This window comes from Pangasianodon hypophthalmus, chromosome 15, assembly GCF_027358585.1.
Source record: "Pangasianodon hypophthalmus isolate fPanHyp1 chromosome 15, fPanHyp1.pri, whole genome shotgun sequence".
Lineage (NCBI taxonomy): Eukaryota > Metazoa > Chordata > Actinopteri > Siluriformes > Pangasiidae > Pangasianodon > Pangasianodon hypophthalmus.
Window position 1 is genome coordinate 16,071,338 of NC_069724.1, and position 576,716 is coordinate 16,648,053.

The window sequence follows — 576,716 nt, forward strand, 5'->3', positions numbered from 1 at the left end:
CAAAATTAGTTGCTTTTGTTACCTCTAGGTTGGATTATTGTAATGCCTCGCTGTCCAGATGTTCCAGCAGGTGTACACCTAACCACAGGTACTCCAAAATGCAACAGCCAGAGTCCTTACTTACGGAAGGTTTGATCATATTACCCCATATTTCACTGACAAAACACTGTGTCACCCAGGTTTGTTGATGCTGGTGTGGTGGGACAGGCATACTCACTGCTGCCTTCATGCCTCTGTTACCTTCTGGCTCTCCCTTTTAGTTATGCTGTCATAGCTAGACCTTGTATTCTCTCACAATGTAAATCCTTTTAAATCACTGTATTAAAAGTGCATACCTAATGACCAATTCTCTCTGCCTGTTAAGATATATGTGTACTCCTGCTGCCTAATGTAAAGCCAGTGCCTTTTCACCCACTGGACCTGCCTGTTTGATACTGATCCTGATCCACTTGTGACTGATCTCCTGCAGATGTGGATAATCTCACATGGATGCCCTCCCAGTCATAGAGAATTTTGACTTCCCACAAACAGTATATGCTTAACACTCACCAACCTGCTTCAGTAGATATTCTCACCTGGATACTGTAGACTTGCACCTTCTAAGAACTTTAATCAACAAGTAATCATAAAGACCGTCCTGTATTTATCCTATTTGTAACACATTTAGTACTACTTGTTCTTATCAAATTATCAAAATCCCATTATCCAGTGTCACCCAGAAGAGAATGGATTTCTTTTTGACTTCCTCTCAAGGTTTCTTCCCCATGTCACTGCAGGGAATTTTTCCTTGCCACTATCACCTCTGGCTTGTGATCTGGATTTCCATTGACAGTTACTATTGTTAAAGCACTATACAAGTAAAATTGTCTGAATACTGAATACACTGTTCTGAATGTAATGTATCCTGTAAAATTAATAAAAAGTTTAATATATTCATGTCATTATGACTTTGTATCCTCTCTGACAGATGCAGACAGACTACATAATCACAGAACAAACCAGAAGTTTCTTCTGTCAGTCATAAAAATATTTTGATTCACTTTTTTCCCCTACCAGAACCAATAAAAATGCCTGCTTCTAAATATGATCCGCTGATTACTTGTACTATTATTATTGAAGCCATTACTCTGACTGACGATGTTAAATTTAAGAGGAATGGAATAAGGCAAACTGGAATTCAGAGTTTTGTCAATGAATGGAGTGAATGGCATGTGGTGCCTGAGTAGGGCTGGGCTATGTGGTAAAAAATTAAGAAATGTTCAACATTACAAATATTTTTAGTATTTTCACAAGCAAAAGGAGAGAAAAATAACTGGTAAAAATTTTTTTTAAAAGGTTTATCAGTTACACAGAAAGTAACAAAAGAGCTATAAAAGCATTGACACCTGAGGATACATATGATACTGAAAAAAGTGTATCTTGATGAATATACACTATATGGCCAAATGTTTGTGAACACCTGACCATTACACCCACATGTCCACCTTCCCTAAACTGTTGGCACACATTTTGAAGCACACAATTGTATAAGTTGTCTTTGTATGCCGTAGTGTTACAATTTCCCTCACAGGAACAGGGGTCGAGCCCAAACATGTTCCAGTATGCCCCTGTGCACAAAGTGATGTCCATGAAGACATGGTTTGCCAAGGTAGGAGTGTAAGAACTCAAGTGGCCTGCACAGAGCACTGAACTCAACCCCACTGAACAGCTTCAGGATGAACTGGAATGCTGACTGCACCCCAGGCCTTCCCGCCCGACATCAGTGCTCGACCTCACTAATGCTCAAATAAGGCACAAATCCCCATAGCCACGTTCAAAAATCTAATGGAAAGCCTTCCCAGAAGAGTGGAGGTTATTATAAGAGCTGGTGGGTAGTTACTAAATGTGGACTAGGATATTCAAAAAGCACATACGGTTTTGGCCATATAGTGTATCTCACAATATCAATATACTGTTGTTATATTATCCAGCCCTACACCCAAGTCATAACACACCAGGCTAAAATGTACTTGAAAAACCAAAAATTATTTACCAAAGTATAATATGCATGATGTGATTTTTGTGCCAATTTCCCTCAGAATACTGAGTGAATTGCATTGGCATTGAACTCTGTAGCACTGCAGAGTAAAGAGTTGCTCTGTGGGACTTCCATCTCACCTGCTGATTATCTAATGTTAAGGATGGAAAAAGACATGAACTCCAACATGAACGCATTAACAGAGGAAAAATCCTTTTAATATGTGACACTGTGATTTGTTATATACTCACAGACTATAGGTGGCAGAGATCCTAGAAAAAAAACATGTAAGCACATCCATTTGTCCATTTCTCTACCAATCGAGTGGCCACTTACATTCAGCTATAACACAGTCAGCAATTAAAACATCAAGCTTCAAGTTCATAAATAGATATAAATAGTTTTCAGCCACAAATTTTCATAAAGGTACCTTATATCACGTGGTTATATACCTTAATGTATAGTGAGCTATTCAGTCTTGTGTCAGTTTCCAGAATGGAGTGTATGTCACTTTTCAGCCTTATCATTAGGCATGTTTTCTTAGAACATCTTAAAATCTTCTGGAACACAGTGAAACTCCTACACAAGACACAATCCTCTTTTTAAAACTTGTCTCAAGATTCTAGAAAAAACTGAATGGAATAGTGCTGACTCAATGTTTCAGCAGACTTCCTATTTCATTCCGGACACATCAGAATGCAACTACACTCACACAAGACACATGGGATTCTTGCACCACAGGAGAGCAGACAGAGGAATTCTGCTCATGCTCATTCGTGAGACGAACACGTGTACTTTAACCCACACTCTCTTTCTTGCACACCCACCCACTCACCCCAACCCCCCTCCACTGCATTCCCTCCATGAGGAGTGATAAATCTTGACTAATGCAAAGAATGACTGAGGGGCATTTTTTCCAGCCAGCAGAAATAAAGAGAGAAAGAGTATATGGAATCAATAAGTCAGTTTTCAGCTGCCTCCACAAAGCGGGAACCATAAAATGTGAATTGTTGTGTTTATATCATCTGCGGTTATGGATATGCTGAAGAGAAGCAACAAGCCCGTATTATTGAAAGGGCACCAACAAAACACACTTACAGTCATGAGCTATGTCTAAAACTGTGTTCTACTGTGCATTCTAGTATGTCAAAACTATAACCAATACAGCATCATGAGACTTTGTAGGATTTTGTACATCTCGGTTCATTTGAAGCTTTAATGGAATCTAATGAAACCACTTTCGCTCTTTACAATTCCAACAAAGTATGCATAAGGTCAGATTTTTGGCATGTTACTTAGATGACAATATGCAGTTTCGAAGAGACAGGAATTCAGACTTTCTATGTCATCATTTATTTAAAAAATTGCCATGAGCCTATATCATCTCTTTAATTGATGTGGCAACTTTTTCATTCAGGTTTTATTACATGCAAAATCAAACATAACACAAGTGGCTAGAAATCCACTAACAATTCAAAACTCATCCGAGTTCAGCTGATGAATCTTCAGCTGAATCTAGACTTAGAGGCATGCAATATTCATAAACTGCATCATCTTATTCGTGTTCATTAAGATTAACATTTTGGATTTATTTAACAATGGTGGGAATCTTGTATGAGAAAAATGATAACATAAAAACAGCTAAGACTTTCAGACCCAACTGTAAACACTGACCTGACTGAGTGAATATAACGATCCAACACTTTTCCCTCTCCTCTCTCTGTCTCTCTTTCTATCCCTCTCTCTTTCACCCTCATTTTGTAGGTAAGTTCACTGCCAGGCAATCCTTGTGTGTTATGCATGGTTAATGTCTTATTACTGTTTGGCAGCCAGTGCTCGGAAACTCTGAACACAGCTGCCTCGAGCTAATGCAGTGATGACACACAGTCTCTCTAAACACACTCTTGCACACACTCCATGTAACAAACACTAACTTATACACACCCTGGCTAAATTAGGTAGTTCTTGAAGTTAAGGGCAAGTTGGAACAGTGGAATAAAGACTAAAAATTGAGGAAAGAAGCAAGAAGGAAAGAAAGTAAGAAAGATCTAAAAGAAAAAAAAGAGAAAGACAGAACAATTGGGAAAAGGAAGGAAGAAGAAGAAAAGGGTAAAGGGGGAAGAGACCATATGGACTCTGCATTAACACAGTCTGAATATGCAATCATTTGGTGCACACACACACACACACCGGAGTGAAGACAATCAGAGTGCAGTCGCTACTCTTGACTTTTCTCATGTTTCCTTTTCTTGTAAACCATTTGAAGAGTGTATAACAACATATAGCACTAATTTAAGGCCACATATCCATATCCATATCCATTAACTTCAGAAATACTGTTAAGATTTTAGGTACCCCTTACTGGTATCCCTAAAGAATCTTTAAATTATAGGCAAACACATTGCCATCCTTGAAAACTTCTTTTCCCCCCAATTGCTTCCAGTCTATGTTGCACATTCCTAATATATTACTGAGATACATGAGGCTTGTAACCCTACCATTGGGTCAATGGTTGATCAGTGATGGGTTTTCTGGAAAGGTTGTGCATAGTTGTATATGCTAAAATCAACAGCCAATGTCTTTGTTTTTTGTCAGCTGTTTGGGAGATGATGCTATCTATGTCCCAGGAAATAAATTTGTTGCCATCTTCTCTGTAAGATGATACGCAACTTGAGAGTCCTGTATATTACCACACAGTTGTGGTTGAAGATGGAGTACAACTGGTACACAGCTGTGAGAGACTGTTGGTGATGATGGACTGGGAGGTGAACATGAGCCAACTTCTGTGGGAGGGTGAAGCTAATTAAGGTAAGGACTGGAGTGAGGTTGGTGTCTGTAACTATTTAAATAAATCCAGTGAAGTCTCATTAGAATTCCTATGAATTTTATGAGTGCAAAAGTTGATGAAATTGCAGAGGGTTTTAATAATCCCAAGTACACCATGTTTGTTGATAAATCTGTTTGAGATGCAGAGCTGAAACCAACAGAAGCATCAACATATGTGTTCTTTTTCAGATGACTTGAAGTCAGGGAAGACTTCAAATTTCAGATTCATACTTCAGATTATTTGCAGCAGGCAAATAATCAATCAGCCACTGAAAACATTTAACAGATTCTCTCTATATTTTGAATACTGCAAAGTGTCCCTGAATTTTCTTTCATTTTTTTTACTTTCATGTGAAAACTAAACTCTCCCTTTCTAGAGACCAAAGAAGTGTCAAAACCAAAAAAGCATTATACACTTAATCAATCAGAGGTTGTGTCTTAAAATCACAAGAGAGGAATGGCAAATGATTTGGTAGCTCACTGGAGACTAAGATATAGGATGACCAAAGAATATTTTGAATATCAAGAAACCACTTTTTTCCAGCAGTGGAACAGATGAAGAATATTCTCCAGATATGTATCTAAGAATATTGTAATATAAAAAATATATATCAGTTCTTCACAAGATGCAAACCACTGCCCCGAATCCTAAGACTGATTTGCAGTTTACTATAGAGAAAAAAGTCATCTATAGAGTTCTGGAAGTCTTATGGACAGAGCATAAAACAGTATCTACTCATGCGCCAAGTCAATCATACAACCTACTGTATATTCAGTTGAGTTACATTTCACTCATCAGATAAACAATACAAGGTGTGGCAGAACACCACAAGGGAAGATACCCAGCGTCTGATGATGTCTATACGTAGATGACAAACTTCAGGTAGTCATTGATGGAAATGGCAGTCATTGTAAAAAAGCTATTTTATTTACGTTAATTTGGCCCATTAGTTTTATTACAATAAGTAGGATGGGGATTGCATAAAACAGTGATGGCTTTTTTCAGGCTCAACCAATAGAGATGTAAATACGTTTTTAAAGATGTAATTAAAGATTACATTCTGCACTTTAACAACATATTTGCTGTTTCATTTCAAATCCAATGTGCTGGAGCTGCAATCCAAATAGAGACTGCACTGTGTGTGAGAGTAAGAAATGTTAGTCATCTAGTGATTAAAAGAACAGTGCGTATTGGAACGAAAGAGCTGTTGTTAAGCTCAAACAGGGCAGGAGTCCATGTTGTCAGTGTGTTCTCTCCAACAGGACGGAAAAGGAGAAAAGAAAGAGTGAAAAAGGCCTTCTCAACAGGGTGACGTCAGTGTAGGGAAAGCCAGTTTGGAGCCGTGTCACCATAAGCAATTAAACCATGGCTTCCGCAGACATCTCTCTCTCTCTCTCTCTCTCTCTCTCTCTCTCTCTCTCTCTCTCTCTCTGAGCCTGCACCCTGGACACACTGGATGTTATTCTCAGTCTATGTTCTGTGGGAAACTACTACTAACTGAATTCTGGAGTGTGTTCTATGAATAAAAAAAGATCTAAAGCTCTACAGCTTTGTAAATGAATGTTTTGAGTTTTTAGTTCAGCTGTTGTGTTTAAATCAGTATATGCTGAAGATCATGAGCCTCAGGAACCAAACAAAAAGGACTGGAGGAACATGCATGGAGCGTCAAATGATTATAGAATCAATAGAATGCCTGACAAAACTAATTAAATAACAGACTCCGAATTTATTGCCATCATAGAGTAAAGGTGATCATAGACAATTAGCTGATATAAATGTTACAGTATATCCTTGAGACCCAGATTTATTATCTAAATATACCTCTTCCATCCATCCATTTTCTTTACCACTTATCCTACATAGGGTCATGAGGAGCCTGTAGCCTATTCCAGGGGACTCAGGGCACAAGGCGGGGAGCACCCTGGATGGGGTGGCAACTCACTATACGTCTTCTTCTTCTTATTATTATCACTATTATTATTATTATTATTATTATTATTATTATTATTATTATTGTTGTTGTTGTTGTTGTTGTTGTTGTTGTTGCTGCTGCTGATGATAATAATAATAATAAGAAGAGGAAGATTAGCCAAAGTCTCTCAACAGTCCTACAATGAAACATTGCTACTATTTATGACTTTTAAGAAGCAGGATTAACATTCCAATATTTTGGTCAACCGTCAGTGATCACATTATATTAAGTGATCTGTGACCACTGATTTTAACTCCGGACTAAGGTTTTTTTTTTTTTTTTTTTTTCCACAATTTTTGTCATTGTACTGACAGAAATCATACAGTGTAAAACAGCCTGTTTGGAGTTTAAAAAATTGTCTTTGTGTGTTTAATATTTTCCTTGTCATCATGAGAAATCTAGCAAATAACATTCTTATGTTTGCAACGCACTGCTATGTTTGGGAGCAGTGATGAGTCAGTTTCCCCTTCTTTAATCTCTATTAATGACTTTGGCAGCATTGTTGGAACATCATGGATGAATCAGACTTCTCCCTGGTTAGTACACAATGGTTAATTTGCTTCATGTCTGGTCAGTCTGTAATCTTTTGCCTGTATGCTAAGATAACTTCATACCTTTGCAGCTTGTAATGGTAAATTTGATGCATGCCATGGTGGTCTGTAGTGGTGAACTCCATTTACGAAGGGTTAGAATGTAACGTGAATGTATAATTCCACAAACCTCCTAATAGCTGGAAATCTTCCTTTTTCCATCTGACTCAGCTGGTCCCAGACACAGGGCTTCTGCTCATAAATGAGCTCATTCACATTAGCCACTTTTGGACAGCGTGAACTTATGTCGAGCCATTTCATAACTTTTGTAGAGCCATAGTCACAGCTGGTTTGATATGACTATTCCAGACCCTGATTGCATGGATTAATACACCCACATACAGAGGCCCCCACATACCCATGCTACATATGTCTTTGACAATAACCATATACTCAAAGAATTATGTGTTGCCATCAATGACTGTCATTTATCAAGCTTGCTACGAATGGATTTATTCGTTAATCGTTATTGCGAGCATTTACACAAGAAATGTGGTATTCATGAAACTCTCGTAAATTTTGAAAAATGTTCGTATCCTACTCCTGCTCCTGAGTGTGTGTAAATTTACACATAAGAAGTCTAACTAATGTAAACCTTGACTTAATCTTCAAATCATATAATTTGCATGTATTTCTGATTACTTTCATTATGACATATCATGATCCACCAAAAGACACATATCACAAACGTGTTTTCCTGTACACAAAAATATCTCTAAATAGCCACCACCTAAGCCCTAGATGTATGGCAATATAACCCTTGTGAACTTATGCTGTAGATTCTTATTCACTTTGCTATACCGCTGTCACAATATGTAAAAGCTTATATCACAATAAAAAAAAGAATGCCACCTAGTATGAAGTGCAATATTCATTAAATACCTTTGTGTTGATTAAAAAATAAATTAAAACATCATTAACATAAAGAGTTTACCTGAAATGTGACATCTATATGGTAACCCAATCTCACACAAAATATGTAGGAATTCTTCTAAGCAAACATGATTTAATTTTCATGCTTTAATTTTCATACAAATTAGAAAAAAATTGAGACTTAATTGATCTTTCTAATGGATCTTCATTATTACACTAATGAATAATTCTTCCAAATTCTACAGTATTTTCCTGGAAAATAGTATTTCTATCACTTCAATCTCCAGTTACAGATATATAACGAAACATATATAGAGATATTGTTATTATTCAGTCCCATGATGGCAAGTATTGGGTGTAAGATACTGGCCTTTCCATCTCCTACTCTCTCTCTCCTCCCTATCTGTCTTTCTTACAAATTTCTTTTATGTTCTAAGGCTTTATATTGTCAGCAAGAAAAAATGGTGAATTATCTCAATATCCAAGATAGAGAGACAGAGAGATTTTGGAATTTAAGGGATTTTGAGAAATGGTCAATAACAACTATATGCCCTTGGGGAAGGGCAAGTCTGTGACCATTTTGGTTTTGGGGCTAGGAAGATTAATTCAAGGCAGCACACTGGATTTGAAATTCTTGGATCCTGGGTGATAGGAGACAGTGAAATTAAACTGTGAGAAGAAACTCCATCTGGCTTGAGGTATGAAGCATTTTGTAGATTTAGGTTATTGCGATCAGTGTAGGCTATGAAAGGGTGTTCAGCTTCCTCAGCCATTTATAGCATTCCTATGGCATAACCCTGGGGGTGTCCACTCTGGTGATGAAGGGCAGTTTGGGGTCAGGGTGTTTTGGGGTCAGGATGGGAGCAGTGGTGAATGCTTGATTAAGAGCAGATAAGGCTGGGGTAGCCTGGTCCAAACTCTTTTTTTTTCTCCCCTAAGAATGAGGTGAAGGGTGCTTTTGAACTAAAGTTCCTGATAGGAGGCTCCAGTTACCTAAGTAAGCAACTTCAGTGAACATCGGGCACCACTGCTTTGTCTAAAAGTCAACAAGCATTTAAGATTTTTTCCACTGTTTCCACTGTTAGTGAATATCTAAGGTGTTGTTGCTCACAAGACCCAAACTCGCACTAAAGGCTAAGCTTGCACTGAAAGCAAGTACAGAGTGCCTCTCAAACTCCTGTGGGAGTGTTCTCAATGCTTGTGAATGTCCCTGTGACTTTGTTCTCGCAAGGTAACATGATAAGAATATTGTTCTCAGAAAATCTTTCTCACAGAATGTTTGGTAGACACACAGCCGTTGACATGGACAAACTGAAACACTAACATTTTCATTAATATTTTTTTAATGAACAAATTCACATGAAAATAACTGGATGAAAAGCCCAGTATTTCCATCTTCAAAGGACTGAGGCTTCTGATTCAAATTTGTATTACATCCACAATTAAGCATTTTAAGAACATCGAAATCTGGACCAGCAACCCAAGCTCTTAAAGGAATTCTAATAAATTTGAAGAATTTCATCAGATTCCACCCACTCAAATCATAATTAAGCTTTGACCCCCTCACCTTCAACTCTAAATTATTTTTTATCTGAATTGCAGATAATATTTTCCAATAATAAAGTAAATATTTTGAAAAAAAGAAAATAAGATTAACCCTTGTTAATCACACACACACACACCCCTAGGAGTCACAGTGTGACCCTGCACTTCTTGCATCTTTCTCTGTCACATCCACACACTTCTTTGCTCAGTGTTACGTTTACTGCCAGTACTACTACTACTACTACTGCTACTAAATATTTTAATCTAAACCATATTTCTGAGGTTTTAGTGATACTGTACTACATACATTCATGCTAATAAAAGCATCTTGGATCGCTCTTATTTTTTTCAGCCTCTGCCGAGTGAAAGAATTAGTGGGTGGGTTTTCAAATCATGGGGCAGTGGAACAGGCTATTTATGTTCACCCACTCACTCTTAACCCCTCCTCTCCATGATAATACTCTCACTCTCTCCTCCTCCAACCTCTTCTCCTTTTCTTTCTCTCCATACTCTTACTGTAATAGCAGAAACATATGTGCTCCCTCTCTCTCTCGCTCTCTTTGACATCATAATTCTGAGCTGCAGGGTCCAGCAGGAGGGTGGGGGACACATGGTAAACTCCACGAAGAACTCGCTCTGATTGCTTTCATTTCTCTTCCCCTCTCCTCGTCCTCTCTCTTTTCTGTTCTTTTCTATACCTCTACTGGCTGTCCTCTGTGCAACAACTTGGTTTTCTAGATGAAAATGAAGCTTTTCTCTGTGTTTTCTCTCCTGTACATGTTATGTAGGAGCTGCTCAATTCCTGGTGACTGTGAATGAAATCCTTTCTTTCTCTTTCTCCAGTCTTCTGTCATTTGTGTTCCTGCACATTTATCTCTATGTTCGGCTTTTCACCCTTCTCTCTTCATCCTCACTCTTCTCTATCTTTCTGCCTCTCCCAGTTTGGGCAACACCTAAGAAATTGTTCAGGTGCCAAACTGCTATTTCACCTGAAGCACTGAATTTAAATAAACCAATTAGAATGGCCCAAGAAATCAAGGCCAGCAAATCACAAACCATGGGTGTGGCCTCATGTACAGTGACTGTGTTGATCATCAGGTGCTTCTTTCTCTTCGTCCCTGAGTGAGAGACAGACAGAAACAGACATGAGAGAGGGCAAGAGACAAAACCATTAAAAAATGTTTTAAAAGGAAGAAAGAGGAGAAAGCAGAGTCACTATAAAAGGACAAGGTCAAAGATTACAGAATGGAATTAAGGGAACCAAACAAAGCAAAATGCAAGGCAAAAAATTATTACAAAGCAATAAAACTAATAAAAAATAGAATAGTAGTTTCAATCTGTTTGTTAAAAACCTGCTAACATTTAAGTATTTCTGGTAAGTATCTACTCTAGAGTACAGAATACATTTTGTAAAAGAATGATGTAAAAGAAAACGCAATTCATCAGACCAGGCCACCTTCTTCCATTGTTACATGGTCCAGTTCTGATGCTCACGTCCCCATTGTAGGTGCTTTCACCGCTTGGACAGGGCTACTCAGCCCCATACACAGAAAGATGTTCTTACACCCTTATATCATAGCCAGCATTAACATTTTCAGCAGTTTGCACTACAGTAGCTCTTCAGTGAGATCGGACCAGATGGGTTAGCCTTCGCTCCCCATGCGCATCAGTGACCCTTGGGTGCCCACGACCCTGTCGCTGGTTCACCGGTTGTCCTTCCTTGGACCCATTTTGGTAGGTACTAACCACTGCATACTGGGAACACCCCGCAAGACCTGTCTTTTTGCAAATGCTCTGACCCATTCATCTAGACATCATAATTTGGCCCTTTTCAACGTCGCTCAGATCTTTACGCTTGCCCATTTTTCCTGCTTCCAATACATCAACTTCAAGAACTGACTGTTCACTTGCTGACTAATATATCCCAACCTTTGACAGGTGCCACTGTAACAAGATAATCAATGTTATTCACTTCACATGGCACTGGTTTTAATATTATGGTTGATCGGTGTATACACGCACACACACACACACACACACACACACACACACACACATACAAATTCAAACCTATTCACAATAATACACCTTGACAAACAGCCACAGCCATAGACTGCATTACTGGTGGTTCACACTCACACCAACACAGCAGCAATGGTTCACATGTGGGGGGAAAAAGTTTTGCAATTGCAAATGTGGAGTGTAATTCACATGATCTGACAAGTCAGCTGACAATTCATAGATATATACGCATTTGGCGTTAAAAATGTGCGACACTGACCCTTGTCTACCATACAAAATGAACGATCAAGAACATTTTGAGGAAATTGTATTATTGAATTTAATATGATTGTGACCACCATACCCAAAGCCAAAATCGTAGTTAAAAACAGAAAATACTGAGTGCAACTATGACATGTAATGTTAAAATACAATAAAAAAAAAAGAGTTTTTTCTGTAGCTGAATCTCAAATAGAATGCACATATAGTGCACAACGTACAATGCCATTATGCTGTATTGAGCAAAAACAGTTTTCAATCTAACTAGGAGATAGTGGATTTGTGGATCTGTCAATATGTCTGTGATGAGAAACCATAACTGTGGGTAATTAAATAATCATGAATCTGAAACAATACATGAACCAGTCATGTATTCCATCAGTATGTCTTTGTTCATTGCATGTTTATAATGTTAATTTACCCTTTCTAGTTGTCCCTTCACCACTTATCCTACAACACTTTAATTCCTTTTCCCTCAAAATTTTCTGATGATGAAACTGGAACCACTGCTACCTCCCAACCCAATAAAACCCTGTGTACTGAGAATAGAGCTGAGAGAATCATGAAGAATGTTCAACTGCTGAGAGAGATAGAGTGGGGAAAGAGAGAGAGAGAGTGAGAGAGAGAGAGAGAGAGAATAGCTTGGATAAGAGACATGAATGAAAAGAGTTTACTGAGAATATAGGCTGAGTGAAAGAAAGATAGAAAGAAAGAAAGAAAGAAAGAAAGAAAGAAAGAAAGAATAATGGCCAGAAGTCTAAATCCTTCAAAAGAAATTCTATATTCCTATAGAAACGTTTCAGACAGTGTTACAGCTCCTTGGCCCCTTCCCTCTCTACTTCTTTTCCCCTCTTTCTCCCTCTCTCTGTCTGTGTACAGTCAGTGGAGTCAGCAGTGAGTGTTTCTCATAAAAACTGCTGTGCTCTGGGTACTGAGGGGGGGATTCGAGGTTTTAAAAGCTGGAAAAAAAACCTCCTCTGACATTTTCCATTAGTCATAGAGAAGCTTCCAGACACCCATTAGTGGTGGCAAGGGAAGGAACGTGGGTGCACTGGAAAATGTATAACCGTGCAGAAGTGGTAAAATTGCTTGATTTTATGTAAAATTATGTATGAAACCATTGAAAGTAGTTGAAAAAAATCTTTTAAAAACCAAAATGGCAAAAAAAAAAAAAAAAAAAAAAAAAACACATTAAAAAAGGAGCTCTAACTTCTATCTCCTACATATCTCCTATCTCTAAAGAAACTCTTTTTTTGTCATGTTTTATACAAGAATACAAAGTGATATGTAATATAGTATTTGCAATAAATACTGCATATGGACTTCTTTCCTTGGAATCTCTACACATTAGCCAGATTAGAGCTGGCTCTGAATGACAAGGAACCCTGGCGATTCCATATGTAATTAGCATACAGTGGGGTCCAAAAGTCTGAGACCACAGTGAAAATTTGGAAAATTTTTTTGCCTTTAAAATTGCAAATAAACAGAAGGTTTTAGAATTTTGAAATATTTAAAGCAAAGAAAGTAAATGTTCAATGAATTTAATATTCATATTTAATATTCAAAATTATGCACTATTTCTTGGTCCCTATATAATTGTAAGCAGATTTGTGATATTGACCATGTTAGCTGCTTTGTACAAAAGGTCAGATTTTCCCCATGCCTAATCTCTTGTATTGAAGCATGTGTTCAGACGACACTCTGATGGATTTGATCTAAAAATGGATTGTAAGGTTTTGCACAAACTTGTGGAGTCCATGCCAGCTTGAGTTCACACTGTCATTAAAGTAAAAAGGGAACATACCAAATACTAAGAAACTCTGAAATTCATGTAAATATTTCAAAGATTGTACTTTTCACACAAGTTCTTCTCTAATTTAATGCAACAATTTTCATTACTTCATTAAATTAGAAAGAATGCAAAATAGAAGCATTTGCACTGATCTCAGAATTTTGGATCTCACTGTAACTGCCATTGTATTTTACCCCTCCTAACTGCCAGGTGTGGTGAGTTGCTCTCAGGTAGGATAACCAGCTAACTGTGGGTGAGCCCACATGAGGAACTTTCATACGGCACTGGTGACTGATATATCTGACTATCACAATGTTGTCTGAATCGACCAACATGTCCGCTGTGCCCCTGTGGCACCACACTGCTCCCCAGCCAGTGAGGGAGGCATCCATGGTGACAGTCTTCAGTGAGGTACAGCTCCAAGGTGTGAGAAAATGCCCATGTCTCCGGAGAGATACTGCTCTGTTTCTCTCTGTGATATGTGGGGCCTAGTCATCTGTGCCTCTAGCTTTCAGAAGTGACAGGCTCTCCTGCATACATCCTAAGACCACCCATAGCATTAGAGGGAGGCAAAGGGAAAGGACCATATTGAATATCTGTCCTTGAAACCAAATATTTGTGCCATAGAGCTAAGGCACAGTATAGCTGATGGTCATCCCAAAACTTTTTTTAATTCTCTCAGTGAAGTCCTTGCACTGTGGCCGAGGTAAACTTATGATTGGAGGCATGCAAAAGAGCACTTTCAGTGCTATGTCTGCATCCAGATCTATTCTGGCCACCCAACTTTGAGGCCAGTATAGAGCCTGCCAGGGAAGCATATGAGCTAGTAGAATGCCTTGCAGTTCAACAAATCTCCAAGACATGGCCAAAGACATAGTGCTCTTGTGCTATATAGTCCACACTAACATCAACACACCATTTCTTTATGGACCTCGCTTTGTGAAAAGGGAACAGGTTCGGACTAGGCTGTCAGTTCCAGTGAAGGGAAATCATAATGCTACAGCATACAAAGACATTCTAGACAACTGTGTGCTTCCAAATTTGGGGCACAAATAAAAACATAATTTTGGCCATATAGTGTGTCTCTCTCTGCTTTTTACTGTGCTTGTCAGCCATCACTGGCCATTATGACTAGCAAGTTGATTAAGTTTGAGCACTTGGGTTAGATTTGACTCAGAAGAGCCTAAATCTACTAGTCATGTGCAGTGGTGACATTGGCATCACCTGTAGTTAGCAAAGGATGTCCAAACCAGCAACAGCTTCCTTAAGATGGTAATTTTGAGGCAGTGAGCACATAATTGATGCTCATCTTAGGTTTCCAGGGGATTGCAGCATGACTCCTTAGTCACTCAGTGCCAAATGGATGTATTAGCAGAGCCCAGCTAGTTTAGTACCTAAGCAAGAGAAAATCACTCAAATGCACTAGCAGTATGTAGCCATGGGCCTGCTAGTCTTTTGGACAGTGGCGACAGTTGTGTTGCGATTCGGCTATTATAGTAGGCTAGTTATGAGCAGCACCTCAACACAATAGTGGAGATGCTAGACGAAGTCCATGTGGAAAGTCTAACCAGAGGCACTGAGGGAGGACCCTACTTGTTGGGGAAAATGAGTGCACATAGAAAGTGACCCAACTACAGCCCTAGTGTTATACATTAGGGATCTGGCTAACATAGCAAACTGGATCCAACGGCAAACAGCATATGATGATATAGAGAGGGAGCCGAATCAGCTGTGCTTCACCACAGGCCTGCTGGTCAGGAGACGGTGGGGGATATCCACTGACCCAACAATGCAGAGGGAGACCCAACAAAGGCAGAGATATGAGGGAAAATGAAGGGAAACCCAACTCTGGCACCTGCATGAGTGTTAAAGGGGTCCAGCTAACTTTGCAAGCTCAGTGATGAAGTGTGCAGTATGGCAAGGGAGGGTAGTAGCAATCATGCTAGCTGTTCTAGACTGCAGAATACTAGATGAGAGAGGACCCAACCTAGCAGGAAATTGAGAGGTGAGTGCCATACTGAGCAAAAAAGAGCAGTTTGTAGCTAACTCACAGACAGCTCTGTGAGTGACAGCTTGACTAGTATAGCTAGCAAGCTAATGAGGGAACCCAACTCAAGCTAGCAGCCACAGAGCTCTGAATGGACTACGAAAAAGCATGAAAATTACTTATCATACCTGAAGGACGTTACCTGTAGTGAGAAAAGGCTCTTAGATTACCTGTAGCTCCAACCATAGTCACAAGCTGTCATGCAGACAGATCTGTAAGGTCCAGCATGTACAGTATATGATATGAGGTAAGAAGAAAGGGAAAGATGTCTGAGACAATTTGACAAAACTGGTTGTTTTTTGGCATAACTGATATAATAAACACAGTTCTTATCATCAGACTCATATAGATCCTGCTATAGTTACCCTCACTATTTGAGTAGTGGTTGACCTCCAGGTGTTAAAGTCTATAAGAGAAACCAATTCAACTTAATGAAAAGTGTGTATGTGTGTTTAGTTTAGACCCTGATGAATGACACTAGGGGGACTCTAATGCCTCTACCAGACATTCTATAAACACACACACACCTCTCTCTCTCTCTCTCTCTCTCTCTCTCTCTCTCTCAAACACCCCTGCACGCACACACACACATCCCTGTAAATACATAAAGCACACATACCCCTTACACATACCCCTAACCCTAACCTCAATAAACAAAACAAAAAAATTTAAAGAATACTTTTCTTCATAGGTCAAAAGGTCAAAATGTTCATTTAATCTTACACATAGACATGAACATTATACACACACACACACACACATATATATATATATAAATCCAACATAATACCAACAGAAAATTGAGCCATGAATGCAAACAAAATATGTGTTTGTGCACACACACACACACACACACACACACATATATATATATATATATATATATATATATATATATATATATATATATATATATATATATATATAAATCCAACATAATACCAACAGAAAATTGAGCCATGAATGCAAACAAAATATGTGTGTGTGTGTGTGTGTGTGTGTGTGTATTTCACTGTGTAAGGTCATAGAGGAGCAGAAGACTTCACATCGCTGTACAGATGGAGGGATGTTTTCCTATTGACTCATCCTAGACTAACTGAGCTCGTTCTGGGACTCCCAACCTCCCCTTTTTACACACAAGCACACACACACACACACACACGCACACACACACGCACACACACACACAATCACAATTTTCATCTCCTTGGAGACCTTAACTTTTCCCTTTCTCATGTCAGAATGAATGAGCAGGAAAATAAGTGTAAATTTGCTTTTTTCTTTCTTTCTTTCTTTCTTTCTCAATTCAGTTCTTGACAGCTATATTGCATGTACCGTGCAGAAGCAAAATATAGTTTCGCTGACACAACTACACATATTTAGAATAAATAAAATTGACATTTAATGAGAATAATACAATAAATTAAATAACAATGGTATGACCTTATATAGCTATTAAGGTGTTTAATGTCTGCAAATGCCTGATCTCCTTTTAGGGTCCAGTGGCGTTTTTGAGTAAGCCCTTACGCTTGATCTCGCTCTCACACCCACACATTCACATACACACACTGTGGGTGGGCTGCCTGACTCTGACAGCAGGATGTCACGTCAATCTCCATTCCCAGATATGCCATCTCTTGCACTCTTCTTCCGCAGAACTTTTCTGTAGTCCACCCAAAGTAGAAACTCCAATCCTAAGATTGTATCACTTCATGGTTTTATCAGTTCATGGACCATCAGAAGGATAGTTCTGTCCTAACCTCCAGGGGCAATGTTTTAACACCTGGACATCCTCTAGTGTGTATTGAACCATGCAGAGACCTCCCACAAAGTCATGCAATGACAGTGACATAGTACTTACTATAAGTACCCAATGTACTGTCACTTCACTTTAGAGATATCTGTGAAACAGCTTGTGATTTACAATCTTGGAAAAAAGTACACCCTCCTTCAGTTCTATGTTTTTTTGCTCATCAACGCCTAAATTACAATTGTGTGGTCCTCACCAACTTCTATAAATAAAACAAAAAAACTATAAACAGAACAAAAAAACACAACAGATTTCAATATGTAGTGATGTTTTCCAAAAAGTAAACCAACATTCAGAAACCAGGTGGGAAAAAATAGGTACTCCCTATAATTCAGTAACATGTAGAACTTTAGCAAAAATACTGTGAAGTAAATGATGTTTGAGGGGATTCGCACAGCTATCTTAAGTTCCTGCCACAGCATCTCAGTGGGGTTGAGGTCTGGACTTGACTTGGCCATTCCAACACTTTTTTTTTTTTTTCTTGCTTTAGACATTCCGATGTTGATTTGCTGGTGTGCTTGGAATCATTGTCCTGTTGCATGACCCAATTTCATCCCAGCTTAATCTGCTGGACAGATGGCCTCACATTTGTCTTAAGAATATTGTGGCATAAAGCAGAGTTCATCATTATCTCAATCACTGCAAGTTTCCCAGGTCAAATTATCACCCCTCCAACACCATGCTTGACAGTTAGTATGAGCTGTTTGTGGTGATACTCTGTGTTTGGTTTTCGCCAAACATGGAGCTGTGCATGATGACCAAACACTCCACCTTAGCTTTGCCAGTCCAAATATTGTTCCAGAACTTTTGTGGTTTGTTCAGATGCAATTTTGCAAACCTATGTCTTGCTGCCATATTCTTATTGGAGAGAAGGGCTTTTTCCTAGCCACCCTTGGTTTCTGAATGTTGGTTTACGTTTGGGAAAAAAATGATTATTGAAATATATCGTGTTTTTTGTTCACACTTGAGGTTATTTGTTTGTTAATCGAAGCTGGTGAGGACCACACAATTGTTATTTAGGCCCCAATAAATAAAAAACATAGAATTGAAGGAGGGTGTACTTTCTTTTTCCCATGACTGTAGCTCAAGGCTACAGGTATAATCCCTCCAAATCTGGCCTATCCTATCCTAGCTGTATTCTGCTAGCATGCATACATGGGCCGGAGTTGATCTACCTCAATTCCCTGTATTTTCACTGAGTAGGTTTCCCCCATGCTTCAGGTCACTTTCGCAATCTCCCATAGTTTTCTGACTAGTGGATCTGTGACTAAGCTGCTTTTTTTGGTTGTAGCAAACAACAGATGGGTGCATTGCTGCTACCCACTGCTATGAAGAGCTTTTTCTCAGCTATTCATTAATTTTTTCCATATCTCCCACTGTCCAAAGACTAAGGGGTCTATGACTTACTAGCGTACTTTGTTAGCAGGCCTTTGATTCCATCCAAGTGGCATGGTGTTTTTTCCCAGCATAATGCTTACTCTTTGTGGTTAACCAATGAGTTCTCTGGTACACACAATTAATACACAGCTTCGGCTATATACACAGCTTTGGATCTGAGTAATTATGAGCCATGCTACAGCCAATGAGCAGCCATTGCACTTATGCAACCAATGTCTAACTGCTCTGAGCTGAGAAAGGGAGCAGAGTCTCTCTTGAAGCACGCTATGTCTGTAGCAAAGTCAATTCCTAGCTTCAGCAGCATTTGAAAGTGAATCTGATTTAGTCTTTACCAACGCACATGCACATGAAAGAATTTTTAAACTGCTGTGCCACACCTGATCTTTGCAGCACATACTTTAACTAACATGATGGATTACGAGCAGGTTGGCCTGGGTCACTTGCATGCTGTTATAGTGCGTAACTGGTGGTGCTATTTTCAGACACATAATGCCCCAGCACTGAATGCAGATCCACTGGTGACATTCTGGTGAGATCTTATGACCTGGTGCATACAGGCAATTCAATAACAGTTTTGCTATCTGCAACAATCTGCTATCAGTCAGTCTGTGACAGAGCTGATTGAAATCTCCCTGCTTGCAGTATGACACCTAGGACAGGATACAGGATGGCATTCCACCACTTTGGTTAATGGATGGTGCCAGTCATGTGTGGCACAATCTGCACTGCCCGACTTGTGCAATCAACCTTGCAAAACCTACCATACATACCAGGGTTACTATTTAGCCCTGCAGCCAAAAAAGCCCATAAGGGAAGAGCACAGAGGCATAAAGGTACTGCCTACTGCCATACTTGGACAATGTCTTTCTTGTACAATGGGTCCCTCCATAAGGGACCAGGCCATCTGGGACACATCCACCCTCCTAGCACACATTACAGCTCTCAGTCTCACAGTGAATGTGGAACTATCCTAGTACCGAAGTACATGCATCGCACAATTCATTGCAGTGAAGCTAGATTCATAGGCATGTGCTGCAAATGTCAGTGTGGTGCATTAGACAGTTTAAAATCCTCCTTCATGTTTATGTGTTTTTGGTAAAGATTAAATCAGATTCACTTCTTGATGCTGCTGAAGCTGGTGTCTGAGCTAGGAAATGTCTCCCAGATTTGGCTACATACATAGCATGCTTCAATGGTTAGCCTTACAGAGAGCAAGTTACCCTACTGGGTCATTTCAACAGTGCAGCGGAGGCACTGTTACAGCAGCATACACTATATTACCAAAAGTATTCAGGCACCCATCCAAATGATCAGAATCACGTGTCCTAATCACTTGGCCTGGCCACGGGTGTATAAAATCAAGCACTTAGGCATGCAGACTGTTTTTACAAACATTTGTGAAAGAATGGGCCGCTCTCAGGAGCTCAGTGAATTCCAGCGTGGAACTGTCATAGGATGCCACCTGTGCAACAAATCCAGTCGTGAAATTTCCTCGCTCCTAAATATTCCACAGTCAAATGTCAGCTTTATCATAACAAAATGGAAGAGTTTGGGAACAACAGCAACTCAGCCACGAAGTGGTAGGCCACGTAAACTGACGGAGAGGGGTCAGCGGATGCTGAAGCGCATAGTGCAAGGAGGTCGTCGACTTTCTTCACAGTGCTACAGAGCTCCAAACTTCATGTGACCTTCAGATTAGCCCAAGTACAGTACGCAGAGAGCTTCATGGAATGGGTTTCCATGGCCGAGCAGCTGCATCCAAGCCACACATCACCAAGTGCAATGCAAAGCGTCGGATGCAGTGGTGTAAAACACGCCACCACTGGACTCTAGAGCAGTGGAGACGCATTCTCTGGAGTGATGAATCACGCTTTTCCATCTGGCAAACTGATGGACGAGTCTGGGTTTGGAGGTTGCCAGGAGAACGGTACATTTCGGACTGCATTGTGCCAAGTGTGAAATTTGGTGGAGGAGGAATTATGGTGTGGGGTTGTTTTTCAGGAGTTGGGCTTGGCCCCTTAGTTCCAGTGAAAGGAACTTTGAATGCTTCAGGATACCAAAACATTTTGGACAATTCCATGCTCCCAACCTTGTGGGAACAGTTTGGAGCGGGCCCCTTCCTCTTCCAACATGACTGTGCACCAGTGCACAAAGCAAGGTCCATAAAGACATGGATGACAGAGTCTGGTGTGGAGGAACTTGACTGGCCTGCACAGAGTCCTGACCTGAACCCGATAGAACACCTTTGGGATGAATTAGAGCGGAGACTGAGAGCCAGGCCTTCTCGACCAACATCAGTGTGTGACCTCACCAATGCGCTTTTGGAAGAATGGTCAAAAATTCCTATAAACACACTCCTCAACCTTGTGGACAGCCTTCCCAGAAGAGTTGATGCTGTAATAGCTGCAAAAGGTGGACCGACATCATATTGAACCCTATGGGTTAGGAATGGGATGGCACTTAAGTTCATATGTGAGTCAAGGCAGGTGACCGAATACTTTTGGTAATATAGTGTATATGCCCAGGAGAGTGATACTTACACCCAGAGGTGGTGCAGTGAATCAGCAACACAATGATAGACCTCTTTGTCAATGCTGAGTTGGTTCACTGTCAAGTGTGGTTTTCTCCAAGTGCAGCTGAACAGACCTCTGGAACAAAATTGCCCTTGCAGTGTTCTACGAAAGTCAATCTGCAGAACATACCCGACTATGTCCAGTATGAGCCTTATGGAACTATTTCACCTGCATGACAGCTATTTGTTCATTGGATCAGTTATTCATTTGTGTCATGGGGTGCTCACCAGTCTAAGCAGAGATTAGCCCACTGGGTGACAGGTTATCACTACAGACAATGAACAGGCTGGAAGCCCAGTCCTACAATGATGTGACTCATAGTCACCACTGAGAAAAGTGCCACTCCAGGAGGTCTGTGCTGCAGCTACTGGGGTATCACCATGTATCTATCCAGATTCTACAAGGTCAACATAGCCCCTGTCAGTAGTGTGAATGAGCACCCATCTCTGAACACCTCTGAACACCAGTCAGCCAGAGGTTTGTTTAATCACAGTTTGTTTAATCACATTTCATTGGCTACCAGCTGCTATAATATGAAACTTTGTGACAATTAACCAGTTGGGATCAGCCACTTTTCTTTTTGAAAGCCACACTGGTCAAAATGGTCCTGTGGCTGAAAATGTGTTAACAATGTTTAAGATAAGGGTGAGGGACTGGGTTAATGGTCATGCATTTTCTTATGATGTATAAGATCCAAGAGAATTGCTATCTTGTCAGACATTCTACAAATTCTGTATGTTGTTCTGACATCACTGGCACTATCAATTGATATACTTTTTTTTAAAGCCAAGATTGTTGAGATCCAATACCTACAAGGGGTAGTACTCTCCTGGCCTTATCCAAGTTTTATCCCCCTCTCCCTTTCTCCTTTTTCCTCTTAAATCCTCTCTTTTTCAATCCTCTCTCTCTCTCTCTCTCTCTCTCTCTCTTTCTCTCTTGTTTTGGCCATCTGTTTAGCATTCTTTCCGCCTTAGATTGTAGCTCTTCACCACTTTAAGATTTAAGAACAGTCATGTATGTGTGAGTGAGATGCATAGACAGTGAGGGAGAATGATAGGAAAGACAGGAAACTACTATGATCTCTCCCCAAAGGATTTAATAAAAGAACAGCACCTCTAATTTGCACATTGCTCTACAAAAAGTCTAAGCTAAATCTATGCTACTGTAAAGCTTTCATTGCATGCCATTTTTATCTCTTGCAAGGTTTTATTGTATACATTTATACTTTTATTAGTGCTCTCACCCACAAGCCTAAAGAGGGAGGTTTGAAGTGAAAAACAATGGATCACACAATCTACATATCTAGCTTTTATTTAGGAGATGGAGGTTTCCAATTCTGAGAAATTGGCGATAAATTACAACTCAACAGCTGTTAATATATGCACTTCGTTATTTTCTGATTGGGTTAGGGATTAGTACATGTATTAATTCATAATTTTGAAAGCACTAACTAAATATTAATGTTACTTATTTGTGGACCTTGTAGTAGTGTTACCAGGTTCTCTGCACTGAACTTAACTGTAAATAGTTTATATCAATTACTATATGTAACTTAATGGATTCCCAGAATTCACTTCTGCAACACACATGGCTGAATCTCAGTCACCTGACTCGTTTACCCACTCTGCATCCCTGGACTTCTAATTTTATTCACTTTTCTGCAATCACCCTCACACTATAAATAACCAAGATGTTTGTTTAGCCAGGGTAAAGTCATCCTAGTCTCATTAGGTTTAGTGTCATTACCAAGCTTTTGTTTTGCTCTTGAGTGTCTTTCTGGTTTTGACCTTGATTACTTTGTTTTCTTAGATTTGCCTAGTTTTCCCTGTTTGCTGATCACCTTACTTTTTTGCCTGTTTTTTTACTCTGACTTTGTTTTGGATTGTTTGCTTGAGTGATTAAATAAATATCAGCCTTCATTGCTTGCATCAGTTTGTTTCAGCGAGTCTTTGATCACACCCATCAGAGCAAAGATATCAGAGAAAAGCTTCTAACTATAACTTAAGGAGAGCACAGTGTAGATGTATATTCAGAATATTCAGAGTTCAGAATGCTCACCACTGGCAGTGAGTGGAGCTAGAACCTAGGGGTGCATTTCCTCAAGGTTTGGGACCTAATGTAATCACAGAATTAGTATGATGACCAGTGATGACCAGTCATCTCTGGACCCCCTCTCTGATCTCGCTATTTGCCTGAACAATTTTCTCCAAACTCAAAGAGGAACGCTTGCAGAGAGAGACAACATCCCAGTGGACAACTCAAACCCATGCAAATAAGCCAAGATTGTGCTTCTATTGTGGCAGCATTAAAATGCTAAATGTCCCTCATGCCCCAGCAATAACCCCCCTCCCCCACTCTCTCCAGTGAGCACACTGCTTCCAAACATCATTCAGACATGGTAAGTCTCATCCTACAATTATCTGACTTTTTCGTTAAGAGTGGTGATCAGGTATTTATTTTATTTATTTCCTCCTCTGTCATTTCAGCCCTGCTAGACATGACAGGGAACTTCATCAACTACAACTTGATGAAGTTGACTTCATCAACTGCTGAGCAGCTCCAAATGAAACTCCAGCCACTTCCCACACACTGCTACAATTGCAGGCACTGGAAAGAAGCCTTTTAGGAGGAGGAGCTATAGCTCAACGTGCTTCAGAGGTAACAGGTTATAGTTTATAGGCAGGTTATAGGTTATAGTTGTTTTTCAAATTCTGTTGTTGGTCACATCGTCTGCCAAATTCCCTGTTGTTCTTAGTCTCTCACTGCTCCAATGTCAAAACCCTAACATCTCTTGGACCCAGGGTGAGATAGTGCATTTTCACGCTTTTGTCACAATTCATGCCTCCAACAACCGTCTTACTGTGGGCTTCACAACTACAGAAAACCCAGAGCCCAATATCAAATTGACCATTCCTCACATTTACACTGAGTTTAAGTAGGTATTCAGCAAAACCAAGGCCTCTGGTTTACACATATATTGTTACTACGACTGTGCCACTGACCTGATGTCTAGCACAACACCTCCATGCAACCATCTGTATCCTATTTCAGCTGATTAGCACAAGGCTATGGAGATTCTATCAGTGAAGCGCTGGAACTCAGCTACATTCATCGATACGCCTCACCAGCCTCAGCAGGTTTCTTCTTTGTTCAGAAAAAAGGGGGTGGTCCAAGACCTTGCATTGATTACTGAGGACTAAATCAAGTACTGGAAAATGAGAGAGAAGCCTTTATTTGTCACATATACAGTACAGCACAGTGAAATTCTTTTATTTGCCTATCCCAGCTTGTTATGAAGCTGGGGTCAGAGTGCAGGGTCAGCCATGACACAGAGCAGAGAGGGTTAAGGGCCTGGCTCAAGGTCCCAACAGTGGCAGGTTGGCAGTGCTGGGGTTTGAGCCCCCAACCTTCTGATCAGTAACCCTGACCCTTAACTGTTGAGCCACCACTGCCCTAAAAACATTGTTTGTTCCATGTACCCCAGATCTTGTTCTTAGAATATATAATAAACCAAGATGACCCAGCAAAGGTAAATGCTGTGAAGGAGTGATTGATCCCCAACATTATCAAAAAGCTCCAATGATTTCTTGGATTTGCCAATTTTTACAGAAGGATCATCAGGAGCTTCAATTATATAGCCACTTGCCTCACATCACTGTTCAAGAAGGGCTCATGAAAGCTCACGTGGTATGAACTGGCCCAGCAAGCCTTCATCCACCTGAAACAGGCCTTCACGAATGCCCCACTGTAAAACACCCAGAAAACTCCCTTGAAAACCTTTCATCATTAAAGTGGATGCTTCTGAGAAGGAGTAGGGGCCATCCTATCGCATTGAGTGGGTGAAAAGCCTAAACTCCAAATTGTTTTCCAGGAAACTGTCACCACCAGAACAAAACTATGACATTAGTAATCATGAACTCCTGGCAGTGAAACTGGTGCTAGAGGAATGGCGTCATGGGGCCCTGCTCACCCCTTATGTATTTAGGTATTTTGGAATCCTGGAAGACATAGTCTTTGAACTGGGGAGCCCAGTTCATGTCTTATGTGTGGAGATACTTTATGGAGAAGCTGGGAGTCACAGTAAGACTCACATCTGGGTATCAACCACAGGTTAATGGCTCACCTATTTTCAATCACCCTTACACTATAAATAACGTTAATTTTCATTCAGGCAGTGCAAAGTTTCGTCCTAGTCTCACTAGTGTCATTACCAAGCCATTGTTTTGCTCTCGAATGTGTTTCTGGTTTTGACCTTGATTACTTTATTACTTTGCTACTTCGTTCTCTTGGATTTGCCTAGTTTTGCCCATTTGCTGATTGCATTTGTCTTTGGATTATATTTTGGATTGTTTGCCTAAGTGCTTAAATAGCCTGCACCTGCATATGTCTCTGCCACTTATCTGACATTATAATACAGTTAAAAGGAAAAGTGATAAAATGAGTGAAAATAAAAATCAGCGCAAGAAACTGCTACCCTTACCATGACTTTTCACATGAGATGTCTCAAGTCTTACAATCAATCCAGCAATTATGAGAATTTGTGAAAAAAATTTAAAATAAGGTAGACCTTCCCAAACTCTTAGCAGTGTTGGTTAAAGGCCATCACTGGAGCATATTGTCTGTGTGGCTAAAAAACAAAAGAGGAAAAAGATAAGAGAAGATTAAGAGAAGAAATATTGCCACCCATCTCCCTCCCTCTGCACCTTATTTATAGAACTGTTGTATAAAAGCAACATCACACTCACTACCATGCTGTTATACCAAATTTAAGCACATTTGTGAATACAGCCGAATTACAGCCGTGCTGATATTTAGTACAACAGCATTCTTGCTTGTGCAATATTGCTTAATTGGCAACTGGATGAATATCAATAATTTTCCAAACTGTAATAGAACTGGACATGTAATTTTACCAGCATCCCCCAACTATGGTTTAATTGGTTGCAACACACACTACGTATGCCATGGACGACTAATTGCACACAGAGTTAAATCATGGAAACATAATTAGTGCTAAGAAAAAGAATGGAAAAGACTCATCTGAAAAATCTCTCTCTCTCTCTCTCTCATAGAATTTATTGTCATATTGTGCCTTTGTATGACACATTATACATACAAATCCTTTACTTTTTGTTGTTTTCTGAAACACCCCGCTTCTTCATCTCCTTCCACCCTTATTTACCAGCTTCCTTAAGAAGCTGCAAATCAACAATTCTTTACAGTTGGGTTGGGGGAGAACCTAAACTGACCCAAAAAGAGGTTGTAGAACAGAAAGAATAAGGAAATAGGGAAAAAAAAGGGAGAGGAGGTGGGGTGTCGCTTTCGTTCATCCATCATTCCATATGTGCAGCCTGCGACTGCATGCCAGATGTATTTAACTCGTTCTGTCTTGTTCTTCCTCTCAGCTGCTCACTCTCAGTTTTCTAGCATTTTGCTCTTTGTAGTTGTTTCTTTCAACCTTACTTCCCTTTCAACTGCTCTTGGAACTTCTAAATCTCATAGCCTAGGCTATTATAATGGGAGGCAGTTATTTTCAGTTTTGCAGTGGCATTGAATATAGCATCTGTCCTGAAGAACACAGTTTAAAACAAAATGTAGTGTGAGGAATGCAGTGAATGAGAAAGATGTGTATTTTTTTATAGAACAGATTACACTCTCATTTGGAGATTTTTATAGAAAACATTATATTTCCAGTCCTTTGATCTGGCCACATGATTAAAGACAGTGTGTTCTGCCCCCTTATGGTGAATAGAGGAATGTGAATACAGCAATCACCTGCTCCCCATACGAACCCTATTACTCAAGAAGACACACAACATAAACATCCCATATAGACACACATAAAAACAAAAAAATCTTTCAGGAATCATAACAATCTAATCATAGATTTTATATAAAGATGAATTTAGGTTTGTGGATGTATATGTATTGGAAGGACTGGAGTGTGTTTGCTCTTAATGGTTTCCAAATGGACTGCTGAGTGTTGGGTCAGTGTAATAATTTGTGTTTGTGTGTCTGTGTGTGTGTGTCTGAGTAGGATGGAAAATGTGTCGACTGGAACAGGATTTTCTCCTTGCACATGTAAGAGACACCCCCCACACACTCACCCATACTCTAAAGATTCTTTTTTGTTTGTTTGTTTTTATAATTGTATAACAAAGTTCTACTTAAATAGTTTAATTATAATATACTTAATAAAGCAGTCTTATTATAAAATACTTATATTTTATAGATTTTTAAAAATATATTCATGCTTCAGACTGTGTTAAATAGAATGTTATAATCAGTCTTTGTAATTAAATATGCCATAATCATTTAAAATTAAGCATTTAGAAATTGAGATCTAACTCTTAAGAAAAGCTTTCCAACACTCTCTCTATATCAAACACTCTCTTACTTGCTCCTTCTCTCTCTCTCTTCTCTCTCTCTCTTTCCGCACCATGTCTTGAACAGTTCCAGATGTGAGCTGAAACAGAGTGGTGATGTCATCACAGTCCCATGTCCACCCCTCTGCAGAATCCAGAAAGCAGACAGAGGAGAGAAGTGGGGGATGAGAGAAAGAGAAGGGAAAGGTACGCAATAGACACCAAAAGGAAGAAAGAGGAACATTTGCCTTGGACAATAAAAGCGAGGGGGTGGTGGTGTTCTTTTACTCAGAGTCAAGAGAGATTGTGAAACATGTATCAAACTTTTCACAAGCCGTGTGTGTAAGATCTGTACTGTTTAACATTTCAGTTCAAGTGGATAAGGTGGAGTCAAGAGAATGATTACAGAACACATACTTGCACAAAGTCAGCATTTACTGTGAAGTTGACTCACCTCCATGAAACTTAAAATGACAAACATATGCTCATGTCTCTCTCTCTCTCTCTATCTCTCACTCTCTCTGGACTACCAACAGCACCTGGATATCCCAACGGCCTGCAGTTCCTTTGGTCCAGATGTGTGTGTGCGTGTGTGTGCGTGTGCGTGTGTGTGTGTGTGTGTGTGTGTGTATTTTAAATGGGTCAGCTGCTGACGACACTTATGCCAGCAAGCCGAGATGGGTTGGGGGTTTAAAGGGAGGGACACTGTTTGGATTGTTGCTATGCACTACAGGCATAAATAAACCATGGAGAAAAAGGTTATGCTATATACACGCATACAAACACACCTAAAGACTATTTGAGATGTTTATGGATTCTTTTCAATTTATTTGTTTCTTGAGTTTAGATTGATTTAGATATCAGAAGTATAAGGATGCATGGGTGTGTGATCTTCAAGGTTTCACAGTTGTGTAATTCGTAAGTATTAGTAACACACAGGCTGAGAGAGTGGAGTTTCTTATATAATCAGATTGCTAGCACTCTTTAGAATTTCGGAATTTTGCATTAGATTGGCTAGCTGCACTATAGTGGTACTCATCACATTTCAGATAGTCACATGACTCATATTTTCAGGATTGTGGTACAAGTGCAAAAATAAGGCAAAACAATTGATTTTCAATAAATTATTGGTAATTTAGTGACAAGTTGCACAGGAGGTAAAGAAGAAAAAGGGGTGGGGATAGACTGAACACATAAAATAGTGTTCACATAAAATGGACTGCTGTGGTATCCAATCAAATCAGCTCCTCTGATTCCCTTTAAAAATCAAAGCTGAGCAGTGCCATCTTAATGACATACAATAGTTTTTTACTTAATTTTAATGGTGGGCAGCACAGTAGTGAAGCAGGTAGCATTGCTACATGGTTCCCAGTTTGATTCTGAGCTCAGGTTACTATCTGCGCAGAGTTTTGCATGCTTTCCCCATGTATGTGTGGATAAATTTCCCCAAGGTATGAAAGAGTTTGTGAATGTGTGTGCATGGTGCCCTGCAATAAACTAGTGTCCCAACCATGGTATATTTCCAACTCATGCCCAGTATTCCCAGGTTAGGCTCCAGATCCACAATAAAGCGGTTACTGAAGATGAATTTTAATGGTAGAAATAACCATAACTTACACAAATGCATTTTCTGATATTATTATTGCCATAAAATAATTATTATAACACGTGAGCACAAAAACAGCTTATATTCAAGGACAATTGCAATATATTGTGTTATATTATAATAATAAATTGTGTTTGGGCCAGCACAAAAACTGAGCCCACTCCCTTCAATAGAAGATTAGTTTAAAACAAGTAGTCAACAAGTAGTATTTAAATAGGTAATTTCAGAATGTTTTGCCTTCTGAATTGAAAACTTTTACCACTACATACTCCTTGATTCTCTGAGGTTTTCCCACTTGCTGATTCAGCCCAATTCTCAGACAGACATGTCAGGTTGTATTTTTAGAAGAGACAGATGAAAGGAAAACATTGAAAGAAGGAAGCAGAAAATAATTCTGCTCTGGGAGTAAGTGATGCTTCAGCCAATATCAATAAAGCATGAATGCCTGTCAAATGCTGTGTTTAAAACATATTCTCAGTCTTTTTTTTTAATTCGCTCCAAAATGTCATACCTATCATACTTACTTGTCATATATATATAAAATAGTAAGAAGAAAGTACACCCTCCTTCATTTCTGTGTTTCTATTTATCAGGACCTAAATAACAATCGTGTGGTCCTCAGCAACTTCTCTAAAAAATAAATAACCTAGTAGTCATTATTTCCAAAAAGTAAACCAACATACAGAAACCAGGTGGGAAAAAATAAGTACACCCCATAATTCAGTAACATGTAGAACCACCTTTAACAACAATATTTTGAAGTAAATTTTTTTCTGTAGGAGTTCATCAGTCTCTTACATTGTTTTGGAGAAATTTTGGCCCACTCTTCTTTACAACATTGCTTCAGTTCATTGATGTTTGAGTGCATTTGTTTATGTGCAGCTCTCTTAAGATTCCACCACTGCATCTCAATGGGGTTGAAGTCTGGACTTTGACTTGGCCATTCCAACACCTTGATTTTTTTTAGCCTTTTGCTGGTGTGCTTTGGATCATTGTCCTGTTGCATGACACAATTTCGGCCCAGCTTAAACTGCTAGACAGATGGCCACAAATTTGTTTTGGAGTTCATCATTGTCTCAATGATTGAAAATTTCCCAGGTACTGTGGCTGCAAAACAAGCCCAAATGATCACCCCTCCACCACCATGCTTGACAGTTGGTATGAGATTTTTGGTGATACACTGTGTTTGGTTTTCACCAAACATGGGGCTGTGCATGATGACCAAACATCTGCACCTTGGTCTCATCAGTCCAAAGGATATTGCTCCAGTACATTTGTTGTTTGTTCTGGTGCAATTTTGCAAACCTAAGTCATGCTGCCATATTCTTTTTGGAGAGAAGGAGCTTTTTCCTAGCCACCCTTCCATGAAAGCCACACTTGTTCAATCTTTTTCTGATTGTGCTGTCATGGACATAAATATTTAACGTGTTTACAGAGGTCTGTAGATCACATGATTTTCGTTATATCTCTGAGCATTAAACGGTCTGATCTTGGACTTGCTGGGGTGCCCACTCCTGGGAAGATTGGCATCTGTCCTGAAGGATCTCCATTTGTAAGCACGCTTTCTCACTGTAGAATGGTGAGTTTCAAATTGTTCGGTGATGGCCTTATGACCCTTCCCAGATTGATGAGCAGTAACAATTGCTTCTCTTAGGTCATGGCTGATGTTCTTTCTGGCATGATGTTGACACACACCTGAGTGCTCCTGTGGCAAGTGTTCTGCTTTTATAGAGGTATTCACACTTCTTTATGATTAACTAATCTTGTGCATTTCATTAGTAACATCTGGCTGCTGATTACTCTATTGAGTGTGGAAGTAGGGATGGGATGTACTTATTTTTGCCCACTTGGTTTCTGATTGTTGGTTTACTTTTTTGTGGAAAAATGACTACATGTTTTTGTTGTGAGCTGAGGTTATTTATTTGTTTATAGAAGTTAATGAAGATGACACAGTTGTTATTTAGGCCCTGAAAAATAAAAACATAGATTGAAGGAGGGTGTACTTTCTTTCCCATGACTATATATATATATACATATATATATATATACACACACATACATTTGATGAAACTGTATGCAAGGCTGAGTAATGAATTTTACAATTTTATTGATTTACTTCATTTTCATACTACAAAACCATGTCTTTCTTGACATCTTGAGCTATTTTTAAGGACACATGATAGGAGTAATTATTTTTTAGCCTAAGGCTGTGTCTTGACTAAACTCTTTTTTTTTCAGGAGACATGATGGGGGTATCTGTCATTCAGATGAAACTAGCTCCTGATATCCACAGGTAAGACACTCCAGGTTAATTAGACAGAGCTGCACTGAGCAACAACTCAGATTGATAGAAAGGACTACACATGAAAGCTTTATATAAAGTCTTTATATTAAGAGTGTCATCATAGTCTGGAATTACAGGAAGCTGAATCAAGTCAAAGAATTCTTTTCAATCTAAAACAGCAACACAGTAATGAGTTTGCAAAAGGGTTTTAAAAAAAAAAAGAGTTATACAGATCTTTCACATGAGGAAAAACTCCAAAAAGTCAATGGACTAGTGTATTTCTTTTACAAAAGGTGATTTCAGGTTTCTTTTTTTTTTGTTCTTTATTATTATTACTATTTTTAACCAAAGTTAACCATAGTTTAACCAAACTAGAATATGCTAGTTTCATGTATTGTCTCTTTTAGGTCAAGGAAAGTGAAAGTTTCACATATTCAAAAGGGGTGAGTAATGAAATGAACTAGGGTCCATTTTATAGATTAAAATATACAGTATGAAGTAATGTCTATTTTGGAGGAAGAGGACTAACTTGAATGCTTTTCTTCTTTCTATTCTTTTCAGATAGTGAGAGAGAAAGTGGTTAATTACAGCTGTGCTGCCTATTGCAAGTTCAGTAGGTTATGTTATTTGATCATTCAAAATTAATATCAAGTGGTTTACCTTGTTTAGGTGATAGTGATACTTAGAGCAACATGGTGTGACAATTCATTCATAGCATTTCTCACAAATCGTATTATATATTATCTAAAAAGTGTTAATGTAAAGCTAAGAGGAAGGTTTAAGAGTCACAGTCTTTCTTACAGCCTAGTGCATGGCATTCAACAAAATTACTATTACAATTTAATTCCTACAAACTTTGTGTGACGCCTCTCTGTCTGACACAGTGGTCAGTAACAGAGGAGCACGTCAGGGGACTGTCCTGTCTCCATTTTTGTTCACTTTGTACACCTCAGACTTTCAGTACAACTCTGAATCATGCCACCTGCAGAAGTTTTCCGACGACTCTGCAGTGGTAGGGTGTATTAGGGATGGACAGGAGTCGGAGTACAGGACTCTACTGGATAACTTTGTGGACTGGTGCACTAAGAATGACCTACTCCTAAATGTGACAAAGACCAAGGAGATGGTGGTGGACTTTAGGAGGACTAAAACTTTGACTAAGCCCATAACCATCATGGGTGAGGATGTTGGAATTGTTAACAACTACAAGTATTTGGGTGTACACTTAAATGACAGACTGGACTGGAGGACCAACGCTGATGCTGTGTACAAGAAGGGAATGAGCAGACTCTATTTTCTGAGGAAGCTCAGATCTTTCAATGTATGCAACAAGATGCTGGAGATCTTCTACCAGTCTGTAGTGGCGAGTGCCATTTACTGTGCTGTGGTCTGCTGGGGGGGCAGCATCAGTGCCAGGGATACCAGCAGGATTAACAAGCTTATTCGCAAGGCTGGATCTATCATTGGACACAAACTGAAGACGTTTGAGTCAGTGAGCAACAGGAGGTCACTGAACAAACTGCTCGCCATCATGGACAATCTGTCTCATCCACTCTGCAACACACTACAGAGTCAGCGGAGCTCATTCTCCAAAAGACTCATTCAAAGTCGTTGTCACAGAGAACGTTACAGGAGTTCATTCTTACCATTCGCAATAACATTGTACAACAGCTCACCTGTGTGTGACAGATGATAACACTTTCACATTACACTACTACAAGAAATCTATCATTTAGAAAGCTGTCATTATATTCTACATTCTCAAGGTTCTTCATATTCATCAATATTCACTACCAGTTTTCACAAGTGTACTTATGTAAATACTGATATAAATCTGATTTACAACTGTGTTCCATATCTGCACTACTACATTTAATTTAACTTATTGTATTTTATATTTTATATTTTGTATATTTTCTGCTGTAACACAAGAGTTTCCCTCATGGGATCAATAAAGCATATCTATCTATCTATCTATCTATCTATCTATCTATCTATCTATCTATCTATCAGGTTGCTCAAAAATCATTTAGACTTCTGTTTTTCAGACAAGAGTGAAAAAGAGAGTAGAATGTATAACAAGTGTAGAGCTCAGATTTGCTAAATGTTCAGTTACTATTTATAATTTTAAAATATAATAATTAATATGTATTAGATATGGCATAATACCACTTTTTCTTTTCTGATACCGATACTGAAACCTTGAATATCAGCCGATACCCATCCAATATTACTAAACTTTAAAATGTTTTTTTTTTTTTACTGAAGCACTCCATTCAAAAATAGCTTACATTGTAAATATAATAAATATAATAAAGTATAAAGTATAACTATAATAAAATAAATCCTAACAAAAAAAAAAGAGTCTCTTTTTCCAAACATACGTTTCTTTATCAGATCCAATTCTAGACTTTGCATTATCTGATATCCAAAATGTTTTCTTTGAAATTTGATCCACCTTTTTTTTTTTGGCTGTATTTTCACAGCAATAACAATATTAATTATATGGTGTGCATTGAAAAAGAAAGTGAGAGAGATCACTTTGTACTCTCTCTCTCTCTCTGCTGTATGACAGTACTGAGTAATCATGAGCTTTCATGTGCTCACAGTTAAAAACTGGCTTATTCAGTCAGTAAATCAATAAGATTTTCGGAACTTGGAAACTCTTGAACTGACCTGTATTCATTAGACCATACAGGCAACTACCTAGGGCTTCATCATGTCCAGTGTTGTCTTTTTTATCCTCACATATTCTAGGATGCAGAAATGATTATAAAAGTCTTGATATGACTTATTTCTAGGTATCTTAATTTCTGATGCATATAATGTTAATATATTGAGTCACTGAATATGTCACATAACATTCTCATCACCTCACGTCAGTTGCTACCATTTTTGATCCAAGAAAAGAAAAGAAGAAAGGAACAAGCTCATAGTTGAGGTATGTTGACATTGGTTATTAGTTAGTTATTATTATTAGTGCTGCTATCTCTATGAAACCTTTTAGCTAAGTAAATAGCTAGCTCACAATACAATGGCAAGACTTCACAACTATTATCAAGTTCAATGTGTCTCAAACAGATATTATTAGCCAATGCAATATTAACATCTGTCATATTTGCTTCATTGGTTATATAGTTAATGCTCGCTAACGAGCAGCAGCTAGTTTAACTGGCTCCATTGTTAATTTTTTGCCATAACATTAATATATCTATGTAGGATATTAACCTAGTTGATAAAAAAGTTAGAATATTTTGCTAGCTGCTTAGTGTAGCTTATGGTAGTGGTTTGTGTCGTAGTTTTTTGTTTTTGTTTTTTCAATTATTTTTAGTTTTTGTCAGCTCATGTTAGCTAGATAGCTTGGCTGTTCCTTCTTCTGGCAGTGGGACATTTGTAAAAACTTGTATCATATTATATAAGTTATTCCATGTCAGACCATATCACACCACCCCAGCATGGATTATTTTCATATAACCGCACAGTCTGTTGTGTGTTAAGCCTGTTATATACTCTATGAATATATGCCAATGATGATGAGAGTCTTTTGCTTATATACCTTAGGCACGTTCTAGCACTCAGTTGGAGTCGTAAATGGCTACAAGCAGGCAGCAAAGTAAGGGCAGCAGGGGAACAGAGATTTGAAATGGCTACTATTTCTGGAAATGCATACTTCTTTGATTGTGATGTGGTAATGTTTGTATATGGTGCCTCTATCAGCAATGTGTGGAATAACATATGACAGTACAAATTTTGGACACAAATTCTACGCACATAGGCTGGAAATGGCCCTTGCATTGATGCATGTGCTGGCTTGCATAGAGTGTATATAACAATCCTTATTCATTACTTAAACCATGGCATGGTTGAATTTTTGATCTGATCTGTCAGAAGATGTGCATTATTTTTGTATAACCGCACTGTCTGTCATGTGTTATTCCTAATATATTGAATGGTAGCCAAACATATCCCGATATGCAAGTTTGTCTGTTTAGTTAATGTGACAACAGACAGTTAAATCAAAACATAATACGACTGTCAGATAGCACTTGTACTACTGTCATAGCCCTGATGAGTCATGTAAAGGATACAAAGATTTAGTCTCTCCCTTTAGTGCTTCATTTATTTACTCCCACCCAGTACCTCTTCCTGGAGCATTGTCCTGTGAAAGAAAGATAATTAGTAACAGCCTGTGTCACACAGGAACAACTGTCATGCATACATGCAGCTATTTTAAGAGAGCACATGCAAAAGAAAGAAGACATAAAATGAAAGGGGAAGCAAGTAAAGGATTGTAAGCAAGAACTGTAGAGTGATAATGAAAGAATTAGAGACTGAGAACGAGTTTGAAAGAGAGAGTCGAAGAATGACAGGGAAAGACAGAAGATAAGCCAATGATAGCAGGTCCATGTGCAGGAGGAGGAGTCTGGGGAAAGGAAATGTTATATCTTCAGACTAATGTTTAAAAAGAAGGGGGTGGGGTGTTCAGTATGCTCATTTTCCATCCATTGCCCCATCCGTTAGAGAGGGAGAGTTTAGCAGAAGAATGCTGTCATGAGTCTAGACTGTTTGGTATGTTAAAGGTGGTTTCCTGTCTCTGAATAAAGAGATGGTACTGCTGCCATTGTAGACCCACACATACACTTTATGTTTTCACATTAAAATAAGGAATTGAAATCAGTCTGCTAAAGCAGGAGGGGAAAGTGGGCAGGGGTTCTGGAACTTTGCCTCACATTTGTCCAAACAATACAGAACACAGAAAGAATTCTGAAAGAAGCTTTATCAGTCCCACTTTATAAGTCTTTATTTATGTTGCAAAAAAAAAAAAACTTACAAATTACAGTATTGAAACAAATTACAGTACCCAATCTACTCATAACAAAGACAGTTCTGAGCATATGGCAGAGCCTGCAAAAGTACAGAAAAATTATACTTGATTTAATGTACGTAGGGATGGTATTACATTTACATTTACATTTATGGCATTTGGCAGACACCCTTATCCAGAGCGACTTACAAAAGTGCTTTGAAGTCTATCAAAAATACATTCGATGCATGCCTTCCTTGTACCCTAACAGATGGTGGGACCAGTCGAGCAGTGCTAGACGATCGGAGGGAGCGTGGTGCCGTGCGGGATGTGAGAAGTGCTTTGAGATAAGTGGGGGCTGGTACGTTTTTGGCTGTGGGCAAGCATCAGTGTTTTAAATCTGATGCGGGCAGCTACAGGAAGCCAGTGGAGGGAGTGTAGCAATGGGATGGTGTGGATGAACTTAGGAAGGTTGAAAACCAGTTGTGCAGCTGCATTCTGGATCAGTTGCAGAGGACGAATGGCGCTCAGAGGCAGACCTGCCAGGAGTGAGTTGCAGTAGTCCAGTCTTGAAATGACAAGGGACTGAACAAGCACCTGTGTGTCCTGTGTGGAAAGAAATGGACAAATTCTTTTGATGTTATAAAGGAGAAATCAAGATGGGCGTGTCAGATTAGCAATATGAGCAGAAAAGGACAGTTAATTGTCCATGGTTACCCCAAGGTTGCGTGCAGTAACCGAAGGCAAGATCAGAGAGTTGTCTAGGGAGATTGCAAGGGCCTGAGATGGGTATGAATCACCTGGGATCAACAGCAGTTCAGTTTTGCTGGGATTAACTTTCAGCCTATGAGCTGTCATCCATGATGAGATGTCTGCCAGACATGCTGATATCCGAGCAGAAACATGAGTGTCTGAGGGAGTGAAGGAGAGGATGAGTTGAGTGTCATCCGCATAGCAGTGGTATGAAAATCCATGTGAGGATATGACCACACCAAGAGATCGAGTATAGAGGGAGAACAGGAGAGGACCAAGTACTGAGCCTTGAGGGACACCAGTGGAGAGTCTGCGGGGAGCAAATGTGGATCACATGTGGTTGCACATGGATGGATAGTGTTGCTGTCTCACAGCTTCAGGGTCCCTGGTTTGATACTGAGCTCCAGTTATGATGTATGCAGAGTTTGGCATGTTCACCTTGTGACTACATGGATTTCCTTCCAAAAACATGTCAGTAGTCGGTTGACTAAGGTCAATTTTCTACATTGTCCACAATTTTCTAAACTGGCCTGATCAATTAACATGAGAGTGCATTAGTGGGTTATGATTTGCTAACACAGCACTGCATCATATGGTTACCATATTTGGTGTAAATTTTTCTTTACTTTCATTTATTTTCCTTTCATTTATTTATTCATCTGATGGATCCAGAGTCTATCCTGGGATCACTGGGTGCAAGGTGGGAAAACACCCAGATGGTAAACAATTCTATCATAGGGCATCAAGCACAAATGTTCACATACTCATTCACACTAAGGGGCAAATTTGGAGTAGCCAATACACCTAATAGCATGTTTTTTTTTTGGGAAATAAAAGAATCTGAATGAAACTCATGTAGGAGTGGGCAGGATTGGTCAAACTTTCTGCAGACATTTTCTGCTTTATTTTTAGCAGGCAGGCAAACAAATCCAAAACATTAGGCTAAGGCAAAGTCAAAAGCACACAAAAGTCAGGTGAGCAGCAAACAAAATTAAGCAAAACTGGACTCAGAAAACCAAAGGACAAGATCATAAAACAGAATATCAATAAAGAGACCAAAGGCTTGGCGCGTCAGCAAAAGATACACTGAATGATAATTCACATCGTTTGAGTGTTTGTAGTCCGTTTATATAGTGTGTGGGTGATTGGAACAAGGTGTGTATGATCAGAAGTCAGGTGACCTGTGATATCATGGTAAAGCTGTATGTTGGGAATTGTAGCCCTGACTGGCCAAGTTTGTAGGCCACGATGGAACTTTCCAGTTGGAGTTCGCCGCTGATTCTGGCATTGGGATAACAATATTATTAACATGGACACAAGCAATTATGTATTTAGCTCTTTATTTTGAATATTTCTTTTCACATTTTGTAAGAGCTCAGTAACAGTTATGTCTTATAGTTCAGTCAGTCAGGAAGTTTATGCTTATTTCTTTGACATCCTCAGTTCTCTTACAGTATTTACAGATTCGGGACCAGACTCTCCTGCAAGGGCCAGGTGGAGCAATTCATACAGACAGCTCATTCTACTCAAGTGCCATTGGTGCCACAGGACAATCCTTTGTGCTGCTCACACTGTCCTCATGTGTAACAATCTGAGACCCCTTCCTCATTATGGTGGCTATGATCCTCGTTTCTGAAAACCTGCCAATCGTCTTTTAAGTACACCATGACTGACAAAGGTCCAGTATGATTTTGAATGACAGCTGGGAGTCAGGTATTTTCAGGAGCATGTAGTCCTTTGAATCTCTCTTTTGTGGCTGGCAAATATGCTTCTCAATAACTCTATTGTGACTGAGGCATTGATACTTGGCACGATGTGAGCTTGAACTTGGCTGAAGGACATTCATTTTGTCAGAAAATGCTACTTACTCATTTGTCACCATTCTTGCACTCAAACTGTCAGCCAGAGCATTTCCTTCAGGGCATTCATGAATTTCCTTTTCCCTGGAGTATTTGGTCACTGTTACACCACTAATGCTTCCCTTTGTAACTGCTTCAGATGCATGTTTGTAGTATGTTCCATAATGATCTTTCTTTGCTAAAAATGCATTTATTTCTCCCCATATTAGATATACAGCACAAGACAATGTCCCACAGCTTGACTCTAAACTCTCTGACAAATCTGCCAGTTCCTCAAGGGTATCCAGCATAAGGTCTATTTTATTTATAGTCTGCTAAGGACAGTTTTCCTGTGAATCCTTTAAAGATGCATCCTTTAATTGCATTTTCCCTGCTTGGTTTGGAAAAGTGGGTTTGTAGGGCACTGTGCATTGTCTATACAGTTTTTACTTTCCATTACAATAATGCCACCCACCTAACAAAGATTTGTCCTATTTGTCTCATATGAGTATCTAATTGAGAGGCTGCTGTTTCACATTCTCTTTGATGTTTGGGAGACTAATGATAAAGGTAATATAATTTGTCCCTGATGCTAGTGAAATAATTTATTTCAGTGCAAGCCTTCATAGCATCCCCAACAGATCAATCCTATGACTAAAATCAACATGCCACTCTATTAGACAAAGGCACATTCTTTGCAATGCTGTGAAAACTCCAGACTTTTCCCAAGTGTTACTGAAGCTCCATGTGAGCAAAGCCCAACAAGTCATCCCTTAAGGAATGCTTCATCTAAGCCATGACTGAGTAAACTGTTAAGTAATGCTTCCGTCATTCAGTCATTAAAAAAAAACAAAACCTCATGCTAGTTCAATAGGTCAGGGACTAAGAATACCATCAAGCTAAAACCCTATTGGAAGAGCATATAGTACAACATGGAAAAAAAAAAACAAAGGACTTTCATTCCACTGCCTGGGTGCTAAGACAGAGAAGAGTCTTGATACATCTCTTTCTTGTATGTTGAGGGATGGTGGGTCCAGTTGAGCTGTGCTAGAGGTTTGAAGGGAGTGTGGTGCAGAGCGGGATGTGGTAAATTTGATCAGGTGACATTATGCTTAGCATCAATGTTCCACTACACTCTAGATAATGTAGCCCCACTTAAAAGAAAAATGATTAGAGTGAAAAACTAGCACTCTGGTATAACAATTACACACTTAAAATAGACCACTCCAAAATTAGAATGTAAATTCCAAAAATAACAAAAAATACTCAAAGATTCTTATTTAATACTATAGTAAAATTAACTAAGACCACTACAGAAGCATATACACCGTTAGTTTTTAGTAACAATGACAAAATTGAAAATATTAGGCAAAAAATTCTAACTATTAATTTAAAGCCAGACAGTTTGATAACAGTCCATGTAGATGACAATATAAGCACAGCAGACCAGTGATTAGGATGTTTTACTACCCTTCAAGAGACTAATTTCACTAGATTCCTCATCAAAATCATCAACTTGTGTACTAGATCCCTTACCTACACATTTCTTCAAACAGTTACTACCAGAATCAACTGAACCTCTTGAAATAATCAGTTCTTCCATTAGCACTGGCTATGTACCTAAATCCTTTAAACTAGCAGTTATCAAACCCTTGATTAAAAAAAACCTGACCTTGACCCCTGTCAGCTGTCCAAATATAGGCCAATATCACACATACCCTTTATCTCCAAGGTCGTAGAAAAGGTTATAGCACAGCAGTTATGCTCATACTTACATAGGAATAACATTCATGAAATCTATCAGTCAGGATTTAGGTTTCATTACAGTAGTTAGACAGCACTGGTTAAAGTGGTAAATGACCTACTACTGGCCTCTGATCAAGGTTGTGTTTCCTTGACTAGAAAATGTTGGTGGAGTTAAAGGACCGGCCTTCTCCTGGCTCAGGTCTTATTTGACTGATTGTTATCAGTTTGTAGATATAAATGGTGAGTTCTCTAGTCTGGTGTTCCACAAGGCTCTGTTTTAGGCCCACTGCTCTTTTCTTTATAGATGCTACCTCTGGATACAACTATTAAACATGATATTAGCTTCCACTGTTATGCTGATAAGCCAGATGAGAGACACCAGCTTAATAAAGTTGAGGAATGTGTAAAGGACATTAGACACTGGATGTTGAGTAACTTCCTCCTACTTAATTCTGACAAGATTTAAGTACTTCTACTAGGACCACCAGCTGGAAGCAAGCTTTCTGATTACATAGTATCTCTGGATGGCCTTCAGTTGTATCATGTGCAGCATAATAATCACAACACAATTTCAATAATCACAACCTTGTTCTAGTCTCCCATTTGAAGCTCATGTAGATAATATTACTAGGATAGCCCTTTTCATCTCAGAACTATTGCTAAGATAAGAAATATAATGTCACTATATCATGATGAAAAACTAGTTCATGCTTTTGTTACCTCCACATTGGAATATTTTGGTGCCTGTGTGGCGGATGAGTGCAGTACAGGTTTTAACTCGACTACGCCACCTGGGGGATTTTCACCCAGGAAATAGAGATAAACCCTAAAGATTATTATTAGGTCACACAGGTTCGCTTCTCTTTTTAAAAAAAGGTAGGCAGGAAACGTAGCGATCGTATAAAAATACAAAATTTATTCACAATGAATTCAACAAGATAGAAAAATTGCTTAAAATAATCACAATGATAAAGTGCCACTCCTAGCAGTTCACTCTCAAATAACAGTCCAATAAACAAAGACAGACCAACCTACAGGACTGAGGTTACCCACAGGAGTGATCACCAGCCCTATTTATCCAAAAACACACTTCCACACACCCCACCGTGCACTCAGATCACACACCCAAACACTTCAAAAGTGTCACACGGCAAACGTTGACGCAGCCACCACCACCCGTGGAACCCCAGCTCCTGAAAGAAAATCAAAAACAAAATAGATAAATCTTATAACAGAAATGAAATTACAATATACAAATATTCAAAAAAAAAGAAGAAAAACAAACTCAATTCAAACTACGAGGAAAACAGGACTCGTAAGGAGCGGCCGCGTAGTCTGTACGCCAGCTCCAATAATCAAATAGACGATCCTCCACCCCAAGATAAAACAAAGAAATTAAATAAACCAAAAATAAAAAAAGAAGAAACCAGACAGCAGCAGCAATCCCCTTTTATTAGTTGCGAGGTAACAGCGTTCTTGCAGCGCGGTAGCAAAAACGACAGTGCGGCAACAATAATCGCCAAGAACGAAAGGGAGAATCCTGCGGCAAATACGAATAACAAAACAGTGTTACTAATTACATGATCACCCACTAAAATACCCCACTCGTAACCACATGCAAGACACTTACCAACGAGGACAAATGTGCTTTATGATCCGTTCACAGGCCAGGATACACAGCCTTCATATAACCCGCTGCTAAACTAAAGTACAGGGAACTGCACATTACTCAAACCGACCGCCAAACTGTCAAGCCCCAAGCGAAGCTTGATCTGTTTGCTACAAAACAGCTTACAACTCACATACCTGAAAGGAGGGCAGTCATCAACTCCACTATTTGAAGCAACCGAAGGAGACACGCACAGATGAAAAGACAAGCTAGGATGCAACAAACGAATCATTAATGCCACATGAACAGTAATTGGAAGGGTCAGCGAGCTGCTATGTGCTAACAGCACATACCTGAAACTATCGTCAATAAACAGAATGGGGAGGATCCGTACGTGACGCATCACAGGCTGCAACCAACCCGCTCTAAAATAGGAAGCACTCGTCACTAATTGGTGGTCACAAGTGTCAATCACCACCACTTACCTCATTCATACTGTCACACCTGCCTATTTGGTTGTTCCAGTAGGTGCATAACCAAGCTCCAGTTAGTCCAGAATGGAGCAGGCAGAGCCAGATCCTCACTAGACCCAGTAAGATTTTGCATTGATTATAAAATGCTACTATTGAGTTATAAAGCACTGAATGGTATCGTGTCACAGTACCTTAGCAAATTCTTGGTCTTTTATGATCTGCCACACCTGCTTCAATCAAAAGGTGCAGGCTCTTTACTGGTACCTCAAGTAATGAAGTCTTCTGGGATGTTTGGATGCTGTTGTTGCTGCTCAATTCCTGTTTGGCGGCTTCACCGTCAGATTCGTTGGCCCATTACATACAAACCATTTGGAATATTCACAATTCTTTTGATAATTTTTGTGAGGTTTACTCTGAAGATGACATGTGCCAAATTTGGTGATGATTGGAGAAGGTTTATAGGAGTAGCGAAAAAACAAAATCCAAGCTGGTCAACAGAAAGTACACTTGAATTTCAGATGTTGGTATGCCTTCGCTTCTGCATACTCCAGGGATTTTTAGGAAAAATTAACTGTGAATTTGTCATAAACTCTTCGAATGATATAAGGAAAAAATGAAAGTTGTTATGGTTCTTGACCACAAGGTGCCGCAGTCACAAAACATCTTGGGTACATTCAGGACATGCTCCTGAAGTTACTTATCAAGTTTCGTGATGATACGTAGATGCATTGCTGAGATAGACCCTCACATCCTGTTGTTTGCATTTGCCAGTGTGTTACAGAAGAACAGGTTTGAATATCAAAATTCATTTTGATAAGTTTTGTTCAAACAGGTCTCAAGATGATGTGAGCTAAATTTGGTGAAGACTGGACTGAATTTGAAGGAGGAGTAGCAAAAATGGCAGTTAGATGTAAGCATTTTTGGCATGTTATTGTAACGTTTGACCAGTAGGTGGTACTATCACGAAATTTGTTGCATAGCCTCAGGTCGTGGTCCTGAAGATGCCTCCCAAATTTTGTGTCAGTGCGCAAAGTCTTTGCTGAGATACAGCCTCACTTCCTGTTTGGCAGCCTAGCTATCAGATTCGTTAGCCCATTATGGGCTAACCCTTTGGACTATTCAAAATTCTTTTGACAATTTTTGTAGCTTACTCTGACAATGAAGTATGCCAAATTTGATGATGATTGGACAAAATATGTAGGAGGAATAGCGAAAAAAACAGATTTTAGTAAAATCCAAGAAGGAGGAAAATCTAGTTAGGCGGAAATTCACGTCATAGGGTGCATTGAACTCGTCTCAACCCAGGGAATCCAGGGATGCCAAGGATGGATTTTAAATTTTGGATACACAGTTCAAAAGTTATGACCATAAATGTACTTCCAAATTAGGCCAAAATTTGACCCGATAGTGGCGCTAGAGTGTTGGCAGCACTTGGCTCAAATTTGGTAAGAAGCTGTGCCAAATTTCACAACTTTTTACCAGACAGTTCTATGGGCTCTATGCACCTTTGGTGCTTGGCCCCCTAATAAGCTGTATTCCCTCTCTCTCTCTCTCTCTCTCTCTCTCTTGTTGAGGTAAACGTTACACCTGAGATACCAGTGATCCTGACTCCTTCTGCCCACCAGACCTGCCTGAGCCATCCTGATGCCCCACTTCTGCTTAGAGCCTTGTTCACTTGAAATTCACTTGCTGCTGCTGAAGATGGCCATGCATGTATAGCCCACAGATCACCATGAGATTACTGTGGTTGGTACCACACAGGCACCCTAAAGATGGCTGTGGATGTTCTTCCTTGGAAAGCCTAAAGACAGCAATTGCTAAGAACAGTCACACTCAAGTTTCAATCATTGGACAGTTCAGTTCAACTTCAGTTTGACACAAGAGACTTAAAGTTAAAACTCTAATGATGCTCATTCTCAAGTTCATTTTAACACACTTAGTACTGCTTGACTTTATATTATACAGTTTACAATCTGGTGTCACCCAGACAAGGATGGGTTTCCTTTTGTGTCTGAGGCTACGTTTACACGACAGCGACGTAGTCAAAAACAGAAAAGTTTTTCTCTTGCGTTTTCAAAAAAGTTTCACGTATACACTACAATGTTTTCAAAACGATTCGCGTTTACACATATCCAAGATAACGGCCAAAAACGCTGTATTACGTATGCCAGGCCAGTAGTTGTTTGCACTTGCCTTTACAATAGACACGTACTGCACATGTCTACATACTACGCACGCGCGTAACGTCACCGTTTTCAAAGATTCCCGTATTGGGTGTTTACATGGAGACGATAACGGCAGTGCAAAAACTTGCACTTTGAAACCTGTTTTCAAAAATATGCGTTTTCAGTCCCCAAAATGCCATTGTCGTGTAAATGAACAGGCAAAACGCATAAAAAGTTTCCCGTTTTTGGCTGAAAACGTTGTCGTGTAAACGACCCCTGAGTCCTCTCAAGGTTTCTTCCTCTAGTCACCTTAGGGAGTTTTTCCTTGCCACCATCACCTCTGGCTTGCACATGAGGGATAAATTTAAATGTAAATTGTATATCTGGATTTCTATAAAGCTGCTTTGTGACACTGTCCATTGTTATAGCACTACATAAATAAAATTGAATTGAACTTAATAAGTCGGTGCTGGTCTGTTTTTGGCTTCACAGGCAAACATCAATATATTGAATATGACCCCGGCAGCTACAGGAAGTCAACGGAAGGAACGCAGCAACGGGGTGGTGTGAGAGAACTTCGGGAAGTTGAAAACAAGTCTTGTAGATGCATTCTGCATCCAGTCAGATGGCATGCAGAAGCAGACCTGCCAGGAGCAAGTCACTGTAGTCTAATCTTGAGACTGAACAAGCACCTGAGTGGCTTCCGTGGAAAGGAAAAGCTGGATCCTCCTGCTGTTGTAAAAGAGAATCTGCATGACCATGTCAGGTTAGCAATGTGAGGCAAGAAGGATAGTTAGTTATCTAGAATTACTAAGAAATGTGAGCATCTCAGATACTCAATTAAACATGGTGTCTCACTAATTTGAACTGTAATCTTAGGCCTGGTAGATTTAATGCTGGTAGTCAAATGGCTAGCATATCCTTTAAGATGAAGCTGATTATTTCTCAGGAAACATAAGAATGTGGTACTCACACCATTTCTAGTCTATTCAATTCTTGCAAATTTACAAGATTCAGTTGGCCTGTATAAGACCTATTGTTTGTGAGTTGTTTCTCCTTTGTATTTCCATGTGCACTCACTCTGCAGTTTTGCAAATCCTGCTGTATATGCAAGTCATGTGGCACCTTTCAAAACAGAATAACCCAAAATTTTGGGATACTATGAACAAAACTGGATATGATTTCTTGAAGTATTCATATTGGGAAATAAAACTGGGCAAATTATCTTCTGTAACTGACATGTTTTACTGCTCTGGTCTGTGGCATTTCTGCTGCAGCTGTTGCTTGAAGTAGACAGGATTGGAGACTGCTGCTGCCACAACCCTGGGCTGGGGCACTGCTGCTGCTATCTTAGGCTGGGCCACTGCTGCTGCAACCCTTGGCTGTGGCACTGCTGCTGCTTTACTGCTAGTGCTGGAAGTTGGCTGAACTGGGTCACTGCTGCTTCTACCATGCTGGAGGTTGACTGGACAAAAACTGTTAAAAAATATTCAATACATCTGACTGGCAGTATATATTCAATCTTTCTCTGTCTCTTCTTTAAAATCTTCCCCCATTGTGCCAGTACCCAAGACAACGGGAAAACAGATCCCTCAGTGACTACTGCAATGTCTTTCTCACTCCAACAATAGTAAATGCTTTGAAAGGCTAGTACTAGTTTCCATCAAAGCCAGTTTTATCCCCAAGTTGAAACAACTACAGCCTATAAAGTAATGTTTAAAGCCTATGAAGAATGTTTTCTTATAGAGGACCTGACAGGGTTCCATGTGTCATTATAAAATTTCCATAACAATTTCCATGGCCAAAAAGCAAATGTGTAATTCTAAGTATTTTACTAGTATTTAGCTACACCATATGGGTTGTGGTGAATGGCCCATTTGTTTTATCATCATCAGTGATGTACCCTAGATCCACAGATCAGGTCCTAGATCCAAAATTAATAATTCTGCATAATTCCCAAAGCAACTAATCTTGAAATTTTGAAATAAGGCATATGTGGAATATTAGAGGTGAAATAGCTTTGTGATTATTAAAACACCAGTCATTAAAAGTCCAGTCAGATAGACTTAGACTTACTGAGACATTCAACATTTTTGGGTGACTACCAACCCTTACAGACATGTGAAGACATGAAATGAATAACTAACAGCATGTTTAGCATTTTAAAAAATTAATTAAATCTGAAAAATATCATATCCTATTGTCTTGTAGTGAAACAATATTTTACATGGTCCTTCAAGAGACAAAGAAATTATCGTTTTCATACATGTTGCTTAAATAAGTCCATTTTTAAAGAACAATTTAACAGTTCCATTCAGTGTCAGAAATGGAACCGTGTCTTCAACCCACTTTTACAAAGTCTAATAAACATACAGTTGTGTTTTAGTTATAAAGAGTAAAACTCTACATACGACAAAATGCATGTTTGAAGAGTGTGATGGGCTTGACCTTCTAGTCCACAAAACTGATGTGTATGATTCACTCCAACAGTCAAACAAAAGTAACACTTTTGCCCTTTCACTCTCCTTCTCTATCTCTCTCTCCCTCTCTTTAATTAGCAGTAGTCGATGAGGGAGTGTGGCAAGAAGAGTGCAGGCGGAGATGGTTGAGTAGAGGTTAAAGGGAAAATTGATAGTTTATGCAAACATCAAGCATGTATCCTACAGGCATGCATACACATACAAACTCACACTTCAGAGACATAATTTCTAAGGGTCATAGAAAAATAAATGAAAAGCAGTAAATTGTGATAGGTCCTGGTCTTTTGGTTAAAAAGTTTTTTAAATATACTTGACTTCACTCATATGCTCACACTACCGTACACACACACACACACACACACACAGTCCTAGCATATAATTTTTACCATGACTCACACACATGTGGAGATGATGTAATCTTGTTGGCTGTCCTTATCCTGTATGACCTATGTTTTTGGTTTAGTGAGGAAGATGGATAACAGATTGTGCTGTTAGAACATTGTACTAAAACCCTGGAGCCCCTCAACACCCCCCGAGATTTTCCCTGTTCCAGTGCAACTGAATTAATTTGATAACCAACTGCTGAGTTGAAACAAAAACAATTAATCTGTGTAATGCTGCATCCCTCCAATGTCCTGGTCCTGTTTAAACTTACAAGGAGGCAAAGGAGAGGTAAGTGTGTTTGTGCATTTGTTGGTTTTTTAAACTTTCATTTTAAATGTAACTATTTTTGCTCCTCTTCAATTTGTGTTTCTTATGCAACTCGATAAAATAATTACTTTTCTCAACATGCCAGCAAGGATTTTATTTTTGCACAAAAAAGTCTTTCAAAACAGATCCTGGATAGTATTCTATATCTACTTGGATTTCAGAGATATATAGAATAAGCCAAAATCAGAGGAGGAAACTGCTGGTGGTGATGTCATGGATGTTGGGGATCTGGGACACAGACAACATATCACTTGCATTACAACAGTTCAGAACATTCTGACCCACTGTGTATGGACTCTGAACCCCAACAAAAAAACAAAAGAACACTCCCCTTAGCTGTTGTAATAGCCAATAAAAAATTCGGTCATGTTGTGTGGCCGATCAGATTTTGCTGCTAATTCATTTGTAAACAATTGGTGCTAACATGGATAAACGGAATGAAATTTCCTCTTCTTCAAAAAGAATGGAAAAAACTATGCAAGGTACATGAAATTATGACCCTGATTACAGAAAATATGGCTTTACTTGCACAAAAGACAATAATGGTTTGTGTAGACCACAGATTGAAAAGGCATTTAGGGACGAAACACTCAAGCCATATTGATAAGCCTGCTGAGTTTTTCATACACTGTACAAACTCACTCATCGCATTGCAAAACAATCCTTTGGTTTCCCATTCATCTCCACAGGCTATGATTTCAGCTCTGTTCTTATTATCTGCAGCTAAATCACATTGTTATGTTTCCACATTTAATATTTGTGCATTTTTGAGTGTACAGTTCGTAATTCAATATTTGGGTGAGCGTTTATTTTATTTGTTTGACTAGGTAAATTGCTCTTACTCAGAATTATATTTATGCATTTATATAATGGCCCATTTTCATATTAATGTCAAGTGAATAATTAATTTTGAGCTTTATTATGCAAATGTTTAATTAAATAGCATTTAAACTGATATTTTCCGTTGTAAATACTGACGTACAACCTTAACAACTCAATATATAAATTGTTTAATTTTCTGTTATCTCTGGTGGTAAATGATTATTTTCCAACTTTATTAGGCCTATTGGATAATTATTAGTAGTATTACTAACCTTCATATGCAATACTAATATGCATTCTTTTGTTTACTTCCATATGATAAACAACTTTAGGGTTGGGTCATGACCTGATGTCCAATGTAAAATTTGGGTCCTGAAGCAAAACCAATTGAGAACCACTGTTTTATATAATTCTAGAATCACTGCTCTAGAATTCTGACTAGAGCATGAGTGAAGTACAACAGTGACAAAGTAAACTATGGCTCATAGCACCTCACCCACATTTCAGTTCAGACAAAAGTTAATCGACTGTGTTAGTGCTTACATAGTATAGCAGACCAGAATCAGAGAAAGAGTAAAGATCCATGCACAGAAGTTTTATTTACAACATCCAAGCAAACAAAGATGAAATTGTATCTCAAACTCAGCATGGATAAACAGACAATGGTCAAAGCATGGGTAGACAGTGTAATCAGGCCAGAGAGTAATCCAAAGAAAAAACCAAGAGACTAAACAAGTTTCATACATGGGATAAACAGGCAGAAGAATGCTCAGAACTTATAATGCTCAGAACTTGCACAATAGTAAGCGTTGGCAAGTGCTGATCATGACCACTATATATATAAGAAACTATAGCTGGCTCTGAAAGTCAAATCATTGCTCTGACAGGGCCATTCCAGGTGTTCACAAAGAAACTCTGTGGGAAATGGGTCTAAGATATCATTTGCAGAGATCCAGGCACACTTCTTGCAACCTTACCCCACCTAGTCGTTGAGCCTTGTCGCCTGCAGTCAAATAACCTCTGTGTGTGTGGTAAGCCTGTCCACCCTTGATCACCAGAAGAGGACGTGGCTCAGCTCTGGTCACTTGCCCCAGAAGTTGCTTTACAGTAAATCATTATCAGTCACTGATAATGTCTGTCATACAGTATCTGACTTTGTCGTCATATCTGACTTTGTCCCACACAAACTGATGGCTTATGAGTTTGTCAAAAACACTTCACCAGACAACAGATGTTTGATCTATCCACTCAAATAGAGAGAGTATAGTCCACGTTTTAGGTGCTTATAACGATGTTTTTTCAAGTAGTCAGATTCTTTGAATGCTCACCCTTATCCTGGCAAATAGCACAAAGCCATTTTTTCTCACAAGAACAGGGAAATGAGTGCAAGCTGAGATGTTTGCTTGATTATTTGTGCATTTCAGGACTCTGCAATAATTGCAAGCTGTATTTGCTGCCATGGTTTACTATCTCACCAGAGGTTTTGAAATGCTATGACATACGTTTCCACATCCAAACAGAAGTGTGCAGTTCTGAAATCGGTGCTAAATGAGCACATTTTTCTCCCAGTAAAGCGCTGCTAGTATAATTTTGATGTTCTGTGTCTGTGGCAGAAGACAAATACCATGAATGCCTATACTGAATGCCTTATTTTGTATCCATAAAAATGGTGGATAGCCTTCAGAAATTTCTGTCAATACGTTTAAAATCTGTATATGGTACGGAAATTCTGGTGGGAAATGGTGGGGAAAAAATGTAAATGAAATTCCATGTTAATGCAACCCACTTGTCCCTGAGTAGAAGAAAACACAAGTTTGAGCAGATACATGGAAAGTGGGTGCAATTTTGTATGGAGATATTTCTAAACAATGAAACTGGATTGATAGGTCTGATAAGTATTTTGAATGGACCAGTGAATCAGGCAAAGTTTCCTGGTTGACAACCAGACCATCTGACCTGGGCATAGCTGAGGGAGGGATTAAATAGAAGAAGTATTCCTGTGTAAAGACCTGAAGATGAATCCCAAATGAATCTGAAAAATTAAAGTTTTTGATAAATGTTAATAAACATTTATCACCTAAATACTGAAAATAATAAATTCAGGATTTTAATTTGTTGTGATTGCATTTTTTTGCAATTGAATTTTTTGGTTGTGATTATGGTGCTTTTTTTTATTGCTTCAGAAACACAGTTTTCATCTTCCAAAATTTACAGTACGAAAGCATTTACATAGTGGCACTTTTGCTGATGTCTACTCTTTCCGTGGCAGTATAAAATGGGCTTTTCCTGATGAGGAAACGATCCTGCTTCCAATACAAATATCCCAGAAATACATCATTATCTTAAGTATACTGTACTACTGAGGCTTTGTTAGCTCAGCAGGTGATTAGTCAATGTCAACCCCAGGTAGCCATCTGAGAAAATGAAGGAAAAAATGCTAAGCATGTCCAGCCTCCTGCCTGGAGATTTATTTTCTTACCTTAAATGCCAAGACTGAAATCACTGCAATGTTAGTCACAAGCCTTCCAGGAAGGGCCTGATCTCCACAATGCCTTCTGCAATGTTACTATCCGGTTTCACAATATACATGTGGAACACTTTGCAGGGTACGCCTACCCACACACATTTCAGCGATGACCATTTTGAAATGATCAGCACTGACTTCTTATATGGATAATTTACTCTTTTTTTATGACTTATATTTCATTGGTTTCCTTTGTTCACAATTTAAAACAACAACCAAACAATCACATATGAACATAAGCCACACCAGACTCCAGACTAATGATGTTTCAAAATACAGAAGACACAAGATGAGAATTTCACTACATCATGACCATAGGCTCAGCCAGAACATAGAGTCTTGGGCAAAAGGTACTTTATCTCCAATGAAATAAGAATCCTCAGAAAGAATTCCTGAAATTTAGGACAAGGCCACAAGGCATGAATCAGCATACCCTCGTCCTCATGGCAATTCCATTAGTCTACTAGCTGTTTTAGTCCAGGTTTTTAGTCTGTGAGGTGTCCATTAAAAGTGATGCAGGATCTTAAATTGCATAAGCATAAATCTACAGTCCCTAGATTGCCTTTTCAGATTTTTGCATATTGCCTCCCAATGTTCTTCAAATAATTCTTTATTCAAATCCCTTGCCCAGATGTCCTATTCCCTGACTAATTAATTTTTTTTTTTTTGTTCGGCTGCTCCTGTTAGGGGTCGCCATAGCAGATCGTTGATCCGCATATTTGATTTGGCACAGTTTTTACACGGGATGTTCTTCCTGATGCAACCCTCCCCAATTTTATCTGGGCTTGGGTCTGACACTGGGAGTTTGCTGTCTTGTGCACTGGGGTTGGTTCCTTGGCCGTGAATCAGATCCGGGCCTTGGTTGTGAGGGCGCCGAGGCCTAACCACTAGTCCTCCAGGGACCCCCCGACTAACTAAATAAAAATGAATAATTTCCAAACATATCCATAATCTGTGATAGCCATCCTGAAAATTGTGGCGCAGGATGGCCTGGACAAATATTCCCTTTTAAAAATTCTGCAAAAACTGAGTTTGACATCTGCAGAATCTGCTGAACCTAATCTGTTGAACCAGTTTATCAAAAGTCTTAACAGTTCCCTGATGTCAGGTCAACTCCTTCCTCGATCTCAACTTCCCAGAACACACCATGGCATACAAACATGGCTGCTATAGAGTACAACCCCCAGCACAACACTCAACAGCCACGTTCATCATCTCTGAGTTCTAATCACACACACGCACACCTGATTCCAATCACTCACGCACCCTATATAAACAGACCTCGAATGTTCGGTGTGTGAAGTAACGTTCAATGTGCATAACCTGACTTACCAAGCCGTTTGTTTGTTGATTGCTATCCTGGTTTTGTGTCCTGGTTTTTGCTGCGTTATACTGTTTGCCGATTGCCTGAACCCTTGCCTGTTTTTCGAACTCGAACTTGTCTCTCGTTTTGGAACTGTCTTCTTTGAACATTAAACTGTTTATACTGCATTTGCATCCGTTTCAGCCCATCCGTTGTGGCACGTGATCACAGACATCTGCTATGTTTAATATTCCTCTCTCCAACCAGTCTTTCCACCAAAAAGGATGTTTACCAATACATGATTTAACCCTAAGCTAGAGGATAAATTTAGGTAGAAATTAATGTCAAGTATATGACCCTGACCCACCCTTGTCCAGCGATAGGACTTGAACTACACTATTTTGACAGTTTGATTGAAAATGAAGAAGTGGGATTGGAGGTGCCACTGAATATTCAATGCCGTACCATGGCAGAGCTCTTTCAGGTGGTAGTGAACAGAGGGCTAAATTTACAATTTTGTATTAAAGGAGAAGGTTTTGCAGTTCTGATTCAAGTCACTCAACTGATTATTATACTGTTTCTAAATCTTTTCCGATTCCAAATGAAAGTTTTGAAAAGCTTACCATATTGCTTTTCAAAACTACTGATGGATTTTTTTTCAGCAGAGATTTAACATTGTCCTTCAGAATATATGATAAATACAGTAGAAATGCAGTTGCCCCCTTTTTTGGCCACTGAAAAGTTTCTGCTCAAAAGAGTAAGACAGGAAAAATTTGTGTTAATGAGAAATATGGCTGTATCTAGAGTCTCAAGTGCTAAACAAAACAATAAACATGAGAGTGATAAACGATGACTAGTTCAAAAGTTCAACATAATCAGAAATACTGCCATTTGTAGCCTCGGGTTGACTATACGAGGGTGAGTCAAATGAACATATTAATTTAATTAAATTTTAATTTATGTCGCACTTTTGAAGTTTTCATTTGAGACACCCTCGTAGAACAGTTTAAGAAATGTTTTAATACATGTTTTGCCAAATCCAAAAATTTCAATAGCAATAAATAAGTACCACTACTCTACCCCGGCTAACACTTTTTTTGGCATCAAGAGAAATATCTACAGTGGTACAGTAGAACTATCATCAGACATTGACCATAAAGATAATAAAGCACTTGATACTAATCTGATGGCCTTCTTGTTTTCTCTCAGGAAGCCTTATCATGGTTCGAAGAGCTGATGGCTGTTTTATGTATAGTACCTGCTCTTAAACAATCTTCCAGCTACCTTCTATTATAGTACTGCCCTCCCTGATGTGTTAACTATTTTTTGTGGATAGACCACCATGGGAGTTTCCTTCTCCACCAGGGTTGAAAATACACAAGCAGTGCATTTTCAGGTGGCTACAGTGTGGAGTGCAGCCCTCATCCAATCATCCCCTCCCCATTCCCAACTGCCAGTTATTGGAATGGCCTTGTGAGCTGTGGAACACAGAACTACAGGATTTAATCCTCATAAACTCATGGCACATTGGCATATGCAACTTCCAGAACACCTCTAAGGCTGGTAGGAGTGGCACAGTGGTAAGTGTTACTACCCCACAGCTCCAGGGTCCCCTGTTTTGATCATGAGCTTGGGTTACTGTTTGTTGTTTCATATGTTCGCCTGAGCCAATGTGTGTGTGCTTGGTGCCATGTGTGATGGACTGGTGCCTCATCTGGTTGCATTCCTGCCTTGTGCTCAGGGTTCCTGGGATAGGATCAACTGCAACCTTTCACCAAGTAAAATACAATGCTTTAGCAGTATCTGTGTTACAGGTCATTAGGGCGCCACTTCCAGTCTTGTCAGTGTAGGCACTGATTTTCTCTCTCTCCATAAAACTCAGTCTTAAAAAATTAATACAGGTCTTCGTATCACTGTATATAAAGGTTGTAATGGGAATGAATGTCTGATTGACGGTGAGTTCTTCCACCAAAAATAAAGATGTTACTTGTTTCAAGCCATATAAACAAAACAAGCTTAATTAACAAAATAAACAGAATTACATGAGCATACATATACATACATATAGAAGTTGCCTTCGTTTTTCGTCCTTGCAAATAAACTATTCCTGCGCCGCAATGCATTACTTATTTGCATAGAAAGGATTTACACCCAATCACATTGAGGGAGCGTATTGTTGTAGAGTGATGTCATGAGGATAGATAAAGGCATAATGATAGTTTAATGAGGTTATTAAAGTGTGTTAAATGTGCTTAGCATGTTTACTCCGGGAAGATATTACTTCATGTTTGTGGTGCTCTGCTACCATCTAGTGCCAGAGGAGCAGCAGAGCATTTAACCATACAGTATTTACAGCATTTAACCATACAGTATTTACAGCATTTAACCATACAGTATTTACAGGATTTAACCATACAGTATTTACAGCATTTGCGAGTTTTGACAAACTTTGTCACTAGCAAGCTCACCGTTTTAAAACTCCTCATACAGTTTGCACAACAGTGCTCTTATGTGGACCAAAATGTAAATACATTTTTTTATCGTTCTGACAAAAAAACCCAAAACAAAACAAAACAAAAAAGTACTTCGGGAACAACAGTCTTCAAAAACCTTGCAATCATTTTTCACTAGTTTTCTACCACTAGCCAAACTATGTATCTCTCCAACCCAATCTGCAAATGTTTATGTACTTTGTATCATAACTGATATAGTGAAGTGGGCACAAGGTAAGAGAGGTACCCCGGATGACTGACACACACACACACACACACACACACACTCCTAGGGGCAAGTTAGCATAGCCACCCTGTCTACCTGTATCTTGCTGATGCTGATATTACCTGAAGTTCAACTTAATATGCTGCGTCACTTAACTCAAAGTGGCAAGTACAGCGTTATGTTAATTAATATGAACTTAATTAATATGATTTAATGATTAATTAATATGATTTTTTGTGAGGGGAAAAAATCGTTGCTCTCCATGATTTTCACACGTTAATGAGTAATGTTAGGTTAATTGTATTGTAATGTCAGTGTTTTTTTTTTTGTTTTTAAACTCACTGAAAAGAGCCAGCATTCCCATCACCTATAAACTGCTGCTGAGTTTCATATATTGAGTGTTTTTTTTGCAGCTGTTGTGGAATTCGGTCAAAGAAGGTGCTCCATTCCTGAACTCCTCATTCAAAAGGAAATACGTCAACATGCAAAATCAAATGAAGGCTCTCAAGCCATTACATGGGCACAAAAAAAAAAAAAAAAAAAACTTGGTTAGAGATGCCACGAAGTAGGTGGCAGTGCCTTAACCGTATGTGTGTTGTAGGCCACTAGGACCTCTTCCATCCTTGTCAAGGGGAGTGCTAACCTTCTCTCCTTTCATACAACACGGAAGTAACGGCTTGGTAGCAGAGTATATAAAGGTTGTAATGCAAATGAATGTCTGATTGACGGTAAATTCTTCCACCAAAATAGAAGCATTAATTGTTTCAAGTCTTATAGATAAAACAAGCTTATTTAAACAAATAAACAGAATTACATGTACCATATATAGAAGTTACCTTCGATTTTCATCCTTGTAAATAAACTATTCTTGCGCCGCAATGCATTACTTATTTGCATAGAAAGGCTTTAAACCCAATCACATTGAGGGAGCGCATGACGTTGACGGACGTTTCCGGAAGTAAAAACCAGTACCGTTTCACTGTCCCAAATGGCGCCCTGAGCACTGCGGTCCTCCTCCAAGTCAGCAGTTTAGTGACGTCGTCGACGTGAAGAACTATGGTGCGCGTGTGATTGAGGGCTAGAGGTTGTAAAGGTGAGGATTTGAGACACTCCTCAAGACTTCCGTCACAGTCTCAAATGCTGACGCGCGCGTATCGTTACTCGTTCGAGCCAGAACTCAGCGTATCTGAGGGGTCGGCATGATAGCAAGGCGGAAGTTACACTGGCTCAAATTCTTGTTGGAAAAGCTACAAATGGATGGGTTAAGGCTGTATATTTTATGATAGAAGAACAGAATATAATAACGAATTCAAATATATAATAACGACACAACGCTATGGTGTCGCTGCCGCCAAGGCTCGTGATGGCGCGCGACCGTGAAAAAATAGCTGACCGTGTAGTTGTCCAGGTTGCAATAGACAATTTCACATCAATTCACATGACACTTGAAGTATTGCAAATGAAGTAATTGCCAGTTACATAATTAGCAGTAAATTGTTATTGCACCAGATAAAGACTAAATCTAAAAATAGCATACAAAGTGGCTTGTAGGCTACTGTATAAATGTTGATGTCCTTACTGTTTTTTGTCTGATTGCTGTGTATGTGTATATATATATATATATATATATATATATATATATGTGTGTGTGTGTGTGTGTGTGTGTGTGTGTGTGTGTGTGTATAATATATATATATATATTTTTTTTTGTACACTCACCGTTCACTTTAATAGGAACACCTGTGCACCTACACGTTCATGAAGTTATCTACTCAGCCAATCATGTAGCAGCAGCACAATGCATAAAATAATACAGATACAAGTCAAGAGCTTCAGTTAGTGTTCACATCAAACATCATAATGAAGAAAAATGTGACTTTGCTCTTGGCATGGATTTTGGTTCCAGGTGGGCTGGTTTGACTATTTCATAAACTGCTGATCTCCTGGGAATTTCATATACAAGAGACTCTAGAGTTTACACAGAAAGGTGCAAAAATTTGAAGAAAAAAAAAAAAAGTGTGCAAGAGTTCTGTGGGTGGAAATGCCTTGTTGATAAGAGAGTTCAGCGGCCAGATTGGTTTGAGCTGCCAGGAAGGATATAGAAGCTCATGAGAATCCCTTGACTTGAGTGGTTAAAAACAAACAGGTGAATGTTCTGTTGTGGCCAAGTCTGAATCCCATTGAGAATCTGAGGCACTGTTTGAAAATTGTAGCCAACAAACAACATCCCAACCAACCTGAAGAACCTGGAGCAAATCTGCCAAGAAGAATGGGTGAAAATCATTCCCAAACAGCGTGCAAAGCTGCTAGTAACTTACTCCAACAGATTTAAAGCTGTTATTGCAGCAAAAGGTGGTTCTACCAAGTACTAGTCTGAAGGGGTTGAATACTTATGCTAAATATTATACTATATATTTTTTTAAGATCTGCTGACAAATTATGATTTTTTTTTGCTCATATTTAAGAGCATACTGGTTTGCAATAAAAATACTGTCTGGAATAATCTGTAAGTGTCATTTGTAATTGAGATGAATCTGATAACTTTAAAGGGGGTTAAATACTTTTGCAAGGCACTATATACAGTAGATATAAAAGCTCTACACACAGGTAAAATTGCAGGTTTTTGTGATGTAAAAAATCGAACCAAGATAAATCATGTCAGATCTTCTTCCACCTTTAATGTGATACAGCAACCAACAGAATTCAAGTAGAAAAACAAATAGAAAGATTTTAGGAAAAAAAAAAGAAAAACTTGCAATAACCTGGTTGAATAAGTGTGCACACCCTTTTATAATGGAGCATATGACTGTGCTAAGAATTAAACAATCACATTCTAGCTCAAGTTCAAAAGTAATCATCATACACCTGTCATCAGTGAAGTGATTCTGATTAACCCCAAATAAAGACCAGCTGTTTCTTTAGGATTTTCTTCACATCATCTTGGTTTCATCTGACTGCTGAAGCCATGGTCTGCAAAGAGCTTACAAAGCCTGTACGGTATTTCACTTGTCAAAAGGTATCAATCAGGGGAGGAGTAGAAAAGAACAGGACATTCCTCCAAAATTGAGACAAGGAGAAGACCAAAACTTATCAGGGAAGCTGCCAAGAGCTGCAGGAATATCTGGCAAATACTGGCCACTCCCTGCATGTGAAAATCTCCTGTATTCTTCACCTATCTGGGCTATATGGGTCTCACAAAAACACCCAAGCATGCCTAAATTTTGGCAAAACATACACACAATCACTCCAAACCATGTGAAAAAATGCTAAAGGCTTCTTCTTCTTTTCATTTGGGACTGGGGCTCTAGTCAAGAGAGAGGGAATCATGGATAGCTCCAAATATGAATCTATTTTAGCACAAAACCTGCAGGCCTCTGCTCTACAGCTGAAGATGTAGAAAAATGTCACCTTCCAGCTTTCACCTTTCAAAGTCAACAAAGGAGTGGTTTCAGAAGAAGAAGATCAACATTTTGGAATGGCCCAGTCAGAGCCCAGATGTAAATCCTATCAAAAACCTGCGGAATGATTTGAAGATGGCTGTCCACAGATTTATCTTGGTTTCATTCATCACAAAAATTTGCAATTTTTAACAAGGGTGTGTGGAATTTGTTATATTCACTATAGATGCCCAAAGAGAATGTATGGTAATATGAAAGGTGTGGAGTTGTGAAAAATTGAGTTTAAATGTCTTTCAGTGTATGTAAACTTTTGTAATAGCCTATATTATACACACCCTTACATTAGACTACAATCTCATATCATAGTAATCACAATCAAGCAGATCTCATGTTTATTCAAATAAATTTATACAAAAAAAAACAACTTTTGTAAAGACACACAGTGTATTGACAACAGCATGCAACCTATTAAAAAGTGAAGTATTGGTGGTTAACTGCCGGTTTATGCTCCTCTGGTCACAGTATGTTTCATTTCTTTCTGTTGAATATTTTTTTATATTCCACTTATTTCAAAATGATTTTGCACACTCAAATATGGACACAAAATCATTTTCTCCCCCACAATATCTGCCATGTTTCCATGTTTCAGCTGGTGGCAGCACATTACACACACACACACAAAAAAAAATAAAAACTCTTGACCCCAATGGCTGTCTTTTCATCTCCTCCCCTGACTGCAGCTGACTGCTCTTGAATACTGCAACTCAAATACACCCATTCACAAAACAAACACAGGTGTTTTGATCAAGCAGTGATAAAGCTATGTAGTATCTCAGTCATGCTTACAGCAAGTAGCATAAAAGAAAAATCCAGCATAAGGCTTGATGCACAGTGAGACATTGCTGAACAATTCAAACAGTGCAATTATTCACACACCTCAGTATCAGAAACCTGTTGGCGGTCGGCTTGTCCATTGTTGGATAAACTGCACGTTTTATTTCTGATGCTGTGGTTAAGACTGTGCAAAGTATAAATGAAAAACACATTTTCAGTGTTTTTGTCTTGTTTGTTTGATATACCAATGATTGTTTATATTCGTTCCCAGATCATAAAGCTGTTCAAGCATGCACAGTACAAATCAGGCAGCACCGACACTACCTGATCTATAGCTTGGTGTTGAAAAAAATCTCAGTCTGTTCCTGAGAGATGCTTTAAAAATTCACACCTTTATTGCAAAAGATGAATATTTTTTTAGTTGCTGGATACAAAGGGATCTCTCTACATGGGGGTATTCTTTTTTAAAGCTAAAGGCATTTTATGGGTTGTTTACCTTTCTCTTTCTCTGTATGATGATATGAAAACAAAAATGAAAAAAGGAAAGCTTTGATAAGCATTTTTCAGACTGAGGCTTTTAAGTCTTTAAAGATTTCCAAATTCTAAACACTATTTTTTAAAATGAACTGGATCAATCATTTCCTGAATAAGGAACTTCCTATGTTTGCTATTAAATTAAATTTATTTTAAATTATTCCATTTTTATAACCAAATCATAAAAAATTGCCTTCAAACACAAGTTTACCTCACACAAATATATTCTTTGGAATAACTAGCATTTGCTGTAGAGGAATAGATCTATGTACGTCTAACTCTTAGATGGATAAAGGAATACATTTTGCACTGGATTTACTCAGTGACAGCTTTTAGCCCTTTCAGGAACTGGCCTGTAAAACAAGTGCTGTCCTGTTCTATAAAGATTACTTTAAAGTCATTAAGAGCAAAGGAAACTTCTCATCTTCTTCATTTAGATAAGGACTCCTTTATACAGGTCTATGTGAACAATTCCAGATTTAATAACTGATGGATGAAATATCTGTGAACGTAAATATACCAATACCCATATTACATATACTTTAACTGCACGCACTGGTACTCCTTCAAAAACACTACTCGCTGAACACATTGTTTTCCTCAGATAATAAAATAGTATATTCTTTTTTAAAAGATTCTTTTGTTTCTTAGTAAACATTAAAGTAATGGAAGTATATTTGGAAATACTACTTTATCCTTTATATTTATAACTACATTATATTTATGTAACATTTCTTTTCTAAGCTCTAATGCATAGATTGTCTGGTAATAATTTTATACACCCTAACATCAGGTGACGTTTTTTATGTAATCATAGGCAAATCTCATGTTATGTGTTTGGCTATTAAGCACCAGGACATACATTCATGTACTTCCTGTGTATATTTAATTGGCACAGTTAACACAATATAAAGTATTCAGTTCTCTGACATACAAGCTTGACAAACAGAACACAAATGACAATGAAAAAGTACAAAACACAGTTTGGAGACATGATGGAAAAAAAAATTCTTTGCTTAGCTGAGCAGAGAAAGTACAATTTCAGAACATTTTATTATTAGTTCAAAGCTTAAAAATAGATTTTTTTCCTCTTTATTATTTCCATAGTTCACTCTTATTTATAGATTTATATTTATATCTACTGATTCGGAGCCGGTGTGACACGCTTTACAGCACAGCCAGGTGTGTGTGTGTTTGTGTGTATGTGAAATTGCAGGGAAACTGAATGTTTCAGAACAGAGAGACGTTTTCAGGTAGCATCAATATTTTCTTGCTTCATATTTACAGCTTATTTTATCATTATTGTAGGTCATTTCGGATGAGATATTTATCTTGTATTGACAATGTAAAACAATAAAAACCTCTTTAATGGTGCAAGAATTTTTTAACAGAAATCTGGCTTCTGATTTATAAAGGGATGAAAAATAATTTTAATCAGCAGAAGATAAAATCAGCTAAAATAATAATAATAATAATAATAGTAATAATAATAATAATAATAATAATAATAATAAATCTCTCCATGAGAAGGTAAGAAAGTTAAAAATCAAACAATGAAAATCAATTATGTGCCAGCGTGAGTAGTCAAAGGAAATTCCTGAAACTAAACAATATTAAATTGATTCATCTTGTTCTCTACAAAACAAAAATAATATTTATATTAAAAAAAAAAAAATGTACAAATGCCTTTTCCAAACTACAGACATTAAGCCTAAGAAAGGAAATCACATATTCCACAGAATAAAGCCATGGACACACAGGGGGTATGTTTATCCATGATTATAGAGGCCTAGCAGGCTCTGCTGATGAATTTACATGGTTTAAAATTTTACATCTTTTAATCCTCTTAAAACAATTGTGTTTCCTGCTGGAGCTGTGCATACATGCTTTTCCACTAACGCAATGCCGCTGATGCACTGCCATCATGTTATCAAGGAACAGTTCAGCCAAAAAAAATAAAAGTTCACAATGTTTCCCTTCCCCAAATGACATGCAGTGGTGCTCCGATGTTAACGTAGGTAATAACTGAAGGAAGTTTACAGACCACAGTTTATCATCATGCAAACTGCATGCCTTACCTCGCCTTAAAAGACACTGCTTGACTCAATAACCCAATTTGTACATAAACATTTGCATAAATAAAATGGTATGCTCCCTCAATCAAGATCATTCAGGACCTGGGGTCTCATTTACCATGAGTAGAACAAGTTCTAATTTTACATGTAAGAACCACCAATACACATGTACATACACACAACTACCTTCGATGGACCCTTCCCTTTAAAAGGGTGATTTTATGGCTATGTGTGTGCATCTATTGCCCAATTACATTTTGAAAACCTGCAAATGTGCTCTTTGGTTAAAAAGCCTAGAGCAGAAAGGACTTGAGTGTGCATAGGGATGCTATTACTGCATTTGTTGGTCTCTCCAAGTGGGGAGAGTTACTGGCAGAGATAAATTAAAATTGTACAGGGAAAAAAATTCTACTGAGAAGCCACTCATCACTTTCAGCAAAGAGGTTCCTGTGGTCCTTAAATACTCATTCCCTGCATAAAGCTGCATGTGCCAAATCTTCAAGCAAGGCATGTTCAGCCATTGTCTGCATCATCCAAAACAGTCTTTAGATTATATGATTTTACAAGTTTCATCTGTGTAACGTCTGCATCTTGTGAGCACCACAGCCTGCAATTACTGTCACTGGCATGATCGACAATAAGTGGGATGGGAGCTCTTCATAATCAGTTTACCCATGTAACCCACATCACTTTTCTAATACCTGGGGCTTCTGCATATGCATGGTCAGGGGAGAACTATGCACAGAAACTCCATACAGACAATTAGGGACCCTGGAGCTGACAGCTCACAATGCTACCCACTGCCGCACGATGCCGCCCTATAAAATGCAGAATATGTTAAATATGAATATATTAAACATGCAGAATATGTTAAACAATTTTTTATGTTAAATAAATTTTAAGGTTATCTTCTAAATCACTTCTAACATTTCTTCTAACATTTCAACTTTCATGCTTATTCCACCTTTAAATTTAGGCCACGCCTCCTATCTGAGTCTGATGGAGTGACATCTGGTACAAAAGAAAGTGATTCTAGCCTCAAGATGGCTGCTACAACTTCTTTCTGTCCATTCTTATATAAAACAGTATGTCATAAAGCACTCTATAAACTACATAAGCAAGTCCCCATAAATAAGTACATAAAAAGAATTTGTCAAACCTGTTTGAGATGAGTGTATAATTTAAGCATGATGTTTTCTTGATGCTAAACTGCAGGACAACAGGTTCTATTTCTTGTTAGCTACATTAGCCTCATAGCACCAGTGCAAAACAAAAGAAGCAGAGTTCAGACACCAACACGGTTGATGCTTGGTTGATGTTTGGCATAAGAAGGACATTGTATACACTACAATTTTGCCTGAACTATTCCTTTAAACAGATCACCATTAAAACATTCTGAAGTTTTAAAAAATAGGGTGAAATCAATATCACAACTCAAATGTCTGAAGAACAAATTCCAATCGCAATATCTTTGTATGATGAATATTTTCTCAAATCCAAAAGTTAAACTTGCAAATTAAACAAAGGAAATGACGCATCACATTTGCAATGTCAATTTAAAGGTTCACCTCTACAACAGGTAGAAAAATGGTAGGTTCTTAGAAAGGTGATGAAGTGCTGAACTAAACCAGCATGGGCTCCGGTGACTGCTCTGTGTCAGTGGAAAAGCACAGTCTAGCCCTGATCGGGGATCAGGTATCTGTCTGCCCACATAATCATATTCATTCAGATCAAAAGGCAAAAACTATTCCTAAGTCAACACCACATAGGCAACCACATAACATAAGATGGCTGACCTTTGTAGACAGGCTCAATAAATCCACAGGATGAGACTGCAAGTTAACCTGTTAACAAAATGTGCATGTACCAATGTGACTTCACAGTGTTTTCTCTTATAGCTACTAGGGGTTGCGAGGGTATTACTTTTTACTAGTCGAGCAGTAATTTCAGGACATTACTATTTTAGGCTATTTTGTTAGTGCAGTTAAATGCTGATAAACGACAGCAACAGCTGTCAAACTACACTTTAATTAACTGCCATACACAGGCTACAAATTTTTTAGGTTACATTGTTAACACCAAAAATAAATAAATCAGTGCAATAAATGTGCAAAAAAATAACTGTGTATCATATTATAATATTTAAGGATGTGCTAGTTGTTATAATGGACTTGTGTGTAAATTGTTAGTTCTGGAACTGAGAGCACACAGCACAGAAGCTCATGTCCTTCAACAGAGCCCTCTTTATGGCTCAATGACCAGCCTTCCATGGATGGAGGATGCTATGTCTACAGTAGCATCAAGGCTGATAATGACCTTGGTGTTGAATGGCCATGTTCAACTAAGGCCTCAATAGCATCCGAAAACAAGTGTGCCTCTGTCTTCTGGCATGCTGGGACAGGCTTTAAACTAGTCGAGTGGGATTGGATAGTGATGTGCAACCCATGGCACTGATTTCACTCTTTCGTACAACGCTGTTCCAAAGAGCAAGGATTTTATTTCATCGTTATTTAGCTTTAAAGGACAACAAAAATAACTGTGTGGATGCGATTTAAAAAAAATCAGTCCCACGCACATCTTTAAACTTTTAACCATAAAAGTGATACGACAGTAATAACGTTCCATTAAAACATAATTTTACGCAATGGGCAAGTTAACAGTAGAATTGGCTTTGTTTGGTCTTAAATCTTTTTCAGACTAACAAAGTACATTTAGCCTGCTTTCTTTACGGTCTGCCTTACTTTTTTTTACTCTACTCCCCTGACTAGTCAACATCTCCACTGCAGCGACTTGTGAATGTATTAGTTGACTAGTCTATGCAACCCCTACTAGCTACACACTGGCTAATTAAGCAACAGAATACAGTGCTTGTTATAAAAATACTCTAAAAAAGAAACACAAAATAAATCTGTTGGTGCAATACATTGGTGCAAATGAGCCCGTATGACATTTTCCTAAAGGGCCTGATTGTAAAAAGACAAAGACTCAAAATGCATATAGAATATATAGCATAGGCCTATTTGTCCAATCCTATAGACATACACCCTCTTGTTAACTGTGTGATATTTGGAAAAGAAAAAAGTTTGCAGGTAAACCGGTCACATGTTGAACAACACTGAAATGAAAGGCGTGGAAAAAGTGGTTACGTGTCATATAGATTGACTGGACAAGACTAATGTTATCAGAGCTAAGGTTTTATCTGTGCCCATGTGTAGTATATGCTATCTAGCTCTGTCTCAATAGATGTAAATAAATGCAAGGTCATGTTGAACTGAATTACAGTTACGGTGCTAGTAAGCTGCATAGCAAAGAAGCAGTATTTTTACATGTAGCCTTATTAAGGGTCGGATTATTTTTATCTCTGGTTGGTTGCATGGGCACGGTTCAGTTACTGTCTGCACTAGGGGATCCTCAGCCTCCTGTGCATCTCTTTCTTCCAACTTAATTTGTCCATCATCATCATCATCATCATCATCGTTTCACTCTCTCCATTTTGGTAAAGAGTGGTGTTTTCCTGTATATGCAGTCACTTGCCATGTGCCCTCTTCTCTTGGTTAGGAATCTGCAGTTACAAACAGAGACATTGTTAGAAAGACACACACACACAGATACAACCATCAGAATAAAAGTCATACTGCCTCTAGTTACTAGGCCTGTAATCTTTTGACTTGCTCTGATCTGTAAAGTTGAAGACTATTACACAAAGCCATTATAGAACTCATTCATTCATTCATTCATTAATCTTCAGTAAACGCTTCATTCTAGTCAGGGTTATTGTGGATCCGGAGCCTATCCCAGTAACAGTGGGTGCAAGGTGAGAGAATCCACCCCAGATGGGAAACCTGTTCATTGCAGGGCACCATGCACGTACATTTTCATACATCTGGGCAATTTAGTGTAGCCAGTCTACCTACTGGCATGTTTTTAGACAATGGGAGTAAAACTTGGGAAACTCACTCAAACATGGGGAGAACATGCGAAACTCCATGCAGACAGTAAACTGAGCTCAGGAACGAACTGGGTACCTGGGAGCTCTGAGGCGGTAACACCACCCGCTGCCCTTTATAGTATTCTTAAAGGGAAAGCTAAATGAAGGAGCAATTAGTAATTTTTTGTGCCCTCTGCTGCCTGTGTGGCCAACTGCAAGAAAACAGAGACAAAACTCCCCTTTCTTCCTACCCTCTATGCTGACACTTAGTCAGCCACATAAGTTGTCTTTTAAGGAAAAGAAGTTGAGCTGAGCAGCTGTGCTCTGGCTGGAGCTGACTTCCAGCCTGGAAAAATGTAAACAGAAGCCTGAATCATTGCATAGCAATATTACCAGTCAGGTTTTCGATGGTATTTTTGAAATCATATTATTATAATAAGTCTAGAAACACTTTACAAACTATACTATTACACATTTGAGATATTTGCTGTCACACACAAGATTTTCTGCTATTCTTCATAGGCAGTGATTTAAAAAATAAATTACAGAGATGAGAAACACAGATAATGAGTCACCAAGAATGCTGCATGCATCATCTGAACAAGATCGAGATAGATAAAGATAAGCAGGGCCATCTTAAATGTTTTTTTTGCAGTGCCAGGGAATGTGGCTTATGACTAGTGAGTTTAAACACAGAAAAAGCAGTTATGTGGCAAGTGTTTTGTATTTAATGCTTGTGTGGCTTTTAGATGCTTTTGGGCTTCTGCAATTACGGTATCATCACTGAGCAATCATCACTCTAGATGTCCACAGTTCCATGTTAGTTAAAAATTCTCAGTTCATCATGCCATGCAGCATTGATTTATGCCTATGATACTTTGGCAAGTTTATGAGTCAATATCTTTGAGGTAAAAAGAAAACTGTAAAGTTACATCTAAAAAAACACAAAGGTTATAATAGTTTATGAATACTAAAACTCAATTAAACATTCTTGTAAACTGAAATATAATAATATCCTAAATGTTATTTAAATACAGATACTATTAAGCAAAATATAGAATTAACGTCTACAAAATGTATTTATTTATGACAAGTAGGAAGTTCATGTTTCTCACATTCGGTTGCACATCAAATTACTGCCAGTATATCATGGGCATTAAAATACCTTCAGTCCACTCCACACACACACACACACACACACACACACACACACACACACACTCTCACCCTCTGGAATAGGTTGTATACCCTGTTCACAACCCCTAATCCCACACATAAAGGCCTGTAAAGAAACACACAATGGACCAGCTGTAGACCTACAGCGGATGTTTCCCCCTCCCACCCCATGAACAAACCTGACCATGGGATATAAAAAAATATGAAAATATAAATAAATATAAAAATAAAAAAATACAAAGCAAACAGCAAAGCATCCAGAGAGAAAATAATGCAAGCATATTTGGTGCTGTCAAAAAGTATTTGCCCCTTTGCCCTCCCTTTGAGATACAGCAGCATATGACGTCATAACTTGTCATCCAGTAGATGCTGATTACTTTTTAAACACTTTTTTTGTGAAAATAATTTAAAATGTATTATCTTATACAACTTTCCTTGCCATAAATAGAATGGACAATTCTAGTCCTTAGTCATTACCTTAGTCATGCATGCTTTTCAAACAAGCCTTTAAGCCTCAGTTACTGTCTCATTTTTTCCACTTCCTTTTATTTTAGCCCTGATTATACAATATACCAAATTATAACCTCATAGCTATTGCTAAACCTACAATACTATTCAGGTGTGGGTACCTTTGGCATTGGAGTCGAGGAAGACCTCGACGTAGGATGTGGGAACGTAGCCCTCCTCCTCCTCGTTCCTCCGGACACGCGTCCAGCCATCTCCTTTATCCTCCTCGATCACAAAGAGCACCTCTCCTTCTGCTAACGCCAGCGTGCCTTCATTACTTCCTAAAAAGCGGACAAAGACACAGAGAAAGAGGGGAAATGGAAAATGAGACATGAACAAATATATAGAGAAAAGAAAATGAGACAGTGAGGGAGGTAGAGAAAGAAAGAAATAGAGGGGAATAGGAGAGAGTGAAAGATACAAAGAGTGTAATAGAGGGACAGAAAAAGGTAAAGAGACAGTTAATATACAACAAGAAATATGGAGAGTGGGAAAATATTAACATCAGTATGGCTAATTTGTGTGTGTTTTAGTTACAAATAAATACAGCCCAAATAATAGCACCCCAAATAAATACACTCCAAACAAATACACTCCAAATAATAACACCCCAAATATATACACTCCAAACAAATACACTCCAAATAAATACACTCCAAACAAATACACTCCAAACAAATACACTCCAAATATATACACTCCAAATACACTCCAAACAAATACACTCCAAACAAATACACTCCAAATATATACACTCCAAATAAATACACTCCAAATAATAACACTCCAAATATATACACTCCAAACAAATACACTCCAAATAAATACACTCCAAATAAATACACTCCAAATAAACACGCTCCAAATAATAACACCACAAATAAATACATTCCATATGTATTGTACACATATCGTTAGCTTTTGTGGTGAATTTACAATGTTGGTGTTTTCGGTTTCAGAAGTCTTTTTGAATTCTGAATGCTTTATGCTAAATGGCCACAATTCAAACTACACCTGGCTAGCATTAGCATTTAAATTTAAGAAAATGTTGGAATTTTTAAATGGCACAAAACAAATGGGAATGATCAGAATGGCTGAACTACAACAAGATAATCGCAATATTCAGCAGTCACCCCAGACATATGCTCTGTGTGCGTGTGTGTCTGTGTTTGTGTTACCTTCAAACGGGTAGAGTGCTTTGCAAGTTCCGATGGTGGGCAGCATTTCTTCCTCAGCATCATCAAACTCATCAAACTCTGGATCAGCCTGAACCTTTGTCCTGACTTCAGAGCTCTGTTCCTCAGTGTAGCTACCATCTGGACTGCTCCATCACACACACACACACACACACACACACACACACACACACACACACACACACACCAAAGAGTAACTATAGCGGCAGCACTACTCATCCTTTTATTCGCTAGTCACCGAGTCATTAGCACAGAAATTAGCCATCTAACTACCAGCTAACAGCTAAGCAGCAAATCAGTGATGTAACAAAACTAGTTGATGCGCACCCTTTTCGAAAGTACGAAAGTAAGCCAACGTTAATATATAAAATGAATAACATATGCAGAGATAAGGGATATTTTGAGATTACATATAGGTATTGTTTTATTAGGATTATTATTTTATTATTTATTTTATTTTAGGTAGTACTAATTTTTCTGCAAAATATTGGTTTCACAGTGATAAGCAACTGTATAATTTACATTTTGTGATACATGCCCTAGAAAGAATAACAGTCTCTTCCTGCAATGTCAAACAAGGAGACATATGTAGGGGACTGTGTTTTACATGAAGAACTTCCATTATATTCTTAAGTTTACTCATGTGGACATCACTCTTCAATTCAGATTTAAAGTTAACTAAAAATTATTTTAAAAGATAATTTAGTTGAAGTCCAGAGACTGAGATGGCCATTGCAGAACTTGTGTTTGTGTTTCAACAACAATTTCTGTCTTAATTTGCAGGTACCATTTGCATGTATCCTTATCTTTTTTATTTTTTAAAATTTTTTACTGATTTACTAAATTTACTGCATTTTCATGAGCACAGAGATGCAGAATGACTTAACTCTAAAAAGGGACGGGGTTGAAATACACCCATTTTCAGGAGGGGTGGCTAGGTTTGCTGCAGTGATATCCCAACAAATCAGCTCCTCTCACTCTCTTTAAAAACCCAGTGTGCACAGTGCAGCTCAAGGACATTTTTTTAATAACATATAATCCGATTTCACATACAGGTTTCACATCACACTCACAGAACTCTTCTCTGTTGCTTACAAATTTTACATTGAAATTATAATGTCATAGCTGCAGAGACTGGAATACAAACTCAAGTGTTCTTATTTTTAAAGTCAAAATCCAAATCATATCGAAAATGCACAAGACAAAAGATTCACATGCATATAAATGTGGTGTGGCTGGTATAAGATGTACAGGTAGATGTGTGTGTGTGTGCTTGTGTGTGTGTTTGTGTGTGTATACCTTTCACGGTCCTGAGCACAGTTGTTGTTGGCCGTTGTTGTACTGTTTTGAGTTTCATACACAGCACTTTGTCTCTGAGTTGATTCACTTCTCACTGGCATTCTGCCCTCCACTTCTGCTAGCCAGCCCTGAAGTGTACACGCGCACACACACACACACACACACACAGAGCACATACTGTATGTAGTTTTGTTTGTACTTGGGTTATACATGGGAATACTGTATATAACCAAATACACACCTCAAACTTCTGAAGTTCAGCCTGAAGTTTATCAACACGATGGCTGATCTCTGCAAGTCTTGGATCCACGCTGCTCGGATCCCCCATCTGGGGGTTCTTCACATAAACATCCTTCATTTTAGTCAATGCATCTCTGAGGGGAAAACACACACACACAAAATCACATCTTTGCATTGGCATTATATGATTATACATATAGACTCACATAAAAAAACTGACCAGAATTTTGGCTATAATTATCTTTGTTGTGTACCTAAGCAGTTTCTACTTATATATAAATGTATATAATTTGAATCCGTGGCCAGGAGCCAAAAGAGCAAAACTGGCCGACACTAGCCAGTCGTGGGCGTCTGTGAGCTCATGTATGCAGAAGAGTGCAGATAGTGCCTTCCTCTACAAAAAAACGTATTTGAGTTGTACCTTTTATTTCTGGGCAGTAGAATTAAACTGAACGAATAGAATATATTTTGTCGGGAATACATATTATTGGTAAATGTATTACAATACCTTATACTGTAATATATCTACACATGTAAACCATAATATGAAATAGATACAACTGCTTGTCACTGCTATCCATATACGTATGTATAAATTATACTATATTATACAATATGTTTTAACATAAATTAATTTTTTAATTTTATTTTGGTGTTCATTTCTGTTTTAATTACACCCACTGATTTAGAAGCTTGATAAAAATACTGATGAGTATATAATTGTTGGTAATATAATTGTCATGAGTTGCAGGATCAGAACACAACCCTGTATATTTTATATGTAAGTGTGTGTCTGCGTGTCTGTACTTCTGGTCCAACTCTTTCTGTATGTCTTTATTAATCTCGTCGATCTTCGCTTGTAGTTTCTTCCTCCTCTGTTCCGGGGGCAAGTGACTGAAATCCTCTGGATTCGCACCCTGAAAACAAGAGAGAGGGATAGAGACAAAAGGAGAGTCAATACCTTAACTGAATGTATTGACTCTATACTTACCTATGTTAAGTGAGCAAACACGTGAATGGGATTCAGATAAACAGTAGCTTATAAAAGTCTGACTGACTAGCTAGATTTTTAGTTGATGCTTTCCTCCTTATTATAAATATCAAAGCTTGGATTTGGGATTTTGGTCTTTTTATATAGTTAACTGAAATAATAGCATTTAGGCAGGATATATCATCAGAATTTGAGCCAGATCACTATGTAATTGTTTAAGTAGCTAAATTCCTGTTTCCTGCATTGACGTATTGATCTCTAGGATTGTTTTCCATCATCATTCTCTAGTCTGTATCAGTTATTTTTCAGATGTATATTATTTGCAGAATGCCTATATGTATATTGTAATGGTCTTGTAATTAGGTTAAATACCCCTGTAAAGTGAATGCTAAAGTGAGAGACCATTCTGTAATTTCTTCAGTTGGGCAGGGAGCATTCCATTCACAAGAGGCACATGCACAGATAAACCCCAATAAGATGCTTGAGCCCCTACTGTTTGCCATCAGCCTGTACAAGTATAAAATAATTGTATTTTTACGGCCACTGGATGCTCTCTGGGTGGTGCAGTTACGAGCCTTCTGACAGGGGTCTCCAAGATTCACTTAGGCAAGGCGCAATTAGCTTAATCTCCCCTGAGAATATAGTTAGTATGTTAGCTTGGCATTAGGCAGAGTGAGACCATCCCACTTGAGGATATTTTGCCTTAGTTACCGCTAACCTCTTATGCGTCAGCAGAACTGGAACGATCTAGGCTGTTTCAGAATTTTAACGTTATGCTTCTGCATACTCTAGTCACATAATCAGCTTTACAACAACACCATTTTTAGTTTGCTATTTAATCAAGTCTGTAAAAATATCTGTGTATGGATCTGTTGAACAGACTTTGATGTTTGATGCATATTTTTGTCTCAGCAGCATGCTTTGTCTCAGGTATGCGGTTAGCACGCCAACTTTCTTGGAACATGCTTTTGTAATGATAGTTTTGTTTTGACTGATATCCCTTTCAGCTGTTTTTACCTTTGAAACTCCTGCCATCTGAAAAGTAATATATTTTATACATGTTGAAATCAAGATAACAGATTTTAAAGATAACAGATTGTAGTTTGTGATGTTCATTCAAACATAATCTAAACCATTAGAGCAGTTTTTATTAAATTGTGAACCAAAATAATGATAATTATTTGGGATATTAAAATAAAACAAATCTATTTATTGACCATGATGCTCGAAGTTTTTTGCTGGCACAAGCAGAATAAATCAGAATTATTGCTAATTTGCTTGTGTGTAATCCAATATTCTCCCCGTTTGCACTCAACTGCTGTTTTTGTGGTCAGAAATGAACTTGCTTGTGCTGATGTGGGATGGGACGATGGAATGTTCAGAATCCAGTACATTTTTCCATCTGACTTGGACCCAAAACTTGGGTTACTTGTGAAACACTTGTGTTACTGCCTGCCTATATTCATCATTGACATGTTTTAATTTCAATTTAAATTTGGGAATGTGTGAAAATGCTTGAATTTGTATCCAAGACTTATCCAAGTTGTTGTAAATTACGCCAGCCAGCCAGTTATTCTTGCTATAGTTACAGTTAAAGTTACCGGTTACCACTAAATATCAGAGTGAACTCCAGTCCAAATGTCATTCAGAAAATGTCAGTGCACTCTGTTGTGTGCACTCAGTGTGCGTACACTACATATATGTTCAAGGGGTTCAAACCTAACCCCTTTCCCTTGGTACAGCATGCAAAATTTCAGCAAAACAACAATAAACATAACAGTGTACATGCAATACTAACAAAATAAATCTTAAATAAACTTCACCATCCCAAAATACTCACATAAATGATAATGTAAAGCATGAATCTGTATCTGTCAATCATGTTGTCTTACTTATATTGCTTAATTTCATATACAGTAGGTTCATTTTTAGTATTTGTTGTCATTTTGTTTGATAAATTTAACTGAATTAATGTAAATTAATTCACCTAGCATATAAGATATTTGGTCGAGTCTTTTTAATATCTCTGGTGGTGTTAATACTTTAATGGAATGGTCCATTTTATCTGAGATTTCAACAATTAATTCTCTGATTTAAATAGTTGACATAACATGGTGAAAGGAAATGCACATATTGTATGAATAACATATATAACATTATTATCAAAATTCTACTGCTTAACACAGTGACAGCTAAACTGCACTCTAATGTGAATAGAAAGCATCCGTGTGGACTAAAGTAGAGGTGTGTTTAGGGCTTGGGATCCAGCGGGACCCAACAAAACAGTGCTGGGAGCGAATGGTCACATATGAAGCTCACGGGAGCAAAAAAAAGGCCACATTAATTAGCATGAAAGATTACTGGATATGGCAAGGGTACAGTGCTGAGTGATGCATTTACTGCTTCATTCATTCATTCATTTTTAGTAAATGCATTACCCTGGTCAGGGTCACTGTGGTTTAAATGACTAAGTTCATTTGAAAATATTGCGGTCAGGTACACACAAAATAAGAATTACGAGATCGGGCAGGTGTGAAAAAACAAAGTCCTGCACACACCTCTAGACTAAAGCTCATGGAAGGAATTAGAAATCAGGCAACTACTTAAAGTTTATTTAACCATTAGGTGAAAGAAAGTCATGGTGTTACTGGTGCTTAACTAAACAGTTTAACAGACAAGCAAATAGACAAGAGGAGCGGTGTTGGGTTTCGGATCACCTCAATAAGGTTCCGCATGTGGGCACTGAGCGAGATCTAAACAGAGGGATGGCCACCACAGATGTAAGACAGGCAAAACAAAAACAAAAGCAAACAAACAAACATAAGACAACACCACATTTGTGTACTTATTAAAAATAAAAAAGTTAAATTATAATGATTAAAATACACCACAGTTCAAAAATGCAAATGAAGAATAAAGCATAAAATTCACAAACAACTCAGGGTGTCATTAGTGAAACGGGTTTGTGGGTTATGATGATGTCGAGCATGCTACAGTCATGCCAATAAAGTCATGCGATTGTCAACATGCTTACCAGCTTGAGAGAGAGCTTCTCGGGGAGAAGAGAGAGAATGATGAAGAAAGGAGCAGAGAGAGAAAAAACAACATCAGAGGAGCCACACTGAATCACTGTTCACACTTACACAAGTACGCATCCACATACACACATACACACATACACACACACACAGCTATGCTAAGTTGGGTCATGATCTCACTGGTGAAGGTCACTACTCAAAAAGTGCTCAAAAAGCGCCATTCCTAGCAATGGCTGCATATGTCCATTTCCTATGATAACTGGAGACTCGTTGCTGTGTAGTGGAGCGATTTCAAAATCTAGGTTCTCTACAGTTATGTGTCTAGATTGTTTGGCAGATGTGTTTTTAGAGGTTTAGAAAAAAGCTGTTTCCAAACAATGAAAAAGAACTGCAGAGTAGGTAATGAGAAATCTTTATACCGGACTTATTATCATGGTGATATTTAATTTTTTTTTAAATATTCCAAATCATAATTAGTTTCAGTGCTTCAGCTAAGCATGCACACTTAAGGAAAAAGTTTCAAATGCTACTCGGGACCATGACACCACATGTGTAAAATTGTATGCTGTGTTCTGATTTCTTCTGGTCCCAGCAATCTTAGCGTGTTTATGTTCTAGGCTGCTGTAATGCTCAGCAACATTCCAAAAGTTCCACACTGTCTAAATTCACCCACATCTGTGAGCTTGAATATTAAGTTAGGAATGTGCGGTTATAGGAAAATAATAAATGATGCAGTCGTGTGATGTACTACCATGATGAAGTTGATTATTTTTCAGTAACAGCCCATACTGAAGTATTTTCTTCCGCTTAGACCACAACAACTTGCCAGTAATAAATTTTTTTTATTTAATAAAGAGCAACACATTTTTATCTGTTACAGAACATCCATGAAACAAGTTAGTTCCTGTTATAACTTATGTTATAGCAGAACCGCCGTCTCTTTTTTTCTCTCTTGAAGTTAATAAGAACAAAAAACCCACAATTTGTCACATCACTGTGAAACTGCCAAGCTCTCCATCCTGAAGACTTTCCTGTGTCAGAAACGTTAAACGAACAGCTTTACCTCTGACTGCTAAATAAGTACTAAATAAACAACTCCTCACAGAAAACCTCACCACATCAATGATTATTCACATTTTTAAATCCATTTATGTGTAGTGTCTACTATACATGTTCCTGTTGTTACTGCATTAATATAAACCTGTGAGTTGCCTTGCAGCCAGCAATGTGTGATTTTTTTAGAAAATTAATCTTAAGTTTATAGAAAATGAAATTGTGAATTTGAAAATTAAAAACACATACTGACCTATCAGAATCGTGAATTGTGATTGGCTGCAGGCACGAGCCCACAGCACCAGTGCCGTAAGTATTCACAGCCGTGTCGATGTTCCATACAATTGTGAGTGTGATTATTGCTTTCATACAACAGTTCTATAAGCAAGAAATTAAAATCGAGTAAGTGACATTTCGGACACAGTAAGGCCAAATGTTCTGTTAATTTTTGCTCCACTAGTGGAACTAGATTCCAAAACAGCCACACTCACTTTGGCTGGCATGTCGGTTAGCTCGCTAGCTAGCTCACACTGATTTGTACATTCCCATTAAAGGTGCTTCCAGTAAAACTGGCCTCCCTTCTTCCTTTTCATCTTCATCTGATGAACTTTCATATTTTAAGCCAAAAGTTATATTCCTGAAAAGTATCGTTCACCATGTCTGCTGATGATGTCGCTAACTCTACTGTAGTAACCGTTTCAAACTAGGCACGGACGAGCGGAGGGATACACACAGTGAAACGTCTCAGTGCAGTTATAGGTAATATAGGCACTCTTGGAATGCCGCTCAACCAATCAAACTAGTGGACCGGACCTAACTGTTGTATAAGAGCCCATAATTCTGCACTGCCACAGGCAGGGTGAACATCAGCGATAGAGCTACATGCATCGCATAAAACATGGAAAGTGAAAATATCACTTTTTTAAATCATGAAGAAAATAATTTTCACTTTCATTTTTCAGATTTTTTTAGTTCATCTACCAAAAGTAATGTTTTCCTGTTGCTTAGCTGAAGTTCTAAAGTTTTCAAACAGGAAAATTTATTCTGACTGCCTAATATCAACGTGTCTTTTTGAAAAATAAATAAATAAATTTATTCTGAACCATGAAATTTTGAAGTGTTAATGAGCATTCGAGAAGCCTAACAACAAAGAATCACACTTTGCACCACATTTTCACTGCCTGAATTGTAGTGAACTTCATCAGGTTTTAAAGAGAAAAAACTTGATGTTAAATCATTACAAACAGGTGGGGGGTCTACAGCACTAGCCAGACAATGCCTAAGAAAGGAAGCACAGCTGGGATAAGAGAGAAAATAGATAATGACAGAAAAGAACTGAATGAGGACAGGAGAAAGAGAACAATAGCAGCACACAGTCAAAATCATGATGAAATACACATGGTGATGAAAAATAGTTATTTCTTCTTAATGATTCCAATGTTCATTTTCATACCATATACATTCATATCCTTAATACACTGTGGCAAATCCTTAATACACTGTGGCACAATAACACAAGAGAGCTTTTTTTTTTTTTTTTTTTTTTTTAGAGTAATACACTAGTGCACTTGTATAGAGAAAGCCTTTGTCTGAATTAAAAGGCGAGAAATTGGTTAAAATGGTTAAAAAATACTAACTCCAAATGAAGTTGGAAAGTGTATCAGTAAAGAATAAAAACCATGTGATAAGAAGTGACTTATTTTAAAGCAATGTTGACATAGACTGTTTGTGTTCCCTACTAAATAAACCTGGTAAAGATATAGATGGTATCATCTTGCAGTTCAACTATTCAACATAATAGCTGAAAGACAAACAATGACTCATATTTTGACTCATAAGTTCCAAGCTGTTTTGGAACTTTGAATAAAACTTATGAAACATCTGTCTGGAAACATACCTATGACAAAATTATGCACTTGGATGTTAATGTTCTCCCACTAGGGGGAGCACGTATTGTTTTATGAAGGATAATCATTCCAAGGTCTGCAGCGCTAACGTAGCTATAAGAAGATGACCCTAATGCTACAACGCTTTGGTTGAACTCATCCCAGTCTACATTAGTGATTTTGATACACTTTGATGAGAACATTACAAAAACGAACATAATGTGTGACATGACACATATTTTTGTACACACAGTAAGTACAGATATATAAATATGCATGTATTGAAGCTACAGGATGGAATTCAAACAAACAGCTACAATCTTCATGACATCAAGAAGGAACAGGGGTAAATTCTGAGACATATCCACACATGGAAAAGTACCAGAAAGGTCAAAGTTCACAGAGTGCTTGCCTGGTCTTAGGATCTATCCATTCATTTCAGGAATTGCACTTGTGACACTTTGTGAATTAACCCCTCCCAAGCAAGCTGATTCACAGCTACAAAGCTCTAAGCGGAGGGCTCCAGGGGAAGTGACAGGGGGCTATTGCTATATTTAATTACATTATTGAAATTCCATTAAAGTTTATCACAGACAGACGCTAACCTCATTTATGAAATGCAAAAAACCCAATGTGTTCATCACCTTCTTATTTGCCAGTGTGTTTGTTTAAAATAAAATACGTTAAGACGCTAAATGAGGTTATGTCTGTAGGTCACTCATATGACTTTACAGCTATAGATTCATTCCAATGTGCACTCACACACACACACACACACACACACACACACACACACACACCCTTTCACTCAGTCTAGTATAATATTCTCACCAAGACCAGTTAGTCTTGGCTGAATAACAGAAAAACTTTCACACACTCATACAAACATACCTACACATACACACTTACGACATATTGCCTGGCCTCAAAAGCATAAGTAGGCCGGCCAAGAGTCCTCTTCATCAGCTCTTTATCATAGTGAAGGGACTGTGGAGACTGCAGCAAGGAAGATATTCTTATCAAGCCAATGTGTGTGCACGTACAAACACACCCACACCCACCCACACCCACACACACACACACACACACACACAGTAGTGGATACATAGATTAATTTAGATTTCTGCTGCAGAATTGAGACTATCAAAAAAGTCTGTTCCTAAATGAATGCTAAATGTACAATAAAATGCAAGACTGAGACACTACCAAAAACTGTTTTTATTGAATCAGTTCTCAAAATCATTGTATTCATAAAATTGTATTTTTTCAAAAAGATTCCATTCTTCATTAATAGGGAACCTGGAGCTGTGAGGCAGCAAACAGGCTATTCATAATTACAAAGCTTCATGGTTTATTTATCAAAGTAATTTTTATGTAATTTATTAATTATCAATTTTAAATATATCTCTGGAACCACACCAGAAGGATGGGACACCATTATTCCAAAAGATATTTGCTTAAGATACAGACAGGTATCAAATTAAAGGAAAAACAGTGGCTCAGTTCTGCTGTGGGGGAATTTCGCTGGCATTAGAGGGAAGGCTCCCCACAAATCAATATTCAGTTATTCTGAGTGATCACTTTTATCCTGTGATGAAACATTGCTACCCTGATGGGAGTGCTGTCTTCTAGGATGGACCTGCCCGCCTCCATGCACAAGGGCTCACTAAATGGTTTGAGTATGAAAATGATTTAAAACGTATGTTATGGCCTTCACAGTCTCACCAGATCTCAAACCAACTGAGCACCTATGTGACATTTTTGAGTGGCGTGTTAGACAACGCTCTCCACCACTGTCATCAAAACACCAACTGAGCAGATATCTTTTGGAAGACTGTTGCTCATCTCTGTAGTATAGTTATAGAGATGTAGGATCAATGCTATGGCACACTGAAACTGTTCTGGCAGCGTGTGGTGTTCCAGCACCTTACTTTAATTTACATGAATACAGAACAGACTCATCTATATTATTTACATATGTAAGCTGACAGCTTTACATATCTATTCTGACAGAGTAGTAAATCTGGCACCTACATACAAGAGACACAGACATACACACACAGACACACACACACACACGCAACAAACACACACTCAAACAGACAGACACACAGAGACACTAAAGCCTGGACTGGCACTTGCATTATTTTACAAACAATTTCTAGTGGAATTACGTGACAAAACAATGATCACTTCCCAAAATACACTCTAACTGACTAACTGCTTATGTACATATGTACACACACTTACATATAACTTCTGTATCCTATGGTTTACTTCTATATACTCTTCTTGACAACAAAACACAAACAAATACAAGTAAACACTAACTTTTTACACTATAGATCAAGGGTTTTCAACCTTTTTGGGTATATGCCCCCCTAACTTTTGATTCACGTGAAACTGATCACAGTGATAATAGGTAAAAGTGGCCGTCTTGGAGCTCATGTATGTGGAAGAGGGCAGATAGTGCTCTTCTGCAAGTATTAAGTTAGGTATATATCTGCAAGTATATATCTTCTGCTGCCCAGTTCAAAAAGATGTGGTTGGGTGGCTTCACATGTCTCCGAGGAAGCCAAAACCCCTCCGGTTGGTAGCTGTCATATGATGTCATATGGGTAGAGCTTGCTGGTGGGGGGAATTGGCAGGTGACCAAATTGGAGAGAAAATGGGGAAAAAATAAGTAAATGTAATCAACTGCACTACACTGGATTTTGTTGTGAGATACGTTTTAATTGCATTTCCATCAAAGAATATCCGGGGATCGTGTCACACAACAATGGGATCACTCATTGTGGTTGTAAACAGTCTTCGGGACTCACAGGTAAATTTGCCTGTGAATGCTGACCCAAGGCAACATATGTAAAGAACATAAACGTTACTGTAACATAAAAGTTACTGTAATGACTACAAGAAAGACAAGTTTACTGTAGCTTATATCTTTTTAGCTTACATGCTTGAGCAAAAGACATGCATTTGTTAACACCTTGCTTGACACCTTGCTCTCTCTCCCTGGGGGGCCTGGCCCACAGATTGAAAACCCCTGCTATAGATAACAACAGTAGAAGCTTAAAGCTCAAAGCTCTGATGGGTGGATGAAGGAGCAATTTAGCATGTGGGATGATGGGAACATTACAAAGCTCTCTCATTTATTTCTGATTTTCCCTAGCTTCCTTTGGTTCTTTGTCCCCAATTTATTCTCTCCGTCAACATTCCATCCTTATTCTGTTCTTCCTCTGTTTGTAGACTCAAGGACGCCATTCTAACCTGTTCTGTAGCATGAGTTCTTCAAACCTACCTATCTGTGTGACCCTGATTCCTATATATGTATACGTGTGTGTGTGTGTGTGTGTGTGTGTGTGTGTGTGTGTGAGTCCATGCACGTGAAAAGGGGGAAGCAATACTTCAGGAAATTTTGGTCATAGGACAGTCCACACGTTGAAGCGGTACTGCAAACCAGCACACTTCCTTTTTCTGAAATATCTACTTCCTGTTCAATAACTGACACACAACAATATCCGAGTTTCCTGTTTGACTATTTTGGGTTCTTGTGAAAGCATGTTGTTTCCATTCTATGATCTTATTCTGTGACTATATGATACAAGTAATGTCTAGTTAGTTTTCTTTATATAAAAAAAATTTTTATGAAATAGGCTGTTTGTACTACTAATGCACTGTGAACATACACTCCTCAAAAACACCCCACTCTTGTGTTAAGAGAATCTGAAATTTTCCATCACAATGTGGTTTTAAACTTAGGGGCCGTTTACACGACAATGTTTTCAGCCAAAAACGGGAAACTTTTTATGCGTTTTGCCTGTTCGTTTACACAGCAACGGCGTTTTGGGAACTGAAAATGCATATTTTTGAAAACAGGTTTCACAGTGCAAGTTTTTGAAAACGCCGCCATTATCGTCTCCATGTAAACACCCAATACGGTGACATCATCCGCGTGCGTAGTACATGTTAGGTATGTAGACATGCGCAGTACGTGTCTATTGTAAGGGCAAGCGTGAATTGTCTATGTAAGGGCAAGCGTGAACAAACATACACAACAATGGCGGAGTACATGGTAGTGTTGTTGCTGCTCAAGAGTTTGCTAACGCTTCTTCAGCAAAGTGTGGATTTACTTCATCAACATTACAACCAACTAACAAGGTGACAGCGCCAACTACTGGCCTGGCATACGTAATATGCCGTTATCGTGGATATGTGTAAACGCGAATCGTTTGGAAAACGTTGTCATGTATACGTGAAACTTTTTGAAAACGCAAGAGAAAAACTTTTCCGTTTTTGACGTTACATCGTTGTCGTGTAAACGTAGCCTTACACTGTCTTTGTAATAGAATTGCTGGTTATGTGCCAGCTTGCTAATTCAATAGCCTCAGCTTTTAGCTAGCTGCCATGCTTAGCTTCTACTTTTTCCAGATGTCTATCAACAGTGCTGCGTGTTTGCCTTGGCCTGTTGAAAACACAAGTTCCATTTGAAGGAACCATAACATTCAATAATGTATTACAATATTAGCCATGATATGTCTCATACATAGCTGGCGCTCATGTTTGCGTAACATCGCTGTGTTTTTTTTTTTTTCAGGCTTTAACTGAGTGTGTTTCCTCTCATACCAATCACTAAGTAGCCAATTATCTCCAGGCTATTAATTAGGTAGCTAGACTCCAGTAGTGCAAGACGTAAAAGTTTGTTTTTATGTTACACTGTATGTTTTATACACTGTCCCAAAGACATTTTAAGGTTTACTGATGACCTCTTCTATCACATACTGCTGTCTCACAAGACCTTGCATTGAGTTTCGACTGATTTTTAAGCTCTTTTTGTATACATGACAGAATGCATACATAATAACTTTTTTGTTTGGGGAAAAAACAAAAATAAATCCAAAGCAAAAGCACAGACAAGGTGTTACCATCAGAATTCCTAACACATTGAGACCTGTAGTTTATATGCTTCACTAGGGCTCACTTTTCTCTCAATTTGACTGAGTCGCCTTACTCGTTTCACTGAACTTTGTCAAATAAATAAGCTAAAGATAAATTAAGCTAGCATGCTAACTTACCTAATGATCGTTGAGTAACACTAGACAATACACGAAAAAGATAACATTAGTTACTTTATAATGTTAAAGGGGTGTAATAGAAGTTTTACACTGATACTCACATGCAAAAAGTCTCACCGCAACACTTAAAGAGAAATACTAGTGGGGTGGACAAAAAATAAATTCATTAGCTAGCCACACCGGGCAAGTAAAAGCCTGTTTTGGTTGTCTGGATACCTAATTGACTAGGCTAAAAAGTGCTAGCTAAAGTAATGGAACAATGCTTGGGTAGTTAGCTACTTAAGCGCATTAGTACAGACTAAGGGAAATGAAATGATTTTTATCATTTTCTAATGGAGCACATCATGTTTGTGCACTTGACAAAATGTCAGCATGTTGCTGGCCAACAAGTCTGTCTTTCTATTCTGTTGACATTTAACCGTGAGGCAGAAGGAGTGACATACGATGGCTTTGTTTTGAACTTCATTTTGCTCGGTTTCATCAGTGATTCCACATACCTGTGTGCTCCTGATTCTGAAAAGATCATCTGTTATTCGTGCACACTTCATCTGTTATTCGTCCAGATTTCAGGATTCAGAACGAGAAGCTCAAGCTATACTTACAGCACAACCATGCACAAGAGTCGCACAACCATGAAACCTATTAAACATAGCCACACACCAGATGAAAAAATCATCTCAGATTGTATTATCTCTTATTTCATCATGTCTAAGTTTAGAGGAAAAAGTAATGCTCCTTTATCTGCATATGTCCCAAAAAAGTCATGAGTGGATGTTCAAATTTCAGATACATTTTCTACTGCAGTAAATAAAATTACAAAGGCAACTGAAGTATTTAATCTTGTAGCAAACAACCAAACATAAATCTATAATAGAGCCACAATCAGCTTTTCTTGTGCAGTCTATGCTTTTCAATTCTCATTACACTTGTAAGGAACTGATGACAGAATGATGTCATCAGCAGCTCTAATATGTGTCTCTATGTTAGGGTCCCTAAGAGCACCCAAACTTTACTTGCTACGAATAAAATAACACAATGCTTCCTGATGAGAATGTGCTACATGAGGCTGCAGTGTGTGTGTGAGTGTGTGTGTGTGTGTGTAGATAGCTGTAACTGAGCAAGATGGAACAGTACAATATAATTAACCCAGCATGAAAATATCTAAACCAAAGAAGATGGAACAAACACAGGGAAAGATAGAGAAAGAAAGTGGGAGAGAGAGAGAAAGACAGCAAGCAGCAGACTTAGAGAGAGGGGACGGGTGCTAAATGGAGCAGACAATGGAGAGAAGGAAGGGGGGGTCATTTGGTCCTCAGAATTTTGTTTTTCAAAGAGGTCTGCAGATCACAGACCAGAGAAGGTGTCATTGAGTTTATATGTTGAAATGCAAGCAATTTCATTTCTATTGCCATTAGAATGACTTAAAGGCTTTTTGATACTAAAGTGTCTGTGGCTTTGAGTCCATATATTTAAGTAAGAAGAAAGAAGTAATTGGCATTGATATATGTGCATTATCACAGATTTTATTAGCAAGCTAGATAACATGAGCTATGATCTGCTAGGATTTCTGAGAGGATGTTTAAAGGAACAACTCACCCTGAATGTCTTGGATGTAAATATTTTAAAATCAATATGTGATCTTCAATTGTGCAACATATTTATTCTATGGTTAAATTCTGAACATTCTTCATCGACACATTGGTCTGTTTCCATTTTTGGGGCTAACAGATTCCTATATTAACCACAATGCCATGTGACTGCCTGCTGACAGTGGTGCCAGTGGGAATTCATCTCTACCTAAAGAGGCTGGTGCAGCAGCTCTTTACTCCTTTACTCTGTCCAGCTCTCTCATCACCTCATCTGTAAATGCTGCCTCAAACACAAAGGGTTTCAAGATACTACATCCACACCAATACTGCAATCTCACAGAACACTAACTAGTGAGCCAGGTCTCTTCCAACTCTAACTCAGCGCAACTGCACCGTATAGCTGCACTCCACTCTGGGACTTTGAGTCCAAAGTTTGCTGTCTCCACTACTTATATGTTGCATTTCAGATTAATACAGCAATGAATGTCGCTGGAAGATAGTGAGTGAGAAAAGCTCTTCCTCTTTTTGTTATTAGTTATTATATTTGTTATCAGATTTTTTTTTATTTTTCCCCCTAATTTGGCCAATTCCCACCCACCAGCCAGCTCTCCCCTATCCTTCCTTTAATACTTCCATATTACTACATGTTCTTAATCTTCACTGCTAATGCTAGCAGGATAGCTGAGAAAACCTCTTTGAGTGAAAACAGTAAACTAGTTTTGAGGGCTGGGTGCTACTCTGAAAAGTTCATAAGCATGTCCTTAGTTCTTATAAGGGCTTAATGACCTTGTAATCAACGCCACTCAACAACATACCCTGGTCTGTGGTCTGCAGAGGCCCTCTTGCCTTTTCAGCGGGAAATAATGTAAAAAATTATTTTGCAATGATTGTTTTTCAAATTGAAAATAATGAAAATGAAAATAATAACTGAATTTTAGTCCCTTCAACCCCATCCTTCTCACACACACACACATGATGAGGCAGGCAAAGAATGGCAGCACACACACAGGCATGCAAACAAACACACATATACACACATACATACATGCACACACATACACATGCACATACTTACCCCACGACGCAGACTCCGAAGGCAGTGAATTTTGGGCTTGGAAGTGATGATGTCATTGAAGCGGTGCGAGAGGGCCTCCTTGGGTGGTTTGGGGCTCTGAGGGGCGGGGCAGGGGTCAAGGGTCACAGTAGAAGGTGAGGGGGGTTCTGGAGGGGGTTGGCGTGGGTCAGGGGATGTTAATAGGGACATAAGCTACATAAGCAAGACACACGCCACCAAGCAGCGGCAGAGCAAGAGAAGGAGCGAGAGAAGAAAGATGAAAAGAAGAGAGAAAAGGAGAAAGAGAGAAAGAAAAAGAGAAAGAGGTACAGACAGTAAGGGGAAAAAAAAGAGAAGAGAAGCAAGAGAAAAGAGGAGAGAATAGCGAGAAAGGAAGCAAGACAAAAAGATAGATAAATAGATAGATAGAGAGAGAGAGAGAGAGAGAGCGAGAGAGAGAGAGAGAGAGAAGAAACAAAATCCAATCCAGTAGAAGGTAAAAAAAAAAAGGAAGGGGGAACACAAAACGAGAGAAATAAGGCTCCAAAAAAGTTAAGACTTAACAAATAAATGAATCCATTAATCGATCAGACAATTAATAAAACTCCAAAACAAATACACTAAAATGGAAAGCAAAGATAAAGCGAACCAAGGATGTGTGTAAGACAGTTAGTGTGTTAGAGACAACAATCTGCTTATTGAGAACATGCAAAAACAGCCAGGACACACATACACACCTACACACACACACACTCACACACACACACACACACACTCACGTCACATACAGCCCAGACAATTCTGTGCCAGATCGAAAAGCAATCATAACTGTGAAATGTGAAATACGGTATCCGTTAACGGCACACTGACATAAGGACAACGTGCCACGCTGAAAAGCAAAACCTTCATTGCATTGCTCTTACATCACTTTATCTCTTCAATCAGTAGGGCATTGCTTTTTTAAGAATTAAATGCTGACTTCGTATCACAAATAAATGGAATTCACTCTGCTTCATTGTATTTTCCTTTCATCAATGTGCGGGAAGATTGCCACAGCTTTCTCACAACCATGGCCTAGAGGATGACTTAGGACTGTGATTGGACACTGATTATATTTCAGTGTGGTGTGGTTCCTAAAGTTTCGAGTGCAGGTGAGGAATAAGTAGTGTTGAGCGGCTGAGCAATCACAGTGCTGGCAGCAACTGGCAGCACAAAATATATTAATTACGTTAATGGTTCAACAGCAGTATTAATCACTGATAAATGGAAAACAAACCTAATAGTATTTAAATAAAATTCATCTTCTTATAAGAACTTTTTTTAGTAGAATAGCTGTCATAACAACATAACAGCAGTACATATACTTAAAAATAAAATATGACTCAAAAGATCTGAGATTTACAGTGTGATTTTTGTAAATATTATTTAAGTAATATAGCAAAAAGTATGCCTTTTGATTGTTTTGACAAGTATATGTTATAATAAATAGTATTTCAATGGACTGAATTTATGGACTTGAATTTAACACCATTCAAAATGCAATTCCTACATAGCATAGTACTGACGTATAGTAAATGTCTAAAAAGTCTTACTAGGTGTTTCTTTTTTTTTTGCTGTTTTGAAAATCATTTTCGTCTTTGACTTTGAGGCTTGAAAACTTCTAGGATAAAATACACTATATGGCTAAAAGTGTGTGGACACATGACCATCACAACCATATGTGGGCCTTCCCAAAACTGTTGTCACAAATTTGGAAGCACACAATTGTCTCGAATGTCTTTGTATACTATAGGTTTACAATTTTCCTTCACTGGAACTAACAGGCCCAAACCTGTTCCAGCATGACAATGTCCCTGTGCACAAAGCAAGCTTCATGAAGACATGGTTTGCCAAGGCTGGAGTGGAAGAACTCGAGTGGCCTGCACAGAGCCCTCACCTCAACCCCACTGAACGAACACCCTTTGGGATGAATTTTAACAGTGACTGCACCCCAGGCCTCCTCACCCAACATCAGTGCCCAATCTCACTAATGCTCTTGTAGCTGAATAGACAAAAAATCCCGACATCCACGCTCCTGAATCTAGTGGAAAGCCTTCCCAGAAGAGTGGAGAATATTATAACAGCAAAAGGGGACTAAATCTGGATTGAGATGTTCAAAAAGCACATACGGGTGTGTCGGTCAGGTGTCCACAAACGTTTGGCCATATAGTGTATTTCACTGAGCAAACTGGCATTGGAAAATGGTTGGCAACTACATGAGGCTGTCATATAAAAATTTTATTCAAGAGGACTGTCTTCCTTGTTGCACACACTGAAGCTCCACTACACACTCAGACACACATGCTGCCTTCATGTGCTATTGAAATTACGGTAAATGAGCATTCTTGACCTAAAGTCGAACATGAACATGTAAGACTTCTTCACTGTCTGTATTTTAGAAGTAGAAGCTACTGAAATAAATGTAATACTCAAGATTCTTTGTTGTTATTGAATTTTATCCTTTCAGATTTAGTGATCAACAGTAGCTAATTCTTTATTAGCTACCTCCCAAATACAGTTTAGTTGTAATGATCACCAGTAAAAACAATCTGCAGACGAAAGAAGAGCAAAATGTTTTTAGGTCAATGTCCTGCTCTTTTCTTATATTTCTCTCTTTCCTTTCTACTACTCTCTCTCTCCTCCCTCATTATCATGTCATTATCTTTTGACCCAGAGCACTAATGAGTTTTTAATGAAGTCGTGCTTTGGGAGGAGATCTGCTCAAATCTAGATCCATCTGCAACATGTGCATGTACCATACACACACACACACACACACACACACACACACACACACACACACACACACACAGAGTCATTCATGCCCAAAGACAAAAACACAAAGAACACCATCCATATACATCAGTGTAAACAGACATTCACAAAACTCTATAAACTATATATAGTATATAGTTTTATATCATGTGCTCCAGAATTATTGGCACCCGTAAAAATGAGCAAAAATGATTGTATAAACACACAATAATTCAAATATTTTTTATTAAATAATATTATTAATTTTTAAAATATAGTGTTTTCCTTCTAAACTATATATGCCAAAACTATATATTATAAATAAGTGCAAAGAAATTGCCATTCTTGAGAATGCCAGGTGGCAGAAACAGATGCAGTTGCAGGTGTTTATTTAAAAAAACAGGCAGACAAATACAAAAAGAAATGCACAAACATGGTCAAAAACAGGCACCATGTCAGGCGTTCAGCAAATAGACTTAATGGGGGCAAAAACCAAAATCAAAGGACAAAAACCAAAGACAAAAATGAGATCATGAACCAGAGAAACATGTACGATAAACAAATGCCTGGTATGTCAGGCAAAGAAACACTGGACGATACTTTGCGGTAACTGTGTCCTGAAGGTCCTTAGATAGTGTGTGTGTGTGTGTGCGCGTGTGTGCGTGTGTGTGAATGCACATGCGTGATTGAATCCAGATGTGAGTAATCATTGATCGAGTAACCTTGAGCATGTGGTCTGGGTGTTGTAGTTCGTGGCAGCCATGTTTGTAGGCCACAATGTTCTCTGGGAAGTTGAGTCTGATGCCAACATTGACATGGCGTTAACTGTTGCTCTTACTAGAGTCCAGATTTGAGCTCTACTGAAAACTTGAGGTCTAAATTGAATAGTGATGTGCACATGCAACAAACGCAAAGAAGTTTAGGAGCTTAAAAACCTTATGGCCCTCTCTGCCAAGTGTACCCCACTTAGCTTAGTGCTGTTTTATTCTCTTCAGGGCAGTACTGACAAAATATTAACTGTAAGAGTGCTGATAATTTAAAAAATTGAACTTTTCATGTTTGGAAAAAAAAAGTTTAAATAAAACTACACATTGTGCCTGTAAGTTTGAGCTCAAAATCTCACTTATGGCATTCGTTCATTTATACATTCATTTTGCTAATTTTCATGAAAGGTAGCAATAATTCTGGAGGGCACACACACACACACATACACACACACACACACACACACACATATATATATATATATATATATATATATATATATATATATATATATATATATATATATATATATATATGTATATGTATGTTTAAACCTCTAACATATTTGTTCATACCTCTAACAACCCATGTACTCTGGTTCTGTGTATTGATACTAAATGCAGACAAACTGAAAACTCACACACTCTCTCTCTCTCTCTTTCTCACACACACACGCACACACAGTTGTATTTATCCATTTTAACGCTGGCTCTCTTTAAGAATGGGTGAGGTTTAGAATGGAGCATACTCGGTGACAAGTGACTCAGCCCAGCTCAGAAAGGTCAACGGTAAACAGTCATTCACAGCCACAGAAATAGTGGATGATGGAAAGAAGAGGAAAAGTGTTGGTACCATAAAAACAGCACGGATGAGGGTTAGAGGGATGTTTTGTGTTGCGGAGGTACAGGTATAAGGGTCACAAAACTCTTCTGAGTTGAAAAGTTAGGGCTCGCTGGCAATGCATTAGTACGTTAGCTCGTCAACTGCAGCAAACAATAACATCTAAAAACTTCTGTGACCCACAATGAATTGCTACACATAAAATCAAACTGAGAAATAATAAAAACATGGATATAAAATATAAATGAATAAAGGAATTATACAAGTATTATGGAAGTCTCACTATACAAAATGCACACCAGGCTGATCTTACATAGCACAATCAGCTTATTTGTGTGTTTTGTTTTGTTTTTTAATAATTGTGTTGCTTTCCCAAACCACAGAACATATCAAAACTTATTTCCAAGAGAGAAACAAATCTTTTACTGGGTCCCATTGAAGTCACAGCTTTGATCAGCTGACCCCAGTGGCGAAACTGTTGAAGTGAACAGGAACGTACTGTATATATGTTTGTGCATGTGTGTTACCTTGTTCTTCTTGAATGGCCAGAGTTTGCTCTTGCTTTTGCTGGTTTTTTCTGTCTTAATATCAGGACGTGAGTTGGTCAGGCTGGTCTCCGATGCAGTCCTCTTCATTGCCTGTCCATAGTCTTCAAACTCCACATCACCTGGTGGTTCAAACCCTGATTTATACGACTCCACCACCTGTGATGTGTCCTGTAAACACAACCAAACATTTCACTCATCCCTGCTTGAAATGGATTTATAAACAGTAGCAGCTAAGAATGATTGGTAGGATAGCTTGCAAGATAATCTCTTAAAGAAGAACTAATAGAAAAAACACTTGTCAAGCCCAGTTTAGACAGACCTGAAAAATGCAGCCCGTGGAAATATTTGTGCACCGTAAAATCAGGTTTTCTTTTTTATAAATGGTATTTACATCCTGTTTCCATACTGGTTCGAGAAAAAAAAAACTTCCTCAATATTATCACCTAGGAGTAATAAGACTTTTCCTGCATTTCATGAGATAAACAAAACAAAACAAAGCTCGGTTTTACTTAAAAACATATACGATTAGCTTCAGTAAGTACTAATGTTACATAAAATCATCAATTCTGGATGTGAGCCATTCGTATGTTGAAGTGACAGAGTAGTGAGCCCTCGTTTACGGATGCTTTCAGTGTTGCTGCAGATCTGTTTTATGATTACTGCAGCCACAGCAAACAAAATGGGTCTGTTTTTTAGGTTGTTTTTTTATTAATCATGTAATACGGTAGTGTTCATGGATTTTAATGAAGTATTATCTTCACACAATAAACAAAAGTCAGAGTGAACTGGAAGTAGTCTGCAGCTTATGGCAACAGATAGCGAGGGGCTGTGCAGTACATATCAGCTTTTTGAACAGAGAGCTAATGTTTAATTAGCATGCCTTGTATATATATATAATGTTGAATGTACTGGTTCCATTACGGGAACAAACATCACAGATCAGTGTGTGTGAGGACGTAATGGACTGTAACTCAATTAGTTGAGTTCAGACACTCCAGAGTGGTAACAGGTATGTGTAGGTGTGTGCCTGTAGTGAGGAACTGTGTAAACCAACGGATGGAGAGATGAATAGATGGATATTTTCTTTACTTATGTTTAAATGCTATGTTCATTTGTGTATGCAGTTGCGTGTATGTATGTGATGGACAGTCCTGGGTCATGTCGTATGTGAAAATGTGTGTCTTTGTATATATGTGTGTGCATGACTCAGCACGACTCACAGTCTTGGCCTCGATGCTCTCGGCTGCTTTGGTAATGCCATCAAGGCATTTTCCTACAATGGGCAGAATCTGTCTATCCAGCTCGGCAAAGGTTTTCATGGATTCGCCCACTCTATCAATCCTCCTCTCCTCCATGTCCTGTATTTTCTGCTCAAACACACAAACAGAGAAACAGTGAGGGTATTGATCAAACCCATATTGAAATAACCAACTGGTTAAACCCACAATCAGGCCAGTGGAATTATGGAACTGTAAGTGATGTAACGATGCCTGTGATTGGCACCTAAACTGAATAATGAGAACAAAAATCATAACTGAGTGTCAGCCAGAACTATTAGCACCACCTTTAAGGAATGAATGGAAAAATGGATGCACCATTGGATGGACAGATAGATGACTAAGAAGACATATAGTTACATGACTGACTGATGAACAGATGGTTGGATAGATGGATTGATGAACAGCTGAATGGTGTTAATGGTATATAGCTATATGTATAAATGGATGGATGTGTATGTATAATAACCTGAGTTAACTGGTGGATGTATGGATGGTTGTGTGTTTCCAAAGTTGTGTCCATTTACATTAAGCACTGTGTATATGTATGTGTATACCTGAAAGATATTGGGGATGAGTGTGTGGTAATGTTCAGTCTGTTCCTGGTTAAATTTCTGCAGGTAGTTGGAATATTCATTCTTACTTTCGGCTGCCAACTGGTGTCTAAACTGAGCCTGCTGTCTGGCCTAGAGGGAGAGGGAGAGAGAAAAAAAGAGAAAGGAATATTTATATATTATTTTTACCTCTTCAGGTTCTTACCCAGGATCCCCCATCTGTTCACATGAGACTCACTGACAAACACAGCTTCTGTCCATCTAATACTGTCTGTGTGTTTTAATGGCTCTAAAAGTAAAACAATTTCTTATTATATCCCAATGCCATACTATAATGTACCATAATATTGTAATCTGAAATAGTTATTGTATCACTATAAATTATAACACAAATCATATAACACAAATCATATTATAACCATCATATCCTTTGAAATTTGCAACAAGAATTTTAAGACTGAGTGGCCTACTTAAAATAGATAAATAAATTTTTTTTAAAATAAATAAATAAATAAAAGTGAAATCCATTTTAATAAACTCCTAAAGGCTATGAGTGATCAAGTTTCTTTAACAAATAATTGAATACTTGCACTGCCACTGTGGTGATATACAGCATTTAATGACAATACTACAAAAAATTTAAGAAAATAATTTAATATGGTGAAACGTGATAACAGGCTATGCATTTCTCATTTTTCATACTATTCTAATCCTAACACACATACACATACGTCAGGATGCTGGCCATTTATAAGTCTACATTAAGAACCAGAGTTAACATTTAGAAGCAAAGACATGATCCACACTCTGGAATGAAGTCCAGTTCTAAAACTCACCAAACTCAAGGCGGAAAATAATAGAACTGGAACTGAGCTGCTTCATGAGCCGGTGGCATCAACAGGTCTTAAGTAAAGAGGTCTTAACTTCTAAACAAGTAGCAGCTAAGGCCAGTAGGACTACTAGGTTCTAACTGTGTGTGCGTCCATGTAAAAAGATGTAATATTAACAGCTGCTAAGCAAAATTACTAGTTGCGCTCTGCATACCTACATTACTAATGCTTAGCCTACAGCTAATTGTAATTGATGCTATAATGAAAGAAAACGAACACAAAAGTAACTTTTCTAACAGCAAACGTGCAAAACCACTTTAATCATATACTCTGGACAAAGCCACACTGGTGGAAAAAAAAATCACAGTCTATAAACGAATGTAAGGATCTGGAAGAACACTGTACTTCTGAAAATCTGGACTAAATTCAGTTAATGACCAACTGGTGCAACAGTTTAAGTTCACGCCCCAGTGACAGTCCTGTTGAAGCAACCGGCCACTGGCTTTGTTCAATGACACATGAAATCTTTAGCAGAATATAAAAGAGTAAATCCTGCTTTCTGCAACATTCATGCAAAGGTTTATGCAGGAAACAAAGACTGAGACGATAACCACATCCTGAGTGGCTTCTAGGAAGCCTAGAAGACCTATGCTCATCACTGAACTAGACCAAATGCAGGTTGCAATCAAATTTTCTCTTTACAGCTGTGAAGGAATATATTGGACTATATTAAACAAACAAATAAATAAATAGTGTAATATGCCAATAAATAAACTATGCAATGAAACGTGAGCACAATTATATGTTGCAAAATATAATTTTGTCTTTTTTTTGTTTGTTTGTTTTAGTGATGCTGCGTTTGACCTAAAATATGCCATGAAATTAAAACGGTCATGTTTACCTATCAAACACAGAAAGCTTAAAGGTTGAGTATTAATGACTCCCACTTCTTGCACAGTCTACAACAAACAATGTGCAACTGGTGTAGTGTTTGTTTCTTGACACAGCATAACTAACATACTTAGCTAAGAAAATCTCTCATTATATTGAAGGTTTTCTTTTTACAGAGTAACTACATTTTCTGCTATTTTTTTAAAACAAAAGCACATTCTGGATGGCTGATAAATCCAGCTTCACTGTGGAGAATTCATGTCTGCCTCTAGGAATTGCTTTTAATGTCCAATGTACCACCTATAGAACCTCATAAGACCCATAGGACCATAATCTAACTATTTACTCTACCTTTGTTCTGCTATCACTAACATAACTATTCTTCTGTTTAACAGATTAGTCAAAAGATTACTGATAAGTCTAAGTGGATAGAAAGTTTATTCAGACTGCTTCAAACTCTATTCAAATTCATATAAATATATATAAATATATACACAAACATTTTTTATTCCAGTTGAGCTGCCACTCAGATTTTTATAGATCATATCTAAATTGATCCTCATACAAGCATGGTGGATTGTAGCCATGCAGTGATTAAGGAATAACACACAACAGCCCATGTGATTATACAGAAATAATCCACGGTGGGGTGGCGGAGGTCTGTTACTACCTCGAAGTTGATTATGTGGAAAATAATGAGCATTAACAATGTACACATTTACATTTAATGTATTTAATAATGTAAATTATGTCACAGAGTCAATTAATTTTTTGAATCTGACTGGTCAGATGCTACTGATTAATTTTCTAATTTTTGGAAAGCAGTTCAGATACAAAGCAAATCACATGATTATATTAATGTGCTCAATCTAATATGTTATTGTTTCTACAGTAACAATTTAGAGCAGATGCTCCACTTTTTTTAATTGTGTAACAGTCAGAGGCTTTTCCTTCTTTCCTGAAACGAGAAAGTCTTCAGAATAGAGGGATTTGCAGTTTCTCTATAATGTGACAAGCTGAATTTTGGACTTATTAACTTCAAGAGAAAGAAAATGAGAGCCTGGTGAGGGAACAGTTGCTTTCAGCTGTTTTAATGTAAGTTACAACATTAGAACAGCTAAAAGCAACATTACGACAGCTAAAAGCAACATTAAATGCAACTACAAAAGAATAAGTATGACATATTGACACTTAGAAATGGCAAGTATTTGTTGTGATATAAGGTATAAAAGACATCGTGGCATGCTGTTATTGAAAAAAAAAATCAATTCCTATAAAAGCACATACATTCATACATATGTACATACATACATATTGTTCATAGTACATACATGCATTGTGCAACATTTAATTATTTATGCTCACTTTTCATTGTATTATGTATTTATTGACAGTACAATTTTATTTGTTTGTTTGTTTGTTTATTATTTGTTGTTTGATATTCCAAGTATTCCTCCATATACATTTTAATTCAATATATTGGAAAATAAACTTTAGAACAACATTACCTACATACATATTCACATTTGCAGCTATGTGATTGGTGGGGCAGCAGAGCGGACAGACATTATCAAGGCTATGATTGGATCAGACCTCACAGTGGGTGTGGCATATGGGCGTGCCTATGGGTGCACTGGCAGCAACATACAGACAGATACACACCTGCACCCGTGCACCTACCTTAAGGTAACATCGCTTCAAGGCATGATTAAAACAACAACAACACAAAGGATTAGCTTGGAAGGAGTGAAAGTTTTTGTACCCTTAAAAATTTAAATTTAAATAAGCCACTACCTGTATACACACACGGACCAGGAAGTGTGTTCAGATTAACGCACAAAACACACCCATAGCAACTGTAACAACTACTGTATCCCCACACAAATATAAATGCAGTAAAAACACACTAAAACGCATGGAAAGACATTACCCCTGACATCCCGCTGACATCATCCTTACAAGGACATTTGAGGACCCCGTCCAAGTCATTGTGTTAAGCTATCTAGGTTATGTGGGTAATGCTAATCTACTGCACCGATGACAAGCATTATTATTTATATTGCAGCAAACTCCCAAACGTAGCTATTTAATTCAATGCTATATAGATTACTGTATGTCCATTAACATTAACTAGTTAGCCAGATGTAGGGCTGGGGAAGTAGGAAAGTAGTAGGAAAAAAAAGTAGGGCTTTTTGTTTTAGCAGTGCTTGAGGTTTAGCAATGCTTGAGGTTTTGCAGTTAAGTAACATTAGCTGCTTCTCATGAAGAGTGGTTTACAATTAGTAAAGCAATAGCATACCGTGTGCAGTAATTAGCTACACAAATGAAAATGTCCTTTTCCTCAGTTTGACAAAGGGGCTTCAGTGAAAAAAAGTATCTACTGTACTTTTGTAGTGTAGCTAGCTACTTTATCAGAAGGGTAGTTTGGCTGTGGCTTAGCTATTTAAAATCATGAGTAGCTTGAAGCTTGACAAGTTATAGTTGCAAAGAAGCTTCCCCAACACTGATAGCCAATCCAGGTAATAAATTCAAGGAAGAATCAGCTCAGCAGAGGACCCACCATTCTCTCCACTGTCACATTATGACCAGCCCAGACTTCCTATTCATTATTTAAAATCATGAGTCGCTTGGAGCTTGACAAGTTACAGCTGCAAAGTACTTTATTTTTCCCTTTTGGTCCTTCAGGTCCTCCGTCGCCATCTGCACTGGTGCCACCCCAGGAACCTAAGATCCCAGCCCCTTAAGATGGGAAGCCGCCTGGCACCTTCAAGGATTGTGCACACAACAATTGAAAGAGCAAGGTGGCTACAAGTCCTACGCCAGGGGCATCTATCTGTGGCAGATTACGCCATTGAGTTCCTCACTCTGCATCTGAGAGCAGATGGGATTCAGAGGCCCTTGTCTCAACCTTCTTCCACGGCCTCTCTGAAGAGGTAAAGGATGTACTTGACAGTAGAGACTGGGGTTCATGCCTGGAGGAACTCATAACTTTAGCCATCTGCACTGATAATCGTGTTTGTGAGAGGACGAGAGAGCGTCGTACTCCCTGAGCCATGACATCGCCTCCAAATGAACTAGCTCCTGATCCTGCCCACCTCAGCCAACAGATGAGGAGGAACAGATGCAGCTGGGATGGACATGCCTGTCACCTGAGGAGAGAGAGATAGAGGGAGGGCAGTTGCTTCTACTGTCATTTGCACCCTTCCTGTCCTGAGTTAGCAGTAAAAGCCAGGGCTCCCTGTGAGGACCTTAGCGAGCGGAACAGTCCAATTTGACACTCCACACGACCTTTTACTTGGAGGAATACCAAGGATAGGACTGTTTCATTGAGGGCACTTGTAGATTCAGGTGCAGCTGACAACTTTTTGGACACTGAATTGGCAAGAAAGATGGACATCCCATATGAAACTTGTCCGTCATCCTGGAAGGTGCAGGCCCTGGATGGCACAGCTATCGGGTCTGGAGTGATCAAATTCAGAACAAAGCCTCTAGATTTCACCATGAAATAATCTCCTTTTACCTTGTTGAGTCCTCTAGGGACCCCTGATCCTAGGATACCCCTGGTTGCGGCTTCCCAACTCTCAATTTTCTTAGGTCCCTGAGACTGTACTTCACTGGTGTCCTGCATGTAAGGAATCCTGCATCCAACCCCCCTACATCCTCTGTGGCTTGGACTCAAGGGACTCTCGCAGCAGTTGAAGAGATGGGTGCCTGTTCTTTGAATAATCCTTTAGATTTGACACTTTTGCCCCTTGAATACCACGACTGGAGAGAAGTATTTAGCAAACAGCACGCTACTGAGCTGCCTTCTCATAGGCCCTACGATTGTGCTATTGACCTCTGCCCTGGCACCCTCTCACCTAGAGGTCATCTATATTCATACTCTCTGCCCCAGAAACCGAGGCAATGCACGAATATATCCAGGATGCTTTAAAGACTGGCTTTATTCATTCCTCTACTTCACTTGTTAGTGCTGGTTTCTTTTTTGATGCTGGTCTTTGCCCCTGCATAGACTATTGCGGGCTTAACAAAATAATGGTTAAGAATCGCTACCGTCTTCCCCTGATGTCATCTGCATTTGAACTGCTTCAGAAACCTAAGATTTTTTTTCAAAACTTGATTTGCATAGTATGAGGGTGCATACGCAGAGAGGGTGATGAAGAGAAGACCACTTTCAGTACCCAACTGGCCACTGGGAATACCAGGTCATGCCCTTTGGATTAACCAATGCCCCAGCAGTATTTCAGGCCTTCATCAATTTTGTGAGAGATGTTGAATCACTTTGTGTTTGTTTATCTAGATAATATACTCAAACTCTCTACAGGAACACAGTCAGTATGTCCGGCAAATTCTGAAGAAGCTATTTGAGAGTCACCTTTTCGTTAAGCTTGAAAAATGTGAGTTCCATGTGTCCCAATTCTCATTTTTCGTTTATGTTGTCTCTCAAGAAGGCATCCAGATGGAGCCAGGGAAGGTATCAGCCATCACTAACTGGCTCCAGCCCAAAATATTGAACCAGGTACATCGATTATTTGGCTTTGCAAATTTCTACAGGAGGTTCGTTCATAATTTCAGCACATTTGCAGCACCTATTTCCACTCTCACTAAAAGTTCACCACCTCGTATTCACTGTACCACTGAGGTTCAGAATTCTTTTGAAAAATTAAAAAGACATTTCTCCTCGGCTCCAATTCTGGTACACCCAGACCCTAATCTACCTTTTATTGTCGAGGTGGATGCATCTGAAATGGGCATAAGAACAGTTCTCTCTCCGAGGTCTATCGCTGATAACAAAGTTCACCCTTGTCCCTTCTTTTCCAGACGCCTGTCTCCAGCAGAGAGTAATTATGATGTTGGTAACCGAGAAATCCTAGCAGCAAAACCTGCACTAGAAGAATGGTGCCACTGGCTGGAGGGGACCAAGTATCCCCACTGGATGCTTGTTTGTTCCCCAGGCAGCTGATGTCCTTCAATGATCTTGGCTTGCCAAGATCTTAATGAAACACTGTTATTCTGGTAGTGGTGGACCATTTTTCTAAAGCTGCACACTTCACTGCTTTGCCTAAACTTCTGTCTGCCAAAGAAACAGCTGACACTTTTCTTCAAAATGTTGTCAGGATCCATGGAATTCCCATTGACATTGTTTCTGATTGGGGCCCCATTCATGTCCCATTATTGGAAAGCAATCTGGTCTCTGCTTGGCTCTTCTCTTAGTCTTTCTTCAGGTTATCACCCCCAGTCAAACGGTCAAACAGAACGAGTGAAGCAGGAACTTGAGAAATACCTCCGCTGCTTCACATCCCATCAGCTGTCCTCCTGCAGTCAGTTCTTGATTTAGGCAGAACTGGCACACAACACCTTACAAAGCTCCTCCACCGGCTTATCCCCATTCGAGTGCCAATTCAGGTTCCAGCCACCGCTGTTCTCCATTCAGGAAGTGGAGGTCAGGGTTCCTAGCACAGAGAGGTTCATAGATGCAGACAGCCATGGAGGAGGGCTCAGGTAACTTTGAAACATGTCTCAACCCTCTATAAGAAGCAAGCTGACAAGAGAAGGAGGATGACCCAGCGCTTCAGAGTAGGACAGAGGGTCTGGCTTTTCGACTAAGGACTTGCCTTTAAGAGTTGAATCTAGAAAGTTAGCCCCAAGATTTTTTTTGGGCCATTTAAGATCACTAGAAAAATTAACCCTGTCACATGCCAGCTTACCCTACCTAGGTCTATGAGAGTGAGGCGTACCTTTAATGTATCCTTATTAAAACCTGTGGAAGCCTCTGTTTTGTCTCCTCCAGCTCCCCCTCGCATTATAGATGGTGGCCTCTTGTATACAGTGAGGAGGTGGCTAGATTCTCGACGTCGTGGCCGTGGCTTTCACTATCTGTTTGACTGGGAGGGATATGGACCAGAAGAGCATACCTGGGTGCCAGCACAACATATATTGGACCCGGACCTGATCCAGACTTTCCATCTCCAGCATCCTGACCGCTCTATGCCATTTGGGGGGGTGGGGGGTGGGGGGTCTGGGGAGCCTCTGAGGCTACCAACACAGGGCACAGGACCAACCTCCTCCTGACTTCCTGTCCATTACCCCTTTATTAGTTCAGTGAGATCACCTTTGCCTGGTTTGCTAGTGTGTATATAAGCCTTTCATTTGATTGTACCTTTGCTCAGTCTTGGAGTTTCTTTGTTTGTCATCTCCTGTGAACCATCTGTTCTTTGTGACCCATTCTAGGACTTATTTTTGGAACTTTGCCTAACCCTTTTGGACATGTTTGTTCAGGATTTGTACTTTATTTTTCCCTTTTGGGGATTTTTGGACATTGCTGCCTTTGTCAAGCTGTTCTTGGATTGTTATCCTCTTCAGTCCTGCATTGGATGCTTGCACCTTTTGTTTGCATCCAGTGTTTCGCTGCAGTTGTGTCCTCACCCAGTGTAGTGGTTAGAGTGCTAAGTTTCCAGCACCACACCCTGGGTTTGATTCTCACCCGTGACATCCACACTGGCATGAATGTTCTCACTGAAAGAGACTGCTCTAAAACTCTAGGAATTTTCTCTCTCCTCAAGTGGATCACAACATTATGGTAGCATCTGGAAATGATACTATGCCTACACACTCACATCTGTTTCACACATACATGGAGAGGAGTGAGGGAGAAAGGGAAGAAAAGAACAATGCCTGCTGTTCAAGGACTCATTATGGGAAAAAATAGGTGTCTTGCTCAGTCTTTATACACGTGCACACTCAGAACACACATCTGAATGTTCCAGCACTGCGACAGTGACAAAGCCCAGAAGCGAAGGATGGGTGATGAAATGGTGTGAGCAGAGAAACTATGGAGCCCTGGAGAGGCCATAATTTATTTTTTTTTCACTAAACACCATGACTTGTTTAACCTGCCCTGATTTAAAAGATACACTGAACAAGTCTCCATCATAGACAGATATTCTTAATTATAGTGCCACTGTCACATTAAATTGTGTGTCCTATTTATTACATCAAACACAAAATTTAAGAAAAAGGTTTTTTTTTGGACACGGTTCAGTCACTTCTGAGCTTTCTTACTGCCTAAGTGTCATGATTTCTGCTGCTTTTGATGCAAAATATTAGTCTACTTCTAGTTCATCATGCAAAAAATAGGATGTGCTGTATCAAGTCCTATTTTATAGACTGGCAGTCAGTGTGGGTGGGTCCCGTATTGTTAAATTTGGAAATCTGTAGTGATCGCATGAATAGCATGATTATCCCAATATTATTATTATGATTCTTTTCTGCATCCTATTCAGGTTTATTAAAACCTCTGGCTACTTCTCTAAACACCTGCATAAGTCTGAAAAGAAAGGACTTTCTCTGTGTCAATGTTGACATAACTTTTGAATTTAAGTTAGCAACTCTGAATACTAAGTATTTACAGGAGGCTATTCTGTAAAACAGACTTGCATACCATACAGCCCTAAATGCTGCCTTTTCGCAATGGTCTATCAGACGGCCAAATAATATAATTAATTATATAATAATATTATAAAACGCATTGTGAATGTACAGCAGACAGTAGCAGACAGCACTATATCACTCGCACTATTTGCTACAAGTGAGGTCTAACTCACATGTTCACACTGCCCTCAGAGATCAAACACCTTACTAACTGTTAACTGTCAATTATCACTCAAACACACAAATATACATACAATTTTTAGTGCTAGGAAAGTGTCTACGTGTATATCTGTATGTGTGATAGTAGGCTCTAGGTGACTAAGAACAGAAGCAGGATTATCTGTGACTTGTGGTGTCATTGGATATGTGTGTGTGTGTGTGTGTGTGTGTGTGTGTGTTGGAGCCTAAAAAGCATACAAATCTTGCCTAGATCACATCACACTTATCAGACCCAGGTATTGAAAAAGAGGTTAGAAAAAGAAAAAAGAGGGAGACAATAACACACTCCTACCTTCTCAACATCTGCTTTTGTCACATTGATGTCAGCATCCATTTTCTCAAAGTACTGCTGTGCTCGATCTGCCTCTTTACAAGCTCTCTCAAAATTCCGCTTACTCTGTAACACACACACACAAACACACAAACACACACTGGTAAATATACAAGAACAGACAAGGAAAGGGGCAAAATAGTAAAAAAAAATCACATCATAAAACGTTATTCACCAGATATTTTTACAAAACGCATTATTCAATCACAACACAATATTCAACACATTATTCAGTAAAAATAATATCCTGGTCAGGGTCACTGGGAATCTGGACGCGAGGAAGGGACGCCAGTCCATTGCAGGGCACCATGCATACATGCATTCACTCACACCTATGCACATTTTAACATGGCCAATCCACCTACAAGGACACTGCAGCTGTGATACAGCAACTTTACATGCTGCGCCTCTGTGCTGCTTACAATACCCAATGTGCATGACTTATGGTATGGTATGGTAATGCAGCAGGTAGTGCTGTTGGCTTACAGCTCTGAGGTCACTGAGCTCAGTTACTGTCTATGTGTCCATTTGGATTTGGAGCCCTGTGATAGACTGACGTCCCGTCTGGGGTGTACTTGTATTATACATGTTGTATTAACTTGATCACCTTTCTAGATATTGCACAATCCTCGGGCAGCATGCTCAGAGCCCCATTTAGCTCCATAGAGTGATTATTTTACCTTGTTTTCAAGAATTAGAAGTACAACAAGCACTAATAGAGCCCCATTGGGGCAGCCCCATGCTCACTCTTGGCACTGGCTTTTAGACCAGACTTTCTGTTCTCTCCTTGAAAATTTGTGAGCATAGTTAGTGTAATACGTTCCTTCAAGCCTTCTCAACTCTCAACTGCCCATATTCACTACATAGTAGTAGCATAAGTCAAGTGTAATAACCTTTCGACTTAATTTTGTTTCAGGATGTCATTATTAATGTCGTCCTGCCGCAATAAAATTTATGGTCAAAAACCTCTCTTGTTCCCGCTTCATGCCCAGTGTTACCGGGATAGGCTGTGGCTCCGCTGTAACCCTGACTAATTTTACTTAACATCCAAATTTAAATAATTTCAAAGGAAACAGTGTATAAATGAATTAGCTAGTAAAAAAAACAGATATTAACACCTAATCAAATACTTATTAGTGTGAGTACCAATGAGTGGGTCAGTGTTACACAAAATAAGTACAAACAATATCCAAGATATTCTCGAAAAAGCGTATTCATTTATTAATGTATCAATATTATTGTCATTTACCTCAGTCCTAAGGCAAATTAGGCAAAGATGTACCATCATATTTATTTACTGGAGCCATCAGAGCCTTTTATCTTTTTGCTGAACTTTTCAACCACAGCACCTAAACCAGTTACACTCACACACACACCATCTATACACATACACACTGCCAATATGCTTGAGTTTAGTAGCTGAGTAAATTTTAAGTCGCTTATGTGCTTGTAGCCATCCTCCTTCCACTCCTTTTGTTCCTCCCTTCTTTATTTAGTTTTTTTCCTTCTACTTGTTTATTCAAAGGGGGACAATCAGTGTTTGTTTCAAGAGTCCACAACCATTCCATCCTCCACCCACATAATGCACACACACAGACAAAGATTACAAACCCAAATTTTTCATTTGCTATCCAAACACACACACACAGGTTCCAGATGAGTCTGAGACTGCCCCACTGGTATAAAGCATTAAACCACCTTGATGTATGTGTTTTATTTGAATCAAATATTCTATATAATCAGAGTTTGTAAGAATTTACAGTGATTTCTGGTCTCTGAGGCAAATCCTTCAAACTCCCAGCCTATTATTCAGCTATTCATTTTATATTATTTAGTAATTACTATGAAAAATGTAGTAACTAAAGTGAAACTGTAAAGGTATGTAATTACCAGACTGGGGACTGACATGACATGATCCAAGAAAGACACAATTAATACCCCATTTTATGCCACATCACCTGTCACACAGAGCTGCCCAGGAATCTAGAAATATGTGTCAATGACATTCAATAAGGAGGAAGTGTCTTCTAGAACCTACATTTATATGCACATAGTCATCTGACACACTTAGCCAGTGCAACTATTTATTCGTCTCCTCAGTTATTCTGTACCATTGACATTTACATGACAAATGTGCAGTGGATGGAGGTTTGGCAAAATGATTTACCTTGCCATGTTATTACATGGAATGTAGATTTATTTCTAACCAGATAGACTTGGATCAGAAATAAAATCTTATCCCAAATAGTTATTACTGATGAATACAAAGATTCACCTGTTCCAGTTGTTTCCAGCTGTTCTCAATTTGCTGTTGAGCTTTCCGTCCATCGTGGAAATGCTGAGAGAGAGAGAGAGAGAGAGAGAGAGAGAGAGGGTTAGTTCCGCTGTGTGTGTGTGTGTGTGTGATTGTTTGTATCACTCAGTTTACTTTGTGTGTTTCCAGGCATCACACTGCTGTATGCCATTCATGCCAAAGTTCTGGAGTTTGTCTAAAGGCCCGGCACTTGGATTAAGAACTCCAGGGAAAGTGCTCAGTTGGCCAGCACTCAACACTTGCAGTGCTCTCTCTCTCTCTTTCTCTCTCTCTCTCATACACAAACACACATACACACGCACACACACACACACACACACAATCCCCTCTATGGGTTTACCAAAATCAAATATCAGTGTCCTAAAACTGTATGGCATAAACAGCAAATCTGTATTTGCTGTTTAAAAAGCAGAGCTGTATCTACTGGTCAAGCAAGGGAAGCAATCACCTGGGACCCCAAATTTTAAACATCACCCACCATTACTGCCTGGCAAATAGCACTTGATACAGCACATGCTATTTTTATTTATTTATTTATTTTTGCATGATGAACTAGAAATAGTGTATTAATGAACAAACAGCATCAGAATGCATGAAACTTAGGCAGGAATGAAAATTGTTAAAAGTGTCCTTTTTTCATGCTTTCTTTATACTATTTTGAGTTTTAGAATTAATTAATTGTGCCCATGTTTTAGTTACTTTGCACACTTCTCAGAAGAAAACATACACATAGTTTAAGTAGGTGGAGTTCCTAATTTTATTATAATAATCAATGTGCCATATAATATATGGTGTTTGAGATAAAAAAAAAAAAAAAACACTGGACATCTTTAGAAAATTGGGCATAAGCAGACAAAATTGATATAATTAATTTATATTTCATAATTGTATCCATATATCTAACGTTACCCTTAAATGCCACTCCACATTTTTTGAGCATATTTACATTGGCCAAAATGGGTTTCAGGGTGAATTATTGTGATTAAAACAAACTGTCGGACAGTTGTTCTGGACTTAATACTTTCAAAAAAATGGCTGATATCACATAAGAAAAATAGACTTAATATAAGTTCAGAAAAGGGCATAACTGAGATGTGCCTTTCTTTTTTGGCAAACTCTGACCCACTCACAACACATGAGCAACTGTCTATGTAGCATGTAAGTCTGTAGTTAGGTCTGAGTTCTGAATACCAATGAGCGCAATTTGGTATTAGCTATTTTTTATTTACCTAATTTTTCTGATATTTTTATCCAAAGCAACTTTGATTTGATTTGATTGGACTATATAAGTTGAAAATTGAGAGCCTTGCTTAAGGGCCCAACAGTGGCACTGGAATTTGAACTCACAATATTATGATCAGTAGCCGAGTCTTAACCACTAAACTACCACTACCCTCCTGTGTGCACATAACTCAACTCCGAATACTGCTCTTAGAAAGAAGGTTCCAATATAGGATCAAGCATCCTATATTTTGTCTCTACAACAGAGATTTCTCTTTCAAAAAAGGATCCAAGTAGCAAATTAGAAAGCTAGAACTGTTAAACATCCAAAGAGTAGAGATGGGCCCCATTTCATTCAAGTGTTTGTGGCTTGTGTGCATTTGTTTAAGAGAATACCTGCAGGGTTCTGTCTACATGAAGAGGACACTACTAGCCAGAAAGGAATAGAAAATAAGATGAGGAGTAAAAGCGGAACCAGAACAGTGGTAGTGGGTAATGATGAATGAATTAAGGATGACAACTGTAAGCCAAAATCTGATGTAACATCATCTTTTGCAAGCAAGATGCCAGAGAGGTATCTTAACACAGTTTGAAGCAAACCATTAATAATTTAGTTTTCTTGGAAACATGTGACATTTTGACAGCAGTTGTACAGCGGCAGTTGTTAGCTGTGTTTTCCAGTCTTTTTAGTCGTTTTTTTTAGTCTTTTCTGTCTTATGCATCCATCCTATATCTAACATGCAAGCTAACAGAATATGACATGTTTTAGAAAGTACTAACTACTTATTACTTACCACTTACTGTGGCCTGTTAGCTTGTCAATTTGCAGCTTCATAACCTACAGTCAGTAGTATTCAGGCAGTTATCTGCTTTACCTGAAAAATGAGTTGTCTAGACTAGACAAGGGCTGACTAGAGATCAAGTAAAAGTCATATTTCCACTAATGCTATGTTCATTGTGGGAAGCATTAAAAAGCATTGATGTTCCCACTCATAAGTGGGAAGTCTGAACTTGAATTAATTAGTTTCAAGCTTGGCCTGTTCCAGCTACTCAGTAGGGGAAAAACACATGATCACCTCCATGAAAATGTGTTTTGTTAGCCAGCTAACAATAGTGATGATGATTTTATAATGTATTTACTTTCTCAAAACTTTCTCAGCGAATTTATAATCAGTGTCATAGATTTAACCAACTAATCTGATGATGTTGACAGATCTAAAGCAAATACCACTATAAACTCATTTAAAGCAGTCAAGTGATATTTTAGTTACTGTTCACAGTGTGGGCGGCCATCTTGACAAGAAATCATATGCTGACCTCAGGGTTGAGGAAAAATTTTCTGAGCAGAAATTCAAAATTAAGGGGGCATTTTCTTTGGTTTTCCTAGTCGGAGGTTCTGAGTTACAAGATTTAGTCGAATGCAGCATCATTACAGTATATGTACTTTCCGTCACTGTGTCATCTGAACACATGCTTCAATGGAAGGGATAAGACTCCTTTTAGGCATAAGTCCTTTTGTACAAAGTTAACATGGTCAAATGTGATTACATTTAAACAGTGACCTAGAAATAGTGCACATTCTTGAATACTGAATATTCAAGATTCTGAACATTCTTGACATTGAACCTTTCTTCGGTTTAAATTCATAAAAATTCTAAAACTTACTGTTTATTTCCAGTTTTCAAGAAATAGTAATAATTCCCAGATTTTCAGTTTGGTATAAGATTTTTGGACCCCACTGTACATGTAAATATGTATATTTATACTGTAAAATATAATGCCAATGAACATTGTTCAGAAATACGTCAGAAATGCCCAGTGCATTTTTATCTGCCTTGGACCCCTATGGTCTTTAGAATCGGTACAACAGCAACACACACACAGACACACACACACACACTCAGCAAATTCTAAATGGAAATGTGTGTGTATGTGAGGGAGAGAGAGCGAGAGAGATAAATAGAGCAAGTGAGAGGAAAGAAAAACTGCTTAATTGAAAGCTTAATTGAACTGAATGAGAGGGAATTTGTGCCTTTAGAAAAGTCTTTAGACCCACAAGGCAGTCTGTGTGTGTGTGTTTGTGTGTGTGTGTGTGTGTGTGTGTTAGAGCATGCTTAGCACAAGCCCAAAGAGAGCTAAACCACTCACACAAAAGAAACGATTCTCAATTCATTATGGAGTGACAGCACTTCCTGTGTAAGTTAACCTGCACTGCCCTCAGGTTTCTCACTTCTCCCAAAGACTCAGAAACCAGGAACCAGAAACACACACACACGCAATTTGTGGACAGTGTTATTGTACACTGAGATCCTGGCTGATCTCAGATGCTTCAGACTCTGTTTAGATCAATCATTAGACTTATGTCAAATAATTTCAGTCCAAATAATGCAGTCATGCAATTGTGTGTTTATAATTGGTGTTTTAAAGGAACATTAAAGTGAATTTAAGCATCAGCAGTGTATCAGAGACTGTAACCAGGCAGGGAGAAAGAGGCAGAGGACAGAGCTTTGCTGCACTTTAAACCTATGAAACACACAGCCACCCACCCACCTGCCGACACATACAGTATGCACACACCCACACACACCCACACAGCTTCTAAGGCTGGCATTATCCTTGATTGTAACTACATTGGTTGATGTCCATCTGATATAGTTATCATTTACATTACCAATACGATAGCGGAATGTATTTAAAGAGACATCAACATTCAGAAACCAGGTGGGGAAAAAAATAAGTACATCATTTTGGAGAAATTTTGGGCCACTCTTCTTTATAACATTGCTACTTTACAATAGGGCATTTGTTTATGCACAGCTCTGTTAAGATCCTGCCACAGCATCTCAATAGGGTTCAAGTCTGGACTTTGACTTGGCTATTCCAAAACCTTGATTTTTTTTTTCTTCTTCAGCCATCCAGATGTCGAGTTGCTGGTGTGCTTGGGATCATTGTCCCTGATGCATGACATAACTTTGGCATGACAAAACATCTCCACCTTGGTTTCATCAGTGGTTTGTTCAGATACAATTTTGCAAACCTAAAAAAGCTGCCATATTCTTTTTGAAGAGAAGGGGCATTTTCCTAGCCACTCGTCCAATAAAGCCAAGATACTTGTTCTTTTTTTTTTTTGATTGTGCTGTCATGAACATTTACTGTGCTTACAGAGGTCTGCAGGTCACATGATGTAGCTCCTGGGTTTTTCTTTATATCTCTAAGCATTAAACGGCCTGACCTTGGACTGAACTTGCTGGGACACCCACTCCTGGGAACATTGGCAGCTGTCTTGAAGACTCTTCATTTGTAAACAATCCTTCTCACTGTAGAATGGTGAATTTCACATTGTTTGGAGATGGCCATATAACCCTTCCCACATTGATGAGCAGCAACAATTGCTTCTCTGAGGTCATGGCTGATGTTATTTTTTCTTGGCATGAGGTAGACACACCAAACATTCTGCTTTTATAGAGTTAGTCACACTTCTTGATGATTAACAGATCTTGTGCATATCAGTAACACCTGGCTGCTAATTACTCTCTTAATGATTGTGGAACTAGGAAGGGTGCACTTATTTTTTCCCAGCTAGTTTGACTACAAATGACTACATATTGAAATCTGTTGTGTTTTGTTGTGGTCACTTGAGTTTATTTGTTTGTTTATAGAAGTTTTTATAGAACTGAAGGAGAGTGTACTTTCTTTTCCCCATGACTGTACCTATTGGACAGGAATATCTTTGGCTTTGACCTGCCCCTTAGTGGATATCACTTTTAATTCTCCAGACGAACAAAAGGCATGCAGACGAGCATGTAAAAAATGCTGCTCAAATAGAATCCATGTGCGCGCACACACACACACACACACACACACACACACACACACACACACACACACATAGTTGTGTGTCAGTGTTGGCCTAATCTGGCAGCATTTCTGTAATGCTGGCGTACTTTTCTTTCCATCACGTCTGGATTGGCCATCAGAAACTCATGTCTGGAAAAGGTGGGAACATCTGTGATAAAAAATTATGACTCTGTGTGTGCTTGTGTGTGTTGTATGAGTGTGTGTGCTTTTGTGTGTCTTAGACCTGACAGTGAAATAAAATGCACACACTTTAATTATATTCAAGTTCTGATGGATAGATGGATTGACAGATGGATTAATGGAAAGTGACTGGTTGGACATTTGGATAGATTTAATAGATAGATGGACGGGCAGCTGAATGAGGTCAAAAAATGGATGGATGGATAGATGGTTCGATAACTGATAGTTATAAGTGATGGTTATATCACTGACAAAATAGATGGATGCATGAATGAATGGGTATAATCAATCAATCAGTCAATCAATCAATCAATCAATCAATCAGTCTATCTATCTATCTTGCAATATAACAATGTGAATCATCTACTATAGAGCACAGAAGAAGTTTGCATGAAAATGGTTTGTTTACGTTTGTGTGACATCACTTACCGATTTTCTCTCCGCTTTGAGGTCCTGTGTGTATCGCGTGAGCTCAGTGATGATCTGTGATGTCATGTTCTCAGCAACCAGCTCGTGCTGGCCGGCGTAATCATTCAACTCATTCAGAGATGCCAGAAATGCACGGCACCATGTGTATCTAACACAGGAAGTGACATCAAGTAAACATACAGTAAACTCACTGGCCGCAGTGGCTCCCAAACAATATCAGCTATCAGAAAGGCCAACATCTATCAGTTACTGCTGAATTTACCACAATAATTAATTCATTTCCTGTTTAGCAAAATATTTCCTGTACGGTTTAATTGGACTTACTTGCTCTCTTCTTCTTCCCTGGCATTCTTCTTGGGTTGGTACTTCTTGGACAAATTTCTAGAGAGAAATAACATTACACACTTCACTACAAAAAAGTCAAATAATATTCATGACCAGATTTTTTTGTGGAACCCAAATTTAAATCATCAGGGGCAGGTTCATTTGTTCATTTTATTTGTTATGATGCTGTTGTGTTTGGCCATGAGTGTGGCTTTTTGCAAACTATATATATATATATATATATATATATATATATATATATATATACACACACACACATACACATATATATAATTTACATTTACACTTATGGCATTTGGCACATGCCTTTATCCAGAGCAACTTACAGACATGCTTTGAAGTCTCTATCAGTAAATACATTCTGATACTGGTTCTCTAGGTCGCGGACTAAGAATACCATCAGTCTAAAAACTCTGTTGGGGTGGTAATATAGTAAAAAGCACACAAACAACACAAAGTTGTTTTTTTAAGTGCTAATTTATGTACTTCAGGTAGAGGTAGGTCTTTAGATGTCATTCAAAGACTGCCCATGACTCAGCTGTTCGTACATCTAGGGGAAGTTCATTCCACCACCTACGTGCCATAACAGAGAAAAGCCTTGATGCATGCCTTCCTTGTACCCTGAGAGATGGTGGGACCAGTCGAGCAGTGCTAGAGGATTGGAGGGAGCATGGTGCAGTGCGGGATGTGATAGGTGCTTTGAGTTAAGTAGGTGCTGGTCCATTTTTGGGTTTGTAGGTAAGCATCAGTGTTTTAAATCTGATGCGGACAGTTACAGGAAGCCAGTAACCGAAGGCGAGAACAGAGAATTGTCCAGGGAGATTGCAAGGTCCGGATATGGGGATGAATCATCTGGGATGAACAGAAGTTCAGTTTTGCTGGGATTAACTTTCAGCCGATGAGCTGTCATCCATGATGAGATGTCTGCCAGACATGCTGAGATCTGAACAGAAACATGAGTCTCTGAGGGAGTGAAGGACAGGATGAGTTGAGTGTCATCTGCATAGCAGTGGTATGAAAACCCATGTGAAGATATGACTGCACCAAGAGATTGAGTATAGAGGGAGAACAGAAGAGGAACAAGTACTGAGCCTTGTGGGACACCAGTGGACAGTCTGCAGGAAGCAGACATGGATCCCCCTCCACATCACCTGATATGACCGACCTTCCAGGTAGAAAGCAAACCACTGACATGCTGCACCACAAATTCGAAGACTCATGATGGTGGACAAGAGAGTCTTGTGGTTCACTGTGTCAAACGCTGCTGAAAGGTTGAGGAGGATGAGGGCTGACGACAGTTTGGCTGGTCTAGCAGCATGTAGCTTCTCAGTGATGGCCAAAAGGGCAGTCTCTATGGAATGTGCCACTCTGAAGTCAGACTGGTTAGGATCTTGGAGGTTGTTCTGTGAGAGATAGAGAGACAGTTGATTGTAGACAGTTCGTTAGAGGATTTTAGAAAGAGAGAAGTGATACCCGTCGTAGTTGCTGATGTCAGAGGGATCCAGAGTGGGTTTCTTCAGGATGGGAATAACCCTTGCTCTCTTGAATGCAGTTGGTACAAGACCAGATGTTAGGGAGCCATTGATGATAGAAGTGATGAAGGGGAGGAGGTCTTGTGAGATGGTCTGGAGCATTGTGGAAGGGACTGGATCCAATGGGCAGGTGGTAGAATTGCAGGACAAGATGACTTGCAGGATCTCTTCAGTTGCTAGTTTAGAAAATGTGCCAGTGAAGAAGAAGGGGAATCCTGAGTGTGTAGTGTAGGAGATGGGGTAGAAGTGAAGGTCTGGCAGGTTTTTTAAAATCTTCCCATCATAAAAGGTGGCAAAGTCTTCAGCAGTCAGGGAGGATGGAGCAGGAGGAGCCGGTGGGTTGAGTAGTGAAGAAAAGATGTTGTGGATGAGTGGCCACAGCTGATGGCCTAGTCTGGTTTAAGTTGCATCATCCTTAACATCACCTTAGCTACAACCTTTTTAGCAGTAATTTTAGACACATTAATTACAGCCAGCCCTTGAAGCATCACATAGCATCAACTGATTGAAGCACACAATTTCTATTTTATTATATTAAAATCATTAGATTAAAGTTATTGAAGTTATTATTAATTTAACCTTTGTAAAATATTTGTTAAAAATTTTGTAACATTTGTTTTGCAACTCCCAATTCTAAATAAGAAATTCATGCATTTAAATGCATTTAAAAAGCCAGTAAACACACTGAATCAAATTAGGTTTCTTTGTTTTTGCATTGCTCCAATGAGGATAAAATAGCAAACAAATAATGGATGTTCATGAATGCTAGGAGATGTCATAAAAACTGCATGTTTATCTTAACGTTCGATTGGATCATATGTTTTGTACAAGGGATTCTTCTAAAAATGAGCAACACTACATGTTTCAGTTTTGCAATATGCTTTTGTTCACATAGTATCAGAACCCACATAAGTCTGTGAGTAGGAAAGATTTTCTGCACTGACAAGCACATGAATTGTGACTTTTACGACTATATGATTATTTGATTGGAGTCACTGATTGCACTACAGACTACACACAAAACAAACACTAAACATTGTGAACAATATGTACAAAACTAACTGAAGCTCTCTTTCAACATCACCAGTGGCATCATTGTTTGGTGCTAACAGATGTAAGCAGATGTTCAGTTTGTAAAGCAAATGCACAGCACAATAGCTGGAACAAGTAGAGAATTCTGTGAACTCACACCACTCCATCAGTACTATAACAACCAGTCTGTGCATTTGTAATTTGTAGTGTGGACAGCCAGTCTTAATACTGGATTTAAAATATAAATCAGATTTGCAGTAAGATTACAACATGATTTTGGAGTGAACCCTGAAAAAAATTATGTGTTTCTTTCTAACTATTCTTATACTCTGTCTTATCACATTTGTTTTTTTTTTTGTAAGGTCACACATCAGCATAGATCCACTTTTGAAGCATTTTCCTTTGAAAGCGCAGTTAAAAGAAGCACAGTAAAAAGCAGTATTTTCCTGTCTAATAAACTTTTCAATAAGGCAATCAACAGTATTAATTGTATTAAATTAACAGTACAGAATTAAAATTATTAAAATTATTGACTAGTGTGATAGAACAATGCTGCAATAAATCTATCTAAAATGTGCTCAGTAATCTGAAAATTATGTAAATTAACCAGGGTGGGTGTGTTTGTCTTCCATAATCAGACACAATAACACACACACCCACCCACACACACAAAGGGGTAAGACTTCTATAATCCTATCATCCCACAGTACACTCCTCATATTGGTTAAACACTCCCTGTGGGTGGATGTGTAGATTTGCATTAAAACGACATCTGGATCTGCTGAGTGTGTGTGTGTGTGTGTGTGTGTGTGTGTGTGTGTGTTTGTGTGTGTTTGTGTGTGTTTGTGCAGTTGAGCCACGTAATGTTTCTCTCTGTAGGGGATTAAGGGAGTTTCCAACTGACAGCTCTTTGGGGGGGAGGTAGGGGGGATTCAAAGCAAGTGTGTGTGAAGCAGAGTGAATGATCATTATTGGACAATCTTAATTTAAGTCTGCTGAAAGGAGCATACCTTGTTACCATGGCAACACTTACATCCCCCAGACTAGCGCATTAACACATTAACATTACATCTAGAGAATGCTAGTTTTTTGTTACTTAACTTGACCAAGGTCTGAAACAGAAAGAGGCCACACAGAAAGAGGCCATTTGACTGATATTAACAGATGTTCATGATCTGCCATTATAGACACAAGGACACATGACCAACAAAATCGGAAGATTCAGGAATAGCCACAATGGACTGATAGCCACTTCAAACAAAAATCTTTAAAAGCTGGCTACAGTGAACTCCACAAAAAGTTTTTTTTTTTTTCAGTTCAGTGACAATATCCTGCTATGAAAAGCTCACTGTTGTCTGGGGTTAGACATTAGCATCCCTTCTCGTGCATAGAATTGTCTGTTCACTAAGGTACAGATGGCCAAAGAGATTGTAATGGGGCAAGATTCTGATAGTGGTAACCAACTAAGGTACAGTGTACTGTTGTATCATGTATCTTGTTTCAGAGATGCTTTGGGTAAAAGCATCAGCCAAATAAGCAAATGTAAATGCATCTGTGTATATGTACTATGCCTCTACTACTAGCAATACATACACACACATACACACACAAACACACACACACACACACACACACCTGTCACAACTCACCTGATCTGCTTTGCATAGTTAAGCTCGATCTCAGATCGCTCTTTGACAAATTTGGTGTAGCGCTCCACAAAATCTATACCCCACTGAGTGTGCTTCTCCAAGTTATCAAACTGATCCTAGAGAGAAAAAGACAGAGACAGAGAAAGAATGGTAAAAATAAGGTTATTAAATAAGTAAGCACATTATGGCTCGTGCTGGTTGAGTCAAACTTTCCCCAGTTCATAAAGAGGTTGGTGTTATTGTAGTCTCAGCCACAGACACTCCACCTACACTCTATGAAGCATCTGACACTTCTTGTACACTTATATGGCCACAAGCTTCAGAATCTTTAGGATCACAAACTAACGCAATTTGGCTCTCCACACTGCCATATATACGCATTTCAGTGCACCAGTTTCCAACAGAAAAACACTGCAAATACATTTTAGCAACTGAATATTTTTTAACACTCTCTAATATTTCTTATTAAGAGATTTTTATTAAACATGTAAGCCTATTTTATTTTTGGTGAATCTCTTGCCAATAGAATTTCAATAATGCAATGTCATGTTTTAAGTGAGCAATGAATCCCCCCAATACTCAGCCAACCAAGATGGGCCCTAGTGACCCAATGGTGCCACTATAGTGCAGTTTATCAATTATAATGAGGCGGAGCCTAATTTACAAAGTTTGGGGAGTGGTCATACAGAGGGGGCAGGGCTAAGGTCAAAGCTGAAATTCTGTATGCTTCATTTAGCCCTGCCTTTTCAAATTGTGAAATGTTGTTTGGGCCTGTAATGTGAAATGGACCACAGTACACAACTCATTAGGTTTAGATTCATTATGTTTACCAGCTTTTAACACCTGTCGGTCTGCCATGAGATTTTTTTCCGTGCTGGTTTTCGAATAATGTCTTGTTCACCATCTGCTATTTGCCTGCTCCCTCTGTTCCACATTACCTAAAAGTGATCTGTTAAAGTCCCAGTGAAGCGCCTTGAAACTGAAACAGGAAGTCAGGGCGGGGCATATCGAGTGGCTCCTCCTCCTTTTCAAATAGCCAATAGCGTTTAGCCTTCCTCACAGCCCGGGCTAAGCCGCTCAGTTAGCAACATGGATGCAAGTCTGAGCAATACCTCCTTCTTCATAGTGAATGAATTCAAGCCATTTCCTTCTTAACCAACTTACAGTTGGAAAACTGAATAAAGAGTGCGTTTGAACAGCCAAAGACACATTTATGACCCATTCTTGCTGATATGATTTCTCTCACTCAACAACAGCAACTTCAGCAAGGTGATTTTTATAATGTTGGGGGTGGGACACATCAGATTCTAGAGAGAAACTGTAAATTTTGAATGCATCTTCTAAAAGCGAATTTTATCATTGTTTTGGAGCACACTAGCTTTTAGATAACCTTAAGGCTAAGATATTCATAGTAAAAGCCACAAAACAATTTTGATTTCCTGCGGACTTTAAATTTAAATTTTACAATTTTCTATCAAATTATACAATCTAATAAGAAATGTCAGTGTTTTGCTTTATTTAAAGTAGGCCTTTTTCTGGTGCCAGCTCCTTCCTGCATGCACTCATTTAGACAAATTTAACTTTCTAAAATCCCTACTGTTAATCTACTGTACAATGATAAAACAAGATCAATATGGTCTATAATAAATTCAAGTAGTAAAGTATCAAGGCTAAACACATCCGGTCCTACAGAATATAACAGCAAAAAACCATAATATCTTTAGTAAAATGCAGGCTTGCTAATAAATTTTTTTTTTTCTCAAACTGTGAATATGTAGAGGCACACAACATCTGAATACTTTAGTATTTAATTACAAGAACACTGAAACTGTTCTGTTTTGTACAATATCTTGTCAATAAAACTCATATAATACTATTACCTAAGTAGCATTATCAGCGTTATCCACCTATCACAAATCAGACATAATGCAGGTCTATCAATGTGCCCCCAAATTAGGTTATTTAACACGTTAATGAAACTGAATATTGTATGTAAGTATATGACTTCTGCCACGAGCAATTTTTTTAAATATGTAACACAAAAGTACAGTTGATGAAGATATTGTAAACATGCATACCTTTACGTGAATTAATACCGGTATAACTAAAAATAATGTACACTGACCCCGCCCTAATGGTAGGTTACAGAAAGTACCAGACTGTCTAGCAAGAGAGTTGCTGTTGCTCATAGGAAACCCCCAATAATTCGTCAGTGTGTTTAAAATGTCAGTTATACTCATAAGGCCAGGTCTTAGTGACAACTTGCAGAGTCTCCTCCAAATTCAAAGATGAATCAGATCTTAGTCACACTGTCCTTTTTAATAACAAAATAATCCTCAAACATTCAAAGCACATAAACACGCTCTCTTTCTAAGAGTCCATTTGACTTAAAAAAAAAAAAAAACAGACATAAAGCTGCTTTACAGTTCTGTCATTCAATGCAGTTGTGTTATGTTGGCATTATGAGACAGAGTAAAGGACCCTAGCTAGACTCAAGTAGAATGGAAATGATCATGAGTAATTGTTTGGGAAAATATATGGAGAAAAAAAATAGTGTAGCCTTGAGTATCAGCTTGCGATTGAAATTTAGTTAACATTCAATTGAAAGGAAGAGAGAAGAAGAAGTAAAAATGAAAAGAACTGGATTGACAGGAAGCAGGAAGAACAAAACAAGTAGCAAATTGTCTTATGAGAGTTATATTAAAATGGATAAATAACAACTAAAGAACAAAAGACCTCACGCTCTCTCAGCACCATCTGACTGAAAGCCTGATGCACCAAACAGATTCTCAGACAATGTAACTGAAGGTAAAAGCTTAGGCTGTCTAATACTGTTACAGTGAGTAAAAACGTCTAAGACCAGATCAGACAATCTGATTACCATTTATACTCTGAGACCTATCAGCTGTCTCACAATTTGATATCAGGGAACATGATCTAAGCTCAACTTTGCCAAAAGGATCTGAGCTTAGAGGTTTTAACTGTCAAGGTGAGACTGATATTTGAAATAATACAAAACAATTTAGTCTGCAATGTTTAGTCAGTTTGAATCAAGCCCTAGCATGTTTTCCTCCTTGGTGTGGTTCATGTTTAAAAATAAGAACACAGGAATCGCACTTGAGAGACTGTCTGAGGCGGAATAAACCCAACTGAGTGTGAGCTGCTAAACTAACCTGCAAGGTGCAAACTATTATAGCACTGCAGAAATGCTATGAATGTGTTCTGGATATTTGGACCAGTGAACAAAGAGAGAAAAAATGTTGGATGTTATGCACAAATTTTTGTAAACTAGTTACTTCTATAATTATCTTATAGGTTCGAGCTTCCTAGTTCAAGCTGCCAAGAAGGATATAGTATCTCAAACAACTGCTCTTTACTGCCGTGGTGAGCAGAAAAGCATCTCAGCATGCACAAAACATTGAACCCTGAGGTGGATGAGCTACAACAGCAGAAGTAGAACATCAGGTTAAATTCCTGTCAGCCAAGAACAAGAATCTTAGGCACAGACTCACCCAAACTGGAGAGTTGAGGAAAAATTTTTTTTTAAAAATCACCTGGTCTTTTCCCATCTTCAACTGTCCAGTTTTGGTGCGTTCTGAGATGCTTTTCTGTACACCACATTTGTAAAGAGTGCTTATTTGAGTTACTATAGACTGTGCTATGTGTCTCTGGATATTTGGACCAATGAACAAAGAGAGAAAAAACATTGGATACTCAAATTTTTAATAAATGGTATTTGAAAGTACTATGGCATCTAACAGTATCAGTATCTAAAGTTAAATATTACACTGATATACTATTTAGTGTTAGTTTAAACGACATTAGACATTGGGTTTTACTCTAATGAAAAGACGACTGCATACAGAAAAAGCTACTTCCTATAAAAGTCTGTATTTAAACTGTTTTTCATTCCTGCTTGTTAGCAGCTCCTATAAAATGTTCCTATAAAAAGTCCTGTTTAGTGTGTTGAATTACAAAAAGTAGGTTTGGGCAATATGGCCAAAATATCATATCCTGATACTTGAAGACATTTCTATGGTTATATGCATCAGGGTATAAAAGTTTGCCAACACAGTGCTGGCTAAAAAGTAGAGTTGCAATAAAAAACTGCGTTCAGGGATACTTTTATTTTATGTCAGCATAATTTTTTCCCCCCTATTTTCTCTCCAATCCCATTTCCCATTACCAGCCAGCTCTCCACTATCATACTACAGCTACCAGCTGGGGAGGGTGAAGCCTAACCCTCCCCCAAGACGTGATGCCAGCCAACTGCATCTTTTCACGCTGCATCACAGGGCAGTGCAACACACGTATTCAGTATACGTTAGCTCATAGATGCCCACGATTCGGTAGCGTTATTGTGAACGACAGGGGAGATGCCATCCTACCCACCCAGGCCAATTTTGCTCCCTAGGCAGCCAACCGTGGATGACTGCCGCATCACTGGGATTTGAATTCACAACCTCCTGATGACAGGGCAAGTGCTTTCCTGGAAAATTTTAGCATTTATTTGGATGCTTACAGTAAGAATTTGTAATTGTTATAAAATTACTGATGATACCCACAACAGTTCAATAAAAGTCCAATTCTGGTCCAAAAACATGACAACACAGGCTACAGTGCTCCTAGCAACATGCACACTGTTACTTTACACAAAATCACATGCAAAACTGACCACTGCTAACTGACCCATGCTTAGTTCATCAAGCAAAATATTCAGCTACACTTCCACTTTCCACTTTTATGCACTATCCTTCATCAAATGCATATGTAGAACTGGGATAAACACACTTTGCATGTTACCTTATACATGGTGCTTAAATTGTGTGTTGATTGCTCATATGCCAGAGTCATAAATAATGCACGAGTTTTCTAGCACAGAATGCGGCTGAATTACACCTGAAAATATGAACAAACAGCTTAGTTCATCAGGCAGTAAACATTGTGTCAAACATCCCCCATTATATTCTGACTGTATGATGAATAGTACTGTACTTTACCCTACTACCTACAGACTAATGCATCCATTTCCAAGAAATGACTTACTTCCGGGTTCAATCTCTAAGCTCTTATTCGTAATTACCAAAGTTATTACAGGAATTCACCTTAACAAATCCCACAAAATGCCACAAAAACATCTGATTACATAAAAAAGCACCCGCTCAGGCTGTTTACACAGCGCAGTTCCCTTCTGTTCTCAATCAATGTTGACATCATATACTTCATCCAACGGAACGCAGAATCTTTCAAGAGAGAATCGTTCTGCATCTAAAACTCAATTATCCCTTCACCGGTATGATTATCTAGATGGTGATCTGACCAAGACTAGACAAACACTATCCTGAGACATGACTGAGACTTCCACATGCTGAATCTGTTAATCCTCAGACTGCAGTTTTAATTACAGTTCAGGATTATTGGGCTGATCCAGAATCAACATTAAGCTAACATTTACAACAACAGGCTCACCTTGGTGTTGCTCCAGCATCCACCCATCTTCTCCTCCACCATGTCCAAGGCTGAATGCTGTCCCACTTCCCTCTCACACGCTCACACTACCTCCCTTACGGATTCCCTTTCTCTCATCTCATACACAGTCGCTCTGTGTAAAAATGACCTTATGATTGCACATAGGGAAAGTGCTAAACACACTGTTCACTCACTTTCTGACAGTGCACAGGAGAACAGGAAGGAAAGAGCTGTGTGTGTGTGTGTGTGTGTGTGTGAGTGTGAATGTGTGTGTGCGCATGTGTAGACACCGGATGTTTATGTGGGCTGATGCTCTAAAAGTCTGCATGCACATTGGTTTTGCTTGGTCGTTTTTTTCAGGCTCTCCAAACGTTTCCTGTCCATACCTGAGACAGAAATGTAACGCACCTAATATATACTATACTCGCTATCTCTCTCTCTCGCTGTCTCACACACACCCACACACACACACATACACACGTTCTTATGCTTATTGTTTTATACAGGGACATTTAGGTTCATTAATGTTCATAATCCTGTTCTTTAACGCTGCTGTTATATACAGTAAAGAAATTTTATAAGAAATTCAGAAAGTGAAAAGTTTCTAAAGATCTAATACTATAAAGAACAGTAAATAGTATCAGAACAGTAAACATTAAATCATAATTTGCTTTTGAATTTAATTGCATAAATTCTTTTAGGTACCCTGTCATGTAGTTTTATGGGAAACTCGGCTGGTAGGCTGTTCCAAGCATTCTGGAGCAGCAGGCATAAAATAGGCATGTAGGACAAAAGTTGAATATAAAATACTGGGTGCATTTGACACTTTACTGTGCATACTGTGCATACTTATGTGTTTTATTTTTTTTTCTTTAAAATTATACTATACTTCAATAATTATACTTATTACTTCTTGTCTTCAAACAGGATTATCTTTTAAACTAGTAATGGTATCATGCTTTTTACATTTTTTCTATTTTACCTTTACTTAAGAAATATCTAAATCACATATTCAACAATTACATCCATTTGAACACAATAAATGAATTCAAATGATCTACTCTTACTATTTAACCTCTAAAACCTAGACTCACCTCACTGCTACACACCATTCTAACTTCTTAATGTGATCTCACTATAGAAGCTATAACCAGCTGAAAACAGGGAACAAAATCAAAAAGGTCAGCAAAATCAAATGAAAACATTTACAGTTTTACACGATGTGGGGGTTGGAGGTTGCTTTTGTTTCTGGTATTTAAAAAAAAACTACATATGTACATTACATGGCCAAAAGTATGTGGACACCTGACCATCACACCCGAGTGGCTGACCTCAGCCCCACTGAACACCTTTTGGAAGAACTGGAACACCGATTGCGCCCCAGGCCTCCTCACCCATCGTCAGTGCCCAGCCTCAGTACTGCTCTTGTGGCTGAATCAGAAATTACCCACAGCCACTCTTCAAAATCTAGTGGAAAGCCTTCGCAGAAGAAAGGAGGCTTTTATAACAGCAAAGGGGGAATGGGATCTGGATGTTCGCAAAGCAAATATGGGAGTGATGGTCAGGTGTCCACAAAATTTTGGCCATATAGTGTAAGTGACCAAACAATGAACAGTCTGTTCAGAGGATGAAAGCTGGTTTTTAAGTCAGTTATGTTTGCCATGGCAGCTGGTCAAATAAAATTACATGAACTAATAATGTGAGAAAAAAGATATGGCATAATCTTTTTTTTTTTTTTTTTAACTTACACATATCTGACTTAATGGGTCCCTGGAGGACTAGCGGTTAGGCCTCGGTGCTCTCACCACCGTGGCCCGGGTTCGATTCCTGGCCAGGGAACCAACCCCAGCCACTGCGGTTGCACAAGACAGTGCACTGTCAGTGCCCGTTCCAAGCCCGGATAAAACTGGGGAGGGGTTGCATCAGGAAGGACATCTGGCATAAAAACTGTGCCAAATCAAATATGCGGACCAGTGATCCGCTGTGGCAACCCCTAACAGGAGTAGCCGAAAGAACAACAACAACATATTTGACTTAATATTTTTAGGTGGGCTGTAACCTAAAAATTTCAATCTTTTTGTGCTCCACATTTCCATATACACTTCTTGTATAGTCTAATATGATTCATCCAAAATTCTGTGCATTTTTCTGCATCAATTATTTGATAGAAAAGAATGAACAAACATTGAACCAACAATCAGATGCTGTGTGCATTTTCTGTTTGTATGTTTCTTTTTTTTACCAGTAGTGATTTAAAAAAGTCAGTTTTAATTTTATCAGCTGTTATTTCGCACATAATGTTATTTTACATTATCAAAATTCTGTTATCATTTTCTAAGCAGCTTTATGCCTTTGGAACGTGGTGGCTCAATAGTTAAGGCTCTGAGCTACTGAATGTTGTGAGTTCCAATACCAGCACTGCCAAGCTGCCAAGACCATTAAACCCTGACTGTTCAACTGTAGGTCGCTTTGGATACAAGCATCAGTCAGTTGAGGGTGTAGTTCTTAACTGTTATGCTAATAAAGAAATAATGCAATTACGCAGTATTTATAGCAATAGATGAGAGACGATGAGGAAACAATAATTCGGTAATGTCTTTTCCTACCCCACACACACGCACACACACGCACACACACACACACACACACAGTTGCTTCTGTACATCAATCGGGTCCGTCTGGTGCAATCCACATAAAAATAAAAATGGGAATGCAGGAAACATCTGGAGTCACATAATCTCTCTCTCTCTCTCTCTCTCTCTCTCTCTCTCTCTCTCACACACACACACACACACACACACACACACAGACACACACACACAGGTTTCCACTGACCTGTTTTTACTGTCACACAGCAACCAAATTCTTTGTCTGTATTAATATTTTCTTTTTTTTTTTTGACAGGATGCAAAGGCAGTTTCTTCCATTCATAAGATTGTTATGTAAGCCTCTTTGACACCTATAGGTACACTATTACTTCTCCCTGGGAAGGCAGTATATTTGGGCAGCATTAGCATGATCCCAAGATAGCGGCTGTCACATTAGGAAGGAAATTCCCCAATGAGGTGCCTTATTTTTGCCAAATTTAAGAGCAGCATGTGTTCTATGTTCTCCCCATGGCTGTGTGTGTTTCTTTCAAGTTCTCCAGTTTTTCTCTAGGGCTGGTCAATATCTAAAAATAATTATCATGTTATTTCCTTATTGAAATATCATGATAAATGGTATTAACATAAATGAAATATCATGATAAATGTTATTAACATTAGCTTATGTAGCTAACTTTCTAGTTAATTAGCTAGCTTTGTCACTTGGTGTACAATAGTTCAGCCTAGTAGTTCAAGATCCATCCTCAGGTAAGCAGGTAAATGTTCAAGCAATAGGAAATAAACACATGTTGTGTGTGCAACATACAAAATGTTATGATGACAGAATGGTGTCTAAAGGCAATGCCTTCATTTTCAGTTAACAAGTAACTTGTGTTGGAAGGATGTGGCCTCTGATGCCTCGGGTTCACAATTAGATACACCTCACCATCAAGATCTGTTTTTGTGTGCTCAAGTCACCGTTCTTAAAGACTTACTCATACGTCATGCAGCATAACAGATAAATTGAAAGTCATCATTTCCCAGCTTCAGGCATGAAAAAAACTGACTACACAGTGCCTGGCAGGAGCTACAGCCAATCAGGAGGGAGAGAGAGATAAACAGAGAGAGAGAGAGTGTGTGTATATACAAAGCAATATAATAGAATAAGAAGGGAAACGATTCAGAACTGATGGCATTTTTAGCTTTTTTGCTCGAGCAGTTAAGGCATTCAGTTCTTCTCTAATATGTTAGAAGCTATTGAATAACAGATTATATTCCTTGTTACTCATTTGTGAAGTTTAGCTAGAGAACTTGTGACTGTTAGTCTGTTAGTGACTAATGTTTGTGTGCTTCTCTTTACGCCCTGACAACTATACAGTTAGCCAGAGAGCAACTGGGACATTGGCTGCCATGATCTTTTCATGTCTTACTGGTGTGATGGCTCGAGTTATGTCCATCCTTACTGTAACAGTAGAGAAACTGAAAGGAGACCCCTATCTGTACCTACATAGAATTCACACTATAACCATATTAGCTATAGTCTTGGCCTCTATATTTTATTGCATTTTTTGCAGCATTTAATTATATCCAAAAACATTTCAGCTACAAACAAATAGCATATAAATAGTTGTCAGTACACCACTGGTGTTGTTACTATTTAGGCTTACTAGTACTGCTGCACATTATGCAGTTTGGGACACAGCCCTGAATTCTTTCTGAATGTGCACACTCTGTGTGATTAATCCGGGCTGGTGGAGAATGTTGCAGCACAACCCACGTATAAAATGTTCTTACTCAAGTAGCTTGCTTACAATAGCATTTTTCTCCCAGAGAGGGGGCGAAATTCCAAATCGTACATCTAGCATCTTGAATATTGCCTTCTTATTACAGTTTTCCGTATATTTACATTGGTCAAAACATGAATTTCAGGGTGAAATACAACAAACCTTCAGATAGTGGCGCTAGACTTAATACGGTTTGTTGTCAAATACTGTCAGAGGGGATGTTGTGCAAATAAATTCCAGTGGCTTAAATGATACAGAGTACCATGAAACTTGTAAGCCATTTATGCTTGTATATATGATTATTTATCGCTTGCCTACCCATGAAAGACAAAAGTGGTAAAAGAGCTGAGAGAGCACATTCCCCATTACCAGTTAAATGAACAGACTGTTAGCTAGCTATTCTAGCCACCAGGTCACTCAATACACAGTGGCGCTATTAACCACATTAGTTTACTTTAAAATTTACATGGCTTAAAGGTAATGGTTTACTTTTGTTCACATTTCTTTGTTCATATTTTTTCTTCACTGCTGTCCACTTTAGATTTAATAAAAACAGCAATGTTGAAAGTCCCAGTTTACTGCAATCAATGATTTGTTTACCTGTAACCCTCTATAATTTACACAGATTTAAGTGTTAACACACACTAAATTATTGCCCCAAAACAGATCTTATATCATCCCATACACTATACACATACACCAGTCTGTTTTATCTGTTCGTCTGGCCTCTGACAAAATTAGTAGCGTCTGCCAGCTAAGCTGCTAACTAGCTAACTCAGTGACACTGAAGAAAATAGCAGCTAGCTAGCTAGTGCTATAAATACAAATACTAACACAATCATACAAAACTTCATACTAACAATTTATTTATAATACATACCAATTACAACAATAAAATAACAAGCTATACTAATTGTGTGAAACTGTTATGGATTTGGTTACTGACTGACTGCTGCAGCTCTGAGCACACTGTGCATCTTATTGATGCTGATAGATTTAAGTTTGAAATGTCTGTCATGTTCATTAATGTTTTAATGATGGGCATTTGGTTACGAGGTTCAGCCCCTTTTAGAGATCTCCCAGTCATCACATGAAGAAGCTGTGTGTCTGGGTGGGACAAGTGAAGAGTGCATTGTCCAATACACATTGAGATTTCTTTTTCTATTCAAAACCCACTGATGAAGCACCCATTGTGTCCCAGTGAAGTGGTGTGTCTGGGCAGGGCATAAACTCACGTATTCAAAGCCTGTTGTCCAATGAGTGTTAATCTTTTCTCCCGGTAAACCACAGTGTAACTGAATCTGCCATAGAAGCCCATAGGTACCTGTGCTTCACTGTATTTCCATGGGCAGTGTATCGGGGGTTTCAAAGGAGATGTTCATGCAGGCTGTGCTGTCCACCGAAAACAATTTGCGTTAAATGAACAAACAGCACAATACTGCACCGAGATCTTTGATCATTTGATCTGCTAACCTACTGAATTTCACCAAGAGTGATAAATAACACAGACACATTTCTATGTTTAATATAGAAACATTTAATTGCCGCATTTTAATGAAATTTTAGTGGAAGCCGGGCTTCCCGTGTAGTCTTATGCTGCGTACAAGACAAGGTTTCAACTTGTGTGTCCCTGCCCACAACCAGTAAAAACCACCGAAATCACCCCCTCAACCTGAAATTTCAACTAGTCAACTTGGGGTAGACTACCCCAGACTACCAGAACTACCAGTTCTGTCCGTTCACGGAGTGGCCACGTACACTGCGAAACGTGAAAAGTCCCCCTTCTCTACTTTTAAATTAGTTTATAGCAATATTGGCTTTAGATCAGTTAATATACAGACACAGTACTTGGTTAAATCTATAACATTGACCATACTAATCACTGTTTTGAGAAGGTAATCAGCAACATTATAGTAATCATTAACACTAGCCAGCTAGCTTTTTGTTTATGTTACCTGAAATTTCAGTCCAAAATGTTGCATGAATGTTTGAAGTTCACTATAGTGGTACAGTACCAATAGCCACTCCACAAAAGTGTTTCTTTTGTTTGTTGTGTCATAGCATGTAAAGCTCATTTAAAGCTACTTTAAATGAGCTTTACATGCTATGACACAACAAACAAAAGAAACACTTTTGTGGAGGTGTCCGTGTTTTTTTCCCCACGTCACATGGTGAATGTCCCGAGGTGGGACATGATGCTATTACAAATTGCAAATTACCATTTACAAAGCACAACATATGCAGCATTAAAGTAATCGCCTGTGACACACACATCCCCAGGATGAAGGGGATGGTGTTAATCTGGAGGCTTGCTAAGACGTGCCTCTATTTTGTCCAAACAGATATCCAGGTCTGCCATCTGAATGCCTGCAATTATAGTAAACATGGCCTTTGAATCAGTGTATTTTATTGGCCCATATGGTGTGTGTGGTTGCAAGGGGTGAGTGATATGGCACAAACATAATACTTAAAGAAATGTACATGAGACATGTAGCGGTTAAGTTCAACACCTACAATCAATATTTTTTTATAAATGAATAAAAGAAATTTTACAATAGAATTTGCAAAGTAATTTTTTAACAGAATTTAGAATTTTACATTACACTATCCAATCAGCTACTTGTTAAGATGAGTAACTATGCAGGTGGGATTGATGGCCCTCATGAAAAGGGTATGATGATCATTTATAGTGATATCAGTATCAGCTCATCATATCACTCACCTGTACTGACCGTCTAGTTTTTTATGTAAGGAAGAAATATTTCTCATTATGTCATCATCTTTAAGTGCGTGTGTTTGTGTGTGTGTTTGTGTGTGTGTGTGTATATATATATATATATATATATATATATATATATATATATACATACACATACATACACACACACATATGCATATGTGCACGTGTAGTGCCACTAATAGCCAGAGGAGGCATTAAAAGACCACCATCTCACTGAACTGTTGAGAAGTTGAGAGGTTGAGCTGTAAGGGAATATGAGTAATGGCATTACATATTCAGAATACAAAACTGAAGAATCTGTATTTAAAATACAGTTACACTACAGTTTTTTTGGAGAATCCTTTCAAAACACTTCACTAATTAAAAAACTCACCACCTGTTTAAAAATCACCAGGCCCACACTCTTTCATTTGCACTGCGCACTAAAGGGAGAAATACACAACAATGACAGACTTCGGCAACTTTGTATTTGTGGAAATTTTCTTCCATTTTGTAATGCAGGTAAATAATTCAGTTGTTGCAAAATAAGAGTGGAGTGCAATGGGTAAAATTGCCACCTCACAGCTCCAGGGTTCCTGGTTTGATCCTGAGCTGAGGTTACTATATGTATGGAGTGTCTTTCCCCGTGTGAGTTTCCTCCAGGTTCTCCGGTTTCCTCCCACCTCCCAAAAAGCACACCAGCAGGTGGCTTGTCTATGCTACATTACCCCGAGGTGTGAATGTGTGTGCACAATGCACTGCAATGGACTGGCAACCCATTCAGTTTGTAGCTCTACCTTGCACCTAGTGTACTTGGAATAAGCACTGGATCCACCATAACCCTGACCAGGATAAATCAGTTACAACATGTTCTCCCTTTGTGCTCGGTTAGTTTTGGTGTTGGGTTAATGTTACTGCCATCACTGTTTAGTAATGAATTTTCGAAGAATCTGTGCACTCACGCTAGTCTGATTAAACGTTAAAAACGAGTACATACTGCTTCCTGCATGGAATGTCTCTTTTTTCTCAGTTCAATGTCTTATGCAATGTAATAAGCATATGTAATTCTTTTATTTCATTGGTATTACCTGAGATCAGCGTGAAGTGGGTTACTAATGGTGCAGTAAAAAAGAAGGTTACACTCCTGGGCAAAAAAAAAAAAAAAAAATGGGCCAACCTGAAAATGGCAAAATATTAAGCTTTTAATGTCTTAACAACAAATCACTTGTCAGGAAATTAGCAAGAAATAAACAAATACTGCTGATCTCTCCCTGCTCTATCAATCCTGGTTCCATTTCTGAGCTTATTATCAGGCCCTTGGTGGACTGCATCAGGCATGGCAGATAACCAAATAATGACTAATCTTTTAAGAAAGAAAAAAAAATCCTAGATATTTTTTAGAAAATTTTGTACAGCTAAACGTGTTAGCTGGAATTTTACATCAAACATTTAAATCATTATCATGATTTTCCCTTTGCGTACATAAAGACTATGTAAGTGAATTTCCCCAAACAGTTCACTGCAGCAAAAGTAAACCAGCAAATGGTGGCACAGGAGCTCTCAGGAGTGCATTTGTTTCATTCTTGCTCATTTTATGACCAATGATTTGTTATTAAGACCATTAAAAGCTTTGCCATTTTGGGATTGGCTCATGTCTTTTGCCCAGCAGTGTAGTTTGAACAGCTTGATTAGTTTCGCACATTTCCAGTTCTTTCACGTTGATCCCTGACTATACAACACAACCAAACACTGTATTCTAATTGTTATATTCTGAATAAGTTACTTTTTATGTGTTGTAATGGAACATATTAGTGAATCCGTTTAGAAAGATGTATTCGCTATCAGCCATCAATAATTTGCACATAGTGCACAACTGGACACGGCTGTGAGCTTACTGAAGTGTGACTCACAAAGCATTAATATGGATTAATGTAATAGCATAGAAAGAAGCCCATACACACACTCTCACTCTCTCTCTCTCTCTCTCTCTCTCACACACACACTGAGTATGAAAAGATTTCCTCAGAACATCAGAAAGAGGTTTCCTGTTTTCTCACCTTAGTGCTTATTAAAAGCTCCTCACAGTCATTGTGTCTGTCACTGCTCTGTGTTTCTGAGACTAGTGCTTATAGGCAATTTTTTTATTGCAGGGACAAATATTATTGTGAAATTCTCTTTTCTCTCTCTCTCTCTCTCTCTCTGTGTATGTGTATGTGTGTGTGTGTGTGTGTGTGTGTGTGTGTGGTTCAGCAACACAGCCTCTTTGTGTTATGGAATGTACCAAAACAATGCTACTGTAACCTCTTAGGCAGGACACACACATACACACACAAATACACACACAAACACACACAAACACACACACACACACACATACTCATAACAAGACCTTTGCATACACACAGCTCTTTCATTCATTTTCTCTCCCACCCAAGACAAGGCATTTTCAATCCTTGGGTGAAGCGTGCACACACACACACACACACACACACACACACACACACTATCATAATGTGCTTTTGTAGTTCTTTATAGCTCTTATACCATGTTTACAAAGTCAAGGAGAACTCTTAACTCCAAGTTTTTACTGCATTGTTATTTCCTAGAATTATCATGTATGTATCTAATGATTGAGTACTCTTGTAATTTAAAATTTTTAAAAATCTTTCTGGGTAAAAGCAGCACACACACACACTCACACTCACACCTCACAGTTGGCCAGCAAGACACATATTTATAGAAGTGCACGTTACCAGGAATGCAAGACAGACAGTTTAGCAAATGTGTATATAAATATATATATACATGCAACGCATATGAGCTCAAAGTGCAGACGTTTAGCTTTAATTTGAGGGTTTTATTTACTTAATTTCAACTCACTATTTTTTATTTCCTTATTTTATTTACTATTTTCTATTCACTATTAGTTTTATTTACTTAATAACAATAACTTTGGGAAAAGTGACTATTACTATCACTGGCTACACACGTGTCAGTGTTACAAGAGTCTACCCTATTTAAAATGATGACGTGAAAATATACGGAAGAGCAAGCTCACAAACCCTAACGAGCAGGCAATGACACAAAGTTACACAGCTCTGTACAGCACGGCACACATGCCTATCAGGCAGCTTTATGTTAGCGAATTTTATACAAGGGACAGACTTCTGACAAAAATGTGTAAAGAAAGCAAAATAAAGGAGACATGGAATGTAAGAGCTGGAGGGGAAAAAAGCAGATTTCACCACTCCAACCGCCATGAAAGAGTATAAGCAATTACCCATCATGCCCTTTAGGACCAAGTGATGCAATGAAACACTTCTAGGTGTTGTCTGTCCAGGCAGATTATAAGCTCTCTATTTACTTTTTAACTATTTCCTGTTCATATTTTCTGTTAATGTTTTCCAGCACCACACCATAACACTAAATATACCTAAATGTGAACACACAATGTCTAGTTTGTTTGTTTTTTTAATAAATGTTAAGATCTAATTTAATGTAATGTTTTGTAGCACGCATCCATTAGAATACTATAGATAAGGTGTACACTGCTATGGGCCACCAGTCCACTGCAGGGCAAGTGATTTTTCAGTTCTCTAAATAAAACAATCATATAAATTAAGTAAAGAATAGCACATGACCACTAAGTCAAAACAAGGCAGCTCAGCGCATGAGCAAGAAAGCGTGAAGTCTCCCATAATCAATATGTTTTTGTTTTTTTTTTAAAGCCAGTTATTATTAGTCTCAGATTATGTGGAGCATCCACCATACAAGTGTGAGCTGTTACCATAGAAATGATTTTAGAACTAGCACATCAATATAAACTTATCATTTATGTTACAGAAGGGACTACTTCCATAGCTGTGCTGTTGTAGAAAATTAATCCACACATTCTCTTGCTACTTGCACAACCTAACTGCATTTTTTTTTTTTATTTCGTGATGAACACTTTTCTAGCCTGCTGTGTTAAAATTTTGGAGTTGTTGGAAAAAAAAACATTGCAGTCATCTATGCATCATCCATGAGTGGTCCAAGTTTGTCATAATAACTATATTTTATATTTTAAATTAAATGGATCTCTCCCTGTACAGATTAATTACTGAAAGCTTAAAGTAAAACAACATTAATCATACAGTACAGCTCTAATAATAACAACTGTGTGTAAAATACAGTCCCAGCTGTTAGCTGTAACATGCAGTGTGTGTGTGTGTGTGTGTGTGTGTGTGTGTGTGTGTGTGTTTGCAGTGATGAGGAAGCTCCAGGCCACACTGATACAAAGAAATGTACATGGTATGTGTGGTATGTGTGTCACATATCAAACTGAGTACACACACACACACACACACACACACTCCTTATCTGTGTTTATTTTTACCTTCCATAAAATGTTCTAACACTAAAGTTATTTATATTTATAACTAAGCAGTGATAAAGATACCTGAGAATAATTTCAGGATTACTTTTTTTGTTTGTTTAACCCTCTTTCATCAACTTTAAAGCTGATAATGATTACTCTGATATATTAAAAGTGATTATTTATCACAATTACTCAACCAACTGAGGAACAGAATATAGTTTTACTCCACTGTATCATTTCATCTTTGTATATTTACAGGCCTACATTCCTTATAATGTAGCCCTACAAGTATTTTAATTTGAATCTATGTCACTTTGGGATAGTGGCATTATTTAATGGAGAGACCATTTGTGCGATTGGCGATGCAAACTGGGTCATCCTGTGTGAATAACCCACAAACCCACATGAAAAGACACATAGATTGTATATTAGATCTATTTTTGTTATAGACCACTCATCCTCACACAGGCCTCTTCCTGTTTGTTAATATAACACAAAGATATAACCCATTTATTTTTATTTGCCTATGTCCATTTTATTTATTTAAGCCGTTTCCTGGGTCCATGATATATATCACTGACTGTATTACTTTTGTCACATTACAGTCAGCTAGTATTAATGTTGTTATGGTTGTTATTTAGTTATCATATTTTTAAGAATAATTGACTGGTCACTTGAAAAGAATTGGCTTCATCTGAAACTCAAAATACAAAACAAGTATAAGGTTCACTTCAATCTAACTGTGTTCTTAATATTTTACACAGTTTTTAAACTCTGGGTGAGTGTAAAGTTCAGGAATGACAAGTAGAACTCAAGGCCAATGGTAATAATGGGGGTTCCTCTTCTCCCAACACGTCTAGTTCTTCTTGTTACTAATTTACATGCCTCAAATACCCTTAAAAATATATTTCAAACAGGAAGGAAGCTATTAAAAAAACTATTTCAGACATTTGACCTTGCTGTGACCTGTAAATGTAGTCAATTTACCTGTTGGTTACAATGATAATTCCATATAAACAAACATTTAAGCACTTGTTCTTGAGATTTTGCTCTAACGAGACTCTCGGGCAGACGGACAACAGACAACCCGAAGACAGTCATAAAAAGTTCTAATGGCTCGAATGAATTAATACGATGGTACATATTTGACCTGTTGTTAAATCTGTTCTGTAATCATAAGAGGGTCCTTTCAAATTCTTTTACTTTGAAATGGGGCCCTGGTTGCAAAGATTTGTGATCTGCTGGTCTAAGCCATAGCCAAGATTATGAGTTTTAACACATGACTGCTTTGTATCTCTCTCTTTTGCTCTTGTCCATAAATAGTACTAAGAGGGGATTTAAGATGGCTCTCCATCTCCATGCACGCACACACACACACGCATGCACGCACACGCGCACACACGCACAAACGCACGCACACACAAACAAACAGCTTTATGGAAACTTTTCTGGGCCAGAGAGAAATATAATGAGGTCAAAGGCCACGTAAAGCCTAGAGTGAGAGTGAGATGCTAAATAAAGACTGACCTCTGATCTTCACTTCAACCTCACTCTGTGAGAGGGAGAGAGAGGGGAGGAGACAGAGAGTGAGTGTATGATTGTGTTTTTAAACATAATATAGTAACCATTTTTTATTGTAATTTAACACGTTGTTTTTAAACCCCCCCTCCTGTACTGCTCTGCCTACACACACACACACACACACACACTTCACGTGGGCAACCACAGTTAGATCCCTTGCAGAAGGAGTGCCCATATTTCAGAGTCCACATTAAGACGAGTGTAATCAGACTCACATATTGTGGGCACACTGACTCAAATAATAACCTTCCTGTACATACAGTGCATAAAAAGTCTACACACCCCTGTTAACACTGCAAGGTTTTGGGATGTAAAAAAATTAAACTAATAAATCAAAATAAATCAGAAAATGTCAGAAAAGAAAAACATTTACAAAAGCCTTGTTGCATAAATGTGCACACCCTTTTATAATGCTAAGAATTATCCACATTGAAGCTCATGTTAAAAAGTAATTATCATACACCTGTCATCAATGAAGTGATTCTGATTAACCCCAAATATAGATCAGCTGTTTCTATAGGATTTTCTTGACATCTTCTTGGTTTCATTTGACTGCTGAAGCCATGGTTCACATGGACAGGAGTATAAAAATAATTTCCAAAATATTAACTCTACCATGGAACACCGTGAAGGCCATCATCAACAAGTGGAGAAAATGGGGCACCGCATCAACATTACCAAGTACAGGACATTCCTCTGAAATTGATGAAAGGACAAGAAGAAAACTTATCAGAGAGGCTCCCAAGAGACCTACAGCTACAATAAAGGAGCTACAGGAATATCTGGCAAGTACTGATCTGTGACAAAAATCTCTTGTATTCTTTGCATGTATGGACTATGGGTGGCTTATGGAAGCCCTTTCTCACAAAAAAATCACTGCCTAAATCACTCCAAACCATGAGGCAACATATGTTATGGCCTGATGACAACAAAGTAGAACTTTTTGGGCAAAAACCAAGCAGCCTATCACCTGAAGAACACCATACCCACACTGAAGCATGGTGGTGGCAGCACCATGCAATTGGGCTGCTTTTCTTCAGGTAGGACTGGGGCTCTAGCTCCAAAAACCAATCTATTTTGGCACAAAACCTGCAGGCCTCTGTTTGTTAGCTGAAGATGAATAAAAAAAATCACCTTTCAGCATGATGATTACCCAAAGCTCAAATCCAAGTCAACAAAGGAATGGCTTCAGAAGAGGAAGATCAACATTTTGGAATGGCCCAGTCAAAGCTCCGGTCTAAATCTTAAGGAAAATCTGTGGAATGACTTGAAGAGGGCTGTGCAAAGGAGAGCCCCTCATCATATGACAGATCATTTTTACAAGCAAGAGTGGAATAAAATTGCCAAATCAAGATGTTGGTAGACTCGTAACCAACAAGGCGGAGTGCTGTATTACAAATCAAAGGTACTTAACAAAGTATTAGTTAAGGGGTGTGGCACACTTTTGGAACCAGGTTACTGTAAGTTTTGTCTTTTTCTTTTTCCTCTTAAACATTTCTATTTGTTTTTCACCTGAATTTTGTTGGTTATTATATCACATTAAAAGTGCAAAAGGATCTGACATGATTTATCTTGGTTTCATTTTTTTTCAATACAAAATTTGCAATTTTAACAGGATGTGTACAGTTTTATATGAAAATCAAACTCAGTTCATTAGCATGCTTCATTAAAAAAGAAAAAAAGAATGAAACAAAGAAAGGAAGAGAAAGAAATCTCTCACCATTAAGAAAAAAATATCTTAAAATATAACATTAATCCACCTGTGGAGAGTGGAAACCACATCAGGAGTCTGGAAATCCAATGACTGTGCAAACACCTAATACAAAACATGTGCACATATTCGGCAACCATTTGGCAAATCAAAAGCAGTCCTGAGAGTGTGGTCTTAAGGGGTATAAGACACTCCACCACCCCTACCACGCCCCCACCCCACCCCACTCTCCCAGCAGGCACACAGAATGCATTAGCTGCAAATCCAAATGTCTAGTTTTTCCAGAATGTTCTCCACATGTGAGCTATTCAAATAGGCATAGGGTTCTGCAACCACAACTTCTTCCTGTTTCTACCTCTCACTTCCTCCTGTGTGAGTGAACAAACGCAAGCTCACACAAGTTTCAGGCTCAATAAATTATATTTTATTGTAGTACTGTTATATGATTTTTTTCTGTATAATGTTAGGCTCAAAACATTTGATTTATGCAATTATCAGAACTCATATTAGCTAACCACACACACACACACACACACACACACACACACACACCATGTCCCTTCCTTCTCCCATGTGCAAAGAGAAGGCATAAAACCCCACACATTATTAATATATTAATACACAAATACGTAACTGCACATAAATACACATAAATACACAACATGAGTTAAAGCTGGTGGATGTCAAGATCTTTTGCCCTCTCTAGCAGAAAAATGCTTCTGCTAGCTACCTGTGGAAGAACAGTTTGCAATGTGGGTCATGCTGCATTTAATCTCTGCACAAGCCAAGTCAATACACACTCAATGAGCATTCAAAGTTGTGTTCCAAACAGCTTAGTGTTCACAAAGTAGCATGCCTAAATAGGAAACATGCCAGTGGTGGTTTGGGATGCATGTGGTATTTGCAACTCAGATTATATAATCCATTGCTGTTATGGTGCATAAGTGTTAAAACAGAATAAAAGAGAATATAAAACTTTACTGTGCACATCAACATGACATTTACAGCATGTCACATTTACTGCACACTACCTAAAGAAGCAGAGACTCTTAATTTCAGAAAGAGATTGTCTGTTAAGTGTCATTCAACTCATTCTCACTCTGACTGTGTATCACCAACCTGCCGTGGTGTATCTGTACTCATACTGCATCATAAGCACACATACCCTACAGAATGAACTACTCACCTAATGTCAGATAGCTAACTAAAATACAGTGCAGATACAGTGCTCTATTATACTGAATTCAGTTGTACTGTATGTATTTGTATGATCCTTTTAACAATAGACACTTTCACAAAGCAGCTTCATAGAAATCCAGATGTGGATTTAGGTCCCTAATGAGCAAGAAGAAACCTTGAGAGCAACCAGCCTCAAAAGGGAACCCATCCTCTTCTGCGTGACACAAGATAGTGGGAATATACAGTAAATCTCAGTTAAAGTCTCCATACATAATGGAAATTAACACTTTTTTGCAAAAGTATATATATATATATATATATATATATATATATATATATATATATATATATATATATTTTTTTTTTTTTTGTCAGATATCCTTTAAGAATACCTTTGACAAAAAAAATAGAAAAGAATGTATTGAAATCATTCCCGTGGCTGGATCGGGAAGCTGCCCCAAGGTTACGATGGCCTTTAACAGGAAACATGGCAAGCACATTACATCACACTGCATGACACTGCTGCCAAATTTATTAACAAATTCAAAAACACTGGAAAGAACCGAGAAGAATTAAGAATTAATCTGAAAGTAACATTTCCACTAATCAGAAATAAGAGCCTCAAATCACAGTCATTTTGATGACTGATGGTAAATGAAAGTGTCAAGGAGTCAAGGAACATGGACACACATTATCTAAAGCTAACTAACAGCAGCCATATCCCAAATCTCTCAAACGTTAACTAACACGTACACAACGAAGCTATAGGCTACAAGCTAATAGCTATCTGTCACAATAAAAACTAAATACAAAACATAACGAAGCATAGACAGAGTTAGATAACAGAGTTAGAATTCCTTCGCTTTGGGTTTGTTAGACTTGGATGTTAATCAAGTGCTTGAAGCTGTGTGACGCAAAAAGAGAGTCTTGTGACTTTCGAAAAAATAGATGAGTAGATGAATTAGATGATTCTTTTGTAATGTAGTAAATATAGTCAAAAGTGCACAGATGAAGTACAGTACAGTAGAGATGCTTAAAAAAATTTACTTAAGAACAGTGACAGTACTATTTTACTTCCCATCTCTAGAGACAACAGTTTGATATCTTTGCATTTTCTGTGCAACAACATCACAGGAACTGCGTATGTGTTCGAGGAAATGGGCTCACACTATTGAGTCACTGTTTAAATCCATTCTGCTAACGCTTAGCAACAAATTTCCTGTTATTCATTGTTAGCATGAGGCTAAACTGGTGCTCAGGCAGTATGGTTAGTATTAGCATATCTACAATATTCCTAGACCAAACACTGTGGTCGGGTTCCCATGGCTACAGGACCAGCATGGCCACGTGTGGACGTGTATGCTAGTTTGTAAATTCACACTGTGGTTTCTACAGCAACCTGGTGACTTTTTCCTTGGGTCAGGTCAAAGCAAAACTCTGAAAAAAGGAAGTCATAAGAGAGAAATGTGGAATTAAGCAATGTGTGACTAGCATATTTGCTTTCATGCTTTTAACCCCCCATGCAATGTCTTCACGTTCGTATGTACTTATGTGTAAATACGGCTGAGACACACACACACACACACACACACACACACACACATACCCCAGAGGTGTAGTCTTTAATTAGATGCATGTACATGGCATAAACATGCTAGTAAACCACCAGGATTTGCATACACCCACTTGAAACTATTCATTGCGTCATTACTACCACTAAATGTGAATTTCCAATCCTTTCCTTTCTGAAAAAGGTGTTACGCAATTGAAACCATGGGCACACCACTATTTAAGTACTGCTAGAGATGCTTCTACCTTAAAAAAAACAACTAATTGACAGAATTGTTGCCTAGGACAGAACAAATATCAACAGCCTAATAATAGAGCATTACATCCCCTTTAATAAAAAAGATTTTGATTTCTTTTGCGATGATTTCTGTGAAGTGATGTGTGATGTGATGACATATAACAGTAGGGAAACAGCCAGTATGGATCTGAGTGAACATTTTAGATGAAGTTAACAAATCAAGACAAAATGCACAGACTCGAGATTCATATTGACTGGTAGCGAGACAAAGGAAAAAAATATATGCCGTGATGTTTGAGATTAGTGTGAGTCCTGGGAAGGTCTAACTGTAGCTCTAAGGAGTTTGATTTCACTCAGGGAAATCAATTTGAATACAAGTACAAGCATTAACTTTCAATTAAAGTACAAAACCTCCAAATGATACAATTATATTAGCACTTTCCATCTCTGAAAGCTTTCAGCCCATTCTTTTAACTTCAGTTATTCATCATATTTTTGAGCATGCACACACACACACAAACACAAACACACACACACTAGTAATTTTAGCTCTTTTTTTTTTTTTTTTAAATTGCAATTTTAGTTTAAAAAAAAGGCTTCCTTATAGGGACCTGGCAAATGTAAAAGTACAGGAGAGTATGTAGGACTGTATGTGGTCATGTAGGAGTGTGTCTGAGTGTGTGTGACTGTGTGTGTGTAGTTAAAGTATACTCTTGTGATTTCAGGCTTTCAGAGGTGTGCTCTGTATTCAGGCAGAAATTACTGTTATCTGTTTTACCTGTGATGTAAAACCTGTAACTCGCATACAAACACACACAGATACACGCAAACAGACTGCCATTAACACACACAAACAACATCTGACTACATTTCATATGAATAATATCATAAGAAAATCTAGGGTTAACTGTTTGCAAATTCAAATGTACTAGCTTGTTTGAATAGTTAACATTAGACCATGACTGTGTCTCAAACTGCATGCTGGGATATAAAATGTGAAATGATTTATGTGAAGTGATACAGGTGGCATTTTGATTCAGAGACATAAGCGGCACAGCAGACAAACCCTTTGCTTTACCATTCATTAGTATGGCGAATGTAATACATTTATTTGTATTCCTCAGTGTGACCAGAAAACATTTAAACAGTGTGGACAATAGTACGTAAGTGCAAACTGGAAATTGTTGAATTGTGTGTCTCCATCATCTACAGTTATGTGAACATCCTGAAGAGGAAGAGCAAGCTGCCTTTAGATTAAGAGCTTGTGCAGTTGATCTCTGTATCATTCTCAAATCACATGCAATGTACTGTGTGTGTGTGTGTGTGTGTGTGTGTGCACATAGCTAATCTCAGGTTACAGTACAGGTAAGCACTTCCTCATGTAGCTTGGTCACTTCCTCTACTGGGAATTGAAATGTGTTATAGAAACACATATGTAAAAAAGCTCGTAAAGGCAACATCTCCATCTATATATCTATCTGTATATCTATCTATATATCTATCTATATCTATCTATCTATATATATATATATATATATATATATATATATATATATATATATATATATATGTATATATTTTACATTTATCTATATTGATTTCTAAAAAAAAAAAAAAATTCCGCTCGTTTGTGGGCAGCACACACCTCATAAAAAATACAAACATATTCTGGGTGTTTTTTGATTGTCCATATGCGATCTAACCTTTCATCCATTCATCCTAGAATTCCCCCATCAACACGTGTGCACACACACACACACACACACACACACACACACACACAGACTTGCTCTAGTTACAACCCTCAGTCTGCCCCTAGCAGAAGCATGTGCATGTGTGTGTGTGTGTGTGTGTGTGTGTGTGTGTGCATGCTTGTCATTTCATAGTCCATGTGCTTTAAAGTCACTCTCAGTGTAGGCAATGTATGTGGCATGTTAAAAGTTTCAGTAGTCTAATAGTAGTGTTTCACTTCTTCATGGCTACAATTAAACAATTACATTATTAGAACAAATTAAATCAAATCAAACAGGTTCAAATATTTATAAATATGATTTAAATTAAATAGACACCAGTATATTTTTAAGCTTATGCTGAACATATTATGTCTTTCACAAAAACTGGACTACTCACTAGTAGGTTTTCACATTGCAATCCCACTTCTGATGTTGCGCTTCATGTGTATGTGTAACATGTAACGTGAATTAAAGTGGAGAAGTAATGGTGAGTAAATGGCCACAAATCATGGTCTATCCTGGTCTAATTACAAGTGTGTCTATTTTTATGAAAGAGTGCTGTCACATGATTTTTGAATGCTGGTGTGTAAGCAATTTAAATGGCTAGGCCAAGTTTAGATGCAAAACAGAAGTGTTCTTACGCACTAGCTGCTCGGCTCGTACACTGTAACTGATATCACAACATACTGCATGTGCGCTAACATTTCTGGTTCGCTTGCTAGCAAAACTGGTGTCTGGTATTAGCAAGTACAGGATTGGATGTTCATTCATCCCAGCAAACATCTCAACATGCAAACCCATTTCAATTGAGATGATGCGATAAATCTAAACAATTGGCATGAATAATTGTTCAGCCCACCTCTATAGCATGTGTGTTTCAACGTTATTTTTTTCAGTTCCTCATTCACAGCTTTAGCTCATCAGTTAGTTCCCATTTACTGTTTGACTCACAAAAATTGAAGAAAAACTTATTTCCATGGTTCAGTCTTTTGCTGTCGCTTACAACCACTCGTTAAATGTGCATTGCAGCATTACGAAGAAAAATAAAGCTGAAGTAGCCAAGAACGTTGGTGCATCTAGTGAGTTAATAGTTAGTATAGCCAGCTTTGTCAATAAAGCTAGTATGAAGTCTAGCATGTAACATAAACGTTTACCACCAAGTAGTGCGTTATTTACTTTGTGTTTAATTAGTTAGCTTTAGCCTATTCATTTGGTCTACTAGCATTTCTAATTAGAGCTAAAAAAAAAATGGGGAACAGTGCACACCCACAAGCGACAACAGCAGAAGTCACTACAAGCCACAAGAGACAAACTACACGCTAGTGTGAAAGTATGATAAGCCAACGTGAACGTGTAGTGCTAGTTCTCCATTAGCAATGACTGAATTAGCTATAACACTGCTAGCGCCAGTGTTCACAATGTCTTACATAAATCCCTGATTTTGTATTAATCAAACACTCATTTCTTCTTATTTATTTATGACCTATTTTTTGCACGCTTACTGATGTAAACAGTTACATTTGTAAGAAAATTGTGATGTTTTTTTATAAAAAAAACTTTAAATAACTTTATAAAAAAAATAAAAAATTATTTTAATAGACAACTAGTGCATGTTATCGCCATAATTCAATGGCAATTTTAATTTCATTTTGTGTTTTAGAAATTTCTAAAAAAAAAAAAAAAAAGAAAAGAAAAAAAGATTTCTCTCAGTTGTTTATTGTAATGTAATCCAGAGTAATATATAAAAACTAAGGCTGCACTATAACTGTTAAAAATGATCATAAATATGCTGCTCAATAATTAAACAACAATTATTTATAGCAATTACTTGGCAAATTTAGGAACAAAATAGTTTTACTGTACTTTAAATAAATTCTTTAAATAAACATTCTTCTCTTTCACACTGTACATTATTCACCAGTATTCAATTCTCAGTCACCTATATTCATCTCTGAATAATAACTCTGAATCACAGTAATTGTGTGTTCATCTTTTAAATGTTAAATATAAACAAAATTAGACAATAAATAAGTAGATACATACATACATAAATACATTTATTTATAATACAGTACAACTGTGTGCAACCAGAAAGTTAAACCATATGAATAGGCAGCTCATGTTCCAGAATAAAGAACACATGTAACATGAGCTTATTCCGCTTAAGGTCACCAATATCACAGGCAATTAGGTCTAATTAATTATAATATATATGTAAAATAGTAACATACTGTGATCACAAGGATTACTTGTTTATTCCTCTTGCAAACTGAGTACAGTGTTGGATTTATTTTTGTTAAATGGGTCATTTCCTTAGATGACTGTTTAATGTGTGTTATGATCTGATTATTATGATCACACACTCACCTTCAGCTGCAGTTCCTTAATTAGCGTCTCCGGTTTTGTATAATCCATGTCCGGTGAAAATGAAACCGTTATATGTTGTTGACTCTGCACGTTATTTTATTTATTAATTTTTTTTACAGTGTACAGATTGTACAGTTGTAGACACGGTCACACAAGACACACACTGACAGCTGAGATCTGTCCCTTTCTGTCCAGCTCTCCACACGCTTGGCAGTATTCGTAAGTGTGTGTGTGTGCATGTGTGTGGCAGTATTCGTAAGTGTGTGTGTGTGCGTGTGTGTGTGTTTGCTTTTCCCATTCCCACTTTCAGATCTAATTCTCACTGAATGTTCTCTCCCAGGCACACAAACACACACAAACAGAAGTGCAATGCATTATGAAAGGGTATTTTCTGTTTCATGAAGTCCTGTTTTATTGTCTTATTTCCTGATTTTGAAAACCACAAAACAACGCACTTTCATACCTCTGTACCGTCACATACCTACCAGAAAAGAGAACTTTACCATCTCCGATGGCTCTCCTACAGTCAGTACCAACTTGTGACACAGTTATATCGATTTAAGACACCTGTTACATCATGCTAAAATGCTAAATATCAAAACGCTGTGTGTGTATGCACTGTATGTAAACAAAGCAGTCCACCAACTCCAAGTATTCCCAGAAGAGAGTGCCACAATATCCCCAATATCCCCAATATCTATCTATCTATCTATCTCGCTAGCTAGCTAGCTAGCTAGCTATAAGGTTGGAATAAAAAAAACTACTAGACAGACAATTTTAGGTTGGAATAAAAAACTACTAGACAGACAATTTTAGCTAATGTTTAGCTGTTATTATTATCTGTACCATCTATATGTCTACACAGATACACTATATGGCCAAAAGTACATGGACACCTGACCATGACACCTATATGTGCCTGTTGAACACCCCATTCCAAAGAAATGGCATTAATATGGAGTTAGTTCCCCTTTGCTGTTATAACAACCTCCACTCTTCTGGAAAGGCTTTCCATTAGATTCAGGAGCGTGGCTGTGGGGATTTGCTCATTCAGCCATAAGAGCATTAGTGAGCTCAGGCACTGATGTTGGGTGAGAAGGTCTGGGGTACATGTTGGTGTTCCAGTTCATCCCAAAGGTGTTCAGTGGGGTTGAGGTGAGGGCTCTGTGCAGGTCACTTGACTTCTTCCACCCCAACCTTGGCAAACCATGTCTTCATGGGCTTCACTTTGTGCACTGAGGCACTGTCATGCTGAGACATTTTTGGGCCCCTTAGTGCCAGTGAAGGTAAATCGTAATGCTACAGCATAGAAAGACATTCTAGACAATTATGTGCCTCAAACTTTGTGGTGGCAAAAGTTTGGGGAAAGCCCACATTTGGGGTTCATGGTCAGGTGGTCAGGTGTCCATGTACTTTTGGCCATATAGTGTACGTAGCTTATATATCTTTCATCTTACTTGAAACTTCATGAGGCACTTCATGAATAACAGCACTCAGACACTGTACTTTTTATAAATGTGACTACAAAATTCATGAATGTGCACATGTTTATGATGATATCATTAGACTGAAATTGAGAGAAAGATGCCCGACTTTGTCTGTGTAAATTGGGAATAGCTAATAGAATCATAATCCCAATTATTTTGTTGGTGGCACTGAAAGCTAATCACAAGCGTACTAATCATGAGCACAACAGCGCTCCCTCTTGTATTTCTTATTTTACATTGAGTGACAATGATAAGATCCCACAAAACGGTATTATACAGATACGTCGCTTGGGAAAAACTTAAACCTTAACATGTAAAACCAAAAATACTTGCTTAAATGAATAAACCCAATGAAGTTCTTAATTCAGATGTTTTTCACCACCTGCTTCAATGCTTATGTGACTGTTTGCTTTGCATGTTAATGGTAGTTTAATAGTGTAGTAGTAAAACAAACTTTAACCATATCGTAAAGAGCAAAACTGCTGATTTGAATACAGCTGTCCCCATGAATTAAGTATGCGTTATTATTTCTAAGCTATACAGCTCTGATGTAAGGTAACAATAATGCCAAATGCAGTCTGAATAAGTTTTCTATACTAAATTTGAATATAGTTTTCTCTACTAAATTTAAACGCAAGCAAACGAGCGCATAACACTCTGGAGCAGTAGGAAACTTGGTGCTGTTTACAGAGATCACAGAGTTTATAAATATGTGCCTCGTTTATCATTTATCCCCATGTTGTCGTCGATCATTTATCATTTATACCACAAAACTCGCCTCAGGGATCTTTCACAGGCGCTCGCACCAGGATGTTTCCTCTTCAGCTGCTCACGCAGGCAACTGGTGTTGTGCTAGGATAATTCACATTTGCATAGACTACACTGAACTTTACTGTCTCCCCAAACCTCAGAAGTCTTCATGTGGTTTTGCACACCGTCATGAATTGGTTGCATGTTATCAGTTGGATGTAGCTACCACAGTGAAATACAAAACTTCATTTCCATGACAAAAAAGACTAACAGTTTGGAATTCATTTAATTTTTTTTGTTACTGATTATTTATTACTTCAATTTCAGACAAATTAGGAACTCTTAGAAGATGTTTGTTTTATGCTGCCATCTGAATGGGAGCTTTAATCTATGTAGCATGCAAATGCTGCCTATGTAGGCAACTTCCTCTGCAATGAAACCCAGCAGTAATGAATACGTTGTCTGTTGATTCGAAATGATAAAATAATGAAATGCAATAAAACTATTGTTGTCCTACACTGGCTACAACACTGAACTAAACAATTGTGATCTTTATTTTAGCTGTCGCCATGCATTCATGCATGGTAAAACAGTAGGTGGGAGGGCTGTAGGTTTTCTCCCATCAGGCTTTGCAAGTGAGTGGATAAACAAATGAAAAACAAAGTCAATAACTGTCAGCTTGTTTGAGCTCCCTGTATTTGACCCTGGAAATGATCCCATTTAGATATTACACACTCTGACCTTATACAATATGTGTTCCTCTTTTCATGACGATGTTTCATCAAGTTGAAACACAAACTCTTACTCAGCGTGGGTGTAACGCATTACTTTAATTAAACTACTTTTCCCCTGAAAAAAGGAAAGTAAGGGATTACTCTTCATTTTTAAGTAATTTAATTACGGTTACTTTTGATGTACTTGCATTACATATTGTATAGACTTTCAACAATTCTGTATAAAACCATATTTTACTTAAAATCTAAATTTATCATCTAAAGATAAAATTTGTTTTCTACTTTAACTCCGCCCCTTTAAATTCGTTAGCTGTAAACTAGCACTCGTAGCGCACAAGTTCGCGCCAGGCGGCTGTGAAGTTCAAGGATGCCAGCAGAAACGAGTGGCTGCTTTGCTAAATGGAAATATTCCCAATAATTCGTTTTTTTTGACACATGTAGGCAAAAACATCATGGTAAAATGTAAGTTATGTCCTGGGGAAAAAACACTATTGGCCTCTCTCCAAAGCATGTGTAACTTACTGGAGCACCTGACATGGCAACACAGACAATAAAAACACTTTTGAAAGATCTGTGTAGAGCGACAGAGGAAACTGTAGTAACCCCTGTTTAGCAGGTGAGACATGATTTTACATCGGCAGTACACAAAGTGCCTGAAGCTGAGCTTAAAAAACTGATTGCAGGGTACATAGTGGAAGAGATTCGGAGTAATTCTCTTCGTTAACTATAGAGGGTTACTTCTGTCAAATGATTACACATGCTCTCAAGCAGCTGTGCTGAAATACTGTGACTACACTTTTACTACAAATTTGCTTTTGTTTTTAGTAGCTCTTATAGATAAGCCAGTTTATATCATTTGTTTACATTTTTGTATTAAAAATGGTTTAATATAGCTATTCTTAATAAGCTGAAATATACCATGTTTGACTTAAATTTAAAGAGTTAAAAGAAGAGTTTCATTTCTATTGTCCATGTGGTCAAGGTTGATACGGATTTTAATAAGTAATTAGTAATGAGTAACCCAATTACTTTTCAGACAGTGTAATTAGTCAGTAATTTAAATTCAGTGTTGACGATGTAATTATTAATTAATTATTTTTTTAAGGAACTTATCCAACACTGATCTCACTACAACATAATTTGTCCAGTTAGGATTGGTTTGAATATTAAAGATGCCAAAATTTAAAGTGAATGGTTTCTAATTGTGTTTACACACTTTTAGTCTAAATTTCCTTCTGAAAATAGCACAACAAGAAATTGTAATAATCAGCTAACAGGAGTAATATTGTTTAATCGAACCTCTGTTGTGCTATATGTATATTTACATCATAGTAATGGTATATATCATGCTACTGTTGTAGAGGTCGCATCTTAATATTTTCATTTTACCTTTAAGTAAGTGGATCTTTAAGGTTATGTAGATTTACGTAGTCCAGATTAGCCGTAGTCTTGAATACAACACTTCAAAGCTCTTCTTCAGTTTGGTTCCAGAATATGGTATAACAGCTTTTACTTCATTATGAGTGTTTGACTAATTCCCTGAAACCCTCCCTTTCAGTAGTCTAAAAAAATCTGTATTAATGTTTTCTTTTAAGTATTATTAAGTAATATTATGTCCTTCCATTTGCTATCTTATTGGAAAAATACTCTGTTTGCTATAAAGCACCACACTGATTCTGAATGAGAAGGCAAAGAAGAGTGCATTTTTTGGGAATGATGTCATCCCATATTATCACAGAGCTGGTGGATGATGTCATCAGGAAGTACCTTAGAGGCAGCGTGTAATTAGTTTTGGCAGTTATTGTGACTGAACAAGAAGAACACCATAGTTATTTAGTTCCAGTATCACATTCATAACTGTTACCAATCAACTCAGACAAACCTGTAATACTGTGTTTCAAAAAAACTTGCTAAACACACACACACACACAAACACACATACCAAGGCTGTCTGAATGAATTTCTCTGTTCGAACGCTATTCAAAATTCCAGACTAACAGGGCTTGCACGATACCAGAATATTTATTTGATATTGATACTGATTAGTGTAGTATCATGCTTGTATATAACAGCATTACTGATTGATTGATTGTTTGAGTGAGTGACTGATTGATTGATTGATTGACAAATAAATATGCTCATTCAATCTTCTTAAGTAACTAGAGTTCCTCTCTGTTAATATAAAGCTCTTCAGATGTTAAATAAAACAAATAAATTAATAATTAAAATCTGGTTCCATTATGCTCTGAAATCATGTGTTAGAGCTGCTCACTGGTCAGAACACAGGAGGCAAGTTGCTGTTTTTTGAATGTTTTTCTTGTTTTTACTTATAATTATAATCAAACTGCACCATTATGATGCAAAAAAGTGACAAAGAAAGCGCAGAGAGCTAAGTGAGATATCTGTGTAGTGCACACATAAACAGGATCAGTTCATAATCTGAGGTGATGAGGTCCATCTCTGTGCTGTTCCTTTAGAATTTGGCATGACATACACTAAAGTATGTGGACACCTGACCAATCACACCCATACGTGTTTTTGAACATGCCATTCCAGATTCAGTCCCCCTTTCCTGTTGCTAATAACCTCCACTTTTCCGGTAAGGCTTTCCACTAGATTTTGGAGTGTCGCTGTGGGGATTTGCCCATTCAACCACTAGAGCATTAGTGAGATCGGCACTGATGTCGGGTGAGAAAGTCTTGCATGCAGTCAGCGTTGCAATTCGTCTCAAAAGTGATCAGTGGGGTTGAGGTCAGGGATCTGTGCAGGCCACTCATGTTCTTACACACCAACCTCTTTATTAACCCTGCTTTGTGCTCAGGGTCACTGTCATGCTGGAACATGTTTGGGCCTCTTAGTTCCAGTGAAGGAAAACTGTAATGCTACAGTATACCAAGACATCCTATACAATTTTGTGCTTCCACCTTGTAGCAACAGTTTGGGGAAGACTCATTTATGGGTGTAAAGGGTAACATATTTTTTAAAATAGCTTAAATTTTCCAGTGAAATATAAAAATAAATGAAGTGTATCCTAAAAGTGATATTATATGTTAGTAGTAATTTCTGTAGCTGAATCTTGAGTAGACTTCTACTGGGCCTATAGTGTACTATGTATGGTACTATGTATGGCAGGACCAACAGATTCCACTCTACATCTCGCTGTGATCAGATAATCATGTGACAAAGCGATGCTTTTCCAGTCTTCAGCTGTCCAGTTTCAATGAGTCTGTGCCCACTGTAGCCTTAGATTCCTGCTCTTGGCTGACACGAGTGGAACCTGATGTGGTCTTCTGCTGTTGTAGCCCATCTGCTTCAAGGTTCAGCATGTTGTGCTTTTTGAAATGCTTTTCTGCTCACCATGGCTTACAGAGTGGTTATTTGTGTTACCGTAGTCTTTCCTGTCAGCTCGAACCAGTCTGGCCATTCTCCTCTGACCTCTCTCATCAACAATAACTGCTATTCACTGGATGTTTTTCTGTTTTTTCCACTATTCTGTGTAAACTCTTGAGGCTGCTGTGCATGAAAATCCAAAGAGATCAGCAGTTCTGAATAAGCAAACCGTTCGCAAAAGTTCTGACAAACCAGCCCGTCTGCACCAACAACCATGCCACATGTCACATTTTTCCACATTCTGATGTTTGATATGAACACTAACTGAAGCTCTTGACCTGTATCTGGATGATGCACTGTTCTGCTGCCACATGATTGGCCTATTGGATAACTGCATAAATGAGCAGGTGTACAGGTGTTCCTGATACAGTGGCTGACGAGTGTATAGTGCAGAGGAAGCCTTTTGGGTTTTGCTCTGATTCTGTTGAAGCCTTAAATAAAAAATGTGTAAATGTGTAAAGACAAACTGAAGATTGGACAGCTTGTCATTTTTTATTCCTCTTGAGAGAATATTTGTTGCCCTTCCAGTACTGTTTCAGTACTTTATCACCTCAAGTAAAGAGAGCTTAACTAAAAACTTGGCTGCCTTTATCTTTATAAACTATTGAGATTTACTGAAATTTATAAAACTGTACTGTAACTATCGAAAAAAAACTTGAAGCCATTTACTTCTATAGTAACTTTCTTATGCAAACCACATAAATGAAATGAACAAAAATTCACTTAGGCTTTAGTTGCTTAAATAAAGGAGAAACAGCTATGTAGAGTGAAGAAGAAACACATCTGTAGACACCAAAGGTGGTTTGACCCGGATATGATGACATATCCTGTCACAGCACTTCCTTCCTGTAACTCAGCATTACTCAGAGAGAGAGAGAGAGAGAGAATGAGTGAGTGAGTGAGTGATTGATTGTGTTAAAAAGGATGGTGAAAAGAGAGAAAGAAGGCTCCAGGCTTTAGTCAGCAAATGAATATACACCTTCTTCAGTCTGTATTAAACCCCTCATATTTTACAAACTACCGCTAACTGCAGAATTCTCCGTAAACTCCTGATTTAAGAGAAACCAGATTAGTTTATTAAAATACATCAGCAATGCACATGAAGACTCAACGGTAATCTCCCTACAGAAGGACCAAATTTTCCTCTGCCTCTGTCGAAAGGAGAAAAATTACGTAAGCACTGAATCATGAGGGGGCTGGAGTTCACCTTCCAACCTGAACACACACACACACACATTCACACACACACACACACATACACACACACAGAGATACACACTATTGTAATTCTATATTCGTGGGGTTTTTCCATTGACTTGTGTATTAACATAGCTAAAAAATAGCTTAAAAAACTCTCTCCTAAACCTTAACCTGAATCTTTGGACTCACTGTATTCAGCAAGAGTCATGTCTGAGTCGAATGTTTGCATAAAATGGTGCCTTCTGAGGTGCCTCCATCTGGACAGTTTTCAAAGGCAGCATACATGAATCCTTCACTGTCCTACATATCTAATAATCCTGTGTGTCAGCACAGTTGGGAGAAAGGGTTAATTATCGTTAACATAGGACATTATTTTTAGCAAGAAATCGTGTAGTCAAAAAATATTTGCTCCATTTTCTCCAAAGGACTTAAAGGTTAGTGATCGCTAGGTAACTTCCTAGCTATCCAAATGCTGCCATATAAGAGAGCTTACCTGTTAGACAAAAAAGCATCAAGGCATCATGGCCTTCCAGAACAGAACCACCAAAAAGACAGGCCACTGCCCACTGGATCATTTGCCATTAAACATTTTTATTTCAGTGTTTACTCAACCATGAGAAAAGGTCAGACAATTATTGTAACATCAAAATGAATATAAATATTTAATAGTGGTTACTTTCATGTGTTTACTTTAAATTTGTACTGTGTGGGAAGCATTGTGTTCAGTCAAGCCTGGCCCATCTCCCTATCCTCTCATCCTGTAGGACTAATTGCTTCCACTGATGAATGGCATGTGCTTTGTATGGTAACAGATGGTACTGACAGAGTGTTGGCAGAGATGGAACAATATCATGTAAATATATCATGAATATTTAATGATATCCTGACACAATATAATAAGAACTAAAATTGTCTCTTGGGCCTGTAGTTAAAATGAACAACTGGCTAATATTCACACACTCCTTTTCAGTAATCGCTTTGTCTTGGTCAGGGCCATGGTGTATTCGGAGCCAATCCCGGGAACACTCGGTGTTAGGCAGGAACACACCCCTGGATGGGATGCCAGTCCATAGAAGGGCACTAACTAACTAATATTTTACAACTAAATGCCAAAATACTGCATCCCAGAGAGCTAATTATTCAGACAGACCACATCCAAGAATGACAGTTTGGTCTACTAGCTAGGTTTGGGGATATAGATTGCTGACTACGTTACACTATTGTAAGCTTTTGGTGATCTTGCACCAAAGACAAACAATTCATGTGGGGCTTCAGTCCCTCTGACTCATTCCAACACATTCAGTTACAGTTATTTGCTCCTACTGAGACATTCATTTTCAATGAACCTGATAAATGAATCAGTGACTCAAGACTACTGACTGGATTGCTAGTTTCCGTGAGTTGATGGGGAGTTGATCTCCAGCTGGTTCAGAGTAAAGCAAAGTTGTTTTGAATTTGATTTGAACTTAACTCAGGAAATTTGAGTCAGGGAATTGTCCAGTTAATTAGTATAGAGTTCAATTTCTTAGTGCAACAAACAGGCAGTGGACTCAATCTTCTAGTAAACCAGCAGAGAACTGATTTTTCAAATGATTCAACAGGAAATCAACTGTCATTGCGAGTGAGTAGGGTGTGTGTCATTTAACTGTTTGAGCTCCTGGTCTTGATGGTAATTCAACCATCGCACTGTCACACACACAAACATGCAGACACAACACTGCCATAAAAAAGCTGCTCTGTATACAACATGACAGAACATGCCAAGCAGTTTAAGACCAGGCAAACACACATCCACATCTATTTTTCTATGTCTCTTTCCCTCTCTCTCCGCTTCTCTGTTCCACTTCTCTGTTTGCCTTTGCCTGCATCCTTATAAATTACTCTCTTAGACATGTACATACTTATACACACCATAAAGCAATCCTTCCTTGTTGGTTCACCTAGTAGGTATGTAGTTAGAGACTAAAGATAGTTTTCCCCATGCACAGTGTGTTAGTCATCCTTTAGTCCTTCGTCAGTGTTAATTTCTGGCTACAGGACAACTGTTGGCTCAATATTTTTGGTTGGTGGACTTTTACGTAACTCAGTACAATACAGTTAATACACTTGCACCAGCACCACACAAACTCCCATATCAGCGTCAGTGCTGTGCTACAAGTGATCTGCCAGCCAAATAATATTTCCTTAGCCATCAGCCATCATACTATGATAGGGGCAATACACTGTACAGTAGATGAGCTATAGTCAGTAAAAAAATGCCATCAAAAATCGAACAGAATCTAACAACTTGTCTTTACTTTGAATCAGCGGTAAGTCAAAATCAGGTCAAATATTTCCTAGAGAAGAAAAAAAAATAAAGCTCACATGATCACTTTCAGCACTGAGTGCCTACCTCACTAACACAGTCTGGCAAATACAAATGCATAAAAAGTCACACAACTCAACATGAACTAGGCAACAGGGTTAGACATTGTGTGTGTGTGTGTGTGTGTGTGTTTTTTGTTTTTCCATATGAGTCGACCTGGGAGAGGGAGGGAGGAAGAGAGGGAGGGAGACATGATGGAAATGAGCCTGTGTGTGTGTGCATGTGGTGTGTGTTTGTTGGTAGGAGAATACTTGGATGAGAAGTTGAATTACCTATGGATATTAAAGACACTCGGAATGTGTGTGCTTTAGGAGACAGGTGCTGCCCATAGTCCAGGGTCACACATCTTACATAAATTAATTAGTGCCACTAAAAACCTTTCAGAAATGCTTTTGATGTGGACTGGACTTTAGACAGACTGTGTCCATGCTTGCAGCAATGCAGTACAACAAAGCAGCAGGAAGTGGTGCTTTTTATGTGTGAGTTGTGATTCACAGCACCACAACTCCGCTTTAGTGAGGGGGCCAGGCACCGTGATAAGACTGAGCAGAGTTTAACTTTATGCAAAGTAGACGCAAAGCAATAACCACTGGGAGTGAAGAGCTGTGCAACTCAGAACACTTTACTGTCCCCTGATATTCATCAGATGTTCGTTCCTTATCGAGATCTTCAAAAGTTGCTAGCATCTGTGCATCTGTGGGACTGTAAGAATTGAGTGTGATCAGTGATTAGTGTTTAGAGCAGTAATAGTCTGTAATGGAGTGTAAAGTTGAGCTAGATAGTTTAAAGTCAAACTGCGAATGCTGCTACACAAGCTGTTGCTGAAGTTATCCTTCCAATAACAGGAGCAAATCTTTGATCTTTCTGAGCAAATATTTGATCATTTGACCAAATAGAAAGTATAACTAGTGCTGATGAGTGCTGATAAATAAATGTATCACAAAAATATCCACACAGAAATAAAAGATCATGTGCATAGAGGTGGTCATTGTACTGTCTAGGTGCGAGGGCAAGCAGTAATCTCGAGTCAGGAACACTAACTAGCAACCAACTTGAGCAATTTGACAGATATGAGGGTTAGACAGTGTTAGACTCTAGATTTAGAGTTTAGATATTTAAATAAGATTAAGTTTCAGTGTACCCACTACAGTAAGTGTGTGTGTGTGTGTGTTGGGTCAGTGCCAGTGGGCATCCACAGCTTGGCAGACTGTGGCTTATGTTCATGATGCATGATCCTGGCTTTCTCTGAGCAAGTGTGTGTGTGTGTGTGTGTGTGTGTGTGTTCAGGGCTCATTCAGCACAGCCAAAGAATTTCCTACATGTGGATATAAGTTCAAGGACAAATGGTTCTAAGAATACTTTAAACCCATTTCTAATAATACTCAGAATAATAATCTTACTGTATATTCATACACTGGATTTCTCACAGTAATGCTAGGCATAGATCACTAATCAGTTACAGAGTATAACATATCACGATATTTAACTGGGCACTGTGTTCCTTTTGGGTGGAGGCTACCAAAGATGTGCTTGTGCTCCTAGCGTAAAGACAGCTGTTTCCTAAAGTTCTTTATTTTAGCCAAACCCAAAAGCAGCATTGCAGGTGTTGTTCTTTTAAAGACAATCCCGTAACCGTGTTTACTGGATCAATTTTCTGTGAAACTTTGAGAAACATGGTGGAAGATGTTCAAATGGAAGCCATATTAGACTCCACCATATAATTTCCAGGTATCCAATCACACAGTATAAAGTGTCTGTTAGAGATTTTGGTCATACTTGGCAGAGAAACTGAGTGAGAACTTGATTTCTTTGGGAAGGGGGTGACCTTGCAATGTTGTGTGTGTCCCAAGTACACTGGTATTGCTCTCTAAATCCTGCTAGCATCTCACCTTCTGTACTGTGTCTAGTGTCTTGTGGTTAAATGTGATTAAATGTTGGACAGCGCTACAGTTCTGGCATACAAGAAGAGGCTCCAGTGCTCCAGTATCTGACTCTGATTTGATCATATGTCATCTGTACAGTCTCTGTAGACCTGCTAAAGGCTCTGAGTATATTTCGATCAGCAGCCAATTAGGTACTGGCAGTCGATAACAGGCCTGGATTTACTGAGTGGGTGATATGATGACACTCTATGGTTATAATGATAAATTAGACATTTTTTTGAGTATTATCAGGAGTTCTATATCACTGTTTCATTAAAAAAAAGCTATTGTATCCAGTAAACAGCAATTAGTGCTGTACAGTCAAGATAAAAGTGTATGGTAACATGTAATTGATTGGATATTACGCATGTTCAGATTTAAAATGTGTGCGTGGCCTGTGGTGGACTGGTGTCCCATGTGGGGGTGTGTTCCTAGCACAGGCTGCAGGTCCAGTGTGATCAGGATAAAGCAGTTACTGAAGACGACTGAATGATTAGTTATTCCACAGCACCCACTCTATAGATTCCTACAGAGGTTTGCTAACAAGAGAGTTAACTAAAACTTGCATTACACGTCTTCTGGGAATCTACACAAATTTGACTATTAGTCAAAACAGTGAGGTAAAATATATATGTTAATTATATGAAAGAGGTTAAGAGTTATTAAACTGATTTCTCAGTTATAGGTATTTAGGCAACTGCTGACTACCAACTTTTAAAACTTAGTCTGGTGAAGACAATTATGGAATTGCCTTTGCAATGACATTTGCTTCACAATCAAGGTACCTTAGAAGGCATATGAACAGTTTTGCTCCTCAGATGAGTCTGTCATTATATCAGGCCCAGACAACTAGCACTCAAAAATGGTGCCTACTTAAGCAGTCTCCTCGAGGACGTGTTCCATCAGTCAAATGTGTTGTGCTTAAAAACAGGTCTCGAAATGACAGGACAGAACAGCACAGCACACTAGACTCAAAAAGACGGTGAAGTGAGAAATGAAAGAAAAGCAAGAATAAAAATACCCAGCTGTTTCTATGAAGTATCAGAAGTGATGACCCAGTTAACAAGACTATGAATGAATTTAGCATGCTTGTGGTTTGGATCTGTTTTAGCACTCGCGCACAAGCACACACAGTGTACTTGCAGTAATTAAATTTGCTTCCAACAGTACAAAATTAGTTAGTAATTAACATGTAATTTGCTTTGCATTTTATAAATCACGATGCATACAATGGTGACATTGTTTAGGCAAGTAAAAATACTGACTAGCTACTAAATGTGGAAAACAACTAGACACTGGAGTGACTGGTGCACTACAAAGTCTATCTCGAGCCCTGCGTTTCCTATGAACATGTCTGTCCTGATGGCCTTGACAGCCTTAAACTGCCATAAGCTGTCTAATATTTTAAGAGGACTAGAATGTAGATGTCTCTAATTTCTGCATGTCATTTGTTTGAGTGCACAAATGTAATAGCCTATCGCAGGTAGAGGTGCAAAGATACACCAGTCCTGATCTTTTGCTGGGAAAAGCATGAAAGGATTGTGTCTGCAATTCTGATATGCTTTTGCCCATATTAAAAATAAAGAGGTTAACCAAAGTCTTAGTATGATATGGTTAAAGGCTGAAGTGAATAAAATAATTTCAGTGGTTTTGGATTTATTTCACAGTGGCTTAGTGGCTTGGTGTTTAGCACGCTTGCCTCGCACCCCCGGGGTTGGGGGCTTGATTCATGCTTCGGCCCTGTGTACACGGACCCTGCGTGTTCTCCCCATGCTTCAGGGGATTACTCCGGTTTCCTCCAAAGACATGCGCTGTAGGCTGCCTGGCATCTCTAAATTGTCCGTAGTGTGTGAATGGGTGTGTGAGTGTGTGTGATTGTGCCCTGCAATGGGTTGGCACTCTGTCCAGGGTGTCCCCTGCCTTGTGCCCCTGCGTAGAATAAGCGGTACAGGAAATGGATGGATGGACTTATTTGCTTTTCACAGCCATTCAGCAATTGGCTAGAGCAAGTACTGTAGCACCTTTTTAACTGTTTCTGTGATCAACCAAAGAAATCAGAATCATAACTGTATGTACACGCTTTATATTCCAGATCCGAGTGTTGAGTGTCAGGTGCACATGTCCTCATGCCAGGAAGTGATGTAACAATCATTTGTTAAAATGTATACTAGGCTACTGTATAAGAACCCAAGTGAAATGTTCCTTTCTGAAACAGACCATGAGTTTAAGAAAAGTGCATCTTTCAATTAAACATGATAGACCACAATTTTAGCTCATGATTTCAAAGCTGTAGAGAAAATTAACAGTTTAGTGCATCAGCTTTACTAAGCACTTCTTAGACTTGCCTGGATTTCACAAAAATAGCGTCCTGACTTACTCCATAATGTCAGTGATTAGTTGCCAGAATAACTAACCCCTTGCTGCATGTGTGTGATGAGGATGAGGATGTGAATGCGCATGTGCACTGCGATCTGCTCAGCTCCAGCAGATACAACATAGCTGCTCTGTTCATAATGTCAGAACCACTCACACACAGCATGCAGTACAACCACCACTTTCATCATGTGAACTAGCGGGATACTGCAGTACCCCAGGGGAGGAGAGTCATCATCATCCTCATCATCATCCTCATCCTCCTCCTCTTCTGACAATCCCGGCAGAGCTGCAAGCGGTACCAGATCACGCGCGAGCGCCTTTCACAAACCAGGCCTTTCACAAAGCAAACCCCGAGTGATCGCTTTATAAAACAGCAGTTCGGCCCTTAGAGGCTCATCGAAACAGCACAAACAACACAACACAACACAACACAACACAGCACAACGAATCGCGTGTGTCGTAGATCCTCCCATACAGCAGCACCGCCACAGCGCGAGCGAGCAACGATGCTCGTGAAACCGCTATCGCCTTCCAGCAGTCATCCGATGTTTAAACAAACAGGTCGACTTACCCATAATTCAGTGCCCCAGCTCATGGTTTCAGTAATCCGGGGTTCTGACACGGAGCGCTTTCGGCTTCTGCAGCACGCGAGCAAGGAAACTGGTTCTGTGTGTTCTAGAGCGCGCGCTACTGCGTGTGTGGGTGGGTGCGCTCTCTCTCTCTCTCTCTCTCGCTCTTTCTCTGGCTTTTAGCGCCCCCTCCCCCGCCTCTCTCTCTCTCTCTCTCTCTCTCTCTCTCTCTCTCTCTCTCTCTCTCTCTCTCTCTCTCTCTCTCTCTCTCTCTCTCTCTCTCTCTCGCTGTGTGTGTGTGTAAAAGCACTAACTTCATGTACCTACCTCAGAAGGAACTGGAGCCTCACAGGCACAGGCCGAATCCCAAATGGCCCCCTACACCCTATATACGTGCACTGCCTAATGGAAGAAAATAACCTGGCCGTACACTATGTAGGCCACAGTACAGTAGGGAGCAAAAGTTTGCTTTTATCTACCTTGCTTTCATTTAAATTTTCTCTCCCTGTAACAATGATCTGCTGTAAAACAGAACACGTTCCTGTAGAAAACCAGCAACATGGCCTGAATATTACATCACTTAAGTTTAAATGTGTAGTCTAAGTCTAAATCAACAGGCTTACAGACAAGTGGAATAATAATCCACATTTCTATCATGTATAAATGACTTCCTTTACAGCGTACACTTTTTGACCGCTTGTGATAATATACACTATATGGCTAAAAGTACATGGACACCTGACCATCACACTCATATGTGAGTTTTCCCCAAACTGCTGCCACAAAACTGGAAGCACACAATTGTCTAGAATGTCCTTGGATACTGTAGTATTACAGTTTCAGAGTCCATGAAGACATGGTTTGATAAGGTTGGTGTGGAAGAACTCGAGTCGCCTGCACAGAGTCCTGGCCTCAACCCCACTGAGCACCTTTGGGATGAACTGGAACACTGACTGCACCCCAGGCCTCCTCACCCAACATCAGTGCCTGACCTCTCTAATGCTCTAGTGGCTGAATGAACACAAATCTCACAGCCACGCTCCTGAGTCTAGTGGAAAGCCTTCCCAGAAGAATAGAGATTATTATAACAGCAAAGGGGAACTAAATCTGGATTGGGATGTTCAACAATTGGTGCATATGTCCACAAACTTTTGGCCATATAGTGCATCTGTAAAACTCTTTTTAAATCTTTTGTTTGCTCATTATTTAAAAGTACCCTAAGAGTATGCATACATTTGAATACAACAGCATGTCCAACAAAGAGCCACTTGTGATATTGTTAACGCTATAAATACAGGATATAGTAATGGTTCTCAGACTGGCGTCACTGGTTATTATTATTATTATTTTTATTTTGTTACAGTGGTGGACCAACCATTATTGAAACCATTATAGACCTATTTATTATAGTTATTAGCCTGTTTGACTGGTCAGTTGAATTGAAAGGGTTTAATCCAAACCTTATTACATCAGCCTATAAATGTGGTCCATCAGTGTAAATTTCAAGAATAAAAAACTCTAAGGCTCCAATATATATTCAGAATATTACTGTACACATCTGAGTAATGAGCTGAAAATTTGAATAGTTGGATTACAAAATAAATCTGTGTTGAGGGGGTTTGTATATTTTACAGTTTAAGGAGAAACTGTTTATAAGTGCAAAAAAACAAACTCCAGGTCTTTAGGGTATGCAGCCTATGCAATAGATGTTAAACTGGCAGCTTTTTGAGATACACAGAATCTTAGCAACACAAGCTCGCCTCAGAGGTGACAGCTGCATGGAGCTGTGCAGTTTAAAATAAATAAATAAAAAATAAAAATAAGCACGTGATTATTTACACTGTGGAGTCCTGATCACACTTTTTACACACACCTATTCAAACCACTAGGTAATAATACAGGTTCTTTTCAGTCTGTAATAACAGCTACCATTTTATTTATATAAATCTGGGAACCAAGGTATTAGATGGAAAATGGATGCTGTTCGTTAGGCATTTGGATGTTTTTAACACCACTTATCCCAATGTTCAGGAAATTGTAGTGCAGTAAATAGCTTCATTCAGCATCCAAAAGATGTGCTGCTGCGCCACTTAGTGGCTACAAGTGAATATCACAACACCCGCAGTAAAAAGTTGGAGGTTTATTGGTGCTTCAAGTCAAGTACCTCAAAAACCAAACACATTATTATTATTTTTGTAAAAAGCAATCAAGTTTAAACATGAACATATCGGAGGATGAAAACCATATGATAAATAGCTACATAAATTCTAAACATAATATTCAATTAAAGTAATACAAAGTAAGTTTTGCACAATTCAGAATACAGGGAATACAGGAAAACTGTAACTGAAATTTGATGATCAAACATGTAATTCAAAGAATTACACCTAGAGACAACCAGACTCTAGATTAGAAGTGAAACAGATGCAGCTGATCTTTGATTATTAACTCACTTGACATCTGATAGACAAATTTAACTCACTTCACTCATCTCACCTTGATCTCATAAATCTTGTATCCCTTTTTAAATTACGAATGAGAAATAAAGTGTTTGACATCAGAGGAATCAGAAAACACGGTCAAACTCAGACTGGCTGGCTGTAGCTGGGTTGCGGTTCTGATTGGCCGGCTGTTGGGGCATGTGACCGCGGCGCCGCGGGGGAGCCAGGTATTCGAACATGGACGTGTTGTGTGTGGAGAGCATATGTTTGAGGTCAGAGGGCATAGGGTCAGACCAGAAGAAGTCGTGGTTGAGAGCATCGTCACTGTCCACACGCTGCGCTGGGTCCAGCACCAGCAGCTTATCGATCAGATCCAGAGCATATGGGTCTTTAACATACGCCTTCAGACGCTCTTTTACCTTCCGCTTCTGTCCTTTAGGTAACTCCATCTTCTGGTACAACTCGTATTTTTTATCCACGCCAGGCCACACCTGAGAAAGAGGAAAAAGGTGGCAGACAGATTCTGAGATGGTTCTTTCCCTACACATAAATAATACGATAATAAATCTATTATATCAGTCCATTCGTGTGCATTGTTAACAAATTATAGCTTTAAGAAACATGTTTGCTGCATACAACCTTTAAAGCCAGTGAACTAACAGTTAACGACAAGCTGGTGTCAATATTGGAAAGCAAGCAATAAATGACCAAGTTTAAAATAAACATGCATAGCTTCATTACTTCAGCAGTAATGGATCCACACAGCTGGCTGATCAGAGTGAGCTGGTGCTGTTCTGTGTTTCCCTGCATGATGGGGCTCCTGGTCCACATTTCAGCCATGATACACCCTCCACCCCACAGATCGATGGGTGGCCCGTAATCACGCTCTCCTAAACAGACACGCATGAAAAAGACGTGAGGAAAAAACACACAAATGTGCCCAGATACAATACGCCAATCTGCATTAGACTTTCCATTTCTCCCAACTGGAAAAACTTAGTCAATCCGTTTTCAGCAGGCATCTGACATTGCCCTACAGGTTAACAAAAACTGAATGGTGTATCTATATAGAGATTCTCTAATAGGTCATGCAACCTCACAGGAATTGGCCACTAGGGGCGCTATTCTTGTGCTCAAAGTTAAAAACAAATATGCCCTTGGGCAAAACTCTTACATTCCCTGGCTCATGTTAAAAAAGAAGAGAAAAAAAAGTTCATACTTCATTCTTGCAAAGTTCACACTTGCATAATATGCAAAACCCTGACAACTGGTGAAAATTAGTGTCAAATTAGAAGAGTTTGATGCTCAAAATTATCCAAAATACATGGATATTTGCGAGCCATCTGGCTGCCACAGGGGAATGAATTCTTTCAGAGTTGACTTCTCTAATGGATCGCTATGCAACTCAAACTTTCATGTTACTATTTCAGTAGTAGAAATAACTGTCTGTCTGACAGAAATGACAAAAAAAACTGTCTTCTTGTGAATTTGGTTAGGATTCACTAACATGCCTGAGCCCCCAGGATACAACATTTCAATTTCCTGTCCTGATGATGGCAGTAAATATACAGTCTCAAATTTAATTAGTTTTTATTAAAGACTCTATTGATTCTACTGATTCTATTAAACGCTCCAGTCTAACTTGCTGTTCTCAGTCTCACCCAGCAGGAGCTCTGGAGGTCGGTACCACAGTGTCACTACTCGGTTGGTGTAGCGATTGCCCTGGCTGTTCTTTGCCAGGCTGAAGGCTCTTGCCAGGCCAAAATCAGCAAGTTTCAGCACACCATCCCTTGTGATGAGCACGTTTGCTGCCTTCATGTCTCTGTGCAGGATCTAAAAACAGGGAAAAAAAAGAAAAAAAAAAAAAGGCATACATATGAGTGACAAATTACCACAAGCCACCAGAACAGCTTCAGGGCATGATAAAGATTCTACAAGTCTCGGGAACTGTCTTGTAGGGATGACCACCACATGATATTCCCACAGCTGGTGTTTTGGTGAGGTGGTGGAAAGTACTGTCTGACACGTTGCTCCAAAATCTCCCTAAGGTGCTCAGTTGGGTTGTGATCTTTGTACTGATTTGCAATGACCCTTCAGTCTAAAGGGACAAGTGGCGCTGAACATATTTATGCTGAAAAAATGCACCTGTGCTACCTCCAGATAAAGCAGCAACTTACTGATATCAAGCACAAACAACTCCCATTTCTTCAACCTGATTTTAGGATGTTCACTGTTTATCACCCCACTTCAACATAAATAGTCTTCTTCACTCAAATACTAACTAAATACAACAGAATTTATTTTATCCCTTATAAATAAGAGTGCCTCAGGTGTGGCTACTAAAGACCAATTTACAACATGATGAAAATATATGAAAACATTTATGAAATGTCTTTTAGTCACACACCCTCCGTAAGTAAGTCACCATAGCTGTCTTCAAAACAAGATTTTTTTGGTTGGGGAAGAAACAAACAAACAAAAAAAAGACCCAGCACATATATTAGCAAAACAAAACAGTGCATTCTTTTACATATATATATATATATATGAATGAAAATAAAAATAAAAAATCGTGACATCTTTCTGAATTGCCCACTTTTGTGAGTAAAATAATCTCTGATATGAAGGTTCTCTTACAACAGCATGGACGTGTATAGGAAGAAGGGGATGATGGGAAATGCCAACCTTGTTTCTGTGGATGTAGTAGAGTCCATTCAGCAGCATTTGCATGACCTTCTTAATCTCTGATAGCGTGAACTTAACGTTGGCGTTGCTTAGCAGGCCGGCCAGATCGTGCTCGCAGAAATCAAACACCAGGTATATGCTGCCCTTGTAACGGTTAAACTGAGTGGCTGCACAACACACAAACACACACTTAATCCTTTATAAAAAAAATGAATTGCTCTAACCTAAATGCAGAATCCACACTTACAATGTAATTGATTATCTTTATTAAATGTTCATTTGCACTGCTTGACCAACAACAAACATTTCTGACATTGCTCGAAACTTGTGAAAGTGTAACTCAAACCATCAACTCATTCAAAATAAATGCAAGGGTTCTGGCTCTGTAAAATTCTTTATATGTCTGAAGACACAAACTTTACTTTGTTTTTACGTATTATAATAGGATTTTTAACTCCTAACGCATTGGAATGAAACAAACCCAATGAAGAGCCTTGCCTTTTGTTCGACAGATCTCAATCAGATTTACGACGTTCTCGTGCTTCAGCAGCTGCAGGATCTTGATCTCCCTCAGTGCTGTGATGGGAAACTAAAAAGAAACATATCAACACTCAACTTACAGATTCAACCAACCTTACACAGAACATGATGGAACAAAACACAAAGAGCGAAATACTTGCAAATAATTTTGCATGGAAACATTTCACACAATTGCTAATTGCTATTTTCACCATCTTTTTAAACAAGATTGCATCACTTGAAAAAGAAAAAAAAAAATCCCAAATTGGGACTCAACATGCAGCAGCAGTTTATTAAGAGTTTGTTATCCTTGTCATCCAGAAATATATTTAATGTTTTTAAAGATAAAACCACCACCTAATACGGGAGCTAGTCTTAGCCACAGACACTCCTAAGGGCCAAAAGCTTTTGTACACTTTTCTGGCCACAAGCTTCAGAAGCCTGTAGGCTATAATCTGACTTTCTATCCACATGCACTCTTTTAAACTGGTTTCCACTGGCTTTTCAGAGCAAGAAAAAACAGCAGCCTCCTCCCGTGAAAGTGACTAAGCAAAAGTGTCCAGCAAAAGCTAGAAGCCTGGCTTGTAGGGCTCCTGAGTGGCACAACAGAAAAGCCTATTGTCCTATCATCCAGAGATCACAAGTCTGAATCTCGATGATGCCACAGCCATCCACGGCTGGGAGCCCGAGGGAGCAATACTGGTCACGCTCTCAGAAGGGAGGGGGGCCACAAACACACTAACCAATCATGGACGTCTGTGAGCTCATGAATGTAGAAGGAGGCGAGTAGAGCTTTCCTCTGAGTATGTTATGCCGCCCCCTGATGTTGCACGAGTAGCAGTTTGAAAAGATGCCAGCTGGCTTCACGTGTCTTGGAGGAAGCATGTGAAAGCCTTCACCCTCCCTGGCTGGTAGGTGCTGTGTGATAGGGGACAGATGCCTAATGGGTGGGACTAAATAAAAAAAAAAAAAATAAACAAACACCCTTGCAAGACAAGCGACTATATAATGACCATGAGCAGAACTCAAAAAACATCGCTGTCTGCTGCGCTGTCTTTTTCATACCAAAAAAAAAAAACAGATAAGAGAAAAAGTGATGCATCTTGTGAATGGAAATCAACAAGGCTGTGTTAAAGACAGCACTGGAAGGCAGAGACAAAGTCTGAGAAAACAAGCAATTCAGGAAAAAAGCCAAAGCTCCACCTCTGAGACTTACCCCTTCTTTCTCGTTTTCCATAAGCACCTTCTTCAGCGCTACTTTCTTGCCAGTCTGCCTGTGTTTGGCCTTGAACACCTCCCTATAGAAAGGAGATGAACAATGAGAGGAACAATCAAAGGAACAACGAGAGGAACAATTATGAATGCCTTGTGATATAGAAGTCTTTTGTGAGGAAAACACTACCTTGAAAGATGTGAATATTAATATTTATAATTAACTTCAACAATGTCCAAGATTTATTTAATAATGACTTTTTTTTTTAGTTTAAGCTTTCATAGACATGTTGATCTATTTCCACTTTGATTAACTACATTATGGCCAAAAGTTTGCAGACACCTGACCATCACATTCATATTTGCTTTTTGAACAACCCATTTCAGATTTGGTCCCCCTTTGCTGTTGTAATAACCTCCACTCTTCTGGGAAGACTTTCCACTAGATTCAGGAGCGTGGCAGTGGGGATTTATGTTCATTCAGCCACAAGAGCATTAGTGAGGTCAAGCAATGATGTTGGGTGAGGAGGCAGTCAGTGTTCCAGTTCATCCCAAAGGTGTTCAGTGGGGTTGAGGTCAGGGCTCAGTGCAGGCGACTCGAGCTCCTCAACCTTGGCAAACCATGTCTTCATGGAGCTTGTGCACAGGGGCACTGTCATGCTGGAACATGTTTGGGCCTCTTAGTTCCAGTGAAAATAAAATTACAATGCTACAGCACACGGAGACATTCTATGTAATTGTGCGCTTCCAACTTTGTGGCAACAGTCTGGAGAAGACCCAGATATGGGAGTGATGGTCAGGTGTTCACACACTTTTGGCCATATAGTGAATTTCCTAAACTACCCACAATACAGGTGACTACGTGCTGACAGTGGTGCCAGAGGATTAGCCCTGGTTTTATCTCTACCTAAAGCAAGTGATGCAGAAAAGATTTCAGCTCTTTAGTCTGTCTAGCTTTCTCATCTGTGCATGCTGCTCAAACAGAAGAAGCTTCTACTTTCATGGTAAGACCACCCGCAACACCACCACCACATTTATCATCTCACAGATCACTACCTAGCTGAGCCGAGTCCAACGTTTCTCTTCACTAATTCTATGTTGGATTTCTCGATAATGTCACTCACTGGAAAATAGTGAGGGAGAAAAGAAGCTGTTGACAAAGGAATCGTTTGTTTTTAGGAGCTAATAGCAAAACCTGACTGTTATCCTTTTTCGCCTAGGAAAAGCCATTGTATCTGTTCTACCAGTATCCTCCTGTAACATGTGTGGCACAAAAATGCCAAATTCTCAGAGAAATAACAAAAATACAGCACCAACCAAAAAATTAGCACTGAAGTACATCATAAATATTTCAGTATAAACATATTTAATGTGTCTCAGTATAAAGGTTTCCTTTAGGATCAGAAAGACAATGTTTTTGTTAGAAGGTTTATAATAACACTGGCTGAGCTGCTCAATGACACAAACAGCAAAACAAATGGTTTGATAAACAATGCAGGGATTTTAGAGCTCAGTGAGCCTTCAGGAGCTTATTGTGCGAAAAATACCATAATATACTCGTTCAGGGGTTTCCAAATGGCATATTCTAACAATAAGTCTCAATATTCAATGCAACTAAAACCCCAATATGACTAAAAAACAAATAAAGAAACAAATAACTCTGCGGTAGCTCATAACCCACTGTGCTAGCGAGTTTCATCATCAGAGCAGGTCACCGAATTAGACACAGCTCAGCTTTAATAGGGCTTCAAATGACCTCAAATGCAACCAAGTGTTTAAAAAAACAAGTCTTTTACCCGAAGGTGCCTTGGCCGATCTTGGCGAGCTTTTCGTACTTAGAAAACTCGTCGCAAAAAGGAAACTCGACGCCATCGTAGTATTTGGACATGATGGCGGTCTCCCGGTCCGGTCTGAACAACACAGACAATACACAAGGGATTTATGTGGTTAATAACAAGTATAATCGAAAGCACAGAACAAAGCTGATGAATCACACTAATAATGAAGACTTTAAGAGGGAAAAGTGTTCAAAAAACAAAGGGATAATTAATTTATTCGTACTTATCGCCAGACACCGCCGAGCTTCCAGTCTTGTCGCGCTGCATCGTTGCTCTTCTTCTGTGGTACAAAAGTCGAGGAAACGTCTCCTGCAGGCTTCTTCTACGTCTTCTTCTCTGTGGGATTTTAGCGCTTTGCATTAGCGCCCCCTTTAGGGCAGTTAGCAAATAATACCAAAGTCACCCTGCTAAAGGACAAAATCCATCTTCATTAATAAATTGTAAATACTATTTGACACATAAAAAAATTATTTGTAATTTATATCAGAGTTGACTTTTTTGGTTTAAACTTCCTGACTTGACATTTTTATTGCTGTCACAAAATAGATTTTGTTATTGTTGTTGTTGTTTTTGATGAATTGTGGGTTGAACATGGCCAGCTGGATTCCACATGGGTATGGACTCTGAGTCCATGTACAAATTTTACACTACATTTTGGGAATAGGGACGTTATTTCCAGAAAGTCTGAAGCAAATCTGAGATAGTTTATACCATGAATTAATGAATTAACCCCTTTTTAGTAAAATATAACACATTATAATTACAGCATACAGCTTAAGGTATTCCTGTTGGCATTTTTTACACCCATTCTCACTAAAATGTTAGCTTTTTAGCTAGAATGTTACTGAACTGATTAGTTCAACTGTAGTCCAAATTTCGACTAATATGAGCTTAAAATGGACATTTCGTCTATATTAAGCAGCTTTCATGACATTTTGTTGGCTTTAAATCATAAAGCCTTGTCGGAAGTTATATATAGCTGAACATTTGATATGTTTTGGGGTAATTTCTCAGTGCACATATAAACACTAGCTCACTACTAGCTGTAGCTCAGTCGCTTAGTTACACAAGATGGCGCTGTCTCACTTCAGGTGTAGGAGACTTGTTAGGCGGCTTCTTAAGAAAAAAAAGTTACTTAGCATCAGAATGAGTCTTTCTACCAATAAACAGTAATTATTTTTTTTTAACAAAATGAAGGAAATATGGTCTTCACTGAAGTGCTGTGTGGCTCAGTGTGATAATTCTGAGAGACAATATGAAAAAAACGGCTTTCATGCGTTTCCAGTAGGCTAAATGCTAAGATGAGAGCTGCTAAGATCCGAAAAAGCAGTTTAAATAGCTAAATAAATAGCTTTAGCATTATTTGTGTAAACTTTTAAAAATTGTGCATTTTGTAGCACTTGATTAAAGTTGATTAAAATCGTTTAACTTCTGTACTATCACTTGTGAGCATATATGTGAGCATTTTTACTGGACTTCTCTTGTACTGTAGCTGTATTCCTGCATTTAATTTGAGGATAATTAACAGTATGTTTGTTAACTATAGGAAAGCATTATAGGCTATACTGTTTTTATATCTGTATTAATGTTTACTTATTTACTTATTCATTTATTCCACGTTTTGTCATAGTAAAGACAGTGTAATTTGAGTGTCATTAGTAATTATACCATTGAAGCTAGTTAATCTATTCAGTTCAGCATAGACCAAGACTTGCTCATATTTATGGATGTTCTCTCTTCCCATCACAAACCTATGCATGTGCCAAGATGAAGCTCCTGAAGAGAGAAGTCATCTCTGATCTCCAGACTGAATCACACACAGCTGCAGTGTTCCAGTTTATCCCTTAAAAAAAAAAAAAGATAAACATTCACTTATTTGTTTCAAATTACCAAAATAATTTTTACTTTTGCCCATCCGTCAGTAAACCTAAATCGTTTCTGCGGAAGTGCAATGTTTATCAATTTTGTCAGTTCTAAACTTAGATGAGCATCTGTTGTTATTTTATGTATTTGTGTGTTTCAGACTGAAAATCATATATCTTCATGTGAAACAGGATCTGAGTAGGACGGAGACAAGACCGGTTCAGAGGCACCACCACTTCCTGTTGGACCAAAGTGTGTAAAATTGTTTTAAATGTTGGAAAAGAATCTTTTCCAAAGTTTTACTTGTCTTTGGTGAATATGTTCATATATATATATATATATATATATATATATATATATATATATATATATATATATAGTGAGGTTTGAATGATGTATGGCTTGAAGTACGTTTGAATCTTGTATCTGCTTCCATCTTGGGCAGCAGATTTGATGTCTTGTGTAGAATATTGACAAGGTTTTGATGTCATCATTTTATTATAACATGTAGACTGTTGGCATACATGATGAGACTGCGTGTTACTAATCTCAATGTCTGACTTTGTTCCCTTTTGAAGGTGCTTGAAGAATACAAGTGCAAAAAGCATAACTACAAACATAGTGACAAATCTGTGTCCATGGATTTTGACACCAAACTGTATCGCTGTTATGTGAACAACAGGTAACCATGTAAATAATATATGAATATACTGTATTTTCCCCTTTTTCCTGATGTGCTTTGGGATAGTTGAATATTTCCACCCCCTTCACACATTCTGATAGGATTTTGGTACATAGTTAAAAAATTTGAGTGTTATGAAACTATAACTACTGCTATATATAAGAAATATATTATTTAAGAATAACATTATTATTATTATTATTATTATTATTATTATTATTATTATTACTACTACCAAAATTATTGATAAGTTAAAAATATAATCTTTGTTGGATTTATGAAAATTCAAGCAGTATGAATAGAGAGGGACATTTATGAAACAATTTTTAATTTTTTAGGCCAAAACTATTAAAATAATTTAATAACACTGTTAAATATAAGACTATTAAACAGTTGCAGTACAGATATTGATGTATAGATATTGGTATACTATTACTGATAATTATATCACTGTTGGTAAACTGCTGCTGTTAATTTTAAAATAAAAAAGTTAACTGTATTATGTGTCGTTTATTCTGCGTAATGTTTTCCTAGTTAAAAGCAGGTACTGTAAAATAAAGTAGCCTAAGCAGCCCATATGTTCCCATACTTCTGTTCCATAATAACTCACATTAAGCCCATGCTGGGGCCACCTTCTCTGCCTACAATGGCTCTACATGTGGCTTGTCTGGGCCCCTTCATTAACCCAATTCGGGCACATGTGGTCCCACCATGGAGGAAGTTGGTGGGTCCCTGCTGGGCTTCCCACATGGGTCTCGCTCATTTGGGACCCATGTGGGAACTATATACTATATTCAGGTTGGCTGAAACTGGCCAAAAATGAAGTGTATAACCTTAAATACCATTTTCTGTATTCTAATTGACATAAAATATACTAGTATTGACATAAAATATACTAGTATACACACATGCCAATATAAAATGTCTTAGTAAGATGTTGGTCTACCAAGAGCCACAAGAATAGTTTCAGCACACCATGGCATAGATTCCACAAGTCTCTGGAGATGTACTGGAGGACTACACCCGGAGGAGTGTTGAGGCAGTATTGTTGAGTGCCTGATGAAAGTACAGTGGATATAAAATTTTATACACCCCTGTTAAAATGGCAGGTCTTTGGGTGTGAAAACAAGAAAAATCATGTCAGAGTTTACCTTTCATGTGATTTAGCAACCAAAAAATTCATGTGAAAAACAAGTAGAAACGTTTTGAGAAAAAAGAAAAAACTTTGGTTCCAAGAGTGTTCAAACCCTTTTATAATTGGGCATGTGACTGTGCTCAGAGTTAACCAATCACATTCAAACACATTTTTAAAAGTATTTAGTATATACCCCTGTCATCAATGAAGTGATTTTGATTAACCTCAAATAAAGATCAACTGTTTCTGTAGGATTTTCTTGACATCTTCTTGGTTTCATCTGACAGCTGAAGCCATGGTCTGCAAAGAGCTTACAAGGCATGTACAGGATCCCAGTGCTGAAATGTGTTGATCAGGAGAGGAGTACGAAAGAATTTCCAAAACATTAGATGTACCATGGAACACCGTAAAGGCTATAATCAACAAGTGGAAAAAATGGGTCACCACAGTGACATTATCAAGAACAGGAAGTCACTCTAAATTTGATGAAAGGACAAGAAGAAAACTCATAAGGGAGGTTGCCAAGAGACCTACAGCTGTGGAATACCTGGCAAATACTGGTCACTCCCTGAATGTGACAACAATCTCTTGAATTCTGCACATGCCTCAGCTATGGGGTAGGGTGGCTAGTTGGACGCCCTTTCACACAAACAAAAATTCCAAGAAAAAAATTGAGAGCGAGGTCAAAATGTTTGTGCACAATTCTAAAATCATCCAAAGAACTCTATACCCATGGTGAAGCATGGAGTGGCTTCTCTTCAGCTGGGACTGGGGCTCTAGTCAATTCTAGGGAATCATGGATAGCTCCAAATACTGATCTATTTTGGTACTATACCTGCAACCCTTTGTTACACAGCAGAAGAGGAACAAAATTTTCACCTTTCAGCACGATAATGACCCAAAGCACAAATCCAAGCCAACAAATGAATGGCTTCAGAAGCGGAAGATCAACATTTTGGAATGGTGCAGCCAGACTCCAGATATAAATTTTAGAGAAAAACTGTGGAATGACTTGAAGAAGGCTGTGTGCAAGAGATCCCCTTGTAATTTGATAGATCTGAAACATTTTTTCAAGGAAGAGTGGAATAAAATTGCCAGATCAAGATGTGTCAAGTTGGTAGACTCTTACCCAAAAAGACTACATGCTGTATTATAAGCAAAGGGTGTTTTAATAAAATATTAGTTAAGGGATATGCACACTTATGCAACCAGGTTATTGTAAGTTTTTTCTTTTCCTTTTTTTTCCCTAAAACTTTTCTATTTGTTTTTCACTTGAATATTGTTGATTGCTATATCACATTAAGGGTGGAAAAAGATCCAACGTGATTTTTTTTTTTTTTTTTTTTTCTTTTTCATTTTTTACATAAAAACCTGCCATTTTAACAGGGGTGTATACAGTTTTTTATATAACTGTATATAAATTTAAATCAAATGAATTTTTAAAATTTACTATGTACGTTCTTTGAATTACTCTCTATATTACATCTCTTGCACGCAATTCCTCACCAAACTTTCATCCATGTACTTGAATATCTGTCTCGCTGTTATTTTTGCTATTCCCTCAGCGTGACTGACAGTTTCTCCCTGTTTCTTTTTCTGGAATCATTAGAACCTTCTTCCTCTTTCTCCTGCTCTTTATCCCAGCACAGTCTGTCAGTCTATCTTTTTTACAAAGGCAAAGGTAGCACAGTTATAACACACACACACACACACACTTTAACAAGCACATGTCCTCCCACAATCCTACACATCTCCTCTTCTTCTCTTTTTTCTCTTTTTATAATTTCTATTCTTGGAACTCTATTTAATGATTTCATTCGTTTTATTTCCTATGAATCTTCCCTATAAAAGGGATTGAAAAGAGCTTTTTGCGTATAACAACCTCCCTTTCTTTATCTGTAGTCATTGTGTCTCTAGCTTGTCCCACTGTCTTTTCTCATTCACATTCCCCTTTCCCCTCTCTGTCTTCTGTGTGTCTGTCTATCATCAATCTGGTCTATCATTCTATCATTTCTTGTTTGTATATCTACTAATCAATCTCTCTCTTAGTCTATCTGCTCATCTTTGTCATTGGAAGAGCTGAGTTTAACAGAGTACAGACATGGCCAAATACTGCAAATCTCATTACTGTTTTTTGAAGGCTCTCTCTGGGTTTCTTATGTTAGGAGTGGGAGAGAAGGCTCAAGGGAGGAGACACTGCTGACAGTTTTATTTTTATTCCCACCCAGACACACACTGAGTCAGAGACAACTCTCTGTTCTTCTTACACTCCAAGACTGCTGGGTTATTTACATTACCCAGTTGCTAGGTTCAGCAGCTTGGGTCATTTTCCTAGGTTATTTCATATTATGTTAATCCACCCTTTGGGTCGTTAATAAAACATAATGGCTAGGTTGACATTAGAATCCAGATTTTGGTTACATTTTTCCACTGGAACATGATGACAACCCAGCATGTGGGGCTGCTGCAACATCACTGGATAGAACACAAAGCTGTTCAGAATTCTCAGCTGACAGACAAAATTAAGACTGCTGAGAGAATATCTGCAATTATCTTATTTATTACTTTATATGACGTGTTTTCATATTAAATGTGTCAAATAAAGTGGTCCCAATAAATATATTGTATATGCATAGCAAACATTATGTGAAATAAAAATAGGGCAGGTTAAGGCATAAGATAAGCTTAGCTAACATTAGTCTGCTTGTTTCTAATCAGACTATTTAACTAGTCTGCTTGCTTTCTGATATAGCACTGAATGGCTTGAATTATTTAAACGACCTACATCTCGGTGTGTGTCTTATTGTTAGCTTGCAACATTACTTGAATCTACTCAAATTTGGTATCTAATGTTAGCTAGCTAGCATCAGACTTTAGATAGTCTCTCACCACCAAAGTTAGCTGTAGGCATGTAAATACAAAGGCAAGGATAACTTAATTCAAGTTTGCTAAATGGACAACCAAATGGAAGCTAAATGGACACTCACTGCTAAGACTCTTGTGAGGAGTATGAGATACAAACATTAGCCATCAAATGATTCCTCAGGTCAGGACCCAGTGGTCTACCTAGAACCTAGACATGGGACACTCCTTTGAGGGAGATAATGAATACAGGACTCCATCTTATTCAAACTGGACCATAACCATCTCTGAACAGAGTGTAAGGTCTGCAACATCACCTATGAGCTACCTATAACACCATCTTGACATTCTGATGTTCACCCCCAGTGGTTTCACTACAGTTCATATCTCTGGACCCCGGTGTCATGTGAGTTTCATGATACCGCAGGTGTGAGTCCCACATGGCAATTAAACCAGCTTCTCTGTTCTGCTACCAAGGTGATGGAATGTATAAACTCAACAAACACTTGTTTAACTGCGCTAAATTTCATTCATAGTCAGACATTAGGATATTTTTGGTTAATAGTGCACTAAAGGTATGCCAAACTATTGTAAGACTGCACGATTTGAATGGGACATCAAAATGAGAACTAACTAAACCATCTAGTCAAGTCAAGAAAGATTTTCTCTCTCCGAGTATCTGCGTCGCTGAATCTTTAGGGACCATCGCAAAAGTGAAGCAAACAAGAAAAGTGTGAAAAGTTTGACATTAACAACTGCTTGATTTCAGTAGGATCTTGCTGTATAGGAGCTATGATAGGAGCCAGTCCAATCAATTAATGCCCACAGGCAAAGTGATTAGCTGATTTTTTTTTGTCTGGAAATAATTACAAAATATTATTAGAATAGTAGCTCCAAAACTAGTTGTAAAACAAAAAGTACCTTCTATAACAACCAATAGTTGGGCATATTTAAACTCATATTTGTAATGAACATGTAATGGATTTTTAAATAATCATTAATAATTGATACTAATAGAGAAACAGAACCAGTTTTATCAGGTACAATTAATGCATGAGAATGGCTGAGTAGTTGGCTTTATATAATGCAGTAATGGGAAAAAGGCAATACACACTCCTTCAATTCTATGTTTCTATTTATCAGGGCCCAAATAACAATTGGTCCACGACAACTTCTATACACAAACAAATAACCTCAGGTGACAACAACAACAAAAACCACAACAGATTTCCATATGTATCATTTTCTTCAAAAACTACACCAACCTTCATAAACCAGGTGGGAAGAATAAGTACACTCTATCATTCAGTAAAATGTAGACCCACCTTTAGTAACAATAAGTTGAAATGCTTTCTGTTGGAGTTTATCAGTCTCTCACATAGTTTTGGAGAATTTTTTTATAACATTGCTTCAGTTCACTGATGTTTGAGGGCACCACAGCTTCTCAATGGGGTTGAAGTCTGGACTTTGACATGGCCATTCCAATACCTAGATTTTTTTTCTTCTTTAGCCATTCAGATGTCAATTTGCTAGCGTGCTCGGGGTAATTCTTCTATTGCATGACCCAATTTCGGCTGAGCTTAAGCTGCTGGACAGATAGTCTCATGTTTGTCTCAATAATATTCTGGTATAAAGTAGATTTCATCGTTGTCTCAATGACTGCAAGTTTCCCAGGTTCTGTGGCTGCAAAACAAGTCCAAATCACCCCCCTCCACCACCATGCTTGACAGATGGTATAAGGTGTTTGTTTGGTTTTCACCAAACATGGGGCTATGCATGATGACCAAACATCTCCACCTTCGTCTCATCAGTCCAAAGAATATTGTTCCAGAACTTTTGTGGTTTGTTCAGATGCAATATTCCAAAACAAAGTCATGCTGCCATATTCATCTTGGAAAGAAGGGGCATTTTCCTAGCCGCTCTTCCATGAAAGGATTGTGCTGTCATGAACATAAAAAATGAATGTGTTTAAAGAGGGTTTTTATTTATATACCTTAAGTGGTCTGACCTTGGACTAAATTTCCCACTCTTGGGAAGATTGGCAACTGTCTTGAAGGCTTTCTTCTGTAAACACTCTTTCTCACTGTAGAATGGTGAATTTCAAATTGTTTGGAGATGGCCTTATAACCCTTCCCAGATATGAGAGCAGCAACAATTGCTTCTCTGAGGTCATGGCTGATGTCCTTTCTTCTTGACATGAGGTAGACACACCCGAGCGCCAAGTGCCAGAAGTCCTGTTTTTATAGAGGTAGTCATACTTTTTGATGACAAATCTTGTGCATGTCATCAGTAACACCTTGCTGCCAATTTCTCTCTTAATGATTGTGGAAGTAGGAACGGTGTACTTATTTTTTTCCCACCTGGTATCTGAATGTTGGTTTACTTTTTGGGGAAAAAAATGACTACATATTGAAATCTGTTGTGTTTTTTGCTGTCACCTGAGGTTATTTGTTTGTTTATAGTATATAGTATGTAGAAGTTGGTGAGAATCACACAATTGTTATTTAGGCCTTTTCTCTCTGTAGCACACACACACACACACACACACATACACACACAAACTTCTGATAAATAATTTGATCACCTTTGTATTCTTGTCTTGTTATAGCTATTAATTATAACTTTAAGCTTTTCCATTACACATATCTCTCTCTGTTTCTTATCTGTAACTCTGGTTGTGCTTTATCTTGATCTTGACTCTGTCTCACTTATTTGAACTCGATCTTAACTTGGTCTTGACCCCCTTATGCCTCAGTCTTGACTTGATCTCGGCTAATCCTGGTCTTGAACTTTTTGGACTTGACAATGGCGGTCTTGACTACAGCTAGTGGTGGATAATTACAGTGAGTAGGCTAGCAGAGTGAATTTGAAATCTCCATTAACCCGTCCTCTCAAACTTGCATTCATACCCATCCTTTGGGATCAAATGGAAATCTGATTGCATGCCAGTCTTCATCATCTGATATCAGTAAAGCTATTGTCGCTAAATCTGCAGAAATTCCCACAACCATGTTCCAAAATCTAGTGGAAAGCCTTCCCAGAAGAGTGGAGGCTGTTATATCAGCAAATCTATATTAATGGCCATTTGGTTTTGGAATGCGATGTTCAACAAGCACTCTAAGGTGTGATGGTTAGGTGTCCACATACCTTTGCCCACATGGTGTACATTGTACGTATCATTCAAATTTGAGTAAAACCTGGATTATACTGTCATAATTCAATCTGAGTGTGTGATGGATATGCTAATGAGGCCATATAATTTGGATTAGATTTCACTCTGTGTGTGTGTGGTGTGTGTACGTGTGTGTCAGTTGCACATATGTTGGGCAACAGAAAAGACAAGATTTTTATTTCCTACAGGTCCCAACTAGGACAAGAGGTTGCCATGGCAACAGCAAAGGAAATGTGCTATTAAGGGTAGTACACATGCACGCCAGTCCTTCTTTTTCTCTCCCCCCAGTTTCTTGATTTCTGCCTTTCCTTGTATATTTATTTTGGTAGCACATTATAATAAGGCGAATATCCATAGTTAATATATTTGTCTATCTACACTGACCATTAGTTATTACAGCTATAATGGAGTGAAAAGGAGGTTTACTCACATAACCTATATACACATATAATATGGAAACTTAACACTATTTATGCGATCCTGCTAATCGATCTGCTAATTGAAGATATTGATCTGTTGATTAGGCCATTGAATTTATAATTACATTTTAAATGTAAAACTGTTTCATTGTAGTGAGACAGACGAATATGTGCAGGCAATGGAGAAGGGTCTGTTCTACTGACCAGGCCCAAGGACTGTTCTCCCTGAACAATGGAAGAAAAGTGTAGATCATTAGCTTAATTAAACAAGATAGATAGAGATATAGATAAATGCAGAACTCTAGAATTAATCTCTTTCATTGTTCAGGGGATTGGGTTGACACATACCCACACACCAAGCTTCTAATCATACTCTCAGAACATGCTACTGTAACACAGAGAATAAACAAGGCTTCAGGATTCTGCGTCTCTCTCAACTTCCTCTTTCTTTCTTTTCAACTAAATAAACAGAGGCAGATTTTTTCGTCCTACACACATTGCATCATGTTAACTAAATAAGTTCTTGTGTAGGAAGAGGGTCACTGGCATTTATATTTGAGGATGGTTTTTCACAGATTTTCTTAGTCAGCTCACTAACATGATACGATGTTCTAAGATAATTCTGAGAAGTCACATTCATAAAGGATTAGAATATTCACTGTTAGATAAGTGGCTAACATATGCTAACATAAAATGATTTCTCAGAAAATCTTTTTGACGGCAATCATATGACAATGCATGCTAGTTGGCACCCCCCATTTGTCAAACTTATATAAATGCCCATCTGTCCCACTCAGTCCTACTCATCCCATCACACTCAAACACAGCCATCTGTCCCACTCAAAAACACCTATGTCATCCCATTTAGACACACCCATCTGTCCCACTCAGACACACCCATCTGTCCCAGTCAAAAACACACCCATCTGTCCCAGTCAAAGACACACTCATCTCTCCCACTTAATGACACACTCATCTGTCCCAGTCAAAGACACACCAACCTGTCCCACTCAGACATACCCATTTGTCTCACTGAAAGACACACCCATCTATCCCTCTAAAAGACACACCCATCTGTCCCATTCAAAGACACACCCATCTATCCCAGTCAAAGTCATAACCAGCTGTCTCTCTCAGACACACCTATCTGTCCCACTCAAAGACACACCCATCTATCCCAGTCAAAGCCAGACCCATCTGTGTCACACAGTCACACCAATACTTCTGACATGAAGACCATCTGTCTCACACAAATTCACCTCCAATTAAAGACACACCTATACTCCCCACACAAGGACACAACAATCTGTTTTACTCAAAGACAGTCTAATCTGTGATACTCAGAGACACAGCCATCTGTCTCACACAATTCATGTCCATCTGTCTCACACAAAGACATGCCCAACCATCTGACACAATGAATCTCTCCCATATAGTTTAAATCTCTCTTACACATCTTTCCTTCTTTTTCTCTCACTCTGTTAGATTTTTCCTTTGTGTCTACCTTTGTTTCTAGGCTGCTCTTTTACTAACCTTCCTTTTATTTCAACCTTTCATCTATCCCTGTCTCCCAATGCAATGCAGCTTTTGGGTACTACTCACTAACCCTAGTTCCTGAATAAGTAGGTCATTTCTAATAATGCCATCTGCCCCATCAAACCAAGACACGTTTTTGAATCAGACAGATAAAATTAGTATTCCAGCTAATTAGCGCTCTTTGGTACCAGCAGTCTGACGACACACTATAAAACTCAGTCAAATAAACCACAAAAGAACATCTTAAAGCTTTAACACATATAAGAAAAACAATTTCAATAATTATGCATGTACCTCTGGGTGATGGACTGAATTCAGAGTTCAACAATATTTACATGGGAAAAGTTTCTTCCATTCAGAGACGGTTACACATTTACTTAAATTGATTTTCTGGCCAGTCCATTCAGATTATTAAAATTATCTGTATGTAGTACACACTCTCGAGGTTGCCTGACTTTTCTTGGGTAATACAATGTAACAAAAAAGCCAAAGAGACAATTTAAAAATGAAAAATTGTAATAAAAAAGACTAATATGATGAAATACGAATGAGAAGATGACAAGCATTTAAATAAACATCTAGTGTATTACCAATATTGCAAATAATCCTAGTTGTAATCACATCAATCACTGCAAATTTGGTGAAGTTTTACAATATGGTTTCCACCCTCATTATCCGTCAGCTTAACCTGCTGAGATCTGCGATGTCTTACATCCTACATATTCTTCAATAATTTGGCGTAAACACTTTTAAAACTTACTTTAAACTTACTCATCGTCTTGCAAAGAGACAACTGCAAATCTACATTTTTGTAGATGCAAAAAATGTAAAAAACAAGTACTGTTATTTATTCGAGACAGAAGTTAGTTGATTTATAAATAGCAGGATTTCTACTTTTGCATTTTTATTGATTAATCTTATTTCTTCAACACACTTAAGACTACAGTTCCTATCTGTTCTGAAAAATGTTTTAAAACACCACATACATATTTGTAATAGGAGCATTATATTGAATGTTAAACTTAGGTATCAAAAGGGCAAAAGTAGGTGTAGACCTCTGAGAGTTAAAAAATAGCACTTGATCCAGCACACGCTATTTGCATTTTTTTTTTTTATCATTCACAAATTAATGAAGCCTCAGGACTAAATTGAGGTCATGAAATTCATAATGTGTGTGCGGGATGTAGGCTCTTTTAGTGTGCTATTAATCTGCTATTTTGAGTATTCAAAATAAAAAATATTTCTACACTTCCACAAAGAAACATGTCCATGGTTTCAAGGATAAGCTAACCAAGAACTCACCTACTATGCTTACAGCTCTTTAAGTAAGTGCTGTTCATGATTTTATTCATAAAAAATTTGGTCCTTGAGATAAGCAGTGCCTCCAATTAAGATTCTGTCTCCTTTGATGCCCTTCGTGTGGACTTAATATTTCTCCTCGTGCAACAAAAATGGGTTTAAGTCCAAGGTCAGAATTGTTTTAGAACAGGTTTTAGGCAAACACCACGCTTCATATGTAACTCTCATGTAAAATCTGATTAGAAAAAGTCCACAGGCCTGAACACTATAGTATTCTGAGGTCTGAATACCAATGTGCTCAATTTTAGTATTAAATCCTTATTATACATGTTTAACTGAACTATGAATATGGTCCAGATCTTTACAAGGAGCATTTGAATGTGAAAACCAAAACTTAAAAAAAGGAATTATTGTTATATTTCCTAATTTAATTAATTTAATTAGCTTAAATGGTTCTGTTCAGATTATATATATATATATATATATATATATATATATATATATATATGTGTGTGTGTGTGTGTGTGTGTGTGATAATATATAACTGTGAGAAAGTGACCCAGTTGGTTTTTTTATACAGCTGAAAAACACATTACACACACACACACACACACTTTCCACATTTTGTGTGATGGATTGTTACCATCCAATTGGCCTAAAACATTTTATTCATGTGAACAATTACAATGTTTGGTAATTTGGAACATTTTTTGATTTTTTTTAAAATTATAAACATGATTTGAACTGACTCTATGCTTATAAATATACTATTGCTTCAGTAGTACATTATATGTGCATCATACATATGTAAATATATGAATCATGACTATTTTATAACCTTTTATAACCTGAAAACCAAAAACAAAGCAATGTCATTTTTCCTACCCCAAGATTTGTGGGGTGATTTTCTTGTCTGATGCTGACCACACTCCCTTACACGATTGCACATGAGTTAAATCATCTTATTTCTATCAGACATTTCCACTGCACGAGCTCAGAAAGTGAAGTTTTAACTTTCACTTACAGGTCAGAAAACAAATGTTCCCAGTATAGCTACCTGAATTCGCCCAAGTTTGTAATAGTCACATTTTATTTCATTATTATTTATGTATTGACAGATTAGAGAACATATTTAATTATTTATATACTCATTTAGTATATATTTCTCTGCTCTCTGCTGATTTGTCGGACGCGGCTGAGTGTCACATCCGGTCTCTGTGAGGGAGCTTGGAGGCGCGTGCGCGCGCGCGCGTTCTGTTCCTCGCGCTCACTCACAGAAAAGTGAAAAGTTGAGGCAGAAGCTGCAGCAGCTCGCTGTGTGTCTCCTTCACCCACAGACACCCCGAGAGAGCTGTCCACCGGCGGCCACGAGAAGAACCAGAGCAGAGAGAGGGAAGCATAATGCCCAGTGACGACACCGCGACGCAGACTCCAGCTCCTACATCATTCCGCTGCTGAAGAAGAAAGAGAAAAAGCAGGCGAGGAGGAAAGACAGAGCAGTGAGAGGAGAGACGAAGCCGAGCGGAGATGCAGCCCGCGAGTAAGCTCCTGAGCATCATCGTGCTAATGCTGTCGGGCACGAAACTCACGCAAGTACGCCCACCCCTCAAACACGCACGTGCCGCTCTCACATCACGCGTTGTCGGCGCGCGGGAAAGGGCTCGCGGGAGCTCCACGCAGCTCCACGCAGCTCCAACAGCATTAAAGTAGATTACAGCCTACTGCACATCCGCCAGTGCGCGAGAGCAAAAAAAAAACAAATAATGTCTTTTTCAAATCAAAACAAAATCGTGATCTTAAAAATGAAAAAGCAGAGAACTCGCCTAGGACACGCACACTAAACACGTAAGACATGCGGGAAAGGCGGGAGAAAGGTGCACTTTATTCTCAGGGTTAGGTGCAAGTGCACTACTACAGCAGCTATTTCTGATGTGACGTCCATGTAGCAGCCAGCATGCAGCTGTGCTCCTGTCCCCTCACTATTATCCTCCACAGGACATCTTCAAAAGTTCAAACCGAGTTCTGCTGGCATCCTTCTAGACATCTTTTCAACATCGACTGCAGACTTATTTCAGCTCATAGGTCATAGCTACAATAACGTTTTATTTAAAATAAATTCAATTCCACACACTGCCTTTACACTCACTGGCCGCTTTATTCATGTGGCAGAAGCGTGATGCATAAAACAATATAGATAAAAGTTTCAGTTAATGTTCACATCGAACCTCAGAATGGAGAAAAATGTGATATCGGTGAGGCTGACCGTGGCCTGGTTGTTGGTGCCAGATGGGCTGGTTTAATTATTATTATTTTTTTAGAAATATCCTAGGATATTCACGCACAAGAGTCTGTAGGTTTTACACAAAATGATCGAGTGAATGGCAGTTCCGTGGCTGCAAATGCCTTGTTGATGAGAAGGTCAGAGGAGAATGGCCAGACTGGTTCAAGCTGACAGGAAGGCTATGGCTACTCAAATAACCGCTCTTTACAACCATGGTGAGCAGAAAACCATCTCAGAATGCACAACACGTTGAAATGTTCTCTCATCCAAGAACAGGAATCTGAGGCTATAGTGCGGCACAGATTCAACGAAACTGGATAGTTGAAGATTGGAAAAACATCTCCGGGTGTTTTTCCGATCTTCAACTGTTCATTTTCAGTGAGCCTGTGCCTGAGCCTCAGGAGACCAGCAGTCTCTGAAATAATCAATCCAGCCTGTCTGGCACCAACAATTATGTCACAGTCAGAGTCAGTAAGATCACATTTTTCCCCATTCTGATGTTTGATCTGAACATTAGCCGAAGCTCTTGAGTTGTGTCTGCATGATATTATGTGTTGTGCTGACAACAAATGATTGGCTAATTGGATAAATGAATGAATGTGGAGGTGTACAGTTGTTCCTAATAAAGCGACCAGTGAGCGTATATATACTTTACGTCAGGCCATGCTACTGTGGATTATTTTCCTGTAACAGCACACCCTGTTGTGTGTTATTCCTTACTTATATCATTCAGAACTCCTTCCCTTCTATGTTTAAATGTGTTTATCTTTTGGCTGGGCAGTTGGGATGGTGGGCGTGAAATTCCCTGATGAGAATGAGATCCAGAATTGCTTTCAGAAGAAATGTTATTAGAGGGAGTAGGGCATAGTCATGATAGTTAGGCCAAGCACTGGAAAAACTGTGAGGATTGAGAAAGTAAGTGAGAGGGAATTGGTAATGAAAAGCAAAGACACATTTCTATCAGCACTTCACTTTTAAACGAGACGACTATCTCAGACCAAAGTTTTATGTAAGGCATGGCGTGAACCCTTAGATATAAAAGACCTTTTTCTTCTAGGGGTGTACTTCTTATTTCTGACTATATGTGTGTAGTGGCTAGGGAAATCTCTGTGGTCGTCACTGTGGCTGAAACATCTGGCAAACAACAAAAAATAATGAAAAATTCTATCTGTATGCATACTGAATCTACTTTTAAAAGCCATTAGTATGTTAATTAATGTTTTTGGTTACTGTCTAATACTGCACAGGCACAGTAAATAACTGTGCTTTCCTCAAATACTGAATGCCAAAATTTGATCTAGTTGTTTGTTAGCTAAGCCTAATTAATTTAGTTTGTAATCAGATAGGCAGTTTGTAATCAGACGTCTGTCAAATTGCTTGTGATGCTCCTGTGTCATCACATCATAAAAACAGAGAAAAGCACTTATTCACTATAGTTGGCATTGGGCAGTTTTAAGTGTTAAAATGATTTAAAACCCATGAATTTGGGTAATTTAGCCAAAAACAGAACCCTTTGAATTAATCAGATTTTATTTCAGCACCAATGCAGAAATGGCACACGTGACGATTACCTCACGTTTACAATGGGATATATGTAAAGTGTCATTGCTAGACCCTGGCTGTCCTGAGAAAATGAGGATACGGGAGGCAGGCGTGAGAGAGTGTGTGCGAGCCTGTTTATTTTTCTTTCAGCATGGAAGAATATTTGAAAAGAAATGAAACTGTCACTTTCGCATGTACACACACTCTCCGCTTGGCAAAACTTCTCTACTGCAAAAGACACAGTATAAAAAGCATATCATTAATCACACACAGGTTTATGCTCATGGAATCACCTACTTCTCCAAGACACCATCTTCCACACCCCCTCTGCCACACACCGCCACCACCTGACTCGGATGAGGGAATTGTCCAGCCTGCTGCTGACTCCCTCCACTGGAGAGAGAGAAAATCCACATAGCCATCTGTGCCCCTGGCCTGAGGACCTCCTCGGACTTGAAACCTGAAGTGCCAGATACCAGCGAGTGATCCGCGCATTGGCCTCTTTCATGTGTGGTAGAGCCACTGGAGCTGGGCATGGTCTAAACACTGAATGAAGACATGTCCCTACAGATAGTATCAGAGAGTTAGGACCACCCACTTGATGGCCAGGCACACTTTCATGATTGTGATATAGCTGCTATCTTGCACCGGGAGTTTGTGACTGAGGTATAGCACTGGGCGCACTGCCCCCTCGATCACCTGGGACAACTCATTCCCCAGCCCTGTTTTCACTGTGTTTGTCTGTAAAAGAAAAAAAAGGGGGAGAGTCATTCGAAGAATATAAGAGTAGGCCACCACAAAATGCCACTTTTACCTGAATAAAGGCACACTGACATGGCTTGTGCCTTTATGGACTGGATCTGGTGCTCCCTTTTTAGGGAGGTCAGTCAGAAGGCTGGTGACGTCTGAATAATTAGGGAACCGCTATCGCCAGAGCCACAGGGACCATCTATTTCCAGGGTTTTAGGAGTTTCATAGACAACATCACTGAATCCCTTTGTGACCTGCTGTGTGATGGTCCCTCCTCCCAGTTTTCCCGGATGACGTCTAAGATGCTGCAGGGCTTACACCCGCACAGTAATACAAATTGGAAGAACCCTGTGGAGTTCTCCCTGGGACCCCTCGGACTGTGAGTAATAGGAGTTTGAAGCACTTATCCCAATTCCATGCATTGTCATGCACAAACTTACAAATAATAATTTTTAATATTTGACCAGTCGCTGGTACGAATCGACTTAATGCCTAATAATTCATACAGTTCGCCAAGTGTGTGTGACATAAAGGTAGTGCCCTGGTCAATCAGAAACTCTTATATGATCTCGACATGAGAGTTTACTCTGAAGAGTGTCTCCGCAGCCCTGCGTCCTGAGATGAAGCAAAGAAGCACACCTTCGGGGTTTACGTGTTGTGTAATCTAGTAGAACTAATATAAAGCAATGCCATCGGGCACTCTGTTCTAATGGCCTGACGAGTCCATGCCAGTTCTTTCGAAGGGGACCTCAATCAATGGAAAGGGAGCGCAATAATGCTTTTGGGGTTCACCAGCTGACGTTCGCACCATGTTGCACACCACCTGCGTACATCGCAGGGTCTCATTTCCTATCCGCTCCAGAGGAAAATTGCCCAGGGCAATACCCAGGGTTGCGGGGTAGATGGAAATTGATGATGAGTACTTGCGGATATTTGTGAATACTCTCATGCACACACCTAACCTTCACGTGATTGCCTTTTCCAATGGAAAATTTTCTGGTTGACAGAGGTTTGGTTGCAAGCTGAATCCACCAATGCCTCATATATAACCCTCATATATAATATATAATACTCACAGATATGTGGTATGTCTCAGCTCAAACAGGGAAAGCCTGTGGTGCGTCAGGGAGCCAGACCAATGTTCCCACTTGACTGGCCACTGGTCCTGGAAATGTCCATGCTCCTCGCAGCACCAACATGCCTACCCTGAGGAGGGGCCGTATGCCCCAGGATACGCAGCCATGTGATCTTCTACTTGCTGGATCGCCTTGTCCAACACCACTGGTTGGAGGCACTGGACACATGCCAATGTGACAACCCCTCAGGCGTGCAGAAGTGCCTGTTGGTCTGTGGCCTATGTCACCACCTGGGCTTCGAAGCATTAGGACAATACAGTCCTTTATCTGGAGTGATTTGTGCTTTCGTTTTGAACTCTTAATTAACAGACACTTCCTGAAAGCCACGCCCCTTCCCCCAATCTCATCCCTCGCTTTCTGTCATGGTAAATGGAGAATGTTTTGAGTTCATTAATGTGAAATAGAATCTACACTGAAATAGAATCTACAATGTAGAAATAGAATCACTGAAATAGAATCTACAATGTAGACTTAGCTAACATTAGACAAGTTTATATTTAACATCAGTTTACTATAAGTTTTGGCACAAAAAGATTAAATTGGCCTAGAATTGTCAAAACAAACACTTAAAGCAAACAAATAATGTTAATTGTGATGATAATTAGAAAGTGACTAAATACTCTGTTTTTTTTTTCTTTTTGACTGGCATTCTTCTGCTCAACACTGAGCTGCAACAGAGAAGATGTCAGATAAGTAGATATTAGACAACTAGTTTGTAAAAGGATTACATCGAAACGTGCCTAAATATGTATATTTTAACTGTTTATTATGCATTAGTGCAAAATCAGTTAAAAAATCCACCGTCCAGCTGAGTTTTTGCGGTTGCCACAGTTCCCACATTCACAGCTGGTAACAACTTCACAGTTAGCGCGTTAAACAATTAAATTGTTTATCGTGATATTTTAAAATGAAAAATCGTGATCAGGGAAAAATCTGTATCGCACAGGTCTGTTTAACTCTGTATATGACATATGGTATACTGTATTATATATGTTTTTTATTATGTGATATTTAGTGATTATTATAGCAGTTTATTTATTTATTTATTTATGGTCACTTCACACATGACATTTAATCATTCATGTATTAAATTCATTTATACTTTACTCAGAAGAACAATCCCCAATATGTGAACCATGAATATAGGCTGAAATAACTTAAAAAATTGCCTTTATTGCCCAATTACAGGACATACTAAAATACTAATATTTTTGAGAAAATGTCTTAATTAACCACTTTAATTATGTATTATATGTAATAAATCATCATTTAAGTAATTTACTATTTTGAGATATCATCATTTCATGGCTTTTGCTTTTGCCCTGCTGGAAATGAGCTTTCAGTGGTATATTTGCTGCACAATTCTTCAGTAGCATTGTGCCTATAGGTTCGAATTCTAGTTTTCCCCCTCTGCTTTGTTTTTTTTTTTGTTTGTTTTTTTTTATTTTTTTTATTTTACTGAGGTAGAAAGAAACTGTCCGTTTTAGTAGTATTAATAGGAAGTTACCAACTTATGGCTGGAACTGTTCATCAGATGTAAGTCACTCTAAATATCTGAACCTGAACATGTGAGTAATGTAGTAATCTATGTTAGCATCACCTGTTTATTCAATTTGGTGCCAGTCAAAGGAGGTATTTGGATTGCTATTTGTTGAAAGATGTGCTTTTGTGCAAGAAATTTTAGACAAATCAGCAAAGTTACAAATAGCAAAAGTTACAGCGTGAGAGAGTATAGCCTATATGTTGTAACATATTTCAGCGCTTTATCTTTTTAAGATTCCATGTAATTTTAAAGTTACTGGAAAATGTGCTGGAGGATGGGTTGGGGCTTTGGCTTTGATTTGCTGCAGGTCAAATAGTTGGGTGGATAGAAAGTTAACTAATGTTGGCCATGTTCAGGTAAGGGAACATGACTAATATTACCCATTGATGAGCAAACTAGTGCAATTATTTATTCCTCACTAATTCTGTTTCACAATTTTTCAGCATAAGGAGTAGGGGATCATTTCGAACACAGCATGAGAGAAGAGGGGAATCATTCCGTTACTCAATTTGAGTGACAACTGAGTGGGCTGTGGGTATATGCAGTATATATATTTAGGCTCGGTGAATAAATAGATAGATGGGAGGATGGCCTGACTGAATTACTGGATGGGGTTATGACATACTTGAAACTATTCTGCTGGGTTTTTTGGTTTTCATGCCACAGATTTGTTATACCATCCCAGCCTAATCTGAACATTAAAATGCATTTTCCCTCCCTTGCTATCATAAAAACCACAATGCTCTGACATAATTACGAGCCCGTGACGAAAAGGGAGCCATTACATCAATAATTAAATTCAATAAAAATGGACAAATTAATTTATAAGACTGCAGGAGTAGTTTCTTTTTTTTATTTGTTTTTTTCTTTCACAGCACTTCACAGCACTCTGCACACCATTTTGCAGATTCCACATGAATAAATAAAGACTAGCCTTTGATTTAAATTAAAGGATGAGGCAATTGAAAGCGCTTCCATTTCAGTTTTCTTTTACAGCAGAAAAAGACTGCTTTAGACAAGATGATGCATTGGTGATAAACTATAAAAGCTGTTAATGATGATGAATGTGTGATGAATATTTATACTGCTATCACAGTGTGGACTTTCATTAAAAAAATACATCAAACATAGCTTTTGCTGTAGGGAATGCAAGTAGGGGATGGAGGCTACATGATACATACACACGTACGTACACACACATACAAAGTCAGCTCAATAGTTATTATAAATAGTTATTATAAATAGTTATTTAGCTACCTACCACAGTATATTGGAGTTGACATTAAATAATAAATATGAGCTCAAAATGCAGACGTCCAGCTTTAATTTGTTTTAATTTTATGTACATCCAAATATTGTAGGAATTTTAGCACAGTTGGCTGCTCAGCTGTTCCATGGCCAGGTGTGTGTTATTCAGTCATTATTTCACAGTTGTATCTGTGTCAAAGTCAACAGTCAAGAGAAGACTTCGTCAGAGTAAATACAGAGGGTTTACCACAAGTTGGAAACCACTGGCACATCTCAAAAACTTGAAGACCAGATTAGAATTTGCCACAAACCTCTAAATATACCAGTACAGTTCTGGAACAACATGCTATGGACAGATGATACAAAGATCAACTTGTACCAGAATAATTGGAACAGAAGAGTATAGAGAAGGGAAGTAACTGCTCATGATCCAAAAACATACCACCTCGTTTTATGCTGTGGGCACGTATGCAACTGGAACTGGTTCCCTTGTGTTTATTGATGATGTAACTGCTGACAAAAGCAGCAGGATGAATTCAGAGGTGTATAGTGCTATATTATCTGCTCCGATTCTGTCACTTGCTTCAAAACATGTTGGACAGTGCTTCACAGTGAAATGACCCGAAACATACTTTGAAAGCAACCCAAGATTTTTTTTAAGCATAGAAGTAGAATGTTGTGCAATGGCCAAGTCAGTCACCAGATCTGAATCTAATTGAGCATGCATTTCATTGCTAAAGGCAAAAATGAAGGCACAACTCTCCAAGGACAAGCATGAACTGAAGACAGCTGCAGTAAAGGTCTGGCACAGCATCACCAGGGAAGGAACTCGGTGTCTGGTGGTGTCTATGGGTTCCAGACTTCAGGAAGACATTGACTGCGAAAGATTTGTAACCAAGTAATAAAAGGTTGTCAAATTACTTTTGGTCCCTTAAAAAAGGGTGACGACATATAAAAAGTGCTGTAATTCCCACACTGTTCACCCAATTTGGATGTCAAATTAAAGCCAAAAGTCTGCACTTCGTCATATACATAATTTAATTTCAACTCCAATTTAATGTGGTAGAGAGATGAGGAAATTATAACTTTGTCAATTTCTAAATATTTATGGACCTGACTGTACTGGAAAAAAAAAAAAAATTTTTTAATTGAGGTGATAAAAGATGGGCCGACTTGAAAAAGCCATCCAGAGGGCAGCGAGTGTCTATTTACAGTAATATCATTGTTAAAGAGTTTGCAGAATACACAGTTATCATAAACACATTTTTATGGCTGGTTTCTACTCACCTGGCCAAAACCAACTTTTGGTACAATTATTTCAAAAGTCTCCTTTGCAAGTCATTGTCACTGATGAATAGTGATGATTACTGCTTTTTCCCCAATTTCTCTTGAACTTATTGTTCCTCATATCCCTCTGTTCTTATGTTATCTTGCTCTTGAATTCTCACACATCACATCTTTTTTAACTGTTTCTCTCTCTCTTTTGGTCTCTCTGTTTCCATTCTAGATTGCTTCACTGGCACAACTATTCCATCTGGTATATTTCTTCTTTACATATTTCAATTTTAATTCTTTACAGCTCACAAGTATGAAGTCATGTTGTTCTGGGGCTTGGAGCTTGTTCAGAAGAGTTCAGAAGCACTCGGAGTCTGCAAGATGCGCTGGAAATTTTGACTGGAACCAGATCCTGTGGTCAGATGAGAGAAACTAGAGCTTTTTAGCAGCAAAGTGGGGTTGGTGTAAAAAGATAAATAAATAAAATGATCTTTATACAGAAAAGACCCCACTGTTAATTATGGTGGAAGATCTATGATGTTGTGGGGTTGTTTTTCTGCCAAAGGCCCTAGGAACCATGTTAGGACATGGCATCATGGACATGGAATTAACAGGAGATTTTAAATGAAAATCTGGCTGCAATATGGGTTGTGGTCGGATCTTCCAGTAGAGCAGTGGTTCAAAACATTCATACAATTCCATGCAAAAAAAGGTTCAACAGAATCAAGTTCTTCCACACAGCCGTCCAGGCTCCTACTGATAACCTGTGGGACGAACTGAAGAGGAGAGTCCACATGAGAGTGTGTATAGAGGTGTGGTCTCAGATTCTTTGCTCTGTATTCTCCGCAAGCATTATAGGAGAAGAGTCAGTGTTGTTATGGTGGCAAAAAGAGCCCAAAGTACTAAATGCAGGGGAAATTTTTGATAAGGGCGTTTTATTTTCACTGAACACATTTATTTCAGTTAAAGCGTAGATTTCTGTCTTATTTTAAGTCTGAGATTAATGAACCATAAAGACATTTTTTTCATAACTTCTTTTTATTTATTATTATTTTTTTTAATCCCATCTTTACTTAGAGTGCCAGTAATTCTGGAGATTACTATACTGTGGCTTGTGGTTACTTTGCACCAACTAATTGATGCAGTTGGTGGTTTTGGACAACGCTGGACTTTCTGATGGACTGTATCTTGACACGCTATTTGGAGTACAGTGTGCATGCTCTGTTGATCGTGCTACTTTGTGTAAAAGGCTGCTGCACTGATATACGTGGTCAGTGATGTAACACTAATCCAGGCAATTAATTACTGAAAGGTTTTTCAGTTCTGCAGCATGATGTACTGAATCAGTCAGGTTCAGTACTGCACAGTGCTGTTAATGGCGACTAGAGGGCGATCGAGTCATTCTGATGCACTTGCACTCCAGTGCAACTGTTCCTGTTTTTCTTCACGCGAGGTACATATCAGTGCATGAATGTTCTTAAAGCGTTATTTACTGTTAATTATGTCAGGATTTCCGTTAAAATGAAGATCATCTGTGTCATTCGGGGGATCATTGCCACCTGTGTACTGAGGCTGGGTTTTCCGGAAATAAAACATTCCTTCTAATATGAGCTGTAACTGAATTACTGTGTACCTTCGTTCTCAATTAATATTAATGCATAGCCACACCCACAGTTTTGCATATAGAATGTAAAATAGAGTAGCATGTTAACACGTGTTTGGCTGGACGCCAGTAAAGCACCCCGCGAGCACTAAAGGAAATGAAACGTGACCTTGGCTGTGCACGCTGCGTCGGCGCTGGAGTACGAGGTCTCGCGCGGCTGGCGAGGGCGTGGTGCAGTAGTAGCCCTGACGTCATTGCACATCAGTTATTAATAAAGGGGCGCGCGACGGCGCATTCTTCTCCTCAGTCAGCGCGGGAAGGAGCTCGCTCGCGCGCCCCAGAGGTTCAGCAGTAAAAACTGAAGGATTGACAGGACGGTGAGAGAAATAGAAGCCTGCACATTTCACGTGTACTGTTTTACTGTCACGCACGCGCTCCCGAGACGTAAAAATAAAAAAAAATATCGCACCATGGCACCTGGCGGTTTGGACACAGATGAGCAGAAGACGGCGACTCTAAAGCGCGAGGCTCTCCCAGGCGTTTTGACGGTGCTCCGGTAGCGCGCGCGGTGGCATGCATGCATGAATGAATGAATGAATGAATGAGCTGCAAGCGCAAAGATGTCGGTGCCTCTGCTGAAGATCGGCGTGGTGCTCAGCACGATGGCCATGATCACCAACTGGATGTCGCAGACGCTCCCATCACTCGTGGGCCTCAATGGCACGGCGCTGAGCGCGGCGCGGAGCGCTTACCCACACCGAAGCTTAGGAGTAAGTGCTCAAGCCTGTCCTCCTTCTCCACAAGGGAAACATCTACATATCCATCCATCCATCCATTCATCTATCTACCTATCCATCTATCTGTCCATCCATCTATCCATCTATCCCTCTATCCATCTGTCTATCCATCTATCCATCCATCCCTCTATCCATCTGTCTGTCTATCTATCCAGCCATCAATCCATCTATCTATCCATCTATCTAGCAAAAGTAATCGTGCGTCCCGTGGTGGCTGCCTTTTGTGTCCGTGTGCCTTTTTTCTTCGGTTTCTTTCTCTTTCTTTCTGTTTATTCCTTTCAAAGTGGCTTTGTGTTATGAGCAGAGGCTGGTCTGGCTGGAAACTTGCACAAGGTTTCTCTAGAGAAGAGCAGAGTTTGACTTTACCAGCAATGAACATTTTAAAGTATAAAACAGCATAAATGATAACCATATGTTGAAAGTAACATACAGTGTGTTACACACATCTGTGACCAGTAGGCTATCTGATGTTACTTCTCACACAGCCACTATGTTATCAGCACAGATGTGTGCAGAGTGTAACAGATGTCAGCCTATTCAGAAGCTTTGCCTACAGATGTTTAACAGTGTAAGAGTATAAATAATGATAGTATTCGTTTATAAGTGTTTCTAATTTGATCAGTTAAAAGCATCCTACTCGTCTGATTTGTCATTGACAATTAATGCCATTTAATTAGCTTTTAATTGCAACATTCGTTCTAATGGCATAAATACTTTGACATTGACAAATGTATTGTTATTTTAGCTGTCTGCTACAGTATACTGGAGTTGAAATTAAATAATAATTTCACTTATATGTAAGCAGATAAAAGGTCTAGAGTTGATTTCAAGTGTGCCATTTGGAATCTGTTGCTGTTAATTCTCAATATCTGGTGCTTTTAACTCTGAGTATCTTAGTAAGTCCACAAACAGCTGTCACTACCAGTGAAGCAAGCCATCATTAGCCTGAAAAATCCAAACAATCCTATCAGAGACATAGCAAAAATATCATATGTTGCCAAATCAACTATTTGGTATATTCCTAAAGAAAGAATGCACTGGTGAGCTCAGGAACGCCAAAAGGACCGGAAGATGACGGAAAACAGATGTGGTGGATGACAATAGAATTCTTTCCCTGGTGATGGAAAAACCCCTTTCCCAATGGTTGTCTAGATCAACAACACCCTCCAGGAGTGTCGAAGTCTACAGTCAAGAGAAATACAGAGAGTTTATCACATGATGTAAACCACTGAACAGGAAGATCAGGTTTATATTAAAAAGATTTAATAAAAAAGCCTGTACAGCTCTGGAACAACATCCTATGGACAGATAAGGCAAAGATCGGCTTGCACCAGAATGATGGGAAGAGAAGAGTATGAAGAAATGCAGGAACTGCTCATGATCTGAAGTGTGCCACTTATGGAGTGGGCATTTATGGCTGCTAATGGAACTGGTTCCCTTATATTTATTGATGACGTGACTGCTCCTTAAACACAGCAGGATGAATTATGAAGTGTATAGTACTATATTATATTATTGCTCATATCAAATGTGCTGTAATTTCTACACCATTTACCCGATTTGGACGTAAATAATCTTACATTAAAGCTGAAAGTCTGCACTTTGAGCTTCTATTCATTATTTAATTATAACTCCAATATATTATGGTAGACAGCTATAATAACAATAACTTTGTCAATGTCCAAATATTTAAGGATCTGACTGTATATGAAAGCAAAATGTACTTGTGATGTTAGATAAATATTAAGGTATTAGTTAGTGTGCAGAATGTCCAAAACGTTACATCATGCTAGCCTACAGTTTAGAATTCTCACAGTATCATATATCACAGTATAATTGGATGTCCCTCAAGAAACGTATTTACTGACAGAGATAAAATATCTTTAATTAAAGCAAACAATAATTAGGTCAACCTTTTAACCCTAGACACTAAAAGTCATGTTTTTTTGCATTGCTCAGTCAGAATTCACTTTCATTCTGTCACATCACATTGTGGGTGGATTATGTGTAATACGCTGTTTTTTTTAATGTGTTCTATACCAGTATAATGATATGGATAAAAGCTACACTTCTTGAACAGTTACCACAGGTATACTGGCTTTACCATAATCCCTCCCACACATACTACTACTATGTATCACTACTGTTGTATTGAAGAATAACAGATAAGCTGACAAGACAAAACCTACTATTTTATGGTGCTAGCTATATAGTCATTAACTTGCAGTCTAGATTTAGCCACTTTCTCGCAACTGTTGTAGTAACCTATGTCTGAGTGCTAACTTGTATTAGCCTATTAACAAACCTTTAAGTGACTGGTGATGTTAGGTGGGTTTCTCCTGTTTTGGTTATTCTGCTGTCATGTGACACATGCAGTGGTGCTTTTTATACCTCTACCACCAAATGTGAATCAGTCAATGATTCAGTGTCAAATTCACATTTACAAAACACAACTAAACACATTTACATGTTGACACATCTAAATTGCCTGTATTTTAGGAGGAGGTTCTCATGTGCGCAGGTGCGATTATCAATGTTATTTGGTTCCTTTGTTGCTTATAATACTTTACTTACTATACTTGCTATACTTATTAAAGACATTGATATTCATTTTGATTAACAACAAATCAAGCATTTTTAAGGTTGTTAAAATATTATGCTCAGATATGCCCACACTCCAACCAGATGTAAGTTTGATCGTAGACACAATAAAGATGAAATTGATGATGAAAAATGAAATTGTAGGATGAATAAGGAAAAAGTCAGTGGAATAGGCATACACTCATTTTATGCTAAGATTTGACCTTACTCAACTTAGATGACTACATACTTGTAATCTCATAACCCACTGAAAAGATTATACAGTACATACAGTCAGGTGACCAATTAAATGGAAAACCTGTAACTCTGTTATGGTGTGAGGGCATTTTGCTGGCATGGTTTGGGTCCATTTGTCCCCTTAGAGGAAAGGGTCACTGCAAATCAATACAAAGTTGTTCTGACAGATTTTCAACCCAACTGAGCTCCTATGGCACATTTTTGTGCAACTTGTTAGACAGCAATCTCCTCCACCACCATCATCAAATCACTAATTGTGACTTGCAGAATCTATGCCAAGGTGCACTGAAGCTTTTCTGGTAGACCAACACTTTCATTACTACCACATTCTCTTGTTCTTGCCAAAGAATTCTCTGTTCTATATAGTATAGTGAAAGTATATATAGAATTTGTTACTTCATATACTATGCATGAACTACTTCTAAACTCGTGAGTACTTATTGCATATTTAGGATTTCTGAAGAATACTCTTTGACTTTGAAGTACATGGGAAATTACACATTAAAATGCCCCTAAAATCAAAATGGCTTTTTCAGAGTTTTTGTCCTTGTCCTTTAGAGTCATGGACACAAATATGATTTTGGATAGTTTTCTCAGTGTAATTTTATACTTCCAGGAATACGATTAAAAAGATTTGATGATTCACAACTTCATGATCATCCAATTAAATGCTCTCTAGAACCATATATATTCCACCCTCATAGCCAGGTCTCGCTCTAGTCTAGTAACGTCTGAGCTTGTTAGCAGCAAACATGGCTTGGCAGTGCATTTTTTGCTGTGTGTCTTCCTGCACACTCTTCACTTTTCCAGCTGTCACTTGGTTGAGGATAAATATGGTTGCAGTTTTTTTGGTTTTGATGAGGGAGGAATTTGTACAAAGTCGCTGTCATGTGGCAGCCGTTTCTGAGTTTTTGTCAACCTGGCGCTCTTCAGTGCTGTTCTCCATATTTAGCTAGCTCACGAAGCTACTGACAGGTTTGTGTAGATTCTGTGGTGTGGCTGTTGTGTAAGTCAGTCAAGCAGTTCAACACGACGTCACTCTGACTTCCTGTTTCATAAGAAAATATGGACCATACATAATCAATTCACAGCTAAGAAGCCATTTCATGGGAACTTTAAGCTGATTGTAAGATTGGGAAAGAAGCCATAGATAGTTCCATCCATGTCATACAAAAGCTACTGGTCTGTGAAGTTGATGTTGCTTTCTTTGACACATGAAGCTACTGCTTTTTTTGAGAGAGGAAGATGGATATCACTATAGGATCACCAGGATTGAAAGGCACAATATATTGACCTGTCCAGTTAATATGAATTTCATCGAAATCTCTTCTCCAAATACAGTTTATGTATATGGTATTCTGAGCATACTGTATACTGAACATTAAACTGGATTAAACCTTGTTTACATAAAAACCTAATGAATCATTTAATCTCTACCCAAATATTTAATAGACTCAGAAATATTTACTATATAAACATCACCTTAGCACCTACTGAACAGCTAATTATACCTGAAAATGATAGCAATCCAAAAGTAAACTCTGGGTATACTTGTGGAATTGTCTCCATGTACATTTAAGTAAACAGGTACACTTGTAGTTTACTGGAATGATTTTTTTTGTACAGGTGTCTGTGTGTGTGTGTGTGTGTGTATTGGGGAAAACAAAGTCTTCTCTTGAGCACAAGGATTCATTTATCAAATGAGCTTTATTTTCAAGGATGTGAAACAGATGCTTTTGGTGTGGTGTGTGATTTGGTTGAGTATTTGTGATAATCTCATTCTGCTGAACAAGACGAAATCCAGTTCTATATCTGTCAATCAAGCATTCCAAGAATACACACCCTTATGACACGAAGTATTACCGCTACTGTTCTCACACAGGCACATGGATAAGAATACACTTGTCACAATAAGTATACTCTGATTGTTATAAGAGAAATAATTACGATTAACAATTAAATTTGATGTCTTTTTTTATTGGGCTTATAATATAAGCCGAATAATTAAGCAGTAGCATTTCTTTGGCTATAAATTGAATCACAGTGTCTGTTAATGCGAGCCATCTGGTACTGTCATGTTGATATTTAGCTGCTTGCCTGAAAGCCTCCAGAATGAACATTTGCTGGGAAGGAATGCCAGATGCTGTTTTAGTGGCTTTGTACGTATTTGACTTAAAAACCAAAATTGTGGTTGTATTTTGGTTTTAAGTTATATATGTATACATGGTGGTGAGTTTGAGTTTCCAACAAGGCCTAAAAATTATGTTCATTTCACCACCGGTGCACATATTTAATTTAACCCTTTGGCTGTTTTTGTATGCTTTTCATTTTGATTACATATAAAATCTTTAAACATACCACGCAGGTGTCTGGTATCCTTTTTTTCTAGCACAACCTTGCTCATATGATCTGATCATTTTTTCCCCTCTGAAACATACTCTATCAACTTAAAAACAAACAAAAACTCCCCAGAAATTCATATTTAGAAAATGATGCTTATTATAAAGCTGTAAAATTAGGTCTACTTAACATGATAAAATAGCAGATTAAGGCAGCAAGGATCCCATCAGAAAGGATGGGTGTTAGTAAGAAAACATCTACAATATGGCTACAAAGTTTTAAACCTTGCTTAAGCTGTATTTTTTTCTTTGTGTGGATGATGCGAGAAATGAAGTGAATATTACCTGATAGATCATCTGTTTGGTATGAGTGCATTATACACAGCAACGGGTGCTGCTTTCAGGTAGTTGAATGGTGTTCAGGTCATTTACTTGCCTTAATTCTACTGAAGAAAACTGTACAGACTGGACAAAGAAATAAGTACAAATGGCACTAGACACTGCTTTCTTGTATGTAAAGTATTGAAAATTGGATATTACATATCATCATTCTTTATAGTTTAAAAATGCGTTATGAATTTGGGGAAATTTCTTTGCTCTGCTGCGCTGTCTCGAAAAGAGGAACATTTGGCTTGTTATAACCATTTCCCTGAATGAATCTGTAGGTCTCTGAGAGACGCAGGGTTTGATGGTGAAGTTGATGGTAGATGGCAGGGAAATGTCGTTTGACGTAATGTGAGCAGATGGGACTTTGCGTAAGCTTCTGTTTGTGCGTGTGTGTGCGTGTGTGTGTGCGTGTGTGCATGAGAGAGAGTGTACACATGCCAGTATGTGTATGTATAAGTATGTGAAGTGATTTTTGGATGTAGTTAAAAAGAAAAATTCAACCAAACAGAAAATCAGTGTTTAAAGATTTTTCAAGAAAGAAAAGTGTGTTTTCAGTCAGTCCAGTGAACATAGAGGTAGAATTTATTTGTTTTACATTGCTCAGTACGTCAAGATGTGCGAACAATCGAACAATCTAGTTGTTTCATTGCAAACATATTTCTCTTGAAATTAAATGGAAACATTTCACAGAGATTTATATACAGTTGCATGCAAAAGTTTGGGCACCCCTGGCCAAATTGATTTTTTAAGTGAAAAGTAGTAAACACAACCACTGCAGCTAACTGTTTAAAAAAATTCCCACAAATGTTAATGCACAGTTACTTTATGTTTGATAAAATTCAAAATAGAAAAACAATAAAATATTAAATGTTGCATGTGGAAAAGTTTGGCCACTGTTCCAGTTGCAAAGTTAAGAACTTAATTAACTCATTAGGCCTTAATTGACTAATTGGGATTCGTTAAGGTAGGTCAAGAATTATCATTAGCAAAAACAATTCAAAGCGTTATAGATTCCCTGACTCGTCAAACCTTGTGCTAACACTCAACAACCACAGGCTCCTTTAAGCAGCCGAATAAGGATGTAAAAATTAATCTAATGATGCCTACAAAACAGAGGAAGGCTATAAAAAGATGTCAGATTGCTTCCAGCTTGCAATCTCCACTGTCTAAAATGTCATGAAGAAATGGCAGTTAAGGGGAACTGTGGAAGTCAAGGCAAGATTTGGAAGACCAAGAACACAGCTAGAACTGTCGTATGCTGCCCAAATGACAGCAAGGACCAGATCTGCTTGCACAAACATGATCTGCAGGGAAGAGTCATCAGAAGGAATCCTTAACTTCTGAAAAAAAGAAAGAAGCATTTCATGAAAAAAACTCTTTTAAAAGAATTTATTTATTTGTTTGTTTGCTTGTTTGTTTGTTTAACATTTGTTATAATGCTTTGGTGTTGTGTGCCAGCCAGTGGCACAGGAGACATTGCACATGTAGATGCAAGAATGGATTCCAATAAATATCATCAAATTCTGGAAGCAAATGTGATACAGTCATTCAAGAAGCTGAAGCTGAAAAGAGGTAGATCTTAAACATGCTCTGCAGGCAAGATTCCCCAAGAATATCTTAGAACTAGAAGTATTCTGCAAGGAAAATACATTAAACAAGAACAGCTGGCTACAAAAAGCATTTGGAAGCTGTGATATCTGCCAAAAGGGATGTTACTAAGTGCTGACTTAGTAGGGTGTCCACACTTTTGCACATACCAAAATTATTAATTTATTTTTTCATTTTTTTTAAGGTCATTTTTTAAGGTTATCAAATATAACGTAGCCATGCATGAATAGTTTCAGGAAAATCTTATTTTTAAAATAGTTTGCTGCAGAGGTTGTGTTTACTTATTTTCACTTCAAAAATCAATAAAATAGGTAATTTCCCATGCTTTTTTAAAGGCATAGGACGCACAGGACTGTCCTCGTGACTGCAAGTAGTGTTATTTAGGAAAAGGTACTGTAGTCTGTAATATTTTTGTAAACAATGATGAGGCATTTTTTAAATTAACATTCTTGTCACCATTTTAACCATTCAAACAATAGTGAAGTTTATGTGCATTAAAATCTGATCAGATGCATCCTAACGAGAAACAGGTTAATACTCCAAACTGACAGCAACAAAATCCAACAGTGGTGACGGGGAAAAATGAAAACATTCTGTAGTTTAATATATTGTATTGTGTATATTGTGGTTACAGCAAATTGCCAGACAGTGACGCTGGTCTTAATACTGTTCCTTGTGCCAATATTGCAAAAAAATTACTTAAGTTGAAGGTTAGAACTGAGTGTTACTTAGACATGTTTTCAGCGCACTGTTTTAGACTCACACTCCACCTGTCTGTACAGCTGTCCGAGTTGCACCTGTCCATAGATATGTCTGAGGTCTGAATACTGATATGTACAGCGTCTGTATTAACTTCTCATTCTGCACACGTACCTCAACACTAAATATTGCCCGATGTGTACTCCGTTCTTGTTTTGAGCAGTTTAATATGAGTAGTATGCGTTTCAAAGAGAGCCACTGTTACAAAACGTTCCTGATGGCATAAATACACAAGGCATACATTTAAATAGGATAGACTAGAGCAACAAGGTAAAAACGAATTATTAGTTATTGAGAACAGAGACAACTAACCTGTAAAAAAGAACTGTCTTAATAGAAGTGGGCCGAAAAAGGGTGCAGTGTTTTGCTGTAGTTGCTATGGTGATGCGAATGATTTAACATCAACAGACTGCTGATGAGTAAGAAACACTAGCTGATCATTGCATGAGGCAGTATTTATTGACAGAATGGGTGGGGAAAATGACAACACCATGTCTTGATCAATCTCAACCTTTATGTCATAAATTAAACAGACACACACATATACATACACAATAATTTATTTAAAGGTTCTGCATGGGGGAATGGTTCTTGATTCTCCAAACTTGTTGGACATTTCAGAAACATGATATGTTAACTCTCTCTGTCTCCCCTCCCCCTTACCCCACTCTCTCAGGTTTTGCCTTCTAACCTGGATGAAACCTGGCAGGTGTATAGCTCAGCTCAGGACACTGAGGGAAGGTGTGTGTGTACCATTGTTGCTCCCCAGCATAGCATGTGCTCCAGAGATGCTCGTACCAAGCAACTCCGACAGCTCCTGGAGAAGGTAACTGTCACAGCTTCCTCTGCACTGCAGCAACTGTCTCAGCCAATGGCCTTGACCTATTGTAGTGATGTTAGTGAGGCACAATTAGCATGTTGGAAACATTTCGTAGATAACTATGGCCTTGGGAGAAACAAGACACTTTTATGACACCCAGTGGTGTGTGAGATCATAACAATAATGCCCAACAACACACACATACACATGTGGATTCATAATCTAATGGGATCCCTTAGAATTGCATCATCCCTCACTCATAAATACAAGCTGTAATACAACCATAGACGAAGAGAGAGCATCTTTCTATTTCAATAAAAGCTGAATATATGTATAGTAAGGTTTGATGAGTTTAATATGTTTGATGGATAGCATTGCAGTGTTGATATAAAGCACAAAACTATCACATTACTTTTTATTCCAATCATAATTCACACACATCATATCTCCATTTTAACTGTTTTACATTAATAGTGTGCTTAGTGCTGTTCCAAGAAAAAGTAAATATTGTAAGCTGAAATGAAGTGTTCCTGCTTAGCCCTAGAATGTTTCTGCAAATTACTCAATTATTTAATTTGTTTAGAAAGCTGATAATGTCTGTCCAAATCTCTGTGCATAGCCGTGTTCATATCTGAAATCTCTTTGTGCATCAAATCCATAAATCTGTCCTCAGAAATCATAGGGCCCTAATGTAATATAGAATATATTATTCCCTGACAGTTTTCTCTATCTCTCTCTTTCTCTGTGTGTGTGTGTGTGTGTGTGTGCGTGCTTGGGTGTGTAGGTGCAGAACATGACCAAGTCAATCCAGGTGCTGGACCAGCGGACACAGAAGGATTTACAGTACGTGGTCAGAATGGAGGACCAGCTCAGAGGCTTGGAAACGAAATTCCGACAAGTGGAGGAAACTCACAAACAAAACCTCGCCAAGCAATACAAGGTATGCCACAAAACACACACACACAGACACATTCAAAGAAACAAAAATTCCAAATGCATTAGCATATTGTATATTCCTGATAATGTACAGACACAAGCCGCACATGGAAAAACACTAGAGCACAACACATTTTAGAGAAACTGACCCTGAATTCACAAAGGACCCTATGCTTTAGCATCATGGCTGCAGTGTAGGAGCGGTTTGTAGTGACCATTTGTTAAATCCACACCACACACATTTGGCACATTCAATACAGTGCACTTTGTTTCTTTTTAATGTAAATTATGCACAAAGGTACAATCATGACATTGAAACATGTATAATTGGGCAGCAGATTTTGGGCTCAATAAAATGAGTCATGAGACATTGGGACAGTGAATAAACAGCATGCAGTTTATTTTTCTCGCCATGCAGGAGTAATATTACAGTACACAGTTTGCTACGCAGTTACAGGTTGCTCAACCATCACATCTTCGTAGATTATGGTTTAAAATAAAGCAATGTGGATTGAAACACTTGTTAAAATGGTAGCTTATATTCTTCGAAATAACACTTTAGAAATTGGTGTGAATTGACCTTGCGAGGTTACTCCCATAAAAAAACGGATAATTTTCATTAGTTATTTTATATACGCTCATTAGATCTAGAATTCTGCACGCTCAAAATCATAGACAGAGATAAAGTAGTGTGATACGATTTCATTTATTTGAATGAATTATAATAAATAGTTTTTACAGAGAGAGAGAGAGAGATTGGGAGAGAGATTTATAGGCAGCGCATTAATTTAGAACGGTGATTAAACCGACTGGAACTGCCTGTGCATTCAGCCAATCAGAATCGAGTATTCAGACAGACCATGGTATAAACTTAGTTATTATGTCTATTATTATTGTATTCGTTGATCTTAGAAATTCTATAATTCTATAATTCTATATAGAAATTCTATAGGGAAGTGGTAGCTCAGTGGTTAAGACGTTGGACTTCTGCTCGGAAGGTTGAGAGTTCAAATCCCAGCACTGCTAAGCTGCCACTGCTGGGCCCTTGAGCAAGGCCCTTAACCCTCAACTGCTCAGTTGTATAAATGAGGTAATTGTAAGTCGCTCTGGATAAGGGCGTCTGCCAAATGCCATAAATGTATAAAACAAAAACACATCAAACAATAAACTATTATTTATTCACGTTATCTCACATAAAGTTAAAAGTAACACATTCAGAGGCACTTAACATACCAGTATAGAATTTCATTCACATTTGTTCTGTAAAAGTGTGAGATGATGGTTGCACACATGGTTTAAACTCACATCACTCTCATCATGAGAACATGCAGAACTCTTAAAAACTCACAGAGCACTGCATGCATACTTAATTGCACAGATTGCTATAACCAGTATTGTGAGCATTTAACCTAAGTTTGATATGCATGTGTTGCATGCACAAGCGAATGCATGTGTACTTTTGTGTGCATGAGTGTGTATTAGTTAGGTTAGAGAGTTAGTGTCCTATGCTCAGTTTGTTGTTTCTTGCTTGCAGGGCTAACTATAAAGACATTATAGGAGAGCCTGAGGCCAGAAGAGGCAGGTCTAACCCACGATTGGGCACGAATCACACCGTTTGTCACAGTTCTTGTATTCCATTACACACTAATAACTCTAAGATAAGCCCCTCCCCATCATTACCGAACAACTAATCAGATTCCTCTTTGCATGCACCTCTAAATCCTTTATTACATTTCATTTGTGTAGTTTACATAAATCATAATCAATATTCTGGTTTATTTGTAGTGAAATTGCTATATATATATATATATATATGATCATAATCACAATTCTAGTTGCTCACATTGATTTCATTTGCTTTTATGCAATATGTTTATTGCAATAATATTTAGAGGTAATGGAAGATGGCTGCAAACCAATTTTCTGTGTAACATGTCAAATTGAGCATGTCTAGCTTTTGCTGTTGGAATACATGAAAATCAATAAAGTGCTTTCTAAAATTGTTCACTGTGTTTTGAGCACTTGATTTTTGCTCAGATTTTACAAGAGTTGGTTTCTGGCCTCATAACTTGCTCTTCTACACTGTATACATAAATATTGTCTTACACAATATCACACCAAGACTCAGATAGATGCCTGAAACATACACACAAGGGAGTTAAGGAGTAGGGTTAGATAATGTTCTTTTATTTATTTATTTATTTATTTATTTTTTTATTTTATTTATTTATTGGATGAAGCATGATGCTGTTTAAGTGCACTTTTGTTTTGTGCTCATTTAACCCCCTAGAGATTCCAGTACTGTTTAAACCCTCCTTTGCCAGATTTCAGTTATTTCTAATGTCTATTTCTTTTCAAATATCTCCAGCTTGCTAACTATCTAGCAGAATAAATTAATCAGGTTATGTCAACTATATGAATGGAGTAATTAAACTTATTTATAAACAACTTCATCTACCTATTTAGCTGTTTTGAAAAAAAAAGAAAGAAATTGCATGATTTCCCAGTGCTGGGCAATTTTTTTTAATGACTGAGTTTTTGAAAGGACTTTATGCACATTGCAACAGCCAGAAGTGCCTATTGCACCAGTCTTAGCTTAGCTTGCTCATATGACAACACAAGATAACAGTTGCTAAGCAGTCCGTGTTACTAGATCAAACTATTAGTTGCTATGTCCATGCCTACACGGTTACTGGCTTGCTAATTTCTGCTCCCAGCAATGGGACAGGGTAACTACTGCATTTAAAAACCTATTGAATTATACAGTCTGCAAATGATTGACACAATAAAAATGACAAAATAACAAAAAAAAACCAGCATCAAAGATAAAAAAGCATTATTTTAAAAACAGTAATAAACACTTGTACAGAATCAGAAGGACAGTGTATGTGTGAAGTAAAAAACAGAATCCTAGTCAATGTGATGTTTCACAGTTTCAACCAGGGGACAATGTGCTTCCTGTGCTGAGCTCCGTTTACTTCTAAGCCTTCTTTCTTTTTAGGTCCATCTAGCCTGACACATCCAAGGTTCTATTTTAGGATTCTGTTTTTTCTTCACACATACACAGACTGGAAACTCTTCCATTAACTCCACACATCACATCCTATTCTATTTTTTTCAGATAAACACACAATTATAGTCATCTTTCTCACTTTTTTGCCAAGCCAAAGTCTGGGTTTCCAACAAATCTGGCCAGCATTCATTTCCTCATAGAGCTCTTCGCAGGAACACCTCATGCCTCCAGAAAGGTCTTACAGATCATATCAGCCAACTTCTCAGGTGGTGATTTTCCAAACATACTACAGCAACTCAAGTGTTCTTCCACTGAGAAAACTTCATAATCACTCCTCAAACCACTTTCATTTGAAGGTTTGGTCATTTTGTTCACAAAATGGGGTTATGTAAAAATGAACTTTTGGAAGAAAGACCACCTCAGACTCCACCTCACTTCTAGCTAACCTGTTGTCATTATCCTCCTTTTATTCCCTCAGATGATATTTTCCCTTCCACCAACTTCTTTACTCTTCAACAGCAGAAACTAAGCAGAACACCAGCCCAAACTCTCAGATTTCCCCTTTCACAGTTCCACAATCGTTCTCCATACAACTATCAGCTGATTCAAAAATGTAAAGTCATTGCAATAGAAATGGTCTTGAACAGAGGTATCCAACTAATATTTGTAAAGGTCCCGTTACACAGGATTCCTTGATTACAAAAGTCTGGATAAGCAACTAACATTATTGAATGGTGACATTAATGATTAATTTTTGGTTATAAATAACACAATTCAAAGTGGTTATAGTTTGTTTCATAGTGATGCTTCATATTACCACTTTTGACTAGTGTCGTGGACGCTGAACAAAGAGCTACATCTATTTTTAAATGTGATGCGGAGAGAATAAACAAATACTTCTCTGTCCATTTGTGAAACATTGTGTTTTCATCATTGACTTTTTAAAAAAAGTCTTTTCACCAATTCACTAATCAGACCAGAGAGGGTCAGTAAAATGAAGTACCTTCACAAAACCTGGCAAGCTCTCACCCTTTCGGACTCATAGTAGCTAGCCTAGTCTCCCTAAAAAAAGAGATGCCTAAAAAAACAGAGTTCCTGAACCACAACCAGTTTCATCATTTATTGGGTCTGCAGTATTTTTTTTCCAGAGTATTCAGTTTGGTACATTGAAATACTTTGCTGGGTTTGCATCCAGACTTTCTTTGTTTGTTCTGGGGAAAGATTTTCCAAATATTACTACAAATAATTTAAACCTGTGCCCAGAAAATTAGGACTGAGTTAGTTTACAGATAGGCATAAGCCATGTTGGTGCAACCATCTCCTAGAATCTACAGTTCTGTTGACTTCAAGAATTTATATTCTCCAAAAACTCATACAATAAACTCTCCTTGAGCTGACAAAGTAGTGAAATTGTGTTCAGTAGGTCAAAGTGATTACTTTAAAAACTATTTCGGAAAACAAGCTGGGTACCAAAACCTATGTTGCAAGTCTGAGTACAATGTGTGGGATTTTTTTAGGCCATGAAGGAGAAAATGGCAGAACTGAGGCCACTGATTCCTGTGTTGGAAGAGTACAAGGCGGATGCGCAGCTTGTTCTGCAGTTCAAGCAGGAAGTGCAGAATGTGACTGCCAATCTGGCATTGCTTCAGCAGGAGATGGGAGCTTATGATTATGATGAATTGCACTTGCACATCACCAGCTTGGAGGAAAGGCTACATGCATGTATGCAGAAACTTGGTATGTACACACACACAATTTGACACATACAAATTAAAATTTTTCTGTTGCTTTTGTGTAAACAAAAACACGGCAGTGTTTATTCTTCTGTGGTGTAAGTAAGGGTTGTTAAAATGCCAAGCATGCCATATGTTTCCAGATAAATTACATGAGTACATTGTCAAACAAATGCACAAGCAGTCAACTAAAGCCTGCAGCTTTCTAACTCTAAGTCAGATTTGCACTGATCTCTGATACAAGGTGTTGGACCACCACAAGCCACCAGAAAAGCTCAGATGCTCCTTGACATAGATTCTACCAGTCTCTGGACCTGTACTGGAAGGATGAACACCATTCTTCCAAAAGATATTCCTTAAATGAGTGTTTTGATGATGGTGGTGGACGGCACTGAAAAAATTTAACCACCTAAAAAAATAAAAACCAAAAACCAAAGTCCAATATCTCTCTTTTCATTTTGGTTGAGATCTGCATACGAGTTATCAAGCATGTTTTATATCGTTATCATACTGACATCAGTGTGAAAATGACATAAATGCACAAACAGTATAAATGAAATAAATTATATGTATATATAAATTCAATTCATCCCAAAGGTGTTCAGTGGGGTTGAGGTCAGAGCTTTGTGCAGGCCACTCAAGTTCTTCTATTTCAACCTTCGCAAATCATGTCTTTATGGACCTCGCTTTGTGCACAGGGGCATTGTCATGCTGGAACAGGTTTAGACTAGGCCCTTTTAGTTCCACTGGAGGGAACCTGTAACACTACAGCATACAAAGACATTCTAGACAATCATGTGCCTCCAACTTTGTGGCAAAAGTTTGGGGAAGGCCCACATATGGGGCGATGGTCAGGCATCCACATACATTTGTCCATATAGTGTAATTATAATATAATATAATATAATATAATATAATATAATTTTACATAAAAATGGGATTTAACTTGGATTTGAAGCAATAGATTTGCAGTCACAGAGACCTTGGCATAGGACGTTCCATAGTTTAGGAGCCATGTCACTAGTCAGTCTGGAAAGTCACACAACATCAGTTTACTGCCAAAGGACCTGATGGTACAAGATGGGTTGTAAGTATGTAGAAGCTCAGAAAGATAGGCAGAAACAGTGAAAGGCTTTGAAAGTAATAAAAAGTAGCTTATGTTTTGAATGTATTGAAGTTTGTTCAGAGTTTTAGCTGGTAGTCCAATAAAAAGAGCATTACTGTCATCTATGTTAGAGCAAATAAATGCATGGACTAGCATTTTAGTATTGTTGATTTTTGGGAAAAGGCAAAGACCTGCAATGTTGCTATCCAGAAAAATGGTAGATTTTGTGAGAGATGTAATGTGAGGCTCAAGTGAAAGTGTATAGTCAAGTACAACATCCATATTCCTTGACAGATTTAACCAACACCACCAATGTAAACAGAGAAATCAGACTACATCAGGGGTTCTGAAATGTTTTTTTTTTGTAGCCAGGGACCCCTTTAATTGCAAAATAAATTTCATTAGTAAAATTAATTCCATGGATCCCCTCAATAAATTTGTTGCAAGATCATTATGTACATTAGGTAAATTAGTGATTGAGGTTTGGATTAAACCCATACAATTCAAGTCTAAGACTAATAATTCAATAATAAATATAATAACTTTGATAAAAGTGGGTCACAGGCACCATGGCTATGATTCACAGATCCCATGCCACTGGCTGCCAGACAACAAAAGAGTTCCATTTTTCTTCATCAGTACATAGCACTTTCCACAAAGTTTCTGGCTTATCTATATATTGCTTTTTGCATACACCAGATGTTCACTTTTGTGATGAGGTCACAGGTAAAGTTTCCTTCTGATGACTCTTCAGTGCAGATCATGTTTGTGCAGGTAGAACGGTACACCGCCACTCCTGTGTCAACTAAACCCTGCAGCATATGTACAGTTTTATCTGAGAGTGTTCTTCGTCTTCCAGAACTTCCCTTGACTTCCACAGATCCCTTTAACTGCCATATCTTAATCTTCATTTCGGACAGTGGGAATTTTGAGCTGAAAGTGCTTTGATATCTTTTTATCTTCTTCTGCTATATATGTATGTGTATATATATATATATATATATATATATATATATATATATATATATATATATATATATATATATATATATACACTGTAGGGATTTGGCATTTGTGTATGTTATTCTGTGTGTGTGTGTGTGTGTGTGTGTGTGTGCTTTGCAGCATGTGGAAAGTTGACAAGCATCAGTGAGCCTGTCACTATTAAAACATCTGGATCTCGCTTCGGATCCTGGATGACTGACCCACTGGCTCCAGGGGGAGATAATAGAGTGAGTGTATACACACACCAATCTCACCAAATATTTGGTCATATTCAGACTTGATTTAAACGCGCGAAGTGAGAAGTTAATACCACAATTGCGGTAGTCAAACCTCAGACATAACTACAGACTTGCACACGACTCAGACAGATGTGCATGTGGGGTGGAATTTGAGTATAACAAAGATGTGTCTCAGTCATGCACAGTTCTGACCTTGAATGGAAGTCAGTTTTTTTGCACAATATTAGTTAGTATGCGAGGAACAGTCCAGTGACACTGTGACAGTTTGATGTAGCCACTACATGCCCCTCTTACATGTGTGGTTTAGACTGTAATTACATGCCATGCTACTGAAGGCAATATTAAATACCTGAACTATTAATTACTACCAATTAATTAATCATAATATCCCTGTAAAGTCCACAGAAAGAGGAGGACATTGGTGAGATGGCATCTTAATTGGAGGCATGGCTTATGTTAAGGACTGATTTTTTTTTGTGGATAAAATTATGAACTACACAAGCTGTATCTGTTCAAAGTTTCTGTTGCTGTACTTCTAGTTCACTGTGCAAAAAACATTGTGCTGGATCAAGTGCTATTTTATAAGGTGCTAAATGATGTAGGTGGAAGTCATTGTTAATTAAAAGTAGATTTTCAGTAATTAATGTGATATTACAACTATTCATGCAGCAATATATTGGCATTATATCAGACTTCTGTTAGAAATTTATTTCAATGCTTGCCACCTTCTCATTTATATATATATATGTATATAGTATAATTGTGTTAATCTTTTTAGTTATTTTTAAATGGTCTCTTGCTTTTATATTACATCATATTTCAGTTGACAGCAGAGCGAAAAACATGACCTACTGTTTTGGTTCACATATTTTTATACCCCAATTTTTTTCAGACTTCAATACAAGTGCTTGTTTTTGAGGTGGTAGTCTAGACCAGTGGTTCCCAAACTTTTTTTTACATGGAACCCCCACATGTTTCGGAAAACTGTAGTCTGATGTTTGTGGGTCTATTTGTTAATGCCAGCTGTCTCTGGGTGTTTTGTTTCTTGATTCCTCTTAATTTTGTTAGGCTTCATGCTATCCTTAGCTAGCTTCTCACCGCAAAGCACACATTTTGGCTGAGACTTGTCATGCCCTTCAGTAGAGCCTAGCATAAGGTAGCTGTCCAAGTATAGCCTTCTTCTTCGGCTCTGTCTCTGACAAAGTGCTGGTGCCACAGCTGTTAGACGTGTTGACCATACATGCTGTGAAAGTGCACCATAATGAGAGGGGATTTGAATGGTTCTCATCTCAATATACAGAGTGTATCATGGAATACAGATTAATTTTCCCTGCTTAAAATTTGACATATCTTAAGTCGTCAGTGAAAATGGCCCATCATGCACACAGACTTGCAGTAATAATTTGTAGTAATAACATACACAAACACAGAATTATAGCTGTGCATTATAGCTAATTTATCTGACCATTTACCAAGACACATGAATCTCGACTGAGAGAAGAGCAAGGCAGACACAAGGTGTTATGTGCAGTCTTAGAAAGAACATTAATTCAGCTGGCTATAATGATACATATAGAAGAAAAGATACATTCTCTTTATTCTTGCTAAACCATCATAAAGTCTAGTTTGGTGAGACAGAGGTCAATGTCAATGAAATAAGTAAAATGCTGACATTATCCTGCAAATTATGCCTGTTCTGGCACAAAAGTAAAACCTTATTGCTTATAGTATTTCACTGGATTAAAAAATTATTTGGATTTGAATGGCATATTAGCCATATCAGTGCCCTTTATACTGTTTATTTGTTTTGACATGAGTGTCTTATTTTAAAAAATTATTTTATTTATTAAGAAATGTATCTCTTTGTTACTGAACATGCATTTCCTCTTTAGTCCTGAGCTTTGTGACAGCTCTATGGTTGATTCTTTCCACTATTTCACAGTAACCAGGGCCTCCCCAGTTTGTGGGTTTGGTTGCAACCTAAGTAAAATGCACGCTAATTTCAGATGTATTGCACCTACAGTAAATTGCACTTTCCACTGCTCCTCTTCACATATTTACAGTATATTCCTTTCTTCAGTCTCTGTATTTGAATTGTATTGCAAAGTTGTCGTCTGAATTGAAGAAGGCAATCTAGTCCCACAACCCTGAGAATATAAAGGACCTTAAAATGTTCTGCATGGAGGGGTGGATGATAATCCCTCAGTGGATCAAGATCCCACTACAAGTGTCTCCATTGCTGTAAAAGCCTCAATGCTGTTATTTTCTCCAGGCGAAGCTTTATCAAACAGTAATTGTGTAAGTGCTGATAATTTTGAAATTTGGTTTTGCATAACAATTTCCACTACTAAAAAACTTATCTTTGAAAAAATATTGTATTAAAACTATACAGCTTCAGCACTTATACAACAATTATAATCAGTCAATATATGTTCCTATCCTCACAAATCATAAGCTATGAGTAGTAAGAATAAGTGAGTACAGGCAGCAGAAATGAGGTTGATTTTGAATGAATAATTTGTGCTCTTTTTTTTTTTTTTTTTGAGAAAGGATGCCAGTAATTCTGAAATTGATTGTAGTCACTGTAGTCATCTCATTAGTGCTTAGAGAACTGCCAACCAGATGGACTTTATGACACCTTAGTGTGCTGCATACATGTCTGCATGTCTTGTGTGAGAGAATGTTACACTGTGTTTGTAATATCCACGAGCAAAACATAAATCAAGCCGGTTTTGCAGATCCTAACCATGCTCTCATAAATGCATTCTCACAGATACAGTCTTGTAGAAAACAGTCAACTCTGCAAATGAAATGCTGAGTTGGCATTTCATAAAACAGAATCAAGCATAGAGCATATATGCTAACCAACTTTTGAGGCAAATCACTAAACTAGTGGATAGACAAACATAAGATCTTGCACTCAAGCAGCATATTTGATATTTGCACTTGGTATTCCTGTTGGTTCCCTCTCCTTCTCTCTCTGTTTCTCTCACCCTCTATTGTGTGTAATAGGGAATGATCAAGCGTGATGAATCTGTAGTTTGTATATATGAGTTAGATGAAAATATCCTCTCCGCTTCTCTTTAGGTCTCTTATTTCTCAATTTCTCCTTCCCTTTGTTTCTTGATTTTCTCTTTCGCACTTGCTATCCTCACCTTCTCCTAGAGGCAGGATTTTGGGCAGTGCTAGGATTCGATCACACAAAGCAGGGTTTTAATCCAGAATGATTTGGAATTATCCTTGTAGGTTCCAAGATTAAGACTTGTTTCATCCCCTCTGTTGTTTGAGAATTTAATGTTATGTTATTCTTTGTCATGTTTCATGTTTTATCTGCAGGTGTGGTATATGGATGGCTACCACAGCAACCGCTTTGTGCGAGAGTATCGTTCCATGTCTGACTTTATGACGTCAGACAACTTCACATCCCACCGCCTGCCGCACCCATGGTCTGGAACAGGCCAAGTGGTTTACAATGGCTCCCTTTATTTCAGCAAGTTCCAGAGCCACGTCATCATCAAGTTTGACTTGAAGACTTCCACCATCAGCAAGACCCAGAGGCTGGACAGCGCTGGGTTCAACAATGTGTACCACTATGCATGGGGTGGCCACTCTGACATTGACCTAATGGTGGATGAACGTGGGCTTTGGGCCGTCTATGCCACAAATCAAAATGCAGGCAACATTGTCATCAGCAAACTCAACCCTGTCACCCTACAGATCATCAAGTCATGGACAACCAATCATCCAAAGCGCAGCGCAGGTGAATCCTTTATGATTTGTGGCACACTCTATGTAACCAATGGGTACGCTGGAGGGACAAAGGTCTATTATGCTTACCACACCAACTCCTCTACCTATGAGTACATTGACGTCCCATTAGAGAATAAGTACTCTCATATCTCCATGTTGGATTACAACCCACGGGATCGTGCCCTCTACGCCTGGAACAATGGACACCAGGTGCTCTACAATGTTACCCTCTTCCACCTTATTCACTAATACATATTTTAAGCAGTCAGTAACCACTTTATCCTGGTCAGGCACAAGCTGTGAATAGACACTGGATGGGATGCCTGGATGGGATGCCTGGATGGGGCACCATGCACTCACATTTGCACACTCATTCACAACTAGGGGCAATTTAACATAGCCATTCCCCCCACCCAGCATGTTTTTGGGAGGTGGGAAGAAAACAGGAGAACCCAAAGTGGACATAAAGCGAATGTGGAAAACTTCATACAGACAGTAACTCTCAGAAAATTTTAGAGATTTGAGACACCACCCACTTCAACCCCATGCCTCCTATATATAGCTCTCTCTCTCTCCCCTTCTATCTATATGAACATCTATCTATCTATCTATCTATCTATCTATCTATCTACTTAAGCTTATGTGATTATTGATAGCGTACCATAATCTGTGCAACAGCAAAAATAAAGTCTGCTGAAGACAAATAAAGTACTCAACAAGAATGAGCTAATTAGTTATAGGCTAATAAGGGCATTGACTGTTGGTAAAGTTCTGCTGTTATTATCTCTTCAGATTTTACTTGAGCCTGCCATTTCTAAGGCCCCATCAGTATAAGTAAAGCAATGTAGCCTTTTGGACCAAAGACTGCTGTAAGGCATTAAACGAAAGACTGGCACCATTCAGAAATGTGCTAACCTGCTGACTAACATATCAAGGCAGACATCCACTCAGCATTAATGTTTCTACATGCAGTGTAACTGATGCCCAGTAAAGAGGTAGTTCAGGTAGAACCTACATGTGAGACCTTTATGACTTGTGTTTGTGCCTAGTAGTGAGATGTGTTTTGTTTTGCATGAACAGTTTTTAGCAACACAAGCATTATGGTAGGAATGTTTATAACTTTATGATCTTACATTAATAGGTATGTGTGTGTGTGTGTGTGTGTATTGGGGGGTGTTGGAGGGGGAGCGGGTGCAGGTACTACTTTATAGAAACACATGGATAAATAGTATTTGTTTCTCTCTTTATGTGATCAGTAATTTGTTATGGAAAACTCACTGCTGGAGTTCATATGTACTGTATGTCTTTTACTAATACCTATAGGTTTATTAATCATTCATCCATTCAGTCATTTTCAGTAATCACTTTATCCTGGTTAGGAATGCTGTGGATATAGAGTCTATCCTGGGAATACAGCCTGGATGGGATAGCTCTCTTTATTTCTATGGTAATTTGTTACGGTTAATTCAGTTTTTCATAACTTTTAGCATGCTGCACATGTGAAATTTGTTTACTCAATATTTGTCACTAGTTTATTGGCTTACCTAAGGACAGATTCTGAAAAGGGGACAGTTGTTTTTCTGCTGCCAAACTAGACTACTGTTTGTTCAGTATTATACCTAGCCAGCTACCAGCAAAAATAACTAGACTGTTGCTTTTTTTCTAGCAAGCTTGAAGCCAGCAAGTCAGTTGCATATTCTAGCTATACAAGTTGTAAGATGGTGTTACTTTAACAAGTAGATTTTAACTACAGAGTGACCTCTGGCAAGCTAAAAACACAAATCCAAACATTTGGTAGTTATGAGACCAGCAAGTTACGTACATTTGTGTCTCCTTTGGCAAAGCAGCAATTTGGTCTTTAATGTTTATTAAAAATTTCATGAAACTCTGGTCTGGTAAAGAGAATTATCTACCCGGAGAAGTACACATACAATGTTTCTCTTAAATTTGGTTAAAAAAAGGGAGCTTAAACATGCTACCTACATGCTGCCTTCTGATTGGCACACACAAGCCTTTATTCATCAAAGTTGTGCACAGTTAAATCTGATTGCACACATATTCAAAAAAAAAATTTCCTAATTAATCAGTTTCATCTTTGGCATATTTGTTTGATCCAACTCATAGCTGGTAACAGGTCATTTATCAATCTTTTAGTTTGCGTAAGCTAAACCGAGTACTTTTTAGCTTATGCAAAAGTTTTCTGCCAGATTTACGAAAGCTTCAGAAACGCTGATTTTCTTCATACTTGTGTGTATATGTTGATCACGTTGTTCCCAGCACAGCTCATTTGCATTTAGTGATGCCCACAAACCTCCATAAAAGTTCAAGTGCACATACAGCTGGGAGCATGAAATGAACAGTCAGAGTAAATGCTGAAAGACAGAAATGGAAGTTGTTTTGACTCACTGTTATTACTATGAAAAATAATAATATATTAATGATATATAATATTAAAAATAAAAAGCAAGAGCTAAATCTTCTGTCAGCTGAGGCATTTGTATACATCTTACAGGTGTGCACAGATGGACCGGCCCGCTCCCCGATTATATGGTGGCATTTCTTTTGTCATAATGATTAATGAATGATTAGTTTTATTTAGCTTAATTTATGGGTTTGTGTTGGTTTGCTTTCTTTTTTTAATATTCTTTAATTAATGCTAATAATTTAATGAAAACAACTATATAACTATATAACAACGATTTCATGAAAACAATAAAATCAAGTTTTAGTGATGGGATTCTTAGTTCCTGGCCTAGTAAAGTCGCATGAGGATGTGTTTTTGATAGAGACTACAAAGCACTTCTATAAGTCACTCTGGATAAGGGAGTCTAAATGCTGTAAACATAATAAAAATAAGCAATTTATACACAACAGTACATTCCATATATAAACGTGCAGTAATCCATGCAAATTATATAATTTGAAGTTGATCAAGTTGAGGTTTACATTAGTTAGTCTTATTATGAATAAATTTACACTCAGGAACATGAGTAGAATGTTTTTCCGAATTTACAGAATTTTCATGAATAACAAATTTCTTGTTCTCATATGAACAATTTACATACAAATCCATTCATATTTATCTTGATAGGCCCAGTGTGTGCAAATTTAAGTGTACTATTTCAATTTGTTTGAAAAATGCTTGATTTGCAGTCGTATAGCTAAAATCGATGTAATTAATAATAATAGCAAGTATTATACATAGTGTAATAGTGCTATTACACTATAATACGACTATTATAATACTACTAAGTGCTATTAATTGCTATTAATGAAAATAGCAAATATGTTAATCACAACTCCACATGGGAACTTCAAACTAAAATACAGGTAATGGAGTTTGGTTTCAAAATGTAGTTTATAAATATGAATCATAATATGCTGACATGGCTCTTTATCAGCTCCTTCTGTTGAGTAATAGCCAGACTTGTGTACAAGATGCAACACAAAAAGCTTGGAAAGACAGTCTACTCAGTAATGCTGAGTAACATAGCACTTTTTTTTTTTTAAATGTTGTTATATAATTTCATATCAACACTAAAACACAACAGATGTGATTCTATTCATTTTGATAGTCTGCTTTTCTGTGTTTAACTTCTCTTTAACTTTCACTTAAGTTCACTTAACTACAGGTGAGGAGATTTTGATTGTGATTTCTGATTGTGGTTTCAATAATTACCTTTTTATTTGCAGCAAACATTAATTCAAAAGCACTTCTAACTGAGCTTCACTGAAATAGATTTTTTTCTCCCTCTCCATTTAGGTCAGCTTTGTCGTTCCTCGATCTTGGTAGCCCACTGAATGCTTATCTTTTATTAGCTCAATATCACAACATCTACATAATTTAGTGGTATACAAGGGTAAATTAGGGTGTGCCATATGCATTTGTAAATAAGGGACCAGTGGGCAGGAGCTTTCATCCACAGACCATAAGCTGATTACATATTTTCATTCAAACCTGCTTTTTGAATCAGATGAATATTTGTTTACACATTGTGCTTCTATGCAACTTTGATGAATATTTGCTGGTGTCAATATCAGTTATGTAAAATAATAAGGCTGACAGAATCACATCAAAGCGGAAACCTGAAGCTGTTTACCCTTTCATAAGTCACACAGTATTTTAATAGATTTCTTTATGCAGTGTAGGGTCAAAACACTGGTGCAGAGCTATAAAATAAACACCTATTTAAGGTTTTGGTTATCCCAAACAGGATCCGGCAGAACCATCTGAAGTGATTCTCACTGTACACAGAATATGTTAGGAGACAGGAATGCAAGGAACATTATATATCATTTTGCGTTAGGTAATATTTGAAACTTTTTTGATACTTACATGGGCAACAGTGAAGTTGTAATACGGGCAGAAGTGCCAAGTAATATGATGTCATGATAACTGGAACAGTTCCATAGTTCCTTCTCCTTGTTCTTCTTCCTCCTCCTTTTCCTCCACTTCTTCTTCTTCTTCTTTTTATTTGAATCATTATTATTATTTTATAACACACATTGTTATGCATGTTGGCCACACATTGATGATAGGGACCAAAAGACAATGTCACTACAAAGAGCTGTCTTATTTTGACATTTCAGTACTTTTATATTCCAAGATACATTATTTAAAACGAAGAAAATCTGTATATTGTTTGAAAAAAAAAAACTCTTTTGGAAATTAAATGCACACTGATCATTAACTTTTATGTTCAATGTGTTGTTGTTGTTAACTGAAAGTGTCTAATGTTACTAACGTTGCTAATGCTACTCGTTCTAGGGAGTGAACTTATACTTTTGGACCTGACTGCATTCTTTCCTCAGTTTGATTTTTTTGTTTTTTGTAGAATGATGTACTGTCTGCTTTTATTCTCTCTTTGTGCTTGGCTGGATGCTGCTTTTCTAGCAATGATTCGTACCAATAATGATGGTCAATGTGATATAATTGCTTGTGTGACAATGTCAGGTGCATACTGTCTGTATTTGCCTGTTACACAAAAAAGTCATAATAAATGGAATCTCTTCCCAGGTCCCAATCACAGTGTGAGGATTTATATTTTGTGTGTGATGTGAATGCCTATTACTTTGAGGAATTTAAAAATTTGAAGTTAGTCGAAGCCTTACAAATTGGGTACAGGAATGTGTAAGAATCCTAAATGGAGGGGTGTAATGATATAGTGTATTTTATTGTTTTGTTCAATACAAGGTTCTCGTTTGGATATGTCTGTGTATCAGACAGTACGTTTAACAGACTGTATTTTAAAGCAGGCTGTTCATCATAAAATAGTGCCTATATTACCTGCAGTATAGTAAACACTGAAACTTAATCAAGCCTACACTCCCACCTCTGAAAAAGTCACTGCCTATTTATCTCGAACCAGGAGAGGCTATGGGGTTTTAAAAAAAAAAACTGTGATTCTCTTAACATTTTATTTTTCGTGAGCTAATACTAACATACTAGCATACTGGTGTACTAGCATTCATGTTCAGCAGCAAGCAGGAGCTGGAAGATTCCCCCAAAAGTCTGGTGTATGGGAGCAGTTCGGCTTCCCAGTAAGTTAAAACACTGACAGCCAGCGATTGGTGGATCAAAACGTTTCAGCGTGCCACACATGACTAATATGGCATGGACAAACACACACACACAAGCCCTCGCGTACATGCACCGGCAAACTCTCTGCTGCTTTCAGGCAGCCTATCCTCACTGATTCACTCTGAGCTAAAGAACTCACTACAGCAATTGGGAAGTTCGTATTTGGTAGTGGGGAACATGTGAGTGCATGGTTGAGAAGATCTTCCCAATACACTGAATTGCAAGTTGGATACTAGACAGATCACTAGATCTCCATGAGGTAAACTCTACACTGCAGGATAGCAGATCTGCAGGAGCAGGATTCGGTCTCAGCTCTGCAGGAGGGGAGATGTCTAGCTATCTGTTGACATCTCTTTCTATACAGTACCTCTTTTGTTCTCTATTAGAAACATACACTAAATAACCACACTGATTTTATGACCTGATAAGGAATGGTGATCCTGTGATCCAGGGGCTCATAACGCTCTTGAGGGTAGCAACACCTTCTACTGATTCCATCCGATACAAAATACTGTGGAATAATGTCGCCTATTTGTGGAAGACGGGTAGAATGAACGGGGAGTCTGAATTTTTATATAACTGATTTCTCATTACGCTCACTGTATATACTTGAAAATATTCAATCATTCCCGGCTTGAATAAACAGATAGTACTGCCATCAAGCATTAAAAACATTCCCAAAAAAACACAAAATGCTCAACACACCTACAGTATTTCTCTGTCTCTCTGCATAGCTATGCTTTATTTCATTTCTCTCAAACACACACGTCTGAAATATAGACTGTGCCTCCTCCTGCCATGTTTTAATATTTCATGACCCCATACTGCAGATGCCACCATAAAACGAAGCATCAATATTTCATTTGCATTACAGTGTAACTCTTAATAGCTTTCGAGCTGTGTCATGCTCTATGCTTGCAACAGTTATGAAATACTAAATCTGAAAATCCCCCCCTACCAATAGTGTGTCATTAAGAGATTAAGGGCATTATTCATGCAGGTGCAAGTGTAACTTTGTGGTATAATGACAGCATGTTGCTGATCTCGTTGGGTGTAAGCCAATGGTGTGCTGAAATGTGACATTTAGAATTTGTCTTTGCAGCGGGATTTTCCAAGTCACTCTAGTTCAAAATTGCAGTGTTAGTCCATATTGAGACCAAAACAACCGCCAAAACAAACTTCACGTGATACCTTTAAAGTCCTGACCCATTTCTAACATAAGCTATTTCACCCACGTGAAATAGCTTATGATCTTAATGCATCATAGGATTAGTAATTAATTGCCCATTTCAGCAAAATTATAGGTAAAATGGTATTGTATCTTCTGTTTCTTCTACTCTCTCCACCCTCCTTCTGTCCTGAATAAACTGAAGAATTTTGGAAACGTACCATTAGTAAAAACAGCGAATATTTCAGCCAGCATAGTCAACCATCTTACCAGCAGTTTTATAACAACTGCAGCTACTGTAATTCATCATGTGTCTTGTACATATACATTTTAAAGCTCATAGTTTCTGTATAATCTTTGTACCAATGCCAGCACTGAAAAACAATTGCACACATCAACGTAGAACTTCTGAGAGTGGGCCTAAATATGGAGGTGGAAATGTGAAGATAGTTGATTATGCAGGATGAGAGCCCAGTCTATAATCATGAACTCACCCAGCACATGCCCTGTTCTCCCCCCTCTGTCAGGTAAACACCTCCAAAGCATTACTGCGCACACCTCCTGGCTCAGTGAGAGCTTCTTCCCTCAGGCCATAAGGATTATTAACTTTCCCTACCTCACTACACTGAAGTGCGTAGTGTAGCTGTTACTACACTCATTTACATATTTCTGCACTTGTATAAGAGCTGGTGAACTTGATGTAATTTGTAAATGTTTCATCTGTGCTTAGTGAGAAAGGAGGGAGCATAACAGGTTTTAATACAAACAATAGCCCATTGCTAAATGTAAACAAATCCTACACCTATAGCTATCGTTCTGCCTGTTTGCAATAGCTATCAAAGTGCACGAGGTCGGCGCAAGCCACCTCACCCTAGGCCAGTCTTCTAGACTTCCAAAAGTGTTGCGGAGGCCTGGTCCAACTCCCCGTATAGCTCAGGTTTCTCTTCATTCACGCATCAATCCTTCGCCTTTTACTAAAGATTTCCGTGGAGAGGAACGTTGATGAGTTCAACTTATTTTTGTGGGCTTTGCTGTAGCAAAGCTGTATATGTGTCTGACAAAAGAGATTGACAGGTATCTGTTGGGGGTGGAGTCTGGCTACCGTCCTGGAGTCACCGCTTTACCGTGGGGTGTTCTTCAGGCCAGAGGAAAGAACAGGTTATCGCTTCTCGGCCTTTTGGCTATGGTGAAGTGTAGGCAAGGCTTGCAGTTGGAGGGAGGAGTAAGCCTTGGGCTAGTAGTGGTTATGGAAAATGATTGGTAGTTTAGTGACCTGTTTGCTTATGATAAAAAAAAAAAAGTCTGTTCTCATCCGTTTAATATCTGATACGTCCTCCATTCGAGGACTCTATATTAAATGGATTTTTAGAGCAGGGAGCTGGAAGAGTGGTTTGCTCCGTCCGCTCCATGCATCGCCCTGGTATTGCAGTACCTCCAGGAACGGTGCACCTGATGTAATTTGTAAATGTTTCATCTGTGCTTAGTGAGAAAGGAGGGAGCATAACAGGTTTTAATACAAACTATAGCCCATTGCTAAATGTAAACAAATCCTACACCTATAGCCCCGACTGTTTTGCTTTGTTTTTGCAGTTGCCAAAACGTACCTGTTGGAGAAATAAATCGAGCCCTTCAAAAGCTCTGTCAAAGTTCACTTGTCTCCCCTGTCCTCTTCCCAACCCACCTTCACACATACCAGGTTGTGTGCTGTTTTACTTCATACATTCTGCATGCTTCCTTTTGCACTGTGCAAAAGTCTTAGACACCTTTTTTTTAGTACAAAGTTTGTTATGACTTCTGCATTATTGACTCATTACAAAACCTTTTTAAATTTCCAAACATTACTTTTCTAACAAAAAATTGAACTTTAACGAAAAAATGTTTGTATGTCAGTAAAGAAAGGAACATGTTATTTAACAGATCAAACAAAAAATATAATGAAGGCTGCTGGGATTTGCATGCGAAAAAAAAGAAGCAAGGGCGACAGTCTTCAGAAGAACTGTGGCAGATTCTCCAAGATGCAGTAAAACTTACCAGCTAATTTCCTTATAAAACTGCACAAAGTGTACCTGAGACTACTGATGCACGTTTAAAAAAGGGTTGTCACACCAAATATTGACTTAGTTTAGTTTAGTTTATTACTGTTTACTGCTCTTTATAGTATTTTTTTATGTAGAAATATTGAATTTCATTATTTCTGAAGGCATCTTTGCTTTACGGCATTTCTTTGCATGTGCCTAAGACCTTTGCCCAGTGCTTTATACAATCATCCATGCACCTTTATACCACTACTTGCACGATATTGTATGATCTATATCATACTACATAATTTACACTCTTCATATTGCGTGCAATCTCAAACCTGTGCAATACCTTTCCTCACAAACATGATATGGCACTGATATGGAGGGAACTTCCATATAACCTCCACTCTTCTGGGAAGGCTTTCCACTAGATTCAGGAGCGTGGCTGCGGGGATTTGCTCATTCAGCCACAAGAGCATTAGTGAGGTCAGGCACTGATGTTGTGAGGAGACACTGGGGAACAGTCAGCATTCCAGTTCATCCCAAAGGTGTTCAGTGGGTTGAGGTCAATTTCACTACGCACTCAATTTCTTCAATGCCAGCCTCGGCAAATCATGCCTTCATGGACCTCCCTTTGTGCACAGGGGCATGCTGGACATGCTGGAACAGGTTTAGGCCCCTTAGTTCCAGTAAAGGAAAATTGTAATGCTAGAGAAGAAAAGAAATCCTATACAATTGTGTGCTTCCAACTTTTTTGGCAACAGTTTGGGGAAGACTCACATATGGGTGTGATGGTCAGGTGTCCACATACTTTTGGCCATATAGTGTACATGCAACTGTTTCTGTATGTTGTTGTTTTGTGTGTTGTCTCTGTTACTGTTACTGTTTCCACAACCACAATGACATCAGCTGCAACTCCTGGCTGCAAAAACATAATAGGGAAGACTATAGTGATTTTTAACAGCAAGCCAGAATTTGTTTTGGTGTGGTGTCAGAATCAGAAATGTATTCATAAACACACAAAATTTTACTGCATAGTATCAATTCGGACACCATTTCAAGCCAACAGTAGATGTTTGTGTTCGCAACCAATTAGGATGGATAATTGGCCCGAGGATCTCCACCTGTTCAGTGCCCATCTCATCATCTTCATCTCAGCTCACCTAAAATCTACATCAAGAAACTAGCTATCTAACACTAGATAGCTAGGTCACATTTTCACTGAGAAGTTGACTATAATGGACACATTTAGCTAGCTAACCTTGTTCAGCTTACAAATGAGTTATGGTATCTGCCTCTGCTCGCTGCAGTTTTCTTTTTTTTTTTTTTTAATGAGATATGTAGATATATCCAGTCATTGCAGGCTAGACCACCAGTTAGGATCATTTAGCCACTGATGGGGTGTCAAGCCAAAGTGTTGAAGGAGAACAGCACCTCTCTTTTAGTAATCCATAATAATAAGTGGATAACATTTTAGCTAATGTGAGTTGTTCCTCTTTCAGCTGCTCCCATTAGGGGTCACCACAACAGATCATTGCTCTGCGTATTTTTGATTTGGCACATTTTATTCGCCAGATGTCCTTTCTGATGCAACCCTCCCCCAATTTTTATCCAGGCTTGGGACTGGCAGTGAGAGCGCACTGTTGGCACTGAGAGCGCATGCAACCCCAGTGGCTGGGGTTGGTTCCCTGGCCGGGAATAACCACTAGTCCTCCAGGGATCTATTTTAGCTAATGTGAGTCTGATTCCTAGATAAAATTCTTGATAGATTCAGACTATAAACAAGTAGCTTCAGGTTGCTAGGCTGATCAGGTCTTTTTGAAGCCAGGCTGCGCACATCTCTTTTTATTTACAAACACCCAAGGGGTCTATATTCATATACATAATCACTATACAAACATACAAAATACATTCACCAAACCAGCAATAATGGAGACATGAATTACACAAAAGACGGTTTTTATGGAATGTGACACATAGAAGCATATTACAAAGATCTAAAAAGGCAGCTTAATTTGCAAGTCTCTTTTGAATCCTTGAAGAGACTGAATTGTAACCATACAATATTAATACAGATCTGATATACTGTATGTTACTTAGCTAATAGAGGTAGAGTGGAGCAATACACTCCAGTCATGATTTGATTCAATTCATGATACTGGCTTCACAATTCGATCCAATTCAATTCTCAGAATATTTTTAACAAAATTGAAAGGAAGAAAAAAAGACTCCTTTTTTTATTCCTGAATCATAAGCAATGCAAAACAATGTGCCTTGTGTGTTTTTGTCTGTATGAAACTAAATAAATCAAGCTTCTGAAGAGCTCTTTTTAACTGTTATAACATGGTTGTGTAATCGTATAATGTATAATGCATGTCGGATATTGTGATCTTGGGCTATCAGGCCTAGAGTGCTCTCTATATACTTTAACTCTATGGGTTGTGCAGACTGGGACATCTGACATTCAAACAGTGCAACTGCATTAGATGCATAATTAACAGAATGTTAATTCCCACGATGTGACTCATACATTCCCACGATGCACATCGACAAATATTTGCATCATGATGCATCTTGTCACGATGCATCATTACATCCCTCTTAGCTAACCAAATGTTTAGACACTATTTGTCTCCTGATCCTGTTTCTCTCTGATGAGCACACTGAAGTTGTATGTACAATACCCATATTCAAAACCTGAGTATTGTAGGTCTGTGTTGAGGCATTTCAGCAGAATTCCAATGAAAAGTCATATATGTTCATATGTACAAATCCAAACAGCTGTTCTGCATCCAGAATACAGTTGTGTTCTGTATCTGGGCAACACAATGATACTCTATACTTAATATGTATATGGTGTAAATTCCTGTTAATAATATTGTTCATACAGGCCAGTAGTATCAGAACAATGTGGTAACTGCAAGTTTTCTATGTTTAAATAGTTGTAAACAGTTCCAGCTTTGGTCCCCACCACTTGTCAAATCAAATTTGCACCCCTGCTTACTCCTTCAGCAGAAACAGTACCAATTGATCTGTCCTATACAGTAACAGCCTATCATCTGCAACCCTCAACTCACGCTCAGTATGACACTGGTACCCACCAGGATTCAACATAGTGCTAGTAAACAGCACCACCTTGTGATTTAACTCAACCCAAGCCACTGGAACTGTATACCTCACTGAGAGTTCTGTTCCCTCAGGGTGCTGAGTAAAAATACACTGTTAAAGTACACAGTAAACAATTTGCAGAAAAGAGTGATTTCTAAAATAGAAACAGTGGGATGAGGGTTTTTTTTCAGAGTTTGGAATAAATTTAGTAGTATGGGTGTTCTGTACTGCAAGTAAAATATGCAGAGGCACCATGAACAGTTTTTTTTGTGTGAGATTTGCCTGCTGCATAGTTATAAGACTCAGTTAAACCATGTTTCTACATGTTGTATGTTCATAAATACTATGAATAATAATAAAAATAATAATAAAAAACCAAAAAAACTAGTTTTTAAAACAGTAATAATGTACAATTTGCGAACACAAAATTCTTAATTGTAATTAAATTCTAAATTATTGCATTTTTGTCAAATGTTAGCAGTTCTTTCAGTCAATCATACTCAGTAGCTGCTTTATCCTTTTCAGGGTTGTGGTGGCTCCAGAGCCTATCCACCACACTAGGTGCAAGGAAGGAATACAGTCTGGATGCTAATCCCTCACAGGGCAACACACACACACACACACACACAGTGAAGGCAAGTTAGAGTCGTTAATCCACCTACATGTTTTTGTACAGTAGGAGGAAACCAAAGGAAGCCCACATGGACAATGGAAGGACATGCGAAAGTTCACACAGGTAGTAAATGGTACTCAGGATTAAACTGGGGACCTATCAGGTGGCAGTGCTACCCACTGTACCACCACGCCACCCTAGCAGTTCCTTCATAATGCTTTTTCTGGAGAGTACTAGTGGTCTTATACTATTTCATTAAATGTGCGTGGTATATAAAGTAATTCCTGCACTGTGTTTAAGGAGTAAACCATCCTTACAATTACATTTATTAATTTGGTAAATGTTCTTATCCAAAGAGACATATAATTTAAATACAATTCAAGCATCATGTTTCTGAAAGAGCTGATAATGGTACAAGTGATGCAAAATTTATTTCCACCAACCGTTGTAGGACAACTGCTATGGAGTTAATTTTGTGCCAAGAGTTTAAAATAATCTGGAATTTTTCTTTTGCTTCTGCAGTCTTCCTTTTGCTTCTGCCTTCTGGCACATTTTAACGGAGGGTGGATTTTAGAAGAATCTGTTCACCGTAAATCTCTACTGGTCAACTGATTTTGGAGTGGGAGGTGCTCTGAAAGTTAGTCACACCCACCCAATTAAAGGTGGAGCAACGGAGCCAAGTGCTCAGCAGCAGGGAAACTGTATTATAGTTGCACTAAAATGCTTACAAAAATAATATGAGTAGCAACTGAATTGTTTGTAGATGCATTCGCACATATCTCTTTATCATACAAGTGTCTTCATTCTATCCAGTTAAGTAGCAGTTTTAAAAGATAACTAGGTGACGAGGCTGAACTTGGCTTCTTATTCACCAGCTTCTTATTCTAATTTTTTCCTGACTTTCTGCCTTATTCTGATACCATTATCTCATTATGAAAACATCTCAAAGAAATCAAAATGCTTTCAAAATGCTCAATATGAAGAAATTCACTGTAGAATTTTATTTTTTCTTTAAATAATGGCCCTGTGAACTTGGCATTTGAGATCATTTCACATGAAAATAAGTGTAATGTATTAGTATAATAATGAGATAATGGTGTGGGAATTAGGCAGAAAGTGCAATTTGCCTGCATCTGCTAGTCTCAAATGCCATGTTCACAGGCCTATTTTTTAATAATCAGAGTTACATTTCTTCATACTGAGTATTTCTCCAATACAATACACTTATATTCATATGAAATTCATATGAAATTGTCATATTTTTGGGATGTTTTGAGAATGTGGAGATAATGTTGTAGGAAACTGGGTGTGATAGTATAGTGCTCTTCACGGCACCTTCTACAGGCGCGAGCTCATAAGACCTGGACCTTTTTATGGTGGAACAGAAAATCCGAATAAGAAGCCAACTTCGGCCTAGCTACCGTTATCAGTTTAAACTGCTACTCAACTGGATGGAACGAAGACAGTTCTGTGATAAAGAAATATGTGCAAATGCATCTGCAAACTATTCTGTAGCTATTCATATTATTTTTGTCAACTTTTTATGGAACTTTAATGTTTGTGAGCTGCTGAGCACTCAGCTGTTTGTTCCGCCATGTCAGTGGCAGCTCCGCCATTAATGGAGTGGGTGTGGTTAACTTTCAGAGCACCTCCCACTTAAAAATCAGTTGACCAATACAGATTTAAGGTGAACATCTTCTTCTAAGACCCACCCCCCTTCAAAACGTGCCAAAAGTCAGAAGCATATAGCCTTCAGTATATTAATAAATATGTTGTAAATATACAGAATTTTACAGTATGCAAATTATTGCAGCTTTTTTAAGTAAGGGAGACTATAGTGATCATAGTAACATGCAATTTCTTGTAAGTCATTTATATTCTATCTATCTATCTATCTATTTATCTATCTATCTATCAGCACTGAGTCTTGTAATATCTGCTAGGGTTGGAGACGTTGTTGTTGTAGATGACATTTTAAGCTCCTTTATATTCTTAGGTTTGTGCATGTGGACATTACACTTCAATTCAGACCGCAGATCTTCAATAGAGTTCAAATCTGGAGACTAGGGTGCTCATTACAAAATAGCATCTCAAAAATTTTGCAATCCTTTAACCATTGTATGTTGATTTGGAATCATCTCATTGAGAGCTCTAACTATGATCAAGTCTGAATCTCCTAGCAGAGGCAACAAAGTTTTGAGCTGAAATATCTCTTTATTTGGCAGAATTCATTCTACCAACAATTCACAAGAGCCACTGCACCACCAGCCACAAAACATCCCCAAAGTTTCAATTATGCACCACCATATTTACAGTGGGTATTAGGTACTTTTCCTTGTATGCAGTTCCCTTTTGTTACCAAACATGCTGATGGTGTGTGTGTTTAAAAATATTTCCCTTTGATCTCATCTGACCACAACTGATCTCAAATTTCTTGCTACAGAGATTCCCCAGAACTTTGCAGTAAATATCAGCAATACTATGCTGGTCATCAAAGAACAGACTTAGCATATTTGGGAGCTTGTTGTGGGGGAAGGCCTCCACCAAAAAAGGGTGAATTGTAGCAAACAACAGCTATGAGGTCATAATAGTCATATATCGTCCTGGTTATTAAACATTCTGCTTCAAAACAACTCAATAAAATCAATATCTAACAGCTTATTGTTAAGTATGTGGCATTTAACTGGTAGATCTCAACCACAAGTATCAACTAAAATGTAATTCTTAAAACTGTGATCTTTGGGTTCAGTCTGACCTTTGTGTTTTTACCTCCTTTACCATCCTCTGACCTTTGCATTTTTACCTCCTTTACCATCCTCTGACCTTTGCGTTTTTACCTCCTTTACCATCCTCTGACCTTTGCGTTTTTACCTCCTTTACCATCCTCTGACCTTTGCGTTTTTACCTCCTTTACCATCCTCTGACCTTTGCGTTTTTACCTCCTTTACCATCCTCTTCCCTGTGGGGGGAGAAAGGGTTCCAAGTCCTAGCAAATTTCCAACTTTTCAGATATTTTGATTTTGGTTAATCTGTTTTTATATCAGTGACAGGGCTGCTCTGTCTTGTCAAGAAGGTAAACCTTGACACAGAGCAGACACACTACATTATCCACTGGGAGGCTCAGGTCAGTAATAGAATCTTGAAATGAATGCTGTTTTGAATGATGCAGTTAAGGTTCCGGCCCATAAATCACAGAATGTTTCATAGCCTCTGTCAAGAGAATGCAGCAGAGCATAAACAACTCACTTTTCTTACTAATGTGTGGTGGCTATCCTCTAGCGAGTAAACTTTGCCCTTAGGTATATTCAGTTTTGCCCACTTTGTTTTACAGATTTTATTTAAAATGAAATCTCTCATTTAAATAAGTACTTACCTTTTATTCTGTACTTTGTAGAAGCAATTACAGCTTCCAGTCTTCCTTGAGTCTCTACATTCTTTGCACACCTGGATTTGGGCAGTTTTTCCAATTCTTCCTTGCAGATCCTTTCAAACTCAATCACATTTAATGGGAAGTGGGCTGGGCCACTCAAGGACATTCAAAATCTTGCCCTGAAGCCACTCCAGTGTTGTCTTGCCTGTATGCTTCAGACTGTTGTTTTGGTGAAATTTTCACCCCAGTTTGATGTCATGTACTCTCTGGAGCAGATTTTCTTCAAGGGTCTCTTTGCATTTGGCTGTATTCATCCTTCTTAAATTCTGACCAGTCTCCCTGTCTCTGCCACTGAGAAGCACCCACATAGCATGATGCTGGCACAACTACATTTCACCATAGGGATGGTTATACCAGTTGATGAGCACTACCTGGTTTTTGCCAGATGTAAAGCTTGGAGTTCAGCCTTTGACTCAGTAGTGGTTCCCATGTAGCCACTCTACCATAAAGGCCTGATTAATGTAATATTTCTGAGATGGTTGTCCTTCCTGCAGGTTCTCTGCTGAGAACTTCTGAAGCTCTGTTAGAGTGGCCATTGGGTTCTTGGTCACTTCCCTGACCAAGGCCCTTCTAGCCTGGTTACTGTGTTTGGCCAGGCAGCCAACTGTAGGAAAAGTCCTGGGGGCTCCAAACTTATTTCATTTCAATGATGGAGACCACTGTGCTCCTGGGAACATTCAAAGCTTTAGAAATGGTTTTATACCCATGTCCAGCTCTATGTCTTGACACAGTTTGATTGCGGAGGTCAAGGAGAGTTCCTTGGACTTCATGGCTTGGATTGTGATCTGACATGCACTTTGAATTGTACACACAGGTGTGTGCCTTTGAATTTGTCAGAGGTGGACTCAACCATTGAATTTGTCACAGGTGGACTCCAGTCAAGTTCTAGAGAACTCCAGTCAAGTTCTAGAGATATGTTAATCTCAAAGCAAACAGGATGCACCTGAGCTCAATTTGGAGTGTCTTAGTATGAATACTTAGCTAAATGAGATATTTAAGTTTTCTGATTTAAAAAAACATATTCATCAATTTTAAAAAACATTTTCTTGCTTTGTCATTATGGAATATTATCTGCAGATTATTCACCAAATTTAATCCATTTAAATAAAATCTATAACACAATAAAGTGTGCAAAAACTGAAAGGGTCTAAATATGTTCTAAACCCACTGTATATGCTTTTTTGAAGGGGCATGTGCATGACAAAGCTATGTTATTTGAGGAACCAGTAGGGCACATCTGACATATTTTGCTGTTTGAGGAGGAAACTATACATCGCTCCTCACAGTTAGCTAGCTAGCTTGTTGCTAACAAAAGATGAACATGGAGGCATTCATGTTTTTATTTCCACTTTGTGTATCAAATGCACAGAGGTCAAAAATTCATAATTACACCTGTGAATTACCATTTACAAGGTAAGTCAAATGCAGCATAGTGGGGAAGTGAGCACTCTGCCCCACACTTGTTCTAGAAAGGCAAGCAAATCGATGGAAAATTGGCATATATCTGACAAATAACAATATTTTTAAAAATCGTTGGTCACTCAAAGGAGGTAGTTAGTATTTCAACAAAATTTAAAATGTATGGAGTTGTGAATGACATTATGAAGCAGGGATGCCAGAAGATGTTTTGCAGCGGGAGTGCAATAAGATGTCACATTTGAATGATAGTCAAATCATTTTTCTTTTAAACCAACATGCTTGTGATTACAATGATATATACCGCAAGGCAGATTGATTATGTTAGTAGTTATATACAATTGTACCCTCACCAAGATCTCCTTTTTCTCTCTCTTGAAGTTTGCAGGTTCTCATGGTACTGAGAAACTGGAAAGTGCAAACTCCTCTGTTCTGAGGACTAGAGTCTCTCAGACGTTCTATAAAAAAAATGCAACGTGACATTCATTAATAAATTAAAAATTGTAATTATTGACAAATCACTGGGGTATAAGACAAATACTATCTCTGGCATACAAACTCATAAACTACTCAAAATACTCAGTGTGTAATAAAATTAGTTTATTTCTTTATTATTTATCTGTATATTATTATTTTTTAGCCAGTGCAGCTGCAGTTGCAGTTAAGGGAATCCTCAAAGTTTGGGGTGCTGCAGCACCCTCAGCATCTCTACTTCCCACACAAATGTTATGAAATTTAATATTTGTTGAATTCCTGCTCAGGAAGGGGTCTTCAACCCTGAGTTCAGCATATGACATCAGATCAATATGGCTGCTTCACTACTTAACTTATAGTAGCGGCTCTGATCTGGGCCATATACTGTACTTTGTTCTGGTCCAGTACACGGCTGGGTCCTCGGCCCGAATGTGGCATGCATAACTCGTACTGACAATTTACAATGTGTGGCCCAGATTTGGCCCACACACTTCACATCAAACAAAGTCGTAAATGACAGGCACTCCACATTTGGGCTGAGGAATCAGCCATGTACTACACCAGAAGACAGCATAATTCTGATGCCTGGGATGTTATTTTCGACCGCATATTTAAAGTACTACCGTGTTGCTTTCCGTGGGCTTGCTGTAACAAAATACAACATCCAATTTTATAAGTCTATTCTTCATCAAGAGCGGAGGACCTAACATTAACCAATAAAAATGCCAAAATTGGTGATATGATTTACTGCCTGCCAATTTGAGTCTTCTTTCAGCAGGTGTACACATCTGCTGCACAGGCATGTTTTCTGTAGTAAAAACTGACCCTTTAACCAATGTCCCAGTCATTTTACATCAGGATAAAAAAATTGATTCATGTTTATCAGTAAATCAAGATGTGTGTTAGAAAATTACAGAAATGTACATGTTGCCCTTAGGCAACAACGTACCATAATTGAATCACACTAGGCCATAACAAAAGTATTAGGTAGATATATAAGCATTGCATTTGTAAGCAACATAATTAGAATGGTCTAAATGTCTTTGCATTATTGCCATGAATGAAACATTTTTTAAATGTATATACTTTCTTTTTTCATATATTAGAATTATAGTACATTATTCTATTATGTACACTCCCAGTGGATGATATTATGATGAGATTTAAGTGGCATTTAGTGATGAGGAAGATGATGAGCAATGCTACATGACAGGAATGATTAAATGGAATGATTAAACGATGCATTTATAATATATTTCACTTGTTCCTTGTACGTTTGCTTGTTCAAGTTACTGACAAGTTTAAAAAAAAAAATTTTACTTTTTTTTTTTTTTAAACTTGCCAACATCCCATGAAAACATCCCTTGTTTCAACATTTCCCATTATGTTACAAAGGTGCCTCAAGGCAACAAAGTCCAAACTCCCTCAAAATCAAGGGGCAGTCGTGGCCTAATGGATAGAGAGTCGGACTTGCAACCCGAAGGTGAACCTGAAGGTTGTGGGTTTGAGTCTCAGGTCCGGCAGGAATTGTAGGTGGGGGGAGTGAATACCACGACTGAGGTGAGACCCTTGAGCAAGGCACCGAACCCCCAACTGCTCCCCGGGCGCCGCAGCAAAAAAAAAAAAAAGGCTGCCCACTGCTCCAGGTGTGTGTTCACAGAGTGTGTGTGTGTGTTCACTACTGTGTGTGTGCACTTGGATGGGTTAAATGCAGAGCACAAATTCTGAGTATGGGTCACCATACTTGGCCACAAGTCACTTCACTTCAAGAATTAAAAATATTTAGAAAATAAAAATTGATTATGTTTAAATATTCTATTTTAAGTAGAATTCTATTTTAAGAGGAAAAAAACAGTGTAAATATTTTTTACACACTGCGTACCACAGAGGTTTATTAAATCAGCTGCTGAACTGTTGGCTCTCACTGACCTTCTGAAGTGTCTGATTCTGAGGATGGCTTTTAAGGTGTACTGTAGCTTTAAGTGAGCTCTCCATGGTAAGTAGGAAGCGCGGCTGCTCGAGAACGTGCATTTTCTGCGCGCGCCAGTGCCGTGTGGAGACAGAAAAATAATAATTTAAATAATAAATTTCGCAAGTCTCTTCGAAACTACAATACCAGCACATGAACGCCAGCGTTTGCTAAGTCTTCGGGTAAGCACGTCGAATTGGTTGTGTATTTTTTTTTGTGTATTCGGTTTCCTTTTGATAATGTTTACGATACAAAGGGGGTCCAGAAAATGAGCCGGCTTGCGGGCGGAGAGAGAGAGGCCCGCGCTGAGCCTTCCGTCCTGAGGCTTCCGCCCCTCGCCAGGACGTAAAGAAGTTGGTGTCTTCGTTTATATTTTAGTCGTTTATTACAAGTATAGCACATTGTCTGGAATCTGTTATAGCTCTTTATGTGACGGGTAGCTTTTCAAAAGGAGGTAAGCCGATAATAAACGTGGAGGTTTCAGCGCACGAACTGGCAGCGGAACGGAAGCCGGTTCCTCTGCGGTGTCTCTTAGCTCTGCTGAGCGGCGAGCGGCGCAGCCTGAGCCGCTAGCGACACGGCGACAGCGCGGTGCGAGGCTCGGGCTCGAGAGCCTACCGAATTGGGGAAATTAAACAAAGAAAGCTGAGTATTTATAGAATAGTTCTGCTATTAAACAATTCTGTGGGATAGTCCACGTCGATAATAATTAGCTTGTAGATATGAAAGTAGTGTGTGAAAACGAATAAGCATATTTCATGTTTTTCGGGCGCTTGGAGCTGAAGCCGCGTATGCTAAAGGCTCCTGAGAGCTGAACACGAACACAATGTAGCCACTATGACGGTAACCTTAAGCGGTCTTTCATGAATGAGTTCTTCTTCATTTAGATAAAACAACTTTCACTCCTGGCGTCTGAATAATCGATGTGAAATGGGTTTAAATGCTTAGACTAATAGGTGTTTTCTCGCAAATAGTCGCCGCAGTAGTAAGTAAGAATAGGTCATTTAACAGCAAACATTTCACTTACCACTAATGCTTGCTGGATTTAAACCAGTTTCTAGGATTTCTATGATCGTAGCCCTGCACGTGCCTGATTCAGCCGCGCAGAGAAAGTAAACATTTGCAGCGGAGAAAGACGTGATTGCGCGTGCCGGATATTTTCCTATGTTAATGTTTAACGTCACACTGGTAACGCATTTGTACCAGTTCTTGACATTAACAGCGTTTATTTTCCCACACATTAATACTTTCACAAGTATTCATGTGAAAAAAGTTTAGAGTGAAAGGAGTAGTTGAGGGAAATATATATATATATATATATATATATATATATATATATATATATATATATATATATATATATATGTATGTGTATATATATATATGTATATGTGTGTGTGTGTGTGTGTGTGTGTATTTTTTTTTCCCTCACAACAAATGTAGCTAGTCAGCTGGGACATAGTGGCTGTCTGACGTTTTCTTCTTTGGTTTTTGCACTAGAGATAGGAGGCTTGCTAGCAGGTAATGAAAGTTTATCTCACCCGAGTCTTTTCCTTAAATATCTGCCTCAGATTGCATCCAGTTTTTCCGGAGTGTTGTGCAGAATTGTAGATGTGGTAAACATGAACAAAATTTCACCATGTAGCTGAACATTGTAATGTTATGAACCAGTTATCTTGGACAACTGAAATCACTTTTTTAAGCCCAATTCTTATTATTCAGTCCCCACAGGTTGCACCTCTCGGGGTTTGAAGGCAGCATTGTAGCTCAAAGCTGGAAGTGATACACATGATGATATACACCCCTATGGTGAAAAAGAGAAGAGCCTGGTTGCAAAAAGACCCGAGTAGCCGCATCCTGATGCTGCTTGGTTATAATCTGACTGAAGAATCTATCAAGTTGTATTTGGGAATCGGAATGACATTATCTTAAATATTATCCACTAATTATTATGGAAAACAACTAAAAGACAGGGAGTGCTATTCAGCTAAACTAACACTGTTAAATTGTGCAGCTCTGGAAGATTGTTATGGCTTGGTGACCTCTCATTGGCTAAATGATCCTAAGCTGTGGTCTAGCATGCAATGACCGGACAATGTTCAATTTTTTATGTTTTACAATATAAATATATGCACATCAGGGCATGTGTACCACAAGTTGTATGCTATAACACATGAAAATAAATATGTGGGTCTAATATGATTATTTTTTCTTTTTCCCTTTTTCAGAATGTTACAAGGTCACAGGTAGAGGTCCCAAGCCACACCTTCCCCCTAATCTGCCATTCTATAATGTTTCTGAAAACGGTTCCTCCAGTGGTGGCAGTTCACTCAGAATGGAGGTCCGGTAAGAGCTTGAGCCTGCCACTTTGCTTCAATGATAGTGCTTCAGACAGTGACTTTGTCTCGTCCAGCGGAACCCCCATCCCGCACAAAGTCCAAATGATCATTGACAGCCTCTGCAGCGCACAGTCCTCAGACATGAGCAATGAGGTCAACGCTAGTTCCCAGTCTGCCCTCAACCTGCCCAAGTCGTCATGTGGTGGCCACAAGCCTTGTCACATGGACACACTACCAAGGTCTCGAAGAGCAGCAACAGACAGCAGTAAGCTTCATGCATCTGGTTCTGATGCTACCGAAGGTTCAGACAGTGATGATTCAGTAGATCGAGGGATTGAGGAGGCCATCCAGGAGTACCTGAAGGAGAAAGTGGACCACAAGCATAAAAGGGAGCCAATGGAGAGCCCAGTACAGACACCTAAAGTTCAGCAGGGAGGCAATTGCATGCCAGATGCACCTAAACAGCTCATGCATTCCACCAAGGCGCTAACCACTAGCAACCATAACCTGAAAGGTTCAAAAGGAATCCAGCCATTGGTAACCTTGAAGAAAAAGAAAAAAACAATCAGAGAGACCCCATTTGGAAAAACAGCAAAAGCCTTGCCTACAAAAACTCCACCTTCCTCTGGAACACCTTCCTGTTTGCCACAAGTGGATTGCACACCACCATCACTCAGAATAAAAGTGGAAGAAGAAGATTTAATGGATTCAAGCAGTGATGATGGTATTGAAGAGGCCATACAGAAGTTCCAGCAAGACGAGAAAGAGCGTCATGAGAGCTTGAGGTACTATAAGCTGAAGGAGGTGCTGGACTCTAGTAGTGACGATGGCATTGAGGAGGCCATCAGGAACTACCAACAGGAAAGGCAGAAGGAAAAGGAACACAAACTTCACAGGAAGCAAAGTTGTTTGATGGCTGATCGCATCAGCGTTAAGCCTCTTAAAAAACTAGCTAAGAAGAAGAGCAAAAAGAAAAATGCAGTGGAACCTAAAGAAATGAAGTGTGCTTCACCTAATCCTGTAGGCCTCTCTCTCAGCATGTTGCCAACATGTTGCCTGAGGGACAGTGGAAATTCACTGTGCTCCACCAGAGCTGAAGAGCCACAGGAAGGGCGGCAGATTCACTCCACGCTCACTGTCAACACCACTGCTGAGTTGATGTGTGCTGAGGCCATCTTGGACATCTCCAAGACTGTCATGCCTGCAGCATTTGAGCCCACCTTGGACCTGGCCTGTACCCCTACAACAGAGACTCCATCTTTTCTTCCCACTGGTATTTCACTGCAGCAATATGAAAAGAGTGATGAGAGCTCTGTGGACAGTGAGGATGGAATTGAGCAAGAGATTCGTAAATTTCTGGAGCTTAAAGCAAAGCTGCATGAACAGGCAACCATAGCTGATTACCCTGGAGTATCCACAGTCACTAACCCACAGCACATTAAAGTTGAGGAGGATCAGAACAAAGCACTCAGACTGTCCTTCTCACGGAAAAGGAAACGGAAAGAAGAAGATAGCAAGAGTTGTAAACAGGGAATTGTTATTAATACATTGAAAGAGGAGCCTCAACCTAAGCCCCTAACCCAGTGTGATTTTTCTCCTGTTACATGGCGCACCTGTAGCCCAAATACAGTAAAGAACAGCAACCCTACACAGAACTCTCCCCGTCATAGCATTACAGAAGGATCCACATCCATGAACAAGGGTTCCAGCTGTGGAACCAGCCCCCCAAAGTCTTTTATTGGCTCTGAGAGGAATTACAGCAGTGATAAGAGCAGCTCGTTGGACAGCGATGAGGATCTTGATGCAGCAATAAAAGATTTGCTCAAGACGAAGAAAAAAGTGAAAAAGAAAGTCAGGGACATGAAACTCCAGGCACGAAAGAGCCATAAACCCTTGCAACTACCAGGTACTGACACCTTAAAAAAACACAAATCTGTCAAGGATCAAAAATTGGTTCTTGCAGCTAAACCCATGAAACCCAATGCTATAAAAAGCAACAAGGGACTGATGAACATATCCAGACAGGACAAAGGTGCTAAACCTAAAGGTTTGAAGTCACAGAAGAACAGCAAGAAACCTAAAGTCTCCACAAAGGAAGACCAGGGCTCTGGATACAAGATGGCAGTCCATGGTGTCCAGTCTACACATGTCGATGAGGACAGCAGCTCAGTGGACAGCGATGACAGCATTGAGCAAGAGATCCGTAGGTTCTTGGCTGAGAAAGCAAAAGGGTCTTCTACGCCAGTGACCACACTGAAGCAGGATAATGCTGGAGGTGCAGAAGAAGCTTCCTTCAGTACATTTGGAGAGAAAAATGTTAATATAGAGGAGCTTCAGACAAAGTCTTCTGATCTCACAAGGGCTTCACTGAGCATTGACCCAAATCAGGAGGAGCAAACGCAGGGCACTGCCATGAACATAAAGGGACCAGCTTCATCATTTGCCAGCTCTTGCAGTTTGGAAGAGGACAGGACAGGTGATCAATTGCATGAGAGGACTTTGCATGAGTGCAGGAATATCAGCTTAGACACAGACAAGGATTGGGCTCAAAAGGTAACAGGAAAGTTCACAGACAGAACAGATTCTGAACCACTTGTAATTAATGTAACTGGCCCACAGGAGCCCAAGGGTGAAGTGCAACACCAGAACCTGTTTCTGATGAAGCATGATAACACCAGTATAAGTACAGCTAGGGAAAAACCTTCAGCAGACCTGTCAAGCAGCTTGCAGAACAGGAGTAGAATTCCTCTTATAGAGGTTATCAGCACTGTGTGCCCCTCTCCCCCCCCAGTAGGGAAACAATTCCTTAGTTCCTCTTCAGAGACTCTCATGGTTGCCAGGGAAGATTGCCAGGAAAGTCCTGCTGAGAGCAGGTCAGATTCATTCGACCTGTACAGTTGGGAAAGGAAAGGACAATGGGACCAACCACCTAATCTGACCTCTAACACCAGACACACATCCTCAAACCCTGCACACCTATCTCGTCACCTGCCTCCATACCCCTCTCACCTTTCATGTGTCCCCCTGCCCCTCGCCCTATCCCAGCCACGTGCTGGTGCTAGCTTGGTGCACCTGCGCAGAGATCAGGCCTCAGTTGTAGCTCTGTCAGCTCACAAGTCCAATCACCTGCAGCTTATAAATACACAGAAAGATACCAGAAAAATGAGTGAAGGGAGGGAGGAAGAACAGGAGAGGTGCATAGATGAGACAGATGTAGATTCAGGTGAAGAGAGGACAGATAAGAGACAGGAGCAATGCAACCAGTGAGTACAGGCCCTCTCTATCTCTTTCTTTAATCTCTGTCTGACAGAACCTGCAAAGAGCCAGCATAGACCCTATGCATGTCTTTCCACCTACAGTACTCCTTTTGGCCTCTAATACGCCATAGAGTTGGGAGATATGAAAAATTATTGCTATATTTTAGCACAGTTATGGTGATAAGTAGGATTCATTTGTTTACATTTGCGTGCTTGTCAGATAAAAGTTGCCCTCTGAGCTAATTTATTTTGGCCCAGTTTGAGGGCAGCATCATGTGCATTCTTCTTGGTGTATGCAGTCCATTAATTCTGTTCACTGGACCAGAGTTTAATAAAAAATATAACAAACACGGCAGATCAAACACTGCCTGAAGAGACGTTTACAAATGTAAGTGAATCTTGTAATGTAGCTGAAATATTTGTCTTCATAGATTACTAGAAGTTGTTTAAATATGCTAATGTGGCTAGCTATGTTATTCACAGCCAGTAATCTAGTTGTACTCAGCAGCAGAACGACAGCTGCCGTTAATTGGGGATCCTCCCTCAGGAAAGCAGATTAAGTAGCAAAGGATGGTGAACAAACAAATATCACATGACTAGTGCACTAAAAGTTGTGGTGGGTGATAACATTGATGGGTGACCTGAACATTATGCCTTCCAAGGTTTCCACCCAATGAGACAGGGTCCTTTGAAGGATGTAGCTCCTAGGGCAACTGCCTGCAGGATAGACCTCAGCGTGTTCTAGAGAGAAAATGTAGACAATATAAAGTTTTTGGAAATAAAGTTGATAAATATTGTAATTGGTAAAAATGTCAGTTTTCACCCAACTCTATAACCCCTGGTGATTGAGGATTTTGAAATTCTGTTTGGGAATAAAAGCTTTGGGTCCATGTTGGCTCTGTATGGAGAATTCCCATCAGCACTTCCATGGTTGCACACTCTCTCTAGTTTGTATTAGGGTGAGTCACATTATAAGCTGATATAATGCAATTGTGATACACTCCCAATTGTTCTCTCCCTTGCACCCTTGAAATTCCATTTGCTTACCCATCATTCAAAATTAATCCAGAAAATGTTTTATGTGCTTTATTTCAACCCTTTCATATCCATATTGTTTTTAAGATATTTTGTTGTAAACAGCAAACAGTGGCTTTGGTTAGAATTTACTTCATCGTAATGTCATTCATAAAATATCAGAACCAATAGTGATCTTTTTTGTATATTTGTCTTAGCATAAAAGGATTTTTTTTAAACACAGAATAAAGTGCAGTCCTTCTTGAAGACTTTATGGTTACAGTGGCAAAAGAATTGAAAAAAAGTGAATGTGCTTTCTGTAACACATTTGCTTTATCAAGAACTGAAAGTAGTAGTTATTCTGGCAAGAATCTTTAGCACAAAATGAAAAAGAGATTTAGATTCATTACCATTTAGATTCATTACCAGATTCAAATTTAGATTCATTACCATCTCATCTTCCCTGTACAATGCTTCAGTTCACCTGGAGAACCCCCCAAGTCTGCAAACACTGACATTTTTGCAGGTCTGATATACACCTGACACAAGCAAGAATGATGAGCTGTTTGAGTTGAATCGGGCTGTGCTATGATCATGCCTACTTAAGTGTGTTTAGTAGACCCATAAGACTCAATCTTAGTCCTTCCTTTTGGAAGCCCCCTCTGCATTGCATGTTTGTTCAGTGCTATAACACACATTATCTCCTGTGGTTTTTATTAAGCCTTTAATGAACTCCCTGAGAACCACTGCAGTAGACACAGAGAAAGTCAAAAAAGATTTCTACCTCAGCACTTTTACTCTACTTGCTCAATCAAGTTAGTATGATAGTAGATTTAGGTGGTGTCAACATTTTCATATTGACATACTATCCATCAAAAATACTGGGGTCAAGGTTTTACTTGTTGTATTCCTTCTTTTCAATGCAATTTGAAATCAGACAGTGTCTCTCCATACCACATGATGGTGGCACAAGTTTAGCACAAGCTGCGTAATGGAAACTGGGCTACTATCATAGTGACATAAACACGTGCTTGGTTTTATTGCTGTTTATATTGTAACTTGAATTGTAAGCTGTCATGTTTCATTCATGTACATTTATACATGTACACAACTAGAGGACAAACTTACCATGAGATTTTAACCAGTTTTGCACTGCCTACAGGCTGTGCCATCTCCTGATTGTTAATATTCTTATTTGTCTCATGAAACATCCATATACACCAATGAGCCATAACATTAAAACCTGCCTAATATTGTGTAGGTCCCCCTTGTGCCACCAAAACACCTCTGACCTGTTAAGGTATGGACTCCACAAGACCTCTGAAGGTGTTTGAAGACCTCTAAACATTGATGCAGACCAAGTACACCCATTCATGGCAACGGTGTTCCCTAATGGCAGTGGCCCCTTTCAGCAGGATAATGCATGCTGCCACTTCAAAAATTGTTCAGGAATGGTTTGAGGAACATGACAAAGAGCTCAAGGTGTTGACTTGGCTTCCAAATTACCCAGATCTCAATCCAGTCCAGCATCTGTGGGATGTGCATGAATCGGACAAACAAGTCTGATTCATGGAGGCCGCTCCTCACAATTTACAGGACTTAACAGATCTTCTGCTAACGTCTTGGTGCCAGATACCACAGCACACCTGCAGAGGTCTTGTGGAGTCCATGTCTCAATGGGTCAGAGCTGTTTTTGCAGCAGAATGGGGACCTACACAATATTAGGCGGGTGGTTTTAATGTTGTGGCTGATCGATGTAAATCACTACAGTTATAACCCAGCCATTTCTTTCATTTGCTTGTTATCTGGATTTACATAAGTATACCGCCTACCACTACATGACTTCACATACATGGAGAAGTACTAAGTTAGTTTATTTCTAATTCAGCCAAGGGTTTCCATATTCTGAATTTTTGTATACATTTCAGTGGCTTAAAGGAAACCAGTTCCGCATGAAGTAAACCTTAGTAATTCTGTGGATAGTAATACCCCATTATATGATATTTCAGTTATGTCACCTGAGCCAAGTGTACATTAAGAAGGCCCTTGTAAGCGAAAAGTACAACGCAGTGGGTTGCATTGCTGCCTTATAGCTCAAGGGTCCCCGGTTGGATCCTTAGGTCAGGTTACTGTCTGAGCTCCCCATGTCCATGTGACTTTTCTCCAGGTTATCTTGTTTCCTCCTTCCTTCCAAAAAACATGCCGGCAGATGAATTGGCTATGCTAAATTGTCCGTAGGTGTGAATCAGTGTGCGAACGCATGTGCTCAATGGACTGGGATCCCATTCAGGGTGTATTCCTGCCTCACGCTCAGTGTTCCTGGAATAGGCTCTGGATTTAGCATATTGCTGACCAGAATGACTGAAAAGTTTTTAATGAATGAATGACTGTTCCTTTCGCACTCTAATTATGTAGGCCTATTTTCATAACATTGCTGATATTTTGTCACATTTCATCAGGAACTCAAAAGAGAGGAATGGATATGTGTCTCTGTGTAACCTTTTTTCCCCTACCATCTTTTTGTTAAGTTGATATATATTTTTTTGTTATTCTTGTATTTCAGATTGTATATATCTATGCTAACATTGTTGAAGTCATGAAAATGTTTACTGGCATGCAAAATGCAGAGAGGGAATTATTTTCTCAAGCTCACATGCTTCTGCTGTTTACAAATTTACCCCTGTTGGCCCCCCCATACTGTCAGATGTTTTTTTTTGTTCTCTGTCCTTGTTCCCTTAGTTCATGTCCCCATGTACACTGCGTAAATACACAATTTCTGTGATTGGATCATAATTATTTAGCATTTGACCATATTAAAAAAGATGTTAACGCTGTCAAGCATTGCAATTGGGATGTGATCATCCAGAGGGTAACTGGCAGACAGTATGATCAGATTTCAGGTAGGTGTAAATACAGTCTGTACAGTGTGATCATATCAGATTGCCCTCAAGTGGAAATATGTACTGGCAGGATATGTCATGAAAATATTCTAAATATAGCAAAGGACCCAGAAAGGATGACTTTAGTAATATCCCAATTTCTGCAATCATAGTTTGTCTCTTAACAGCCAGTGTCAACGATGACATTTTCCTCAGTTGGGGAGAAGTAAGAGCAGGCTGTACTAAAATAATGTATGGGGATCAGATCAGACTAACTTCTCAGCTTCTTGGCATAGAGTGTGGGAGAAATTATATCACAGTGTGTACAAAATGAATCACAAGAATACACATAAATATGAGTGGTGAACACAAAGCTGAGATCAGAGCATTTGTTGCCCATATATGAATATAGAGACACAGATAATACATTAATGCAACGTGTAAAATGGGACTTTCTTTTTGTTTGTCAACTGATTTTGTGTATGCATTTTACAATTGTAAGAAAAATGTTATTTATTTTAGTTTTGTAGATGTGAAGGAGACTATTCTGGGCTGTGCCATCTTTCACTGTTTTTGCATTAAAATAAGCTTTTTTGTCCAGCTTTTTCATTCAAAGGCCAGATACACCAAGTGTCTTAAAAATGTAATAAAGTGATGCTCAAACATCTTCCTGTACATCTGTGCATAGGTCTGCATTATTAGTATTTTAGTCATGATTTTTGGCTTCCTCAAACCTATGGATATCATGAGCTTAGATGGTGCATTAAAGTACACACTCTCCATACAGTACGTTTTGGCCAAGAGTCCTTAATCAGCTGTGCAGGCAAGGTGTTTCTGAAGCTGTAGGAGGTGACAACAGGTGATCAACAACTTTTGGCTGAAGTGTCCTGTATCTCTGGAAAGTTTGTGTACAACACTGAACTATGTAAAATCACTATGTAAATTCAGAGTTTCCACTTTGAATTTTTTTTGGGCACTCAAAGGGTCAGGGAACTATTTAGTTTATGATTCAGTCATATGCTAATATATATATATATGCACACAAAATAGGTCCATAAGTATTTGGACAGTGGCACAATTTTCATAATTTTGCCTCTGTACACCACCAAAATGAATTTGAATTGAAGCAATAAAGATGAGATTGAAGTGTAGACTTTCAGCTTTAATTCAATTAATAAAAGTATTGCATTAAGCTTTTAAGAATTACAGACATTTTTTACAGAGTCCCTCTGTTTTCACAGGCTCAAAAGTAATTAGACAATTGACTGATAAGCAGTTTCATGGCCAGTTGTGGCCTGCTTCCTTGTTATTTCATGACACATTAAGGAGATAAAAGGTCTGGAGATGATTCCAAGTGTTGAATTTGCATTTGGTAGTTGTTCATGGGAACTCTATAGTGTGAAGGAGGCCACCATTAAGCTGAAAAAAACAAAAAAACAAAATTGGCCTGAGAGATAACTTTAGGAGTGGCCAAATTGGTACATTCTTAAAAAGAAGGAATGCACTGGCGAGCTCAGCAATACCAAAAGGCCTGGAAGACCACAGAAGACAGCTAAAGTGGATGAATGCAGAATTATCTCCTTGTTGAAGAAAAACCCCTTCACAACATCTAGCCAAGTCAAGAATACTCTGGAGGAGTTATGCATATCATTGTCAAAGTCTACAATCAAGAGACACCTTCATGAATGTAAGTACAGACGGTTTATCTCAAGACACACAAGAATAGAAAGGCCAGATTAAACTTTGCTTTCAAAAAAAACACTCTAAAAATAAAAAAGCCTGACCAGTTCTGATGCAAGATTAACTTGTAGCAGAATGATGGGAAGAGAAGAGTATGGAGAAAGAAAGGAAGGGCTCATATTCCAAAGCATACCACATCATCTGTCAAACATGTGGAGCAATTGTTATGACATGGACATGTATGGCTGCCAGTGGAACTGGGTTACTGGTGTTTATTGATGATGTGACTGCTGATAGAAGTAGGATGAATTCTCGAGTGTATAGAGCTATACTTTCTGCTCAGATTCATTCAAATGTTGCAAAACTGATAGGATGGCACTTCCCAGTTCAGATGGATAATGACCCAAAGCATCCCTCGAAAGCAGCTCAAGGGCTTCTTAAAGCCAAGAAGTAAAATGTTCTTAACTGTCTGATGACCTCAACCCAACTGAGCATGCTTTTCACTTACTGAAGATAAAACTGAAGGCAGAAAGACCCACAAACAAGCAGCAACTGAAGGCGGCTGCAGTAAAGGCCTGGCAAAGCATCTCAAGGGAGGAAACTCAGCGTTTGGTGATGTCTATGGGTTCCAGATTTCAGGCAGGCATTGCGTCCAAGTATTAAAAATAATCCTAATATTTATGATTGTTAGTTTGTCCAGTTACTTTTGAGCCTGTGAAAATGGAGGGACTCTGAAAAAAATGGCTGTAATTCTTAAACAGTTGATGCAATATTTTTGTTAAGCCCCTTGAATGAAAAAAAATCACATTTCAATCACATCTTGATTGCTTCATTTCAAATCCACTGTGGTTGTGTACAGAGGCAAAATTACAAAAATTGTCACTGTCCAAATACTTATGGACCTGACTATATATATATATATATATATATATGTATATAGTCAGGTCCATAAATATTTGGAAATATACAAAAGTGTATATTTATATATACTTTATTAGGAACACCTGTACACCTTTATGCAGTTTCAGCCAATCATGTGGCAGCAGCACAATGCATATCATGCAGTCATGCAGATACAGGTTCAGTTAATGTTCACATCAAACATCTTTTTACAACCATGTTGTGCAGAAAAGCATCTCAGAATGCATATCACATCGAACCTTAAGGTGGATGGGCTACAACAGCAGAAGATCATCAGGGTCCACTCCTGTCAGCCAAGAAACAGAATCTGGGGCTGTCATGGGCACAGACTCACTGAAACTGGATAGCTGAAGACTGGTGTTTTTTTTTTTTTTTCTAATCTTCAACTTCTGTTCAGTTCAGTTTCGGTGAGTTACTGTAGCTTTCCTGGCAGCTCGAACCAATCTGGCCATTTTGTTTTTTGTACCATTCTGTGTAAACTATATACCTCCTGTCAGCTCAAACCAGCCTCCAGAAGCTCCTCTCACAGGATGTTTTTGTTTTTTGCACCATTCTGTCTAAACTCTAGAGACTGTTGTGTGAGAAATTCCCAGGAACTCAGCAGTAGCTGAAATACTACCAACATTCATTCAACATCCATGCCACGATCAAAGTCACAGAGATCACACTTTTTTTCATTCTGATGTTTGATGTGAGCATTACCTGAGCTCTTGACCTTTTTTTTGCACTGTGCTGCTGCCACATTGGCTGATTAGATGACTGCATGAATGTGGAGATGCACACATGTTCCTAATAAAGTGGACGGTGAGTGTGTGTGTGTGTGTGTGTATATATATATATATATATATATATATATATATATATGTATATTAGGGGTGGAACGGTGCATGTATTCGTCCCGAACCATCACAGTACAGGCGTCACGGTTCATGTACTCCGGCGACGAATACAGTCAGTCACAGGCGCCCAGAAGGGGCACGCGTGATAATGCAACCTCAACTGTCACAACAGGGAAAAGCAGAAGAAGAGATCTGCTACACACCATCCAAAACAAGAATGGCAAGTTCAGACAGCACACAAGAGCTCGAAGACCCGCCTGCTTGTTTTAAATCTGTAGTGTGGGAAAGTTTCGGGTTTCCTGTGAAGTACGGCAGTAAAGGAGGGCGAGTCGTAGATAGGACGATGACGGTGTGTCGGCGTTGTAAGGCAGCTGTACGATACGTGAGTGGAAACACGACCAATATGCTAACACATACCAGACGCCATCATCCAGATGTGCCAGTCACCGGAGTTGGGCAGAAAAAGACTACAGTAGTGCTACAACTAATCCCTGCAGCTTTTAAGCAGCCTTTAGATGTGAGAGCAGACAGGACCAAAGCTATTATGGGGGCAACTGGCATATACATTTCACCTGCAATCCGCCCATATACAACAGAAAAATAAACAGAAAAAAAGCAAGCACTGGGTATTTGTTGCTGATTCCTGTTGTGCCGAACCCGTATCGAACCGTGACCCCAAAACCGAGGTACGTACCGAACCGTGGCTTCTGTGTACCGTTCCACCTCTAATAGATATATATGTGTGTGTGTGTGTGTGTGTATATATAACCCTTGTAAATGTTTCAAACATTCTACTTTTCACTCAAGTTGTCAGTGATAATCTATAATGAAAATTGTTGTATTAAATTAGAAAAGAAGAATGCAGAATAGAAGCATTATCACTAGTGTTCAGACTTTTGGACCCCACTGTATATCAGGGTTTGTGTTAACTGGTAAATTGACCAGTAAAAGCTCTGTGCCCCATACATTAATATCCTGCCAGATACAGTGTACAATAAAAATATTCACTTAAAGGACATACAAATTTCAGAGTAAATAAAGATCTTTTCAGCACCACCTTTTATTCAATAATGCATGTGTCTTTAGATGAATATAGACGATATTCTGAAGAGAAAAGAAAAGTTGCTGTTTAAATGTAGCTATTTAAGTGCACTGCCATTGCAGGTGTAACATTACCTGCTGCTAGCCTCTAATCTGTATAGCCACTTCTGTGGACTCGCTGTTGTCTAGCCATTCACAGCTACAGTGGTTGTGTTAAAAAAAAAAAAGAGAGAGACAGGAATTAAAATCGGATTCATGTAGTTTGGTTCCCAGTTCTTTTTAATATCCATTTTTATCTGAGAAAATTAGACAGCTAGCAAAGTACATATCTTAAATACACAGCTAAATAATTCTAACACCAGGAAATGTATAATCACACTGTTAAATAGATAATGGCAAAACACTTGACCCCTAAAAGTTTCAAAACAAATGAAAGCTTGTTCACCACTAGATGATATAACTGCTACTGCTGCTGTAATCATAAAGACTTTTATGTTTATTTGTTAATACAGAACACCAAGCACCAAGTGTGCCTTTATGTTAGCCTTTCTCAGAAGTGGCATCCTTGCCCATTCTCCGATAGAGGCTGGATCTGTGAAGAGCTGATGATATTGTTGTTGTCTACACAGGTTCTCCTATTTCAGCCACTGAGTTCTGTAACTCCTTCAGTTTTGTACCTTGACTCTTAGACACTTCTCTGACAATTGCCTTTCTTGCCCATATGCTCAGTTTGGAAGGACAGCCTGATCTTAGTAGTGTCTGGGTTGTGCCGTATTGTTTCCACTTTGTTATAATGGATTTCCCAGTGCTCCTAGGAAGGTTCAAAGCTTTTTATAACTTTCTTCAGCTTGATCTTGAAGGTTCACAGGCAGTTCCTTGGTCCTAATCTGATCCGCCATTTTAACTGTGAGACCCTCCCACAAAGTAGGAACATATAATTGGTCTGCGGAATCATTCCAACCAGTTTTTTTTTTGTCACTTCACTGTAACATAAAATTTGCATAAAGTTGAGAAAATCTCAATTTAGAAATTGCTTGCTGTGCCTTCACTTATTGTGCACGTACATAGAAAATGAACAGTAGCCTGTAGCATTGTCACTCACTAGTATGAACTCAGTTATTGAGCTCTGTCTTATGCAAAATGCTTAACACATTTGAGAGAGAATTTATAAAAATGCGTAGTGCAGTTTGTGCAGTTGTGATGCAGAGTAGGCTTCAGATTTAAATTTCTGTCATTTAGTCATGTTTTAAACATTTATTTGACTGTGTTTGGAGTGTTTCTGTAATTTGTTTCATTTTGCACCATTGCATACCCACCGTGCATGTGCTTGTGTGTTTGTGTGTGTTTTGCTCCACTAGATCTCTGTCCACCTGTATTGATCCAGGTGTGCGTCTCAGTCCCTACATTGCCCTCAACACAGAGGAAAGGAGCCAGAAATTCAGACGCAGTAAGCAGGTACAAATGCTTGTAGTCTCTCTTGAGATAAATGAGGCTAGGCTGACTTTTCAGTCAAGCATTGACTTAATATTGAAACAAGCTAGGGCATAGACTTAATACTGAAACAAGCTAACTCAGACACACAGAAAAGAAGTTCAGACAACCAAACAAAGGCTGTCAGAAGTACCTCTGTGCTGATAATCAAAAGCAAAAAGTGCAGTTCAATTAAAATATCTAAGCATAAGGATGCAGATGTTTATCATTTTGTTCCAAGACTATTTAACCTCTTACACCCTAAGGATATTTTAAGTAATGTCTGTCTGAATTATATATCCAGAATTAACCAATTATTGTTCTAATATTTTTACAATGAAGGAAAGTATTCTCATTAGGTTTGAACATTTTCTGTTTAGGAAACTGTTAATAAAAACATTTTAAAAAGTAAGTGTTCAAAAGAATTTTTCTAAAATGTTCTTTTTAGGAATAATCTATCTAAGACATTAATTGAGTCTGCTCTTTGTGAAAACATTTGTTGTGTTGAGAAACATCTAAGCTATAACATGTTGATAGTACAAAGAAAAAGTTTTTGAACAGTTTTACTCAGCCGCAAACATATGTTTATGCACTATTGCGCGAGCAAGAGTGCGGTTAGGTAATCATAACAGTGCCGATATTAGGTATGACTGCACATTTGTAGGTGTGATATTGCTTTTTTAACAATAGTTCTGTTAACAAAAAAGTAAAGTGAAATTTCAGACACACTTTGGCCAAATGTTCTATCTTTTTGGTCCGCTAGTGGAAATAGATCCCGAAGAAGCCACACTCACTTTATAGCATGTTAGCTAGCTCGCTGATTACATACATTTTATATACTTTTTACTTTTTTTTGGCCAGGCAGTGTGTGTATATATATATATATATATATATATATATATATATATATATATATATATATATATATATATATATATATATACATACACTGCCTGGCCAAAAAAAAGTCACTGTTTAGATTTTAATAGGCAAATACATAAGAGTCTATGAACGGATCATTATTAGAGTGATTATAATGTTTCTAGCATGTTATATGTTTGGCAACAGTTCTTTTAATCTTAAAAGATGAAGTGTGTAGCTTTTTAATTCTTTAATAACCATGTAGAAATACATATCATGGCCATATTCCAGGATGACCCTGCCAAGATTCATCAGGGTTAAAATTGTGAAAGAATGGTTCAGAGAGCATAAAGAATCATTTTCACACATGAATTGGCACCTCTGAGTCCTGACCTTAACCTCAGTGAAAGTCTTGCTGGAGGAGACTTTACAGAGTGCTCACCTCTTTCATTGTCAGTACAAGATCTTGACCAAAAATTGATGCACCTCTTGATGGAAATAAATGTTGTGATGCAAAGACTTTCCACTTCCGGTGCTGCTGAGGGAACGCTGGCACATTTGGCTGCCGCTCCTCTTACCGTCCCTGTTTGGTTACGTTATTATTTTCTGCATTCTTGTGGCTGTGATGTGGTTGTGTCATTTTATATACTTTGGTCTGTTGCTTTTATTTCTGCACTCCTCCTGGATTCATTTGCGGCATGCTAAGGGGAATCAACTCTTTGGGCCGGCTGTGCATGTGGATCTTGTGACATTGAGCTCACGTGTGCACGTGTGCTTCAAGGATTCAATCTGGACCGGCCGTGTACGTGGACTTAAAGACTATGGCCCTAAGGTACGCTGCACGCCAACTTTTGAGCTTAAAACGGTCTTCTTATCATTTACCTAAAGCCTCTTACGATCTTTGTCAAGACGCTGACTTCCTGCGTCCTAAACGATACATACATTGGGGCTCGAGGCGCAGCCTTTTTGTCTCATCTTCTCCTAATATTTTTAATTTTGTCACTACATGCCGACGTAAGATTAACAGTTTGCCTTCTACTGGTGTTGATCATAGAAATGTAATATCTGTCCCCTGCGTGGAGAATAAATCACTGCCATATTCATCGGATAGCCTGACCCATGTTGCATTGTTTAATGCCTGCTTCGTGAATAGTAAGGCGCTGCTTTTAGCCGATCTTATCTCTGATAAAAACTTGGCCTTTTTGTTTTTAACTGAATCATGGCATAAAGGAAATGATGGACTTCTTTTTAATCAGATTACTCCTCCTGGATTTGGAACTTTAAGGCTACGTTTACACGACAACGATGTAGTCAAAAATGGATAAGTTTTTCTCTTGCATTTTCAAAAAGTTTCACGTATACACGACAACGTTTTCAAAACGATTCGCGTTTACACATATCCAAAACGTACGTATGCCAGGCCAGTAGTTGGCGCTGTCACCTTGTTAGTAAACAGTACCTGTAGGGAAGTGACGATTAGCTCTTTGTGGGCGGGAGTTCCGTCACTAAAATCACCACACCAACTGTTGCTCTACTCCTCATTAATAGACATAGCAGATATCAGACAGCAAACTCTTGAGCAGCAACAACACTACCATGTACTACGCCATTGTTGTGTATGTTTGTTCGCGCTTGCCTTTACAATAGACACGTACTGCGCATGTCTACATACCTAACACGTACTACGCACGCGCATGATGTCACCGTTTTCAAAGATTCCCGTATTGGGTGTTTACATGGAGACGATAACGGCAGTGTTTTCAAAAACTTTTCAAAAAGTTTTTGCCTGAAAACGTTGTCGTGTAAACGGCTCCTAAATCTCCCGAGGTCATCTGGCAGAGGTGGTGGTATTACTGTTGTTTACAGTCGGCAGTTCAGCGTCAGTACTGTGAGTATTCCTCAGTTTTCTACATTTGAGTGTTTGGTCTTAAGTGTCTCTGCTTCTACTTCTACAATCATCGCTACTGTTTACAAACCACCTAAAATTAAGTCACATTCAGCTTTTATGTCAGATTTCGCTGACTTTTTGACAATGCTGACCCCGAAGTTCCACAGAATTCTTATTGTGGGGGACTTCAATATTCATGTGGACCAAAGTGACTCTGCAGTGGCTAAGGAATTTCTATCATTACTGGACTGTTTTAACTTTTCGCAATTGGTAACAAGTTCGACGCACTGCAAAGGTCATACACTGGATCTTGTGCTTACAAATGGCTCATTTGCATCTCAGTTATCATCTGTTGACATTGGTCTGTCGGACCACTCAGCTGTCTTCTTTAATTTGGAATTACATCGATCAAGTGTGCGTACCACTCGAACTGTAACATTCCGGAAGTGGAAATCTATTGATCAAACAGCTTTTTCGAACTCTGTTGTTTCCATTTTAGGTGATTTGCATTTAACATCTTTGGACGAGAAAGTCTCACAGTTGAATAATACCCTTATTGCTAACTTAGACACTTTTGCTCCTCGGAGGACCCGCAAAGTTACTTTTGCTCTTTCTGCTCCATGGTATAATGACAATCTGCGCACTAAGAAGGCTGCCTGTCGGAAAATGGAACCTTGGAGTTATTTTTGATGCAAATCTGTCTTTTGATTCTTTTGTCCAGAGTACTGTTAAAACCTCTTTTTTCCACCTCAGAAATATCGCAAGATTGCGTCCTATGTTAAATTTTACAGTCGCTGAAATGCTGATAAATTCTTTTGTTGTCTCACGGTTAGACTATTGTAACGCCTTTTTAGCCGGTGTTTCTAAATCTACATTCAATAAGTTGCAATATGTGCAAAATTCAGCCGCCAGGATTTTAACTGGGACTAGGATTGGTAGTCATATTACTCCAGTGTTAGAATCCTTGCCTTGGCTCCTGGTCAGGTTTAGAGTTGATTTTAAAATTATGATGCTTACTTTTAAAGCATTGCATGGCCTGGCAACACATTACCTTACAGAATTGTTACATCTGTACACTCCTAATCGTAGATTGCGCTTCTCTCAGTCAAACTTGCTGGTTGTTCCTCAAACACGTCTCAGATCTATGGGTGATAGGGCTTTCTATTTCTATGCTCCTGTCCTTTGGAATTCTCTGCCTCTTGAACTTAGGGAAGTTCAGAATTACGATATTTGTAAAGTTCAACTTAAGACATATTTTTTTAAACTTGCATTTGCTTGTTGATTTTGTATTGTTTTTATTGTATTGTTTATATTGTGCTCAGCGCTTTGAGAAGCTGCTTTTAAAGGCGCTTTATAAAATAAAGTTTATTATTATTATTATTATTATTATTATTATTATTATTATTATTATAATAAAGACTTCATTTGTCCTTGGAGGCCTGTAGACTGTGGTATTAGACTATAAGCCTCTAGACTGGTAGTATTAGGAGCTGAAACACTCAAAACGAGACATTCAAACGAAGTAAACCTTGATACAGACACAGGGCTGATATTGTATTTTCAGTTATGTATCACAGTAAAAGCCCTACCTCTACCAGTGAGTCACGGGAGTTCAAACAAACCATAACCTGTTGGAGTAATTTGATTAAAAAGAAATCCATCATTTTGTTTGTGCCAAGTTTCAATTAAGAAGATAATATCTGATAAAAACAAAGCCTTGTTATTTACAGAGCAGGCATTGAATAACGCCAGGTTAACCAAACTCGAAGGCCCTGGAGACAAAGAAGTCTCCATGCGGAGCATCGATGACAAGTTAGTAAGATCAACATCAGCAGAAGACAGTCTTTCAGTTTTATGTCGAAACACAGGAACAGAGTTGGCAGAAGAAAATGAATGAACATATCTGCGTCCTGGACTCCAATGAATGTAGCGCTTAGGTCACAGCAGGCCAATATTACGATAGAGTTCATAAGTGTCTTTCTCCAGATAGTAGTTCCTTTTTAAGTTCAGTAGCTGGTAGCTGAGATGTGGGTGAATACACACCCAAAAAGGAACGTAAATCCTAGGTCCAACAATCCAGAGTAGACTCCACCAAAGAGAACTCACAAAAAAAGACATATAAAAGAGTGCAAAATACCTAAAATAATCACGCCACATCACAGCCAGAGAAAAAAAGGCTATCGATTAGTATACTCCAAATAAACAAACAGCAAGGAAAAAACAGCGATAGGACCAGCAGCTGAAACACGCCAGCCTTCCCTAACACTGGAAGCTAGGCAGCTAACTCGGATGAGTGATGTATATTTTCTTTCTCAAACAACTAATCTAATTATTTGATTAATCTAAAGCTAATGCTTGTATATATAGTATAACTTATTTGAAGGAAAGATGTTTTACTTTGTTTAATTCTGATTCTGTGCGCAACCGTGTTGATTTGACGTCACTCTGTAAACCGTGTTGATTTGACGTCACTCTGTAAACGGATTTCAGAAGAATACCGCAAGTTCCTTTTCAGTTGCGGTGGCATTTCACTTCACGAAAGACATGATCTCCATTTACTCTGTCCAGAGTGAAGGGTTCACTAAGTTGTGCAAAAATAGTAACAGTGCCATCTATAGCAAATAGTGCAAACATTTTTTAAAAAATATCCTTTAAAAGAACCATTGTTTGCACTGTTTGCTATAAATGGTGATTTTACTGTTTTTGCACATCTATATTTTCCAAATCCATTCTAATAAATAAAAAAAGTTATAAATAAATTGCATAATTTTTCAATTGCATTATGTAAGAACAAAAAAACTGAAATTATAATCAAGAATTATTCAGAATTTTTTTTTTTTTTTTGCAATATCACCCAGCCCTACTGCCAGTGAAGCAAACCATCATTAGGCTGAACAATCCATACAAAAAAATTAGGTGTGGCCAAATCAACTATTCGGTAAAGTCTTAAAAAAGAAAGAATGCACTGGACTCACTTTTACTGCAACAAACTCTTGTAAGTATGTATATGCAGTTTTCTGTATTACATTTATGTCTTATGACCTATAAGCCAAAAGGTGATTAAAAGTGGAGATGATAGTGGTGTGTGTTAGCCCGAGGGCCAAGGCGTGGACTCTACAAGATGCCCTGTGTTATCTGGCACCAAGATGTTAGCAGCGAGTTGTTTAAGTCTTGTAAGTTGCGAGGTGGAGCTGCTGCAGATCGGACTTCTTGTTCTAGCAAATCCCACAGATGCTATTAGAACTGACCGTTCATTTACCATCTAATATATATGCTCTAGAGTCCAGTGGCGGCGTGCTTTACACCACTGCATCCGACGCTTTGCATTGCACTTGGTGATGTAAGGCTTGGATGCAGCTGCTCGGCCATGGAAACCAATTCCATGAAGCTCTCTACGCACTGCTCTTGAGCTAATCTGAAGGCCACCCGAAGTTTGGAGGTCTGTAGCTATTGACTCTGCAGTGCAGATTCTGCACACTGTGCGCCTCAGCATGCGCTGAACCCGCTCTGTGATTTTATGTGGCCTACTACTTTGTGGCTGAGTTGCTGTTGTTCCCAATTGCTTCCACTTTGTTATAATACCACTAACAGTTGACCGTGGAATATTTAGTAGTGAGGAAATTTCACAAATGGATTTACTGCACAGGTGGCAACCTATCACAGTACCACACTTGAATTCACTGAGCTTCTGAGAGCGACCCATTCTTTCACAAATGTTTGTAGAAGCAGTCTGCATGCCTAGGTGCTTGATTTTATATATACATATATATATATATATATATATACAGTCAGGTCCATAAATATTGGGACAGTGACACAGTTTTGGTAATTTTGCCTCTGTACACCACCACAGTGGATTTGAAATGAAGCAGTCAAGATGTGACTGAAGCGTAGACTTTCAGCTTTAATTCAAGGGGTTTAACAAAAATATTGCATTAAGTATTTAGGAATTACAGCCATTTTTTACAGAGTTCCTCCATTTTCACAGGCTCAAAAGTAATGGGACAATTGACTGATAAGCAGTTTCATGGCCAGCTGTGGCCTGTTTCCTCCTTATATCATGATAAATTAAGGAGATAAAAGGTCTGGAGCTGATTCCAAGTGTTGAATTTGCATTTGGTAGCTGTTCATGGGAACTCTCAATATGCCGTCCAAAGAGGTGTTGATGCAAGTGAAGGAGGCCATCATTAGGCTGAAAAACAAAAACAGACCTATCAGAGAGATAGCAGAAACTTTAGGAGGGCCAAATCAACAATTTGGTACATTCTTAAAAAGAAGGAATGCACTGGCGAGCTCAGCAACACCAAAAGGCCTGGGAGACCACAGAAAACAACTACAGTGGATGATTGCAGAATTCTTTTCTTATTGAAGAACAACCCCTTCACAACATCTAGCCAAGTCAGGAACACTCTGGAGGAGGTAGGCCTATCATTGTCAAAGTCTACAATCAAGAGCCACCTTCATGAATGTAAATACAGACGGTTTACCTCAAGATGCAAACCGCTGGTAACACTCAAGAACACAAAGGCCAGATTAGACTTTGCTAAAAAACCTCTAAAAAAAGCCTGACCAGTTCTGATGCAAGATTAACTTGTACCAGAATGATGGGAAGAGAAAAGTATGGAGAAGGAAAGGAAGGGCTCATGATCCAAAGCATACCACATCATCCGTCAAACATGTGGAGGCAGTGTTATGGCATGGGCATGTTTGGCTGCCAATGGAACTGGGTCACTGGGGTTTATTGATAATGTGACTGTTGATAGAAGTAGCAGGATGAATTCTGAAGTGTACAGAGCTATACTTTCTGCTCAGATTCAGTCAAATGCTGCAAAACTGATAGGACAGTTCTTCACAGTACAGATGGATAACAACCCAAAACATACTGTGAAAGCAGCCCAAGAGCTTGGAAATTAAATGTTCTTAAATGGCCGAGTCAGTCACCTGACCTCAACCCAACTGAGCTGCTTTTCACTTACTGAAGACAAATCTGAAGGCAGAATGACCCACAAACAAGCAGCAACTGAAGATGGCTGCAGTAAAGACCTGGCAAATCATCTCAAGGGAGGAAACTCAGCATTTGGTGATGTCCATGGGGTCCAGACTTCAGGTAGTCATTGACTGCAAAGGATTTACCTCCAAGTAATAAAAATAATCCTAATATTTATGATTATATTAGTTTGTCCCATTACTTTTGAGCCTGTGAAAATGGAGGAACTCTGTAAAAAATGGCTGTAATTCCTAAACGGTTAATGCAGTATTTTTGTTAAACCCCTTGAATTAAAGCTGAAAGTCTACACTTCAGTCACATCTTGACTGCTTCATTTCAAATCCACTGTGGTGGTGTACAGAGGCAAAATTACCAAAACTGTGTCACTGTCCCAATATTTATGGACCTGACTGTATATATATATATATATATATATATATATATATATATATATATATATATATATATATATTTTTTTTTTTTTTTTTTTTTTTTTTTTCAGAGAGAGAGTGTCATGTAGTTTCTGAAATAGTCAAACCAGCCCATTTGGCACCAACGGCCTTGCCACAGATATCACATTTTTTCCCCATTCTGATGTTTGATGTGAAGATTAACTGAAGCTCTTGACCTGTATCTGCATGACTGTATGCATTGTGCTGTTGTCACATGATTGGCTGATTGGTTAACTGAGCTGTACAAGTGAACTTTTTAAAATGACCGATGAGGTTTTATATACAGTCACTGAGCACTTTGTTAGGAACAACTGTACACCTACTCAATCATACAGTTATCTAATCAGCCCATCATGTGGCAGCAGTGCAGTGCATAAAATCATGCAGATACGGGCCAGCAGGTTTGGGTAATGTTCACATCAACCATCAGAATGGGGAAAAAATGTGATTTCAGTGATTTTGCAAGCTTGTTGGTGTCAGACAGGCTGGTTTGAGTATTTCTATAACTGCTGATCTCCTGGGATTATCATGCACTACACTCTCTAGAGTTTACTCAGAATGGTGCAATAAAGATGGGCAACAGCAGAAGACCACGCTGGGTTCCATTTCTGTCAGCCAAGAACAAAAAGCTGAGGCTGCAGCTCACCAAAACTACAGCTAAAGACTGGAAAAATGTTGCCTGGTCTGATGAATCTTGATTTCTGCTGAGGCACACAGATGGAAGGGTCAGAATTTGGCGCCGACAGCATGAATCCATGGCCTGTTAATGCCGCTTGAATGCCACAGTTTATTTGAGTATTATTGCTGACCATGTACATCCCTTCATGGCCACGATTTATCCATCTTCTAATGTCTACTTCCAGCATAATAACGCACCATGTCACAAAGCAAAATTCGTCTAAAATTGGTTTCATGAACATCACAGTGAGTTCAGTGTTCTTCAGTGGCCTTCCCAGTCACCAGATCTGAATCCAATAGAACACTTTTGGGATGTAGTGGAACTGGAAATTTGCAGCATGAAGGCACACCTGAAAAATCTGCATGAATTTCATGATGCAGTCATGTCAACATGGACCAGAATCTCAAAGGAATGTTTCCAACATCTTGTGGAATCCATGCCATGAAGAACTGAGGCTCTTTTGAGAGCAAAGGGAGGCCCTACCCATATTAGTATAGTGTTCCTAATATAGTGTTTGGTGAGTGTATATTATAATAATAATAATAATAATAATAATAATAATAATAATAATAACAATTAAAGCTTAGGGTGTTAGGGTGTTTATGGGAGCCCATAGAACCATCTGGTAAAAAGTTGTGAAAACTAATTTGGGAGGGTTGAAGGAATATTCTGACCAAATTTGGGCTAAGTGTTGCCAACGCTCTAGTGCCACCATCGTGTCATATTGCCACCTACTGGTCAAAAATTACAACAACATGCCAAAAATGCTTACAGCTTACTTACATCTAACTTACAGTAATACTTACATCTAAAAATTTGTGGACACCTGACCATCACACCTATATGTAGTTCTTCCCCAAACTTCTACCACAATGTTGGAAGCACACAGTTGTCTAGAATGTCCTTGTATGATGTGGCATTACAATTTCCCTTCACTGGCCCAAACCTGTTCCAGGGTGACAATGCCCCTGTTCACAAAGTGAGATCTATAAAGACATGGTTTGGAAGAACTCAAGTGGCCTGCACAGAGATCACTGACCTCAACCCCACTGAACACCTTTGGGATGAACTGGAACACCAACTGCACCCCAGGCTTTCTTGCAAGACATCATTGCCTGATGTCACTAATGCTCTTGTGGCTGAATGAGCAAACTCCCACAGCTATGCTCCAAAATCTAATGGAAAGCCTTCCCAGAAGAGTGGAGTTTATTATAACAGCAAGGGGGGACTAAATCTGGAAAGGGGTTTTCACCAAACACATATGGGTGTGATTGGTCAGGTATACATATACATAAAGTGTATAATTTTTTCCAGTGTGCGTTATGACAATGTATCTAAGAATATAAAGCTTCATAGAACATTGTGCATGGACTTGCTTTTATTGCAACAAAGTCCTGTAAGTACTTACATGCAGTTTTCTGCATTACATTTATTTATTACATTTATTTTTTATGAACTAAGCCAAAAGGTAATGAAAACTGGAGATAATTGTGGCATGTGTGTTCTCAAGGGGCAGAAATGTTGGACTTTAACTTGTGTGCACAAGCTCGAGGGACAGACAAGTTGAATCCTAAACTACCTGTCAAGACCTTTCAGGGGATGTGTGGCATGTGGCTGTCCAAAACAGACTGATTTTTATAATCGTTTAGATTTTTTAACGCATTTTTAAATTTGACACCTGTGTTTAGCTGTAAATTAAACATTAGTTATTAAAAGCTGGTTAGATTGATTTCATGCAGTGTAACGACTCAATACATCACTTTTAAATGGTATATAGTTTATGCCAGTGCATTCAGGAGTTTCTGAAAGGGAAGTCACCAAAAATCTAAAAGTACTGAGCCGAGCCAAGTTTAAGAGGTTAAGATGCGATGTTTGTCAATAGGGAAATATGGAATAACATCTTTGAGCAGTAAAAGATGCTATAATGATGTACATTAAAGGTATATTTAATTAGCTGCTCTGTATGTGTGTTATGTTAGCCTGGTCAGAGCAGAGGTTCAGCCATGATACAGCACACCTGGAGCAGTTGAGTGCTAAGGGCCTTGCTCAGACACCTAATTATGGTAGCATGGTAATGAACATATCTCCTGATCAGTAGCTCAGAGCCTTAATTACTGAGCCACCACTGTTCAATATATATAATTCTATACAATGTAATCTGTGTGTGTGTGTGTGCCTGTTGCAGAGACACAGAGTGCTGAAATGTGCAAAGAGGAAGCTGCAGTTTGTGTTCAGCAGTATAATGATGAAGAGCTTGTGATGATACACACCTGAGAAACAGAGTTGGTTTAAAAAGAAAATGTGCTACTGGACCATTTTATGGTAGTTGTACTGTTTAGTGTGTTCCTTTTTGCAGTTTATTTTTCAGTTCATTTTGAATCATTTGGCTGTGATAAGTTTTTATGTTTGTTATGTATATAGTGGTCTTCTGACCATGAAGACTCATATTTCTTCATTTTTAAACAAAGTTGAGTTTTAAAAAACGTTGATGCAATGAATGTTACGAATGATGTTTAAGCAATAAATTGTGTTTTATTTAAAAAAAAAGAAAGGTAAATCTGTTTATGTCCAAGTGGAATACAATGTGGGCTTTATAAATAATCTGGCTACTTTTAAGTCTAAGGTAAGTCTGGCCTTTTATGGAAAGACGGTATCTCTCCCACTTGGGAAGGTGCTGCTCTCACTGCTTGTAACAACTCTCAGTATTGTGACAGGCTTACTTAATCCAATTGAAAATAAAATTGAAAATCCAGAAGCCGAGCCCAGGCAGCAGAGAAAATGGTTACACCTTTCATCTGATCGCTGCCTTGTCACCTAAGTTTCATCACACTGAAATCTCAGATTGTTTGTTCTAGTAGTCTAATGAACATAAAATTAGATCATGCAAAATTCACAGCCAGCTAAATATTAGATTCTTTACATCTTAAGCACTTATTAAATATATAATATATGTAAGTATAACTGATCAGAGTTTCACCCCTCCTAACCACCATGGGTAGTGAGAATCCCCTTGTACAAGTCATTCCTCATGCACATATCACAGTTTGTGACTACAGTCAGAGTTAGAGGAAACCTTAGTGTTTTTATATTACATGCTGACAGGCACGCAACCTGAAGCCACAAGATAGTTTTTCACTCTTTTAATTCACTAATTTGGGTTTTCAAATTGATAAAATTTTGCCAATGCTTTTGTTAATTCAAGACACATTCCAGTATAGAAAATATTTGAAGGTTTGTAGAATACACTGAACTCATGTGCTACGCTTACACTCCTGCTAATACTTTAAAAATCGGTCCTTGAGATAAGTAAGGTCTCAGATTAACATGCTGTCTCTTCCAATCTCCTCTATGCAAAAAAGATTATACTATTAATTAATTATTAATAATTAATATTTATGTATTTCACATTGGCCTCAAATGGCATTTCATATTTCCACATAACATTTCAGCATGACCTGTTGTGTGCAATGACTGTATATATGGTCAAAAGTCAAAAGTGAAACCAAAAAGTCTGAGGCCCTCTTGTGGCTAGCTGCAGAATGGGAAAGGAGCCATTGCTTAGATTTTTAAGTTACATCTGCACAAATTATTTTTGGGAAACGTTTTCTGGTGTTTTTACGACAGAAGTTCAATTGATCTTGCTATATCCCCCAATATTTTTCCTTACAATAAGACCCTAAGTGGCGAGTTCTTTGCAGTTTTTCTAGTATATTACTCAGTTTGATGTCTAAACTACATCACTGAAACTGATATTGTAACTAGCAAACCAAGGCATAAACCAAGGCAGATAACACTAACCAAATTTCATAACAATTTACTATTGACTGTATGATGAATATTTCATACGGAGCTACAGAACAAATGAATATAGTGTGATGAATGTAAATGATGACTGCTGTTTATCAGTATAGTTTCAGTTGATACATTACACTAGCTACTTATACTTACATTACTTTGATTAAAATAATGTATTAGCCAGTGTCTGCTTGCTTTTTTATACAACTACAGTTTAGCATTTTACATAGTAATTAATAAAGCTGTACTTACAGGTTTAGATAGCGTTGTGCTGTTTTAAGTTGCACTTCAGTTAATAGCTCTCAATGTGAGTGCAGGGGTGTGTCCACAAGCAATATGGGCAGGCAAGAGGTGGACTCATGTATTGTGCATTCTCTGGCTTCAGGATCTATACTGCACAGACTCTGGCTACAGTTTTCGCAAGGTGGCAATCTTTCAATTCAATTATTGCTTTTCTAGCAGACTCAGAAGTCCATTAAAAAAGTGTTCCAAAAGGTATATACACAGTCCGTATACAGTTTATTCAGTTCGTGGCTCCATTACGTACACAGTTCTGAAACAAGTAATGGATGTATAAGTGGAAACACCCCACGCTCCCGGTGCGGACTGATTCCCAGGAAGTCCACTTGTGTGACTAATATCTCCCTGTTGCCATGGTTCACATAACACGCACCTTTTCCTTGAGCAGGCTCCGTCTTTTACACCCCCCTCTACCATGCAGTGTGTCATGCAGTAGGGACAGACACAAGTGCAGGTAACTGAGGTTTTATTTAAATTACAAGCAGACAAATTCAAAGTGCAAGGCAGAGTCATGAACAGTAAACAAGCGAGGGTCAGACAATTAACAAACAATATGAACCAGACAAGACTATGGGCAGAAACCAGGAACCCAGAAACAGGATTGAAAACCAGGGATACATGATAACTATAAAGAAGGCTTGGTAACGACAGGTGTGAGAACCAGTGAGCGTATACTTCGCACCAGACAAAGAAACATGAGGGCTTAAATACAAAGAATGCATTCCTTGAATTCTGGTTATACATACCTACTAACTTTGATGTTTGCTGCTGCTAGGTATCTTGAAGCCATACCCCTGTGTAGCATCAAGTCAAAGCAAAATGCCAAGGAGTGTGGTAAAAACCAAGGTGGAAGGACGACAATAGTAGTGAAACTCGAATGGACAGTGAGGTAATGTCTGAGATATGCTCCTCAATGTAGAATATCTACCAATCTAGTGTAGACCATTTTATGTACCTAGGAAACTTCAGTGCATTGTGACAGAGATGTACATTCGGCAAATGAAGACAACCCTTTAAAACAACTCTACAATATGGTCACCAAACAGGAGAACTTGTGTCCACATACTGCCAGTATCATCGCTAGTGATTTTAATCTCAAAAATGTCTGCCTAAATATCATCAATGTATCGAAAATCAAAGCAACGATAACCTCAGCATGTGGCAGGGAATATAAGCTCTTACGATCTGTGAAGACAACAAATCCATCATCATGGACACTAACACCACGCTACCAGACAAACTGAAATCTTTCTTTGCACGCTTTGACACTGTGAACAAGGACACACCCTGCAGGAAATGTTCATAAGTCTGCAGGAAAGTCAACCCCAGTAAGTGGGACCCAATGGCATTTCACAGAGAGTACTGAAAACGTGCTGCACAGTTGAAGAGAACACAGACATATTCAACATCTCACTCACACAAGAGATCATTCCACACTCTTTTAATTGCTTTATGATTATTCACGTTCTGGCAAAAGCCAGAGTGTGCCTCAATGACTACTAACCAGTTGCACTAACAGCAGTAGTCATGAAATGTCTAGAAAATCTAGTGTTTGGACACATCAACAACATCATACTGGAGTCCACTGACAGCCAGAAACACTGTACTAACATGATTAGGGCCTCCCTTTGCTCTCAAATCAGCCTCAATTCTTCATGACATTGATTCCACAAGATGTTGGAAATATTCCTTTGAGATTCTGGTCCATGTTGCCATGATTGCATCACACAATTCCTGCAGATTTTTCAGGTGCCCTTCATCCTGTGAATCTCCTGTTCTATCACATCCCAAAGGTGTTCTGTTGGATTCAGATCCGGTGACCGGGAAGGCCACCGAAGAACACTGAACTCATTGTCATGTTCGTGAAATCAGTTTGAGATGACTTTTGCTTTGTGACATCATGCTGGAAGTAGCCATTAGAAGATGGGTAAATTGTGGCTATGAAGGGATGCACATGGTCAACAACAATACTCAAATAGACTGTGGCATTCAAGGGGTGATTGATATTAATGGGCCCAAAGTGGGCCAAGAAAACATTCCCCACACCATTACACCACCTCCACCAGCCTGGACTGTTGACACAAGGCAGGTTGGGTCCATGGATTCATGCTGTCGGCACCAAATTCTGACCGTACCACCTGTGTGCTTCAGCAGAAATGGAGATTCATCAGACCAGGTTACGTTTTTCCAGTCTTCAGCTGTCAGCCTTCTGTTCTTGGCTGACAGAAGTGTAAGCTGACGTGGTCTTCTGCTGTTGTAGTCCACCTCAAGGTCCGACATATTGTGCATTCCGAGATGCTTTTCTGAGCACCACAGTTGTACAGAGTGGTTATCTGAGTTGTAGCATTTCTGTCAGCTCAAACCAGTCTGGCCATTCTCTGTTGACGTCTCTCATCAACAAGGCATTTCCTTTCTGCTGCTCACTGGATGTTTTTTCTTTATTGCACCATTCTGACTAGACTCTAGAGACTGTTGTGCATGAAAATCCCAGGAGATCAGCAGTTATATGAATACTCAAACCAGCCTCTCTGGCACCAACAATCATGCCACGGTCAAAATCACACAAATTGCTGAAAAAGTTCATGCTGACTATGATAGAACGGTGTCAGAACACATGGTGCATTGCAGCTTGCTGCGTATGGGGCTGCATAGCTGCAGACCGGTCAGAGTGCCCATGCTGACCCCTGTCCACTGCCAAAAGCGCCTACAAAGAGCACGTGAGCATCTGAAATGGACCCTGGAGCAATGGAAGAAGGTGGCCTGGTCTGATGAATTACGATTTCTTTTTCATGTGGACGGCTGGATGCATGTGCATTGCTTACCTGGGGAAGAGGTGACACCAGGATGCCCTATGGGAAGAAGGCAAGCTGGTGGAGGCAAGCTGTGGAGGCTTATGTATGAGGGAAACCTTGGGTCCTGGCATTCAAGTGGATGTTACTTTGACACATACCACCTACTTAAACATTGTTGCAGACTAAGTACACCCCTTCAATGGTATTCCCTAATGGCAGTGGCCTCTTTCGGCAGGGTAATGACAAAGAGGTCAAGTTACTGACTTGGCCTCCAAATTCCCCAGATCTCAATCCAATCAAGCATCTGTGGGATGTGCTGGTCAAACAAGTTCGATCTATGGAGGCCCCATCTCACAACTTACAGACCTGAAAGGATCTGCTGCTAATGCCAGATACCACAGCACATATTCAGAGGTCTTGTGGAGTCCATGCCTCACCAGGACAGAGCTGTTTTGGCGGCACAAGGGAGACCTACACAATATTAGGCAGGTGGTTTTAATGTTATGGCTGATTGGTGTATATGGAATATAATGTCAAGTTTAAATTTCTTATTTATTTACATTTACAGCCTTTAGCAGACACCTTTATCCATAGTGACTTATAGAAGTGCTTTGGAGTCAATATCAGAAACACATCCTCATGCTAGTTCACTAGGTCAGGGACAAAGAATACAATCAAGAACATTTTGTGAAACCCAGTCATTTTATATTATTTGCATTCATTTAAGAAAATTAAAAATACTGAACACAAGCCAACACAAAACATTAAGACAAATAAAACTAGTCATTCAATTATGACAAAAGAAATTCTTCTGTATAAACAGAGGATAGGATGGTCTGTCTGTGCATAGCTGTAAACAGATCCTTCAGCTGATGGAGAATTATGGTCACTCTTAGGAGGCAACACTCCAGCATATTGGCCAAGACACTTAAAACTATTTAAAAATAGCAGTTTCTCTGTGTGACTTGCTTGATGTGCATGAACACCTGTGTACAGTGTAGATCTTTTTTTCTCCTTCGTTTTGATGTCAGACCATTTTCTTTTCACCTGGTTGAATTCACACCTAATTCACCTTTTCTGTAATTTGTCTTTAGGTTTTCACCATTTTAAGTGCTGTTATGCTGCATGGATATCTATATATATCCATATGTATGTATGCACCGATCAGCTATAACATTAAAACAACTGACAGGTTACATGAATAACATTGGTTTTAATGTTATGGCTGATTGGTATATGTACTGTATATGGCATAGATGCAAGTCTAAATAACTTACACTTCTACTTCTAAGAAAGTGTTGCCATTTACTCATCATTTCAGCACAGTGAGGTTTACTTCTAATGGAGTTTTTTGTGGGTGTCATCAAATGCAAATCAGCTATGCCGTGCAAAAGCCTGGTAATTTACGAGTGATTGTCATTCATCAGCATATGTACACGAAAGAAGAAAATCAGTGTTTCCAAAACTTTTGTAAATCTGGCAGAAATTGTTCGTTTGGTTTGGCTTATGCAAACATTTAAACACAACTTTTCTGAAAGATTGATAAATGAGGCCCTGCAATCTGCATATTACTGTTAATATAAGCAGCTTATTTTCATTGACAGCAGAGGGCACAACAGTGTATCTCTCCTTACTGCCCCCATGTTTCTAGGCATTATACATTTACTGACCATTAAAAGCAGTATGTTTCACAGTACTGCCCAGTTTAAATGTCTATATTTTACTCATGTTAATAATTATTTGTCACATTTTTAAAGGGTTTTTTTTAACGTCACATTTTATTTACAAATATAGGGAGGCTTACATAATGAAGCTGGTCACAAAAGATTAGAGATGGAGTAGTTATAAATAAAAAAGTAAGCCCACTGTAAACTCTGCTTCACCACTTGGTATAATCAAATATGACATGGAGCTCACCATGTGTTGCTGCTGTGAAAAAAACTAATGACAACCTGCCATACAAACAGAAATCATGTTTCACAACTTTTTTTTTTTTTAAGTAAGACATTTCTTTTTTAAGTATTAATGTTGTCCCAATGTGCATAAACTCACTAAAGCTGGAATTAAATTTGTAACCAGTCAAGTAGTGGATAATCTGTTTAATAATATATTAAATAGATGAATAACTGCCATGTAAACCTTTGAACCGGATTACTTTCACAAGTATCTTTGCATATTTGTGTACTGCCCTGTGAGGAAGCAAAGTTCATGTTATAGCCTTTAAAAGATTTAGACACAAATAATTCTTCTTATGTTATAAAATGTTGGAGAATATTTTGCTAACATTAGCTACTCATTAACACTTTTACTATCCTAACATTTAGTAGAAATATTCTCTTCTGCATTAGTGCGTAGGTGTCACGTCAGCCACAGTAATGGCACAGAAACTACATTTCCCATCAGCCCAATCACATGATCTGGTCATACGTCCATATGATTACCCGCACCTGTGTCCTGTTTCACCTAATTAATAACACTACTTAAGTTCTGACCTTCTGTATTTCTTTGTCAAGCATTTGTCTTGTGTGAACTATTATCGCCTCTAGTCTGTGTGGGTTTCTTGCCTTGAAATCTTAGTTCATATTCATGGTTGTTACATCCAAAATATTTGTTTTCTTCTTGTTTTTCTTGATAATAAATAGCCTGCACTTGCATCTGCCTCCATCTCCAATCCCTGACAGTAGGCAGAAAAAATTTTAGATTTTCAAATATTCACTTTACAAAAAAAATGCATTTTACATATAATATTTTGTATGCCATTAAAGAAAATAACATTAACTACAGACCACGTTTCAGAATGAAAGACAGAGCTGAGAGACAGAAGCAATGGAAAGCCAAAGTGTGCAGAAGATCCATGGCAAGTTCTGCTTGGAACAACCAACCAGCTGTTTTTCTTATAAAACTGAACCACAGTAAACCTGAGTGTTACTGACCCAGTCATCCAGTTTTAAAGGCAAAGGCTGATCACCAAATATAGATATATTTGTAGCCCATTTTTAATATTTAGACAGCTTTAATTTTTTTTATTTTTATTTATTTATTTATTTATTTTTAATTTTATTTCTTTACATCTGCCAAAGACTTTTGCACAGTACTGTACAGAAATTAAGGTAAACACAGACAATGTTGGGATACCTTACCCAAACGTGTTGGGAGCTAGGAATGGGGAAAAACGTAGGCTGTCTGAGGGTCTTTGAGGATTTCTGAGGATATCTAAACTACCCCACCTCCCTTTGTATCTTACTCTGTAGGAGTAAGGAGTTAAATATGGGATTTTGAGAAATGGTTTTAAAATAAGCCCCTTTGACCTCTATATGTCTGGTTAATTAAAGAGATTTCCTGAGGCACACTTTTAAAGAGCTTTTACTAAAGCTTCTTTGCTGAAGGGTATGGCTCATAGCTAGTCCATTCAAATATACATCCAGGAAGAAAATATGTCCCTCATTAGTGTCCAATCTACAAAACTATTTGCCACATTTTGTGTCAGATTGCTGGTTAATATTACTGGAGTTTTCTTTTGTCCTGACAGAGGAATTCCTTCCATATTTCTGTGTCCATGTTTCAACCAACTTATTTTTATCAAGAATACTTGGTGTCTGAGATCTTCTTCCATAGCAGCGTTTTGAGGTTGTTTAACACAAGTGAGTGATGCACCTCCATTTGCGAGGCCAGGCCACTCAGTGTCATGCAGGTGCGTAGTTGCTTGTCCAAGTCATCCATCAAGTCAGACGGCACCCCAAAAACCAGGAAATCTCTCAGGAGAGCACACACTTTAGCCAAATTTGGTCGCACCACCTCCACGTTGCACTGTTTGGCCAGGCGGTCACAAGTGGCTGTGCAGTCGCTCCCAAATGTGCAGTCAGTGTTAACTTGGCAAGCCCGTCCTCTCAGGAATGCCCGTACGGTGGCTTCCGGCACCACAGTTCCCAGGTCAGGCATCTTGCAGTCATAGTTGGTGCTGTAGCCCACTCGCTGAGGTGTAGCATCGCACATGTAGAAGGTGCCATAGGCACCATGGAAGAGTTCTTCAACCATCTCTAGCAGACCAATCGCAACGCGGGCACGGCGTGGCCAGGCCGGAGCCAGCCAGTGATTCAGGGAGCTGCTTAGAGCTTTGGGCACCAGGGGATGAAGCCAGGATGGTATGTTTACACTGAAGAGGGTGCTGTGGGCCACATACTCTGTGGTGTAAAGCTGGCCACAAAACCCCAATAGACGGGGCGCATGCTCTTTATCCTGTAGCACCAGAGTCAAGACAAACTCATTAATGCGCAGCAGAGCCCACACTGACTTTGCTTCAGCTAGAGACACTTTTCCGTCGGCGTTGACATCGGCCAGTGAGACAATGCGCAAGACTAGTGAGCCGAGAGACAGCTGTTCACCCAGACTGTTCTACAGAGAGGACAGAAAGATAAAGGGACAGACCGACAGAAAGACAAAGAAAGACATGTAAAGAGAAAATGATTTTTCTGAGCTGGAGTATTGCAATGCTATGCATACAACCGTAACACTTTAAATTTAACATTTTTAGACTATTCGCTTTTCTTGGCAATTTACTGTATATGCACCATTATTTTTCATGCCAATAAAGAAAAAGAAAAAGAAAAACAAAAAGAAAAATGATAAGAACTCCGACAGGGTCTTTATTGCCTAATTGGCTGGTCACTTGAATTAAGTTAACCATTGTTGAAAAAAAAGGTCGATCATATAATACAAAACACTTGAAATCTATTTAACAGAGACCCATTGGTTTGAGATCTATGGGTGGAATGTTCATAAAGAAAAGGCTCTATTAGCTTGAATTTGTACTTGAGCTATGAATATAGACAACAAGTAGATGGCAACCCCTGTCTTGTGTAAAAAAAAGAAATCAGTGGACAGAAGTACCTTAAGAAAAGAGTGCAGCATCTCTCGGAATTCATCCATGGACGTGCCACGGGTGGGTTTATCATACAGACTGGCATCGCGTTGAGCATCATGTAATCCACACTTTACTATCACAGCTTTCTCTTTCCACATGGCACTGTACACCTGCAACACACACACACACACACACACACATTTGTCTTACTATCCTTATAAGGATTGACATAATTATTAATGCCACTCATTAATGATATGCCACGCATATATCTAACCCTATCCTTAACCTCACTAACCAACAGGAAACCTTTTGGCTCTTTCAGTTTTGGAAATAAAACCTTAAGAATTTGAAGGGTATATGTGAGTGTGTGTAGTATGTGATTATGTGACTTTGGTGTTTGGTTGTTTGTCCAATCAGCTGAGCAGTTTTACTCCTTGCAGGTTCAACTTCAAACAATTTCAAAGAAAGATTTTAAAAGGGCATTTTTCTGTGTTCAAACATCTGAGTGCATGACTAGTAATACTCCAAGTATTGCAGGTAACTGAAAATGTACCTCAGCTAAGCTATTTCCTACATAAATATGCTAGCTGTGCCAATAATATATTTACCTTACACTCCTTATCCAAACCAAAAATGTGTTTTTAGACTGTTATGAGGCCTTTGTTTCTCACCTCATTGCATAATTTTGTCTTGATCCACTAAAAGTAATACATTTTGGGTCAGAGTAACTGAAAGTAAATGTAAATGAAGCAGTCTAACTTAGTCTGAAGGGAACTCTCATACACTTTGTACTCTAATGCACATTACAAGCAGTACGTAGTTTGTAGTAAACTGTAATAACGAAATCAAAATGAGGTGTTGGTCATTAGGAGATGATAAATTACCTGATGTGTAGGCGATGTGGAGAGGCAACGCTGTAGAGTTAGAGTTTTCTCCTCACACAGAGACTTACACACAGAGCCAGAGATAATCCCCTTATGGTAGTGCTCGCACTGACACATGCACACACACAAGACAACATTTTCATATTCTAACGTGAGTACAATATACACACATACACAATACACATACAATATCTATGTGAGTTCCTGCAACTACTGTGTCAAACTCCTTGTGAGTGATATCTTACTTGGCCTGATCATAAGAGTGTGTGTGAGATCTTGTTAACAGACATGCAACAATGTGTCTTTCTCTACTGAGTCTCTTGACTCAAAAATTTAAGTATTTCAAACATCTCATATAAATTCTGACAAGAATCTACATACAGTATATGGATACAAACTAGAGTTCTTGACATTTCATTGTAAAAAGATTCCAGCTCCAAAACTTCCTTACCCTGGGCTCTGCCAAATGTGGTGTCTTGATATGATACTTTTTCCACACAGCAAAAATAAACATTGTCTGAATATGTGCCTTAGATTTCCATTTTCAGTTGATTAAAACATTCATCATTATAAAGGTATAATAATTGAAACTTAATAACAACATAGTGTTAGTGTCATCCATTCAGACTCAGCAGCATATAACAAAATCGTTGCATTAAAATTTAACAAAACTAAGCATGGCTAAATAAACAAGGGGGTGTGTCTGAAGCACAGGGCTTTTTCCATTCAGCTGTTAGCTCTCAGAGTAGCTCTATATGTGTAGTGCTATAAGTACGTTTGAATCCTGCATTCTCCACTACCAGATATGAAGTTCCCAATCGCCGTGGTGATTGAATCAGGGATGAAAAGCTGCCTAAATGCTTCAGAGAGTTCACTGCATGCATGTGTGTATCATATAGATGTACAGTACTGTGCAAAAGTCTTAGGCACATGCAAAGAAATGCTGTAGAGCAAAGATGCCTTCAAAAATAATGAAATTAAATGTTATTAAATTAAATGTCTACATAAAAAATACTATAAAGACCAGTGAACAGGAATACATGAAACAAAGTCAATATTTGGGGTGATGATCCTTTGCTTTAAAAAAAAAAATAGGTACAGTCTCAGGTGCAGTGTGTGCAGTTTTATAAGGAAATGAGCTGTAAGTGTTACTGAGCATCTTGCAGAAGCAGACACAGTTCTTCTGGAGACTTTGACTGTCACACTTGCTTCTTATTTTTGCAGCAAAACCCAGCAGCCTTCATTATGTTTTTTTTGTCTGAAAAGTGTCTCTTATGTAATATGCTGCTTTCATTCCTGACATAGAAACCTTTTTCTGTAACATAAAATTTTGTGCTGGAAAACTAATGTTTGGAAATCTAAAATGTTTTTGTACTGAATCAATTATGTAGAAGTCATAAGATAAAAATCTATAACAAAATTGTACTAAAAATAGGGTGTCTAAGACTTTTGCACAGTATTGTATGTTTAAAGTATTAGCACTGGTGTAATGTACACATATTTGGTAGATTCGGCACACTGTTTCGGTCCACTATTCACTGGCCATCAAGTTCATAACTTGAAGCCATATTGTTTGCTACAGAGATGTACTGAATCCTCCTGTTGAATGAAACAATACTATTTGTCATATCATTACAGCCCTAGAAATGTGATATAATGCATTAGTGAGGCATTCCATGTTACAAAGCTGGAGCTAAATTATTTTTGTGAATTTTACAGTTACCATTAGTGCTGAGCAATGAAAACAATTTGGATTTGCATTGCAATAAAGTTTTCCTCAAAAAGAAAAAAAAAGCTAATGGATGCAGCCTGGTCATATTGTACATAAGGTTTGCGTAAAGCCAGTGTATAATAGCCATTCACTTCGCTGAATTACACACCCACTTGGAGGAAATATGTTTAAACAGAAGGCTATGTCAGGAAGGCAAGTGAAGACAGGCCTGGGAGTGAATATGATGATGAATGTGGGTCATCTGTTTTTCTGTATTCTGATGATACTGTTCCATAGAAAAGCTGCACCACTTCTAACATATGAACGTGGTTTGTACATCTCAAGTCTGATCAAGCACAGTTAAGCCCAAAATGCAAAACATGCCACCATTCAGCACCAAATCTGGAAACAACACTGATTTGTTCCATAATTTGAAAAAAAATACCACCCTGTAGAATAAATGCAGCAGGGGTGGACAAATCACATGCCCAGGAACACATGATAAACAGATTAGTTTATTATTTTTAGTGGACATGTAGGGTTGGCACTCTGCTAATGTAGCAGTCATCATTGTTTTTTCTTCTCTTGTCCAGCAACCAGAGAAAAAAAAAGCACTTTCACAAAACAAAAGTTGTCATTTGGAATGCAAGTTTAAATGTAATGTGCTTCATGCTTCATGCTGTAACTACAGTGCATGCTACCAAGAGGAAAGATGCTAGCCAAACTCGAATCTTTTACATGCAATGTGACACACCTCATAGCTGAAACGTTAGCCAACAACTTGCAAGTGTGCAAACACAATGTGCTACATCAGAAACTTTTTAGGAGAGGATAAGGATCATGGCTACATAAAATTGTCCTCTTCCCAGGAACTGATATACTCTTTCATTTCCCTTGTTAATGCAAGTTAAGCTAACTAGCTTGCCATAAGTTTTATATTATGTTAGCTACCACTTTTGAGCCTAGTCACTTGCTGGGCACCTAAAACATGAGTCTGGTCAGCACACTGAAGCTTTCACTAGCTGAAGCTTAAGTTTCAACCTTTGGTTTATTCAGTCTGCATAATTTAAGAGTCTATTCTTTAAAAACTATGACAGCATTAAAAATTCTGTATCATGATAAATATTGAGAATGTTTTTTTTTTTTTTTTTTTTTAATCATAATAACATTTTTGGCCATATCGCCTAGCTCTAGTCTGCTAGCTAGGGACTCATACAGATAAAATTTTGAAAGCTTAAGCACTAGCATTTAGTGACAAGTTAAAGTGCAGTTCGAGACCCAGAGGCATGACATATCCTCTCTTTAATAATGAGATCTTCTCAGTGCAGCAGTCTTGTTTTGAATTAATTGGGTTAATTGATTCTGTCCAAATCAGCTAGACAGTAATGATTTGTTTCAGAGTTTCTTGCTCTGTATTCAGTCTGTTGGCTAACCTGTATGATATTTAATGTAGTTTAATGAACCACTGAAAACCGACTTAATGCAGCATGAAAAAATCCACATATATAATGTATTAATGTATAGAGTATGATGTTACTGTTTATGTTTAATGATATAAACCATTTTGCTTCATAGCTTAATGCACGCATATGTACACTTATTTGGAGTTGGTAACACCAGTTATTCATTACTAATATCGATCCTAGCAATATATGCTGAAATACTTATGTTTCAGAGTGATACTGTGTTTTAATGCATATTTTTATTTCATTAGTTTTTGTTTTGCATTACTATTAAGTGTGCTTATATTAATTCTGCCCTTCTATTTGCACTAAATCTGGTTGGAATAAACGATTAAAGAAAACTCATTAATGCTAACTTCAGTAAAATAGAGATTTGCACTGACTATATGACAGTGAACATTAATGCAGTAATTTACAGTGAGCATGGGCGATGGCAGATGTGTATTCTGGGAGCTGTAGTGCAGTAGCTTACAATGAGCATTGTGCAGACATGGCCCCTGCACAGCTCAGAGTAGGAGGAGTACTGTATGTAGACGACCCAGCTGGCCACCAGTACACCCAACCATGCCACCATCAGGTACTTCACCTTCACTGCAGGCAAACGGGACTGAGCACAAATAGCAAGAAAGAAACAGAGAAAGACAGTGATTAAGAAATTAGCAAAAAGGGAGACAAACAAATGTTTGAACTCCTCACAGATTATCTTCTCCAGTAAAGAAAGCCACACTATTAAACACAGGTTGAAGTGTGAATGAATCACAACCATACTTCCCAGACAAGCTAAATAATCTTTGTAGCATGTGATAAATATACCACTGGTATGTAAAAAAAAAAAGTTAAGTTACTTCATGCAAATCATAGCAAGAAACTAGTATTCTCACAAGTACATTTAACTTTTAAATGTTTGGTGATAATATTCTACATTAATACTATATTTATTGTACCTACTATAGATGAGATTGTTTTAGAAACAGGGCTGTATGAAAATGCTTGGAGTGGGCAGGGCATTGTGTGCCGTTGCACAGATATCCTGCCTAGGCTATACAAAAAGCATCCTATGGCCTTAAGTAGTCTACGTTATGTAAGCATAAAAGAAGAAGAAGAAATAAATAAAAGCAATTGCGCACATCTTTGTCAGTTCTTAAAACTCAGGCTATGGCACTTAAATAGTCTGTTTAATAGAGTAGTAGTATGTTTAAAATAGTAGGCAGCCAATCTGAGCGGCCAGAGCAGTACCAGCAAGTTTGCCCAGGTGTGAAGGAGTGTGTGAATGTGTGTGCATGGTGGCCTGAAATGTACTATCCAGGGATAGGTTCCGGATCCACCGTGACCCTGACCAGGATAAATGCATGTGCTTTGAAGCTAATTTAAAAGCAGGCCACACTAAAATTAGGCTGCAAACAACTGAATAGCAAAATGTGTTACAAAGATCACACATGTATGTGCGTTCCCCTCATCTGAATCAAATTACCAATGTTTTACATGCCTATTTAAAATAATACACTGTATGCATAATACACTGCTTAAGAAAAACATATACAGACCAGTAAGCTCAACCAGATTACACAGGTATCCTGAAGTTTGCTGCACATAAACTGTAAATTCCTCTGTTCCATAGAGATCCGGAGAGGTCCATATTGGTACCAGTTATGGATGTATGTGGAAAAGGTAAATTTTCATGTTTAATCATTAATTAATTGGTGAATAATCCCCTGTGATGTTCTGTGTGGGAACATTTTCACAGAAGACATTTGCATTTCTTATCTTTATAATACCTTGTTAATAAATTGGTTTCCTTTCTTTGGTTATTTCTCGCAAACTGGATTGTTTGCCTTGAAGTTCAACCCCTCCCTAACCCTAACTAAATGTCACTGGTTCCAAACTTAGTCTGTCCCATACCTCTAGAGCCATAATCTTCATTGGTTTCTTTCTTTGTTGCTCCTGTACAGGAGTGATTTGATTAGCTGCATGCCTTCCATTATTATTGATGTTATTGTATTTATTATTATTATTATTATTAATAATAATAATAATAATAGAAGTAGAAGTAGAAGAAGAAATCTGATATCCGTTTCCATATGAGCTACTGGCAGGAGAAAGTGCAACAGCATACTTTGATTTTAATGTTTTGACAACTTCAGCATTCAGTTATCAGTTATAAGGAGGTGAATTTACTTTTGAGAGATGAAACACTGAAAAAAGGGAAAGTGAGGGGAAAAGGTCAATTTCAGTAACCAACTATAGCTGAATGTTGACTGTGTACAACTCTATAGTTGTTAACTAAATATTGTGAGAGCTGATTCAATGGTGTAAGAGTTATATACGATATGACAGTGTCAGTATAATGATAAATGATAATGATAATATAAGGATTAAAATTACTTTTAGTATCACCTGGCAACACCTGCATAGATGTTTGCACCATGTGGTTTTACTGGCACTTTGTTAACAGAAGCTAAATATGGCAAAAAGTCTTCCAATTATGTGATATCCTATGATTTTTTTATTTTTTATTTATTTTTTATCAGTAGCTCAACAGTTGAGGTTTTGGGATTGCAGTCATTGTTGTTTTTAATAGTAATAGTAATAACAATATTATTATTAAAATAATAATAATAATAATTATTATTATTATTATTGTTGTTGTTGTTGCTGTTATTATTATTAGTGGTGGTAGGGGTAGTATTGGGTTATTATTGTTGCTGATGCTAATTGTCAGCACGGAAAATGTGGTTTAAACTTCCTGGGGAAAATTAATTAATGAATGTTAAAAAATAAAAATAAAAAACATTACGTAATTTCATAACTTATTGAAATGTTCAGGAATTGAATTCACCATGTGCACAGCAGACTAGGGGAGGAACACAGGGAGATGAAGAAGGCAGCCTACCTGCAGGCCCTTGGGAAGCGGGCACAGCAGCACGAGATGCGCGAGCCTCCGCAGAGCGCGTGGCATCTTCGCGACGGTCTCCGCGAGCCGCTCACGTCCTCTCACCGCCATACGCAACACTGCGACCCGACATTGCGGGCGCCCCCTTTAAAATCACTGGTCCTACAATGGCCACGGAGGGGATTAAGAAGGAGACCTCGAAAACGACCTCGGTCCGTTCAACAAACACTCAAATCGTCCGGTGCTGACGTTTGGTTTATCAGCGCGAGCTTCCTTTTATGAATGGAACAATGGCCTTTCCTAAATGTTAACAACGTGTCCTTTATAGTGCCGCATCCCGCCGCATCGATGCAGAGCGCAAACTCGCAACGCTCATGTCTCCTGAACCTTCCGCGCTCCGAGCTTCTATTTTTACTGTCAGCTGCATGAGAACCAGGTTCCGCGAGGCCCGATTCTCCTGCCCTCACGCACACAAACGAATGGCCGAACGGCTTTTCTCTTTCTCCCTCGTTGTGATTCGACGGTGTTTAAAGGGGTGGTTGATACATGCAGAGCGGGGGGTTAGACCGCCCAAAGAAAAATACTCTCTTAAAGGAATAGTTTTGGGGTGATAGGACTGGAATCTCAGGCTAAATTCACACAGTCAACTCAAATCTGAGTTTTGGTATATTAAAGCAGGGAAGAATTTGAATTCGATTTCAAATACAATTAAAATTAGATTTGTGTCTCAGTTCTGGTCCAAGTAGATGTACATTTCGTTCATTCATTTTCCTGTTCAAATCCTAAAATAGAAAAAAAGGAACTTGTCCATATTTGGATGTTAGAAACATTGTTAAATTAAGGAAATAAGCCATTTTCCTACACTTTGAGTAATCAGAACTCATTTTTAATTATTTTTTTTTTTTTAAGTTTATAAACTCAAATGTCAGAGGTTTGTACATCTTGCAGTTTTATCACATATTTTAAATGTGTACTAGTTTACTAATGAGCAACTCAGAATGTCTATTACTATAAAATGTTCTTCTTCTTTCGGCTGCTACTTCCTGACGCAACCCTCCCCAATTTTATCCGGGCTTGGGACCGCCACTGGGAGTGCACTGTCTTGTGTAACCCCAGTGGCTGGGGTCGGTTACCTGGCCAGGAATGGAACCCTGGCGGTGGGAGCGCCATAGCCTAACCACTAGTCCTCCAGGAACCCTTTTTTACTTTTGTAAAAAAAGTACTATTATTCAAAATAATTACTTAATTGTAAAGTAAACAGTTTTGAGTATTTTAACTAACAAAACACAAAAAAAATTACAATACCCAAAATTACACAAATGGCAACTTAAATATTTTGTGGAAACTGATTAGCCTTATTAAGCTTAAGTAACTCACACATGACACATGCTATGAATGAACATATACTGAAAATAGGTTCAAATTTAAATTTATTTATGAAATACAGATCAAGTTTTCTAATACCTTTCTAATAATTAAAAGGAAATAATGAATTTGACAAATTTACAGATTTGGTAAAATATTAATATAAATCAGCTGCTTCCAGAGCTTGTCATTTTTTTTTATGTTTGAAACAAAAATCACAATAGGATATCTCAGAAGTCTACATGTGACATAATTTATCATGATAGATATTATATGATCATAATGCTAAGCTCTGTCTTCAGGACACAATCACCTTAGCCATAAAAAAACTTAAATCTTATACGATTAAATTTACTTTTCTGTCTATTTTTCAAATCTAAACAAAATTGTTTTAGTGTCCACAAACAGAGCCTCTGAATAACTTGATCCATGGGCATCAACATTATAAAGTAGAAACAAAATAAGCTAGTGCCCACCAACATGGAAGAATGGCAGGTCCTTCAAAGGTGGTCCAACTGAAAGTCAACAGTACATTAACCAACTTGACTAAGATAAAATTAAAACAAACACAGTGTCTGAGTAGACCTCATTATTGATGCTGCAACAAGGGAAGTTGTCATTGCCTATATCATTGCCTATATATTTAGGGTCTGTAATCTAGGTGATTTCCTGTCCTCCAATCCAAGTAAAAAATTTTTGGACAAATTCAAAGGTCCTGGTCATTCCTTTAGGATAGCTGAGGTTAAGAGCATAGATCAAGCTGATAATTACCAGAAAATCATCTGCAAGACTGCAGAAGTTGGTTACTTCATCATTCGGTGGGTGGTAGGATCTTTTGTTGTCACTAACAACAGAACGTAGAGCTAATGGAGCATCCCCAAGGGTTGTCTCGTCAAGCACTGCCAGATTTTAAGTGAAAGTAGCAACATTCTGTATTTAGTTTAGAGAAAGGGACAAATAGCAGTTCATCTAGATTGATCCTGATAGAATACATTTAAGAAAACTTACCATGCATGTCCTAAAAAAATGAGACATCCTCATGCAGCAAGATAGGAAGAGCGTAAAGGACTGTAGTGTGACTTGTGTGGATATCATGTAGTTCCTAACAGACAAAGAACAACCATAACATACTCATGTTAGGTAAACACAGTTCATCCAAACATGAAACCAGTTAAGAAATGCCTTTAACCAACCATCTGCTTTTATCTGCATATCAGACAAAACTACCTCAGAATTACAAAACTCTTCTAACCTGGGGTGGGTTTCCTGATAATGATGAAGCTTAGTGAATAACAAACAACTTAAAGAAGGATGTACATTATGTATGAGCCTGTTTTGCAAGAATTTCCTGAAAGCCTTCGTTATCAGGGATTTGACGAACGAGTTGTAAGTAGTTCTTTGTTGACTATACCTAGCCCAAGTCTGGATCCATTGACAGTCCGAAGGTAAATTTAATAGATGAATCAGAGACTGAAACAGCAGAAACAGACGATCCGTGGATGATAGATGCAAGTGTAATCTAAATTTTACAACAAAATTTGTATGGAAGAGCTACACTGGAAAAAAAATATGAATATGTTGGCATTGACAAGTATCAGATCAACTTGACTAACTCATGTGTGGCACCACAGTGTAGTGGGTAACATTGCTGTTGCACATTTCCGGCATCTTAGGTTTGACCTGGGGTTTGGGCATAGAATTTAATTTTATTTATTTTAATTTTTTTTTCAGTGTACAATACAATGACGAAAGGGAGTCCAAAAACTACACCACAAAAGATTTGTTGAATGTACTTGAATGTATGATTCAAATGTGTACATTAGTTCGACACAAATGATATTGTTACTTCAATATAAATTCATCTCTTTAACAATTAACTTGTTAACTTGTTGGTTCCATGTGAATATGATTTACGTACACAGTTTATAATTGCAGTTTGCTTCATTTGTGTTTGTACAGCTAACATAAAACAATGAAACAATATGTAAGTTTTGAACCTAAGATGCGTGAGGCAGGCTACCCACTGAACCACTGCAGCACAGATAACCTAATTAATCAGAGTAACACTAGGGGAATAGATCACACTCATGCAATAACTGAGGATTTTATGTATAGAAATTAGTGGCTTCTGCCTTTTTGAGGTAGAACTACACACAAGCTCCAAATAACAAAGTACTTCCTGAATAATGAATGGGTCAGGTTACTCGTTAATTTATGAATGAGTTTACATACTAAGTTAGTTATGAAAGGCTTCGGGAAACACTTGTTAATTAAAAAAACGTTCTTACAAACAAGATAACAAAGCATTTCAAGCGCTTTGGGAAACCGACCACTGTTCATTGTGAATCTTCAAAATGTCACCAAGTGCATTTGTAATCTGTCCTGTCTTTACATTCTTTACATCTGAACATGGTCATCAAATGCAGTGTGTGGCGATCCAGTTCTGCACAAAATTTTTTGGACAAGTTCAGGTTGGGGATTTCAGCTGAAAAACATCCATCCACCCATGTTCTTCTGTTTATCCAGACCTCCCTCTCCCTAGCCACCTCCTCCAGCTCCTCCATGGGGATACTCAGGCACTATGTAGATATAATCTCTCTATCTAGCCCTTGGTCCTCCCCGGGGTCTTCTGCCCATTGGAGATGCCTGAAAGACCTCCCCAGGGAGGCGTCTGGGAGACATCCTAGCAAGGTGCCTGAACCACCTCAACTGGCTCCTTTCAATGCAGAGGAGCAGTGACTCTACTTTGAGCTTCCCCCAAATGTCTGATCTCCGCAACCTATTTCTAAGGCTGAGCCCAACCACCCTGAGAAGGAAGCCCATTTCCACCGCTTGTATCCATGACCTCATTCTTTTGGTCACTACCCAAAGCTAGTGACCATAGGTGAGGGTTGGAATGTAGATTGAGTGGTAAATTGATACTTGGTAAATTAATATTGGGACTCAGGAGGTCCTCAATGTACTCCTTCCACATTCCGACTATGTTCACAGTTGGGGACAGCAAACAGCATGGGCAAGGCCCTGCTTCCCCCTCCTGATTCGCCTGATGGTTTGCCAGAATCTCTTCTAGGCCAAACAAAAGTCATTTTCCATTGCCTCACCGAACTCCTCCCATACCCGAGTTTTTGCTTCCCTCACTGCTCTTGCTGCACTCTGCTTTGCCGTGTTCGGGGGACTACTGCCACAGCAGGCACAGAGGACCTCGCGGCCACAGCTCTGTTCAGCTACCTCAGCAATGGAGGTCTGGACCTTTGCCTATTGCTGTTCAATGTCTCCAGCCTCTCGCGGAATGCAGGAGAAGCTCTGCAGGCGATGAGAGTTGAAGATCACCCGGACAGGTTCTGCCAAATGCTCCCAGCGTGCACTGTGCACTCACTACATGCTTGGGCTTACCAGGTCTGGCCAGCATCTTCCCTCACCACCTGTGGTGATCAGTTGATAGCTCAGCTCCTCTCTTCACCTGAGTGTCCAGGACATATGGTCGCAAGCCTGATGATACAACCACATAGTTGATCATCGAGCTGCGGCCTAGGGTGCTCTGATATCAAGTGTACTTATGAATGTATGTACTTATAATGTTCAAACATGGTATTCATTGTGGAGAAACCATAATTAGCACAGAAATCCAATAACAGAACACCACCCTGGTTCAGATTGGGCGGGCTGTTCCTCCCAATCGCTCCCCTCCAGATTTCACTGTCATTACCGACAAGAGCATTAAAGCCCCCCAGTAAATCTATGGAGTCTCCTGTGGGGGCACTTTCCAGCACCCCACCCAAGGACTCCAAGAAGGCCAAATACTCTGAACTGATGTTCGATGCATAAGCACAAACAACAGTTAGAGTTCATCCCCTGATACGAAGCTGAAGGGAGGAGACCCTCTCATTCACTGGGGTAAACTCCAACATACCAGCACAGAACTGTGGGGCTACAAGTACACCCACTCCTGCTCTGCACTTCTCACCCAGGGCAACTCCAGAGTGGATTAGAGTCCAGCCCCTCACCAGGAGATTGGTTCCAGAGCCCACCCTGTGCGTTGAGGTAAGCCCGACTACATTTAGACAGTATCACTCCACCTCCCGTACTCCGGCTCCTTTTCACACTAGAGAGGTCACTTTCCATGTTCCTAAAGCAAGTTTAGGTAGCCGGGGATCAGTCCGCCAAGGCCTCTGCCTTTGACTGCTGCCCAATCCACAATGTGCCTGACCCTTACTACTCCTCCTGCAGGTGGTGGGCCCACTAGAGGACGGTCCCATATGGCTTGTTTGGGCTGTGCCCGGCTGGGCCCCATGGGTAAGGTCCTGACCACCAGGCACTCGCCGATGAGCTCCCCCCTCCAGGCCTGCCTCCAGGGCAGGGTCCCAGTTTCCCTATTCCGGGTGAAGTATCTGGGTCCTTTATTTTTTTCTTTCATAACGGTCTTTGAATCGCTCTTAGTCTGGTTTCAGCTCAATATCAAAAGAAAATGTTGGAACGGGAAAAGGATCTGGAGCACTCAGTGGTTGACACTTCTCAAAGTATGTCGGTAGATGCAAAACAATTGGCACATTCTGAAACAGACTATTCTGCAAGTGAATAGTCTGCTTTTTCTGGTAGCTCATAAATGTCCATGTAACATCTAACCCAGACTTTTCTACTCAAGTCTGCCTGAGGGCAGCCTCCTGAATACTAAATGCACATCTTCAAAGGTATGTCCTATTTCCTGTGAAACTGCTATATAAAGCATATGAACTTGAACTCTGGCGCAAAGCCTTACAGTTTGCCTGCATTTTTGTGAGTTCTGAGCCATATTTTTGTTGATCGATTCTTTGTGTTTGACCGTATCTCAATTCTGCCTTTAGCCTTGCCCTTCTGAACTGACACTATTTTGCTATTTTTGGTATTTGCTAGTTTTGAGATACCTGCCTAGTATCTCAATATTGTTCTCAGACTGTGTTTTGAATCTGTTCCTGTTTTGGTGATTTTTCTGGTTTTAAACGCTGCCTGTTTTTGACTTCATGCCTTTGCCCCAATAAACCTGGTGCATATGGATCATTAATCTCTGTCTCCGAGTCCCTCGTTACAGAAGGCCTTGCCATCTATCATGGATCCAGCCAAGGTGCACACCCTCCAAATAGCTGTAACCTCCCAAGGCCAACTACTCAGAGAAAACAAACAGCAGATTCAACAAACAGCTGGGATCAGTGAGCAACCACCACAGTGTGTACCTCTCACACTTCCTAATAAATATGATGGAGTTCCAGGAAATTGCAATCAGGTGCTAACTCACCTGCAGAGTGCTTATGTGGGTGACTGCTACATTCAACCCCACACTGCAGAATCAAATCTAGCAAGCTTTCAGGCAAGAGTTCTGCAAAGTCCCTGCACGTGTCGTTTCAGGCGCGGCTGGAAACTTCCTTGTCAATACTATAGCTGATATGCTGAATATCACTCTGATTCTCCTATGAGGCCCACTGAGTATAAAAGAACGGCAACCCACTAAGAGGAGGGAAAGAAAATAAACACACCATCCCTCTCCAGAGGCCTCTTGCATGGAAAGACCCTTTCATTCATGATAACCAAATCACCATACAATCCTTTCATCACTTACATGGACAACATCCTGATCTATTCCCAAACCAAAAGAGAACACATCTCCCAGGTATGTGTGGTGTTGCAAAAGTTTTTAAAGAATAATCTGTATGTCAAGCTGGAAAATGCAAATTTCACTAGAAGTTTATTAAGTTTCTAGGCTACATTTTGGACCAAAGATGAGTGGAGATCAGAGTAAAGTGGAAACAGTAACCTCCTGGCCCCAACTCAAAACTGTCAAGGAAATGTAAAGATTCCTGGGGTTTGCAAACTTTTACTGAAGGTTCATTCAGGGCTTCAGCACTGTGGCAGCCACACTAATATCCCTCCTCAAAAGAAAGCCCAAGATTATCAATTGGAACCCTGAAGCCCTGGATGCATTTGATACCTTGAAATGATGTTTCAATTTTCATCATAACTGATCACAAGAACTTTGAATATGTTAAGGCAGCAAAAAATCACACCAAGCCAGGTGGGCACTATTCTTCACCCATTTTAACTTTGAGCTCATCTGTCAACTGGGTTTTAAGAATGGTAAGTTCGACAGCCTCTCAGGAATTCATGAGAATTCATGCACTGTATCTAGCCCTAAAACCATCCTTTTCAAATCTTGCTTTGCAGCTCTGGTGCAGTGGGAAGTCATGGAGGAAATCTTTCAAGCTCAGCAAGATGATCGTATACCTCCACAGTGCCCTGATACCCATGTCTATGTACCCCTGTCCGTGCAAGAGGAAGTGATGTGCTGGGTTCACATGTCCCGTAGTTCAGGACACCCGGGCATCAAAAGGACTCAGAGACTAGTAGAGAACAAGTTCTGGTGGGAAACCTTATGACAAGATGTTGAAAGGTATGTTAATGTTTGCTCTGTCTGTGCCCAAAGCCAAAACTTACGACAGTTCCGGGCCTCCTGCACACCTCTCCCCATTCCACAACATCCTTGGTCACGCATCAAATTGATTTTATCACTGATCTGCCTTATTCACAGGGTCACACCACCATACTGACCATCATCGACCACTTCTCCAAGGCCTGCAACCTCATCCCACTAATCGTGTTTTACAATTCACCGCGTGGGTATGGCAAGGCTTTTGCAAGTCTCAATATCAGTGAGGCTCTGTAACATCTATCCTGGACTTTCCCACTCCAGACCACCAGAGGGCACCCTCCCCTTAATACTAAACAAACTTCTTCTGTGGAATTTCCCTGAGCATTTGTCATGCTCACTGAACATAAAAACTTAGGAAATTTGTCAGATCAGCCAAGAGCTTGAACCCTTGCCACATTTTTGGATTGTGTTTTGGACTGTGTGTGTTCACTGATCTTTGGTACTTGACCTGGAATGATTCTGGCCTTGCCATTTGTCCAGATACACCTTTGCACATGCATCCATATAACCTGTTTGAGAGCCCTTAGTCACAGATGTAGCTAGGTCTGCCTGGTCTGGATTTCAAAAAACAGACCCTTTTTAATCCATGTATCAAGTATAAAAATATATTTTAAAAAATAGTGTTGCCAAACTTTGGCTACATTAAACACAATCATCAAACTTTTTAACTTTGCTATAACAGGAGAAGACCACATAAGGTTCCACTCCTGTCAGCCAAGAACAAGAATCTGAGGCTACACTGAGCACAGACAACCCTAAACTGGAAAAAAAAAATAGGCGACATTTTTAACTGTGCTCACTCTAGCCTCAGTATTGTTCTTGGCTGATAGGAGTGAAACTCGATGTGGTCTTCTGCTGTTGTGCACCTATAGACTGAACTGTTTTGTGTGTCTCCCAGGAGATCAGCTGTTTCTCAAATACCGAACAGTGATACAGATACTGAACAGATTTGAACAGTAACTGAAGCTCTTGTCCTGTATCTGCATGATTTTATGCTTTGATTGGATAATTGCAAAAATTAGTAGGTGTACAGGTGCTATTCCTATTAAAGTGGCAGGTGAGTGTAATTGATTTGTTGCTTACAACTGCAGAAATGATGTTGCAGTTTGTCTTTTAGTCAACAGGTGGCAATAAAAGTTCCTGATAAATCAACAACACTGGCCCAAACTACCTGAAAGGGTTTCTAGCATTGTGGCACAGTCTTGGACAGTAACGTTTCTCCTAATCTAACAAATTAAATCAAAAATGGGTCCCAAATTATCTGATAAGTTCATTTGCGTATATTAGAGTTTAAGAACTCCAGACTAGAACTGAGATAAGGCAAAATGCGCAATAAGACCAGTGAGTGGCTCAGTGATGCTACTGCCATTGAGAAATTTTAATATAGAATCAAGCCAATTCAATGTCTAAATATGTTGGGTGAAAGTATCATTGATCAGGAGAACCAGCCCTAATCCTAGATGAAGATCTAACACCAGTTTTTAGTCCCCATAGTACTCTTGTAGGCATGACTATGATATGCATACTTGGGGTAGAATAGTATGAAAAATGTAGAGTATGATGGTTTGAGGGTTTTTGAGGGTTTTTGGTACATCACAATATCACTGAAATTCAATTCCATATAACACCCAGCAGTGTAAAAGTATAAAAGTACTTGGTTTTGGAAACTGTTGGAATATTTTAAAGACAGATTTATTAAGGAGAAACAATATAAAAATATTTCCCTCTGATGATCTTTAAAAAGTAGGCTGATCTATTTCAAATATATTTTAGAATCATGGTTAGGGGGTCCCAATGGATCATTTCTTTCAGCTTTTCTTTCTTTCTTTCTTTCTTTCTTTCTTTCATAAAAAGATTAAAATTAAAAATTGAAAAAATTAAAAATTACAAAGATTAAAACAATTATTTTTCCTGCTAGTTGGTTGACTTTGGATGTTTAGTATTCTAGTACTTCAATATGCCAAATGTTAGAATGCATAGAATTTGTTAATGTAACAGTTTGGACAAAATCCACGTATGAAATTTTTTTTTTCTTCACAACAACTATAACCAATTAGCCAAGACATGTGCGTATCTGACCTTAAATTCTTTATTTTTGAACTGGAGGTACAAGTATAATAACAAGTAAAATTGTGTTCAGTTTTTAGTAGGGTCACCCAGATTTCATGATGTGTTATAGGACACAGAATGACTTTATGTGATCTATAAACATGATCAACATTTATGTGCGAAGCTGAACACTGTAATGTTTTAGGGCAGCCATCTTGGAGAACTGGAGTTCTTTTATTCCTTAACACAATTTAGTAGCTGCTTAGCACTAATGAAATCCTAAATAATTAAATGCTGGGTGCCAAGATGTCTTGTCTGATTGACTACATATAGGTTAAGGGAAACATTGTGTAAATTTTCTGAGTATTACACATAATGTATTGTGAGAATTTGTCTGTTTTATCACTGAGAAAGGCCTGCAAACAGCAAGCTGGTTTTCAATGCAAAATTGTTGCAAAATTATTGCCTTGCCAGAACAACTTAGACCAATATGAATTCTGCTCCAAGCTGCTTGGTGCTGGTGAGCGCTGGTAATGATGGTTTTGCTGGTTGCTTGCTGGCAACCCACATAAATGATGGTTGTCCTGTCAATGAGCAGCTATGATGGTCTAAGCTGTTTATTGATGTGATTATTGATTGAGCATGACATGTAATAAAATAAAGAACAAATTCTTCTATGAAGTTTTATATCCAACACTATCAGGTCTTCACAAAAAAGAGAACCATGGATTTACCATGGTTATATAACCATGGTCAGCATAGGTTTTTCAGATGGAAGAAATCCTAGGTGTTAAAACTATTGTTTCACCATGGTTACTATAAGATAACTATGGTTTGCAAACCATGGTAAAACAGTGGTAATGAAACAGAGCTTTAAAGACAAAGCAAAGTTTGATATTGACAGATCAATAATACCTCTGGAAGAAGCCAATACCTCAAGATAGATCATACTTCAGGTAAAGTCAAATACCTGACACTCAGCCTTGGTTCAGTATATTATAGAATATACTGCAGTATGTGCAGTACAGTGCAGTACAAGATAAGATACAATAAATACAAGATACAGGACAATAAATACATGCTGTGCATGTAGCCATGGAACAATAAGTACAACACAATAAATACAACACAACAGCTTAACAGTGTGGAATATATTGTACATACAGTAAACAGCGACACAGTGAGTGGAATGGTGTGTGTTGAGTCCAAATTTAACATTGCGTGATTGTTATGAGTAAGTTGTCTGTTGTGCTGTTCCTGAATGTAAAGTAATACTGGTATAGGTGTTCAGTGCATAATGATATTCCTGAGTAACACATGATCTATGAACATGGAATGATAATGAATAAGATATGATGTGAATATGATATGATATTTCCACAGGATAGAGTGACTAGACAGTTTGCTATTGAGGGCCCTGACAGGACTCCTATGATATTCTGTCTTCACTATCTGCTGCAGGGTCTTGCGATCTGATACACTGCTGTTCCCATACTATACTCTCAACAACATCTCTGTAGAATGTGGTGAGCATGGGGAGGGGGAGTCTAGCTCTCCTCTCTCTGTTCAGGAAGTGGAGATGCTGTTGGGCTTTTTTGTCTAGGGACGTGGTGTTGTGAGACTAGGTAAATTCATAAGACGTGCACTCTTGGAAAGTTTCAGTTTGTCACCGTCTCCATAGGGGAGCCATGGATGAGCAGTGTGAAGTGATACACACATGTTTTCTTAAAGTCTACAATCATCTCTATCATCATACCAACATTAAGAGCCAGAATACTGAACTGACATAAGCTCCTCCATTCTGTTTGCTGTCTCATCATCATTGCTGATGAGTCCCACTATTGTGGTATCATCCTCAAATATGATTATGCAATTTTAGCTGTGCTTTGCAGTGCAGTCATCAGTGTGAACAGCAATGGGCTGAAAACACAGACCTGGGTTGTTGCTGGCCAGTCTGATGGTGCTGAAGGTGTTTCATCCAATCTGAACAGTCTGTGGTTGTCCAGTCAGGAAGTCCAGGCTGCAGTTGCAGACAGAGGGAGTGAAGCCAAGTAGGTTCACCTTTGTGACCAATTTCTGTGGGATTCTGTGTATTGTATTGAATGCTCAGCTGAAATCAATGCACGGAATTCTTAAATATGTTCCTTTCTTGTCAAGATTTGACAGGACTAAGTGAAGGGCTGTAGCCATGGCATCATCAGTGGACCAATTTGAGTGATATGTAAAGTGTAGTTTGAAGTGAGGCTTTTTGTTGTCTCCCATTACCACTTTGCCACTCTGATCATGTGAGGCAGGTTAGTCTTCGCCTTACTGAGTGCTGCCATATTACCTGATTTGAAGGCAGCATCATAGGCACTAAGCAATGAAACATCGGCCATAAAACATGATTTACACTAGCCAAGAACAGATGATGTACACCGATCAGCCATAACATTAAAACCACCTGCCTAATATTTTGTAGATCCCCCTTGTGCCACCAAAACAGCTCTGACCCATCGTGGCATGGACTCCACAAGACTTCTGAAGGTGTGCTGTGGTAGCTGGTACCAAGACGTTAGCAGCAGATCCTTTAAGTCCTGTAAGTTGCGAGGTGTGGCCTCCATGGATTGGACTTCTTTGTTCAGCGCCCATGTCCTTGTCACCGGTTTACGGGTTGTCCTTCCTTGGACCACTTTTGGTAGGCACTAACACCTGCATACTGGGAACACCCCACAAGACCTTTGCCGTTTTGCAGATGCTCTGACCCACAATTTGGCCCTTGTCAAAGTCGCTCAGATAATTATGCTTGCCCATTTTTCCTGCTTCCAACTTTGAGAACTGACTGTTCTCTTGCTGCCTAACATACCCCAACCCCTTGACAGGTGCCATTGTAACGAGATAATCAGTGGTATTCACTTCACCTCTCAGTGGTTGGAATGTTATGGCTAATCGGTTTATATGCTTCAATGTTAGTGGTATTACCATAGGTAACTGCTTCTTTGAAGACAAACCAGTTTGTCAAAGCAGTGCTGCAGTGATTTCTTGTAGATTTCTCCTAGTGATTCTTTTGTAATAGCATATTTTGATAATAGCATATATTGATAAGCAGTGATTTACAACCATTCTTTGTTTTACAGTATGTAGCCTATGATACAACAGTATAGCCTAACAGCAGCTCGCTCCATCAGCAACAGCATCCCTGTGCACACGCCAGCCCTTTCTATATTTCAAGGAGAAATCTGAAACAGGTCTGGCATTTCCCAACCAACTACGAGCCAAATAACGACATGTATCTTATGTGCATTCATTTTGCTCATGACACAACACATTGCGATTCCAAATGTGGCAGCAGAAAACAATAATATTGACCCCATAGCAGGTTTTCCTGAAATTGGGGCAACAGATTGCACACAGGTAGCCTTTAGATCACTCTTTAAAGGTGAGTTGTTAACCATATTACCGATTTGGGAGCTTTTCTTAATTTAAATATGTGTGGCCATGCACAAGCAGAACGATGCTTTAGAATGTGTAAGATTTATCAACATCCATTGCATACAACTGTGCCTACCTTTGAGTGATAAATGACAACAGGAGTCCTACGCACTCTCTGATCAGTGAGTCCCCTGGACCCTTAACACCACCTGTTTATCCAAGATAGATCTTGACATCCTGCAGAGGATGAGGAGAGCAAAACTCCCTCTCTTCCATCCTTTCCACTTTCTACAGGGGGGACAATGGAATGTGTCCTGACCAGCTGTCTCACTGCCTGTTACGGGCCCTGCACCATCTCAGACCACAAGACCCTACAGCAGCTTGTCAAGACAACTGAGAAGATCATCAGAGTCTCTCTACCCACTATTGCCAGCTCCCAGCTAGCCATCTGATGGATTTTTTACCTTCCTACCATCTGGCAGAAAGTACCAGAGCATCTGTGCCACCACATCATACACTGCAATGGCTTCTTCCCTGAGGCAGAGTACTCAACAAACTGCTGCTCCCGAAAACCCACCTTAGAATAACCTGAACACCTGAAATTTAAAACCTTTGCATTATCTCATAGACTATATTATGTCCTCTGTGACAATGCTATCATGCTGGGGGAAAAGGCTTTAGTTAAGCACTGTGAGATGTGTGATCACGCATTCTGTACAATGGTGGTCACTATGCTACAGATCTGCTGTGAATTCTAGTATGAAAATGATAGAATGAAAATGTTGAGCAATAGTGTACTATACAGGCCAAATGAAACAAGGTTACAGGCCAGATTTGGCTCACTGGCCTTGTGTTTGACACATGTTCTCTAAATACTAACTGGCTAATTAGCCACTATTTTTTCCAATTTCAATTACATCAACAAACAGAAGCAAAAAAGCAGGCAATTTTACTAAATTCAATTAATTAGCATTATTTTCCTACCATTGTTTTCGGTCCACTTCTCCTCTTCTGCTTTTACTTTTTGCGTTTTTCCGCCTTGGATAGATATGAAGACCACTTGATCCCCGCTTATTCATGATCTTTTGATGTTAGTTACCTATTCTTTATGCCACAAGGGGCACTGCATGATACATAAACCTCTTCACCAAATGATAGTAAAGTGTGCTTTTTTGCATATCTGTTTTAAAAATTGTGGTCCAGGGACTAAGCAACCACTTAGTTAAAGATAACCTGCGCCTTGTTAAAGATAGAGGTCACAGGAGAATGGCCAAAATGGTTCTAGCTGACTGGAAGACTATAGTAACTCAAATAACGGCTCTTTAGAACTATGGTGAGCATCTCAGAATGCACAGTTTTATCTAATTTTATAGTGGGGTTCCTAATAATTTCGCTGGTGAGTGTATCTCAGAGGAAAAGCATGAGTGTTCTTGGCTGATTGTGAAGTTTAGGCCTATCTTCTGTCACAGCTAGCTAACTAGTTACTGACTATCAATATCAGCTACCACTTTCAGTTTACATTAGGTTATAGCTGCTAGCTATATAGCGTTAGGCTATATAAGGGTTTGTCAGCAATTATTGCTTATGAAATAGCTTCATCTTGAAAAATATTCACTGATTTTCAGAATGAGTTGTTACAAAAATATGTTAACTTTATTAATAATAAATAAATAATTTGTCTAATAATGTCAATTATGCAGCCAGTTGTGGTTTTATTTGCTAGATAGTAATATTGCAGTTAATATAGCATGAGATAACAATAGCTACATGATCAGACTGAACTGCACTTTAAGCTACTTTAAAATGTCTTTTATTTGGTTTCATTTTGCATCATCCTCTTGGAGGGCTTTTCTTCTTTCTGCCCTTTCCCATGTTCATTTTTCAGTGCATCTATATTGTTTTCTATTTCACATTGCTTACAGAAGCTGGACAGACATGAGATGAATGATGACCAATAGTGTTGCAAAACTGGACAGTTTATTAACCAATCATGTTTGACTATATGGAGCAAAATGTCTGCAGGATGGCCAATCTGGGACTGGTTCTATGTACCGTGCTACTGTATTGTGTGTCACACTATGGCCCTGGTGAAACAACATTTCATTCCAAACAAGTTATATGGAAGAATGACAAAAAGCAGTCGAGGCTCGTCCACAGGAGCAGGTGTATTCTGTATACTGTACTGTAGTATATACACCATATACAGTATATCAGCCATTCAACAAATGTTAATCTTAAAAGTCCATACATTTTTAATTCCATTGAAATACTAATTAACTAAATTAAGTAATCATTGATTTTTTTTTTTAAAAATGTTGCTGTTTAACAAATATAAGCCAATGTTCCATTCATTTTCTTGCCTTTCTAGGTCACTACCCCATTCAATGCCATAGAGTTACTATTGCATCTAGTGGTAAAAAATGGGAACTACAACAATTGCTAATAGAGGCCCATTGGGGTTTGAATCATACTGCCCCATGTTTAGGAGAGGAGCAGTGGGCAGGACAGTTAATGACAGGTTTGCCAAATTGGGCTAGTTTACGACTGCTCTGTGGCTGCCAAGATCTTGTTTTTTAGTAACTACTTTAATGAATTTCGGCAAGGAAAGTCAAAGTGTAAGTGCAAACAGTATGTCTATGATATATGGAATCATTTCCTTTGAAAGATATATTGCAAAGATTGGAACAGGGAAATGGGGAAATTTTGGATTGGATAATGTCTGTGCATTAAAAGTGCTTGTGTAACATGGTGACCTTGTTTCCTACACAAAAACTGAGAAAAAGAAGAATAATGTGTCACACTTTTCCAATGCCTGAATTATTTGGGTTAGTTTCAGGTCTTTTGTATAGTTTTTGAGAAGTAGTTGGGATGGAAATTTTGCTGGAACCTGGCAACCCTAGTCAGTGGTGATGGGAACACGCTGTATCAAGCAACCGAACAAATAAACATCTAAAAACACTCAAAAGGAGCTGCTTGACTGTAGGCTGAATGACTGTATGTTATTGATTCTATTACATCTAAAAATTCTCTAAATAGTAGCCTATGGCATAAGTCAAGTGTGATTGTCAACCATCTTTTCTGCCTTCAAATATTTTATATCACTGGGACTGTTTCTTGCTATAAGTGGTGAAGTGGTCACTTAGGGCCCCTGAGCGATCAGGGGGTCCAACGATTTTTAAAACAGATACGCAAAAAAGCGCAGTTTACTATCATTTGGTGAAGAGGGTTATGTATCCTGTAGTTACAGGGCCCCCCCTTGTGGTTTGAAAATAATAGGTAACATCAGAAATTCAAGAAGAAGCAGTGATCATGAAGTATTTACATCTATCTGGGGTGGAAAAACTCAATGAACCAAAAACAACGATAGGACATTATTGCTAATTAACTGGATTTAGTCAATTTGTCCACTTTCTTTTTAACTTTTGCTTGTTGATGTGATTGAAATGAAAAAAATATTGGCTAACTAGCTAGCTAGTATCTAGAGCAAACACAAGGTCTGCAGTCCAAATCTGGCCTGCAGGAACTTGGGAAAAATTATACTGAAACAGCCCATAGTACACTACTGTTCAACATTTTCACACTCTCAAGAATTCACAGCAAACCCATAGCATAGCGACTGCCATTTTTTGTACATGGGCTCACATCTCACACTGCTTAACTCAAACCAACAAGCGGCAGCTTTTTTTCCCCATGCGAAGGGGAACTGTAAACTGCTGTATATATGTGCAGTCACAATTTTTTCCTGATCTATACAATTAAATTGATAAGTGTGACATGCTCATGGATGTCAGACAGCAGTAGGAACAGTGATGACACAATTTAAAAAAAAAAATTACAAGGGGAAAATTACAACTTATAAAGCTTGATCTACTTTTCTTTTGCAGTAAACTCCAGCTACAGGGGCTCTTACCTCCATATTTGTGGTAGCTCAGTGGTTAGATGTTAGACCACTGGTTGGAAGGTCATTTGTTCAAATCCCAGCACCCCAAGGCTGCCACTGTTGGGCCCTTGAGCAAGGCCCTTAACCCTCAACTGCTCAGTTGTATAAATGAGATAAATGTAAGTCACTCTGGATAAGGGTGTCTGCCAAATTCCATAAATGTAAATATTTTGGTGCTTATAGTGTAGCTATCTGGCTAGTAGCTTTCAAACAGGAAAAAAAAAAAAAAAACATCATCCCAACTGGCTAATCCTGGTTCTCATTACAGCATATGGTATCCAATAAAATGTGATTAAACAAAGGCATGCATTCTTAAAAAAAAAAAACAACTTTTATTACAACCAGTATAATAAGTGTTTTCACCTAATAATGCATACACTTTAATAGTTTCAGTTAGCTCTTCTTGTTCATAGAAACATCCTATTCTAATTTCAGAGCCTAGGCTATTGGTGTTATTTGATAGAACATGTTAAACAAGTTTAAAAACTTGTAGACTTTGATTACTTCTCACAAAAATGCTGATGTGGCCCAGGCAGAATCTGACACCTTGATTTAGTATCTTGTTTAGTTGTTTTTATTTTATTGTTTATTAAACTGTTTTTCCCTCATCCAAGATAATGAAGTATTAATTCTGTTCATTCTTGCATGTAAAATAATATGTTTAATATTTAGTTAATCATCTTAAAGCATTATTATTTAAAAACTACTTTCAAATAGCAGTATTGGGGCTTTTAAAATTTTCCTCAACGTGATTGGTTTTATATAGAAAGTCTGTCAGATTAGTTAGATTAACGACTGCAGCAGGAATCTGAGTTGAACAAAAACTCTCTCTTTGCAAGTCTTTATGGTATTGAGGTGAGATTATCCTCAGCAGCAGGAAATTAGTCATAAGCAAAGCAAAGCATAAGTAGAGCATTAGGATGAATCAGACTGGTTAAGGGGAGCCACAGCAGGAGACAGGTGTCAGGCTCTGTTGTATATCGTGATCAGAGTACAAGATGTTACTATGATCTAGATACCTGGTTTGGTATGCACTTTAATAACTAACTTGCTTAAGGCTCTTGATGCTGTTTACCACACAGCAGTGGTCTGTTATCTTTTGGACCTTGGAGTAAGGCCAGGTGTGATTCCATGGATTTGCAGCTTTATGACTATACTCCATCAGAAGGTGCATTACCTGGGATGCTTCTTTGACTGGCAATAACCTTCTTGTGGATCAGCCTATTATCCTATTATCCTATCCTAAATCCTATTATCTTTTAGTACTTATCAATAGTACCCTGTGGGGTAAACCAGAATAACCAGAATGTGAGCAAAAAAAAATCAGTTAAATTCAACAAAGTGTAAAGTCCTGCATACAACACACTCCTAGCCTTTACCAATAATCGAAACACATTGGAAACCTGTAATTCAACAAAAGTCTTGGGTATCACTATACAAGATTATCTGTACTGGGGCAGGCAAGTGGAACAAATTATGTCTTCAGACAATAAAAAAACTGTTTATCCTGTGGTACCTTAAGAAATTTAGAGTTATTATCCTTTTACACAAGCTGTGTGTGACTTGTCCTGGAATATGCAGCTCCTACCTAGCACAGGTCAGTCCAAGGATCAAGTTAAATCATTAGAACAACTTCAGAAACATGTCTGCCAAGTCATTCTCAGCCCAGGGTACACAACCTATTTAGAAGGACTGAAGATTATCCAGCTTTCTCATGCTTACAGAGAAAAAAGTGCCTGATTTTCACACGGAAATGGTTTAATTCCTGATTCAAGAATTGGCTGGCCCCGCTTACACAACAAACACACACACACACACACACACACATTTTATATATATATATATAAACAAATTAGTAAGACAGAGATACAAGAGATTACCCTGTGTAATCCATGCAGACTCTTGAATGAGAATATTAATGTCAGTTTTTAATGATTTTGTATGTATGTACATTTGTATGTACATTTTAGGGTCTCTGTTTGGGATTTAGTTCTTTTCTAAATTTAATGATCAGATTTCTCACCTTGGTATAGGGAGGAAACCTGAACCACTTGCTCCTGTCGTGTCAAACAGATTTCCCCATAATGACATTTACATAAAAACACATTAATTATTCAGATAGTTATTATGCGTAGAGACAGTAAAGGACACCCAGCAGAGGTGACGCAACCCTGCAGACGTCTCCACAGCTCTTTAATACATTTCCAACAATCACTGTAAAAATGGTGTGTCACAATCCAGATAAAGACTAAAGGATTCTGGAATGTTCTGGAGATTTTAAACAAGCTTATGACCTTGTTTAATCTAATGTCCTTTAACTGTCGCCAGACCAGCGCCTCATATAAAGACATAACAACGCTAATTAAAATAAAATCCCGCTTTATTTTCCGGTTAGTGGTCTCCAAGCGCACATAAAGCTATGACGTGGAAGGTAAACAACGAGAACCCGGAAATGCACAGAAGCGCTTCTGCCGCGTGCTCCCCGCTTTGAGAAGCCCTCATTTCCTGACAGTTACAGAGTCTCTGGCTTCCTCGCGCTTTTGGCAAACACTATTTTCGTTTGAATTTTTCGTCTCTCCCCTTTTTTCCATTGGCATTTTCCGTTCCGCCTGATTTGACGTAGTCGTAGTTGCTCAAGTATTTTATCGAAGTGAAGTCCAATGTAGGCGTCGTTCAGCTTTCGCCTATTACACGCAGTACGAGCTCAGCGGTGTGTGTGTGTGTGTGTGTGTGTGTGTACGCGCGCGCGCGCGTGTATGTGTGTGTAAGGAGGCGGCATGGAGGTTTTGTGGCTCCTGCCGCTGCTCGTCGTGCCTGTCCTGTTTTGGACCAGCACCACGTTCGTTTTCTATTTCAAAAAATGTTTCTACGTGGCTTATATGATGCTGTTGGCCATGATCGCTATTCCCATTTGTATCCTGAAAAGCGGCGGACGGGACGTCGAGAATATGCGGTGAGTAATCCGCGGAGCTGGTACGACATTGCACCGCGCCGCTAGCCAACTGTGCTAAACGTTAAGCGTCAAAAGCAGGCTGGATTTCAGTGTCACAGAGATGGATTAGGAAGATTACGCAGTGTGGAGTTATTTCTTGCTAAACCAGCTAATTTATCTGTATATTATAGGAAGCACTAAGAAGTGGTATTAACCAGCCATAACGGGGTTAATTTATTGTGGCTAATATGGCAGTTGCAGATGATTTCGTGTCTCTCGTATGCCTTGTGAATGGATGAATGGACTATTGTATTGCCTGAGATCTCGGCTTGTAGAGCCAGATGTTCCCTGGCTGCACGAGCCGAGCCCAACCTGTTTGCTAGTTATGCTAAGCTAGGTTCTCAGTCATGGCCTCCGGACTCACATTCCCAGTGTACTGTGTTTTTTTTTTTTTCTTTTTCTTTTTCTTTTTCTTCATTTACCTGTCAGTTAGGTCTTAACACTGCCATGTGGCAAAACAGAACATCCAGTTAGGCCTAAGGTTAAGTTCTTAACGTACTAAAAGTGATGGGGCTAACAATGTTGTTGCCATATTTGCTAAGAAAAGAAGCTGTGCTTTTTTGTTGTGTTGTTAATTTCAGCGGTTTTTAAACTGTAAAATAATCAATTGTGGGGTGAAATGAAATACATTTGCAGTTTTTTTTTCGACCAGAAATATCAGTAGAAACCTTCTATGGCTTGGCAGGTAGTTGTGTCAGTTTAACATCAACTGATGCTCAACTGGTGTTCAGTGAATTTGAGCAGGGCTGATAAGAGGTCAGATCAGACACAGCTGCTGGGGCCACTGCCATGCACACAGCAGATCGATGCTCGCCTGGACAGCCACGTTGACTCAGACAGCTCAGCTGATCCTGATTCTGGACCTGCATTTCACTGGGTCTTGTGAAATCGTACTTCTGAGTTGTCGTAAGAGCAGTGTTGTTGGGTAACTGTGAGAGATATGGGCCCCGAGCTATTGAATGAGGCTCATGATTTTGTTTGCTAGTTATGTATGTAACTGTTGTTTTATGCAGTGTTGCAAACTCTTCTGAGAAGTTGCTAAAGCATGCTCAAAAAGTCACTAATTTGCATATTCATTTGTCTATCATGATCACTGGCATATCAAGTTACAGATTAGGGTACATGATGTTATGTTTTCACTTAGAATATAATAAAATAGTATAGAATATAGTTTTATCTGAATAGAAAATAATAGATAATAATTTATTTTATTATAATTTTATTACTTTAGTTATGGCGCCACAAACTAACTTTAACGCATTTACAAAATACTAGCTATACTTTACATCAAGAACGCAGGCAAAAAGTACCAGTGACGGTGAGTAGTAATGAAACGATACTTGCTTTCATTACTATCTCCAAGAAAACAGTTTATAACGAAGAATGAAGAAGTCCAAGGGTGGGGCAAAATCAGTGATTGATGTCAAGCGCAACGTAGTCAGGCATTACACACTGATAGTGAGTCAAGAGATTCTGCTCTCTCAACTGGTTTATCAGCAGCTGTGATGTGAGCTGGAGAGCCGTATTGGGTTCAATACTGTCATTAACGTGTGCAGCATTACCTGTTGCTTCATCTCTATCTAAAGGGATTGTGAAGGAGCTGCCTTCTCATCTGTATACTCTGCCTCAAACACACAAGGTTCCAGTGCTTCAACTTCCATGCAAGTACTGCCATCCTTGATCAAAGCCATTGTGAGTGTCATCTCATAGATCACTAACTAGCTGACTTGGTTGTCAACCACTCACCACACCATCCATAACTTGCTGCAAGTGTGATATATTACTGAGTTGCATACATTTTTATTTAAATAATATAAGCATATGTCATGTTTCAGGATTGGCTTTTTCTTTAAGATTAAAGCATCCAGGAAACACTCTTGATCAGACAGCAGATCAACAAAGCTGAAGCAAGGTACAATAATGACATTCACTGCCCAGCTAGAAAATGTTATTCATTCAGGTCAGAAAGATATTGCAGATCATCTGAAAGATAACAGGAAGGGATATTCTGCCCTTTAGCATTGTCGAAGGGGGCGGCTTTAAAAAAAAAAAAAAAAAAAAAAAAACAGCAATGAATTATGTTGAGCTAGTGTATGAAGTCTGTGCCCCCAAAAAAAAAACGTTTAATGAAGACGGTAGAGTCTGCATATGTGGATAGAACTACAGCAACAAAAATAAATATGACATTCAGTAAAGCTTTTGCTATGCATTTAATATTTCTGTTTAGTTTTTCCTTTATATTATGTGTAAATGATTCTGCCACTCTAAAGATGTTTATATCATGCTCTACTAGCGGTTAACTGAATATCCATTTGTTAAAATTAGGCAGAAGGCACATGCCTAGTAATTACACTTGCCATTTGCTATTTCCCTGACTTTCAAGCAGATTCACAGCAGGGTGAAAATGGTTTCCACATTAGTTTGTTTGCTAAACTGCAGACTGCATAGTATGTTATCTTAGGGTGTGACTGATGAAAATCATGATAGTAGAATTTAAGCGACTGAAAATTGCTGGATATAATTTTATATAGTCAGATATTAAACAGACACAGATTTTGTTGTGCAGGGCTTTACTCTTATAACTATTAATTTCTCAAAACCCGAAAAACAAATTTTCGTAGAATCAGTATTGTATAGAATTAATAATAATTCAAACTAATTTAAATAAATCTTGTCACAAAGATAGATTTTGCTTAATTTTACTTTCCCTTTTTACTTGTTGGTTACACACTCATGAATGACATGAGAGAGAAAGGGAGCGTGTGCAGAGATTCTCACAAGTAGTTGTTTGCCTGGTTTATATATGGTGTAATGTTGGCCTGGGTGATAGGGTGATGTAATCGGATATTGGCGATGATTGACGTGGCCCGATACTGATGTTTGGCAGGTGATAATCGCCCTCACTCCAGAACAGCTGGATACACTGATTTGGGATTGATGAAGGCTGGTTTGTTTGTTTCAGCCAGGGACAATATCATATGAGTTTCGTGAACAGCTCAAGCGGGGAGAAAATGCAAGAAATGGCAACAGATTGAGGGTCTAAACTGGATCAGGGTGGAAAGCGGGTGATGAGCTCGTGTGGAATTCTCATTATTAGCAGCTGGAGGTGAAAATTGCTTGTGTTTCTGGTGTGATAACCATAGTAACAGCAATGTTGTCTAATCTAATGTTGTCATCTAATGTCTTCCTGGCAGTGCTGAAAGGCACTTATCTATAAAACTTGATTTGTCTCCTGTTAGCAACTAATAGTTTGTGACCTCATACAACACAAATGCCTTGTTTGTCCAAATTACCTTTGATATTGGTAAAACCTTATTTTATGCAGCTTTCCTTAACTCACATGTGTCAAACTCAATTCTCCATTTCATTTGACCTACAACTGCCTGTAGTGCCTATTTAGAATTTACAGCAGACCTTCAGCGTAGCGGCTGCCCATGTTCTACATCCACCATTGTACAGCACTCATGCGCTCACATCTCACAGGGCTGAAATGTTGATTAAAATCAACACCTATCTGAGGCATGTGATGCAAGTCAGACCTGCATCTGAAAACAATTCAGAAATGCATCAGATGTTGGTCTTTAGTGTGATTCAGTGATTGACTCCAAATCCTGAAATGTATCAACCGGCGTAGACACCTACAAATATATTGAAAAAGAAAAGTTTTTGGAGTGCGATGACGAGAGATGGAAGACTAAAAACATGTATATTTTTGGCATAGAAGCCTATGTGAGTTCTTAGATCTCTTTATTAACACTATATATTTTTGATTTGTAAACAGATACACTATGTAGACAAAAGTCTGTGGACACCTGACCACATATATTTGTGCTTATTGAAAATTCCATTCCAGATTTAGTCCCCCTTTGCTGTTATAATAACCTCCACTCTTCCTGGGAATGCTTTGGGGATTTCAAGTACAAGAACAGTAATGATGTCAGGCGCTGATGTCTTGTGAGAAGGCCTGGGGTGCAGTCGGAATTCCAGTTCATCCCAAAGGTGTTCAGTGGGGTTGAGGTCAGGGCTCTGTGCACATGAGTTCTTCCACACCGACCTTGACAAATCATGTCTTCATGGACCTCCCTTTGTGCACAGAACCTGAACATGTGTGCTTTTCAAGTTTGTGACAACCATTTGGGGAAGACCCACATATGGGTTTGAATTCAAAAAAGTTAGAACAAAACATCATACAGAGTGATCCTAAAGTGAATCACTTCAGTGAATCACATTCCATTAAAGCAAAAGAAAACTTAATGTGACTGTAGAACTGACTTAATCTAGTCTCAAATTCTTCATAGCGTGGATTCCACAAGATGTTGGAAATATTTCTTTGAGATTCTGTGCCTGGTTACATGAAAACCCTTAAGTGGATTGACTTAAGTGTATCCCTGAGAGGAAGAAAATCCCTGAGGCAAAGGATTTCTTTAAGAGCGTTGCAACAAACATCTTAACTGTCCTCCTTACCTGAGTATTTATATTATATTTATATTATGTCCCGTAATATTTTTTAGGGTGAATTGGTTAAGGACTTTGTAGCAACGCATAACTGAACTTAAGGGAACACTTAAGGGGAAATACTTGACAGTCTTAAGGTTCTTAAAGTGGAGCCTTCGGTTTTTTCTTGCAACCAATGTTTCACGAAGGGTATCCTTAACCTTATAACCTAGGGTTTTCTTAACTTAAGGGGTTTGTTGCAATTGGACACAAGTCCATAGTGACATGATTGCATCACTCAATTCCTGCAGTACACTTTCATGCTGCGAATCTCCCGTTCTACCACATCCCAAAGGTGTTCTATTGGATTTAGATCCGGTGACTGGGAAGGCCACTGAAGAACATTGAACTCATGGTCATGTTCATGAAACCAGTCTAAGATGACTTTTGCTTTGTGACATGGTGCATTGTCATTCTGGAAGTAGCCATTAGAAGATTTGTAAAGATTTGTAAGTCTGATGCTCTGGGCAATGTTCTGATGGGAAACCTTGGGTCCTGGCATTCATGTGGATCTTTCTTTGACATGTATCACCTACCTAAACATTGTTGCAGACCAAGTACTCTCCTTCATGGCAACGATATTCCCTAATGGCAGTGGCCGCGTCAGCGCGATAATGCGCCCTGACACACTACAAAAATTGTTCAGGAATGGTTTGAGCAACATGACAGAGAGTCCAAGGTGTTCACTTTGTCTCCAAATTCCTCAAATCTCAATCCAATCGAGCATCTGTGGGATGTGCTGGACAAACAGGTCTGATCCATGGAGGCACCACCTCACAATTTACAGAACTTAAAGGATCTGCTGCTAACGTCTTGGCGCCAGATACCACAGTGCACTTTCAGAGGTCTTGTCGAGTCCATGCCTCGATGGCGGCACAAGGGGGACTTACACAATATTAGGCAAGTGGTCTTAAGGTTATGGCTGATCGGTGTATGTGTGTGTATGTATATATTGTTCTAACTCCTCAATTCCTAAAGCCTCTGCCTATTATTCGGCTAATTAGATTAAAGCATATTATTCAATAACTACTATGCATTATTCAGTAGGGTATTGAAATGTCACCTCTCTGGACTCATTCAGCACATGCAAGGCATGATTCAAGTGGATCTGTGGTATATTGCAAAACAAAACACAGTTTGATGATCATCAGTAAAGAGTTTGTGAGAAGTAGCACAAGAGTTAAGAGAAGTTTCCTCCTTTCTTTCTTCTCTTATACACATCTTAACAGAGTGTGGAGAAAGACAAACCAGAAGGAAATTTCTATGAGGCAAAGACTGTCTTAGCACAGTGGAGAACTGATCTTGATGAAGCCCTTGGCTGAGAATTGCAACAGTAGTTCACGCAAAGAACGATATGTGTAATTCTGGCCGAGTTACGCCAGAGAAATGCTGTTCAGAGATGAATGTGATCAACTGTCCATTGTTGGTAGCAGTTGTGTGTCTAGTAGTAACCTGTACATGCTAGCTTTCTTTGAGCTTAAAGGTGCATTAGGTAAGTGTTTTTCAAGATTAGGTCCTTTTTTTTTTTCTTTTTTTCTTTTTTTTTTAAATTAGGGAAGTGGTAGCTCAGTGGACATTGGACTAGTGATCAGATGATTGTGAGTTCAAATCCCAGCACTGCCAAGCTGCCACTGCTGGGCCCTTGAGCAAGGCCCTTAACCCTTCACTGCTCAGTTGTGTAAATGAGATAAATATAAGTCACTCTGTAAGTTGTTCAGGAAGCTCTGGGCTGTTAATAAAATGACTTACAGGATGCTTTCCAGATGGATTTTCTCAGCCATGTAATACACTTTTGCTGAGGCCATGGCTGAAACAATTGTTTTGCATCAAATTCTACATAATTTCCAGATTATTTGTACAAGTAGAAAATTTTGAATATCTACTATTGTACCTTTTATTGCACCTTGCACTATTGACTTGTAGTTAAAAACCTTTAATAAACATGTACATTTTAATCTGAGCTTAACTGCCTGTCCTTTTTTTTCTACCTTTTTCACTGTCAGAGTGATAGGTCAGGCTGACCTCTGTTGCTGTGTTCTTTGCACAGAAGTGTGTGTTTGCCTGGGTGTCTGTGTGTGTGTCTGTGTATGTGTGTGCGTGCATGAGAGTGTGTGTGAGAGGGAACAGCAAACAGGTCAAGGTCAGTCTCATTCACTCTGTTTGTGTAAAACCCTATGTGTCTGTGGTCACGTCCATCTTTGTTTTTATATATTCATTCTAAATACTGGCACGGCTGTATGAATGCCTAGACCTATACTGAAACTATAGTACGCTACATAGGGTGTGAAAGCCAGTATTCATACTATAAGTAGTGCGCTCCGCAAAAACACTCAGGACTGCAGTCTTGCTGTGTCCTCCCACTTTCCTCGAAGCCTGCATTGGAGCAGTAGAGAGAGTGTACAGGGCTACAGTATGGTCACATCTCAGAACAGCACATGATTTAACCTAAATTGATCTGATTTAAAATGAAAGGGAATTACAAATTCATGCAATTTGAATAGTGCTATAATTAGGAAAAGAAAATACACTATATGGCCAAAAGTTTGTTAACACCTGACCATCACGCCCATATGTGGTTCTTCCCCAAACTGCTGCCACAAAGTTAGGAAGTACACAATTGAATAGGATGTCTTTGTATGCTGTAGCATTACAATTTTCCTTCAAGGGGCCCAAACATGTTCCCGCATGACTGTGCCCCTGTGCACAGAACGAGGTCCATGAAGACATAGTGTGCCAAGGTAGGAGTGGCAGAACTTGAGTGAACAGCACAGAACCCTGACCTCAACCCCACTGAACACCTTTGGGATGAACTGGAATGCTGACTGTGCCCCAGGCGTCCTCGCTCAGCCCAACCTGACCAATGATGTTGTGGTTGAATGGGCAAATCCCCACAGCTACACTCCAGAATCTAGCAGAACACCTTCCCAGAAGAGTGGAGTTTATTATAACTGCAAAGGGGAACTAAATCTGGAATGGGATGTTCAGAAAGCACGTATGGGTGTGATGTCTACAGACTTTTGGCCATATAGTGTACTATGCCCAATGGCTAACCCTAACTGGCTACTTAAAACTATGATAACGTTTAATATCAAATCTAGCTAATGGAAATGGACAACATATTCGACACTAATATAAACTACCATTATATAAATAAAAAAATAATACATGGGCAAGAAAATGCGTTAGAGTAGCAGCATTATCTTAACACAGCAATATCCCAGTAATCCATGAAGATCAGTTAAAAAGAGTGGTGTGTTTATCGCTCTGTTTATACAGAGCAGAGCCTGCAGCTGCTTCCGTGTTTGGACAATTGAAAGGTCAGCACCCACTGAGGGACAAAATCCCCCAATCTTGTCACAAATTGGGGCAGAGAGACAGATTCAGCCACACAGAATTCTCAACCTGTAGAGGGTGCACAAGCCATGATTTGATTGATTGCTAAAAATACTTTTATTAACAATATACAGCAATAATGCTGTGTATGAATGTGTTTATAGTTTAAAAAAAAAAAAAATTTTTGTTCGACATTTCTAAAATTTTAAAATTTTGGCTTCAGCTTTAATTAGTTATGTATTGGATTGACGCTTTAATTAGTTATGTATTGAATGGTGCGCTAGCATAGTTAATGTGCTTTAGGGTTATTATGGTGTCATAGTTAGACAGAGTATAGTGATGTGATCATGTTCTTTACTCCATTGGTTCTTAGCCCTTTTGTGTCCAGAAATTTCACAACCCTCGATATCATACTGCTGCAACCTCTTGTTTCTTAATGCAGAGGAGGTAGACTGCATGTAATCTGCTACTGTTAGAAATGTGTCTCATTGTTACCTCTGCTGCCACTCCTAGAATGTTCGTAATTTATCATACATGATATCAACACACACAGTCACCATTGCTGGCCAGACCTAAACAAAACATCTATCCCTTTCGGCCAAGCAGTGCAGCACACTTTTCTTTCACTTGGCATGCCACCTTTCCTCGCAGCCAGTATCACTTTCAGCTTTAAATGGCAACATGATAAATATTCCCATTCTGCTGTTAGCTAGTTGTGCTCTCAGAGTCACATAGCTCTCTGTAGTGCTTGATGTGTTTCTGAAACCTGCGTTCTCTACTAGTGAATGTGAACTTCCCAATCACCGTGATCACAGATAGAGTTTTCTGTGTGTGTGTTTTGCTGCTTTTCCTGAATTAATACGCTAGCAGTTTTTTTTCCTCAGAGGAAGGAGTGTGGGCTTGATTAAGTTTGAATTTAAGTTTAAATTTAGTTGTTTCACTTCACGTAATATAAGTAATATTTATGACGAATAACCTGCTTTATTTGCAGTCTGTTGACTGTATTGTTCAATACACACACACATCGAATCAAGAGCCTTGTGTTGAATAATACAATACATTACACCCCTATCACACTGATGTCTTTCAACGTACTTGCACTTTATATAAATATGTTCCCTAGGGGGCAGAAAATAAACTAAATGAAAGTTTGTCTATTAATTGCAGAAACATTGAGATGAGGAATAAAATACTTTGATAATACTGAGGATGACACAGTACTTATTTCAGTGCTTTAAATCACCAATAACTGTGCTGTTAGATATTAAAAGTAACCAGATATGGGACAGTTTTGAGGGTTTTCAGATGTTCTCCAAAGAAAAAGACAAGCGTGTATAAAAATGTTAATGTTATTGATCTGACACATTCTCAGTTCTTACATTGCTAATATGAATTATTCGAGTTTGCAATTAAGCTCTGCCTACTGCGTACCGCCTTTGAAATGCACAGTTTTTCCACTAACAACTACCTCAACAATTAAGCTAGTTCACTAACTGAAACCCTATTTTTTAGTTTTAGTTTTAGTAACAGTTATGTTAGTCTATAGAAATAAAGTATAGTTATGTGTGAACATGCATTTCATGCCCACTCTGACAAGCAGAACTGCAGGTTGACTCGTCTCTCTTTCTCCCTTATTGCTGTACATCAGCACTTTCCACATGCTTTGTGCTCTATATAGCACGGCATAGGATTGATGCCAGGTTTGCAGACAGATTAAAGAATTATATTGGAGGGAAAATCAGTTTTTACTGCACTGTATTGCTGTGCAGAACCGCAAGAGATGGCCGGCAATTTGTGAAGGAAGGCTGGTTTTGAAATCTCTCTGAAGGTAAGCCCTGCTGTAGTATTCCTGAAATGGGAAGCAAAACTTTAATGAATGGTGCGAAATGGTGCGAAAAAAAAAACATTGAGTGAACGACAGTTCTGTGGGTGGAAACACCTTGTTGATGAGAGGAAAATGGCCCAATTGTTTCAAGCTGCTAGGAAGGCAATAGTTAACTCTTTATAACTGTGGTGATCAAAAAAGCATCTCAGCATGCACAAAACATTGAACCTTAGAGTGGATGGGCTATAACAGCAGAAGATCACATTGGGTTCCACTCCTGTCAGCTAAGAACAGATCTGAGGCTATCATGGGCACAGGCTCACAGAAACTGGGCATCTGATGATTTGAAAAAAAAAATCACCTGGTCTTTTTCCAGTCTTCAGCTGTCCAATTTTGTTTGGTCTGTGCTCATGATAGCCTCAGATTCTTGTTCTTGGCTGACAAGAACCTGATGTGGTCTTCTGCTGATGTAGCCCATCCACCTCAAGGTCTGATGTGAGGTGCTTTTCCGCTCACCACTGTTGTAAAGCCTGCTTGCGTTACTATAGTCTTCCTGTCAATCCAGACTGGTCATTCTCCTCTGGTCTCTCTTATCTATAAGGTGTTTCAGCCTGCAGACCCTCTGTTCACAAGATGTTTTTTGTTTTTCACGCCATTCTGTGTAAACTCTAGAGATCACTGTGTGTAAAAATCCCAGGAGATCAGTTTCTGAAATACTCAAACCAGCCCATCTGGCACCAGCAACCAAGCCACGGTTAATGTCACAGAGATCACACTTTTTCCCCATTCTGTTGTTTGATGTGAACATTAACTGAAGCTCATGACCTGTATCTGCATGACTTTATGCATTGTGCTGCTGCCACATGACTGGCTGATTGGATAACTGCGTAAATGAGCAGTTATCCAATCAGCCAATCATGTGGCAGTAGCACAATGCACAGTTATTAAAGTGACTGGTGAGTGTATATTTATTCTGGGTAAATACTTTGCTCTTAAATACTTTGCTTGTTAGCTTGTCTGCATACCCTCTTTGTATTGTGATGCAGATACACAGACATGCTTCTAGATTAGGTGAAGATCTGCAGTAGTCATTTTACTAGGACAGCTTTATACATTTTTGGCATTAGATTATGGACTTCAGAAAAAAGGTCAATTCCCAAGCCCCAAATCTGAGCAACTAGAGTACACAGCGGCAAGCGAGAGTCAACATGTAAACCCCGTGGCAGCTTGTGACCATATGTTTTAGTGGGTCAGCATGACACTAATGAAGACATAGGCTCAAACAAGATTAAGTTGAGAAGCTATCACATTTGACTTATGCTGTAAGCTACAATCTTGTAAATTTCTAGAGTAACCCCATAATTTTGGTACATTGGTAGTTAAGAGTTGACAGCATGCGGTCATTCATTATATCGGTCTAATTTCAAGCAGTTTAAGATGTGCTTTCATTCAACTGGGTTCGATACAGCAGGTGTGTTTTTTGTCGTAGTTGTGAGGCATGCACAGAAGAGGTAATGTCATTAATCAGGAAAATTTCAAGCCCAACAGCGTCTCTTAAACCACGCAAAAGACCTGAAAGTGGAGGGACAGGAAAAGGCCAGACAAGGGCACTGTGGTGTATGTGCATTTCTAACATTTCTGGACATTTCCACACTATACCTTTCCCTCTTACAATCTTATGCCATATGAACAGCCATAACATTAAAACCACCTGCCTAATATTATTTAGGTCCCCCTTGTGCCTCCAAGGCATGGACTCCACAAGGCGTCTTAAGGTGTGCTGTCATATCTGGTACTAAGTCGTTAAGTTGTTAGGTGGGGCCTCCGTGGATTGGAATTGTTTGTCCAGCACATCCTACAGATGCTCGATCGGATTGAGATCTGTGGAATTTGGAGGCCAAGTGAACACCTTGAACTCTTTGTCATGTTCCTCAAACCATTCCTGAACAATTTTCGCAGTGTGGCAGGGCACATTATCCTGCTGAAAGAGGCCACTGTCATTAGGGTATACCGTTGCCATGAAGGAGTGTACTTAGTCTGCAGCAATGTTTAGATAGGTGGCATGTGTCAAAGTAACATCCACTTGTCAGGACCCAAGGTTTCCCAGCAGAACATTGCCAAAAGCATCACACTGCCTCTGCTGGCTTGCCTTCACCCCAAAGTGCATCCTGGTGCCATCTGTTCCCCAGGCGTACATGCACCCAGGTGTCTACATGATGTAAAAGAAAACATGATTCATCAGACCAGGCCACCTTCTTCCATTGCTCCATGGTCCAGTTCTGATGCCCACGTGCCCATTGTAGGCAATGGACAGGGGTCAGCATGGGCACTCTGACCAGTCTGCGGCTACGCAACCCCATACTCAGCAAGCTGCAATGCACTGTTTGTTCTGACACCTTCATATCATAGCTAGCATTAACCTTTTCAGCAATTTCTGCTACAGTAGCTCTTCTGTGGGATCAGACAAGACGGGCTAGCCTTCGCTCCCAATGCACATCAATGAGCTTTGGGCGCCTATGACCCTGTTGCAGGTTGACCCTGTTGCCAGTCTTTCCTTGGACCACTTTTGGTAGGTACTAACCACTGCATACCGGGAACACCCCACGAGACCTGCCGTTTTGGAGATGCTCTGACCCAGACGTCTAGCCATCACAGTTTGGCCCTTGTTAAAATCACTCAGATCCTTACACTTGCCCATTTTCCTGTTTCAGACTTTGAGAACTGACTGTTCTCTTGCTGCCTAATATATCCCACCCCTTGACAGGTGCCATTGTAATGAGATAATCAGTGTTATTCACTTCACCTGTCAGTGGTTTTAATGTTATGGCTGATCAGTGTATGTTAAAATAGAAACGGTTCCGTACATCATGTACACAGTGTACGAACTTACACTTTGCCTTTGAGGTTAACCCTATCATTAACTGTCCTGTTCACTGTTCCTGCTCTACTGTAAATACTCATATTCTAAGCATGGGGCAGTGGGATTCGTGGCCCCCTGGTCCTCCATTAGCATTTGTTGCACTTATCATTTTTGACCACTGGGTGCAATAATAACTCTGGAGCTAGAGTACAGGGCAGTCTGTTAGCAGCCCAGTGGTGTGTAACATCTAGCAAGGTGAGCAAGTCAATGGAACATCGGTTGATATCTGTCAAAATTTTAAAATCTTTGATCACTCAAAAGAGGCAATTAGTATTTCTGCAGAATTTAAAATGTTTGGACTTCAAGAGGATTAACATTTGTTGAAAGGCGCACGCACACACACACACACACACACACACACACACACACACACATACATACATGGTGGGGCCCTACCCTGCCTGTGTCTCTGAACAAGCTGCCATTGTGTAAATCTTTATTTTACTCAACAATATCTGAAAAGACATCTTTCACTAACTAAAATTTTCCCTAGTAAAATTATTAAAACAATGGCTTTTAAACCACACTTATTACACTGTATGTACATTATTGATCCATTTGAGTTTCAAATGAAGACTTGGATGGTTTTAGTCTCTTATGACAGGATTATCATAATCATACACTATATTACCAAAAGTATTCGGTCACCCATCCAAATGATCAGAATCAGGTGTCCTAATCACTTGGCCTGGCCACAGGTGTATAAAATCAAGCACTTAGGCATGCAGACTGTTTTTACAAACATTTGTGAAAGAATGGGCCGCTCTCAGGAGCTCAGTGAATTCCAGCGTTGAACTGTCATAGGATGCCACCTGTGAAACAAATGCGGATGCTGAAGCGCATAGTGCAAAGAGGTCGTCGACTTTCTTCACAGTCAATTGCTACAGAGCTCCAAACTTCACGTGACCTTTAGATTAGCCCAAGTACAGTACGCAGAGAGCTTCATGGAATGGGTTTCCATGGCCGAGCAGCTGCATCCAAGCCACACATCACCAAGTGCAATGCAAAGCGTCGGATGCAGTGGTGTAAAGCACGCCGCCACTGGACTCTAGAGCAGTGGAGACGCGTTCTCTGGAGTGATGAATCACGCTTTTCCATCTGGCAATCTGATGGACGAGTCTGGGTTTGGAGGTTGCCAGGAGAACGGTACATTTCGGACTGCATTGTGCCGAGTGTGAAATTTGGTGGAGGAGGAATTATGGTGTGGGGTTGTTTTTCAGGAGTTGGGCTTGGCCCCTTAGTTCCAGTGAAAGGAACTTTGAATGCTTCAGGATACCAAAACATTTTGGACAATTCCATGCTCCCAACCTTGTGGGAACAGTTTGGAGCGGGCCCCTTCCTCTTCCAACATGACTGTGCACCAGTGCACAAAGCAAGGTCCATAAAGACATGGATGACAGAGTCTGGTGTGGAGGAACTTGACTGGCCTGCACAGAGTCCTGACCTGAACCCGATAGAACACCTTTGGGATGAATTAGAGCGGAGACTGAGAGCCAGGCCTTCTCGACCAACATCAGTGTGTGACCTCACCAATGTGCTTTTGGAAGAATGGTCAAAAATTCCTATAAACACACTCCTCAACCTTGTGGACAGCCTTCCCAGAATAGTTGAAGCTGTAATAGCTGCAAAAGGTGGACCGACATCATATTGAACCCTATGGGTTAGGAATGGGATGGCACTTAAGTTCATATGTGAGTCAAGGCAGGTGACCGAATACTTTTGGTAATATAGTGTATGTGGCTTATCACACTGGATAGTAATATAATGCTCTGTGATTTGCACTTTTGTAAGGCAAGATGAGGGGTCATACATGAAAATCCCAGTCACAAAGAAGCAAGCTATAAAAAAAAAAAAAAGAATGCTAAAAAAATTTAAATATTTTTCTTGCTGTAGAATGTATTCACAATACACAAAAATTTTTGCTTACCTGTATGTATTTCTAAGTATTTGCTTCCAACTTACATTTAAGGTGGCACTGAAGAAGTTTTAAAAAGTATAAAATTCAATTTGTGAATGTACTTTTGCAAGTTTTAGATTATTTGCAGCATATTTAAGCAATCATGCATCCAGAAAACAGGAACTCTTACTTTGCTGTAATTTTATTTACTTGTTTTATGTAGGTTGCTTATGTGTATAGAATAGTGTTATGCCACCTTCTGTTGCATTATAGCCATAGGTATCTGTGTTTGCACTTTGTCCTCAACACACACCATCACACCATTCCAGCCCTGGTTTATTAGAAGATATGGATCTATGCGTGTGCAAAGGTCATGGGATAGACACATATAGTACTGCTTTCTGACTCTCGCTTGTTACAGAGAACTCACCAGACCTAAAGTGAAGTCACACAAAGGCTATTTAGCAATGCAGTTACATGATGGGTTTTGTGACAACAAAACCCTGACTGTTGTTTAAATAGTAACTATTATATGCATAAATACCAAAACATGTTTCACATACCAAATTTATAAAGACAAAAATACATATCTGGTTCTTTGAAATATTCCAGGGCACAATTCAACCCATTTTTGGAAAGGATGGAAAAAGTCCAGGCAATGTTTTTCCAATCTTAAATTGTCTTGTTTCAGTAAGCCTGTGCCTACTGTACCCTCAGGTACCTGTGCTTTCCTGACAGGAGTGTAAGCCGATGTGGTCTTCTGCTGTTGTAGCCCATCCGCCTCAAGGTTTGGCATGTTGTGCTTTCTGACATGGTTTTCTCCCCACCATGGTTGTTAAGAGTGGTTATTTGAGTTACCGCAGACTTTGTCGGTTGAACTGCTGCTCAATGGCTGTTTTTGTTTTACACATGATTCTGAGAACTCTAGAAATTGTTGTGTGTGAAAGCCCCGGACATCAGCAGTTTCAGAAATACTCATATGTGAGAAATATTTCAGACAAAACTCCTTCAGTTAGCTGTACATGCAAAGTACTTATGAGACTAAAAATACTGTGCCTTGCATAAGTATGCACCCACTTGATTTTTCCACATTTTGTAGTTTAAACCTCGAATTGAAATGGACTTGATTCCACTTTTTACTTAAGAGCAATTTTCAGAGATTTTCAATTAGATTGAGGGCTGGGACATTCTAATTCACTCAGTGTGATGCTTCCACCATCATGCTTCAGTCCCTGGCTGTTGTTCTCAAGGTGAAGAGCAGTATTGAGTTTCCATGACACATAACTCTTAAGGCCAAAAATTCCATTTTCATCTCATTCAGAACAGAGAACCTTTTTGCTGCATATGCTGAGGCTTCAACATGCCTTTGGTAAAGTTGTGACTTTTTTCTTCTTGTCTCTCGTTGTTAAAGCCCCGTGTTGTGAAGTGTCTGTGGTTGTCCTGTGAACAGTATTTCCCATCTGAGCTGTGGATCTCTCCAGCTGATCGAGTTACGCTTGGCATTTTGGTTTCTTCTCTGACTAATGCACTCCTTATCCAATCACTGACATTTGATGGTCTGTCTCCTCTAGACAGAGTCATGGTTGTGCTATATTCTTTACATTTTTAAATACTGTATTGTGCTCCATGTGATGTTCAAAATTTGGGATATTTTTATAACCAAAGTCTGATCCTTTCCCAGAACTTTTTTCCATACTTGTTTTGATAGCTCCTTAGTCTTCATGATGCTGTTTGTTAATAGTAGATATTAGATTGATTAGATGGGAGATTTTCTAGATATTACAAAGACAATCATTTGTTTGCAGAGTATTGTGAGAACACAAGGTGTTTCCAAAAATAAACCTAATAATATGTAAACCTAGTAAGCCTCTCACAGAAATGTAGTACAAGTCCACTAGTAACTGATGGTAATGCACCACATGTGCATTCTTGTTGATGTTGATCATATCTGATCTCTTTGATTCTGCTATTTATGAAGTGGGCCATCTTTACTCTGGATATTGGAACAGGGGTCTTTAAACAGTTTTGTAACATGTCTTTATACATTATTATATGTAGTATTTAACATCTGTAAGATTCAATGAAATGTGATTGTATTTTAAATATATTCTTTCTTTCATTTATTCATCTTCAGTAACCACGTTATTCTGACAAGGGTTGTGGTAGATCTAGAGCTAATACTGGTAACATTAGGCACAAGGATGGGATGCCAGTCCATAGCAGGGCATCACTCATTCACACCCAGGGGCAATTTAGAATATTCAGTCCATAACGAAGGGGTGTAAAGACACATTGTGACATGATGCATAGCAATGCAAAAAATTTGATGATGTGTATCATCGGAATGTGTGATTCCCATCTTGTATATTGGCATTCTATTACTTATGCATCTACTACAGTTGCACTGTTTGAACATGAGAGGTCCCAATCTGCGCAGGTTACACAACCACATTATAAGAGTTAAAAAGAGCTCTTCACTAGCTTTCGAATGACACCAACCCCACACCGCTACGATCTGCAGTGCCTGAGAACAAGGCCACAGGCGCGTGAAACATAGAAATAAAAAGTTTTTTCAGTCATAATTTTTCTTCGAAATTTTGTTCAAAATATTCGGAGTATCAAATTATATCGTGAAGCTAGTATCATGAATCAAATCAAATCATGACCGGAGTGTATCGTTACACCCTTACTACAATGCAAAGCCTTATACTGTACCAAAATGGAGGAATTGGTAGTTGCTACTCTTCCTGTTCCACCAATTTTTTAATGATCACCTGGTGTGTCCTGCCCTTATCTCTCATCAGAGATGTTCAGATATTTACATGTTCAGATATTCTTCGTTAGGAAACAGTATTTGAATCCTGTAAAATAATGGGCTATCTGCAGCAAAACAAAATCACATTTCTGCCAGATTGAATAGCACTGGAACAAAATTTCAACAAACTTAAGTGCTAACCCACGTTTGTTTTTGCTTGTGCCTTAGGATCATTCGCTTCATAGTGCGCCATGTGAAGTACTTCCTGGGTCTACGCTTTGAGATCAGTGGCTGGGAGCACCTGCAGACTGAGGGGCCTTACGTCATCATCTCCAACCACCAGTCATCTCTTGATGTGCTGGGTACACACACACACACACATACACACACACATGCTCACAGACAATAATGTATTCTCTCTTTAGACCTAAATATTTTTAAAAGTATAAAAATTATACTTGATAGTATGTGTGTCTGCGTGTTTGGAAATGGTAAATAAACCCAAAATTATGTGGAACGTTAACATATTTATAAACAATGGGCCTCGTTTATCAATATTTTAGTAAAGTTGTGTGTAAATCTTTGCATAAGGCAAACCAAACAAAACAATTTCCGCCAGATTTTCAAAAGGTTGTGCGTATGTTGATGAATGACAATCACCCGTAGATTACCAGGCGTGTGCATGGCACAGCTGATTTGCATTTGTTGATGCCCATAGATCTCCTTTAAATGCATCATACAGCGCCGACATGATGAGTAAATGGCAAAAAAAAGTCTTTCTTAGAGGTAGAGGTGAAAGTTATTTAGACTCAAGCCTGTGCCAATGAAAAGATGTATTATTTAACAGCACCTGAAAAGGTCAAAATATGGAGATAAACTACAGAAAAAGTGAATTAAGTGAGGTAAAAAAGAAAATGGTCATGAAAATGGAAGAGAAAAAATTATCTACTCGGTACACAGGTGGTCATGCACACCAAGTACGTCACACAGGGAACCTGCTATTTTTAAATTGTTTTAAGTGTCTCGCCTGATGTGCTGGAGTGTTGCACAGCATTAAAAGAAGATGCCATGGCAAACGGAACCTTTTTATAAGCCAGGTTTCATACTGTGAAAATAGCATACTGGTTACAAACATCTCTTCCTTCATACGCTCGGCAAGCGCTAAGTCTTCCTTCAATTGAGGCATTTGTTTATGGCTTACGGCTATGTGCAGACAGTCCAGCCCATTATCCATTTATACTGTGACATTCATTTTGCTATAACTGAATGATTAGTTTTATTTGTCCTAATTTATGGGTTTGTCATATTCTTTTTAATGCCAATAATATAAAAAGACTGGGTTTCACAAAATCTTCTCAATGGTATTCTTAGTCCCTGACCTAGTGAACTAGCAAGAGGATGTGTTTTTGATAGAGACTGGAAAAAAAAACATGACAGTATAATCCATATATAAAAGTGCAGTAATTCATGCAAATTATATGATTTGAAATCAGTAGAGGTTTACATTTTGTTAGTCTTATGTGTAAATGTGAAACCACTCAAGCATGATTAGGATGTGAACCTTTTTTCCAAAATAATGGGATTTTCCTGCACACCATATTTAACATGCTCAGTTAACATGCTCAACACAAATGTATTATATTAATAAATGTATTTTAAATGTCAAAAACATTGTTTGAGCTCCCTCTACAGGCTGAAAGTTCTGTTTAATTGAATCTGTAGCCCTTGTCACATGTTTAGATGTCACATTTATTTAGCATATACACCGATCAGCCATAAAATTAAAACCACTTTCCTAATATTGTGTTGGTCCCCCTTGTACCTCCAAAACAGCTCTGACCCATCATGGCATGGACTCCACAAGACCTCTAATCTTTAAGTCCTGTAAGTTATGAGGTGGGGCCTCCATGGATCGGACTTGTTTGTTCAGCACATCCCACAGATGCTCGTTCGGTTTGAGAACTGGGGAATTTGGAGACAAAGTCAACACCTTGAACTCTTTGTCATGTTCCTCAAACCATTCCTGAACAATTTTTTGCAGTGTGGCAGGGTGCATTATCTTGCTGAAAGAAGCCAGTGCCATTAGGGAATACTGTTGGCATGAAGAGGTGTACTTGGTCTGCAGCAATGTTTAGATAGGTGGAACGTATCAAAGTAACCTTCACATGAATGGCAGGACCCAAGGTTTCCCAGCAGAACGTTGCCAAAAGCATCACACTGCCTCCGCCAGCTTGCCTTCTTCCCATAGTACATCCTGGTGCCATCTCTTACCCAGGTAAACGAAGCACACATACCCAGCTGTCTACGTGATTTAAAAGAAAACATGATTCATCAGACCAGGCCACCTACTTCCATTGCTCCATGGTCCAGTTCTGATGCCCATTGTAGGTACTTTCGTCGGTGGACAGGGCTTAGCATGGGCACCGGCCTGTGGCTATGCAGCCCCATACACAGCAAGCCGATGCACTCTGTGTCCTGACACCTTTCTGTCATAGCCAGCATTAACTTTTTCAGCAATTTGTGCTACAGTAGCTCTTCTGTGGGATCAGATCATACGGGTAGCCTTCGCTCCCCATGTACATCAGTGAGCCTTGGGCGCCCGCGACCCTGTCGCCGGTTCACTGGTTGTCTTTTCTTGGAACACGTTTGGTAGGTACTAACCACTGCATACCGGGAACACCCCACAAGACCTGCCATTTTGGAGATTCTCTGACCCAGTTGTCTAGCCATCACAATTTGGCCCTTGGTCAGATCCTAATGCTTGCCCATTTTTCCTGCTTGCTGCACATTTAACTTCGAGAACTGACTGTTCACTTGCTGCCTGATATATCCCACCCCTTGACAGGTATGAAATAACATTGATTATTCACGTCACCTGTCAGTGGTTTTAATGTTATGGCTGACCGGAGTATGTCCATTGTCTTTTGTCCTCCAACACAAAAAAAAAATTAAACAGACACACATTGAAGTACATCACGTTGTATCACAATACAAATGTGTGTAACATTCCTCATGATGAAATGGAATTTAATGTACAGGCAAGCCCCTTTTCAGATAATCACCCACTATTAATAATGCACAGATCCAATCAATGGGATATACACTCACTGGCCACTTTAATAGGAACACCTGTACCCTATGATTGGCTTATTGGATAATTGCATGAATGAGCAGGGGTACAGGTGTTCCTATTAAAGTTGCCTTGAATGTATATTTGTAATGCTGATTAACAAGAATTCCTTGTCACCCACCCCTCTACCCTCCGCCCTGCCTCAGCATACATACTTGTTCCACCAATTTCATCATAACGTGGAAAGGTTGGAGACTAGCAGGATGTATATAACCTCGAATAACTAAATGGAATTATCCATGTTCGGAGGTGAGATTATGACCTGAAAATACCATTGAGACATGCGAAAACAACTTGTAAACAGCTACATGTCTCAACTGTGTATCCGTGATCTAATCATCCAAGACTTTTGTTAATACTAGATCTTAACAGGGGCTATGTCTTGATGATGGTTAATTCCTGGTTCTTTTGCCCCACACAGGCCTGATGGAGGTTTTGCCTGATCGCTGCACCACTATTGCCAAGAAGGAGCTGCTGTGGGCAGGAACAGTGGGCATGGTGTGCTGGTTGGGGGGCATCGTGTTCATCAACCGCAAGAAAACTAGTGATGCTAAGAGTGTCATGGCCGACACTGCCAAGATCATGCTGCACGACAAGGTGTGCCTCACTAACCTTGAAATTAGTCATGGACTGATATTCAGTTCAAAGCAGAACCTATTTTTAAATTAAAACTGTATAGTTGTTCAACACAGTTTAATTTCTTCATGCTTTGTGCTTTGGCATTCTGTGGCAGGACACTTTGTCCAGAGTTGTCTCTTAAATGTTTTCAAAACTTTGTCACCTTGAGTATGATTCCCTCATTTAAAACAGTGCTGCGTTATAAGAATACATAATAGATTTTAATTTATAATAAACGTAATAAACAATTATAATATTACTCTTACCAGTTTTACAAATGTTGAACTGTTAACATATATTTTATTCTTTATTCAAATATAATCCATTCTGGCAATACAAGTATAGAATTATTTATCATGCTATTATAGGGTTCTGAAACTAAATAATTGAAATTAAATAAAAACATAACTGAAATAAACAAATAGTTCTCTATATCCGTCCATCTTTGCAGATCCGCCTGTGGGTGTTTCCTGAAGGAACACGGAATCAGAAAGGTGACATTCTGCCATTTAAGAAGGGCGCATTCCACCTGGCAGTGCAGGCCCAGGTAAGTGGCTCACATTTAACACCAAGAGCAGAGCTTGTTTAGTGCTGATCAAACTGTAAATCAGGGATTCTCAGCCTTTTCTGATCAGTGACCCCCAAAAAGTTTTGCTACTGCCTACCTCGTTGTTATTTGTTGTTTTCATATTTCTTTTTTTTTAATTTTATTTTATTTATTTTTTTGAAGACCTGAAATTATAGGTGTACTACTATAAATCTAAAAGATTAAGAAAATATTTTAGATTTAGTAGTAGTACCCTCCTTTAATTTTATGCTTTTATTTATCAGGGCCTAAATAACAGTTGTGTGGTCCTCACCAACTTCTGTAAACAAACAAATAACCTCAAGGTGACAACAGAAAAACCACAATGGGTTTCAAGATGTAGCCATTTTTTCCCAAAAAGTAAACCAACATTCAGAAAACAGGTGGGAAAAAATATAAGTACTCCCCTCCTACTTCTACAATCATTAAGAGCATAATTATCAGCTAGGTGTTGAAATGCACAAGATTATTTAATCATCAGGAAGTATGTCTACCGCTATAAAAGCAACATTTGGCAGGTTTTTTTTTTTTTTTTGGGGTCACCTGAGGTTATTTTTTTGTTTATAGAAGTTGATGAAGAGCACACAATAGTTATTATATACCCTGATAAATAAAATCATAGAATTGAAGGAGGGCGTAAGTTCTTTTTCCCATGACTGTGTGTGTGACACACACACACACACACACACACACACACACTTTTAGGCACTTTGCAATGATTCACCGCGTTAATTAGAGGACCGTACTGAACCTTATCAAAGTCAGGCGATTGTTTGAAAGTTCGCATTTTATCTAGCTGTTATCTTCAACCTAGATCACTACTTTAATTTGATGTGCACTGGGACATTGAACCCTGCTTCACACAAATAAGTGCTAGCAGTGGGGTTTGTCAGTTTAGCCTATATTAAGTGTAAAGCCCCTTTTACATAGGGTGTGGTCCAAGGTGGTCAAATATGGGGGACATCAAACTTTAATTTCTGTGCTTACTTGCATTGGTTTACTGACGGTCAGATTATTCTAAACATACATAAACACTGTTTATACAAGAGTTAGATCCGGTCCACAAATTTGATTGGTCGAGCAGTGTTCCAAGGGGCTCTATATTTCCTATAACCACACTATGATGTTTCACTGTGTTCACCAGATCAAGTTTACATGAATAGAACTCCACAATAACAGTTGGTAATAAAATCCCCTGTGACCTCACTATTTGGTAAAGATTGTCTGCTGTGGATGTATATGGGTGAGGATACTGAGTGTAGTAAACACCAGGGGGTGCCACTGTTCATCTGGAGTACATTAACCTGGAACCATTTTTAAGAAGCAGCCCGTGTTTCCCAAATAGTTTCCAAAGGAACTCTGGGCTCTAGTTCAGTTTTTACCAGTGCCAGCTGGGAGATCTGACCTTGGGCTGTTATTAGCCTGGGAAGATAACATGGTCTGTATGTTTTTTTTTTTTTTTTTTTTTTTTTTTTCTCAGCTATTGACCATCTCTCTCTTTTCTCCTTTCTTTTCTCTCTTTCTCTCTCTTTCACACACGTAGGCACCCATCATCCCTATTGTGTTCTCCTCCTATAGCAACTTCTACCTAAGGAAGGAGAAAGAGTTCAAATCAGGTGAAAGACTTTATACATTATAACTTTGGAACATTTATTCATCATCACAGTTTTCACCAGTGACAATGTACAATAGGATTTCAGAAGTCTTGAGTCAACTACCTTGATTACTTCATTTCAAATCGTGCGTGTGTGTCGTTCTACCTGGTCCAGTTATAAATTTTGTTGCCAAACCACATCTGTCTACTCACCGTTGATGAGTATTTTTCTGACATTTCCCTGTGTTTTTTATGGACCAGATAAACAATATTGAACCTTTTGAAACATGTCACCAAGGAAGGAAACAATTGTGTATCAGTAGTGTATCAGAGCTTATAGTGACATTAGATTAAACAGTAGACATGAGTAACAGTATACAACATGATGTCCATCTGCCATCCACTTGGACAGCTCACTAAACACAGTGGTGCAGAGAGACTCTATTACATGTAGATGAGCTAGGTGGAAATTTGTCAGCCACATTTCAAGGCAGGTTTTGACGTGGCAAATGGACATGTACAATGAGAATTCATTTTCTTAAAACAGTTATCCTCAGTCATTATTGTGAGCCAGAAAATCAGTGGGTGGAAGGAACACCTTTGGTAGTGGACTCTTTGGGCCCTACTGCCTGTAACTGTGATGTGAAAAATTAGTTGGTGTGTTATGTTGTTAATGGTAATGATGGTTTTCATAATTTTCTTATAGGAACGATCACTCTGAAGATCCTCCCCAAAATTGAGACAAAAGGCTTGACGTCAGACGATGTGTCGTCACTTTGTGACCGGTCGTACGCCGTGATGCGTGCTGCCTTCCTGGAAATCTCGGGCCAATCATCTCAGTCCAATGGGCCGTCCAGTCACTGAGCATTTCGGTGACTCCATCTACTGTTTCTCTCTCATTGCGTCTCATAGCCGCAATGCTCTCTGACGGCTTGAGACTTTGCAGTCGTGGTGATTGACAGTAGCTGTGGCAACTAGACACTTCCAGTATCTTTTTTCAGTGTCCATATAAAGCCACATTACACACACACACACACACCCACACACACATATATATATGCCTATATATACACACATACACTCAATACACTCTGGTCTCTCATTGGGACTTTTGGAAGTGCATGGGTGTGGAGTTAACTGAGGGCAACAATCTTTGACCTTGCCCATTGAAGACAGTCTGTTTGGAGCATTTTTTTCAATAGGTTTATTTCAGAAAGGAAATTTCTTGTGGATGTGCATTTATCATGCATGCCTTTGGACGCTTTGTCTCTCCTCTTCGCTTTTTAGATCCTGGACAATTTGTCTTTTTTTTTTTTTTTTTTTTTTTTTAAAATACATTTTTCGCCTCTTCCCTGATAATCATTTACTTGTCGCTGATCTTTTAGGTCTTCCCATGTTCTTTTAAATCATTTTTCATCTTGTTTTGGTTCATATTTTATTGTCTTTTGCCATCAGTCCTGCCTTAAGACCCAGCCAATTAAACGTGTACTTTAAGTGCAGCTACCACCAGTGGCAAACTTCCACCATTCCAAGTCCTACCCCATAAAGCAGAAGTTGGCAGTTTGGGAGGAATTTTTCACTTGATTGTACTCAGTGTTGCTAACTATTATTTTCCCTTAAGCCTTATCATTGGAGTTTGCACGTTAAAAAAAAAAGCCTTTCTGTTTATTAGCTTTATTTATTTTGTATTTCTGCCTTTTTACCTTTTGTCTCTTGTTTTGGAAGAGTTTAGCTGTAAATTTCAAAGATAATTTCATGAAGTGCAGTGTTGGATTGTACTAGGGATACTGGCTACTGAAAAAAAAAGTAAATGAAATACAGCCTATTAAAACGTAGTATTTAATAATTTATTTTACTTGGGAATTAGAAATAGCTATTTGTGGTGCTGTTTGCTTTGCTGTGATGAGTTTAATCTGCGTCATAAACTTATTCAGTGCTGCCAGATTAAACAGTATCCACCACAATCTGGCTTTTTTTATATATATATTCGCCTTCAGTTAAAACAGCCTTGGACTGTTCGTTGCATTTCAAAGTAACATTTTCAGGACAGGCTCTTAGCATCTACCTAATGGTGCATTCAATCTGGCACATTGAACTTGTAGGCAAGTCGTTACATAAGACATTTGTAGCGATTAGCACCAGACACGTGCTATCTTCATGCATGCGTATGCTACGTAAACCTTACGGCTTGATCTGTACTACATGTGTCTGGATAATTACAAAACTTTTGGTATTCATGTTTTGTAATCACTGCTAAATTAACGTGCTACCTGCTATGAAAATAACAGTTTGATTTTTTAAAATAACCCTTCGGTTAATATTTATTCAGATGTGTAATTTAAAAAAAAAAAATTATTTGTTGTATTGGTACAATCACGTAATGTACCAAAACAAATGCTATAAACTGTTTTTGTGCCATGTGTGTAAAGTTTCTCAGCTACCAGTTACAGCACTGTGAGTCAATTAATGAGCAGTGATGGATGAGAGTATTGATGGGGAGGCGGGGGTAATACCCTGCTGTGACATTGTTTTGATTTGTTTTCTGCAAAACATCACTTTGCCTAATACTGGCTTAGTTTATTTTGAGTAAGAATGCAGTTTACAAATAACCAAATTTAAAGTGTACCTTACTAAATTGACTTATTCCATACTGACTGGGGGATGCAAAAAAATGATATGATTAAAACATTTTTTTTTTCTTGAAAGTGTAACAGGTACTTTTGAAAAGCATTTTTGAAAAAGTAGCTGAACAGTCAACATTCTGAAAACCACAGAAAAAATATTTGAACTTGTTCTTTGTTTATCTCTTTTTACTGATATATTTGACACATTTTAATTGTGCTTAATGTTGTTGAACCTAGGCATTTCCGTACCTGTTTTTCCATTCATTTGAGTTGAAATAAATATTTATTTCATTGGGAACGCCAAGCGGTTGTTAAGGTTTTTTTTTTTTTCTTCCCTAGATCCTCCGCTAATGCAGCTGTGATCCACAAATCTCATTTGCAACTAAAAATAAAAAGCAGTAAACAAACAATCTCAAATGCTTTAACATACACTATATGGCCAAAAGTATGTGGACACTTGACCCTCACAGCCATAGGTGGGCCTTCCCCAAACGGTTGCCACAAAGTTGGAAGCACGCAATTGTCTACAATATATTTGTGTGCTGTAGCTTTACAATTTCCCTTCAGTGGAACTAAGGGGCCCAAACATGTTCTAGCATGACGGTGCCCCTGTGCGCAAAGCAAGCTCCATGAAGACATGGTTTGCCAAGGTTGGAGTGGCCTACACAGAGCCCTCACCTCAACTCCACTGAACACGTTTGGGATGAATTGGGATGAATTGCAATGCAGACAGCACACCAGGTCTTCTTGCCTGTCATGATTGCCTGACCTCACTAATGCTCTTGTGGCTGAATGGGCAAAACCCCACAGCCACACCAAAATTTAGTGGAAAGCTTTCCCAGAAGAGAGGAGGTTATTATAACACCAAGGGGGGCCACATACACTCACTGAGCACTTTATTAGAACACTATACTAATACTGGGTAGGGCCTCCTTTTGCTCTCAGCCTCAGTTCTTCGTGGCATAGATTTCACAAGATGTTGGAAACATTCCTTTGAGATTCTGGTGCATGTAGACATGATTGCATGACGTACTTTTGCTTTGTGACATGGTGCATTATCATGCTGGAAGTAGACATTAGAAGATGGGTAAATTGTGGCCATGAAGGGATGCACATGGTTAGCAACAATACTCAAACAGGCTGTGGCATTCAAGTGATGGTTAATCGGTATTAACGGGCCCAAAGTGTGACAAGAAACCATTCCCACACCATTACACCACCTCCACCAGCCTGGACTGTTGACACAAGGCAGGTTGGGTCCATGGGTTCATGCCGTTTGTGCCAAATTCTGACCCTACCATTTGTGTGCCTCAGCAGAAATCAAGATTCATCAAACCAGGCACCATTTTTCCAGTCTTCAACAGTCCAGTTTTGGTGAGCATGTTCCACCAGAAGTGGAACCTGACATGGTCTTCTGCTATTGTAGCCCATCTGCCTCAAGGTTCAACGTGATGTGCCTTCTGAGATGCTGCTCACCACAATTGTACAGAGTGGTTACCTGAGTTGTAGCCTTTCTGCCAACTCAAACCAGTCTGGCCATTCTTCGTTGACCTCTCTCAACAAGGCATTTTCTTCTGCAGAACTGCCGCACACTCAATGTTTTTTCTTTAGTGTACCATTCTGAGTAAACTATTGTGCCTGAAAATCCCAGGAGATCAGCAGTTATAGAAATATCCAAACCAGCCTGTCTGGCACCAACAATCATGCCACTGTCCAAAACTGAGATCACATTTTTCCCCATTCTGATGGTTGACATGAACATTACCTGAAGCTGCTGGATCATATCTGCATGATTTTATGCATTACACTGCTGCCATATGATTGGCTGATCAGATAATTGCATGAATGTGTAGGAGTACAGGTGTTCCTAATAAAGGGCTTGGTGAGTGTACTTTAGGTCATATAGTGTACATTTCCAAATTGCATCAAATGCAGCTGATAAGTCTTTGGATGTCTAACATCCAAATTTTGTTTACTTCTTTTTCTCTCTTCTTTTGCCCTGGGCTACAAAGCTAATGTAGCTAACACTAACGGAGGATTGTCTACTGCTCAAAAATGACTGCCAATACTTCAGTTATGAGATGTGCTTTTGTTCATTTTTAGAGATAACTGTCTGTGACAGGTTGATTTGAACAACTTGATGTGTATGTGAACAAATATATGAAGCAAAATTCAGTACACAGAATATGACTTGGTTGAGACATATTTGAGACAAGAGAAAAATGGTTTCCCCCTAAATCATTCCCTTAAACATGTAACGTAGTAAATATTCGTTATACCTGTTAAGTAAAATAACCAAACCGAATGTCAAAACTACCAAACTGAATGTGACACACCACTCTGAGAGGCATGTAAGGTATCCTTATTTAAACCTGACTCTTAAAGGAAATATAGAAATGCATGTTTTATTTAAAATAGAGTATATTCTCAGTGATCCATATAATAACATGTACACTAGTGATTGTATTTAATGTGCAGAAAATAATGCGTTTTAATGAGTATGATACCTTTATGAACTCTGACTTAAAAGTGAAAAATAATCTAATAATACAGAATCCACACTAATTGGGATATCAATTAAATATTAAACTTAAATATCATTAATAATAAATATAATTATTCAGATTGCATTAAAGCACTTTAAATGTTGAGCTATTTGATTTGTTTGGAATCTGTTGTTCAGTCTTTTTGGGGAATTTTTGTTTTTTGGTTAATTTTTTTCATTTCACCAAAGCTATTCATTGTTAAAAACTGGTGGTAGTTATAAATGCTGTTTATTGCATTAAAGCAAACAAGTCTTTCCAGCATCTTTTCTTTGTGTGTATGAGCCGGTCTGGTGTGTTTTGATGACTATGTATTACAAATACGCGAAATGTTCAGAGTGAAAGCCCATTGTAGAATCTGATTATATAATTATACAGAAAGATGCAGTGGATCTGGACACGGCCTCTGTAAAATACCTTGGATAATAAATTAAAATAAATTTAATCTTTTTTTCCATATGGAAATAGACTTTTCTTTTGCATTTCATTGCAATGCACTGTGTTTGTGCTTTTGAGTGTGAACAATGGTAAAATGGCATTACACAGAAATGATCCACACACGAGGTCTTCATCTTCTAAATAACAAATGGACTTTATTACAAACAGCTGCAGTACAAAAGGTAATACACCTATAAATGAATAAGCATGCCATTACTGATGCTGCCAATATTGATTTACAAGAAGCATTTCATCATTCTAATCTAAGCAATAGAATTTCACTCCACATAATATAGCTGGATTTTGTCACATGACCAAATAAGAAAATGCTGAGTATAAAAATGACACAAATTGCTGACAAAAATTGTTCCCAACAGAAGTGCACAAGTGTTGAATCCTGAGTATTTTGTCTTTGCAGAAAATACTTGGCTCATAGTGGTATTAATAAGGTTGGTTTAAAAGCTGTTTTGCCATTAGAAACTCCATGCATCCTTTATATCACCCCACTGTTGAAGTCTCAGTTCTGACTTATCAGAAGGTGTTGATTAAATTTCTGCTCTAACAATAGTGCTGGCTGCAACTAAGATCACAGATATATCACAGACTTTTGCTCATTTTAATATGCAGATGTTCTGATGCTCTGTGTAATTTGTTATTTAACAAAGAAAACCATATTATTTTATAACCATATATTTTATAACCATAACCATATATTATTTTCTGTGAGATTATATTTAAAATGGAAGGAGTCTCCTGTGTCAGTCCTTTTTAACTCAGAGGTAAAGCTGTAATTTTAAGTTTTCTGCAGTAGGAGAGTCTTAAGGACAGAGGAGTTGCACTTTGCGGTTTCCCTGTATCATGAGAAGCAGCATTTTTTTTTTTTGTCTTAGAGAGATAAAGGAGGCTGGTGTGGGAATGGCTGTTTATAGCTGCTATAATATAAGTGATATCAGGAACTAACTTGTGTCAAAGATGTTCCATTAAATGTATCTATAAATGGATAAACACAACATGTCACATGTTGTTGTTGTTGTTCCTCTTTCGGCTGCTCCTGTTAGGGGTCACCACAGCGGATCATTGGTCCACGTATTTGATATGGCACAGTTTTTACACCGGACGCCCTTCCTGACGCAACCCTCCCCAATTTTATACGGGCTTGGGACTGGCACTGAGAGCGCTGAGTGCTGAAGCATGTGGCATGTAAAAATCTCCTATCCTCTGCTGCATCGCTCACTACAGAGTTCCAAACCGCCTCTAGAAGCAACATCAACACACTCCTGTGTGTCAGGCGCTTCATGAAATGGATTTCCATAGCTGAGCAGCTGCACACAAGCCTTAGATCAATATGTACAATGCCAAGGGTCAGCTGGGGTGGTGTAATGCACAACACCACTGGAAATGTGTTCTCTTGAATGATGAATTCTGCTTCACTGTCTGGCAATCTGAGGGATGACTCTGGGTTTGGAGGCTGCCAGGAGAATGTTACCTACTGGAATGCATAGTGCCAATACATGTTAATAATATTAATGCTACAGCATACGAAGACATTTTAGACAATCTGCTTCAAACTTTCTGGCAACAGTTTAGGGAAGACCCTTTCCTGTTCCAGTATTACTCTGCCCCTGTGCACAAACAAGGTCCATAAAGACAGTGTGGTGTGGAGGAACTCCAGTGGCCTGCACCGAGCCCTGACCTCAACCTCACTGAAAACCTTTGGAATAAATTGGAACGTTGATTGCAAACCAAGCCTCCTCATCTGACATCAGTGCCTGACCTCACAAATGCTCTTTTGACTGAATGGGCACAAATTCCCACAGCCATACTCCAAAATCTTGTAGAAAGAGTGTAGGCTGTTAAAAATTTAGGGAAACACAATATTAATGGCCAAGATTTTGGAATGGGATGTTCAGCAAGCTCATATGGGTGAGATTGTCAGGTGTCATTTAAAGATGGGTTTGATGACTGTGTGTTAAACATGGCAAAGGTGTAAAGTGACCACTGTAGTGCAGATTCCAGGGCTGGTTAACTATTTGTTCTCCTGAAGTTGAAGGCAGGGTGTGTTCAGTTGTAAGTTGCAGGTGTGCCTTGTTTTTGATGATCATCTAGTTTTCTTGGCAAGAGCCTGGAATGGAGAAAAATTTGAAAACGGTCACCATAATATGAAAAATATCTACATGCAGATACTGGCACGTTGAGGATGGGACAATATGTTAATTTCAAAAGCCTATTAATAGATTAATTAACTTATAGATTAATAGAACTATGGTGTACATTTATGTGAAAATAATAACTTTGTAGAATGTTGTACAGAATCTTATTCCTTAAAATTAAGATATATTCATTCAGCTGAATAGATTTTTTTTCTCCAATCAATTAAACCAGCCAACACTAACTGTTGAACAAATGAAGCACCACTGAAGATTTTCTTCTAACAGTGATTACTGACTTTGCTGTAACTACACAAACATTGGTTCATCATGGTGCACCCACAGGTCACTTTTACCCTTATTTCTGAATTGTTCCACCAATTCAAGATCATCTAATTTATTCATCCATTCATTCATTTACAGTAGCTGCTTGTGGTTGTGGTGGATCTGGAGCCAATCTCTGTAACACTAGGCCCAAGTTGAGAGAATTCACCCTGGATGGGATGCCAGTCCATCACAGGGCACCATGCGCACACACACACACACACACACACACATTCAATTTCAATTCAATTTCAGTTTTATTTGTATAGCTCTTTTAACAATGGATACTGTCACAAAGCAGCTTATATATAATTTATAAATATATAAATTCAGGATATAAATTTTAAATATGTACGAATTTATCCCTAATAAGCAAGCCAGAGGCGATGGTGGTAAGGAAAAACTCCCTGAGACGATATGAGGAAGAAGCCTTGAGAGGAACCAGACTCAAAAGGGAACCTCATCTGGGTGACACCAGATAGTGCGATTACAAATAATTCCCTTCTAAACTGTACACTATATGGTCAAAAAGTGCCACTGTGTAACCAGGAAATTCATTATAGCTTTAATAGCATTATAGCTTTTATAGCATTATAGTTTTAACATGATGTCTATTTTGTTGAAGTTATCAACTATTCACTGTTGGAGACTTGAGTGCAAAACTGCAGTCCTAAACCACTGTAGCAAAACTGTTCGTATCAATTGCAGTCCAAAGCCATCTTTATGGTCTGTAAGTGGTACCATCCACAGTAATCTCATGTATCTCTAGGCAGTCCTTATGGGGCCATCCTCAGCAGCAGTGAGTGGTCTCCACATGATGTCCTACTTCCAACCATAAGTAGGACATCAGGATGATTCGGGTAGGTCCAGAGAGCAGAAGGGGAATTTTGTTAAACCCCGGCAACCCCCCCTTATTACTATTTAGGCAAACTACTTAGCATGCAGTATGCTATTTGAAACACAGCCTTGAATTCTCATTTAACATGTATTACCTGTCACAACAATAATCCAGGTTCTGCACAGCCCTTGTTACAAAATGTTTTTCTGTGAGTAGAGATACAGAGACCTATATCTACCAGTGTTAATGAACACAAGTAACAGACCTGTTTTCAGTTGCAACATCAGGCTACTCACTGAAACAATAACAAACCATGCTTTTGGTAGCTGATGCACAAACACATAATTTTGATAAAAGCTCCGTGGGAGATGCAGTCTGTAATGTGGAGCTTACACAAGATTACACTCACCCACTTTATATAAAAAAGGATCAAAAGGGGAAACTAGAGAGTCGCCAATAGCGCTGACTGGCAACAACTAATCCGCAACAGCTGACTGACGACAAGCATAACATATTTAGATTTCATGGAGTTTTATTACTTGCACTCTGTTCATACTTAGCATAACGCACACTCACATGATCCAAGGCGCTCCTCCAGGAAGCTGACCTGCTCGCTGAGAGAGTCTATTCTGTCCAGCTGCCGCAGTGAGTGTGACAGGAAATTGGTCTGGTCTGACAGGAAATCAGTCCTGTCTAACAGGAAGCCATTTCTGTTGGCCACATCCTCCTCTGGAGGAAAGAGAGTGGAAAATGGTGCAAGAACCATCTCCAGTTTCTACAAGGAGAGAGAGACAAAAGAATAATTTTCAACCTATTGTTGTCTTTTAATGTGAGAAATGTTTAGTAAAAAATAATCAACAGAATCATTCATACAAACTTCCCAGTGGGGGGGTGTGGGGGGATCTTTCTGGAGTGTATCAAAACTATTATTATTTAATCTCAAACGGAACTTAGAGAGAAGAGCATTGTGTAGCTTTAGCTCTTGTACAGTTGCTTAAAGCCAAACCAGTAAAGCTCTATTTCAGCAGTGGAACAAACAAGTGGTGATTATTAAAGTGTGTGTGTGTGTGTGTGTGTTAGTTTAAAACTTTATATTGTTTTTTTAATCTTTGCAGACCTAAACTCCAGATGTGTTTTTGATTACGCCATTAGTGAAACCAGAACCACAATTTTTCTGCAGGGTGGTGTGCACATTCTCAGCTTTTGAACTGTGAATATTTGAATAATGGTTAACGAGAAAGAATTCGCTTCAGGTCCTGTGGCTGGGGTAAGGCAGGTAGCTGACAAACATCTTGCTAATTGTGCTCCATAAAGATGGGCATGGCAGCACAGCTCCAGGATTACAATCTATGTTGGGTTTTGCATGTTCTCCCTGTATCTGTGTGGGTTTTTCCTCCTGGTACCCCAGGGTCCTCAGTTCAGTGCTGAGCTCAGGTTACTATCTGTGCAGACTTTCTCATGTTCTCCTTGTGCTCTTATTGTGCATTGGTTTTCTCCAGGTTCTCCAGTTTCCTCCTACCTCCCAAAAAACACTGGTATGTGGATTGGCTATTCTAAATTGTTGGTTACTTTAATTTTTTAATCTGCCAACTACAGAATTTATGGTCCATATTGTACAGAGTGTATACAGATACTTGACGTGTGTATTACCTGTTCCAGCAGCTGTACTCTATTCCTGAGAATCTGGACCTCTTCTGTAACATTTGCCACCAGTCCCACATCTCCACCTTCAAGTACACGCACATACACACATACATACACATTCATGAGTCCCAACCCCCCACTTTCAAATACACACTCCCAAACATTTAATAGTAGATGTCTATCCCAACAAGATGCGAATAAACATCTAATAGTATATGTCTAATATATCTCAAACAAATTAAGGCAGATTGCCATGAACGGAATGTGGAAAAGATCCTGGTCATGATAATTATGTTAATCACGTGATCACTGCAAATTTGTAAATTTAACAATATGGCTAGTCTGTAAAACATGATTTGTTACAGCACATTCTATACCAGAAAGCATGATACATAGGTAGGAATAACTAAACTGGTCATGAAAATAATAATTTTTTTTATATCATTAGTTTGTGTGCCAAAGTAGCAATTTGGATGCACAACTTAATGTGTAATTTGAAATACAAAATTGGGGTCATGAAATCATAATATGTGCACATGATGTACTGTTTTGAGTGTTTGAGATTGAGATTTAACTGAGATTGAGATTGAACTATCCCCATGTTTTGGTTAATTTATTATTATATTGTCCAAAACATGTTTCAGGGTGAAACTGTGGTTATATTATAAGCAGATATAAGAGCTCTAACAACTCTGAGACCATGGAAAGATAGCCCTTTTATCATTTTATTTTTTATTTGTCATTATTTTCTTTGTTTTCCATTTAAAAGCAGTCATGTTAACTTCTCCAAAATCTGCAGTGGTTTTCATCATGAGCCAGAAAAAGATACTCCAGCCCTCCTTCTTATTCAGACGACCCCAACCCAGGAATGTTATGAGTGCTTTCCAAATTGGGCTGTTACACACACACACTCACACACACTGTTACACAAATCACTAAGTAACAAGAGGAGAATGTAATCCCAGTAGCACATATCTGACTGGCTGGTCTCCATACCAATCAGAGAACAGCCAGCCAAGTTGCGTACTACACACACGCACACACATACATGTCCAAGTTAGATTTGACTTGGCTGCTTGCATACACATATATCACAATCATATCTTGAAAATCTGTCCCAGATGTGTGTGTTATTAGGGTTATGCAAGTAAGCGAGGCTAAGCATGTGTGCAGGGAGAGATAGAGTGAGAGCGAGAGAGAGAGATGAAAAAATGATCTAGAAATAGGAGTAGGGGTTGAACCAAAACTGAGTATTAAAATAGAAAGAGAAAAGAGAGGTTGGAATTCCATGTGATGGATAAAAAAGGCAGTTACTTTTTCTCCCTCCTAGTTTGTGTCTTTCTGCCATCTATCTATCTATCTATCTATCTATCTATCTATCTATCTACCTATCTACCTATCTATAACTACTCAAAAGGTGTCTTGCTCGTATGCTGGTCTTAAATGTTTATCTTCATCGCCTATCCTGTGGTATGGTTTGGGTAAAATCCAATCTTAACCACTCACAGGCCAGTCATGACCTCCCCAATTTAAAATCATAAATATTAAACATGTTCAATATTTGCGTCTGAACATCCTATGACAGCGAAGCTGAACTATCATCATCTGCCATGTTTGATTGAAAGGACCTTGTCACCTTGAGATCCCAGGTTCCGACAGTTGGGATCATTGGTCAGGACAGGATTATGATTTGTAAGCATAATCTGAAAGTGTGTGGTATCTTGTAATGTGGGGCATTTTATGATTGAAGGATGATCCAAGATTAATAATCTGTGAAAACTATTATAATATAATAATTATGGTAGTTTTGGTGTGGGCTGGGCTATATTTTAAAGTAAGTGAAGTCAGTGGGAATGGGTGGGTGGAGGGTTAATAATACGTAAATATTGGAGTACTGTGTAAACCTTTAATCTTTATTATGAATTCAGACCCTACTACAGAATTGTTGGCTGAATGCAAGCTGCAGTTCTAGAATACAGTTCTTGGCCGGTCTGACTGCACAGCTGGACACGATCAAGCCCAGAATTCATGTATGTAGCATTTTAAAGCTTCTTACGATTTTACAAACCCATGAGTTATACTCCTTATCCTTCCACTATGCAATAGTGTAGTTTCACATACAGAGACTAGTGGATTTGCACTAGACAACATGCCAAGTCCAAGCCATTCAGAGCAACTCACTTGTGCTTTACCTTACTGTCAACTATTGTAATATTTCAATTATTTAGCTGCTGAGATAAATGTGAAATATGTGTGTTCATGTGTTTGGTCCATTTGCTGTAGCTGCCAGTCACAGTGCACTATTACTCACGGTACGAGTTGACAAGGCCATAGCGCGTACCAGAAGTAATAATGAACAGTGAAACTAGCCAAAAACCCTCCATCCATTAATATGGACTAATGGAAAATCGCAGCTACCCAACACAATATTACCCACAATTCTGCACAAAAAGCTGTAATATCCAAATTCTTTTCTTTACATTATCACCTATCAGCTTGTTTGCTAAGTTGATACTTTTTGGTTCATTTACTGTTTGATTTGGTTTCATGCTGTGCTAAATAAATGAATCAATAATAATCTAAATAACTATATTTTTAGATTAAACATTATATAACAATGTACATAAATATAAATAACTAGCTTAAACCATTTTGTGTAACATATCCAGCAATACCTTTTTTCTGCAGTGCAGATACCCAGAACACATCATATTACAGCACTTGAGTCAAGTCCAGTGGGTTTTTAATTGTCATTCCTCTACATAGCTTGTATACATTGGAACAAAATTAGGAATGCACCGATATGGAAATTTTGGCTGATACCAATAACTGATAATTTTTTATATTTGGAAGCACATAACCGATAAATCTAAACCTTGATATAAATTTAGAAAATTAGGCCATGAGGGTTTTGATTGGTGCCTTCCGCGTGACGTGACACGTCGGCATGCATAGTCTTATGGCATAGTCTTATATACATCTGAAGTCGTTCAACCGGATGAATTAATACATAATTTATCAGCTTTAATATATTGACCTAATTTTCTTAAAAGACTGACCGATACCACTATGGCTGCCAATAATATCATGCATCCCTAAACAAAATGTTGTATTTTAGTTATGTCCCTAGGCACAGATTGGACCTCAGGGGTCAGTTTATTGGCTCACATAAATAAAAAATGCTGCCCATATTCCAAAATACACAACATATTTGGTTCAGTTTCTGCAGTTGGACTGATTCTGGGTCATATCACTTTTTCACTGTGGTAAGTTCCCTTGGAAATGGATCAAGACCACCTTGCTCAGGCAGTCTCAGATCAGTGGTTTTGGGGATGTTGAAAGTTTGGGATATTTTTTAAATAACCCAACCCTGATCTATACTTCTCCACAACTTTGTCTCTTTGTCTTTGGTCTTCATGTTGCCTGCTTAGTGGTGTTGCATACTCAGGGGCCTTTCAGAATAGGTGTATTTATAATGACATCATGTGACAGATCATGTGACACTTTGATTGCACACAGGTGGACCTTGATCAACAAATTATTTGACTTCTGAAGTTAACTGGTTGGACCAGATCTTATTTAGGGGTTTCATAACAAAGGGGTGAATATATATGCACTCACAACTTTTCTGTTTTTATTTAAACAAAGTATTTTTTTCATTCCACTTCAACAATCTGGGCTACATAAAATCCAAATAAAAATCCATTTTAATTTCAGGCTGTAATGCAACAAAACAGGAAAAATGCCAAGGGGGTGAATATTTTCACAAGGCACTGTTCACTGTTCACAAACTCTGTTCATATCTTCCCAAACTCGATCATTTGTGATCAGTTGTTTGGGCGATGTTAGGGTGTGCACACTACACAATTGTTTGTAGACAAGGCTCACACACAACACAAACTTTCACCTGGAAAGATACCTGCTGAAGCGTGCCTCATCACCAAATCCCACTTTCTCTTGAAAATAAATGCAAATGCTGTCTACCATGTTAGTTTGTCACTATTTTGTATGGAAACAAGATAAAAGAGAAATAAGAGACAAATGCAGAGAAAGGATTGATTGGGGAGACATGGGTGTGAGAAATGTCTATTCTGAAAGTATACTACAAAAAAATTATCAATATGTATGTATACTGTGCACTGCCAAGAATTATGTTATGTTTGATTTTGCTGTTCCTAATTGACCATTTGGGTATGACATGCCAAATAATTTCTTATAGAAGCATTTTTATTGTGCTTACATATTGCCCTTGAATTCCAACACAATTAGATGGGTGAAATAACTGCATTCAGGGATCTGCTGCGCATGACAGCAGATGAATTTGATTTCCTCTTAGACTCTCATTGGCTGCTTCGTAGCACTGTTCTTGCATAGCAAAGAGGCTCACACTACATAATTCACTTAAGGAAATATCAAACATGCTTGAAAATATCTGAGGCTCTGCGACAGCTCGCAAACTGTCAAAATCACATTGCTGAACTGCTCAAACTACATGAGCAGTCACCACAGGAGCGTTTAGTGAGTACTTGCTGAGCTGGGGGCCATGACGGGGAAACTGGGCAACAGGGAAATTAGGACTAACAGTGTGTAGTGTGTAGACTTTAGTGAATGGGATTCCTAGCCCAGACCTGTACTCAATCACAGGGTTTAATTTTAATTTCCACATGCATAACACTGTTAACATAACACAGTGCTGTCATCTCTTGAATTGACTGAAATAAATTTCTCACCTCTATTGTTATTTGGGGAGAGGTGATTGTCTACTTCGGGCTGGCTGGCTACACTTGGATGAGGAGGAAGAGGTAGAGCACAAAGGCTTACACAAGATCGTCTGTCTTCAGCCACACGGAATCCGTCAGCGCACACACACTGATAACTTCCTGCAGAGTTCATGCACTGGTGACTGCAACCATGTGCCCCCTTACACTCATCCACATCTAGCACACAGAGAGAGAGAGAGAGAGAGAGAGAGAGCATTACAAAGAGTCCATCATTTTGACATATATGCTCAAATTTCAATTGATTATCATAGTCTTTTTAAGGATTTTATACACTTGAACATGTCTGATAGGTTCCAGCTGTGTGTGTGTGTATGTGTGTGTGTGTGTGTAACATCAACATCAATATTATTTTCATGGTAAAATGCCACAGAAGTACTTCTGCTGAAATACATTTCTAAAACAAGATTCCATGATTCTTTAGTAAGTATCAGGTGTTAGTCATTAAATGAGAACAACAGTTGTCATGGTGTGTTGGGAGTGTATGTTATAATTTGAATGAAATTTATGGTGTCACAACAGTGTAATAAAACAAAGGAAATGGTATGCAAATAGAATGTTCAAAAGATAAAAAAGATAAAAGATAAAAGATTAATTATTATCAATAACCACAACTACAAAGAACGAAAGAAAGAAAGAAATAATGAATTTGTTTGTGCTAGTTTAAGCAAAACATAATGATAACACAATGCTACATCTCTTTTCCTCCATGCACCTCCCAAATATCATGTGAAACTCAACGAAACAGAATAGATTAACCTACCAGCTAAGCTACCATCTATCTTTACACTGATTGTGTTTCTATTACTTCTTTGTATTAAGTATTTATATAATAAAATAATAAAAATATGTGTTGGTAGTATGTCTAGGTCCTTTCAATGTGTGTTTATGTGTGAATTTGGGCACCTATCTGGCAGTAGCGTCCCGTCCAGCCAATGGGACAGGCACAGTGATTTGGTCTTGTGCAGGATCCACCATTAAGACATGCCTGCACACACAACGCTGTAGAAACATGCACATACAAACAGAGACAAACACACACAAACACATGCATTTTATGAGCTATAGGGAGCAGATTTGCTGCTGTAAACTGTCTGACAGGTTGAGACAAAAAGCCACTGCATTAGTGTGTACCAGGTGTGTGTATCAGTCCTTGTGCATAATCATACAGATACATTAAAAAAATTGTGACTTTCCTGAAGTGTTTCACCCATAAAAACTGTAAATTTATAACTTTTCACACTGTGGTGTTGATGGAGAAAACCAGGGTTTTTGAAAATGCAAGCATTAATGTGTTAAACCCTGTACAAACTAAATAAAAAATATTTTGATTATTAAAAAATAAATTAAAATAATTTGCTGGCACACACCTCCTCAAACTACTTGTCAGAAATCTTGGACTGGGAAAAATGTAGAAAACTTTGTGGTATGAAAACAATGTTTTCCAACATGTCTGTATAAATGTGGACAAGGCATTACAGGGTCTTTGGTTGTTTTACCATGATTACAGTTGAGTGAGTGGACACGTCTCCATCCTGGACAGCATTCTGAGTAAATGTGGGAGCTCAGTTCTAGCCGGCTCACCTGTCTGTAGGAGACTTTATACACTGTCCTGAAACACATGTACAGATACACTTTTAGGGTTTCATTAATAAGAAACCCACCAACCTTATATGCAGAACAGGAAAGCTTTTTACACCCACACAAATACATCACTCAGCTATTCTTTACATCTACAACACACAAATACACACATACTCATAGTAGAGATTGATCAGTTCCAGTGTTTGCTTGTGTTCCTACTTGTATGTGCTACAGATGCGTTGGTTTAGACACATGGTGAGGTACGGTTTGTGTACAGGCTGGAGGAAGGATTCTGTACTGGACACTACTCTGTTGGCTTTCCCAGCACATACTCTCCTCCTGCAGGAGATACACACAAAGTTGTTTAACAAATAGTATGAATAAACAACATATGAATAACATATGAATAAACCATAAGAATAAACAAACAAACCAAAAACCATAAACCTTTTGTGATGTCTTGGCACATAGATCAGCTACCTCAGTAGTTGCATCCTTCAAAGGTCCCTGTCTCACTGGACAGCACCAACATGTAACTTTGTGATCATGACACCCATTAGTGTTGTCATACATCATAACTTTTAGGGTACTGTGTGATTTTTTTTATTCACTATTAGTTTACCTGAGGATGCACTGCAAACCAGTGGAAGCTATTATTATACTGCTAGAATGTTATTAAGCCAACACAACTGTTAGCTTAATAACATACACTACATGGCCAAACGTTTGTGGACACCTGACCATCACACCCATAAGTGGATCTTCCCCAAACACAAAGTTGGAAGCATTTCACTGGAACTAAGGGGCCCAAACCTGTTCCAGCATGACAATGCCTCTGTGCACAAAGCGAGATCGATGAAGACATGGTTTGCCAAGGTTGGGGTGGAAGAACTCAAGTGGCCTACACAGAGCCCAGACCTCAACCCCACCCATCTGAAATGGGTTGTTCAAAAAGCACATGGGTATGATGGTCAGGTGTCCACAAACTTTTGGGTATAGAGAGTAGCTAGCTAGCTGAAGACTATTAGCAAATTCAGCAGTTGTAAGACTGAACACAAATCAAAATTGCCAGGAAAAAATTCTATTTCACTTAAATGGGAAAGGACACATCCCAAAAAAAAGCAATTTACTACCAGTAAGTGTGAATATTGCTTTGTGCCAAATGGTTCCAGATTAATTCATAAAGCTCAGAGTAATGGCACAGACATAAATATAAATTTAGGCATGCCTATCAAGGTTTAAGGATTGCCACAATCAAAGTACTAGGCTACTGTTGGGCATTCTAGCCCTTTCAACTCCCAAACAGCTTCTTGTTTTTTTTTTATTTGTTCAATACATCCTTGCTGTGCCTACTGTGCCAATGCTCACTTAACTTCTTGTTAAGAGTCTTGTACAATTAAACCAGGGTTCACAAAAAATAGCTGGCTCAAAGTTTCAACTTGTTCACAAATGGCACTTCACTATAAAGTAACTAGTAGAATAAACAATGTAGATCTGTTGAAGCCCAGTCTTACACTACTTCCTTAGAGGCCTGTTTAAAATCAACATTAATACAGTAAGCATTAATGCTTATGTTAACTACTGCAAAGTCAAAAATACAACAATCATCAGGAAAGTTTAATTTCATTTTACCACATACATTCACAATCTTTGAGTTAAGAGGACAGTATAGCTTACAAATACTCTAAGCTTAAATTATAGCCACCACCTGGAAACATAAATTCTACACAAAGCAGCAGAGCACAGCAAATTGTTGAAGCATTGCAATTAGATCTAAATGAAAAAAAAAAATGCTACATGACTCTTCAGGACAGCAATACATAAAAACATTATTTTCTCATAATCCAAAATTTCAGTGAGCCTCAGAAGGAGTGAAGACAGCAGCTATGGTACCACGGGGGTTGCGTCCTTACTGCTCTGACTACAGCACTAGCATATGCAGCGTACATTATGGGAATGACCCTGGGTATTTTCCTACTCTACAAAATCACACCCCATCTCTTAACTGGAGCACCTGAGGAAGTCTGCTATAAATGCTGAAAAGTTAGCTTAACAAATGTTTCAGCCAAGCGATGTGTGAGGTTTATTAAGCACCATCCAAAATCGAAGTAATAAAACAAGCAAAACATCATACACAAAAAAAAGCCCAAAACAAATTTTAAAAAATAGACAGTGATAATCCCCTTGAGGCAAGAGTTAGCAAATGGTCATAACATAGACATGGTAAACAGTGTAATAAGAAACATCTGCATCTTGCATTGTATTAGGGATCTCTTTAGTGGAAGCAAGAGAGGAGGGAGTTGGGAGCTATGAAATCAGATCCTGAGCATCTGTTTATCACCACTTGCATTAGGACTGCATAGTCTATGAAAACTCCTTTAAATAACACTTAACCAAAGTATACAAAGTATACAAAGTATAGACAAAGTATAAAGTATTTTTGTCAGTGAAAGTAATCTTTGTGTCATTATGCATGCCGAATAGACCAATCCTATTAGGCAACAACACATGTTGTATAAAAGATAATGCATTTTCCACTGAAACTTAGCAATACACATGCCAAACACACAGAAGAATCTCCTGTTCTCCTTAATGCCACCACAAAATGCAATATGACTAACTAGGATTAAATTCTTTTCCAGCAATAATAATAATACGTTTCTGAATTAACACACACACATACAAGCACACCATAATAATTAAAAAATGCTGGATACCCATGATGACCGTGGAACTGTGGAGTGCAACTTGCATGGAGGGAGAAAAGAAAAGAAGAGAGTATGACTGTGCCATACATCCCTCCCCCTTTTTCACACACTGCGCTGTCGTTCTCTCAGTACACTCTCCCTCTCTCTGTATCTCTGTCAGTGTGGTGTCTGCGGTGCCTCTGGCAGAAAGAGGTCCTCTTTCCAAGTATCACTGCTATCTGATAGCGAGAGAGAGAGAGAGAGAGAGAGAGAGAGAGAGAGAGATTTATGTTATGTTTCAGAATGCTAATGATGATAGAAAAAGTGTATAGTTATTACAGCTGAACATTGATGTATTTTGCTTTGCATTTTGCTAGCTGGAAAACCAGTTTCACACAGTGATATTCTCTCTGCTAAAATATTATATAATAACACACACTTGCAAACAGATAAACAGTGGTTTCCTTCTCCTCTACACATTCACCATTCTGGCTTCTTAGGATGAACTATCACTCACAGAAGAGCAGCTGTCTATTATCAGTTAGAAAAAAAGAATCAAATACCTGCAAACATATCATAAAAACACTGGGTCTTTTCAAAGAGTCATAAACTGCAGAAATGTCACTGATGATAACTACAACCTGACAATTAAGTCTAATAAGCTGTTAATTTAGGTTATTAAGTTATGCTCAATAATTTGTATAATAAGGTTTTAATAAAGTGTTTTGCAACTATTATCACAAGTAATAATGCAAATGATTGTCATTTTTATATAACAAATGTCCAGTTATTTAGCAGCACAATTCTGTATGAATAAAGGACCAGTTCATAAACCTTTTACAAGTGTCTAATTTGAGCTTTAGTAAACAAACAACAAGACCTTAAATAATCCCTTGTATGTGTTCCTTAAAATAAAGTGTATCAGTACTGGTATGCCTAAAAATAAGGTATACCAGCCAACCCTGTACACAGCTGATGAAGAAGAACCATTTTTAAACCATCAAATAAAATTACCTAAATGACTACATGTTGTATTCTTCAAACATTAAAGTAGGATGTATAATTATTACATATTAGAACTCATACACATCTCATCCTCGCCAATTGTGTCCACGAGAGAGATTAGAGTGAAAATGTGTGTCTGTGTGTGTGTGAACCTCTTGAAATTTATGAGACAGTCTGAAGGCTTTTATGTTTTACCTCTTCGTTTGAACCTTACCTCCTGCAGAGTGTGTGTACATGTGAGTGATTTGGGGTTGTCTAAACCAGCAGCCATATGTATGCCTCAGGTAATCAGTATAAGAATACTGTATAAGAACATAAAATATTCAGCAGTGAGGCCACACACCTAAGAGCCACACATGTTAATCTTACTTCTGTCAGTACTTTTGTAAGTGTGCGTGCATATGTGTGTGTGTGTCACAGAGAAAGAGAGAGAGAGAGAGAGAGAGAGAGAGAGAGCAACATTAGACAATCAGAAGATAAAGGACACAGACACCCTTTCTAACACACACCACCACAGAGCAAGAGATTAGGCTTCATCAGACCCGTCTGGCTAAAATTCATAAGGTGTTCCTACCAAAGACTTAATGCATGTTACACACAACTACGCCTGCATCATATGTTAATGAATCTGTTGAGTGTGAGTCCCAGAATCATCTCTCTGACTTTGGTCAGTGCTCTCTAAGCATGTTGTTTATATACTACACATTAATGTTATAATATAGATATAATTGCGATTATAATGGGCGGTGCAATGGTGAAACGGTGCTGCCTCACAGCTCCAAGGTCCCCTGTTCAAAACAGAGCTTGGGTTACTGTAAAACAAGCCTGTGGGATCTGTGATATAGCATCAAAGGGACCAAAATTTATTTATGTAATTTCTAATTATTTCATTTCTTTCTTCCTTAATGTTATATAAGTCTCTGTTCCTGTCTCAAGTCACTTGTAGACTGGAACAGGTTTTCTTCTAGGACAGGGCTATTTGGCTTCATAGTGCTCTCACCTAACCAGTTTCCCATTCCTAGCTAATGAAAAGCATCCCCACAATATGATGCTACCACCATCATGCTTCACTCTGGGAATGGTGTTCTCAGAGTGATGGATTAGGTTTCTGACAAATGTAGAGCTTTGTGCCAAGGCCATAAACAGTAAAACAGTACTTCAACATTATGGGCTTTTTTTGTGTGGAAAAGTTCAAGGGGGGGTGAGTGTTTTCCAGCAAAATTGGGCCACTTTTAAACACACATACACACACACACACACACACACACACACACACACATATATATATATATATATATATATATATATATATATATATATATATAAGTGCAATAATATAAGACAATTTTAGGATCTTGGTGAAAGAATTAGGTTGTTTAGGCATGTTTGTCACAACCCCGATCATGACTGGCAACCCCGATCATAGCACCAAGCTTATTAATATCACACAGGGCAAATTCAGATATATTGAATTTCCACTTTTCTAGCCATTAATAAAACAAAATATGTTACATATATTTTGTAATAAATATAATACATATAAATATAAAAATATAACGTTACATTTCTGAAATCCTCAAGGTGCTGATTATCTACATGTGAAGGGAAAATATTTCTATCATATATCATTTGACTTTTACTTATCAGGCCAGAAAGAAAACCCTGCTCCGTTTTCCTGTCCCAGTTTACCTGATGTCCCAGTATACCTGAATCCACCCCACATCAAATTCTCCAGTTCAAACAGGACTGTTTTGACATTGCAAAGTTTCTCAATGTTGTAGGGGAATACACTGTAATTATCATCACGCATAAACCACATGAATATTGAATGCATTAATAATAGCCATATTAATGAACTGCCCACACTTTAGCCTACTTGTTCTGATACGAGTTTCCACTTTTAAACTGCAATTTGTCCTTCATGCAGAACTCATTTAGCTCATTTAGCTCAATTATTTGTGTAATGAGCTACAACCTTCAGAGTTTATTTAAAAAAGTTGATATCAGACCCACTGTGAGCGCATTTTGCAGTCATGCTTTACACTGCACTTCCTCATGGATGTACACCTGGACCTCAGTAACACAACGCACCACAAAGCCTATCAAAGAGACAACATCACTGCTGCAAGTGGACGTGTGCGCGCGCTCTGTGTGTGTGTGTGTGTGTGTGTGTGTTGCCCAGGCCAGTTCCAAACTTACGAGCGTTCCGCCGGTCTCTCGTCTCACGGAGTGTATTCCGGACAAGTGCGTCCCGAATCCGAAATTCCCACAAACACACAGCCGAAAGCGTGTTTAAATTCTTTACTTCTGGACAAAACACGTCTAAAAGTGCACGTACGTGGCACCGGCGCGGCAATCATACACGGTGCGCATCCCACTGCTTCTTTTTTGAGAACTATGTGTGTGTGTGTGTTTTGGAAATACCACGCAGCTCTCGTGCCAAAAGATTGTCAAAAAAACGCGCAGGGGGGTAAAAAAAAGCCTTTCCTTCTGTTCCTAAGCGCGCGCTCGCGCGCACACACACACACACACACACTATGCAGTCCAAGCGGCAGCCGTTTGTAGGACTCGCTCCAAACTGAAGTGATAAAAGATATTTCACACCACTAAGTAGTCATCAGTGAAGGGGCCTACCTAACAGGCACTTCCATTTTAAGATGAAAGACATAGTCATTACAGAACAGTGGGAAGTCTACACAGACTATGAGTTATTAAAGAGTAATTAAAGGTAATTCTAATGAACCACATTACACCAAGGCACGAGCTAAAGGGTGTTCTGCAGTGAGATAGTCCAGAATCAAGGGACCTGATTCAACAGGCTACAACACAGAACAACACACTTAACAAAACTCTTATCCAGCCTGAAACACACCAAACTTTTTGTTCAGCTCTGCCAAGGTAGGCTGGATCAGGTCTGATTACACCCCCTGGACTTTTTCTTCTGCACTGAGGGGTACTTGCCTGGTGTGTCTGTGGCCACCCATGAAATATCATTATCCACTGTGGCCACCCCAGAAATTACAGGTTGTTGATCACTGTAAATATGGTAAACATACTGTGTCCATAGAGCTCAATTAAGGGGCATGTGGTGGGACGTTGTTTCCCCATAAAGAAAGGCAATTAAATCTATTCTAATCCAGTCTATTTTTAAGATTTACACAAATAGATATATCTGGGTCCCTGGAGGACTAGTGGTAAGGCCATAGCGTTCTCACCGCTGTGGCCCGGGCTCGATTCCCAGCCAGAGAACCAACAACAGTCACTGGGGTTCCATTCAACAGTGCGCTCTCAGTGCTGGTCCCAAGCCTAGATAAAAACTGGGGTGGGTTGTGTCAGGAAGGGCATCCAGCATAAAAGCTCTGCCCAATCAAATATGCGGAGCAATGATCCGCTGCGGCGACCCCTAATGGGAGCAGCCGAAAGAGGAACAACACAAATAGACATATCTGGTTTTCTTAACTGCTTAATCACATTTGAAAACTTGTCCAATTGACTACAAACCATCTCAAACTACAGGTGTGTGCAGAACTGTTTTCCTCTCCCACCCACTCTGAAAGAAGTTCTGACACCCCCCCAGGTATACATGGGTGAAAAAAAAAACAACGTAAATTGTTAGTATGGCTAAACAACAACAAAAGCTTCAGTACGCCTTTGTAAAGATTCTACAACTCCATGAAAATATATTAGAGGGATGAAAACTATTCTTCCAAACGGTATTCTCTCAACTGGTGTTTTGATGATGGCAGTGGAGAGTGCTGTCTAAAGCAGTGATCCAAGTTCTTCCATAGGTGTTCAGTTTGGTTGAGATCTGATGAGAGGACTAGATAATTCCCTGATGAGTTGAATCATGTTCTACATGTGTACAGGACTGGTATTGTAAGTCACAAACTGCATTCCAAATGAGATACTTCTGCATTTGGCAGACCCCCTTATCCAGAACACATTACATTTATCTCAATTATACAACTGATGACTTGAGAGTTAAGGGTCTTGCTCAAGGGCCCAGCAGTGGCAGCTGCCAACACTTTGGCAGTGCTGGGATTTGAGCTCACAACCATCCAGTTAGTAGCCCAACAGTTTAACCACTGAACCTCCACTTCCCTTTATTTAACATTTGCAGAATGACTAATAAATATAATTCTGAATAATTTCTAAAATTATATTTGGTAACTATATAGTTAGTATTTCCTGCATCTTTATGTAAATTTATGTAAATGTACTAAAATTGTTACTCTTGCACTCTGTCTTGCATTTGTTGTCATATTGTACTTTATGTGAAAGGGTCCCTGTATTGGTTTATGTGTGCACCATTTTAATGCTCCTGTTATTCAATGTATAAAGGCCTTTAAAGGCAAGAAATGCTTCCTCAGTCACTGCTATTAGAAATAACGCAAAAATGTTCCCATCTTGCTAAAAAGTCTCCATAACACTTAAAACATTACACTTCATTCACTCATACAAAAATTTTTAAAAATGCCAAAATTAACAATATGCAGGTCTTGTAAACAATGAAAAATAACAGAAATAAATATTAATAATTATTTTAGATGATTTATTATTCTAGGAAAGGATGGAAATACATGAAGCATAATTTCCAAAATTCACTCACCTTTTTAAAAACACGTGGCTCCACATTGATCTTGTGCCGTACAGCAGATGTGAGTGGCTTGGCGATTTGGGCCACCTCTCCATAATTTCTTTTAAACCACTTTTATGCTCAGTATTTTTTTTATATATAAAATTGTGGTGAGTTTTTGAATCACCCTGTGAACAGGCTAGAGAGGAATGGCATGCAAAGGCGGGTTCACACCATGCCTTTAACACTCAGTCCTTTCCTGTGGAACTCAGGAAGTGCGATCCCAAAACCGGAAATCCTTTGAGTGCTGTTCCTACATTCACAAGAAATTGTATATAACACTTGTCGTTTCCTGTGGTATTTGATTATCTAATATGCAATTTGGGCCACAATTTTTAAAGATCATATATTAATTAAGTTATAGACATTGTGGAGTTACAATAATGCATACGTGTGGTGCTGGTTACAAAGAAAGAGAGAAAGACCGAGAGAGGACCAGTGTATGATTAATTACAAATAGCTCCTGATCTGTTGCAGTGTGGTAGAAAGACACTTCACACACACTAAAGCTAGCATTTCCATGTACAACTCATTTCATGTTCCTTCTTTTGGATGTTTCAGGATTATTCTAGCAATCCTCTCTATGTGGTGAATTAAATAGTAATTAATGGCTTGCTAAGTCAACTGCCTGCTTACCATACCATCCCACAGCTAGCTAAAGCTTCTAAAGATGATGAGTATCAAAGTGAAGCCAGCAGTTCAGTCAAATTCAACTTTGTTCCTGTTTGTTGCTAACTTTTAAGTGCAATATCTGCATAATCTACATAACATCTAATAATCTGATCATTATCTGATTGCATTAGTTATCACATAAGTGGTCACATAATGTGATTATTTTATTAAAATCATTATTGGATTTTGATTAAATCCTGAATCAGATGAATCTTAGCTCAATAATGAGATTGGGTAAATATACTGTTATTTTGTTATCTTTCATTTTCTTACATCCGAGCATGTGAACCAGAAAGAGAAAAAAGCTTGTCTCTTCTTCAGATGAAAATAGGAACCAAGTGGAAAGACAACAGTATGTGCTATTTGCAACCATAAAATCTGCCAAATAAATATTTACCAGTAAAGAGATTCAAAAGCAGCTCATTAGCAGCCAGTAACAAAGAGTCAGTTTTGTTTCCAACGAACAAAGAAATATAACATATTGGCTCAAAATATTTAAAATGTTAATGTAGTGTTAACATAGTTAACTACAAGATTCTTGAGGTATAAAAATAGAATGAAACCAAAAGGTCTGCAACCAAATATCTGATAAATTGTGGTCTAACATTTATGGAGCTAGACTGCAAGTTATCAAAAAGGTATTACTAATAATAACTAAACTAGGTCTCGGTCCTTGTTAATATACTGTAGATACACTACCAGGGATGCTTGCAAAGGCGTTTTGCATTGGGGTTGCTGGAATTTTAAGCAGCATGAGCTATTTTAACTGTAGTTGCAGTTAAGTATGAGTGCACACTACACAACTTTCAAAATCTCAGGATCGCTGACCCTTTCACACTATGTGATTTCTCATGAAAATAAATGCGAGCTGTCTATCATGTGACTTTGTCACTATTTTGTACAGAAAAAAGAAAAAAGAAAGAAAGAAGAGAAAATGGGGAGAAAATATTGGTTGGGGAGATTCGGGCATTGGGGATTGTCTGTTCAGCAATGATAGCAAGAAGTCATGTTTATTTTTTTTATTTATTTTTTTTTTGGTTAACAATCATTTGTGTATGATGTGCCAAATAATTTCTTATACAAGCATTCTAGTGCTTATGTTTTGCCCTCACCCTCCCACATAGATGGATGATTAAATGGGTTCAGGGCTCTACTGTGTATGAAAACAGATGAATTTGATTTCCTTTAGGGCTCTCACTGGCTGTTTTTCAAACATGCTTGAAAATATCGGAGCCTTCACAATTGTTAGAAGACTGAGACTGTTGGTCGCCACAGGAGCACACAGTGATAGTAGTTACTGAATTCAGGGGTGTAGCACCAAAATTAGTTGGAGACAGGAAAAACAGGTCTAAAATCATGTTATGTGCACTAAAGGAATCCTGAAAGTCAGCACCTTCACTTCCCAGAAGGCTGATTTTGCTCTCTAGGACTCCTAGGCACAGATGGGAGTGGCATCATCAGGATTTGAACTTGTAATCTCCAGACAATAGCATGAATGCTTTTCACTTGCACCACTCAGGAGCCCCATTATGATTTCTTATCTGACCAGACCTGAAAGGCAAGAAAACAGGAAACTAGTACTAGCTCAACCAGACAGATTTTTTGGGGTCATTCTGAACAATCAGACAAATAATATAATGGAAGTAAATCTGTATAAGCATGGGAGGATGAGAGAAAGAGAGAGAGGATGAGAGGATGAAGAGACAGGGAATGCACATAAGAAAAGATGGGAGAATAAGAAGTTAGATGAAGTGAAAAGACTTGCTAGAGACAGAGATAAGAGCAAGAGTAGGACAGAAAATATTGTGAGAGAAAGAAATGAGAAAAGGGAAACTGAAGTGGAATTTTCACCCACCTGTTTTATATGGTTTTTCATTTTGTACAGAAGAAAATGGGAATGAGAATACTAGTTCTGTTTCCTTACATTCCAGACAGCCAGGGCACTTTCACTCAAAACTAGTGCTCATTTTATTACTGAGTACAAATTACAAAGTAGTCATCTCATAATGAAGACCCCACAATGGCTAACCTCTAAAAGGACCCCCATATGTCACATGCATGACTATAAAGGATGAAGAAGTGGATTTAAACATGCTAAATAGCACTCTAATCTCTTGTTTCTTTCGTGCTCATTTTGTTATTGTAGATTCTGCATTATCAAGGGAGCTGACACACACGTTGGGTGATGGTAATCCTAGTGGTTGGCTTATTACTTATTCTTGGCACAATTATGAATGCATTATTCAGAATGAACAGATAATGAGTTCTACACAGATACTAATACAGATAATAGGAGGCAGACTATGTTTTTTTTAGAAAGCTTGCCAGAAAAATTCATAGCTTGTGGGACAAATATTAACATGAACGTGTAGCAGTCATTAGTAACTACACTACTAGTTTGTTTGGGAAATAGAACCATCTACACGTGCTTGTTATTTGCAAGCAGGTACAAACAAAAACAATAATAATAATACTATAATGAGGTAGTGATGTAGAACTGTCAGAGCCAGAATTCACAGACCATGCAAATATTAAGAATACCTTTATTGTCATTGTACAAGTACAACAAGATTCATTATGCAGTTCCCCATCAAGCACAGTAGAGGCCGTTAATATTTTTAGCCTGCTTCACTGACTCGTCCATAACACATCCATCATCAGCAGTCATGTTACAGACAGTATAGAGTGTATTGAATGTAAACAAGGTGGATTATTTACTCTGTCATCCTTTTTTCCCCTAAACTGAGAGCATGTTTGATATTCTGAGGAAGCCAGTTGGGCATTATAACTATCCTTGACAGACTACAGAAGTCTTTTCACCTAACCTGTCCAACTGCATAGGACAATACCCCTCCCCGTCAACAGAGGGTAACCTTGCCTGAGTTCTAGCTCTCTTTATTCCTGTTCCTGTTTGTTTTCATTTACGATTTTTGGACTTTAAAAGCATCAAACACACACACACACACACATTGAAAAGTCTTGCCTCTGTATCAGTGTGCGTTCTAAGCCTTGTTACATTGTTTCTGTTTTTCCTGCCACATATTGCACATACACTGCACATGTTTTGCACATGGTTTATTATTGCTGCCACTACTATGTTTACACTGTTTACACTACCTCAGCTGTAATATTTGCACTACTGTCACTTTATCACTTTCAACAGGACTGTGTACTGGTTGGCGTCGTAGTTATGTACTGTCTGTTCTGTCTTGTGCTGTCTGCACATGTTTGCACTTGTGCACTTTACGTTTAATTTATGTAATTTATGTAGTCCCCGTAGTTCTGTGTTGTTCTGTGTTGTCTTATGTAGCACCTTGGTCCTGGAGAAACGTTGTTTCGTTTCACTGTGTACTTGTATATGGCTGAAATGACAATAAACTCCACTTGACTTGACTTGACTTGATATTACAATTTCAATTTAACCCTGTCTGGTTCTGTATTGATCACTGAACTATCTACTAGCTTATGAGTCTGGATGTTCATTAATTAATGACTCTGTGCTAACCCTGGGGTTGAATCCAGGTTCAGCAGAGACAACACATGCAACTCAGGAACACAACAGACTCAGGGCGAGATTGCTGGTGAGCTTTTATTTTACGTGCCACTGCATAATATTCAAAAGGAAACAAAAACAAAAATGAGAACTTGGGTGCTTTTCGGCTGCTCTGAACACACACACCTCGGCCTGCTCACTAAGAGAGAGAGAGAGAGAGAGTGAGAGAGAGAGAGAGAGAGAGAGAGAACAGCTTGATAATAAATATTCACAAATAAGTAACAGGTGTGCCACTACCATTTCAGCTCCTGCCTGTGGACCAAGTGAACTTGAATGGCTGTAACACTTGATACCAATGAATGATCCATGAATAGGCATCCTTCTTGCAGTGGAGTCACTGCAGGCCGTGTGCTCGAACAGAGGTTAAATGGGCATCCCAACAAGTAGTATCGGAGAGTGAGGACTGCCCATTTGATGGCCAGACAATCATTTTCTACAGTGCTGTACTTAGACTCCTGCACTGAGAGTTTGCTGCTGATGTACAGCACAGGGTGGTCCTTCCCCTCCACCATCTGGGACAGAACAGCCTCCCGCCCCCTGTCTGATGCATTGGTCTGCAACACAATAGGGAGATGATAGTTAGGAGAGTGAAGCAATGGGCCCCCAAAGAGAGGCTTTAACCCTTACAATGGCTGCTGGCCTGTGAACAGTCCACAATAGCCCTTGGTCAAATCCAGAGTAAAATGAGCTGTGCCTAGCCGATGAAGAGCTCATCAGTACAAGGCATTGGATAGGCATCAAATTTCAAAACCAAATTCACCTTTTGGAAATCCACACCAAACCAAACCATCCCATCAGCTTTGAGTACCAGCACGATGGGGCTATTCCATTCACTGTTGGATTCCTCTATCATTCACATCTCTACCATTTTCCCCAATTTGTGCTGAATCACTTTTTTCTTGTGTTCAGGTAAACAATATGGCTGGCTGTGTATAACCTCAATGAGAGGAGTCTCTGTGTGATGTTCTATGAGGTTTGTGTGTCCAGGCAGAGAGGAAAACACGTCTGAAGATTCAGATTGCAAACTGGCAACCTCTGCCATGTGGGATGGTGAGAGATGGTCTCCAACTGGGAATGGAGTGGAATTGGCTGTTTTTGGACACTACGGCCCCAACTCATCTCTGCCATTGCCATCGCCAGAGCAACAGGAACCACTTCCCTCCATTGTTTGAGGAGGTTAAGGTGGTATATCTGCCATGCATGTCCCCTGTCTGTGTGCAAAACCTCATAGTCAACTTATCCCACTTGCCATGTGACCTAAAAAGGTCCTTTCAAATTGGCAAGTAATTTCAAGATAGAGGAGGGAAGCAATGCAAGGAATTCAATGCAAATTCTTTCAGTTGGGAGCACCTATTATAGAGCCATTGCTGCCTTTCCTGAGCCTGAAGCAAATTCTCCCATGATAAGTGACCCAGTGTATGGAGTTTTGCTTGCAGGTCCAGGATATATTGAATTAAATTTTTAGTGGGTGTTGGGTCTCAGTCCTCCCAGTTTTATTTAATCATGTCCAACACGTCCCTGGGGCTACCTCCTGTATAGTAATTCAAATGGGGAAACCTCATAGAGGCCTGGGGAACTTCTTGGACTGCAAATAACAGGGTTTCCAACTATTTATCTCAATTTCGACTATCTTCAAGTATAGACTTAAGAATCAAGTTTTTGAATGTTTTAACGTGTTCCACTAACTCTTCCATTTAGGGATGATAAATGCTGGTATAGCCCGCTTTAATTTCCAATAATTTGTATAGCTTGCGTACAGTACTTGACATAAATGAAGTGCCTTGGCCAGTTAGGATCTCTTTCGGGATCCCAACTTGGCAGATTACTCGGAACAGTGCCTCTGCTATGCGCTTTGTTAAGATCATTTGCAGGGGCACTGCTTCGGGGTATCGCGTTGCATAGTCCTCCAGAACTAATATGAAGTTATTTCCTCATTCTAACCGGTCTAATGGCCCTACAAGATCCATGCCAATTCTTTTGAAGAGGCTCTTGATAAGAGGGAGAGGATTGCACATTTGGGGTAGCTGGTGGATTCACCAGCTGACCTTCGCATCAAGATGCCTCACTTGTGTACATCACCATGAAGTGTTTTGTCTACACTGAGGTGCCCTGCCATGGGGTTATAATGAGCAGCATGGAAAAGCATTTCCCTTTGGCTTTTTGTTACCAGCAATTGAGTCACTGACTCTGTTACTGTCTGAGTGTCTTGGCTCACTCGGTATAAATAGTCTTTAATAATAGTGAAATGGGGAAAGTTTAGCTCTGCCAGAGCCTGTACACTTCAACCATCTATTGTTATAACATGATTAAATGTGTTTCTTAAAGTATCATCGTGTGAGAGCTCCAGAGGAAAAGGGGCTCTGCTAGGGGCTGAAAGAGAGGAGGTAGGGCCCCACCAGCTGGAGGTCCTGCAAGCCACTCGCGCCTGCCTGGTCTGAGTCATGCGACATGCTCAGAAGAGCATTAGCGGCCAAGGCAGAGCAAACCTCACACCATTTTTTAATATCCGGGAACCCACACAGTTCTAAATCCCCACTAACTGACTGAATCCAGCCAATCCATTCCTAAGATTACTGGGTGGGAATATGGGGACCAAGCAGCACCTTTACAGTATGCTTTTGTCCATAGTATATACAGTAATTGTGAGAGTCACCATAGGATATATCTGCACATCCCTGTGTATACACCTCACCTTCACCTCGCAGCACCTTTCCAACACCTCACCTTGAAACAGGTTTTTGTAGATGAGTGTCTGCACTCTGCCTAAATCCATCAAAGTGTGTATTTGTAGAATCATTGTGTGTGTGTTTCTGTGAGAGAGTTTCACTTGTTCATTGTTCATCACAGAGTTTGCACCTCCTTCTGTCCCTTCATTTGTTTTGAGAGCCTCTCCTCATCCTTCCTTCTCCCACTCACTCCACCTCTCTAAGCACTGAGTTTCCTAAAACAACACAGTTTTTATGACACCAGGTTTTCATAGTCCAATCTAGATGTGTGCTCAACACACACACACACGCACACAGACAACTTTAACATGTTTAAAACACTTTTTCAGCATAATCTCTATCTACCACATATAAATCTAAGGACAGTAAACATATTTTTAGGATGCTTTCATTAAGTGTTCAGTCAAAGATGTAATGTATCACTTCAGTAACCACTGTTTTTAGAGGACCAGCATAGATTGTATGTGCCTAACAGCACATGGATACTACAAAATCTTCATGCAATCTTCATGCGGTGGAGCCATTGGAGTGGGGCATGAGTGGAACAGAGGGTAAAGGGCACCCCAGTAGGTAGTACCAGTGGGTGAGGACCACCCATTTAAGTGAAGTGAAGTGATAGTGACCCATACTTGGAATTTGTGCTCTGCATTTAATCCATCCAAGTGCACACACACACACAGTAGTGAACACAAACACACACCCGGACCAGTGGGCAGCCTTTTTTTGCTGCGGCGCCCGGGGAGCAGTTGGGGGTTCAGTGCCTTGCTCAAGGGTCTCACCTCAGTCGTGATATTGAGGGTGGAAGGGAGCACTGGTCATTCACTCCCCCCACCTACAATCCCTGCCGGACCTGAGACTCGAACCCACGACCTTCAGGTTCACCTTCAATTTGCAAGGCTGACTCTCTATCCATTAGGCCACGACTGCCTAATAGCACGACTGCCTAATAGCCCGACTGCCTAATAGCCTAATAGCAGAATTTGATAGCCAGACATGCCTACTCAATCATGCTATACTCAATCTTCCTTACCAAGAGCTTCCGGCTGATGTACAGCACGGGGCACTCCTCAGTTTTTCTCCTCAGTCCACAGAACAAAAGGGAGAGAAAAGGCAGGAGAATGCAACAGCAGCCCCCCCCACAAAACCGCTCATTTGGCAAAAAGCCCGCTTGCACTGCTCTCTCCACTGGACCGTATCTGGTCCTCCCTTTTTAGTGAGGTCAGTCAGCGGACTGGTGACGTCTGAAAAATTAGGCACAAACCTACAATAATAGACAGTCAGCCCCAGGATCTGCCTCACCCCCTTTTTGGTCTTGGGTCTCATGCATGCCACAATCATTGCTGACTTATAAATTTGGGGATGCACCTGCCCATGGCCCAGGTACCGTACCTCCACCCATCCAATTGCACACTTCTTTGGATTTTCTGGAGTCCCGCCAATCTCACAAAAGCTCTCAGATATTGTAAATCCTGCTGCCAATCATTACTGTGAATGATAATGTCATCTAAATAAGCAGCGATATATGCATTGTGCGGCGTATTCTGTCCATGAGATGTTGAAACATTGCTGGGACTCCAAACAAACCAGATGGAAAGGGTGACAAATTGGTATAACCCGAACTGAGTGAATAAGGAAGTTTTTTCTCAAGAAAACCTGCCAATACGCCTGAATAAATCCAGTGCTGAATAAAAGCAAGCCTCGTCTAACCAATTGAGCAGTTTATCCATGCGTAGCATTGGGTATGCATCCAATTTAGACACTGTGTTGACTTTTCTAAAGTCCACACAAAAATGGTCACTCCAATCACTCTGGGACTCTTCGATTACTCCTATGTCAGGCATAGCCTTGAGTTCATCCTGAACCACATTTTTTTGTAGCGGTAGGGGTGGCTGCGTACCACTACACCTGAAGGAGTCCATGAGGAGGTCCGTGCAACTGGGTAGAGGCAAAAACATGTTGGAGAATTCCCCTAGCATCATGGCAACCTGTGCTCTCTGGTCCTAGCATCATGGCAACCTGTGCTCTCTGGTCTCCACAGGGGACCAGGGTGAATTGGGCCGCACTTCTTGTGCCAGCTCCTCCCTCCCATAGGAACCACCTCTCTTCACAGTTTCAGGAGATTGAGGTGGTACATTTAAAGTGCATTGACTCAAACCATTCATCTGACCTCATACTCGACTTCTCCGACTCACTATATGACCTCAAAGGGTCTTTGCTATTATGCGAGTAGTTTAGAGCTCGACATGGGTAGTAAACCAAGTACCTTATCTCCCAGTGCAAATTCCCATAGCCAGTATTCCAGTCGGGACTGTCATTCTTGGGCCTAATGCAAATTCTCCTGTATTAGCTGACTTAACGTGTGGAGTTTTGCTCTCAGGTCCAGAACGTACTGAATTTTGTTTTTGCTGTGGGAAGGTCTCCCCTCCCGTTTTTCCCTAATGACATCTAAGACACCATGAGGTTTGCATCTGTACAATTGTTTAATGGGGAAAACCCTGTGGAGACTTGTGAGACCTCTCATACTACAAACAACAGGGGTTTGAGCCACTTATCCCAATTCTGAGCATCCTTGTGAACAAACCTACGAATCATATTTTTAAGTGTTTCATTAAACTGTTCGATGAGCCCATAAAAACTAACACAAAGTGCAGTCAAGGCCTCTACTCGATGCTTTTGTCCCCAAAATGTAATAAAGGCTGGCATCAGCAGATATTTATGAACACACCAGTCGTGCTTTTCCCAGTGCCCCGCATTGAATCAGGCTTTGATGGACAGTGGTCTGGTTACACCGTGTCCAGCAAGGCCTGATGTGTACTCCCCTGTATACTCACTGAGAAGTGATACATTCCTGCTCAATTGGGGGAGGCCTGGATCAGTGATCTGGATTAGGGTTCCCTGCTTCCCTGAGAGAATGCTGATCCTGGAAATGCCTGGCTTCCCCGCCACACCTGCGAACCTGGGACCAGGGGTGAAGTAGGGAGAAGAGAGAGAGAGAGTGAGAGAGAGAGCGAGCAAGAGAGAAAGAGGGAGTGAGGAAAAAGGGAGACGCCTGGACCAGGGACCGCCGTGAAGTGATCCTCTGCCAGGTGAACGGCTTCGTCCAGGGACTTGGGCCTGTGGCACTGGACCCAATCCTCCATTCCTGTCATGAGTTGAGTGATGAATTGCTCCAGTTCCACGAGCTCGATGACCTGTTCCGTGTCCCACTCCTCCGCCATCAACAACCAGCAAAAGGAGACCTTCAGCTGCTGTGTGTAGGGAAAGGGGCAGCCCACCTCGGGAAGCTGCAGCAAGCGGAAGTGTCGGTAGTGCTCCACTGGTGTCTGGCAGATGTGCTGCAGGACAATCCTCTTGAAGCATGCATACTCCAGTTGCAACCATCACAGCAGCTGCTGGGTGGCAAGCTGGGCTTCCCCTGATAGCAAGGGGAGGAGTCAGAGAGCCCTTTCCTCCTCTGACCATTCCCACACTGCTGTAGCACACTCAAAAATCTCCAAGAAGGCCTCCAGATCATCAGTGGAGTCCATCTTGGTGAGCATCAGGTGTGGCATGGTGGCAGGGGACACAGCTGGAGATTTGTTGGGCTGCAGGAGCTTCTGGAGTTCCCGCCAGCTCTTGGCCTGCTCTTGGCCTGCTCTTGGCGAGGGCTTCAAAGAGCAGCTGCTGCTTGTTGTGCAGATCGAGAAGTGGTTGGTGTTGGGCTTGATGGAAGGTAGCAAGGGACTTTATGATCCCACCGAGAGGGGAGGCTTCCATGGCGGCGTCTGAGTCTTCTAGGGTGCTGGGTTTCAGCAACTCTGTAGAACCCGGTGTGTAAGGGTGAGGAGGAAGACTCGAGAGACAAGCTGAATTTTAGCAGAGCTCCAGCCTTGGGTTTACTTGCACAATGCTTTTCAGAGCACCTTCGACAACTCAATCAAAAAAAGATAAACCAACAGGTCACTAGCTTGTGTCTGTCACCCCATTCAAGTTCAAGTTAACGCTCCTCGGCATGTGTGAGTGAGTGTGTCTGTGTGCTCCGCCAACTATATCACTCTCAAGCTTTCTGATTATGGCCATCCTGAAAGCACAAAGAAACACACATAAGTAGTCTGGCAGTAATAAGACACAGGTAAGAATCATTACACATTACCTGCTGGTTCAACCCACTTCTTCTCCGTCCACAAACACTTAATTAACTTAAATGCATATTCCTTGCTTGCAATAACTGAATCAAGCCAACAGTCCTCTGACATCACAAAACTGTTGCATTCTTCATTTGTGCTGCTTTTCCGGTGCGTACCACAGCTTCTTTCTGTTGTTGTTTGTTTTGGATGGTTTCTCCCTTCGGTCTCCTCTTCAGGAAGTGAAATGCTCAATTGGGTTAAAGTCTAGTGATTGACTTGTCCAGTCTAAAACCTTCCACTTTTTTCCCCTGGTGTCCTTTGTTGTGTTGGCACTGGCAGTGTGTTTTGGGTCCTTTTCTTGCTGCATGATGAAGTTCCTCCCAATTAGATTGGATGGATTTCTCTGTAAATTGGCAGATGGAATGTTTCTGTAGACTTCTGAATTTATTCTGCTGCTACCATCATGAGTTACATCATCAATAAAGATTAGTGAGTCCATTCCAGAAACAGCCATGCAAGCCCAAGCCATGAACATATTCTTTCTTTCTCCACACTTTGGCCTCTCCATCACTTTGGTCAGTTATCTTCATCTTCCTTTGCGTACACGTAAAATTCAGCTCAAAGTGTTTTACACAAAGTGTTGTGAAGTAAAAAGCAACAATAAAGAAAAGAAACATAGTCAAAAAAAAATCGAATAGGCAAATAATAATGGAAAATAATGATTAAATAAAAATAAAATAAAATAATTTTCTATAAGTTTTAGTTTGTTTGTTGTAGTAGTAGGAAGTACTGTGAACAAGAGCATGGATCATTTTTTAAATCAATTCTTACATTATTTTTTCTTCCTTAGGTCTTTCATCAATTGTTAAACAGATACAAATATGTTCTCAGCTGTTTGAGTTGACTCAGACTTCTAGACCTAAAGCACACACACTCTCACTCACACATGCACACACCCTGAGTTCATTAGGTATGAATGTGTGTGTGAAGCAGTTACAGTCTAGATAAAGGATGTGCGCAGGGTCAAAGGGCATGTGCCTTGGGTGTTTCCATCCTGTCTAGAGAGGAATAGCCAGATTGGAATAGTAATGTGTGTGTGTGTGTGTGTGTGTGTGTGTGTGTGTGAGAGAGAGAGAGCGAGAGAGAGAGAAATGTGTTTTGTGCCAATGGGGCCCATTGACACAAAACTCTAAACACATTTCACTGAAATTCACAATTACATATACACTTTTCTGGAAAAAAAAAACACACATCACACAGTGCTCCACACAAATTTTTTTTCTTGCTTACATTTCCCTAAAACATTTCTCAAAACTGTAAACACAAAATTTGCACATCCTCATATATTTTCCCCTGCATGGAAAGACAATATGTTGTAGTGAAGGGGCATGTGTACTTCAGTGGACCTCACGGCTATGTTGCTGGTAGCAATAAGCTCCCCTTGGGCCACCCTTGGTGAACAGGGGCCAGTTTCAACAGCTGAGCATAAGATGGACTCCCCCTAGAGCCAGGTCTGAAGGTATTGTCTGTAGATGAGAATGGCCTGGGATCTTGGTCCCTATTTAAAAAAAAAATTGGACCAGAAGGTGTGTTCCAATCCTTAGCTTCCCAGGAAATGTCTATTCAGGGTTCTGGAGAGGAAACTCTATCTGAAGGTTGAACCTTGAATTCAGGAGGAACAAAGTGGGTTCCGCCAAGCCCATGAGGTCAAAGCAGGAGGTCAGTTTCTGGATAAAACTCTCTGTTTTCCTGTCAATCTACATCCCCCTCCTATGTCCGAGCTGTGAGTAGTGACAGAAAGAAAAAGGCTGCAAGTACAGGCAGTGCAAATGAGGTTCCTATCACTCACCGTGATAGGGTGGGGAATTCGACAATCCGGGAAAGCTTTGGAGTAGAGCCACTGCTCATCCAAATTAAAAGTATACAATGGAGGTAAATGGAGACCCTGAGGCAGACCCAGGACCTGTTGGAGACTTCATATCTCACACATCTGGGGATTGTCCCAGGAGGAGGTGGAATCTGTGGCTAGGGATAGAGAAGTCTGAGCTGACCTTCTCAGCCTATTGCCACCATGACCTCTACTAGGAAAAGAGAAAGGGAAATGAATGAATGAATTAATAATATATTGTGAAAAAAAAACACTGGCTCCAACACCATGAATATTCACCTCAAAATGAAATATTCACACCAGAATACCACACAAAAAATTTCTACAACAGATCTTCTTTTTTACACTATACTGTACTGGCCACAAATGTATAAACCAACATGAATGAACAGGCTAATAATGAATGAATGAAATCAATCAATCAGTCAATCAAACAAAGATTGAATGAGCGAACCAACGAACGAACGAATGAACGGATGCAATTATGTAACATAAAAATAAACTCATACATTTAAATTTCAATTTCACTGTACATTTTTTTTTCTCTCTGTTAATTCTAACCTTCTTCATCATAAAGCAAACTTTCATTTTCTCTATCCAAAGGTTAAATTAGTGTTAAATTAGTGTTACAGTAGCAAGGCCACACAACAGTGTGCAAGACATACAGTATTGTGCAAAAGTCTTGGGCAGCCTAATTTTTTTTATACAAATTTGGACTTCTGCATTGTTGAGACACACACAAACACACACACAAATTATATTTCCCAACATTAAGCTTTCAACAAAAACTTAAATGTTACAGGAAAATCTCTGTATGTCAGTAAAGAAAGCAACATATTACATAATATACCACCTTTCAGACAAAAAACATAATAAAGTCTGTAAGGGTTTAACTGCAAAAATCAGAATGTGACAGTCAAAGTCTCCAGAAGAACTGTGGCAGATTCTCGAAGATGCTTAGTGAAGTGAAGTGAAGTGACTTGTGGCCAAGTATTGTGACTCATACTCGGAATTTGTGCTCTGCATTTAACCCATCCAAGTACACATACACACACACACACCGTGAACAAACATGCAGTGGGCAGCCTTTTTTTTTGCTGCGGCACCCGGGGAGCAGTTGGGGGTTCAGTGCCTTGCTCAAAGGTCTCACAGTCACGGTATTGAGGGTGGGAGAGAGTGCTGGTCATTCACTCCCCCCACCTACAATCCCTGCCAGACCTGAGACTCAAACCCACAACCTTCAGGTTCACCTTGGGGTTGCAAGTCCGACTCTCTATCCATTAGGCCACAACTGCAAGTTTTAGAAAAACTTACCAGCCAATTTCCTTATAAAACTGCACAAATCGTACCTGAGGCTTGTATGCTTGTCACACCAAATAATTAAGTATTAGTTTTGTTTAGTTTATTACTGTTTAGTGCTCTTTAAAGTATATTTTTATATAGAAACATTTAATTTTTATTATTTTAAAGGCATCTTTACCTTACAGAATTTCATTGCATGTAATATACAGTATTTTATATTATAAGATATTTGCACCTTACTGTATATTAGAACCTATATTACAAATATAAATACAAGACTAGATATGAAACCCAATTTAACAACAACAACAAAAAAATAATAATAAAAAGAATTAAAATTACGAGTAGCTATTCCAAGGGACAATTAAAAAAACGTTCAAAGGAAGACTGCAAAATAGATGTCTTCACCAACAATGTTAGTGTTCATCCAGTCATGTTTTCTTTCTGCATCCCCTTTTTTAATGCTTTCTTCCTCTCTATCCACAGATCCACACAAGATCATGACCCTCAAAACCAAATGAGAAATGTGAGTGATAAAAGTGTGAGAAAGTAATACAAATGGAAAAAGGAGAAACATATTGTAAACAAAAGCGAGAAAGGAAGAGGAAGAAGGGAGTAGTGTTACACACATTACACAAGTAGATATAGGAGTATGTCTGTGGGGGAGGGGGGAATGTTTGGCATGTTTTCATATTTTGGTGGGGACTGAATGTCCACAAAAGAATAGGTATATCTGACAATTTTGAACTTACTTATTTATTTATTTATTTATTTATTTTTTACAAAAACTGAAACTTTTATTTGGAAAAAAAAAACAGACGTGTGTGTGTGTTAAAAGTATCTGATTTACACATTGTTTACAAATGGACCAAACCCCCCACTATTAATCACTGAGTATATGTCAGTGTTTAGCAGAGTAGGTATGATGAATATAACTGCAAGAAATTCCCATGGGAGCAGAAAATTCCCGACTGACATGAGAAAGGCACAAAAGGAAAGTGATATCAAAGGAAGAGAATGTATGGGGGAGGGAGAGTGAGTGAGAGAAATATACACAGAGAAATGCTGTGTTTCTGATGCCCTGTAAGTGGTAATCTGCAAGTTGTAATAACATCGTGCTTCCACACTGGAAGCCATTACGCTCCTCTGGCCATTTTTGTTCGAGTGACATTCAACGTTCTGATACTGCTCTCTATTGAGGGTGAGAATTACACCAACTTACAACAGAGCATGTGGGCTTTGATAAAGCAAAACCTGGCGATGGTAGATAGTGGGCTCCATTTTGCCACATCATAAATTGCATAAAAGTGACACTCCTCTTAAACATGCCCTTGGGGTAGTCATGTAAAATTGAATTTAATGGAAGAACATGTCACTTGACTTGCGTTAATGTATGCTAGCACAATCACTTCCTTTATCCAATGGGCTAACCTATCTTTAGACAACTAGTAGTCGCTTCCACATATCTCTTGAGAAACCACATTGAAAATAGACCTGGACTGGACATATTATCATCTGCAAGAGCAGATATACTATGTGGCCAAAAGCTTTTGGACACCTGACCATCATACCCACATGTGCCTTCTGAACATCTCATTCCATATTTAGTCCCCCCTTTGCTGTTATAATAACCTCCACTCTTTTGGGAAGGCTTTCTGCTACATTTTGGAGTGTGGCTGTTGGGATTTGCCTATTCAGCATTAGTGGGGTCTGGCACTAATGTTGGGGAAGAAGGCCTTGTGTGCAGTCTGCATTCCAATTCATCCCAATGGTGTTGTGGTCAAGGTTCTGTGCAGGCCACTGAGTTCTTTCACTCCAACCTTGGCAAATCATGTCTTCATGGACCTCGCTTTGTGCACAGGGGCATTGTCATGCTGAAACATGGGGCTAGGCCCTTTAGTTCCAGGTAAGGGAAATTGTAATTGTAATTGTAAAGGGTACAAAGACATACAACATACAACTGTGTGCTTCAACTTTATGGGAATAGTTTGGGGAGGGCCCACATATGGATATGATGGTCAGGTGTCCACAAACATTTGGCCATAAGTGTATGTTGATAGGCTGGGTTTGGCCCCGGTGTAACAAGTTTGAACTTGTCCCCTGCATACTGACCAATAATGCATGCAATTTGCCTTAAATGAAAGACACTTAAATGAAAGACACTTGACAGCTGCATCTTTTGTTCAGCTTGCATGTTGCACAAACTGCTTAACACTGCTGAACCATCATTTTGCATTGAGGTTTTAGATATTCCACATCATTGTGAAATGTTTTGACTAGTTTATGCACTTCCAGCAGGACGCTGTCAATCAGTCCCTGGTCTCCATGCAGTGTTGACATGTTCAGGGTAGACCCAAAAGAAACAATTCTAGTTGACTCCCAAAAAACACTGGAATTATGCCCAGTGTTTCACACCATAGTGTTTCACACCATAACTTTCCACTGGATTGCATATAGCTGACACATGGATGGAGCATGTGCACTCACAACCAGGGACCATATCCATAATTTCAAGACCTGTGGGCTTCTGTGCTACAATGATCTGCTCATCTGGGACCACAGGTCCAGCTTGATCAGTAATGGGCACAGAGGTCCTGTCAGTAACATTAACAACAGGCAGGATCATGGTCTCTGTTCAGAGTGTAATGCAATGGTTTCATCTGTAATTGAATATGTACCCGTTTAATGCTTTGTATCTTTTTTTTGTACTCCGATTTTAAGTTTAACCGGAAGTGTTCATGGGCTATACCAAAAGTTTTTTTTAAATGTGAACTCTAAAACTGGAAAACAGTGGGAAAAAAAGTAATTTTTTCATTCACAAATTATAACAACTTTTTAAGATTTATATTTATTTATTATTGTCTGTGTGTCTGTCCAAGATTTGAGATTGTTGTTAGCGAATCTTGTTAGTGGTTGAATGTGTGTAGGATTTATCTGGAATTATCATTGTAACCAACTGATTATATTTTGGAATTGGTGCAGATAGGGTCAAGGTTAAATGTGTGAAATAGTTTTTCTTCAACAACTTCCCTCCTGTTTTTCACAGATGTTATTTACACATTCATGTAATTTTTTTCTGTTAGTCCATATGTGTGTCTGTGCATCTGGCCAAGATTCTCGTTAGCACAATATCTACTGAGTGAATGAGTGGTTTTTATGTGGAATAATCATTGTAAACAGCAGCTGAATTGATTAGCTTTTGGAATTGATCCAAGTCACGGTCACAGCAAGGTCAAATATCTGAAATAGTTTTTCTTCAATAGCTTCCTTACTGTTTGATGTATATTTTAAGGGTATTTCTGGCATACAAATTAGTAAGACTTGGTGGTGGAGGCATTCCCATTGACACCGTTGACATTGAGTTCTACTTCTTTTAATACATAACTTTAACTCCTAAGCCAGATGTCCTGTGCTTCTTGGCTCCTTTAAGCAGCAGTTCATTATAATGACCATTTTATTTAGCAGAATTTACCTTAAATTATGATGGAAAATGATCTTTTAAGAACATATGCAGTGAATGTACAAGTTTTTAAAATGAATTAAATGGTTATTTTTAGAGAGCCAGGCAAAGATATGCTGCCCTGTGCACAGCGCATGGACTTAATGGGCTATATGGAGTGGCAGCTCCATAAACAAAAGCATTTATATAGTTTATAATTTATATAATTTATATTTATACAGCAATATGGTAGAAATATGGTTTTATTTTGGTGCTCAGTGTTTAGGTTGGGCTACTGGAGCAAACCACTGACGAGTAGTGCATATTATGTTAATGAATTTGATGTTTATTCTGTGACCAGGGTTGCCAAGGTCTATGAATAAAAATGTGTATAGTGTGTATAATTCCGCATATTGCAGATGGACACTGCAAATCAGAAATCCACACCACTGTTAACTTGTTTCACATAAAAAGACTGACAAAAAGAAGAAAAATGTGTCTAATTTTTCCTGTGTCTGAACATTTTGGGCTAGTTTCAAGTTTTTTGAGTTGTAGTTGGGGTGGGAATTTTGCTGAAACCTGGAATCCCTACCTGTTTGTTAAAACTGCATATTTAAATAAATCCCTTGCAATTTTTTTTGTTGTGTCCTGTGGTATTTTGTTGCACACGCCTAGTCTAAAGCTGGCAAGTGTTCTAAAAAAAAAAAACTCCAAATACTCCATCTACAGGTTGGAACTGCATTCATATTCCTTTAGGATACATTATCTGTTCAGTCAAATGTATTTGTATTTGGTTACACCTCTAGTCTGTGTCATCCACACTAGTGGTAGTGGTGAAAAATCACATAATTGTAGATTTGTCACATGTGCTATCTGACTGCATCAGCCCAATATGTAGGTAGCTCTTAAGTCAAAAGATGTACATTGGTCCACTGCCAGAGTTTTCTTTCCCAACAATGGTGGTTGATGTAGTACACCACTAAGCTGTTGTCATGCTGTGGTATTATGTGTGTTTCAGCTCTATCTGCACAGTTCTAGTAGCTCAAGAACTTTAATATGCCAAGATCAAGACTTGTTTTTCATGTGTCTGGCTTGTCTCCTGCTGTTGGGACTGTCTACCCAGCAGCCAATTGTTCAAATAAAGCACACACAGACCCTGGCATTGCAGGGATTATAAGGCAACTCACACACATATTTCATGAACATATTGGGTGCCAAAGCTAACCCAAATAGAAGGGTACATCACTCCCCTGATGTGAAGGAGTAGAAACTGTATATGGTCACCACCAATTGTGTTTGCTCACCAGGCACATTACATCTGATATGTGATGGACCGGCAATGGAATTTAAGCATTTTAGACTCTCCAGATTCTCATTTCTTTCTTTCTTTCTTTCTTTCTTTCTTTCTTTCTTTCTTTCCTGCTGATGAACCTGGTGTAAGCTGGAGAGTGACTTGAGGATCTCGGCTAGGTACAAAGTCTCTATTACAGAGTATTCGTTGCAAATTTTGTGAGAACAATGAGAACTCGGGGGACAGGTGTGTGTGTGTGTGTGTGTGTGAGAGAGAGAGAGAGAGAGTGAGAGAGAGAGTGAAGTTTCATTTATTTTTGTCTTTTTGTCTGGGCTTTTCAGCTCACAGACTGAAATAATATAAATAAAATCTTCCATAATTCACACAAAAGCACACAAGCTCAGCAGGATGCAGCTACACTGCTCTGCACCACAGGCTCAGATCCGTCAAAAAAAAAAAAAAGAAAAGAAAAAAAAACCTACAAGATACACACCAAATAAAAAGATCTTTGTTAATCACACACGGTTGTATTCTCATTCTTAAAATCCACCGCTCCTGCTCCAAGACTCTGCCCTCCATTCACAAGCAGCAGCTATGCCCCTGCTGCTAGATATACTGAAATAAAATAAATATCGATTAATAAAAAATCCCTTAGGTAGAAATTGGTTGCTACCAGAATGGGCTACTGCTGAGAGCATGGGCAGTGCTAAAGAATGAGGGCAACAGTTACAACTCACAAGTTTGTATGGATGCCATGTGATCTTTTGTGCCTATTTATACCATGAATTTTACAGATTTTCACTTACATTTACACTTTGCTCTGTATGTTAAGCAGGCATGTAATCTAAATTTCTGGAGTTTCCAGGTTATTAGCTACATTCAGTCCTTGCTCTGCACAATGTATCCTCTACCCCATCCCGCAGTGGAAAGGAACCACTATAGAACCATGTCTGAGCAGATGTTGTGTGGGTGGTTTATTCTCAGTACAGCAATCACACAGACATGGTAATGTGTGGTGCTGGTATGAGTGGATCAACAACAGCAGTGCTGAGAAACCTTAAATATACTTCAAACAGGAATAAAGCTATTTAAAAATTATTTTAAACATTTGACTTTGCTGTGACCTTGGCTCTGTTTGGATCAATACCAAAGTTGAATCAGTTCTTGAGATATTGCGCACTACAAAAATCTCGGACGGAGACAGACAGACAGACAGACGGGGACAAGGATGCATATGGATCCAAAATTTTTAATTTTATATTGAATAAAGAATTGGATTTTATATTGAATAAAGGATTTTTATCAAGTGACTAAAGAATAATGAATAAAGTGAATAAACTATGAAGAATAATGTATCAAGTGATATAAACAATGTTTTGAACTGAGCTGATAGATAGCTAGCACACCTGATTTATGCAAAGCATAGAATAAGATCAGTGTAATGGGTTTTTAAGGGAGCCATTATTAAATTAGCACTGGTCATAATGCTGCAGTCAGCTTTTATGTCCATCATACAGTGTGCAATCACCTCACATTTAAACACACGCAGAGCACGTCTGCTCTGCATAACATAATTTAAATTCAAAGAACAAAGATATTAAAATTGTAAACTATCATTTTGTCTGTCAAGTATTTGAGCTGTGAAAATGACCAAAATACACAACCCTTTATAGCTTTTTCCTGCAATGAAATAACTTGGAGCTTCTTTCTTTGGTTGATAATTCCAGCATCCAATGGATGGTGAAGTAGACAATGTTTGAACATCCGCCCCCTGCTGGAAATGCTCTTCAATGCCAAAGTTTATACTGTATATACATGACTAGAAATTACACACATGAAATGTTGAAAATGTAAGCAAAAAGTGTGAATATCTGCCATCTGGATCATTACTAAAAAATGTATGACAAGCTTTCTAAAATGCAGAAGGTCTCCTATGCTGTTTTTCTATATGCTGTAGTACTGTAATTCCCGCAGTGAGCTGAGTACTTCTTCCCATTCTCTCTTGGTCTGCCTCACCTGTCATTGTTGGAGACTGCTCTGCACTCCTCCTTGTTATCACTCGCTTGAACAATTATTCTTCGCAATTCGTCAACTTTAAGCTTCTTTCAGTCAATTTAAATAACTACTTGTCAAAACCTTGTTAAGCTTGTCAAGGAACGACTTGACATCACACACTTTCTGACGTTTATTTACTTTTATTTAGATTTTTATAACTAATAAAAAATTGGTTATCATGTGCTAACAATTAGGAATTAAATATTTACATGAATTTCCTGTTACTAGGAGAAGGCTATAGCAAAGTACATCTTGGAGGTGTTAGAGCTTGCAGCTGGAAGAAAAAAAGCAGCTATCCTTAAAATTGTGCGTGTACTTGTACTCCTTCTTCATAAAAAAAAGCTTATCTGCAGCTGCAAATGCATGTCCACCACTTTTTTCATCTTTTACTTTTTGTGCTCTATTTTCATTGACTGTTAATAGAATAAATTAAAATTTGATCTATTAATAATTATACCCTTAACTGCATCCAGTCAAGCAGAAAAAAATGAAACAGGTTTACTTACCTGAATGGCCTGAAATTAGAGAAACTGTGCCCCACTCACAATTCCCAGTTTTATGAACCAACCACCAAACCACCAGATCAGCACAGACACAAAGCTATAATTGTGGTAAATGTTGTGCTGTTTAATCTTGGCATAAAGAATATATTTACACTGCAACACTACCAGTCAGTAGTTACATACACTTGCTGTAAAGAAAATATGTTTTTGTCTTCTGTGTGTACAGTTTGAATTTGTCTACAGATATTTCATATTTTCTTTAGACATACACTGAGTATCCGCTTTATTACCTTGTAGTTATTCTCAATGATCCTTTAATCAGCTGAAAACCACTGAAAGAGACCACCGCAGGACCACAGCTGGCCAGACGTTTAAATGATTTTTGCATTTTTTTAGTAATTGTAATTAACAGCTTTTTAAATGGTAAGCAGTAAGTAAGCAGTAATTTAAAAAATGGTAAGCTTTGGGAAGCAGTAATTAACAGCTTTTTAAATGGATAATGTGTAGGCCTATTTGGTGTGTTTGTGGTCATTAATAACTATAAAGACTTTATATTCCATGTGCTAACACGATGACGTATACGTATGGAAGCTGTCTTTTAAACATGGTTTAATATGCATTTGTACAGTTTTTCTGAGCTATGATTTAAATGGAACTCTGCTGTGTCTCTTGTACATGTAGCTTCATGCCACATGTTAAATACAGTATAAATCTCTAATCAGATATGCAGTGCATAGTCACTGGGAATGTGTATGTGCTGCTTGCTGACTAAACTAAGACCATATTCAGTACTTTCTCTTTCAAGCATTCGTATCTCACTATTGGGATACACTAGCAGAGAACCATAAGAAGAAAGCCTTTATTGTCACATATACACATACAGTAGAGTACAATTCTTTTCTTTGCATACCTATCCTCAGAGTCAGAGCACAGGGTTAACCATAATATGGCACCCCTGAAGCAGAGAGAGCCTGACAGTGACAACTTACTGTAGCAATGCTAAGGCTTGAACTCATGACATTCTGATCAGTAGGCTCAAACCTTAACCACTGTGCCACCAACCTGCCCCTGAATCTGAACTGGACTTACAGTCAAAACCTACGTTTTTCTAAACTAGTGAGGTATCAATGCTGGAAATCAGCCACAGTTAATTTACAATAAATTTATGATACTCTTAAGAAGACCCTCAAACATCAGTGTGACGTACCATTTAAAAAAAATTAACTATGATTACTAAGAAATCCAAGGTGCATAACCTATATACACATGCACATATGTAAAACCTTTCAATTTCTACAGTTCACTACAGTCATTATTGATACTTTATCTAAACTACACATTATATGTACAGCAGATGCCAACCTAATATGTTATCTACATCTTCAATGATTTTATACTAAATCCCTTACAACATGGACAGGATATACAATAACTCGTGCACCTTAATTCCTATCCAGTGGTGCATTCACACCTTTCATTTTAACTGGAAACTTATAACTGAAAAAAATATTTACTATTGAAATGCATATAAAATAACCAATAAATCTTTAATAATAAAAACGACTTGCATCTCCAAATTGAACACATTATTCAACCAGTAAAACAAGAAATTAAACCCACATGTAGTTAAAACATGTAAGTGCAAAACACACCTAAACATTTATATGTGTATTAAGAATTCACAGAAAGTACTACAGATAAACCAAGAAAAAATAGTATATTTCAACTGAATAGAGTTCTTTTTTTATTCTTTTCTTTTTTAAAACTCTAATTTATTTCACAAACTAGTTATTTAAGATTCCTCTTACAGCTTACACACTGTCTTAGGTTCTTATTTCACAAACTAGTTATTTAAGATGCCTCTTCTTGGTGCTTGTTCATCACCTTCAGTGAAATCCAAGTCTGAGTCCACACTTGACCTTGGCATTACAATCATCTCTGCATATCCATATCCTTTGCTCATGGACTATTTACTTGAAGTTAGCACTTCCTTATGTGCTCCAGCCTCATTATGCTCAACAGAAAGGTCTTATTCAGCCTTTTCACCAAACTTGCTTTCTTTGCTTCTTGCTCATCAGCTGCATAGAAACAAATCTGCTTGCACAGCATAAAATGTCTATTTTTTTTCAAACTGTAGTAACTGTTCTACCAGTTGTCACAGTATTACATTAACATTGCAAAACACAGTGCAAAACTGTTAGCTGAAATGAATATCCTTCCTCTGGCCACATTGAGTTCTTGATGAATGAAGCACGAACTGCTGACATCATGTCAACTTATCATGATTCATAGGATCAAGTACATTTCTTTTTGAACAAAGGTGCTTCACTATAATAGCACTTACAATCTCTCCATCTGATCATTTTTTTACAGCTTGAAATTCCTTGAAAGTCATTTGGCCTGTTGTAATCAGTGTGGCTTTCCCCAAAACAATCACACAGACATTTCTGAAAAGAAATGCCAATGCACAGGTTACACTGCCCCCACACAGTCATACAAATGGATACAGTTTTTTCTGACACTGCATACAAAACTTTACTTAAAGTCTTGTTGTCTTTTCTTATAGCATTTACTCTCTTTCCCTTTCTTCCAAAATACACAGGGTCACATGTACCTACAAAACAAATGCACATGCTCAAATGCTCAAATGCACACTCGAGTTTATTGCTCTGCCAGAATGTGAGAAAATACACAATACATAGAAATATGTCTATAATATATTTCAAGAATAAACATAAATGTAGAAATACAAACAAATTATTTAAAAAATGAACACATAAAACAAACATACAGAATACGGACCTCATTTATCAATCTTTTAGTAAAGAGGTGTGTAAATGTTTGCATAATATAATATAATATAATATAATATAATATAATATAATAAAACTAAGCAGTCATGATCATAATAAAAATATATTCATAATAAAAATATATATTACTTAACAGTGTAACAGCACCTGAAAGGCCAAAATCTGGAGCCAAAATGACAGAAAAAATGAATTAAGAAGATAAAAGAAAATGGATATATATATATATATATATATATATATATATATATATATATATATATATATATATATATATATATATATATACATATACACACTGTATCTACTGTACCAGGAAAATATGACATATGACATGCAGCTTCAGACATACTAGCTCTGTCACTCGGTCACTTAGTGCTGGCTGCAATAAGGTGTTGCACAGCATTAAAATTTCCTTAATTAATATTAGTTAATGTTATTAATATGAAATGATTGCCACAAAAATTTAATTAAATTTGTGTGCTTAAGTGAAATACACAAACTATTTAAACTTGACAGTCTGATCCGTATATAAAAGCATAGTAACTGATCGTGATTTATATGATTTGAAGCCGATCAGTTAGGGTTTATGATGGTTTGTCTTCTTATGCATAAATTTACACACACTCAGGAGCAAGAGTAGGATACCAATGATATACGAATGTGCGTATATAACTATAGAACAAAAAATTAACAAGGGAAATACATAAACGCAGAAATGAAGTCATATGCCAATATAATATAAATAATATAAGCATGATTTTGTGATTTTTTTAAAAACTGCTTATATATTCACATATTTCTTGAGTCTTTACTTTTTCATTTATCTAGTTTTTAGTTTCTCAGATTTCATCTAATTTGCATTCATCAAAAGAAACAGCTTACATTGACTCAATGTCTATCTCTCCTTTCTACTGGTGGGATGGTTTGAAACATATATTCTCCAGTCTCACTGGAGAAAAGTGTATGAAAATGATAAAAGTGTACTACAAATGAAACACAAACATGTGTCACTGTAATTGGCTTTGTATTTTTTTGTATACTCTACAGGGTTCAAATATTTTTAATGCAGTTATTTTTCAAATCTCACCATGGCATGCACAATGTCACGTTCCTTAATCCCATGACAACGAATGTACATATACAGTATATATGTCTATGCCACTTTCTGCCAATTCCACTAGAACTATAGTTATCAAAGTGGGGTCTATGGAGCATAGCTAACGGGTATGTGATTTTTTTTTAATTTTTTTTTTTATAGTGGTAGAAATCACAATCTACCATTATCAAACATTATTATATGTATTATTGACAGTCAGTCATCTTTTACAGGCTCTTTATCTGACTATACAATTTTATTTTAAAAATACAGTAAAATTATATAAAAATTATATATTATATAAAAGCCCATAGCCACTTATAACAGTATGACATCAATACTTACAATATAATCTTCTCAAACGATTTTCATACCTCCTTGTTCTCAAGACCAGGTCAACAAGTGGGCACCATGGTAAGAGGCCAACTTCAATGCTACAGGTCAACCTACTCACACTCCTTCTACCAACTTTTGACATGTCTGTATATTAAAGATTAGTGTTTGAGTTTTCTAAACCTTAAACATTTTCAACCACTTCACCATCTACAACATTACAATAATGCTTTTTTTATTTTTTCAACCTTTTACAACATTTTTTCATAAACGCATATAACTTATACATACACCGATCAGCTGTAACATTAAAACTACCTGCCTAATATTGTGTAGGTCCCCCTTGTGCCACTAAAACAGCTCTGACCTTTTGAGGCATGGACTCTACAAGACCTCTGAAGGTGTGCTGTGGTATCTGGTACCAAGACGTTAGCAGCAGATCCTTTAAGTCTCGTAAGTTGTGTAGTTGGGCCTCCATGGATTGGACTTGTTTGTTCAGCACATCCCACAGATGCTCAGTCGGATTGAGATCTGGGGAATTTGGAGGCCAAGCCAATTCCTGAACAATTATTGCAATATGGCAGGGAGCATTATCCTGCTGAAAGAGGCTGCTGACATTAGTGAATACCGTTGCCATGAAGGGGTGTACATGGTCTGTAACAATGTTTAGGTAGGTGGTACATGTTAAAGTAACATCCACATGAATGCCAGGACCCAAGGTTTCCCAGCAGAACATTGCCCGGAACATCACACCGCTTCTGGTGGCTTGCATAGCACACCTGGTCACCCACATGATGTAAAACCTGATTCATCAGACCACCTTCTTCCATTGCTTTCATGGTCCAGTTCTGATGCTCACGTACCCATCATAGGCACTTTCCACAGTGGACGGGGTCAACATGGGCACTTGGACCGGTCTGCGGCTGCGCAGCCTCAGCAAGCTGTGATGCACCTTTCTATCATAGCCAGCATTAACTTTTTCAGGAATTTGTGCTACAGTAGTTCTTCTGTGGACCAGACAGGCTAGATTTGTTCCCCACGAGCATCACTGAGCCTTGGGTGCCCATGACCCTGTCGCCAATTCACCAGTTGTCCTTCTGTGGACCACTTTTGGTAGGTACTAACCACTGCATATAGGGAACACACCAAAAGACCTGCAGTTTTAGAGATGCTCTGACCCAGTCGTCTAGCCATCACAATTTGGCCCTTGTCAAAGTCACTCAGATCCTTATGCTTGCCCATTTTATCTGCTTCCAACACATCAACTTCAAGAACTGACTGTTCACTTGCTGCCTAATATAACCCATCCCTTGACAGGTGCCATTGTAATGAGATAATCAATTCACTTCACTTGTCAGTGGTTTTTATGTTATGGCTGATCGGTGTATAGTATATACGACGATGCATTTTTGACATATGAAAAAAAAAATAAGTCGTGATCTTGAGAAAGCAATTTTCATGATATCATGAGATCACAATAAAAAAAAGAAATAATGCATGGCCTTTCTGGACTTCCGTACATTTCTGGCAGTATTGTTTATATTAGCTGGCATAGTGAGACAGCAACATTTCCTTCAGGTTTCTCTAGCACCAGAGAGACAGAACATTTTCTCAGAATGAAATATTCTGAGTACTACTGTGTCCCGCTGTGCACAGTGCCTTAAAAATGTAAAATCTCTTCCATAGACGATTGTTAGACATACACTATATTACCAAAAGTATTCGGTCACCTGCCTTGACTCACATATGAACTTAAGTGCCATCCCATTCCTAACCCATAGGGTTCAATATGATGTCGGTCCACCTTTTGCAGCTAGTACAGCTTCAACTCTTCTGGGAAGGCTGTCCACAAGGTTGAGGAGTGTGCTTATAGGAATTTTTGACCATTCTTCCAAAAGCGCATTGGTGAGGTCACACACTGATGTTGGTCGAGAAGGCCTGGCTCTCAGTCTCCGCTCTAATTCATCCCAAAGGTGTTCTATCGGGTTCAGGTCAGGACTCTGTGCAGGCCAGTCAAGTTCATCCACACCAGACTCTGTCATCCATGTCTTTATGGACCTTGCTTTGTGCACTGGTGCACAGTCATGTTGGAAGAGGAAGGGGCCCGCTCCAAACTGTTCCCACAAGGTTGGGAGCATGGAATTGTCCAAAATGTTTTGGTATCCTGAAGCATTCAAAGTTCCTTTCACTGGAACTAAGGGGCCAAGCCCAACTCCTGAAAAACAACCTCACACCATAATTCCTCCTCCACCAAATTTCACACTTGGCACAATGCAGTCCGAAATGTACCGTTCTCCTGGCAACCTCCAAACCCAGACTCGTCCATCAGATTGCCAGATGGAAAAGCGTGATAGAGTCCAGTGGCGGCGTGCTTTACACCACTGCATCCGACGCTTTGCATTGCACTTGGTGATGTGTGGCTTGGATGCAGCTGCTCGGCCATGGAAACCCATTCCATGAAGCTCTCTGCGTACTGTACTTGGGCTAATCTGAAGGTCACATGAAGTTTGGAGCTCTGTAGCAATTGACTGTGAAGAAAGTCGACGACCTCTTTGCACTATGCACTTCAGCATCCGCTGACCCCTCTCCGTCAGGGGTCTACCACTTCGTGGCTGAGTTTCTGTTGTTCCCAAACTCTTCCATTTTCCATTCCATAACATTTATTTATCTTAGTTGTGTATGTGTAAAGAAGCATACAGTTTGAATCGTTTCTCCAGCTTGATAGAAGGGTCTTTGCAAGTATTCTTACGTGTCTTGCATTTATTCTTACATACATTACACTGGAATACTAACACTGACTGAAAAATACCACCATTGCGAGTGCAGTGAAACAACCACAAACCCAGGAGCAGAACTAAAAATGTGAAAGTATTTGTCCAATGAGCCCATTGTGGTCCACAACACAATTTTAATTCAGAAAACAGATTCTAAATCATTTGTGGTTGAATTAGAACCTTTGACGACCCTGCTTTATGACACTGTATGTATGACACCCCTGCTTTATGACTTTGTGTGTATGATATACCTGCTTTATGACATGGTATGTTTGACACCCCTGCTTTAGACAGACTTTTACAAAGTAAAGTCTTTTCAATTTTACAGAGTAAAATCCACGAGCTGCACTGCAGACACAAGAATAAATAAATCACAATCACATAAATAACCCAAAAACTTTGCTATTCTACACCATCTACAACTACATGCAACTAGTATTCATTTTTACATCAATAAATAGCCTGAAGGTGACACGGTGACACGCTGGTGACATCTGTTGGTACTATGCATATTTCTGCATCTGGACAATGACAAACCAAACACCTCTCTTCCATTACAGGATTTCTGCATAATTTCTACACTAGCTGTACAGTTTACAGATAACAGTTGCGTGTTATATTAGAAACATTTAACTCCTGTACAAAATCTACACCTATTGCAGGTTTCTGCACATAAAAAAGATCTACCTCAACTGGGCTGATGGCCCTGCTGAAAAATCCATCTTGGGAAATTGTTCAGTAGTTTAGTAGCCAGCCAGCAAGTGGGTCTGGTTCTGAAGGTCATGTTTTAGGCTAGTTCTCTGATCGTTTTGCTAACTAATTTGGACAGCATGTGTTGTTAAAATACAGTCCATAATGTTGAGGTTGCAATATCTGTCAGGTCTCTTAGTCTATGTATTTTTGCATTTGAAGGAAATAATAATTTCAAGAAAATAAACACATATGAAAACACAGAATGTTGTATCATATAAAACATCTTTTGATTGTGAAAGTAATAAAGCTAGTATTTTGATCTAGCTAGATTGTGTCTTCTTTCATAAGTTCTTTCACTTTACAACTGCAGTTTAATTGTGTCTTATTGTTTCTGTGCATTTTTTTTTTTATTTATCATGATTTTTATTTATCTTTAAAATGTTATTTATACTTTATTCAATCCGTGCTACAAACATGTCTTGAAAAGAGAAAAAGGCAAAAAAGCCAAACTAAAGGAACTGTATCAGGCAGCTAAGGGCAGAGGATTCCTGACCAGCTGGATCAAAAAAGCAGTGCAACAGGTAACATTTAACACATGTACACTGCAAAGGTATTCAATTCTAGAACAAACGAACCACAAACAAAAGTAAATTGTTATTTATTCATTTTTTTCATGCAATTCTTGCCCAGACTCCTCAGCAGGTGATGAAATGATTCTTCTCAAGAGCATCAATTTCTGAGTTCCCCTTGTTTCTTTAGATCATCTTTCCAATGTTCCAGGTAGCTGCAATTGCTTCTGATGCATTGCAGCTGAACAACATGGACCTGGCTGCAGCTCTGCAAATTCTATAAATCTAAAATCTAAAATGAATGTCAGTTGCAGGCAGAACTTTCAATTGCAGACAGGTCTTTCAAACCTCATACTCACACCCTCCACCAGTCATTGAGACATCTGTACTTAAGTGGTCAAAGACAACAGTTCACATTTGTTTTTGCCTAACATGTATGAGCGCTTAAAATACAGTCGGGTCCATAAGTCCATAAGTAATTACGACAGTTTTCGTAATTTTGCCTCTGTACATCACCACAATGAATTTGAAATGAAGCAATGAAGATGTCACTGAAGTGTAGACTTTCAGCTTTAGTTGAAGGGGTTTAACAAAAATATTGCATTAACCTTTTAAGAATTACAGACATATTTTACAGAGTCCCTCCATTTTCACAGGCTCAAAAGTAATTGGACAATTAACTGATAATCAGTTTCATGGCCAGTTGTGGCCTGTTTCCTTGTTATTTCATCACAAATTAAGGAGATAAAAGGTCTGAAGTTGATTCCAAGTATTGAATTTGCAAGTGAAGGAGGCCATCATTAAGCTGGGGAAAAAAAACCAAAACAGACCTATCAGAGCAGAAACTTTAGGAGTTTGGAAACTTCAGGAAGTGTTGTGGCATGGACATGTATGGCTGCCAATGGAACTGGGTCACTGGTGTTTATTGATGATTTGACTGCTGATAGAAGCAGCATGATAAATCCTGAAGTGTATAGAGCTATACCTTCTGCTCAGATTCAGTCAAATGCTGCAAAACTGTTAGGAATGAGCTTCACAGCACAGATGGATAATGACTCAAAACATACCGCAAAAGTAACCCAAGAGATTTTTACGGCAAAGAAATGGAATGTTCTTAAATGGCCGAGTCAGTCACCTGACCTCAACCCAACTGAGCATGCTTTTCACTTACTGAAGACAAAACTGAAGATAGAAAGCCCCACAAACAAGCAGCAACTGAAGGCGGCTGCAATAAAGGCCTGGGAAAGCATCTCAAGGATAGAAACTGAGCATCTGGTGATGTCCCTGGGTTCCAGACTTCATGCAGTCATTGGCTGCAAAGGATTTGCATTTTTTTATTAAAAAGTATTAAAAATAAGCTTTATTTATTATATTGGGACTGCGTAGCTGCAGACCGGTCCACTGCCGAAAGCACCTACTGTACAATGGACATGTGAGTATCAGAACTGGACCATGGAGCAATGGAAGAAGGTGGTCTGATGAATCACATTTTCTTTTACACCATGTGGACAGCCTGGCGCGTATGTATCACTTACCTAGGGGAGCTGGGAAACCATGAGTCCTGGCATTCATGCGGATGATAGTTTGACACGTACAACCTACCTAAACATTGTTGCAGACCAAGTACACACCACTATATACACACACACAGACACACACACACACATATACACTATATTGCCAAAAGTTTTGGGACACCCCTCCAAATCACTGAATTCAGGTGTTCCAATCACTTCCATGGCCACAGGTGTATAAAATCACCTAGGCATGCAGACTGCTTCTACAAACATTTGTGAAAGAATGGGTCGCTCTCAGAAGCTCAGTGAATTCAAGTGTGGTACTGTGATAGGTTGCCACCTGTGCAATAAGTCCATTCATGAAATTTCCTCACTACTAAATATTCCACGGTCAACTGTTAGTGGTATTATAACAAAGTGGAAGCAATTGGGAACAACAGCAACTCAGCCACTAATTGGTAGGCCATGTAAAATCACAGAGAGGGGACAGTGCATGCTGAGGCGCACAGTGCGCAGAATCTGCACTGCAGAGTCAATAGCTACAGACCTCCAAACTTCCTGTGGTCTTCAGATTAGCTCAAGAGCAGTGCAGTTTCCATGGCCGAGCAGCTGCATCCAAGCCTTACATCACCAAGTGCAATGCAAAGCGTCAGATGCACTCTAGAGCAGTGGAGACGTGTTCTCTGGAGTGACAAATCATGCTTCTCTGTCTGGCAATCCGATGGACGAGTCTGGGTTTGGCGGTTGCCAGGAGAACGGTACTTGCCTGACTGCATTGTGCCACGTGTAAAGTTTGGTGGAGGGGGGATTATGGTGTGGGGTTGTTTTTCAGGTGTTGGGCTTGGCCCCTTAGTTCCAGTGACAGGAGCTCTTTATGCTTCAGCATACCAAGACATTTTGGACAATTTCATGCTCCCAACTTTGTGGGAACAGTTTGGGGATGGCCCCTTCCTGTTCCAACATGACTGCGCACCAGTGCACAAAGCAAGGTCCATAAAGACATGGATGAGCGAGTGTAGTGTGGAGGAACTTGACTGGCCTGCACAGAGTCCAGACCTCAACCCGATAGAACACCTTTGGGATGAATTAGAGCGGAGACTGCGAGCCAGGCCTTCTCGTCCAACATCAGTGCCTGACCTCACAAATGTGCTTCTAGAAGAATGGTCAAAAATTCCCATAAACACACTCCTAAACCTTGTGGAAAGCCTTCCCAGAAGAGTTGAAGCTGTTATAGCTGCAAAGGGTGGGCCAACTCCATATTAAACCCTACGGATTAAGAATGGGATGTCATTAAAGTTCATGTGCATGTAAAGGCAGACATCCCAAAACTTTTGCCAATATAGTGTATATACCTGGCCATCACACCCATATGTGTTTTTTGAACATCCCATTGCAGATTTATTCTCCCTGTGCTCCACTCTTCTCTGAAGGCTTTCCACTAGATTTTGGAGTGTTGCTGTGGGGATTTGTGCTCATTCAGCCACAAGAGCATTAGTGAAGTCACTCACTGATGTTGGGCGAGAAGGCCTGAGGCACAATCAGCATTCCAATTCATCCCATAGGTGTTCAGTGGGGTTGAGGTCAGGGCTCTGTGAAGGCCACTTGAGTTCTTCTACACTAACCTTGGCAAACCATGTCTTCATGGACCCCAATTTGTTTGCCCGGTTACACTGTATTTGGTGTTCTAACAGCTTGCTCCATGGGCCTTTTTTATAATTTGAGCACCTGCTCTTCAAAAGGTCTCTGCATGACCTTGACGAACATGTACAAAAACACTCATTACAACTATGTTACTAAGAAGAGGCAAACACTATATACATTTGGTAAACAGTCTCCTGCTAAACATAAATTGTATGAAAGGTGCACATCATCTAGAGTCAAATATTATGCATGCATATCTTTCACAGCTACTTAACAACAAGAACATTATAAAATCACAAATGGAGAAAGCACAGAAAAAACATATTCCTTTCCCAATCACATATGTTCTTCTCTCTGTTTAAATTATTTTTGAATCTACTTAGAGGTAAGACAAAGAGTGTTTTAATAATAATAATAATAATAATAATAATAATAATAATAACTTGAATGCCTTCTGTTATCTCTAATAAATGCCTGTAGCTTTTATCCCAGGTGTGATAATAGCATATTAATATTATAAACCCTTACAGTGGGCTACAACCTCTTTTCATGATGTACAGTCAAGTCCATAAAAATTTTGACATTGACAAAATTATTGCTCTTGTAGTTGTCTACCACATTATACTGGTTCTGATATAATGAATATATTGATATATTGATATAATATTGATATGTTGATATAATGAATAAAGTGCAGCCTTTCAGCATTAATCTGAGGGTATTTACAGGAATTACAGCACTTTATAGATGCTGTTCCCCCAACTCCTTTTCTTAAAAGGACCAGAGGTAATTGGACAATTGTCTGCTCAGCTATTTCATGGCCAGTTGTGTGTTATTCCCTCATTATTTCACTTACAATTAAGAATGTTGTATTTTTGAACTCTTACGTCCTCACCTCGATGACGTCACTAAAGTGAGACATGGAGGAGAACCGTAGGCCATAGTGCTACATGAAACAGGTGTCAAGTATCTCAGTGGGTCTTGATGGTAGTACAGCATTGATTACTTTAATTTTTTGACCAATTCCACTTAATTTTAATAGCTCTGTTCGATATGCATTTGTGGACGCCATTTCATGTTCAATTTACTCGTGGATTTAGATGGAGCAGTGAAAACTAGAAACTGAGGGCTGAGAGCCACTGGGCCTAGTACACTATACTATTCCAACTGTACTGACTACAGTGCAAAATAAATTAGCTGCAAAAAGTCAATCCTCAGACACGCCATGCCTGGTTAAAAGATAATGTATCAACTACATTTAGTGGTCTATTAAATGTAATCTAAAAAGAATTGTTAAAATGGCGAGTAGTTATGGAAACGGGCGGTCAGGTGCCTCCATTAGAAGCGTCACGAGCCTGTCATGTGACTTAAACTTCTGCAACTCGCACATCCGGTTGTGCGTGGAAGAAGCCATAGAAAACATTTGCAACTCCGAGACAGGGGTTTTCATTCCTATCTTTTAAACCGGCTTTAAAAAAGAAATATAACTAAAACCAAGTGTGTTCCTATTTGTCCTTCACACTTTCAAACTGCTTAGAACTTTAAAGGTAAATGTTAGGAATGTCGGCGAACAGTTTGTCGTACAATGAACAAGGAGGAGCGGACACAGGCGTGGAAGTTGGGCAGGAGACCACGCCGACCACGAGCTTTGGTCTCTTCACCAGCGACTTTAAAAAGTAAGCCAACAAACAACTAATAACAACTTTATTTTATTTTACGCTGTGTATGTGTGTGTGTGTGTGTGTGTGTGCGCGCGCGCGCGTTTTAGCTGCCAGTTGCTGCCGCGTATACACTGCTGACGCGCGTGCGCGGAAGAGACGGCGGCTTACCATCGCTGTGTTCGAAATGGCAAATCGCGAGCATTACAGAGAACTGTTATACTCTCCTTTCACACCTATCCAAGGTCTAGTTTCCTTTACCTTATTGCTTAGCACTTAATATAAGAAATAAAGGAACTGGATTTGGGTGTACGGAACGAATCAGGCAAATAATGTTTAAAAAAAAAAGCTGCGAGTAAATCCCATGGTTTTGGAATGAGATGTGATGTTTGGGTGTCCACATAGTTTTGCCATGCAGCTGGAAAAAAAAGACTTTCTCAGTCTGAAAATATTCAGGAAGAGAATTGTATCAGCAGTAAACTTAATTGTTATGTTTTAATTGCAATTTTAATTGCTACTATTCAGAAATATCAGAAGGTATTTTAAATGTTTACCACAGTGTACATTCTTCAAAATCTTCACTGCTACACATCTCATACTTCTTCATTTAGTGAGCATGGAAATACAGCTAAGCCAACTAGGCTGCATTCGCATTGCCAACCAAATCTGATTTGAACAGTCTTTGGGAGCATATCAAATATTTGTGTATATGTGTAAACAGCTTGGATCAAATTTTTTCTACATCTGATATAGACCACATGTTATTGAGGTTCTAAATCTGAAAACAGGTATGATGTCTGGTCATTAGACTCACATCTGAATGCTCATGTCCATTTATTCTTTTAATTGTGAAGCTATCTTCATTGTTATGTGGCGATGGGCTAGGCCAGAGTTCATGCTTAGGGATGAACCTTATGAATCGTGAAAGGTAGTCAGTGGAGACCAAATGACATACATGATCTCATTAATCTGTGGGGGATGTAATAATAATAATAATAATAATAATAATAATAAAACCCTGCAGAGTAGCTACAGGAACCAGGCTATCTATGAGGACATTTCTCAGGCCATGGCAGAGCAAGGATGAAGTTGGTCCTGGTTCCAATGCCAGTATGAAATTAATGGCCTTAAGGCAAAATACAAAGAGGCTAATAAGCACAAGAAATGCTGTGGAAACAAGAAGCAGCACTTGTCCATAGTGATGCTACTGCTAAAAATTTGCTGTTTTCAGCCAAGTGCGTTTTGGCAGAAAGATTGGATATTAACCGCATGAATTGTGTAATGGTCAGATCTTACATATGTAGACATGGGGGGTGGTTATGTGTAAGTGTGGAGTGCAGAGATGCTATGATGTGCATGTCAGTCAGCCTTCCGACTATGCTTATTGACTGAGGGTGCGTATCCGGAAAAATTGCGATGACATGTCATAACCCCTCTTCTGCAGGTTTTATGAAGGGTTGCAGGATAATATATAAAATGCCCCAAATACATCAAAAGTGTAAAGTAAAAAAAAAATTTTCTTTATTGCATCCAGTACATTCCGTTTTCCATAGCTTGAGGATGCTTATAATGGCCCCAGTCATTTTTTTTTTTTCAAACAGACTCCCACTAAAGACACAAAATAGATGACAAGAAACTCTAGGTACTCATTCATTCATTCATTCATTCATTCATTCATTTATTCATTTTCAGTAAACACTTTATCCTGGTCAGGGTCACATCCAGTCCTGACAGTATTAAATACAAGGTGTGAGAATTCACCTCGGATGGGATGCCAGTCCATCGCAGGGCACCATATACACATGCACATTCATACACACATTCATGCACACATTAGTGTAGCCAGTCGGCTTGTCTGCATGTTTTTGGACAATGGGAGGAAACCAGAGAACCCATAGGAACCCCCACAAACATGGGGAGAATATGCGAAACTCCGATAGTAGCCCCCAGCTCAGAATCGCACCTGAAACTTTGACTATGCGAGGTGCCATTGTTACCTTTTTTTTTTTTTTTTTTTTTTTTTTTTTTTTTTTAAAAAAAGAAACTAAAGCATTCATCATTCTGTGATTAGTAGGATTACAATACATGAATCACTCGACACTGCTTAATACAGATGAGTGAAAATGCTTCAGATATTCTTTTTGTGCAAACTGAATTGGTTTATAATTGATGATACAAAGATTGTTTCCCCCAGCACATATCCAAACAAAACTACACCTGTGCTCTCTTCTATTTATTATTCCTACAGTGAAACACAGAGTGCTCCTTTGTTTTTGGCTCAGAGACTGCTCCTTTTTATCCTTTTCTGTTTCCTGTAAAATCTGGCTTGGGTCATGTGATTCTGCCCCCTAGTGAACATATTACTGTTACATGAGCGTCCACACACATAAGCGTCCACACACAATGCAGCTAGTGATATAAATATCGGACTTCTCTACTCAAAAAAATGTATTTTTACCATTTTATCCACAGCGTAACACATTTCAATATGAACAGTATTAGTTGCAACACTCATCCACATATTTATTCTGTTTATAGAGGTCATTACATTAGACCTGTTTTTTTGTAATATCTTTTAGTTTGTATCTTTCCTCAATAAGAGATATACAGAGGAGTAAGTTAATAAATAAATGTGAACATAAGTTAATAAATAAACGTGATCTGTATGCAACCAGAAAGATAAACCATATGAATGGGGAGCTTGTGATTTAATACAACAATAAACATTAATATCAAACAACAATATTACAGTTGATTATTTAAATAATTTATGAATTAATTCAACAATAATTAATTAAGATACAATAAAAATAGAATTAATTGTCCAGCCCTAATATGTACTTTTGCTTTCAAGGGTGGATGACCAGTAGGGTGCAGTAAGAGATAAATCTAGTTAATGTCAGTCACTGCGCTATATCAGGGCTCAGATTGCTGATGCTGTGCTGCTTTACTCAGTGTAAACTGTTTGCACCTAGCTGACAGCAAGCCTAAGTAAATTTTTCTTTATAAAACAGTGTAGTGTCTGCAGGGTTTCACAGTCTCAGTGTTGGAGGATCTCTTTTTTTCTGTGTTGCCTAGTTCAGTATGCTTTGCTTTACAACATTCAGTGTGTGAAGTGATTTGGTTGAGGAGCGGAAACACTGCAGCGTGCAGTGTAGATTTGGAGACGTGGAAATGGAAAATTGTAGCACTGTGCTGATGTGATTATCTGTGTTTTGTCTGAGATATTGTTGTCATTTTTCTGAAAGGAATTGATTTGTGCATGTATGCAGTGTAACAGGAGTTAGTATGAGAGTGTGTAAACATAGATTGGAGGGGATGTTACCAGAAAAGTCTTTGAAACAGTAGGTAGATGATGGCATCCTTGCAGTCTAGGAGCAGGTGTTATGTAGGACTCTCCCAGGAACAATATTACCGTGAAACCACCAGTTATCAGTTTCAAGGCTGTATTTTAATTGCTAATTTTGCTGTTAAGATATAACCATAGAAGACCTGAAAAAATAGGCTAAAATAGAATGGTCTAGGCTTGTGCCACTGATTTTTATTTATTTATTTATTTTTCTTCCCCTGATCACGATTTTCCATTGTAAAATATCGCAATATAAGATTTAATTGTCCAGAGCCATTAGCCTCAAAAAAGCATTTCCAGCATTTCCACCATTTCCGGTTTAAGGAGTGGAGGCATAATGATAATATCAGCTGGATGGTGGATTTTTAAATGATTCCTCAGGAATGTGGAGTTAAAAAACATAAGTGCACATTGCAAATCGGTTGTTTAATGTTCACGTGGCCAACATTTTCACTGCGTTGATAGCTCAGTGGTTAATCATGAGGACATGAGTTTATATCCCAGCACAGCCAAGCTGCCACTGCTGGGCCCTTGAGCAAGGGTCTTAGCCTTCAACAATAAAATAAACACACATGAACATTAAACATTCTGTTACAAAGTAAAGGTACATTTCTCTGTACTAATTTACTGAACATTTTCTTGCGTGGACCTAGCCTCTTGCAGGTTGATTTCCATCATGAAGATAAATGGCCTTTCTTGCGGTTTATTGTTGAGCCACTTTGCTGCACATTATCACCACCTTCTGGAGCATCATTTGCCAAATATTTGATTACACGAAATTTTCATCATGGATTATTTTTATAATTGAGTGGTCGATTATAATTGATTGTTTGACAGCCTTACTTCGTTGTAGGCATATTGAATCTTTTTGGGTCAAAGTCTTGTTCCTTTTTTCTCTTTCGAAAGAGCTGTTTTGACCTTTTTCTGCCAAAATTTTCAGTGATACATACATGTATATAGTATCTATATGTTCAGTTTAGCTAATGTTAGATAAATGTATATTTAACTATTTAACATCCGTTTATTATACACTTGTCTAACATTAGCTAAATTTGCTATAAATTTGCTGTAATTCATACACCGTTTACCCAATCTGGATGAATACCCTCAAATTAAAGCTAAAAGTCTGCACTTTGAGTGCAAATTCATTATTATACATTATATTAATTTCAACTCAAATATACTGTGGTAAACAGCTAAAATAACAATAGCTTTGTCAATGTCCAAATATGTATGGACCTGACTGTATGTGGTAGTGAGAGTGAGAGAAGAGAGCTAGCTTGGCCACAGGATACTGTGATTTTTAACGTCTATCTACGGCCTGCAGACTTGTGGACGTGTCTGATAAGCATGTCTGTGAACCCATTAGACCATAGCTCTAGAATCTTTCTTGGTGGGTGAAATCTGAGCCTTTATCCTACTAATGTAGAACTATAAGCAAATAACAGTTGACTAGCTACTATTCTATACTATGCAATACTTATGATGGTATGAGAACATTATGCACTATGCAAACATACTGTTCCACTTTGGGTAGAACAGATAGGCCTTAAAAAGTTAGTCAGTGTACCTTTGCATTTTCTGGTTGGATGTAATATTGTGTCAAGTTAGCTTATGTTAGACAACTAGCTGACATTATCAGAAAAAAAATGATCAAAATCATCTGAAGGTGGATAATGAATAATGAATCTTCTGGCTGGCTATGGAGATCAGGGAGTAGAATTTAAAAAATGTATCAGTTAATAAATTCTTCAAGCTATTGGTCAATATATATTTCATTAAATACAACAATGACTCAATGAATCCATCAATAAATACACCAATAAACATTTTTTTTTTTTTAAATAATTCGTTTTATTGAAAGATTTATTGATGGATTAAAGGGCCCATAAATTTGAGTCCGTAAATATACTCAATATATCAATCAGTAAATCTCTTAAAAATGTTTAAATACACGTGCAAATAAATATTTAAATTGTTAAATAAAGCTTTCATGTATTTATTGATTGATTTATTAATGAATGTATTCATATTTTGACTTAGTTATGTATTTAAAGGATATAATTGAAGCATTCAGTTAGGTATTTAATATATATATTTTTTTAAACTTTACTCACTCCATACTTTATAGCTGGCTAAACAATTCGTTCGGCCATAACCTTAAAACCACTGACAGGTGAAGTGAATAGCATTGATTATCTCGTGGCACCTGTCAAGGGATGGGATATATATTAAGCAGCAAGTGAACAGTCTGTTCTCAAAGATGATTTGTTGGAAGCAGGAAAAATGGGCAAGGATAAGTATCTGAGCGACATTGGCTGAGGCCCAATCGTGATATTTAGACGACTGGGTCAGAGCATTTACAAAGTTGCAGGTCTTGTTGGGTGTTCCCGGTATGCAGTGGTCAGTACCTACCAAAAGTGTTCCAAGAAAGAGCAACCGGTGACAGGGTCATGGGCGCTCAAGGCTGATTGATGCACATGAGGAGCGAAGACTAGCCTGTCTGGAGTTACTGTAGCACAAATTGCTGCAAAAGTTAATGCTGGCTATGATAGAAAGGTGTCAGAACACACAGTGCATTGCAGCTTGCTGTATGGGGCTGCAGACCAGTCACAGTTCCCATGCTGACCCCTGTCCACCTCCGAAAACGCCTGCAATGGTCACGTGATCATCAGAACTGGACCATGGAGCAATGGAGGAAGGTGGCCTGGTCTGATGAATCACGTTTACTTTTGCATCATTTGGATAGCAGGGTGAGTGTGCGTCGCCTACCTGAGTAAGAGATGGCACCAGGATGCACTATGGGAAAAAGGCAAGCTGATTATTGAAGACCAACTACACCCCTTCATTGCAACAGTATTCCCTGATGGCAGTGGCCTCTTTCAGCAGGATAATGCACCCTGCCATACTACAGAAATTGTTGAGGAATTTTTTTGTGGTTTGCGGAACATGACAGAGTTCAAGGTGTTGACTCGGCCTACAAATTCTCCAGATCTCAGTCTGATCTCACATCTATGGGATGTAGTGGACAAACAAGTCCGATCCATGGAGACCACACCTCGCAACTTACAGGACTTAAAAGATCTACTGCTAACGTTTTGGTGCCAGATACCACAGCACACCTTCAGAGGTCTTGTGGAGTCCATGCCATGATGGGTCAGAGCTGTTTTGGTGGCACACGGGGGACCTACACAATATCAGGCAGGTGGTTTTAATGTTATTGCTGATCAGTGTATGCTTCTTGTCATTGTCCATCTGCACTGTGAAGCACCATCCAATAGGTTTGAAGATAATATAGCCCTATACACTTAATGAAATCATCATGCTGCTTTTGTCAGCAGTCACATCATTAATAAATACAAGGGAACCAGTTATATGTGCCCACACCATAAGAAGGTGGTATGCTTTGGATCATTCCCTCACCAGCCTTTTTTTCTTTCTTGCACTCTCTCTCTCTCACTCTCTCGCTCTCTCTCTCAGCAGCTTGTCAGTTTACTGAGAAACCAGAAAGTGTAAACAACTGCCCTGAAGATTTTCCTGTGCTGATAAACTATGCAGTAAGCAATGTGAAAAGCAAGCCATTTTGAAGCTGGGAAAAGAGGGGAAAATTGATCAGAGCCTTTGCACAAGCATTAGGTATAGCTATAGCACAAGCTATAAGCATGGCCAATATAACAATGTCCTGATAAAGAAAGAAACCTCTGGTGTACTAACAACCAGACAACGAACAGGTTGGCCAAGGAAAACAACAGCAATTGATGATAGAAACATTGAGAGCTGTAAAGAAAACCCAAAGACTACAGTCAGTGACTTCCACAGGGCAGGGGTGAAAGTATCACAATCCACTGTTCGAAGAAGACCGAGAGGCCACACCACAAGATGCAAACCACTCATCAGCAGTAAGAATTAGAAGGCCAGGTTGGAATTCACAAAGAAATACAGAGATGAGCCACAAAAGTTCTGAAACCAAGATTAACCTTTACCAAAGTGATGGTAAGGCCAAAGTGTGGAGAAAGAAAGGATCTGCTAATGATCCAAAACATTTGTATTGTATTTGTATTTGTATTGTATTTGTATCCCTTGTATTTATTAATGAGCTCATCGGGCAAGCACGGAGGAGGAAGTGTCATGGCTTGCATGGCTGCTTCTGGATGAATTCAGAAGTCTACAGAAACACTGTGTCTGCCAATTTACGGGGGAAATGCATCCAATCTAATTGAGAGGAACTTCATCATGCAGCAAGACAATAACCCAAAACACAACAAAAGACTTCATCGGCGGAAAGAAAAGTGGAAGGTGTTAGACTGGCCTAGTCAGTCACCAGACCTTAACCCAATTGCATTTCACCTTCTGAAGAGGAGAGTGAAGGGAGAAACCCTCCAAAACAAACAACAACTGAAAGAAGCTGCAGTACGAGCCTGGAAAAGCATCACAAAAGAAGGATGCAACAATTTGTTGATGTCAGCAGGTCGCCGGCTTGATGCAATTATTGCAAGCTAGGTATATGCAACCAATTAATTAAATTAATTTACTTTAATTTACTTTTAAAACTATCTGTTCCTGTACTTTTTGCTCACCTAAAAATTTGGGTGGTCTGCCACCAAAGGTGCCATTTTCTAAGTTGTTTAACAGATCTAGATGTATAGATGTAAATATCTAAATGAAATGAAAACTGAAATTCTGATCTGCCATCTCACATCTCAAATCAAATCTTCAGTGTATAGCAAAAAAAAAGAATTGGCCTTGCTGTTCCAATACTTTCTGAGGGAACTATATATGCACTCACACACCCATCTTCCCATCAGTGGACTTCAGAGAGATGCTCTCATTTTTATAAGTGGTCTCATTAACCTTTCTGTATATGTACTCATACTCGTAACGTGGTCAATAATCTGCAGGCAGACTCGGTCGGTACATTGACCATTGTGTTGGAGAGGAAGGTGTCGTGCCAGCTCTCAGTGTTTATCAAGTCTTGATAAGAGCCCCACGCTTCCTGTGAAGGGGAGGAGAAAGTGACCACAGTCTGAAAGAGCTGAGACTGTTACATTAAAAATCCATGATTCCAGCACAGTACAACTGTCACCTTCTTTGCAGTTTTGTTTGTGTTTTTGATTCTTTTATTTTTGGTTCTTTAATTGGATGCTAACTCCAAGGATGGTAGGTTGTGTTAAAAGGAAGTGTGGGCAGAGTTAATGGTTAACAGGAAACTGGCTGAACTGGAGTTCTGTTAAATGTTCCAGTCTGCTCATTGTCTGTACAGAGTCTGTAGTTTTGTGAAAAATTTGATTTGGAGCTGGACTGCATGCCTTAAAAGAAGTACTGTTTGATAAGGAATTTGGCCTGAATGCTCAGCTGCTGTTGGTGTCTCCACTCCATGGTATGAATTTGATAAGGTGTGATGGACATACAGTCCAGAGGTCTCCCCTCTCACATGGTGCCTGATTTGATGTAGAGTCACTCAGTATGTGAGTGTCCGTTTATGCTATTCTGTTTCTTGTCCATAGGTGAGGAGGATAGCAGCAGACACTGCGTGGCTTGGAGAGAACCACTGTCCATACATGCTGACTTTCTATAGAAAACTTTTGTGATTTTGAATATGTTTTTAAAGAATAGCTTGGTTGGGACTTAAAAATAACTCAGGAATATTTAATTTTTTGCTACAAGGGAATTTAATTTGTGACATTTTATGGACTCCAAATTGTCTTAAAAGTTCTCATTAGGAGTGAAGCATTAGATTTTGAAACTGGACATTTTCTCTGGATGGTGTGTCTATGGATTTATGGATAAGATGAGCAGTGGTTTGTCTGGACTCTACTCTGAAGCACAGGGTGTTGTGCATAAGGTGCTGGTTTCTGCAGAGAATTTGCAGCTCACACTGAGATCGGACTTCAACCTTGAGGAACACGCTCTCAACTGCCATCACAGAGGCTGTCTGGAGGCAGAAACCACAGGGTATTAGATCTCACAATGCATTTGTGCACTTTCAGGCTGCTTTGTGATGGTTTAATTCTAAAGCTTTCACACACGGTATTTACATATTAGAATCTAACTGATTCTTATACTGTATTTGGATCTATTTGCTGATTCATTCTCTAGGATCTTTGAGGGGGAAAAAAACAATTCAATAATAGAATCAGCATTGCTTTATTACTTATTATAATAAAACATGGTGCATTCATTGCTTACTTTACATGGGAACCACATTTCCTTTTGTACAAATGAAAGCTACAATGCCAAGCTATGCAAAATTTCACTGGCCTCATGGTGATCATGATTTCACTTGATTTGTGTCATCATTTAACATTCAGTCATGGCTAAAATGTCAGTGGGTTTGTGGGACTAGCCTATACAATATGACTAAGTAGCCTAGGCTATGTTTACAAAAACAAACTGTTATCATGTCCTTGAGCTCATGTGTGATCTGTTTAAAATATGGATTTACATGTCATTTCTGAAAATTTAGTATTGTTCATGGTTTCACTGGTGCAGCACATTACAATCAGTGGGCAACTACCTAGCAGGGAATATGCTTCTATAGCATTAGTACCCTCACATCTCCCCTGATACTGGCCAAATTTTAAAGCAGCATTGCATTTGTCCTCCTATGTGTAAGCAAATTTAGCAATCAGGCGCACAAAGGGAGTGATGAAAAGACTGGCAGAGTATGTGCTTGAGCTAAATAATCTAATCAAATCTGTCTTATTTTTTCTGTCTAAATTGATTGTATGCTTGTGCAGTAGCCTGCACACTGAGATTGGTTGGTTATTATTAATTAAATTATTCATTCATTCATATAAAATTTTTTGTAAAAATTCTATAAAAAAAGAGGGTGGGGCAGTGTGTCAGCATGGCTGTGTGTGTGTTGAGTGGACTGTTTCTAACTTCTCCAGTCCTGCAGCATGCAGTCTGGTTGATTAAATCCAAGCCTGAAACGAATCAGCTGTGTCTGATGAATCAGAGTTGGGTGAATCAGTGTGAAATGAATCTTTCTATGAAAGGAAGTGTGTGTGAAAGCATTTGTTTTGTGTCAGAATGGATTTCAGTGCAAAATGAATGAAGGTGAATTGAATCTGTTGCAGGAATGAGGACCTAAAGGAGATGCTGGAGAGCACTAAGGAGTCTCACAAACTGGATGCCATGAAGAGGGTGGTGGGGGTAAGTGTGTGTTTGTTTTGTATATAATTGAGTGTATGTTAGAAATAATTGAGCAAGTGACTATGTATGTTTTATATATAATTGGGGTGTTCACTTCTATGTGTATGTTGCTAAGAAACCTCGGTAGTAAACCAACAGCCTGACTAAGTTGTTTATTGAAATGGCCACAAGCTGTAATCATATTAATATAGTTACTTTGCCCCACATTTGCAATCAGTTTAGGCAGATTCCCTGCTGGAGAGATTTTGACTTTCCAGACCTGCACATATAAAGATTTTGTAATTTTTTTCAGCTGATAGCGAGGGGGAAAAATGCATCAGAACTGTTTCCTGCTGTAGTGAAAAATGTTGCAAGCAAGAACCTTGAGGTAAGAGCAGCAAGACATATATATCTTCATTTCATGAAGATGTCTTCAAATATCATGAACCGTTATTTTATGATTTTCACTGCTACATGCACATGTAATAATCACTGTGACGTGGCCAAACACACACACAGTCTGGAGACATGAACGTGCATAGAAATACATATAAACACATTAGACACTTAGACATGCACAGTAGGAGATGACCCATAGATGCTGCAACTACATCTATTGATCCTCAACAAATTGCACATGCACATGTACATTAAAGTAATTGATTCTCTCTCTGACCTGTATGTGTGTACTCATGTGCACACATGCACACACACACATTCTCTCTCTCTTTTTTTTTTTAACCCTGTCTCTCTTTTTCTTGGACACACCCAAAATCATGCTCTCACTTGAGTAGTCACAAGTAATAACAGTTGATCATGTGTGAATCAACTTTATGAAATATACTTTGCACTTGACAGGGAGTCCAAACTATATAAGACAAAACAGTGCAGTACAAACAATCATGTAACGCAAGGTAATGCTGTGGTGTTTTACCAGTAAACAACTGTAGAGTCAAAACAGTCACTATTCAGAATTAAATAACAACTTTTAACACAGTGTGACACATACTAAGCTAGCAGATTGAGAAACAGCATGGCTAAAGGCGATGATGCACACTGATGATTATCGCCAGTCCATGTTCCCTCATCACCCCAACAGCAGACACACTTACAACTGGGTTGACTCTTGAAAGAGGTTGGGAGATACAGCCAAAAATTTAAATGATATTGTTTTCAGAATACTGCCTGACATTACAAAATACACACAAATACAAATGCAAAAACGATGCAAAAGTGAAAGCCTGGACGGTTGTTTGGTTGTCTGTCTCTCTCTGTTGCTGTCAGTCTTGCGTTCTCTGTACGTCTGTTTCAGTATCTAATACAGGAGGAGGGCATAGCTTAAGATGAGACAAAGATGGTGGTTTTTTGGGAGGTCTCTGTATCAGATGGAAGAGGATGAGAAGTCACTCACACCGCTACCCCTAAATAATTTTTCACATTTGCATGCAGTAATTTCATGTCTGAATTAGCCCAATGAGAGCTCATAGTCATACAAAATCAGCACCTGACTGGCACGATGAGAGCAGAGCTCAAATGTGTATGTATGTGTGTAGTGTGTGTGTGTATATTTAGAGTGTGTGTGTATCTGTGTGTCTTGTAGCTGAAGAAGCTGGTTTACGTATACTTGGTCAGGTATGCAGAGGAACAGCAGGATCTTGCCCTTCTGTCCATCAGCACCTTTCAGCGTGCTCTCAAGGTACATCCCTCTCACTTTTATCCCCACATTCCCAGCACGCTCTGAGACTAGGCAGGGAAGCAGTCTCGCTTTGCAAATCAGTTGGATTTACAATTTTGTTACCTAAAATGTGTGTGTGTCTGTCTGTCTGTGTGCACCCGCGTACATATGTACGTATGTAGGATCCAAACCAGCTGATCAGGGCCAGTGCCCTACGGGTTCTCTCCAGCATTCGTGTGCCAATCATTGTGCCCATTATGATGTTGGCCATCAAGGAGGCTGCCTCTGACCTTTCACCTTACGTCAGGAAAACAGCTGCTCATGCCATACAGAAACTGTACAGGTACACACACAAACAGACATGCATATTCCTTTTAGTAATGTATGTCTGCAGCCCTGCAGGCTACTTGGCCAAAAGTAAATTTAAAAATATAATTGCAATATTAGGCCACTGGGATAACAACAGGTGCAATAAAAAATAACTGGAGGTCAGTTTAGCTGTGTTCACTGTTAGTTTATTATAATCTTCTCTATGATAATTACTTTCAGAACTGGTCAGCTAGACATTACTAAGGACAAAAAGAAGTTTATATCAGGACAGGAATAATGACCAGGCAAACATTTCTTTCACTGTGCATATTAATCTCATGGCAAGAGGCAAGTAATGCACATTCTGTGTCTCAAACCATTTAATGTATGTTCAGTAGTATGCCTGAACAGTAAAGACACCATTGGTGGACTGGGGTTTGGGATGTGGCCTGAGCATTCATGGTTCTGAGAATATAATTATCTGCAAGCATTATCTCTGTTTCCTCAGTGTTAAAGAAGTGCTTTGAGAATAAAATTTGTATTATGCGCATGAATGTGACATTTACTGTGTACCACATTTTCTAAGTACTGATCCATCAGCAGTCTGCCTCTGCATCATCAAGATCATATTATGAAGTATCTTTTTGTCCCGTGACTCATGTCATTTTTTAAGAACGCTACACCTTGTAGCTTTAAACAAAACACCTACTTGTAGTTAACAGCAGGTCACTAACCCTAACTAACAATTTCCATTCCTTCTCTATTCTTCTCTGCACAAACATTTGCTCAGGATTCCACCCAACTTTGTCTGCAAAACTGCAAATACATGTTGCTTGTCTTTTTTCTTAAGTCAGTTACATCTGCAATGGTATTGAATCTTTTACTCTTTAATTGTTGTTTTTTTCCTTTTAAGAAGTTTCTTTTTTGCACCCTTTTGCTCTCATACCTTTCACAGTCTGGATCCTGATCAGAAGGAGCACCTGATTGAAGTGATTGAGAAGCTACTAAGAGACAAAAGCACGGTCAGTTTGAAACATCACCTCCTTCAATCAAATAAAAAGTGCTTTAATATAAGCATTCAATGCATGTGTGGTAACTAAATAGCTATCTTTCATGCTAGCAAAATTGGGTTGGCAAAAGCTATTATAAAAGGCAAAAAGGTCTCAGATGCTTTTTTTGCCTTTAAGCATGTACCATACAACACATTTACTCTTGGCATCTGAAGCACCAGAGACAGATGGAAATAGTCTCTCCTGAGATCTGATTGGAGACTTAGATCTGATGGCAGAGTCTCCCAGACCATAGGATTTATCTTTTTTTTATATCCATGAGCATGCTTTGAATTTGCTGTGTTACTGACCAGATAATCAAATTGGGATCAGGCCTTTATATACAGCAGATTGAGAGAGGACAATTCTTGGTCAATTGGACAATTTCCCCTCCATGGGAAGATCACCCAGAATTAGAATTTGAATGGGAATCTTAACAATGACTTCAGGAGTCATTGCTCCAAGAAGAACACCTAGAGCAGGGGTCTTCATTCTTATCCGCAAAGGGCCAGTGTGGATGCAGGCTTTCAGGATGCTGCAAGGTCAGTCAATTGGTTTACAAAATTGGATTTTATGTTTGTTATTTATATTTGACAGAAACCCAAGGTTTAACCACAAAGTCACCCCAGACTCATCAGGTCACCATGGCATACAGGGCAAACTTATTACCAAAGCATGCAGATCTCCCACTGTTTTTACTGGTATGATCACAAGCAAAAAGGCAAATTTGACTAGCAAAATTGTAGTTAAAAAAAAAAAAAAAAAAAAATCAGACAGGCCCATTTCAGTTTGCCACTCTCATGGGCTCCTAAGGAAGGGCTTTAAAGTACTTGTGGAGGATGGAGGCACCTTGCTCTTTTCAGAAAGCTGATATGAAGTTTTTGAAAGACGTTTATTTCCAGTAAACCCAAGTGGGTTGGACAAGGTTGGAGAACAACTGTTGTGGTGATAAGGTGACTAGCATTCCCACTGAATCTAGCTTGACATTGATGATAACCTGTGTGGCTCTTTTCTTGGTATTGTACTGTGAAAGAAGAGGGTGAATATGTCCCAAACGGTCTGCTTTTGGTGGGAGTGCATAGGAACTAGTGGTTCAAGTACCACAGTACCCTGATGCCTCTGGCCATCAAAGGAGGGCTGCCAGCATACCTTCTGAAAACACCTGTGGTGCAAAAGAGAGGCTAAAATATAGGACTTTGAGTTGGAGTGCCTGTCTTTGGAAGGCCAATCTAAAAGAGTTTCTGTGTTCTGGGGGTGCTGGAAACATTCCACAGATTCACTGATGCCAATCAGTCTTGTGGTTGCATGACATGAATTACACCTGACAATTTTAGTATGCAGAATGGGAGGGATTTCAGGAACCAGCTCAGCCCTCATTATTCTTCTGAAGAGAAAGTATGTTGAGTAAAATTCTTTGTTCTGAATCGTACCTTCCCTGTTGTATCTCTGTTCATGAATTTCTCCAGAATGGCATTCTCGGGGTCTGATATTGATGTGTCCATGAGCTACAAGGACACTGGAAAATGATGGCGACACTACAGTTTGTTTGCCTGTGACCTTGTCACCAGAATTAACTGATCTAATGTAGGACAGTTCTAACCACACTTCACGTCACGTGTAAACCAGGTGCAGTGAGCCGTTCCATGTCCTGGCCTAGTTGTCCAACTGCCAGGAGTGAGGTGGCAGTTAGCTTCCAGATAGAAGGATCAACATTAGCTGCAGATTGGAGTGTTAGTACAAATATTGGCAGTATAACAATATAGAGCTTCATCTGGTGAAACTACCAGCGATACAATGTAGATATTAACGGTAGGCATGTGGCCCAGGCCAAACTGCTTGTGATCCATTATACTAGCTTAAGCATATGTCACAAAGACCTAATGATTCTCAATTGAGCTGAGTGTCTAAAACCTCCTTCTTTAAAACTGTCAAAAAAATCATTGCACTGTGCCATAGTTAATGTCATCATGATTGACACGGGGTAAAAGATCCCTGTTCCGCAGGTTGGATGTCAGTATTTAGTCCCACTTACAATGCTGTTCAGCTGTTAAACCTTATTAGATTTAAATCTGCCAGCTGGGTGTGGCGTGTTGGTATTGGCATGACAGTCAGTGCAGCGGATGCCTATTCTAAACTAAACTTTTAAGAATTGGTATGTCCTTAAATAGTGTAATATGATACTGCACATTTATTGCACTGTGTGCTTTGATGCATTCTTGCAAAAATAAAACAGCTTGCTGGTCATCTAGTAAAAATTAGTCATCATGCATCCCCTAGTATTATGCCGTCTCTAGGATTCTATAAATAAATTCATGATCAACACTGGGTTCATGTCGATCATATGTAATATTGAATATGCAGGTGGGGACATGTAAATGATTTATTACAGACATAAAAAACAATAACAGCTGGCTCATCCACAAAAGCCATTTTGAATAAAGTATTTTTTGATAATTGGTGACACAGGCCTAAAACATGCTACGCTGCCCAACGTTCATCTTCTTTGCCCTGTTCTGTGGAGCAGTGACTACGCACCTAGAACAGTGACTAGTAACTATAAACTATGAGTCCACCACTATGGTCATGCAGGATGTCTTGCATATTTTTATGAAAACCACTATTTGTGATATTGTTAAGTAAGAACTGGAATTGGAACAGGCATTAAAGTGCAACAGGATGTACTGCTATTCTAAATTTAGTTTATTTGAGCAAAATAAGAATTCTCAAATTTCAGGGACGGTATACAAACATTTCTCAAACCCAAACCACAGTAAAATATTAATCATTCACGTAATAAAGATTGCACATAAATATAGATAATATCTAGTATTCTGTGATGTCCATCGTGGTGCACAAGTGTAACAGCTGTCTGTAGGAATGACTTTTTATGATTGTATGCTTAAAAAAAGTAAATAAAAAAAAAAAAAAAGTTGAAAGTAAGTGAATCTTAATTAGCTCTGTCTGTGTGTGTGTGTGTGTGTGTGTGTGTTGTAGCTGGTGGCAGGGAGTGTGGTGATGGCATTTGAAGAAGTGTGTCCTGATCGGATTGATCTGATCCATAAGAACTACCGGAAGCTGTGCAACCTTCTGATCGATGTGGAGGAATGGGGACAGGTGGTGATCATTAACATGCTCACCCGCTACGCTCGCACGCAGTTCATCAGCCCATGGAGAGAGGTGCCACTATTAAATTCAAATACCATGATAATTGTCTTTACTTTTGTACTGCTTCATGATGTCATTATGACATGGATTATGTTCTACTCATACAACAGTTAGTTTTGGTCTGCTAATTTGATTGGACAAATGGTGTTCCAAGAGAGTTGATGTTTAGTATAACAGCACTGGTACATTTCACTACTTGTATCACACTGCTTGTCTGTGTTCACTACATAAATGATTCTAGCAATTCTAGTGATAAATTGTTAAATTGAAACCATTACCACACCTACTATAGGCTGTCAGTCAGGCTGTCAATCCTTTTGAAATACGAGACTGCAGAAATCATTGTTGATCTGCCTTTGTGAACACAGTCTAATTTAGATGATGGCAATATAAAACGAAATACTTATTTTCTGGCCATTTTTGCCATTGTGTGCATACATGTTTCTGTCTCTGATAATTTATTTTTTGCCATTACATGTGCGCACATCTGTAGGACGGTACATTTGATGAAAACAGTGAAAAGGCATTCTACGATTCAGATGAAGAGAAGAGAGATGGCGTGAAGCAGACAAAGCCATACGTGATGGATCCAGATCATAGATTACTGCTACGCAATATCAAACCTTTACTGCAGAGTAGAAATACTGCTGTGAGTACACACACACATACAGTACATTATATAAGGGTTTATAAGGTCTTCGGAAGGGAAAATTTCAGACTTAAAATTTAACACTAATTGGCCACCTGTCTAAATATTATTTGGTACGACCATGATTTACCCTCCAAGTAATACATTTCCTTCATATGCTGAAAATTTTGTTAGAATTTAGTGTTAGTATTAGAAGTACAGTAAAAAAAAAAAAAATGCATGGAGGTGAAAACTAACGCAGCCTTTGTCATCTTTTTTCTCTCTCTTTAACTTCTGGATGGAACCCTCCATTTCTTTCTCTATTTCTTCCTGTCTGTCTTTCACAGGTCACTTAAAGATTGCTGGGAAAAATTTCATATGTACTTTTGTCCTCTGATAGCTAAAAAAAAATTATACAATTATACAGTAAATAGATTGTAAATAGCTAGTTTTATACTCATGATATATCATAGATAAGAACAGAAGGTTAAAGTGCCCATGTCATGAAAAACTAAATCTTTCTTGCTTTTCTACAATAAGAGGTTGATGTACTATATGAATGTCAAACTTTTGTTCACTCCCAGTCCATACAGTACATGTATCCAGAAGCCCCAGGCTACAAAAACAGCCCTTTTAATTATTCATAGTTTGACTCACATTTATATATCAGTGCTATTCAGTCAATTAATGATGTGTAATACAGGGCAGCCAGTTGAAACAGAGGCCATTTAACATGCTTCTTCCTTAAAGACAAACACAGTTGTTCTTCCTCTTTCGGCTGCTCCCATTAGGGGTCGCCACAGCGGATCATTGGTCCACGTATTTGATTTGGCATAGTTTTTACGCTGGATGCCCTTCCTGACGCAACCCTCCCCAATTTTATCTGAGCTTGGGACTGGCACTGAGAGCGCACTGTTTATTTTAAAGGTGAATTCTAAGGTAATCCTGTAGAAGCTGAATCTGTCAATTTTGGTACTTAACCACACATTGGAGCTTTATATCTGGATGTTGGAGGAAAATATAGAATATATTGGCACTTTAAACATGCTAAAAATGTTATTTAGAAATACAATAGGGCGTAGGTTCCCAATCCAAACCCATTGTCCTGCATGTTTTAATGTTTTCCCTGCTTGAACACACTTTATCCCATTCAAATCAGGAAGAGCTATCAATTAGGTGTGAGAGTGTGTGTGTGTGAGAGTGAGAGTGTGTGTGTGAGAGAGTGTGTGAGTGAACAGTGAAAATGCTCAAATATGCAGTACAGGTGGTTCTCCAGGGCCTTTGTTTGGAAACTGTACAGTAAGGCAATGTTAACATGATATGTTGTTAACAGGTCAGGTCTAAGAGTCTCCCTAGTCTAAGAGATTAGATGGAAAAATCTTTGTGGTTAAGGCATTGGGCTCCATATTGGAAGGTTATGAGTTCAAATCCCAACACCACTGAGCCACCACTGTTGGGTCAAGGCCCTTAACACTCAGCTGGTCGGTTGTATATTGTCTTAATTTTATGTCGTTTTGGATAAAAGCATAAGATGACTGAGCTAAATGTTCTCCAAGATCTTCACCTGTATTTTGCCTGCCCTACTTATACCCCTTGAGGTTAATATTTACATTCAATGACCAGTTTAGTAAATGGGAAGGACACCATATATTTTATAGTAAGATGGGAACCCCAACTAGGCAAACTCACTCCAAGGTGTTAGATAAACTAATCAGTTCCTGGAATGACAAATCTGAATAGACCAGATGGCCATGGTATGCATGGGTGGGAGCGCGTGTGTGCGTGTGTGCGTGTGCACACGCGTCTGTGAGTTGGTAGGGAGTATCACACATTACAATATATAATATAAAACTGTATTTTATGAATATTATTTCTAAACGATACACTATTTTGATGTCACATTGTTCATCAATAAAAAATGTATATTTATAGAAAATTTAATTTCCATTGAGATCTTACCACGACAGCCATATATATCAACTATACAGCAATACTTAAAAAGGTGAAAGTTTTCCAAATTCTTAAGTTTTACAAGCCTTCATTCTCTTTCATGCCTAGAAAGAGACTCTGATTGTTTGCTTGGCTTCTTACTCTGCTTATTCAATCATCGTTGGGCATGGATGTTTATAATCAACTGGTTGTGTAAGGTGTAGCACTTGGGCCAGATTCAACTAGGATTCAGATACGAATCTGGGGCTGAATCTGGCAAACTGGTGTGCCATTTTGGCATCAGTCAGCAAAGGGGACGTCCAAACTGAAGACTGCTTCTTTAAGATGTTTAATGGTGAATCAGTGGAATAACTTGTGGATAACAAAGCTAGCAAGCTAACGAGGGAATCCAACTTAAGATAGTAGCCACTATCTTAGAGTTCTGAATGATTCCAAAAATACAAAATGCACTCATTACAGCATGAAAAGATCATAGGAGTCTATTGCCAGCTTTCAGGGACAGGTTTCGAGACCTGATCGTTCCCAGGTGCACATGAGGTCTTGCATGTACAAGGTGAGAAGAAGAAAGGGAACGAAGGCCGTGTGAACTTGGTAGTTATCTCAAGTAATACGTCATACAGTCACTTTGTGACTTTGTGATTAATACCAATATCTACTGCAATGTTGTGAGGGGCAGTGGGGTGGCAGTTGAACCAGATGAAATTACAAATACAGTCTGTGATATTTGTTTATTCTTGTTTCTCATATTAGTATCAATACTGGAACAATACTCAATATTAGATATGGGTATTAATACTGTACAAGCAATCATATATAATATATTGTGATTTTTTTTATTATATAGAGCGTGTTGAAAGTCGTGTTGTGTGGTTTGAATGAATCTTGTTTCATTTTAAATCTTACTCTCACACGATTTAGAGAAAGAAACAGAAAAGGATGGATGGAGTCTATCTAAATGTGTCTCAAAGAGTTAGACTTGACTGAAAAATTTGCTAAAATTGCAGAGTACATATTATGTGAGAGACTTAAAAAAAATAAATAAATAAATAACAGATAACTACAAAAAAATCTCTCTCTCTGTCTCAGGTGGTAATGGCTGTGGCACAGCTGTATTGGCACTTGGCCCCTAAGCATGAACTGAACATCATCACCAAATCTCTGGTGCGACTGCTAAGGAGCCACAGGTATAGACACAAACATATGCGCACACACTCATATTTTACTCTCGTAAATATTTATGTATCTCTTTCTCTCTCTCTCTTTCTTTCTGTCTTTCAGAGAGGTTCAGTATATAGTGCTGCAAAATATTGCCACCATGTCCATTCAGAAAAAGGTACAACATTTAAATTTTATTTAAATATTGCTTGTAATAAATGGTTTACTATTCAGTGCGTTTAAATGTTCAGTATTGTCTATTAGGCCACTTTGTGTTGTTGATAGTGTTGAAATGTGTGCTTTAAATGCACATAAATCCAAATTAAAGTGGACATGTGTTTTGTTCTGAGTTTATCGTGTGCACATGCATTTTAGTGAGGTGTTAAAAATTGGAACGTATTTCTCAATTGTGTTTGGTCTGTGTGTTTTAGGGCATGTTTGAGCCATTCTTGAAGAGTTTTTATGTAAGATCAACAGATGCCACACATATCAAAACACTCAAGGTAATTATACAAATTAAGTGTTTTAACATGCAGTGTAACTTTTACTCTCAGTACTTCTGCCTGTCTGTGATTTAATGTTTCCTGACTTTGATCTTATTATTGTTAATTGTGTTTTGATAGCTGGAAATCCTAACTAACTTGGCCAATGAAGCCAACATCTCCACCATACTCCGTGAGTTCCAGGTAACGTTTTCTTTTTCTTCAGGAATTTAAAGTGATATGGCCTGGGGACACACTTTATTCAAGCTAATAATCTGTTAATTATCCAACTGAGTGCATAATCAGTAAACCTAAAAATGCTTCATGTGCAACAGAGTAAACCATTCAATAGGGTAAACCGACTGAGGCCAAGCCAAATTAGATTTTTATCTGGTGGAAAGAAGTGAATGAACCATTAAACTACTCAACCCAATTATAGACTGAATATTTATACGTTCTGTGTGTTTTTTTGCATTACAATGCTTGCTGATTGGCAGAAAACAGTAAGAGTGAGAATTATACAAGTAACATTCCAAAACGGAATGATGCAGGACCCAAATACTACTTCTCTCTTCCTTATGTGCAAGGACATTTAGAAAACATTATGCTCAGACTTGAATCATTTAAAACACAATTGACACTTAAGTGATTGAACTCTACTAAAGCTGAAGATGCCATTTGGTCCAGATGCAGATGCTTTCAGCTTTCCCTTGTGTTTTGCTGTGTGCTGATGCTGTATAGGATATCTGACAGCCAAGGAGCAAGGTGAGAAGATTTTGTAGGTGTGGAAGATAGCGGGCAGAGGTGGTCAATGGATGAAAGTAAAGAGAAGAACGTATTGGTGGCTGAATCATGTCGTACAGAGGAAAAGGAGCCAGGGTGTGTTAGGGTTGTTAGGACGTTGGAATCTAGGGAGGAGGGAGGGTGAGAGTGAAGGATAAAAAGTGATGGTCTGAAAAGTGGAGCAGGGCAAGGTTAATGTCTAGGAAGGATCCCTTTTGTGTTGGAGGGCTGTTGTTGTAGGTAAAGTTAAGAGCAAGTGTGCAAGATCCTATCAGAAGGCAAGAGACTAAGGAGGATGTCCAGTTCTTCTGTGAAGGTTCTAGGGGGTTGGGTGAGTGATAGATAACAAAATTAATGGGAGAGGTTACAGCAACAGCATGGATTTGAAAGGATGAGATGTTAAGATGAGATGGTGCAGGATGTGTGAAGCACCATTTCTTGGACAGAATTAAGTATGCACCATCACCCCTGCAAATCTCTCATGGAGTGTAAGAGCAAACAGACGAAGATGACAGAGCAGCCAGTGTTGATGAACTCTTTGGAGTGATCCAGGTCTTAATCAATGCCAGGAAGTGGAGAGAGTGAAGGGGAGCTAAAGCTGAGATGACATCAACTTTCTGGAAGGCAGACTGGCAGTTCCATAGTTCACCTACCACCACTGAGGGACTGAGTCAATAGTGGAGGGTAGTAGAGGTTGCTGGTTGTACAGCCGAAAGTAACCATTAGGGCACAATATAGACAGCTATATTAGAGTAATCCCTGCTCACAGGGATTCTTAGGGGAGCATGAAACCACTCTTGACTACATGCCTGAGAAATTGAATAATCAATTTACCAACAGACAAACTAAAACAATACTAAAGTTAAAACCAAGCAGATTGTACACTAAAAATCAAGACTGTCTAAAGATCGAAGATAGAAAAACTCAAACACACTGAATATTGAACTGGATCAACATTGCTAGTGTGGATATGACCGACAGGTGTGTGTGTGTGTGTGTGTGTGTGTGTGTGTGTGTGTGTGTGTGTGTGTGTGTGTTTTTAGACATATGTTAAGAGTCAGGACAAAGAGTTTGCAGCCAATACTATCCAGGCAATTGGAAGATGCGCAACCAACATCTCTGAGATCACAGACGCATGTCTCAACGGCCTTGTGCTATTGCTTTCCAGCCAAAATGGTAAAACACACACACACACCCCACCTATTTTTCACGTGTATAGACAAACATGCTCACGTGAACTCGCACATGCGCAGTTAGTTATAGTATTACTTGAAGACATTCAAATATTGTGCAAAATTAACCATAATCGGAAAAGGGATGTTTTGGATCTTAAAGTTATTTGAAGAAAATATTCACAAACTTATTTAAATTAAATGTATCCAGTGTTCTATGCTTTCTTTATGAGGAAATTTGCTAACATTTCAGTTACATTTGAGGAATATTTAATAAGTTTATTAATACATGGACATTCTGCAATGCACTCACTCCTCATTCCTGCAGCAGGTATGTAACAATCAAATGTTCTGAAGATTGGACTGCAAAAGAAACGCACGCCCCAAAATCACATAATACTGTCATAGTACATATATGCTTATAAGCTTTCCAAATTAAAAAAAAAATATTTTAACTATATATTTCATTTATCAGAACAGAAAAAGTAAAAATTGTAATTCAGAATCAAAATCAAATTTATTGTTATTGTTATTAAGAGCAAAAAATAATACAATAAACAGATTATAAGCAGATTAGATAAAAGACAAAAGCAATGCAAGTTATTCAATTATGTACGGCTTGATGGTGTTTTTATTTTGACTTCTAGTGCCATTAGTTTTCTGAATTTCTTATTTCTGCTATTTTCTTCTAGCCAATTTGAGTTGGCAGGTCTATGTTTGACAGAGCTGATGTCAGGTCTACCAAAGTACCAATCAGAATTATCCATCTGCTAATTTACCCCAACTACAAAAACTGAACTTACTTCGCTCAGCCTCTTTGTGATGGAGCAACCGAGATGTATACCACCACAATGGATTTGAAATGAAGCAATCAAGATGTGATTGAAGAGTAGACTTTCAGCTTTAATTCAAGGAGTTTAACATAAATATTGCATTAACCGTTTAGGAATTCAAACTTTTTTTGTCTTCAGTAACTGAAAATCATGCTCAGTTGGGATGACTTACTTGGCCATTTAAGGACATTCCATTTCCAAGCTCTTGGGTTGCTTTCGTGGTACGTTTTGAGTCATTATCCATCTGTACTGTGAAGCGCCATCCTATCGGTTTTGCGGCATTTGACCGAATCTGAGCAGAAAGTATAGCTCGATATACTTCAGAATTCATCCTACTACTTCTGTCAGCTTGATGTTGTGAAGGGGTTTTTCTTCACCAAGGAAAGAATTCTCCAATCATCCACTTTAGTTGTCTTCTGTGGTCAGGCCTTTTGGTGTTGCTGAGCTCGCCTGTGCATTCCTTTTTTTTTTTTTTTTTTTTTTTTTTTTTTTTAATTTTTTTAATTTTTTTTATTATTATTTTTTTTTTATTATAAACAATGTACCAAAGTGTTGAGTTGGCCACTCCTAAAGTTTCTGCCATCTCTTTGATAGGTCTCTCTTGTTTTTTTTCAGCTTAATGTGAAAGTTCCCTTGAACAGCTCCCGAATGCAAATTCAACACTTGGAATCAAATTCAGACTTTTTATTTCCTTAATTTGTCATGAAATAAAGAGGAAACAGGCCACATCTGGCCATTAAACTGCTTATCAGTCAATAGAGACTTTCTTATTCCTACATGCTTTTCTCTTACTTGCACTGTTCGGGGCTTGTTTCCATTGCCAGGGAGATACCAATCAATAGATGTCAATCAGTATTCAATCTGATATGCCTACATAGTTCTGCTGAGGTAGAAAATATGACTTTTTGCAATTTTTAATTATAATTAAGTTGTATTTATGGATATGTATTCCTTGAATCTCCCACTGCTAAATGCTTAGTAAATGGCAGATCACAGAGATTTGCCAGAGGCTTAAAATATAAAAATTAAAAGACAGGCAGTGGTGCCCAGCTTTCATGTAATTCATAAAATTCCCTGCATTGTCAGTGTTTTCTTCAGTGGGATGTGCAGCATCAACTAACAGGTCACAGGCCACCTTTGTCTAGAGGTAAATTTTATTTGAACAGATTTTCTGTGTTTGTTGGCATGGGGAAGATGTTACTGCATCTGGATTTTGGCAAACAGCCAACAATGGCCAAAAATCTGGTTTCAACAAAAAATGATTTTTCTGCCTATATTTTCACACCTCTACTTTAAGAAAACATTCTGTTTCACCAAAACAATGTGTAAATGCTTTTATTTGCTTTTAACCTTGCCTAGGCCTTCTGTGTAGTATGTTGGGTAAATGAGGAGCCAGTCTAACAAATGTACTTAAAACCGGTCAGTTTGCATAAAAATGTTTTAATTGCTAGCTAAGTTAGCTTTCCTTGTGCAGTGAATGTCAGCTTTTGATCAAGTTGTTGGTTATGTGAGAGCAAAGTGCACATAAATAGATTCAATCTGGAAATGTCAAAACGATCATATGACATTCAGGCTCCTGTTTGTTAAATGCTGTGTGCCTACTGGTTGGCTTCCGGTTGAACTGTATCAGACGCATTCCAATGGACAAACACTTTAAGGAAAAACTGTTAAATTTCACAGCCTTAAATGTTCTTTGTTTTGTCTTTTTCAGAGACAGTCGTAGCAGAGAGTGTAGTGGTCATTAAGAAGCTGCTGCAGACACAGCCCTTACAGCACAGCGACATCATCAAACACATGGCTAAGCTGTTTGACAGCATTACGGTGAGACTGCTGCAACATGTGTACATTCACACACAGACACGCTCCAAAAACACAAAAAATCTAAGCTGTGATTAATAATACAAAATATTAACACAAGGATTTTTGCAGTTTAATGCAATTAATCCTTAGTCTTTTGTGATTCTTCTACTCAAGTCTGGAAAGCCTGTTGAAGTATAAAATTAAGTTTAAATGAACTAATTTCCAGACCAGAATGGAAATTTGAGAAAATATGAATATGCCATTTTGTAGGTTGTAATGTGGAATTATTCATGCTTAAGAGCGATATTGCAGTTCTTGTCAAAAATTAATAAAGAATGGCATTTGTTTAATATTTCCTTACTTGAGTAATAAAAAAGAGAATGGTTAAATTAAGAACTACAATTAAACCATGATAAAATTGTTTTAATATAAATATATAAATTAATTTTATTTAGAAATTAATGTTTATTTTTATATTTAATGAACCTTAAATGATCAAATTTATAATGTGCCAAAGGGGCAGCACTACTAAGGTTCTGCATGTCTTGTCTTTGGACATTACCTTATTATCTACATGGCAGCCTCCCTAGTGCATATCACATTTTGTCTATTTTCGTGATGCATTTAATATCTATTTAAAACGTGCACGAAAGCTGAAATCTGGAAGTTTTAAAATCGATCAGAAAAAAAGTTTTGAAGAGTTACTGGATTCTTTCATGAGAAAATAGTAAGAAACTTGTTACCAAGAGAAATCAGTTCCACGTTATTGTTACTAGATGGATGATATACAAAAAAAAATCACAGTATAAAAGTTGTCTATATTATGACTTAACTTATATGGATGCCATTAAATTATGGCATAACAGCAGAATTGTTTTATTAGGTAAACTGAAGGAGGGAACATGATCATTTTTAGCAAAACAATGTCTATATAGTTTCTTCCCCCAGTGTGGTATTAATGGTGCTTTCACAGATTGGGTATTTAGGGCATTTGAAGTGGAACTTGGTGCAATTTGATTGCATTTAGCACATACTTCAGCTCGTACTGAGCCAAGAGACAGAGCAAGAGAACACGTAGCACCTGAAAATGTTTTTTCTGGGGTCATTATTTATACTGGTGTAGTATAAAATAATTGTTGTAACTACTTTAGTTTCACCTTATCTAAACATATGGTATATCATGTGTGGTATATTGGATATTAACCACAATCATCAGATAGGAATGAAAATACATAAAAATTCTGGTTGGGCAACAGTATACTCACAGATGATGATGTATATTTAGTGTGAATATTATTTATGTGCCTTATATATATATTACTATATGAGTATAATTTATGTGCCTTTTCATTCTGATCTGATGATAATCCAATAATCCAATGATTATAGTAAATATTCAAGCTTGTATCATGTTCTGTTTGTGATTTATATTTGTATGAATATGTTTGTGTTTATAGGTGCCCATGGCAAGGGCAAGTATTCTGTGGCTCACCGGTGAATATTGTGAGCATGTGCCAAAAATTTCGCCCGACCTTCTGAGGAAAGTGGCCAAGACCTTCACCAGTGAAGAGGACATTGTTAAAATGCAAGCAGTCAACCTTGCAGCCAAACTGTACCTCACCAACTCCAAACAGGTAACACACATCATAAAATACACAAACCATATTTTTTAATGTTTTTGAAGAGAATAGTGAATTAATGTAATTTACTGCGAGAAAATGTGTATTTGAGAAATACACTGTGTATTTTTGGCATGCATATTTTTCACCTCATTTAAGTTACCTTGCTTGAATGTAAATGTCTTTCCATATCAATCTGTGTGTGTGTGTGTGTGTGTGTGTGTGTGTGTGTGTGTGTGTGTGTGGGTGTGGGTGGGTGTGTGTGTGTGTGTGTGTTGGCAGAGTAGTGTTCTGGCAAGTCAGATCATCATAATGAAAAGAAAAACATGTATGCACATACTTTTGTGTACACTCCTCCCCATTTTTAATCTTTAAACTTAAAGTGGTTTTAATTAATAATGAATAATTAAACCCATTATGATTTTTTAAAAAAAATTTGTAGAACCCTTGTATGTGAGGGTGTGGAGGAAGACTGGGGAGGCAGGCGGAATTTTAGCCGAGCTCCAGGCTCGACACTTTTTAGGCTTACTTCTGGTCTCAGCTCCTCCCTCTCAGGAACCAACTTTGCCAGAGCCACATGAACTGCCTCTCTCCACGGTTTCAGGAGACCGAGGTGGTATATTTGACGTGCATCACCTCTATTCGTTTGCCTGACCTCATAATCAACTTCTCCGACTTGCCATGTGACCTCAAAGGGTCCTTGCCACTTTGTGAGTAATTTAGAGCTTGACGTGGGCAGTAAAACGAGTACTTTTTCTCCTGGTGCAAATTTCCATAGCTGAATACCCCTGTCATTCAGTCGGGACTGGCATTCTTGGGCCTGATGCAAATTCTCCTGTGTTAGGTGACTCAAGGTGTGAAGTTTTACTCTCAGGTCCACAACATATGAATCTCATTTTTGCTGTTAGAAGGTCTCTCCTGCCAATTTTCCTTAATGACATCCAAGACACCATGAGGCTTGCACCCACACAATAATTCGAATGGGCTTGTGGGACCTTTCATAGTGCAAACAACAGAGGACACTTATCCCAATTCCAAGCATCATCATGAACGAACTTACAAATCATATTTTAAGCGTTTGATTAAACCGTTCGACCAGCCTAGACTGCGAATGGTAAACACTGGTACGAATCGATTTAATTGCCAATAATTCATACAGTTTGTGAAGAGTGTGCGACATAAATGATGTACCCTGGTAAGTCAGGATTTCTTTTGGGATCCTGACTCGAGAGATAACATGGAGTGACTCTGCAACATGCTGAGATGTTGCAGAGAGGCACGGCTTCTGGGTATCGTGTTGCATAGTCCACTAAAACTATCACAAAGTGATGCCCTTGTGCAGTTCGTTCTAATGGCCTGACGAGGTCCATACCAATTCTTTCGAAGGGGAACTCAATCAATCGAAGTGGGTGCAGTGGCACTTTTGGGGTGGCCAGTGGATTCATTTGTGACATCCCACACACCACCTGCGAATATCGCCACAAATAAATTAAATAAAACATGCAATGAAATGGTTTAGTGTTTTATCCTGCCCCAAATGACCAGCCATGCTAACATGCTAAGGTCTTCATTGCTAACAACTGCATCGTCTCTTCCTTATTTTGAGTGTCCTGCGTCGCTTAATATAACCTATCCTTAATAATTGAAAAATATGGATGGGATAACGCAACATTAGGCTGAATGTGCTCACTATCAATTACTCATGCTTGGTTGTAGGTATGCCTCAGGGTCTCGTCGCGTGACTGCTCCAAGGGGAAGTCTCTGAGGGGACTCCCTGCCAATGGTGGAGTGGCGGAACCCTCCACCCTCCATGTCACCCTGATGCGGATCTGGCGCTGATGGGCCCCGGCACCGCCTCCCCAGCCAACGCTTTCCATACCATGTCTCAATACTGCAGGATCTATGCACAAACACTTCTCTCACTAATGCCTGAAACCCTGGCCAATTTGTCCTAAGAATTACTGGATGGGTGAGGAGAGGACTAACCTTCGCCTCCACATTATACTTTTTCCTTCGGAATTTAATAATGACTGGCACCAACCCCGTGCACACACCTCACCTTTGCCAGTCATGCCTTTCCCAGTACTCCACATTGAATCAGGCTTTGATGAACGGTGGTCTGGTTACACCCGAGGCCTGATGTGTACTAATTTGTATACTCACTGACACGAGTTACGTTCCTGCTCGATCAGGGGGAGGCCTGCATCCCGGACTAGCAGATTCTGCTCCGTCGCGTGAGCTCTGCCAGCTATATCTTGCTCTCTCTCTTTCTTGCCTGTTATGGGAGTCACTGAAAGTAAAAAGAGACACAAATAAGTAGACTGGCAGTAATAAGACATGGATGAGAATCATCAAGTATTACCTGCCAGTTCAACCTGCCTCCTCTTTGTCCACAGCTGATGCTCGACCATGCCCCCTCTGCCATTGAAGGCCATACAGTAGTAAATTTGACACCACCTTACGAAAACTTCTAAATTTATTGACATTTCTTGATCTCTCTTGTGGAACTAAATAGAGGAAAACTTCCTGGCATTATTAAAATGTTTTTATTTACTTATTACTTATAAACACAAGTAGTGTCTTAAAATGTCTTATTCTTTTTAACTCTAGACTAAGCTGTTGGTACAGTACATTCTAAACCTGGGGAAGTACGATCAGAACTATGACATCAGAGATCGTACACGGTTTATCCGGCAGCTGATAGTTCCCAATGAGAAAAGTGGTGCTTTGAGCAAGTATGCACGTCGAATTCTGCTGGCACCCAAACCTGCCCCAGTGCTGCAGTCTGCCTTTAAAGGTACACTCTTCCTCCTCTTTCTCATTCTCATTTGTATTTTTGTATTCATTCTCATTGAATATTTGTACACTGAGAACATTGTAGTTATTTTAGCTCTAAGTTGATATATTCATAAATATTTATAATGCTGTGTCATGACTTTATATATGAACTCGTACATAGGCCACCTGTCCCATTCAGTGTCACACAACAATCTGTGGTTTGCAGACACTCTTCTCAACAGTAGCTAAGTGTATAATATTTGCATAAGTTTTGCAAGGGAATTCTTCCTCCCATTATCTTCTTTTCCTTGACAAGGATGCTCTTGCACCAACAAGATTTTAGACTCACTAATGCGTGGGATGTGTCAGGTAAAACTCAAGAAGCAATCATGTGAAGTGCTGTCATCACAGCCTAGCCTGCTACTCACTGGTTGTTCACCACTTGTAATGAAACACTGGTGTGATAATTTCTGGAATGTAAGTGGTGGTTCCATCAGCTGTGTTTGCTCTTTCTGCATCTGTGTTCATCAGAGTCTGAAGACTGTGGCAGCAGCATGGCTGGATTGATTGGGCTCTCAGATTCAGTGATGGGCTGTTCTGGGCGGCTGTGACAAAACTCGGTTGAAACTATGCTAGAAACTCACTCCTCGGTCAGGCAGTGGCTTTAATTGCCCTCAAACATGATCCCTGTGAAACTTTTCATTTTGGCGAATAAAACAACACTGATCTCTTGTGATCTACATGCTGCTGGATCAGTATTTCTGTCATGTAGTTTATGTGCTCATAAACATTTGCCAGTTTGGTGGGTATGTATGACACTTTTGCTTAGGTATAAAACAAAAATTCATTTGAAATACCCTGAATTTCTGGCAATGTTGGAAAAAGTGTCATGGCGTGGGGATCATGTTGGAAGGAACTTTAAAGCCACCTGCCTTACTATGGAGCATTGCCATCATCCAGCCCATTGAGTTCGACACTTATTTGAATTGCGCAGCATTCTTTTGCACAGTGGCATACATTTCCGCAAATGTAGCATGCATTGTTCTTGCCCACTTTAGAGGCTCACACTGCTTAGATCTTTGATATTTTGGGCTGTTCGTGAGTCTTTCTTGGTGCATCATTTCGACAATCAGTTAACCAGTTAGTGAGAGTGTTTTATATGCATGTGCCATATGTCTGAGTCCTGTTTCCCTGAATTAAGCTTTGACTTCTAGAAGTGATTCACCACTTCTCTGAAAACATGTTTACTCCAAACTATCAGAGATCAAGCTTGTTCTTGAATCCATCTTGAGCACCCTCTGGTCTCTTGGTTTTATGATAATGTTCATTGTCATCAAGCCATCAAATGGATCCAGAGGGAAAATGTGCCCAAGTTGTGTAAGGTTATGCCAGAGACTCATTCCCTTTATTCGAGGATGCTTCAGATCTTGTTTGAAGGTGCAGGTGATTAGTGTTGATGTATCAGATCATTGTCTCCTTTCTTAGTCTCAACAGGCATCAGTTTCACTGGAACTCTAGCAGGAGACACTTGTTTTGTATCTTGTGATATTTCTTTCATTGTCACACTTGGGGATGGCTCAGTTATTCTTTTCATCCATCAATTTTTAGTTTTCTCATCTGCTGCTTGAATCTGAGTCTGTGTGCTATTTTGCAGCATTCACCATCAGGTGGCAGTGTTGTTCTCTTGCCTTTTTGACTTTCTGAATGGAAGGGGAAGCTAAATGAAGAGGGCTAGACCAGAAGGGGCTGTTGCTGACATGAACTGGGCTGGAGAGTAGGCATCACCTCTCTGTGGCTTCCTGGCTTCCTAGGACTTAGTGTTTCCTTTCATTCTGGCATTAAGCACATTCAATTTCATTTTCATTTTTTCTTGCTTTCTTCACTGATTTTTTTTCCCCTCTCTTTCTGTGCTATTTTCTCTCTGTTTCTTCCCTCTTCTAGTGCCTCCTTCCCTTGCATGGTTTCTCGTTTCTTCCTTGCAGTGCATAAGAATTTAATCAAGGCAGATCTTTTTGTGTATAATCCATTTCTGTTTCATTTGCATGAATGTTATATTTCCAAGAATGTTACATTTCTGAGCTCAGTGGTGGTGATAAATTCACTGAGCTCTTACCTGTAGTAACATTACAATGCCTTCTTCATCAGGTGAGCTGTTGGTATATTCAGATGGTTTCTTATTAGATGGTGTTTTATCAGCTATGGATTTAGATATGTTAGTTATGTATCCACCAAATTCACAGTGCACTTTTTCAATAAGCTATAGATATTTCATCAGCTTAACAGTTCATCACCATAGATCTTGACGGTACCTTGTACTTAGTGTTCACTTCATCATTCTAAGTGAAAAGAATTTTTTCACTTTCCAAGATGTTGATCTGGTACAGGTTTACTTTGAATCTAAGCAATCAAGTGTATGTTTCCAACTGAAGTACTGTATTCACATGACTGCATTACTCAGAAATCCCAGCATGATTCAGAATCAACACACACTCTTCCTAACTTTCTGTTTCTGCTGTTACTATTATCCTGCTAATATTTGTGTGACTATGGCCATGGTCATGAATTATCTATGAATTTCTGCTGTAGAGACAGGGCTTGTTGATCATGGCTTATGCAGCTAATATTAGCTGTAATTTCACTAAAAAATGCATGTACTATTCTTCAGTGTCTAGCACATCAGTCCAAAATCTCCCATTGGTGTTTAGTTAGGTGGAGATCTGGTGGCATTGTCCTCCTTGAAGAGACCACTTCTATCAAGATAAAGGTGATCAGTCAGAATAACTTTGGTTATTCTGTTATTAAAACCATGTTGGCTCAGGAGAGAGAGTACAGTGGCTCAGGAAAAAAGAACATTAAGCTCTTGGTCTTTCTGGTAGAACCCAAGGGCCATTTGGCTCTGCTTAATCAGCAGTGAAGCACAGTTATGGGGATGTGAAGAAAAGATGATGTACAGTGGGGTTCAAAAGTCTGAGACCACTAGTGAAAATACTTCTATTCTACATTCTTTTGTACTTTAATACAACAAATTCTATTACAAATTATATTGACAACAACATGTGAAAAGTAGAATATTAGAAATATTTACATGAATTTCAGAGTTTCTTAGTTTTTGGTATGTGCCCTTTTTGCTTTAATGACAGTGAGCTGGCATGGACTTCTCAAGTTTGTGCAAAAAGGTATTGTATGCATTTTAGATAATGCTTCAAGAGATTAGAATGCTGAAATGCTGAAAATCTGACTATTTGTTCAAAGCATGTATAAACCAGTTAACATGGTCAATATCACAAATTCGCTTATATTTAAGGAACCTAGGAATAGTGAAGAATCTTGAATATTAAAAATATTTACTTTCTTTGTTTTAAATAATTCAAAATTCTAAAACCTTCTGTTTATTTCCAGTTTTAAATAGAAAAAAAATCTGAGATTTGGTCTCAGAATTTTGGACCCCACTGTATTTGTGCAAGAAGTTTGTACTGCAGTGAGTTGGGTCCCCATTCACACTGTAACTCAGTTGGAAGCATTTATGCTGGAACATTACTATTAGGAGCCAAAGCAACTTTAGTGTCTTTTTCCTATTGGCCCCAACAGTCTAACATAACAGCTGCTTTCTAATATAAAAATAAACCATCATAATGACTGTATAGTAAAGTATCTATTCCATTTTTCTTTTCTATCTGCATTCTTTTTTCTCCATATCCTCTTTCTGTGACCAGTAGTCATAGCATCTCATTTTCTCTGCTCTGACGGCCCATTTCTGCAGGTCAGTGAGGTCAACAGCCTCTCGCCTTGCTGTGATTAAACACATAAATTCCTGCACTAATATGGATTCTTGAGATGTAGTCAGTCACAGGGAGTGTGCAAGTCTTTATAAAATCCACACTTCAAGTCTTTAGTAATCCACACATTGAGTGGGACAGTGGGATTGTATTAATTACTGTTAAACAGAGGACAGACTGCTGGGCATATGGCAGGGTCCGGCAACTTAAAAGGATGTATATGGTTATATTTTAATAATAAAGACAGAATTAATAAGGTACAAACTATTAAATTAAAAAAAAAACTATTTTAATAAAATTTTAAATATTTGGTTTAAAGTGCACTCATTGCAGCTGATTCCTCCCCACATGTGGTTTGACAATCTATGTTTTAACTCGATCTTTAGTCTAATGCAGGTAGGACAATGTTTAGTCCAACATGACCTGTAGGCAATGAATTCTGTGATTTTGTGATCATATGTACACAAAATATACAGAAGCCTTACAAGATTTCTGGGAAAAATTCTACAAGAACCAATGTGATGATCTCCAGTTAGTTTAAGAATAAACTGAATTTGTTAATATACACTGCTCAAAAAAATTAAAGGAACACTTTTTAATCAGAGTATAGCATCAAGTCAGTTAAACTCCTGGGATATTGATCTAGTCAGTTAAGTAGCAGAGGGGGTTGTTAATCAGTTTCAGCTGCTTTGGTGTTAATGAAATTAACAACAGGTGCACTAGATGGGCAACAATGATACGACCCCCAAAACAGGAATGGTTTTACAGGTGGAGGCCACTGACATTTTTTCCCTACTCATCTTTTCTGACTGTTTTTCACTAGTTTTGCATTTGGCTAGGGTCAGTGTCACTACTGGTAGCATGAGGCGATACCTGGACCCTACAGAGGTTGCACAGGCACTCCAACTCATCCAAGATGTGCCATTGCCAGAAGGTTTGCTGTGTCTCCCAGCACAGTCTCAAGAGCATGGAGGAGATTCCAGGAGACAGGCAGTTACTCTAGGAGAGCTGGACAGGGCCGTAGAAGGTCCTTAACCCATCAGCAGGACCGGTATCTGCTCCTTTGTGCAAGGAGGAACAGGATGAGCACTGCCGGAGCCTTACAAAATGACCTCCAGCAGGCCAATGGTGTGAATGTCTCTGACCAAACAATCAGAAACAGACTTCATGAGGGAGGCCTGAGGGCCCGACGTCCTCTAGTGCTCACTGCCCTGCACCGTGGTGCTCGATTGGCATTTACCATTGAACACCAGAATTGGCAGGTCCGCCACTGGCACCCTGTGCTTTTCACAGATGAGAGCAGGTTCACCCTGAGCACATCTGACAGACGTGAAAGGGTCTGGAGAAGCTGTGGAGAACGTTATGCTGCTTGTAACATCGTTCAGCATGATCGGTTTGGTGGTGGGTCAGTGATGGTCTGGGGAGGCATAGACACGGAGGGATGCACAGACCTCTACAGGCTAGACAATGGCACCCTGACTGCCATTAGGTATCGGGATGAAATCCTTGGACCCATTGTCAGACCCTACGCTGGTGCAGTGGGTCCTGGGTTCCTCCTGGTGCACGACAATGCCCGGCTTCATGTGGCGAGAGTATGCAGGCAATACCTGGAGGATGAAGGAATTGATACCACTGAATGGCCCGCACGCTCTCCTGATCTAAATCCAATAGAACACCTCTGAGACATTATGTTTCGGTCCATCCGACGCCGCCAGGTTGCCCCTCAGACTGTCGAGGAGCTCAGTGATGCCCTGGTCCAGATCTGGGAGGAAATACCCCAGGACACCATCCGTCATCTCATTAGGAGCATGCCCCAACGTTGGCATACAAGCACGTGGGGGCCACACAAACTACTGAGTACCATTTTGAGTTGCTGCAATGAAATTTCAGCAAAATGGACTAGCCTGCTGCATCATTTTTTCACTTTGGTTTTCGGGGTGTGTTTGAATTCAGCCCTCTGTAGGTTGATAATTTTCATTTTCATCAAACGATGTGGCATCCTTTCATTCCTAACACATTGCCCAGTCCATATCAGTATAGATATCCAGCATGATATTTTTCCCCATTGAGATCTGATGTGTTTTCAAAGTGTTGCATTAATTTTTTTGAGCAGTGTATTTGGGAAATAATTATGGGAATTGTAATTTTCCTAACTAAAATATGCAAGTTTGCTTTTAAATCTGGAAACTGTTTTATGCCTCAGCTCAACTCAAGTTATCTGTGTTGAGATTAAACACAGGAAAAGTATGATAATGAAATGTGTGGGCTTGGGAAGAAATGAGAAAAAATTTAATTAAAAAAATTATTTTAGCCTAGGTGTATGTAAACTTTTGGCCTCCAAAGTTATAATCAATTAGGGTATCTAGTTTATTTCCATAAGAGTTCATTTTTAAAAATAACTAAGCTCTCACACACTTTTTCAGCTCAGTCTGTGAGATTCAGGTGATGCAGGGCTTTGTAATGGCCACTACAATACTTTGTTGTATTTGAGCCATTTGTTACAACCTTGGTGTGCTTAGGATCATTGTCCTGCTGAAAGACCCAGTTGCAACCAAGTTTTAACTTTATGGCTGATGTTTTGAGGTGTTGCTTCAGTATTTTTAGATAATTCTCCTTCCTCATGATCTATTTTCTGAATTGCCCCAGTCCCTTCAGGGTCTTCTTACTTGCATGACAGCCTTTCAGGCCATGGTGATGTAGTTCTCCCTCAATGATGGATGTATATACTTTGATATCTAATGGTACCTTCAGTTTTTGGAAATGACTTCTAAGGAAGAACCAGACTTGTGGAAGTCCAGAATTTTTTCTGTGGTCCTTACTGAGTTGCTTGGATTTTCCCATGGTGTCAACTTGGTATATGTAAACTTTCAACCGACAGGAGTTCTGATATAGTGAATTAAAGCTGAAATAAATTTGTCTCTAATCAGTTGTTTTAAAATTACCTCAATGTGTGAAAGTGATGTGAACAGCAGATGGAGATGTCCTAACTGACTTGCCAAAAGACAGTATCGGAACATGGAAAGTCCTATTTGTATGCAAACATTTAGCCTCAACTATAGGCTACAGGTTTACAGTGTTGAGCTTTGTATTTCTTTAATTTGCTGAGAACTTTAATATTAGTTATTTTGCTCAAATTTGCAGAAGCTTTCACAGTTTTGAGTAGACTGCTCTCCATTTCTCTTTTCCGTTTTTTTTATTGCTTGTTTTCATGTCTCTTTCACTCAGATCGGGATCGTTTTCAGCTCGGCACACTGTCCCACACTCTGAACTCTAAAGCCACAGGCTATCTGGAGCTGTCTGATTGGCCGGATGTGGCTCCTGACCAATCTGTGAGAAATGTGGAGGTGGTGGAAGCGGTAACAACCATTACTAAATGTCGTTTGTTAAATGACAGCAGATGTTGTATCACTCTCTTGCATGTGTTTCTTTGGGGAGAATTCACTATGTTTGCATTTTCCTTTTGTCAAATTCCTATATGGGACAAAATGTACAGTTGTACATGTATAAGCGTTTAGTTGCAATATTATGTAGTTCTACTGGGGAAAAAAATCATTGTGTGTGTCTGTGTAAGGCAAATGAATGGGCTCCATCTGTCAGCAAAGCCAAACCTACCACATCAGATGACAAGTTCTACTCAGACTCTGGAGAGGAAGAAGAGGATGAGGAGGAGGAATCTGATAGCAGCAGTGAGGACAGCAGTAGCAGCGGTGAAGGTTGGTTTTGTGTGTGTGTGTATGAAAGGCATGGAGTCATAGTAAATTTAAATTGTTCTGTTTATGGTAATCTGTGTGTGTGTGTGTGTGTGTGTGTGTGTGTGTGTGTGTGTGTAGAGTCAAACAGCAACACAGAGAGTGAGGAAACTGATGAAAGTAGCAGTGAATCTGATGAGAGCTCCAGTCAATCAGAGAAGAGCAGCAACTTGGGTTCTGACAAGAAAAAAAGGAAAACTCAGAAAAACAAAGAGCTTCAGCAGGGCACAAAACCCAGGAAAGACAGGTACCAATTCTTTTTACCACTTACACCAGTCAGCCATAACATTAAAACCACCTGCCTAATATTGTGTAGGTCCCCCTTGTGCCGCCAAAACAGCTCTGACCTCATGGACTCAACAAGACCTCTGCAGGTGTGCTGTGGTATCTGGCATCAAGACCTTAGCAGCAGATCCTTTAAGTCCTGTGAGTTGTTATGTGGGGACTCCATGGATTGGTCTTGTTTGTCCAGCGCATCCCACAGATGCTCGATCAAATTGCGATATGGGTAATTTTGGAGGCCAAAATTTACCCAAATTTATCCAAAGTTTATGTAGGTGGTACTTGTCAAAGTAACATCCACATCCAGTATGGGCACTCTGACCGGTTTGCGGCTATAAAGCCCCATACGCAGCAAGCTGTGATGCACTGCGTGTTCTGACACCTTTCTGTCATAGCCAGTATTAACTTTTTCAGCAATTTGTGCTACAGACAGGCTAGCCTTCACTCCTCTTGTGTATCAGAGCCATGGGTGCTCATGAATCTCTCACTGGTTCACCGGTTGTCCTTCCTTGGACCACTTTTGGTAGGTGCTAACCACTACATACCAGGACCACCCCACAACACCTGTCTTTTTGGAGATGCTCTGACCCAGTCGTCTAGCCATCATAATTTGGCCCTTGTCAAAGTCACTCAGATCCTTACACTTGCCCATTTTTCCTGCTTCCAACACAATTTTGAGAACTGATTGTTCACTTGCTGCCTAATATAACCCATCACTTGACAGGTGCCATTGTAACGAGATAATCAATTTTACTCACTTCACATGTACTAGGAATGTATCCTAATTTCAACTTATGTAAGTTACTGGCTACAGTGCTTTAAAATGAAGTGCTTTTTTAAGGTAGGTAAAAAAAAAAAAAAAATTACCAACAGCCAATCAGAGAGTCCACTATAACACTGTAATTAAAGGCAAAAGAATTCAGAAATAAGAAAATTTGTCCTAATCTTCAAAAGTATAGAGTTGCTTTTTTGTGGTAAATGGGTGAGGCATTTATTTCTTCATTAATTTGGTGCTCTGGCAATCACTGACACAGATGCCAAATTTTTTCTCAGATGTACTAGTCTGTCTGACCAGGGGGTACTTATTCCCTTCTCTGTCCAGTATAAAACTGTGCAAGATTGCATTTGTCTTTTTAGACATTGAACAAGCTAATGCGTGTGAGAGGACCAACACACATGCATTTTTTTTTTTCAAATTATACTCATCTGAGTTAGTGAGTGTTAGGTTAAAAAAATAATGATTTTTAAGCATGCGTGTCCTTACATGTATCCTCACACAGTGGCTTTTTTGTAACATATTTTAAGAGACATTCCAAAAGACAGAATCTAGAAAAGTTTCAGAGAAGAACATGAAAAACAAAAGAAATACAGAAAACTAGCAAAACTGAAGACATGTAAAGAGGATGTATAAAGATCTGTAAGATATGTGGAACAAAATGAAAACCTCATGATTTTCTTTGCTTAAGAAAGCAGCCCCTTTTTCTTTTTTTCTTTTTTTTCCTCTTCTGTTGTTTATTGAATAATGTACAACATTTAGTTCTGGTCCACTACTTTGACTGCACAGGTGGCATTCCCAGAGGGCTGATATTTAGTATAACAGCACTGGTATATTTCACTGTTTGTATCCGTCCACTTGCCTGTGTTCACTACATAAAATTCCAATTCTAGCAATGTTTGTTACATTGAAACCATTACTGATGCAATTATTTATAAAAACCATTATTGATCCAATTCTAGCAATATTTGTTACATTGAAACCAAACTCTTACTATGGGCTGTCAGTCAGTCTGTGTGCAGAAGTGCTTTGAAGTCTCTATCAATAAATACATCTTTATACTGGTTCAGTAGATCAGGGACTAAGAATAAATATTGTTATATTTAAATAACAAAGTGCTATTTTAAGTACTTTATGAAGAGAACGGTCTTTAGTCGTTGTTTGAAGACAGCCAGTGACTAAGCATTTTAGACATCTAGGGGAAGTTTATTCCACCACCTAGGTGCCAGAACAGAGAAGAGCCTTCTGATGCATGCCCTCCTTGTACCCTGAGAGATGGTGGGACCAGTTGAGCAGTGTTACAGGATCGGAGGGAATGTGGTACAATGCTGGGTGTTCTGAGTGCTTTAAAGATGATGGGTGCTGGTCCATTTTTGGCTTTGTAGGCAAGCATCAGGGTTTTAAATGTAAGCCAGTGGAGGGAGCATAGCAATAGAGTGGTATGTGAGAACTTGGGAAGGTTGAAATGTTGTGCAGCTGCATTTAGGATCAGTTGCAAAGGCCGAATGGTGCTCAGAGGCACACCTTCTAGGAGTGGGTAGCCAGTCTCAAAATGACAAGGGACTGAACAAGCACCTAAGTGGCTTCTGTGGATAGCAATGAACAAATCCTTATGATTTTGTAAAAGAGAAACCAGCATGAACTTGTCAGTTAAGCAATGGCTGAGGAGAGGACAATTGATTGTCTGGTTACCACAGGAGTGCCTGCAGTGACAGAAGGTGAGATCTGAGAGTTGTCCAGAGAGATCACAAGATCCTGACATGGGGAGGCATCTCCTGGAATGAATAGCAGTTCAGTTTTGCTGGGAATAAGTTTCAGCTGATGAGCTGTCATCCATGATGAGATGTCTGCCAGACATGCTGGAATCTGAGCAGAAACATCAGTGTCTGAGGGAGAAAAGGAGAGGATTGTGTCTCCTCCACATAGCAGTGGTATGAAACCTCACCAAAAGATTGAGTATAGAAGGAGAACGGATGATGACCAAGCGCTGAGCCTTGTGGGACACTAGTGGAGAGTCTGCAAGGAGCAGATGTGGATCCCCTTCATATCACCTGATATGACCGTCCCTTCAGGAAGAAAGCAAACCATTGCCATGCTGTGCCATGAATTCTAAAACTCATGAGGATAGACAAGAGAGTCTTGTGACTGACTGTCAAATGCTGCTGAAAGGTTGAAGAGGAGTAATGATAGTTTGGCTGCATGTAGCTTCTTGGTGACAGCTTCAAGGGCGGTTTTGTGGAATGTGCAGCTTTGGACAGTTGATTTTAGACAGCATGTTCAAGGATTTTAGAAAGAAAAGAGAGACTTGATACCGGCCAGTAGTTGTAGATGTCTTTGGGACCCAGAGTGGGTTTCTTTGGGATGGGAATAACCCTTGCTGTCTTAAATGCATTTGGTACATGACCAGATGTTTTTGAGTCATTAATGATTCTAGCGATAAAGGGGAGGTAGTCTTGTGAGATGGTCTGGAGCATTGTGGAAGGAAGGAAGTGTTGGGATTGCAGGACAGGATGATCATGAGATCATGAGAAATGTGTCAGAGAAAGAGAAGGGTAGTGTAGAAGTCAGTATAGGAGGGAAGGTCTGGCAGATTTTTTTTCAATTTTCCCATCAAAAAGGTTGCAAAGTCATCATTACTCAGAGAGGATGGTGAAGGGGGAGCTGGCAGGTTAAGAAGTGAAAATATGTTATGGAGCTTGTGAGGATTTTGTGCAGAAGCTTCCAGCTTTTCCTTGTAAAAGGCAGCTTTAGCAGAAGTTACATCAGATGAGACCTTGGACAGGAGAGAGAGTGGTGTGAGATGAGATCTCTATATATTAATTTCTTGTTAATAAAACAGTTGTATAATAGCAATCGTGCTGTTGTATTGAGTCCAGCAAGAGCAACAACGCTGCTATATTGAATATCAGCACGGCGGCAAGTAATCAGAGCCGTGCTGATGTTCAATACAGCAGCGTTGTTGCTCGTGACATATTGCTTAATGAACTCTCAGTGTAGCACTATGGCTAATGTTTGCTCCAGCTGTGGGAGTATGATATTTATAGGCTCATTAATATTCAGATGATTCAAATGCGACATATAGGTGGTTTGACAACCATGCAGCACACTGGCCTTCTGTAAGGGATACAGAAAAGAGAATATGCATGTGGTTGCATGTGTATCACATTAATAAAAATTTGTGAAACATGGGAATGCCATCTTTTTGTTTTTTGGTTGTCCTCAGAAGTATACCAATCTACACACCCAAATCCATGTGTTTTTTGTGTTTCAGTGACTCAGATGTGGACCAAAACAACAGGCATTTGGGTAAAGCTGGTTTGGGAAGTGAGTCGAGCACCTCAGAGGACACTTCGTCTAGCTCAGAGTCCGACTCTGATTCTGACTCCCCAGCTAAACAGAAACCAAAAAGCACACCAGTCAAGAAGGTAAGAGAGGTGGATATGTGGGTTTGGTTAGCTAGTGATACATGAAGCATATTATATTTATCACCTCTTAATGACTAAAACATGATACTGGTTTTGATCCCTGTGTTATCTTTCAGTAAGCAAGAACAAACTGTTTGACTTCAAGAATATAATTTAACAGAACTGCATTCATGGTATAAAACTGATGAAATTGTTTACAGTAGTGGGCTCAGAATTCTGGAAGCCATTCTAAGTTGCTTTATACAGTATCTATTGGCAAAATTGCATTGCATGATCTTTGCATATTTTTATCTAAAATATTTTTGGTTTTTTTTCTTTCTTTCTTAGTTGGAAGAACAACCTAAGAAAGCAAAAGAAGTTTCTCTCTTGGATCTGGATGACTGTAAGTTTCCATAAAAATAAAATAAAAAATGAATAAAATTTTATTTTAACTCTTAATTCTGTAATTAAGAGTAACACGTACACGCTTACTCACACAATGGCCGCTTTATTAGGAACACCTGTATCCCTGCTTAGTCATGTACTTGTTCAGTCATGCTAATCTCCTTGGCTTTTCATGCACAACAGTCTCTAGAGTTTACACAGAATTATGTGCAAAAAAAGACTGGCAGTTCTGCAGCGGAAATGACACTTGTTGATGAGAGAGGTCAGAGGAGAATGGCCAGACTGGTTAGAGTTGATGGGAAGCCAGGATGCTCCCCATGGTATAAGGCCTCACTGAATGGTTTGAGGAGTATGAAAATCATCATCATATGTTATAAATCATGTGGCATTGCCTTTGCACCAGATCTTAACCCAGATGAATGCTTATGGGAAATTTTGCACCAACGTGTTAGACATCGCCACCACCATCACCAATTGAGAGAACATGTGTGGCGTTCTGGGAAAACCTTCAGTTATGGCTGTGGCTGAATTCTGGAACACAGCTAAAATGGCTGAGAAAGCTAAAAAAAAATTTTTTAAAATAAAAATAATAATAATAAAGTTTTGACCAAAATTGTTTTTTCCTGCCTGTAACTTGAACCTCTGCTTTACGAAAACCTAAATATATTTCTCCAGAAATGCTTTATTGACTTTCTTGCCCAGGCTTACTGCAAAGATCATGTAAGGTAGATAAGGTTTAAGAAACGTGGCAGCAAAAATGACTGTAGTCTGTGAATAAAGGCAGATATATTGATAGTCAGTATTTTATTCATTACATGTTAGCACACGTTAGGATTGCTTATGATCAATATGTATAAAAGAGAAACATATTTCAGTTCTGGAAAACCTGTAATTTTCCAAAATGTATATTGTAGAAAATGTCAAAATTTCCTTGTGGGTTTCTAAGGGCTTTCCCAGGCTGCCACATGCATCTTTGGAAGAATGGTATTAAAACCTTCCAGTATAGTTCCAGAGACTGGTACAGTCTATGCCAAGGTGCATTGATGGTTGTACAAAATATCAAAAATATATTTAACAAACCATGTGTCAGTTACTGGCACTCCTAGAAATTCTGTCCTACAAAATGTAACTGAAGCATGTTCAGGAACTCTTAGGACTTTCTTTCTCATATGAGGTGACACATGAAGTCATTCAACACCATGCGGAAGATTATAGAGTACACAAATAAAATGAGACAAAAATATATTGAGCTTAAGAAATAAGGCATTAACTATATAAAAAAAACAGCTACGCACCTAAAATGTTTGTATCCAGTATTAGAGCAATAATTGAGAAGTTTAAATCCACCCAGAGCTGTACTGAGCCTGCTTGTAAGAAGGCGCAAGTGTAATTTGCCCCCACACACAGTGAGGAGGATGGGTAGAGAGGCAGAAAACTTCTCCAAGCATAACGGGATTAGACTGGCAAAAAATGATAACGTTTTGGGAGTCAAGTCTCCAAATGTACAAATAGCCATCTCAATGCCATCAAACTCTTTGGAAGCCGTGCCAGAAAAAAACCCTTTCTTTCATCTAACCACAAATGTAAACACCTGGAGCATGCTGGATGTTAATGTTACATTGTCTGGAAGTGGATTCTATGGTCTGCTGAAACAAAAATAGTTTTTTTAATTTATTTATTTATTTATTTAGCAAGAAACCATTTTTTGTAGTTATACAGAAAAGAACCTAATTTCCTCTGTTAAGTATGGTGAAGGATCTCTGATGTTGTGGGGATGTTTTTGGCTAGTAGGGCACATCTGATATAGCTCTAGCAGGAACCAACCAGGGAGCATCCTTATAAAGTACCCAGTCCACTTCAACTGGCTCTTTTCCATGCAGACAAGCAGCAGCTCTACACTGAGGCTCTCACAGATTGTCAACCTTCTCACCTTGTCATGGAGATGAAGCCAAGCAACCCCTGCAGGAACCTAATTTCTGCCATCTGTATTCGTGGCCATATTCTTTTCGTCACTGCCCACATCTTGAGACCATAGGTGAGGATAGGGTCATAGATTATCCAGGAAACAAATAGCTATTTAAGGTGCTTATTTTCATGTCACACGCTTCATACTCGGCAGTGAAACAGGCATTCTGTTGTCTTCTTTGGATGGTACCAAGAGAACATTATCTGCAAATAACAGTGATGTTACCTTTTGTCCCATATATTGGACATCTCTTCAACCTTGACTCCAACCTATCTTGCCCATGAAAACAACAAACAGGAATGGAGAAAGACAGACCTGCTGGAGACAAGCACACGGTTTGAACTTAATGCCAAGAATATGGACGCAACCATCACTGAGGTCCTACAGAGACTGGATCGCAGACCCAGAGAACCCATATTCCTGCAGTACCTGTTTTCACTGGCTTGAGGAGTTCCTTAAAGTGCTCCTTCTACCAAAAAGTAGTCACAATAAGAATTTTTTGACTGAAAAATATGAATTATTGTGTGTAATATTTATTTTATAGTGCCATTTTCTCATTTGTTCTAAAGGGTGCCAATAATTATGGAGGGCACTGTATTTTTTTGTATCTTTATACATCTTTGTTTATGAATAACTAGCATTTTTGTGTATTTATGAACATTGTTTTTTGTAGTTTCACCCACTGTAGTTACCACACCCAAGAGCTCCATCCTCTCCCCAAGTCTTTTGTCTGACCTACAAGGCCTCTCGCTTTCTGCCTCTTCCACCCCGGCCATCCAGGTGCGTGTTCATAGTTGTTTTCCTTTATGCATCTGTAGTTCCTGCTCTTCTCTCCTGTAAGCAGGATGAGATGTTTTTCTGGTGCTGGAACATTGTGTGTGTGTGTGTGTGTGTGTGTGTGTGTTTGAATGTGAGATTGTTGACCTTTTTGAGTGTGAAAGTGGCTTCCTCTCACATGAGAAATGTCTGAGAGAAAGTGTGAGTGTTTGAATTGGAAAGGAATATGTCCCTGAAAGATGAATGGAGTGGAATTCCTTCATCCATTTCTGTCTCTATTTTCTGCCTTTTCTTCTCCGGCTTTGTTCTACACACACACTGAGCATGCTTTCTCTTATCAGTCTGTTTGCTGAATTTGAATTAGATTGAAATTGATTTTTTTTCTATTTGGTCTGATTCAGTTTCACGCTGCACAAAATTAAGAAAACCAGGATTTGCTTTTTTTCACAAAAGCATCTGAGTGACATAAAAGGAGAAAAGGAGAGGGGATACAAATAAACAAATTTCTTTCATTCATTCTTGCTAAATGTAACCATGGAAAGTGTAAGCAAACCTTTTGCATGTGTGCATAAAAATCAAATGTCAATTAAGAATGTCTGCTGGGGGTTCAGCCTGTGGATGATCATCCTTATGTTTGCTTTAACAGTTCAAAAAGTTCAAACTGTTATGACTCTACATATTATTAACATGGTAATACGTTCACACGTATGTATGCATGTATGTGTATATACACACACACTGATCAGCCATAACATTAAAACCACCTGCCTAATATTGTGTAAGTCCCCCTCGTGCCACCAAAACAACTCTGACCCATCAAGGCATGGACTTTACAAGGCCTCTGCAGGTGTGCTGTGGTATCTGGGACCAAGACGTTAGCAGCAGATCCTTTAAGTCCTGTAAGTTGTGAGGTGGAGCGGACGTGTTTGTCCAGCACATCCCACAGATGCTCAGTTGGATTGAGATCTGGGGAATTTGGAGGCCAAGTCAACACCATGAACTCTTTTTCGCTTCCCACGTGTATCAGTGAGACTTAGGTGCCCATGACCCTGTTGCTGGTTCACCGGTTTTCTTTCCTTGGATCACTTTTGGTAGGTACTAACCACTGTATACTGGAAACACCCCACAAGACCTGCTGTTTTGGAGACGCTCTGACCCAGTCATCTAGCCATCACAATGTGGCCCTTGACAAAGTCGCTCAGATCTTTATGCTTGCGTATTTTTGCCCCTTGACTGGTGTTATTGTAATGAGAGAGTCACTTCACCTCTCAGTGGTTTTAATGTTATGGCTGATCAGTGTGTGTGTGTGTTTGTTTGTTTGTTAATGAACAACACCTGAACTAACCATTGGCTGCATGGGGAGAATTTTTGCCCAGATTCCAAATGTCTTTTAAAAAAAAAAATTGATTGTTTACTGTTTGCCCACTATACACTAGCCTTTGCCATAACTAGTCCTTATGTGCCTAAGCTCAGCCATATTTGGCCCAGATTTCTCAGGTATCTATCCCAGAATCCCTATAGACACTTCCCTGCTCTGTCTCCATTCATCTCTCCATCATCACCAGGTTAGCAGGGTTGCCTGGGTTACCATGGAGTTGCCAACAGAGAGGATAGGGGGAAATGTAGGGTAGTCCACAGCTGCTTGATTGACAGATTCATCAAAACTACTGTGCTGCTATAGGCTGTTAGGCACAGGTCATTAGAATACTCCCCGTGAGGCTAGGCTGCAGTCTAATCAGAGCTGGAATAAAGGGCAAGATGGAGAAGAGAATGAACCGGCTGATTTCACGTCAATGCTATGCATAAATACATTACAGGCCTTTAGAATCTTGGTCACAGTGGATAAACCCAATATTTGTTACACACACAGAAGCACACGCACGTATACACATTCATCCATGCCTAAAAGGAGACCTATGCAGAAAGTCTTGTGTAATCAATTATACTCTAAATCATATTCATAGAAGAAAAATATTTCAGTAATTTACCCGTCTGTTATTTAAGGAATGAAACACTTGGGGCCCTGCTGTTATAGGAAAATAAGTGATGGGTCACCTGAGGTGAAGTGGAGAGCTTTTACCTCCCCAAAGCTAATTATTTAACTAGAACAGCACACCCAGAAGTGGTTATTCCCCACATATCACTTCCATTTCCCAATGTTCTTATATTTATTAAGGAATGATGTTATATTTTTCTAATTATAGTTACATTTCATGTTGTGGAACATCCAGGAAAAAAAATTGTTTCTGTTATCACTTACATTATAACAGCACTAGCCTCACTTTTTGTTGAATAGCAAAAATAAATCTTGTTACTGAGAAACCACAAACTGCAAAGCCCTGTGTCCTGTGTTGAAAAACTTAAAGGAATAGCTTTAACTCTGACACTTGCAAAGTGATGACACTGCAGACCCCTTCCAAAAATGTTAGATAAATGTCTTCCACAATTACACAGTTAATTTTTTTTAATAAATATGTCAGTATGGAGCATCCACCATACATGTCCCTGTGAAAGTTGTTACCATATAATGGTATGATTTTTCTGTGACCACTCAGAATGAAGAATTCAACGGTGCTATGATATATAGTGATAATGATGATGAAAAATAATCAAATAATATAAAAGTATGCCTTCTGTTTCATTTTCTGCCAAAGTTCTTAGCTGCTGTTCTTTGCAATTGAGGAGTGAAAAAGGAAATCGGTAACACCGTTTACATTCATAAATCATCTGGACATGTTGTTAGTAGCTGGTCACCAACATCAAAAAAAAATATAAGCTTGCCAGTCAACTGTAAATATTGGCTCTGTTGTATGGGCCAGAAATTGGTCTTATTGTACAGTTGTCATACAGTGGAAATTTTCAGCCATACGTGTAGCCAAAGAATATAGTCAGCGTACATGCGCACAAATGCGTGTGTTCTCAGCGGTACTTATCAGCTTTCTTTTTTGGACCAGGCATGGGGTGGGTGGCGGATGAGGAGGTGGTAGGGGGTCAGCTGTGATGTCTGCCTCTTTCTCTAATAACATTTTGACATTGGGATTCATTCAAAAACACAGAGTTTCTGATAGCGTTTCATTCATAATTAGTGAGAGGAGGACAGGTATTGGCCTGGGGAAATTGAACTGTCGGAGGCAAGCACAAGCCAGCTAGCCAAAACCTGCCGGCCGTTTGACCCCATCACACAGAGGGGGACGTGTCATAATTTGTTCATTTGATACCCATCAGCCAGCGCTGACCCTGCTGCATTTGTAGTGTGCCCAGTTTGAGCTTCATTATCACTCAGGAGCATGGACAAAATATAAACCACACACGCGCGCACGCGCACACAGACACACACACACACACACACACACAAATACATATATAGCCTGCACTGTACAGACAGTGGTCACAGATAATACAAGCACGTATCTGTGTTAATCTCGTTCAAGTGACCATGGTTCTCAAATACTTGAACTGCCCGATCGCAGCAGTTGTGTGAATATAAATGTTATGGTTAGAATTATGTGGCAGTACAGACAAACATATTCGGTTATGATTGCCACCTGAAAGCATACATAGTCTCTTCTTAAAGCATGTTTTCAGATTTCTCTGTGATACTAAAGATCTGTAAATTAATAAGCATTAAGCAAGGATAGATTTATGAAATGTATATCCTCAAATACGTTTTAATTATTGTTGGTAAATACTAGAAAAAATCATTTTTCCTACCGAACCAGAACTGTGTGGGCATGTCAGCTTGCATAATGATTGGTAGCAGCATCTAACCCTACCCTAACATGGTAAACAGCTACTTTTGAAATGTGGGGTGTGTTTTATACCTATTTACAGGGCATTGGTTATCGTAGCAAGTGGCCAAAGTGCCATCTGCATTATTTCTATTGCAGCACGAGATTATAATGGAGTTTATAATGGAGTTTGAAAAAACATGGGCTCAAACCATAGTTTGAATCATGCCATAAACAGATGAGAGTGAGAGTGCTGTAATTTCAGCTTCTGTGGAGAGGCAAAAGGGGAGATGATGTTAGCATATTTCGAATTCTTATTTGTACATGGAATGACCTAACATCACCTACTCCCAGTATAGTCCTGTCCATCTCAAACCAAAAATCTCTTAACTGAATGCACCATCATTATTCATGTTTTGAACTTGATGGCAAGTTCACCATGAAATCTACAGATGGTAAATAAGGTTTTAAAATCTTACTGCAAAAATAAATTGCTAAATTTGAATTTGGATTGGATTTTTTTTTATTTATTTAAATAATCTGAGCTTCTCTGTGTGTTCTGTACATTTCTAAAAATTTATGATAAGCAAAGAGATCAACAGACTTTTTACTCATCACACTTTTTGTTGATCTTTTTTTTTTTTTTTAAACTGATCACACAGGGATTGATGCAGAACACACAAATAGATTAGATGGACATTATAGGCAAAAGGTTGGCCTATTTTTGTCATCTGTGTATATGAACTTGAGAGACCCACAACCACTCTGTACATCAATTTGTAGCTGAATGTGAGGGCGAATTTATGGTAACTGATCAGCACTGACATGATCATCAGAATGGTGCATTTGTGGTGTTGCTGCTGTAGCTCATAATGTTTGCAACTACTTTTGATCACCGGGTATACACATTTGTTCCATGATTGTTTACGCAACCCTTAATGACATTAGTATAAAGCAGTGTGAATGCCACTATGCATGACCCCACAAAAGCATGTACGGTACTTTTACTACTTTAATATTTTAAATACGTTGGTTACTTTTGTAGTTTTGGAGAACCCTGAAAATGATTGTTGACATTTTCTAAAAGTGTACTGGTGTTTCTAAGATCATACCACAGAAAATTAACACGCTGGTGCAAACACACAGTTGCTCAGTCTTTGAAGCCACCTCTAAAATCTTAATTCTGTATCTAAATAGAAGTGCCTCATATATAACTAAATCATATTACAGGCAGATATAGAAATAGATTTTCATATACTTCAGCCATTATTTTTTTTCCCTACTGTGGGATGTGAATGTTGTGTTTGTCAGCATCTTTTTGTCGGAATGTGAAGGTGACTACAGCGAGTGGCCATCCATCACTCCACTTCCTTCTAGCTTATTCATAATAAGGTGCTCAATCAAACTCCCCTACACACACACACACACCCCTGCTGAGTGTGAGTGTGTGTGGTCAAGGTTAGTCTCCTATCCTCTTGTTATTTACTCTTACAGAGCAGAGGTGGTCATCACTCTGTGTGTGTGTGGGGCAGTGATAAGTGAAGTGTTGTTTGGTCCTTGAGTAGAGTGACAGTGTGGTCATCATGCTAAAATAAAGAGCAAGGTAAAGTGATGTTAACATGATGGTTGGCTTTATCAACACAGCCTGCCCTGACACCACCAAATGTCTACACCACCTCTGCTTATTGTGTCTGCCTCAAAATGTGTGTTAGGGACAATATGGTTAGAGTTTGTGCTTTTCTCATGTTTGTACGTTCAGATATATTGTTCCTCCTTATGAGAATTGAGCAGGTGTTATGGCCATTTCTGTGGCTTTTCTATGGGTGTAAATCAAGTAAAGGATATGCAACTATATGGAACATGTCCCTAGATAAAAATAGTGTTTTAGTTCATTAGTTAGCTAGTTAAAATATTGTGGAAGTTAGGATGAATGACGTTAGTTGAGCATTTTTGTGCATTTCAGAGATGCTATGCTGCAGAGGCTTATTGTATATTGTCTTAAGTTGCAATATCTATGCTCATCTGTAACTCATCTTTTTTCTCTTGAGAAAGGGTGGGAAAAAAGGCAGAACTGTCCCCATCTGGTTGACTTTAATACCTAATTATATGGTAGCTATGAACCCTGAAATAAGTAGTGATCATCCTCATAATCACATCCAGTACTTTGCTTCTCTCCATTTATGATGTTCCATGACATACATGCACCCAAACAGGAAGAGGAAAAAATGTCCAGAATTCTTCTAGCAACTTTTCTAACCTCTGCTCATTGGGATTGTCAGAGATTGACTCTATGCAGGATCAGAGTGGGACAGGGTTTTTTTTTTTTTTTTTTTTTTTTTTTTAAAGCCCTCTGGTCCCAGCAGACTCTCCCCCTCATGCATAGTTTTGCTTGCATGTCCATTTTTACTAGGTGGTGTTTAGGTCCTCCCACGTGTCTTTAATTATGCCAAACACCCTACTGGGCTTCCACCCATATAATAACTTAAAGATAGGAAAACCTCATGGAGGCCTGGGCTACATCCTGAACTGTAAATAATAGGGCTTGCAACCATTTATCCCAATTCTGGCTATCATCATTTACAAACTTCATCAAAAGATGATTCATATTTTTAATTGTTTTAATTAGTGCATCACTAATGCCTCAGTTGGGGGGTAGTAGTCTCTAGTTTGCTTTAATTCCCTTTAATTTGTTTTAATGCATTGCATTAATTCCCAGCACTTTGTAAAGTGTGGGTAGTGTATGTGACACAAAAGATCTGCCCTTATCAATTAGGACATCTTTTGGGATCCCAACTCTGGAGATTACATGAAACATTGTTTCGACAGTTCTCCCATGCTGTCTAGACTGGCCCCAAGGAGCTCTCGATAAGGGAAAGGCGGCACTTCAGGGGTGGCTGGCAGATTCACCCACTGACATTCACAGCAAGATGCACACAAATGAAGTACATCACTGTGAATGCCCAGCATACTGGAATGGGCCATTAACTAGTGCAGTGTTTTATCTACTCACAGGTCCCCATGCATGAAAAAGCATTTTGTTGCAGCTTTTTTGGTTCACAGTTTCTCCTATCAGAGACTCTCAATTCATTCTGTACAGGTTGTCATTAATTATTGTAAAGTGGGCACAGATTATCTGCTACCACGGTTGCACAACCTCACACTGCCTTACTCTTTGGGACCCTCCTAAGTCCATTGGTAACTGAACAAACCCCAGCCAATTCATTCCCAAAATTGGGAGTGTACTGGATGTGGCACTGTTGCAGTCTTGGATGGCAGCACACTGCTGTTACTGTGATTGGTGCAAAATGGGCCTTACGTAGGCTTGAGGCTTCCCATGATGGAGCATACAGTAGACTGATATTTAACAAATGATTCAGTGAAGTAAAACTATATAGGGAAACAGTCTGTCTAGACACCCAACACATGGATGCATAGGTAAGCACATGTCAGTATCACTCTTTTACACACACACTGGCTCTGACTGCACATCATACCACATAAACCTAATGAAATCTTGTGGACAAGCCTATCAACCTCTCCACCAGTAAATCCTAATCAATCTTGTTGCCACGGTCAATGCAGCAAGCAATAACCTCTCCATGTCATGACAATGCCAGCGCTGTCTCTGCAACCCTGCACTCCTAAACTGTCTCCTGCTCTGGGTTTGATTCCTGTGCCTGAATGTGAAAAACCAATGAAATACAGAATTATAAAAAATGAAGAAATCCAAGGATAAATAAAGGAATAAAAATAATAAATGAACAAGTAAATATAGAAAAAAGAACTGACTAAATAAGTAACTAAATATAGAAATAAATGAATTGAGGAACATACAATGGAAAATGAATAAATATTTTAAAGAATAAGTCTTTTTAAATATTTAGATTTATTGATTTATAGCAGGGATATTGAATTAAAATCCCAAGAGGTCAGATCACTAAAAATTTCTCCTAAAAAGGTCTAAACCAGGTTATGTCTAAACTGTGGTATGATTTAGAACCATAGCAGATCTGCATGCAGTTGTTGTTTACCTATCAAATAATGTACATTTCCCTAGCAGTTCAACAATATTTATTGTACATTTAAATAACAAAAATGAAAGAATATCTGAAACCATAGATAAAAGCTATAGATAAAAGCTATATATATATATATATATATGTATATGTTTACACTCTTTGTTCACTTTTCTACCATTGAACAAACCATTGATCAACACTATCGCTGATCATCTTGTCCAATGTCCTTTCCACTTTCCATTTTTCCCCACCTTGAGCTCTACTTTTCCTGTCTAGTGAGAGAAATTGGCCTTTGATTGTTCAATTGATTGAACTCAGTTCAGGTTATTTTGCATGCCCTTACCTTGGACAGCTGTGGATACGTTTGCTAGGAAGCTGTGTGCTTTGTCTCATCATGGTGCTTCACAATTTCAGAAATTGCTACCAATTTTTTTTATTATTACCACAGTTTTCAAACATATGAGCAAAGTGGTTTAGTACTTGCTGTGAAAAGAATGAACAAATATTGATCTGTCCATTCATTTTTAAAAGCTTGATTTTCTTTTCCTATTTTGGAAAAAGCCAATCAGACATCCTTCCTGTCTGCCTTTGTATTTCTTTCATTTCCTAGGGTTAGTAGTAGTAGTTACACTACTACAAATGATTCTTCTACATGTTTGCTCTAGATCTAGTACAACCCAAATTATTGACCATCTAGTTAGTACGCACTGTAAACAGTGAATGATTGTTGTGCACCCATGGTTTTGGGGGAAATAAGCCTCCATGATTATGATTATTTATTGTGTCATGGTCCTGTTAAAACATTCACTTGGTCCAAATCCAGACCGCAGTCCACCATTTAGCGAAGGCTGATGTATTTTATTTTACTTTTATAATCAGTTCTCCATACATTGTGTGACCTGGTATTCATAACTAACCTTCTAGTCTTGTCCTAGACTATCATAGTTCTTGTCGGTACCAATTTCTAGTAGATTTTCAAAGTGTCTGTAACATATTTGTAACATGCGTGTATGTATGTTTGCAGGTGACCAGTCCCATGTTTGTTCCTGTTCGTTCTCATGAGCTGCTCCACAGCATGACTGGAAAAGGCCTGGCTGCTCACTATCACTTTCCCAGGCAACCATGTATCTACGGCAACCACATGGTTTCTCTCCAACTGACACTTAGCAATCACAGTGACCACGTCCTACACAACATCCACATCGTGGAGACAGTGTCCACCGGTCAGAAAATCCACTCTTTCAGCCCAATTGGTGAGAATGATAGCACAACACAATCTAACCCAAATGGCAGTGGTGAATTTAATTAGACCTGTTATCAGATGAGAGGATGGTGTACTTGTTAAAATATGGGATAGAGTATAACAGTTAATAGTTTTATTATGGGAATCTGTGTAATATAAAGCAGAAATGGCCTTGTAAGTAAAGGTATAGACAAGATAAAGACAGGCCTAACATATTCTTACATTAATGCAAATTAAGGTTTAGGGTGCTGCTGTGTCTGTGACAGCATTGCCTGGTTTTGCGTAATGGTACATGCTTTTTCATACCAGAGGCATTATTCTGTAGTTTTCTGTCCATGCCATAAGCAGCAGACGATTCTAAACTTGTCATGCTATGTTGAAGGTAATAGAGAAAATACATGGTTTATCATGGATTAGTCTCATCTAAATATTTCCATGGAAAAAAGAACAACTAAGTTCCCTATTCCAATATACAGTCAGGTCCATAAATATTTGGATACTGACAAAGTAATTATATACAGTCCACCACAGTATATTGGAGTTGAAATTACATGCAAACTTTCAGCTTTAATTTGAGGGTATGTACAGCCAAATCAGGTGATTACGGTATTAGAATTACAGCACTTTTTATACGTGGGCCCCCCTTTTTAAGGGACAAAAGTATTTGAACAATTGGCATTTTATTCACTCATTATTTCAATGTGAGGTCCAAACAGCTGTCACTGCAAGTGAAGCAAATCATCATTAGGATGGAAAAACAATCAGAGAGATAGCAAAAACTTTAGGTGTGGTCAGATCAACTATTTGGTACATTGTTACAAAGAAAGAATGCACTGGTGAGCGCAGGAACACCAAAAGGCCCATAAGATCACAGAAAACAACTGTGGTGGATGACAGAAGAATTTTTCCCTGGTGATGAAAAGCCCCTTCACGACAGTTGGCCAGATCAAGAGCAATGTCCAGGAGGTAAGTGTTTCTGTACCAACGTCAACAATCAAGAGAAGTGTTTACCAGAGTGTTTACCACAAGATTTAAACCATTGGTGAGCATCAAAAACAGGAAGACCAGATTAGAGTTTGCCAATGAAAAAAAAAAAAACTAAATCTAAAAAGCCTGTGCAGTTCTGCAACAGTATCCCAGTGCAGATGAGCAATGAACCAAAGCATTCTTCGAAAGCAACCTAAGACTTTTTATGGTAAATAATGTTCTGTGGAATGTTCCACAGTGGGCAAGTCAATCACCTGTCTTGAATACAACTGAGCATGCATTTCATTGGCTGAAGGCAAAGTGAAATGCCCCAAGAACAAGCAGGAACTAAAGAAAACTGCAGTAAAGGACTTGCAGAGCATCACTAGGGAAGAAACCCCGCATTTGGTGTTGTCTGTGCTTTGCAGACTTCAGGCAGTCATTGACTGCAAAAGATTTGCAAGTATGCATTAAAAATGACAATTTAATTTGTGATTGTCAGTTTGTCCAGTTACTTTTGGTCCCTTTAAAAATACGGGGTGTGGAGGGGTGCAGATATAAAAAGTACTGTACACCATTCACCCGATTTGGTTGTAAATACCATGAAATTAAAGCTGAAAGCACTCTGAGCTCATATTCATTATTTAAGTTCAACTCCGTTATGAATGTAATTAAACCACAGGTAGTAGACTGGTTAATATGTTAGCTAATGCATCCTAGGCTTCAGCTTAGAACCCAGCCATTTGTGAACAGTGATGTGAACTATAAAAGCATAGCTAAACAGGGAACTAGCCAGCTCTGCCTAGCCACAGGATAAGTCATATGTGGCTTCCTAGTGACTGTAGAGTGTAGAGGTTATTTGTTATGACCCATGTAGTGATCCACATAGTTAGAAAACATCAGTAACAGAGGCTTATGTGATCAGGCCTTTACATAGTAAACTGTCTCTGTCTGTCTCTCACTCTTTCCAACAACACCCCTCTCTCTCTTTCTACATTTCACTCTTTTTCTGTCTCTCTCCCTCAGAGAGTTTGGAGCTAGAGGCATCAGTAACAGTTTCAATTGGAGTGGATTTTAATGACTCAACCCAAGCAGCCAGTTTCCAGTTGTGGTAAGAGCTCTTTTTTCCCTCCCACTAATTTCAAAGACAGTATGAGGCCAAAAAATATTGACAGTAGAATGGGTCGTACTGAAGAGCTCAGTGACTTTAAACGTGGCACTGTCGTAGGATGGCACCTTTGCCAGTTCGTGTATTGTCAGTTTGTGAAACTTCTGCCCTGGCTCTGCCCTGGTCAAACGTAAGTACTATTATTGTTAAATGGAAGTGTCTGGAAGCAACAACAGCTCAGCCACAAAGTGGTAGACCACGCAAACTCGCAAAGCAGGTGCTGAAGCGGATAGGTATTTTTGTGTGTGGAGTGGAACAGTGAAAGGAAAGTCCTAGTGTCCTATAATTTTTTTAAAGTCTTAAAATTACATCACTGTATGCACACATCACTTGTCTATAAATACTGATTCAGAGCTTCACAATTTTATATTTCAGAATGTCTTCTTGCAAAACAATCTAGTAGGCAAAGAAGGAAAGCAGTCAGCATTTTTGTGTGTGAGAGAGAAAATTTCTGGTATTCTCATTTTCCTCAAGCAGCCTCAGCATATTCAAAATTGTTCTCTATATACGAGCACAGACACGCACACTACCACACTCAGTTAGTTATGATAATGAAAGCATGTCATTACCAGATTGAATTACTGAGAGTTACTCTTTTCTTTTTCTTCTCTCTCTGTCTCTCTGTCACACACACACACACACACACACACACACACAGAGGCAGAAACAGACCAGAAGCCATTTTTTAATAAATTGTTACCTCCGCAGCCTGATCACTTATCGCTAATCAGTATTTAATTTTTAAATAATCTAATTTTGAGTAATTGTATTTTTTGAAGTCTGTGTAATTGGTTTTCTTTTTTTCGATTAGTGTTTGATCGACACTGGGCAATGGAGGCACATGAATAACATCACCGTAAATAGGTCAGGCTGCAACACTGAAGGGGATTATTGCTAATGACCGTACCAATAAGAGTACAGTGACATTGGTGTGTGGGTGGCTGGTTGGGTATCTGTGACATGCTTTATGTTTCATTATGACAGGGTCCAAGCAGTTCAGTGAAGGCTTTACAGAGCTTATGCCACATTAGACACTAATCTGAGCACCCATCTGCACACTAATCCTTAGCCTATCAATAAGCCCTTTCTGTCTTTTATACTCTCTTGCTCAAATATATTTTGACCTTACTGGAGTTTCTGGACTCTGTATACATGATTTCTTTTTTATTACCTGTCTCACTCTTCTTTCCTGTCTTTCTGTCTGACATGCTCTCTTTCACTCACATTTCCATCTCTCCTGTCTAGTGTCACTTCTGCTTTCCCTGTGTGTGTAATTGTAAGTAAATGCTCTGAAATTGGATCTCTGACCAGCATTTTTGACATAAATTCTGAATTTGAATTTGAAGAAAAATCTTAATCTTAGTTGAGTTGTAGGTTTGGTGCATCAGTTTTTTTTTTTTAATCACTATCTATTAAGCTTTATAATATTACGGAAAAGTTCTGTATATGGCGAACAAGTGATTTTGTGAAGCATAGAATTAGAATGGATGTATATAAATCTTAATAGAATAAAAATAAAAAGATTTTATTGCATTTGTCCCAAAATGTTATTGATATCTTGTGAAGTGGATAGAAGACCCATGTACTGGGTCAAAGATTTGTTTAAGCCACAGTGTTTGTAGCATTAAGCAATATCAATATTGCTTCTATATGTGCAATATGGATTCAGCTTAACACTGCATCATAACTTAAACATGCACTCACTGTCCACTTTTTAGGAACACCTGTACACCTGAATATTCATGTAGTTATCGTGTCACGCATTCATCACCCACTTATCACTCACTCTTTACAACCGTGGTGAGCATGTAGCACCAACAACCATGCCACAGTTAAAGTCACAGAGATCACAGTTTTTCCCCATTATGATGTTTGATGTGAACATTAACCGAAGCTCTTGCCCTGTATTTGCATGATTTTATGCATTGTGCTGCTGCCACATGATTGGCTGATTAGATAGCTGCATGAATGTGCAGATGTACAGGTGTTCCTAATAAAGTGGATGGTGAGTGTATGCTCTATTGTTAAAATTCTTAAAAGTATGGGTATATTTATAATTATAAATACATGAGTGCCTTCGGTAAAGGTTTTAAAATGTGCTTTCAGAGGAAAATAGTTCTGTATCAGAGTTATGACAATGGTAAGCAATAGCTCACTAAATGGTGTGTTTAAGAGTCCAAGCCGTCGTAGAAATTGGACAGAATGAAATCTAGTCTAATGCCTGCTTAACGCCTGACATTTTGACTAAATGCCTTTGGAGGGTGGCTATATCTAACGAACAATTCAAAAGTCAAACCAGAAAAAATAAAGCATGGCAGTACTAGCAGTGGCAGAAATTCTTGTGGAGTAACGAGTCCATATTAGAGATTTTTTTTTGGACTTAAAGGTTGTGTTACACCAAGTCTTACTGACTGACTGCCCTTCAGGAGCCTCATGTCTTCTCACATTCAAACTCATGTTGATGACAACAGCTGATGACCAACATGTACGTGTACGGACACATGCATCCTGTGCCTGCGTAAAAGGACATATTCTTCCACTCTGGGGGAAGCAGTAATTTGTGTTCATAATCGACAAAAGAAAAACCGGAAGAGCAGTTTCAAGGAAAGACAAAGCCTTTGTCCCAAATCACACATTGCTGCATTTATTAATGTCTCAAATTTTCATTCCAGCTACCAGTATATAGAGTCATAATATGCAGTTTGGGAATTTGTCCAGTGGCAATTTTCATGCCACTGTGAATCTGTTTAAATGACTGACTGATAAAGCCTTACTTTTAGCACAATATTTCTACAATATAAACATAATTAAGTCTTATTTGGAGCAGAAGCAGGGCAAAGGCTTATGGTAAATAACTTTAGGCCTATGAAGTAAACATCACTGTGTGAGATCACTTGGACAGAGAAAACCAGTAAAAGCCAAAAGATAAGTTATAGTAATAGTTAATATCAATAGTAGTTCATGTTGTTTATACTGGAGTGATTCTTTAAAAAAAAAAAAAAAAAAAAAACTTTCTCAGTAATAGCACTATACTTCGATATACAGTCAGGTCCATAAATATTGGGACAGTGACACAGTTTTGGTAATTTTGCCTCTGTACACCACCACAGTGGATTTGAAATGAAGCAGTCAAGATGTGACTGAAGCGTAGACTTTCAGCTTTAATTCAAGGGGTTTAACAAAAATATTGCATTAACCGTTTAGGAATTACAACCATTTTGTACAGAGTTCCTCCATTTTCACAGGCTCAAAAGTAATGGGACGAACTAATATAATCATAAATATTAGGATTATTTTTATTACTTGGAGGTAAATCCTTTGCAGTCAATGACTACCTGAAGTCTGGACCCCATGGACATCACCAAATGCTGAGTTTCCTCCCTTGAGATGATTTGCCAGGTCTTTACTGTAGCCATCTTCAGTTGCTGCTTGTTTGTGGGTCATTCTGCCTTCAGATTTGTCTTCAGTAAGTGAAAAGCAGCTCAGTTGGGTTGAGGTCAGGTGACTGACTCGGCCATTTAAGAACATTTAATTTCCAAGCTCTTGGGCTGCTTTCACAGTATGTTTTGGGTTGTTATCCATCTGTACTGTGAAGCGCTGTCCTATCAGTTTTGCAGCATTTGACTGAATCTGAGCAGAAAGTATAGCTATGTACACTTCAGAATTCATCCTGCTACTTCTATCAACAGTCACATTATCAATAAACCCCAGTGACCCAGTTCCATTGACAGCCAAACATGCCCATGCCATAACACTGCCTCCACATGTTTGACGGATGATGTGGTATGCTTTGGATCATGAGCCCTTCCTTTCCTTCTCCATACTTTTCTCTTCCCATCATTCTGGTACAAGTTAATCTTGCATCAGAACTGGTCAGGCTTTTTTTTTTTTTTTTAGAGTTTTTTTTTTTAGCAAAGTCTAATCTGGCTTTGTGTTCTTGAGTGTTACCAGCGGTTTGCATCTTGAGGTAAACCGTCTGTATTTACATTCATGAAGGTGGCTCTTGATTGTAGACCTTGACAATGATAGGCCTACCTCCTCCAGAGTGTTCCTGACTTGGCTAGATGTTGTGAAGGGGTTGTTCTTCAATAAGAAAAGAATTCTGCAATCATCCACTTTAGTTGTTTTCTGTGGTCTCTCAGGCCTTTTGGTGTTGCTGAGCTCGCCAGTGCATTCCTTCTTTTTAAGAATGTACCAAATTGTTGATTTGGCCCTCCTAAAGTTTCTGCTATCTCTCTGATAGGTCTGTTTTGGTTTTTCAGCCTAATGATGGCCTCCTTCACTTGCATTGAGAGTTCCCATTAACAGCTACCAAATGCAAATTCAACACTTGGAATCAGCTCCAGACCTTGTATCTCCTTAATTTATCATGATATAAGGAGGAAACAGGCCACAGCTGGCCATGAAACTGCTTATCAGTCAATTGTCCCATTACTTTTGAGCCTGTGAAAATGGAGGAACTATGTAAAAAATGGCTGTAATTCCTAAACGGTTAATGCAATATTTTTGTTAAACCCCTTGAATTAAAGCTGAAAGTCTACGCTTTAGTCACATCTTGACTGCTTCATTTCAAATCCACTGTGGTGGTGTACAGAGGCAAAATTACCAAAACTGTGTCACTGTCCCAATATTTATGGACCTAACTGTATATGGTACTATAATATGTGTATGTCTATGTGCATGTTAAACTCTTTAGTACCTTTCAGTACTCACTTGGGTTATCTCTCGGTTTTCTATCTGTGGTTTAATAAGATTAAATGTAATCTGCAGGTGGGTTCATATAAATGTGTGTTGATAAACTGTGTTTAATTTTGCAGTACTAAAGAAGATCGGTTCAGTGTGTCTATCCAGCCAGCAGTGGGAGAGCTACTACTCCCCGTCACCATGTCTGAACAGGACTTTAACCAAGAGCAAGGTAACATGACTTGACTTGATTTTCTTGCTTAAAAGATAAAGCCCCCACTTTCTGTTACGGTGAATGTAGAATGTTTTGAGTTCATTAATTTGAAGTACAGTACAGTCAGGTCCATAAATATTTGAACATTGACAAAGTTACTGTTATTTTAGATGTCTACCATAGTAAATAGGAGTTGAAATTAAACAATGAATATTAACCCATCAGCCATAACACTAAAACGATTGATAGGTGAAGTGAGTAACATTGGTTATCTCATTACAAATGGCAAGTGGTGGGATATTTTAGGCAGCAAGTGAACAGTCAGTTCTCAAAGTTGATGTGTTGAAAGCAGGAAAAATGGGCAAGTGTATGGACCTGAGCAGCTTTGACAAGGGCCAAATTGTGATGGCTAGCTGACTGGGTCAGAGCATCTCCAAATCTGCAGGGTTTGTGGGGTGTTCCCGGTATGCAGTGGTTAGTACCTACCAAAAGTGGTTCAAGAAAGGACAACTGGTGAACCAGTGACAGATTCATGGGTGCCCAAGGCACACTGATGTGCGTGGGGAGCGAAGGCTAGCCTGTCTGGTCCGATCTCACAGAGGAGCTACTGTAGCACAAATTGCTGAAAAAAGTTAATGCTGGCTATGATAGAAAGGTGTCACAACATAGTGTGTCGCAGCTTGCTGCGTATGGGGCTTTGTAGCTGCAGACCAGTCAGAATGCCCATGCTGACCCCTGTCCACAACCAAAAGTGCCTACAGTGGGCACATGAGCATCAGAACTGGACCATGGAGTAATGGAAGAAGGTGGCCTGGTCTGATGAATCACGTTTTCTTTTACATCATGTGGACTGGTGGGAAGAAGGCAAGCCGACGGAGGAAGTGTGATGCTCTGGGCAATGTTCTGCTGGGAATCCTTGGGTCCTGGCATTCATGTGGATGTTGCTTTGACACGTACCACCTACCTAAACACTGCAGACCAAGTACACCCCTTCATGATAACGGTATTCCCTAATGGCAGTTTGAGGAACATGACAAAGAGTTCAAGGTGTTGACTTGGCCTCCAAATTCCCCAGATTTCAATTCGATTGAGCAAACAAACAAGTCCGATCCATGGAGGCCCCATCTCGCACCTACCAGGACTTAAAGGATCTGTTGCTAATGCCTTGGTGCCAGATACCACAGCATACCTTCAGAGGTCTTGTAGAGTCCATGCCTCGATGGGTCAGAGCTGTTTTGGCGGCATAAGGGGGACCTACACAATATTAGGCAGGTGGTTTTAATGTTATGGCTGATTGATGTAAGCTCAAAGTGCAGACTTTCAGCTTTAATTTGAGGGTATTTATGTCCAAATTTGGTGAACAGCATAGGAATTGCAGCACTTTTTATATGTGGCCCCAACTTTTTAAGGGACCAAAAGTAATTGGACAGTTGACTACTCAGTTGTTCTATTCCAGACCCATATTTGTGCATACACACTTTTTAAAAATGAGGCTCCTGGTCATGGAATAGCTGAGCACCTCCCACACAGAAATTTTAATTTATAAAGAAATACTTGGTGGGAAATTAGGCGTATATTTTTGGAAGCTTTGACCCATTCGTAACACCATTAGCAGCATTTATAAACACAAGGAATTGGTAACACCCTGTGGATGTATAGATAATTACAGCTAAAAGTGCAAATCACCGCTCTCATCGTAACACTTCATATCAAATTATGCAGCCTCATAATAACTGCATACAGGCTAACTGAATATGAGAAGCATTAAAGCATAAGTTTTTTTTCTGTCCGTCCGTACATCCGTCTGTTTGTTTGTGTAGATTGGTTAATTATTCTGGTTCGATGTATTGATATATATTGCTTCCGTTACCTATTTGCAGTCTACAGTTTGTTTAATTGCCTCTCTGAGCAAAATAGTAAATTATTATGTACTGGTATTAATTGTGGGTAATTACAGGCTGCCAACAACTATGAAGTAATTTCACACATTCACAGATCTATTAACAGGCTACATAAAGATATAAATAGGCTACAAGCAATTGTGGTAGATGACATGAATTCTTTCCCTGGTGAAGAAAAACAACACTTAACAACAGTTGGCCAAATCAAGAAATTTGTTGCATAGCCCCGGTCATGGTCCTGAAGATGCCTACCAAGATTTGTGTCACTGTGCAAGGTCGTTGCCGAGATACAGCCTCACTTCCTGTTTGGTGGCTTCACCGTCAGATTTGTTAGCACATTATGAGCAAACCATTTGGAATATCAACATTCTTTTGATAACTTTTGTCCAGGTTGGTCTGAATATATGACAAATTTGGAGTTGATTAGACATAATTTGTAGGAGCAGTAGTGAAAAAACAGTTTTTAACAAAATCCAAGATGGTCGACAGGAAGTATACTTGAATTTCAGTGTGCGTTCACTTCAGCATACTCCAGGGAATTATTGGAAAAATGAACCTTGAATTTAGAACATTCTTCAAGTGATATATGGAAAAAAAAAATGAAAGTTGTTACAGTTCTTGACCACAAGGTGGAGCAGTCACTAAACTTCTTCGGTACATTCAGGGCATGGTCCTGAAGATACTTATCAGGTTTCATGATGCGTAGATACATTGCTTAGATACACCCTCACATCCTTTTTTTTTTTTTTTTTGCCAGCATGTTACAAAAGAACAGTTTTGAATATCAAAATTCTTTTGACAACTTTTGTTCAGATAGGCCTCAATTTGGTAAAGATTGGGCAAAATTTGGAGGAGGAGTAGCAAAAATGGCAGTTAAATGTAAGCATTTTTATTGTTGTTGTAACTTTTGACCAGTAGGTCAGATTTGTTACCTAGCCTCAGGCCATGGTCCTGAAGGTGCCTACCAAGTTTTGTGTCAGTGCACAAAGTCATTGCTGAGATACAGCCTCACATCTTGTTTGGCGGCGTCACTGTCCGATTCATTGGTCCATTACGGGCAAACCATTTGGAGCAATCAAAATTTTTTTGATAACTTTTGTGAGGCTTACTCTGAAGATGACGTGCAAAATTTTGTGATGATTGGACAAAATTTGCAGGAGTACCGAAAAAAACAGTTTTTGACAAAATCCAAGATGACGGAAAAACGAATTAGGCAGAAATTGTGCCATAGGATGCGTTGCGCTCATTTTGACCCAGGGAATCCAGGGATGCCTTTAAATTTTGGACATGGTTCAGAAGTTGCGACCATAAACGTACCTCTAAATTAGGCCAATATTTGACCCGATGGTGGCACTACAGCACTGGCAGCACTCGGCCCAAATTTGGTCAGAATGTTCCCTAGACCCTCCCCAATCATTGTGCCAAATTTCACAACTTTTTACCTGACAGTTTTATGGCCTACCATAGACACCCTAGCCAGAAGAAGAAGAAAAGGTAGAATAACAATAGGGTTCCTACGCACCTTCGGTGCTTGGCCCCTTTATAATGTTTTATTTATGTAGTGCCTTTCTCAAACCCTGACCGATGCATAAGCTACATAAGCATTTAGCATGGCTCAGTATACAGCACTCAGAGCATTCTTAAATTAATACTGACTTCATGTCTCTGTCCATTTTACCAATCCACAGCTGTCAGCACGGGATAGTCCATCCCTAAAAAGAAAAGGGTGTTTTAGGTGACCAGGATTCAGCATCACACCAACAGAACCAACAGAAACGTTTTTGTGTGGTTCGAATAAATCAGTCTTCAATGTAAAGAAACACCTTCCACCTCACTGATTCTCTCTCTCTCTCTCTCTCTCTCTCTCTCTCTCTCTCTCTCTCTCTGTCTCTCTCTCACTCACTCACTCACACTCACTCACTCACACTCACTCATGCACATAGTGGGGTGGAGTGAGTTCTCTTCTGTAATGATTGTGGGGACATCTGACACTACCTTCCTAATCACTTGGTCCTCACAAAATGAATTGCTTTTTTATTTTAAAAAATAATAATAATAAAATAAATAAATAAACATGCAGCTTTTATTTGGAAAAACTGAAAGGGTTTTTGCTTTTGAGTACTGAGGTTAATGTTAGGGTCAGGTCCTCTCAAAGTTAATAATCTGTATGTAGCTGTTAGTTTTAAGTACATAAGATCCAGTGAGCACTGGCCAAAATATAATGGCAGTAAGAATATATTAATGTTTTCTAAAGTATTGACTGCTCCCAGACTGTCCTACACTTGGTTGCTGTTGCTTTCAAGGTCAGGAATCTGAAAAATGGAAGCCAGAGTCAAATTAAGCTACTACCATGTCAGTTTACAAAATAAGACTAGGTGAGCATAGTTGTTTATTTCCTACTGCAGTGGACATTCTTTCACTAATATGTTAATAGGATCATTAATAAAGAGCAAGAACCTGTGCATGGTCATTAAAAGAGTATGAGGACTTGACTGAATCATTCTCACTCAATAAATTTGTTTAATACTAACATAATTTTGATTCAATAAAGCAATAATAAAGTAGTAAATTCAAGTAATTTAATAATAATGATATACTGCTGCCTGCACATAAGTATTATCATCTGCACCTATTTACTGTCTTTGCTAGGAGCCACTTAGAAGAGAGATTAACTAAACCTAAAGAGTGTGATTTTGCAGGCTGATTACTAATATTATAGAAAGTATTTAGATCAGTTTTGGCTGTAAGATATAATATGAAAGATTTTTATTGGACTACAATTTTTAACAGTGGTAGGGACAAAATTTGACATTTCAAAAAGTGCTGCGGACATAATTCTTCAGCATAGATTTTGTTAATACAGCATGGCAGCATGCAGTAGCTAATGTAGGCTAATGGCTAGCTTTGTTCTCTTAATCTGTATGTAGAGTATTTTATAAAGATGTACATATTAAAACTTTTCCAGGAACGGCTAAAAATGACCACGCAAGAAAATGTTACATACTAGGTTAAAAATCAAATACTATAATGTACTTTTCATTTATAGTATGCTAGTCACTTTTTCCCCCAAGAATCTCCCCACACACGTACATTTTAACAGTTAGTCACCTCTTCCAGGCCGGCCTGCTTGACAAAAACAAGAGTTATTGTCTACAGTGGCTGGCAAACTATCATGAATATTTCTCATTGTTTTGTCAAACATATTGCATCTTTAGTGAAACATTTATTGAAAAATTTTAATTAACCGGTTAAATAAGGCTAGCCAGCTGTTTTTACGGCAATAAACAATGTATATACCTTGGACTGTTTTTCTGAATACAACAGTGAAGTAAAATGCTTTTAATTAATTTGTTAGTACCCTAGTCTGATTTCTCCTGTTTTATAAAAACATGACATGTAACAGTGGGCTTTAATATTTTGTAACTGACAAGTATCAATGAGTAATGTGTTAGTTGATGCATTGAAATATGAATTAATAATAGTTTTTGGTAATAGACTCAAGATTTTTTAATGCAACTCTACCAAAAATGTCATAAAATTATAGACATTAGAATTTGTAAATGTTTTACCCTGACACTTCACAACCAAAACCAACAAAACCATTTTCTTTTTTTGTTTTTGACTGCTACAGGAAAGCTGCAGGGAATGAATGAAAGCTCAACCACAGTCATCATGTCATCCAAAAACGTCTTGATCAGTGACAAGGTCATGAATGTGGCTAACTTGGGTGTGGTGCCATCTGGAGAAAATAACATGCACAGGTACTGAAATTAAATTGTTGTGGTCTGTGTAGAGTACAACATCATCCGTAATCTGGTTTACCTTCCTCACTGCTCTTTCCCTGCTTTGGACAGTCTCATTTGATTTTTCTCTTTGAAATCTTTTGAAAAACCATTATAGCTGTACTGTAAGTATTAGTCATAACACACTTATGATTTATGTTGGGTTTTGATTAAGGGTTCCACAATCAATGCAGTAGGAATGAAGATACAATCAACCCATTAAGGGTGTTTCTTTATATACGGACAGCAAAATCTCCTGGAAAATGATACATAGCCCTGCCAACCTGTTTATACCAGCCACCCCAATAAAGACTAACTTTGGAGAGTGGATATTTCGTACTAACAAACAAACATGAAGATACATACACACAGTCCTCTCCCCTGGTTTTTAGATGAGAGCTGTGTTTAAATGGATTATAAAATAAGAGTTGGACAGGAGACAACCTTAAGCTGAGACTCTCCATCATAGGCCATAGGGAGACGAAGTGGTAATCACTTTACTGTACTGCTGTAAAAATGCCCATGTCTTATTGGAAATAAGCAAATGTACAAATGGTCCCATCAATCACTGCCTGATGACACATATGAAAGGATGTGAATGTAGATGACATGTATGTGATCTGTGTGAAAGTATTTTTTGCACCAGTATTGTGCTTTTCCTATTAGCCACTGGTTGAGTAAGAAATGTTCCAGTTATGTGAATATTTGGTTCCTGCATAAACATATAAGTGTAATCTTAACAGCCCATAAAAATCAAAAGGAAAAAAAATACTTTCATAATATCATCTCTTCATATGGCTATGGTTTAACTTCAGTTTTTAGTGCATTTCAACAGCATTATTTTTGCTTTCATGAAATTTCCCAGAGCAGTGAGAATCATTTGAGTTTTGTCATGGAGAGTTTTTGTTTTGTTATCACTGTGTAAATTTAAACCCCTTTGTCAGAAGCCTTTTATACTGCCTTCAGCCAGTATGTAAGAGAGAATCTTCAAGTCCCCATCTGTGTTTTTGTTGTTGTTGACTTAATCAGATGAGTGAATCTCGTTGTTATTCAGGATAGTTAAAACCTGTAATAAGTGATCAGGCACCTGTAACTCTATAAAACAAATGTGCTAACAGTGGTGTTGATTGGCCATTCCTAATTATCTCCATTTTGTCTTCATTGATAGCAAATCCACAGGCATAACAGTGCATCCTCCCTGTGCCACTGCTTCAATGTGATAGATTTAATTTCTGTTTAAATGGACACTGGCTAACAGCTAGACTGTCCACATGCTTTCTGAAGCTCAAGGCCAATTTATACTTCTGCATGTGCAGCTCTGCGTGCAAGTCAGGACATCGGATGCTCGCACAGGCCGTAGTATTTATACTTTATATAACGTGAGTGTGTCCTCTAGGTGGCGCTGTCACATGAACTGCACCAGAATTTACTTATTTATACAGTGAAAAAAAAAAACATGCGAGTTCTGTGTTGTACTGTAGGAATAATAAATGGAAGATAACACGGACATCATTTTGTTTTGAAAAGTGCTGTGGAAAAAAGAAACCCCACGTGATTAATTATAAACCAATTCTCACTGAAAGCATTTCTGAAGTGTTTTAACCCATCTGTATTCAGCAATATGAGCAGCTTTTGTATCAGAGCACTTTGATTTAACTAGTATTTAATCCACAATATCAGAAAGCCGTTTCAGAGCACAAGCTTGTCTGTAGAAGTACTGGAACTGATGAGGGAAAACTATATTGTTTACACTTTGCTTAGAATTGTATTGCTTACACTTTGAACAGTTTTTTTCCCCCCTATTTCGGCTGCTCCCATTCGGGGTTGCTGCAGCAGATCCCCCATACGCATATTTAGATTTTTTGGCACAAGTTTTCCAGGCTTGGGACCAGCACTGAGAGTACACTGGCTCGTGCAATCCTCCAGTGGCTGGGGTTGGCCCCTAGTCCACCAGGGAACCACCCTTTGAACAGTATTACTCTGAATTAAACAATTTTAATCTGAATTTAATCAAGCCCACTGAAGAAATATCACAACGTTTCATCAAACTGTTTCTGTGTACGAAATCAGGCACGCCTCCCAGCTAACCGATCAGCGGTTACCTGACACACAGCACCGAAGAGACGCACAATGCGTAGTTAGCTTGTCGGAGAACTGCATGCTAGCACGTCTCTGCGTGCCACGTTTACCCATGACTATGTTGCAAAAACAAAAACACTGGACAGCACAATCTTGTTCGAGATGTCAGCACAAGGTGCACCTTTCATGTGATTCAAAGGCTATTTCAGCAGCGCTGGTTTGTTAATGTAACTCTGTCAGATCATGATATTACTCCAAGGAGGAAGTAGTACCTTAAGCGACTTCAGCATCCCTTTTCAAAGGGATGCTGAACTCTGAACAATACAGGAATTGAAACAGCCACACGAGTCAAGCCTTGAAGACTGCAGCTTGTGAAGAAATAGAAGTGGGACAAAGGGATTTAATTTGTCTGAAGACAAACCTAACTTTGTCCTCCTCCCAGCAGCCCTGGATCCATAGTTCAGGAGGTTGAAATTTCTGTCCTGTAATTAAGGGATAAAACTATAAGACGCTGGAGTTCTACACTTGAAAGAGTAGTACAGTATCATTAGATAGAAATGTGCTGGTTCTATAAAATGTCTGTAGTTTTTAGTTCATATTGTTTCCAGAAATCCTTAGGCATTCTCAGAATGCATAGAGGGCCCAAAGTACTCCTTTCTGCATTTGTAATGCATCGTTATGTATTTCTTGCTGGCTAGTTAGAGTTTACGGGCTCTTAATGAGTTGGTGTCTGACACTGACCTGAAAGAAACAGAATCTTTCATGTTTCTGTGAAATGACTAAGTGCAGTTGCCAGCTGATCATCAATAATTCCAACTTGCCCAGTTTATACTTGCCATCTTTTTTCTACATTCCTCCTGTTAGGACTTGATACAGTTCTCATTACAATTAAATGATGGCTTTCATGGAGCTGAACTACCATTTTATAGAGGTGACTTTTTGAACTACATATTTAAACTTCTTCAGTACTGCTGGCACTGAGCTGGTTGTTGCCACCCTTTTGATGTGGCCAATCCTTGTGGGAAGTAATTGTCACCCTGTGCTCAAACTAGTGAGCAACAGGTGACCATATATTTTATGTATGTGTGCGACACAGAGCTGCAATTTCAGCAACAGCGGAAAGTGACAGAGTGTGACAAGCGACATGTGAGTTGAGATTTTCTGATCTGCGCGCACACAGAAGTGCGCCTTTGGGTTCAATACACTGACATGATCGTTTACTGGCTTTGTGGATGAACTTTGCACTTCAAAGGTGGGCGAAGGAACAAGCACTGTACATAATAAAGAATAACACTGGAGATTTTCTTTTCAAGTACTTCTTTAGTGCTAGACCAATCAGCAAAGGGTCATAATATGTATTTATTTATTTATTTACTTACTTACTTACTTATTGTTTATATTATGTATTTATTAGTAAACAATGGTTTATTACTTGTTTGTGGAAGTCTTAATTTAGTTTTGGTCCGTGATCATGTTGGCCGATTAAAAACTTCCTTGAGTTTTGGGGAAATTTACTGTGACTACAGTGGTCTCCTATAGCTCCACATATATCCATATATCCCATATGCCTTCCTGGCATCTTTCACGATAATGTGCCCTGCCACACTGCAAAAATTGTTCAGGAATGTTTTGAGAACATGACAGAGTCAAACAGTTTTACAGGAATTACAGCCATTTTTCCCTCCATTTTCAATCCATTTTCATTAAAGCTGAAAGTCTACACTTCCACATTTTGAAAATGTGTGGAAAATCTGTATTGCTGTATTGCTCATCAGAAATAATTAAAATACTTAATGAAGAGACTTCTTCAAACAAGTAATCAGCCGTTGCCTACTGATAAATATCATCATTAAAATATAATGACCCTATGCAGATATAGCACTAAAGAACACCATGAATAAAAATAAAAAATCACGAAAGTGTTATTCTTAATTATGGACTGTGCTTTGGTCATTCAGCCATCTTTTTTGCATCAGAACTTTGAAGCGCATAGTTCATCCTCAAAGTCAGTACGTGTGTTTACTTTTTGCAAGAGCTGAAGCAAATGGGCTTTCTTTGATAACCACAGGATTACTGAGCACATCAGTGTAGTGAAGCCAAAGGTGCGTGCATGCTGGGACGCTAGGGAGTGTGAACACGATGGTGCCCTTCAAAAAAACAACCCAACATGCATAAATATTGGACAGAACACATGCACATATTTACTCCAATGTAACTATATTAATTTTAATTTTAATTAATTGGATTATTTCTACTGAGCTTTAACAACAACAACAGCAATAATAATAATAATAATAATAATAATAATAATAATGCCAAATGGAAATTGTGGTACATAACATGTATAACATATATAATAATAAATGGTTTAAAATGAATCAAAAGCACTCATCTTCCATACTTCCAACTCCAACCCCTTTGTTTTTAGCTGTTACAGATTAACATCTTAATAAATTAAATTTTCTGTGCTGTGTAAAAATACTAAACCAGCAGTTGTTTAACACCTCCAACCCAGATGTAATGAATTAGAGATGCAACACTGACTGATAACGATATTCCTATTTTAATAGCATTGATATGGTTGACAATTATGTAAATAAATAGGTTATTTTAATACAGTAATGTAAATTTTACATATAATGGATTTGGATGTGTTTCTACGGTGTTTACACTTATGCACGCCATAGAACGCGTCTTCATGGTGGATCTCACACTTGATTTGGATTTAAATGCTGTGTGAAAAAGAAGCTCCTGCATGACTAAAACATGCTCTAGAATAGCTTTTTGTGCCTACTGCCCTTTAGTACCCATAACTGTGTTGTTTGTTCTTATTTGTTACAGATAAAATCATCATCACTATGTTATATGTAGTTAGTATTTAAATGGCTTATTTATTCCATAAGTAGGAACATCTGCTGAGTTGTAAGAAAAAGGACAGGATAAGTCAGGAAAATAACATCTAGTCCTGGCATCGGTGCTAAAAGAGGGTCTCAGCCTGTGGTCACGCATGTGCATTTATGGACTAGAGTGGGTTCGAATATCCTGCTGCAATGGACGATTTTGAATGTCACACCATATGTTGATCATGTGCAACTTATTAATTTATGCCCACAAAAATAGAAAAGAAATTGAGTTGCATCCAAACAAAATAGCAATTCCAGTTACTTATTCTTGTGTGTACATGAAAGTAGAGCCTGAAAAAATCTTCCTGTGCATAGCAGAGTATTTGGGTTGAAGCTCCAGCAAAACAATAAAAATCCCATGAAATGATTTCAAATATTCAAAAAGGAAGAAAAGAAGACATGAAACAATGGTACAAGTATTTGTGTATGTTCTGAACATGTGCCAGGGCTTATTATTTAGCCGTTATGTCAGTTCCTGTGTGCAGCAGTAGAGGGCAATGTTGTTTGTGTTAAACTGTCAGCATCACTGCACTGAGAAAGTATAGAGTGACCTTGGAAATTGTGACGTCAACAAGTGATGCAGCACCATCTACTCCACTGCCATCTGTTTCTTAATGTATACTTTGAAAAAGCACTATATAAATTTAATATCAGCACATTATTGTCATGGTGGTTGCTTTTTAAACATAAAAGACAAAAATTTCTTAGATCAAGCCATTCTTCTGTATGTGAGACTGTAAAAGTTGTAAAATTTACAATTACTCTCAGAAATCTGCTGTTTAAGCTTCAGGTTTTGTGTTTAAAATTACTTGTATACCTTATTTTCCACAACTTTAAACAACTGCAGGTTCACACCGTACACTCCTATGCTGAGTAGCAGAAAGAAAAGAGCCACTCTATAAAAGCATACCACATGTTCCTGTTTTTCTGTATCAGACTTGTGTGTTGATGTTTAGTAAAAGTGGATGTATGTGTATAAATGATGAGTAGAGTATGGTAACTGGGGAAAAAGCTTATGAGGTTCATTTTTCTCAGAAGTTAACAAGCATTAGTTTTACAGAAGCAGCAATCTATATTACTGTAGCTGCTGTTCTACTGATTTCTGTCTGAGCAGGACACTGACTGCAGTAGGGTTAGTGCATTACATTGTAGCATTTGCTGAGAAGAAACAAGAACATGGGGCTCTAGTGAGTTCGTATGTAAGATCTAAATCCCATTAGCAGATCCACAGGAGTGTATAATGAAGATATTACAAATTAACAGCAGTGTGTGTTTTTTGCAGACGTATTTACATAGCCTTCTAATTTATTTTTTGCATTAATGTATTTTTAAATCTTGATTAAGACTGAAGTCTAAAACAATCATTTAAAGTCTTAATCAAGTATAATAGACAGATTTCTGCAAAAGTTTAAAAATTATCTGTAAATTTTTTTTGGCAACACTGGGTGCGCTAACAGTAGCTGGGAGCATTCAGGGGTTTTTCAGAAAGGTCTGTGCATTGTCTCTATGAGAAGGTAAATGAGCAATGCTTGGAGAAACTGTAAAGACTCAAGGCTAAGGTTCATTTGTAGAAATGCTAGAATGGTTTCGTTGGTAACAAAAATTTCAAAGCCTAACTACAGTACATAAGGAATAAGTGCTAGTGCACAGAAATACACAGAGGTGTCATCTTGCATAGTGTGTAAAGAGGTAAGTGCAGAAGCAAGAGACGCAGTACCATTTGGGCTGCAGGGAAAACGCATTGAAGAACCATTCTGAGTGACCTGTAAAGGAAACATAGCATGTGGAAGGAGAACAGCAAGTAATGTTTTACAGTAATCATGCCTGGAAATGACTGGAGCTTGTCTGGGAATTTGAGCAGTGTAGGAGTGTCAGATGGATTGGAGTATTTACATTTGATGTCTATGGTGTTTGAACAGTCCAGCAGAGGGACATTCAGTGAGTATGTAGATGATTTCTGTTTCCGTTAAAGATAGTGTTTCTCCAGAAAAAAGTGCTCAGAACAGCTCAAGATCTTCTGTCACACCAGAGATAGAGAAGAAGAAAAAAGTGAATATGTGATTAGCATAGCAGAAGCCACTCAACTGAACCTTGGCGAGCTCCTCTGAAGCTACGTGGTTAACGAAACAGAACCTGTCCATACTACATGGTTTAATATAAAGGGATAAACACTCTCCTGTTTACACTGGGCACTTCTCGTACCCCTGATTGTGTGTGTGTGTGTGTGTGTGTGTGTGTGTGTGTGTGTGTGTGTGTGTGTGTGTGTGTGAAAAAGTAAGGCTGTGTTCACGCTAGTTGTTTTCCTTGGTCATCAGCAAATGTTACATGTAATCTTACGTGAAAAGGCTACAAGGTGATCAGAATTCTACTGAACTATAAAGCATTGGAATAAGCACCAGACTGATTTGACAACCTTTGCAGATTTTCACATTTTTGCCATGACAGTGAAAAATTTTTATCTGATCAGTCATGTCTTCATCATCTTAATTGATTTAATAACCATTTGTATTCTATCTTTGATTTAGCATATTGTAAAGATGATAATGTGTGCGTCTCTCACTCTCGCTCTCTCTCTGTATGTGAAAGATGGCAGTTGTGTGTGAGGATATTTGTGTTCTGTGAATAAATGGTGGGTTGGGGAGGCAAAGGTGGGGGTTAAGAATTGATTATGGTTATTCTGACAAATTCTGATAACTTGCCCAAGGACCACAGATACAATTAAGTAATAGCTAACTCTGGAAAAAGGATGTCTTCTCACTTGAAGGTATATGAGAGGTATATCAATGTCTTTGTATTGCTTGAGAGTAATGTTTTATATATATTGTTTAAATCAAACTCTACCTTTTGTATTCTCTTGCTCCTTGAGTTGTAACCTGGTTGGAGTGTATGACTTAACAAAGCTCAGTGCTTTAACTTTCCTCTTTGTTTGAAAGCGCTCCACCCTGAGGAGTACAAATCACTAGTTCGGTGTGTCAATTACGCACTTTCAGAAACATTAATGTTAAAATGATGCAGTACTAATGTAAATAGGGGGATGTGCAGCGTGATGACATGATGTCTGCAGCAGACTAAACAAGCCAGAGTTGAGCCTCAAATCACATACTTGTGTTCAAATCTAGAAAGTATGTATACTAGGTCTCCTATACAGATAGTGTTTGAATTATGAAAAATTCTCATGTATTTTAACCTAGGAAAAAGTGACTGTTTTACACATTATTTACAATCTTGATCTTCTCGTTAGAAACTAGCAGAGCTGTGTTTACCATCTCCATGTTGCTGCGCCAGGACAAATGTGTCCCAGAATAGTTTTAGAGATTGACATTCATGCCAGACAATAATGTTTTGGCTTTGACATGCCCTCTATTTACCTTAAATGTAAACTATTTGTGTTTAAAATACCTCAACTTACAGAAGTGCCTTGTAATCTCTATCAGAAAACACATCCTCCTGCTAGGTCAGGGACTAAGCATACCATCAGTTTAAAAACCCTATTGGGGAGCTGGTTCATATTTGGCTCTCTAGGCAAGCATCAGTGTTTTAAATCTGATGCGGGAAGCTATAGGAAGCCAGTGGAGGGAGCATAGCAATGGGGTAGTGTGGGAGAACTTGGAGGTTGAACACAAGTCGTGCAGCTGCATTTTGGATTAGTTGCAGAGGTCAGATGGAGTGCAGGGGCATACCTGCCAGGAGCAAGTTGCAGTATTCCAGTCTTGAAATGACAAGGGACTGAACAAGCACCTGAGTGGCCTGACCTGTTGCCATATTTCTGCAATGAAATGGCTGAGCAGAGCATTTAAACAGATCAGATATGTTAATTTAACTAGGTTAGTTTGTCTGCTTCCAAACCATATACCACCCCACTTTATGCTTAAATTTAAATTTATACTTCTTTCATCAACATTCTGATCTGTTTTCACTTTGGTTAACAGTTTCTTATATTACCCAAAATGTTGTTCGACTGCCTGCTGATAGTGGTGCCATTGGGGCCGATGAAAGAGTTTTAGTTCTTTAGTCTGTCCACCTCTCTCGACTCCTCATCTGTACACTTTGCTCAAACAGAGCAGGTTCCAAAGCTACAAATTTCATGCAAATACCAGTCCAAACCATCTCACTGATCACTAGTCAAGCTGATTGTCTGCTGTAACTCAGCGCAGCTGTGCCGTGTAGCTGCATTGCATTCTGGAACTTTGGGCTCAGCTTTTGCTGTCTCCATGACTTCTATATTGGATTTCTCATTAATATGCCTTATGCCTGAGAGAGAATTTTTTCCCCTCCTATTAAATGCCCTTGTAAATGCTCTAGCACTATTCTCCTGTGATGTCAGCATGGCACACAACTGCTAATTTCTTAGGAATAATGAAAATACAAGACCACCCAACAAAATAAGCATCAGAACTGCTGATCACAAATATTTCAATATAAACATATTTAATGTGTTTCAGTGTGTAGTTTTCTTTTAATAAAAAGTCAATCCATTACACACTACAGACTATTGCCCCATCCTGGCATATCAGTTTTCATGTGTTTGTATAGCACTTTCCAGATGTAAGTTTAGATCCAGAGGTGAACGTGACAAGGAAAAAACCCTGAGGTGACATGAAAAAAATCAAAACAAACCAGACTCAAAAGGGAATCGATCCTTTTCTGGGTGATGCTGGATAGTTGGATCATAAATCTTTACAGTATACAGTTGTGGATTAGTAAAAGAAAACAGTACTAAATGTGCTCAAAGGATGTTCCACATGAGAATATTATGGATAAGAGCCTAGGCCAGTCTTTATGATTACATCAGCAGTTCTTAAAAGCTACAAATCCTAAGAGTGAGACTTGGGCAAAAACAGTTTTTAGGAAGGGCAACTCTTCAGGGTATTCATGTGGGAACATCCACATCAAAAGGTGAACACCAAGCAGACATAGATCATCAGGATGAGCATTTCCTTTCACTTAGGTACAGAACATACATGGGTGTTGACCCTCAGCATTTGTTGTAGTGGTCCAGCTTTTCAGAGAAGTGAAACAACGGAAGGTGATCATCAGACAGTCTTGGTGCGTCATGGCCATAAGTTCTCACAAGTGTAGCATTTGTGAGTGTATCTGAGTGTGCTAATTGTATAGCCTTGAGCAGCTGGTTAGCAGTTGTGACTGCCCCTGTAGGCAGCATTGTATGATGCTGTCACAGCTAAATAGGGATTTGTGTTGGTGTCTGTTGGGGGAGGGGGAAGGGGGTAAATGGGGTGGGGTGGCTCATTGTGTTGCGCAATGGGAGGTGTGTCACTGAAAAAAGGAGGACCTGTGCGTGTACTAAACGCTTCATTGTTGTGATATGGCGTCAAAGTCGAAGCAGATGGCAAGAAAGTGTGTGTGTGTGTGTGTGTGTGTGTGTGTGTGTGTGTGTGTGTTGGGGGGGGCTTTGGGGGGGGCTTTGGGGGGGATGTGTTCAGTGGTTGGGGATTTCTCTCACTGCACTACAAAATCAACCTCAGATATATACACACACATTTGCTCTTTGTGTCCCACGCAACCTCCCCCTTGAGGTGCTCTCTGACCCCAGTGTCTGTACAGGGCAGGTGGGTGGGCTTGTGGGAGAGAACGATTGACAGACGGCCTCTCTCAGCCCTTAATAGCTTTTTAATCAGCTGGCATAATAGACTAGCTGTGCTTCCTCCTGAGCTAACATATTCTCTGTTTATTTTCTACTTAGCAAATTCTTTTTTTGTCTGTACTCGAATTATTTTACAAAGCTTCTTAATAGCTCTGTTTACATGCAGCCTAATATCCATTAATCCAATGGCTCAGTTAGAATGATAAAAACCTTCATGTTCACACCTAACGTAGAATAAACAAATTATATGGCTGAATATTGAAATTACCCTTATTTATGTTTTTTTTTTTTAAATAGGATTTACTACATGTTATGAAGCTGTTAGCTTCGTTTGAATTTCCTGTAGCGTGGTGGTAGTGTTGCAATTTTTTTTAAATCATCTGAGCAGTGCTAATAAACAATACATTTTTTCAGTTTTTTAATATACACAATTTAATATTGAGACAGTTGTGACAAGCTCGTTTTCTTTGTGTGATTGCTTACATGTTTTATGTTGGATAGACTCACACAAGTTGTGATTGACAGCATTCATTTTCTGATTTTTATATCTAGATGTGTTAAACTAGATGATGTTTAACACATCTAAATGTAGATATCAGGAAATGAAAGCTGAAATTATGAGCTATCATCTCATATTCATCTTTTGATCTCAAACCCAAATGTCTTCAGTGTATAGCAAAAACAATAGAATTGGACTGTCCTCAAGGGACAGTCAACAAGGATGCATAATAAACAGCACTGTAATACAGCCACTCATGGACTTTTATGGTGTTTTTTCATTATTTTCCAAAACATTGTATTTTAATGTCCTGTGTGTGTGTGTTTGTGTGTGTGTGTGTGTGTGTGTGTGTGTGTGTGTGTGTAGGTTTGCAGCCAAGCTGGTGAGCTCCAGCACCCTGGTGTTGGTGTGTGTGGTACAGAAAGATGCCAGCGCTCAAATAATTGTCAACACAGAAAAGACGGTCATCGGCTCTATGCTGCTCCATGAGCTCCAGATAGCACTTGGTGCCTCCTAGAATACTCCTTATACTACACACACCCCAACTAAAACCTGCAAAAAAGAAAAGAAAAGAAAAAAAAATACACACGCTGACCATTTTGTATGCATGTGAGTGAGTGAGAGAGAGAAAAACTACTTATGTTCCAGTGACTGTAAAGGGCAAGCCAAACACACATTTCCCCCAGTATTTACAGAAATTATATTTGGACCAGCAATTTGAGCATTTTTAATCCATTTAAAACAATTTTTTTTTTTTTATCCAGGGCTGTATGTGAACAACCTTCCTCTTATATATAGTTAGACCACAAAATGCATCCTGATACATGTGTTTTTACATGTATTTTCATTTAGAAAATTTTTAACTGTTAAATGATAAAAAGAGTTTTTTTTTTTCCTTCTTCAAACTCCAGATCATGGCCTGCAAGTTTTGATTCTCAGTAGCAAATTGTAGCACTGGTTTAACAGAAAGTGATTGCTTTAATCTAATTCTCTGTTAATTAGGTCTTTCTTGCACAGAAAACTTCAGTGATTTTTTTTTTCCATCCTGTTCTCTATTTACCACATCTACATGTGCACTTAGCACAGTCAAGATTTTCCCTGTACTGAGAAGTATTTCACTGTTCTGAAAAATAATTGGAAAGCCTGTTTACTACAAAATCATAATAGAAATATATATATGCATTAGTTATCTTCCTCAATTTTTTTTTTGCAAAACATTCTTGCATTCTTAAGTCAAAGATATTTGTAAATGAGGCTCTAAATATGTATAATTCTTATTTTCTGAAACGTGACTACGTTTTCAGAGGGACAAATTTGTGGTTACAGTGCCAGTGTAGTTGTGTGGGTCTGATGGCAAACGGATACCACAAATTCTATCCAGATTAAGATTCTCTCATTTTTCTCTAATTCTTAGACCGTTATTGTTAAGAGTGTCAGTGTAGTTTTGAATTTGTTATATAGCCCTGTATTGTATCCCTTTATTGAAGGAATTCATCAGCTGCCCTTAGATTACCATTATTATATTACCCTTAAAATGTATAAACAGTTTTCCATTCTTTACTCAGTACAGAGAAGCATTAAAATTCAGTGGTAACTACACTACAGATTGATGGAGATTGGGGGACTTCATGCTTTTTTTTTCATACTGCTCTTTATTCAGGATCAGAACCCATGGTCTTCCAGACTATAGCCATAACTCATGCACTCTGTGCCATCATCAAAAATGTTGTCCTGTTGACATTTTTATGAGAATGTGAGTGCATCTCTCTCCATCGTGCCTAAGTGTAGGTTGTAAGGATGCCACAGAACCATTAGGATGTGGACACACACCCACACATAATTATTGATCTTGGTTGCTGGGTTTGTTGTGTTTTGGCCCAGCTGGAAAAGTTGCTGTATTGATTTTTAAAATAAAATAAGATGAAATAAAGAACAACGTAACCAATTTTTAAAACAAGTGATGTCAACTCATTTTCTTTTGCAGAAATAAAATTTGTTAAACATTTAGATGTAAACATAAATGCCTTTATTAAAATAGTAATTGAGGTCATAAGGAGAAAGAAAAAGCACATTCCCGATTGGACCAATACAGTGACGATGGACAATTACTGCTTCTGTTAGTGGTAAATTTCGTTTGAACATTTTTCTGTTGTTGAATGGCATTGATGTTTCCCTGTTGTGATTGAAGTGCGTGTTTCTGTCTTGCTCAAAGCTAAAGCAAGAAACCAAGAGTTGGGAGACATTTGAGTGATGAATCTCTAATTATTTTTAAACTCTACAGTGCCTTTTGTAAAAACACAGAGCTGTCAAAGCTTTGCAATGACATTGAAATTGTTTGTGTGTGTGTTATGACTCTATTGCCATGGCAACTGCCTATTTGAGCCACATGCTCTACATGCTGTAACGGCAACCATGCTGTTAATTAGTAGCTGGCTGTAGGTGGCTCGCTCGTGCCTTAAAGAAGACCCTGGGAATTAATTGCCAGGATTGTGTGTTCCATCTACATGACTCAAATTTGTGTTTCAGGAAACCTGAACTGAAGTGGTAGAATTTCATAGTGAGAACATGTCACAAAGAAAGTTATGCATGCCTTATGGAAAATATTAGTGAATAGAGAATGTGGTAATTTTTGTTGATTACTTTTTTCTTTTTCTTTTTTTTTTTTTCTTTTAAACTTTTTTTCCCCACTGTGCATTTAAACGTGACAACAGAATCTAACCTTAGATTATTCCTTCATTCTTTCAGTTTAAGTAAGTTCTTTGTCCTGGTCAGGGTCACAGTGAACTGGAGCCTATCCCAGGAACCACAAGGCAGGAATACACCCTGGATGGCACGCCAGTCCTTCACAGGGCATCATGCGCATGTGTACACGCGTGCGCGCACACACACACACACATGGTTTTGGGAGTTGGGGAGAAAAAACAGAACCAAATGGAAACCCACGCATTTACCCAATTTGAAAACTAAGATTTTATAATTTTAAAGTTTTCCCATATGCAGATTTGTATCTCTTCTCTATTCTCGTCATTGCATACATTTGGCTCAAACGCATGCACAATAATGTGTAATTGAGGTTGCAATTATAAACATGGCTACTCTCTGAGGAAAGCTTGACTATGTCACTCTTCATTAGCAAACATAACCAACATATTTATGAACATACTCGGGCTTTATTTATCACCCCCTGCAATCGTCCTATGAAGTCCTACTACTTGGATTATCTGCATACTGTAATAGATGTGAGCACACAAATTAGCTGTATGCAAGGCATTTTATTAAATGTTCCTACATGTTACATAAACTCACTTCTGTTGTAAATTTCTGCTGTTAAAGTATCGTTATTTCTCAATATATAGTCACTACTTCCATTGGTTAACTGATTGCCTTTTTTTTTCTTTTCTTTTTTTTTTTTTTACACTGCACATCTTTTTTTCTGTATACTAAAGCTCGATAAATCTGATCCTGTGGGGGGGTTGGTGGTGGTTGTTTTTTTTGTTTGTTTTGTTTTGACAGCAGCAGAAATTTTACTGTTCCCCTGATCAACTGAATTATATCCTCTAATATGATACAAAAACTCCTCTAATGTCAGCACTGCCTCAGGCTTCCCTCCTAGGGCCCACTAAAATATACTGTGTAACAGCGATTCAGCCATAAAACGTGGCCCTTGAATAAATGATAAATGTGTATAGAGTCTGTCTGGATGAGACAACAAATGCTGAACAGGCACAAAGCAAATAGAAAGACAAGGGAAAATAAGTGCATTTTTGTTTGTTAAAGTATGCAGTGTTTGGAATTAGGTAACAGTTTAGCTGTGGGTGATCTGTTAATCTCACAGGGTAGGAACAGTTTTGAAAGCAATAGTCAGATTTTAGCTGTCCTTATATACTTTACTTTCTCCCAAATAACTAGATTTATGACCAGAAAGTACGACATTCCTTGTTATTCTTTAGGTGCTAACTAGAGCAATTTAATTTTTCCAAAATCCCATTGACACAAATAGTGTCTGGAAGGACATTGTAAGGGTGATTCAAAAGTGAAGCCAAAATGTCTCTTAAGCCCTCTAGTGGCTGGCTGCAGTACAGTTGTTAACCCCACCTATTCCTGTGACAGTCCCTGGGAAAGCTGGCAAAATTACATTTTAGGTTACATCTCCATAAATTATTTTCAGGAATAGTGTTCTGTCGTTTTTACGTTCAGATGACCATGATATCTTCCCCCAATATTTTTCCTTACAATTAATGCATTTTATAGGAGTTATTTGATGATAATTAAAAGGGCATGGTTGATGAGGTGATTGACAGTTTTGGACATAACAGTCGAGCCTCATGAACATGCACACACTTTCCAACACCTACCTGAAGCTCTTGACAGTTCTGTAGCAAAGCCAGGTCTTGTTCTTCTGTAAACTGTTATAACAGACCCTCAGTAGGGAGTTCTTCACAGTTTCTCTGGTATGTTGGTCATTTTAATATCTCAACTAGCTCACTGTGCTATTATGCTATAACCATAAACAAACCAGTGTAAGTGAACAAGTGAACAGTGTAAGTGCTATAACCATAAGCAAACCAGTGTAAGTGAACAAAGTGATGGCATAAACAAAGGCAGCTAACACTAGCTAGATTTCATAATAATAATAATAATAATAATAAATGGATAGCTTACTGTAGCTACAAGAGCTGGATTGAAATCAAGGAGAGCAGGGATTTTTTCTTCAAAAAAATCAGTTGTGTTGAGTGTAAATGTTGACTGCTGTTTACCAGTATATTTTCAGTTGGTTCCTTACATTAGCTACTTATACTAGCATTACTTTGAATAGCATGATAGACAGTGTCAGCTAGCTAGCAAATGGTAGCTCAGTCAGTCATGACTCAAAGCTCTAAAATCTTTTCCTGACAATGGTAAAATCAATAGCCAGAAGTATGTGGACACCATTCCTAATTTATTGAGTTCCGGTGTTTCAGCCACACGCACATAACTATGCAGACAAACACTGGCAGTAAAATGGGTTGTGCTGAAGAGCTCAGTGACTTTAAACGTGGCACTGTCATAGGATTCCAACTTTGCCACAAGTCAGTTCATGAAATTTCTGCCCTGCTAGTAGTTCCTGGTCAACTGTAAGTGCTACTATTGTGAAATGGATGCATCTACTAGCAACAAAAGCTCAGCCACAAAGCGGTACACCACGCAAACACAGTGGGGCTCTGTTGCAGCACTAAGAACAAAGGTCCAAGAACTGTGCATCAGGAGCTTCAAGAAATGGGTTCCATGGCTGAAGGATAATGGCCTGGGGCTGTTTTTGGATTTGGGCTAGGTCTCTTAGGTCCAGTGAAGGGTAATGTTAATGCCACAGCATGCAAAGACATTTAGACAATGCTTTACCAATTGTATGCTTTGCCAAATTGTTGCCAACTTTGTGGAAACAGTTTGTGCCCCTGTGTGCGAAGCAAGGTCCATAAAAACATGGTTTGACAAGGTTGGTGTGGAAGAACTCCAGTGGCCTGCATAGAGCCCTGACTGCAACCCCACTGAACACATTTGGGATGACCTGAAACATCTATTGCAAGCCAGGCCTCCTCATCCAACATCAGTGCCTGACCTCATAAATGCTCTTTTGACTGAAGGGGCACAAATTCCCACAGACACACTCCAAAATCTTGGAAGAAGTTGTCCCAGAAGAGTGGAGGCTGTTACAGCAGCAAAGGGGAGGACCAACTTTGGAATGGAACACCTGACCATCATATGCTTTCCGTTTCACTACGGCCTCAGAAGCTCTCTGCACAGTTGATGAAGCACTTTTGAAGATTTCATTAGGCAGAATATCAGCAGCATGGAGGTAAAAAATATGAATGTGTGTGTGTGTGATGCAGGATTTGTGAGAGGTGTCATGGCTGGCTTGTCACTGTAAACCAGTGAGGATCTGTGTGATGTATTTGGTTGAGATCATACATTACAACTAACCGAGGTCAAAGGTTATTCTGTTCCTGTATGTAAATAATCCCACTAATACTTCCTGCACATCATTATTATTCCAATGATGTGCAGGAAGTATTAGTGGCGTGTCGACGACTCCAAACCATGTCGACGACTCCAAACCCATATACAATAGAACATTCTCCTTATCACTGTATAGTGATGAAAATCAGTCACTATAACATGCAGTCATGAATGCCATGAGCCATCACAGTCCAATATATACAAGTAGAAGTCACGCTCACATTTAATTCTACTCTGGCTTTTATTGCTCCAGTTATTTTTTCAGTAGTGACAAAATTATGACATTATGCTTTTTTAATGCATTCAAATTATTATCCTTCATAGAGATGAACATTTGATTGCTAAAAAGCTGCAATAAAATTCCACTTGATTACTCCAGTGCAATTTGTAATTGTTCAGTAATAGGCTGACTAGAATGTATTCTCATGATTAAGAGTGTTTTCTTTTCTTGTTAAAACCTCCATTTAAGACCTAATGTCCCTCACTTGGTACAAAGGCTTAAGTGCCATCATGGCAGGTGTTTTATGAGCACCTGTTTTTTTTTTTTATATACAGAAAAAGCAGAAAGTGCTGTAATGGCAAAAGCTAAGAGTACACTCTATAGTGTCTTAATTAGTGGCTTATTGTGCGTTGAGGGGTCTGAATTGGCTCTATTGGAACTATAAAACATGGCTCAGTGTGTTTTTAGCCAGTGGAGAAAAGCTCTAGTTGGTTAATTAAAGGTAAACAGACAAATGCATATATAGACCTGTGCGTGTGTGTGTGTGGGTGTGCGCGTGCGCGCGTGCATGCACACATGCTAGTGTAAATTGAGGGCTACAAGGAGGAATCAAAGTGAGTTAATATGGATTAATGAACTGAAGGGCTTGAGCACTGAGAGTGGATTTGGGTGACATGCTTGACTGGTCTATTCAACCCTAATTTGGCCGTGTAAAGGTCGCCCTCCTGGTATACACACACAGACACACACACACACAGCTGTGCATATCTCCAAGTCGGAGCCTAACAAAGACCTGCGTTAGTGTCTCCTTCTTCATGGCCACCATTTCTCCCTCTAAAGCAAAAAAGCATGCCTCCAGCATTAAAAAAAAATCCTATCTGCACTCAGTCTCCACTCTGGCTTTTTATATTAAGGCTTCTTTCATAAACAATTAGGATGCCGTCACTGGCTTAGTCAAGTGGATGCTTTAGAGAGGAGGCTTGTGAGAGGACTTTTCAGAATGGATGGTGGTTAAATAGAGCAGATGCAGATCAAGGCATACAGGATACATTATTAAAGCCTTCTTCTTTTCTCTGTGTGTAGTGTATGTAAAATCCGGGAAGAATAACAATTTAATCAGCAATATTAGATGTTATAAAAATTATTATACAAAACTTTTAAGGTAGTATAGAACAGTATAGCAGCTTCTCAGAACAAATTGTTTACAGTATCAGAACTGTTTCTCAAGACACATTACTACTACTCCATAAAACTGTATTACCTCTACACTTCTTACAGGAGTATTATAAACCAACTGGCTGATTCTTGTCCTGCTTAACTTGGGTCTGTCTTTATTTAAAAAAAAAGTCATCTGGTTTTAACCAAAGGGCAAGTCGTTAGGGGGATTACAAATGCATTTCTACATGCATAAAATACTGTTTATGCAAACATTTATGAATGAAAACTACACTGTTAACTGACCCCTTGTAAGGACTGTGTCCTCTTTCATTGAAATATTGATTAGTCTGTGGCACCCAAATGGCAATGTATGAGAGTATGAGCAAATCAACACTGAGTTGCCAGTTTATTATGTAACTCATTGGCCATTTTTTTTATCAGATACAACTATCACAGGTCACTCTGTAGGTCTACAGCTAATGAATGTAAGCCTTCTGGTGCTCTGTGCAGTGTGTAATCCCACCACTACCTCTTCCATCACTGAACAGGACCCACCACAGGATCATTGCTAAGCAGATATTATTTGGGTGGTATGGAAAACCAGGGGTCTTGAATTGAAGAGTCCTACGAATATAAAGGTGTTTTTTTTAAAAAAAGAATGAAAGAATATCAAAATGTCCAGCCTTCCGAAAATGGCCACCGTTTAGATAGATCATTTTTCTCATTCCCCAAAATAATAATAATAATAATAATAATAATAATAATAAATAATTACTAAGTGAGCACGCGCAGGTGCGCGCACAGGGGCCGGTAGTGATGGGCGGATCTGGCGGAACAGCATGAGAGGAGTGCTCGCCATGAGGAAAAAAAACCACACAAAAGCGAGCACTACCCCCTCCTCGCAGTATGGATTACAAATTGGCTATTTGTGTCGCGCCTCTTTAGGGGCCGAGGAAGCAATAGAAGGACACACACAAATATCCTGCCCCCAGGAGACGGACGGTCTCTATGGCATTCTGGTTTTAAGCAGGAGGCAGGCCTGGTTAGGGATGGGGCGTAATGATGTCACGGGAACGCGCACGCCGTGTCATTAAATGCCGCCCCTGCCACCCTTCCCTGTCTCTCTTTTGCTCCGATTTCCCCGCGCGCTCTCATCAGCATGCTAATTTCTCCATTTAGAAACATTCTCCCCCATGGTGAAATGACTTTTTCCACAGGATTACAAAAAATGATTATCAGGCACGGGCGCAAGCCCTCAAATAATTAAGTGCGTACTAAGGCGGGGCAGGGATGGTCACGCGAGTTTAAATGCGCATCTCATTTTGCGCGAGTGTGATTCGGGCCACTTTTGGTAAAGAAAAAAGGGGACGTTTTGCACCCTCCCTCTGTACTTCTCATCCAGCACGTCCCTGTAGGCCTCGCGTGAGGTTTAATAGACTGAGCGGCAGCATTTAAATGTGGTCCCTTTGTTCAGCTCGCGGTCCCGCGGGCGAAAGCTTCAGATGGAGATGGAGCTTCAGATGGAGAGTGACTGGCCTCTAATTGCGCACTTAAATGGAGAAAGTTGAACGGAGATTATGGAGGCCACTTCACGCTAATCCACTCCGTTTTAGAGCTTTAAGACTAACTCGGGATCTGTGACCAGTGTGTGTGTGTGTGTTGGGGTGAGAGAGGGGGGATAAAATCGGGGATAACACAAATGGGCTACACTTACCCAATTAACATTTGCGCGACTCTATTTAGCATCTAAATGTCGTCGTTGTGGGCCGATCTGGACGCTCCTCGTGCTGCATGTCTAATGTCAGATTAGAAAATAATAGGCCTACATCCGTTATCCCGGGAAAAATCTCACTGGCCCATTTTTTTTTTTTTTTTTTTTTAAATCTTGCACTAGTTGAATATTTGGAAAATAACAGCATGCCATAATACTGATGTGTGAAATGCATAGAACTGTAAAGAGCCTATATGCAAATCTCGTATACAGTATGTAGAAGCCGGCGCTCCACTATCTGTGTGTGTGTGCGCGCGCGCGCGTGGGTGTGTGTGTTATATACACCTAGTTTATGGAGTGGTATGGAGGTGTCTGTGTTAAAAGCTGGTATGGGGTGTGTGTGCGTGTGCGCGCGCGTGTGTAAATGGCTTCACTAATCACTGCGTTTGCGGGGCGATGATTTATGGTGGCTGCTGAATGCGGTCCATGATTAGAGGGGCCGGCACTAAGTGCATTCTGGGGCGTCTCAGCGTGACGGCGGAGAAAATAGGCGCTTTATTTATCGTCCTTTTTGCCGGGCGAAAAAGTCCTCTCCAAATTGAAATATAGCGCGAGTTTACTCTCCTGATTAGGGCCCAAGGCTATCATCAAAACGGAGAGTTACACCTAATTGTGGCCGGATTAATGTGCTCCGAGTGACAGCAATAAACCTAGCGAAAGACTGGTGGCCTACACACACACACACACACACACACACAGAGAGAGAGAGAGAGAGAGAGAGAGAGAGAGGCTGGGGCCTCAGAAAGTCATGGTTGCGCGGGTGTCTGGAGTAATGAGCGTTAATCTTTGCAGGTTACCTCGGCGATTCTAGATGTAGTGTAGCCCGGGGGGGTGGATTATAATGTAAAAGTTTATCTTTATTCATTCCTGTAATATATTGTGACAGGACATTGTTGTGTGGTGCAGGGTGGGATGTTGTTTTTACGAGGCCCAGCCTGGGAGAATGTGGATGGTGTGTGCTGTACGCATGCAAAATTAGCTATTAAACTGAAAACAACCAGTGCAGAAGTGACAGCACAGTAAAATAAACACTGCACACCATCTTCTAACATCTTATACTTAGAATTAGTATCATAAATGGCAGGCACATGGCAAACTAAAATACACACAGAGACTAAATATGGCTGCCCTTCTATACTGCAGGCTTTTAGAGTAAAAGAAAGTTTTACCTTTTTATATAGCTCTGGTAGACACCAATTTTAGTTTTATGAAGTTTTATAGTTCTCATAGACACTAGTGCAGAATACTGCTTTAGATAATTTTTTTTATTGTTATTATTATGTTTCTGCCCTAAAATGAATGGTGCAGACCAGACTGTAAGTCCTAGCATGAAACTAGGTCAGTAGGTAGTACTCTGTCCTGCCACTCAGGCAAGCGAGATGGGCCGGTTGGACTGATGGTGGCACTATAGCACAGTGTTTTATGCTTTGCCCCATATCTTGTGCATGGCACCACGGAAATGATTTTTCCTGCTTGATTCACTGGCTTTTGCCAAACAACAAAACCTCAAGAACCTTTTAGCACTGCCCACTTAGATCTTAGGGAGCAGGGTTACATTCAAGTAGCTGTTTCTCAAGAATTGTAAATCCGATCAACCTGAAATTTGGTGTGCTGTGTCCTTGTGCTAATCTATACGTTGATGTGTAAAAATGGCTGGGTTATTTAAAAAAAATAATATGTTCTCCATCAGCCAATCAGCTTTCATCAGGCATTTCACAGTTTTAGCATTAAGCTAGGATCATGAACTGGCCACTGCTGTCACTTTTTCTGAGGATGTTTTGTGCTCAACCCTAGTCATGTGATGTGTACATGACATTTTTGTAATATTTTATAATGCTTTATTTTAAGCTCTAAAAAGGCCATTACAATTAAAATGTCACATACAAATAAAATATACTTGTCATAGGCCTATAACAGCAGCCAGAGAATTCTCTACTATCAATAGCAATCATTTCTTTTATGTCCAAGATCTTCCATGGTTTTGTCGATACTTCCACTTCCTGTGACAGGAAAAAATATTTCCTCCTCCTTCCATGATATACATGCCTCACTCACCGCTGTTTTTATACACGTTTAAAAATTACAATAACACCTTTAAATGAGTTATGAGTGAAATTTTGGCCCAGGGGTGTATTTGTTGCTGGACATTCCACTCTTAGAAAATGATTCTTCAAGGGTCCTTTGGTAAGGGCAATGATTTATATAATAGAACCATGACAATTCAAAGAACTAATCTCAGTTCTTAAAATGGTTCTTTATGTGTGCTATTCAAATAATGCAACAGTTAGCTCCCCAGCTACGTTCCTCTATTCTCTCTAGTAGTGTATTCAGTGTATAAAAAGTAATTAATCTTTATGCTTTAAAAAATGCTTTTTGTTCAATTAATCATTGTAACAGGTCCCACATCACTCCACTGTAGCACCATTTAGCTAAAAACTGGACAGGTAAAGTGACGTCCATTACAATAAAACCTCCCAGTGTGTTTTTTTACTTTGATTAACATTGTCTTAGAATTGCAATGCAGTTTTATTGCTCAAAGGGTTATTGTTATGTTTAATAAATTGTGTCATTATACTGATATAAATCAGAGCTTTATCAGGGTTGTGTACTGTGACAGTGTTGCATATTCTGTGGTATTGGTAGCTGGTATTCCCACACGTGACCTATTGCATTACTTATCTAGTTAACGTTATACCAGAGCGTGCTGTCTCACAAGCTCAGCAAGCCTTAGCAAGCTCAGCAATACAGGTCATAAACTGTATAATATGCTATATACCTTACACAGTGGGTTCGGAAAGTATTCAGACTCCTTCAGTTTTTGCAAACTTTGTGTTATAGATTTCGTTTAAAACAGATTAAATTGACTGTTTTGCCATTAATCTGCAAACAATAATCCATAATGACAAAGAAAAAACAAGTTTTTAGACATTTATGCAAATCTATTAAAAAAATCAAAGCACTTTTGGCAGCCACTGCAGCTTTGAGTCTTCTTGGGTAAGTCTCTACAAGCTTTGCACACCTGTATTCGGGCAGTTTCTCCTATTCTTCCTGGCAGATCCTCTCAAGCTAAATCAAATTAAATGGGGAGTATTTGTGAACTGCCATCTTCTGGTCTTTCCACCGATGTTCTATATCGTTTGTATAATCTGGGGTTTGTCTGGGCTACTCAAGGATATTCAAAGACTTGTTCCAAAGTCACTCCAGCGTTATCTTGGCTGTATGCTTTCGGCTGTTGTTGTACCTTCTGATGTCGTGTACACTCTGGAGCAGATTTTCTTCAAGGACCTCTAAGCATTTGGCTGCATTCATCCTTTCCTCAATTCTGACCAGTCCCCCTGTCTCTGCCACTGAGAAGCACCCCCATAGCATGATGCTGGCACCACCATGTTTCACCATAGGGATGGAATTACCAGTTGAAGAGTAGTACCTGGTTTTTACCAGATCTCACCCTTAGAGTTCAGCCAAGAAAGTTCAATTTCTGTCTCAGAAATTCTGACCAGAGAATTTTTTCTTTATGCTCTCTTTCTTTATAATCTCCTCCACCCTCTCTGCAATTTTTTTGCAAGTTTTTGCACATGTTTATGCTGCTACATTACTTTTTATACTGTACATAGGCTGCTACTCTTATGTTTACACTTAGGTTTACACTATTTCAGCTACTTGTATTGTACTCTTGTACTCTTTGCACTATTGTCACTAGGCTCACTTTTAAACAGAACTGTGTACTGGTCGGGACTGTAGTCATTGTACTGTCTTGTACTGTCTTGTGCTGTCTGCACATGTTTGCACTTGTGCACTTTATGTATAAAATATGTAGTCCCTTGTAGTTCTGTGTTGTTCTGTGTTTGTCTTATGTAGCACCTTGGTCCTGGAGAAACATTGTTTCGTTTCACTATGTACTTGTATATGGCTGAAATGACAATAAACTCCACTTGAACTTGAACTTGAACTTGAACATAGTGCCTGCCATATGCCTTTTACCCAGAAGTGGCTTCTGTCTAGCCACTCTACCATAAAGACTTGAGTGATTGTGTTTTTCTGAGATGGTTGTCCTTCTGGCAGGTTCTCACATCTCTGCTGAGGACCTCTTAAGCTCTGGTAGCTCTGTTGTGGCCACTGGATTCTTGGTCACTTCCCTGACCAAGGCCCTTCTAGGCTGGTTACTGAGTTTGGCTGGATGGCCAGATCTAGGAAATGACTTGGAGGTTCCATACTTATTTTATTTCCCAGTGATGGAGACCACTGTGCACGGGGGACATTCAAAGCTTTAGAAATGGTTTTATGACCCATGCCCAGATCCATGTCTCGAAATAATTTGATTGTGGAGGTCTAAGGAGTGTTTCTTGGACCTCATTGCTTGAATTTTGGTCTGAAATGCACTGTGAATTGTGGGACCATATACACATAGGTGTGTGCCTTTCTATATCCAATCTATTAAATTTGCTACAAGTGGGCTCCAGTCAAGTTCTAGAGACATCACAAGATAAACAAAGCAAATAGGATGCACCTGAGCTTAATTTGGTGTGCCTTAGTCAAGGGGCTGAATGAGAGATTTCAGTTTTTGATTTGTAATAATTTTTCCAAAAAATTTTTGCTTTGTCGTTATGGTTTATTGTGTGTACACTGATGGGAAAAGTAAATGCAATCCATTTGAAATGAAATATATTACACAATAATGTGTGCAATAAAACTGAATGGGTCTATCCAAACCCACTGTAAATATATTCTATTATTTAGGTTGGAAGGAATATTTTGGCAGTTATAAGATCAATATAGCTAACATTAGAGCTGCCTACCGACTGTGCCTTTGCAAATTGTTATATATACACTCACTGTCCACTTTAATAAGAACACTTGTACACCTGCTCATTTATTCAGTTATCCAATCAGACAATCATGTGGCTGCAGCACAGTACATAAAATTATGCAGATACAGGTCAAGAGCGTCAGTTAATGTTCACATCAAACATCAGAATGAGGAAAAGTGTGATTTCTGTGACTTTAACAGTGGCACGGTTGTTTTTCTTTTTCAGATATTTTATATTATTTCAGATATGAAATAATATAAAAAGGCCAGATATACTATAATCAGTCTTTACAACCGTGGTGAGCAGAAAAACATTTCACCATGCACAAAACATTGAACATTGAGGTGGATGGGCTACAACAGCAGAAGACCACATTGAGGTCCACTCCTGTCAGTCAAGAACAGGAATCTGCGGCTATCATGGGCACAGACTCACCCAAACTGGACAGTTGAAAATTAGAAAAAAAAAATATCACCTGGTCTTTTTCCAGTCTTCAAGGCTTCAGATTGACGTGCACTTATCATATCATTACTACTTTGACCAACAAAGGGGGCTGCTTGTTATATCAGTTTATTTACTGTGGACTAAGTCTTTTAATATTCATCTCATTCATTTCATCTCACTCTTCATTCTCTCAGGATTGTGTAAGTATTATATAGTTGTCTTATAATCATCTAAATATGCTATTATGCTGTGATGTAGTTTTGATGTACTTTTGTCTATTTTTTGTATTTGGCTACTGTCTCTTCTGCTTTTATTCTAGCCAGACCTCCAGGATCCTGAGGATCCCCAGGACCCCTGAACCTACATAAACTTCACTCACCATCTTACTGTAAACTATGCTTTTTTTATGGTTTTAATTTCAGAAATCTGGTCACCTTAGCATATGTAGGACAAGATTCTGATAGTGGTCATAGACAGGGGCAGAGCTAAATTCAGATAACTGTTACTCAGGAATTGTAAGTCTGATTAAGCTGAAATTTGATACACTGGATCTCTATGCTAATCTTTAAGTGGATGTTTCATAATGACCTGATTACTTAAAAAACATGGCAGGCATTTGACAGGGTAAACATTGAGCTATCCTCATAAAATTCTCATGAATGTTGTGTTCCTCCAGGGACTCCCTAGTAATTGACATAATATCACTCAACTTGGCCACCAGGGAGTGTGATTCATGCTTTTGCCCATTAAAACAATCATATCTCTTGCAAAATATGTACAGTGAAACTTTTTTTCCATTGCTTTGTTTCCTTATAAACATTTGCCTTTTGGACCATTTAGCTTCATCCACTACTTCATCCACTACAAACCTACTTTTGAGAACTTGTCCTAGGATTTTTGACATATCTTCACAAATTTGGTGGCACCTTACTCAAAAAACTCAATAACTATCAAAAACATGTTGACATTTCTAAGCAATATGACCACCACATGCCAATCATTGCATGCCAGAGCTTAATTTACTCAAACATCTATAAGATAGGGTATTGTAATGATCGCCTTATGATGACGTCATGTGTGCTCTCTCTCTCGTGCACCTTAACGTGTGTGCGGATGTGTCGTACCACCGTTATATATTATAAGTATAATATTTGATCTTTCATTCATTGACAACGGAATAATCTGTCAACCCTATGTGTGTATATAGTAACCTACTGAAATAAATGAGGGACAGCATTATCTCTTCGAGTCCGGCTGAGTTATCTACTTTTGTTCCTGAGGAAACTGTGAGAATCTATAACCTGATTCTTACAGTATCATTGAGTTATCACCACCAAATCTGGTCATGATGTCCAAAATCCCACCCACTATAGGAAGGCGCTATAATAAATGAATTTATGTTTTTGGTTCTCTCTCTCTCTATCTGTCAAGCTACACATGCTACTCCTGAGATATCAGTGGTCCTGGCCCCTTCTGCTCTCCGGAACTGCCTGATCCATCATGAGGCCCTACTTCTGGTTGGAGTTCTCATCGGTTGGAGATCGCTCACTGCTGCTGGGGGCGGGCCCCATATGGACGGCCTGAAGATCATTGGGATTGCTGGGGATGTTGCTGCTTAGGGGCCATGGAGATGGCTTGGGGATCTCATATGGGGAGTTGTACTGTGATGGCTTGGGACTGCGATTGCTGTGGTGGCTTTGGGGCTGCGGATGCCGCAAGCAGGTTTGCACTTCATCAGTGGACAGTGGATAGGTTCAACAAACCAGACTTCATGTGAAAACTGTGATGAATTTACTGGTTGCACAGTTGCACTATTTGTCCATGTAATATACAGTTATATAAGGGATTTATTTATAATTGCAGTATCCGTTATCACCAATATGAGGATGAGTTCCCTTGAGGATGAGTTCCCTTGAGGATGAGTCTCACGGTTTCCGGTTTCCTCTCACGGTTTCTTCCACATATCGTCTCAGGGAGTTTTTCCTCACACATTTACAATTTATTTTGATTTAATTTAGTTTGAATGTATTTATTTCTGTAAAGTTGCTTTGTGACAGTGTTGAAGCGCTATACAAATAAAATTGAATTGAATTGAAGCAGTGTTGAAAGTGGAAACATAAATTCACTTTCCTTTGGGTCATTTTGAGTTCAACATATACCATGATGTTACATTGTTCAATATTTTCACTTCTTCTCCTGCAAATTTTGTCCACTCATCACAATTCTTTTCATGAGAACAAAATTTCTGATATATGGGACAGTTTGACCATAATGCACAAACGAATTTCATGGCAAAGCTGACGAGAGGAAGTGAGAGTATATCTTGGCAACAGTGTGATGTATTCAGACCAAACTTTGTATGTGAGTGAAGGACCAGGAGAATCCAAGAAGTTTTGTCTAAATTCATCTACAGTCATGGGGAAAAGAAAGTACACCCTCCTTCAATTCTATGTTGTTTATTTATCAGGACCTAAAAAACAATTGTGTGGTCCTCGCCAGCTTCTAGAAAAAAACAAATAACCTCAAGTCACAACAAAACAAAAACACATTTCATTAGGTAGTCATTTTTCCCAAAAAGTAAACCAACATTCAGAAACCAGGTGGGAAAAGAGAAGTACACCCAAAAATCCTTTAACATGTAGAACCACCTTTAGCAAAAATAACTTGAAGTAAACCTTTTCTGTAGGAGATTATTAGTGTCTCACATCGTTTTGGAGAAATTGTGGACCACTCTTCTTTATAACATTGCTTCAGTTCATTGATGTTTGAGGACATTTATTTATGCACAGCTCTCCTAAGATCCCACCACAGCATCTCAATGGGAGTGAGGTCTAGACTTTGACTTGACCATTCCAACACCTTGATTCTTCTCTTCTTTAGCCATTCAGTTGTCAATTTGCTGGTGTGCTTGGGATCATTGTGCAGTTGCTTTGACCCAATTTCTGCCCAACTTAAGCTATTGGACAGATGGCCTCACATTTGTCTCAAGAATATTCTGGCATAGTGGAGTGGAGTTCATTGTTGTCTCAATAACTGCAAGTTTCAAATGTCCAAGGCTGAAAAACAAGCCTAAATCATTACCCTTCCACCACCCTGCTTGGCTGTTGGTATGAGGTGTTTGTGGTGATACACTGTGTTTTTTTTGTTCACCAAATATGTTGCTGTTCATTATGACCAAACATCTCCACCTTGGTCTCATCTGTTCAAAGGATATTGGTCCAGAACTTTTGTGGTTTGTTCAGATGCAATTTTGCAAAAAAGTTTTGCTGCCATATCTTTTTTAGAAAGAAGGACCTTTTTTCCTAGCCACCCTTCCATGAAAGCCTGGGACTGTTCATCAATTTTCTGTACCCCTTATCCTACACAGGGTCATAGGGGAGCCTGCAGCCTATCCCAGGGGACTCTCTGGACAGGGTACCAACCCATTGTAGGGCACAATTGTGCATGTGTGTCTGTGTGTCTAGACAGCAGAGGAAGGAATTGAACCCACAACCCTGGAGGTGTAAGGCAGCCATGCTAACCACTAAACCACCATGTCCCCTACCATACTGCTCAGTCTTTTTCTGATTGTGCCATCATGAACAATAAACGTTTAATGTGCTTACAGAGGCCTGTAGGTCACAAGATATAGCTCTTAGGTTATTCTTTATATCTCTGAGCGTTAAACAGTCTGACTTTGAACTGACTTTGCTGGAACATTCACTCCTGAGAAGATTGCCAACTGTCTTGATCACTCTCCATATGTTAACAATCCTTCTCATTGTAAAATGATGAAGTTCAAATTGTTTAGAGATGGCTTTATAACCCTTCCCAGATTGATAATCAGCAACAGTTGATGTCCTTTATTCTTGGCATGATGTAGACACACACCTGAGTGCTCCAGAACACCAAACTGCCAAAAGTTCTGTTTTCATAGAGGTAGTCACACTTCCTGATGATTAACTAATCTTGTGCATTTCATTAGTAACACTTGGCTGCTACTTACTCTTTTAATGATTGTGGAAGTAGGAAGGGTGTACTTATTCTGGTTTGAGCCCTCAGGCTTTAATAGTTCGCCAATTAAATATACTTCCAGTCTAAGATCTTCATCAACCACCAATTGCCACATTAAATTTAGTTAAATCTGTGTCAAGTGATGAACTTTGTCTTGATTTATTCAGTTCCATCTTTAATGCCATTAAAGTGTGGCATTTTTTTGTGCAGTGCAAACATGCCACAGGCCAAGTGTAAGCTGTGTAAGCTGTTCCATGTAACATGTTCTCTTGACATCCCCATTAAGGTGATTGCAAGCTGGAATAGAAAGGAACATGGTAACAGATTTGTCCTGACAGTGACTTTCCCACTCATGCTTGATGAAAATGGCTTCACTGACCATGCTGAACCTTTTTGCTTGCCATCACAAGTTATAGGCCATTGGAATATTCACAGAATGACAAAAAAAAATTTAACTGTAAAATGCAATCATTAACACAACATTTGACCCTAAAACTCCTGGAGACTAATGACAACCATTTGTGTGCGATCATGTGCTTACTAGCCTACCATTTGCTTTTGCATTAAGCATTTAATAAGTGTCACAATAGGACAAACTCATACATACTCTTAAGTGCACACAGAGAGAAACCTGGATATAAATATTGTGCCTACGCAAGGGAAGCATTGCTCTCACACTCCAGTTGCTGTATCCATTAGACTCATTTATTAAGCACAATTTGCCTTGTGTCATCATGATGAGTAAATGCTGGGGTGTTAAGAACAAACAGCAAGACACATGGAGCTGACTCACAGAAATTAAGAGCCAATTAAGAAAAGATGGTTCCCAGACAACTGGTTGGCACTTGCGGACAGGGTGATGTCAACTTAATTGCTATTATCTGATCGATCTTTAATGGCGCTATTAAACACACACCACGAAACTACAGGTTCCTATCTGAGGCTGGGCAACTGTAGGACATGTAGTTGCATAAAGATGCCATGAATTAATCAATGCGTTATTTACTCAAAGAAATATATTAATAAAAGCATATATTGGTAATCAACTTTACAGTTTATATTATTTCTTATTTGGTTTGATTTAATTTGTAACCAAATTGTTAGTCACTTAATTACTCAAAGGAAACCAATTGTCTTAATTCATTTTAATTGTCTCTTTACTTTATTAGTGGAGGCTAATGTAGTAATAAATTGCTGCTTCACAAGCAAATTAAGTCTCAATATAAGCCAAGGCAATTGATTTTCCTTAACTTGAGTAGCCTTTTTGAATGAATATAACAAATAAGGTCTTAAACCAATGCACTATTTCTGTGGAAAGGGAACATTAATTTGTGTATGTTGACATACAATATGAAATAAGTAAAATATAAAACATTTGGTGCATACAATATTGGAAAATTTGGAAATTGTTATTGTGATATTTGCCTTTGCATACTGTTATATGATGCTTCAGGGATGTTATTTTTATACTATTCATACGAGTTAGGACTTGCAAATGTGTTAAACAGTCCTGAAGTTAAACTAGGGTTCCTGTAGAACCCCAGTGTTTGTGCATATTGATAAAGGAGGATTCAGAGAGGAGACAGGTGAATTTTCCTCAGAGCTTCCAGCTCCCTTTATTGTATCACACACACTTTTGGGCAGACATTCATAAACTTCAACAAAAATTCTATGCAATATGCAGGTGCATGTGGTGTGGGTACTGCTCTGTCTCTGGCTTTCTATCTCTCTGGCTCACCAAGTCACTGCAAGACAAATAAAATACATTTAAGTAATCTTGCGGTAATCACACACAGGTGAGAATCATCACACGTTACCTGCTGGTTCAACCTGCCTCCTCTCCGTCCGCCTGCTACCACAGTTCTCTAATTGGCTTTTGATCTATTGCAATTTATGGCTAGTTGTATGGGGTGCCTCCCTACTGAAGCTGAGAGACATACAACACATTACACATATACACATTTTGTTGTCATTGTTGATGGGTTTTTAAATTATGTGAATAAGGATTTGGTTATGGCAAATTAAACACCATCTCCTTGATGAAGCCATTGCCTGGTTGTTTAAGCGTAATGCAGCAGCTGCCACATTTATTGAACATTGCACATTGTTAAACAGGATGTAGTGCGGCTTGCAGCCTTGAAAAGTATTTGCCTTCTTCCTGATTTGTTGTATTTTTGAATCTTTGTATTAATTGTTTCAGATGTTCAAACAAAATTTGTTAAAAGGGAAAGACTAGACACACCCAGGTTTGCTTACTGCCTGGATGAATGTACAGACCTGTTGAATATAAACATCACTTAAATCTTTCTGGAAAGGGTCACAAAGCCATCTCTAAAGAAGAAAACTTTTCTAATGAAGGAAGCCATTTTTAATGAAGGAACAGTGGTGAATCTTCCCGGAAGTGGCCGGCATACAAAATGTCCAACAAGAGTGCATAGATGACTCATCCAGGAAGTCACAAGGAACCCAGAGGAAAATCTAAAGAATTGCAGGCCTTGTTCACCTCAGTTAAGGTCAGGGTTCATGATTCCACCCTTAGATCTGATGAGTCAAAAGTGGATCTTTTCAGAAGACACGGCTCCCATTTTATCTTTCATAAAAGAAACACAGCATTCCACAGTAGGAGCATCATACCAACAGTCGAACAGGTTGGGGGTATTGAGATGGTGTGGGGATGCAGAATATCTGGCCAATAGTCCATGGTCTGAATCTCAAGCGCAAGAATGAAAATGATCTGAAGCACAAGTCCACCTATGAATGGCTCAAAAGAAACAAAATTAAAGTTTTGGAGTGGCCTAGTCATGTCCTCACGCGAACCCCACTGAAATGCTGTAGCAGGACGTTAAAGTTTGCAATTCTGCAAAGACTGGGCAAAAATTCCACCACAGTGAAGTCAAAGACTGATTTCCAGTTATCAGAAGCATTTAGTTGCAGTTGTTGCTGCTAAAGGTGGTACAACCAGTTATTAAGTTTAAAGAGGCAATTACCTTTTCACATGGGTGATAAATGTGTTGCATAATTTTTTTTCTAAAATAAATGACATGATTATTTTAATACTGTATTTTGTCTTTCCTCATGTTATCCTTATTCTACATTTTGTATGAGGATCTGAAACCATTTAGTGTGACAAATAGGCAAAACGTAGAGGAAATTGGAGGGTGAGGCAAATACTTTTTCATGGCACTGTACATGTACTGTAAGCTGACATGATAGAAGGAATCTTTAGTTTCAATTAGATCTCTAATCGGATATTAAATTTTAAACCCAGGTGGCAGACCATAGCTAATACAATGCCATACAATAAATACTGTATCCCAACCAGACACACTGTACCAAGCTTGCAATCTGCACCTGACTATAGGGCTTGGAAATATGATGTCAGGAGGTAATATAGGTGATATTTTGGCAGAGTTAGTTAGTCATCTGGTCAGATACACAGCCTAGCTAGTGGATGAGTTTTGACACAAGCTAAGTGATCTGAATGTTTGAGTGATTGTTGTGGGAAGCAAAAGTATACTGTATATTAAAAGAAAACAATATGCAATCAACTGTCAATTTAGCAATTTCCTGTCTGTGATCGCAAAAGTTTCAGAGGTATTAAATGAATTTATCTTGAATATATAATATGTTCATATGCTCTTAAACATAGTATGTTCTTATTTTGACTGTCAATATTGGTTAGGGTAAAGGTTAGGGTACACCTAACCAGTTCATTCAGCTGGCCATCTGCACTGACAATCTCATCAAGCCCTGGAAACCATAGTCTCTGCATCTCTTCATGCCTAATCCTGAACCTATGTAAGTTGCTCAAATCACTTTCTACTGAGGAGAAAGAATATTACTGCAGATTTGGATTATGCTTCTATTGTGGAAATAAGGACATCTTCAAGCTGCTTGCACACTGAGGCCTTAAAATAATACCACCCAAAATCAGGTGAGCCACAACACTACTCAAAAAGCAAATTACCCTGCCAGTGAAGATATCTTGGTGTATTTTCCAGTATTCATTGACTCCACAGCAGCTGATAATTTTATAGATAAGACCTTGGCTAGCCTCATGAAGACCTTGCCTAACCTCTTGTCCATCTCACAAGCTCATTAAAAGTCAAAGCTCTAGATGACACTCCCTTGAAGGGCAAACCTAAAACACTGAAATGTACAGCTGAAGCAGAACAAGAATTCCAAACCCTGAAAGACCACAGGCTCTATCCTTCATCATCCTGACCCATCTCTTCCATTCATTGTCAAAGTGGATGCGTCTGAGAATGGAATGGGGGCTGTCCTATCCCAATGTCATGATAAGCCAGCCAAAATGCATCCATGCACCTTTTTTTAGACAGCTGAAAGGAATTATTACATTAGTCCTGAAGGCTGAATTGGAAGAATGGCAACACTGGCTGGAGAGGGCAAAACATCCATTCCTCATATGGCAGACCAGAGAAAACTTGAGTACCTCAAGTCAGCTAAGAGGCTGAATCTCTATCAAATCAGGTGGCCACTTTTCTTTACCTGTTTTAATTTTATATTAAATGCTGAAAGACATCCAAAGGACCAGGCAGGAAAATGCCTTCAGAATTTCCCTAAGAAGACATGCTCCAATCCATGTGGAACAATGCGGTGCACTGGGTACACAACTCCTTCACCTCAGATCACCTGGACATACAGAGGAGAAGCAGGTTACTGGCAAAAACTTTGGTGGTGGACTCTAGGTACGGAAGTTTAAAGATATGTCAAATCTAGTGCTGTATGTTCCCAGTCCTGAATGTCAGACAGCTTCCCTTAGGCCTCTTCAATCCCCTACCTTTTCCACAACCTTTTCCATGGCATATTCCCAGATGATCCAGAGGCCTTCTTGGAGCATTTTGAGAGTGCAGCAGCTGTGTAGGAATGGCAGGAAGAGGAATGGGCTCTCCGACTCCTCCCCTTGCTATCAGGGGAAGCCTAACTTGCCGTCCAGCAGCTGCCATCATGGACGCAGCTGGAGTATCCATGCGTCAAGAGGGTGGTCCTGCAGCATGTTGGCCAGACACCAAAGGAGCACAACCGATTCTTCCGGTTGCTGGAGCTCCCCGAGTTGGGCTGCGCCTTTGTCTATTTGCAGCTGCTGAAGGACATATGTCACCGGTGGTTGATGGCAGAGGAGCGGGACACAGAACAGGTCATTGAGCTGGTGGTACTGGACCAATTCACCACTTGACTCCCGACAGGGACAGTGGAATGGGTCCAGTGTCACCGGCCCGTGTCCCTGGATGAAGCCATTCAGGTGATGGAGGATCACTTGGTGGCTGTCTCTGGTCCAGACGTCTACCTTTTCCTCTCTCTCTCTCTCTCTCTCTCTTCTCCTTAGTCCTCCCCCAAGTCACAGCTCCCAGGAATTGAGGTGGTAGGGCCCCGAAACTGGCCCCCCGAACCTGGGTTTCTGTCCACTTTTCCTCCCCCTTCTCCTCCTCCAATGTCTCCCCCAGCTCCCTCTCTCTCTACACAGGTATAGCCTTCCATGCCCACCAGGAAAAAGCAAAGCCAGGGTTTGTAGGTGTGGCAGGGTAGCTGGGCATTTCCAGGATCAGTGTTCCCTCATAGAAGCAGTAACATTGATCCGGATCCCTGACACACCACAGGCCTCCCCAATCAAGCAGGAATGTACCGCATGTCAATGAGCATTCAAGTCAGTACACATCAGGCCTTGGTGGACTCAGAGTGTAACCAGACCACCATCCATCAAAAGCTAATTTAATGTGGGGCATTGGGAAATGCATGACTGGTGAAGGTGTGGTGTGTGCAGAGGGATGTTCACAAGTACCCACTGGTGTCATTATCATTATTATCGTTATCATTAATTTTCAGGGGCAAAAGCATAGAGTAGAGATGACGGTTAGTCCTCCCCTCACCCATCCACTAATGCTTAAGACAAATTGGCCGGGGTTTAAGGTATTAGCAAGAGAAATGTTTGTGGATCGGTCCTGCAGGAGCAAGGCATGGTGTGGAATGTGGGCAGCACTTCTGTGAGTTGCTCTGAATAATGCATTGGCTGGGGAAGCAGTGCTTGAGCCATCGATTTCAGCTCCTCGTCAGGGGAACACAGAGGGTGTTGAGGGCTCTGCCCCTCCACCTTTTTCAGGGAATTCCCCTCTGGGATTTCCCCTTGGATCATGCGTGTGACAAGACCCTGATGTATGCCTTCAACCAAGTGAGAGGAATTCATAGTCAGCAAATCCAGCCTAATGTTGTGCCAGTACTTTTTGGTTATTAAGGATCGGTTGCATCAAGTGACACAGGACAAGAGACAACCCGGTTGTTGGTACCAAAGAGTCATAGGGAGCTCCTGTCCCCATAATCCCATGGCTGGCCGTGGCTCTTCGCAACATCTCAGCACGCAACTTTGTGGAGGCACTCTTCCTGACTGACTAGGGCACCACCTTTATGTCATGCACCCTTCGGCATTAAATTAATTCTCCCCAGTGTTTAACATCCTCAACCAGATGGTCTGGTCGAACAGTTTAATTGAACACTTAAAAATATGATTTGTAAGTTTGTTCACGATGATGCTTGGAATTGGGATAAGTGTCTCGAACCACTGTTGTTTGCAGTACAAGAGGTCCCACAAGTCTGCAAGGGGTTTTCCCCATTCGAACTATTGTATGGATGCCAGCCTTGTGGTGTCCTAGACGTCATTAGGGAAAACTGGGAGTAGGATCTTCTAACAGCAAAAACAAAATTCATTATGTTCTGGACCTCCACACCTTAACTCACCTAACCCAGGAGAATTTGCATCAGGCCCAAGAATGACAGTCCCCAACTCTATGACAGCGGAACTTGGCTATGGGAATTTGCAACAGGAGATAAGGTACTCGTTCTACTACCCACATCAAGCTTTAAATTAGTCATAAAGTGGCAAGGACCCTTTGAGGTCACGTGGCGAGTCAGAGAAGTCGACTGTGGGGCAAGTTGAATGGATGGAGGCGAAGCACTTCAAATATACCACCTCAAACTCCTGAAACCATGGAGAGAGGAAGTTTCTGTGGCTTTGGATAATGTGGTTCCCGAAAGGGAGAAGCTGGGACTGGAGGTAAGTCTAAAAGGTGCAGTCCAATTTACCCTGGTCCCCTGTGGACATCACCTCACTTATATTCGACACTGGATTTAACCAAGGGATACTGGCAGATTCCTTTGACTCTTGAGAAAAAATTGCCTTTTTTAGGTTACACCAATTTGTCACCCTTCTGTTTGTTTTGTTTGGAGCCCCAGCTTCAACATCTCATGGACAGAATACTCCACTCACAAAATGCATATGCCGCAGCTTATTTCAATGACATTATCACTGGCACATATATAATTGGCAGCAGCATTTACAACATGTGAGAGCTGTCCTGAGATCCTTGAGATTGGCGGGACTCACAACAAATTCAAAGAAGTGTGCAACTGGATGGATGGAAGTACAGTATCTGGACTTCCACTTAGACCATGGCAGGTGCGTCCCCAAATTGATAAGACTGCAGTGATTGTAGCCTGCCCGAGTCCCAAGACCAAAAAAGGGGTGAGGCAGTTCCTGGGGCTGGCTGCCTATTATTGGAGGTTTGTGCCTAATTTTTCAGACATGTGATGATTCTTTCCTGTGTATGATTACTGCCAGGTTACCTATATGTGCTTTGTGTGTTCTTTCAGGAAGGCAGTGAGCTAGAGAGTGCGACAGAGCTGACCAAGCCAGCACAACACACACAACACACTTGTGTTAGAAGTGAACTTGAACTGGAACATGGACATAACAAGCCGTGAGCAACATAGTGTCTGATTTTGTGAACATTTGTTTATTAAATGGAAGAGGCGTGCAATGAAAATCACTTGCAGGAAAGAGAAAGCCCAGAAAAATAAAAGGAAAAAGGAAAACACTTGTCTCCTGAGTCCACTTTCTCTCTCTCTCTCTCTCTCTCTCTCTCTCTCTCTCACATACACACACAGTTCTACACTGACCTTGAATATTTACATGGTTTATGATTTCTGGATTTGCCCCTTGGACTGTTGTTTATTTGATATTACCCATGTATTACCTGGAACTGACCACTGCTTTTATGATTTCCTCTGCCTGTTTAATAAAGCTTGCATATGGATCCTCACCAGCTGTCAGAGTCTGCCTCATTACACACAGTAGGGCAAACATTTATAAAATCACAGTGAAGAACACTTATGCTCCTATAATGTTAGCTGCATACATAGGATCAAAGACCATATTATCACATTTTGACTTTTTGGAGATCTGCAGCTACCATGCTCAATAATTTCTAAACTATACATTGGGGTTTGTCTGACTTGTGATTTTTAAAGTACTTAAAATAATAGGCACTCAAGCCATACTCAAGCCAGATATGAAAAGCTGTCTGCAAATGTAAGAGAGGGTGGCATATCCAGATGATTACCACACTCTGGCAGTTCGTATGGATACACACCATCAATAAGGCTAATTTTTCCATATACTATTGCTTGGCTTCCCATTAGAGTCCTTACTGATTTGCTCTTAAGCATGACAAATCTGAAAATCCCCAGTAAAACAGCAATCTCTTTAAGCTCTTGCAGTGTAACTTTGACACACTGCATTAAATTGTTGTTTTTTTTCTAGGCTTTCCCCTTAATCATATGCCATGTTCAAACAGCAAGGATCATGTGATTTTCAATAAGGACTTACCCTTTCCATTTTGAGTTAATACTGTTTTGCTTTCGGATTTGCTTTAGTTTTCTGAATTTGCTGTTGGGTTTTTGATTTTGCTGTTGAGTTTTTAGTTTTGATATTGTCTTTTGGTTTTGCTGTTATTTTTTCTGATTTGCTGTCATTTTTCCAGATTTGCTGTTGTGTTTTTAGTTTGTTAATGTGTTTTGCACTTTGGGCCACCATAGTTACTATATCCAAAAACAACATTGTTTTTCAGCCAACAAAGTAGAACTATCATTCTGAATAATCTTTATAATGCCAATGCACGATTGAGCTTACAAATTTTAACAGAATAGAACCATGCACAGTATACAGTGTGGATCATGATATGTAGTTGGGTTGGAAGTTAGCAATATTATTTAACCTGGTGACCTGGTGATGACATGGAACCACAAGGAATGGGTTTCAACTTCCCTCAGAAGGTACAAATAAATATATGCGCCCTATTAGCCTAGGTAATTTTCTTTGTGTATTTCAGAAAGCATGACGACCAGAAAAAAGAAAGAGAATATATGCTTTCTTTTCCATTACCAAATATTATGTTGCCACTGCCATTACAAAGCTGTTAAGTAATTTGCCGCGTGTTTCGCACTGTATGTGTTTAAACCCATTAAGTTACCTTTTAATCAAAGTCGTGTGCTCATGTCAAAATGCGCCTTTCTCGCCATGCATCTCCACTGTCTAGTTCCAGTTCCCAGAATGACCTTGAATCTGTTTGCAATCCTAAACACCCCCACTCTCCCCTCCTTCTCTCATTTTCTCTCTTTCTCTCTAGTGAGATCTCATCTAAATCTGGAGGGAAATAAACTGTGCAAGGCTGATCATATGAAGGAAAGGTTCTCTCTCACTCTCTCTCTCTCTCTCTCTCTCTCTCTCTCTCTCCGACTATCTCTTTGAGCTACACTTTTTACTTCTGACATTCCAGTGGTCCTGAATCCTTCTGCCCTCTGGACCTACCTGATCTGTTCTGATGCTCATACTCAAGTTTCTTTCAACACACTTAGCACTGCTTGATGCTAAAGTATACAGTTATGCTATAGTATACAGTTATACAGTTAATGAATAATAATTGCACCATCTAAATTTAAATTTAATTGAACATAGGAAAACACTTCTGTAGACTATTTCTTAATTTTTTGCCTGGATGTGGATATTACAGAAATATCTGACTTTATAAAGGCTGTAATGGTTGCTTGGTCTATGTAAAATCTTACTAGCAAATTTCTACTATTTCTTTTCTACTATTTTACTAATAGCCCAAATTCAAATATATCAAATAGTAGAATTTGGACTAATAATTATAAAGAAAATGGGAAAAACATCCTCCATTTTATCGCTATATGGCATCAGTATTCTAAACATGTTTACAAGGAAGGAACAGTATTTTATGCAATGCATCTCTGAGGAAATGGTACAATATTAAGTAAAATTACATTTTAAGATCTCTTTGAAATCTAATATAATAATACTATGTTGTGTTCGTGATGTAAAAAAAAGCAGTTCTATTTATTACATATCCTCATGTTTAGAGTTATTGGAGAACAATTTGTTTGCTGACATGAATGCTTAATCAGACAAGTGATTTGTAAGTCATTTGTAATTTATACAGATTGTTTTGTTTATGTATTATTTTGCATAGTCTGAACTTTACAAATTATATAAAATGTTTCTTCAGTTGTAATCAAAAAAATACTTTTTCTTTAAGAGATTCATTTGAAGGTGTTCTCATTAACATGCACTGAAAAGAGGCAAAAGGTTCTTCAGTTCCCAATGCACAAAATTAGTTCCTATGTGCAATTAATTCCTATTTAGGGTTCAACAAAAATAATGTAACCAATGTTTCATATTATATTATCCTTTCATATACAACTTCTCATTAAATGTGTACAGAGACAGCGGGCTGTATTCAGCAAGCATAGTGAGGATTTAATACAGAAATTATGAAAATTGTGAACTGTGTACTGGTCGGCGCTGCACTGGGACTTACTGTGCCCATTGTCTATCCCTGTAGTCATTGTACTGTCTTGTGCAGTCTGCACTTGTGCACTTCATGTGTAAATTTATGTAGTCCCTTGTAGTTTTGTGTTGTTCTGTGTTTATCTTATGTAGCACCTTGGTCCTGGAGAAACGTTTCATTTCACTACTAACTGGCTGTACAAGGTTGAAATGACAATAAACTCCACTTGACTTGACTTGAAAATACAGCACAACATTATTCAGACCTCAGACTTAACTACCAACTTAAGAGCTGCTCACAAGTTACACAAGAGCTATTGACATTGGGTGGAGATTGCCTAAAACAGGGGTGTGTCTGAGTTATGTGGGATTTTGACCCTGCTGCATTATTCTTAGCTCAGATAAGTCCAGTGCCACTGTCTTACAGTTTGATGTAACCACAATATATCACACTGAAATATATTTGGGCATTGTAAATACACCCAAAAAATATGGAATGCCACTTGAGGACAATATTAAATATATAAACATGACCCTAATAATCAGTTAATAGTATCATTCCTTTAAAGCCCAAAAATAAGTAATGAGTCAATTTTCCATCAGCAAAGAGGTCCACTGCACCACTGTACTGTTCTCAGTGAGCCATGGGTGAGATATTTAATCATGGGTGGGTCCACCTGTGAAGATTTCTTCCAAGGCAGAGAGCACAATCCAAATTTGTGCCACCTTGGTGATTGATGTATCTGACTGAATTTCATTGGCAAGTGCAAAAATATCTGCCATATGTTGGAGTGATAGGGTAGCTAGCAATGAATCTCTCAATAAGTAATTTCTCAATAAATCTGCCTTCACACCAGGTAGGGAGCTCTTTTTTGAGAACACCATGAGACTGAGTGCCATAATTTGTGCAAAGAGAGTTGATGTAACCTGGATGGCCTGCTCCTTGGGAGTGGGACATAGGAGCCAGCCATCTAAATATAGCAGTGTCCTGATGTCTTGTGCCATCAGAGGTGACAGGGCCGCTGATTTCTCGAGACCACCTGTGGCACTAGAGAGAGGCTGAAGTGTAGGACTTTGAATTGGAATGTCTGTCTTTTAGTGGCAAACCTCATAAAGCATCTATATTCTAGGGAGGTGGGAACATGGAAGTATGGATCTATTGAAGGGAACTAGTCCTATGGTTGCAGGGCATGAATAACATCTAATAGCATAAGCAAGTGAAAAGCGAGAGCTTTGAGCAACCAGTTCGGATCGCTATAATATAGAATTTCTCATTCTTCTGAATGAAAAAATATGTTTAGTAGAACCCTTTGCTCTGACCCCTGGGTCTACCTTTTTGATCACGTCTCTGTCAAGAAGGAACATACTTGCACACTTGGTGCTGTGCAAAAACCAGATTAGTGGAGAGTTGCCCCCTGGTCTAGGTGTCCGACTACTATTAGTGATGATATTATATTAATTTATATATGATATTATATTATTGTAGTGTATATTATATTAGACTTATAAAGTACTGAATGGTCTCGTGCCACAGTACCTAGGCAAAATTTTGGTCTTTTTTGATCTGCCATGCCTGCTTTGATCAAAAGGTGCAGGCTCTTTGTTGGGTCCTCAAATAATGAAGGCTACAGCAGGGGCAGAGCTTTTCTCTTACAAAGCCCACCGTTACAGAACAGCCTTCCCATTAGTGTTCAGGACTCAGACACAGTCTCAGTCTTTAAGTCTACACTGAAAACCTATTTGATTAGTCAAGCCTTTTTGTTAATAAAGGTGCAGATCTGGAGGGTTCGTGGACATAGAGTGTTTTGATAAACTGGGATGTTTGGATGCAGTCGCCCCCTCAAGCATTCATCTAATATTAAACAGTTATAGAAAAGAAATGATTTATAATTGCATGATTCAGTGTCACCTAGAAGAGGATGGGCTCCCTTTTGCATCTGGTTCCTCTCAACGTTTCTTCCTGGTCACCTCAGAGAGTTTTTCCTTGCCACCCTCACCTCTGGCTTGCTCATAAGGGTTTTATTTAAATTTCAATTTTATATCCAGACACAGACATACAGGCATCAATGACAGTCATGCGACCTAGGCCAACCTACTCATAATTTGTCATATTAGGTAAAGCATGTGCCATGGACCATGTATGCTGTATAGCTGATGTTCCCACACCTCCTTCAGTGATCTCAGTGAAGTCGTTCATGCCCTATGTGGTACAGTAAATTCCTTCATGACCCATGGAACTGTACGTCACTGTCATTTTGAGGGTGAACATTATGGTTCAACTATCAGTTCACTGTCAGACATGCTCCCTTTATGAGGAATGGGTGGAAGAGTGATATTCATGCTAAGGAGGGAGACCAAACCTGGCAGAGGAACCTACGTGGTATAGAAAATTAGGAAACATGGAGAGAGACCTAACTACAGTGCTCGTGTTGTTGTGTGAGCAATCTGGCCAATGTAGCAGGCTTGGCAGTGAACAGTGTGCAGTAAAGTGAAGGAGACCCACAGACGCTAGTCAGCCATAATAGCTGGAAACTGATGATAAATGCTGTCTAAAAATGTATACCTTCTCACGCTGTTAGTTTTTCAGGCTGGTGCCTTTAACAAAATGTGTCTTCTATGATAAAACTCCTACACTGGACAGCTACAAATTAACAGCACAATATGACATACTATATACAGTGGGGTCCAAAAGTCTGAGACCACTAGTGAAAATGCTTCAATTTTGCATTATTTTCTAATTTAATACAACAGTTTTCATTACAAATTATATTACTGACAACAACCTGAGTTAAAATTGGAATCTTGAAAAAAAACAGAATCATATATACATGAATTTTCAGAGTTTCCCCTTTTTGCTTTAATGACAGTGTGCACTCGAGCTGGCATGGATTCCACAAGTTTCTACAAAACCTTATGATCCTTTGTAGATCTAATCCATCAGCATGTCATCTGAACACATGCTTCAATAGAAGAGATTAGGCATGAGGAAAATCTGGCCTTTTGTACAAAGCAGTTAACATGGTTCAGTATCACAAATGTGCTTACATTTAAATAGAGAACTAACAATGGTGCAGAATCTTGAATATTAAATATTCAAAATATTGAACATTTACTTCCCTTGTTTTAAAACTTCCAAATTCTAAAACGTTTCTGTTTTAGAAAAAATGTGGTCTCTGATTTTCTAGATTTTCAATGTGGTCTGTGAATTTTGGACCCCACTGTATATACACTCACTGTCTACTTTAAAAAGTACACCTGTATACCTGCTCATTTATGTGGTTATCCAATCAGCCAATCAGGTGGCAGCAGCACAATGCATAAAATCATGCAGATACAGGTCAAGAGCTTCAGTTAATATTCACATCAAACATCGGAATGAAGAAAAAGTGTGATATCTTTGAATTTAACCATGGCATGGTTGTTAGTGCCAGATGGGCTGTTTGAATATTTCAGAAACTGCTGAGCTCTTGTGATTGGGGGTAGGTGGAAATGCCTTGTTGATAAGAGAGGTCAGAGGAAAATGGCGAGATTGGTTTAAGCTGCCAGAAAGGATATAGTAACCAATTTAATCACTCTTTGCAACCATGGAGAGCAGAAAAGAATCTCAGCATACACAAAACAATGAACCTTCTGGTGGATGGGTCACAACAGCAGAAGTCCACATCAGGTTCCACTCCTGTCAGCCAAGAACAAGAATCTGTGGCTCTCATTGGAACAGGCTCACCAAAACTGGACAGTTGAAGATTAGGGGAAAAAACTAGTCTTCTTCCAGTCTTCAACTGTCCAGTTTCTGTGCCTTGAAAGCCTCAGATTCTCAAATCACCAACAACCATGCCATATATACACCGATCAGCCATAACATTAAAACCACTGACACTGAAGTGAATAACACTGATTATCTCATTACAGTAGCATCTGGGATATATTAGGCAGCAAGTGAACAATCAGTTCTCGAAGTTGATGTGTTGGAAACAGGAAAAATGGGATCTGAGCGACTTTGACAAGGGCCAAATTGTGATGGCTAGACAACTGGGTCAGAGCATCTCCAAAATGGTAGGTCTTGTGGGGCGTTCCCGGTATGCAGTGGTAGCTACCAAAATGGTCCAAGGAAAGACAACCTGTGAACTGGCTACAGGGTCATGGGTGCCCAAGGCTTATTGATGCGCGTGGGGAATGAAGTCTAGCCAGTCTGGTCTGATCCCACAGAAGAGCTACTGTAGCACGAATTGCTGAAAAGGTTAATGCTGGCTATGATAGAAAGGTGTCAGAACACAGTGCATCGCACCTTGCTGCATATGGGCTGTGTAGCTGCAGGCTGGTCAGAGTGGCCATGCTGACCCGTGTCCACCTCTGAAAGCACCTGCAATGGGCATGTGAGCATCAGAAGTGGACTGTGGAGTAATGGAAGAAGGTGGCCTGGTCTGAAGAATCACGTTTTCTTTTACATCATGTGGATGGTCGGGTGCGTGCGTCATTTACCTGAGCAAGAGATGGCACCAGGTAAAAGGTAAGCCGGCAGAGACAGTGTGATGCTCTGGGCAATGTGCTGCTGGGAAACCTTTGGTCCTGGCATTCAAGTGGATGTTACTTTGACACGTACCACCTACCTAAACATTGTTGCAGACTAAGTACACCCCTTCATGGAAATTTCCTAATGGCAGGGGCCTCTTTCAACAGGATAATGTGCCCTGCCACGCTGACATAATTGTTCAGGAATGGTTTGAGGAACATGACAAAGAGTTCAAGATGTTGACATGGCCCCCAAATTCCCCAGATCTCAATATGATTGAGCATCCGTGGGATGTGCTGGACGAACAAGTCCAATCCATGGAGGCCCCACCTTGCAACCTTAAAGGATCTGCTGATATATATATATATATATAGATATATATATAGAGAGAGAGAGATATATATAGATATATATATACACAGACACACACACACACATTCGGTCCCATAAGTATTTGGACAGTGACACAATTTTACACTGTAATTGAAGTGTATGCTTTCAGATTTAATTCAAGAGGTTTAACAAAAAATTTTGCATTAACCGTTCAGGAATTACAGCTATTTTTACATAGTCCCTCCATTTTCACAGACTCAAAAGTAGTCAGACAAACTAACATAATTATAAATATATTTTTAATACTTGGATGCAAATCCTTTGCTGTAAATGACTGCCTGAAGTCTGGAACCCATGGACATGACCAAATGCTGAGTTTCCTCCCTTGAGATGCTTTACCAGGCCTTTACTGCAGCCACCTTCAGCTTTGTCTTCAGTAAGTGAAAAGCATGCTCAGTTGGGTTGAGGTCAGGTGACTGGCTCGGCCATTTAAGAACATTCCATTTCTTTGCCTTAAGAAGCTGTCCAATCCTGTATATATATACAGTACATAGAGTATCTCATATGGGCAATTGTTTCATGCTCATATGGGCATTATTTCAACCTAACTATGAAATAAATGAATAATAAGTACAGAAACAAAAACACTTTTGAAATGTCTCCTTAAAGCGATAATTCATGTTTAAGGCCATTTTATTTTATTATGGTGAATTTTGGCAGTGTCATAATTAAAATGTGAATTCCATTTGATGTTTGTCAGTAGTAAAAACTAACCACAGAGTAGCTAATGGGATGTGGTAGATTGTGAATATTAGTTGTCCCTAAGGCAACACTATATAAACCAACATCATTCATACTGTGCACAGAAATTGCTCAGCATTGAAATAGATATTATTATGTGCACATGTCAGAACTCATTATTAATCTTGCATTGCCATGGTGTGAGCTATTCCGCTTTTGCCTTCTGTGAGCCTGTAGAAGTGCACTCCGTACAAGGAGAAAGTACTGTACAGGGAACAAAGATTCAAACATGGATGGCCTGTGTGAATCAGGTGAGCAGGGGCTATTCTGTGACATTGTCCTGTGCCATTTTCCAAGATCCCCTTCAATAACCTATAATTAGGTTCAGCTAGTGGGGAGTATAGCTAGTGGGTTGGCTTGCTTTCCAAAACGTTATCCTGATGCATTCAGTGAAGCAGTGTTGGTCGCTAATACATATTTCATATTTCTGTTTCTGACATACCTCAGATTTATTTATAACAGACAGTGGTGAGCCATAGCAAATCTATTAGTTTAGAGCCATTTCCTGAGTTGGAAGCATTGTTCAAGAAGCTTCCAATTATTTACCGAGTATCAGAAACAAACACTAAATTGTTCCATTGATACTACTCTGAACCAAGCTTGATAATAGGTATCTAGGCTATATTTGCAACACTGCACCACATTGTTTCGCTATGTGGCACATGCAGTGCAGACAGCATGCTCTCACTGTATATTGGTGCCACTTTGGTCAGTTTTTTGTTATTGCTTCTGCTCCTAGCACCAGTGATACCTGATGAAATCTAATTTTGAACCCTAAAAATTGCTCACCAATTAATGAAGTCAATGCTTTTTTTAAGTATATAAAAATGAGATGATCGTTTGTTTCACTTTATTCTTTCACATATTGCTTATTCTTTGTGTGGAAGCATAAAGCACAAGTGAAACATGGGGGAAGCTGAATAGAATCTGCATAGTACTCTTGCCCTGTGTTATATTACTGTTTGATGCAGTTTCAATTGTTATTTTGAACAAATGTAGGGGGCCATTCGAAAGCAATTTCCCAGGCTGATTTTTGTTCCCAGTCCACCCCTGGCTAGAGTGGTGTGTGGATAGCTTAGTGGGACAACAGGGGAACTGAGATTACATAGAACACAACATTTTTGTCAAGTGAAGTAAGGCAAATGTGTATGGTTGATTGTAAAATTCTAAGGAGATTGCCTTCACTCCCTCCACTAGTTCTCATTCACCGCCTCCCAACTCCTTTTAATGTTTCTCCTTTTCTCCAAATGCCATCTGATATTTGCTAACATCCAGTAAACATACAAGAACAAGAAATGGTTATTTAAAAGAGTTATTGAAAAATGTTATGCTCCTAGATCAGTCCTGATCATTCTGGATCCCTCTGCAACACTTTTAATACTGTGTACCACAGTGTCCTCTTGTTTATCCTCACCAACCTTGGAATAAATGGTTCAGCATGGCAGTGGTTTGCTTCCTACCTAGATATATGCTCATATCAGGTGCTGTGAAGAGGATCCACAATTGACTTCATGCCAAATCTCTATTTCCCTCTATGCCCATTATATCAGTGAGGCAAGATATTCCTGTCATTTTGTACCATAGTGATGCTGAGGACATGCAACTCATCTTCTTAACAAACATGTCAGACATCTCAGTATAGAGGGCAGCTCATCACCTAAAATTGCGCAGTAAGACTAAGCTGATACATATTGCTAGAAAAGCCCATGCCTTGATCTTGATATTACATTCAAAAACTCCCTGATCACTTCCATATAAACCTCAATAGTTGGATGACTGGTGTGGCTGCATGACTGAGCAACCTTTGTTCTCAGTTCAACTCTGTTCTGACATCAGGAGAATTCAACAATTTCTCTCCAAAAAGTCCACTAAGGTGCTTGTTTATTCCTTAATCATCTTGAGACTACTGAATCTACATGGACTGTTTCCTGCAGTGCTTTAACTCATTGGTACAATTAGACTTACGCCAATTTATGCCACACTATTGTGCTGTTCCGGCACAGCTCTGATGACGTCAGCGAGTTTACAGCAGCGGTGCTCGGGTATACGGAGTTTCTGATAGGAGAGACTATTCCCACATGCTCTGTAAAGGTTTTTCCCAATCAGAAGCCATGGGTAGACCGATCCGTGTGGAAGGCTCTGAACGCGCGCACAGCTGCCTACAACACAGGGCTGCAGACCGGCAACATGGATGAATACAAAGCGGCTTCCTACAACCTGAGGAAAACAATGAGGGAAGCCACAAGGAAATACAAAGAGAAGATCAAGTCCCAGTTTGAGCAGGCAGATTCCAGGCATCTGTGGCAGAGCCTGCAAACTGTTACAGACTACAAACCCAAGCTCCCCAGCATTAATAATGCCAGAGCCTCCCTAGCCAACGAACTGAACATCTTCTACTCACGGTTCGAGGTTACCAGTACAGACCAGGAAAACTGTGAGTATGAACCATCAGGTCTAGCTGGAGAAAAGGAAAGACTGGTCATCTCAGAAATGGATGTGAGGAAGGTGCTACACAAAGTTAACACCAGGAAAGCATGTGGCCCAGACAACATCCCTGGACGTGTGCTAAAAGTCTGTGCTAACCAACTAGCACCAGTCTTTACCACCATTTTTAACCTCTCCCTCAGCCAGAGCGTTGTCCCCACTTGTTTCAAGTCCTCCACCATCATTCCTGTCCCCATGACTACCGTCCTGTAGCACTCACTTCTATAGGGATGAAGTGCTTTGAAAAGCTGGTTAGAAACAACATCTGCTCCCTCCTCCCCAGCTGCCTAGACCCATTACAGTTTGTATACTGGTCCAACAGGTCCACAGATGACGCCATCGACTACACCCTCACACTGCCCTCTCTCACCTGGACCAGTGGAAAGGGAACTATGTGCAAATTCTGTTTGTGGATTACAGCTCCGGGATCTGGAACTAAACTCCTCCATCTGCCACTGGATCCTGGACTTCCTGACCGGACGCCCCCAGTTGGTCAGGATGGGAAACCACACCTCCTCCACACTCACCCTCAGCACTGGAGCTCCTCAGGGCTGCGTCCTTAGCCCCCTGCTGTACTTCCTCTACACCAGTGACTGCATGGCCACACACAGCTCCAACAGGCTGGTGAAGTTTGCCGACGACACAGTAGTTGTAGGCCTCATCACCAACAATGATGAGAAGGCCTACTTAGAGGAAGTGAATATCCTCTCCACATGGTGTCGGAATAACAATCTTTCCCTGAATGTCACCAAGACTAAGGAGATGATTATTGACTACGGGAAAAAGCAGGTGAGGAACTACAGCCCGCTGCTGATCAATGGGGCCAAGGTCGAGAGGGTGAGCAGCTTCAAATACCTTGGGGTCCATCTCACAGAAGACCTGTCATGGACTTCACACACATACAGCTTGGCGACAAGAGTGCACTAGCGTCTCTACCATCTCCGACGTCTGGCCAGGCTCAGGGTCTCTCACAGGGTGCTGAAGGCTTTCTACACTGGGGCTGTGGAGAGTCTTCTCACCGGAAACATCACCACCTGGTTTGGAGGCACCACAGCCAAGGACGGAATGTACTGTCCAGAGTGGTGAGGGCAGCGGAGAAGACCATCAGGACTTCTCTCCCCTGCATCACACACATCTACAACCAGCGATGTAGGACCAGGGCCAGGAGGATCTTAAAAGACTCTCACCACCCTGGGAACAGTCTCTTCTCAGTGCTCCCATCAGGGAAGCACTACCGGATCCTGAGGATCAACACAAAGAGACTCAGGAGAAGTTTCTACCCTCAGGCAATCCGGCTACTGAATGAGGACACTTGAGAAGTCTGCATATTAACTACGTCACACACAGACACACATACAAAATTGGTTGCACTACGGACAAACAAAAACCCTTGCATCTTTTGAACACTACGTCCTCAAAAAGATTCCTCTTTTCAAGCTGCTAAACACTTTCTACATATTTTTACATATAACATCTATATTTTGTCTAATAGAGTCTATTCAATTCTATTTTATTTTTCTATTTCATTCGTTATATTCCTTTATCATTTCGTTTACATTCCTTTTTCAGCTTTTATTATATTCTGTTTTTTTTTAATTATATTCTGTTTTATGTATCACAGTTGCACTGTGGGACGAGGCACTAAGGAAAAACATTTCACTACATTAATACATCATATGTATGTAATGTATGTGACAAATAAAGAAAATTGAACCTTGAACCTTATTCTAAAATAAGATATGTCCAACCACTTCTGTATGTCACTCTGGATAATAGTGCAGGCAAAATGCCATAAATGTGAATTCATGTACTTTTTGTTTACAAGGCTTATCACTCTCTCTGCATGGGTATAAATGGAAATACATGGACAGAGGGCCAAATATACTAAATTGTTTGCACCCATTTTTAGGCTGCATTCTGGAGTGAAAATTTGCATTTTATGTACAAAATTGGCGTATGAAACTTAAATGTGCAACTTAAAGGAGTGTGCATGTGCAAACAGTGCGCTTCTCCCATTTGAGGGAGAAAAATGCAAAGTCAGGGCAAAACAGAGTGGAGAAATGGGAAGTGTGGGTGATTACATATTACGTTCGATGTAGCTGACTAAATTGTGGGCAATCTGTGGCAGCCAGTTTTGCATATGATTTTGTCTGCGTCCCAAAACCAGGTGTAAATCAGCGACTTGCTTTCTCAGAGCTGTGAAGGCAGTGCTGCTAGATGTGTGCTTTTCCTGCAGAATCTGGCTGTCGCGGGTTGTTTTTATCCACTCTTTTAGGTATATATTTTTTTAATTCATGACCAAAAATATGAGAGCATTTTATGGCCCTGGTAAAATATTTTAGGAAAACTATGTCTTTTGATACCAATTTCAGACTGACATGATTTTATGCAGATCTGGCAACCCTGGTCACATTTCATGAACACATACAGTACAGTATAACAATTTCCTTATATATAACAACAAAATTCACCACATTAAATTTTCGTGACTTTTCCAATTTACAGTTAAAGAAGCTTCAGTCGACCACAAAAGTAATACAGTTTAATCAGCAGTATTAAATATGTAGCTTATAACGTAGGCTACATATCAAACTTTTCATTAAAACAAATTAGTAATCAAGTGGTATATCAGACAGAGCCTACTTTTAATGCGTTCCTTACTATTTACTTGTTCATGAGAGTCTTTATTTAATACGAGCTTCATTAACACATTTTTGTTACTGAACTTTCATTTCCTTGTTAGTCTCAAGCTTTTTGAAGATTTGCATTTTCCACCACAGCTACTTTTTTGAACCATAATTTGCAGCTCAAGCAGGTCACATGTAGTAGGCAGTTCTGGGTGCAGTTTGCTTAATGAACTACAGCTTTAGTAAATTGGACATTGATTCAGACTCATTGGGCCTCATTTATCTTTCAGTGTGTATAAATGTTTGCGTAAACCGAACCACACTAAAAATTTCCACCGGATTTACAAATGTTTTTGGAAATGCATATTTTCTTTGTACTCGCATACATATGTTGATTAATGCCAATTGCCCATAAATTACCAGGCACATGCATGGCACAGCTGATTGGCATTTGGTGAAGCCCACAAAATTCCATAAAAGGCAAATATTACAGCGCTGAACTGACCAGCAAAAGGCAAAAATAGGCTTTCTCATAGGTAGAAGTGAAAGTTATTTTGACTCGCATCTATGCCAATAAAATATATGTTGTTTAACATATTATGGAAAAGGTTCATTGGATCTGAATTAATTGAGGTGAAAAGAAAATGGCTTGACTTGGAAAAAAATAATAAATTGTACCCAGGTTATCAGGACAACAAGCACACCACACAGGGACACTGCTATGCTTTTTTTTAAATTTATTAGTTTTTTTATATATATATATACTTCAAAGCAAAGTGTCTCCACAACACCCAGAAATCCCTTGCTCCCTCACATATGGCATTTTAGAAAATGCAGAAGGGAATGTGTTTGCAGGGAGCGATTGGTCCACAGCACACCAGGTTGTATACATCACATTGCAGGTTGCAGATTGAGACATACCATATTGGTCACTTAGTGCTGGCTCTAATAAATTGTTGCACAGCATTAAAAAAAACTAAGATGACACAGCAACTTACACTGCCTGAGTCCGTCCTCCTTTTATACAGTGGCATTCATAATTAAATGACTGGTATTATTTGTCTTAATTTCTGGATTTATGTTGGCTTTCTTTAGTTAATGTCACTAATATGAAATAACCGGGTTTCACAAAAGTTTGTTTAAACGTGTGTGTTTAACTAAAATTACACGAGCTATTAAAATTTGACAGCTTATTCTGTATATGAAAGTGCAGTAACTCATTGCAATTTATATGATTTGAAGCTGATCAATCGAGGTTTATATTAGTTAGTCTTCTTATGTGTAAATTTAGACAACTCAGAAGTACAAGCAGGATACGAATGCTTTTCTGAAATTACAGAATTTTCATGAATACCAAATTTCTATTGTAAATGATTTACAAATAAATCTGTTTGTATCCAGCTTGATAAAGGAGGCACAATGCTAGTGGATTTTCCAGTGCACCTCATCACATACGTACATCTGGCCCAGAGTGTCCAAACTTAAATAGTATGAATATTGTCTCCATTTAATTTTCAGATTCAGAATCAGAATTCTGCTTTATTGGCCAAACTTGCTGAAAAATCCAGCTTAGTCTGACTAGCTGCCAAAACAAAGGCCTAACTGGTCAAACTTGTAGGCCATCCAGCAGCGGCTCCTGACTGTACATTTGGGACGGGGAAGGACATTAATAATGGCATAGCCTCAACCTAAATTAAATTGAGAGGCTGTCACATTTGACTTATGCTATAGACTACTATCTAGTGAATTTTTAGAGCAACCCCATAATAGGCAGTTGAGAGTCGACAACACACAGTCATGCAACATACAATCGAGCAATTTCATTAAATCATTTTAGATATTAAATGATTTTAGATATTACTTTGTACCACTGTGTTCTATACTGTGCCAAACAGTTAATAGCAAACAGGTTTCAGCAAAATTTCCAACCCCCATACAGTGGATACAAAAATGCACATGCCCCTGTTTAAAATGCAGGATGTAAAAAAATTTTGCTGTAAAAAAATTAAACGAAGATACTGTAAATCAAGTCATATCTTTCTCCAACTTTAATGTGATTATAGCAACCAAGAAAAGTCAAGTGAAAAACAAATAGAAACATTTATGGGGGAAAAAAGAAAAATAAAACATTTACAATAACCTCACCACTGTCATGATAGAGCCGATAATGGCGCTGACCTACCCTACCCATCAGCCACAGCATGTCACATGATCACATGCACCACATCACAAGAACACAAGCACCAGAATCACATTGTCTAATTAGCACTAGTATTTAATTCACATCTTGTATAGCACTCATTGTCTAGCTTTTGTCGTTCTCGCCTAATTTGTGTCGTGTCGTGTCGTGTCATTTAATCTTTCAGCACGATAACCACCAAAAGCCAACAAAGGAATGGCTTCAGAAGAAGATCAACATTTTGGAATGGAGCATTTTTACAAGGAAGAATGGAACAATATTGCCAAAACAAGATGTGATAAGTTGGTAGACTGTTACCCAAAAAGACTGAGTGCTGTATTACAAGCAAAAACTTTAACATAATATTAGTTAATGGATGTGCACACTTTTACAACCTGGTTACTTTTTCCTTTTTCCCTAAAATGTTTTAATTTCTTTTTCACATGACTTTTGATGCTTGCTATATCGCATTAATGGTGGAAAAACAATGTTTTTTTTTTTTTTACATCACAAAAACCTGCAATTTCAACAGGATTGTTCCCCTGAGTGTGCAGACTTTTTTATACCCACTGTACATCTCAAAAATCACACAAAAGTTCTGAAACTAGCCCAAAAAATTTGGGCATTGGAAAAGCGAGTCAATTTTTTCTTGTTTTTTCCAGCCTTTGCATGGGAAACAAAATAATTGTAGTGCAAACTCATATCTGATGTATGGATATTATTTACTCCATAATCTCGCTTTCTCTTTCCCAATCTTTGTAATATACCCACCAGCTACTTTATTAGGATATATCTCTGAACACATGCTCATTCATGCAATTATCCAATCAGCCACTTATGTACCAGCAAGACAATGCATAAATTCATGCAGATACAGGTTAAGAGCTTCAGTTAAAGTTCACATGAAACATTTGAATGGGGTAAAATGTGAGCTCAGTGACTTAGACCATGGCATGTCATATTGTTTGTGCCAGATGGGCTGGTTCAAGTATTTCAGAAACTGCTGTTCTCTTGGGATTTTCACATACAACAGTCACTAGAGTTTATATAGAATGGTGAGAAAACAAAAAACATTCGGTGAGCGGCAAGGATGGAAACACCTTGTTGATGAGAGAGGAGAATGGCCAGACCCGTTCAAGATGACAGGAAGAAAAAGATAACTCAAATAACTACTTTTTTAACTACTTTTTTTTTTTAAAAAGTGGTGAGCAGAAAAGTATCTCAAGAGCATACAACATCCTGAACCAGCAAAGATTCCAGTAACGTGAATCTGAGGCTAGAGTGGGCACATGCTCACCAAAACTGGGCAACTGAAGATGCGAAAAAGACCAGGCAATGTTTTCCCAGCTTTTTTAAACCTGGCATTTTTAAAAACACAATACTGGAAAACCTATTATTAAATTTGTTCTCCGCTACTCCTCTTGCACTGACTAGATTGATCTAGTAGCACTTGTTGCAGTTCCCATTTTTGATCAGTAGGTGCAAAAATATCTTACACTCACTCACTTTCAGTAACTGCTTTATCCTGGTCAGGGTCATGGTGTATCTGGAGCCTCTCTTGGTAACTCAGGGTGTGAGGTGAGAATATTCTCTGGATGGGCTGCCAGTCCATCACAGGGCACAATGCATACACATTCACACCCTCATTCACACGTAGGAGCAATTTATTGGAGCTGGAGCTGTGAGCTGGCACTGAACTGCTGCAGTAAAACTCTGTGGAACTTAATGGAGCAGTGGGCATGTTGCCCCACTAAGGTGCAACATCTAGAAAGGTGAGAAAATCAGTGGAACATCAGTGTCTATCTGTCAAACATTTTTAAGTCATTGATCACTCAAAAGAAGTAATTAGTATTTTGACAGAATTTAAATTGGAGCTGTGAATGAGGATTTTATGAGTATTAACATTTGGTGAATGGCTTATATACAGTATATAGTGGGGCCCCACCTGCCTCTACATGGTGTATGTCTCTTGCCATGACATTATTTGGTTTCTTGGTGAATATTTTGAAGCCAACTACTTTGTACACAATTTGTACATCTCTAGTTAGCACATTTAATGAACTATTTCTAAATCTTGCTTTCTGTGGAAGTAGGTGTCTGAAAAGACTAAGCTCTAAAAAAAAAAATATAATGCTCTCAATTCCTGATGTGAAGAATGCATATTGGTTTCTTGAACCTAGAAATGGCAGTGTAAATTCATGAATACCTTATTAACCTCTTAAATTCCACTGGAAAACTATGTGGTTTTACATATTCATTACTCTTGTAATATTAGCTTAATCGTTTAGCATTGTTTTCTGTGCAATTAAAATTCACAAAATGGATACATTTAAGGTTTGGAAATATAATGGCACATAAGAAGATATGTTTCACTGTGCTTGTAGACATGACAACAAGATAACAAGGACACAAACAACACTGGTAATATAAGACACATTTGCTGTGTACAGAAGTGGATGCTATATACTAAGGATATAACTGAATATGTATACATACTGGGATTGAACAGATAAGGCTTAAAAGATATGTCCAAAACAAATATGAATACAGATATGAACAATAGGTGGAGTATTTTTGTTTGTTTGGTTGTTTATTTGTTTTGAGTAAGCTTGCCAGAAAACTTCAGATGAGGTGGGTGCATCAAGATTGCGCAGGACGAAACAAAAAAGGTTGTGTAAGTGCAAGGTTTTTACTTTAATGTGGAGCTCATGAGAAGGGTTGGCAGGTTTCAGCAAAATTCCTACCTTTACTACAATTCAAAAATAGCACAAGTACTCATCATTTAACATTCACAAAAGCAGGACACATTGAGCTTCTCTGTTGAAGATTCAAATTAAATTAAATTCAATATTATTAAATTCAGTATTGCAGTTTTAACAATAGACGTATGAGGAAGAAACCTTTACAGACCCAAATGGAGCTCACTGCCCTCAACTGAGTCAATACACAAGTCATCAAAATGGGTGTGCTCTCAAGAAAAAAATCTATTGTCACAGTTAGGTAAAATTTCCCTTCTATTGTACATGGGTGAGATTGAAGTTGCAAATCCTTTAGGAAAATACACAACTCTGCTCAGTATTTTAGCATTGCTGTGGCATAGTATAGTGAGCACCAATTTGCATATGAGCCCCATTGACTGCCTTGTTAATATGATGTTTAATGGCCTTCTTTTATTAGAATAAGTATTTGCTGTTAATGTGTTATGGGTTGTCTGAAATACATGTTATAGTGGCACATTAGTGGCACTATAACAATGAGCACTCAATCTTCTAATGAAAACACACATAGGCGAGCACCCCATTATACAGCTGTGATTGATGTTCCTGATGTTCCTGAGTTCCTGTAGCAAATTTCCCTGTGTTAGTTGGTTCAATGTGTGGAGTTTTGCTCTCAGGTCCAGCACATATTGAATTTCATTTTTAAATTGTCAAGGTCCCGTTTTCATGGACAATGTCTAATATGCCCCGGGGCTTGCACCCATATAATACTTCAAATGGAGAGAACCCACTCATGGGATCACTTGTACCACAAATAATTCCAATTATTGTCATGCACAAACAATGATCTTTTTAAGCATTTGATTAAATAATTTGACCAGCCTGTCCATTTGAGGATGGCAAACACTGGTACAAATTGACTTAATCCATAATAATTCAAAGAGTTCACAGACAGCGAGTCATTCTTTCATGATTCCAACTATGTAGATCATTCAGAAGACTGTGTGCAGAGATGTTACTGAGCAGCATAGCTTCTAGATATTGCATTGCGTAATCCAAATCCATTCTAATGGCCTTAGATGGTACATGCCAATTCTTTTTAAAAGGGGACCTTGATGAGTGACAATTGGATAACCTCACCCAGAAAGGCTGGAAAATGGCACTGGGCCGTCTTCGCCGTTCCTTCGACCAGCATCTCAAAGTTGCTGTGTGCAGGCAAATGGGTGTCCAACCTCTGTCTGTCCTCTGACTGCCTCTGTGTCCTCTGTTAGCACCTTGCAGTACTGGTGGTGTTCAGATTGCAGGTTGAATCAAGTTAAAATCAACTTCAGCATCCCACTATTTCAGCGCAGCTCAGTACAAGGCAGATATGGTTAACTCTCTCTGGATTTTTAGAGGGCGGCAGAAATTCTGTGGTAGACTGGATAAGGCAGCTAGGAATGTTGGCCAGAGGGAATTAAATTCCCACACCAAGTGAATTAAATCTGATCATTTGTATTTATGTCATACCAGAATATTTTCCAATCATGATTGTTGTCATTTAAGTATAATCCCATTCTGTTGTGAAACAATACCAACCTGGTTCCCATTTATTAATCCTGGTCAGTGACAACACAGGAACATAAAAGTACACTCATCTTTATAAACAGGTGGCAAGTATTTATCTTCTGCATACTCAAGAGAGACACTTCCATCATTCTACCACATTGTTGTGTATATGAATTTATCCACATCTTATGCTGCTTTGGATCCATTCATCCATTGGTTGTAATGGCATTTCTTTTTTCTTTTTTTACATTTTACCTGTGCTTGGGTTCTTTGATTGAATTCTTTGATTGAATTGTAAGAATCTAGTAATGAACTTGTTGAAGTAGGGTTCAACAAGTACAGGGTTCATTCATTGTGGCAATCTGCCTGTGACTTGTGACACCTATGATTTGGTGCAGGTAGATGTGTAATCTCTCCCATACTTGTTCAGCCATTCATCCATTCATCTACTGCTGGTGCATCCATCTGGGTTTCGTTCCAGGGCAATAAAAGGTGTCTGGTACCCTAGAACACACTGAGGGATCAAACTGGTAGGGGAAAGAGTTCTATGTATACTCATCCCAAGAGATGGATCTAACCCAATCAATCTGTCAATTGTGGCAGTGGCTTATAAGAATCTCTTGGTTGGTCCTCTTCACCTTTCGGTTGCATTCAGAGTGATAGCGGGATATTAGGCCATAGCGATGGAACACCTGTTCAAACAACACCTCAGCCATCTGAAAAGCAGTAGTGAGAAATCTGAGAGGTTTACATACTTTAGAGACATACTTTTGATCTGCAGTTACCATGATGGTAGTAGACCCATTAGAGGGTGGAAAGGTAAGTCATAAAGTTGACCAGGGTTGTTTTCATTTAGGTAGTGGCCTACAGGAGGAGAATGAGGAGACTTGTTTGTTGCATGTGCTGCATGCAACTATGTTTCAGGCAGAGCTGCTAGTTTCTGGTTATCCATTTTGACGCTCTGTTTATTGATGAGATAGCCTAACAAGATAAGTGGAGGTTTGGAGGAACAGACATTTCTTTGCTTTTACAAACATTTTGTTGTGATGCAAATGTCTAAAAGTCTTGTTCACAAAGAGTAGCAGAGTGTAACAGAATATCATCAATATACTATATACTATTACCTGTTTTTCCAACATATTAAAGAAAACATTTTACAGAAATCATCATTGACAAAGGCCTATGTGTAGCCATGGTAACCCAAGAACCACCCTGTATGGAGCTGATTGAAATAAAACATATAAAACTTTCTTGTAATGTGTTACACCTATCGTCATATTTAGGGGTGTAGTGAATTGAGTAATGGAACCTTCCCCTTTGGACTGACTGTCAATGGTATAGACAAAAATGGGTTACCTTAGAGATTGTGTGGCCATGTCAACTGCCATGAAATTTGTTGCTGTCCTAAAGAGCTGAAAAGTATAGGGTCATGTCATGTCAGTGTAAAGTAACAGGAATAAGGGATTGATGTCTGTATATCAAAAATGAAGGAGGACTTACCCCAGCTGGTTGCAATCCTGCTCCCGGGATAGGGGTGCTCTGGTTGCATCTCTCTAAGAAGTTGTCAGCCTTTCAATATCCATACACAATATCCACACAACTGCAACTTTCTTCTTCTCTACTGACAAGCAGGCAGTAGAGGTGACAGATTACACTATCAAAGAAGACTGGTGGAGGAAGGAGGACAGGACTCTCTTCAGATTCTCTTCCAAGTTTCTGACTTTTGTGTGCTTGCTATATCCGTGACAAGCTCATGGTCAGAAACAGGCAGGGGTTTATGTCAACCAAAGCAACGTAGGACAATCAAAATCAAAATGAATGGCAGAAGCACAAGGAATAACAAACAGAAAAATGAACACTGGAACCTTGCAAAGGTAGTTGGTGAATGATCTTGGAAGTAAATAAATACAAAGAAGAAACTGGATAATCACATTTTAGGGAGGAAGTTTGCTAGAGAAAAAGAGATTATATAAAACTGGGCACAGATTAGTAGCACAGATTAGTAACTGAACAGTGAAAGGTAGAATATATCTTTTCGAAATTTCATTTTTGGGAATCTGTTGCATTAAACATTAAAACTGGAATTAGATAGCTCAATTACACCGTTGTTCTTTCGGCTGCACCTGTTAGGGGTCACCACAGCAGATCATTGGACCACATGTTTGATTTGGCACAGGTTTTACGCCGGATGCCCCTCCTGACACAAACCTCCCATTTTATCCGGGCTTGGGACCGGCACTGAGAGTACAATCCCAGTGGCTGGGTTGGTTCCCTCCCCAGGACTCGGACCCGGGCCGTGGCGGTGAGAGCGCTGGATCCTTAGCTGCTAGACCACCATATTTTCACAAAAATAACCCAGTTTTAAAATAATTCTGCTAATTCTAATATAGCAAAAAATCTATTCTGAGGGAATGTGGCTTTGTATGATGTAAACATGCAAACAATCTATAGAACCAAACATACAGCAAGTGAGCAATAGCATGGCAAATTAAGTCTTCTTAAACACTTAAGGACTCGAATTGCCGTAGCCGTTTACCAAAGATTATTTCTCTAACGGCATTGAGTTCACACCTCATATGTATAGATGTCAGGAAGTTTCCCATATGTAACAGTCCCACAGAGCACAGCAGTAAATTCTCACCAAGCATATGCCTGTAGTGTCTGCACACCATTCAAATGCCATCTCAGCTGGCTGCTGCACTGGATCCTTCAGGTTTATTTGCATAAATGGTGGGTACATGGCAAATTAAAACACACACAGAGAATAAGTATGGATGCGCACCTGTAACACAGGCTTAAATGGGAAATGAAGTTGGTGTCTCTAAATAACAGTGATTTCTTGTAAGCACTTTTGGTAGTGCTTGTAAACACTGACAGATTTTGGTTTATAGTTGCTGCTTTTACCGCCAGGAAAAATATTTCCCCCTACATTTAAGACACACACACACACCTCCCTCTCCACTCGTCATAACCTCTCCTCGTCTTTATGCCTCGTCATCATTGCTAAAGCAGAAGGAATACATTACTCATGTTTTATTTGTCAACTGGTAAAAAGTGCACTGAGTAACATTAGTGCTTGATCTACAATGACTAAAATATTTTGTTTCAAAAAACATTTTGTGAGTGTTCTTGTTAGCTCTTTTTTATTGCTATGAGCAGAATTTGATCTAAACATCCATTTCACATGCAACCTCTGTTACTTTCATTTTAACTGGTGCATACTCAGGATGAGAAGCGTAAGATACAGGTACCCACCAGTGGAGGCTGGAGGGATAAAAAGGAAAGGTTCACTGAGTACAACAAGAAGAAACACAAAGACAAGTAAACCTGGATGCCGGACATGGGCTCTCTTATCTGTTCTTATCTGACACCAGTCATTTCCACTTTCCAATTACTGCATGTCTTATTTCATGTGTAATCTTAAAAAACCTCTGGTTGATTGTTTAAGCATGGTATTATGGGGCATGTACTCTAAGTAATTGCTTTTGTAACCATGAATGCTGTATATACCAATCATTTTAGGCCACAAAGCACATGAAGTGGAGGAGTACCGTCATTGAATTTGTATGAAGAAAGAAGTAATTTCACTGAAACTTGCAATAAACTTGCCAATACATGAGAGGAACCTCCTGTTTTTCACTCCCAAAGCAGTAGTTGTATATGTGAGGAATTACAGGAACTTTTTTAAGAATGTGGGTCTTGATTTTTTTAGCTGATGTTATCTGAAAAGGCTAAAGCAGATAAGCCACAAAAGCAAATATCCCAATCAGCACAGCTACAAAAACTTCTATTTTCACATTGCCACATTACGCTGCTTATAGAGTGTTTGATATCTTATTTGGCTAACCAAGCTTCTGTGTTTGCACATTTCCTAATGGAAAACAAAATTTGAACACTAACAAAATGAGCCAGTCAGATCAAGATTTCAGTTGATTTTGATATATATATTTGATAGATAGATATAGATATATTTGACTGCTGACCACTACCACAGTTCTCTGCATATGCTAAAATACACTTGGGCATTGATCAACCAGTGATACTTTTCCTCCATTTTCATGACAGTGGTTCAATATCTAGAGCATACAGCACTACTGAAAGAGAGCAGCCCTGTCTAATGTTCCTGTAAGCATTAAAAAGTTCACATAAATCACTGTTAACTCTAAATCTTGAATCTATATAAAGATTTCTTTCTTAAAATGAAGAAAATAAGTTTGATAAACAATATTTAATGAGGTCATTTGAAATTTCTCTGCCAACTTATTGCGTTCAAGTCCTCCTGGGAAGTTCGTATTTACGAGTTGGGAAGTCGAAATTACGATGTAAGGTGGCATCGTAGCAAGATGGCAGTGTACTTTCTGTTAATTAACCACAAAAAATACAGCAAGGTTTTTTAACTCTACTTCTAGAAAATGAAAAACAAAGAATGCACATCTGTTTTTTTGCTTTTTTGTTTTTAATCAATTTATGAAGTCACAAACTTTATCGTTACATATTATATTGTAATTGTACAATGCTAACATATTTTGTGCAGGCAATTAGCTTGTTTTAATGTAGGGGAGAACGGGGTAAGTTGTCACACAGGTAAGTTGTCACACTATTCATTCCTCCACCAGAAGAGGTGCTATCTCAAAAATCAAATATAGTGTGACATGTTCTATGGTTAACGGCCTGTTCACATGTGGTCAGAGTCACTCTATTCTGAGGTGAGCACAATTTTCTTATTTTTCACCTTCAAAAGTAAAAAAAAATGACACACTACATTTTATGTGATAAAACTTTGTTAGGTATGAATGTTCAAAATTAGATTTTTGTACTGAGTAGAGGAAATATTAAAGTGTCTTTAGCTGCAGTCCTGTGTTGAGCTAACGTTGAGATTTAGCTAACACTAGCACACATATCAGTTTGGGGCAAATTATCTCAGTGACTTTGGGCTAAATTGTCACATGTGACAACTTGCCCCAGTATGTACAGGCACATAGAATATGCTCAAAAACACTGTGATATTGTGATATTTTGAAGGAAGGAAGGAAGGAAGAATCCCTGGAGAGAGAGAAGGAAGGAAGGAAGACAGAGAAGTAGCAGAGGCAGCACACCACCTGATATTATGTTAAAGACAGTGAGGCAGGTGAAGTTACCACACTCTTACTCAGTATTGTCAGAATGTTCCCACAGAAGTAGTAGAAAGTCAGGCAGCTGTGCCAACAACAGTGGTTGGCTATAAAAAGTCACAGCAGGTTTTTTCACCTGATTTGGAGATGCAGCTTATTCAATATATTGCTAGGTCAACTGAGTTTGCTGTGGCAGACCAGCTTAAGTTTGCTCCAATGTAGGCAGAAAAAGAAAAGGCCAGGTCAGAGTGGTTTACAGCCTTTTTAAAGCGGCACCCAACACTGTTGCTGAGAAAAGCAACTAGCCTTTCCAGGGCAAGTAGCTTTAACAGGGAAAATGTTATTGCTTTCTTCATCAATTTAGCAGAAATGCTACAGAGCCAACAGCTTGGACCAGGAGACATATGGAATGTTGATGAAACTGGGGTGACCACTGTACATAAACCTGACAAAGTAGTGGCCAGACACGGACTCAAACAGGTATGGTCACTGAACTCTGCTGAAAGAAGAAGCCTCATCACACTGACCTGCGCTGTCTCAGCCACAGGGAATAGTATACCACCATATTTTATATTCCCCCGTGTCCACTTCAAAGAGCACGTCCTGATCAGTGGTCCACCTACAGTAAAGTAGGGGCAAATCCCTGTGGGTGGACGAAAGATGTGTATTTTGTTGCCTTCATGAAACATTTTGTTAAGCATACAATGTGCTCAAAGGAGAAGCCCTGTTTGCTCCTTTTGGACAACCATCAGTCTCATATGTCTGTAGATGGACTTAATTATGCCAAAGAAAATGTCATAATTATGCTATCATTCCCACCACACTGCTATCATCACCTTCAACCCTTGGACAGGTCTGTCTACAGGCCACTAAAGAGGCACATCAACACGGCGTGTGATGCCTGGATGAGGAACAATCCCGGGGAAAACAATGTCAATTTATGACAATCCCGGAATTGTGGCAATTGCCTGTCCTCTGGCTGCAACCCCTTTGAACATTCAGGCTGGCTTTAGGGTGTCTGGGGTACAACCCTACAACAGGGATATATTTTTGGAAACTGATTTTGCACTGTCCTATGTTACGGATCACCCAATTCAGAATCCAGCCATACTTGGCACCAATCCAGCCAAAGCAGGCCCCAGCACCAACCCAGCCATGCCAGTCCCCAGTACCAACCCAGCCATACCGGGCCCCAACACCATCCCAGCCATACCAGGCCCCAGCACCATCCCAGCCATACCAGGCCCCAACACCATCCCAGCCATACCAGGCCCCAGCACCAATCCAGCCATACCAGGCCCCAGCACCATCCCAGCCATGCCAGGCCCCATGCACCAGTCCAGCCCTTCCTGCCATGAGCTCAGACCCAGATTCTTCCTTTGATCATTTTCAGAATGTTCACAGAGAACTGAGGTCATATCAACAATAGAGACCAGCTGTTAGGATCTCACTCCCACACCTTAATAATCAAGGCCAGGCGTTATTTTACTTAAGTGAGGGATGTGTCCAGTGGGGATCTATAAGTGCAGGAACACTGTACATCCATGTTATCTGCTTTAGTAGATAGAAGATAGAAGTCCTTCTAATATTTTCAAGATTTTTTTCTGTTGATGTTTTTTTTTTTTTTTCTTTGTTGGACTAACCGTTGCCAGTGCAGTTCTTATCCATAGATTGTGCTGAATTTTATTGAAATAATGTAATTTTGCTTGTGAAATTTCCCTAACCAAAAGTAGTAATGTAGATGTTTTTGTGTTGCTGAGTGAGTTCATTTTTTTATTTTTTATTTTCTTTTATTTTGTTTATTTTTAATGTCTCTCCTATTTATTACTAACCATATTCAATGTTTTGTGGTTGAGAGTCACACCAACTGTTGTTGTTTTTTTTTTTTTCATTTAATGGCAAAACTTAATATTTCTTAGTACTGATTTCCAATGACTTTTTTTGTTAACTCAACTTTCGAAAACTTAGTTAAGCAAACAAGAATGTTGTGGTTGCATAAACATAATTTTATTTGTTCACTAAACGAAAGAAAAAAGTTCACTCAGATAGATTTGCTCAAAATTAGTTGCACATTCTAGTACAACAATCATTCTTGTTATCTCAACTAAATATTTCCTTTAGTTTTTTTGTTATGGCAACTCTAAATTTTTTATAGTAAACAAGTGAGGCTATCTGATAACTCACCTGTTTACTGTTAAAAAAAAATTTGAGCTCCCACTATAGTGGAAGAGCACCAACAAAAGATACAGTAGCTCACCTTTTTACTGCAAACCTCCACGCTGTGACTGCAAAAAAAAAAGGGTGCATTCTCTCTCAGTCATGCTTTGTGGGTGACATGTCATGGGACATCGACAGGGAAATAGCTCAATCATAAGAACAGCCTGTGCCAGGGTCATGCCCCTCCAAAAAAAACCACACAAACTAATCACTTGGACCCGCACTTCTCCCACCACAGGATACCCAGGAGTCCACAAGACATATCATCACCTCCACACCAAATACTGGAGGCCTAGTATGCTCACAGACATCAACAGGTTTGTCTCATCATGCTCATCATGCGCCCAAGCCAAGGTACCCTGAACACTCCCTGAACTAGTGCCACTGCCCATTCCCTGACGACCATGGTCCCATCTAGCCATTAACTTTGTAACTGATCTGTTCTCTTTGCAAAGTAACACAGTCATAATGGTCATCATTGACAGATTCTCAAAATCATTAGGGCCTGGTGTCAATGTCAGAATCAGCAACCACACCTGTTATTTGGAATATTATTTGGTCTGCTGACATGTCCTACTGTCAAGCAGTACTCATCTACAGTGCTTTTCACTGAGATTCCACTTGATGTGACTGCATGTTTTTCATAAGTTTTCATAACTCCTGTTGTTTGAAGTCATCAAGCTTTCTGGCAAAGATGCTGATCACACGTTTCTTGTGAGCCACAAAACCTACATGTGCATGTCTGAGAGAGAGAGAGAGAGAGAGAGCGAGAGAGAGAGAGAGCAAGCGCTTCCATAACAACAAGTACCAGTCCTAAAGAGAATCTCTATTTGTTAGCATGCTGAACAGCTTTGTGCCCTAGCCAGGATGTGTGTGTGTGTGTGTGTGTGTGTGTGTGCGTGTGTGTGTCTGTATGTTTGTTCAGGCAGCTGGCTTGTTGCAGTAATAAAGAAAGAGAATCAATAGGGCATGCAGTGGAGTCGAGGGCTACTATTCATCATTGCTTCTCCTCGACTCCCATCATTCATCAAGCTCAATGAGGCAGCAAATAGGAAAATGACTATTTGTATCAAACACATCTGCACTCATCCACCCAGGTATTTTATTTCCATTAGTTCCTGCACTAAAATATGCACAGTGTGAGTGTGTTTGTGTGTTTGCACAGGATGCTTATAGAGAATTATCTGAAGTGAATTGCAAGAATAAGTGTGTATTTGGGGAACATTTTACGAGTGGACACACTTTCAGACATGCCTATCCTCCCCCTCTCCCCTGTTCTGTCCTCACCCCATAATCTTTTATTGGCTGTCATTTGAAGATTTTAGTGGATGTCTTTATCTAGCTATTCCTGTTCTCCCCCTCCTTACACTCTTTTATCTCTTTGTTTTTGCTCTATTCCTCCATTCTTTCTCTGCTCTAGCTCTCTTAATTTTTGCAACTTTCTGTCCTTTATCTCTTTTACTCTCTTTCAGTTTATTTTACTGTTATGCTATCTTTCCTCTATTTCTCATTCCTCCTCTTTATCTTTCTCTTTCCTTCTCAATCCCTATGTTATCTCTCTGATTCCTCTTTCTATGTCTCTTCCCTCCATCTCATCTTTCATGGTCTCTAAAGATCCATGCTCTTTATTTTCTATATACCTATAGCACCACATTTGATTTCTACCAGCTAGTACACATGTGTCAAACAGGTCACAGTGGCAACAGACTGAGATGGTATGCCCAGGCTTCTCTATCCCCAGCCACAGAATCCAGCTCCTGCTGAGGGGATCCCCAGACGTTCCCAGATGGAGATAGCATCCCTCCAGTAAGTCCTGGATCTGCCTCAAGGTCTCAGTCCAAGGTCTCAGTCCTGTGCCAACCAGGGGACATCTTTACAAAGTGCCTTAACCAGCTCAGCTGGCTACTCTCAATAATAGAACCTCTACCCCAAGGCTCTACTGGATTGCAGAGTTCCTTGTCCAGAAAGCAAGCTCTGTTTCACCACCAGATGTGGTCTTCTGCTGTTGTAGCCCATCCACCTCAAGGTTTAATGGGATGTGCATTCTGAGATGCTTTTTTGCTCACCACAGTTGTAAAGAGTGCTTATGTGAGTTACTATAGACTTTCTGTCAGCTCAGACCAGTCTAGTCATTCTCCTCTGACCTCTCTCATCAACAAGGTGTTTCAGCCTGCCAACCCTTCACACACAGGATATTTTTTGTTCTTCTGCACTGACCTCTGACCTCTCTTATCAACAAGGCATTTCCATCCACAGGACTGTCAATGGATGTTTTTTGTTTTGCACACAATGACTGTTGCATGACTGTTGTATGTGTAATTCCCAGGTGATCATCAGTTACTAAAATACACAAACCAGCACTTCTGGTACCAACATTCATTCCATGGTTAAAGTCACAGAGATCACACCTTTTCCCCACTCTGATGTTTGGTGTGAACATTAACTGAAGCTCTTGACCTGTGTCTGCATGATTTTATGCATTGTGCTGCTGCCACATCATTGGCTGATTGGATGACCGCATATATGAGCAGTTGTACAGGTGTTCTTATTAAAGCGGACAGTGAGTGTACAATACTTTTTACATTATTGGGGGACACTACGAGGGGCCAAAAATTCATAAAATAACACTAAGTAATTGACTCAGCAAATAATTGCCTCAGCAAAATGAATATATACATATTGGTTTTTTTTTTTATCTGTATGTATCATTTGGATTTATTTAGGTCTAATGAATGTATGTCAGTTCTATTTATTGAGTAATTTATTTTTTTTTTTTGTATTTTATATTTATTGTATTTATTTAGTTTCATACAATTTTACTGAATCATAGCTAGTTGGGGTTGCAGCACATTGTCAAGTACGGAGTCGGTGTTTCACTCAGCAGTGTCAAATCTGAGTTATGCAGTGCTTCTGGGACAACTTTGTGTGTGTGTGTGTGTGTGTGTGTGTAGAGCGTCCGTCCGTTGTGGTGTTTACACGAATAATACGGTTAGAGTTCAACATTAAAGGTATTTATAACAAATAATGTTATGCCATGCAGTCCTAAATATACTTCATGCACGCTAAATATGATATGTTTTCGATATTCTGTGATTGCAGATACCGTTTAAATCTTAATTGGTGTTAAATGTGCACCGATTTATTTTAAGGAGTTTTATTCTCCTCTAAATCTAATTGTATTTGGCACCGTGCTGTGTGTATCTCTCCAGACTGGGGTAATTCGGGGCCAGTATGCATATAGTTTCTTTGTCTAAATATATATTACAGAATACTGGCTGGGTCGCGCGCTCTTAGTCCAGATATCATGTAAAGGTTCCTCACCAACAGGAAACACACATCATCCTTTTGCCTCCTATATAATCCACGTGACTCTCTCTCCGTCTTGCTCACTGGTTGTAGAAGGGGGTGCGGGGATATTGAGTTACATCCAGGACACAGTGGCAATAATTGATGGAGGACAATGCAGGAACAGCAAGAGACAAAGAGGGGTGTGTGTGTGTGTGTGTGTGTGTGTGTGGAGCGCCCGAGCACTGTCAGCAGCACGAGAACGGGTCTCGTGAGAGGCGGTGGGGAGGGGAGAGGAGAGGAGAGGGGGCTGTCTGTGCTCTATTTGTATGAACAATCAAAAATCACACACACGCGCGCGCGCGCCTCCCGTGTTTACTCACCGATTCCTCTCGAGGAGACAGGCCCACTGACGCGCGATGAATGAGCCGAATCCGGCGCGCGCAACGAGCTGGAGGTTCCAATAGAGCGCGCAACACGCTCCCCTTCACCTAATCTTCCGGTAAAAATATTTATCACCATCAATTCGGCCACGTTCCCTGTGACATTAGAATAATTCGGTGTGGATAACCTCTAGCGACGGCTATTGATCGGGGTCCACCACACCGGTGGCCACATAGACAAGGAGAATAAATTCTTGTGCACGGCTGGAATAAAGAAGAGGCGTAAATCCCCCTCTCTAGGTGGCCCTATTAGAGAAACACTGAACCCTTAGACTGCCATGGCGCAGGATACCCTAAAACCCTGTCGGACATTTCATAGGGGGAATTCAGGTGTATTGGCGCAGCGGGTTGATGGATATAACAAGGCTTAATTCATGCGACATCATCTAAGGAGATGTGGTCAGCATCAAACAGGAAGTGGACCCCAGAAATTTCGGGGTAGGAGAAATAACATGCTTTGGGTAGTTTTTTCCCATATGGTTATAAAACGTTCAGGGCTAATATATTAAACATTTATATGAATATATACATAAGATGATCTGTTGTAACAAAATAAGCATAGTTAAAATCTTATACATATGTTTATAATTTATTCATTTTCAAGATGTGCAAAATTCCCAAACAGCATGGTTCAGGTTATCTGGGACAGTCTTGAAATACAATAAGAGCAAAAATGAAGGAATGCAATGGATGCATGAATGGGTGCATGAAACACCCCATGCACAACTATGGTTAAATGATGCATGGATGGATTTTATGTGCTTTAAATATTATTTTTATGAAACATGTTAAAAAGCAGTGGGTTGAAGTGGTTCGTTACTCAGGCCGACTGTAGTATGCAGAGATTTTTACTTAGTGTACTGTGTTAGTGTAATTTTAGAGATTGATGTTGATATTTTTTAAATCCTGTTATAACTATACCACAAGAAATGAATTGAAATGAAATGTTTCTTTCTTCGTATGTAAGCAGTCAACACCTTGAGGATTTCAGAAATGTGTCATATGTTGCACCATTTGTTCTGTCTTTATTTATCTACTGAAATGTGGAGAGTTAGGAAAGGAGCGAGATGAAACAGCAGGTTCAACAGCGAGGCTGCAAATCTCTCTCTCTCACACACTCACACACACACACACACACACACACACACCCCACTGTAAACCAATTTCGCATTTGCTACTGGAGTAGTCGGGGTTGTGTTTCGACGAACAGACATGTCCCCTCATTCACTGTCAAAGAAAAAAACAGATTGTTTGATAATAAGGTGAGATTCAGACTTGTTTCGCGCGCGCGCGCGCACACACACACACACACACACACGGGGTTGAAACGAGATGAAATCTGTCTTGATGAAGTCTGTATCTACACGGTCATTAAAAACAGGCTATTTTTAACTACAAAGGCTAATAAAAGGTTTTTTTAAAAGGAAATGGGCGAATGGTTGTTAGGGCTGCGGATAAGCATTTGAACATTATTAAACATTATTATGGAATATTATGGAATATTAGGATAAGGCCCCTGAGAAACGCCACCTACACACTTCCTCAAGCAGGCGCGTCACGTTAGAAAATTCCAAAGTCATCCAATTTTGCCCTAATCACTACAATTAGTCCTAAATTATCACCGGGGTCTGACAGACGTTCCTTGTAACCGTCTCTCTCTTTTTCTCTCCACCCGGCGCTAATCAGCCACACTCATTACTGACGCTGATTAAACTGCAAATTAGCCAGCGGCGGCCCTCGCGCGCTCCGCTCAATATCAATTAAGGCGAGCAGCTTGCGCGCGCTCTCGGGAACGCTATCCAAATGCTTGATAGTGCTACTTATTAGTTTGGAAAACTAGGAAAATACCAATAATCAACGGTCAGGGGAATAAAAGAGACAAAGAGGGTGAATGGGCTGGGGAGTAGCCGATGTTTTTTTGGTTTTTTTTCTCTAGTTTAAAATGTTAAGCTAAACTTTATTACTATGAGCTCGTGCAGTAGATGGACGACGGTAGCCTAATAATAATGGCCCTCATATCACACCAGAAAGTCTTATGTAGCCCGCCGTTATTTGGCGTGGCAGCGAGTAAGAAAATGCATTATCTTTGGCTTTTTAAATTCACTATCGGCTCTAATGAATCGCATTAAGCTGTGACAAATCTGAAATCCTACATCATTAGGTCGTTCCGGGTAGCGATGAGAATGAACACTTTTCTCCCTCTCTAACCTCTTTAGCCTTGAAGTTAATGGCGAGTGATTTTATTTATTTATTTAATTAGAGCGGATTCCGCTAATAATCCAGCGATTTGTCTCCCCCATCTCGTAGATATGAAATCTCCAAGCGATAATAAATGTGAGAAGCCTAAAACATATATGGCTCAAAAGGCACATTAATATGCGGATTAAGAAAGTGTATAAGCAGAATCAAAGGTTTTTTTTTCACTAACAGTGTTTCCATTTTCTAACAGAGAGAGACAGAGAGTAAGAAAACACAGTTCTTGCACTGAATATTGTGGTACTGAATAAGTACAGACAAGAAGGCAAAACATACATTTCATAGAATTTTTGTTTATTCAGCTCACAATTCCTGGAGTGCTGTTTTATTTTTCGGTCTATAAAGGCTTTTTTGGTCACCTATATCAGCTATATCACATATATCACCTAATTGTAGCTTTTGAAAATGCAGCTATGTCAATGATTTATGTGATTTTCCTGGATTAAATACCTCAATTTGTTACCATACAAAAATACCTGAAACTGTGACCTGGTCTTATCTTGTAGCCCAGTTGGATGGACAGGCTACCAGCAACTGTCACGTTTTACATGCCAGTTTTGGCGTATACAGTGTAAAAATGCTGTAAATGTACAGTTAATTTTCAATTCAATTCAATTTTATTTGTATAGCACTTTTACACAATGGACATTGTCACAAAGCAGCTTTACAGAAATAAATGGATTCAAAATATATTGTAAATATGTGAATTTATCCCTAATGAGCAAGCCAGAGGCGATGGTGGTAAGGAAAAACCTCCCTGAGACAATATGAGGAAGAAACCTTGAGAGGAACCAGACTCAAAAGGGAACCCAGGTGCAACAGATAGTGCAATTATAAATAAATCCCTTCTATTACTGTGAACTATATGGACAAATAGTGCAAATGTGCAACCAGTAAATTCATCACAGTTTTCACAAGAAGTCCAGGTGGTTAAAATCTATCTACCGTCCACTGATGGAGTCCTGAGTACGAAGGTGCTCGTGGCAACTGCAGCCCCAAAGCCACTACAGCAACCGCAGGCCCAAGCCATCACAGTACAACTCCCCATATTTCAACAGCAAGGTACTGTAACTGTTGTAAGCAATGCATTGTGGGATATAGCAGACATTCAGACAAACTTTCCAGTACCTATATTACTGTATTTTAATGGAAGACTGCAAGGGGAATGGAAGAATGTAAGTGACAGCACACATACTCACTCATACTCAACTGAACACCATTCCTCTACCACTGCAATTTTTGCACATTTCTTTCTTAAATTGCTGCTAAAACACTGTAAACAAAATACTGTATTGACTACCTGCATTTTTGCTGCAAATTAGTATGCTATGTTTACATTTACAACATTTATTATTATATTGTAATATCTCTTTGCACCTTCTTCCACACAAGAACTGTATACTTGTCAGCGTTGCACTCTTCTTTACTGTGCCTGTTGTCCTGTTTAGTAATTGTTGTACTGTCTTGTGCTGTTGAGCACATTTGCACACGTGCACTTTAGTTGTGTGTCTTTGTAGTCTTAGTTACTTCTGTGTTGTCTCATGTAGCTCTGTGTTGTTTATGTAGCACCATGGTCCTGTGTACTGTACCAGCTGTATATGGTTAAAATGAAAATAAAGCTACCTGAACCTGAATTTGCACATTGGCATGAGATGTATGCATGATAATTCTGTCCAGGGTCCCTGGATTTTGTCTTAGTCCAGGACTTTTTCCCCCCAACCATTCTAGTTAAGCCAATCAAATATAAAGGAATTTTTTTCCTGGCAGGGGAATGTGACTCCTTGAAGACGTGGAGGCGGATTACCTGATGTCATGTTATGGTTATAGTTCTGTATATGTTGTGTCCATGTTATTAATCATCAGATTGCACAGCAAGGTGTGTCAAAGAATGAAATGAATGATTTGAACAAAACTGATTGTCAAAATGATGTTTTAGTAATGATTTGTGATTTCTATATACAGTAAGCTAACAACTATATTAAATTGGTAGATTTTCCATATACGTAGTAACATCCTGTAAAAATAAACAAAACAGAGTGCAGTTTCTGTAAAATTACAGCAATGTATTGGCAGTAATAAACTATAAATGTCAAGAAAATATAGTAAATTTACAGTAAATTCAGTAACCTACTGTGAATTAAAATTACAAGCTACTGTGAATTTACAGTACTGTACTGGTGTATGTGCTGCCTGTAATTTACTGTAAAATTTACAGTCCTTAAAACGTCTTTATTTGTCTGAAATTATATTTTACAAATTTATGGCCTTAATAAGTCTTAAATTGTATTAGATTTGAAACTGAATAGTCTTAAATTTTATGCTTCAGACAGGTGTCTTTTAATGAACTTTCTTTTGTGTTGTTTATGTTAAAATGACGCAATGCAGCTATGTGCAGTTGAGCTAATGTTAGCGTATGCAGGCACCATCAACATAGGTAAATTTAAACTTAATCCAAAGTGGCTGGAGAACAGCAAATACTCTTGCTTGCGGAGACCAGTGTCTGCGAACGTTTCTGAAACCCACTAAATATTGTGCAGTAAAATATTTAAACACTGTACAATGGGAATCAAAGCAGAGTGAGAGGCACAGAAGCTATGCTAAAGCTACTCATTTTCTATTGCTGACCTCTGCTCGCCAATTTATACAGATAGGCCTATTTTGCCAGAGAGAGCATTCACACCTGTCATCATTGTCAGCATCTGACATCTGTTCTATTTGCAGTTCAATGCCAATACTAAGAGCAGAGGTAATTTGGGTTTTAAGAATGGAGACAAGCCACCTCTCATGCAGATCTAACAATGGAACTCATGATGTATTTAAAGCAATATTCCTAGATTCAGAGTTAGTGCATATGTTTCTGTGTGGAAGGAATAAGACAGCATATATGGCAAGGTTTAGATTAGCTCCATACAATAAAAGCTTACTACAAAGGTCAATGATGGCACATTTGTAGTGACGTTTGACGAGAGCCTACGTCAAAAGGCAAAAAAAAAACAACTGAATGTTCTCATGCATTACTGGATGAATGATCAAGTTCGAACATGGTATTACGGGTTGCAGTTCACGGACCATTTAATAGCTCAGGACCTTTAATTGCTCACTTACTCTGTTGGTTAAAAATTATAGTCTTATGTTTTTTGTTTTTTTTTTCAAATCAGTACAAGTATCTGCATTAATTATAATTTTAAATAACATTTTTGCTGCTTCCCCAACTGCTTTAAAATGAAGTTTGTTACTTTTGCTTAAATTGACTTGTGATTGGAAGTGGACCTAGGGGATATTTTCCGACATGCATTCATTCTCATTCACAGGAGTGTGTTCAAATCCTTGATCTCAGAAAAATGCTGTCAATCTCCATAGATGTAAATGGGAAGTTCCTAGATATACTTCAGACATTCAGACATACTTCACCATTATACACAATATATAATGGTGTGTATAATGGGATGTGGTGTTGTAGTAGACGTTGTAGTTTTTGTATTTTTTTTCTTGCTGTAAAATAATTAGAAGATATCTATAAACATTTTCCTTACTGTTAACATGTGAGTCACTTTGAAGAGTGTCCTGGTGCAGGCATCATGGAGGTTCCCCAAAATGTCTTGCACCTAGCACTCTGAATTGCTACACCTTTGCATGGTGAATGTGCGGTAAGTTGATGAGGAAGGAGGCATGTGTTTTTATTTGGGCAAATAAAAAAAAAATCATAATCCAAGTCCATACTGGGGATCAGAACTCAGACAGGAAAAATGTGATCTTGTCATATGATCTTGCCACATGATCTTCTCATATGATCTTGTCACATGTTCCTTAATCACTCTCACCTCGATATGTCTTGTTAGCGCCACTATTTCAGTTCTAGTTTTTCTGTGCGTCAGTTCTAGTTTTTTCTGTGCTTTTGTCATTGCTGTTGTCACTTGTTGTCATGTGCACCATGCTATTACTTATAGTATGTACGTTTCTTGCCTCATATCCATAGTTCATGTTTATCGTTCTTGTATTCATCCCTTTGTTTTGTTTGCACAATAAAATATCTGCACTTGCATCTCCCTCCACCACAGATTCCTGACACAGATGCTGACTTTTACCTACTTATGTAGAAGGAAATGACTGATCATTTAAATGCTGCTATTGCACTTATTTCAAATTCAATCTGCACCCATAAACATATACATGATGCTAAATTCATTTACTAGTTCATGAGTATTACTTATCTTTGTAATATATGCCATAGTTCTTGCTTGCAGCTGGTGGCAGGACACTATAGAAAAACAACTGGCCAACCTGATGGCTGTCTTTTCATCTCTGCCCCTCACTGCACTAGGCTACTCTCACCAACAGTCTAAGTGAGGTACAGCTGAACTCAAATGCATCTGTTACCACTAGGTGAAGCTGCAGCTGCCTTGCTCACACAAGATCACGGTCTATGTCCTTATGGTGCACCAGTGCCACAGACTCAAGTAACTAGGGCTCTGTTTCACAACCTTTTTACTGATATGCCCTTGTCATGTCTCCTTGGAGAATCCCCTGTCTCACTCTAAGGGCCATTCCCATACACAATTAATTTAAATGAAGTGAAGTAATAAGTCACAGAGTAGATGTAGACTTCATTTGTTAAACTTTCCCATGAATGGCAGACAAAACTGTTTATAAATGTAAACCTAAGCAATAATATAATAAAATACTTTGAAGGAATGTATATTTAAATTATATTTAAAGCTTATATTTTAAAGCATGTTTGATTTGCTACTTCCAAAATTAGAGTGTTGTAGCAAACTACTCCATCTATTTAACGTGATTGTTGCAATGTCTGTAAGACCTACAGATTGCTTCTGTATCACAACATTTAGTTTAGATCATGAATATTTTTATATTGCGTAAACTTGAATATGTTGCATAATATTTATTTAATAAAGACTTTGTATTTTGTAATTAAAATTTTCATCCACTTCTTGCTTTTTTCCACTCTTGCTTTTTCACCAAGATGACCAATGAAAATGCTCATGCAGAAAAGCATTTGTTGTAATGCTCACAGGAGCGCATCCTGATATGACCAGACTAGTTTTAAAAGACTGCTCTTGTGTACAGTTAGAAAATATATTTATTCATTACTTTTTGTTTTGTTGGTATGTAAAAAAACATGCTTATTACCTATAGCAGATACACACAGATGCACAGTTGGTATTTGGTGCTATTAAAAAGCTGCATTATCAGTCATCATTCTTCAGTACAAAGTATTTATCCACAGTCTCAGTCTGTGGCTTCATGCCATCATGAATCGATGTTTCTTCATCTGACCTTATGATAATTAAGCAATATCATATGAGAAATAGTAAACATAATTCAGATATATAATATAAGTTATATAGTTCTGTTCAACACTCTAAGTAGTGTGGAAATCACCAATGAAATTACTTCATGGATGTTTAAACTTACTATCAAGGGCAAGTTTGTACCTATTTTAAAATCTTCTCTTTGTTGTAGCCTCCTCCTCCATTCAGCAAGTGGTCATATATGTGTTAGGCACTAAGTTATGAGGCAAGGACTTATAAAGAGTATTAAAATAGGTGGCATGCATTGCACCAAGCCAGGGGCCGACAGAGTAGTGCAGACTGTTCAGTTGATTGGCATGAGGCATAATTTGAGTGCCATGAAAGTCTTCTTGATGGAAGACATGTGGATATTGTCATGAAATCACAATCATACATCACCCATACAACAGAGTTTTGTGAAACTGTTTCAGAGTTAGAAGAATTGTCAGCACCTATCAGTCAAATCACAAAGGCATATGTAAGTAGGGGTGAAACAAGCATGTGCACAGCAGTGATTGTGCTCAGTGCAAAATGTGGGAGCTTGGTCCCAGATGAGCATGTCACTATAGCAGAGCAGGCCACACGCCCTGAATCTGTTGATCATGTATATTGGCGTAACAACTTACTGACATGTTCGCAAAGTGTCACACACACTCTTATGGTCTGTTAAGCATTGAGTATACAGTTTTGTAACTTGCCATTTGAGCCAATGCAAAAACGCACATATAAAACATCTGATATGAGCACTATTTATAAGTGCTGCCTGTGATTGTCTGGTGGGGTATATGGTCAAGCTGTATAATGAACATTTATGATGACTTTGATATGCAATGCTTGTTCTGAGGGAAACTATTCATAAGGAGGTAAAATGAAAGGTTATGTATATAAGTGTGGTGGAAGAACTAAGTGGAAGACCATCATTTTTTATGATTATGTAATTGCTCCCTCAGCTCATTATACTGACAGCATACCACATTTTATTTTTCAGAATAGCATGAAGAACACATATCAGTACGATTTTAAGCAATAGATGTAGTTTGGTGTTCCATGACATTTCCACTGTCACACAGGAAAGTGCAGAACCTTTCTTTTACATTCATGCATATACATTTAATTTAAAAGGATATTTGTGTATATTGTGCAGATCTTCATGCATATGCAAAAATAATTTCTTTTTATTGAACAAGTTTGTGAGCTTGGATGTATTTGTTCAGTTTTTGTTACACATTTGCACCTTCCAGTTTATTTCTTTTTTTTGCGTGTATATTCGAAAACAACTGCACATTTCAGTACTTTTATGAGGTACAAAACCTTTTTGACCCCTTTTAGTAGCCATACCTATATGCGCGCCAATTCGTGTCTTCCGCCCAGTTAGCAACGCGCATGCGCACATGTTTATTACACCACGGACAGCGGACGCAGCCTGGGTAGTGACAGTCGCGTGAAGTTTGCGCATGCTCAGTCCGACATTTTGGAAGTCTTGGGAAGCTTTTAGTTCGGTTGCGTTTTTTCTTTTGCTTATTTACGACACTTTGCTAGCTACCTTTTTCAGAAATCACCCTTCATTATGGCGGATCCAAGAATACGCCAGATAAAAATAAAGACTGGGGTCGTGAAACGGTAGGTGAACACAAGAACAATGTTTGGTATTTTATTTATTGTTAGCGTGAGTGCTATTTCTCCAGCTAGGTCGAGGCTACACAACTGAACTGTGGGAACAAGTGTTTCTGTTGCAGCTAGCAACCGTGATCATGTTCACCTACACAGTTAGCTGGCTAGCTCTCTACAGTTTTCAGTGGAATTTTGTTTACTTAGCATATTTATTTATATTGTCCACAAAAACACGACGTTGAATTTTTATCACTAGCATGCTAAGCCTAAAATGCACACGAATGGAAACACAGCAGTTCCAACAGTAACAAACAGTGGACTTGAGAAAATGTGCCATTAAATTATATATTATTTATTTATTAATTTATTTATTTATTATTGTTTTTATAGAATTTTACCATTGTCACATATAAGCCATATTAGATGCAGAAGATTTGTAATAAATAAATAATCGTACTTATTGTGATTTTCTGTAGCCACATAGATTTTCTCAAAAATACCCCTGAGAGCTGAAAGCAAGCGTGTTAAATAAAATCTCTGGGAATTTAGTTTGAGTTCATGGTCTGCTGAGTCATCATCTGCTTGTGATCAAATCTGGTGATTTTCCAAATCTGAACCTAAGGCTTAAGGCTATTATCAAGGCTATTATGACTATTAATTCAGGTGATATCCAGCTTTCAAGGATCATAGCTGGGCTTTGGGTCTGGAATCTGAATATTTACAATGTACTGCTATAGACACTGAATCCCATTTATTCACCATAGACATTTAAATGATAGTACCAGTACAGGGCACATGTAATGTCAAGTTAGTACAGTGTTCCATTATGCTGTAACCAGTTTAATTAGCAAGAGAGAGCTATGGGAACGAAGCAGTGCAGATGTCTTTCTGTTTGTATAATCAGTGACCTTTAAACCTTAGTAATACGGAAAGTGCCCTTCCCAAGGGCAGTCTTTGGAACATAAATCCTATAATAAATTAGAAAATGCTCAGTCATGTGTACTTGTTGATAGATGATAAAGATGTGTATTTTGGTGACTTACATAGGTCTGAACACGTGACAAAATCAGTGGATAGGCCTCCCACCATTACCTGTCCCTCTAAAACAATACATTTATGAGCCATTGTCTAATTTGTTCTCTCACCAGATCCCATGCCTTCCAGTAAAAGAAGACGTCCAAGTCTATGGCTTGTGTCTTAGGCCTATATTTTAATAAACCCAGTAGTAAGGGAATAGTCTATTACTTCTGGATGAACTCAGAAATGACATCTCTCAAGATGTCACTGAAGGACAAGATTTTATATAGCTTGGTGGGGGTCTAAAACAAATTAGTTACTTTATTGATGCTGTCTATTAGAGGAGGAAATTATACATATCTTGAATTGTTTTTATTTTTACATACCACAGATTTTGTATAGTAGTGATACAAAATTTCTGAATCAATTTTTGGAATTAAAGGTAGGTGTTATTTTCAGTTGATGTAGTTGTGTGATGCTTTTACTTTCTTTCTGTTTCTTTCATTGCTTAAAATGTCTGGGTTGTGTAAAAAGGGTGTAAATGTAACTGGTGCAAGTGTGGACGTCTTGCATAAAAAAAATGGTGAAAACTGGTGAAATATTCTGACATTACACTTGTTCAAAATCCAGCTGCTAAAGATGTATGGAAGAAGCATTAATCCATTTGATGATGAAGATTTGAAGATAACTGAGTTACTAAGTAGTATCTACAAAAAAAACTGGGCCTCTAATCCTCCTAGGTTTTTGGACATTTTATCCTTGATTTTTTGCTTATCTGTTTGAACTGGTTTACAATAGAGTTCGATCATGTAAACTAGCTTTTACATGACAGTGATCGGTTGATGAGGTATATACATTCTGCTGAAATGTGTTTGGTTAACTATTCGAATATCCGTAACCCTTCGTTCATATCAGCAAGCAACAAAAAGTCGGATGACCATTCATTTTGTATGCACATGCTCAACATGGAGCCACAAGTCACAGACGAGTGACAGTGCAACAAGCAACACTTGAATTGAGATTTTCTCAATTCTATGTAAATGCAAGTCCAAACGATTGGCTTGAATGATTCCTTGGACCAACCTTATGGCATGTTTGGTCTGACATTAATTCAGTACCTCAAACTTTAGTTTAGTTCCTATACTTCCCTTTTACTGTTTGATGTCCAAAAACCGAAGAAAATCTTATAACCATTTTGAAGCAAAATAAGAAGTTAGCAGAGATCATTGGTGCCACAGGTTAGTATATGTAGCTAATAGTTCTTAGGATTTTCTAATGTGCCAGTGAAGCCTAGTATGTGACATTTAAATCAAAGAATCAATTTTCACACTGATTAGTGTGTTATTTAATATGTTTTTAACTAGTTAGCTCTAGAAGCTATATATAGCTACTGCTGTTTGAAATTGGAACTGAAAAGAAAAGAAAAAACACTGGAGTGAACACAAGTGACTTCTCACCGGGTATTGTAAATGTGGGGTAAGAGTTGTTATTGCAGGAAGTTTTAGCTCTTATCTCCTGCTCACATGAAAGTAAAAACTGTCTGATCCCTTTTCCAATCTAACCTTTTCAGTCCTGACACACACCTCTAATTTTCACACTGCCACATGCCTGCTTTCTGCATCAGAATATTGCCAGAAACAGCTGTTTGTTTGTTTGTTTGTTTTTTCACCAAAGCCATTTTCAAAAACTTCAAATAGTATTAAAAAAGTGTGGTGTATTCAAATGCATAGTGGAGGAATTCTTGGATGTTGTACTGCTTGATACCTGGAATGAACGGTGATTACAAATTACTTGTCTACTGTCCCTCATAGAAACCGTGAAATGGCTTCACATGGCCGAAATTTTCACTACTGATCTGCTGCAATTGCATCTCATACTGTTTGAACTTGTCTTCACTGACTGGTGCGCGAGAGCAAAGCAATCAAACGGTGGTTTTAATCACAGTCTTCCAAATGCCGTAAATGTTGTAAATTTCGTCACCATTAAAATTATTTGTAAAATGACACACTAGAACACTTTGTAAAACGTTAAATTTTACACTTTTTTGTAGGACTACTTAAACTTTTTTTTTTTTTTTTTCAGTCAAACTTTCCTGCCCTTTTTTTTAGACTATTTTCTGCCAAAAAATGATGGCAAACTTTTATATATCCTGAAAAAGATTGTACTCTAGTATGTCATTTCAGCTTTTCAGCTATCCACTTTTCAGCTATTCCATTTTATAGAATAATCTGATATTATTAAACAAATTTATGCCAGCTGGTTGGGTTTTGTATAAAGTGTCATATATGACTTCTTTTTTGAGTCAAACTATATGTTTTGATACCTTTGATTGTATTGTCGTTTAGTTGCTTTTAGTGGTCCTAAGCGAAAAGTGATCTTAGCAAGTCAAAATTTGGGTTGTGCAGTCTTTTATGGTATCCAAGTAGGACCATCCATAGCAACAGAAGGTGAGACACAAGTGCAGAAAACATGACTAAACACTAATGCTAGCCACGGTAATGACATAATGTGTACACAACACACAATGGATATACCCCTGCTAAAATGGCAGGTTTTAGTGGTGCTAAAAGGAAACTAAGTTAAACCATGTCAGAACCTTTTTCACCATTATTGTGAAATTGCAATATATAAAAATCAAGTGACAAACAACCAGCAATGTTTTAGGGGAAAAAAAGAGACAAAAAAATTCCAGTACCCAGCTTGCATGAGTGTGCACACGCTTTTAAAATTGGGAATGTGGCAGTGTTCAGAATGAACCAATCACATTCAAACTCATATTAAATACTAATTAGTATACACTTGCCATCAATGAATGTGACTGATTAACCCCAAATAATGTACAGCTGTTCCAACAGGATTTTCCTGACATCTTCTTGGTAACTTCCAACTTGAAAAGCCATGGGTCACAAAGAGCTCACAAAGCACGTATGGGACCTCATTGTTGAAAAATTTCAATCAGGAGAGGGTTACGCAAAATATTCCAAGGCATTACCATATACCATGGAACACCGTAAAGACAATAATCAACAAGTGGATAAAATTCAGCACAACAGTGACATTACTAAGAATAGGAGATCTCTCTAAAATTGATGAGAAGACCAGGAGAAAACTGGTGAGGGAGGCTGCCAAGAGGCCGAAAAGCAAGATTAAAATGATTGCAGCAATTTCTAGCAAGTACTGGTTGCTCCCTACATGTGACAACAATCTCCCGAATTCTTCATAGGTCTGGGCTTTGGGGTAGGGTATTTAATAAAAAATAAAAATCCAAGCCTGGCTAAAGTTTGCATAAAAATACATCCAAAAACCATGTGGAATAATGTGTCATGGTCTGATGAGACCAAAGTTGAACTTTTTGGCCAGAATTAAAAAAAAAAACAAAAAAAACACAGCACATCACCAAAAGAACACCATCCCGCAGTGAAGCTTGGAGGCGGCAGCGTCATGTTTTGCGGTTGCTTTTCTTCAAAGAAAGAGAAACAAGTCAGCATGTATGCGGATACAAAACTTGCTCACCTTGATGGGCCCGGAGCTGTCGCCATTATTATTGGCTGCCAGTCGTGGTCTGTTTCTCTGCCCCACCCCGCCATATGCGCACTTGCTGGCCACAGCAATGGTGCTGAAGTGCCGCTGTCCCTTAAGCACCCCTGCGGCAGTTGCACGAGGAGTGTGTAGTGTGTTTTGTGCTTCAACTAGGTATTAATTTAGGGGCATGCACACTTATGCAACCAGGTTATTTCCTTTTTTTTTTTTTTTTTTTTTTCTTTTTCTTTTTCTTTTTCTTTTCCTCCCCTTTTTTTTCCCTAAAATGATTCTTACTGTTTTTCACTTTAATTTATAGGTTGCAGTTTCACAATGAAGTTAGAAAAGGTTCTGACATGATTTTTCTTTTTTTTTTTTTCTTATGAATTTCTGTATAGTGTGAAAAGCAGTAGTGTACTACAGACCATTTTAGGTTTTTTTTTTTGTTTGTTTTTTTTTTTTTTTTTTTTTTTTCTCCTTCAAGTTCATGTGGGCCAAATGAAATGAGTCTGTGGGCCAGATTTGTCCCATGGGCCTTGTGTTTGACATGTGTCGTAACTCTTCCTTCTGATTAGTTTAACTTTTTGGACTATTAAGTAAGCATGCTTCGAGCCAGTTAGATTCACACTTGCAAACTTCTTGCTCTGTATGGTGCTACTGCTGCTAGAGTGTAAGAAGAGGTAGAGCTCACAATGAATATTAAATGGAACTATCACAATGCATGATATGAGCAGCGAATTTGTCTCATCAGTATTTTGTATCATGATATTTGAGACAACGATATTCTGACTCATGCCTACTAGACAATCAACAATGTTCCTCCAGTGATGTGGCAAAAGTTTGGGGAAGGCCTACATATGGGTGTCATGGTCAGACATCCACATATTTTTGGGCACATAGTGTATATTGCACACATTGCTAGTTTTTACTGTTGTGACTCACAACGGTGGCATGTTTGAAGCATAGGGATTTTCTTATTCTGCAGTTAGCTTTTTGTGCTTGAGGGACTCTTCCAGTTTTTTAAACCCCCATAGCCTCTCCTGATTCATGGTAAAGAGAGAGTTACTTTTTCAGAGGCAGGAATGTGGGCTTGATTAAATTTGAATGTTTATTTTGCCTCACATATAAGTAGTAACAATTCTCTGCCTTGGATCACTGAAAACGCTCTGTGCTGGGCTCTGATGGGTGTTTGTATCTTTAGTTTACTGCTGGTTGCCATGGAGGGGGAAACATGAAATCCTGTTTAGAGCAAGTTCAGTAATACAGGGCAGGCTTCTCAAGGTGCTTCTCAGCATTATTATTTGTAAAATGACAATAAAGAAGATCAGTGCAAAGACAAAATGGAGAATAATAATGCTAATAAAATATAGCCAGCTGAACATCCAATAAAAGAGCAACGTACATTAAAATTTACATACCAAAAAAGTACATTTAATTAACTAACATGTACAAAAAGTCATAATTTATTGCACCTCAACTCATCATGATATTCAACAGCTGTATTGCATATTGTGCATTTTTGCCTATCATGCAGCCTGAATGCATGCAGTGTATTTGAGAGCTGACATTTGAGAACATATATAAACTACAAAAGTAGTGCTTTTGAAAATCCTAGATGTTCAGTGTGGTCGCAGACTTTTGGACCCCACTGTAGGTACACTCACTGAGCACTTTATTAGGAACACCTGTACACCTACTCAATCATGCAATTATTTAATCAGCCAATTGTGTGGCAGCAGTGCAATGCATAAATCTTGCAGATAGGGGCTGGCAGCTTTGGGTAATATTCACATCAACCATCAGAAGGGGGGAAAAATGTCATCTCACTGATCCAACTTCCCCAAATCTCAATCCGATCAAGCATCTGTGGGATGTGCTGCACAAAAAAGTCTGATCCATGGAGGCCCCACCTCACAACTTATAAGATTTAAAGGATCTGCTGCTAACATCGTGGTGCCAGATACCACAGCCTCGATGGGTCAGAGCCGTTTTGGTGGCACAAGGCTGAATATATTTAAAATAAAGCTCAATATATATTTGGCATTTCTCTCTCTCTCTCTACATATCTATTATCTGTGTGTGTGTGTGTGTGTGTGTGTGTGTGTGTGTACTTCCATTTTCAGGGGCTCAAAGGTATTTGGACAGTTGACTGACAAGAAGTTAATTGACCAGGTGCGGTCCATTCCCTCGTTACTTCAAGACAAATGTAGATAAAAGGTCTGAAGTTGATTTCAGGTATTGAGTTGGCATTTGGCAGCTGTTCAACTGAATCTAGCAATATGAAGTTCAAGGAGCTCTCAATGCACTTGCAGGAGGCCATCATTAGGCTGAAAAAACAACCTAAATCTATGAGAGAGAGCAAAAACCTTAGGTATGGCCAAGTCAACAGTTGGGTACATTCTTAACAAGAAAGAAAGCACTGGTGAGCTCAACAACATCGAAAGGCCTGGAAGACCATGGAAGACCACGGAAGACAACTAAAATGGTGGATCACAGGATCCTTTCCTTGGTGAAGAAAAACCCCTTCATAACATCAACAGAAGTCAAGAATACTCTGGAGAAGGTAGGCGTATCATTTTCAAAATCTACAATCAAGAGACGCCTTCATGAATGTAAATACAGAGGGTTTACAACAAGGTGCAAACCACTGGTAACATTCAAGAACAGGAAAGCCAGATTAGACTTTCCCAGAAAACATCTTAAAAAAAAAAAAAAAAAAAAAAAGCCTCCCATGTTCTGGAATAAGATTCTTTGGACTGATGAAACCAAGATTAACTTGTACCAGAATGATGGGAAGAGAAAAGTATGGCGAAAGAAAGGAACAGCTAATGACGCCGCTTCACAGTGCAGGTGGATAATGACCCTAAACATACTGCGAAAGCAACTCGACTTTTTGAAGGCAAAGAAATGGAATATTCTTCAATGGCCAAGTCAGTCGCCTGATCTCATCAAAATAGAGCATGCTGTTCACTTACTGAAGACAAGACTGAAGGCCGAAAGACCCACAAACAAGCAGGAACTGAAGGTGGCTGCAGTGAAGGCCTGGCAAAGCATCTCCAGGGAGGAAACTGGAGAATTTGAGTTTTGAGAACAGACTTCAGCCTGCAAAGGATTTTCATCCAAGTATTAAAATTATGGTTATATATATAAAATTGTCACTCTGTCCAAATACCTTTGAGCCCCTGAAAATGGAGGTACTTTGCTTAAAATGGCAGCAATTCCTAAATGGTAAATGCCATATTTTTGTGGAACTTCTTAAAATAAAGCTGAAAGTCTACACTTCGATCATATACACCACCCGTTGTGGTGGTGTGTGTGTGTGTATATATAAACAAACTAAATATAAAACTGAAATATGGTTCCCTTTCACATGTATGCCAAGAAATTATAGCATTTTTAAAGTCTGGTTAACCCAAAAGTGAAAAGGGAAAAAATCATAATAAAACCCTGGTGTGGGAGAGTGTAGAGGAAGACTGGGGAGACAGGAGGAATTTTAGTGAAGCTCCAGGCTCAAGTTTATTCGGACCACGCTTTTCAGCGCACTTTCAGAACTCAACAGGAAACACAAAACTTGCGACTTTTGCTCCATCAAGTTCATGCTTCTTGGCGTGTGTCTGTCTCACAAGCTCTGCCAAGTGTTCTCGCACTCTGTCTCTCTCTCGGGTTACCTGGAATAAACTGAAAGCACAAAGAGACAAAAATAAGTAGACAGCTGGTAATAAGAGACAGGTGAGAATCATCACGTGTTACCTGCCGGTTCGACTTGCCTCCTCTCCGTCCACAGCTGACACTTAACCATGTTTATGAACTCCTTAATGTTGTTTTTTTTTTTATTTGCTTTTTGTTTTGTTTCAAAGTTTTCTAGGTTTATAGTTGTGCTATTGTGTCTTCAGGCTTGTCGGTCCATCTGTGTATCCATCTGGTCATCCGTTCGTCTGTTCATCCATGCGTCCCTCCAAGATTGTCGGTAGCACAATATCTCCAGAAAGAGTGGTTGAATGTTTGTAGGATTTATATGTTCATGCACAGGACTGCTGCAAACCCTTTGGTAAGCAGTTTCCTACAGTATTTGCTGAGATGATGATAAGCTCGCTCATAGTTTACACCTAATATATCCAGAACCATACAGACCTCCCCAGAGACTAGAGCTGTAGCAAGCCACACTGACACCATTAATGCATGCTCAGTGCCCCGGTTCCGTATGAATTTCTCACGGGTTACACCTACTGCCACACAATAAAATAATTGGGCCAGATGTTTCAGTCCCTTTGGAAAGCAGTTTCCTACTTGACTATTTGCTGAGACAATGAAAGGTTTTGTGGGTGGCAGACGCTTCATAGGGGTCATTAAGCCGGATACCCCTTCTTGGCTTTTTCATTGATTTAAGCCCACTACATCTCCAGAGAGCTCAATATTACAGCCTGGAGTCCCTGGGCACCCCCTCCGCATCTGACTACACACTGGTCACTTTGGGGTCCAACTGATGCCCTTCCTCTTCACCCATAACCAAGGGGTTGCTTCATTCAGCTGCCTCTAAGAATTCTTTGATTCGCCAGTGTCCTTGGCCTGATTCCCAGTGCCCTTGCAGTCTAATTGTGGATGTAGCCACAAATCCTCTACATCCAACCTCCAGTGCGAGGTTTGTACTTTTGGCCCTTAACCATGTGCTTGGCATCTGTTTTCAGGTTATCTGTTAATCTGTGCATTCAACTGGTCATTCGTCTGTGCGTCCATCCAAGATTCTTTTCGGCATGATAGTTCAACAATGAGTGGCTGAATGTTTTGAATTATGGAATTATCATTGTAACCAGCAGGTGAACTGATTACATTTTGGAATCGATCCCAAACAAGGTCAGTGTCACTCAGTCATATGTCTGAAATAGTTTTTCTTTCATCTTGGGTAGTTCACAGTAGTTTCTTTCCTATTTGCGTTATATTTTAAGGGTATTTATTAGCAGAAGAGGCATCCTTGTTGACGCCACTGGCCCTGGCTGGTTCTATTGTTTGAATGTGGTATCCAGAACCCGAAAATATGCTTTGGTATTGAGTGTCGAGTAAAACTCCTTCAATCACATTTAACATCAACCAAAGTTCCATGCCAAATATTGAAAAGTAAGCATTTGAGCTGTTATCTTTAATTATTGTTCAGGACAAATCTTTCAACCCATGAGTCATACATTTATTTCACATTGCCTGCAACTCATTCATATGGTTCTGACTAAGCCTGGAGCTTCGTTTAGGTGCTCTCTTACTATGAGTAAGGAAATATAGTGTGTAAATTGTGAGTATTGGACCACTGGAATATCATAAATGATTACCAGTTTAGACCATCAAAAATGTTTACTAGCTAAACAAAATAAGCTTAGTTTAAACAAAGCCACTTTCCACAGAATGGGCCTCATTTATCAAGCTGGATTATGAACGTCTCTATTTGTAAGTAATTCGTATGAGCATTTACACAAATTTTTTATTCATGAAAATCCATAAATTAAGATGAATAAGATCAGTCATTCAATTAAGAATGCTGTTGTATAAAAGAAGGATGTAACAACTCAGTGTGATTCTGTTCGCCAGGCATTTTCTGCGCAACAATTTTTTTAGCCCTAAATGACCGATTCAAGTTGCAACATGCCGGGAATTCCCTAGTGTGCTGCATGACTTCCTGTGAGATATAAAGAATTAACACTGTTGGGTGCTGTTCATGTAATTTCAATAGTTATGCTGTGTTTTTAGTATGAACTTAAAGTTGTAAATTCTTTGTAATATTTAATATAAGTAAGTTTAAACAATAGTATTAAAAACCATTTCCCTATAGCTTTTCACCACGTTCTTGAAAACGTCATATTACATATGTTGTCTGGAATAAATTTTCTGACAATGCGAATTGAGTATGAGAATGAGTAGACGAGTTCACTGACGCACAACATAGCTTTAAAATAATTTTATAGAGTAAAATACAGAGCTAATGTTAAGAATGGGATCAAGAGGTGCACATTAGATGTGTGCATCAGAACTGGGACCCACGGGGCTCAACATACAAGTCGTGGGCTGGGCAGTTTTTACTCACATGCAGGCAGTAGGAGCCAGTGAGATATGACGCTTGTGGGACAAAGAAATGCAGCAATATTTAACAAGGAGAGTATTGGATGCTACAGTGTGCTTGTGCACACTGCACATTGTGTTTATAGCATTCATTCATCTTCAGTAAATGCTTTATCCTGGTCAGAATTCCTGTGGTTTAAATTACGTATTTGTTTATATTTTGGCACATATACTTTGGGAAAATTAATTCATTAGAACATATCTCAGGCAGGCACAATATAACTCCAGCAGTGGGCAGGATTAGTCAGACTTCCTTCAGGAGCAGGCAGAATGTGGGAATTGAATATTTTAAAAATATATGCTGATGGTATTTTAATAATAATAATCCATAATCTTATTATTACTTTTTTTTTAAATTTACTTTACAATTAAAAAAAAAAAAAAAAACAGACAAAAACGCAAAATGCATTATACTCTTATCCACCACTGCCACCTCTGCGAATGTCCCTTTATCTTTTGTCATGATGGCATTTCTTTCTTATCTTGAAACACGAGTAAGTCTTGTTCATTTATTTTGTGTGTGGGTGTGGGTGGGTGGCGGGGTGTGTTGTACTGTTGCAATCCAGCTGCTCATTTCTGGGCATAGCTCAGTAGATGGAGCTTAATAAAATGACAACTGTAATTTGCTGTTTGTCACTGGGCACCGGTACCTCAAAACTACAGCATTAAAGGCAATGGAATGTGTGTCGCCTCTGATTCCTTTTTTCCCTTGATTTTCCAGTATGATCCGTTTTTCTATTACAGTGCAGAAAAATTGTACTGGCAGTGCCATTTTAAAGACGTTGAGCTCCACAGTGAGAAATTAACATGAGCATGACACTTCCATTAGCTTGTCCTTCAGCTTTATGGGAATTATTCAGCACCTTTTGCTTTCAAGAAAGTCCCTCATATTCTGTTATGTCTCTCCCCTCCCCCATTCCCTCAATATTTTTTTCTCCTTAAATAGTCCTGTATGGGACAAGATACAAGGCACTGCAACTTTTACTAACTGAAAACTGGAACTGCGCTTTATGAATTGGCCAAAGAACATACTGCAAATACCTTCACAAATATCTTTAAATCTGTGATTAATAACATAAGCCAACATAATTGGAGTCTTGACCTGGTTTTCAAATCAAGGAGTCCTGTGTTTGGAAAAAACTTTTATCATTTAATAACATATTACATGATGTATATGTTACATAATATACATATTACATAATATATATATATATGTTAATGTACATATTCATTAACAGGTAAAAATTGCTTGAAGTCTCCATATAGCCATCTAAGACTTCTTTTATTATTTGAGTGCCATCAGTGTTGATAATTTCTTGTCTGCTTATAGTTGATCTCAGGGCTGTAACCAGGATCAAAATTTTAGTGAGGTTTACTTTGCAGAAATAGTTGTCAGTTAATATATCACAATGATGAATATATACTATACCAATTACTAATTTTTAAGCATTATGTTATGCTTCCATGCTTCTATAAACTGCTCTGACTCCAGTTATCCAGTTTAATTTTACTGAGTTAAATATTCTATCTCTCTCTGATGGGGCTTTCTGAAATGACACATCTATGTTTCTGGTATTTTGGGTCCAGCCCACTTCTGAAATTTTCTTAGTTTCAACATGCCCGAGGGAACTATTGTTGCAGCTGCTGGTGTCAATCCTAGCATCCTCAACAGGAGCTGGTACCCCACATAGCGACCTGGCTGAATCCTGTTGGCAAGCAGATGTGTCATGTGTCTGCTACATGTTGGCCTGACTGAGTGGCTAGGATTCTCAAAGAATCTAGCAGCACACTGATTAAATATGTAGTCTCCCTTTGTGGTTAGGTTCCTGCAGTCTATGACCTATCTTTTGCTTTCTTTTTGTTTTGTAGGCTGGCTAAGGAAGAGGTATTGTACATAAAGGAGGCCAAACAGCAGGAAGAGAGAATCGAGCGCCTGAAAGCCGAGGCAGGGGACGAGTATCTTATCAAGAAACAGGTAAATGCAACATACAAAAGAAAACAGAAAATGAAAAAAGTTAGAACTTGGTCCCAATTGCGTCTTTCAGCAGGACAATGATCTTAAGCATACATTCATATTTGTAACAAAAGGACTTAAAGACAACAAAGTGAAAATATTGGTGTGCCATCCTCCTGAATCCCATAGACAATTAGTGGAGTGAACTAAAAAAAAAAAAAAAGGTGTCAGTGCAAGTAGGCCCATGAATCTGACTGAGTTACAACAGTTTTGTAAGGAAGAATGAGCAAAAATTCCAGCAAAGTATTGTGAGAAGTTTGTGGAAGGCTGCCTTAAGCATTCGACTTGAGTTCAAGCAATTAAAAGGCAATGCCACCAAATACTAACAAAGTTTATATAAACTTTTGACCTAAATGAAATAAATCTGTCTCTTGGCTATTCTTTTAAAATTACCTTATATGGAAATAAACTGGATACCATAATAGACTTAACACAGGAAACATGAAATGTATGGAGTTGTGAAATTGAGTTTGAATACCTTCAGCCTATAGGTTTATGTAAACTTTTAGCTTCAACTGTGTTTAGGCTACAACTGAGAACAATAGCAATCTAATATTTTATGATTTACTTGTTTTAAAAACATTTTATCTGATTTAATTGTTTTAAAAACGGTGGACCAGGATCATTTAAGGAAAAAAAACATGGAATGAACTTGCAGATTTTACTATATTTTTAGAGTTAATTAAATCATTATGTTGAAGAGCCCCACAGATAATACCTGTTAAGAGGTGGGATATATTAGGCAGCAAGTGAACAGTCAGTTCTTGAAGATCCTGTGTTGGAAGTAGGAAAAATCGGCAAGCGTAAGGAACTGAGCTACTTTGACAAGGGACACTGATGCGTGGGGAGTGATGGCTAGCTCATCCCACAGAAGAGCTCCTGTAGCACAAATTGCTGAAAAAGTTAAATGATAGAAAGCTGGGTATGATAGAAATGTCAGAACACACACTGCATCACAGCTTGCCGCGTAGCCGCAGACCAATCAGAGTGCCCATGCTGACATCTGTCCACCGCCAAAGGCACCTACGATGGACATATGAGCATCAGAACTGGACCATGGAGCAATGGAAGAAGGTGGCCTGGTCTGATGAATCACATTTTCTTTTACATCATATGGATGGCCGTGTGCGTGTACGTCGCTTCCTGGGGAAGAGATAGCACCAGGATGCACTATGGGAAGAAGGCAAGCCGGTGGAGGCAGTGTGATATTCTGGGCAATGCTCTGCTGGGAAACCGTGGGTCCTGGCATTCATATGGATGTTACTGTGACATGCACTACCTACCTAAACATTGTTGCATGCTGCGAATCTCCCATTCTACCACATCTCAAAAGTGTTAAAAGCAGTTGGAGATGACTTTTCCTTTGTGACGTAGTGAATTATCATCCTGGAAGTAGCCAGTAAAAGATGGGTGAATTGTGGCCATCAAGGGATGCACATGGTCAGCAACAATACTCAAATAGGCTGTAGAATTCAATAATTGATTGGTATTAATGGGCCCAAAGTGTGCCAAAAACATTCCCCACACCATTACACCATGTCCTGCAGCCTGGACTGTTCATACAAGACAGGTTGGTCCATGGATTCATGCTGTTGGTGCCAAATTTTGACCCTACTATCTGTGTGCCTCAGCAAAAATGGAGATTCATCAGACCAGGCTACGTTGTTCCAGTCTTCAGCTGTTCAGTTTTGGTGAAGCTGTGCCCATTGCAGCCTCAGCTTTCTGTTCTTGGCTGACAGAAATGGAACCCGATGTGGTCTTCTGCTGTTGTAGCCCATCCAGCTCAAGGTTTGATGTGTTGTGCATTCTAAGATGCTTTTCTGCTCACCACATGATTAAGTTCCAGTGGGATGTCAGGAATTGCTGTGTTGTAGCCTTCACAGAAACATGGCTGGACACTACTGTTCCAGACAGTGGAGTCACACTGTTTCACCATTCACCAACAGGAAAGAATAACAGACTCTGGTAAGCACAGAAGCAGTGGGGTTTGTGTTTGGGTGAACTCTCATTGGGGAATGGATGTTTCAGTTGTTGATAAACAGTACTCTCCTGACTAACATCCCACCTCAGGGAACAAAGATTGTGCATTGGACATTTTGTATGAGACTATTATTGGTCTAGAGAACTCAAATCCAGAGCATGTTTTTATTGTTGTTGGGGATTTCTCAGGGTAAGTCTGGGAAGGTTCAGCTGGCAGAGGTTTTCACAGATATCTTTAATCTCTCTGTGATTCCCACTTGCTTCAAGAAGACCACCATTGTCCCTGTCCCTAAGATGTCTGCAGCCAGATGTCTGAATCACTACTGCCCTGTGGCTCTGACCTCTACTATCATGAAGTATTCCAAGTGTATAGTCACCACATCTGTTCCTCCCTTCCAGCCACCATGGAACCTCTCCAATTTGCATACCTTGAAAACAGATTGACAGACGATCACTAACACTATCGTTTCAGCCAAATGCATTGTAAAGCTCAAGGACTTAGAATTGAACACTCATTTGTGCAATTGGATTTTGGACTTTCTGATGAGCAGACTCCAAGTGGTGAAAATTGGGGACTGCATCTCCTCCACATAGTTTCTGAACACAGGAGCTCCACACAGATGTGTTCTCAGCCCCCTCCTGTAATCCTTGTTCATTCATGACAGTGTCACCAAGCACAGCTCCAATATCATTTTCAAGTTTGCTGACAACACCACCATCCTGGGCCTCATCACGGACGGAGATATGAGAGCCTACAGAGATGAGGTCAGAGCTTTATCAGAATGGTGCAATAACAGCAACCTCTGCCTCTACATCAGCAAAACTAAGGAGATGATCATGTACTACAGGAGGCCACAGCACCTTATACAAAGGTTCCTTTGTGTCCACCTCACCGATGACCTGACTTGAGGACTGCTCAGATACTACAACTGCACACAGTTACTATTTATTTTACTATCTTTTGCACTCTTGTTCACATACTGTGACTGCACATATTCCAGTGTTTACAGTTAGGACCTGTACTTTACCTACATACTAACTAGGCATACATACCGTACATACTAATATATTCAGCATATTTTGTATACATATTGCATTTGTAAATAATCTTTCCACTTTCTTTTCCATCTTTTTTCCATCTTCCTCGCTCCTCCCCCCTTTATCTTCTGATGTATGTTTTTTTTTGTATTGCACAGCTGTAGAGTACCTGAGCCTCACAACAAGCATTTCAATGTACAATTGTCACTGACATTTTGTGCATGTGACGAATAAACTTGAAACTTGAACTTGAATGAGTAGGTTTACCGGTGTTTCTAATAAAGTGCTCTGTGAGTGTATATACACACACACATTCACCAGCCACTTACCCCACTACCTGTACCCCACCTGTGACAGGAAGGTTGCAGTAACTCAAATAACTTTTTCTTACAACCTTGGAGAGCAGAATACAACATGCCGAACCTTGAGGCAAATGGGCTACAACAGCCATAAATTTTATCTTGGGGATAATACTGCATAGGCTAGCACACTGCCAGGTTTTGAAATGAGGAAAAATCGTGGCTTTGGACACACTACAAAAGGAATTTCACACACACACACACACACACACACACACACACACACCTACACACCTTTAGCAGAATGCCCCATGTTGTGTTTCTTTATCCCTTCAGTTTGTAGTGCGTGTGAGAGAAAGAGAGAACCTGAGAGCAAGAGTGATCTTACTTGCATCTGGTGGATGCAGAGAAAGCTTTGATATGTGTGTCTGATGATAACCAAGGTATCTGCTTGTGTAACAGATGGAGGTGTTGCAGGAGTCGAGAATGATGATTCCAGACTGTCACCGCCGTTTAGCCATGGCTCATGCTGATCTGCAGCAGCTGTTGGTGAGCATGAACAAACACCCCTTCCTCTGTTTGATGACCAAATCAGTCACCTGTGTGAATTCTCCAAATCACACGGAGTAGTATTTGCAAAATACATTTCTGTTGAGTCCGTGTGTGTGTATGTGTGTGGGTACCATGCTGAAGTTTTTTTTAAGAGACATCTGTAGTAATCTGACATAATACTGTGTTGTAGTGCCCCGTAGAGGCCAAAGTAGACCAAATATAGAAAGCTCTCCAAACAGTCCATATTTATGGACTTTCCAAAATGTTCCACTTTCAATGCTTTAAATGGACATCTTAACCAATTAGCCCAGTGGCATGTGCATAACTGCCGTTATTGTTTTCTTACATTCAACATAGTGGGCCTTTTTGGTAATCCTCTAGCTAGCTTTACTCATGTTGTCTTTTGTTGTGAGATCAAATGGCATAAAAGCCCACAAATATTTTTTAGTAAATAAGTTCTGCTTCAGTGTTGCTAAGACATTATATAACCCATCTCTGTAAAGTGAGCTTAATTAATGTCGTATCAATGCTGAGCTTTTAATTAATTCAATTTAATGTGAGGTGTAAAATGACAAATCATGATACTTAAAGTGCACAAATTATAAGGTAAAAAAAATTAGGTAAATTACATTTCAGGTAGGCCATTTAAAATTGCATTCTTAAAGAAACCCCACAATAAAGATAAAAGATTTAAAGAATGACACTGTCTACTCTCTTTAAAAAAATTAAAAAAAATCTCTCTATTGCACCTACTTTATGGCTAAATAGATTTGAGAAGGCATTCCAGTCTAACTGCATTTATTTCCACCTGTCTGCCAGCACATCAGGGCGGGGATGCTTCAGAAAAGGTGGTTTTGTCTGAAACATGGCAACAGAGCAATCACCTCTATAATCCATGAGGAAAAAGGTTATGCAGTTGTCATGGAAATTTAATGTCAGCACATTCCTGTCATGGACCATACATTGTTATGTTTGGGGAAAACAGACATCAGAAATTCTGGAAATGTACTAGATCGAGATTTGTGGGAGGAGGATAAATGATTGGTGCCAAGGCTTTAAGCCAGACTGCTATGATATTCTGATCATCTTCTGATTTTTCTGAATCTGAAGAATTGGTTCTCTTGATTAGAGGAATCTGAATCTTATGATGATGCTACGTGATATAAATTCATTGGTGATTTATGTCTGTTGTTTGTTTGCCATTTCTTTGTATTCCAGGAAATGGGGGTGGATCTGGAAGAATCGGAGGAATACAAGGAGGCCAGAAGTGTTTTAGACTCTGTCAAACTAGAGGGATGATTTAGAAACACATGCACAACGATTGTCCATTCCATTAGTCAGGACTTCTTAAAAATGTTGATGCAGTCATAAGTCATTGTCTCTTTTTTGTATTTATTTTTAACACAATAAATGGCGTGCCTCTGCTTTCTCTGTTGAGTGTTCAAATTTACAATATTAAATAAAACATTCTTACTGTACAACCTTTTTATCCATTTATTAACATTTGTAGCCTGTTCTTGATGGATCCTGATAGTTTTAGCCTAGTTTCTAAAAATCATTCTCTTCAGCTGTAAATTTGCAGGTAGGGTTAGCTGGTTCTTCCTGCATCTCCTTTATTGAAAATACCCAGAGAGTCTGAATTGTCTGATATCCTCTATGAATGGCCTGGTAATTGATTTTGATGACATTTTATTTATATTATTATTATTATTATTATTATTATTATTATTATTATTTTACGCTTTTATATCATCATCATTGTAGTTGCATATATTGTACTATGTAACATTTATGTAATATTTTTTTGCTTTCTCACTTGGAAGGGGTCTCTCTCTCTCTCTCTCTCTCTCTCTCACTCTCACTCTCACTCTCACTCTCTCTCTCACACACACACACACACACACACACACACACACACACACAAAATGAATAGTAGTTGGTGTAACAATAATATAGCTCTAGCAAGGGTGTGTCTCACATGTTTGCGCATCCCAGGTGTCTTTGCTCTCTGGTTTAGATCTGCATTAGTAAGTGACAGCTTGTCCTGTCTACAGCTGCCCTAAGAATCCTTGGCAAAGTGGCCAGTTAGGTCTGAAGCTTTATTTGGTAAAGAATAGGGCACTTTGAAGTGGTTGGCTACAGAGTGATAGTAGATTTGCTACTTTCCATAGCTCACACACAGCCAATAGCTGAGGAACATTTAACCTCAGGGCAAGAGCAATATGCCCAAGGAAATTCTGATTCCACTCAGAAGGCCTCAGGAGAACACCAGAAACAAACCTCCATAATATAGAAGGCCAGGAAGATAAGAACATAGTATTGGCAGAGCAGTATAATGTGTAACACCAGGCTACAGTAGGAACACACCTGAGAGTTATGAAAGAAGCACTTACATAAATATTGCTCAATGTGTGTGCTCATTCATGCAATTATCCAATCAGCCAATCATGTGGCAGCAGAGCAAGCATGAAATCATGCAGATACAGGTCGAGAACTTCAGGTAAGGTTCATCTAATATCAGAATGGGGAAAACGATGATCCTAGTGACGATGACCGTGACGTGGTTGAGGATGCCAGACGGACTGGTTTGATATCCTAGGATTCTCACTCAGAACAGTCTCTAGAATTTACGCACGAGTGTAGTGCGAAAAAAAAAAAAAAAAAAACATCCAGTGAGTGGCAGTTCTGTGGGCAGAAATGCCTTGTTGATGAGAAAGGTCATAGAGGAATCGCCAGACTGGTTTGGGCTGACAGGAAAGCTACTGTGACTCAAATAATGACTCTTTACAACCGTGGCCAAGAACAGGAGTCTTAGTAAAACTGGGTCAGAATTTGGCATCAAGAGCAGGAGTCCATGGACCCAACTTGACTTGTGTCAACAGTTCAGGCAGGCAGGTGGTGGTGGTATAATATTTTCTTGGAACACATTGATCCTCTTAGTACCAATTGAGCATTGTTTGAATGCCACAGCCTACCTGAGTATTGTTGCTAATCATATACATCCCTTTATGGCCACAAATTAAGAATCTTATAATGGCTTATAACTTCCAGTATGAAAATGTGCCATGTCACAAAACAAAGATCATCTCAAACTGGTTCCATGAACATGACAATAAGTTCAGGGTACTTCAAGCACCTTTGGAATATGGTAAAACAAGAGATTCGCAGCATTAATGGGCAGTACACAATTCTGCAGCAATTATGTGATGCAATCATGAAAACATTGAACAGAAAAGCAACTAAGGTACACACAACAGGTCAAAACTTGAGGTGGATGTGCTACAACAACAGAAAACCACACTGGGTTCCACTCTTGTCACCCAAGAACAGGAATCTGATACTATAGTGGGCACAGGCTCACTAAAACTGGTGAAGTTGCACCTTGGTCAAACATTGCCTGGTCTTATTCCAATCTAATAAAGTGGCTGGTGAGTGTGTGTACTGACGTCTGTGCACCCTAAAAGAAAGTATCATTTATTATTTTTTGGTTAAAATAGGCAACGCAGTGTTTATTTAGTGAATAAAAGTAACATTTTACACTAACCTTGTCTGTTGAGAGAAATATTTTACACACATTTCATGTTCCCATACATGTTCCTGTGTGAAGTCAGTTCTTTATTTCATTAAAATAATAGCCGAACCAATTTATTTCAGGTTTTATTTACTATAGCAGATTTTTAGTGGGTTCAAAGTTTATATACAACTTGTTAATTAATTGCTTGAACTTGAATCAAACACTTGGTAGCCTTCCACAAGCTTCTAACAATACTTTGATGGCCCATTCCTTCTGACAGAACTGGTGTAACTGTCAAGTTTGTGGGTCTCCTTGTTCAGACATGCTTTTAGTTCAGGTTATAAATTTTCTCTGGGATCTGGTCAGGGCTTTTGATGACCACTCTAATACTTTTACTTTGTTGTCTTTAGGACTTTTGTTACAGTTTTGGAGGTATGCTTAAGATCTTTGAGGATTTGCTTCAGTGTTTCTAGATAATCCTCCTTCCTTGTGATACCATCTATTTTCTGAAGTGCAACAGTCTCTTCTCCAGCAAAACACTTGCACAACATGATGCTGCCACTCACTGATTCACAGTTGGGATGGTGTTCTTTGGATTAAAAGCCTCACCCTTTTTCTCCAAACACAGAGCTGCTCATTATGCCCAAACAGTTCAATATTTTTATTTTATCTGACCAGAGAACACTCCTCCAAAAGGCTGGTGATCACCTGCAAACTTCAGTCTGGTTTTTCATGCTGTCTTGGAGTAGGGGCTTCTTCCTTGTGTGACAACTTTCAGGCCATGGCGATGTAGGACTCTCTTAATGGTAGATGTACATACTTTGTTACCTGATGCCTCCAACTCCTTCACCAGTTCCTTTGTTGTCCCTGAAGGTAGGCTCTTTTACAGCCACAGGTGCACTCCCAATTACGACAATCAGTCAACTTGGTGTATTTAAACTTTTGACCCACTGGAATTCTGATACAGTGAATTTGGATATGAAAGAATTCTGTCTCTAATATGTTGTTGTAAAATTACAAAGTTGAAGTCCTCACTGACTTGCCAAATGAAATGTGTGAAGTTGTGAAAAACTGAGATTGAATATCTTTAGCCCAGCTGTATGCAGGGGTGTTACTAGGAGAGGCTTCGGGGACTTAAGCCCCTGATGTTTTGTGTCAAGTCTCTGATCTTTTTGCAATTATTCTTTGTGCTAATATTATCTCTGTTGTTTAAAATGCCTTTCTTTCCAAGGCACATAGCTTTCTTTAGAATTCACACATACAGTTAAAGAGAGAAAGGGAGAGAGAGAGAGCTCACTGGGTAGCTATGGATCGCACATTATACCACCTATAAATAGCTCTTCAAATGATACCTCTTTGATCTATGATGCCCAAAAAGAGAGACAGCACAAGCTGGGCATTTTAGCTGACTTTGGAGCTCTATTTCAAACTAAAATGACACCTACAGAGCTGCTACGGAGCTCAATAGGACTATTGTGCTGTTTTTATCTGTTTTTATTTTAACTGTCAAAACCCTGTCCACGCAGCACTGTACTGATGTATGATTTCACATCAGTTAAATACAAGACTAAATATCTCATATACAGTCATGGGAAAAAGAAAGTACACCCGCTTTATGTTTATGTTTATATTTATCAGGGCATAAAATAATTTTGTGACTGTCAACAACTTCTATAAACAAAAAAATAACCGATTTCAATATGTAGTTCAGTATGCAGTGGGGGCATGGTTGAGCGTCAGCTGTGGACAGAGAGGAGGCAGGTTGAACAGACAGGTAACACATGATGATTCTCACCTGTCTTATTACCGCCAGTCTACTTATTTGTGTCTCTTTCACAAAGCTGGTGGAGCTTGCAAGACGCATGCATATACACCCATACATGCACGGAGCGTGCACATGAACCTTGAACCTGAACAGGGCGAAACCTGCGAGCTAGTGACGGCCCCTTTTTGGTTGAGTTTTGAAAAGTGTGCTGACGCGTCCTGACAGTCAGCGTGAGCCCTGAGCTCTGCTGACATTCTGCCTGCCTCCCATGTCTTTCTCTGCCCATGCCCATACCAGGGTTCTACAACCTTATAATTCAGTAACATGTAGAACCACCTTTAGCAACAATAACTTGAAGTAAATATTTTCTGGAGGAGTTAATCAGTCTTTCACCTCCTTTTGGCTCACTCTTCTATACAACATTGCTTCAGTTCATTGATGTTTGAGAGCATTCGTTTATACACAGCTCTCTTAAGATCCCGCCACAGCATCTTAGAGGGGTTGAGGTCTGTACTTTGACATGGCCATTCCGTAACACCTTGACTTTTTTCTTCTTTAACCATTCAGATGTCGATTTACTGGTGTGCTTGGGATCATTGACCCATTTCCGGCCCATGCTGTGTTGGTTTTCACCAAACCTGGCATTGTGCATGATGACCAAACATCTCCATCTTGGCCTCATCAATCCAAAGGATATTGTTCCAGAACTTTTGTGGTTTATTCAGATTCAATATTGCAACCCTAAGTCAAGCTGCCATATTCTTTTTTGGAGGGAAGAGTCTTCTTCCTAGCCACCCTTCCATGAATCCCATACTTGGTCAGTCTTTTTCTGATTGTGCCTTCATGAACATAAACAGTTAAAGGCCTGTAGGTCACATGATGTAGTTTTTGGTTTTTTTCTTTCTCCCAGTTTTTGTTGGGACATGCACTCACAAGATTGGCAACTGTCTTGAAGGCTGGTAGAATGGTGAATTTCAAATTGTTTGGAGATGGCCTTATAACCATTCCCAGATTGATGAGCTGCAACAGTTAATTCTCTGAGGTCATGACTGATGTTCCTTTTTTCTTGGCATGATAGACACACACCTGGGTGCTCCAGGTCTGCCAAAAGCTCTTCTTTTTATAGAGGTAGACCATGATTACCATGATTAGTAATTATGAAATGTGATGCATTGAAATTATTGCATTGTATTTTCAGGTGTAAAAGTACGATGCAGAATATTCTGAATAATGACTGTATGTGACCCCCAGTATTAGCACACATAATCTATCTTTGAAATTTCTAATATTAATTTGTAAAATAATTGAATGAAACCCTCGATGAATTCACTGTTGTTCTTAGACATCATCTAATCCTGAATTTCACTTGTAAGGTTTTGCCATGATTAAACCAGGAAGATGCCAATGGGAAAACATTTTAGGGCATTTTAGACAGCTTGGAAAAAAAAATAAAATGAGGCCTCTAGGGGCTGAGCCCCTTATACCTTAAAGCTCTAGTATGTAAAGTTTTGGTCTCAAATGTATATTGAATGCTTTTAATGTTGTTTTTAATGCAAGGCGCTTTGCAAGAATTGCTTTTAATATTAATGTTAAATTAATATTAAAAGCCATATTTCAACTCATTGTCACTCCTAGCGCGTCAAATATTGAGCATGGGCATAAGTCTGTAGCGTCGCTGCAGAAGGGTGCCTTTGGCTTCACTATCGACGCACTCTGTAAACGCATTTACTGGCTTTGCGGATGAATCTTATGCTTCAAAGATCTGACACTGAAAGGTGAATGAAAGAACAAGGCACAGTCAATAATAAAGAATAATACATTTATGAGTTCTATTTTTGTGGTGTAAGGGCATCTCCTGTGTACAACCTGCTTCAGGTCACCCCACAGATTTTTAGTTGGATTCAGGTCTGGGCTCTGGCTAGGTCATCCAAAAACACTGATCTTCTTTTGGTTAAGTCATTCTTTTGTTGATTTGGATGTATGCTTTGGGTCATTGTTGTGCTAAAAGGGGAAATTGCTTTTCATCTTCAGCTTACTAGCAGACACCTGAAAGTTTTGCACTAAAATTGACTGGTATTTGTAGCTATTCATGATTCCCTTTACCTCGAAAACAGCCACAGTTCTGGCTGAAGAAAAACAGCCTTAAAGCATGATGTTGCCACCACCATGCTCCACCGTGGGTATGGTGTTCTTTTGGTGATGTGCTTTTTTTTTGCACCAACCATACTTTTTTGGAATTATGGAACTATTATACCTTTTGGAATTGGTCTCATCAGACCATAACACATTTTGCTACAATGTTTGGGGTGATTTAGTTGCACTTGGATAGTTTTCTTTTTTGTGAGAAAGGTCTTCCTTCCAGGCACCCTACCCCACAGCCCAGACTAAGAATTAAGAATAGGAGAGATTGTTGTCACATGCAGAGAGTAATCAGTACTTGTCAGCTATTCCTGCAGCTCCTTTAATATTGCCGTAGGTCTCTTGGCAGCCTCCCTGTTAAGTTTTTGTCTTGTCCTTTCATAAATTTTTGGAGGGACGTCCTGTTCTTGGTGATCCTAGATTCTTATTTAATACTGTAGCAAAATTATCTAGGAATAAGACCACAATAGAAACACGCACACAATCATTATATAGCAGTGATGACTTCATGAATTTTTTCAATGGTAAAATTGAAAATATCAGGCAAAAAATTCAGACTATTAATTTAAAACCAGACAGTTTTAAAACTAACCTTCTAGATAATAATATAATAATATCAGAATATTATTAAATAAATGTTTTCGAGAGACCGAACTAATTTCACTAATTTCATCAACAAAATCATCAACATGTATGCTAGATCCTTTACCTACATGTTTCTTGAAACAGATAATTCCTGAAACAATCAAAGCTCTTCTAAAGATAATAGGTTCTTCCCTTAGCACTGGCTATGTACCTAAATCTTTTAAAACTAGCAGTTATCAAGCCCTTGATTAAAAAACCTGACCTTGACCCCTGTCAGCTGTCTAACTATAGGCCAATATCAAATCTCCCCTTTATTTCTAAGATCCTAGAAAAGGTTTATCACAGCAGCTATGCTCATACTTACATAGGAATAACATTCATGAAATGTATCAGTCAGGATTTAGGCCTCATTATAGCACAGAGACAGCACTGGTTAAAGTAGTAAATGACTTACTACTGGCCTCTGATCAGAGTTGTGAACTGTCCTCTGATCAGAGTTGCTTGTGCTGCATGACCTTAGTGCAGCTTTTGATACCATTGATTATGCTATTCTCCTCGATAGACTAGAAAATGTCGTAGGCATTAAGGGAACAGCCCTTTCCTGGCTCAGGCCTTATTTGACTGATCATTAGTTTGTAGACGTAAATGGTGACTTCTCTATGCATACTAAGGTAAAGTTTGGTGTCCTGCAAGGCTCTGTTTTAGGCCCACTGCTCTTTTCTTTATATATGCTACGTCTGGGCAAAATTATTCATAAACATGGTATTAGCTTCCACTGTTACACTGATGACACACAGTTGTATGTTTCAGCAAAGCCAGATGACAGGCACCAGCTTAATAAAGTTTAGGAATGTGTAAAAGACTTTAGAAACTGGATGCTTATTAACTTTTTCTTACTTAATTCTGACAAGACAGAAGTACTTGTACTAGGTACAAGGACATACAGCTAGAAGTAAGCTTTCTGATTACATAATAACTCTGGACGGCCTTTCTGTTTCATCATGTGTAGCAGTAAAAGACCTTGGTGTGATTATCAACTCTAGTCTTTCATTTAAAGCTCATGTAGATAATATTACTAGGCTCACTTTCTTTCATCTCAGAAATATTGCTAAAATAAGAAATACAGTATATTGTCACTACATGATGCAGAAAAATTAGTTCATGCTTTTGTTAGCTCTAGGTTGGATTATTGTCATGCCCTGCTGTTTGAATGCTCTAGTAGATGCACAAACAAGTTAGTCCAGAATGCAGCAGCGAGAGTCCTTACTAGAACCAGAAGATATGAACACATCACCCCTATCTTATCCACACTGCTTTGGCTCCCAATCAAATTTCGTATTGATTATAAAACACTACTATTGACCTATAAAGCACTAAATGGTCTCGTGCCACAGTACCTGAGCAAACATTTGGTCTTTTATGATCCGCCACGCCTACTTAGATCAAAAGGTGCAGGCTATTTGTTGGTACCTCGAATAATGAGGGCTACAGCTGGGGGTAGAGCTTTCTTTTACAAAGCCACACAGTTATGGAAAAGCCTTCCACTTAGTGTTCGGGGCTCAGACACAGTCTCAGTCTTGCCTTATGTCCCAGGGTGCCCTCATGTCTGTGTTAGCTTCTGGCTCTCCCTTTTAGTTATGCTGTCATAGCTAGTCTTGCTGGAGTCCCTGCTTGCACTCTGCATGCAAAGTACATTGTCCTTAATCATTAGAGGACAAAAGCTTACCTAACAATTTCTCCCTCTCGCTCCCTCTCTCTCCCTGTCTCTCCTTCTCTCTGTCGATCTACACATGCTACTCCTGAGATGCCAGTGATCCTGACCCCTTCTGCTCTCGGGACCTGCCTGACCCATCCTGATGCCCTACTTCTGGTTGGAGTTCTCATCAGTTGAGATCGCTTGCTGCTGCTGGGGGTGGCCCCATATGGACAGCCTGAAGAACCGTTTGGATTGCTGGGGATGGTGCCACCTGGGGGCTGTGGAGATGGCTTGGGGATTTCATATGGGGAGCTGTACTGTACTCTGATGACTTGGGACTGTGATTGCTATGCTCGCTTTGGGGCTGCAGTTGCCACGAACACCTTCGTACTCAGGACTCCATCAGTGGACAGTGGATAGATTTTAACCAACTGTGATGAATTTCTGGTTGCATATTTGCACTATTTGTCCATATAGTACACAATAATAGAAGGGATTTATTTATAATCGCACTATCCGTTGCACCCAGATGAGGATGGGTTCCCTTTTGAGTCTGGTTCCTCTCAAGGTTTCTTCCTCATATTGTCTCAGGGAGGTTTTCCTTGCCACCATCGCCTCTGGCTTGCTCATTAGGGATAAATTCACATGTTTACAATATAGTTTTTAATCCATTTATGTCTGTAAAGCTGCTTTGTGACAATGTTCATTGTTAAAAGCGCTGTACAAATAAAATTGAATTGAATTGAATGTCACTGTGGTGCTCCATTTTCTCCAGTTGATGACGGCCTTCATGGTGTTCCATGGTACATCTAATGTTTTGGAATTTTTTTTTTTGTACCTCTCTCCTGATCGATACCTTTCAACAGTGGGGCCCTGTACAGGCTTTGTAAGCTCTTTTAGACCCTCTTTTTAGACATTTTTAGGCTTCAAAAGTCAGATGAAACAGCTGATCTTTATTTGGGGTTAATCAGAATAATTTCATTGATGACAGCTGTATGATAATTACTTTTGAACATGATACTGAATGTGATTGGTTAATTCTGAACACAGACACATCCCCATTTATAACAGGGTGTGCACACTTATCTAACCAGGTTGTTGTAAATTTTTTATTTTTCCCTAAAATGTTTTGAATTGTTTTTCACTTAATTTTTGTACGTATGTAATTAATGTAATTTCACATTGAGGGTGGAAAATGATCGGACATTTTTTACATCACAAAAACCTGCTATTTTAACAGGGGTGTGTAGACTTTTTATATCCACTGTATGATCATAATAAATTAATTATGATATTTATTAGCAGGCGACGGTTTATTACTTGTTTGTAGAAGTCTCTTCATTAACTTTATTTTTGGTGCGCGATCATGTTGAATGATCAGAACACTTCCCCAGCACAGCACAATTTACTGTCTACAACACTCTCCTACAGCTAGATTAAATGATATGACTTTCCTATATTCTCAAACGTGTATTTATTTTTCGTGCTTTATTATTTCTAAGAAATAAGATATTGATAAAATATCTTCTTCCACCAAACGAGTGAGTGTGTCGGCATTCATAAACCAAGGACTTCAGTCGATTTCTGATGATCTCACAAGCCTAAACTTCTCTCCTGCACACACAATCGGGCGTGCAAGTCACGTGGTTACGCGGTACAGTTACCTGAGCCGCCGCGTCCGCTGTCCGATTTGCGCGCGCAGTAATTTTGCAGTTTTCAAATCACCCCAAAATAGACATATGGTATTAAGCCTGAAACCCTGCAATACGAACTTTTATTATAACATAAAAGGTCTAATGTTAAAAATTATAAATAGCTATTATAAATAGCATGGAGTATAGTGGTCTAACCTTCCCGCATTTTTGCCGGGAGAAAGACGACCAGTCTTTCTTTTTAAGTGTGTGTGTGTGTGTGTGTGTGTGTCTAATTTACTTTTTAAATATATAAAGAGGGATATTATCAAATTGCATGGCTGGGTTCATAAGATTTCATTTACCACCCCCCACAGAGTAGCTGTGCATATAAATGTGTTGTGTCTCCAAATGTGCATGCTACACTAAAACATCTTTGCTGCACATTCCAAAAATAAACCCACTGAAACATCAGCACGCTGAAGAATCAAACACTGAGTCCTGAGTGCATGTAGCCTCCAATACAAGTGACTCTGTAATCTTATTTACAGTTTAACTTAAAAAAAAAAAAAAGTTGGACCACATCTCATCTATAATCCACAGCAGTGATTGGACCTTAGTTGGCAAAAAAAAAAAAAAGTGCTGATTAAATATAAGTTTGATTCAGCTTCAGGATGTTTTGGCTAATATTGGGTTTCACAGGGAATGTTATAGCCACTTTACAAACTAGAAACTGGAGAAAAGAAAAGGCATCCAGAGAAACAGAAGGCTTGTATTCTGCATGACAAAAATTCTGCTTGCACTCTACCTTGTTAAAGCAAACAGCTGATTCAGAGATTTAACACAGGTTGGTAAATCCTTTATCACACTGTAGAACACTGGATAGTTATGGGTACATTAAGTGTGAGGCACTGGTAAAGTGGTATTTAACACTTAATAAGAACACTGTCATAATGACAGTGATACAGGAAATAGTTTTATTTGAACATAGGCTTTATTACAAAGGTTTGTTTTGTATTTTAATACAGGTGCCACCTGAAATCAGTGAGACAGAACAAGTGAAGAAAATGCATCCATGATGTAAAACATTCCCAAAGAGCTCCACAACTCTGTCCAATATCCTGCATTATACACAGACTAAACTGAGCAAACAACAGGATGTGAACAGTGATGCTTTTCCATATCTGAATGTTATATTTACATCACAAAAACCTTGGACATGAATAAAAATAAATCCATTTCAAAAGTAATGTAAACTTATGCTGTCTAAAACAGAGCATGTGTGGGTCTAAGCAGAGAAAGTCTCGGGCTAACACAGCTCTGTGTTCAGGGTTTGTTATGCTAATGGGGATTTGCTGACTAAAAGAAAAAAAAATATGATGCCAGAATGCTGATTAGTCCGTTTGTTTAGTAACTGATGGAGTTTGCCTGATTAGATTTAAGCATAATTATAAATTTTAGGGGGAAAAAAATGTGTAAAATTCAGAATGCCAGCAATCACCACTGCAATAACAATAATTTTTGCAATATTTTTTCTTTTCTTTTTTAACAAATAGAAAAAAAAACAAGTAACTATGAGTCAGTTTTATTTTATTTTATGTTATTTTATGTTGTTTTATTTTGCTATAGAAAAAAGCATATAGGGACACTCGGCCCACCAGCTATTTAGGCTGTAAAGTCTTTAGGCTACAGAAACTACAGAGAGTTTCCACGTTTTGAAAATACTGTACACCTTACCACGTGACTTGCCACCCCAGCTGTTGTGGTTACCCAATCCACGTCCTCTGCTCATTACCAAAAAGGCTGGAGAGCATCAACGTTGAATACAAACCTGGAAATGATATTCGACATTAAGTCAGGGCTAGAGGAAAATTCTCATTATCAGTTAATCTTAAGAAAGGAAGCTTCCAACATGGAAGCAAAGTAAAGTGTTGGACGTTTAGACCACCATATTCCATGCTATTCATAATAACAGCCTTTTTAACATTATACCGTTTATGTTATCATTTTTTTTTGTATTGCAGGGTTTGCATTTTTTTTTATAAGTGTGGCCAGACACGTTTCGTAACATGACGTTTTTGCGCATGTGCGATGATTTATTTAATCGAGCCGTAAACCGTTAACGCATGCGTGCTACAGCTCGGACTGCATCTTCGCTACCAGACCGTTTCCCCGCCCAAACTTACACCGCACATGCGTGGCGCAAATCGGGCAGCGGCTCAGGTAGTGTAACCGCGTTACCACGTGACTTGCACGCCTGATTGTGTGTGCGGAGAAGAGGAAAAGCTCGCGAGACCATCAGAAATCGATTGATAAACTTTATTTCTAAATACACTCGATTGTTTGGTGAAAAAAGCATACTATTGAATATTTGGCGTTTTGGGAGAGAGAACGGGTTGCATTTGTGGGACTGAATTTCGCTTCACAACGTAACTAGAGGTGAAAGATGGCTAAAGTGACTCACCTTTCTTCGGAATAAATGGTAATCTAACAAAGCTGATAAAATAGACTGTAATCCTTATGTACTTTCCCCCAAACTACTGATTCTACGTACATGAAATTAGCAACCTCTGTCTTTTTGAGGTCCATCTGCACGCCAGCTCCAGCTAGAGAAGTGTTTGATTAAAATCATATTTTGTCTTTAATGTTAACATTTTGTCTGTAATGTTTTTTACCATTCAGAAGGAAAGAGCCACTGGTCTGGCTCGGTTTAAAGGTTGTGTACTGCGAGTGCTGTAGTGGTTTTATGTGGGTGATTTGAAAAATATGGCCACCACCAACCAATCCTCATGAAACCTGTTCACTTAGAGTGATAATGATCATCTCATGGCTAACCAACTTTCCTACAGATATATTGTTCTATATTGTACATGCTATAATGCTTTTTGATTCAGCACTCTTATGAGTTCATCAGGAAAAACTCAGGAACTGATGATGGCCAAAGCTGATAGTTCCTCAGTGTGTTGTATGAAGACTGTCTGCTGTTGAGCCTACTTGCAGTAATGCTTTAATGCTTGAACCCTGATGACTGGCCCCTTCTGGCTGTAGTTATTATTACTTTAATAATAATAATAATGATAATAATAATAATAATAATAATAATAATAATACGTTTAGGCTTATATTTTTTCTGCTGTAAAATGTGATGGAGGCAGAGATCTTTAGGCACAGAAACACCAAAGAGGTCCAGTTTATACGGATCACCAGCCATGTGGCACTTGTGGTGTGCCTAATGTCAAATCTGTCAACATATCCTCAGTGCTTGTGTCCACAGCTCACAGGCTGATTCCAATATCAGGCAAATGTTCCACTCAGTTGGATTCTTTTCTTTCCTTTTTTTTTTTCAAAACAATTTTAATCATGTTTCAAGAGTACAGTTTCATCTTTCCACAATTACTGATGACTGCTCATGAAAAAACTGATGATTGATGATAGGGATGTAGTCTCTGCATTCTTTCTTGTTTTGTTTTTACTGCTATAGCTGGTTAACTTGTGGTATGTTGGTAACGTACTTATTCAGACCAACATTACAGTAAACTGAGCTCTGGTATCATATCATACAGACATAGCCCACTATTTAATCTGGCAATATGTGATTTAAATACAGTTGTTGTGGATCAGCTATTTACTTTGTTTACTTTGCCTATCTGGGGTTCAGGGCAATCCAGGGGCCTGGAGAGTGGCACCTGGAGAGAAAAGTGAAATAGACTATTGGTCATAAGTCAGAAACATTTTGAACTCATTTTAAAACGCAGGTGATGCAGAGTCTTAATGCAGCCATGTTTTTTTTTCCATGTGAGAATAAAATAGCAGTAGGATATTAAAAAAAAGAGACTAAATTAAATAGATAAAAATTTGCATGTGGAAACATTAACACATCTTTATTTTTTATTTATTTAAACCCCAACTAAGTTATGACCCTTTCATTTATTTACTTGAACAAGTGGAAAAATTCAGGCTGCTCCCTTTCTGCCCTTCCTACTTTATTAAACTAATAACTGACTTCTCTTTTGTATTATTTTTACCTGCCTAAATTGTGTAACTGTAAGGTTAAAGTGTTTGTTCTCCATTAGGCCTGTAACTCACGGTCTTTTCAGCGGAGTGTCCAATAGCCAGAGTGTCCTAATGAAATTAATCTCAAACGATTTGGCACCATTGATTAATTTATCAATTCACCCGTGAATTCCTTTCTACAAATGTAACTTTATGGCTCGTCGCGTGTGATACGAGTTCCAATTGATTGTCAGATTGCAGATTCTGCAGCAGATTAATTCGGTTTTGGCTCGGTCTTCACTATCCCGATTTCGATAATTTATCAACCCCCCTTCCACCCCCACAGGCTCATTACGGCGCTAATGAGCCGCCGCCGCTCCGTGACACCCGGCCCCTGCGTCTCGTTAAGGAAATAGCTCTTCAAATGCTGATTATTTTATTTGGAATCATAATTATATTGCTTTGGGCCGAATCACGGTCTAATCGAGGCCCCGTTCCGAGGGCAGCGCTCCTAATTGACGCATGAGCATGCGCTACCTGCATCCTACTCTTTCTCTTTCCCCACGAGCTAAGCACACACACACACACACACACGCGCGCGCGCGCGCGCCACCCAATCCCCCTGCACGAGCGCGCGAATCTAATTTGTTAAACTGACGTTTCTGCAGGGGCACGATCGATTTGCTCTTTAGAAATTCTCAAATTGAGTGCCTCACAAATTACTTGCGCTTGCAGGGACTTGAAGAGAAAAGGGTGTCACATACACACACGCATACATACATACATACATGCATGCATACATACATATATACATAAATGCATGCATAAACACACACACACACACACACAAACATACATGCATATATACACATCGTCAACAAAAGTGTTTTTTCTTCCCTAATTTACGGTGCAACAACTCCCTGATTACTTTCCCGGCTCCGGCAAGACGGAAATTCTCTCAGCTCTGAAGCGCGTGCAGTGTTTTACTTGTGTGGCTTTATTAAAAGTCACTCCTCATCTCTAGGGTGCGTGAAAATGTCTACTTTCCGCCCAGATGCGCTGCATTGACTTGCATGCCGCGAATTTGTTTGTCTATTTTTATTTATAGGCTGTGCGAGATTGATGTGCTGTTGTGCGAGGAGAAGTGTGACTCAGCTCTGATTCACTATACCAATTATACTTTCCTCATCCACACACACACACACACACACACAGAGAGAGAGAGAGAGAGAGAGAGCAATATCATTTATGTGCAGCTTTTGATTATTAAATCGTTAACCAATAATAATAATAATAATAATAATAATAATAATAATAATAATAATACATCTTGGTGGTGATAGCCTTGTAGCCCGTTTATTACAGTGTATACGAATTCTACCAATGTTATTGTATATGCCAATATTATACAGTAAGGAAGATAACCTACTAGTCAGTAGCCTGTTATCTCAGGTGTGGAAGGCGAATCCCTCCTTTAGAGACACGACTGATGTTTTTAATTGGTTATATAGATAAATATAACAGCTGATATTATTATTATTATTATTATTATTATTATTATTATTATTATTATTATTATCATCGTCGTTATTATTATTATTATTATTATTATTATTATTATTATTATAACTGTTGTTGTTCCAGGACAGGTGGGTTATTAAAGCCTCTCGCTCTTGTTTATAAGTTGTGTTTTCTCACCTTGGCTAAACAGGGCTCCCTTTTCTTTCCCATCATGTGTAAAGCGATAAGACGCTTTTTCCCCACAATACATTTAATGAACCATTTTTCTTTTTCTTCGCGCTTCACAAAGAAAGCCGGTAATCTCTGTGCAGCTCTCAGGTTCTGGCATCGTGTGCAGAAATCCAATCTGTACAATTTTGCGCGAGGTAAACACACAGAATGAATTGCATTAGAGGCAGCCAATGTGTTCGCAGCGAGCTTGTTGTGGAGCTGCTCCCGGCTGTGCGCAGCCATTTAAACCCTATTTATTAGGGAAAAATCACTTGAACCGCTGCGGAAAATCCTTTACTGCTGAATAAAGATAGCAAAAGAAAGGGTGAGAAGACTGGCAAATTTAACACGAGGGTCGGACGCAGTTTGGTTCTGATTTATAGTTTTGTCCTCGGAGTAATATCTCTTTGCAAAGCGCCGCTCGGGGTGTGTGAAAGCGTCGTTACGCGTCTGGCGTCGCGTTTTAAGCGGATAATTATGAGCCGCGCTGAGAGCAATTCACTCTGTACAGCTATAAAAAAGAGGCGCCAACTATCGAAAAGTCGTAAAAACGAAGTACACCATCGATCAAGCGACGATTTGGGGCAAGCACTTAAATAATGCGATGATTTAAAATCGCTCAACACAATTTTTTTTATTCCTTTTTAACACATAAAATTCTTTCAGCCTCTCATGCTAACATATGCATAAAGCCTCGCTCTCGCTTTATTGCGCTTTTAGCAGCGCTGTGCTTCTGCACTCCGTATTTATGTCTCCACTGTATCCTCCACTGAGTGCTCAATACAACAATGCTTTTTTTTCCTCGCCAAAAAGCGGGAGAGAAAACAAGAACATACCCACAACTCTTCCCTCACACGCCGTCTGCGCCGCTTCGCTGACATGCTGCTTTATCAGCGCGCCAGATCCACTTTCTCCCCCAATTTTCGCATGTTTTTTTTTTTTTTTTGGTGTGTGTGTCCTGAGTCCTGACAAACTGTGAGAGTATTCTCGCTTGGACGCCTCCATTGTGCCGCATTAAGAGGCGTAATTCGCGTAGGAGCTCTCTGGTGCTGTGCGCTTTTCCAGTATAGTCTCATACTTTTTGTAGCATTTCTCTCCTTATAATATTTATCGGCTGGTGTGTTTGGCCTGAACACACACACACCTCGCTTTGCATGAAAGGAATACCTTTAATTCCGTGGGTGATTAACATAAACAAAATCGATCAAATCCTGTTTCCATTTCGGGGTATTTCACCTATCATTCGCCTCCGTTTCATTTGCACTGACCTCTGCTGATATTCAGTACATTAGTATAATTAGTAGATTGGGCACTAATTACATAAAGGCCTGATGGTCTTGAAAATGACTTCATTACAAGAAGTTCCCATGGTGTCTTAAAGGCACAAGTAGGACATTTCGTATCTTTTGAGCATAAAAATGAATTGAATTCAAAAATTAATCTGGTGCAGGAAAAAAAAAAACAATTGTTAAAGGTTACTAGGTGTTTTGTGGAGAAGTGCTCATGACTTGGGGTTTGTTATTTGCGCGTGATCAGGAGATAATAATAATAATAATAATAATAATAATAATAATGCGATCAAACGAATCATGGAGAGGTAAGAGGATGTTTATTTACTCTGTCTATCTGAAACAACTGTGACAACGAGTATGTGGGTGGGTGTTTTAAAAGAGGTCGAAGCTTTGCTGTAACACTAAATCGGTCCGGAATTTGGAAGTTGGGATAAAAACATAATAATAAGCTTCGGGGAGAAATGAGGAGAAATGAACGCATGTGAGTGGCTGATATGGGCCGGCTTCAGAAGCTGATTGGCTCTCATTTGAAGCCGCTTACGGGGCTATCCAACTATTAAGCACCTCCCCGTTCCTGTAAAGGCCATTATAATGCAGGGGACCTCCTTTTTAAAAGCCCAATATATACACATATATTAACTAGGTTAAAATCACAGAGTGATTTTTTTGAGGAAAATAAAAGATCATCTCGCGGCGGTGCACGATGCTGTCGCACGTCGACCTGCTGGACGCTCGGCTCGGTGAGTAACTGTCGCAAAACTGCTGGACTACTGAGTACTGAGTGCTGAGGAGCTTCTGTCTCAGCCTCCCTCTCTCCATCTCTCTCTGCTCCTCTTCAGCCAAGCAGTGAAAACCGACAATTTGGTCCTTGTTTGATTCTAATACAATTTAAAGTGATCTAATTTACTTGAAGAAAAGGTAATGATCATTATTAGATTACGATGTCATTTAAATATACTGATGCCACTGAATGGAATTAGACACTTTTAGCATACGTAATTGAGGGGTGTGTGCACTCCTCCCGTGTTCCTCGTGTTTTATAACAGCGTAACAACAAGCCTGATGCTTTCGACACACTCCAGACTAGTTCACTTCTGTGCGAAAATTGTCAGGTTTCCCCTAACCCGTCTCTTTTAACAGGATTGTAGGAGATCATTCTGTCCGCTGAGCGGGCGGGAACCATGAGGATATTTTGACGTGAGTGTGTGTGTGTGTGTGTGTGTGTGTGGGTCTTGCAGGGATGAAGGATGCCGCGGCGGAGCTCCTGGGACACAGAGAGGCGCTGAAGTGCAGACTCGGAGTGGGCGGCGGGCTGTCTGAACCCGGACATACCGGGGAACTTGGCCCGAACCCGGAAACCCTAGAAGGCGCGACCCATCTTCCCGGAGACGAGCTCGGCAACGTTGGCTCCAATCCTCCGAACGGCAAAGAGCAAGACAAGCAGCAGCAGCAACAAAGCCAAAACTCGGCGCAATCCGTAAGTCAGCAAACGCAGAAACAGAAACGGCACAGGACCCGCTTTACGCCTGCGCAGCTCAACGAGCTCGAGCGCAGCTTCGCCAAAACCCACTATCCTGACATCTTCATGCGAGAGGAGCTCGCGCTGCGCATCGGCCTGACGGAATCGCGCGTGCAGGTGAGTCAGTTTAGAAACATCTACCATCTTAAATCTGGAGGTAATCACAATAGCTAATAATAGTAATAACAACAAGAAGAACAGGCTAATAATAATAATAATAATAATAATGGTATTTATCATAACAGTTTATTATTATTATTATTATTATTATTATTATTATTATCATGTGACATAAGAGATCTAATCTATTATATAAGAAAATAACGTAAATATATTTTCACAATCAAGTTCAAGTGAAACAACCAAAATTGAAGAAAGGAAGTTTCCTTCCTTCCTTCCTTCCTTCCTTCCAACAATTCTTCGCATTACAATCCATCCAAATCGTTTAGAGGCAGTAGGCTGTGATTTGATCGACGGATAACAGTAATAGAGTAAACACAATTTAGTGAAAAGTCGGAAGCAGAGGACAGCCGTGTCATTGTCTCTATCTGTACAGCAGCGTCTCCGTCATCAGAAGGTGGAAAAGACCGTAAAGGAAATACTGGAGCACTAATTCCGGTTTGAGTTTACAGTAACCCAGTATATTCCTGCGATTCTGATTGCAATAACGTGTTGGACGCTTCGGGGTTTTTCTAGTTCGTTTGGAGAATATAACATTCAGAATAAATCAAAAAACAACGGATGAAACATTGTTTTCAAAATGTTATCATTGCACTGTATGAGACATATAACATGCTGCGCTTGTGTTTATATTATGACTCAGTTAAGAATGTAAATATATTAATAATATTCATGTAAAAAAATTACTCGCCCTAAAGATTTATGATAAATGGTATAGATCTCTGAGTTATTAATCCAGCTATTTAAAGCAAAATTGTGACTCGTGTTTTGTCATTCTTCAGCTCATTGTCGTGTTAAAGCGCAGTTAAGGTGTTCTTCATCACTGGAGCACAGAGCTTTATTCCTCACCATTAGGAGTCCAGCTTCAGTTCCCTCGCCTTCACCTTACTCCATTAAATATGCGCAGACATTTCGAGCTCGCGACGCTATAAAAACCCAACCGTTATTATCCACCTATTCCAGTATTATTTATTACTCTCACAGGCTTATTAATCTCAACGTGAAACCATGCAAACGTCCAAATTATAACCTTCATCATTACCAGACCCTTGTCATTTGCTTGTTTTATTCAAGCTTAGCTTCATTACTGCAGATTCATTAGAATGGCACGCTCCAGTTTGCAAAATGACCAGTGTTTCCAGGGCGAGGTGCAAGTTTGTAGTTATTCCTAGCTATTCTGTGTTAGTCTGGGTCACTGAACTCGCTAAAACGTGTTAAAGTGCACCTGTAAACCCGGGTTATTTTAACCCCATACAAAGCGTCATCTCAATAATCTAATCCCTCAGTGAACAGCGATTCAGCAGCATGCACCACCTGAAAATAAGCTTGTCACCTTTCACGTATAGCATAATCCGTCTCAGGCCGGATTTAACGGATTACTGCGCGAGTGTCAGTCTAATATGATACCCTACTTTTATCCTGACACCCACTTTTTTAATCCACTAAACAGGCGGAAACCGTGAGTATAATTTGTAATTTTCTCTTTTTCCAAACCATTAGGTTCCCATTAATCACTGCGCACAGCTCGTGAATGAGGTCTCTATAAACCTCAAGCGGCTGGGAAATAAAACACAGAGCAAGACAGACCATGAGAGTGCTTTTACACACATCAGACTTTAATTAATAGCCTCGGTGCTAGGGGTCCATAACGCACAGCTCCAAGTAACCTGCATTTTAGTCTGAATTCAGATGGTGAAAAGTGTGCAGTGTTGCAGCGGCACGCGCGCTTATTGGCTAAATCCGACATGTCTGAATTTCAAGATTCTGTCATTTACATAGTCGGTGGTTATGAAATAACAATAATATAAATAAAAGGGGACACTTAAAGGACATTTAGGCTGATTGGTTTTTATCTATTTTGAGAGTAATCAATTTAAAAGCAATAATTTAAATCAATTTAGGTAGAAATTGTTGATGCACAAATAAAAAAGATTCGCTGTAAGAAGCATCGCCACTAATAACTATTTTATTATTGAAATAATAAAAACAACTGTATTTACGTAACACTAATCTAATAATCGAATACATTTGAAATCGTACATTGCTGTTCAATATAGCCCCACTTTGTGTGTGTGTGTGTGTGTGTGTGTGTGTGTGTGTAAAATAAACTAACAAAATAAACTGTATTTGACTAGCAGCTTTATCGGGATGATAAAACAATACATTTATGAGTGAAGTATTTCGAAAGATTTCAAACGAGTAATTTATTATTATTATTATTATTGCTTTATTTGTGCTTCCACTTTTGTATTTCGTACTCAATAGCTTTCACTGTAGGCCTCTGTGTATTTATTTAATATGGTTTTGAATTGGAGTTTATTTAATATTTTTGGTTGTTTTGTTTTGAACAAACAACAGCAGCAGTAATTCAGTTTATAATGTTATTTTATATAGAGCTGATCTAAAGCCTACTGCCGCTTTATAAAGAAACACCACAATCAGCTAAAACAGCTTCATTACAAGACACAAACAAAATATAAACTTGCCACTGAGAGCATAAGAGTGCATTCCGTTACAGAGGACGCAGGAAATAATGATAAATGATAATAATTCATTTTTCATGAGCTGCTTCGTGAGTATTTTTAAGTCTGTGACTGTGAGAGACCGCTAGGCTCTGCAGCAGTATCAGGTGTGTGGTTTGGTTGTCGCAGGTTTGGTTCCAGAATCGACGCGCCAAGTGGAAGAAGCGCAAGAAGACCACAAACGTGTTCCGCGCGCCCGGCACCTTACTGCCCACTCATCACGGTTTACCGCAGTTTCCTTCGGCAGCAATTAACGACAGCCTATGCTCGTTTCACGCAAACGACACGCGCTGGGCTGCAGCCGGGATGCCGAGTGTCTCTCAGCTCCAACTTCCGCCGGCGCTCGGCCGCCAGCCTACAATGGCGCAGTCACTGTCGCAGTGCAGCTTGGGAGGCGCGGGCCCGGCGGCGCCTGGTTCCATGGGTCTGTCCAACATGGCGTCCAACGGCTCGGCCCTGCAGTCGCATCACCTATACCAGCCCACGTTTCCGGGCATGGTGCCCGCGTCACTCGCGGGCCCGACAAGCGCGAGCGCCTCCACGCAACTCTGCAACTCGTCATCCACAGATAGTGACATGTGGCGCGGCACGAGCATCGCGTCACTGCGCCGCAAAGCGCTCGAGCACACAGTCTCTATGAGTTTTACTTAATGGCGCGCGTGGGTTCCGAATATGTTCTTCTGTTGGCTGGTCTTCTTTTACACCGTTATTTTCTCTCCCAAAGCCCTGTCACTCACATGTCTGACCTGCTGAAGCCTAAAGCATATGGACCTGGATGCTAATTTACCTAATTTTCCTTTTTCTATCTATCTATCTATCTATCTATCTATCTATCTATCTATCTTTTTGCCAATTTATTTGAGACTTTCACACCAAACTCGCTGCACATAACAGACAGGATGAAAAGCGCACAGTTGCAATATTCAACACTGGACGCTACCTGCCTTGTGAGTTTTTATTTATGAAAACAAATACTTGCATATTACGGACCACTGAATCTTTTTTTTTTTTTTTTTTTTTTTACAGTAAATAAATAGGAGAATAAAAGGGCAACTGCTGTAAAAAGAGAGAAAATCAAAATCACGAATAATCGTCGAATGCATGTGTGGACAGCGCTATCCGATAAGGGGAAACTGCTCATTTATTCTATTTATTATTTATTTTAAAAAGATGATTTTACTGTTATAGGCTATGCTGTTCTACAGGATGTTTTGTGTAGACAAAGCATTCTTAAATTGCTCTGATTTGGTCGATTTGTGATATGTTCTAAGTTTGTCTGTGCGTAATACCAATACAGATTTCTTAAATTTCTTAATTGTTATATGCTTTCCTGAACATATTTATATCGATTAATTGTAATGTCAAATAAAATAATTTTGAATGTCATCTCGTGAACGCCAAGCCTACTTTGTAATTTGTCCGCATGAGGTGATAATTAGGCACAAATACAATGTCTATATTTAAAATTTTATTATTATTTTAGTTTACTTACATAATACAATACATGCAATATATGAATATACAGTTGGGTTGCCAAGACCAGCCTATTTGCAGTGTTTGAAGCATTTAAAAATGTTCAGTAGGTGATGCTGGGTGATGGCTTTTCAAATTACAATGACACCAAAAGTAGGTCATTTTTGAAATTTTCAAAATCTTTCTCTGGATTGACATCTCATAAGTTGTGGAAGTGCTTGTAAATTTTGTTTAATCTTTTTTTTAGGACACTTACACAACCACTCAAATAGCTGTAAACAATGCAACAATTTTTTTTTATAAATGAATAGCTTAGCTATAAATGAATAAATGTGAATGAACACCCATTTCAGATGCACCAAAAATTCAGTACAGTATTGTAGATTATTCCAAATGACTAAAGTTGTACAACATAAAAAAAATGATGTTAATAACAATTATAACCAGACAACCTCTTACCTATTCAGCAGTGATTAAATGTCAGGAAAAATACTATAGAGATAAACACAGTGTATTATTAATAATGTAATAACTTAATGTTTAACGTTTTATCTAAATAGTCTACTTGAAATGCTAAATTAAGCATCTAAATATAGGCTAACTTTGAGATATATATTATTTACATTGTTTGTGAATAATTTTTGCATGGTATTAGTATAATATTTGTGGGAAAACCAAAAGCTATGCTGCATTAAATGCTGTATTTTATTTGCCTTAGACTTTTTACACAGTGATATGTATTCAAAGGAAATAACGGAGGGACATTTTATAAAATTGTTAAGCACTAAGAATACTAGCTCTAATACTTCACAAATGTAATTCTTAATAATTGTGAGTGATTGAAAAAACATTTTTACAAATTGCTGCTTGAATGATAACCATTGATATACACAATACACAAAACACTCAAGCATTCAGACCATTAGCTCTATAAAATGTATGTAATGGGCATGAATGAATGCTTTTAGAAAACCAAGTAATTTTCTAGATTTTGTATGATTGGTAGTCTTCTAAGAACCTTCTATTCTTCAAAGCCTTTGTAAAATTTTACACACAGATGGGTTACTGGTCTTAGTAATGTGTTGAGGCACAGATTCAATCAGAACAGATTCGATGTGTCTTGGCACACATTCGAAAGGTCTCTGGAACTATCCTGGAGGGATGAACACCATTCTTCCAAAAGATAATTCGTCACTTGGTTGTCAGAGCGCTGTCTAGCAAGTTAGTCAAAAATCACCCATAGGGATTTAATTGGGTTGAGATGTGGTGAACGCAAAGGCCGTTATTTTTGTACTCAATGACTCAAACTATTCAATGACCCCTTGTGCAGTGTAGACGGGGGCATTTTCATCTTAGGTGAGACCACTTCCATCAGGACAGAAATCATAGGATAAAGGTGATCAATCCGATCAAATCAAAGTGTATATGTGTATGAGAGATTCAGGAGTATATAAGAGAGGGATTAGGTAATGTAATCTGATGACATTTTTTGTGCAAAACAGATGTGAGATGATATTACATGAATATTAGAATTTGTCTCAGTACCTGGTGGGTTAATTACTTTGTGGAAATGCAAGGGCCATTACTCGTTAGCTAATTTGTCACATGCTATAGAGGGAGGTGAACACTAACCCACCCTGCCTCACTTTTCATTTCACCCACAATGCTGTGTGGCACCATGCAGAGCAGAGGAGGTGCTGAATGCTTATCTACAATTTGTTTCCCTAAATACATTTGTTTCCCTGAATAATTGAAATCTGTCAGTAAAGGTCTGGAGAGTGAATTTTGTGTGCCTGTGCAGGTTATGAATGAAAACGTATTATACAACAGTTATACGGTCCACTAATTTGATTGGACAAGCAATGTTCCAAGAGTGCTGATATTTAAGATAACAGCACTGCTACATTTCACTGTTTGTATCCATCCACTTGTCTGTGTTCACTACATAAAATTCCAATTCTAGCAATAGTTTATTACATTGAAACTGTTGCTTCACTTACTACAAGCTGTCAGTCAGTCTATGTGTTGCATGGCAACACGCAACACTCCATCCTGCTGTGGCTTCTTTGGGAACTATTTTCATTGATGGAGCAAGAATAAACACAATATTTGGCCATATGTGTCTGAAATGTCAATTACTTGATATTAATTTCTTGTTTATATGACAGTTGTATAAAACCCATATCACATTTGAAACTGTGCTGTTGTACTGAATATCTGCACAGCTGTGATTACCTGTGGCACTTGTGTCCGTGACCAAATCACAGAGGTTCTTATTATCAGTATACTCTTGCTTGTGTGATATTGCTTAATTATATTTGAAATTTTTTAGCTTCATTATTTGTGGGCACTTATCTTTTAAAGTTGTAAAAATATGATATACTTAATTTATCAAATAATGATCCTCGGCGACTGATAATCAGGTAAACAGAATGGATACTGCAGTAAAATTAAGCTGGGTTTATATTCATAACATACCAGCTGATGTTAGACTTTACACTTGCCTGATTTACATTTAATACGATGAATATTTAGCACCTCTGTTTTTCTCTGAATATTTAGGGAAGAGGTCAATCAAAACAGAGATAGTTTTGTATAATATTAATCATTGTCAATTGGGATATTGAAACAAATGCTACCACATAGAGCATTTTAAATGAAATGTAGCCAGTACAATATTTTTTACAACAACAACAACAACAACAATAATAATAATAATAATAATAATAATTATTATTATTATTATTATTAAAATGTAATTGCAAAAAATTCTGCATAATTTCATCCAAGCCATTCAGGCAATTCATTAATCTTATTTATAATGTTTATAAAACCAACAGTTGAAACAAGTTGATACAAGTTGCATATGAACAGTAATGCCCCTGTTTAATACAATCAAAGCAAAACCAGTGTATTAGTTCAAACCAATGACTGTATATATGAGTAGACAACATGGCACCATTTACTCCCATTTTGCAGGTTTTGAAGCATTTGGTAGAATTGAAAGTATACCCAGAATGCAATTTAAGATAACAATAGCATTTAATACTATTTCAAAGTATTAATTAATATGCAAATGTGTTTACCCTTGTCAGGAAAATATTTATAGAGCTTTGAGTCATGACTGACTGAGCTACCATTTGCTACCTAGCTGACACCGGTTGATCCGACAACACAATATACTGGCTAACCAGCTACTTCAAGTGTTAGCTAAGGTCATACAGTCAATAGTTTGCCATCACTTTGTTCACTCAGATTGGTTTGCTAGTTACAATATCAGTACAATGAGCTAGCTAAGACATCAAAACAAGCAACATCCCAGGAAAACTGCAAAGAACTCCCTGCTTAGGGTCTGTTAGAACAGTTTACAGCAGAACAAGATATGTCCAAAACTGTCGATCACCTCTTTTTAATTATTATCAAATAACTCCTATAAAACGCATTTATCATACAGAAAAATATTGGGGGAAATATCAAGGTCTGCTGAACTTGTAAAAATGACAAAATACTATTAACAAAAATTATTTGTGGAGATATAGCTTAAAAATGTACGTTTGGCTGATGTTCCATTCACTTACATGGGAATGGGCAGGGTTAAACTGCACTGCAGCCAGCCACTGAAGGGCCACAAAAACAATTTGGTCTCACATTTTCACCTGTAATGACATCCACCCAAATATATAGTCACTGACTCGAAAGTAAATAGAAAACTGTTTTTGATTAGGTTTCTTTCATAGTGTCCCATAGTGTTACATTACAGTTTTACATTTATATCGATTTGGAACAGGACGTTTGGCAATGTTATCCAAACCATTCCCTAACTGGACTTGCAGATTTGAATAAACCATGTGGTACGGTGATGACTCATAAAACCGCTGCCTAGGATTTTAGCTGTATCTCTTCAAAATTCTTCAAAATTCACAAACAAAGCAAAAACAAAGTGCTAGAAATAAAAACAGAAGAAAAAAAACACATAAACAACATTCTAGCTCAAAGAACACCTGTTACATATGTTACACCACCATATGTTACACCACCTTTTTTCTGTGGGTTCTGTCTGAACCACAGAACTGATGCTTTCACCAACCGCATCTGGCCAACAGGTTTGAACTGACTAACATATGATACTATATACAGTATTGAGCAAAAGTCTTATGCACCCTGTTTTTTTGTATAACATTTGTTATAGTTGCTTATTTTATGACATTTTTGACTTTTATGACATTACGTAACATACTACTTTTCAGACAAAAACATAAAGAAGGCTGCTAAAAAAGAAGTTGACAGTCAAAGTCTCTAGAAAAACTGTGGCAGAGTCTCCAAGACGTTCAGTACAACTTACCAGCTAATTTCCGTATAAAACTGCACAAACTGTACCTGATACTAGAATTAAAAAAAAGGGTTTTCACACCAACTGTTAAGTGCTCATTAAAGTATTTTTTTTATGTAGAACGATTAATTTAACTATTTTTGAAGGCATCTTTGCTTTACAGCATTTCTTTGCATGTGCCTTAGACTTCTGCACAGTCCTGTATAATGGGTAATCTTTTCTTTAAGGGTGCTATTAAGGAAGAGACAAATCAGTGGGCTGCAATAACAGTCTGGAAAACAAAGTAAATATTAATTCATTTTCAGTAACCACTTTATCCTGGTCAGAGTCATGTGCATCTGGAGCCCAAGGGAACCCTGCGTGTAAGGTTGGAATACACCCTGGAAGGGAAATCAGTCAAGCGCAGGGCACCCTGCATGCATGCGTATATATACACACACACACACACACACATACCCATTCACACCTAGTGTAGCCAATACACCTAATGGCATTTTTTTTGGGAGGTGGGAGGAAACCAGAGAAGGCAGAGGAGTGTTCTCACGGTGAGAACATTTGAGACTCCACACAAACAGGATTGTACAGTCAACACTGGAGCTGTAAGGTAATGACGTTACCTCCATCACTAAATACAAACTAAACACAGTAACTGTATTGATAGCACCACAAAATGTGTGAAATTATTGTTTATCATCCGCACTCATAGAAGTCTGCTTATCTGATTAAACCAAAGAAGGGGTGACCATCTACCATCAGTTTGAGGTCCAGGGCCATATGTACAAAGCTATTTACTCCAGTGTGCATTTAGGCCATGTTCTGCATGAAAAACATTGTGTTTTGTGCATGAAACTGGCCTACAATCCTAAATGTAGTTTAAGCATCAATCACGTGGCAACACACAAAGCGAATGTCTGCTCTTCATACAGATGCATTTGGGGGAGGCTCATGCAAAAAGTGGGAAGTCAGACCAGGGAAGGTGGGTTAATGGGAAGTGCAACTCCATTCAGTGTACTAAATATCAGGCAATTAGTGGCAGTCAGCTTTGCATGCAGTTTTATCTACCTCTCAAAACAGGTGTAAATTAGCACCATGCGTGTTACTTGGAGCTGCATAGGCAGCGTTGCCAAATGCAGTTCCTCACAGAATTTAAATACTTTTGAACTGCCAGCACATTTTTAAACTAATTCTCATAGATATTTTTATTTATAAATATTATTTATTTATATTTGTATATTATGACCTTGCTGAAAAGACTATTTGGGGGAAAATATGTCTTAATACTGCTCATCAATTGGAAAATATTTATTAATTATACCTGAAACTTTTGAGCTTCATTATTTGTGGTCACTTTTTCAAGTTGTAGTAACTTCATATACTTATGGTAATTGAATTAAAATGTAAATTAAATAATAATCAAATAATGATGCTTGAGGAGATAAAATGATAGTAGTTGAATATAACTGATATTCCACTAAATATTAATTGGATTTGGAGTCATAACATGGTGCGGGCACGAATAGCTTTGTACATATGGCCATGGACCTCAGATTGATAATGGAGGATCATTCCTTCAGTAATAAGATGATGGTAAGCGGCCAGATCCAGTTTCCTCCCACCTAGGAACTCAGCAGGAACAGCTGTACACTTGCTCATTTATGCAGTTACAAAATCATGCAGATACAGGTCAAGAGCTTCAGTTAATGTTCACATCAAACATCAGAATGAAAAAAGTGTGATCTATGTGACTTTAAACGTGGCATGATTGTTGGTACCTGATGGGCTGGTTTGAGTATTTCAGAAACTGCTGATCTCCCATGATTTTCACACACAACGGTCTCTAGAGTTTACACAGAATGGTGCAAAAAACAAAAAAACAGTGAGTGAGCGACAGTTCTGTGGGTGGAAACTCCTTGTTGATGCGAGAGGTAGGAGGAAAATGGCCAGATTGGTTCGAGTTACCCTTTACAACTGTGGTGAGCAGAAAAGCATCTCAGCATGCATAAAACATTAAACCTTGAGGTGGATGGGCTACAACAGCAGTAGACCACATTGGTTTCCACTCCTGTTAGCCAGGCACAGGCTCACCCAAACCGGACAGTTGAAGATTAGAAACCAGTCTTCAACTGCCCAGTTTCAGTGAGTCCGTGCCCATGATAGCCTCAGATTTCTGTTCGTGGTTGACAGAAGTGGAACCTGATGCAGTCTCCTGCTGTTATATCCCATCCACTTCAAGGTTTGATATGTTGTGCACTCTGGGATGCTTTTCACCACGGTTGTAAAGAGTGCTTATTTAGGTTACTATAGACTTCCTGTCAGTTCAGACCAGTCTGGTCATTTTCCTCTGATCTCTCTCATCAACAAGGTGTTTCAGCCTGCAAAGCCTCAGCACATAGGATGATTTTTGTTTTTGGCGCCTTTCTGTGTAAACAGAGACTGTTGTGTGTGAAAATCCCAGGAGGTCAGCAGCTTATGAAATACTCAAACCAGCCCTTTTGGTACCAACGACCACAATCAAAGTCAAAAAGATCACACTTTTTCCTCATTCATGTTTGATTTGAACATTAACTGAAGCTCTTGACCTGTATCTGCATGATTTTTGCATTGTGCTGCTGCCACATGATTAGATTAGCAGATTAGCATGCATATATATAAATATATATATATATGTATATGTATATATATATATATATATATATATATATATATATATATATATATATATATATAATGTGTGTGTGTGTATTCCTACATCCAGGGTGTATTCCTAAAATGAAGTCTGACAATTCTTGTCATTCCCAGTGACCCTGCCAGTCCACATAGTTGTATAAGTTGTTCCAGACTCATTCCAGACTGCTAGAGCACTTTCCTGTGAAGACTGTGTATCAAAGTTCTCACTATGGTTCATAACATCCTGATGCTGTACCCTGCCTGACAATAACAGAAAGCACTCAAAGAGTGCAAATGCCATACTTTATTAGGCCTGAGTATCACTCAGAACTGTTAGTGCTGCTTGCTAATGAGGAAGAAAATCACTCAAGCTATTGATATTATTCTTTAGGCTATTGAGGATGAAAATCACTTAAGTGCTGATACTGGCAAAGGTATACTGTGAACTCTGTGATGCCACTTCATGCAGGTCCACAAGTGACACTCCTCTTAGTCTCAGCCATGAGGTAGCCATAGTGCATGTCAAACGGCATTTAATGGAAGAAGGCACCTCTTGACCAGTTTGCCTGTGCAACAACTTTCTTTATATAAAGGTCTTTAGACAGCAGCGTCCCTTTATGGTTCCTACAAGCACACAAACAGTTGGTCAGTAACCCACCAGCTGGCTGTCATTTCAACATAATGCTTGAGAGCCCTTGTTGGACTCACAGTGGGCCTTGACACATTTTCACCAGCAGGCGTAGACAGCATGATAAGTTTAATGATATATTCTGTCAGTATCTTTGGTATGGATGTTGGGTTTGGCCACAGAATGATATGTTTGAGATAATCAAAGCAGACACTGCATGCTGACCGGTAACACATGCAGTTCACCTACTCATCTGCTCGTCGTGACGGCTGGCAAAAAAGCTGCCTTAAGCAAAAGCCATTTGATCTCTGCATCTTCCATTCACTCATATGGCAAGTTGCACAAACTGCTTAGTACCAATTCCAGATCGCACTGTAGAATTGTTTTACATGAGGGTCAGAGACAATCAACACCTTTTGAGTAGTTTATATACTCCCAGCAAAAAAACATCAATCTGTCCCCTGTATGCTTCCACAAATACTTTTAGGATAGACACAGAAAAAGACACTTCTAGACAATTCTGCATACGTTTTAAAAAAAAAAAAAAACATTGCATACAGTGCAATACCTACTGGCTATGTTCGGGCATGGCCAATAATAGAGGGCACTATAAAATCCCCAAAACTGTTTCTAAGTAACCATATGTCCAATTTGGTATTTTGCATCTTTGTGCAATTCTAAAATTGGATTACTAAGGATTACTTGAATTGAAAAACATGGCTTTCAATCAGCTTTCAGTAGGCATTTGATTGTTTTACCATTGGGCTAATTACCATGGGGATGAGTACTATTCTTGGGTTAAGAATTAAAAAACAAGCAGCTCCACCCACTTTAATTTGAGCTAATTTGCATAATACATGCAAATTACTCATCAGCCTCTGAAGCTCAAAAATTCAAACATGTTGACATTCACAAGCCCTCTGGCTGCCATAGGCCAATTAATTCTTTCAACATGGAGCCTATTTTACTTCAACAGCTGTAAATCCTTAAAGCTCTAATGAGTTCTTGTGAAACTCAAATGACAAACTGAGGACATAATTTTGAGGACGCATGGAAGAACTTGGCCTTTCAACTTTTAATTGTTCGTTTTAAAAGTCTGAGCTTCATTTGGGATTCATGAGACTTGTTTAATCATATCATCAAAACACAGAACTTGGCTGCACAGTGGGCATCTCCTTCTTGAGCAAAGTGCCACCTACCAACTCCCTGGTCATGGGTCTGATTCCTGTGTCATGCTGAATACTCAACTGTGTGCTGAAATGTAGTGCCAGAGAGAAATGCAATCACACCAGTAAAAAACATGAACTATCACACACACACACACACACACACACACACACACACGATTCTTTTCACTTGTCATTAGTTACATGCAGAAAATGTAGCACAATGAAAAGCAAAACCTTAATTGCAATGCTCTTACATATCTTTATTTCACCATTGAAAAGCAGGTTATTGCTTTTTTTTTAAGAATTAAATGCTGACTTTGCATCAGAATTGAATTTAATTCTCAATTTCATTTTCAAATTTCACGTTCATCATTGCCTTACATTTGTGCAAAAAAGTGAAATATAATAACTGCCCTAAGCTGTACTCAGGGACATGCATAGACGAACTGAAAGTGTCATTTTGCAGGAGGTGCTACCACTCACATAAAGAAATGATCTTTACAGGCTCTTTGTTTCTTCTTCCCTACTACACTAACCTTTAATCAAGCTTCTCATAATTACTGCTACAACACAATAGTGTTAATATGACTAAAAATACTCAAAGGCTCACAGCAGGACCTAGAAGCTGTGTTACACAATTTCTTAGACTTTTAGCAACGTTGAAGCGTCAGTTATCAAAAAGGAGGCACTTTTCTTAATGTGTATGTTTTAATTAAAAAAAAAAAAAAAACTCTCACACATGTACTGCTTAACTAGGAATGACTGTTTCTGTATGCTTTAATAAAAAACAAAAGCTCTCACAGGTGTATTGCTTAACTAGGAATGACTGTTTCTGCTCTTCTCTCCTGATAACAGGCAGGTAAGTAACAGTATGATCCCCACCTACTGGATATTTCAGGTTTGTTAAGTAAGTTTTGCACATTCAAGATGCTACAAGGGAGGAGTAGGAGCATTTATTAGTGAAATTCCTGCTGTGCTTTAGGACATCAGTCTTGCATACTGTGATCAGCTGCAAATATGCAATGTGGCAGAATACAGCACAGATGCTACATGCACAACACAAAAATAACATACTTATACACATGCACTCAGTGTGAGAAAGCAAACAGAGAAGGGGCATTTTAACCAGGCAGCAGTAATTTAACAGCTATGTTTAGAGATGATATCAATCCGATACCCAGGATCAGAATCAGGCTGATACACAACAAAAAAAATGGTGGATTAAATATTGGAAGAAACATATCAGATATCAGATCCTGTTAACAAAAGGCAAAGATTGGAACTGGATTTTGGGAAAAGAAATGTATTTTTGGAACTGGATTCATATGTTTACATATAAAAGATGAGTAGTTTTTAAAGAAAACAATATCGGATGGGTATCAGCATTGGTTGATAGTCAAGGTTTCGGTATGTGCCCCGAAATCCGTTCTCTGTAGTTAGTTATTAAACATCACAAAATGCATATTTTGTCTTTCTTTGAAATCAGTGTCTTAACAATGTCTGTTCCATAAGGAAAATAATTCCAGGCCCCATGAATAAAATACATTCAACTGCCATCATAACAATGATATTCAAAAATACACAAATCATCTAGTTACTGCTCTCTGTAATGTAACTTGTATTACATTACCTACTAATGAAGTTCAGTTGCTTAGTTTTAGCAGTTAGCAAACACAATTCAATGAAAACATATTTTTAGATGAAAGCCTACACTGAACACAGTTAGAATTAGTTTCTAGTTTCTGTAATGAATACTCTAACAAACTGCATAGCAGGGAAATAACTTTTGCACTTAGAGTCTAATAAACCTATTTCCATTTACAACCAACAAGACACAAGAGGAAATGAGCAGAAATTACTGGGAGAAATGTGTGAATATTAGTTAGCTGAGAAAAAACTGCTTGTGGCTCAGTTACTTTAGCTCATTAAGCAGAAAACAGACTTTTTAATCTTTTTAAATTATCTGTGACTAAAATCTACTCAAGAAAAACATTGTTAGTTAACATGATACAACAGTTTGTGTGGTATTTTCCACTAAACTGAAATTCAGGGGGAAAAACGATGAGACAGAAGATGTGGTTTAACGCTGCTGATTTCTAACCAAATCTCTGCAGAAAAAGTCCACAAAAAAAGTCCCAAAATGGAGTGATCATATACCAAACCACAGCCTCGTGCTGCCCTCTACTGTTACAGAGTGGTATAGCAGGTATATTTCCTTACTCGAATACTAGCAGTAATCACAGGCATTTTCATGCGCAAGTGATTCAATTCCTCTCACTTTTCTGCACCTTCACATGCCCTGAATTGAGCCTGAGACTCACAATCACAAATCTCTGAGGGAAACAAAGCATACAACACTTCATATTAAAGATGAAGTTATTAAAGGGTATTGGTTATTTATGGATTGATTGAACAGTGACCCTGCAGTCACAGTTTACTTGCGTAAGACCAAATCAGATCTAATGCATTGATGACGTCAGTGGCAGTTTTATGAAAAGATAAGGACTTTCATATTAAGTTTTGAGGGAGTCAATTCGCTAAATTAGAAAGCAAACTGGACTTTACAAGAAGGTATGAACTTGTAAAAAAAAAAAAAAGGATTATGTTTTGTTATAAAATTTATAGTACCCCAGTAGGGGTCAGCTTGGAAGGTTTCCATTGGAACTAGCCTTCGTCTTTGCTAGTGTTCTTGTGGAGTACTAATATCAAAGTCGTCACCGCTATGTCACACTAGTCCTCTGGCCATTCTAGTGAACCTGAATGACCCAAGTGGCCCTGGCTATCCCCCACACCATGACAGTAGTGTGTTAACCATTTCATCAGTGTAAGAAACTATTGCTAGAATTTGAATTTTATGTAGCGAACACATACACAGACTAAATAGCAGCACTTTTGGAAAGCTGCTTGTCCAGTCATATTAAGGGACTGGAACTAACTGTTCTATAACTAAGCTTCAAGTCCAGTCAAATGGCTTTTATTGTCATTTCAACCATATAGAGTTGGTACAGTGAAATGTTTCTCCAGGACCATGGTGCTGCAACAACACAAAATTACATGAGACTACACAGAACTAACTAAAGACTACACAGACCTACACAGGACAACATAAAGTGCATGTGTGCAAACATGTGAAAACAGTGCAAGTCAGAACAAAAATAGCACCATTTTGGATCCTGAGCGGCTGCTGTGTGCTATTGCCACACCGCCATCTTGGATCACTCCAGCTTATACACAGCTTGCTGATATTTAATAGAACAGCACTGGCACATTTCACTCTTTGCATCACTCCGCTTGTGTGTGTTTGCAACATAAAATACCAAAAATGTGTGGTGCTCTGTTTATGTTTCCTTGGTTTAAATAGTGACCATGAAACACGTGTGTATGTTCATGCACTCAGACTACAAGGCTCATTCTTTAGAACATTAGCTAGTTGATTTTAAATAAAATACATTAGCTGCAGGTACCTTGGATCAGTAGGGTTGCAGTGGGAAAGGGTGGGATTTGTTAAGGGCCGTGCAGAGACATTTTATGGGGCAGGTGCTCAAGTGAAAAAAAAGGGCACCCACTCATAATTATTTAAGTTACATACTATAGAACATCTTTTAATTACTTACATATTTATTTATTTATTTATTTTAATACCTATACACTCATGCAGATGTTTAATACTCAAAAGATTTCTACAAAATTAACAGCTGGTTCTTGCTCATACCCTTCCTGTGCTATAGAGGATCCTGTCTCCATCTCACCATCGTCTTGATCTAATGTGTCAGAGAGCATTGTCCCTGAACATGACTCTAGACTCTGACCTTTCTTCTTCATCTGTGATGGGTTCTGTATCAGGGGGTAATACATCTCCCTCATCCTCCTCACTGCTAGATGGCCTGATCCAGGATAGAAGAGAGCTGCTACCCTGGGCTGCCTGCCGTAGCTCCCTTTCTTTCTGTTTTCTTAGCCTGTTGTTTGTTGGCATTATGCTGGAATTGGTAAATGAGCAAAATCAATGTAGTGTAATGAAGAGGCATTTAGATGTATTTACACAGACTGTTTAATGCAGCTCAGAGGTGGCATGCATGCATTTACACTGCAATTACAATTGCATAAATAATGTTATGACTCATAACTTATAAGATTAGCTTATTAGATTAATGTTTTAAATATAGAATTGAATCTAGAAATAGGAAATGTTGGAAAAAATTAAAGGACACTTTTATATATGAAACTAATTAAGTCAGTTAACAAGTGAATCATTGAATCATTGATTCACTTAAGTGACTGAAGTGAATCAATAATTTACTTAAGTGACTTAAGTGAATCATTGATTCACTTCAGTCACTTAACAAGTGAATCATTGAATCATTCATTCAACCGATTCGTTCAAAACGGCTGATTCATTCATGAACGAAGTGACAGTCTTTCTGAATGAGTCACTGAATCATTGACTCACTCGATTCATTCAAAACGCTGAATCATTCGAGAATGAATCACCACTCTGTGTTGCTGGGAGACGCAACTGTTCTGCTTTGTTTGGAACTATTTTCGTTGGAGAAATAGAGCAAAAACAGCCAAAATGGACAATATTGTGTCTAAAAGTTGTCATTTAATATTAACTTATTGTTTAGTGAACTGATGTATAAAATGAATATGACATTTGCAGTCGTGCTGATATTCGGGAAAACAGCACTCTTGCTCGTGTGATATTGCTTAACTATATTATGTTATAAACATAAAAAAACAAGAACTCATACATGGCCAATTCATATCTTGAATTTCGGGGCATTTTTATTCATTTGGGGGCATTTCCGACCCTGCACAAGGCTATTTTACGCCAACGCCAGGCTAGCTTGCTTGTTGCTAAGCTAAATGGAGGGCTATTGCCTAATTTAGGCTGGCTGTATTGAGATGTTTTATTAGGGGTTTAATTTCACAGCAGTGACACACGATGCCGAAGCTCAGGACAACACTATGGTTACCTGGCTGTCACCAGTGAGGGCGGGGCAAGGAGGCGTGGCTGCTGCTCCGCATGTGCGCGTGCGTTAATTGGGAGGGCGGGGCAAGGAGGCGTGGCTGCTGCTCCGCATGTGCGCGTGCGTTAATTGGGAGGGCGGGGCAAGGAGGCGTGCGGTCTCTCAGAATTACAACTTAAATGCAGTAGTCGGGCACACGCTTAATTGAGAATGGATGCCATGCGCCAAATTTAAATAAAAAATAAATATACAATAAATAAATAAATAAATTTTAAAAAAAGTCTTGCGAAAAGGGCACTTATTTAGAATGGGGCCAAAAGGGCAGGTGCCTGAGCAGCACTTGGGGTGTATCTGTGCACGTGCCTGGATTTGTTTCACTTCAGAAAAATGCTTATGTACAGCTCTAAGTCAAGTAGGCTATGCTTTTTCTTCATTGTAACGGAATCCCTTGTTGTCCAACCGATAATGGCTGATCATCAAGAACAGCATGCTGGGTAAGTGATGTTATGTTCACTCAAGCAGCATTGTCTGTAGATTGTTTTTTCTTCTCTCCCCTAGCCTGCACTGTCATGTGCTGCTGTGTGCTGCTAGCCATGAACAGCTCTATCAGGTTACTTCTACTGTCTCAAGATGCTGTAGTTCCTCCTCTTCATATTTTCACTGAACACAGATTGCAGTCTGCTTTGCTTTGATTTCCTTCATTGATTTTGAAACTCCATAATGCTGTATGCATAATTTTGTGTCATCTGTTCATTATTGTGACAGCCTTATGTCACATAGTATCACCTGGTATCGAAT

General features: G+C 38.9%; 10 protein-coding genes, 2 long non-coding RNA genes and 3 other non-coding genes across 43 annotated transcripts; 8 read left to right on the forward strand and 7 right to left on the reverse strand.

The window, feature by feature from the left end:
* Window positions 1–8,539: 8,539 nt before the first annotated feature.
* LOC117599154 (uncharacterized) lies at window positions 8,540–28,690 on the reverse strand. Its single transcript, XR_004579595.2, has 3 exons — window positions 28,544–28,690; window positions 28,122–28,234; window positions 8,540–10,942 (listed from the first exon to the last, which is right to left on the reverse strand). It is a non-coding gene; the product is annotated as an uncharacterized LOC117599154 (long non-coding RNA).
* A 13,326-nt stretch (window positions 28,691–42,016) lies between these two features.
* LOC113535698 (uncharacterized) lies at window positions 42,017–43,584 on the reverse strand. The gene is made up of 2 exons (XR_008303833.1): window positions 42,927–43,584; window positions 42,017–42,823 (listed from the first exon to the last, which is right to left on the reverse strand). It is a non-coding gene; the product is annotated as an uncharacterized LOC113535698 (long non-coding RNA).
* A 12,878-nt stretch (window positions 43,585–56,462) lies between these two features.
* On the reverse strand, window positions 56,463–56,590 carry LOC113535826 (U6atac minor spliceosomal RNA). Its single transcript, XR_003403641.1, has one exon. It is a non-coding gene; the product is annotated as a U6atac minor spliceosomal RNA (small nuclear RNA).
* A 4,970-nt stretch (window positions 56,591–61,560) lies between these two features.
* Window positions 61,561–157,078, reverse strand: LOC113535542 (formin-binding protein 1). Of its 22 annotated transcripts, none has more exons than XM_053240121.1 (19): window positions 156,922–157,078; window positions 114,835–114,950; window positions 110,601–110,657; window positions 110,277–110,424; window positions 104,550–104,612; window positions 102,236–102,340; window positions 92,576–92,704; window positions 91,962–92,108; window positions 90,721–90,909; window positions 85,817–86,008; window positions 75,138–75,152; window positions 74,821–74,856; window positions 71,920–72,029; window positions 71,114–71,246; window positions 70,873–71,000; window positions 69,556–69,701; window positions 68,500–68,658; window positions 67,922–67,976; window positions 61,561–66,328 (listed from the first exon to the last, which is right to left on the reverse strand). In XM_053240121.1, the coding sequence occupies exons 1-18, from the start codon at window positions 156,943–156,945 to the stop codon at window positions 67,957–67,959; spliced, it is 1,917 nt and encodes a 638-aa protein (XP_053096096.1). In that variant the 5' UTR covers window positions 156,946–157,078; the 3' UTR covers window positions 61,561–66,328; window positions 67,922–67,956. The 22 variants fall into 22 exon arrangements, with proteins under 22 accessions (XP_053096096.1, XP_026784703.1, XP_053096097.1 ...); XM_026928902.3 differs by lacking the exon at window positions 156,922–157,078 and adding an exon at window positions 142,127–144,192; XM_053240122.1 differs by lacking the exon at window positions 156,922–157,078 and adding an exon at window positions 142,127–144,191 and having other exon boundaries at window positions 85,817–85,912.
* Window positions 157,079–159,044: 1,966 nt separating this feature from the next.
* Window positions 159,045–165,981, reverse strand: cdk9 (cyclin-dependent kinase 9 (CDC2-related kinase)). The gene is made up of 8 exons (XM_034311191.2): window positions 165,838–165,981; window positions 165,573–165,686; window positions 163,781–163,862; window positions 162,544–162,634; window positions 162,046–162,212; window positions 161,022–161,193; window positions 160,102–160,250; window positions 159,045–159,851 (listed from the first exon to the last, which is right to left on the reverse strand). Exons 1-8 carry the CDS (start codon window positions 165,972–165,974, stop codon window positions 159,486–159,488), a joined length of 1,278 nt encoding a protein of 425 aa, XP_034167082.2. The 5' UTR covers window positions 165,975–165,981; the 3' UTR covers window positions 159,045–159,485.
* A 13,777-nt stretch (window positions 165,982–179,758) lies between these two features.
* On the forward strand, window positions 179,759–216,313 carry olfm1b (olfactomedin 1b). Of its 2 annotated transcripts, none has more exons than XM_034311188.2 (6): window positions 179,759–180,175; window positions 199,365–199,514; window positions 200,293–200,448; window positions 204,975–205,194; window positions 207,421–207,527; window positions 210,876–216,313. In XM_034311188.2, the coding sequence occupies exons 1-6, from the start codon at window positions 180,110–180,112 to the stop codon at window positions 211,536–211,538; spliced, it is 1,362 nt and encodes a 453-aa protein (XP_034167079.2). In that variant the 5' UTR covers window positions 179,759–180,109; the 3' UTR covers window positions 211,539–216,313. The 2 variants fall into 2 exon arrangements, with proteins under 2 accessions (XP_034167079.2, XP_026785105.3); XM_026929304.3 differs by lacking the exon at window positions 179,759–180,175 and adding an exon at window positions 188,333–190,730.
* Window positions 216,314–218,967: 2,654 nt separating this feature from the next.
* Window positions 218,968–219,082, forward strand: LOC113535828 (U5 spliceosomal RNA). Its single transcript, XR_008304055.1, has one exon. It is a non-coding gene; the product is annotated as a U5 spliceosomal RNA (small nuclear RNA).
* A 225-nt stretch (window positions 219,083–219,307) lies between these two features.
* LOC113535827 (U2 spliceosomal RNA) lies at window positions 219,308–219,492 on the forward strand. Its single transcript, XR_008304056.1, has one exon. It is a non-coding gene; the product is annotated as a U2 spliceosomal RNA (small nuclear RNA).
* An 11,600-nt stretch (window positions 219,493–231,092) lies between these two features.
* On the forward strand, window positions 231,093–257,864 carry ppp1r26 (protein phosphatase 1, regulatory subunit 26). 5 transcript variants are annotated; one of them, XM_053240107.1, is made up of 5 exons: window positions 231,093–231,251; window positions 233,298–236,671; window positions 246,398–246,494; window positions 248,077–248,202; window positions 257,562–257,863. In XM_053240107.1, the coding sequence occupies exons 2-5, from the start codon at window positions 233,361–233,363 to the stop codon at window positions 257,634–257,636; spliced, it is 3,609 nt and encodes a 1,202-aa protein (XP_053096082.1). In that variant the 5' UTR covers window positions 231,093–231,251; window positions 233,298–233,360; the 3' UTR covers window positions 257,637–257,863. The 5 variants fall into 5 exon arrangements, with proteins under 5 accessions (XP_053096082.1, XP_053096085.1, XP_053096086.1 ...); XM_053240108.1 differs by lacking the exon at window positions 231,093–231,251 and adding an exon at window positions 231,260–231,422 and having other exon boundaries at window positions 257,562–257,864; XM_053240109.1 differs by lacking the exon at window positions 231,093–231,251 and adding an exon at window positions 231,419–231,523 and having other exon boundaries at window positions 257,562–257,864.
* Window positions 257,865–262,139: 4,275 nt separating this feature from the next.
* On the reverse strand, window positions 262,140–274,610 carry dipk1b (divergent protein kinase domain 1B). The gene is made up of 5 exons (XM_026928738.3): window positions 274,076–274,610; window positions 271,658–271,792; window positions 268,012–268,119; window positions 267,151–267,294; window positions 262,140–266,655 (listed from the first exon to the last, which is right to left on the reverse strand). Exons 1-5 carry the CDS (start codon window positions 274,184–274,186, stop codon window positions 265,843–265,845), a joined length of 1,311 nt encoding a protein of 436 aa, XP_026784539.1. The 5' UTR covers window positions 274,187–274,610; the 3' UTR covers window positions 262,140–265,842.
* Window positions 274,611–293,741: 19,131 nt separating this feature from the next.
* agpat2 (1-acylglycerol-3-phosphate O-acyltransferase 2 (lysophosphatidic acid acyltransferase, beta)) lies at window positions 293,742–322,869 on the forward strand. The gene is made up of 6 exons (XM_026929340.3): window positions 293,742–294,250; window positions 311,742–311,875; window positions 315,065–315,240; window positions 315,713–315,808; window positions 317,391–317,463; window positions 318,148–322,869. The coding sequence occupies exons 1-6, from the start codon at window positions 294,075–294,077 to the stop codon at window positions 318,303–318,305; spliced, it is 813 nt and encodes a 270-aa protein (XP_026785141.1). The 5' UTR covers window positions 293,742–294,074; the 3' UTR covers window positions 318,306–322,869.
* Window positions 322,870–323,175: 306 nt separating this feature from the next.
* Window positions 323,176–342,850, reverse strand: egfl7 (EGF-like-domain, multiple 7). Of its 2 annotated transcripts, none has more exons than XM_026929259.3 (9): window positions 342,663–342,850; window positions 337,079–337,287; window positions 334,581–334,700; window positions 334,277–334,389; window positions 333,684–333,779; window positions 332,730–332,936; window positions 328,006–328,082; window positions 326,932–327,130; window positions 323,176–325,168 (listed from the first exon to the last, which is right to left on the reverse strand). In XM_026929259.3, exons 2-9 carry the CDS (start codon window positions 337,156–337,158, stop codon window positions 325,149–325,151), a joined length of 912 nt encoding a protein of 303 aa, XP_026785060.1. In that variant the 5' UTR covers window positions 337,159–337,287; window positions 342,663–342,850; the 3' UTR covers window positions 323,176–325,148. The 2 variants fall into 2 exon arrangements, with proteins under 2 accessions (XP_026785060.1, XP_026785061.1); XM_026929260.3 differs by lacking the exon at window positions 342,663–342,850 and adding an exon at window positions 340,253–340,483.
* Window positions 342,851–377,017: 34,167 nt separating this feature from the next.
* On the forward strand, window positions 377,018–457,077 carry ap3b1a (adaptor related protein complex 3 subunit beta 1a). 2 transcript variants are annotated; one of them, XM_026928844.3, is made up of 27 exons: window positions 377,018–377,336; window positions 387,747–387,822; window positions 388,115–388,189; window positions 389,402–389,497; window positions 389,659–389,819; window positions 390,741–390,807; window positions 393,829–394,011; window positions 394,493–394,648; window positions 397,664–397,761; window positions 397,856–397,910; window positions 398,164–398,235; window positions 398,356–398,418; window positions 400,041–400,173; window positions 402,714–402,823; window positions 404,260–404,436; window positions 407,032–407,218; window positions 414,201–414,331; window positions 414,547–414,688; window positions 414,806–414,971; window positions 419,053–419,206; window positions 419,534–419,588; window positions 422,230–422,336; window positions 431,105–431,333; window positions 433,316–433,400; window positions 438,275–438,372; window positions 443,887–444,016; window positions 455,487–457,077. In XM_026928844.3, exons 1-27 carry the CDS (start codon window positions 377,212–377,214, stop codon window positions 455,635–455,637), a joined length of 3,282 nt encoding a protein of 1,093 aa, XP_026784645.2. In that variant the 5' UTR covers window positions 377,018–377,211; the 3' UTR covers window positions 455,638–457,077. The 2 variants fall into 2 exon arrangements, with proteins under 2 accessions (XP_026784645.2, XP_026784644.2); XM_026928843.3 differs by lacking the exon at window positions 377,018–377,336 and adding an exon at window positions 386,129–386,619.
* A 64,320-nt stretch (window positions 457,078–521,397) lies between these two features.
* On the forward strand, window positions 521,398–539,598 carry tbca (tubulin cofactor a). Its single transcript, XM_026928668.3, has 4 exons — window positions 521,398–521,605; window positions 534,104–534,209; window positions 538,028–538,114; window positions 539,336–539,598. The coding sequence occupies exons 1-4, from the start codon at window positions 521,553–521,555 to the stop codon at window positions 539,414–539,416; spliced, it is 327 nt and encodes a 108-aa protein (XP_026784469.1). The 5' UTR covers window positions 521,398–521,552; the 3' UTR covers window positions 539,417–539,598.
* Window positions 539,599–557,074: 17,476 nt separating this feature from the next.
* Window positions 557,075–562,070, forward strand: otpa (orthopedia homeobox a). Its single transcript, XM_026929126.3, has 3 exons — window positions 557,075–557,203; window positions 557,702–558,099; window positions 560,814–562,070. The coding sequence occupies exons 1-3, from the start codon at window positions 557,167–557,169 to the stop codon at window positions 561,333–561,335; spliced, it is 957 nt and encodes a 318-aa protein (XP_026784927.2). The 5' UTR covers window positions 557,075–557,166; the 3' UTR covers window positions 561,336–562,070.
* Window positions 562,071–576,716: the final 14,646 nt, after the last annotated feature.

Excerpts from the sequence above, each read along its gene's own strand:
- LOC113535542 (XM_026928902.3), bottom strand. The coding sequence starts at position 142,174 with ATGGATTATACAAAACCGGAGACGCTAATTAAGGAACTGCAGCTGAAG. Across the intron at positions 102,341-104,549 it reads GCTGGAAACAACTGGAACAG|AGTAAGCGGAATTTTGAGAG; the intron begins GTGAATCTTTGT and ends TGTGTGTTACAG. Across the intron at positions 69,702-70,872 it reads TGTGCTCAGGACCGTGAAAG|CAGTCCAGATGGTAGCTACA; the intron begins GTATACACACAC and ends TGTGTGATGGAG.
- cdk9 (XM_034311191.2), bottom strand. The coding sequence starts at position 165,974 with ATGCAAAGCGCTAAAATCCCACAGAGAAGAAGACGTAGAAGAAGCCTG. Across the intron at positions 165,687-165,837 it reads TCGGCGGTGTCTGGCGATAA|ACCGGACCGGGAGACCGCCA; the intron begins GTACGAATAAAT and ends TGTGTTGTTCAG. Across the intron at positions 162,635-163,780 it reads TGGAAAACGAGAAAGAAGGG|TTTCCCATCACAGCACTGAG; the intron begins GTAAGTCTCAGA and ends GTTTCTTTTTAG.
- olfm1b (XM_026929304.3), top strand. The coding sequence starts at position 190,581 with ATGTCGGTGCCTCTGCTGAAGATCGGCGTGGTGCTCAGCACGATGGCC. Across the intron at positions 205,195-207,420 it reads TGCATGTATGCAGAAACTTG|CATGTGGAAAGTTGACAAGC; the intron begins GTATGTACACAC and ends TGTGCTTTGCAG. Across the intron at positions 207,528-210,875 it reads CTCCAGGGGGAGATAATAGA|GTGTGGTATATGGATGGCTA; the intron begins GTGAGTGTATAC and ends TTTTATCTGCAG.
- ppp1r26 (XM_053240107.1), top strand. The coding sequence starts at position 233,361 with ATGTTTCTGAAAACGGTTCCTCCAGTGGTGGCAGTTCACTCAGAATGG. Across the intron at positions 246,495-248,076 it reads AATTCAGACGCAGTAAGCAG|GGGAATCAACTCTTTGGGCC; the intron begins GTACAAATGCTT and ends CGGCATGCTAAG. Across the intron at positions 248,203-257,561 it reads TTAAAGACTATGGCCCTAAG|AGACACAGAGTGCTGAAATG; the intron begins GTACGCTGCACG and ends TGCCTGTTGCAG.
- dipk1b (XM_026928738.3), bottom strand. The coding sequence starts at position 274,186 with ATGGCGGTGAGAGGACGTGAGCGGCTCGCGGAGACCGTCGCGAAGATG. Across the intron at positions 271,793-274,075 it reads CGCTTCCCAAGGGCCTGCAG|TCCCGTTTGCCTGCAGTGAA; the intron begins GTAGGCTGCCTT and ends ATTTGTGCTCAG. Across the intron at positions 268,120-271,657 it reads ATGTCTGCACAATGCTCATT|TGCGAGCACTACCATAAGGG; the intron begins GTAAGCTACTGC and ends TGCATGTGTCAG.
- agpat2 (XM_026929340.3), top strand. The coding sequence starts at position 294,075 with ATGGAGGTTTTGTGGCTCCTGCCGCTGCTCGTCGTGCCTGTCCTGTTT. Across the intron at positions 315,241-315,712 it reads AGATCATGCTGCACGACAAG|ATCCGCCTGTGGGTGTTTCC; the intron begins GTGTGCCTCACT and ends CCATCTTTGCAG. Across the intron at positions 315,809-317,390 it reads ACCTGGCAGTGCAGGCCCAG|GCACCCATCATCCCTATTGT; the intron begins GTAAGTGGCTCA and ends TCACACACGTAG.
- egfl7 (XM_026929259.3), bottom strand. The coding sequence starts at position 337,158 with ATGTATGGCACAGTCATACTCTCTTCTTTTCTTTTCTCCCTCCATGCA. Across the intron at positions 334,701-337,078 it reads CAGTTCCACGGTCATCATGG|GAGGAGAGTATGTGCTGGGA; the intron begins GTATCCAGCATT and ends TATCTCCTGCAG. Across the intron at positions 328,083-332,729 it reads CTCCCCAAATAACAATAGAG|GTGGAGATGTGGGACTGGTG; the intron begins GTGAGAAATTTA and ends GTGTACTTGAAG.
- ap3b1a (XM_026928843.3), top strand. The coding sequence starts at position 386,447 with ATGGATAAGATGAGCAGTGGTTTGTCTGGACTCTACTCTGAAGCACAG. Across the intron at positions 388,190-389,401 it reads TTGCAAGCAAGAACCTTGAG|CTGAAGAAGCTGGTTTACGT; the intron begins GTAAGAGCAGCA and ends TGTGTCTTGTAG. Across the intron at positions 394,649-397,663 it reads TGCAGAGTAGAAATACTGCT|GTGGTAATGGCTGTGGCACA; the intron begins GTGAGTACACAC and ends TCTCTGTCTCAG.
- tbca (XM_026928668.3), top strand. The coding sequence starts at position 521,553 with ATGGCGGATCCAAGAATACGCCAGATAAAAATAAAGACTGGGGTCGTG. Across the intron at positions 521,606-534,103 it reads AAGACTGGGGTCGTGAAACG|GCTGGCTAAGGAAGAGGTAT; the intron begins GTAGGTGAACAC and ends TTTGTTTTGTAG. Across the intron at positions 538,115-539,335 it reads CTGATCTGCAGCAGCTGTTG|GAAATGGGGGTGGATCTGGA; the intron begins GTGAGCATGAAC and ends TTTGTATTCCAG.
- otpa (XM_026929126.3), top strand. The coding sequence starts at position 557,167 with ATGCTGTCGCACGTCGACCTGCTGGACGCTCGGCTCG. Across the intron at positions 557,204-557,701 it reads CCTGCTGGACGCTCGGCTCG|GGATGAAGGATGCCGCGGCG; the intron begins GTGAGTAACTGT and ends TGGGTCTTGCAG. Across the intron at positions 558,100-560,813 it reads TGACGGAATCGCGCGTGCAG|GTTTGGTTCCAGAATCGACG; the intron begins GTGAGTCAGTTT and ends TGGTTGTCGCAG.